The sequence below is a fragment of the Lipophrys pholis genome (genome assembly GCF_963383615.2).
Source record: "Lipophrys pholis genome assembly, chromosome: 1".
In the NCBI taxonomy this organism is placed as follows: domain Eukaryota; kingdom Metazoa; phylum Chordata; class Actinopteri; order Blenniiformes; family Blenniidae; genus Lipophrys; species Lipophrys pholis.
The window spans coordinates 7,598,755-8,175,470 of record NC_137635.1 but is presented as its reverse complement, the minus strand read 5'-3'; the positions used below and the strand labels follow the sequence as shown (position 1 = coordinate 8,175,470).

The window sequence follows — 576,716 nt, the reverse complement described above, 5'->3', positions numbered from 1 at the left end:
CTGAAGTACCGCGGAACCTCTGAGGAGCGGACCCGGTAAGGACGACACCCTGTACTGGACACGTCACTGTGCACGGAGCATGTGGAGATTCCTCATGTCCTCTTGGAAACAGGAAGTAGTTCCATCTCGCCAGCTGGTGAACGCTTCATCACTTGTGGGTTTGAAACACAGAGATCAATGATTGTACAGTTTCAGAACAGAAGAGACTCAACAAACACAGTTTGGGGGTTCAAACACACCGTGTTTGTTCAGAGCTTCACATTAATCTCTGCAATTCCTTCCTGTCGCAGGCAAACTTGCTGCCATGCTGGCTCCCCCGCGGTTTCCTGATCGCTAAGATAAACCTTGGCAGATGCCTATGCTCAGTCTTTCAAAAACTGCCACTTAGTTTTGTGTCTACAAACGTGACAATACTTTACAGCTAATATGTGATCTCAGGAAAAGTAAGACTCCATTCATATCCAGATAGTCGTACCGCCAGGGGTTACTCAGTCACTGAGAGAGTCGGGTGAAATCTAGTCTGGTTGTTGTAAATGAGATTTGTACGACGGTGTCTCATGAAGTTGAGATGGGTTTTTTTTCCTTCTACTTAAGCTTCACATTTCATGCATTTTTTGATTATTTCAGTTGCTGTAGATCGTTTACTTTGTATATTCCGTTGATTCCGTTTGATTGGTTGAGTTCAGTATGTATACATTCAGATGTTAAAATGTACATGATTGAATTGAGTTTGTTTGCTGGATGAAAACTGACAAGCGTCAGGGATTTGTATTAGGTTAATCACTTGATGGTGGTTGATTAGATTTTGAGCTCAAAGTGAAGGTAATTAGATAAGCTATGGCGAAAGGATTCAATTTAAAAGTAATGAAGAGTGTATGAAATGTGTAAATTATTGTTTTGCCAGTAAGTCTAAATATATAAATTATAAATATCAGCGTCCTTGGTATAAATGGAAGTTGACTGTTGCATTGTGTGAAATTGTTAAGGAACGTTGAGTGACAACTCAAAGAATAAGAAATCAACTATATTGAGTTTTCCTGTTACTGTGATTGGTCTTTCGATGTGCTTGTAAGTGATGTAGTCCAAACATTTGAATGCTGAAAATGGTGAAAATACATTAATTTTCATGAATACTTAGAGGTAAAAAGTATGAACTCCCTCTCTTGCCACTTTGGTGAAAGAGAAGTCCGCCTAAGAAAACATCGCAGTAACGGTCAAAAACGGTTAATTGTGCTGAAAACAAAGTAACTGCTATAACAATCCATTACACAAAATAAATGTTCATTTATAATATAATAAGACATTATGTTTGTGAAACGGGAAGTTCTGAAAGAGCTTTTTCTGCACAGGTTTGAGGCTGAGTCGGTCGGAAGGTTTGTCTTGCAAAGGTAAGGTTCCAGGTTCAATCTCCCATGTTTCCTTTTCCATATGTCAATTGTGTCTTTGAGCAAGAAACTGAGCCTTAAAAACGGTGTGTGAGTGGACTGACACAATAAAATGCTTTGGGACTTTAATATGTGATATGAGTATATAATGTATAAGTACGATTTTCACTTGAAACTTCTCCACAAATATAATTCAGATTTAAATTCTATCGAAGGCCAAATGCTTAGAAAAAGGACTTTCTTTTTAAATATTTCTTGCGTCTTGTAAGCGAAGTACTACACAAATCATACAGGTAATGCTGGGATCAAATGAAAGAGAGGCAGAAACGTATCGAATGCATAATGGGCTTGATGACCTAAGGACAGCACACTTTCCACGGTTTCTGCAACACCCTCTTTTCTCTCAGTCATTGTGCAGACAGCAGAGGACGTCGCATCATCCTTACGTATGCTGGCATACTTAAACTGAGCCCCGTGTCGTCCTCCCCGCTGTCCTAATTTCACAGCTGATGATTATTATTGTTGAATAAATTAGCTCTACTTGTCATGCAACAAGCTGATCCATTTGCAACTAATCCCATATACACCATATGATGCATTGTTACAAGGCTGACAGGCCTGCGTTGGTATTTCACATGAGAGGTGGGCTCATACATTTTATAGCGATCACAAGGAGACAATCTGTCTCTGTTTGTTTTCTCTCGGGAGGAGTTCATCAGCGTGCACCAACAGAGGATTCCCTATTTGGAAAGTTCACGAAAGAGTCTGAAGAACATTTTTTTTTTTTTACGTATATAGTGCTTTTCTACCGTGACAGCAGTCCCCAAAGCACTTTTCATTGTTAATCTCATTCACACATCCACTGGGAGCAGTTTGGGGTTTAGTGTCTTGCTCAAGGACACTTGTGGACAGGAATTGAGCTTGCAACTCTCCAATTGGAAGACAACTGCTCTACCGGCCGAGCTCCAGCCGCCACAGCTATGCAGGGTCGATGATCTCCAGGAACAGGACAGTGCAACGAATCGGTAAAAACAATGTGAAATGGAATAAATGTAACAGCAAAGTAAACAACAAGAGTACAGGATTAGAATTCACACACAGCGAAAGATTTGCTATGGAAGTTAAGATCAGTCACAACTTTTCATTGGACTGTTGTATACACAGGGCAAATTTCAAGTCGAAATTTAGGATGGAATCATCACACAAATTTCACTGTTAAGGCCAAATATCAGACTTCCTGTGGACTGTCTAAGGGATTTTACTGTGTCTTGATGTGCTTCATAACCCGACCAAATTTTGTAGTCGTAGCTGAAACGTCCAGGCTGAAGTAGACGTGACAAATGGTGTTTCCAGTGGCGTTTCTCGATGTAAGTACTTGGTGGGGCAAGATTTTATTTCAGGTGTAGTGACGCCACTGAATTCCAAAGTAAAGTGTGTGCACAGCCTCTTAGCCACAACATTATAACAACCATATAGGCGCTGAGCCCGTACAAATGCTGAGCCTTGGAAATAACGGATCAAAAAAAGGGAGGGTGAGGGAGGGGCGAGCCCCACTACTGCACCATCGGTGTGGATCAGGAGGAAACACAACCTGAAACAGCAAGAGGAGACCAATAACCAGGGAGTAGCGTCCTCACACAGTCATTATGTGCTATATAAGAGGAAGTTTTATTCACAGACAAGAAAATAGTGTAGATAATCTTAAAGAATGAATAGCATACTTTGCATGCAGTCCTTTCTGATGACACCAGGTGGGGCTCAACCCCACCTGCCCCTAATGACCAGTCGACCCTGCATGTGACACATGATGGCTCTGTGGTTTTCCTTCAGTAGTCCTGGTCCTTGAAGTCCTGCTTGGTCCTGGTCCACGAAGTCCTGCTTGGTTTAGTGTGTTAGATACGGTACCGGCTGGAAGCAGCACTCCACATTGTTCCAACTGAGCCGGAAGCTGTTTCCATTTCACTCCTGCTGTTTTTAACCTTCAGACACTTCTATCGCTGACTTTCCTTTTAGCTACGACGCATCTGAACACTGGAAGACATTAAAACTTGTTGAGAACAAACTCTCGAGACAGAAATTTCAAGGTTTTTGTTGATCACCTTGTATTTTGTTGGAGTGTTTTATGAATATCGAGTTTCTCGTCCTCCTAGACGCCTCTTCACAATCAGGGGAGAGAAACTGATGTGCTGCAGTGTGAAAGTAGTCTGTGGCATGCAAGTGCAAGATCAGGAATCATATTACGTGCGCGAGTACTTCAAACAGTACAATATGGGAATAAAAAATATATACCGTGGGAATATTTATCCTGAGTCCAGCCCTTTTTTTTTCTGCTGCCAGGACCTTTTTGCAAGTAAAGCTGCACGGGGCTGAATCCCGGACCGGCGCTCATTTATTATAGAAAGCCACACAGGAAATCGAAAGAAGAAGCCGGGCCCTGCAGTAGAGGTGGGATACGACGGGGGTGATTCAGGGTCACCTGCCACGCATTCTGAATGCGCACGATGGCGATGCGCTGACCTGCACACAGACGCTGAATTCTATCATTAGCGATGTGGCTTGAAGTTAAAAGCAAGGCAGACCAAAGCTTGACCTGGAGGACTGTTAAATAATTCCCGCCCTCGGTCATTCAAGCGTGGAATTTCCGTCAATTGAAGCGATCCTCCTGAAAAGCTGCACTCAAATAACATCAATGTTTGATGCAGATCGCAGTGCGGGTCCACATTTCAACCTTCCTCTGACTCTTCGTCAGTTCCGAATCTTCCCTCTGCGGCACGAAAACCAACCTCTCCGTAAATACAACCGCCGCTCCGTGTTGGCCGTCTGAATGGTCTCAAAGTGCAGGAATAATCAAAGAGATTGAAACACATTAAAACTGAGAGTGGAACCACTTTCCAATGCTTGGCAATAATGGAGCGTTTCCATCCTGAGCCTGGTACCGAGCCTCCGGACGCTTCAGTGAGGAGTTACTGCGTCCACGCCGTGGTTCACCTTCGGATCGAGACAGATCAAAGCTCCGGGATGCGGGTCCACAGCCTGTGTCTGTGGGGGCCACCGCCTTGAAATACCCAGAACGTGGTACTTTCTCCAACCTGCTCACACTCGCTGGGTTCCGTGGTCGTTTGCGTTTCAATCATGCCTGATGGCATTTCAAAGCTTTCAGGAAAAACCCTTCAGGAATCATTCTGTTCATGGAATCACTTCTGAAGACAACGTTTCTGTGCTTGATTGTTCTTGTTGTTTCTGTTGGGGTTTTGTCCTTGTCGTTACTCTTCGTTTCATTTTGTCTTGCGTATTTCTGTATTTTGTCGCTTCTGGTTTGCTTACTTGTGTGACTGCATGTTCCTTCTCTCGTCCTTGTTGTTGTGCTTGATCAGGTCATACACTTTGAATGCTTTGCCACCGAGCTCTGCGACATACCTTCTTCTCTGCTGCTGATGCTTCGTAGCACATTGCTGCTATTTTCATCAGTCGAATGAAGAAGTGAACTTAATTCTGTGTTCGGAAGTATTGCCGGTTTGGATTTTACGTCCTGTATTTCTTTGTCTTGCATTTTCTATGTCGTTGATTTTTTTTGAAAATATTTGTGTTATTTGATTTGGTTGCTTGTATTTTGTAACTGCCTGTATTTATGTGATGCGTATTTTATCTTTAACATTTGTTTTGTGTTTCTTTTAATTATTGGACGTTTCCCTCAGCGCTGCCTGTGTTGTTGACAGGGGTGTAATTGGCCCTAATACTCCTAATACTAAGGTATTTATACACAATTTGTTTTCACTTCCCCTGTGGTCAAAAACAAAATGTGCCCAATATATGAGATGCGTTAAGAAAAAGTAGTTGCGGGGTGCTAAAACAGCATCCAAATATAATACGACACTAAACACTAAAAGCCGGGCTAATGAAATCCTTTCAGGGGATTAGTGGCTGATTAAGACTTTAAGGTTTTAGTGCCGCTTTTCACAAATTCCAGGAGAAAATGCTGGGGTGTTGAAAAATAAATAATTCACAGCTTCGGCAACAGAACCCTGAGAATGACTTAAAGTCTGCTTCATTAATTACCGTTACGGACCGTGTCAGAGAACGTCACAGGGAGAGAGGCAGTGCTGACTGATCAATTACCGCGGCGTGGCGGACTGCGGGAACCACAGCCACCTGCTCGGGTAATTTAATGGTAGGCATGATGAATCGCCGTGGCCCCGCCGACTTGTCATACGAGTCTGACGACCCACTTACCCCAGAAAACCAGTGGGATGTGGCATCGCTGACGGCGCTGGGTTACCTCATCAGCCTGAAAGGAAGAGGTTGAGGTGTGCCATGGCTCTGGTGATCGACTTGGTAATTCGTCTGACTTTGTGTTCGAACAGTGGAGGTTTTCTCTTTATGTTTCCCTCATGTCTGCTATTATTCATGTGCGATGTTTCCTCTTGGACCTCATGTTTTCTATCTTCCATATCAGGTCATGAAGTTCGTTTGGCCTTTGCTTTTCCTTGATTGTTCTCTTCTGTGTCCGGTTCCGATTCCCCATGTGTAAAAACAGGTGTCGTCCTCTGTGATGACTTGAAAACTGTATGTCTTTATGGCAGGGCAAACACATCGAGACAGACAACCGTGTTTGTTTTTGGACTTTGGGAGTGGTCCGCCCCAGCCTAGGAGCTACTGGAGCGCAACATACAATTGCCGCCACTCCATTTGGTCCAAACAGCCACAAACTACTTCTCAGTGCAATAGTGAGTTTATTTACAAGGTGCTCTAGTGTAAGCAAGCAAATCCAACAAGCAAATAACGAGTCCTTAACAAATTAATCTAAGAGTGAGCTCTACGACAAAAACAAACCAAAAATCACCCTATTCTTGTCATGGGGTAAAACTGACCTAACAAACACAAAGTCTTTTCTTCCTATCTAACATAAACAAGAGAAAGTAAAGCTCACTCCACTAACACACACACTGCAGGCTGCACTCTGGCTGTTTGGCAGAATGAAGATAGCTCCGCCCCTCTGATCCAAGCCCTGCCACCTGGCGACGTCATCCTTCCTCCTTCTGAACCAGGATACTTCCTGGGTTTGGCCAATCAGGTCGTCGGGACGGCACAGCCCTATATACATGTTTGATTGACCTGGAGAATCACAAAGGACACAGAAAACACACACAAATAAAACCACAGTCGTAACGTAAACCAGGCTCCTGATAGGAAATAGGTTTTAGATTCATTGATCCATTCCTGATAATATTATTTAACACATTCCGTATGCCCCTTGATGTTATTTTTTATTATCGTTTAATATTTTATTATTATAATCATTCTTGCATGTCCTCATAATACTCGTCCTTTTATTTTTGTATCTTTTGTTTTTACTTCCTGCTTCTATAGTTCTGATTTTTATGAATTCTTTATACAAGATATTCCTCCTTCTGCATGCATTCTGAAGTCCTTTTGTCATCCAAGGCCTGTCTATGTATTTTTGTTTCTTGTTGTATTGTTTCAAAGGACAGTGCTCATCATATAAAGAGTTAAATATTATCAGGAATGTTTCATATGCTTTGTTGGTGTCAGTCCCTTCAAAGCTCTTATTTCCATATTTTTATTAGTAACGCATTTCTAAATTTGTCCACAGCTTCTTCTGTTCTTACTCTCCTGTATCTAATCCCATTAACAACCTTATGCTTAACATAATTACAAACAAACGTTACAAAAAACCGGCAAGTGGTCACTAATGTCATTTAATAGTGAGCCACTGTTTATGCTGCTGTCCATACAGTTTGTGAATATGTTGTCTATTAGAGTTGGACTATGAGACGTGTGTGGAAAAAAAAAAAAACCCTCTCATACTGAAAAATACATCGATAAATTCATCAGTCGGTTTGTGCTTGCTGGGATTTAAAAGATCTAAACTAAAATCCCCACAAATGAAACACAACTTTGTGATCTTTCTTGAAAAAACAATCAGTCCATACTGTTCTTAAACGTTTCAATACTGGAGCCAGGTGCTTTGTAAACACAGCTTTCTATGTTATGTTAACCTCAGAACTGTTTGTTTGTTTGTTTGTTCGGAGCAGTTCCCTGAAATAGTTTACAAGGTTTCAACAATGTCTGTACTGGTTCAACATAGCATATTGGGAGGTATGTTCTTAACACTTATTCTCATCATTATTTCTACATCATTTCTACATGGTTGGATGTAATTTGCTATCAATAACTATATAAAAACCATGACAATTAAAAACCCTGTTACTGTAATATTACTACATGTTGCAGAGCCTCATCACTGTTAAAAAAAAAAAATCGAAAAATGCCGTTACATTGACAGTAGTTTGGATGAGTTTGTTCTCATATATGAGGACTGTTGCTCAATGAGCAAGTAGCTTTTTTATTTATTTATTTTTTAAATTGTTTATTTCGAATATCAAGGCACAAACCTTTGTGTGCCTTGATATTTACGATAAACTGATAACTTGACAGTTATTGTTTCTCTAAGCTTCATTAGAGCTGTATAATCTAGACTGAGAGTGCGATTCTTTGTCATTGGTCCATAAATCTGTTCTTTTGAAGCGTCTTTGAGGATCTTCCACCCTCCAGTCTATGTAACTTCAGGTATATTTTTGAGAATCCATCCGACCGACCGACACAGTGGTACTGCTATTTGCACACGATGAGGCACATTTAACTGTAGAAAATAATTAGAAGAAAAGCAACGAGTTTGCCCTTCATGCTCAACGACAAGTTGTGTACTTTCCCCACTTTTAAAGTAAGTTGTGTTTGCAATGCTGAGTACCATCAGGAGAGAACGGTGGGTTGCTCCTGGTCAGACAAGCCATGGATCGGCTTGTTTGCGCACAGCTTAACATACGGGAGAGCTCCAACTCAGAGACCAAAGAGGTCAGGGCCAAGAAAAGCTTGAGGAGACGATTCCGATCTCGTGAGGAAAAACCTTGAAATGAGATGGAGCGATGCAGCTCGTGGGCTTCATTAACTTCAACGCGAGAGGGAAACTGACGTGGGACACGTGCGGCACTGAAGATCTCCCAGATTCTGTGAGGTTAGGATTAAATTCCTTGAATTGTTCCCACGGGGCTCCCTCGAGTTCAGTGGCACGACTGCGAAGCCAGTCGAAGGCGACAGACTGTCAGTCAGCCATCAGATAAAAGCAACAGACATTTTCCTTTCCCCTCTCGCTCCTGACCTTCACTGCAGCGGCGAGGTCCCCCCCCCCCCCCCCCCCCCCCCCCAGTCGAGACAGGCAATATCCTCTATAGGCGTCCATCGACTGCCTTCCCCACTTTCAAAGGTTCCTCCTATCCCGAGCCGCCTCACCTGGAAACTACAAAGAGCAGGCGTTTTTTCAATCACACGTCTCAGAAGCGGCGGCCTGACACATCCGTGTGCCCCTGGGCACTGCTGCACACGGCTGACCCCTGGGCTCGGCGGTGGAGGGTTCAAAGCCAAACGCATCTCCCAGGCGCTCTCATGAACGCGCTGCACGTCGCTGCGTCGACCCGGGGCGGGCGAGGGGAAGCACAGCCCAAGTCTGGAGACGTGGGATCATTACGGGGAATTATAAATGGTGCTGACACATTTAGTCAAACACTTTCTTTTTGTTGATACTTGCTAATGATGATTTATGATCAGAGGCGATTAATGCGCACGCAGTGATTTATCACAAGCCCTAAATGCTGAAAGACTTACAGACTGAGATTATTAGATAAATAATTTATAACACTAATTAAAGCGGCACAAGTTGCTTTGGAAGTAAAACCCTGCCGAGGAAAGGCAAGGAGAAATTACGCTTCACAAATAAAAGCGCCATTAGACAAGTGACAAATCAAATATTAAAGCATAAATAGTTTATTTGTTTAACTTTTTGGGTATGAATTTGGTGTTGTTTGTGACGGTCACAATAATACAAAAGCTGTGAAACAAGCACACAAGCTACAACATGAATACGGAAGCTGCAATATAATTACAGAAGCCATTGTCAAAGTACAAAATTCCCAAGTCAATTTAAAAAGCCTGAATACAAAGAGTCACAGAGTCGTGTAGGGACAGGAATATCCCGTATTTGAGTCTGCGCCACGGGACGTTTTTCTGCAGACTTTGCATATTTTGTCTTAGTTTTGTCCGGGTGGTTCTTCCACAATCCAAAAACATGCCTTCGGGATGTAAGTGTCAGGGTGATGTATGTAATAGAACGACCACAGGAGAGCAGCTGCTCCTTAGATGACCGGGACTCATTGATAAAACTGAAAAAAGATGCACGTAAAAGGCAGGTTATGAGGCAAAAAAACAAAACAAAAAGAGACAGATATAAACTTGGGCCAAACATGACTTGATCAGATTGGAATGATACGACCAAGGACATAAACAAACATGGCAGCGCTGGCTGAATGTAGACGGAACACAAGAGGTAAACCAGAGAACTGGATTTCCTAAGAACCAAGTATCAGGTGGACCCGATAGATTGATCAGCTTGGCCAAAGTGCCGTGAGTGACGTCCTACACAAAGCGATTAAAATCATCTGGTCTTATTTACACTAGAATAACATGGAAGGTGAGTTGTCACAGAGTCAAAGCCTTGGAAAAAAACCCAAAAACAAGAGAAAATATTCACAAAAGATGGAATACAACAGAATACATTTCTTATAATACAATCCAAACACAAGAGTCATTGAGGAAATGCCTCGAATCACAATGACGGCAGTGTCTCTGCTCAAGGCTCAGATCCCAAGAAAATCCTAACTGTGTGTCTCTATGTTGTTGAAGACGAGCGCCCGGAATCCACGGTGTGCTTTGTTTTACTTCTCATCAGTAAATCGGTGGGCATGCGAAATCAGAACACAAAACACAGAGATGATCCGTCAATATTAAGTATGTGCAAATTGTACTTTTGTGTGTTTTTGGATTGCTGTTGGTGCTGTAAATCTCTTTGGAATCGCTGACAATCCTCATGTTTCCAACCAAGCGTGTGCACACAATCCACACTGGCACGTGGAAAACTAGTCAAAAGCCCAAAACAAACCCAAGAAGTAGGTATGTGGAGACCGCCGCCGTTATTTTCTTCCCGATTCGTGATCCGCATTTTGGACAGCGACGCGCTGCGCCTTATCCGGAAAATGTGCATTTCGATTGGATAGCGTCGCGTAATTCCTCGGGATTCACTCGCCCTCGTCCTCGTCCTCGTAAGCCGCCATTTTGAATTTTTCACTTCCGTCAGCATTCAGACCGTCTCCGGAACGTATTAAAAACTCCCTCAACTTCAACACATAAAAAAAAAAAAGACATCGACAGGAATAAGTGACGCTTTTGAAAAGTATAGCGACGTATTTGTGATTATCTTGACTTTCTAATCCCGCAGTTTCATAACTTTCTGTGGTTCCGAAAAAAAGGTGACTGAGGAGGAAGAGGAAGAGGAAGAGGGGGAGAAATAAGTGACTGGATTTGATTTGTTATTGAGCAAAATAATAAAAAATACATAACACATATTTACCAGGTTATTAAAAAAAACATGTATATGGATAAAAAGTGATTAAAGCAATAAATATGGCGTGGTAGTAGGTAGTATGTAGTAGTAGGATAGTAGGGAGTGGCAGCTCCAATCTTAATACTAACAAGTTTATTTCAGACCAAGAACAAACCTAAAACATATAATATTATTCCTTCAGATTGAATATAGAGTATAAAGAGATCCACCTTCCCTGAAAGCTTCATTGAGATATTTTGATTATTGGAGAAACTACAAGTGTTTTTATGTAAAAAGTTTTGGTCACAGATTTGTGTACTCTATAATATTCGTAAACTTCGTTTACCTATACATTCCTCATTTGTTAAGATATCTGAATGGTTTTGGTGTCATTTCCTTTGTTTTTTCCGACTCTTTCCAGTGGTGCCAGTCACATTCTATTTGGTGGACTTTTTAATTTCTCTTCACGTACCTCCAAGAAGAGGAGGACTGTGTTTGGACTCCAGACATCAGTGCGTTCCTCAAAATTATTATCTGGTTTTAGAGCTACTGGATGTACAATATGAAAGAGAAACATTGACGAAAATATGCAGCGGCGTTGCAGAAAACGGGAACAGCTGATATTCAAACCTCCGTTAAAACCCCAAAGATGGATCCGAATAGGTTCATCTTTTCAGAGGTGCTGACAGGAGTATGTGTGGCTGCCATACGTACACAGGCCCCGCAAACTGATCGTGCATACTTATATACATTACACATCTCTCTGCTTTAATCTTGCTCATTTGCCATAATTATGGCTGGTGTACAGCCTTATGAGGCACTAAAGCAGGGCGACATGATGAGGTTGTTCTCTTTTATTCCTTCACTTCCTTGGTTTTTATGGCCTAATTAGGCCAGTCCTCGGGGAGGACGCTGTGCTCTGGCACAGAGGAGACACAGAGGAGGGAAGAGGGAAAGGAAATCAGGCATGCAGGACGAAGGCAGAGAATCACCGGGGGTTGGGGGGGGGGGGCTGATAGACAGTCGATACATGAGAGGCAGTCAAACATATAATGGTGGGAAGAGGGGGAGGAGAGAAGGATGGCGGAGGAGAAGTAAGCCAATAGCCACCAGGGGACATTGTCGAGAGCGACTCTTCGCGGTAAGAACATTTCAAAAGCCTTTGGATTAATGCGTTCTTATTTGAGCTGAGATGCCACCTGCCTGCTCACTGCTGCCTCTACAGACCAGAACAGGCATTTCAACCAGGTTTGACACGTCGTTTCCCTTCATACTCGTTCAGCCTCAATCATGTTTCTTTATGTCATTATTTTTCATTGTATATCGGTCAGGGCGGCACAGAGGGTAGAGGTGAGTGCTCATCTCACAGGTTGAAGACTCAAACATTTCTACCCCGAGGCCTTTCTGTGAGGAGTTTCTAGTCTTTCCGTTCTGACGTGGGATTTTAAAAGGTTTTTGGGCTCCCGACAACAATCCAAGGACTTCTTGTTTGGGTCAACTGGTGACTCTTAATTGTCCTTGCAGTGTGAATGTGTGTGTTTTGTGTGAGCTCGCTGATGAACTGGTCACGTTTCACTCTGCTTTTCCCAGATGTTCGCAGTGAAAAGGCTGAAACTTTCCTGACCTGAACTTCATTAACGTACAACGCCAAATGAAAAGGAGTTCATCTTGATTGTTTTATTGCGAGTCATCTTGAAAGATGGCTACCACTTACGATTACTTATGTTCCCATTTTGGTACTTCAGAAGATGATTATTATTATTATTTTTTTTTTATTAGACACATTTGAATGTGTGAAGATATATATTTTTTTTAAAGCTAAGAATTACAAGCGGGGCATAATGGATGTCTCTCTTCTTAAGTGCAACCTTGAGACGATTTGCTTTGGTCGAAGACCAAACCATTTAGATTGAAACGAATAAAGTAAAAAGTTAATGCGGTGACGGTTCTTCTCATCTGTGGGCAGAAAGTAAACATAGAATAATTACAGCGTGTGTCTTAGGCCGTCACCCATTAGGCTACGTGTTCAAAAGTTCACTTCATAGAAGCAAAAAAGTAGGTTCCTTGAGTTCTGGAACTTCCTCACAGTATTACGCCAGTGTTACACCACTCAGACGGCATCGACGTGGCGTGAAGAACAGTTGACTTTATTTACTACTGGCAGGACAGGTACAGAATCAAGTCGCCATCAAACCAAACGGGATCACACCGCAGCTTCGCCTCCAACACCGGAAAATAAAACCAAAGCCACTCTTCTTCTCCCACTTGACTGGCTCTGTTTATCTTATACAGTCTTCACTCTGCCCCCTGCTGGCCAATATGCTTAACATGAACACAAGAACAGAAAATAAACAACTAAAGTTGAATACAATATTAACTGTAAACACAGAAATACATTATATACAAGCATTCGCTTTCAGGTGCTACACCAGCACAATAGTGCAATAAATAAATAAATAACAAAATCAAGTTATGCAGTAAAAGAGACTGCATTCTCCAGCATCAAGCAGTTATTGTGTGAATCTGACCATATCCTGAACTGTTGCCTGTGAACAGTGAATCTGAAAGCATCCCGGAGACTAAACATCCCAACCCAATGCTCTTTTTAATGGTCTTGGTCAGAAGAAAAAAGAAAAGAGAAAGTTCATTTTAACCCCAGAACAAATACTTTCATCTCTATTATATGGACAAGAGGACAATGTTTGAATGTGGGAAATGTTCAGGGTTTTACAAGGAACTTTCTGTTATGGGCCCAGTGTTGTTCGATCATTTTTGTCAGAAGAATACTCTTCCATCAATCAGTCTATACATTCATCGTATACGTCATCCAATCCTGGTCCTGGAGGTACTCTGTCCTCCATGTTTTCGATGTTTCCCTGCTTCATACTTGAATCTAATGAAAAGGATGTCTTCATCAAGCTTATAAAAAAAACAAAAAACCCCCAATAAGGTCTTCTGTCATTGAGCTCCTTATGACAGGTCCAATGTTGTGTGATTGTGTAGCATGAAGAGGAGCTTGTGACTGACGATGAACATAATAATCAACACTGTTAATGCAAATCTGAGTGGAGGAAATGTATTCACACAGTGCGGTTATCTCGTGGCTCAGCACATTTCATTGGTCTTCATACGAGGTGAAGAAGATGGAAATCCTCTGGCTCCTGATGTTTCATCGGTAGTTTCGGGTTGGGTGGAAAACAAGCCGGAAAACAAGCCAACTCTTTCTTGGAGAAACATGGAGCGGGGACACTCTTTTCTTTGTTTGTAAGCCTTGCGGGTGTGAAGCTGTATGGACGGACCGCAGAGCAGAGTCAAACCAATTACCAGAGTGAGATCTGGTGAACAAGTGAGGAGCCAAAAGCTGGCGTCGGGTCACATCAGAACAACTGACACGACGCGCAATTAGGAAAACCACAAACTCCCTCCGAGCAACAAGGTCAGGCAAGTTGCAGGTTCTATATACTTCCCAAATATTACTCTGTATAATGAAGCAGTTTTTGTACAATTAGAGCAGACTAATTAAAGCACGCGGGGTTCAGTAATTTGTTAGGGCACAGGGTGATTTTCTCAGCAGTATATCTTTGTATGCAGTCGAGTTGTGGCCCCCCTACTTCCTAATGACACCGTCAAGGAAACAGATTAGTGAAACTGCTGCTCTGTAGAATCACCCACCTGAAAATATGATGCTACTCGAGGCTGCACAAACTGTGCTTCATCTACATTTTAGCAAGTTTGTGGATTGTTGCCGACACCAGCAAAATGTGCTTAGCGGAACACGAACACGGACAATGACAGCGAGCAGACGCTTCTTCTTGTGAGTCGTAACTCAACGTCAAGTCCGCAGATCTGTACAGGTGGCTCACATCCGGTTGTATTAAAAGGATATCGGGTTGAATATCTCATGGTTAACCTCAAGGGTTTGCTTACTTTTTCCGGCAGCACCACAAATGTTCAAGGACGAGTTTAAGTACTAACCTTTATCTACTTGCCGATACCAAGTACCGATACCAGTACTGACAAAATACAGCTAAGCCTGATTCATACTCTGTACACAAGTGATATACCAAGGCTGTGTATAGATGTAAATCACTTCCAACAGTCTCTGTGTCGGCGCTACCCACACCTAAACCTGCTGACGCATGACCTCACGTAGGATCTTTTTATGTGTACGAGTACTCCGTGCAGTGTCGGACCCAATACCTGATACTGGTCTTGGCTTCTTTAACTTTAAGTTAAGAGTACTGGGGGTGAGCCACAGGTTTTCCTGTACGAAGAAGATATCTAACATGACATTGTGTACACACTCGTGTGGAAGCCGGTCTACGTATGAAACACGCACAGGATAAAACACACCATCCATTTAGTGAACTGATTTCACCTCAACTCATTTTTCTTGTCAAATTGGGATTTATTTTCAGTAACGATCTCATAGGTTAGTTCATTTCTTTCGCCAACATGTCCATCTCCGTGTTGCCACGTCACATACCAGAACATGTTTAAATGAACAGATCCTAGTGCAAAAAAAAATAAATACTCATTTGAATTCTTCTGTTTACGTGTAATGTCAGTCATTTCTAGCTGCCCACCTGCACCATGCACGCAAACTGCAAACGCAATCTGGGAAGAGTCTTGTTATTGTAGGAAATCCTGGGTAGGTAGGTAGGCAGGTAGTTGGTAGGTAGGTTGGTGGTAGGTAGTTGGTAGGTAGGTCAGTAGGTAGTTGGTAGGTAGTTGGTAGGTAGGTGGTGGTAGGTAGGTAGGTGGTAGGTAGTTGGTAGGTAGGTCAGTAGGTAGTTGGGAGGTAGTTGGTAGGTAGGTGGTGGTAGGTAGTTGGTAGGTAGGTAGGTCAGTAGGTAGTTGGTAGGTAGGTAGGTGGTAGGTAGTTGGTAGGTAGGTCAGTAGGTAGTTGGTAGGTAGGTAGGTGGTAGGTAGGTAGGTCAGTAGGTAGGTAGGTAGGTGGGTAGGTAGGTAGGTAGTCGGTAGGTAGCGAGAGCGAGAGAGACTTAATGTTAGTGAGATAGTGACACATGGTGAGTGAAGAAGGAAAGAAGTGTGTGTGGCAGCTTACTTGCTTGTGTCAGATTTCCAAGCAGGTCACCAGGGCAACAATGTGCATGGACTATCACTGTGTTTCAGTTTATATCACCTTGGTGGTATTGATCACATTTAACTGGCGAGAACATGTTGGCAGAATTTAAGCGACGCGTACACAAATCAATTAATCATTTTCATTTCTGGCACGGTCAGGGGCATACAGTTCATCTCATGTGCTTCTGGTTCCTGATACAAAAAAACAACAAAAACAAACAGATGCTGGTTTGGAATCTGAGACACGTCCCAGTTTTTCCTCACATGGGCTTGTTGTTTGCAGTAATCTTATCTATACCACTTACAGCGTTAATTCATTTAAAAAAAAATAAAATAAATTTTTTAAATGTATGTTATCAAAAATACTTTTCATCTTTTTTGATTCTTCTGCCGATCAAAAGCTCTGATCCTGACCTGAATGGGAGGCTGAAGTTATCGCCGTTATTTGTTTGCGCTGCATTATTTTTATGTATTCGCTTCATCATTAAAAAAAAACAACCAAAAAACCCCCCAACACATTTGGAAGTCTTTTGTGCCGAGCGCACCAAACTCAATGAAGTTCAGTTCTCAGTGACTGAAGGCCAATACGATACGGATTGTAAGCTTGGTTTGGGTTCAAAGAAGTATGAATACGGTCTGAAAATATCCACATTTGAAAGATAAAAAAAACAAAAAAAAGAATAATCTACTATCAGTACCTTCAAATGTCGTGTGAGAAACATCCAGTGCATCCTTTCATTGCTGTCACTTCTCGGGCCGCACGATTTCTCGAGACTCACAGTAGAACTGTGCCGTTCGTTTCTGAAGACCGACGTTGTTTACAGTAAAGAACTGACTTCAGATATTCTCCCACCCAAACGTCGTTGACACTGGATTTAGTCGTGGTTCGCGTTTTCATATAAAGACACATAAAATGTCAACCCTGACGTAGTTGACTCAAACAGTGTGCTAATTACCTTGGGGTGTTTTTTTTCGCCCCCCCCCCCCCCCCGATCAAAACAGCGAGTGCTCAGCTTGCTTCTTCCCTCTCTGATTAGCAGAGGATCACCAGCCTCTCCATTCATTAAGCGTAGCCCCCGTTTTGGGGCCTTGAGTGGCAAAAACCACAGGGACTCTTCGCCGAGCATAGGAAAAAAAAAAAAAAAAAGTCAGAAGGGGGATCCAATGCATAATGAACCAAAAAACAAGTTCATGGAAAAAAAAAAAAAAGAAGAAGCCATCCACTAATTTACCGTGCCTCCCTGCTCCCTCTTCCACTCTCTTTACGTCTCCATCTGACTGTTAAATTATTCATTGCACTCCATTCAACTAGTCGTCCCATGGCAGCCATCATGTCAATCTTTAGTGAAGGCCTGACGGTAGGATTTGGCTCCTGGAGCCAAGTGCCAGGAAAACGATTTACTCTGAGTGTGTGTGAGTGTGTTTGTGTGTGTGTGTGTGTGTTTAACACCCAGTAGGTACTGTACACAGAGACATTCAGGCTTACAGGTTGAACTGGATCAATAGTTTTCATCCTATCCTGGGAAAACATTGATTTCTTTTGAGCCAAATCCCTTGGACAACGAGTCTTAGCAGGCAATTAAGGTTTGAGAGGAGCGAGATGCTGTGAGATTAACAAGGAAAGGTGCCCTGTGGCTCTGAACCCCGGCATCTCTTACTCCTACTTCTTTTAAACATGCAATCTGTGACATCAGAAGAAGAGCCACTGGGCCAGGTGTATTTTTTATTTTTTTTTTTCATTTATTCTTTTTTATGCGACGCGCTGCGAAAAAAAAAAGTTGGATTGTTAACCAAATTGACTCTTAGCACAGGGAGTGTGTACATCCAGTTTTCATTTCTAATGAACACAAAATATATATCCTTCATCTTGATAATCATTTCCATCCAGCCAATCAGAAGACAGGACAAGACACAAAGCAAAAGTGAACCCGTCTAAATGAAGACGACACACAAAGGACGGCTCGGTGGGGCAGCCGTGCCACATTCACTTGTTCTTTCAGAACATCGGCGCCACAAAGGGGCAGCAGACAAGAAGACAAGGCTCAAGGTGGACACAGAAGACATTGACAGTCTATCAATGCAGCAAAAGCCTTTTTAAAATCTTCAAAAAATAACAAGCATTTCCAATTTGTCAAAGTGTTGAAAATGATGTGACGCATCATACCAGGGAGTTACTTTAAAAACTACTTTGCTACTCTCTGTCCATAAAGAAATGTAATTAGTTACTTTTTATCGTCCACCACCGTCTTATTAAAAGTCAGACAGCTGCAATCATGTTGTGCAGCTGAGTTATTAACACGGCGTGGCTCATTTAGCTGACGTTACATCAATGGGAGGAAGATGCTCTGTAATCTGGATGTTGCCGGAGGAAGATGCTCTATAATCTGGATGTTAGTGGATGAAGATGCTCTATAATCTGGGTGTTAGTGAAGGGAGATGCTCTATAATCTAGATGCTGGTGGATGAAGATGGTCTATTATCTGGACGTTGGTGGGGGAAGATGCTCTATAATCTAGATGTTGGTGGAGGAAGATGCTTTTTAATCTGGATGTTGCTAGAGGAAGATGCACTATAATCTTGATGTTAGTGGAGGAAGATGCTCTTTAATCTAGATGTTGGTGGAGGAAGATGCTTTTTAATCTGGATGTTGCTGGAGGAAGATGCTCTATAATCTAGATGTTGGTGGAGGAGGATGGCCTATGATCTGGATGTTAGTGGAGGAATATGCTCTATAATCTGGATGTTGCTGGAGGAAGATGCTCTATAATCTAGATGTTGGTGGAGGAAGATGGCCTATGATCTGGATGTTAGTGGAGGAAGATGCTCTATAATCTGGATGTTAGTGGAGGAAGATGCCCTATAATCTAGCTGTTAGTGGAGGAAGATGCTCTATGATCTGGATGTTGGTGGAGGAAGATGCTCTATAATCTAGATGTTAGTGGAGGAAGATGCTCTTTAATCTGGATGTCCGTGGAGGAAGATGCTCTATAATCTGGATGTCCGTGGAGGAAGATGCTCTATAATCTGGATGTTGGTGGAGGAAGATGCTCTATAATCTAGATGCTAGTGGAGGAAGATGCTCTATAATCTGGATGTTAGTGGAGGAAGATGCTCTATAATCTAGATGTTAGTGGAGGACGATTCTCTATAATCTGGATGTTAGTGGAGGAAGATGCTCTATAATCTTCTTGAAAGAAACAGATTCATAAACGGTGATAAAAAGCAGCAATAAACCCGCTGATAGAAAACCATCCAGCAAACAGAGACAGAACTCTTCAAAAGGCGCGGTAGTGATTATTGAGGTGCTGAAGCGTCCCGCGGAGCCAGGCCAATGCTAATGTTAGAGCAATAAAACCTTTCCTGAAGCTGTCAGGAGACGATGAGTAAATTCAGGATTATTGAGGCATTTCTGCGGCAGAAACCGGAGTTTACCACGACTGCCAGCTCTCATGGAGAACTGCTCTCATGTCACGCAATCAGAGAAGATTTTGTTTTTGCATACTTCATTGATTTCACCACATTTAAGCCATTTCATGTGAACGTTAGCTGACTTTTATTCGAACTTTAATCTGAACTTCTACCGACAATCCCGAAGCCTTTCAGATGATGCACTTTATTGTGTATTTATTGGCCACAACCATACTTGAGAGTTTAATTTCCCAGTAATTTAGTCCTTTTGAGGAATCAGACAGACGTGGACCAAACCATTGAATGGGATGGATCAGGTGTCAGAGTGTTGGCTTGATCGGTCGCTCTCTAGCTTCAGGTGTTGATGCCACCAGGGGGCGCTGGTTTTTCCACCTTTGTGTTTTGTCACGTCGTTCGTCTCTTTTCTGTACCGTCCTCAGTGAAGTGTGACTCTGCTGTTGTCACCACCTTTCACAGTAAAATCTGAAACTCTGCGTTGGAGTTTAGATGAAAATAATGGAGTAATTTACACTCTTGGTGTCGGATGTGTTGACTTCACTACTGTAGGAATTAGTGTTAACTGTGCACACTATTGGATCCCTCTATTTGCAGGTCATGGCTTCATTCTAGTATAATTGCCTTCATTGGATTCTTTTATTTAAAAAAACTACACCGAAAGTCTATTTTTTTCTTCCTTCTATAATAAAACCAGCTGGTCTTCTTCAAACACACGCAAATCGACGATAAAGGATCAAAATGAACACATGAGTGTGCATGTGCTCGTACGCACTAATGCGTAGGACAACGTCCCTCCGCTGAACAACATGATACTCACTCTGATGTCCTGCCTACACGAGGTAGTGCTCTTTTTCTTCCGCGTCATTCTATAAAACGTTCCGCGCGGTGTCGGTGCAGGAAACATCTGCGTCCACATGACATCATGAATACTACTCAAAACGATGTAGTACATGCGCCAGGCCTGTAGGTGGCGGTGTAACCCTGTCGCAGAAATACACCAAAAACAGAGGTGGGTTGATACGATTTTTCCGATTCCATTTTCGATTCTGTTTAAGGATTCCATTCTATATCGATTCTCTTAGTATGTCTACACAGTGCTGTAGTAGATCGTTTAATTTAGATCGTATATGGTGTGAAAACTAGAGGCTCACACATAGAGGGAGATCTACTAGCATATGTCTACGCTGTCGGCTGGTTGGAGAGACATTCACTACGCGGGACAGATTGACGGCAGAGTTGATTCGTTAAAAGTCCCTCATTAGTCCTCAGACAGGACATTTCTTCACCAAATGGACCGTCTTCAGCAGCCACACAGCATGGTGCTCTGGAGAAGTGATGGAGGCCGAGGGTGTAGCTCGGGGAGCCACGGTGCAGGTCGTTCTGACTATCAGAGTAAACCGGAGTACCGGAGGAGAACCAGCACACGGAGAGAGAACATGAAAACTCCACACAGAAAGGCTCCTGCCGGGATTTGCCCCGAGACTTTGTTTGTTTTTTAACTTGGACCTTGTGTCTGTGAGGCGAGAGGCTGTGGACTCCTGTGGATTCAGGACGTGGTGAGTGGAACATTCATTACCGTATCCTGTTATTTCGTCGTTTATCGTCTCCCCCTTTAGACCTTCTTCCTCTCCATGTTTTCTCCTGGTTGAAGGAGGTCTGCGTCGCAGAGTGTGTGACGTCACGCAACGCGACTTGACGTCGTGCTGGGAAATGAATCGTTGAGAAGAATCGAACACCTTTAAGGTGTACGATTCCGATGGAATTGATCAATTGGAACCGGCTCTCAGTCGGAACCGGTTTTCGATTCCCACCCCCGGCGATGACGTCATCGTTTTCAGCAACTTTGCATCTTGCCCGTCCAGACATCAAGGCCGAAGTGGGCTGTTATCAAATTTCTCACCAACTGTGCAGTTACATGAAACAGCAATGTCACGTGGACAGGGACTAGGGTGAAGTCCAAAGTTGCCAACTCTTGATTTAATTAAATAGTCCCACTTTTCACAAGATAATGCTCAAATCTGCAGCTCTCCAGATTTTGTTTCACTCACGAGAAAAGTAAAAAAACTGTGTCACCGTGATCATTTTAGTATTGATTCACTCCGCAAAGCATTTCTGAGGTATTTCTGCTCGTTTCTATGCTTTAATCTCAGTCGCTTTGATGCTGTTTGTTGGTAAAAATTCCCCACCTAATGATATCAGTGAAGTTGCTGCTTCATATTTTTCCAAATTTGCTGAAAATGATCAGACATTTTTCAGAGAATGACACAATTTCAGCATTTGCCATTTTCTTTTTGGACTATTATGTATCATCACTGTTTGTATCGACGAGGCCACAGTCTGTGGACTTCAACTGTTTTAATCAGGATTTTAGTGAAACTACATCAGCAAAACTCTTAGATGTAAAAGACGTGGCGACAACACACGGAGATATTTATCCTCTTTAAATGTCTCATGAAGTTCGGCACTTCAGCCGGAACATCAATTTCCGGCAGCTGAGACAGAAATGATGACGCCAACAGGTAAATACGTCTCCTGCTGTCAGACCACCTACAAACTTCACAAAAGCATTTCATTCAGGAAATACCTGGTATGTAAGAGAAAAGTGGGACAAGGAAGAGGGATGGGAGCGAATATGTTAAATACAATGGAACTCAACTTGTTCAAACATGCAGTACAGTGGGGTTTAAGTCTCTGAAGTTTGAAATATATATATATATATATATATTTTTATGTTTTCAAACAAGTTTGAACAAAACGATTGGTTTTCGCAAAAACTCGATTCTCACCTTAACAAGGCGTGATGCACCCAGAAAATCAAGTCAGGGTTTGGAAAGCATGTGGGATGTTTGTTTTTACCTTTTCTGATATGAGAAGCCGACTTTTGAACACAGTCCTGGTCATTGCTTTTCAGTTGTGTTGTTTTTTTTTTCTTCCACTAATGGATCTTTGTTGTGTCGCCTTGTAAACACTGAGGTGTGTGTGTGCGTCTGTGTGTGTGTGTGTGTGTAGTCTAATAAACACCCCGGCCATCCTCCCCGCAAAAGAAGAGGCAAATGAAAGTGTGGACTTCATTAGTGGAGGACGATGTCAAACACAGCCGAGACGCTAACGAGACTCGGTGCTCATTTACAGCCGACTGCGAGAAGTGAGTCCAGGCGGCAAACGCACAGCTCTTACAGGTGTGTGAAATGCCTCGTTAACTCTCTCACCTTTACTAATGGCTCTTCATAAAAGGGCTTTCTGTACAGAGCAGTGGGGTATGCCGGTTTAACACATGCATGTGGACGTCAACAAGGTCACACCTGTTATCGAAGGTCCGCCCATAGATTGCACTGAGTGTGAATGAAAGGGCACATTTTTAAACGTCAGGACAACAGGCTGGCGCTATGATGCATTTCACAGGACAGTTTATTGTCACCTGCTGTGATCAAGCAAGCGACGAGTTACTTCCTTAAGCTAAACTAATTATACTTTTTTAATCTCATTGAGTAAATTCCCTCCCTTCAGCATTGAACTATCCTATTTCGAGGGGGGACAGACTTGTTAATACTATATATACCATTTCTTGTTAACAAACCGATCCAAGCACTTTCCTACTGTTGTTAGATTCAAACGAAATTGAGCAGCACTGTCTGGATACTAACCTGTCTTTTGAGCAAGTACACAAATCAGCAAAGCAGCAACAACAAATGCAGAAGTACATGATTTTGACGGTTAAATAAATGATGGAAGACAACAAGCAACAACAGCAGCACATCTCATTGATGAGGAATGGGAGTGAGAGTGAGAGTGAGAGTGAGAGTGAGAGTGAGAGTGTGTGTGTGTGTGTGTGTGTGTGTGTGTGTGTGTGTGTGTGTGTGTGTGTGTGTGTGTGTGTGTGTGTGTGTGTGTGTGTGTGTGTGTGTGTGTGTGTGTCTGAGGTGAGACACGTCACAACATCTGCTGCTGTCACATGGTATGTAGTCGTCGTGGCAACAATAAACATGTCAGAGCAGCAAAGTAACTTCAGAGCAGCGAGCAGCACGGCCGGGTTAACGGGCCGTCAGGATGTTTGTGTTAAGCCTGTTGAAAGGTATTCAAGTCAGTTCAATTCAACTTTATTTATATAGCTCCAAATATAACACAGTCATGTCTCGGCGCTTTATACGGAGAGACACCCAACAGATCCACATGAGCAAGCATCAACGAGGGTGGAAAGGAAAAACTCCCTTGAAGAGGAAGAAACCTTTGCAGAATCAGTCTCATAGTGGGTATTTCCGTTTTCTTCTTGGTCTCATTTTGTCGTTTCTGCAAATGGTCGAGAGGCCTGTTGTGTATATCCCTACTCCTGCATTTGTGCCTAAAATCCAGCCTCCATAATTCCATCAGGAAAAAAGGGTTTCCTGGCTTGGCTAGGTAACCGCGTTAACAGTTTGACGGCCAAAGGGAGTCGCCCGACCTGTGGCAGGGGAGGAGGGATGGCAGGCGGCGCGGGCCTGCAGTCTCCGTCCAGCTTATTTAGGCCGGGGGTCTAAGGCCGGAGCTGGTTGCCACGAGGCGATGTACGAAATATGGTCATTTGGGGAGAAATTTTTTATTTTCAACAACTACAGACATGTTGCATTTCAACAGGATAAAGATCACAGACATCCTCTGCAATTATTACAAATCCCCATTGATACCCACTCACTCACGCATCTTCTCCAACCTTTTAGGAAGTAGGATTGCAGAATTCCTCTTTGACTCTGTCGGTAATTATTCCAAAACCTTTATTCCAGCGTGGTACTCCCATTCCTCATCCAGACAGTCAACAGTTCTGCTGCCTCTGCATTGTAATTGTGAGATGTTTGGAAATCACTATAGAATAAAGTGATGTAATGTTTTGTACTAAGACAAGTACTGATGAAATGCAACACATTTCCAGGGCGCACGCTTCCTGTAGTACCAGTATTTATAAAAGAAGTGAGTGAGAGGGAGACTGCTGTTTTGATTTTCATCAGCAATTCAGATTTGATTGCACGTCTATCCCTCCAATATTCCACTTTTAGTGGAAGAGAGGATTGTTCAAAGCAAGTGAGACACATGAAACGAGAATGACAAGGCAGGAAGAGGCTGACAGAAATAAAGAGAGCGAGAGATAAAAGGTGTGTTATCCAGCCTGCTGGTCTACGGTTCCATTCATCTCTGGAACTTTGTCTCCCTCTGTCCACTCTAATTAATCAGAGAGAAACGCGTCTTCACTACATCGCTTTATAGAAGGCCACAGATAAAAACATCAGACACGTCTCATGATAAAGATGAGGCCTGGGGCAATTTGAGGAAACACTCTCCTGACTGCTCGTCCTGTTTACATGAGAACGATCTGCTCGAAGTGGTTTGGTTTTCGTTTTAGAAGCATGTGAGAAACACGGAAAAGGCTGTTATTTCACTAGTTGGTGCTGTTTCTTTCTTTTTTCTTTTTTTCTTTTTTTTGTAATGCAACGTCAGCATGCTTTAGAGCAGCATAAACAAACAAGATCTAGTATCAGCTCAGCTCCAGATGATGCTGTGGTAAAAGGTGCTGTGAGTATCAAAGGCATGAGCAGCACTAAACTCTCGAGTCCATCATTGTCACTGTTGTCCATCTATTCATACAGGAACAGAAGATCTACTGACTTCAACACAGTGCGCTTTACCAGTTTCAAAAAGTTGCATTTCCTGTTTCATAATTCGAGCACTTCAACAAGTGCTGTTTGGAAAGATTTGCAACCCTGTTGTCCCGTGAATTAACATCCTGAACTTGAAAAAGTTCAAATTAAAAGAGTCCCATGATGATGTGTGTTTATATTAATGTGTGTATGATTTTCCTGCTGAGGTTCCGACAATGTCACAGAAACCACTTTTGGGGGGGGTCACAGTTGTAGAGTTGTGTAGACTCTACCTGAAAGATAAAGTGGACTGATCTTTTATAAATATGTTTGTTGTTTTTCTGTCCGACTCTTAGGCCCTGTTTACACGACAACGTTTCACGTGACAACACCTAATCCACAAAAAAAAAGGAGTGCGTTTACACTGCAGCAGCGGACACCGAGACAACGATGTAGTTAGTATGCCGGGCCACTGGAGGGCGCTGTTGCTTGATTTAGTTATGAAACTACGCAGACGTGTGCAGAGAACAAGACACTATAAACGTGAAGAAAATGGAGAGCACCCAACATCTGTATGGACTGACGACGCATCGGATGCTATCAGTGGTGAGTCTCAACTATTAAACTACTGATATGGACGATAAAATTAGAATATGGACCGCGGGTGATACCGCTACGCGGCCGACATATTTGTATACAGTGCATCCGCAAACTGGTGCCGTGTAAACGGACCCCCCAAAAGTGAAGAAAGTTTTGCGGACACATTCCAATTCGTTGTCGTGTAAACGGGGCCTCACTGCCTCACACTCTCAGACCATGACAGCAGGTGGTCCATTTAAAAAAAAAAAAAAAAACACGGGGCAGGTTTAGAGAAAACTGTCTCCCCAAACCATCAAAATCTGCTGTGTGCGGATGTGAGTAAGAAACTGTATTTTAATGAGATTATTTTGTCCACTCTCCAGGAGGATGTTTTTAAAATTCCAAAGCTAAAGCAGAGGCGAGTCCCGATACCGTTAAATCATAAAACAGAGAAGATCTAATCCCACCGAGAGGCCCGGCTCTGTGAGCTCCTCATAATGTGAAGCAGAGATTAGAGACATGCAGTACCTCTGTGCTATTTGTCACATTCTTCTAACCCCTATTGATCCTCCTATTCTTCTCTGCTCAGTGATTTTATTAGTCCCCCCCCCCCCCCCCCCCCCCCCCCCCGCCCCCCATCCACCAGCAGTTCCCCTCCTGCGGGGTCACTGCTGTGTTCAGTTTGCCCCCATCAGCATTACAATCATTGTGTCCTATGTTGTTGTCAACCGAATTTGGAAATAAAAGATTTTCGTGGGTCGAAATCTGCTGTCCTGTGTTGCCAAAAATGCAACCCTTCGAGAACTACAAAAGAATCTTGGCATTTTGACATGCCGTAGCTGCAGTTCGACGTTCTGTCGTCAACATAACACCAACGCGTCAAACTTGAATTCTCTGCGCTGAAATTTGAAAGACTTTTTAAAAAAAAAAAACATTTTTTTTTTATTACTATAAAATATCTGCATTCCTCAAAAATGTAAATGTTGAAACCACAGAAAATGTATTTTGAACGTCTTCATAACCGACCTCCAGAGACACTAAACCTGTACATAAACTGACAAACATAAAAACTAAAATGCACAAAATATGTAAAAAGACACAGAAGAAAAATCAATTCGGAATATGGCAGGCAAATATATAATTGTGCTGTGTATTTATAAGCCAATATACATTTTTATAATTATATAAGACTGTGTTCATCCGCAAAAAGTGCCAAATAAGTGTGTCGAACTTCGTCTTTGTTGCTGCTGCTGAAAGCGACGTTGCAGCCGTTTAGTTTCAAAGAGCAAGAAGATGGTTTCACAGGTGAGCTGATGTGGCGGTGTGAACATAGCGTTTTTCTCAAGTTCGCTAAAGTGTTCTCAATTAAATACGGTCGACTCATAGAGCAGGTGTCTTGTAAAGGTAGACCTCTTGCATTTCACGGAAACAAACTGTGTTCAGACGGTATTCCAAGGTTGGTCGCTCGAGTGGCGAGGGAGAAAAGTGAAAGAGACATCCGTACACCCACATCCTCCGTGAAGAACCCTCATCGCTCATTAGAATCAAAACACAGCCTTCATCTTCGACCGCTTCTTGTCACTCTCTTCATTAGAGCGCTAAGAGCGCAGATGGGGAGCTTCATGAGGAGCACCGGCAGACATCTCATCACCACGGAAAGAGGGGGAGAGGAAGCATTTATCTGTGGCGAGGAACTCCACGGAGGGCGCCGCTAATGCGGCACATTTGATTGTCCCGGCACTTCCTCTCCCGCCGACTCCAATGGGTCACCATCCATGTCTTGATTTTATCACCGGTGTTCCTGCTAAGCCATCTGTAGTGGCTTCTCCAATCACTGTATGAGACGAGACAGCATGATATTGACTGGGTAATCTGATTGCCGCCCTGTTATGTTCAGCAACCCGCAGAAGACTCAATCCAATGTTCCCAAATGTTCTTTTCAAAGCAGAGCGAAACTCTAAACTCTGCGGATACCAGTGCAAGAAAATGGCTCCTCATAATTCAATTTTTTAGGTAACGTCTAGTGGACATAACTGCCGTTGTATACTCTAAACTTCTCTCTGATTCAATAACATCACATTATATTTTCTGCAAGTCTATTGGACCTCTTTGAAAAAGACAACATGTCATAAATTTGATTTCCTTTGAAGTAATTGTCTGATATTGACATGGCATTCACAGGGGAGGGAGAGAGGGAGCGAGGGAGAGGGAGAGGGAGAGGGAGAGAGGGAGAGAGAGAGAGAGATTATTAATCCTGAGGGAAAATTCAGCAGCTTACATACAAGAACCAAAAGACAAAATAGGCAGATCAGTGACCATATCAACAATAACATTAAATTTTAGTATATACACTGAAAAAATAATTGCTGTACAATACTATAAACAAAACAACTCTAAATTTTTAAATCTAAAAAAAAAAAAGGCAATGTGATATATTTACACATTTCTCACAGATGACGAAGGATCCCTGGCTCGTCAAGAAGTAGAGACTGGACATGCGGTCCACTATATAGTCCAGCTGTAGTCCCAACTATTTAAAAGGTCTTGACCAAGTCCACGTATATGTCCCCAAACAAAAACAGGCTTGAGACGAGGTCTGTTCCTCCTGAACTCCACCACCACCTCCTTGGTCTTGGAAGTGTTCAGCTGCAGACGGTTTGAGCACAAAGTGGTCCAGCAGGCCTCTGTACTCCCCCTCCAGTCCACCCTCGATGCAGCCGCCAATCACAGCATCGTCCGAGTACTTCTGCATATGGCAGAGCTCACATCAGTACAGCAAGTCAGATGTGTAGAGGGTGACCAGTACAGGGGCCGGCACAGTGCCCTGAGTAGCACCCCTGGACCTTGACAGTGCAGAGTCATCGACTTTAAGTCTTTGATTACAACATCATTGTGACGTTGGTCAGTTTTACACAACCTTTCATTATAAGAGAATTACATATAAAGAGCTTGATGTTTGACAAACTGAATCGAGTGCCCGATAAAGAGCCGCTGAATTTTGTGATTTGATTCATGAAAACGGTACAGAAGTCTCACATCGCCCGTGGCAGGCATAAGCTTGGAATCATGTAAAACTATCTTCTGTGACCAATCGCATATCTTTATCTGACAGTTTGATGGATGATTCTGTGCTTGGAGATTACCAGGAGAATGTTTCCTGTCCAACTAGATTGAATCAACCAGATGAGATAATGGGTTGAACTTGTTTTACTGGTCCTAAAATAGTTCCACTCATGGGAAATCTGAATGATTTAGCTCAAAAGACATTCTGGACAATTCCTTGCTTCCAGCATTAGTTTGGGAAAAAAAACCCTTTTGTTTTTCAGCAGAATTTAGCTCCAGGGCACAAAGGCAGCTTGACAGAAGCTCAAAGTTGGTTTTGGTGCGGAGGAACTTGAGCTCAGACCTCAAACCTTTCCAGTAGTCTTGGGTTCAATTAGGGTCCGTTTACACAGAAAAAAAAATTTCAAGCGAAAATGCAAAACTTCCATTGCATTCTGGGGAGAGTTTACTCACCGGCTCTCAGAGTCACTTAAAGTGCAGGTTTCTGAATAGGCTCCCAAGGAGGAACTTTCCGAACATGTCCAGGCTCTGCCACCATGCAAACAGGCAATACGAGACCTTCTGGAAACAGACTTCATCTCAAGTAGACGGCAGAAATGCTGCTGCCGCGCATGCACGCCACCGCGGTAAATAGTTCTTCCGCTCACGCGTGAATAGATGGCCATTAACAACAAGGTTTTCCTTGTGTTATGTCTCCCAGTCCATATTCTCCTGGGACTTGGTAGTTTCAGACTTGGCAGTCACTGGTGATAGCAATCCAACTTCATCGTCTGTCGATACGAATGTCCGTGTACTCGCTTGGTAAATCTTTATAATGCATTGTCCTCTGTGCGCATGTGTGTGTGGTTTCATTATAACAAGCAATCCACAGCACCAACCTGTGGCCTGGCATGGCCACTGCATCGTATTCAGTGTTTTTGCTTCATTTTCAAAACGTTCTCATTTAAATGTGAAACTTTTCTGAAACGAAAATGCAAAAAAACCCCACATTCACGACAATAACAAATAACCGTAGATCTGCTAGCTCAATGCTAAGGGATAAAAACTGTCACCGACCTATCAACCAGACCTTCAGATCTGTCAGTAGAATCTAAATTACACTGACCCAGCCTCCATCAGAAGAAGCTCCCAGAGTTTTCCTCAATTGTGGCTTCATGCAAACAAAGCATGTCTGTTAGATCCAGTCTCAACTCAAATGTTTGAAGACATTTTCCCCCGTGATTAGTACAGCAATACTAGAGCAGATCAACATATCTCTAATTACAGGATATGCACCACAAGCCTTTAAGGTTGCTGTTCTTATATCTTTTCTGAAAAATAAAAAATCCCAACCTTGACCCAGGTGTCTTAGCAAGTTACAGGCCAATATCCAACCTGGCCTTTATTTCTGAAATCCTAGAAAAAGTTGTTCCAAGTCAGGTATGTAAAGATTTATGTACAAACGACCTATTTGAGTCTTTCCAGTCCGGTTTTAGATTCATCATAGCACAGAGACTCTCTGGTCAAAGTTACTAATGATCTTCTCGCAGCCTCAGACAAAGGACTGGTCTCTGTTCTGGTCCTGTTAGATCTCAGTGCTGCATTTGATACTATTGATCAGAACGTTAATACTTTTGATCAGAACATCCTATTACATAGGCTAGAACAAATCATCGGGCTTAAAAGTACAGCACTAGACGGGCATCAATTATATTTATCAAACCGGTTCCACTTCATTGTAATGCAGATGATACACACATCTATTTATGAAACTGATCAACTTGCTAAATTAGAAGCTGAAAACTTAATCCATGCATTTGTTACTTCAGACTATTGTAACTCCCTATTATCAGGGTGTCCAAATAACTGCTAAAAAACTCTTCAATTGATTCAAAATGCGGCAGCGAGAGTCGTGACAAGAACCAGCATCAGAGATCACATCACTCCAATACTAACCTCTCTTCATTGGCTCCCTGTTAAATCAAGAATAGAATTTAAAATCCTTCTTTTAACTTATAAAGCTCTTAACAACCAGGCTTCATCATATCTTAAAGAACTGTTAGTCCCATGTCACTCCAGAAGAACACTTGGTTGTCAGAGTGCTGCTTACATTTTATAAAAGTAGAATGGGAGGCGGAGCTTTGGGTTTGACTAGCCAGGGTTTGAATCCTTCCCCACAGTCTGTCTTGTTCAGACGGGACTTTTAGCTGTCCAAATACGTTTTGTACTTTAAACTTCACTAAAACCAATGTTCAAATGTAATTTGTGTTCCGTTGTGAAACTGAAACGACCGAAGCAATGACTTTGTCCACGTCTCAGAGTTTGGCTTCAGATTTAAATACATTCTGCTCGTGGTGTTTCACGTTGCCAGGAGCCTTTAGCCTCGAGGACAAATGAGAAGCAGGGCACAGGGGGTGGGACATGGCTCACTTTGGGATTTAGGTTTGATTTAACTTTGAGGTCAAACGTTGATTTCAGAGCTCAAAAGAGTTCAAGGACTCCCAATGCTACAAAAACAGGCGATGTCAGCACACTTTATTTTGGGATGCAACAGAGGACAAACCACTGTTTGACAAGACCGCCTTGATGGTTTCTATCACTTTATTGAGAAAAATAGACACAATGCTGTGACTCACTGATGAAATCAGTATTCATAGTGTCAGGAGATGACTGACATTTGGTCTGGGTTTCTCTGTCTGAGGTCATTTCTTTGAAAAAAAAAAAAAAATCCTATGTCCTCTTAGAAGACATATGGACGTTTCAGTTTGTCCGGATTTCAGTATTAGTACCATATCCCCTGACAGATAGTCCGTCCCTTTCAGCCTTGGCTCAAGTAGTCCTTTGTGAAAATACTGCACACGTGCATAAAGCAGATTCCAAAAAAAAAAAAAAATAAATAAATAAAAGTTGGCTGCCACTCTATAATGGAGAGAATGTCGACGATGTGTATTGTGCACATGCGCAAGTATGTTCATTCTCAAAAATACATCGGGTTTATACAAATAATTTTCATTCCATTGTGAAACAACAGCACTCAGGTTTGATTTTGCCCATGTGGGCTCACTGGACACCTTAAATCACATCTGAGTCTGTCAGACAGAGGTTCTGTCCAGGATTAACCACGCGTCTAGAGTTCAGATCAATGAACGGATAATCCCCGACAAGCTGTTCAGTAGTTTGACTTTGTTTTTCCAGAGGATCCTAAAATTGAGCTGATTAAGATAGCAGTTTATGGTTGCGCCTCTTGAGTGTAACAATGCAGTATAAATCACCGATTGGAAGAAAACTGGTTTCCAGGTCTGTGCTGTTGGTATCTGGATCACGTTCGTTCCACCCGAGGAGCCTCAGGAGTCGAGGTGGGGGTCTCGGCTGTTTGCCTCAAAGTTTCTTTCGCTGCTTCAGCTTTGGAGACTGGCCTGGTTGGCAGCACTTCACTGGTGGGAGCAGGATCCGGGGAACTGACCCAGCATGCCTCCTCTCATCCACTTTCACATTCACCGAGGCACTCTCCAATTTAGGGCTCGCATTTGAATCCAGATTCGATTTTAAAGGCCACCGCCTGGGCCGCGGCTCCAGACCGGTGACATCCTAGAGTGGCACAGGGCCATTTGTTATGTACATATATTTCAAGGCAGACATAAAAAAAAAGTGAATAAAAAGTGAATGACACAGGGCAGAATACTGTGACTGCACTGCTTTATGTGGGATAATAAAATCTTAAAATTAGATCCTGCACACTCTGTTGGTTATGTTCGAGCAGCTGTTCACGGAGGGGACTTATGAACTTGATTCTTTGGAAATACACTATTAATTATCTTAATGGGGGTCTATACATAGCTAAAGCACTGAAGCTTCCACACGGTACGTATTTCCATCTCTATCTTATGGGACTTGGCATACTAGGGTCTTGTTTTCTCAAAAGTAGAAGAAAACTGCAGACATTCGCAGTACAATTGGAATATAGAGCACGCATTAAAAGTACTTGTTCGATGTACGGAGGTTTTGCAGTCCTGGAGAGTCATGTCTGGTCTGAAACCAAATGAGTCACGTTTGTCTTGTGAGGGCTACGTGGTAACATTTTCGCCACAAAAATAGGTTCATCCATGTTCTTACCAATATCTCAAAAGACAAGTTGCACTTCTATAAAAAAGTACAATTTGAACGACTAATGTCTTTGAGTGCCCATGTCCTTCTTGCGTGTTTCTGTGGCGTTAGGCTGCTCTGATGACTCCCTATAATCTAAAAACATGAATTGAGGCAAATGTTTTTACGCTGAAGGATGCAGGAATGAACTCCATCACCCAGAGTTTGATGAAGCTGAAGAAAAAGAAGTGGATGAATATTGATACCGTCACTGTTTACTTACATTGCTGTTATAAGTTTCGTGATGTTCTCGGCATTATTTTCCATGCAGATTTACCTGCAGCCAATCAGATGTCTTCTTCATTTGCGGTGAATATGAGCCCAAATTTATATGTTTCAAATAAATTTTATATCGCTAATCACAATCCGGTGCATTCAAGTAGGAATGCAAAGTCCCGAGTTACTGTTAGAGGCTATGTCTAAAGCCTGGAATCACTTTTTTAACATTTTAGTTTATTGACATTGAACACTATGATCTGTTCTCCAGGACTGATTGAAATCTGCACTTCCCTGACAGATCTGCCTAAACCTCTTTAAATCAGACTTCAAAACACACGCAGCCTTTGTTTTCAAGGACGCAGGAAGCTCTTTAGTATTGGCGTGATGACTGCACACGTCAATAGTAAAGAGCTGAGTATAAATGCCAGCGGTTTAAATCAGACAGGCTCCACTTGTCACTCCGTACTTAGTTTTTCCATGTCTGCTGCGTTTTAATGATAAATAAACATTGTGAATGTGATCTAGATGTTGTTTATTTGACACTCATCAATATTAATGAGCTCTGTCTCAGAGAAAATCAGGTGGTTCTTTCTTTTTCAACACTACATAGTTTCATATTGATATTTTTTTTATGGCAGGCAGGTTTGATGACATAATGGGCATGTTGTGCCCACAAAGCTCTGTTCAATAAAAAAACGTCTCATCATGCTTATCATCTGTCGCTTGCCAGGTGAGATTTCAAGAGCCTGAAGCGCTTGCATCAAGCATTCATTTCTGATATTCCCCCACTTGACACCAGCAGACGCTGCTCCGCTGGGCCAGCCCGCCACAGGGCGGCCCACTCAGTCTGTCGGCTGCAATTACAGGGAAATGCCCACAGATGTGGAAACAAACTGCTGCGGGCAACATCAAGACTATTTCCACACTGCCGCCAGTGAGGGGTTGCGCCCCTCGCCCGACTTGATCCCAATCAATATGCAGGCTGAACACGAGAGCGTCACACAGCTCGACACACGGTCCAAACAGAGACAGGGTCACCGAGCTGTTGCTCAGATGACATGTGAACATTCCCCAGACGCACATTAGATATACTACATCTCGAGGGAGGGATTCACATCTTGCAACACTAATATTTAGACAGAATAAATGACCCTATACAGCTATGGGACAATTGCCCTCATTTGTTCCTCTCATTAGACATAAATCTTTATGAAAATCAGTGAACTGTGTTTCTCCTTGGATCTACTGTGACAGGGCGGCTTGGACGTTTCCCGACCATAAAGCACAGGAGGATTTATAACATTGGAAGCTGAATTGAGTCATCACTCAATCACTACTGGCATGGGGATCGTACTCTGGGCCGGCCAGCTGGGTCAAAGTGCATGTGGAGCTGGGAGGAAGTCAAATATCTATATTCTATACATGAATCAGGCTGAGGACTGTGGTACATTGTTATAATCAGTCTCAAGCTGGCAGTACTTCTCAAATAGATCCAAGTTGTGGTTGGGAGTCTTTTTCTGGGATGATTTTATATATATATATATATATATATATATATATATATATATATATATATATATATATATATATATATATACTGACGATCCCTGTGATTGTGACATTCTAAGCCCTTGGGACTGAGCTATAGGAGGCCTGCAGAGAGCAAATACGCATCTAAAACTCAATTAAAAACTAATAAGGGGAGAATAGAAACTATTTCACAGTTCAGAGTCTACAGGTGCTCAGCTTAGGGGTGCAGATAGAAGCAATGTGAAACTACAGGGGACTAAAGAAGTACATGTAGTGAAGTTTGGAGTGAGGTGAGCCATATACATCCAGTTACAGGTACAAATGAAACCATCACTAATGAAAACACAACCCCCCCCCCCCCCCCCCCCCCCCCCCCCCACCACCACCACCACCACCATCACCAATCCCCAAAGATAAAGCCTAAAACCGTGATGAAAAAATAGAAGAATAAATATATGTTTTAAATTAGGTAATTACATTTCATTAGGCTTAAAATCTGTGCTCGGACCTATTTATTATTGTTTCTTTCCTCAATATTTATTCAGTTTAAAACCGATCCGACAGATACCTTAAAATGGCTGTGTTGTAGTTGGCACCATAGAGATAGATGCATCAAACGGAAATGCATTGAAACCACTTACAGAGTTTGAAAATTGTCAATCCATGACACTGCCAGAAATGTGTGGCAATTACAAATAACTCAAGATTTTAAACTGGTTTAAGTGTTGAGGACGAAATTGAAAAGAGCGTACGAGAGAACTGACTTTGGCCAAAATGAATGGTCAACAAACCAGGAAGAGAAATACATCCAAAGGTTTCCCCGATGAAGAGACTGTTCGGAGCTCCATGCACTGGTTCCCTCCGCAGAATAATATATCTGCTGATATTGCTGTTAGAAACACTGTTGGAAAATCAAACTCATCCTCTCATACTGTTAAAGTACACCATTTCATTTGATCAGCACTTCCCTACAGAGAATCACATACTGTACTGTATGCCAGGAAAATGTCAATAGCCGGTAACGTAACATGAAGATATGTTGTACAGCAGTCGATTGTGAAACAGAGACCGTGCAGCCTGAAAGGCCCCCAGTGCGATCACTCTGTTGTCCTATTGTTTCCAGCTCCTTCTTCAAATGTTTGACTGCTCTAATTAGCAGGCTCATCACACTCTATTGATCTATGGATTAGTGTCTGACGAGAGCAACGAGAAGCCGCAGTGATGCAACGGGGGGGCAACATGGATACACAACTCTTTTCCTAATAGAGCTCCTACTTCCCATATCCTGCTCGCGGAACATGTCATCATAAAGAAGGCTTTGGAAGGTTTACATTTCTGAAACAGGTTTCCGATCTAAACTGACTCAGATCACTTTTGTTTTGCGTTTAAAGAAGCACTTGTGCACGGGGCAGGGGTGAAAGTGTACTAATCATTATTGAACATGAAGGGATCTCCACAAACATCCTGTTTCTAACCCTATTTAGCACAATAAGCTCCAAACTGAAGAGTACTGACGGGTCTCACAATAGGTGAGAGGAGGTCAAGAGGGATCGTCAGTCAAGGTGAGAGCTGAACATCTGGCAGTCTGCAGCGCTGCCTCACATCCAGACAGCCCAGATGTGCAGGATCTATCAGCAACACGAGGCGGAGCGGCGGCAGCGGAGCAGCGAAGTATGGAAAACCATTCCTTTCAGTAACAGCAATGTCTATTTTCACGAGATTAGATTTGGACTAAATATCGTCTAAAATATTACATTGTTGAACTTTAAATGATACAATTCATAGTTGTTTAACAAATGCATACTTTGATCTAAATAAATGAATTCTGGCAAAGTCAAAACCTTCAATAGTAATCTGTTTTATTTGACAATAACCATTGACATATCTTCATAGCTAAAGGAGTAGGGTTATTCAACAATACTTGGATGTAAAAATCGGATTTATAGATAGTTCTTCCTTTTATTGCCTAGGACATGCCTGTGCAGTAATCCTGCATCTTGATCTGCTACACCTGTGAGGTGGATGGATTCTCTCGGTGCTGATGAACACAGATTTAGACACATTTGTGAACAGTATTTGAGGGAAATAGGCCTTTAGTGTACATAGAAAAAGTCTTTGATCTTTGAGTGCAGCTCATGAATTATGGGAGCAAAAACAAAACTGTTATATTTTCCTTGTGTTAATTGGGGATTCACAGTTGAAAGCTTCCTGCATTATAAAACTGATTTGTGGCAGAATACACTTCATAACAGCTGTCCAGCATATGCATTGGGTCCGTCTTATTGTTCAGTATTAGAAATACCAGCGTGAGCGTGGAACGACCCAGACCTGAAGTCAGTGGTTGGAAAACTCCCGGCACATTACTGCCACCCTCTGAAATAATGCTCGGATTCATATTCTTTTCACTCCTTCACCTTGGCCAAGTTAGATGCTAGATGATCGGTGTCTGAGTACAGCATTCCCATGGGTGGAGTGAATCTGGACAGCCTTGTATTCAATTTCAGGAAGGTACCCGGGCGTATTGAGCTCAAAGACTCACGTTGCTCTCAATCATGTATGGCTTGTCCATCATCACGATGTGTCTGAAGGACTTTAAGTTGTGTGGAGCCAGAGGACCCATCCACACTGAACACTGAGAAAGGAAACACCCCGTCCAATAAAGCTAAAGACACCATGCTGCCAAGACGTCTCCAGGCCTGTGGATGATATGAGATACGAGGGAACTGACCACTTCCCTATGCGGCCGGTAACAGGTCATTGTGGGATGTTCTAGGATGGTCTTCCACCACATGTCAGAGGCTCTGCGGTGCCACGAGTTACAACTGCTTCTTTAACTCCTACTGGCTCAAGGGTATTACTCAGATCTCCACTGACTATCAAAATAATAACATGCAAAAGATGTTTTGTGAATAATTACTAATGACTTCTTAATAAGTTTGAAAGACTGAAAAAAAGAAGGAAAACTGATGTTTCACCTTAAAGTGGCAAGCAGATGTAGATCATTCATTAAAGAAATAGGAGTATTAGGAAAATTGTAGTAAATTTTCTATTTACTGTCTGTTTTAGCAGTTTCGTTGGACTTCTGACCCTTTTGGGATTTTTTATTTTATTTTAGCTTGCATAGCTAAATGAGGTCTCCTGATTACAATGAGCAATAGACATGTGGATCGCACATTTGATGAGATGTCTGTAGGTTATAGTGGTAATCACGTGCTCTTTAAGAAAAGGCTTAGCTATCACTACTCAAGATTAATATACATATTTCCATAGCTGAAAATACAAGAAAGACAGTTGGCATTCATGAGCTTTAATATGTGCACACTACTCGATAAGGTGGAGTGGGAGCTGCAAAGGATCCTCTTGGAATAATACTGCAATTTTAGACAATAAAGAAAATGAGTATTACACCCCTTCAAGTTTAATTGTTTGACAGACACTAGTTGAAATCCAGTTGATTCATTCAATTACAAACAGTGAGTGATTTTCATTGCCATTTGCACTTACTTACACCAGGTTTTGTATTCAGCAGAAAGCAAAAGTCACAGTAATGTAATGGTAGAGCCAGGGATTTGAAGGACAACTCAACATCTCAATTTGGTTGCCGTGTTGCTCGCTTTGTGGCGGGGACACGTTACCTTTCTGAAAGAAGCCATCAGGGAATACTGTATGAATGGGTTTTCCACGGTGTGCTCCGGACGCCATTTGCCAAAGTAACATTCATATTGGTAGTGGGAGGTAAAGTTCCCAAGCACCCTGCTGTGGACGAAACATGCCCAGGCGACCTTCGTGCCTTGCTCCATGGTCCATTTACTGTTGGTGCTCAGTGATGGACACCCGGTCAGCATGGGTCTGCTTGCAACATCCTCCAAATAGAACCCCAAATATCCTAATTGGTTTCCCTTCATTTTTATGCAACAAAGAGCCAGCTTCGACCAATCAGTGTGAAGTCTTTTACAGCAAATTAATGCCCTTTAATCTTTATCTATTGCACTTTATTCCAATCTGAAAAGATAAAATGCCGATTATGTAAACAAATTGTCTTTAGTAGTTTGCTCTTTATTATTTTAACTGTTGTACATTGTCAGATTTGTTGATTTGTAAATAGGATGACATGAAAGAGATCTTGATCTCGGTCTTCCTGGTTAAATAAAGATTGAGAATGGACAGTCTGTATTCCGACATCTTTTTATCAGAACCAGCAATAACTTCGGCAGCAGCTTAAGCTTGTCAGAACGGACAATATAGACCAGTTGTTTTTTCTTCTGCCAAGTTTTTGAATTTAATTTTGTGAACCTTTGTAGTGATTTAGATTTTTTTTTTTTGTCTGTTTCTGTATTTTTTCTCTATTTCATGTAAACTACTACAGCAGAAGTTTTCCACCGCCTGGGATCATGAAGCACTCTTGAACGTGGATACCGTCACCAGTTCACCTTCTTGCAATCCTTGAACTACTTTGGATAGACCGTGACCTCCTGCACGGTTAGGCAGATTATCTTGATCCTGTCATTTTAGTCTTGACTATTTGTTACTTAATGGAAGCTAAAATCCTTATGCTTTCCTAGTTATTACTGCTTCTCACACATTTACGTTGGGGACAAAGTCTTCACTTGATGCCCAATATGTCCCACCCACTATCAGATGCTACGATAAAGAGGTAATCAGTGGAGCTGTCACTGTGTTTATTGAAATGGCCGTTAACACAGCTACAGTATAAGGCTCATGTACAAATAAATGGATATTTTCTTAGCAAGCCTTTTAACCTGTCAAACTGAGGCACAACTAAAAAGAAGCTGCCGGCATACAGACACCACCGTATACATGAGGTGCAAGATTATGTTCCTCCGCATCAGTCTCGACGTGACCTCGAAAACACCGTAAATCGATAATTTCACACAGATGCCATTAAATTTGTGATCCTCTGACAACCTTGTGTAAATGCTTGCTCACTCAGAGGGTATTAAATGGTTCTGATTCTGGCTATGAGAGCATATAGAGTGTTTGCCACAGTGCCATGCCGTAAACTTCTAAAGCACGGCAATAAATAAGGTTTGTAGCAGCAAAAGCTGAGCTGATTGATTTGCGCACAGGCACCTTTTATGACGCCTTTGCCCAGAAACCAACAGTCTCAGCAAGGAGGTGCCCCTTTGTCCATTTAGTTTGATCTTTCATCCTGCTATTTCACTATCATTGGACCTTTGTGAAGGAGTTTTGTCAAGCTTAGTGCTTTCTTTTGTCAGGAAAATTCATTGAGGTGCTGAGAGAGTTTTTGACTGAAGATTTGTCAGCTTCACATCCATGACGTGAATCCCCCAATCCGCCAAATCCCAGAGGTGCTCTGTGGGATTGAGATCTGCTGATTGGGATGCCGCTTGAGCCCAGTGAACTCCACGATACATTCTCTTGGTGGAAGAAAACCTTGTACATCATGTCACTGATGGACAGGGCCATAAACAACGCTCAGGCTGACTGAGGTACAAACTGTGGTCAGTTGGTACTAAGATATCCCCCAAACATCACAACAACCCGCAGCAACTTCAGCCTTTACTAATATACAAGGCAGGATTGATCCTTGCTGTCATATTGTTTTCAACATATTCCAAACTTCCGAACAGACAGTTTACCCAATCTCATACTGTCCGGTTCACCTCAGGGGTGGCTGCTGTGGTCTTCTGCTGTTGAGGCTGATCCACTTGAAGTGTTTGGTTTCCTGCAAACCTAGAGTGTGACCAACGATTCTCCGAGTTCCCATTGTCTTTCAGTTATCTCCGACCAGTCTGACCTTTCTCATCTCACCTCTGGAATCAACAAGGTGTCTTGACCCGGAACACTGCTGCTATTTTTCACACCACTGAAGCTGTGAAGATTGTTGTGTATAAAAATGCCAGCAAATCAGCCCAACAATCAACTGTGCTCAAAGTTACTGAAATGACCTTTTGTATCAATTCTGATGCTCGATTTAATTTTCAACAACCTGTCTTCATCTTGTTTACATGAGAAAGCGTCTATTTGGCATGCTTTCAGCCAATTAGATATTTGAGTTGCCTTAATGCTGGTTTGTATAAATGAGTCACAACCAACAGCAGAGAGCTGGCATTGCACTAATTCAACAGTCCTTTTAAAAGATTAAAAAGAGATATTAATAATTAAAAAGTTTTCTTGCTTGAAGAGTCATTGGGGTGAGATAACCTTGTAAAAACAGTGGAATGCGTGGACACAGATGATTGCAATTATAGCAGGGAAAGAACACAGTGTGTGGCCAAAGTCTGGGTCACAACTGCACATTAACTTCAGACTGTAATTAGTTCTAGTGGCGCTGCCTTCATGTCTAAGGTTTACATCCAGGGGAGACTTCAGTCAGGTCCATTTCGATGGTGTCATCATTATTCAATTATCCATGAGACTCGGATCAGTGAGCATGTCTGTCACTAAAAAAACTGCCTTAACTTCAGTCAGTGTTGTTTACAGGGTAGGCAGATCCAATTAGTATGATGAAAGTAAGAAAATAAATTCAACAATATTACATGTTTATCTCTATTATTTCAATAGATGTATTATACGTAGAATAGAAGAGTATGTTATAGTCAACTGTACAGAGAAATGAGTAATACCTCCAAAAAACAAGGTTTAGTTTGTATTCTGCTATCTTGACGCTTCTCCACTAATAGTCTGATGCTAATTAGGATGAGCCTTTATCAGCCAAACTTTTATGATTCCCAACCTACCCTGAAAGCCCTGGAGACTGACTCTAAAAGGGCTGTCCATACTTTCCGCATTGCGTGTCTGCAGACCATGTGCAGACCGCGGTGGCGCACACGATCGTATCCATACTACACGTTTGGGTTCACTTCCGTGTGTGTTCCATAACGTAACGAAACAATCCCAGAAATATCTCCAGTTCTGGTCGTGGCGTTCGCCTCCTTTCTTGAAGTGGTTTTTTTATTTCACTCCAGGAGTTCTGAGGCCTTGTTCTGTCTTTGTTTGCTTTTTAATTGTGATTGTTCAGACGGGGAGACGGAGGATCTCCTCACACATGCGCCCAGTAGGCTCTGGCGCATGCGCGGTCTGAGCCAAGGTCCACACGGTCACAGAATTTGGGCTGCACTGTCGACCGCATAGGGGTCGGAGAGGACCTTTGTGCACAGGGGCGGCCAGGATTTTGACGTCACATGGACTGCGCACACACGAACGCGAAAAGTATGGAGGGGCCTTAAGACTGTGTTCACACTGCATGTTTTGATGTTCAATTCCAAGTTTGGTGTCTGTCTACGACCAGAACTCAGTAAACCATTCCTTGCATTTACTTCTTTGTGATTAAGTACCACGACTCAAATCTATTCACGTCGATAGTTCAGTAGAGTCAGTCACCAGGATTGGCCAATCCGCTGCTGAGATGTCTGTGGCAGCACGAAAAGCTGTACGGTGTCCCCCAGATCAGAGAAAATGTATAGAGATCTGATGGATTAAAAAAACACAACAAAAACAAGTCAAATACTAGTTCTATTTGGATGTTAGTCACATATATAGTTTGCTAGTATGGAACATTTTAAATGGCACAGATGGTACCAACGTGGCCATTTTGAAGATTCCGCCTGACTAGTCGGTCTCTAATGTTGCTCTGCTTCACTTTATCAGAATAAAACTTGGCAGAGCTTATGTTTACATATGTTCTATATTTACTATTTAAGGCTGCAGCTAAATCATTTCAAATGATCATTCCTTCTGAAAATGCAGAGAAAAAAAAAATTGGTGGAATTAAAATCTTTCATTTGAGATGTGTGCCATCTTCATTCACTCTGACTCGATAACATGCTGCTACTTACACATCTGAACAAATCTCACAAGTGTTCCCTTTATAATGACACCTACATGATTAAATTACACTTTAGGGCATGTCATTTTTTGAGCAGAAGCCTGAAAAGGAGCCTGGAGACGTTGGGGTGGAACTGGTACAACAACAACAAAAAAAACCCCCAAGGTGCACTAAACTCTGAATGTCCAGCGACATCTGGTTGACCTCTCGCCGTCTCCTGGTCGGAAACAGTCCAGGACAAGCTACATCGGCGAGCTGCATTATCGTACTGCAGCTGCAGTATCGTTAACCCGTCACTCACTAAGTTAAATGAGTGAGCCGCCGGGTAATAAATCACAGAGTGCAAACTTCCGGTAGAAATGATCTGTCGCCTACAGAGCGATCTTGTCACGAGACCTCTCACAGCACCAAAGCATGGCAAGCAAACTCTTAACGAGCAGCAGGCTCTCGCTGTCGGAAGGCATGCGTGTCGGTGAGTCTCAGAGCCGACCCTGACGGGGACAAGAGCCGGGTCCCCCTCCCTGCCTGATGTCACTTCCCCCATCACAGGTGAACGTTCCCACAAGACACGCAGGATTACGTCAAACATTACTTTCCTCTCATTTCAACCATGAAATAAAAAATATTTACAATAAATCGTGAACTTCACAACCCTAAACTTCACATTTGAAAAGAAATATGTGTTGAACAACTGCTTTTCAAAGTATTGCATTTTATTTAAATTTTTTTAACTTGGCTACATAAGAATAAGAGCTTTTAACAATAATAACATCACTAAACAGTAATGGGTGAGGGGCTGCTCGGTGAACTGGGTGACTTCCGTAGATTGTGATATCAGAGTCTTCAACGTCATCTACTTCTTTTTCTTACTTAATTTACATTTCAACCTGCCTTTTAAATGCTGTAGGCACACATACCATGGATCTAAATCACTTGACACAAAGCCTCCATAGTGATGGCGTCACCATCACTTCTGACCATAAAGCACAGAATCCCCTCAACCCAATCCCCCCCCCCCCCCCCCCCCCCCCGAGAGCACTCTGTATGACAAATGACAACAGGGCCATAACAGCCCCCCATCTCTGCTACGCCACAGTTCATCCTGTGCTGAAATGAGGCCAGCTCTACTTTTAATAACAAAGTCTGCATCTCGCTTATCCCCTGGCTCCCAGTGGACCGAAAGGGGAAAATTGGATTTCACTCTTGTTTTGAAGAGGCTGATATTATCTCAGTTGGGGCGGAAATCATGTTTTAATAATTAAAACGATTCAGAAAATGACCAATTACGCTGCTTTTCAGCTGTGAAGGAGCCCCCAGCCAATGGCACTGTTGCAGAGGACGCACACCTCCCTCGAGAGTTTTTTTTTTTGTTTTTTGTGTTTTAATCACTTAAGCAACTTTTCATTCCGAGCCCCCCCCCTCCCCACCTCGTCCCTCACTGTTTAGCTGCTGAAATGATAAAGTTGTCTATTTTTTTGTAGCGATGAAAAGATTCCTGTCTCCACTTTATGGTTCATGTAGATAAAGGAAAATAGGGCAGAGGTTACATTGTTCTGTTGCGTGATGAATGAGTATCTTCTGCTTCTTACAGTCTTCTCTTTAGACATTCTGACAGTGACATATGAGTCGTATGTGAACAGGCTTTGCTTGGTGATAAAGACTTCATGTGGCTCGGTTGGTGATGTGGTTGACTCTCAGCCGGAAGGTTGTAGGTTCCATTGCACACGTCAAAGTGTACTTGAGCAAGAAACTGAACCCCAAATAACTCCTCATGGATGTTATTGAGCACCCTGTATGGTGGCCTTCCTCCATTGGTGCGAATGTAAATCATTTTTGGGGACCACTTAAGTGATGGAAAAGTGCTATGTAAGCGAAATCCAATTACCATTTGTACCATCACTTGGGCTTTCTTGCCTGCGTTGCTGTGTTTTAGGAAAGCACGAAGGTCACTGAAATCGGGGGCTTTTCAAATAGGAAAAAAGTGAGTGGGTTAGTCTATTCTTCATTTATTTGGACGGATGGGTGTGTACTAAAGTTTGTTTAACACTGAGGAAGAAGAAACAGGTCGAACAGTTTTGCTCTGACAGAATGAGGACGTGAGAGAGAAAAAGAGGTCAGTACTTCCAAAGCACCCACCGAGTGTAGACTCCTAAAACTTGATCACTTACCGTGGCATCTTTAAGCCAGACTCAATACTCAAGATAGTCTGAAAAAGGTTGTACCAAATTGTGAAATCGGTGAAACACTTTGATTATCACCACTGCACTCAAAAACAAAAGTGATGCTGGTGGCGAAAGGAGTCTGGATATTGGATTTGTACTACGATGTTCTTATCGCCAATAAGGCGGCGTCGAGAGCGAATACAAAGGCGAGCTAAGCTAACCTAAGCTAAAGCTAACTCAGCACAGGTTCACCGCGACTCCCCGAAGCATTTACCTGGTTAACGTGCAGTCTTTGGTGAATAAAATGGACGAGACACAACTCCACTGTTCTCTGTACCTGTACATGTGTAATGACAATTTAAATCCTGGATATTTCTGCCGACACAGACATCACAGAACTGCTCAGTGCTAAACCACGTTTAATTAAAATCTAACCTATGTATTATTGCATACTTACTCACCTATTCCAATAATGCTGTTTATTCGGGTGGTGCACTGGTGGCTGAGTAGGTGAAAATGTCACTAAGGAGAAAATGGAAACGTTCCAAGTGATTATTTCAGGGCCTTTTTTGTCTGATCGGTGGGGCAGCTTATACAGTAAATCGACAGAATATTAGATGGTGACGCACACCCTCTGCGACACCGCCGGCTGTACTATCATTTTCCCTGATAGTACGGGGATAATATTACTGTAGATTTAATATTATTGTTTTGGTTAAAATGGTTATTCTTTCAATTAGAAAAACCTGGATTCTGTTAAATGATGAAAATTTGACATTCCCCTCGATCAGATGCACTTTAGAGGTAAAAAAGCATAATTTGGTGTCACACAGGTGAAACGCTTCACATCTTCAGGTATTTGTGGATGTTTGAGGCTTTCCTTCACTCTGAGTCAGACATTGTTGGAACCTTCCATCATGTGCATGTATATTTAAGAATACCAGCTTTATTCACCAGTCCAACTTTCAACACACTACCGGTGGTGCTGCTTTCGTCTGGACCATCTCTAAACAAACGGCATGGATCTGCCATTTCTTTTGTGTGCGCAAATACATACACAGAATAATTGGTCTCCATCTTTTTCAAATACTGTACTTCATATACAGGTACTTCTCCAAAAATTTGAGTATCATGAAAATGTTCAATATTTGTTGTCACTCATTTCAGAAAGCCAAACTCACATATGATCTAGGCTCATGACACGCAGAGTGAAATATTTCAAGCCTTTATTTCTTGAAACGTTGATGATTGTGGCTTACAGATAGTGAAAACCCAAAATTCAGTGTCTCAGAAAATTTCAATATCACAAAAGATCAAGAAAAAAAGATGGAAAGCTTCTGAAAAGTATGTTAATTTCTATGCACTCAATACTTGGTTGAGCTCCTTTTGCATGAATTACTGCGTCTTAGCGGCGTGGCATGGAGGCCAACAACCTGTGGCACTCAGGCGTAATGGAAGCCGAGGTAACTTTGATCGCAGCCTTCAGGTCATCTGCATTGTTGGTCTGGTGTCTCTCACCGTCCTCTCGACAATAGCCCAGAGATGCTCTCTGGGGTTCAGCTCAGGCCAGTCTGCTGGCCAATCCAGCACAGTAACACCATGGTCATTGAAGCAGCTTTTGGTACCTTTGGCAGTGTGGGCAGGTGCCAAGCCCTGCTGGAACAACCAGCTTCTTTACCAATGACCTTTAGTGGCTGAGCCTCCTTGTGGAGGGAGTCAATAACTGTCTTCTGGACATCTGTCAAGTCAGCAGTCTTCCCCATGATTGTGTACACAATAACAAATACTTTGATTTACCTTTCAAAAGCGTCACTTAATCCGTTGAAGTTGCTTTTATGTGTTGAAGTCGGGGGACGGTCTGAATGTTGACGGAAGGGAAAAATTAAAAATGGCGGACGACGAGGAGTTTCCCGACTACGTAATTCGAGGGATTCCTGAGGAATTAGGCGACGCTATCCAATCGAAGTGCATATTTTCCAGGTGAGACGCAGCGCGTCACTGTCCAAAATGCGGATCACGAATCGGGAAGAAAATAACGGCCGCGGTCTTCACATACAGTACCTATGTGAGGTAAAAGCCACATGCAGCTCGCGAACACGAGTTGGCAAGCAAATATTTCCATTTCGCTATTACACACACTATTGTAAACCCTGAGAGCATCCTGTTCATTTCTCCGCCATCTGACTGCGTCATGTGAAGAGATAGTAACCTTTCAGCTGCAGTTTTGTTGGTGGATGAATTCAAATGTCAGGGAAAACGACAAACACACCTTTGGTCACGGTGCAGGCCTTCCTCGGTATTTGATCGTTCTTTTACACATAGGTCATCCCATTTTAGACTTGCTCACAGAGGTATTTGCAGAAACACAAAATACATACAGTGCCAGTCGCAGAGTTTTAGTTAGCCGTCCATCAAGAAGCTTCCTACAAATGTCCACTGCCAGTTCTCGACTCTCTTCCTTGGGGTGTCAGCTTTGGCCGACTGTTTTACCAGAAGGAGAAAAGCAGTCCCTGAGAATGACCAAGACAATATTCGACTGTAGGCAGACTAAAGTTTTCTTTCTGGGCTTATAATGCTGTCCTGAAAACAAACAGATGCTCTGCATTTCCTGCCTCCATAGAACATGATCAAAGAAACACGCCGTGATGCATCTGTGATACTTATTTCCTTTTAGTGCGTGTCTTTCAGTAGTGTGGTACACAGTACTCTTTGGCCTTGGCCCATGGAGTTCATGACCATCCGCCAAACACTGTTTAGTGTTTGGTACAAACTAAAAGCAGCACTCCACATTGTTCCAGCTCAGCCTCAAACTTTTTCCATTTTAGCTGATTACCTTGTAGTCTTTATTTTTATTTTTTTTACTTTTTTTTTTTTGTTGATAACAGCATTTCTGATGCTCTCAGGATGCTCTCTGGTACTCCCCTCGGGGGAAAACGAAATTTGAAACAACTTGTTCCTTTTTATGAGGTTAGACCTATGACTTACCGGTGTATTCAAGGCTTTTACTACTTTTGCTATTTTGTTTGAGTAACTCATGAACATTGAGCAGGAGCTGACGAAATGAAAACAGGATTTGTACGGATGTTTTTCAAAGGCTGTGATTTTGCCGTGTTATTATTAAAATGATTATATAATGGAATTAGAAATAACATGTTCAATGTGTTCAGTGTTAAATCGTGTTTGTCAGTGAAGTGAAGTGCCAAATACTGAGGCCTAAACGAGCACTAGCCTCAGAGAAAAGTGTATTAATTATAAGAGATTACATTTGAACATCCAAATTGGATTTATGCTGAGATTATAGTAATTTTCTGTTGTAATTATTTGATATTGAAAAAAAAAAAAGATTGGATCATAGGCTAATAAGTTAATAATTTACCGGTCCAGCCCACTACAGATGAAATTGTGCTGTATGTGGTGCCTGACCAGAGTTTGATACCACTGGTCGAGAGCAATGTTTCTCAACCAAAGAGGGGCCAAGTCCTGGGGAGGTGGCAGAGATTCATGGTGGGGTCACGAAGCCTTCTTTGCCTTTTAATGGGGGAAACAGTTTTTATCTTAAAAATAGGGGTGTCAGCATTTCATTCATTTATGTAAAAATTTTTTTTTACATTATTAGTGTAGTTATTAGAAACAGATGAGAGCGTGTTGTCGAAGAATACCACAATGAGACACTTTAGTGAGTGTACCTGACAGCGGTTGGATTTAATAGATCAGAAAGATGGTCAGCAGTCAGCCTATCTCAGGAGCGATCTATGGGGATTGGTTGTAGTTATGCCTCTTACAGTCCTTGGCATCAATAACAACAGAAGAGAGTCCCCATGACGGGCGCAGTCATTTTTATTTGACATCCCTTCAAGCGCCGTGGACCCAAAAGTGAAATAAAACCAAGGCATAAAAATAAATGTCAGTTTTTTTTTTTTTGTTTTGTTTTGACAAAGAACCCATGTAAACAAATCTTGACACCACAAAGATACTAGTTGCTGAAATTAGTAATGGCATACTACAAACTTATATACAACCTGGGGTTTCAGTGCAGTTTTCTTGCTCCGTATACCAAGGGTGGAAAACTCGTCCAGAACTCGGCATAAATCTTGCTCATCAGCGTTACAATGACGCACTGAACAAAGTAAAATAAACATTTCCAGAATAGTGAGTATTAGTTATAGCATCAAATCACAATTACAATGATGAAATGGCAACATACTATGATGATTCATACACAGGAATGAGGTACAAGCTGTTTTAACCCTTAAATGGTGGATATATAATATAAATGACACAGTTTAGCTGTCAGTTACATTCCAATCATTTCATATGGTATGAACTCAAATGAATCATAGATGACATCCAGTAAATAAGCTATTGCACCAGAGTGAAACAGGATGATGCAGACATATTTTCTAATTTGCAGTTAATTAATAATGAATTATTATTGTATACTTATTTGTTATCTGCATGCTACCTATAGCCAGGTCCGTAGGCCTTAGTGTGTCACAGTCACATATAATTAAATTGACAGGGGAACAAGCATCATTGTCAATACTTACCGTAATTTGCACCTAATAATGCCAGTTTTCTTTCATCTCAGGACACACACTTATCTTCACGGTTCCTTTCATTGAATGATCCCGGGACTTTGAGCACATCAGTAGTGTATGGCAATGTGTATAGCCAATGGAGGTTTGCTGGTCATATAATGCTCCAGCCGAGCGCAGTTCTCTGACCAAAAGGTTCGATTTTTGGCCACCCATGTGAACTCCAAGGGAGCCAGTGCAAAGGGGCAGACATAACCAATTAGGAATCCCACCTCAGTCTTGGAGGGGTGCTAGCTTCGTTGCAAGGTGGTGTACATGAGGCCAGTTGAGTGTGGTACCTTTAAAAAGGTAATGAGACTTGTCATCTGGGATAAGCTTTTGCATATAAGTCTGGTGAATTTTGACATAGGTTTCAGACCCAAGTCCCTGAAACTGTCGACCACTGGTTAGCTTGATCACTATTGCTGCGTTGACGGTTGTCAATGTGTTTGAGTTTGAGTTGCACTGATTGAGTGGTCACATGAAGCTCTGCCAGTAATTCCTCCAAGACAAAAATGGAACCACTCTGAGTTCCAAGAAGGGAGTAAGTTTAGTTCTTCCCTCTGGGGCAAATGCTGTTGAAAACAGAAAAAAACGGAACAATGCCAGAGGTGACAGAAGCATGTCCGTCGGTTGGCCATTGGCAATGACGTTGTGAATTTCCTTTTTTGTGTGGAACCTTGACTTGCTGTTTCCAAAGGACTTGTGTTTTTCTCCACGTGCAAAGAAGTTGGATGATGTCAACTCCGTGGGCTGCAGGTGTATCATGACCTACACTCTGTGGTCATGTGACCTTTTTCTTAAACACCCAAAACAAAGGTGGTTTTAAGAAGTTTGTCATTTTCCCCGCAATCATTCAGAATGGACGGTCCTTCAACATGAGGAATAGTCTGAGCACAATATTGAAGAAAATCAGCAAACTCTGAGTGGGGTTGGGTCATTTTGTGGCTATCCTTGGCCACTGCATGAGCTTGTCCCTGAAGGTTCTCTGGACAACCGATGGACCTCCATACCTATGTAATACTGCCCAGACACCCTGATATTCTTCATTCTGAGTTGCGGAAGAGAATTTCTTCAACAGACTTGCATGCCTCAGCTGCAAAAGGACTCTTTAGGTAAAGCCACTTTTCATCGACGAGCTCATTAACGGACATCATCCAATCAATGAAGTTTAAAGGATCACTAGTAAATGTTGAAGGTTCTGGGACAGGTGTGTGACTAAACTGTCAATATGCTCGCAAATGTCTAAGCCAGGTTCATCTCCTCCTGACTTGCTGGTGCGAGATGAAGCTGGAATGATGTAGCTTGTGGATTCATCAGGTTGAATTTCAAATTCGTCTCTCATAACTTTCAAAGCCATCAAAGCTTTGGGCATCTGTTTTGTATTTGTAGTAACCTTTTTTCTTCTAGATTTAACCTAATTTTAGTCTCCTTTTGTTTGACTTCTGCAATCGTTTGTGCTTCCTTGTGTTTCCATTCACTTTCCAGTTTGTTCACTTTTGCTTGTTTGTGCATGTAGTTGTCGCACAGCTTTTGCACGCTCTTGTTTAGCAGCAAGGTCTTCTTCTGCATCGGCACGTTTGCTAGAACACTTGTACGTGTAGGAGTGATTTTCTAATTCTTGTGAAAGCAATGTTTCTGTTTTTGTGTTTACTAAAACAGACCCGTACTATTTGATATTATTCTCATCCTTTCTTTCTCCAGATGATCAGTGAAACTTCTGCTATATTCTGTAGTCGTCTACCGGTAAGGTCACAAACCTCAGCTGTGAGACGTGTCCAATGTCTGACCATGAATTGTCTCACCATGTTGACATTTGATATCATGTTTGGCTACGATGTTCCTTTGACGTCCCTCAAGGTCCTTAGCTGAGCACAAAATCTTGAGTCTTGTTTTCTTCCAAGAATTTCCACATTCTAGTTCTCGTTTTTCTTTTCAAACAGGAAAATGAAAGTTGGTGAGAAAACCTGGATGGTCATATAATTTCTGCTTGACTGAAGATTGAAATGAACAAAAAAGACAGTGATTCATGATGGAATCTGCAGCACGAACAGTATGAGGCTGAACATTCTACTGCTTTATAGCATATTTAAGCTGTGCGTCATGTTTTTTTTTTTTTTTTTTTTTTTTTAAGTAACTCAACTTAAGCAACTAATTACTTTTGAAAATAAGTAATCAGGGAAGTAATCCGTAACTTGCCTTCAACATGCTGGATTTTAACATTAGAAACCATCTAACCAAGCCATAAGCATATACGATGTTTCAGCTGCTTGCACAGCGTGTGGCGATGGCCTCTGCCATCATGCAGACCCAGCATTGCAGAGGCCTCGTCCCTTCCTGCCAACGTCAGACCCCTCACCGGGACACTATTTTACCTACTGCATGTCTGTCTCTCTCGTGATCCACAATCAATACCTGACAAAATGTCAAAGCTGCTTGCATCCGTATCCTCCCATCAGCAGGAACCCGATCCGTCGGTCTGACTGTGTCAAGGCTGCCAGAGCAGTAATCTGCTCCACCACAGGCCTCACAGCACAGCTGATGACAGGTTTATGTTCAGGCCTCACATTGGATGGGTTTCCCCTCTCCCCACAAATTGTCTTTAAAACTTTTTTTTTCCTTTTTCAAAATCGAATTCATCTGACATTGATTGGCTACTGTTTTATCATGCAGTCAACTTATCCAACCATACTGATGCTCTCATCAATACCGAAGCCATGTCATAATAATATGCACTCTAAAGGTACTACCCTCTTATTTATGACAACAGAAAACAGAACTAGAATATATTTCTGATGCAAAGCTTCCTGCTGCTTTTCTTTCATTTAAAATGCTTGATATCAACGTACAAGTGTCAAACTGTCTCAAACTGCAGGAAGCAATTTGTTTTATTCATTTCAACTCTGGAAATACACACAGACATGACAAAGGCTTCATATTCACATGCCACGAGGATTTTACCACTCAAACAGGGGAAAGAACTCATAACCATAAGAACCTAAGAAAAGATGCTGGTGCTCTGACCAGATTTGACAAATGCACATGAAAGGAGACCGATATATATATATATATATATATATATATCGGTCCATATATATATATATATATATATATATATATAGCCAGTTAAGATGGTTTTTACATGTGATTGTGAGGCTTGCCTGTTAGGAGGCTCCAGAGTTGACCCGGGACATGCTGGAAAGACGATATCTCATTTTGTTTGGGGCTGCCTTGGGTCCTTCGGTGGGCTCCCCATCCACTCTGCAGCTGAGTTATTTCTTATGACCCGAGGGGACAAAAATTCATCTTTCCTCAAAACAGGTCAAGCTATTTCACCAGTCCAGACAAAATACATCAACTCAATGAATTTCAAATTTTAAACAAGCCGACTCGTGAGGGTGGAGGGTGAAAATGAAACTCCAGACTCTCACTCACGTCGTGGTGTTTCCAACTCTTCAGTAGGGAAAGCAGCTATTGGCTGTCCTGAAAGTTAATAGAAGTCACTAGATTGTGACTTCTATTAATGTCTATTGATGTATTCTGCTTCACAATGATAGGAAGGGCTGACATCGAAGGATCAAAACGCAACGTTGTTTTGAACACTTGGCCCGAGAAGTCTGAAGGATAGGCCCCGCTTTCACCCTTTGTATTCATGCTGTAATAGCAAGGACTAAAGACATGATAGAACAGCGGGCGCATGTTTAGAACTACTATGAAAACTGTGACCATAAAGCAGGACGGAAGCGGCATCAGCCCACGGCAGCTTGACAAGAAAGGGAGTGTAAACCCGAGAGGAGATCCACACCATCCTTATGACAAATCGCACCCAGGTGGACTGTCCATTATGGTACAGTGTGTTCCTCACTTTCACTCTGAGGGGAGCCTCTGATAATCTTTGGCTGTTCCGACAGTCTAAGACCAACCTATCAGCCACATGACCAACTTCACAGCTTCATATTCCTGTGATTTCCTATTTGTCATCAACCGTGGAACTTTCACCCTGCGCCTTGCCCTCTCGTCAATGATTTCATCCAGGTGATATCAATGCTACCTGGAACAGTTACATTTTGTTCTGGACTGAAGACCGACAGTCCTTTGACAGTCTCCTCCACTTTCTTGGCCTTCCACTCGTCTCAGCTGTCTGTAATATACATCGCTCCATCAAAAAAACAGGCACAAAATCAATTCTGTGCTTTCTATTTGTGTGCAACAGAAACTCCATGCTTTTCAATCAATACACCCAGCCTGGACGACAAAAGGTAACACGTAGGTGTGTGAGTGTGTGTCATGTTTTCAGACTGTTCCCCACAGAAAAGAGCTTCATCTTCAAACAATGGTGTGTTTGTATACGTGTTTCTTTGTGTGGGTGTGTGTGTGTGCGTGCGTTTGAGTGTGTGTTTTTACACACCACTCCAAAGTGCTCTGGATTGTGGGTTTATTCAGTTTTTCCCAAAAGAAGCGAAGTTATAAATTTACCGTCCTTCTGTGAGTAGTTACAAACAAAATAAAAACGGAGTCTGAAAAAAGTCACATTACTTTGTTATGTCTCCAGAATATACAACCTTGACACAAAATATGAGTGGTGGGAAATATTTGTGGAAGAGAAAACATAGTGCCACAGGGACTCTGCAAACAAAAAGATTTGACACATTGGCGTCGATTTATATTTTTTGCCCAGTACCCAAATAATAATGTCGCATGCAGCAGGCATGCAGTGGAGGACAGCCGATGCACCACCACGTCCAGGTCTCGTTTAGGACTGACAAAGCGTCTGGCTGATCCCAGGTTTCCGGTTCAACAATTATCCAGGATATGGTCCAGAATTAGCAGGATTTGTTTTGTCTTGATGGACTTTGCGTCTGCCCATCATTGGACTGGCCGCAGCCGGCTGAAATCAACCACGCCTTCCCTTTAGCCGACTCTGGAGCGCTGTGGTGTTTCCATGGCGACAAGATCCAGAGGCGTTGCGGCTCTGATGACATGGTAGATGTAAGTAAAGTTTATTTATAAAGTGCTAAAAAATGCTGTACATGTAATAAGAGCACTAAAAGAACATAAGAATAATTTCATAAAATACATAACAAAATACATTTTTCTTAAATAACAAAGTCTTCAAGTGCTTTTTAAAAGAGTCAATAGAGTCAAGCGTGCGGATTGACAGGGGCAAGTCGTTCCATAGCCTGGGGTGGGCTGCAGCCTGAAAGTACAGGTACCCCCGGGTTTTAAAGAAGGTCGTTGGGACCTTCAGGAGACTCTGCCTGAAGATCGGAAGATGAGCCCTGAGGTGTAGGGGCGCAGCATGTCAGCAATCGATTGAGGGGCCTGACCACGCAACGTCCAGAAAGTGAGAATTACAATTTTAAAGTCAATTTTCGAAATTTGACCGGGAGCCAATGAAGAGCTGACAGAACGGGGGCGATGTGGGCCGTTCAGGGCGAACCTGTCAAAAGTCTAGCAGCAGAAACCTGAAGTCCACTGAGTAAGGTCTTATTGAAGCAAGCGAAGACAGAATCGCAATAGTCAATGAAAGACATGAAAGCAGGGACGATCATTTCAAGGTCTGATTATGACAGCATCCTCCTCGCTTTAGAGATATTTCTCAGGTGATAAAAGCAGTTTTTGGTCAGCTGTCGGGAGTGGCGCTCCAAAGACGTGGCTTGATGAAACACTACGCTAAGGTTTCTGAGGCTGGTTTTAACGGACGAGCCCAGAGGTGGTTTGTGATCAGGAGAATCCATTATCAGGAGCAATTATAAGTTTTAGTTTTGTCAGCATTTATCTGTACATATTTTGAAGAAAGCCTGTTTTTAATGCAAGTCCAACATAGAGAAGAAATTGAAACTCTTTGTATGTGCTCTTTGGATTTGTCCATAATTTGACCCATTTTACAGAAATACAACATTCCATTAATTTGGTGTAAATCTTGGTTTCATGAAGGTCTCCGTTGATTTTTAAGTCGTAGTAACTTTCTGTTTTTACTGGATATTGATCAGTCAAGTTTGTTGTTGATTTACTTGTGGGGTAAGAGATTATATGTAGTGGCCAGAACAGTCACGAAAAGTACAACAAAGAAAGTCAAATCTTGAAGAAATTTGTGAAATCTGATCAGATACCTGATACCGATCAACCGTCATATTATTTCAACCAAGCAACAAACATATAAAGTATTAACTAATTAACAATAATAACCAACCTTTGCTTCTCCACATGCATTGCTGAGCATCGACCCGTCCTGACCCTGTGGCCAAGTCACCACAGTCTGCCGAACTGTGTGGTTCATCTCACCAATTAAATAAATTAAATAGAAAGATTACAAGTTCAGTTTTAGTTCACCAGCAATCATATTGTGAGTAGACGCCTCAGCAGCGGGCCCTTGGCTCGCTGCTTTGCGGTGAGACCGCCATATGGCGATGAGATTACTGTCTGTCAGAACCCGACACAGATCAGAGCTGTTTTGTTCCTGCGCTGGAGGGAAAACACACTTCCTTGGCCTCATTGAGCTTCGGGTACATCTTTCTCCAGCTCACCAAACTTCCGTCTGCTCCGGTCCCTTTGCTCCGCGCTTCGTCTTTCATGCCTCCATCTCTGCAGAATCTGTACGACTTGTCTTTCCACGTCTTTCGGGAGTCTTGCGTAGAATGCCCAGAGCCGGCGTACCGGCAGGCGGTCTTTGAATTGTAGCTACATCACTCACTGGACTCTACGGTTGATGTAAGCGACACCGTCTGACACTTCCGTGTTTCCTCTTCATTATTTAGCTACTTCATCAGAACTTCCTGCCACAGGGCTTTTATCCTGATTCTCAACCAACCGTGAATCGTGACCATTTTCAATACTTGGGAGTATATTTTATCCTTGCCGAGAGAGACATGCATAACAATGTCGTCATGCAGACTGTAATTCAACATAGTCCTGGAATCAGCCTGGGGCATTTTATTCACTGTGTCTGGATAAAGACGTCTACAAAGTGACCGGCTGCCATGGAAACACAGATGACGAGACTCTTAGATGTTTTCTGTCTGAGCTGAAGTTTACTCAACATTTCACATTTCATCCCCTTAAAATTTAACCACTCTGGGAGATTGGGGATTTCCTTAACTTTACCTGTTAAATATAGCTAAACGGCACACACGCACACGCACACGCACACACACACACACACACACACACACACACACAGATTCTAAACTAACAGTTATGTAGCTTAATTATCCCTATTTTGTATAAGAAAGGGCCGTGAGTTCTTCACCAAATTGTTTTTCACCAAATATTTTTTTTTTTTTTTTTTTTTCGCCAAATATATGAAAACATTTTGGTCCATGGATCAGTCATGATAGCCTATGAGTTGTGTCTTGGCTCTTACCGAAAGCCTGGCCTTGGACCTGACGCTACCTTTTCTTTTTGGAGTCTTCAGGGCCAAGTTAATTAAACACCACTCTAAGTATCCTTATGAGCATAGTATATGTTTGGATAGACACTGTTTGATAGATCCTGGGTGTACAGCTGCAGATGTTGGCTCGGCTCTCAGAGATGTTGACGTTTGAGTTCCACCGCTTTCGTTGTCACCGTCCACCTTCGTGTCACTAATCCTCAAAGGCTCACAGAACAATCTGCCAACAGGGCACTTCTGTGTAATGGAAATATAAGAAGAATCCATATGTAAAACGTTCTACTTTTAATAAACTACTACGGAGAAGCACCCGCTTCTTGAAATCCCATATGGAAATGCCACCCTTGTAGCTGTTTGTTTTAACCTCGGTGCACCTTTACCTGAGCATGAATCCATCCGTCAAAAGCTTGCCCCAGCCTGTTATTGACAGCAACATGTGGAGAAAGTATAAACTGTTCAGATTGAAGTGTTGACTGATCACCCCTGAGGCAATCTCCACAGCAAAAAGCATAAACAATGCACTAATCACGTAGAAATATAGTCTTATTTCACATCAAATTACACAGGAAAAACTCTGTTACAAGCACATAAAAAACCTAAATCAGTATAGGGCCACCTGGTTAAACCACTCACCGCATTTTCACCCCATGTGCTACACACACAATGAATACACGAACACCTTTCATTTAGGTTGTGTACCATCTTCATTTCCTGTGACTCAGCAACACACAGACACTTTCACTTCTGAACAAATCTCACAAGCGTTTCTTTTATTATGACACCAAAAGGATTCAAATACACCCTGTGGTTGCGGAGATGATCTATACGCCTTGGGTATGAACACGCGACTGGGTAGATGGAGCGCAATACTCACCCTATTTGTAAGGAACGCAGTCAACATCTTGTTCTCTCAGCAACAATCATGGCTGCCATATGCAGCTAAAGCTTCATGGATTAGGAATTACCATCAGAGGTGGTGTATAATACCTAATGCTTTATTTATTAAGCATCCTTAAGTAGTGTATAGTGAATTGTCAGCAGTGTCTTATGTAAGAAAATTTACAAAACAAATGACTACCATATGTCGCTGCCGCAGCCATTTCAACATCCACACTGCATGGAAACGGAGGGAACGTCTGGACTTCATGAGCTACTAATTAGTTCTGTCAAAGCCACCAACCACGTCCACACGGTGGGTTAAATCCTGCTTTACTTTGGTTGTGTTGGAGCTGTGGAGTATCCCAGTATCCACCCCCATCAACCTCTCAGTCTTGCGATTCAGTGGAGTGATTGTGCTCTTCCCTTTGCCCTTTCAAATCACTGTTTTCCAGCACAAACAAGTCCGACTAAAATGATTCAAGCAGCGTTGCCTCAGTTGAACACGACATAGGTTCTTCTGGGTCACATTGATCACTGAGTCGAAAACTCATCCGGGGATTTTGTTTTGATTCTTTCTTTTTTTTTTTTTAAGCATCCACATCAATTATAAATCATCAACAAACATCTTTAATGGCCGTCCACCGATCCTCCTGGTCTGCTCTGTCCGAGTGAATACTGATGTTTGGATCAATTTGGCGATAAATACATTGTTTACCGTCAAGCCTTGTCATGTATAATGTTTGAGAAGTGCTGACTGTGTTTGCCCCTCGGTCCGACCACTGCTACTATAAACGCCATTGATCAGCCTGCTAAACCCTGCCAGCTGGATTAACACCATTAATCTCATTTGAGTTATGTGTAAAAGCCTCATTTTCAAATTCCATTATAAAGTAAATATTCTCCAAGCTCCATACATTTAACTATTATTCTGCTTTACAAAATTTGCATTTCATCTTATATATTTTGTCTGTCATAATCTGCACTTTATCACTTTGACTATTGTATACTTTAAATTGTGTGAAATCTGTTTTAAATGTGAGGATGTGGTGTGTGCTGCGGACCTCTTGGCCAAGTCGCCTTGTAAAAGAGATCTCGATCTCAATGGGCTTCTTTTTTTTCCTGGTTACATAAAATAAATAAAATGAATGTTCCAAAAAGATAACATTTTTAAGCACTTGATGCAATGTTTTTTTTTCTCATGTCAAAAGTAATTTTTTTTTTAAAAAGTTAATATTTTTGCAGGATTATAACATTAAAACCACTGACAGGTGAGGTGACCACTAGTTTTGAGGCATCTAATACTCATCCGTGGCAAAAGATCGCCAATACAACTCGGCAAGTACCACATTACATCATGCGTCAACATCTAATTAATATAATAATGAGAATAATAAAAGTAAGAGGGTTAAGTGAAAATCATGTTCTGCCAAAATATCAAGACAGGCCCAATCAAGCCAAAACTGTTCTTGAATTGAACACTGAAACAGAGCACACACACACACACACACACACACACACACACACACACACACACACACACACACACACACACACACACACACACACACACACACACACACACACACACACACACACACACACACACACACACACACACAAAATCTAAACAGTGCTATTCTTCAAAAAAGATCTCTTGAGTCATTCTGCCGGCCCATACCGCCGTGTGTCACTCTTGCTGCCATTCAAAGCATTTGAGGCGCAGCATTGTGAAAAATAACGTGTTGAGATCACCAGAAACCTCTGAAGCTGTCCTGTAATACCTCTGGTATGGTCACAGGCACTGCATGACGGAACGCTGGACGTACGATGCAGAACTAGGCAGAAGAAAGAGAGCTGTCTCTCTTATTATGACCAATATGGCATGAAGTTGCAATTAAACACAGAGTTGATGTGCAAGAAGGAGAACGAGGACTCCTTTTTTTATAAAAATACAACGGATATCAGTTCCGGCATTTGATCTGTTGGTCTCAGACTTTTTATTGCGGTTTTTTTTAGACAACTTAATTAAACAAGTACTGGCAAAAAGAAAAAGAAAGATGAAACTGTATAAAACAACAACATACAAATCACCTCTGGCTAAGCCCCGCCCCCTTGGTTACTGTTACAAACTCGGACAACTCTGCCACTGACTGCAGGTTTACCATGTCAGCTGTCTGCGTCGAAACCACATAGCAACTGCGATAGATAACGTCGAGGAGCCTTCGGCAGGATTGTCAATATGCGATGGAGGGCTACCTGCAAAATCTTTTTAACTTGGAGGCTGGGATCTTCAGTATTCATGGGGTGAACTAGGTGGCAGGCTTAAGGAAGCTGCTATGTTGCCCCAACACATCATCAATAGAAGTTGCCTGAAGAAACATGAGCCTAAACATGGAAGGGAATCTCTGTAGTTTGGCCACTGATTGTCGATGCTCATAGAAAAGTAATCTATAGTGAGACACTGGACTTTAAGACTTCCTCTTTGCTTTAATCTGGAAGGGTTCCTGCTTTTGGAAATTGAAAATAGTTTTTTTTACAAATCATGGAGCAGACAGGGTTTCCACAGTATATCTTGGCAGTAGTCTGAGTGGGTGCTGGGTACAGATTGTAAAATCACTGCCACAGAGATACTCTGACATAAGCTCAGATTCATCTAGAAGAAATGTGACAGTCAAATGAAGAAGTTCTGTCATAAAAAGTGGCCCAAAGACCCCATTAAGCTCTGGTCAGCACCTATTGGAGGAGCTTGGTTCAGGTCGATGATGTCAGCAGAAAAAGAATAACAAGTATTGAATCCCAAATTTTCTTCAAATGTAATATTTCTAATCATTCAGTTTGTTTGTGACTTTCAGGCGAAGCTTGTGTTGATAGATCTTCGGAGTTGTACTGTGAGTGGTGGTAGTTGCAGTGTGTGACTACACCGTGTGGGGCCTGATAAACTAAAGGGTCACACTTATAAAAATACATAAACTTATTAATATTGGGAGCAGACTGGGAAAACTGATCTACGAACCGGATGTGCTGGGAATTTTTGAGACTTTCCATTTGCTCCAAAAAAGCACACATTGTCAATTTAGCAGACTTGTCTCTGGAATATCATGAGTATTCCAGAGTATGTTGAAGATATATTGGAAAGAATGCGCTGATAGATTTCTGTTTATTTTGCGATCTGATCTACAACATCTGAAAATGTTTTAATGATTTAATGTATTTAACAAGTTTGAAAACGAGGTGAAATCCGTTCAGCCTTTAGCAGAAACTTATTTCATCCCGTTAAAAGTTGGTGGTGTCGTCCTCCTTCAGAGGTCTTTGAGTCACTTCTGAATACTCATACCGGTACTCGGTATCGGCAAGTGGCTAAAGGTTAGTACTACTACTTGTACTAGGCCTTAAAAGAAGTGGCATCAGTACATCCTTATTATATACTGATGGGCTCATGTGGCTCAGAATTAATGATGTGCGAGTTTGAACGAATCGTTAGAAACCCGCGAGTCACTTTACTGAATGCTGACTCACGAGTCATCACCTTCATTAACTCGTTCACTGAGTCATTCTTGCTCCAGACGTCCAGCTGTAGCGAGGAAAACAGAAATGTCACTGTTGTGCTGCTGCTACTCGAACTGCACCTGTATAAATACATAACACTCACTTAACTCAATTTCGTCGCCCTGTGGGAAAAGCAGCCACGCCACTAGTGCTAAGAGCTGCTAAATGCAGCTACTAGCGCTAGTAGCTGCGCCGCTAGTGCTAAGAGCTGCTAAATGCAGCTACTAGCGCTAGTAGCTGCGCCACTAGTGCTAATAGCTGCGCCACTAGTGCTAATAGCTGCTACTCGCTCCTTAAGCTCATATGAGGCGTTCACTGCGCACGCTCGAGTCAGCTGGTTTCAGTGGTTCAGCACGATGCCCGACTCGGCTTGAAACTGTAAAGAGTCGTTCACCTCCTCTGAATCGGTCAGTACGTAGAGTCGCTCAGTGAGCTGCTCCGTTCACCTCGCCTGAGCCCCACGCCCCTCCCTTACCACAACGTCTGCAGCTGCACTCAGAAAGTTTCTGAATGACGGCGGAGGAAAAAACACACCGTTTGTTTCGCAAAGAAATACACGACTGTAGCGTGTATTGTGTTGCGTTTAATGCTGTCCCCCTATAAGTGTTTCCGCCCTTTGAACGTCATGATATTTGTTAATACTAGTAAAACTATTTTTGAAATTTGTAAGGTGAAAATCTGCACTTTTAAGGAAAAAAATTTAACTTTAAAATCATATGTATGGTATATTTGTTATTCTGGATACCTGGTATTTACTTTATGTTTAATGATTTATTTAACTTAGTTCCTGGTTCAAATAAACCTCAAAAACAACACAAATAATTCTCGAATAAACAGACCAATGCCACTAAAAAATAGTGTGTACTTATTGTTTATGGTGCGCATGGTGCAACTGACTCAAGTGACTCATGATTCAGACACCCGGTTCACTTGGATGAACGACTCAAAAACCCTTGAGTCAGTTTAAGGAGTCGGGTTTCTCATCACTACTCAGAATCCCATCCAGTCACTTCACGGCAAAATCCAGTGGATTGTTTTCAAATAATCTGGTCTAATGCGCCCAGAGGCTTCATTTGAATAGTCTCCTTTGTGTGTAATGTCCTTCAACTTATTATTGTTCGGTGATCACCAGGCCTTAAATATTGTAAAAGAAATGCACAGCCACTACCACACACTGCCCATATTTGAACAATCACAAGAGAGAAGAGTGGCTTTGTTAGGTGGACTGATCATCAAAAGCCCTCAGCCAACAAAGGTTTTTTTTCTTTGTTTTTTTTTTCTTCTCTCTAATGAACCACAGTTTTCTTTTTATCTGTTCTACTGCTGTCGGTGTCACACACTTGTAGCTTAATCTTCACTCCAGTCCTCCTTACTGCACACAGGTTTCAAAAACTAATGAGTGGAAATAACCTAGCATCCTGAATTTCAATTCACCAGTTGATTGTCTGCAATAATCCTCAATCGAATGCAATGATTCATTTGGTTTATCATCAAGGGATTGTGGGTTGAACCTGCAAGAAGTCACATAAAACCACTGCATCCCTGTGACACTTACACTTTGACTGCTGAGCAGTCTTCTTCTGTTCCAGTAGATTTCCACATCTGTCTCGCAGTAATGAGCTCCTCATCCAATCCGGATTTCTGTCAGAGCCATTCGAGATGCCAGAATAGCAGCAGTGTTGACATGCTCTTTTCCAGCCTGACAAATTGACAAAGATTTGTAAACAACACGAGCTGTCACAACCCTCCGCCAATTTGTCTCCGACGTGAATAAAACATCGGACCGCACACAGACTCTGCAGTAACCTCACCACAGCAACAGCACCAGCTCTCCCTTTGCATCCTCCTGTGGACTTATAGTCCAATTTTAGAGTTATTGAAGTGTGGCGGAGGCATGGGCTCACATCAGCGCAAGATTGCAGAATGCATAACAGGCTTTGTTACAGTTCAGAGCTGTTTATGCCAATCTGCATCTCGTAGGAAATGGAGAGGAAGAACCTTGAGGCGACCAAGGGATAGATGTTAGGAAATGGAGCGTGGCGTTTGTTTTCTGGTTTGTTTAAGCTTTCAGTTTGCCATTCACCAGCCACTGCAATTAAATGACACATTTTTTTTTATTCACTGCGAGGAACCTTCCGAATAAAGAAACAACCAAAAACAGATGCCCAGGCCAAAAAAAAGAATGGATTCTGCCAGCATGAGGAAAATGGTAGAATTGGGACGGTCATGTAAACACATCCAAAATGTCTATATGGGGACTTGTGTCCACATGTGATGAGGGAAAACATCCTTCATTTCCTTGTTTTCCCTTTTTTTCTGCTCATTGCATGACAATACAGACGCTTCTGTTCTAGGGTTTCTTGTAAAAAGACCGGGTGAAATGATTTGCCAACATCAATTTTCATATGAACAAAACACCAGGTCCACTCTGCCCGTAGCAGGCTGGACCTCGTTTACCTTCTGAATTCAACAAAGGTGCTGTAAACCTTCCTCGGAGATTTTGGTCCACGTCGCACATTTTTGTCAGCCAAACATCCATGATAAGAATGTCCTCTCCAACTGAATCCCGAAGGTGAGCTTTTGGACTGAAATGTCCTGAGAGGCCTTGCAAGTCAATTGAACATTGAATATGATGTTGAAAACAAAGAAGACATTTGGGGTGGTTTGGATTTTTGTGAACTGGACGTTTCCATGTGAAGACTCTGATCACCAAGAGATGGACACCGTCACCAAGACTGTGCAGTTTAAACAGTGCTCAATTGAAATGAAGAAGCCCAAAGCATGCCACAAAATCATCTCATTTGGCTTATTACAGCTGCAGCAGCCTGATCATGGATCCCTGCTGTTGTTTACACTATATCCTGAGGAGACCATCTGAACGTGGCGGCAGAAACGGAGACTCCTCGGACCTTCTCTGGCCCAGTTCTGGTGGTCCTGTGTGACCTGTAGCCTCAGTTTCCTGTTCTTCGCCTTGGACAGGGACACTCGGATTCCACATTGCAGGATGGGAGCAGGTTCTTTGAGTTCCTCTTGTCTTTCTATCATCTCCAACCAGTCTGTCCAGTCTCTTCTGGCCTTCTTTTTTTCTTTTCAGGTTTTTCTCATTAAACTTTCGAGATGGTTGTTTGTGCAAATCCCTAGTCTAGTTTTCAGTGTGTTGCAGACTGAAATGATTGGTAGCATTGGCAACACTTCACTTAGTGAACTCAGCTCCTCATCCAGGAGTCCATCCTCATCTGAACACTTTTTGATCCTTAGGATCTTTGCTCTTGTCTTTGGATTGCATATTCCCGATGCAATGAAACATCTCGGACCTTTTGGGGGGAAAGTTAGACTATTTCGCATTGATTGATTGAAGTGTTTTGATCGCTGATGGTGAAAGAAGTTGAGCTTGAGCAATAGGATTACTGGTAGTATTTTCTGGTTGGAGCTGCTGGCGAACAATCATGGATATGTCGATGAATGTGTTTGCCTTCATATCCTGAGCGAACTTAAGAGTACCAGGTTTAGTTAGGTCCAGATACTGTTGACGTGCAACCGGTCAACCATTGAGATCAATGAGAACTCAATGCTGTCTTCAAGAGTCTCAGATATTTCTGTGAAAACTGATATTTAAACTTGTATCCCAACAACCTGACACTTGATCTGATGTTCCTGAACATTTCTTTTTTCTTTTTTTTTTTTTGATACCAAAACTTTGCGAAGTTTTCTTCAAGCAGCATCAAGGACAGATTTTCTATTTCGGTGTATCTCTCTTCAACACAGCAGCAACACTTTTTTTCTTTTTATCAACGAGAACACTGGAGTTGTTCATTTCTGAATAAAATTGGATGTCGAGGCTGTGCAGGGTGAAGCCACCAGAAAATGTGAAATTCTTCTCTGCGGAACACAGTAGGAAAAAAAAGGGGGGGAAGCACAGAAGTTCACCAAATATATGTTGGTTTTTTTCCGAACCATTGAAAATTCTATAAACTTGTTTATAATTTTGCTTTGCTGTTGCTCAAATCCCCCGCAGTAATCAGGCCAGATACAGAACAGCAGCCTGAGAAGTGTGTGATGGACTGTGACTCGCAGCATCAATCCAAAGGAGCACGAAATTGTCAAAAACCTCCAAATATCCAGCAGACAGTTTTGGAAGTTGTTCAGAGCTGATAGAAAAGTTGATGTTTTGCTTTGGAGTTTTTATGAATTGATTGAAGTCGCAGCTACGGCGAGCACCTTCGGGGTGAGCAGCCTTCCCCGGGCTTTGAGAACTTTGTGTACAGTGTGCTCAACATCAAAATGTTCGCGGGCAGAAAGCAGTCTGTAAGTCATCTTTCCTGAGGAAACCACTGGGCGATAGCTGCTCTTGTGTGTATCGTTGCCTTTACTCGCAGGAGAGCACAAGAAAGGGAACGGGTGCAGAACACTGGTTTAATCAGTGCAGTGCAGCTTTTTCCGCGAGTATCTGAACCGACTGCTGCAGCAATGTGATAAATGCTTGGGATTCGTACAATGGCTTTTTGAAGGCCCACAGGGACGAGTTTACTTCTCTACAGGGGCTGAGGTGAGTTTTATTGTTGCTCTCCTTGGTCAGGGATTTTGAACCAGTAAGGGGGATGTGCTGGTGCTTTGTCACCCTCACACTACATGATCACTACGGCTCAAATGAATGACTACTTCCTAGTGGATTCCTGTTGCTTATGGGTCACATGTTAAGTTCCTGGTGAGCACTGTTGTCTACGGTGGCCCAGAAGGGCCAACAACACAACACAACAACAAAAGCTGCAACACAACAAAAGCCACAACACAACAACAAAAGCCACAACACAACAACAAAAGCTGCAACACAACAACAAAGAGTCGCAACACAACAACTTGGCTTGAGGCCTTTTAAGTTTTCCTCCCACAGACAATAAAATAACACAAGTGTGAAGTTGGTGCCTCCAAAATGACCAAATGACCAAATGTTTGGATATGAGTGAGTGTGTGTGGCTGTGTGTGTTCCCTTCGTGTCTGACTGGCGATCAGTCCAGTGTCTGCTCTGACAGTCAGCCTGGATTAGATCCGGCACCCGGCAAACCCAAGCCGGATAAAGAAAGACGAAGGGAAACATTCTTCAACTTCAACTCAGTTCACTTCATTTGTGTGAATCCCCAGAGGGCGATTTGTGTTGCAGCAAAGGACAGAAGATAAATAAGACAAATATTACATACCTGGCACACAGCATTGAAAAATCCAAGAGGGAGGGATAATAATGTGCTGTATATATAATTATATCAAATATAATAATAACAGCAGCAGCAGCAGCAGCGACTAAATTGAATAGAAAATCCACAAAAATAGTTTGGCTCCAACAGCGTCCATCAGCTATCAAATCAAGATCATTAAAGTGTGATCAGTGTCTATTTTAGGTTCCTGTAAGGAGACACAATCAAACAAAACTTTGTTCTGCTTTATTGTTTTTGAATCATCATGTTTTGAAAAGGATCCCTGCGTCTTCTCTGCCTGATGATTCTGTAGTTTACTTTTATTGTTTTTATTTCTTTGAACACATTTCATCAGCTTACTGCTAAGTTTGGCTAAAGTTTAAAATGGTGGACGCTGAAAGATGAAGAACGTCCAATGGACTCAATGTTCGGTGCGAAATGCTTTATAGCTCAGAAAGAGATCCCAACGCAACCTGAAATGAACTGGTTTTGGACGAAATTCATATAATATAACATCTGAAGCAATGAAAGGTGAATTAGAGAAAGATATGACCTCATGGGAATTATCTCCCACCATCACCAGTACCAAAGGAAAACGCCTGGCCAATCCCAGCTCACGGTGGCTGTGTGAAAAACAAGGAGTGCTAATGTAGTCAAAAAAGAGAAAACTTTGGAGTTGTTATATATCATGTAAAATCTCATGGAACTGGTCTGCCCTATTCAAGATCAATTTGGTATCTATGTGGTTTAAAACGGGTTTCAAACCATTAACTGTCTGTTTTTCCTTCACCTCTTATACTGCTATTATGATCGGACAACTAATAATCCTCAGGAAGTGGCAGACACCTGATTAACCTTTTCCAGGAGTGGATCTAGAAGTTGGACGTTGTTGTTTTCATAAGAGGTGACGGCACAAAGCCTGCACGTATCTGCCGATTTGAGGTATTTATTTTTTGACAATTGACAAAAATGTAAATGTTGACAGTATGAATGCACCTTTGAAAGAAGCAAGAGTGAAAGGGTATGACGTAAAGGAGGCATGGCGATGTGTAAATTCTCCTTGTAGTCTTCGTCTATGCTTGTTTTTCTCACCCTGTATGTTTGCTACGACTCGCAGAATGAATTAGTTATCGTCATGCATTGTTTTATTACCCTAAAGAAAACCACCCTCTGAACAGTTTGACCCTGTTTAGTGAGGACGGGGAGGGTGATTTAGGGATAGGGACGTCTGTCGACTGCAGACTGACACATGGGACACATACATGATTGACCATAAATACTTTATTTTCCAACTCCGCCTGTAATGTTAATGCCGCCCAAACTAGGCTCTTGACGTCCTCCCAAGACTGTAGTTTCTGCTGTTGCTTTGAAATTTGACAGTGACATAATAAATGCCATGAAATATACAGAAGAACATTCATATTGATGGGTTTGCCAAGAACAATTATTCCTCTGTAGAGCCACAAGTCCTCCTCCTAATCTGCTCATTTGAACTAAAATGTCGACTTCACTGACATATAGCACACGCAACGGTGCGGGTTCAAAGGTTTATCGTGGACTAAACAGACGGCAACACTGATGTGCAATTGGACCCCGGCGCTCCAGCGGCTGTACGCCGCTTCTTGCTACGTCGCCTTCTGCTGGCGCGGCACCGGTGAAATCACTTGGTGATACGACCGATTTGCAAAATTTCATATGGCCATGCCAAGCTCCTCTGAGCGGAAGAGATGGAGAAAACACAAAGTAATAACAGAGGAATGTGGAGAAAAGAGCCGGGGCGTGTGAGAGGTAATTAATACGGGCTGCGTGACACCAGGAATTAACTTGGCGATGCTGTGTTCACGTTTGGACCACTGACATTTTAAAGCCTTGACTTACTGTGACTAAACACACAACAGTAATTCAGCCACGCCGGAGAGCCCCTGCCGTGATGTATAGGTGAGCGCATGCCGTTGTTTCTGCAGAAAGAGAAGCCGCGGCCTTCAAACAGCAAACGATTCATTAACGCTCGACAGAAAGTCTGTTGCGCTGCATGTGACGCTGGATCTCAGAGCCCACAAACTTAAATAATTCAGTTTGGGGTTTTCCAAGCGTTGCACTGGGCCCAGGACTTTGCATCTGCTCTTTCTCCGGAGGAATATTAAAAGATTAATGGCAAACCGGAGCCCTGAGATTGTCGCAGCAGCGAGCCGTAGACTGGGTAGGTTAGAGTGGTTGCGAACGTCTCAATACAAGAACATGTCTTCGCTTGCAAGCGCATGCAAATGAGTCTTCAGACCGTAACCTCAGCGTACCAGAGCCATGCAGAAAAGTGCCAGGATTGGCTTGTTGTTTTTTTTTGTTTGTTTTTTTTCCTATTTTTTCTCATTCCACTCTTTTGAAGAGCTATTAAATTGCTGTCACTGCTATAAATGGGGTGGCACACAGTTGAGCTCTCCTTATAGTGTCTTTATAGGCTATATACAAGCCTTGCTGTAATGGCATGAAAGGTTTTCTCCTACTGCAGAGGAGCCTAAAATGCAGATCTTTCTTCTGGCTCTAAAAAAAAAAAAAAAAAAAAAGCCTCTCTCCAATCAAAAGCCCATTACGGACAACATTACGTTCTAAGAACGAATAAAATTCTCTCTCTGGTAATGTTTTGTGTGCTACACATGTAGGAATACATTATTAAAGCTGCAGTTGTTTGTTTCTTCCGGCCGTGCACAAAGTCCTTCCACAGTGTACACGGTGTACTGCGTGTGTTGAGTATTCCTTCATCCACGTCGTCTTTAATTTTAATTGAACACAAAAAGTCTTTCATGGGCTCATTCTGCAGTACTTATAAATATTAATGGTTGGAGCTCGCTTTGAAAGTGTACTTGGTAAAATGACGAATTAAAAGCAATTAAAATGGAACCAGAGTTTTGAAATATTCCCATGCAAAAAAACAAACAAAAAAAAGACACTGCACCAAATATCTCATTTATAGATGGGCAAATTCAAAGTGATGCTGTGTCCAGTCTGTCCTTGGTCAGTTTTTCAGGAATAAAGCATTTAGTTCTTTACGTATTTAGCTGAAGGAGAGTCAGACTGAGAACCGGCTGAACGATGCAGCAAACTTCGCGGAGCTCAAAACTCAAAAGTTAGAAAGGTACACCTCTGCTGACAAAAATGATCGGCGAGAATAAAACACAATCGATCAGTTCTGACAGCTGCATAAATGAACGGATCAGTTTGACGAGTCACTAAATGTGAATGTGGATTATATTTGATTTATTTGAGTCGTTCCCTGTTAACAGGTACTGATAAAAGCCAGTTGGATCAATTTAAGTGTTCCATGCGGGACTGTTAAGATCTGGTGTTCTTTGACAGACGCTGTGGATTTAGTTAACTGGTCCTGGTTACAATGGCAGAGAGAAAGGACTCAAATTTTACGTGAAACATATTCCGAGATTTTTCCGAGAGAGACAAAAGGATGATAGCAGGTTCCACTGTGCATCTTCAGGCCAATGGCGTCTTACTCCAGAGGGTTTCCCTCAATACAGGGCCTTTAGTTTTGAATTAATACATTGCACTGGCACTTTTCTCAAGGCTGATGTCCTCCGTTCTACATGGTGTCAAAAAACCAAGAACGATGACCTGATAAACAAACGTTCCCCCCATTTTTCGTGAGGTGAACTCGAAGATCTAAGACCTTTTTTCTACGTACACAAAAGACCTATCTCTGTCGGATAGTGTTCACAGATTTATCTAAATCTGTGGATACATGGTTAAGAATACAATTTTTACAAAAAATTTTTTTAAATATAAATGAATATATTTATATATTTCCTGTTGTTTGTTGCAGAAACCGAAAAAGCAGAAAGTGTGGTTCTGCTAGTTTCTATAAGTTTTTCCTTCCCACCGTTCCTATACCTGCTCATGTGGAAAACATAGTTATGTAGTTGAGGTCTCAGTGGACCAGGAGCATCTATAACACTTCCTCTTAAAACAGAAATACCACTCAATATTTTCTATGGTAGGGTAAGAACTACGAAAAAAGTCGTACTGACTGAGCGAGTTTGAGCGATTTGGTAACAGAACATTAGTGTTCAAAGCATAGCGATGAAGGGAAAAGTCACTTTTTAACATTGTTAAAAAAAAAAAAAAAAAAAAAAAACACAACAAAAATCTAAAGGTATTAACTCAATACTAAATTAGAATAGAAAACAGGCAGAAGATGTGCAGCTGTTGTATTACAAAACTGTGCAGAGAAAGAGAAGTAACACGAGCTGTACCATGTGAGAACTGAAAAGTTGGGGAGGGGGGTAGTGTTTGTGACTCATGAGTTGGGCACCTGCCCTGAATCACACTTCTCTGGAGAACAGATCGCTCAGCAGCAGGATAACGAGGTCAAACGCTCCGTAACGGTTGTACAAACGACTGGGAGACCAAAGAGAACCGCAGCGCTGAGCGCCGGTGCTCAGTAACCTGAGCTCGACATTCATTGGAGCGGAAGAAAACTCAGAAAGCCAAAGTGATCCCGATGTTGTAAGAAGCCGTTTCGGATTGTCGGATCATGCTGCGATAACAAGGCTCATCACATCTTTTTTTTTTTTTTTTTACAAACGTTTGAAGTGCATGTAGCGCCAGTATAGCTATTTATAATTTATAAACGTATTTTCAGCGTACTTAATTCTATCAAGATATAGCAGGGCAAGAGTTAGAATGCCTCAAAAGTTGCCTATGAATCGCAACTATACAGCACAATAACAAAATTGAATGATTGCTCGGGTTAAATTTTTTATTTTACTCTAACACAGGTTAGGGAACGTTAGCCTGTACTGAATACACAAACACTGAGTTTTTTTCCTCAACGCTTGCATGTGTCTTGCAGCTTTCCTGTTGGTTTGCATGTGTGATTCCCTTGTGGTTTGTGTGTCTGTGCTTCATGTGTATGTCTCGTGACTTTTTACTTGAGTGTCTCATGCGCCTTTATTTAAAGACACAAGGAACATGGGGAGTGCAAAACCTAACGAAGCACAGGAACCCAGTAACGCGGAGAACATGGAGCCGTCGTCAAACTACAACAAGACTCCAAATTGAAGCCGAACTGGTAATGCAGCCACCAGGTGCAGACAATCATACCTTGGCACAGGTGAAACACGTCAGGGCAGAAACAGCAATCAGTCACGAGGAGGACAAGTCAACAGACAGCCTGGGACTTCAGACTCAAACAGGAAACAGACGGGGACAGACGACGAGCACGGTGGTATTGTGTTGGGCTGTTTTGGATTCATGTTGAGACTTTTTATGTTTTGTGTTGTGGGTTGAGACTCACGCTGACCTTTCTGTTCCCCGGAGATCAGGGGTGGCCAACCACTCAGAGACAAAGGGTACGTCCAAAAGGTCCCTCCTATCTCCTTATCTATGGACTTTACCTTAACCCCGTGGATGACGTCACGGGGTTACGGAAAGGTGTTAGAAGGCTACCTAAAGTAGTAGCACTTTCACTGAGTGACATCATAATAATGCGACGTCCGCCATGGTGGGGAAAGAACTACAAGTTTCTGAAAATGGACTACAAAAACTTACTTTGGGTTTTATATGATTTAAAGTTGTTCAAGGCAGATTATTGCGTTGGTAACTTACATGATCTGCTCCCTTTTTCCGACATCGTGAGTTTCCCTGAACGCTCGGATGAGCAGGTCCCTTTAAATGTTGTTGCCGCAAGGAACTGTGGTGCAGCATGAGCTGGTCTCCTTTGGTAAAGGAAGCATCAGTGGTTCCTAGGCTAAAGGAGGTTCTAAAGGAAGTAACGAGCCTCCTTTCCTTTGCTTATTGAGAATTCGGACAGTCCTTATCATGACCGCCACACAAAACACTTCCGGGGTTCGATAGAGTCGATAGATAAGGAGATAGGCGGGACAATTCGGACGGACCCAAAGAGACACGAAATGGCATGAACTGAAATACATAATAACGTATGACACATTTCTATATGGAACTACAAGCGTTAGACAGCGGTCGCCAAGTCGTGTATTTACAGCATTAACAGGAATAATTTTGCCCCCTCAGCCCACAAAAATCAAAAATGTGCAAGGACTGTCGACAAATAGCAAAACCACTACAACAGCAAAGACAGTTACTACAAACCATATATTACTGTGGTGAAAGCAGTGATTTTGGTGACACTGCAATGAATACCAGTCACATTAGGTATTTCTGTGGTGTCAGTCTTTGCTTTTGCAGCGGATTGTAATTTGCAGACGCTCCCTGCACTCTGGTCACTGCCAGCTGCTAATAGAGAACAATGTTGATTCTGCTGCTCCAAAGATAACTACTTTTGACAAAAATTGTAGCATACTGCCGACCTCACACCGATGGGAAAGAGGCATCACTTGTGTGTCGATGACATTTCGTTAAAGACTTATTGATGCTGGAACTTTACCAAGCCGCTCTCAGCAGGTGTGTCTGAGTCTAATCCACCGTTTAACTCCCACTTCTTCACAGACCTGCTCCGTGTGGCGGATCTGAAGAGTCTCTGGCCCGGAGCTTCGGTTTACTGGCCACTATAACTAGCCCCACCTGCCAGATATAGTGTAGCATTCGCTGTGGAGTGTGTTAACGTTGTGGAATAAGTTAACACTGGAGTGTGTCAACACTGTTGGGTGTGTTAATGCTGTGAAGTCTGTTAACGCTATGGAGTGTGTTAATGCTGTGGAGTGTGTTAATGCTGTGGAGTGTGTTTACACTGGAGTGTGTTAATGCTGTGGAGTGTGCTAACGTTGTGGAGTGTGTTAATGCTGTGGAGGGTGTTAACACTGGAGTGTGCTAACGCTGTGGAGTGTGTTAATGCTGTGGACAGTGTTAATGCTGTGAAGTGTGTTATTGCTGTGGACAGTGTTAATGCTGTGGCGTGTGTTAACGCTGTGGAGTGTGTTAATGCTGTGGAGTGTGTTAAGGCTGTGGACAGTGTTAATGCTGTGAAGTGTGTTATTGCTGTGGACAGTGTTAACGCTTTGGCGTGTGTTAACGCTGTGGAGTGTGTTAACGCTGTCGGAGGGGGACGGCACAGAGGATTATGGACGTTACTTCCCGGGACAAATAGTTCTACCTAATAGTTCTGTATTTCTGTTAACTCATCATCCTCTGTTATCGTTCCTTTATCGCTCTTCCATCGTTATTTTCTTGTTCAGGCAGGTTTTGTGTTGAACTGTGTGACACCGTGTTAAGAGCGACGTTGTGGTCATGGTGCGGCGCCTGCGTGGTGCATTTAAGTACGACTTAAGAAAATCCAAACTCTAAGTTTCACACGAGAACTATTAATGCTTCAAAGAGCCGCACTCCAATGAGCTCTGTTATGGATCAAAGAGCCGCATACTGACAGGCATGCGGTTGGCCACCCCTGCTGTACATCATGTTTTTTGGGGGGGTTTTTGCCTGCTACTCAGGAATTAATGTACTTTTTCGGGGGGAGCGGGGAAAACCTGTGTAGGTGTGTTGTTGTGATAAAGCACCAACTCAGTATTGAAGCTAAAGGAAGTGCACAGTGTGAGAGAGTGAAAAGCAGCTGAGCCCATTAATATCCGGCTCTCACAGTGGAATTTGTTTTCTCTTGTCAGGCAGTTGTGGCTGTCTCGGTGATGAGTGGGACTGAAGCAGCGAGTGGCTGCATCACTCTGACACAAAAACACACAGACAAAGCCGGAGAGGAAGAACGATGAGCGAGGGAGCGGGTGAAGGACGGGCAAGGCGGAAAAAAAACAGGATTTTTATTTATTTTTTTTTTTAAATGGTCAAAAGAAATGAAATTGATAAAAGGTGCAAAGGGGGGAGGGTGAGCGACGGCGGCACAGCCGGGTTGCGAGGAGCAGGTTGGCTCACAACGTGAGGCTGAATGAGTAAACACTCACAGTCTTCATCAGACTGACACAGGAACCACTCTGCAGCTCCGCCAGCTTCGTCACAGCACACCGTCTCGTCTCTGTCGGCCAGCCTGTCACGGCGGCTGCTTTTCGCCGCCAAAGCTTTCAAGCTAAAAGATGTGAAGACGCCTCGGCTCCTGAAGTGGTTGTTTGGACTTGTTTTGCCGACGTCACGCGTTTCGGATGTTTCGTGTGTTTCGTGTGTTGGAGGTTTTTGTTGTTGTTGCTTTAGAGGAGACTGCAGGAAGACGGTTTTTCCCCGCGCCGCTCAGACGCTTGCTTTACGTTTGCCGTCAAGAGTCAAGCCGCAGATTAGAGCTGAGACATCGCCGCAGTCAACTGCAGCGCCAAAAACTCCACGTTTTTTCTAACTGCTCCTCCGGCGCAGTTTGTTAAGGGACGATCCCCCTCCAACCACTGTATCACCCCCATGTCGATGAGAAGCAATGCTGGTACAACTTGAACTGCGACAGCGAGAAGTTGTCCTCACACTATTATTGAACCATTTCTTTTCAGTTTCACATGATTGAAACTTAAGTGTAACAAAGACCCAAAATACAGTCTTTAAAAATATAAAAAATTTTCACTGTTTACCACAGTGAAAAAAATGAACCAACTGAACTGGATGAGTGATTAAATAATGATTATTCAATAACATGTCAGTGATATTCCAATAGTCTGAGATGTGCCTTTATTACTGGCGTAAAGTATTAATGTTTGAAGTGTGTTTCTCCACATGTGTGCAGTGAATGTGTGCAATGGGCCTGTCAGCAGCAGAGACTTGATTTTTCACAATGTTTTGCAAAGAAAAACTCTGATTTACTTTAGTAAAACATGTATCTTTCTTGAATTTGTTGGAGGTGTAATGGAGTTTAATTAAAACAGTACAATGTCCTGCAAAAACCTTGAGTGTATACACAATATCAGACTCTCATCATATACACTATATAAGCTCTCATCAGATATTTCAACTCTCACTTAACTGTCATGGATTGTGGTGAACCCAAACGCAGACTCAGGGTACATCCGGATAGTCCCTCCTATCTCCTTTCCTATCTACTTTTCCTTCACCCTGTGGATGACGTCACGGGGTTAAGGAAAGGTGTTAGGAGGCTTCCTAAAGGAGTAAGGAAAGGTGTTAGGACACTTCCTTAAGGAGTTAAGGAAAGGCCTTAGGAGACTTCCTAAAGGGGTTAAGAAAAGGTGTTAGGAGGCTTCTTAAAGGGTTTAGGAGGCTTCCTAAAGGAGTAAGGAAAGGTGTTAGGACACTTCCTTAAGGAGTTAAGGAAAGGCCTTAGGAGACTTCCTAAAGGGGCAAGGAAAGGTGTTAGGAGACTTCCTATAGGAGTTAAGGAAAGGTGTTAGGAGACTTCCTAAAGGAGTTAAGGAAAGGTGTTAGGAGGCTTCTTATATGAGTTAAGGAAAGATGTTAGGACGCTCCCTAAAGGAGTAAGGAAAGGTGTTAGGAGGCTTCCTGAAGGAGTTAAGGAAAGATGTTAGGAGGCTCCCTAAAGGAGTAAGGAAAGGTGCTAGGAGACTTCCTAAAGGAGTTAACGAAAGGTGTTAGGAGGCTTCCTATATGAGTTAAGGAAAGGTGTTAGGAGGCTTCCTAAAGGAGTTAAGGAAAGGTGTTAGGAGGCTTCCTATATGAGTTAAGGAAAGGTGTTAGGAGGCTTCCTAAAGGAGTTAAGGAAAGGTGTTAGGAGGCTTCCTATATGAGTTAAGGAAAGGTGTTAGGAGGCTTCCTAAAGGAGTTAAGAAAAGGTGTTAGGAGGCTTCCTAAATGAGTAGCAGTAGTTTGTTTGAATTTTTAAAGATTTATTACATTGTTGTCCGGGTAAATTCTTGCGTCTGAGCTTAGATATGAAACTCTTCAGTTTAGCGGGAACTTGCAACAAGCCTTCAAGGTCAACTGGATGGAACCAGTGAAAGAACAGCGTGGACAGCTCTGAAGGAGTCTAAATGCAATTTCCATTCAGTTTGAATCTACTACAATTGCAGTTGAGCAATGTGAAATGAATTCAGTAAGTTCACGGCAGCGATTCTCTTTGCTTTGTCAACTGACTTCTGTGGCGTCTGTCGTTTTTCATGTGTTATTTTGCACCCGTCAGACTCGATCCTCAGTGAGTCCACGAAGCCACCAATAAAGTAATGAGTCAATGACATAATGACTGTGGATTTTCAAGAAACGGAGCGGGTACTTATGTATTATTACATTATTATTTCAATTTAAAATGAATTAAATGCGACGTCAATCCTGCAATAACTCTTTACCTTATTGGTTAAATGTTATTATGGTCATGGTTGAAATATGTTATTACACTATTGGTGCATTAATACATCATTGGTGGTCACAGTCCTGTTAGAGGAGCTTCCACATCCGTATGTGTCATGTTGGTCCATTCTTATGACTTCCATGCAGTTCAGATCACACTCATGGTACACATAAACTCATTAAATTACAGGATTTTAAATATGAACGAAAAGTTACATTAATGGGAATTCTCCCAAATTATTTATATTAGTCTCAAATTATATCACAATACTTGAATACATCAACATGAGCCGCATGTTCACCCAATGTCCTGTGGTTTTAATTTACATCCTTCTGCAGCGTTTTGGTGAGAATCAACACATCAAAGTTAATCCTCATCGTATTGTCACAAGTGTACTAGATTGGGAAACTACATTAATTTGGCCTCGACCACACTGTGCATTCCAGAGTCATTATGGCTGTCTTTGCATTTGGCAGCAGTGGACTGAGACAGGAGGCACTTCACTGACAGCCATGTTTTATTTACTGGGCTGGAGCCACTTGGCAAGCCAACGTGTGTTCCTTGGAAAGCCGAGCTTTGTTAAAAGGACCGGCCTGGCAGTGTGCTGCCGGGGAAGATGTAAGCTGTGAAATTCCCAGTGTAAGAGGAACATACATTAAGGTGCTAAAGGCTTTTTCTATTCAGCCTCATCTCCAGATAGGCTGCAGTGGAGGTGTGTAGGTGTGTGTGTGTGTGTGTGTGTGTGTGTGTGTGTGTGTGTGTGTGTGTGTGTGTGTGTGTGTGTGTGTGTGTGTGTGTGTGTGTGTGTGTGTGTGTGTGTGTGTGTGTGTGTGTGTGTGTGTGTGTGTGTGTGTGTGTGTGTGTGTGTGTGTGTGAAGGCGCGGGCTCTGGATGGCTCCACTCCCAAAACGAAAGCGTGCTGAAATGAAGCACAGGGATGTGGCCTGCAGCGTGGCTGGAGAAGCGAACGGAAGATAGAAAACTCATTGGAGTGCATGGGCGTCGAAAGGAAAGTATCCAAACTGAAATGTCCGTCCTGCTCGTTTTTATCAGGCGTAATGGGGCTGCTGTGAACGCTGAATGGTTTTTTTTTTTTTTCCCTTAGCTTGTATTGATTCCATTCTACCACAATGGCCTCTGCTCTTCAAATCCCACACAGCGTGAGAAGCTGGGAGGGTGACGGTTGCTCTTGGTCAGCAATACACACCAGCGTTGATGTAAACTAACGTGTAGCTTGTAGGCTCAAACGTAGGAAAGCATGTGGGACGGATTTAAATCAGCCATACATGTTAAATATAGTAATTCTTGTACATTGTACACAGAACAGGATGTCCCGCCCTCTCCAGGTAGGTAGAGCACCTTCCCCCCTAAGGGGACCAAGACGGATGAGTAGAATTGGGGGTTCATCCAGGGGCTTCTGGTTCCGCCCCGGCAGGGCTTACTGCTTTGTGGCAGGGTGCATTTCTGGCTCTTTCTCAGAGGCTATTTGAGCCCTGCTGAACATTCCTTCTGGGTGGATTACGGTGCCGGGGCACCACCATGGCAGTTTCTGTGGCTCTTGCTTGGGTCTGCCCCTGGTGGTGGGTTGATCTTCCAGAGATGTCCGAGCTGCATGTGCAGGTCAGCTGGGTCCTTGCAGGCTCTCGTAAACTGACGTTCGGAACGTCACCTAATAACCACAACAATCACGGACAACAAGCTCCGGTCGAGCTGCAGAAGCTCGATGCAGGCGGAGCGGAGCCATAGACCTATAAAACTAGAGTTATATATAGTGGTTTATGTGTTTTTGTGCAGGAGTCTACTTCTAAATTTCTATGTGGTCTGTCTCCTTCTGCGTTTTTCTTGTGTTTGGTGAGTCACAGCGCCCCTCAAGGCGTGGCATGTGTACTACATGTCCTGAAGCCTTGTGTTGAGCCGTGTTCATAGTGATTAATTTGCCACAAAATCCAGGTCAAGTTGTTTAAGTTAACATAAATAAGAGATACAAGACTGCAGAGTGTAATTGGGTTTTTGTTGTTATGACTAAATAAAGTTAAAATAAGTTCTGAGAAGAATTTTGATTCAATAAGTGAGTTTTACAATCATTTCCAGCTAAACAAAGCTTCTGCCGATAGTGCTTTTAGCTTCAGACATCTTAGTTGCTCCAAAAATAGACTATTGAGTGTCTTTGCAATAGCAATGTAGGTATCGGATCGGGAAAGTATCGGTATCGGCCGATACTCAATTCTGAAAAATCGGATCAGGGGCCAAAAAGTGTGATCGGGACATCCCTAGAGGCTTACCAATGTATGAGAAAGAAAATCTTTGATGGAGTTAGGAGCAGGAAAGAAGCACTGATGGAAAGCAATTTTCAAAAATAAAACTCATTGCACACTCACGGAAATTTAAACGTGTATTTTCAAAATGTCATGGCAGCCCCTGTACCAAATGATCTGCAACTGGTACCGGTCCGCAGGATGGTGGTTGGGACCTCTGATATAAACTACAGTTATTAGGCCCACTGTATTTTTTACCTGCGCTTATTACCTAACTTATTTTCATTCAATTAAAAGTACAAAGGAATGACACACTGTTTTTGAACATGCTATATGTACAAAAAACTGTTTTGCTTTACCACACATTGTTTTTCCATAATTTTTATTTTCTAGAAACAAAGTGCTTCTACCCAGCACTGTTTGGATAATCGAGGCATGGCTGTATCTCGCTACCTCTTAAAATCTTCCACATATTAAAATACATTCACGTTCAGGGAGCATTTTCAATCCAAAACAAAATGACACACTAAGAAGTGATCTTATTGAAGAGAAAATGTGTTTTGTGGAGAAACACACACAGAAACCCCCCCCAAAAAACATTTAATACTGTGTTCAGGTTGAGAAAGTGGCTTTTCTTTCCATAATATAACGTGAATAAAATCACATAAATGACAATTCCCATGCTCACTGTGCTGCGTGTGCTGATGTGATAAAGCAAGTTTAGTGATTATCACAAAATCTGGGCTCACGTTCAATAAAAGTGGAGTGCAGGTACAAATGTGACACAGAAAGATGGATTATTCACTCTGACTGTTTGCGGTGCGAGCGGCCCTGAGGCCCAGTGCCGTCTCAATATCTGACCGGGTAGCTCGCACCATCAGAGCCTGTGTGGTTTAGTGGTTTCCAGATGGTGCCTTGCTTGCCAAATCCTCTCCTGTGCTCGTATTAGCGTCCCGTTTCATGTTTTGAGGCACTCTCATGCCCTCTGACCAACTTATTATTTACCAGCAGCTTGCACAGTGTATGCAAGGTGGCGGCAGGACAGGCTCGTGGAGCGCTGCGACGACTCAGCCATATGTAATCCCTGCACGAGCGATGGCGAGGTTCAGGGCAGCGTGCAGAGTGTGTGCATCTCTACATCCACCTCCTGGAGCCACTGTCCTTTTCAGCCAATGCACACTGATGGGATGTGACCATGAGAATGCTCTGGAGGTTTGAACCATCCGCACTTTCCAGTCAAGGACAATACGGTTGGGGGAAGCTGACCGCAGCGGATCAATAAAATGCACATTTAGCTTATGGCACTTGACTGGAATGTTTGGATGCAAAGGGAAAAAATCTTAAAAAAATCCAGGATTCTTTAAAAACCATACCTCTGAATCACGGCTGTTCCTCATGACTGAGATGATCAAGAGATATTAAGTGGATGTGCAACAGGTTTCTTGGACATTGTTCGGCTCATTTTCACCACATTTAATGGAACTTTATAACATTCTACTGAAAGTTCACAGTTTCATTAAGTTCACGAAGTCTTGAGTTTTTTCATATGTGTTTTGCTTCTTTTTTTTTTAAAGCTCTGAGGTTCTTCCATCTTCATCAGAAATGTCATCCGATGTCAAATCATATTAGATGTACATTTAAAAGTGACCTCTTACACGTCCCATATTATGTGTTAGAAAATGGTTTTCTCACAGTAATACGTATCCACATCGCCTGAGTGTGAGGGTCCCAGAAGTGACGGAAGTCTGTCATCTCCCTCACTTGCTTGCTTGACCTTTTGACGAACGTGTACTCAAACAGGGGAATCAGAGATTTTCCCCTCATGAAATCATGTGGGGGAACTAACTACTCACTCAGATAGGAGACTCACTTTCAGTCCCCTACATGCAAATGAGCTCTGCCCTCAAGAAAGACTCGTGATTTTTGCTTCCCTCACAGACATGGAGTGGGCGTGAACACAGCTCTTGAGCATTTAAAGGTACAGACACAGAAAGAGCCTGTTCCCAGTAGTCACTAGAAGGACTTTTAGACTGGCTGAAATTCAGGAGCAAGGCTGGATTTGGGGGAAATACACTTTGAATACAATGTTGTTGGACCGCTGACACCTGTGCGAAATTGTTAAAGAACTGTATAATGTGGAACCTTTAAAGCTTGGCACGTAAAAACACTGGTGCAAACGTGATCTTGCACTCACACGTTAAATTAATCTACTAGCAGGATTGTTGAACATCTGTTTAGTAATGGTAATCTGGAATATCTCTCATATTATCCAGAATACACAACGTACTGGAAGGAGTTTATGTTAATAGATGTAATGTGATTTACTAAATCTAAATCTAGGCTGTGCTCTTAATGTTAGAATTTGTTTACTTGAGGGTTTAGCAGAGATGCTGCTATTATTGTGGAGGGAGGCATGTTCTCTGCTGCCTCCCCACAACTTACATTTGCAGACTTCAGCGTAAGTTATGTTATGTATTTAACTCACTGTGGCGGAGCCATGGCAAACGCAAACAAAACAATGCAAAAATAATTTCCAGCAGATCATTGTGGCGTAAAGACGGCAATGCATTAAAAACTCTCATTTCAATTCTCCTTTTTGCACACGACACCACCTGTGATGTTACTTGTAGTTGGCCTCCTGAAGAATGCCCACCCTATGAAAGTGCAATCTATATAAACTCCAAAGCAGACATGGCCATGACTTTCTATGGGACTGCTGCTCTTAAATGCTTTCCCAATATTCCGCAAGCAATTCAGTATGCTGTCGAACACGAACATCTATTTTCTTCTACTTTACAGCTGTGTGTTCGTCGTTTGAGTATCGAGAAAGAAATCACCAAAGGTACATTTACTTTGACTACAACGGTTTTGCGACAGTCTTGTGATCTACGACAAACGTCAGCAGACGTGTGAGCGTCCGGTAATGTTAACAAACAGGAAGCTGTTGTCTCTAAGAACATGAATCAACAATCGTTCCTATCTATACCTGCCAAGATATCCAAGAGCAGAACATCAAGGCCAAACAAAGAAGTGGTGACACTAATTTGTTGAATGTGTCTGAAGCCCCGGTGGAATCCAATCAAAGCTGAAGAGATCGTCATTTATCTGGAAAAATGGTTGGCGGTCTGGTGTGGCTGCAGTTTTTGATTCGACTATGAATAAGACGCTGGTTTCAAAGTGATTGACGTGGTGATGTTTTCAAAGCGACCCCACATTTTTGTGGGAAATCTGTTAAATCTCTGGAGATCCAGCAACATTGATTTACATGAAGCCACACAGTGCAGCTCAGTGTTTGTTTTTCCAGTGTGGAGGAAGTTAGAAATACATGGTTCATCGCATGAACGATGTTAGGCCAGATGTGTGATAGTGTTTTTAGTATTGTGATTTAAAAAGAAAAAGAAATAACTTGACATAAATTAAACAATCAAGTAGATTGATGCTCTTGCCTTGGATTTTTTGAGATTTTTTTCTGATACTTTATATATTTTTCCATCAACTGAACATCCACAGTTTTCAGAAGTTCACTGACTCTGTTTTCAGTTTGCCTGGAAATAATCATATCTAACCCTTCATTCGTCTCAGAGTTCGGACCTCAGCCGGTCGATCTTCTGGTTCCCACCACAGGTCAGAGCTGGAGATAACTCTTTGCGGTCTCATCCTCCCAGAAAACCAATGAAAAGAAACGAGCAACCGACGCGGATGGGTTTGTATCATAAAATGTAGAGTTGAAAAACTTTCTCAAATCTGTTCTCGCTCCAAGAAAACAGCAACCGGTTTTGAATTCGTCCCCCAGCTACAGGCCGGACGTTGTGTTTGCCAACAAGCATCAGATGTAATGGAGATCTCTTGATGTGTTCATGTGCTGACACTGTTTCATCACATCATCAGAACCTCACACTAATGCGATATCTTACATTTCAATACTGAGCCTCGTGGGTTCTGATATGCAGAGTGTCAAACTAGCAAAGTGTCACATTGACACAAAAAAAAAGACACTAAACGAATGATTTCAAAAGACAGTCGTACTGAAATGACATTGTGAATTTATCCACCGGGTGTAGCACTGTTTTATTCTGAGAAGCTCAAAGCAATACTGAGTACCAGCATTTCTAAAATCCTGCATGCTTGTGGCAGCGACAAAGAGTGACCTGAGAATCCTAACTTTGCTATGCTTTACTTGACAAATAAAGCATAGCGAACTCTATCGTTATTTTCCACGCATTGATCTTCTATACAGCTTTATCCCGATGAGGGTAAACCGACACAATCAAAGTGATCTTTATTTCACATTTCAACATGCTGTCATTCTGAAGAGGTTGGCTGCTTGTTGCCCAACTTTAATGTGTTTGACACTCTGCACCATGTATCGACAATCTCAATACCTCACGCTTGAAAATGTCTGCACAGGCCCTCTGCTTTTGATCCGGGTGGATCTGAGCAATTACATGAACCGAGCATCAAGTCGTATGAAAAACACACAGGTTCTCTCACCCATACAGATCAGGGCGCCCGGCTTTGATGCTGAATGCGACTCCATACATGTCTAGTCAATCAAGGTCCCATCGCACCAATGTGTGCCATGAGTGTTTGGGTTTAAAGTGAGCGAATCTCAAATGAAGGCGCCGGCCAGTTGTGTGTGCAGGTGTGCAACTTTGCTTAATGTGCTTTTTACAGGATAAAAGATGGCATTAAACTGCAAGTGCAGCCAGGGTGTGGGAGTTTACTTTGTAATTAGGAGAGACGTTGACATTTCAAATCAGTATGTGTATACTGTATATATATATATATATATATATATATATGTGTGTGTGTGCGTGTGAGAGATGACTGAGTGATGAAACACTATAGTTTTTTGAAATGGCTAATGAACAGAGAGCACTTAAGACTCTTTTATAAACATGCTTGTAAACAAATACAAGCAGATGCTTTATCATATTAGAAAATGAAGGTTATTACACGGCTGGTTTACTTGAGTAAAGTCTGAGTTTAGAAAAAAACCAAAAGGTATATCAGGTATATTTTCAAACAAACACATCAATTCATCTTTCAAAGCATTTTTAGAATGCCTGCAGCTTTTCAGACAAATTTCTTCTTTCAAACCGGTGAATTAGAAGAGATGAGACAGAGTTAATCATCAGAGACTAGAAAAACATGAGAACAAACCAGAAACCACTTTAAGCCGATCACTGAACTAGGGGCGATTTAAAAAGCGCCCCAAGTCTCGGACATCAAATGACGCTGATTGGTTTAATATCACGTCAGTCACTCTGGTGTTTTATCAGTAATTGGTGAGATCGCTACTAAGCCCCGCCTCCTCAGGGCGGCTTTCCTCATCGTCCCAGGCTGCTCACACACACACAGACTACTAGAGAGAAAGAAATCAAGAAATCCTCTCTTTTATTGAAGATTATCTGTAGGAAATGAAGCGAACACAGTTCAGGAGAGTATTGGTGTTCATGAAAGCCTATTCTCCTTAAAAAGTGGTTGCATCCAAATTTAAGGGGACAGTGGTTTATAGTATGGCAACATCGCCAGAACCACAGCACAGACTGGGAAAAAAAAAAAAGACGTGGACACCTCTGTGGTTATGTGCACAATGATTATTATTTACAGCTCTGTTACTCACACCCAATGTTCTCCCGGCATTGAAACACTGTCAGTAGTTTCTTGGCCCTGCTGTCTTCCAAAAGAGCCGGTTATCATAGCTGTTTACGTCCCCGCAGATCTTGATAGTAGTCCAGCATGACTCAAAACAAGGTGTGCCACCAGAGGGAGGAATACACTTGATCAGGTGTATTGCAGAAGCCTGCCTTCCAAGCGGTTTCATTATCACATCTGCCACCTTGCAGTCCACCTCTCACTCCCCTTTACGCCTTATACCCTCCCCCCCTCGGCAGAGTGCGAATCCTACAACTGGGGCCATCAACACATGGCCGGAGGGAGCGCGTTCTCCAAAAAGAAATGTTTTTTTTTTTTTTTTTTAAAGTGGTACATTTCATCCAATATTCAGCTCTGGACATGTACATACAGGCTGTGGTTAAATCTGCCATTGTTTAGACATAATAAGACGATACAAAATGCATTCGATTTTTTTCCAAAGTCAAACTGTCCATGAGAAAAGAAGTCCAGAGCCCAAGACAGAGACGGATCAGGATCAGGAGACACAGACTGGAAGACATCTTGTCAGACTTTCTTGTCGGTTTCCTGCGTTCATATCCACAATATAGCCGGAGGGACATTCATACATGAACAGTTTTCTTTATAATCGTGTACATGCTGCATGTACATATGAAAAATATTATGCATCTGAGTGAAATATCTTAAATTCATCATGAGATCTTGACGCACAACACCTACGTATATTATCGCATCCTGCATATCTACTACTTAACTTGTGCCCCGGGGTTTCTCTGTATTTATTTGAGTTTCCTTTCACTGCTGTATGTAATATTTTATTTAATGGTGGACTGCAACACCAATCTTGTTATGTACAATGGCTTCGGTTACTGCTTCCTCTACTGCTGGGTTTCACTCCTTTTTCACCACCTCATCTGAATTTGCACTATAAGACACATGTGTGCTACAAAATGGTAGTACATGGCCTGGATGAGTAAGGCTTTAGCTCATTTCTGCACTGTGATAGATGTTGTTGATGGACATTGTTATTTGTGAAGCAGACAGAGCAGCGAGACAGAAAGTCAACTCTTGCTCCCGTGTTTTTCACCACTTACCGCTTTTTAAGTCCAGTTCCAACGGCTCGCTTGGGAGCGAACCATCTAAACTCTCCGCAGTGTTTTTGGGGGGGCCGGTGTACCTTTGCTAAATATGATAATGCAAATTTTTGTGTTCAGTATCTCTTTTGTGATACACCTGGTTTAATTCGAACAGAAGAGTAAACGTGTCGGGAATTCAGAAAGCTACTGTGAACAATCGGTAAAGTGTGAACAATCGAAGGAATGTAGAAGCAGTCGTACCACATAAAATAAGCCAATAGATGATGTCAGAGTAGCTTATGTATGCAACTGTTTTCTGTTGGTAGGAAGCTAAGTAGGCTTGGCTAATGAAGAATAAAGTAATTTCACTTCTGATTATGATTGAGTTTATTATGAAGAAATGCTTTTTTTTTTTTTTTTATGTAAATGCTGCTGTTTTCTGCAAAATTTCAGATTAACCCTCGTCCCTGAAAAACCCATCCTCTATTCTTCACATTGCTACCTTGGGTGACGTGAACTCTCGGCGTGGAGAACAGCCGCTCCCACACTGCCAATCACCGTGGGACTGTCTCTGTGGCGAAAGAAAGAAAATGGAGTGAGGAGACGGGCTCTGTGTATATGACTTTGCAACCAATTTCCTCTGTGCAAAAATAGATTGGGTAGACTTCTAGGTGAAATGAATCCTCGTGGTGCCCAAAGGTACTTTCAACAACAGCATGCATTCCAGTGTTGGACCAGGGAAGACAAGAGGAAACTTCTTGGTTTCATTTTGAGGTTCCACTTCATGAGTGAAGCTGTTAAAGCCTGTTAAGCCTTAAAGTGATGCATGCGATTAATTGTTGCCTTTTGTGTTTGTGAAAACATAACGTTTTGAGTGAAATACCCAGCAATAGATTCGAGTCCCATGTGCAAACATGCACTCTTTTTTTTTTCCCGTTGGCTTAAAGTCTTTATTAGCTGGTGTGATCACACTATGGTTTGATGTCAGATGAGCTTTCACATGTCAGCCCTGCTTGGAGTCCGACTCCCCGCTGTGCTTGGATGATGAAGGGCAGCACCAGGAATGGCAGGTCTGCTGTTACGGCCCTCTGAAGTGCTGATCGCTGCTCTCCAATTCAAGCTTTTTATATCTGGACACATTTCCCAGCAAATCAGCGTTGAACACCTGTGATTATTTGATCTAATGCTCATCAGCCATATAAATTATACTGTCGATGTAGGTATTCATTCTTGATAACAGTCCAATGTGTGTTTTGCGCTGCAAGAATTCACTAAGTAAAGTCCAGGATCAAAAAGTCACAGTGTTAGTCTTCCACTCGTTTTTACAAATCATGGTTTTATTGTGCTGTGAGGTGTCCAACCTGGAATGCAAGTGTTGGTCTGGGTGACCGCTGCAGACTTGTTTGTGTCCACATGTTGACAGAGACACCGTTTCCCTCATATTCAGGTTTTTCGTTGGTTGATCTGACAATTTCAGAGGCCGGTACAAACAGCTCTGCTCCAGTGTTTTGATGCTCTTCTAAATCAAATAAGTTGTAATTAGGGCTGCATGATAATATGTGAACATCCAATTTGTAATGGCGTTATTGAGTGTTGCAATAATGATATGATTTGCAATGACGGCATGCATTTAACTCGATGTACTACTTTCAATCAAGTCACTGGCCTCATTTTTTGTGAATTCATTGCGATGAATCACACTTCATATTTAGAATTCTGTCATTTAAAATTAGTATTGCAACAACACATCATCAGTAAAGTCAAACTAACCTCTCATGACGGTAATTCAACCCGTCATTCAACCCGTCACCTATCATTGGGTGAACAATCCAGCGCTTGGTGAATTCTGCCGAAGGATCAAAAAGCCCCTTGTGCTATCTTTTCTGACACCTCCTGTTTAAAACCCAAGTCAGGAGGACCGTGAGGCGCCGCTTTCAATCTTGCCTTTTATTTATTGTGAATGCTGATATTGCAAACTGGGATTGTTTTCATTTATCCTCTGGAAGAGCGAGCCCAAGAACAGCTCCACTCAAAGCGCCGACACTGTTATATACGACGTGATATATTGACACGGACGGTGGCCCCGTTTGCGCCACGATGCTTCAAGTGAAAACATAGTTTGGACGTTTTCGTTTTGGGAAAGTTACATGTTTACGCCACGATGGTCTGAAAACGATGTCCATTTTACACGGAAATGGGAGAAACCGTGAAAACAGTGTAGTTAACATGCCAACCCCGAGTTTGCACTCTTTGTTGTTTTTGTAATTGTTGCGCTCTGGTACTCTCTCTCTCTCTCTCTCTCTCTCTCTCTCTTGCATTGTGTGGCGTTACTAACAACAGGTAGTCGTTATTGGACGCAGGTGATCTTTTATTAACGTTGGGAGTGAAAAAGACAGACAAGACCGGTTCATTAACAATCTCACAGTCCATGAACGCAGTGCGCTGAAACCAAATTAAATAACAGTCGTCACTCACGGCCCAAAGGCTACGCCGCTAGCATTAGCCACAAGCTAATTTCAAGGTTCTGTCACCGCATAAGAAAAGTAAAATCAACAGAAAATGTCACCAACGGTTAGACAGAGCACATCCTGCTAAGTGTGGCAACTAAAAGCCCCCCCCCCCCTCCCTACCTTTAACACTTATATTACAGGACTTTAAATGTTAGCCAAACTTACCTTGAGCCCGCCGGGTAGCAGAGTGACTGAGCACTGGGTGCACCATGCTGTCTGCAGGGGCGCGCCCATGTGGCGTTCAAGTGCCCACCGATAGTTGACCACGTATAAGTCATAATAGAAAAAAACAAAATATAATCAGTGAATAACTCAATACCATAGAGGGCCACAAACAATAATTATAAAGCAAATATATAACAAAAATGCAGCATGATGGTAAGTGGCATCACCACCAAACAACCGTTACACAATGGAACCACACACACATGCAGCAGAGAACAATACACTATAAACATTAACAATGTACACGGACATTCTAGTGGACAGACGACCAAGTTGGATAGTTATTATGGTGACTGTCAAAATAAAACTACCAAGTCCCAGGAGAACATGGACTGGAAGTCATGACACTCAGGAGGTCGCCATGTTTGTTATTGTCCGTCTACCTGCCCGTGTGTTGAACGTTTGACCATTGCCATGGTTCAGCTTTTCCAGGAAGTTCTGTTTACGCCGATTTACATGACGACTGGGCCTGAGCATTTTTGAAAAGTTCCACCTTACTTAACAGCCCTGCTGTCAAGTAATAAGACCCCCGAAACTAAACAAGTGTTTTGCTTTTATACACGACGTGATTACCGCGTAAACAGGATCGCAACAACTCAATTTTACTGTTGAAGGAAAATAATTCTCAATCGAGAGATCAGAGCTTCAAAAAAAAATACTGAGAACATCCACGCAGGGAGAACATGCAAACGCCATACAAACGTTTGAAAGTGTGGGAATTCTTGCTGTGATGCAGACACGGTTTTGTCGGTTTTTGCCTAAATGTAGTTCAGACTGTTAAAATTACACATTTGTGTGTGTGCGCTGTCAAAAAATGAAATGGATTTGACGAACTGCACACTGGGTTCTAAGGAGTTTCCTAGAGCCACACTGTGTAATACCAGGAATAGACTTTCTTTTTTTTTTTTTACTGTTGTCAATTGGATCTAAAATCACTGGAAGGCAGTGTGCCACCGTTTTTATAGGTGGTCATGAAGTGTGGCGTTCACAAACTGTTCCATTTACAAGATCACTGTATAAAGCGGCCATGGATGAAGACGGAACAAGTCACCTCCGTCTACATTTCTCCTGGTGTCACCATTTGGGATTCACGATGACACATTCTCGCCACGTTTTGCCTCACGACTGTCATTTTACATCTCAGACGGTGGACATTTGCACTTTGTCAAGGAGCCCTGAAAACACACTGAACAAATAACGTGCTATGACAAGGCCGTGTGTGGGGCTTCGCTGTGGAGGAGGGCTGTGGGGAGAAATGGCAAACAGGCTTCAGGGACGTTAGAAGAAGGTACACAGTGCACAAGATAAAGAAGAAAATTAAAAAAAATATATATGGAAAAGTAAAATGTAAGAAGTGATCGGAGGGGTTTTTAGATGTGGCTGCTGAGACAGGTTGGTTGAATCTGATATGAAGAATATTCCGAAACCCATAAAATCTGAATAATATGTCAGAGAGAGAGAGAGAAATGCGTTCTGCATTGTCAGAAAACTGTGTTAGAGTTTAAGGCTGAAACGTGCATCCAGAAACACGAATAGGGACCGTTTCAAAGTGCTCCCTGCGCCCCAAAAACAATCCCCCTTCAATTCCCGGGGAAAAAGCCGAGATCTGCCGGAGACCTTGACCTGATCACCGTGAAAAGACGGTCAGAAACAAACCACAGACAAAGAGACAAAGAGACAAAGCTCTTGGATTATACAAGAAACATTCACAGACTGCCAATGCTGCCAAGTTTTCTTTGCAAGCGCGTTCGGGGAACCCAACGACAATTTGATAAAGATTTTTTTTTTTTCGTGAAAAAAAATCTTGCATACTCTTTAAAGCCAAACTCAACTTTTGAATGGATGAACCTGAACTTTAAATATGTAAATTAGAACTTGGGAACATAGTCACGCAGTCATTTCTGTCATTCTCATCTTTGAATTGACGGGAAAATGAAACACTGTCCGAGGACTGCCGGGTATATCTGATGGTTTTATTTGTGATCAAGTCTCAGGAATCCTCATGTGAAGACTGAGACAGGAAGTCAGTTGATTTAGTCATTCGGGGTTTTTCAGGGCGTCTGATCCATTTTCCTCATCTCTCAGGTAAACGCAGCCATCGTCGTCAGTGTTCTGTGCTCTTCTCCGTTTCCTGCCCCTTTCCTACCCTGGGTTCTGCCACCTCGTCCTCGGTAAGGCGAAGACTGTGTACTGTGAAGTATTTCGGTCGGAGCAGGAACATTGTTTGGAGGAACAGGCTGATTTATCCAGGGATGATCTTTGGCACCTTCGGGGTTAATTGTTGATGACATTTTCCGATCCGCACAGAGAGCCAGAGGTACCAATAACAGCAGCGCCGCATAACACTGGGATTAAATCTCCACAAATTTCTTCTTCAAATGATTCATATTGATGACATTAGGTAATTACAGGTCAGATTCCAGCGCCAGAGGATAAAAACCGCGCGGACCCACGATGAAAGGCCAAGAAAAGCTTGCCGGCCGTACGACACCTTTGGCTGGAGTTTTTTTTTTTTTTTTTTCGTTTGTTTGTTTTTTAATTGGTGCTTTGATAGCACGCTAATCATCTGGAAACTTTCCTCATGACTTCCTGCATAATGTGCTTACTAATGATAGGGAAGATGTAAGATGTGTTAACTGCTACAGCTGTTGAGTACTCGATTATTCTATGGAAGGTTTTCCGGAGGAAATTCCATTAATAAGCCAGGATATCACGACTTCTTGCCGAGCAAATTATTCCTTTGCTGATCACCGGAATAGCTCGGACCTGCCAAGGTGGAAGGTGTCTCACCGTCGAGGATATTTCAAGAGACAATGTAGTACCAAAGATGAGGACATTGGGATTTCATGAAGTCTGTATATTAGCGGTTTGAAATGCTCCTGAACAGGGCCTCCTCCAGTGTGTCATCTGACCGTCCCCAGTGAGCAGATGTGATTGTTTTTGGTGCCACATAAATAAAGTTGAATTGAACTGAGCTAAACTTAAAGCCTCATTAAACCTTCATTCTGCGTTCGAACAAACAAAAAGCGAGCGTGTTTTACTCTCAGATCTGCTTCACGTGAAGCTCCGGTGGCCTCTTATTCTGGCGCTAAGAAAGGACCAGGAATGATTAAACTTACTAGAACGAAAGGTTAAAATGTCACGCAAATAAGGTTGATTGGAAGTGCAAAAATGTTAAAACGGCCAAATCCTCCAGAAGAGGATGTTGTTTCAGTGGTTTATTTTTGTATAAACCACTGAAAAAGAGAAAAAAGCAAAGTGTTTGAAGAGTTAAAAAAAGAAAGAAAATAAGACTCAATCAAAACAACTGCAATTGGCTAAATACAAATGAAAATGTATTTAAAAAAAACAAAAGAAACTAAAACAATCAAATCTGTAGCAACATAGTATGAATAAAACTTGAGTTTTTAATGTTAAACCCGTTTTACAGCCCCAGACAAAAAAAAAAAAATCTACTTTTTAGTCATTCTACATTGTTTTTAATGAGATTTCAAATAGTTTTACCCTGACCCCAATGTACATGCAGCTGTGTACCCACAGATGTGTGAAAAAAACAAACAAGAACGTAAGCCACATAGCCCAAGGTGTAAATTAGGGCCAAGAGAAAGAACACTGTTACTTGGCCATCTCAAAGCACAGAGACATTAATTCCGTCTGTTAAAGTGTTTGTATTAAGTGCAAATCCAATTCTTTCCCGATGCTCAAGGGGATCACAGCAGCCTGAGAAGGGAGGTTCGGTGGACAGGACTATTGAAGAATTCGATAAAAAAAACTTCTCAATACCTCATATGAGCAAACAATTAAACTTGTCTTTGGATCACAACGCTTTTTATGTATACATGTGGATGTCTGGCTTTTAACTGGGGATCTTGTGTCTTTACTGGCTGTGGAAAACAACAACGATCTGCTTGTCAACATGTTGTTTGCTCACTAGAGGATGCTAAAGCTACCTGGCTAATATAATCAGAGGCTTAATCTCTTAATCCCCCCCATTGTAACGTTCTATACGTCGATCAATCGGCCCTCTGCCCAATCAGCAACACCGCTGAAATGTGGCCAGCTGTGTTTAGCCAATGATTGGTTCATGTGGCGAGGGGAGGAGCCTAAGCAGCAGAAACTCACTCAAGCAAAAAAACAAAAAAACCCAACAACATTTTTTCCGTTATTGACATCAAGTCGGTGTTTAAACTCTGCGATTCTGTGCACATGGCACCTCTGGAAATCATTCATTCGATGAGAGCGTAGTTGTGGTAGTAATGTTTGCAAGTCTGTTTGCAGTATTTCTACTTGGCTTGCAAATTATCTACACATTCAGCTGACGTGACTTTAAAATGTGTCAAGACTACCTCCCCGGTATCTAATTTGGTTGGAAAACCAACTTTCAAAGAGTTTTTCATGGAAACCACTGATGAATATTAAAGCTTGTTTTGTGAGCTGCTTTCCACATCGCTTACACTCAATTTACTCACTCGCTCCTAAAAAGCCCTCCAAATAACATGTTGGCACTAAAGCAACACTCCCGCAATTTCTTTTATCACCAATACCATCGTGAGGAGAAGTTGCATCACTGTAATTTACAACCAAAGAACCAGGCAATTTGGGTGGAATTATGGCTAAATTATCCGACTAATCAACTGGAAAACACGGGAGCCGTAAAGTAAAGCGTCACCGGGCCTCTTCTCCTTTCCTGAAGCGTTAATAAAACCGATCTGTAGAGCTGATTTTTTTTTTTTTTCTCTCTACAGCTCATCTCCAATCATTTTCATAGGCACTATCAAAGCATTCGGAGCGGCCTCAGTACCAGCCCATATTAACTCATAATAACGCTAAGCTGGAGCGCATGGGACAACATTCGCTCAGGAAACCAAAACAGATGAGGGCCAGTTGTGTAGAATGAATATATGAATATAACAGAGTGTGAACCATTAGACGTCCTCGATGCTGCTCAGTGCTACAAACAAGCCGTTGGGGGGGGGGATGCTGCGTGTCGCTTCTTCGTCCGCCGCTCCTGCTCCCCGAAGGTAAATAAGCAGGCGAATGAAACGTAATTATTCTGTTTAAACATCTTGTCATGAAGACACAAAAGCCGAGGGTGGTGCTGGGCGGGGGGGGGGGGGGGGGGGGATCTCAAACGGTTAGTGAATACAGAGCCAGGCCGAGCAGCCCGTACGGAATAGTTCCCCTCGTTTGTCTGTGCGGCGTCTGTTTAGATTGTAATATATATATATTTTTTTTCAGGATTACAAAAGGCTAAACACAGTATGATTTGTCAAAGTGAAATTAGACTGCTTTTTTTCCTCCCGCAGCGTCTTTGTTTATGACACCCTGCTAAATAATGAGAGGCTGCCGGCGGCACAAAGCCAGTCACTCAGCGGCGGGTAAATGTGTTTCTGACAATTAAGAAAGACGCGGCGAATACAGAACCGGCCGGCTGATTCATCCCTCAATATTTTGACTGTGGTGACTGGCAGAGAGCTGCGCCGGGATGAACATCAGACTGCAGTAATAAATATACTAATGCTGCATTTGATGAGGGTATTGACTGAATAATTCAATATTGTTCAATACCAGTGCCTGGGTTTGAAATGAAAATTCAAATGAGGGGTGGAGATTATATTGTTCATACAGTGTTAGTGAGAATATTGGCTTTTAGCTGTCAATAAAAGCTCTGCTTTATTGCCTTGGGATATCCGTGGAATATATTCACAACCCGTTTTTCAGCCTCTTCATGTTGTTTATTTTCAACTGGATGCCATCCCAGAATTTGATCACTGACTCGTGTTTACTGTAATTTCACTACTTTTGGAGGAAGAAGTAATAAAAGGAAGTGGTTCAAAACCTTTTTTTTTTCTTTTCTTTTTTTTTTTAATTAGAGTCCCTGCAGACGGATGTAAGAAGGGCTGGAGATCCTGGACGCCGGTAATGTCACAGTCAAAACCTCACATTTCCGTCCTACGTTCTAAAAAGTAGAGAGTTCATAATGAAAAAACTCAGATCAGTCTACATTAAGGCCTTCAAGTCACACCGCCGTCCACTTTGACTTTTAAATGCAAACGTCCTGGTTTAAGTTACAAGAAATATTATTTGCTTCATTAACTGGTTAAATGGAACCTCATCTAATGCGAAGCCAATCTGACGACGATCACAACTTGCAAATACTTATTCCTGATTAGATCTCGGTCAAAATTACAACGGGATTAAAGGAGGTGGCGTCCCCGTGTTCCATGACCAGTCTCCATGGAAACGACCTGGCGGAGGTTCGCAGTGTCACCATGCGACGCTTCACGTGTGGCGTTTTTCGGGAAAGGAACGGGGGTGTCAAAACCACTGGTCGAAGCAGTGGACATCACACAGTGGACAAGGGGACAAATACCGCGCTTTGATAAGTCGAGCTCATACATCCCTCTTCGATACGAGCGGGGTTTCATATTCAAACTTGATGTGGGCTCACGTTCGGCCCGTTGTGAAATGCCGACAACATTAATTTACTGACTGCATGAGGCGATCTTCTTTGGGGTTTTCATGCATCAGATCTCTCGATTGACAAATATTCAATCAGATGGACAAAAAAAAGTGACAATTTAAAGTTCCTCTCCCAGAATCCACTCAGGGAAAATGACCCGTGAATGAAATTCCTCATCACACTCAGACAAACGCGTATTTCCAGCATTTACGTTTCGTGAAAGATAGCCAGGTTTGTTGACGTGTCGGCGTAATGGAAAAGCCAGAAGATTCATGAAGCGAGATGCCGCTCGTACACCCGATGCCGCGAGATCTCGATTAACACTGGGAAAGCTGATTAACGTTGTAAGACTATTCTCGTGGCTTAAAAACTCCTTCTCTTTTTTTTTTTTTCAGGCTAAATTGAACAAATGTTGATATTTCTGGCTTTGAGCTGCCGTGACACCATCTTTGCTCTCCCTCGCAGCAGGTCTCCCAAGATGACGTCAGTTAGCGAAACGGAAAAAACAGAGTCTGACGGCTACAGATTCCCCTTTTGTTTGTAAACAAATCAATTTTGCTTTGATCGACTTGGGAACCCGCGGTTTGGGAGTCAGTGGAAATGAGCGGTGATGGTCTTGTTTTGGTGTGTTTGTTTATTCTCTGTGCAGAAGTGATTCCTTTTATGGAAAGTAGATTTTAAAGATTTCTTCTGGTAGAGTAACTTTAAAAAAACAGCTACTGATTCGCAGCTTAGGTCTGGGGTGTGTGACTGAAGATCTGCCTTCTCTGACATCGTTCAAACTAAATGTAAAAAAAAAAAAAAACAATAGAGAAAGTGCTGATTGGTTTGTTGATGTTGATGATGATGATGATGATGATGATGATGATGATGATGATGATGATGATGATGATGATGATGATGATGATGATGATGATGATGATGGTGGATGTGTCTAAGAGGCCGTCCACACCAGAAAACCGGTTAACCTAAACGAGCTGTTTTTGGACTATCATCCACATGAGGCGATTTTTTCAGGAGCCCGAAGGCGGAGTTTTTTTGAACACGGGTCCCAGAGTGGGTAAATTCTAAAACCCCGGCTCGTGCCGTCAAACCCCCCCCCCCCCCCCCCCCCCCCCCCGGGGCAAAGACGATCATCCGTGGAAAAAAAGATGACGTAATCGCCCCCCCCTCCTCCCCCCAACCGCGGTCCGCAACGTCACCTAACAACCACAACAATCACGGACGAGAAGCTGCGTTGGAGCTACTGAAGCTAGAAGCAGAAGGAGCGGGGCTATAGACCTATAAAACTAGAGTTATATTTAGTGGTTTATATGCGGGAGTCTCCCTCTAAATTTCTATGTGGTCTGTCTCCTTCTGCGTTTTTCTTGTGTTTGGTGAGTCACAGCGCCCCTACAGGCCTGGCATGTGTACTGCATGCCCTGAAGCCTCGTGTTGAGCCGAGTTCATAGTGAGGTGTGGACGGAAGTTTTTTGAAAGAAGGCCAGGGAGAAAAGAGAGCGTTTTTTTTCCGTCGTGTGGATGTACCCTAGTAGTCGTTGGCTTTACAGTGTTCTTCAGTGAAACCAGAGACGGAGTACAAAGCCTTTCCTAAAGGAAACTTGTCTGAAGACCAACGTAAGGAAGAACTTGGGGAATATCTGTGAACGCCGAGTGACTCATTTGGCATTTTAACACGAGGTAAAAGTTGCTTAATCAAGGAAACAAGGCACTTTATACACTGTGATTTGTTGAAATACTTGAATTCCATTTTAAAGAACCATCAGGGAACTGCATTTAATCAGTAATTCTGAGTAAGTCACTGACTTTTGAATACTCAATCTAGTCTGAGTATTGACCTAAATATCATTCTCAACAATCCCCACCTGTGCGAAGCCTGCGACTTCATCTCTCTGCCGGTGTCTTCATTAAAATTCCACACCTGTCTCCGCGCTGCTCTCTGCACCTGAAATACCAGAGAAGAGCATGGGGTCTCTGGGGGGTGATTTTTGTTCCAGCGCACGCCGCCTCATCGGCAGTGTCACCTCGCTGACAGCGAACAGGGAAAACAAGTGAGCAGCTCGGGTGGAGGAGAACGGCTGAATGTGTTATTGTCCAGACTAAATCCAGAGTTTTTAGTGACGCTGAGAGCTGCTGGCTTCTGGCAGTCTTCGGAGGAAAGTCACTGATTCAGATGGTGTCAGTAGCCATTTATCGCTCATCTTTTAATCTCACATAGTCATTAAAAGAATCAAATTGTTTCCTGGAGTTTAGACAGGTCTGTGTCCATGTGACAAGATCTACTTTTATTTCTTCACATGAACCTTGTGAGAAAAATGGAAATCTGACCCATAAATTTGGAACAATTTGCTTAATTACCTACTCTAAGGGAACTGTGCACCACAGTAATTTAGGTTATGGGTGACCTGAATACTAATACAACAGTGACTGAACCTAAAAGCAAACAAAACAAACAAGCTTCTAAACAAGGACTGCCTAACACGTTGATTGTAATCAACCACTGCAGGAGGATAATCTGCCACTCCAAAATGTTTTCGATGGTATCACTGATGAGGAGAGAGGCAGGATCTCTCTGGCCACATCTGATCATCATATTTGTGATAGATAGAATTCAGTCAAACAAGGAGAAGCAATCAGAATTGACCTGTCATCTGGGACTTTGCCATGTAATTCTCTTTATAAACAATTGTACTGGCACCTTACATGATAGAAATCCATTTTGAAGTTTAAAAATCTTCTATTTTTTGATTACTTCGTAATGACTCTTACAGGCGTGATGGCCTTTTTGTGTTTCGCCAGCAATATCACACTAAAAATAAGTTTATTACAAAAAACAAACAAAGTCACAAAGGGAATCCAGATGTCCAGATTGTCAACTATGAAAACCACCAATTAGTAAAAATAAACCTGCTATCTCTATTTTATATTAAAGGGTCATAATTTGACAGATATTTCCTGCCTGTAATTGACTTTGGGGGCCATGTTAATGTTAGGAAACCACTGGTAGGGATGAATAACTATTATTAGTATTGTCAATCCAATCCTTGCTGATACTACAATGCCATTCCTCTCTGAAAGGCTTTCAAACACATATATAGTTATTAATTACTAGTGTTGTTCCAGTACCGTTTTTGAGTCCCGATACCGATACCTGGTTGCATAGTATCGGCCGATACCGATACTTGCCGATACCGATACTTGCCTATACCGCAGTGTTTAAAAAAGATATGGCCTGTTTTTCTTCCAATTCTTAAGAACTGCGTACTCACTTGGTTGTATAAATCATTACTATCATGGCTTCATCTGGCTGCTTAAACCTTTGTGAAACAGGAAAAAAACACCAACACAGTAAATGTAGGACAACTTTTTTATTTCCTACCTGGTATGGGTGAAACTGAAAAAAGAATCAACTTTTCTTAAACCTGAGCTTTAGCTCACAAATGCCAAAAAATAGTGCAATATCCATGTACCGGTAAATACATGTGAAACTGTAGTGCAACCACAATTAAATTTAAATTAAAATAATAATAATATAGATATGAGGCTTTCCTTGGCATGCACTGAATACGTCACCATACATGGATCAGGAGTCAGGGCAGCAGTGAGTGAGAGTCGGGATAGAGAAAAACACACGGCGCTGCGTATCGGCGAGTTAATAGTCCGTACCTACCGATACCAGCTTTTACTGTGGTATCGGCCCCCCTCCCGATACTGATATCGGTATCGGCACAACACTATTAATTACTATGGCAGCAAAGTAGGTTGCTGTTTTGGTTTTGGCTCACTCTAATTCTGAGTCCCTGATACACTGGTGTTCAAACCCTGCTGCATAATCCTCAGTGCCAAATCTAGTAGTAGTAGTAGTAGTAAGAGTTCATTCGGTCAACCAAATACACAATGCAACAACAAAAATTGCGACAACAAAGAAAAAAAGAAAACAGAGGACGACCAGGCTGAAGTTAAACTTATCTTGCCAAACTCTGTACATGATATAAGTAAAGCTTCTGCAACTGAAGTAACAGACACAAAAACTTGAATTTTTTTTTTTTGCCATTCCTGAGAAACCAAACAGAAACTGTCCTCGAAGGGAACACAGTTACTTTTAATCTTGTCCTTCCTGAGCTCAAAAGTTTTCAAAAGTGGTGCGCTTTAACCGCCTTTTAAATGTTTTAAGCATATCAGATTTTTTGAAGTTATCGTCCAATTTGTTCCAAAAACTAACCCCTCTTACAGAAACGCATCTATTTTATTAAATTTTTTACCATTCTTGCCTTTTATTTGAGAAAAAATCCCAGTACCCCCGAGGCTATATCGCCTCTCTGTGTTTGAATAACTTCTGGATATGAGGTGGAGGATTATAATTATGTACCATATACATTACAGCTTGTGTATTAGGGTCGGCGTTGTGGTGTATTTTTAGCGTCTTTGATATGGCAAACAGAGGATTTGTTGGAGCTTAATAATCAGCTGGATTTATGAGTCTAATGGTCTGCTTCTGAAGTAAAACAAATAGGATCAATGTTTGTTTTCTAATTATTTCCCCATATTTACACACCATAACTCAGATATGGAGGAATGAGGGAGTTATATAAAGAGTTGAGTAAAATTTGATCTAATTACTGACCTGATTTTTCACATTATGCCAATATTTTTTGCTAATTGTGACTTCAGGATATTTGTATGTGGCTTCCAACTGAGCTTTACATCAAAAGTCGTTCCTAAAAAATGTATTTACAGGCATTTGTTCAATTTGGTTACAATTAACTTTAACGTGGGTTTGACTGTTAATATCCCGGTTTCCAAAGATGACATATTTAGTCTTTAGTCAAATCCATTGAAAGTTTGTTAATATTGAACCATCTTTTTAATACTGTGAGCTCTTTGACTACTATGCCTATGAGCATATGCAGGTATTTTCCTGAGCAATAGAGGCTGGTATCATCAGCATATACAATACAATTACCTTTTTTCCAGAATTACACGGATCGTTTATCTACATAAATAAAATAATCAAATAAATAATAAATAAAGATTAAATCATGTGGGCTCCACTATTAGAAAATTGTGGAAGAAGGGATTTGGGTCTATAATTAGAGAAAATATGTCCATAATATGTCCGTTACCACTTTGTGAATGGAGATTACTTTTGCCGTCTCCATTTTAGATGGAAAAATACCAGTAAGAAGTGACTGATTACTAATATATGTAAAAGGTAGTACTATGTAATTAATGACTTCTTTTGCCATCATCATGTCTATATAACAGAAGTATGTTGACCTTTTGTTCTCAGAATTATTTACAATCCTTATTATTTAGTTTTCTTCCACACCAGTTCGAAAGAGAGAGAGATGAAATTCTGGTTGATAATATTGGTAGTTATACTGTCTGCATCCTTGGATTGTACAATGTCACCTGCCAGTGTTGGTCCTACTTTTACAAAATAATCGCTAAAGGTATTGGCTATTTCTTTAGTGTTCATGATTATTATTAATTAAATGATTTGGAAATTGATTTGCTTTCTTCCCGTTTCTCATTATACCATTTAGTATTGCCCATATTATTTCTATGCCGTTCCAATAATTTGTGATTTATTTTCTTTTTTTAATTAGCTCTTCATACTTATTAACTTGTTTTTATGTTTGATATCTTTGCTCTGCCACTAGTTCCATGTTCTTTCTATATATTCTATAAAGATGACTTTTCTTCTTGCATGCACCCACTATGCCGTGTGGATTATGGCTTATCCACTGCAGTTTGATTTTTAAAATAAAGTTGTTGTTTTTTTTAATTGGCAGTGCTTGTCATACAGTTTGATAAGGCTGGACAGAAAGACATCATAGGCCTGATCAGGGTCATCAGTGGCGTCGACATCATCCCATCGTCTAGGTCCACAAATCTGCCTTGAAGTATTCCAGCTGTTATGTCCCTCCCCCATTTTATTTATGAATAAATGATCTATTAATGTAGTTGTATTAATTGTAATTGGGCTCAGTTTGAGGAGAAGAGGGAGACGAATGTAAGGTGGGAAAGCATCCTTGGCCCATCAAAATGGTCAGAATGAGAAATGATGAGATGTCCTTCCACCCCTATGTCTTTCTCCAGATTTTGGACTGTCCTCAAATGAACTTAAAAATATAAGGTATGTTGCACTTCAAACAATGAATGAAGCCAGTGACACCAACCAAGACCCCTTGAGGAGAATTTCCTTCGATCAAAGCAGCATCGATTCATTGAAATGTTGAGGGTCGTTCCTGAAGCAGGGAGTCATTTCAAAAGTATAAACACACTTTACCCAGTGAGTCCCAAGCTGCTCTCATTATACTGTCTCCATTATCTATAAGAGCGGAGACAAGGGAGCAAATCAGTCTGGTACCGGATCACCTCAAAGGGTTCCGCGACTTCAGAGAAGTAAAGGCGATAATTCCTCAACAGTCCGATTTCACCCGATCACAGGCTGATAAAGGTAAAGAATCCTTATCTTCATAGTTGTTATCCACAATTCAATGTTTAGTTCTCTGCCCAGAGTTCATGACCACACATGTCAGAAGACAAGGAGACCAAAGGGAAATGGCAGCTTTGTTGTTTGGCTTCAGTCCAACACCAAGCCGACAATATTTGCCCAGCCGAGAGGAGACCTTACAATCAACGCTCCCATTTCTATTGACCCGTGATGCTTTAGGTCTCCACCTGAGTCACTTCTTGCCTTCGACAGAAGAGAACATGCCATCCTGTATTAAAAGCACAATGGACTTGGACGTCAAGGCGCCGATCTGCATACGACCTGCTTTAAATTCACTGTTGCTATTCTGAAAGCGCCTGTTGCTCCCGTCAAAAAGGTCAACGCGCCGTACCTTGAAAATTAGTGCGAGAAAAGGTCTCACCTCGTCTTGGATGAACTTGTCCTTCACGAGTGAATTTCTGGGGGATAAATAAGACACTCAGGTGGTCTTCCGACGTCTTCACGGACGTTTCGTCTGCTGAACCTATTTTGAAAAAAAACGAAACGCAGGCGCGCAGCCTCTGCTGTCAGACTGTAGCGGGATAATGGAGCAGAACTGGGTTAACTTTATGAGCAGAATTCAATCGCTGCTCCCGTAGCGCCAGAGCACTCCGGTTTTTTTTTTTCCCTCGACACCCAAGTCACGCAATAAAGGAGTGTGATCATTCTCCGCTTTCCTTTTCTCCATCCTGAATCTTCTCCTCCTGCTCTCGGATCTCAATCAATAAGTGCAACCGCGAGGCTCCTGTCCACTGTGGAGCATAAAGCCCTCATGGTTTGAATGAAGCCTCCCTCTCTCTGCCTGCACTCCTCCCTCCCTGTGCCTTCCTTTAAAAACACATCTTCCTATCATCTCCCCGTGCACGCTGCAGATGAGACGTCACAACAACCTCTGGCAGGTGTTTTGTTCAGGGTTTTTTAAGTTACATCTCATTCCCCTTTCACTCACATCTTACACACACACACAGATGAATGTCACACCTTTCAAAATAACAGCCTGGCAACCAACATCTCACTTTGCTTTCACCACACTCCTCCTATTTAGAACTTGGAGGTTTGACAAACCATTGAAACAAGTCAAAGTCAACTGTATTTTTAAAGTCAGAAGCGCACAGACGCCGTAACAAAACTCTACGACAACAGACACGACTTCTACCGACATGCCAGTCCCCCCCCCCCCCCCCAAAAAAAAACAACTATATCCATACTACTGTAAATGTGTGTTAAAGTATCAGTCTTTTCAAAATATTATTTTCCCTGTTAATATAAATACAGTGTGTCCATGATCATTCCACCATTGGGAATGGGAACCTGAACCACCCGTGCAAGATCACAGGAAGTAGAAGAAGTTTCACACACCGCCGGAGCAACAGTGAGGTAAAACGAGTAAAATACACTTGTCTTCATGTATTATTACTATGAGTCGTTTTTGCGCCTTCATTCAGCAGCAGTGGACAGTAACATGGAACCCGGGACGCAGAGTAACGGAACCTGGGACTTACTGCTCAGCACTTCTGTCTCCATGTGATGTTGGCCTTTCAACCAGTCAATGGAAACGGATGAAAAGAAAAGAAATGGCATTAAACGTTTTGCATGGCAGGCGGTGTGCTCCCTGGTGTTTCTCCGAGAAACAAGAACAAAAAAAAAAAAAAAGAAAACATGATAAAGGCAAGTAACTAAGAGGAATAGTAACCAATTAAATGAGTAAATATATATTGTTGGTCATGTTTGCTGCCCCGCTGGTCTCTGCCGAGACGAGGCTGTTATTGAAACACGACAGTGGGTTGCAGAGGAAGGGGAGCCGTGTTGCCACAGTTACCTTGAAAAAGTAATCGGATTACTAGTTACCCCTTTAAAAAGTAACTTTACTGATTAGTTGTTTTTAAAAGTAACTATGTTAGATTACAGGTTACTGTTTTAGTTACTTTCAGCAGCCGACAACAACAACCCCCATCGTCTCAACATGAAAATGAAAAAAAACCTGCTGATCACTGCCTCCTGCATCATGTTTATACATATTTAACCTCTGACCTTCATTCTTTGTTGTATTTATATGTGACTCACGGTTTTATTGTTAGATTTTTACTATTACTGGTATTTATTTACCCAGAGATGTATTTGTAGTCTGTTGTTGGATTATTTATCTATTCATTTATTTGCATTGCCTGCTCTTAGCTACCATTTAATTGCCCCCCGGGGACAACTTAAGTCTTTCATTGATATATATATATATATATATATATATTAGATTTTTACTCAGGAAAATTACAAAAATAGTGTAAAATCTCTGCAGTTGTGTTTTTGTTGCAATGACAAGGTTTCGTGTTGATGCGGTGTTAGTTCCGATTCTTTAGTGTCACCTGAACGCATCATTAGAGTGAGTTGTGGAGAGTGTGGAGAAGGGTGTGTGTGTGTGTGTGTGTGTGTGTGTGTGTGTGTGTGTGTGTGTGTGTGTGTGTGTGTGTGTGTGTGTGTGTGTGTGTGTGTGTGTGTGTGTGTGTGTGTGTGTGTGTGTGTGTTCGTTTGGAGGAGAACCTCTGTTCTGTTTAATAATAAAACGGCTTTACAGACAAGAAACTCGTCCTGTGGGATGCTACAATAGTAACGCTACAATACTAATGCCACAATACTAATGCTACAATAGTAACGCTACAATACTAATGCTACAATACTAATGCTACAATAGTAACGCTACAATAGTGACGCTACAATAGTAGCGTTACAATAGTAGCTTTACAATAGTAATGCTCCAATAGTAGCATTACAATAGTAGCGTTACAATAGTAGCGTTACAATAGTAATGCTCCAATAGTAGCGTTACAATAGTAATGCTACAATAGTAATGCTACAATAGTAACACTACAATAGTAATACCTAATAGTAATGCTACAATAGTAACGCTACAATAGTAATACTACAATAGTAATGCTACAATAGTAAGGCACAGTAGTTTGGAAAAGTAACTTTAGTCTGATTCCTGGTTTGGAAATAGTAACGTGTTAGATTACCCGTTACTGAAAAAAGCGGTGATATGAGAGTGACGCGTCACTGGCATCACAGAAGGGGGAGATGACTTGAGGCGTGGCATAGTGTTTCATTTCTGTTTCATCAACACCAAGGGGATGTAGAAGTTCTCTTGTTATATCACTCGTTGGCTTCTTCTGGATGGAAGAGGAAGCCAGTACATAAGGATCGTAGACTAATAATGTGTCTATACCACATCGCTTCCCCCCTGGTCTAAAATACGTAAATTCTATTAAACATTATGAACAGACATTCATTCCTGAATCAATGTTATATAATTTACAGAGGTAAAATTAAAGTTAGTTTCACACAAGGACGTGGAAACGGCAATCAGCCTTTTGAGACAACTGTTGTGTTGGACTTATGAGGGAAATGGTGATCAGGTATAAAACAAAACACAGAAATGCTTCAGTTTAGGCCGCCACTGGGTTCTGACTTGATAAAGAAATTGCACACTCCTCTGGAACCTCTCATTTCATGTCTTCCAGTACGTTGAAGATCATCCAAAATCAAGTTTGTACAAAATATGATCAATGTTTTGGGAACATATTGAACTCATTGTCACTCCAGAGTCCAATCAGTCTGCTTGAGTGCCTTTATAATACTTCATTTATACTCCATTTATTCAGCAAATCAAAACAAGGAGAGTGTTTAAAATATCTGCAATTGCCTGATTTATCATTTCCATTTTTGCTTCCTTTGCTACAGTAAATCTATTTTCTGGCTGGTCCTTTGTCGTCGTTGTTGATATGATTTACATGCAAATTGTTGAGAGTCATGAGAGGCTTTTTTTTCTTTTCTTTTTTAAGTATTTAGTTTTTATGTTCACAGCGTGAGAAGTGCGAACTTTATCCTAAAATTGAACTGGGTAATTTTAGGATAATTAGCTTGCGTTTGACATAATTTGTGCTGTCAGATAGAAATAAGATGAAGGCAGTCGTGATGACAAAACATAATTATCCTGTTGGAGTTGCTAATCACGTTATGCCGAAGGTACAATTAAAATACATCAAGCGGTGTCTGAACTGAGACAGCAGGCGCTATTAGGAAATGACATGCTTTTTGGGGTTTATTGCTTGTCGCCCCATGATTTAAGGATTTTGGACGAGGGGTTTCTGACATGATGACAGTGAGAGAAAATCACCTCTCAGGCATCACATAGTGTTGGATCAGGCCAGCTCTCACCGCTGACCAATCAGCACTGCACCACCTTGTGATGTGACACGGAGGACAAGTTGTTGCTGCTCTTTGTTCTGATGTGATCTGGTCATACCTTCAGATTCACAAATCAGGACCTTTTAAAGTGTCGACGCCCAACCACTCGGTTCAAGCGCTGCAACCCTCAGAGTCTTTGGAGGACTTTTGCTCTGCAGTAAAATCAAGTGCACTTATTAATTATGCTGATATGAGAATTTTAGTCAAATATGTAGTCTTTTTGGAGCGGAAATCCAAGTGGGGACACGTTTCGAGACGCTATTGTAATTGAACAAAGTGATTGATGTCTCTATTGAGGTTGGCCAATCAGAATCCAGCGGTAAGCCCAGGTGACCACGGCTCCCTCTGCATTACCATCAAAACTTTAAAACGGAGCGGTTTGTACCATTTTTGTTGCTCAATGAGCGTGAGACGCGTCCGTCTTGTTCTGATTTTGTTATAATTGGACCACCGTGAGTGGCAGTGGTGGGTGTTTGTAAGGCGGAGGCGTGCTTTGATCAAAAGGATCACTTGTGCTTCGTCTACAGAGAAGACATAGATGGATGGATGGATGGATGGATGGATTTTGTATCTTCTGTGTCAGTTGTGTTCGGTAGCCGAAGCACATCGTGATGGCCGAGGGTGAACCATCCGTCGAGGTTTCATCGCCCATTCGTTCACTTTGTACGCTCAAGTCAGCCCGTGAGGTGTTTATTTGCTCGAGTCAGGAGTCCATTACAAAAGAATCATCCGCCCCGTTTGAATCGGGTCAGTACCTAGGAATCGTCGAGTGAGCAGCGTATGAGTCTCCCCCAGTACCTGAACTGAAACTGCAAGCGTGACACACTTTATATATACAGTATATATACAGTATATATATATATATATATATATATATAACACAGACATCGACTTGTATTTTTTGCCTGCCATCTGACCTATGTTCGTCCTTCCTGTTATAATTTCCATTCACCTGTTTGTCTCCGTCACGTCTCACCTGCCCTTCCTCTGGGTCTGATTGTGTTTCACTGGCGTCTTCTCCTTTCCCACTGTACATGAACCCCCTTCTGTCCAGACATCTTGCATTCTCTGTGTTGGTCCAAGTGTGTCTTCCTCGTGGTTTTGGATTATTCCTCGGATAAGTTCGCCTGCTCTCAGAGACAGAAACTATTGAACTTCACCACCGAGCATTAGTCTGCTGTTGAGTCTAGTCATTATGAAGTTCAATTATACTATATATAAATGCATAAATAAGACTTACCGGAGTGTATCTTCTGTCAATATCAAGTCCGGTGGTGGGATTTCTTGATTTTTAATTTTTTTTTCTTCTCTTAATTCAAAATGTATTCATTCCTTCGTAGCAGTTGAGCTTGCCACTGTTGTTTTTCTGCCCAAAGCTGTGCAGTTGAAAAGTTAAAACACTGATGTCACAGCAAAACTTTTCTTCTTGTATTTGTGTTCCAGGTTTTTTGTGGATTATGTTTGCCAATACAATGTGCTCCTGCTCAGGACCACAATGAATGACTTTTTACAAAAAAATTCACATTTCGTTGGAGTGAAGCCTCTCAAATGAAATGATGTACCATTGGTAAATTCCAAATGTATGGAAGAGCAATTAGGCTGGATCATATTAGAGCGTATCTGATGTCTTGTCAGGGAATTGCACTCTTTAGATGGTTAAGTGCAACTTGTATTCGCTTTAACTTATCTATTTTTACATTCAAGCACAACCTTAATGGGTGAATTTGTTTGAATTTGACGTCTATTCAGCTATTTTGCTTGATTTTTGAGTGGTGAGGCTTAACGCCATGTTTCACATATTTTAAAAGACATTCTACATTTGTGGAGGACAGAAATATTGCCACCGTAGTTAAACCAGGGCTGTCAGCCCCATGCATGCACACATTGTTAAGAAGAAAGAAAGAAACGGGAGCAGCCTCGCTCATCCTTCTGCCTTTTGCCACAGCAAGTGGGCTCATCAAACGGTCCTTTCGTTCAGAATTCTGTCATTGTTACTGAATATGTTGGCACAGTTGAGAATACAATCTCTCCTGGGGATAATTATTAGAAAACTGTGATGGAAAACAAACCCCTGCCCATGGTATGAAGCCGGGAAGCTCCTGTCACGGGTTCCATGTCACAGCTGGGAGTCTGCCTCAGTTCACCATTTGTTCCGCTGCGTTGGGAGAACTCATCCCCTACTTCGTCTTGCGATACTGCACCACACATGCAACAAGAGCTGAAGAAATCGGCTAATTGAAAGGACTTACCATAAACTAGTTTTTGGAAAGTCTGCAGAATGACAGAGTGAGTGAAACCCTAACTTCTTCACCTGCGCTGATCTGTGGTAAACCTAATATATTTGACAAGTTTTCACGGCTCCATTACTGAACCTTTACTCACCACCAACTGTCAGCCTTCGACGGAGACTCCTATGTATACCTATATGTGTGAAGGCCCGGGGCTGAGTATGCATCTCTCACAGCACTTTGCTGGCAGCAGCTGGCAGGGATCTATGTCTCAGATGTCCGTGTTGACTGATGGGCAGCTCTTAGCGAAACCCCACGGGCCCTCTCACTGCCGCTTGCAGCCGGAGAGACAAACGCAAGACTGATAGAGAGTTGAAGGTGTGCCGATCGACCCATCTCTAGAACCTCCCTCCGTGCCACCTTCTTTGACAGAGCCAAACCAAAGCTGTCCATCTTATTCTGCGCGTTTATACGGAAAGACCGCTTTTCGGAGAGTTGCCCAATCAGTCTCGCCTCCATCTTTGGTTCAGACTGAGGCATCTCCAGATGAATACATGAATACCGCAAGTTACACAAATGATCTGGCAAGAAATGAGAGAAAGGAGAGAAGAACCACGGTTTAAATACACTGCTGGAGGTTGTAATGTGTTTGTCTCAGATGTGTAGTTTGATTCCATGAACAGGTGAGTTGATTAGACGCCACGTCCAGAGCAAACTGTAAAACACATACACAAAGAGAGAGAACTAAAAATAATAAAAGCTATGGGAAAATAAACAGGAAAAGATGACTCCAACCTCACGCTCTTTTTGTCTTGACTGTACTTTCCTCTAATGCGGTGGTGGGCATTCCTGTTCCCTGGACTTCTGTGCAATAAACCTGATCTTATGGAACTCCATCAGGCTGCGTTTGGGTCCCGTCTGCAATTCCTTGACACCCACAACCTTCTCGCTGTGAGGCGAGAGCGCCAACTACTGTGTGGTCCAAGTGGTGGCACGTTGAAACCGTGCAGGACTGCAACCCCTCAAGGACCAGGATTGCCCAACCCTGAGCTAATGGGACCCAAGACCCCGGTGAAAATCTGAAATGGGTTCCATACCTCTTCCAGTCAACCCAATAATGGAGTCCAAGACCATTCTACAGATCTACAGTAAGCAGCCAGGAGACCAAAGAGATGAGGCCGTCCTCCAGAACCTGGTGGGGTTTTTCCTGGAGGACACAGGATTCAGCAGGGAAAAATAAAGTAATGCCCTCTCGTAACTTGACTGCAAAGGTACTGTCACTTTGGTCGATTGCAAAGGGACCTCGGTAATGTGCATCACTTCATGCTGTTTGGACTACCGTGTGATGGTAATAACAGACGAGGCTGGACCCCCTCACCCTGGATGCCACGATTGAGCCAGCCGTCCATGCTCACTTCAGAGGGAACAAAACAATGGAGTCCAGTACGAGACGTGGTGGAGGACTGTGTGTACAAACGTTGGTGCACTACCACAATACTCCAACTTCCAACATAAGATGTTTGTTCTGATGTGGCACAGCTGACGGCGGACCGCCGGTGCTCAAAATTCGCTGTCTTGAGCTGGGAATAGATGAAGTTGATAACCCAAGGAAGCTTCATGCGTCAAACCTGTGGTGGTGCTGGCGTCGTGCATTCCTGAATTATTCAAGAGGAGGAGCGTTTTTTCGTCAGTGACACAATGTAATGCTGTCTCCGGTTCTTAGGTTAGCATTTTCCTTTTTGTCAGAGGATGAACCCTAAAGGGTTTTCTGTCGGAAAACGTCTGCTGTGATTCCACGTACGTGGAAGATCTATCCCTGCTGGCACTACTCACCCTAACCTACAACAAGAACTGCTATAGAGAACCCCTGTATGACGGCTATAGCATGAATGTGTTACCTTGAGTGGAGCGAAGACCTGTTACTTTGAATTCAATGTGTGACCATGAGCAGCTGGGAATAGCTAGACACTGCATGTACATACATGTATCTTTGAGCTGTGAGAGCCACAAACATCATTGCTTGAAAGAAACAATTGTTCAATTGACCTTAGGATGGAAAATGAAAACGAATTTCACTGGCCAATTCTATTGTCTGTCAGCCAACAGTATTCACACCAAGTGTTATTAGAAACAATAGTAGTCAAGAGTATTCACAAACCTTTCCTTGAGATGCAATCAGCATGACAAAATGAAGACTTCAGGTGTTCTACATATACATGTAGAGTAATTGTTTCAAATTGTGTCATTAAATTAAATCACTTTTCAGACCTTGCGAGTAAAACAAGCAACCAGGTTGTTAAAAAAAAACAACAAAAAAAAAAAAAAACGCCCCAAACAAGCAACTTTCTCCAAAATAGTATAACAAAAACAAATTATACAATTTGGGATATTAATAATAAAAAAAATTTAAAATCAATCTCTACATAAAAGTAATGAAGATCTTCAACCAACATTCAATGGGAACAAATTGAATGAAGACTTTTGTAACAACCGTGAGTTTCAGCTTTAGTCTCTCAACAACAAAGAAATACTGTGCGAAGTCACTGAAGAATGGACTTTCAGGCATATGACGTAAACAGTGCAACAGCGACTGCAGAAGATTCTGTTTGTAAAATGAATACAAAGCAGAAATGGAAAAGAAAATTACAGCTAATCATAGTCAGCAGCAGGAAACACAGCTCCTCTTCTGAAAAAAACAAAACAAAAAACAAATGCTTGAGTTAGAAAATTCTTAAGTGAACTAAATAGTGGAAATGTAGGTCGTTTTTTTTTTTTTTTACCCTATGGCCGTACTAACTTACATCACAAGCAGAGCCAGTCTAATTCAGGACAACCTGCAGTGTTTCCTGTATGTTTGTGTAGAATAGAGGCCAGAAAACTGGCGAAAATCGAGAGCAAGCGCAAATACACAAATGAATTCTAGCAATCTTAGTAACTACAGATATCAAACCACGCCATTTATAATAAGCAGACGAACTGCGGAATCAATTCCTGCCACTAAATATTTCTCTCTGATAAATATTACGAGTTCAAGAGGACTTTTGGTATTCCTTGCTCGTCTTTTCCACATACCTTCCTTTACCTTCCTAGTCCTTCTGCCTGCTTTTGTAAGAGCAGAGGAATTCAATTCAAATGTTCAGAGGTCCAGTTTGACGAAATGTCCACTTACATTTACATTTTATAAGGCACATTTGGTATGATATATATTTAAGTATACTCTGATTTCCTCCCACGGTCTGAAAACATGCATGTGAGGTTAACTGGTGACAGTGAAATGCCTCTAGGTATGAAGGTGAGTGCGTGTTTGTCCTGTGATAGACCGCTGACCTGTCCTGGTGTGTCCTGTCCTCATCCAGAGAAAACTGGGACTGGCTCCAGCGTGCCGCGACCCTGACTAGTTTGAAACCAATTAGAAGATGGATATATATATATATTTAAGTTGCCTCGTAGTTCTATCAACATCTGCATGTAATCAACAGTTGACTGTCGGACAGTTTGACAATAATTCTCATCATGTAACATGGAACTGAAAGTGCATGTATGTCTGCTGATATAATTTTCTCTCATTTACTAAATAAACATCAGGCTCATTTTTACAAAATGAGTGAAAAAACATGAATTAAATTTGAAAATTGGGCATGTTGAAATAAAATACTTGACTTCAGAACAATAAAACACATTTTATAGATAATAAATCTGAACACATGTTGATCACTGGAGAAAGACTCAGGTGGATGATCACTGCTGATCCTGGACCCACATTTGGTTTTGATTCTGTTCATCGTGGAGAAAGTTGTGTGCACAGAGTTACTTTCTTCAGACCTGGGAAAGAGTCTCAGGGACATTTGGAGTCAGACAGTGGAAGCATCAGCTCCTACAAACTGCTCTTTCAGGACACGTCTGCTGGGAGATCAACCATCAGCACCAGGAGACGCCCAGCATTTACCTATTTAAAGTTCTGCGTGGCTACCTGTGAGAATCTCATGACATCTGTGATGAGGAATGAATCTGAATGAACATGGTGAGCTGCTGTCCAAAGCTGAGGCTGTCCAAACGGTGGCTGAAGGTGAAAATCAGCAAAAAACAACAAACTTCTGAATGAATGTAGATGTGTGAAGGATCCTGGTGGACCGGTCCCACTGGACTCTTAGACCAGGTTTAGGATTCTGGAGGACTGGTCCTACTGGACTCTCAGATCACTAATTCTCTCTAATCTTATTTCTGTTTTTAGTGGGTTAATCTGTTCAAAAGCTTCATGTTGTGTCTCATAATGCTGTTTTACATACAGCATACAGACACGAGAGCAAATGAGACTCTCAGGTTTCGTGTTGCCAGTTGGAAGAATGAACAGAAACGACTCCATTCTAGATTAAATGCTCGATTTTAACTCTCAACACTTCTTTCTTTGAAATTGCCTACAAATTGTGAGGTTTTGACAGTTGACGCACACTGAGACTGACGGGCCTTGACAGCAGCGCGCAAGGAGCGACTGCTATATAAAACATAACCGGTATGTAATCCCAAAAGATGTCACAGAAACGGGTTAGATTAAACTGTGACATACATGTGTTGCCCTGTGTTTTTGCTTAAGGCAAACTCTGTTGGAGTATTGGGATCGTTGAGGAAATGAGGACCGGTGTTTTGAGCCCTTGGTAGGCGAAGCGAGGTGTGTACAATGACAGCGCGTCTTTTTGTTTGTTATTATTAGTCGGGCACTGTGTATTATTGTTAGATTGAAATGTAATGAAATAAGTGAACTGATGTATTTTTTGTTCATAATATCCTGCAGTTTCACGGTGTACGGTGCTGGTGCCTGTTCTGAAGAACAATGAAAGAAAAGAAAAATAAACGTTTGCACCCGTCGAGCTCCACGCTTTCTTCTTGATGCCAAGGGCAGCTACAGAGGGTTATCTGGTCCCGGTTTTTCCTCAACTTCTTCTGTCTCATCCACATTTTCTCGCCTTTATTCTGTCTGTTTCTGTCTCTTTGTCCGTTGTAAACTGTCTCCGTCTGTCAAAGTTTTGTCCCTAAAATACAGATTTGACTGGCAGCGTGGCATCATGTGTGACGGCTTAACTCGCATGCAACTGGTCTGTGTGTTTCCTCATCCGCTAAACCATTACCGTAAAGACTATAAAAGCTGCACCCATTCAAAATGAAGCGCCTGTTCTGGTTTCCTATTACCGTAAAGATAATAATAGTCGCACCAGTTTGAAAAAGAACCACCCAGTTAGTTTTGAAATCATAACCTTCTGTTTTGACTGATTTTGGTCTGGGTCTGAAAGAGACGGCATCTGGGTCCGGACCTGGACCGCGGTCCGCCTTTTGGTGATGCCTGCGTTAGAGGTACAACTTTACCTCTTTCCAATCAGGGTCTGGCTTTAGTTCTGCTTTATATAATACTTTCCTTATGAAGCATTTGAAATTCTGCTGCTGTTGATGTATTAATTGTCACGTGTGACTCTGTTTAGAGGAGACAGCAGGTGTTTCTTAATGCTGAAGCACCTGTTCAACACTTTCTTCCACGCAAAGCTGCTCGAAATGAATTGTCTCTCCGGGCTTGTTTAAAGCTTCTGAAATCACTCAGTACTCGTGCTTGGCGCCGCATAGGACTCATTTCAAAGATTACATAGGTTTTGTAAAACTGACTGTCTTGTTTGCAGAGACTTCATGCAATGTTGTCGTTATTAAAGGGTAAAACTTCACTGTGATTGGCTGGAATTGAAGACATGAGAGGATTTCCATCACGTTCTCACGCTATGCCGTGCTTTTCTGTCGACGCGAACATATAATACAGAAGGCGAGCAGCAAAGGCGGAGACACACACTCTACAACAGGTTGATGTAATACAAGGTAAGGCAGGCACACAAATGTAGATGTTTGGCAGAAGCGGAGTCCAACAGTCCACCCAAGCAGTAAGAAAAGCCGGGAAGAACAAAAAAAAACACAAGGGAGACACAGAGCAAAGTCCAAAACAATCCAGGAAGTACCAAACCAGCACAGCAGCTATGATTTGGCAGTGAAAAGCAGGAGTCTGGGAATACGAAGAGTTCTGAGATAATTAGGTGAGCTGGTGCGAATAGGAAGGAGACAGACGTTGGAATAGAGAAAGTAGGTGTGGCGACAGGAGGTGAGACACACGGAGGGGCCCTGGAGAGTTCCGGGCTTCAAATTGAACCGCAAACGTGAATGCAGAGACTGAGAGACGTACTGAAGGTGAGGGGAAGGACACTCAGTCCACCAGTGTTTCAGCTCCAATGCCTCTACAGTTAAAAAAAAAAAAGGTTGATGGAAACTTTCCTGGAAATCACTGCATAATTTTGTAACTCATTTCAGCCTTTCACGTTAATCATATTCTATGTGCAGAAACAGAAATGTCCTAGTATCCAGAAAAGGCATCACATTTCAAGAAAAACATAAACCCGTGCATATATACTAGTGAGCTGACTTAATTCCTTTCACAAAACACGTGTGTCACAGTCAGTTTAGGATCCAAGTAAAGCTGTTTAGTCTCACTGGGGCTATATAACAGCTCAACTTGGTTTCAGTTCAGAGTATAATAATTCCTTTCTATAAACGCTGAAAGATTCTCTTCAGACCTCTTCACTTCTCAGATTGCAATATTTCTGTAGGTTTGGGCATACATCATTTCCCCAACTGTGAGTTGGATACTGCATAATTAAAAAAAAAAGGTAGCGAGCCGTCACTGCAGCATTTTGAGTTCTAGTTCTCAGTGTTTCAGCCTTATAAACCGCCTAACCCTAATAAAACTGTCCTCTCAATGGAATAAAAGAGAGTAAAATATCAGCTCTTTCATTCACTAAACTGTATTCCAGTAACTGTAATTTATACAACTATACAATTATTATTCCTCAGAATGATTTTTCAGCTGTTGAAATACACGAGGACGCTTTTATTTTATGTATTGCCTCGCAACACGCCACTTTAGTAATAAGATTCACTTACTAAAGTCGCGAGGAACGGTTTAACCTCACCTGGTGAAATAAAGAGGTGCTCTGGAGCGGATGCGGTCTTGATGACAGCTTGTGCTTCTTCCACAACTGAAAGTGTGATTGTGCATTAAAAGAGGCTTCACAGAGGTTCGGGACCTTTATTTATGTGCCTCCATACGGCCCGAATGCTGACTTTTGAACTGACGATAACAAACTGTTATCATAGCATCCGTGATTTCTACCGATCCATTAAATTCATGAGACCAAAGGACACTTTCCTGCTTCACCTCAGTCCATCTTCAATGAGCTCTGGCTCAAAGGGGACGGCAGCTTGTCTGCATCGTGTTTCTATTTGGACCAGTCGTCTTTTTTTTTTCTTCTTTTTTTTTTTTACTTTTAAAACTCTTTGATTTCTTTCCGTAACGCATCATGTTATTGATTCCATTTCACTTTCAGCTTTTTACACGGCATCCTGACATCTTAGAACTACTGTTGTATGCAATAAGTGATGCGTGTTTTAGGCCGACTGCTCAGGACTTGTGTTACTCGTTGGATCTGTTTGGGGGGTATCTGGGCCTAACTGGGGTTCTTGTTCTCACCAACTAAAAACTAGACAACCCTTCTTTGACATTCGACGCCGGTCCCCCGAGGCTGTCAGCGTCCAGCGTCTGCCTGCAGAAAGATAACACCCCCACCGCTGTCTTGATTTAGTGGTAGGCTGCTGATGCATCGATTCATATCTTCGGCTTGTCTATGAATCATACATTAATGGATGAGACGGCCATTATCTCCACGCTTGTCTGCTCTCACCCACTTCAAGAGGGAAAATAATAATGCAGCGACAAGCGATCTCTCTCAGACCGTCACACACATTCCCCTCACCTTTTCACCTTTGGCATTCTCATCCAGGAGTGCTGCGTCACCCCTTCTGAAGTGAAGATGGATTTTGACTTGGTTCCTTAGCGTCTCCCCTTTTCTAAGACCCTTGAATCTCACTTTGATTTTCATTCCGGGCTCAGCAATCATCTCAGACGCCCCTTCAAGGCTGCAAGCAGGAACTTTATTTACATTCCAGACAAATACTCACAAATGTACATAAAGGCAGAAATATAGCCAAAGACTCTGTAACATGTGTGTCGGTCAAATATAGATAAAATGCCAGATATACAATACAATTTACACATTTGTGTAATGTGTAAAAAAATATTGGGGAAATGGGTCAAATACTCAATGATTTTCCTAATTCACAAAAAAATCATGACAGTTTGGGCTGAAAAAATAAATAAATAATATATATTTATATAGACACACATAATAATAATAATAATAATAATAATAATAATTAATAAACTAAGAGGAAGACAGATATAAAATATAAGTCGTGATTCTTTTCATGATCGTAGGAAGGATGAAAACATGTCAAATCTATACCTAATTTTAAACAATTTCAAAGTCAACCCTTTGAAAGCAGTGACATTCTCCGCTGTCCATCTTCAAGCGTTTTACACCTGTCTCCTGCTCGATGTGAAACCTTCACGCTTTCGCTCTTCGACTTTCACAACATCTGTCCTGCAGTGACAGAAATCTGCTTTTTTTTTTTTTTTAAGGATTTACAGTCTTATTTTGCTCATTTGTCTCTTAGATATCTTGGTAATCTTCAGTGTCTTCAAATGTTTCCAGTGCCGGAGGCGGCACATGATAGTGCCGCCGCCATGCTGTACAGTCGGAAGGCTTTCATGTCATCTGAGGTTCAAGTAAAGAAAAGTCTTAGTTAAAGAGTTGTGTTGGAACAGTACTGTCCCTGTCGTTATCAAGTACTTTATGATGAAGAAAGTACCCGAGATGATAAAAGCCATGAGTTTATTGTGTAAACATATGTTTATCTACAAAAAAATTGTCTCCCACCACCATTAAATTCATATCGTTTTATCATTCAACTAGTATAAAAACTGAAACTGAAGCTATGGAGGGGTTTTAGTGTTGTGATTACCCCGACAATTGATCTCTGTACATTCTGTGTCTGTGTCACCGTTTGGATGTGTTTTAGTGTTTTTTTATAGTTTTTTATTGTTTCTGCACCATGTATTCGCATTCACCAGGGAATGGATTCCCATCGTAAAAAAACTTGAGTTACCAGCAATTCTGCAACATCATACAATGACATTGCCTAAAAGTATCTACGAGGGACACTTCTGAATACCGAGTACTGATACCAGTACTTATTAAATACCACAAAGCCTAATTTACTCCATACGCAAATGATATAGACAGACTATGAGTTGTCGTGAGCCACCTCCGCACAGCCTGTGTCGACGCTACGCACACCTCCAACAGCAATGACGGCTCCAGTATAGTATATAATATATCTACACACTGTACCACACATACTGTAGACTGAGGTACTGAGCTTACTCTTAATGAGTCAGACTTGAATCATGTTTAGCACGTACCATGACTGGTATGGAGCCCCAAAAGTCTTTAGCAAGTAGCATGTAGCACGGCTCAGAGTTCCATACTGAGCAGTTAAACTGATAAGCAACTCTGCTGATCCAAATGTTCCCGGTGATGTAGGAACTATCTTTCACCTTTTTCTTGATATTTTGGCAAAACAGTTTCCAGTCTGTCTCACTTTTTGTCATCGTCATAAATATGAATGAATCTCCAAACCGCAGTTTTCGCTCCGGCTCTCTTGTGTAGCTGTGGCCCACGTTGCTGAAGCCCAACATCACGTACTACTCCCTTTTTGTGAGTACTCAGTGCAGTGTCGGACACGATACCCAGTACTGGTATCGGTGCATCCCCGGTATTTACCATTCTGCCTCCTCTTCTAAACATCTCCTTCTGTCTCTTTTCTTTAGTCTTCAGCCATCAGGAAGATTAACCTGACATCCAGGGACATAAGGCACCACATTATTGTGTATAATGACACACTTTTGTTAATTACCAACCTCTTAATGAGTTTCTGTTACTCTAATGATGTGCCCACCCATTAAGCTGGTAACAGGAAGTGTGCCCACTATAAAAACTCTGGCTGTAAAATAACTCGTCAGAACGTAATAAAGTCCTACTGGAACTCAGGCCTAAGTGTAGAAATGGTAATAAAATTAATTACAGTGTTCAAGGCTAATGTCTGCCACTTTCAGCATTTAAAAGGAGTATCAGGCAATGTTGCACTACTCGGAGGATTAGAGTCAACTTACACTGGTGAATGAAGCCACCAAAGCAGGTCCAACATGGATACCACAGTTTCCCTCGTAGACTCTTTCATTTCTCAAACTGATACTTAGTGAGAAATCAGAGTTTGCACTACTTCAACTGGAAGACACGCTCTTGAATGAGATGATTATGTTTCAGTTTTCACATTTTGAGTGTTTCAGTGTCATTTCAGTTTAACAGCACAGATGAGAGAACGACCACGACTTTGAGTCGATAAAACCAGGAGTTGATTCTTTGCAATCATTGAACTCTACTGAGCTGATAGGGCCGTTTCGGGCAATCTATTCAATTAAACATTAATGCAAAACAAGAGATTTTCTCATTTGTTAGTTTTTGCTGTAGAGTTCATTTTTATTTGTAAAGGAATTAAAGGATGTAATGCAGGTCTGGTCCATGGTGCTGCCACCACCACTCCTGAAAAGCCGGCTGACGTTTGATGGATAAATGAAAAATACATCCATACATCTTTTGACATGGAGTTTGTCGAAGTGAAGCTCTCCTGCAGATCAGCTGGATGTCTGAGGTGCATCCATCTTCTCTCCCACTTCGTTCTCGCTGGGTCACCGTGGCGGTTTGGAGAGGAAAGAAGTGCTTTTCTCTGTGTTCACCAAGCTTCTCCCACACCTTTTAGGACACATATAATCTTTCCAGAAGGTCCAGGGTTGACTTTGGGGGCCTCCTCCCCACTGAATATGTGTAGTAACGCTCTAATAGGAGGTCATCCGAATCAGATGAACCACCTCAACTGTCTCCTCTCAATGAGGAGTAACGGCTCCACTTTGAGTCTCTCCTGGATGGTTAAACTCTCCACGCCATCATAAAGAGTGACGTCTACCACCCTGAGGTAGGCGTCACCCTGGTGGACCGCTGACTCTAACTGGTAAGTTATGATCTGCATCACGGCCACTTTGCACTCAGCAGCAAATAGTTCCCGTGTCGACACCCTTGTGTATTTATTTTTAATTTTTTTAAACAGTCAAATATGAACACGAACAGAATTGTTCAATGTATGCAGATTGACAGGAATAAAACTGTAAACATGTGTTTTCAAACAATAACCTGCAGTAGTCATGCTGACTAAATACTGTAGGGATTGAATGTGACGAGTGGGTGAAGGACTCAAAATGCCAGCCACAGCAGGCGTGGCGACAAAAGCTCCTTTTTGTTGAAGAAAAACACGGAACGCATGAAGACAGGGACTTGGAATCCCAGAGAACATGAAAGAATCACAGTCACATCGGGTCAAAGACCGACAAGCTGGCGACCAGGCACAGAGCTGAGGGCCAACTTACGACTCAGCCACCAGGTGCAGATGATCACACAGTCAGGAAGGTGAAACACTTCAGGGCCGGGAGGAGGGGAAGTCAAGGAGCCTGAAACAAAGAGACAGCAAGACACTTCAAACCAAGATGGGAAGCAGACAGGACACACAGAATGAATATATCAGATTCTGGCATTAAAGCTAATCAACAGACGCCACGTCATCACAACATCCAGCAGTGGCACATTTTCTCTATGAGCAACACAAGTCGCCCAAATCATTTTCTTACTTTCATCCATACATAATCTATCGTTCGCCCTGTATACTGAATCATTTTCAAAGAGATATGAAGAACAGAAAGAATTGTACTTTATTAATCTCCCTGGGAAAATGACTCTGTTTTAACATTTTGGTTCACTTGAAATTATTGATGGATAGCAGTATTAATAGTGATTTCACACAGCAAGCTCACTCTAGTTATACGTGGAGGAAAGTCATACTTTTTTCAATAAGATTAATTTGAAACTGTCTAAACCAGAAAGAAAATGTGCTGGGTTCTCTGGTTGTGTGTACATCTGACGCGTGTTTTACTCCGTATTCTACCTTTTTAATGTATATTTATTCAAGGGTAACTTGAGTAGCTTGAATTGGAATTTCTTCTAAGTGAAGTATGACACAGCACAATTATTGTGAGCTCGACAGCCAATTCAAGCTAAATTCAAAATAACTAATAAAAAAACCTACCGTGAATCCAGTTTTACAGAATATAGAACAATCTGCTGTGGTAATCACTGGAAAAAAAAAGTTGTCCTACTTCCCAGCTTGTTGTGCAAATCGGTGCTCATGAGCACTTCATCGAGGATAAAGTAAACCAGCAAACGCAGCACAAAGGGAAATAAACTGGATTGCTTCAACTGTTCAGTATTTAAATGCAGTCCTATTTTTGATCAATTCAATCTTATTTATGTCAAACGAATAACAGTATAGTCATCTAATGGCACTTTTAGTTTAGTTCAGGGCTCACATACAGTACACTCAATTCTATCTCAAATGGGCAGCACCAGATCAGTACAGAAATGATTTCAATCAGCCAATCACACTGTTGTAATTAGCTTGAGCACTTTATGTTTTTTGAATCAGCTCGACTCGACTTGCTTTGCTTCTACCCGACTCAGCCTTGTCGTTTTCCATTACAACATAGTACGAACACGGCGTGGGCGGAGTCATCGAAGCTTTTTCCTGTAGTGCACGAGTAATCAACCCCCGATTTGATGTGGAGCGAACATCCACTGGATATCAGCTCAAATAGTAAATTAAATAGTATATATTTCTTATCTACTAATAATATAACAAAATGTAGATTGTTACGATCGTGCTTCACTGTCCGGTGTTTCGGTTTCACTGGTGCCCCTGTTAACTGGTGACTTCTGCCACCAGCCGTTAGCAGCAGCTGATGTTAAGATAAGACAGACAATCGGTACGATACTTCAATGGAAATGTGATTAAACTACGCTACGGATTTTGATCAGGTTTTTGACATCTGCTGTGAAAAGGGGCCGCTCGAGGGAGTCGGTCACCAGTTAACAGGGAAACCAGTTAACCCGAAACACTGGTGGGTCGCTCCGTCTCACTCTGGTGAATCCTCGGGTCGACACCACGCCTGCACCTTGTCGCTTTGCGAGCGTTCTTGTTGTGATCGGGTTTTTAAAAAATGGCGAGGTGAATGAGCCGCCCTCTTGACTCATCTGTGTCGTGACGCTCCGGCCAATCAGCAGCCGGCTGACGTGACATTGTCAACTCGCCTCTGCTCGTTTTTGAACCTTGGCCGAGCAGGCACCACGAAATTACCTAGTGGCGGGAACTTAACACGGTCTGTCTTTGTCCAGTTCTGTTCACTCTTCCATCCGTCACATTGAAGGTAAGTCCTCTTCGGACAATTGGCACTTTTACACCACTTCCTACTCAGCGAGTGACAAACTAACAAAGCAAACCGTCAGTTTGTTTGCTATTCTGCAGGAAGGTACAGAGAGCAGAGACTACAGGAGAATGTGACGATACAGAATCAGAAAACAAAACAAGATGAAGGAAATTAAAAGTCTCCCAGCAGTGTTGGCACCTGAATTAAAAATGCTCCCAGGTGACCTGAGCCAGTCGAAACCATCGGCTTCATCACATCAGACAGTTGGTGGTTTGATCCTAAAAGAAGGATGCGTTGGCCTCCTGATAGCTCGTAACTCGTCCTGCCAGAGGATGGCAGCCGAAAGCTTCGCCTCTCCTACTTTTAGAAACTCCAGTCAGCAGCACTTTGACAAGAAAATGCTCTCGGTTCCTCACGGTGGTCCACGGGGTCAAAGTAACGTCAAGTGGCACCAGATGTTCACACGGTGTTTGTGGCCATATAATACATTTATTTTTATCTGAGTTTATAAGAACGAATAAAATGTGCATCTTTTTCCTTCCCTTATGTGCCGATTGGATCGGAGAGTTGTCCTGAGAGCTGCAGATCTGTATGGGAAGGTATTTCTGTCCTTTAAAGTTGTGGCTGTCAAACTTTTCACATTATGTACCGACTGATAAAGTGTTGAGCTCTCAGAGTTCTACCACTGTGACCAACCTCAACCAATTTATTCTTCCCCAATGACAGCCACACTATATGAAACAAGAGCCTATAATTGGGGGTTTTGTGTTGAGGCAGTCACATGATCAGATTATCACTTCATGATTATCTTCTATTATAAACTTAAATGTTATCAATTAATCAATTCAATCTGCCAGTAAAAGTGCATAAAACAACCACAAACAAGAATATTCTTTCAGATAGTGGACAGTTTTTAAACTTGAACTCTGAACACGTGACCACAGCAGAGTATTCTTTTACCTGTGATGAATAAAAAAAGAACCCTGGCTGTAACAGTAAAGGCTCAGTTATTAAATTTCCTTCTGTTGCCTTGATGCCGTCGTGGATCTTTCAGAGTTCTATGTTAGTGATTCTCCACCAGAACACTGGGGGGCGCCGAGTTCCTGAACGATCTGTTGTGAAGCTGCATGAAACTCGTTGGTCGTGTTTATTTTGTGCCTCCCGCTGTTGAGTCGTGGTACACAGTGATTTCGGCTTTTGCAATTTTCATTTGAATCTAATTTGAATGATTAAAAATATGATGTAAATAAACTAGAGTACGGAAAATTGTGTAGTAGATCGGACCATCCACAGCCCCCGTGGTCTGCACATTATTTTACATTTGTGTTACCGTATCGACCCTCACTCGATTTTTATATATGTATATATGCAGATATGTATTACCTATTTATTTATCTACTTTTATCTACTTTAGCTATTATCTATGTATCTACTTTTATTAGGTTGTTAACTGAATCTTGTATCTCCTGTGGTTCCTCTCAGGGGTCGCTGCACTGGTGGTGGGGGGGTCCCGTGGGTTGCCCCGTCCTGGGCACCTGGTTGATCCCCCTCGTGCGTGTGTGTTCACTTTATCTGTTGTATCTTTGCACTGTTTTTTAAATCATGTTAAGCACTTTGTTTTACCTTAATTGTACAAAAAAGTGCTATACAAACAAAGTTGATTGATTGATTGATTATTGGAGGGGCAATTTGGGTGAAGCCGAGGCTTCTGATTGCAACAGCGTCAACGTGACGCGGTACCATGAATTGGCCTTAACCCCAACTGTGCTCCCCAAACACCGCTGTTCTGCACCGTGGAAAATTCCCCGGGAGTGTAGGTGAGTGTGGATGACCAGTCGGGAGACAGATGATTCACTTGGCATACTGGTGTGCGTCATCCAGCCTCTGGCCCAGTAACCGGGACCTGAAGAGCTCCAACAGAATTCCTGTGTCTTTATGACTTATGTCTGTTTCCTGTTTAGTACAAACAAGTTTATCCTACATGCTGTGACGCACACTGCGTATGCTCACGTGTGTGTGTGTGTGTGGTATGGGCGGGGTGCCGTGGAGGAAGGGGGTGGTGTGGCGTGAAAGACACAGAAGGAGATGTGCTGGTTCGTTACGGGCTCTGAACAGATTGGGCCCGATTTACTAAGATTCTACCTAAAGAATGTGCGCGTGCTCCGACATCGCACTTCTCAGTCGTGGGTGATCAACTGACAGTAATACTGTAGCGTGAGTGACGTCAGGCGAATCAATACGAGGCTTTTTCAGTATTTTCGAACCTTTTAATCAGCTGGAAACCGTCATCATCTCACATGCTTGTATCGACCATGGAGTGGAGGAACTTGTCAAACCCGCTCGAGGAAATTAACCCCAAAGAAAAAGATTCAAATTTGCTCACAGAAAAAGAGATAAACATCAGATCATTTGTGACAAATTAAGATTTTGAGGACCGGCATAGGAATATCTCATGAAACACTTGACAAATGTCGCGGCGAACCCATTCGCGGCGAATGTGCACCACCCATTCCAACACAGTTAAGACAATTTGACATTTTCATATGTGATACATCACTTTCTATAGTGCACAACAATCTACAAGTGTGAATCCTCACAGGGGTTTTGTTCAATCTGGAACACTCTCGTAACATTTCATATCCATCAAAGCAGACTAAATCAGCAGGTGTGTTATACAGTACGTCGATCACGTACGATCTTCGGTCCTGTCACGGTTCATTGTCCTCTGGGGTTTTCTGACCCTGTCTTTCATATCAGGCTCCTTCATTTTCCCTCTCCATGTTAGATTGCTGTTCCCCACCCTGATGTGCCCGAGTATGTGACTGTTCTGGCTCTAATACAGCATTAACTGTTCTTGTTTTTTTCTGGGTGTCGTTCCATCAGCATTCATGTCTCTGGGCCCATTTACACCTGGTCATACGAGTCATCCAGCTCGCACTTGCCTGGATCCTCTGCACACCCCCGTCTTGGTAAAGTCGGGGAGTTTTAGACTGTGTCACCCGGACTGGTGAATTTCTCTTTAATGAGAACATGTCGCTCACTGATGACGTCTATCTATGATGTATTTTCATGCCGATGCCACTGTCTCGGTTTGCATTTCCAACGCATGCCTGACCACCTTGGGAAGCTTCTTTTTTTTTTAAATTTCCCCCTCCTTGTCCTCTTCAGCAGCTTAGGCAAAACAATATTATATGATTGAGAGCCTTTCGGTGTCAGAACAGTTTTTTTTTTTTTTCAGGAAGAGATTTGTCATCTTCCCCCGTGTGTGTGAGCGCTTTGAAAGAGAGATAGGAGAGAGCGAAGAGGGGGCGGAGATGAAGGACAAAAGACAATACCCTTGTTGATGATATATATATATATACTATTTACAGTTATCAGACTGAACCGAGCACTTTCCAGTTGTTGTGAGATCAAACGAACCTTCCAGATGTTAGAATCCTTTACACAACGTCGTCTTCAGTTCATCTTTGAGATCATTTCAAAATGTCATTATTTAATGCAACTGTTTAAGTGCCAATGTCACCACATAGTAACAGCCCGTATTCTAACTTTGTTTGAAGTTGTTAGATATTTTAAAGTATTTTTTCGGGGTAACACAAGGCGCTTGTGTCATTGGTGTCACGGATTGAGATTCAATGCTTAAGGGCGGTGGACACTTCATTTCCTGGAGCCCTTGTAGATTGGCGCTGAAAAAGTGTGCTTTTGCCCGCTCCAATTTGTGATTGGTAGAAAAACATTGCAGTGAAGCCAAAAACACCAGTACACACACACACACACACACACACACACACACACACACACACACACACACACACACACACACACACACACACACACACACCAACAATTTAAAAAAAAAAGCAGGACCATCCAAAATTGGAAGGGCAACTAAAAATGTAAGGACAAAAAGTGGGACAATAAAGTGTAAAAGGAAACAAATAGCAAAAAAAATAAATAAATAATAAATTATGCAAGCTTGTGTAAAGTTTTGTGTTAGATTGTGACAGCCATGCCAAATATCCTCGGGCGGAGTGTTTCTGAGCCTCGGGGCGTTTTATATTAGAGGCTGTGTCCCCTGGCGTCCTCAGCCTGGAGAATGCTGCTGCCTTCGCTTCCCAATTTACAAGCAGGGGTCCGAAGAGGATGAAAAGATCAAGGGAAACTTGAGGGGAGTCAAACATTATAGTGCACGGGATATAATTAAAACGAACTCCAGTGTTTTCACGGCCTATGCGCTAATTCATAAACTAGTATTTACAATCGCTTCTACACAGATTAACATCGGTCACATTATATATATATATATATATATATATATACAACAAAGTCTTAGTTGATGAGTACGTCAAACGATGGTAAATAGTTTTCATTTATATGGTGCTATTCCCACTGTGACACCTGACATTGTTATTTGCATCCACCCATTCACGCACACATCTACACATCGGTGGAGGCAGCTGCCATACAGGGCAACTATTTCATCCATCGGGAGGTGTTTGGGGGGAGGGGGGGTGTCAGTGTCTTGCTCAAGGACACTTTGACATGTGGACAGATAGGGAATCCATCCATCCACCCATCTCTATACTGGCTCCGTCCACTGTCCACTGTTTCCAGTCCACCTATGGCCCTGGCTATGCCCTGGGTTAACGGTCCATCCAAGCGTCAACTCACTGTCACAGAGTCATTTCTGTTATCAGACGTAGTTGGAGTACCAGGACAAAAACCCACATGGGCACAGAAGGAACATGCAAACTCAAAAAGACCCCCTGTTTGAATTCTTCATTCAGTCATGCGACAGGGCCAACCAGTGCTTCCCCGCGCTGCCAATTATACTGCTATTCTATCTTTTAATTGGCACAATGTGTAGGACGGCTTTACAAGATAAGTTTAATATTACACTACACCAAACTCCCAGTAAACATTAATCCTGAGCTAAATTGAAATTAGCAAACAGCAAAGGTTCAAAGCGAACCTCCTTCCTTGACTGCATCCACATTATTACTGACTCCATGTGGTATCCACAGCTGCGCACAGTGGCGCACATAAACCTGGATAAAAGCCTGTGGATGTGTAATGGAAAGAAACACATTTAAATTGATTAACTCAGCCGCCTTGAATCAAAGGAACTCCTGCTTTACTTCACTTGCTCCTCGTCTCCCAACCTATGGAATGGAAAATAGCAAAGCTGAGCGATCTGTTCTTGCAGCCTCTGCAGAGACCCTAACCCTCCATTTCTGCCCCAGAAACTCCAGTTTTTGTTGGCAGTGAAGCAGCCTGTCTTCGTCTGACCCGCGTGCTGCAGGAATGGAAGGGCGGATAAGGAGGAGATGCCAGGTCAAACTTTCTATCTGGGAGATGATTCCCACTGTAATTCCCTGTGAAGATAGCAATCGGCACTGTCTCCAGGTATTTACTCACACCCTCCTTTTTTTATCAGTGCGGGGTCCTCACCGCGCAGCCGCTTGACAGTGTTTATCTAAAATGCAATCTTTCTGAACTGTAAAGCACTAAATTTGTTGCCCCGCCCCCCCACCCCCCCCCCCCCCCCCCCACCCCCCCACCCCCCCCACCCCGACTCAATGAGCGGAGCGCCAAGGGTCAAAATCAATAACAACTTACAACTTGCTGTACCCCTGGGAGTTGGGTGGCTGAGCTTCCAGCGGGATGCTGTGTGAGGACTGTGGTTGGGTTCGACGGGCGCAGGACAGTTGCTGTTATCTCATGGCTTCCAGGGACTGATTCACAAGTTGGACATCACAACAACTTGTGGTGAATGTACGTTGTTGCTGTTGCTCTTTTTTTGTTCGTCTTAAGCCTCTTCCAGTGTTTGTAAAATTGCGAATCGTTGTCAAGCGAAGCGTACAACAACACATCAGACAAGAAACATTCTGTTTTAAACCTGCTTCATACACACAAAGGGCTTTCAACAATCACAGCTGACTAAAAACTGGTGGCACTCTGGACAGATTACAGGTTGACTTAACAAGCACGTATCAGCACAACTCTCTCTCTCTCTCTCTGTCTCTCTCTCTCTCTCTCTCTCTCTCTCACACACACACAAATGCACACGCCACCATTTTCAGACTGTCCTATAAACTGATCACTTCATTTCCATCATTAGTTGAGTATTTTCTCAGTCGCTGTCCGTGGTGCTGAACTCTTCCTGCTTACAAGCATTACAGTATATGCTCACACTGAGCTCTAAAAGCAAGAACACACACGCACGTACGCACGCACGCACACGCACACACACACACACACACACACACACACCACACACACACACACACACACATTTGACCTAATTCAGGATTTGTGGAGTTGGTAACTGAGCCCAGCCCACTCTGGGAAAAAGGCAGAACATAAATTTGACAGATGACAAGTCACACACACGAACATCCATGACCAATTTATAGTCATTAGTTGACTTAACAAGCATGCCTTTGGACTGTGGGAGAAAATACCTCGACCCGCCTCTTTCAGCACATTCCAACAATATTTGAGCAAGATGATGGTAAAGTCTATTCTGCATGTATTCCGACAGGCAAACTCACTCTTGACTTCTTAAAAACATATATGACATGTCATAAAATCCTAGACGAAGCAAGAATCAAGAAGGGTTTTTACTTTAAATTCTGCGAGTTGGTCTCCTCAGCCTGTTCCATGGTGTTGAATAAGAAGCTGATTTATTTTTATTTTTTTTTTAACACATGGGGCCTGATCTACTGACGTTTTGCACCTGTAAGGGTCGAATGTGAATGTGTGAAAGCTGATCGACTCTCGCGATGCACTGAGGATCGCATGTGACAAATGCACAACGTCAATATCAAGGGGTTCGTTCATAAAGTGCAATGTGAGCTGAAAGGTCTGGATGTTCAAAAGAGGAGAAAGATCAGGTCAAAAGAGAAGGAACAGTTGGAAAAACCAGCATCTCTGATTGTATCGACGTGTATTACACTTCTCAAAAAGCACAATCAGCATTGAAAATCCAAAAAGATCTCTTTCAGGGTGGAGTTGTGTGCGTGTTGACAAGACCTGGTTTATTTCTGTGTCTGTAAGTAAGAATACATCGGATTTAGTACCTTTTTTGTGGTGGTAGAGTCTGGGTGCCAGAGTAGCCTCCCGCAGTCTTGACATTTCCTCCATATGAGAAACAAAACAAAAAAAAATAAAAATTGAGAAAAGCCTGAGACTGTTGATCATATGGAACATTATACGTATTGTATCAGACAAGAAGCGCTTCCTTTCTCCTTCTCAACATCTGATGTGTTGTTTATGTACTACTCTGAATGCTTGTGAGACGGAAAGGATGAAAAAGGTCCCAAACTTCCAGTTTGATTGCTTTTAAAGAATAACTCCACTACCCTGGGTACTCTCAAGGACATAGACTGTTCTACATATCCACCAAGGGTCCACAAGCGTGGGCAGTATTTTAGTTTGTTTACGGAAACTAAATAAGTGAAGCTCACTACAGTTTCGACAATTTGCATGAAGATTCCACTGATTAAAAGATCATTTTTTTGCAGCCTTGAACAATCAATGGTAGTTTTTAGTGTCGTAAGAGCAGCACTTTAAAGAGCACATTACAAACAGCCCATTTTTTCCATAAAAGTTCTTGTTTGTGTTCCTTTTTATTTAGCCATAACCTCGCTGTATAACTACTTAAATAGTTTTCCATAATAGGCACCCTAGAAATATCAGTACGTGAACGTATGTGTCTGTCTAAGACTTGTCATGTTTAGCCCTGCCTGTCTAACCGTCGTCAGGAAGTGATCCATGGAAATAGCCATTAACAGAGTCACTCCTGTGTGATAACGACACCCATAATTCGCCGTCATTCTATCTCCAGCGCCAGAGGAGCCGGACGAAAAGCACAACACATACTTTTGATCCCAGAGACGTCCATTATGCTCTGGAAACATTTATCTTTCCAAGGGCAATGAAGTGTGAGTGAGAGCCTGTCACAGTTCATAAATGTTATTTAATCAGGTGTTTCTATACCCTAATGGATGGCAGTCTGGTGGCTTGGCATGCAAACTGAATCAATGATGCAGGGGAGCGGATTTTGGATATAGCCACACGTGATCTATTGTGTGTGTGTGTGTGTGTGTGTGTGTGTGTGTGTGTGTGTGTGTGTGTGTGTGTGTGTGTGTGTGTGTGTGTGTGTGTGTGTGTGTGTGTGTGTGTGTGTGTGTGTGTGTGTGTGTGTGTGTGTGTGTGTGTGTGTGTGTGTGTGTCTCTATTGTTTTATCAACAATAGCTGGATCCGCCAGACCGAATTATGAAAAACCTTCTGACCAATAAAGCAGATCAGGTGCTCTTTTTTTTTTATTGTTTTGTGGTTAGAACCTAGCTCCTTGGTAGCAAGGCCCCAGGAGTGGATGAGACACACCAGGAGCTCCTGAAGGCCTTGGATATTGTTTGGCGGACCTGCTGGACACGCCTCTACCGGCAGCATCGCATGGACCTTTAGACTGGCAGACCGGGGCGGTGGTCTCCGTTTTCTAAAAGGGGGACTGGAGAGTGTGTGCCACTTATCAGCATTATCACACTTCTCATCCTGCCACGGAAAGTCTATGGGGGGGGGTTCTGGAATGGAGACTCTGACTGATCAGAGTCAGAATCTCAGAAAAAAGGACGAACAATGGAGATTGTGTCTGGACCAGATTTTTAGTTTGCTGCCGAGTGTGAAAGCGGTTGGGACGCGCCTCCAAATCTGAATCCATGGTTCCCTCATGGAAAAGCATGGCGTGCCCTCTCCCTGTAGGGAGAGCAAGGCCTTTGACCTTGACTTGGTGAGCTTGAGTGAGATGGACACTCAGAATAAAACCGATTAAGAAACACAACATGGATCACGTGATCTGTTGTGATATCCCGGAAGGGAGCAGGCAACAGCTTCAATAAAAGTTATAAGTCTTATTCACTTGGTCGCATATCAAATATCAAGCCATACTCATTACAATTCCAGTCATTTTGAGCCGTTGTACTGCCGTGGATATCCGAAACTGAATTACTTCATGTCAAGCCTTTAATTACTGAAGAAAAGGCCCAGATATGAAACACATTTTTATTTGACGGTCACTAAAGACCTGATTCGTTTTTTGAAAAAAGAGTCGCATTAAATTTATTTCAGAAGTCGTTGATAGATAATGCAATCTGAGGTGGCAGCACAGTGAAGCGGTGGTTAGCAGAGTCGCCTCACAGCAGTTTCTCTCCTGGTTCAAACCCTCTTATACGTACAGAATTTTTGTGCTTAAAACATCCTTATTTGTTCTTATGTGATATTCAGATTTTCTGAAACACTGAATTTTAGGTTTTTATTATCTGTCGGCCATGATCATCAAAATTACAAGAAATAAAAGCTTTAAATATTTCACTCTATGTGTAATTAATCTATATAAAATAATAGTTGATGAAGAATTATGAACTTTTTCACAATATTCAATTTTTTTCTTCCAGATGTACCTGTAGAAGCAATCTGTGTGGGAAAAGCATGTACCTTACTACCACATTTTGTCCTCTAAAATCAGGCCGTTCACCAAAGCCCCTGAAAGGCCAATTTCCCCCCCCCCCCCCCCCCCCCCCCCCAAAAAAAAGGGGGGGGTCGAATAAATAAGATGTTCCAGTGTTTTTGAAGGCTCCAAGGCTTCTACCAGTCCAGTCAGGCATGCATGAAACAATTTTTGAGTGATCACTTTGTCATAATTTCATGTGAAACGTGAAAAAGCAAAAGGAGTTTGTTCATTCACAGGAGGGGGGGGGGCAATTAAAGTCGTGTGGGAGCTCAGTTTAATGTGTGAACTAGTGGACGACCTGTGCTCTCCTCCCGAGTTGTGGTGTCAGTAGATCTGTCAAGAAAGCCCGCGGGTGTGATGCTTTCTAATCAGGACACATCAATTCATAAATTAAGACTGATTAGGTGATCAATTTACCTTTGTCATAGTTTTGTCATCGCCGGCTAATGGGCATCCTCGGGGGGATGAATGAGAAGATAAGTGGGACTGAAGGCTGTTCAAGTCTGGGCTGATGAGCCCTTTCCTCTGGGAGGAGCGCGAGCTGATGTATCAGATGGAGGTTATCGTGTCTTACTTTCTCTTAGCGGAAATACAGGCGCCGGCTCTGATTAGCATGCACAAAGTCCCAGCGATGATTTGTTTTCTGCACAGCAGTTGTGTTTGCTGGTTTAAGACACTACATGGTTGAGTTTTATCGCAAATCTGTTTGATTTCCCAAGGCTGAACGCAAGTACCTGCTGCTTTCGCAGTCAGCGGATACCGTTGGCATCCCACACGTCAACAAGGAGCAAAATAAAAGGAAAAAAACAGCTTTTTGATGGTGAAAACAGCCCTGTGATGAAATAGTAATGAGCTTTGAGAAAGGTTAAGCAGGAGGCTGAATAGTAATTCAACCGCCTCATGAAGACGCGGGACTTCAGATCTGCTGGGATTGGCGAATGTCTTCCGCATAAACTGCAGCAACACCTTATTCAACTGTATTCATTCAGGTGAAAATAACTATCCCAGAGACGCTTCAGCCATCATGATGTTCAACATGTTAGTTTGCATTGATTAACATCAGTTAAGCTCAGCTTTCAGTGAAAGTCTGCAGTGATTGTAAAATATGAGCACGTTAATATGTCACAGTCAATTTTACAGAAAAACACAACGAGGCGATTGTGTGACTGTATAATGTTTTACTTCTTTCACTGATATAAGGATGTATTTGATCACTGAAGCCATTTTTATCACTTATTATCGGCCTAAAATCTGATTGGCATTTCCTCATCATTGAACAATGTCATTAAATGTACATAAAGAACGGCCCAGTAAAGTGCAACGTCCAAACGCGGCCTTGATGCAAATGGAGGCTGGCATCTGGATTACAACAGATCAACGTTCTACTTTTCAAATGATGGACAGTTTGGCCTTTGTCCTGATACTTTGCAGGCCTGACGGTGAGAGTCAGTGGTCCTCACCATGGCCTCAGGTGTTGCATTGAGGCCTTGTGGTGACAGGTTCCCTGCAGTGTTGTCACGCATGTCACCCGGGTCACCTCTACTATTATCTCCTGCTCGCTCCCACTAACTGATTTCACTCACAGCTATTATAGTCTGTTTAGAAGTATCCACTGGTTTCAGGGATCGGAGCTGAAATATAATGAGTGGTTGTGTTGAAAACAAATGGTGGTTATTTGGACGTTTGAGGCTTCCTGCCCAATCTGGTCATACTCAGTAATTCAATAGGGTACTGGAATTCATTGATATCGGCTTTTTGAGTCCCAAACTTCTATGTTATCTAGAGCAGAAAATATATTAAATATGGGGTAGCTGTAATTATACAACTTTTTTTTATGAGGCACAATAAGTATCACAACCCACTACTACTACTACTCAGACGTCGGTTGTGCAGTGCATCCACCTATCCATTCGTAATCTTTATAGATAGCTTTATAGATTTTTACCTGAAGTAAGAGTATAAGTTATATAACAGATTCCAGCAAATTCAAATTTCAAACAGTAGAAAATGGCCGAAGGTAATACTATCGTCCTCACATGGGAAACACAACACATACTGAAAGAGGAATTTCTAGTTTTGTACATTGAAAGTGATGATTTATTTATTTATTTTTTCTCTGCAAGATCGTATACCTCATGGATGGATATTTAAAGTGCAGAGTCATCAAGTGCAAAGCAAACCATTTAATAGTGAATTTGAATGTCTCTGTAATTGAATGCAGTGTTTAACGTGTTTAAACCTCTGGTCTACCTCCACATAATTTCACGCCGAATGGAAGAGCACATCAAACACTGGTGGCCCGGCGACATTCTGTTAAAGACTTCCAGTGATTAACCTGTTAACAATAAGCAGCGTCAGCTGAAGAGGGCCCGGCTCTGCGGGTCACAGGGTTTCCACTTTTACAACAAAAATCAGCCCAATAAAAGAAATCAATGGAGTCAAAGGTAAAAGAGATGTCACCCCCCCCGGTCGCCAATCAGCCAGAAAGTTATATACAGGAAGAGGAATTAACCACATCATTTTACTTCAGCCACAAAATATAGTTGAGCATAGTGTCACTTAAGAATTTATATAGTATAAGGTTCAGCTCTATTTTCTAAAACGTTTGTTTACGTTACATTCATGCAATTCTAAAATGAGCATCACAAACTGCTGACTTTTCGTATGTAAATGTTTTGGCTCTTTTGGGTGATTTTTAGCCGTTCCAACCACTTCCATCCCTTTCAGTCGTTTTAGATGCTGGGGCTGTTTGAGCTGTCTGACTTTGAGCTGAGGTTCAAGGTTCTGTTGCCGTGCAGCTCGAATTCGAATGGCCGAGGCGGCTACATATAGACGCAGTTGTGTCGAGCATCCTGGACTCTGGAACAGCGATTCACAGCACATTGAGAAATCAGGTTTGTTTGACATGTCGGTGTGATGGATAACCCTGGGTCTGGACAATCGCATGAAAACATCGCCTGTCTGACCGCATTGTGCCAAATGGGAGGTTTGCTGAAGGACGGACAAAAGAATGTTTATCTTGATTGCCTTTATCTTTTAGAGAGAATAGAATAGAATGTATAATTGTGTCGGAAACAAGACGAAGGTTACTGGCCCCAGCTGCAAAATGAAGAGTCAATAAATCAAATTGCCAAATTCATAGTACATTTCTCTGGGTGGAGGTGGAGGTGGAGGCGTATTGATGGGTTCTGCTACTGTCCCCTGACCGCCGACCTCCCCATTGTCTTCTGTTCCTCTGGAGGGACACACAGGACAGCAGGAGGTCGGACCAGGATATTCGTAAGTAAAGGAGAGGTCGGGTGAAAGAGAATGAAGCTGTCCACCCTCTCTATGTACTTCCTGGGGATACATCTTCTGAGGTCTTGTTTTCCTTTGTGGTGCTCACGTCCGGGTGATTAACAGAATAACACCTTGTCACATACAGGTGTTTTTTTTTTTTTTTCTTTTAATGGTTATGAGATCCGTATATCAATCTCTCTCTTTCTCTTGCATACCTCCTTAATCCATATCAAGGTTGGTAAGTTCCCCTGAAACGGAAATCTGAACATTTCAGCTTACAAATAAATTGTGGACGATCCTCTGCTTGCAGCTTTGTGGAAACAATTAATTTAAGAACCTTTAACAGGGCTCAACTCTCTCCTAAACCTTCTGAATGAACCAGAACCGAGTGCGAGTGAGTCAAACCCCTTTTCAAAGAACGGACAACATTTCCGACGGACACACTTAAACATATAGCCCAGGTTTGCACTTTCTCGACCACAACATGCCACTACAAATACAGAACAACGTGTATGTCCAAGGCTGCAAGATGGAGGACACGTTTGTTGACTTTTAACAACATTTCTGACTTTATCTGACACTAAGGAGCTTTGTTCACAATGTCAGTGTTGAAGCTGCAACTTATATTCCCAAAGTTCTTCAGTTTGTTTTGGTTTGGTAGTATTTTACATCATGGGTTTGCACTTTCTTTCTTTTTTTCCCATCAAAACAATAGGAAACGCGTAGAAATGTTTTATTCAGAGGTCATTTATGCAACAATTTATCTGTCCCATTGGAGGCATAATGAAGTGAGTTCGACAACCAACACAATTAAATAAATAATTACAAAGGATTTAAAGTGAGAAAACCAAAAAAAACCTTCATCCTGGGAATAAGTAGGAGTCTCACTCCTTCCCAGTATCCCAATGTCGTGCGTTGTTGGTGAATGTTTTGGATGTACTGAGGTCACTGTTTAATAATCTGAGAAGCACATCAGTTTCAGCTTACCGAGGCCTTGAAAGCCAATCCTTTCACCCATCACCAGCGCTTGAGCTGTGACATTGTGCTCATTTTCACTGACCTTAAATGCAATTGCTGTAATGCCCCCCCCCCCTCCCCCTCCACACACACTTTAAAACCAATCTACTCAGTGACCAGCCCTCGCACAGATCAGCCAATGGCCTTTACACACTTGGCCACAGCCGGCGCTCAGATCCTTCACACAATTCTGGCTGCTCAAGTGCTCGTGAATGACACACACACACACACACACACACACACACACACACAGCCGTGTTGTCTGCAGGGATGCGAGAGCAGGTAACAGATAATCAGTCTCACATGGCGCCCAACGGCTCATGGTCGCTTGATGGCGGCGACACGCTCGGGCTATTGCTGGCTGTTGAAGTAGGATAATGAATCACTTGATATGATTCATGTTGCTTCTAATTCAAGCAATCCAGCAAGAAATCAGCTTTGAATCCATCCGTTTGAAAAAGAAGTTACTTTGAAAAGTAACCTGTGCTCCACTTTTTAATTGTGTTTCCTTATTGAGTATATCTTATTGGCTTTGCGTGACATTGTGGTGTTGCTGTGACACATTAGCGGAGCCGTCTGTGCTTTTAATGCTTGATTCACTCGTGAAGTTCAAATAACTTTACATCGGCTGGTTATAAGTGTACAACAACATGTTTGTTTTTTTTTCTTTCTGAATCAATCGGTCATTTTCAAAATTGAGTATTTTCAACATCTCAACCTCCTGGCGGTGGAGTCCCTCAGAATAAAAACTAGCGGAGCAATGTGTCCTGGTAAGCAGCTGATTTATGAACTGGTGACCACAAGAAGCCCCAACAAAGAGTTGAGACAAACTCTTGACATAAAGACAGAAAAGGAAACCGCTAAAAAGTGAGTGTGAGGGATGAAAGCTGCTAATGCATCACTGTGAGTGTAGACACAGCCTGACGCTGGTGGTTGTGACCAGGAGGACTGAGTGAGTTCTACCAGCAAACAGGATCTTCTAAAGGGGTTGAGCTGAACTTTGACAGAAATATTCATCCTTCTGAGTCCTCTATCATGATTATCGTCTCATTTCGATAACGGAACCTTTACCAAAGCAATTCGATCACATTAAAATCGGGTGAGAACTTCTCATATTTAGTGATTTTAACAAAAAGACATGAAATAAACGCACATTTCTTTCATGTGCCCAAAAATAAATAATTAAAAAAAATCCTCACTCTTTACATGTTTGTCATGTCTTTAATACAACTGTAAATTTAGATGATAAGACACTCAAAACATTAAAAACTGAGTTGGCTCATACCCTGCTAAAGTGTACACTGTCGCTGGCCTGCTGTGACGCTTGAGGGCGGTGGGTCAAATTTGATCGGCCTCTTCCCTTCAGAAAACAGCAACAAGATGATAGCCAAAACTTTATCAGGTGATTCTGTCAGTCTTTGTCCATTATGTGGTCTTCTCCCGTCCCTCATCCACAAATAGCTAAACAATGGCAGGTTTCCTCAGATGACACAAGTGACGTCCAGTGAAACTACAAGCAAAGGTCAAAGATGAAAAACACCCGATTAATCTCCAGGTCAGAAAACAAGAAATTCTACAGCGAAAGCTGGACGAGCTATGAGGATAGAACTCTGTTCATGCAGCAGGTGACAGTAAATGAGAGCACTAATGCTGACTGACTGCACGCAAACAGCGAAGTAATGATTCAGAGTTGAAATACATGAAGCTCACCCGTGTGGGGTTTACCCCACACGGGTGAGCGGGTGAGTAAATAGAAACCCCAAAGACTTAAACTACAAGACTCACTGATTATTCCGTCTCACCACTCAGTTTGTTTCTTTCTTTGGACTCGTTTCATACTGACCTTTGATTCCTATTCAGACGAGGCCGATTTCTGGATTCGGGTTCAGATGGGACGTTTACAGGGAAACACTCTCTTTGCTTCCATTTGTTGTTATATCCTTGTAGACAACAAGATGGAAAACCATCCCATGTCTCTGTCCTGATTAGACGAAAACATGAATATGCTTTTGATTCCAATGACCAGATGTGTCTGAGGTGATTTCAAGTCTTCCTCGGTACAATGAGTGCAGTGAGAGCATCGGTGGTGTGAAGACACACCGAAGCCTTTGTGGAGGACTGCAGTGCCAACAGGAATAGTACAAAGTAGAGGAGTGATCGACCCACGTTTGACACACCTGCTCAGAAGGCTTCTTCAATATTTGTTCGGTCATGAAGACTCCAGCAGCTTCTATCTCCTTCTCCTTCTCACTTCTCCTCCTCTGATCTCTTTAGTGCTCAGTAAACACACACACACACCATTAGCACGATCAATACCACTCCCCGGCTTCTATTCTATCATATCATGACCTAATTTCATGCACTTTAAACAAAGAGGAGATGGGCGCTGTAAGAAAGATAATCTAATGTTTCCATTGCAGCCCCGATTCCATCTGAGTACATGCATATTTATGAAACCTGTTCCGAAGTGTAGCGCATGCAGAATCGGTATATTGTATCTCTGGGTCGGGTGTCTTCATTCTTTATTGGATCTTTATCTAATCAGCTACTGTCACCAAGATAAACATTTCCCATTAAAAAAAAAAAAAGACCTGAAAACAACCAACAATATACAAGAAACACCATTTGGTCCTTAGTGTAAGGAAGTCTGGCTAAAAGTGTGAAGACTATTATTTGTGAAAAATGTTTAATACAGACATAATGCAAAAAGAGGTTATGGGGAGTCATCATAACATGCACCTAAGGTTCCATATAACCAATTTAAATTAGGCAAAATGCAAATGTTATTCATTCTTCAAAATGGATTCATTTATTATAAAATAACCTGCAGACTTGTTGGTCATAATTCATTGTACTATCATCCTCCGTTCTACTCCAGATATCTATAGAAGACCTGTGAAAAATTAAATCTCTCATCTTGAATGAGAAGTATAGACAGAAGCGCCTCAGTGCAAAATTTAATTTGTATGTTCACTATCAACCATTAAGTGAAACAGACGTACAGAAATGTTTGTATTATTAGTCACGCCTGTCAAAATACACGATGCAGAGGATAAAAAACGTATATAAGTCACATACAGTATATTTCTCCATGTCCAGATGGAACTGCTACGATTTGGAGAATCTTTAAAATAATGAGAACGATAAAAGTAAAGCAGTAAATTATCTTCCTCCAAGCATATTAATTGCAGGAAAAAGCCAGTTTGAGCAACACCAGCAACTTAATCACCAGAGACATTTGGATCAGCAGATCCCCAATGTGGCTCTTTAGTTTAACAGCTCAGCACATAAGTCTGAGCCGTGCTACAAGCTACAAGCTACATGCTAAACATGGTTAAAGTATGACAGACCCACTCATTGACCAGGATGAAGCGTGTGGCAGTACACAGTGAACTCAGTCCTTCGGTCTACAGCCTAAAGTACGCGTGGAGAAGTGCAGCTATCGACTCTACGTACTATTTGCGCATGGAGTGTAATAGCTTTTATGGCATTTAATAAGTACTCGTATCAGTACTTGGCTTCTGCATGTAGCTAAAGGTTAGTACTCCTACTTGTACTCGTCCTCTAAAAAAGTAATATCAGTGCATCCCGAATTTTTACTTAAAATTCTGATATACAGTTTTTGTTTTTGTTTTTTTGGAGACTTTCTTTTTTCTTGCTCTTGTCAGTGGAATCCAGTAGTAATGAAGGTTTTTTTTTTTGTGGTACTGTAGCAGCTTTCGTCCCCCGGCTAGCTCAGTTGGTAGAGCATGAGACTCACAATCTCAGGGGTAGCGGGTTCGTGTCCCACGCCGGGCGTCACCTTCCCGTGGGCTCACCACCTGCAGGAAGGTTCTTAATCGGTGCCTTGTGATCTGGGTGACAGTGCTCAGACTGTCACCCCCGTGACCCGGAAACGGATAAGCGGAAGAAAATGAATGAATGAATGAATGAATGTAGCAGCTTTCTGTTGTCATACAGAGACATCTAGTGGTCACCGAAGAAATGCTAAACTGAGACACAATAGCGCCCTACTTTCAACTCAAATGCGGAAAATAACTCAACAACCACACAGAGTTCATGTACGTCTTTTTCTTTCATTTTAATTCTTTACCATTTAACATGAACAAACAAACAAAATGTGAATTCTTGTAAAGTAGTTTTTGCTTGAATTCCTTAAAACGACACAATATTCGACCACCAAATTGATTAGTCCCTGAAAAACTCAGATTACATCAAAATGAAGTTTCCACTAAAATGCAGCTGGTCACTCTCATTAAGCACAAATCCGCCCTTCAATAGTGAAGCTGGTTTCAGGTGTGAAGCCTGATGCTCTGCATGGATGTGCTGAAGCCAAAACCGACATCCAAACTGCAGCTCCCACCATTCCTTGGTGCTCCACTATGGAACGGATGGAAACCCTCTTTGAAAGAGCAAAGTCACATCAGCTTTCAGCACAAAGGACCAGTCTGCGGATGATAAGCAACTTTTTGATTGTTTTTTCCCTAAAGACACTTTGAAATATTAGTGTTTGGTAGTTACGGCTTTTTTTTAGGGGCTTGTTTCTACAATATGTTTGCTTACCTGGGTGTTTCTCTCATGCTCCCTGAACCAGGGTTGGAATCCCTCCCCACAATCTGTTTCTATCTTTTCTAACCTCAACCCAGAACAGCAGAAATTCTCCACCGCTGGGTCTGGTTCTGCAGGTTTCTTCCTGTTAAAAAAAACGTCGGCATATAAAGCCTACTGCACACGCTGTGTTACTTTTACTCACTGGACTCATGAATGTTTTAAAACTGGTATCGGCTCACAAGCTGTGTGACGAATTTTAGATTAAAATGTATCCAGAATCTTAACCAGTCCAACAAGCTTTTCCCTAACATTATCATTTTTCTTGTTCTGAACTTGTTTATTACACTGCACTGCTTTTTAATCTCTGTGAAATTACTTTTTAAACCACAGTTACCATTAATCCCTTCATTAACTTTTGAATTAAGTCGTTTGTAACCAACACATATAAAGCTGAAAAGCTCAAAAACGTTGATTTATTTTGCTCATTCGATTCAAAAAGTGAAACTCAGAGATTAATTACACACCAATTGATCTATTTCAAATGTTTTTGTTTTTTTTCCATCAACCAAAAAACAAACAAATACAACACTGGAACGTCATGGTGTCACAAAGCTAATTAACTCACAACTCAAGATTTCTTCAAGCTTTAAAGCTTTCCCATTACACAGCTTTTCAACACTTCCACATGGTCTTGTTGGCCCAAAAACATAGTCTTCCAAGTTTATTTCCCAAAATCCAGCTTTTCCTTTATTTTCATCCATTTGAATATTGGATCATAGAAGCTACATTCAGAATCTGCTGTGTCTGTGTGAGCTGGACAGGCTCTGCCCACACATGCCCATCTTGGGAAGAGCAGGAAGTACTGCCTCTCATGGTGCACACACTTTTTAAAAACTGAAACAAGCCAAGAGAGAGAGAGGACAGACTTTCTTCACTTCTGGGGCATCATTCCCAGTATGGGGATGATTTTTACTTTAGAAAAACCATTAGAAAGTTAATTTTGCATAATATGACCCCTTTAAGCCATCTTTTGGTCCGGATCAGTCCGGTTTGGTCTGGTTCATTGCGGTTCAGTTTGGTTCAATCTGGTTCAGTCCGGTTCTGTTTGGTTCAGTCTGGGTAGAGGCATCCAAACTTTCCTAACCTGGGATTCGTAGGAAAGCATGGCATAAAGGACAGAAATACATACGAGAGGTGAATTTTCTCTACTATCTTTAATTACTTTTGGCTTTTTCAATTTGATTGCCAACAGCAAAATATTTGTGCCATTTTATTGAGAAGCTCCCTTATTGAAGATCATATTAAATATTGTAGTGCCGTGTCAGTTTTATATGTGAGCTCTGTTCCGTTATCTTATTCTCACATTTGTGGAACCAAAGGCCTGCCGTTCATAGTTTGGACACCTCTGATCTGGGAAGGCTGTTGGCTTGACAGTTGTCCAGAAGACGATCTTTGACACCTTGCACAAGGAGACACAAACGGTTAAAGAGCGGCTATACAACGGCTGAAGACGGCTGATTCTTCACAGTGCTGCACTCCAGCACAATGGAAAGTTGAATGGGAGAAAAGAATGTGGCACAAGAAGGTGCCCACAGCAGCTTGAAGATCGTTGTGAAAGGAATTTCTTTTTAAAATCTGAAAGAGCTTCGCAAAGACGGGACCGCATCAGGATTCCACACACACGTATCCAGTGGGTTTAATCGATCACGTTGGCTCTTTAAAGCCACTCTTGAACCAGAGACAGGGTCAGGGGTGTCTTTCCTGTCCAAAGGACATAAAGGACTGAAGTGTCTTTTTCTCAGAAGAAAGTAGGAGCCACCCCCCCCCCCCCCCCCCCCCACACACACACACACACACTTGCGAACATGACGGCGATGCCAACCAACCCCCAACAACAACTTCACACAGAAATCGGCGGATAAAAGCTCCACCACACCAACAACCTCGATAGAATTCAACCCACTGAACCCCTCCTGACGATCTTGGTTGCATTGCGGGGAGCTGTGGGGAGTAAAGGGTTAAATGTTTGTGGCGTCTGATCTCACAGCTGCCGCCACTGACCTGGATCACTATTCACTGTCCCACAGCGCTGACATGCACAAAACAGGAGCTTTGTAGTCACGCTGGATCAAGAAGCTCTCCTGTGTTCATTCTAACAACATGAGCAGAAAAAGGGAGATCAGTCATCGTTAAACTGCAAAACGCTAGAAAATGATTGGATATTGTGATTAACTTCACTCAAATGTGTGATTATTTCTTTTTGAAAGATTCTAAAAGACTAAAATACAGTTTTTTTCTTTGAAGATCTGATTTTTAGTTTGGTCCAGTTTCGAATGCACGTATTGAATGAAATGTGTGTATGTTTTTTAAATAGTAATTAAGTTATGAAAATTATGGATTGAATTGATAACGCAAACGGCAACAAAATATTCTTTGGAATATTACAAAAAAAACTCATTATTAAGTACTAGAGATTTTATTTACAGGTTGTTGTTTTTAATACATTCAAATCTAAAGAGAGAATAAAATATTAAAATTAACATCTGCATTTTTACAAATGTATTTCATCCAGACCCAAATATATAAACAATCTCCAAATGAACAAAATCAAATGAAGAATAACTTATTTAAAAAGAGAACTTCCTTCACCTATAAAACATTTTTGCTTAAATGAAAAGATGGTAGTTTTATTAAAAATTGTGAAAATCTCTTTTTTTTTTAAACTGTTACTCGGCAACAATTTCTTTCTATTATTTTTTCACTTTCAAGTGAAAACAAAAACTTCCGTTGTGTTTTGTCTCTTTATACACGACCACGGAGCTCGGAGCCAATGGAAACTTACATTTTCGGAAAAGGCTACCAAGGTGGAACATTTTCAAAAATGTTTAAGCACCGTCACCGTGTGGAGAAGCGAAAACAAGACTTACTGGAAACTGTCAGGGCCCGTCTCCTCGCTGCTACTATGCCTGTGCAGCCGTGGCGAGTAGTTCTCCTGCACGCGCTCAGTAGATGGACAATAACAAACATGGCGGTCCCCGGAGTATCACAACTCGAGTCCATCTTCTCCTGGGACGTGGTAGTTTTATAGTCGGCAGTCGCCTTGTCCACTACAATGTCTGTGTTCCCCCATTGTTATTGTTGATAGCATGTTGTTCTTTTCACAAGAGTGTGGTTCCATTACAAAAACAACCAACAGTGCCAACCCCGTGGCCTGGCGTGTGTTTTCACTTCTTCTCCCGTTGCGTGGAAATGGACATTGTTTTCAGAATGTTGTCAACTTTTCTGAAATAATAACACAATAATGATGTGTTCTCACTTGAAATGGAGCCTGGGATTATTTTTTTTGAAGTATCTTTCCTAAACTACAACAGAAAAAAGAAGGGTTTTGTTCCAGTTTTTCCTGAATGTGCGTGTGTGTAACAGAACGAGGACCTGCAGGGACTCTCAGTCCTGATCCAGCACCTTAATGAGCCGTGCAGACCACTGTACTGTAAGCACATCCACATGTATTACCGAGTGTCCTGGGAGAACCTGTTTTCATGTACCGCGGCCACGCCGGTGATGAAGCAGCAGCAGCAGCAGATGCCTTTCACATGGCGTTCTGCCGCTTCCCCCCTCTCTGCTCCCGCCGACCCGTGCTCTCTCGGTGGGCCGTGATTGGTGCCCGGCCGCCTCGCGTGAAGTCAATCGGCTCCCAACCCCGCATGATGAAAAGTGACATAAATTGATTTGGTCTGAAAGGGTTTCCTTTCCGGTGATTAAGAGCCTCGCACAACGCGGCGAGAATTCAGATTCCAATAAATTTCCTTTCCATATGCAAAACAAACTCATCAACTTCACATCAGCTTTCATTTAGCTTAATGGCCAGCCATTAACAAAACCAATCGCCTCCCTCCTGGCGCTCGCTCACAGAGTGCCTTGGAATCATATTCGCGCTCTGATTCTCGCATTTGCTGTGTCACCAGATGGTGGAGATTGTTCCCAGCACTTTCTCTGGGTTGTGAGGGATTTGCAGCTCTGTGTCCAGCTGAACAAGCGCCCTACATTTCAGTTGGGGGAGTGAAGAAGTACAAATACCTGGGCCAACAGAGACAAACTACACACACTCACTTTCCTCGCATAATTTAGAATCGCCAAAGGAGAAACCAGAGTCCCTGTAGAAAACCCACACATGCGTGGAGAGAACATGCAGACTCCACACAGAAAAGCTCCCAACGTGTCAAAGCCTTGTCGAGAAGACCACTAATCTCCACGGATGAACACGGATGATCAGATCTAGGAGGATTCTGCTGCAGGAGTGACTTCATAGACCAGCTTGTCCTGTTACAAGGGGTCGAAATGGGTTTGGACTTTTCCAAAACCACTTTCTAATCGATGGTCTCTGTACGCTGTGACTTTAGAACAGGCCTTCTCTGTTTATTGCTCAGTGTCTCCCTTTTTACACGTAGAATTTGCATTAAAATCTAGTAGACGCTTTTAACCTTGTCACATTTAATATGTTATTTTCAGAGTGGCAGATAAAAATGCATTATATACTATCTATACTGGTGTCTGTCATTTCTACAAGTGATTTCATATTTGATGGTTTTTTTTCCCACTTTTACTTTCTTTATTTGAGACAAAAATGTACCCAAGTACTTCAAAACTAAATTCTGAGAGGAGTTCATAGTGTTTTATGTAAAGTGCAGTACATGTTTCTGTTAAAATACAATAATACAAGTTGAATCCTGATCTGAGTCATTGATTAAGCTGACAGTGTAAATAATAATATTGCAATATAAGATTTCTTTGTGAGTGGCACAACCCCCCGCCAAAAGACAAAACGGATTAAATCGGCTTTAGGCAGTGTTTGTAAGAAAACGCATCTTTTTTTTTGCATTTTAATGCAACATTTTGAAAACAAAGTGGGTTTATACACCGAGAGCATTTAGTTAAACGTTTAAATTCTTTTCTGTATTTCACTTTTGAACCCAACTAGTTTTCTGGTGCGTCAGAAGAAAAACCAGGAAGCTGTGCTCAGACATGACTCCTGTTTTCAGTGTCTGCGCCTCAAGAGGAGGCTGCAGGCGGTTATTGTGTTATATGACGGTCATTTTTTTTTTTTCTCTCTCTCTGATCATTTTATTGTATTTGAGTTTTATTGGGTATAAACGGCCAGGGTGGATGGTAATGCTGGTAGATGGTGAGGCACTGTTGGTGTTTTTGTTTTTTTTTCCTCATTGCAGATACAATCATGGGAAAAGGAGGAATCCTCTTAAAAAAAAAAAAAAGAAAGGGAGATTTTATTGTTGCGTATTTGGACCAACCAATATCATAAATAATAATTAAAAAAAAAAACAGCAACATAATTTTGCTGTTTATTGGCTTGTACGTCAAAACCAAGTGGCCACAGTGTTCAAAGGGACCGGGTTCGGTCTAAACAGGCGTGCTACTTTTAAATAATGTAAAGAATAAATAAACAAATACTTTATCTAAATTTATTTCTAGATCTGCATATAAAACGATATATTAGGATGAATTAACCCTTTTTAGAGCTCATATTGATCTGCTTTACACGTCACAGAAGAATATTTCAAGACATTTCTTCTACTTTTGTAACTTCCGGCTTTGAGCAAAATTAGTGACGGCATTTCTATAGGTCGTTTTGCTGTTCTGTACAATCTATGAGCAAAAAAAAAAAGAAAAGAAAGAGAAGCTGCTGTGGATCAGTTGGTCATCGTTCAACACGAAAGGCCGGGAGGTTGGATTCCCATCGCTTCCTGTCCGTGTGTCAAACTGCCAAAATAGTGAAGCTGGTGTGAGTGTGTGTGCGTGAAGGGGTGGATGTGAGGGGGGTCGTTTAATAAAATGTGGTAGAGATATGATATATTTACTTAGAATGACCACCGCCCCCATTAATCTAATGTATTAATTAATAAGTAAAAAATAAATAAAAATGTTTCGAGCATGATATTAATCCCATAAATAATAATTATTGTTGCATTTTGTTAAATGAAACTTAAACAGCTTCCTGCTAAACAGTGTTTTTGCCGTCTACAGCAATGCCGAACTGAATCCGTGTTTGATGTGACCTAATGAAGTCCTCCTCATGCGGGATCATGCCCTATAGCTTTAAATCCATTCAATTTGTCTGCAGGAGCGTAATATAAATGGCCTTAGTGGGTGTTAAATCAGACTTGTGAAAATAAAAAGCACTCAAGCATCCTCCTTGCATATGATTAGACTGGATCAGAACATTGGAGCTTTCCTTCCTCGGTGCCACTTCATATATCTCAACCACTTACGACGCCTAATGAGGATTGTCAGTGGAGTCTGAGGCGCCACGTCAGAGGAATTGGTTTGGTCGCCTGCTGCTTTCCCCTGGTTTGCCTTGCAGATATCCCTCGCTGTGCCTGGATTGTATTCAGCACACACTTACCGGGGCTCTGTTTGCTTCTTTCATTACCTGGCAAGTGTTTTTGCACAAACAGGGCGAGGTGATGTGGCGCGAGCAGCCGACACGTTTCGCTCGCCGCGAGTGTGCTCTTGTCTTTAGAAAGCACTTTGCCGCACCAGCTGAGGTACATAATATGCTTGTGCTCCCGGGAAGAACCCGACACGTTCCTGTTCCCTGCATTCAGGAGGAGGAGAGGGATGATGCTGAACACACGTGCAAGAGGTTCCATTATGTTGCACAATATCTTTGGACGCTGCCGTATGACTTTGTTTCTCCGGGTGCACAATAATGGAACGTCTCACTGAGACTGAGCGCGGGGTATCATCAGCCAAAGACATATTTTCTGAGAGATATTCAAAGATGAGTCACAGTAAAGCGATGTGTGCCATGATCCTGCGAGTTTAGTGTAGGAGGAAGCAGTAGTAATGATAACCTTGAAGAAACACAAGTGATAGCCTGGTGGGTGACTGCATGCCACCGCAGGCCTCCAGGTAGATTTTACAATTACTTAAAAAGGTAATAAAGTCGTGCACCGACCTCTAAAGACCTGTGGAAAAAACACCTGCTTGAATGAAGATATTGGATGTTGGTCAACACAGAAGTGTTTGTCTGTCTCACCCATAAGTTGTCGATTAACGTATTGATAGATGAACCTATTGACCCGACCAACGTCCAGGAACAATCCAGAAACACATTGATGTCACATCTGATAGGTCATCCTCTGAGGCTCGTGTCTGGAGCAAAAGCAAAGATCTGATTGGGCTATGATCGAGACATCAGCTGTCAACTGAAACTAATAATAAGCAACAATGATAATAATCCAAAATGACAGTGATTAGTGGATCAGCAGTATGAAATCAACCTGATAAAAGGTGTTCAATCGGGCCTTAATCTGGATGCGGGAATATTGCACTGACAAAGGGTGTGTGGGTTTATCATTGACGGTACCAGTTTATTAGAATGGTGATAGAAAGATATTTACTCAGTTAATATTTTGGCTTTTTACCAAAGATCTCCAGTGGCAGTTAGGATATTTTGTTGGACAGTAAATTCTGCTGGCAAGAAGTTCGATTGGGCGAAAATCTGGACGTCCAGAAAACCTTCAAGGTCTAACAACTCATGACAACTCCTGAATGTCCAAATCCCAAATCTGGACATTCAGTGACCAAGAAAATGACTGGACACCTGACAATTTAAAGATATGTAGTCCGGTCGCCTCCTTTTGCCTCCAAAAACAACAATAACCCAGTGAATCAGTGTGAAATCAACTTGATAAAATGGTTGTCAGTCAGGCCATAATCTGGGTCCTCTCAGCTCTCCAGAACCAGGGTCTCCAGAGCCTTGACGAAGAAATAATGGGTGGATCTGAAGGTGCAGACGAGACCGAGCAGGCGGTGCCTTGACAAGACACATTTACACAGGTGCACAGTGTTCAGGTGCTCTGACTGACAATCAGAGACGCCGTTTGACCTCGACTGCATGTTTCTGGACTGTGAAAAAAAAACAAAAAAACATTTAGTGCCCGGGAAAAAAGGGTTAGGGTGACGAGTCCATACCTGATCACACCATTCCTGCTTGAAGGACGTCATGTTGAGCATTTTCTGTTCTTGCCAATAGGTGGCACTGTTGCATTAAGAATAAGTTTGAAGTAGTTAATTTATTTTTCCTTTAACACATTTCTTATTTCTTGAACAATATTGTAAATGTCATGTCTTTGTTCTGGTAACAAAAGTATTTTGTTTGATTAAGAATCCGCCGGTTATGTTGGTTTTTGGTGGAATGTGGGCGTGTCCACTCGTCGTCGTATTTCTATTTCCGGGTTTACAGATGAACGAGAGACGACCTTTGGGACTTGAGAGGAAACATATACTCACTGTGTGACTAATGCCAGCGTACAGTGGCTATGAAGAAGCTTCTTCTTAATTCGTCCACGTCCGTCATATTTAACTTTCACTCTTTTATTTAAAATAAACGTGCATATGCGTCTACTTCCTGCTACTACATAGCCACTGCAAGGAGGAATCAGTGTGATCGGGTATCAACTCGTCGCCCTGGACAGAAAGACCCGCCCACAGCCCTCGCTGATTTGTTTTGTAGTGGTTTCGTCTTTTCCAGACATCTTGACTCATCGAGTAAATGGAAAAGACAAAACTGGAGAAGCGTTTTGCGAAATGGTGGAATAAGCAAAGACAAGACAGAAAAAGACTTAGACTACCTTTGTTTATTATTTGTCTTATTGATTCTCTTTATATTTTCCACATTTAATCCCTTTTAATTTTGGCACTCCTGTGACTCCAAAGATTTCAGACAGTTGGTGAAATGGTAATCCAGATGTCCGCTGAACTTTCCTCAGAGCCCTTACGACTATGGACAGAAAACCTTTAATCAGTCAGGCGAGCTTTTTACTCATTGCACCTTCTGGATGGTCATTTATTTAAAGCACTTGTCACCCTGAACTCAGACTGCAGGAGAAAAAAAAAGGGGGGGGGGGGGGGGGAGTCCCCAAGCAGTTGCTGAACAATATTTCTGTAACTAGTGAGGAATACATGAAAACCCATTCGAAGATGAGCTTTAAGGAAATTTGAAAACTCGATATTAAACGTGGAGCACTCGACAAACATCTGGGAGAAAGAAACACATTTCTGCGAAGGGGCCATTGAAGCTTGCCACTCTTGATATTTAAAGGAACCCCGCAGAGTGTTTGGCCTCTGGTTGCAACATGGATCAAATAACACACTCCTGCCAGTGGTTTCACTGAGTCAAAGCGCTCTGCGGCTGCAGGTGGTGTGCGGAGATATACTGCGACGTGCCAGCAAAGGCAGAAAGAAAAACACGCCGGTAAATAATGCAGGATGTGCTCCATCTGATTGTTTACAACATCGCTCCTGAGAGCACCTATAAGCTCTCTGTCGAATGTCGCTCTGATTCACCGGCGTTTTGGACACGCGTCCCTCACGCGTATGTTTAGCCCTTTTTGTTGCAGTTGGGCGATGCTCAGGCGTATAATTCAATTTAAAAAAGACAAACGCGTCCCCCTCGTCACTGAGCCCAAATGAAATTACAAAGACAACACTTCTGTTCTAGATGCTATGATTATTTTACTGAGCGGTGGAAAGGCTCGCAGACTAAAGCGTGAACAAAAGCGTTTGATGAATCACTTGCCCGCTGAGCTGAATGACCTGACGCAAAGAGGAAGAGCTGCGCTTGAAGGACAGTCCACTGGGGGCTCGTGTGAAATATATATCATTAGATAACTTCTTATACAACTGATGGCTAATCCATGGCCATTAAATGTGTTGATTTGTTAGCACAGGATGACATATAAGGCATGAAACATTGAAAGTAGGTCTAAAACAAAGAAAAAAAAATGTTTCTCATATATATATATTTAGAATTATGCAAATATACAGTTTTTTTTGTTACTAATACTCTCTTTGTGTTACATGAAGTGAATATAGGGTTTGAATAATGCTTCGTTTTACCTCTTAGATGGCAGCGGCTCATTAATCAGCCGGGGCTGCTTCAGCCAATCAGGCATCGGGTGGAGACTGTTTCTTTCATCAGCATTCCACAACACAAAATGGCTTTAAATTGTGTTTTATTACATGACTACATTGAGATGACAACATTGCAATAAGTTTTGCTGAGCATTGTGAATCATTATTTCATTTCTCACGCATTTCAGCTCAAAATTTCAAAAAGAAATACAGTCACCACACGCTGCTGTGGCTCCCACCTGGTGGTATAAAGTGGTATTGCCGGAGTGGAGTGAGTCAGCGAGTTGATCATTTGACATACTTCTTATGGTTTCATCCTCGTCTCATCAAATTTCCTCGATTTTGAATGATTTTTCAACGCAGCAACACACACGGTAATACGAATGATGTAATCTGATTGGACCGAGGTTCTGATGTTCTGGGCGGAGAAACAGTCGATTCTCGTCCGATGCAGGATTTGAGCTGGTGTTTGTTGCTTCGTGAGGTTCCCTCCCTGTACCTCTCACACCCTCATACGAGGTGAAGACGTGGCGGCAGGATGTTGCTTCCATCGTTTTTCTCTCTCTGATCGTCGCCTGAGTAGAAGAGCGAGACGTCATCCTGACCCAACTGTAACCACCTATGCCGCACTGTCGCAAAGAGAAAATCAATGAATAAACAAACTAAACAGCTATTTCAGTTCGAATGACACAGTGCCACTTGTACCCAGACAGTCGAGATGAAAGACAGCCCCACCCCATCCCCCCCCACCCCCCACCCGCCGGTCTTGAAACTGTGAGAAAGATCCAGGCGTATGATTTTCTCTGTCATATCATTCTTTTATGCCGTTGAAAAGGTCGGCCGGAGCCCAGGCAGTCCGGGCAGCAATTTTCCCATCAGTCGCTGTCAGGCGCACCACCCACGTCTCGCCAGGATACCTCGGGAGGGACGGCCTCCTCCACAGAGCCCGCCGCCGCCGCCGGGAGCTGCCAGTCAGCTGGACCAGTGGCAGCCCACACACACACACACACACACACACACACACACACACACACACACACACACACACACACACCCACACACACACACACACACACACACACACACACACACGCATAGCATAGCATCAGAGTTTTGACACTGAAGACTGGCAGAGAGAAGTTGTTTGGGTGAATCCTGACAGGTACAACATCGCCTTTGTTCCTCCTTTGTTCTCCGCCAGCCTCTGATGTTAACTTTTCTGCTCATTCCAGGATCAAACAAAACAAAGCTGCTTCGTGGAGGTTCAGACGGGAGTGCGCTTGTTTTGCTTGACGGTGAATTTGGCGGGAAATTGTAGCTGGTTATCTGCTAATCTGAAGCTGCTTTCAAAGAAAACTGAAAGCAGATTTTTTTTTTCTTCTTCTTTTTTTTTCTTTTCACAACAGACACCAGATGTTGTCGACAACTGGATGCGTGCCTTTTTCGTAACACGCCGTAACACCGCTCCCTGGGTTGATAGTGCAACCTGCGAAAAAAAATGCCCACCGTGCACATTCACCTAGTGCACGTATCTCCTGGATAACGCAACTGTTTGTAGGTTAGCAGAATTTGTTTTTTTTACTGGACTTCAAATTGTTGGTTTTTGGTTTTTGCTGGTCACACTTTGTCGATTTTCAACAAATAACGGAAACTTGATTTCATCACGTTAAATTGACATGTATGCATCTATACCGTATCCAATCCAATCCAATTTATTTATAAAGCACTATTAAAAACAACTCAGTTGACCAAAGTGCTGTGCAATAATATTATGTTCACACAAATCAATTATGAAGTACCTGTTGAAATGACAGTGGTATGGATTTTATTTTTGTTTTTTTCTATCTTCCATTAGCTGCCATTAAATACATTGGGATGGTTTTAAAAGAATATTTTGATTAAACGCTGATAGAAACCAGCCTGTGATGACATCAAACGCTCCTCTGGTCCTAACTGCAAACGAGAAATGAAGGCTTATCATTATCACTCATTTCAAAGATGAGTCCAGCTTCAACTATGAATTCGAAATAAACCAAGAATATTACATTATGTAAGTGTTTGTCTCAGAGCCCTGATTGTTCAGCTTGTTTGGGTCTCTCACACAGTCTGTGTTTATAATATGACCTTGAAGACCAGGCTTTGGACCATTTGCCCAGGAGTCATGGGGATAGTATCATGGCAGGCCAGTCTGGAGGAGGAATTCTCGAATCCTTCCGCCTCTTACTGCAGACCTGGGAATGATTTTAATGGAAATACCAGTTGATTTTGTAGGTTATGGGCAATAAATGATATTCTTTGGATCAAAATCCTCTTGAAACATTTTCAGATGTTCATCAAGGTTTTTACCGGCACAAACCTTTACTGTCAATTCTGAAGAGGATAAATTGACTTCCCTTTGACCGGGCTCCGAAAGCAAACTAACTGCTGGCAGATATCAGAATAAGAGCGTTTGCATTGGGAACACGCTGCTTTTACTCAGCGAAATAATCTACTGAACAAACTTTGAACAAGGACCAATCATGAGAGCTGCTGATTTTCTCTGGGTCTCTGTTAACGGTCTCATTGTCGCTGTGACAAATTACAAGGTTCCCCATGATTAAGGGCGTTTTTTGGGGGGTTTTTTGGAGTCAGTGTGCCTCCAATTAACATATGAGTCACTTTAATATTTGACATTTATTCCCTTCAGAAAAACCTTTTCATGTCACTTCCTGTAATACTCCCCCCTCCACCGGCCTCCCGCTTGTCTCTTTGCATCTGGACGCTGTGCCTGTGCACCCGGGCCGTCACCGTCTCGCCGCAGTCAAAACTGACGCGATCGCGTTTATGATCCTCACCTAACTCCATCACGTCTCGCCCACCAGAGCAACGACGCTAATGGAGTCCCGCAGCAGGGGAGCGAGGGGGAGTCAGGAAGGGGGGGGGCACATGGAATGGACGCATTAATAAAAGATCTATATATGAATAAATAAGAGAAACAGGAAGCAATCTTCCCACGTGTTAAAAAAAAAAAATGCTTCGCTTCTGAAGGGATTCTTCTAAAGGAAAGGCTCACAGACAAAAGTAAACACTGCTCTCGGAACAATAACTCATTGAAAATCCAGACAAGCTGCTCCCAAAAGGTTCTTTAATGATTAAAAGGTCCCGAAAATATTCGTGAGGGGTAAAGTCCCAGACAACCAGAGGGCTGCTCAAATTATCCTGCTCCACCAGGCTGGGTGTCACGCCAAGCTCGTGAATCAGAGTCCGATGGGGATCTCCGGAAGTACCCTCAACTTTTTTAATCTTCTATTCAGAAGTATCGCTTCGGTTCAAGTATGCCGTCTTTAAGATGGCGCTTGTTATTAGGCTCACAATGTAGAAAGAAACTACACCCAAAAACCTGTCTTTGTGGGGGGGGGGGGGTTCCTGTGTAAAACTGGTTTTTAAAATGACTTTTAGTCACTTCAGTCCTGAAGCCAGTCAACACTTTTTGACTACAAGGTTTTCAGATATTTGTGACTCAATCAAACAAACTAACTGTTGAATGTGTAGAATGCACAGAATCCAATGAAACAGAGCTCAAGTCTTTCTCACAATCTTACTCTTCAAACTGTGAGTGCTCGACTGACCGCAGTCTTCGCCTGTGCGTGTAGCTCAAATGTAACTCAGACCACATCTCGCGCCGTGAAAAACAACCCATTTTACGGGGGTTTGCGTTCTGTTTTGATGCTGTTTTAATCCTCACACCAAAAACCCTCCATGCACATGGCACTGCGTACATTTTACATTCCTCACATGAGCATGGTGTCTAGAAAAAGGTGCTTTCATCACAAACAGCAGCTTGTTGATTATTTAACTGGCTAGATTAAAAAAATGCCTGAAAAAATAGATGACGGCACTAATAGGATTCCCTGTTTGTACAAAGAAAAGTGCGTGGGCAATGGAGGAGCTCTTCAACCTTCATTACTTTTTCAGGAAAAATTTGGAAAACTGATCTAAAAAAAAAAAAAAGCTCAGACTTTCATATTTTAAAGGCCGCGCTTCCAAAAAGGCCGGACTGCAGAGTAGCATCCGGAATGATGCAGACGTTGTTTGGCGCAGGATCAGACGAGCACGCACACAAACAAGCCGGCAGGGCGCGCACGCTCCGAGACCGACGTGCCTTACAGTTCTCATTTCCTGGATGCACTCGCTGGGGTTTATGTCCTCACCACAACAGTGTTTTATCTTGTCAGGATGCATCGCTTCTCGCCGCTGAATATAGTCTCTCTGTTATAGGTGCTGACAGAGACTGCAGAGAAATGCCGGGTCTGCGGTTTGTTTATGCGCACGAGTGTGTGTCTGTGTCCACACATGCCGGGTTGAATGAAATTCATCAAAACCTCTCTGCCGCTGCTACCAATCTCAGAGCGAGCACCTAAAATGAACATCTGCCACATTATAAAGCTGTTTGGCCAGGGGGAATCCTGCACAGTGTGTGTGTGTGTGTGTGTGTGTGTGTGCCGTTGTTGTTGTTGTAACAAGGTTCCCAAAGAGACGTGTCCTTCAGAGCTGATTCCTCAACCTGACAGGGTGTCCTTTCTGGAGAGACGTCGTGAAAGTTTTTCGGCGCTCCTGAAAGTGCTGAGCTTGTCCTTGTATAATCCCAGTTGCTCACACTTCGACTTACATGCAAGGACAGCTTGGAAACCGGTGCACCTGAAGGGGCTAGAGGAGATTCCTTGGTCTGAATCGGGATTCTCCTCATCTCTTTACACTTTAGTGGTGAACGTGCTCACATATCATCCCGCTCTTAGGCCCTGTTTACACGACAACTTTTTACGTGACGACACCTAATCCGCTAAAAAAACAGGAGTGCGTTTACACTGCAGCAGCGGACGCAGAGGCAACGATGTAGTTAGCATGCCGGGCCACTGGAGGGCGCTGTTGTTTGATTTTGTTTTTAAACTACACAGACGTGTGTGCAGAGAACAAGACACTATAAACGTGAAGAAAATGGAGAGAACCGGACATCTGTATGGACTGATGACGCGTCGGATGCTATCAGGGGTGAGTCTCAACTATTAAACTACTGATCTGGACGATAAAATTAGAATATGGACCGCGGGTCGTACCACTACGCGGCCGCCATGTTTGTTTACAACTGGATGAGCAGGAGGGAGGGGGAGAGATGTGCAGTAACATGCTCTGTAGCCTCCGTGAAAGAATCTTTCCACCTTGGAAGCCGGATTAAAAACTGTGCAGATACAGTGCATCCGCAAACTGGTGTCGTGTAAACGGATCCCCCCAAAAGTGAAGAAAGTTTTGCGGATACACTCGAATTTGTTGTCGTGTAAACGGGGCCTGAAACTGTTGGCTGAAGTCCTTCAACTTTTCCCACAGAAAACTGAAAAGAATACTACAAAAAACGGATTACATTGTAATTTACGCTTTACAAGTGTAAATTAGTGTTTTGTTTCGACTAAGTGGCAAACCAATACGGCAAGACAACACAAAGAATAACACCACATGAGACAAATTGACAAACAAAGTATACGAACTGAGTGTTATGGGAGTTAAAGAGACTCGACTAACTCAATCAAGGAGTGCAATGCTGCATTCAGCACCCGGAGAGCCACAGTGGACTTGAAAAGAGAGAATACTTGTATACTTCACATATATAGCACTTTACCACCAGTTGAGCAGTCCACAAAGCGCTTCGCACTGTTAATCACATTCACCCATTCACACACCCATCGACGTAGACAAACTCGGGGATCAGTGTCTTACTCAAGGACTCTTTTTGGCATATGGACAGGGGAGGGAGGGCAATAAAACCCGAAAGCTCCTGGTTGTGTGACCACTTCTCTACCAAGGCAAATGACGGTCAAAATGTAGTAGAAGCCATAAAGATAGACACAAGTAAAAAATAACAGCTGAAAGAGTAAATCTCAGTTTTAATAGAAACAAACATTCTGCAGAAATGTGGAGACCGTGTGTCGTGAACGGTAAGTATGTTGATTAAACGTGACTCTGGCCTGCTCTGCTTTGATCCGAGATCAAAATCACTTGATGAATCAGGTCTTCAGTCTGGACTGGAATCAATCATGGAAATTAGACAACGGAAAGAAGACATCTAGAAGATACAGCTCCCTGCAACATGAGATCATTCGAAACAAAGCTCGAAGAAGCATCTTTTATTTTGACACTCGCCCGCCTGTTCTCTGTCACTGCACACTTCCTGTCTTCCCTCCCGCTGTGCATCTCACTTTCTCCTAATGGAATTCACCCCTCTCCATGGTGTACAGAGTATACCCCCCACCCTCAGGTGTCCTCGTACCTTTGAGTAAGACGTCCCGCGTCTTTCCTCCTGTTTTGGATTTCTCTTTGGGATTCTCTCTCAAGACACCTTTCGCTTGGTTTGGACTTTATAATAAATTCCTTTGACTTTTTCTTCGTCTATGACTCTTCCTTTCTGGGCTTGCCACCCATGTGTGACACTAGCCGTGTCCTCTACCTGCCATGAAATAAAGCAGTAATGATAAACAATTAGAAGGGTCATTTCAATTAGCTCTTCAATAAACCATTAAGAGTTGTCTGGTTGTAATAATCACTGACAGATGTAAATGCCACTGTAGAGAGCTATCGTTTAGACCCAGGCATTGCACACTCTGCTCTATAATTAATGGAGGCTGCAGTGATTATATAACATGACACCAAATTGCAGTGTTAAAGTGACCCAAAATTGATTTGCTAATAGGCTAAAGCCCTTAAATATGGTGTTTTTCTTTCTGCCTCCGAGTTCATTTCTTTAACGGTAATCTGGTAATCATCTCTCTCTCTCTCTGCTCCAACTCCTTTGCCTCCTCTGTGCAATTCACAGGTTCAACATCGGTGCTTTAATTGGATATCGATTTGTTTGTCTCAACCTCCTTCCCCCGCTGCCCGCTCTCTTACGCCACCCATCTGAAAAAAAACTTAATTAAATATTTGGACCCACATTGAACATACATGTCCACAAGGCCCCATCAAAGCCTGATGCCCTTCCGGGGCTGATTTGATTCTGCCGTTTGGAGCTGAGGCTCTTGCAAGCACGGGGCATGAAAACGAATGGAGCTTTCGCCTGGTGGAGCATACAGCGGGTATTTAATGGGAGAAGAATGGGGCACTATTGACACTGCTGCCATTTCTCTACGCACCGCACACTCACTCGTGGTGACAGCACTGAACAGAATGGGGAAATAAAAGTTAATTCCATCTGAATTATTCTATGTTGCCATGATTTTCTGCACGTTGATAATATGATCGATGTGCCGTCCACCATGCTCAGAGGATTAAAGAATTACTGCTGATTTCCGGAAGGTGCAAGGACATATTGAACCATAGAAGTGAAACACTGTAAACCACAGAGGTTGAACGACACTCCAGTTTGCCAAAAGGTATAGGTAAATCTACATCATTTGTTAGCACAGGTTGTGCTGCAGGGGATAAGAAACCTCAGTTGTGTTTTTGTAGTGAAATGAACAACTTGTCAATAAAACACATCCACTTATCCTCTAATGTCACCGAGCCTTGATAGCTGGAGGGTCACGGCCTTACACTGCTTGGATAATTGTTTAATATTTGGTTTTATTTCCAATTTGGAACTGTGCATATTTCTTTAGTTCGTCACTAGGGAGTGCTACAAAATCTTCCCATTATACAGTTGCTTGTGCCTCGGTGTTTTGGCTTGAGTTCTTCCTGAGGGACAAAGATGTTGTGGTGACTTTCACTGTTTGGTCTTTTCAAAAGTGTGTGACTGGTAAAAATGATCAATGATCCTCTTATTAGGAATCTTCATATCAGCTTGGTGAACCCTCCATATATAACATGGAATGTCCATATACATTTAGAATTAGGCAAGGCAAATATATTTAGAGAGTACCGTTCAAACACAGGGCATTTGGCAGTGCTTCACAAAGAAATGAAAGAAATATATTAATAAAAGAAATACAGATTTAAAAGAAATGAAAGAAATACAGTAAATATTTAAAAATGAAGTACATTAAAGTAAGAAAAGAATAATCTTAATCTTAATCTGCAGATCTTTAAGCATTCTACTGACAGTTTCCCACAACCACTGACTGTACGGTCCACTTACGGACCACGTGGATCCTTCAATCGAGTCGCCAATGTCCTAGGGAAGTGCCACGCTACATCCACCTTATTTATTCGGTGTGTCCGAAACCACCTACAAACACTACGTCCCCCCGTCAGAGGACATCAATTACCGATTGCATATGGACAATTCACAAAACCTACCTACTATATGTTCCTGTCGTTCATAGTGGTGGTACATGCTGTGAAAGCTTTGATTGTACGCGGACTATTTTTCATGGAATTTGCATCACGCTGTGCAGAGGAGATTCACCCAAACAGGATGTTTCCACATAAAATGAATCAAATAACCAATGATGTGTTCTAGAAAATTGTGTGTCAGATAAATATTTATTTGTACCTGGTGGAAACAGACGAGGGTCAGAAGTAGTTTGATATCAAGGTTCTTTCTTATATGGAAAACATTTCATATGACAACAAATAACTCTACTGGGCACAATTCAAGCAAGTAAAAGTTGTAGGATATAATCATCAGAGTGAGATTAGCTGTTTTAAGCATTAAGCAGTAGGCTTTCTATGGTCGAAGCCCCCCAAAGAGTAAAAATGAACAATTATACATCTGGATGGTGGCTAGATATTTCTTAATAAGCACAATCCTTAACAAACACACCAATTGGCGCCTTGCCCAAAGAGACTTCTCCGTCTCCATTGTCGGTCTCTTTGTATTAAACAGGAGATTTTCTTCTGCATTGCTATGCTGCATTTGAGCCTCTTTCAATAGAACAAGTTGAAATAAATTCATAAATGACCCCACATGGGCAAACACATTTTCATTTGAAGGTCTAATTCTTGGCAGTATTCAATGACTGCATATCTTTTACTCGTGTTTGTACTGATGGTAGATAGCGCCGCCAGACAACTGCCAATGCTTTCAGTCTTTTGTTACCGTCCCTGTCCACACTGGGCTTTTCAATTCACCACAGCGCTACATGATACAAATGGAATCAGGCTGACAGCATCCAAAAACAGAACTTTACCCAATGATGGAACTAATGGCTCGCCACGAGTTTTAAATGGCTTTATGTGTAATGGACCCGTTAGGAGCGCAGGTTGGACCGCAGCTGTGCAAACAGAGCCAGGCACTATTGGCCATCATCTGCAGCAAGGCATCACACGAGCACTTCAAGCCCATTAGCATTTGCCTTTCATTGCTCGGTGCACCACAAAAAGAGTTGTGCATGCAGTTTGCCGCCGTACGTCTTACGTCTTGTGGTGACATTTGGCTGACGACTGGTTACCTCTGACACGTGCCACTTCAGTAAGTCAATTCTGTCAAAACTAGAGCATTAATACTGTGAACGGATTGTTTTTGAAAGATGCCTCAACTGTGGCTTGAAAGGAAAGTTCAGTGACATGCATGTCTAATGGATTTCTCTGGAGATTAGGTGTCCGTGTATAAACCAGCGCCTGAACAACGCACACAGAATCTCCAGCGCACAATTTTGTGTGTCAGCCAGGTGAATGTGTGTCCATGTATGGACAAACTTATACATAAGACATAAAACTGGCAGATGGCAAACTGGAGGAATTGGCTAGATTTTTGTTTCATACACATGAAAAGACACGTAACGTTATATGTCCTTGCTCATTTGAATGAGTGGAACTTGAGTAACTAAAAACATGCCACTGGAAGCAATTGTACACACAGTAAGATGGGGGTATGTACAACGTGGACAAACGAGGACAGGGTATCTCTGGACAGATCTCCAGTCCTTCACAGGACAAACACACAGACTCACAATCGCAGCTTGGGGCAATTTAGGGTCACCAATTCACCTCACATGCATGTGTTTGGACTGGCTGTTATGAGAACCAATGACCTTCTCACAGAGTAGATTAATTCAAAGAAGAAGGAAAAGTAAAGGACCATTGTATTTTCCCAGAATCAGATATCATAATGTACAATTGTTCCCTGAAATGTCCGAATAATCAAACTGGCATCAAAACATTGTTTTTGACTTAATATGAATTTTGGCTTCTTGATCTGCCTAAAGACCAACATTTTTCATCTCAAATTACAGATTTCTGACTCCATCACTCTGATTGGCTAACACACGTCTCCCAAAGATAATCTGATTCTCAGATTTGATCAACCCTTTTGATTCGAGCAATAGTCCCACTATCTGTGGCAGCAGAGCAGCAAAGCAGCATGATGGTACCGTCTACCATGGTTTAAGAGGGAGCCTGAACTTTTGTTTCTGAACTCACTTTGGCAACCTAAAAACAATCTGATGTACTGCATTCCCACAGAGTTCTACTCTGCTTTCGTGTGTCTGTCTATAAAACATGACCCCAGATAGACTGTGGTACTTTAGGGAAACTTCTGAATTTTTGAATGTGAGCCACTTAAAATGTAACTCAATATAAATAATTCCATTAACTGCAAAAGACATAACAAAACAAACTGCATAGAAATGTTTTGTTTTGTACCATGACACGTATTGAATGCCCAAGGTATTTTAATTGTACTGCTATAACTTGCCGGATCCATTTCAAATGAATTGAACACGGGTCCCAGGGTGGGGAAATTTTACAACTTTGAGGTGTGGACAGCAAAGACGATCATCTGTGGAAAAAAGATGATGTAATATCACCCCCCCACCACCACGGTCTGCGATGTCATCTAATAACCACAACAATGGCGGACTACAAGCTCCAGGTCGAGCCGAAGGAGGAGAAGGAGCATAGACCTATATAACTTGGAGTAATATAGAAGTCTATGAGCAGGAGTCGACTTCAAAATTTCTATGTGCTCCGTGTCTTCGTCTGCGTTTTTGGCGTATTTGGTGAGTCACAGCGCCTCTAAAGGCCTGGCATATGTACTACATGCCCTTTAAGTCTCCTGTTGAGCCGTGTTCATAGTGACGTGTGGATGGAATTATTTATCTGAGAACGCCGTGTCCCTGACACGTTTGCTGATGCATCCTATATCCTTTCTTGCTTTGTTTTAAAGTTGTCCTTTTTTCTTTTAAGGTAATAGCATCTTTTCATTGGTGATGTTTTCCACCTTTACCTGCACCTGACTCACCTCACTCCAAACCTCACCACATGTGCTTGTTTATGCCCCCCGTGCAGTTTCACATTACTTCTATCTGCAACCCTAAACTCTGCTCCCGTGGACTCTGAACTGTGAAATAGTTTCTATTATCCTCTTATCTTATCTTATTTGTTCTCTGCCGGCCTCCTATAGCTCACTCCCAAGGCCTCAGTATGTCACAGTCACACATACTGAAATTGATAGGGGAACAAGCATGATTGTCAATACTCGTATCAAAATCAAATTATTCACAGAAAAGAATATTTCATTCAATGACATACATGACTGATGTACAGACATCCAAACATGTGTCAACATTTTGGAAATGAAAAACTAGATATAGCATAGGTCCATAGAAATAGTCCCACCCGGTGTGGATTCTGCAGAAACTGTCTAATTCCTCAGCATCTTGGAAAGGAAATTCCTCCTCTCTGCTTCAGCATTTGAACTTTCCAAAGGTGTATATCATGTATTATCGACGGACCAATCACGCTGCACGTTACTGGGCGTAATACAAAAAAACGGAAGTCAGGTTCAAGTTGTGTACTTGACGATAACTTGCTGCATTTCACAGAAAAAAGATGGGTAACAAGCAGTGATAGCCTTTATACACATATTTCAGAGGCTTTGACGGCTGGACGGCTCGCTGCCTGACACCATGGTGCCTCTACTCTTCTTTACATTTTGTGTGCATTGTTCATCTCATTATAACTGAATGGACTCACTGCTTGGAGATGATAGAAAGACAACAGCTTTTGCAGGACCACCAGAACTGGACCAGAGAAGGACTAAAGGACCCTTCATACTCCATAAGAACAAGACGAAAGTTCGGCAGTGCGGGGTCCTGCCGAACAAAATGACGTCATTTCCTTCGTCCAGCTCCCTCTGGCCGAAGAAGTTGGCTGTGCCAACCGCCCTGGCCGAACTATGCGGGAGCCGCACTGCAGAAACTTCTGCACTGCCGTGTGCTGCGCACACATGACTATCAGTCATATTTTAATCATATTTAGCTCGTAACATCGCGACTGTACGAGCGCCGCAGCTCATCAAAATGTCGGAGTGCAGGCTTTTACATGATGCACCTGAACGCATCACGAACAGCTGTCAGCTCCTGTAGTTAATACCGGACCAACATCGCGCTCGGACAAAAACTCCCTTTTATTACTGAAACAGTTCAGAGAAATGTATTTCTGAAAGCACTGGAGGCCAGAAATAAACTGTGCAGTTGAAAAGTTTAAACGCCGCTTGACAGACGTCTGGCTGCTGTGAGGGGGCGTGGCCTGTGAGTTCGAGCCTTTAGGAGCCTATTTCAGCAGCGTTATTCAAATAATCTACTCAGAATTTTGTAAGTAACAGCATGGCTCCATGATCAGGCTGGCATTATGCTACTGTGGCTATAATAATGTGCATGAGGTGTTTTTGACATGCTCTGGGCTCCTCTGTGTTGACGGAGTGTCACTGAAACTCCACAGTCTACCTGAGGATGTCCTTCCCTTCACGACCACAGTGGACCATCTTCTGACGGAGGCTGGGAAAACGCAGTAGCTCACAAAGATTAAACCATTTGAAAGTTGCGTTTTTTTGGATTACGACAATAAATTCACTGCACTCACATGAATGTTCACCTGACAGATGTGCAGCGGAAAAAAAAAATCGAAATCTCCGCGTGACGTTTCGACAGTAAAAGGGGGTCGGCCCTGCGAGTACTGCGCACCTGTGTCTATATGCTGATGGGACCAAAAGTGAGTGCGTCACATGATATGTGAAAACGTTCTCAATTCTGTTTGAATGAATAAAAGTCTCCACGCAATCTGAGTCAAAATACAAATGTGCGGCTGAAGATCACAAAACACCCTTTTTTGTTAGACAACAGTAGCATCGACAACAGGAACTCAGACATTACTGTGGCAATCTGTCCGCTGGAGGACTGTAATTAACTGATTATGCCAGTTGCAGACACAATTAGAGGGGGAAAAAAAATAAAAAATAACAATGCAGAATCACAAATACGCTCAGTTACTAAAAACGCTCCCAGCAAATAATTACTGCTCTTGGTTATAAATGAGTGGTCTCCCTCGTTAATTTCTTGCAAGGGCAAAACGGGTGAGAAATTGTTTTGACAAGGCAAATGGGGGAGAAAAGCAATTACAACAAATAGGTTGCTCAAAGGGTAGAGATGGCAGGTGGTCGTGCCAAACGCATCCGCATGAAAAGGCCGTGTTCAGAAGAAAGCAGAGGAGCTGCCTATGTCGTTGGAGGGATTTTTGATGCACCAAGATTTTTTTATTTTATTTTTTTTCCCCGCCTCTTCCAGAACAAGACTAGCCGGTTTGACAGGCGGGGAAAAAAAATCTTTTCTGCCTTAATCTCCATGCTGACACCACTGATATCTGCATGAAAGGGGCTCTTATACGAGCCTTGAAAGCTTCAGCCATGGAAGCTAAAGCACTGTGTCCTTCTCAGTAGCCTGTGAGCATTTGTTCAAGTGTATGATGTCAACCTTATCCCGACTGAATAGAAACACAGGGAAAAAGGAGTCTGGTTGAATAAAACCACAAGTAATCCATTCTGTCGCAGCTTCAAGACAGATTCACTCATCCTACATGTTGAAGCGTGAAGTTTGTTTCCAACAAGAACCCCTGAAATACCACCCTTTAAGGACTTAAGGAGGTGTCATACAATACATACAATACTCTTGTTAGTGCTACATATATTATTTACAGTTATTATACTGATCCAAATATCTTCCAACTGTTATTAGATTAAACCAGCCTGAGCAGCTCTATCTGGACAGTAACATGATTTTCTAGATTAAACCAGCCTGAGCAGCTCTATCTAGACAGTGACATGATTTTCTAGATTAAACCAGCCTGAGCAGCTCTATCGAGAAAGTAACATGATTTTCTAGATTAAACCAGCCTGAGCAGCACTATCTAGACAGTATCATGATTTCCTAGATTAAACCAGCCTGACCAGCTCTATCGGGACAGTAACATGATTTTCTAGATTAAACCAGCCTGAGCAGCTCTATCTAGACAGTGACATGATTTTCTAGATTAAACCAGCCTGAGAAGCCATACTTTAACCATGTTTAGCATGTAGCAAGCATGGCTTGGCGTAAAATCGTCCAGGGTCCACTGAGCAGTCAAACTAATGAGCTACATATTTCTCTGGTGATTAAGTTGCCAGTGTTGTAGGAAGTATTTTGCTCCTTCTCTTCAGATTTTGTCAAAACATAATTTACATATCAGTTGCTGGGTTGTAGCAAGGAGCTTTATGAGTATGCAGTACTCGTACCCCATGCAGTATTGGACCTGATACCGCTACCGGTGCTGGTACTGGTACTGGTACTGGTTCGGGAGGGACTTGATCCACACTCTATCACAATTTGGTTCACACTTCATCCAATCTGCTCCAGTGTTTAACTGCAGCTGCTCTGCGATCCTATCTCCAGGCCTCTCTGGAGCCACTTCTTCAGTGTTACACAAAATCTAGATTTGCTTTCACACCTGAATGGTTCCACCTCATTCAGACTAAAAACTGCCTGTTTGAAACCAAGCATCAGTAAACTAAAGACTTCCAGGCCACGGGACAGGACAGGTTCCTCAACCAGAAACAATAAATAATTCTTGATGAGGATAACTTAAGGCTTCCCCACACTGTGAGATCATAACAATCTTTAGTCGTCACAGCCTCTCACACTGCGTGAGAAGAATTTAAATAACCATGTCTGCAGACTCAATAAAGAGGACAACCTGGAGGGTAACGTTGCAACGGGAGCGTGAAGTAAGTGTTGTTAGCATCTATTAGCATCAACTAGCATTTTACGTTAGTATCGACTGTTGTGGTCTTTCATTTTCCAACAATACACACTCAATGTACACGGAACAGTTTGTGTCACAGCAGCAGCTGGCTTGATTGCAACGGCCTCCTCAAATATCAGAGACAATCCGATTGCGGTCGCAGGCTTCCGACTGAAAACATCCCAGTACTGTGCACAAAGCTCGACCGATTTCAGCTGCGACCACTGATTTTATGAACAATTCTCCCACGACCCTATCTTTCACCTCAGACGGCTGAAAACTGGGCTGTTCGTGGAGCCTTTAGACCAGACTGTCTGAATATGTTGCTCTTTACCCATGTTTGGGGGGGTACGTTTGTAATTGTTGAAATTAAAGGTTGCTTCTTCCACATTGGTTCGTTCGGCCACGAGCGTGCCTGCAGTCGACGTGGACCTCCTCCCTTGTAATCTTGTTCATGAGAGCTCAGCCAAGATTTTTTAAAAAATAATAAAAATGTAGGTTTTTAAAATCAACCATTGAGCATCTTGTTAGAACCAAAGTGAAGAGGCAAATGTTCTACTGCCCTGGTGTCACTTACTGTAAGTCCCTCCTCCTGATTGCTGATTAGTCACTGGCCACACAGTGTATCAGGAAGTCAAAGCGCTTCACAGCTGCAGGTGATCAATAGAACAGATGCCCCTGCAGGAAGTACAAATGATGCAATAAAAGCTCAAAACATTTTAAGTTAAAATCATACAATAGTATAAAACATGCACATAAAAAAAAAAAAAACTATTGCAAAAATCTTACAAAACCATACTTCTGCTGTAATTTGAATGCGTAATGTGCTCCAACAAAGTTAAAGAATCCATGCATATTTTACATCGAAATTCCAAATGACAGAAAAAACCAACAACTGGACTCTGGAAAATATAGATTTGTTGTGGAATTTATCAAAACTTGGTTTTATTCTTAATGTCTCTGGTTAAATATTGAATGCAGTTTAGTCTCTGTGTATGTTTAGTTTCTGTTCCTGCTCAATATATTTGAAACAATTGAGCATGGAAAGTTTTAAAAAATGCATTTTTCCCCGGAAAGCCCAATGTTGCGACTATCCGACAAAATATGTATACAGAAAATTATCTGATGCAGCGACACCCTAAAATCCAAGTGTCCCCTGAAGACAGGTGTCCTCTCTCTGGAGGGACACGAGGAAAAAACATAGGGCCAGTTGACACTGAATGAACCGAACACCAAAGATGTTATGAACGAAATAAACTTCTCACACACGCACACACACACACACACACACACACACACACACACACACACACACACACACACACACACACACACACACACACGTATGTAATATATAAAATGATGTATACAAAAGAAATACTGAATAAAACTTTACTTCAGGGGCCACATGCAGAGCATTTACACTTGAACGTTTTTCTTTGTTGTAGATTTTTGCAAGATCACACAATTACAACTGAAAAAGACTTCTATGTCAACATGAGGCCAATTAGAATCAAACGTTCTGGTGCAAAATACAGTGAAATGTTCCAACAAAAAAAACAACAACTCTTATAAATCTTATATAACCACCTTGCTTGGTGGTTTGTGGGGCCGGATCGAAGCCTTTTACGGGCTGGTTTTGGCCCACGGGCCTGATGTTTGATGCCCCAGTGTAAAGTGAAAAATGAAAGTTAAGCTTAGGAGGAGTCACGGCACGACACAGCGCTGCGGGGAGGCAGCTTGTCTGCTCATTACGGTGTGTCAACAGTTAAAAACTGCCAGTGCACGCTGAGTTGCCCGCTCGGTACAAACCGTCCGCTCTTACCGGGTCCGCTCGTCAGAGGTTCTGCTCTATATTCAAAATGCGTTTGGATGCGGCCTTTTTTGAAAACTCCACGTGTGTTGGAAATTGTCTTGTGCTTTGTGTTGTTGCACACAAATTGACAGGGGAATTTCAACTCCACTTAAAATATTGCCCGATTCCAAACCGTTGATGTGTTATGTCCTGAAATAGATCCAGAACAAATTATTAGATACAAAGAATAAGTCTGGCATTTGTTGTGTTTTTTAGATGTTTTTTTATCTGTTTTTATTTGTTTTTACGGTGAAGCACTTTGTGAGTCTATGTCTGCGAAAAGCGCGATACCAATGAAATTTACTTACTTACCTTTTGAATATATACAAAGGATTTATGGCTGATAAGACACATAGGAGGACAATCAGGGAGCAGGAAGCTGCAATCAGAGGGAAACAATGACCAACCAAATGAAAATGACAAAACAAAGGTAAACTCCTACAGATGCTCTTACTTAATTCAATGTGTGAGGTGGATTTCATAAACTGAGGTATGATGGGTAAATTTGACCGCATGACGTAGTCTCCCACTGAGCGGGAGTTTAAAACTGCCATGGCGTACTTCAGTACACAAGAATAACAAATCTGTTATGTCCCCGCTCCGAGGCCACAACAAGATGGAAGCACACCGGGGAGAGTCGACTCAAATGAAAATGTTAATACAACAAAAAGGTGCGTCTGAAAGGAAATCAAACACAAAAATCGTCCGTCACCAATGCGAAAAAAAGCTGTGAGACTTCCTGCGACAGAGGACGAGCTCACGTCATGACAACAACAAAGGCCCGGAGGCATGTGACACAACGTTGTCATGTACGTCATCTGCACTAATGGTGCCTTCAAGGCAATACAGAAATGAAGCAAATCAACAATGGAACAGTCCTGGCGACATTTCTGTACGGGGAAAAGACTTTGTATGGACGGAGACGCTCCAGACCAACGGTCAGACGGCGGTGTTGTGAGGCGCCGGCCATGACATGTCGGACAGTTCCCATGTCATGACGAGTCTCTGAGCTCTGAGACAAAACATGAGGGAAAAACGTCCCGAGGTCACGTATATATCCTGTATGAAATATACGCTATAAATATATAATGGAAAAAGGCAAGCCACGAGCGACAGAAAACTTCCACAGACAAAGGAGAACTAATGGAGCAAAGAATAAACGGCAGATGACTCCACGTCATTTCCTGTCATCCACTTCCCTTATTTGGTAACTTCACTATTAATTAATTTCAAAGTCCATAACGATCACGGACGACATGAAAAAAAAAAATTACTGCAATACATTAAAGTATGTGCGGGTTTGCAGGATTGATGTAAATAATGAGACTTTCTGCTCTCAAGGTCTCAGATATTGAAAACAAAAAAAAACAACTGCAGTTTTACACCAGAAATTATGATAAAATGTGAAAAATTGTGACTGTATTTAGTCTTGAAACAAACAACTAAATGAGTACATTTAAAATAAATGGAGCCAAGCTTTTATAACCTCCACCCGGTGAGAATAATATCCTTTTTAAGAACATTTTTATATTTTTACTTGAAAAGAAATTTACAAATTGGATCATATTCATACTGTCACCAATAGTTTTGATGAAATTTAAAAGGCACATGTTGGTGTTAACCTTTGGTAGGTTAGTAACACAGATCTCTAAATTTATCAATGGAGTGCAAGAAGCAAGTATTTAGAGCCTAAAGGACATGCTGTTTTTGAGTCCAGTTCTACAATAATCCCAAGTTCCTCTGAACTGCTAAAGCAAAGCTTTCCGAGCTGGGCCGAGGCTGGAAATGATGGAAAACGTAGATCATATTTCCATTTACGGTCGGGACGGTAAAGCTTCCTGATGGAAGTCGTCAGGACCTTGTAGAACTTGAGATATCAGCCTCAGTGCTGCTTCCCATGTCAGAGCACGACGCCTGTTATTTCCATACGCTGCTTGTTTGCCGTGGTTTTTCGGATATTTCAGTCTGATCTCGCTGAATCATGCAAAGGTCTCAACCCCCCCACCCCACCCCCGCCCTCAGAAACTGCAATCTGTTTTCGTGCAGCAGCGTGGAATGTACAGTACAGTTTCTCGCCAAAGCCTCATGAATTCCTAACAGAGATCCACCCTGACTTGTGAAGTATTCATCAGAACAGTGAACATGTCAGTATGGTGAAGTGTGTGAAGGAAATGTAAGAAACCATAAATTTACCACAACTATGGCGCCTTCGCTGCCTTGCTGGTAGGCCAGGGAGGAATTTGATGTTGTGATTGTTGGGTGGGGGTGGGTGGGGTGGGGGGTGGGGGGGGGGGGGGGATGAGTGGAGCGGCATCAATTGTTAAACAACTCCTGCAATCTCAGCGAGCTGACAAACGCAACCGGTGCTCGTGCCAGACGTGCACTGATTTGAGCGGCGACAATCGGGGGAGCTGGAATCATTACTGTATCGATCGGAGGCGAGGAGAGAGACACCGAGGGCCTCGCGCACGGCTCAGTTCGGCTCCGTCAGCACCGTCAGCGCCGTCTAACGAGCTGCACGAAGTCGGTCTCAACACGACGACATGGAGCAGGCTGGTCCAAACTCAGGTCCGTCCTGGCCTTCATTCCTCCTTGAGACTCTGTAACTCCTCCCTGGAAATATAATGGGTTCTCTAATCTGATTCATTTCAACCTTCCTGTCACTTTTAAGCCTTGTACATATTAATATTTCAAATGACTTATTTAATATTTATCCTGTCTTATTTGATATTCAACTTTCTTTCTATTAATTCTGTGTGTTGTATATTGTGTGGAGCAATGCGTACAGGAATTTCCCTCTGGGATTAATATTGTATGTCTATTCTATTCTATTCTATTCTATTCTCCTTGTACTGCATTGTGGGAATTGCCGCACAGGCCCAATGAAATGCCCAGTAAATGTGTTTTCTGTCACATATGTCAAGCAGTGATGACAATCAGATGTTCTGACAGTGGCTGAGCCCACTAACACAAACAATGTTGAACGTCATGACGGCGGGAGCCGCCACAGGGGCGACTGCACATGAACAGCGTGAGCGATGCAGGAACAAAGTCAAAAACAAGGGAAAGCGTAAAAACGGCAAACAATTATCAATGAATGCTTGACTGAAGCTCAAAGTACGAACCTTTGTCAAATGGATAAGAGAACAGAAATCATAGGGGATGAGAAAGATCATTTTAATCTTATTTTCTAACAGACAAAGGCATATATATATATATATATCTTATATATCTTATATTGCACTATAATTGGCACAGGTGTTTAAAATGAAGAATGGTTCAGTTATTTGTCTGCATGATTAGATTTAAATGAAGAAAAAACTGAAAGGAAAATGTCTTAATTCAGTGACACACAGGCTCATTTACTTTCTCTGCCACACAAACAGTTTTACCTGTAAATTTGATATGTGGAGACAAAAAAAAGTCTATAAAAGCTAAATAAACTGTAGAAAAAGGTAGAATAGTTATTATTGATTGGGGGGGTTGTGTGTGTGTGTGTGTGTGTGTGTGTGTGTGTGTGTGTGTGTGTGTGTGTGTGTGTGTGTGTGTGTGTGTGTGTGTGTGTGTGTGTGTGTGTGTGGTGATTATGAAAAATGGCTTGAAAGGGTTTAACTGAAAAAAATAACTGCAAAAGAAAACAGGAACACTGGTGAAAAGAGTTTCACCTTTCGGCCTCGAAAGCAAAAAAAAAAACAGCAAACATTTTAATCGAGTATCAAATGTTCTGAATTGTGTTTATGAAGTTTGAGGTATGGATCATTTTTGCATATCGAACAAACAGAAACTAACCCACATCGAAAGTGTTCCCCTCAAATGGTTGCCGTGTCAACGGGCCCTCTGCGGGAACCCAGGGGGGGGGGGACCTCAAGGCAGTGGTTCACCACTTCATAACGTCGATTCCAGTCAATTGAACCGCGAGCATGGAGCAAGCAGGCCTTGAAGGTGAAAGAGAACAACTATTGAGTGATGAATCCTTCATTACGTGGATGTACTGTATGTACTGCCGGAGAGAGGAACTCTTTACAATTCAAGAGATCTCGTTCTGAGAAAGATCGGCGAGGCTTCCAGCAATGATCTTGGCCACGCTCCCACGGCCTTTCCAGCTCTCCGTTAAACGTGTCAATCAACGTTCTCTTTTCAACATTGCATGTTTCATTTCAAATTGCTTTCGACGCTAATGAATGATTACCTTGGAGCTTTTTGTTTACACTCGGTTAGTCCATCATTGCCAAACCACTTTAGAGGAAAGAAATCTGTGGTTACCAGTCATCACATGGAACGCAAGTCCAGACGCAAGGTTGGAAAACTTCTGGTTCATCAACGAGTTTCCACGTGGTGGTGATCCAGTTGTGCAGAAATATTAACAGTCGTCGATGACAAATTCTAGTGTGAGATGTGCAGGTTTATTTGGTGAGGCAGCTGAGAGCTGAGCCTCCCCTCAGACAGCCATGCAAACTGGATGGAGTATGTTATCTGCTTGATTCATTGTTTAATCGTGACGGCACTATGACAATTAAAAAAAAAAATGCTTCCAAGGATCTAGAGCAGGACCTGAAGAAATAAATAAATAAATAAATAAATCAGTTCCACAGGAAGACAAAGTGTCAAAACTTCAAATTCATTGATTTATTCATTCATTAAAGGAGTGATATTATCCAGCTTTGCCACACTGTCACATGGTCCTGTTGGTCTAATAACATTATATTCAAAGTTTATTTCCCCAAATCCAGCTCCTCCTTGATTTTCCCCCATTTGAATATTGGATCATCGGAGCGACATTCAGAATCTGCTGTGTCCGTGTGAGCTGGACTGGCTCCGCCCTAGGGTGTTTCATTTTTCGGAAAGTTTCTCTGATCATGTTCTTCTTTATACCAGTTGTCACGGTTTGTTTGTATCACATGGGAGATCAACTGGTATAAAGAAGAACATGATCAGAGAAACTTTCCGAAAAACGAAACACCCTACTCCACCCACACATGCCCATCTATGGGAAGTACTTCCTCTCGTGGTGCCATGTGCCAGAGCAGAGCTGCCTACGTGTGGGAGGAGTCAAAAGGAGGAGCCTACCTTGACTGTGATTGGCTAAACCCCCTGATGACACTATATAGGGTTTGATTTCTGATTGGCTGGTTGGAGCAACACACTTTTTAAAAACTGAAACAAGCCAGGTGAGAGAGGACAGACTGTCTTCACTTCTGAGGCGTCAGTCCAGGTATGGGGACGATTAGCACTGTTAGCACTGGAAAAGTGAATTTTGCATAATATGACCCCTTTAAGAGAAACACACACACACACACACACACACACACACACACACACACACACACACACACACACACACACACACACACACAGGATTTTAAGTTAAGAGCAAAATACTCTGTTTTCCTGATGTCCACCATCTTGGATTTCCCTGCTTGGCCGACCAGTGCATGCAGGGAGCGGTCTGACTGGTGTTTTCACTCTTCCGTCACGCACTTCTTTGGTTTGCTGGTAGGTGGAGCAAGGTGGTGTCAGGATGTGTGACAGATAAACATTAGTGTTTGTTTCAGGTCAACTCCATGTCATTTATGTTGCTGTAAAAAATGACTATGTACATCAAATCTGGGATTATGTTGCCTGTGAGGATTTTCCTATGTTTTGCTATCCATGACAATGGATCCAATTCTTGACATGTTTTTTTCTCTTTTTTGCGTGTGTACAATATTGTGTGTCGTTATGTAATCAGACAAGTGTTTGAATGTCTTTTTGCTTGTCCAGATTTACTCTTGCATAATATTGAACATATTTGTACATTTGGATAGTTTTCTTTGTACGAATTCAGTTATGCACTTTTGCATATAAAGTATGTTTCTTCCATAACTTCCGTTCAACGTCAGTGGGTCACGGAAAAATCTTGTTAATCTTGGTAAGTTAACCGCGATGAAACCGTGAAGAAAGTCTGTCAATAATGATGTAACTGTGTTAATAGTAGATGTTTTCAAATGGTAAGGAACAGACGGAAACTTTAAAAAGGGATTACAGTAATCCCTAAACCTCCAAACAAGATGGTACCTCTTAAAAGTTAAATGTCTCGGGTATAAATTATACAACATACGTCCCCGGTATCAAAGTACGGAGTTTCTGTTTTGATTTGGCCTTTTATTTGGGATTTTTTTTTTTTTTTTGGTGTATTTTCACCGACAGGAGTGCAGAGAATCAGCTGCACTCCAAGCTTTTGATGAAAAGGAGGAAAAAAAGGTAGCTTTTGTTATGGTCCTTCAAACAGATTCGCAAAACAATATTAATTCATTAGTTATACATCATGGGAGTTGCTATGCATGGAGCCTGGAAGGTGAAGATGATTGGATATTCCTTTTGATGTTCCCATAAAGTAGCTTCAGACAGTCTGAGCACCGCCACGCTTTTTGGACATTTCATTATGTTGTTGTTTTTCCTTTTAATCGTGTAACGATACGGCTGTTTTCTCGCTGACCTGCGCCCCGTTACTGAAAACCGAGGGTTTAGTTATTTCTGCTTTCAGCTGTCTGCCTCCATTAACCAGCAGAGATGGACTTTACATTCGATGCCTTTTATGATAAATACACTGACAGAATCTAATGAAAGCTAATAAATACAGGTCTATCTGAGAATTAGTATGCATTGAAACAGAAAATACATTCAGTGTCCTCTGGTTCTCAGATCTTTTTAGAAATACTGACATTTTGGATAAGCAGTGGTACAACATACTGAGCAGAAACTATCGTTTCAACGTTTTAGACTGAATTTCAACTCTAAATGTCTGAGTTTCTCCTTGTCCGCATGTCCGCCACCTCGGCTTTTACTTGACCACATTTCTGTTCTTCTTCTAATCACTTTCACTTCTTTCTTTTCTTTCTTCACCGTTTTTGCATCGTTGTTTCAGAGAAATGTTTGCGTCGACGCGGCAGCATTCTGAAAGCCATGTCCGTTTACATGGTAACGACGCAAAGAGGGTGGCCAATCGTCTGAGCCGCCACAGAGCTGATGCGGCACGGCGCTGCAGTGTCTCGATTCACTATGTTGTCTTTTACCCAATTCCCGATGAAAAAACATCATTTAGGCTTTAGACTTTGCTTTATTTATCCCTTGGGATGACTCCGTCAGGCAAATTTGCGTTCCAGCAGCTTAATAGAAGAGGAGCAGCACATAGAGGATAACAAAGATGAGTTACAGAAAAAAAGCAAAATATAACATAAATAATAAAATAAAAACTCCTAGCAAAATATAGTACAAAATATATAGAATAATATAAACTCTTAACTAACCTTAACTTAAGTAAATATAGAAATGGCAAAAAGAATAAGACTCTTAGAATCTACTTGAGATTCCTTCAGCCTACAAATTGATGGTAGAGCAGGTTCATGAGTGACGACAACATAAACACTTTAGTAGCCACTACCGAGACCCGGATTTGAACTGGGGTTGCCACAACAACAACGCAGAGTACTAACCACTATACGATCACGGCCACAACACAGAGTACTAACCACTATATGATCACGGCCACAACGCAGAGTACTAAGCACTATACGATCACAGCCACAACGCAGAGTACTAACCACTATACGATCACGGTCACAACATTTGATGATTTGTATCTCATTTCATGCTCCTTCTTTAACGTTTCACCCAATATTTGCAGACCTGCGGTTGTAATTGGAAACAGTGTCTGCAGAACAGAACGGGATGTTTCCCCCTCATCGCCTCGAGCGAGCTGAGAACATCAGCTCACAATGTGCAGCGGTAACTCACCGAGCTCCGCGTGCCGCTGGAATCATACTGTACTCCACCTGGCTCGCTGCCTGGTAATGAGAATTCAATATGAGGGGTCGATACGGTGATAATTGTTCTCTCCGGGCCTTTACTTTGGGAAGAGGTGTACAGTTTATAGTTTGGCTCTTAAAACAATTACAAAGCAACATTACGGTGCGTGCGTGCGTGCGTGCGTGCGTGCGTGCGTGTGCAGGGTAAATTCAAGAAAGAATACAAGATTTTGAAAGCAGACCTGATGAGTCTGCATCTGGTTTATCCAACTTAAGACTTGAGGGAAAACAAAGACAATCAAACACTCTTATTCATGTCCAGTTCAATACTTAGAATGAACTTCCACCAGATCTGTAAATTCAGATGTTTGGTCTGGTCGGTATCACTCCTTACTTATTGGCAGTAATTAAAAAAAAAAAAAAGTGATTAAAGCGAATTTAACGGAATTAAATTGTCCAAGACACAACATTTCCAAAGAACACCCTAATACATTACATTACATTGAATTTATTGAAGAATGTATCTGTGGACGTCGATGAATAAAAAAAAAAAGAATTCAGGATTCACCAGCTTTTCCTGCAACTCAGCATAAGGAACAAATCCTCTTTTTCCTTCGATTGTGGCCTATCTGAAGAGGAGTCAGCACCCAGGGTTAAAAGCCTCAGTCAAAAGGGAATGGAGTCACGGGTGAGCAAGCATAAGCTTGTTAATCAGAGGCGGGTTTAACGCTAACGTTTCTATAGCGTCCATATGGATGCTGAGGATGAGACCAGCAGTGTGGCAGGCTGAGTGATGAAGGAATGAAAGCGTAAGCAATGTTTCCTTTTATAAAAAAAAAAAATAAGGTGTCAGAACAGCTTTGGCACCAGAAAGTAGGTCTGCGGCACATGATCGTCTTCATCGCACCGGCACATCGGATGAGTCGGGAGCAACGACTCCGGCAGTGCATGCTGACGCATGGAAAAATCCCCCTTCTTGCTTTTTCTAGTCAGTGATGCCGCATATTTTTACAGTGGAATGTGAATTAAATGGAGTACAATCTGCACCGGAGAATGTCTCAGTTGGTTAAAGCTGAATATCACTGCTCAGAGCCAATAAAAAGGCTTTTTAAGAACGCTCTGACTGCTTTGGTGTCTGCGCACCACGGTCGTAGTAAATAGTTCTTCAAGTAGATGAACAAAAAGAACAATGTTTGCCTCCGTCGTGTCTTAACTCCCAGTCCATGTTCTCCTGGACTCGGTAGTTTTATTTTGACAGTCACCGTAACAACAATCCAACTCGGTCGTCTCCCATTGTTGATGTTTCTAGTGTATTGTTCTCTACTGCATGCGCGTGTGTGTGTGTGGTTTTGTTACAAAAAGCAGCGCCCACTAGTGGCCCTATATGAAAACTACACCATTTTCAGCTCTTTCCATGTAAATAGAAGCTGTTTCCAAAAGGTTGAAGTGCAAAGCAAACATTTTCTGAAAGCTGATGGTGGCGAACCTAAAAGTAGACTAGCAACAATGTTGGACATTTTCAAAGAGCTCATGGAGATAAAGTCAGAGAGCGGAGGCATCCAATGAGGAGAATGAAGACAGTCACCCCCTGGTTTAGCTCACAGTTCAAACTGCTTGTGCTCATTTTTTGATTGAGTGTGGTTGGCGTGTTCTTGACATAAGATGCATGACTCCATAGTGCTCGGTGAACTCTACATCCAATAGATCACGGGAATTCTTCTGGAAGTCTGACAGACGATTGTAAGATTTGACTTAATCCGTATCTTTAACATTTTACTGAGCATCTTGGGGAAAACGTGTGTGAGAAGAATTTATTTGGAACGCAGGAAGTGATGAAATTCAGCCGGAGAATTGTGGGACATGGAGCCGTTAGTGAGGAGTTTGACCTTATGTATTTTTACTCCAATCAGCTGTCTCGTATAATAAAAGAACTTTAAGATTCAGTCCAAACGGGGGAAAGAAAATTCCCACCCACAGTGTTGTTGGTTTTTGTTCATAATTTTGAGTCTAAATAGAGTTGTCAAACTTTTTAGGTCCCATGTGAAACCCGATCTGATCTGAAGTGGGCCAGGTAAACTGAGAGCGTTGCAATCTATATCTATGGACAACAGCCAAACCTCCAAATGTTCACCTATTGACTGAGAGCAAATAAGTGCAAGTTCATGAACATTTTCTGAATTGACTTGAGAAGGTGAAAAAATTGTATAAAGAGGAATAAGCACAATTTAACTTTTTTATTGCAGTGAGAGAGAGAGAGAGAGAGAGAGAGAGAGAGAGAGAGAGAGAGAGAGAGAGAGAGAGAGAGAGAGAGATTTGCCAACTGGGTATTGGAATTTGATGTTGAGGCCTGCAGCAACACCCCAGGCACCCAGACAATGTCACCGGAGAAGCCCCAGCCAATCGTTTCAGAGAGGGCCACACCCCCAGCCTAAAATGTACAAGGGGAGAATGCAGCGAGGAGGAGCCCACAGGAGAAAGGACACAGGACCCCAGGCCTCAGCACAAGGCAAACTGGGGGGAGTAGGAACCCCCCAGGTGCAGGAAGACGAGAGGTCCGGGCGGAGGACAGTCATCTCCTCTGTCATCATCTCACAGTCATCTTCCTCTGATGTTATACACGCCATCAGAGGAACCTCATGGAATTCAAAATCAGAACACGTTCAAATTGCTCGCTCGCTTCTCGGGTGGCAATAATTCCCGTAGAGACTTTCATATTCCATTGGATCGCTGTTTTCTCACTGTCACAGCTTTTCTCTGCACAAGTGTCAGGCAGCTGCTCCTCGTCTCCATGACAACACACACCTTATGTCGTCTCCATGACAACACACACCTGATGTCGTCTCCATGACAACACCCACCCCCAGATGTCGTCTCCATGACATCACACACACACACACACACACACACACACACACACACACACACACACACCCCTGATGTCGTCTCCATGACAACCCCACCCCCCAGATGTCATCTCCATGACAACACACACACCCTGGATGTCGTCTCCATGACAACACACTCGTACACCTCAGATGTCGTCTCCATGACCACACACACACACACACACACACACACACACACACACACACACACACACACACACACACACACACACCTGCTGTTGTCTCCATAACAACACACACACACACACACACACACACACAAGCATGGTCAGCCATTGCATGATACTTTTTTGATAGATTTACTTTTTTCTCTAATGTTTCTACTTGTACATTAAGTACATTTTCATAATACAGATTCTTTGTTGTTGGAGCCAAAATTTCCGAGCCTGTTGACTGTAACTGCACCAAACCAACTGTTTTCTCATCACATGCAGACTTGAGTGATTTGTTATCTATTTGCCCACAAGCTATTTGCAATTACAGCCAGGGTTTGCCTGTTTATAGCCCATGGTACACCCTCAGGATGTTTAAATAATTATTTAGGTTAATTGGATCCTTGGTAAGGACTGCAGTTCATATGCTTTAAGTATTCTGCACAGGGATGGGGAAATGTGCACCTTTGTCATGAAAATTCTTCTACAAAAACCTTGGAAAAGAACCGTATTTAGAGGTCAAATACACCCGCTGTCACATTTTGTATGAATGCATAATAAATATATTTGATATAAACATGGATCAGCTGTGATTACCTGAACATTTCCTGGGGGAGCGACTAAAACGTGTTACAGAGACACCTGTCGGCAAGCTCCTCAAATTCAATGTATTCAGTGTAATGAAAACAAGAAGAAATGGCGAGCAGGAGGACGTCGCAGCCGCAGCTTTTTGCGAAGATTCCAATGGCCTGCGGTAGATAATGGCTGCAGAGGACAGAGCAATGGGAACGAGCCATGTGCATGGTGGGCCAGGCCAGTGGTATACAAACGTTCATACTCAGTATCGGCAAGTCGGTGAAGGTTAGTACTTGTCCTTTAAAAAGTGTTATCGGTGCATTCCTTATCTGGAGGCTTCTCTGTTTTCAACAAGGCGCTGCTAATGTTTGCAGAAACCCTTGTTTTGAGCTTTGTCGAGCGTTCTGGGCCTGATTTACAAGGATCCTGTATAAAGTGTGCTAATGTGCATGCTCACCCAGATAGAGTGCGTCATCGCTTTCTGTGCATTTCATGGCTGATCAACCGAGAATAACACTGTGAAAGACTTTGCCAGCTGTTAACATGACAACAAGCTAATGAAAGCTATCATTTGCAATTTCATTTGATTGCGTTTGCCGTGCGGTGATTGAAGGGAGGGCTGAGCTGCACATTTACTGAATGAGATGTGATACCATGAGGCTGGACTTGATGAGGAAGGAAAAGTGCAACAGACCAGCTTCAGAAAAAAAATTAAAAATTGTTAAACAAAGAAGTTTGAAAGTGTGTAAAAGTTGAGGGGAGCCAGCTCTCAGAACTCGTCTCGCCACAATAAAAGCGGCTGAGCAAATGTGCGACTTCCCTTTACACATACACAAGATCCAGTTCTAAAGGAACCTTTTCAGATGTTGTCATTAATTCATTGGCATGAACTCCTCCTCAGAATCTGGTGAAGTGGAACACACTCAGCATTAAATGCATTAAATGCAATAAAAACGTGAACTTTCAGTGGCTTGAACACAAACACTGTAGTCGTGTAAAAAGACCCCCCCTAGAGACAAAAACGGACTCCCACGTTACTAGAAAAATCGTTGTTGTACAACAGGGTCTATGTGTTTACATCACAGTGCTGCTGCGAATAAAATGTCCGCAGATGTTTTCATTTGCATTCCGAGAGACGTCGTGCGTCAGCTTTACTGGATCTGTCCATATTGTTTTGGAGCATGTAATACTGGGTACTGGGTGACCTCTTGCATGTCAGCCATGTGAATGTGACTGCTTCTATAATTACTTTCACAACTGCTGAGGCAGAAAAAGAATTCCAGAGGGATCACTTCTTATTACTTCTGGATGTACAGCCAGACATGTTGTATTGGCATGATGGACAGCTTGGACACGCTCATGGTTTCCGCTTTTTGGTCTTCCGTATTTCTTTGCCAGTATGGACGGCGAAGGCACATGTAAAGAAGCAAAGAGTCCACCTGCGGTGATGGGAAGGCGCTCACTCTTAGACCCTATGTGGTAGTCGAGGGTGTAATTTGATTTTATGTGTAGATATTGCACTGCAGGTGCAAGCTGTAAAATGCAGTAAGCACAGATTCAGTGAAGTTTTTGAAAGCTGACAGTAGCAGATCTTTCTCCACTTCTCCCTTCTCGTTAGGATGGTAGATGTTGCTTGAAAAGGGCGCCGTAAAAGGCTAAAAAGGCTGCATAATTGTGTTCCAGACAGCTGTGAATTTCTAAAAGAACACGGCAGGGCAGGGATTCAGGTGCCACGTTTTAGTATTCCTTTTCATCTCCGCAGCTTCTTTCCTGGGCGTAAGAAAGGGCCCTTTGCCAGTAACTTATGCCATCATGACCATTAAGTGAGGCACAAAGAAAGTGCGGCGATCACCGCAATGCGTTTGGGAGAGCAGCGTAAACAGACCTCAGTGAAAGCAGCCGGGGGAAAGTGGTACAGGGAAATTACCTTATTCAGTGTGCTGATATCAAAGGACTGGTGTCGTTTCAGATGGCAACACTGGAGGGGAGGGGGGCGGATGGGGGGGGGGCTCACACTGGTGTAAAGAAAGAAAACAAAAAAAAAGGGAATTTACATCATTCTTCAAGTAGGTAGAGTGAGCTTTATAGAAGTGAGCAGCCAATTCTTTTCCAAGTGATTTGAGCCCATTTCTTTCCCTCAGCTGAATATTAAGGTAGAATTTCTTTCCCCACTGCCTGTGTCTAATTTCCGAAGTGTAATCATGGCATATCCCCTCACTGTGCTAATGAGCCGCGATCAAAGTGCTGCAATTACAGGCCGCGGAGCCGGGGAGGGTGGGACGACCAGCAGGATTAATATGTACCAACAGTCCACCCCGGTGTTTAAACCACGATGTGACTGAGCTCAATGAGGGTCATGTAATGGGATTACATGCCGGGTGGAGGCTGTGTTGTAATTTCCACTTCATGGCTTCATGCGACATAGAATCACGGCTCCAGTTAGGAACACTAAAGACTGCGCATCAAACACTCTTATCATTTACCGAGGAAAGTATAGTTTGTGTGTTTGGATTTGATTTTGGATACAAACTCATCAGGGGCTGTTTGGTTCTTCTTCCATGTAAAATCCCCCAAAAGGAGCAATAAATTGCGGTAATAAAGCACTCCCACTAAAAGATCAGTGGTTAACACACAGTCAGACTTCAAGAAGCACCAATGGAAAAGAAATGGAGGAGAATAACTGTATATAAGATTGAAAAAGACGGTACAGGATTGGGTCTTTAAGGCGAATGACATGAAGGTATTTCCTAAGTACTTCGATTCTTTGGTTTGTCTTTATGTTTTTATGTGAAAATGTGTTTTCCCGTGAACATTTAAGTGAAAATATAAATTCTCCCCTGAGCTCTGCTCGGTGTGGCTGCTACCAATGGGTCAATTCTCTAATATTGCTAACACGCATAATAACTTATTACTTTGACTGAAAGACTGACTCTTTCAACAACTTTCAAATTTAAGCATATTTAAATGAGTGTGCCCGGTCTTCTTCTTTGTTAGTCAAGTCTGCATGTCTTACCTGCTTCCTCTCTTCCTGTTTTGTTTTGGTGCTCACCTCATCTTGTGTCCATCGCTGCACATCTGTTCTTCCTGTCTGCCGTCCTTGTGTTTGATGTTTGACTTGATCTGTGTCTTTTCCTCCCCCGTGTGTTTAAACCAAGATCACCTCAGTACCTTTTTGTGTTTCCGAGTTGCCTTCTTGTGTTTTTGTAGGGTTGCTCTAGTTTTTGGGATACCCCCTGGGATTCCTCTCTGATCACCTTCACCTGATTTGTGAAAAGACCAGAACTTTATGAATAAAACTCTGAACTGTTACAAGTGAGTCTGCTTTTGGGTTTATCCATGATTGATGACGGAGTGCTCCATGAAGGCTTCACTGCTTAACAGGAATCAACTTTTTAGCAAGTCAGTAACACAACTTGTGACAAAGACTCGTTTAAAGTTTTTGAGTGGTCTTAATTTAATTTAAGAGTGATACGTTTAGTGTTTTTGGGGCACTCTCTATTCTACTCAATCCACATTTCCTCACAGCTAAACCCCTGATTTGACATTGTTACTGTGCTTACAGCTGGACTTCACATACTCCTCCCACTGGGATCGAGATATACCTGCAGAAAGATACGCTGGAGAGAATGCCATTAATCACTGGCAGAGCACTGTGAAAAATTCCTGACACCTTTTAGGGCAAAGTTTGCATAATGAGAGTGGGCTCACCTTAACGGGCCTCTCAGATGAAGTGCTGGGAAAGACTGATTAATGTGCATGACACCACTGACACTATTTTGGATGTAGTTCTGGTGCAACACTGCGACTGTAACGTCCGTTCATTGATGATGTATTTTGTATCATCGCGAATAGAGATATGTTGACAATTGGTGTTTCTGTCATGTTGTGTTTCTCCTGCATGGCCTGACCGAGAGCCAAAAACTCAAAACATCGACTTCTCTCCACAGAATGCGACCTTTACCCGCATTCCTACCTTCTCTCCATTACCACTAAATGGTCCAATCAGCACTCGGCTGTCAGTTAATTGGAAGCATTTCCAAAGTGAGCTTCAGTTGAAAACTGTTTACTGGTCTTTTAAGGCCAATTAGCTGCTCCAAGTAGCAGTGGAACCTTGTGAAAACTGTAGTAAATGGCTTCAGGATCGAAAGAGAACATGCTGGGTGTGTGTGTGTGTGTGTGTGTGTGTGTGTGTGTGTGTGTGTGTGTGTGTGTGTGTGTGTGTGTGTGTGTGTGTGTGTGTGTGTGTGTGTGTGTGTGTGTGTGTGTGTGTGTGTGTGTGTGTGTGTGTGTGTGTGTGTGTGTGTGTGTGTGTGCTGAATTGCAATGGCCTGATAGCCTCACCGGGAAGGAGGAAGCTTGAATATGAAATAAGCCACAGACACCCAAACAGAAGTTTGCAGGCTGGTAACGACAGTCCACCAATCATGATCTTCTAATACAGTTAGAATTGTGATCACTGAACCCAACTGAATTACTCTTTTGTTACCAAACTGCGTTCCCACTGCAGGTCTTGATGCTCAATTCCAATTGTTTTGCTGTGATCGTTCACATTACAGTTTGAACGCGACCTCCATCGGACTGCCGCGTGAACGTGATCCAACCGGACGGGTTCAGGCACCCGGAGCGCAGAAGACGCTGTTGACAGAAGTAAAGATAGACGCCACGCCGGTCAGCACCAGGGGTGCCAGATGTGACTCACTGTTTTCAGCCCAAACACGGTAAAAAAAAAACCCACACACCTCAAAAAAAATAAATAAATAAATAAATCTCAGCCTGTGTAGAAAACACGTTAAAACCCTAAAACTATTATAGGTGTAATAAAGAAGTAAATAAACAAAGTTAAAAGGTACGAGGATTTGGCTGCCCGATTAGGCGAAGGAGAGTGACATTTTAGCGGAGCCACAATGACTGATAGTCGTTCACCGCCTCAACGACACACCACAGAGTTGAGGATTGATGTACTGAAGACATGATTTAAGTTGTATAAACGTCAGGCTGCACGGGGAGTCGTGGTCATGTATCCTCACCCCGCGCGGGCTGCCTCCAGGTATGTTGGCGTAATCTCTGAAATCACTTGTTTGAGGTCAACGCTCAAATGATTGTGCATTTGAGCGTCTGCGCTCGACTCGTCCGTCTCTCAAGGTTTTGCCGTGCGACCGGCCGTCAACGTTACACAGTGGCCTGCCTTCGCGCCGTGTCAGCTGGGATGAGCTCCAGCCCCCGGCGACCCATGATGGATAAAGTGGACGCAGCTGTTGAATGGGGTGTACACGCAGCGGGGTATTATCACTGCCGATATGAAGTGACGGCTTCATCTTCGTGATGATTTGATTGGGACAGAAAAAGCTTTTTTTTTCCTGGTATGGATCCCGCTCACTCCTCCACAACTCTTCAGTGTCTTTATGAGGCGTTTCCTGCATTCTAGCGAACAATATAGAACGCAGTGGTCCTTATGAGGGTGGAGGAGGTGAACATTTAAAATCAGGAGCAGACTACCAATCAGAGTATATATATATATATATATATATATATATATATTTTTTTTTTTTTTTTTTTTTTTTTTAACCACCATTACCAATTTGAGTGTACCCTGCAAGACACTGAAACCCGGCAGAAGGGTGTGACCAAAAGCCTTGGATCCACATTCAGGAAGGCTTGTGCCTCTCAGAAAGGAGAACCCAAGCACACAAAAGATGTTTCCCCACAACTTAATCACAATTGAAACAGATTTTGACGATAAAAACGCAAAGAAAAGCAAGTTTTACATCCGTCTGAAGATTGAAAGAATTTGAATTTTGGTGAGAAAGCAGCTAAAATGTCCAAAGTGGACATTTTATATTGGAAAATTTTATACAGGAAGTGCTGTAGCGCCTGATTATGGCAGATTCCCTGGAAAAACCTTCTTCCACGTAACGGCGTGCACATTTGTTGGGATAGCACAAAGTCAGTGGCGATATTCCCAAGTTCATCACGCTCGACAGAAACTCCTAACCTTCTCCGAAGTACCTTTTGGAGATCACGTGTGAATTATTTTACTCAAGTGCCGCCAGCTATTACACGGCTGAAGACTGTATTGGGTACGCAGACTCTATTTACCATGAATATGATAGTGAGAGAAAGGTAATCGAAAATCAGTGTATGACTGCTGGTGTGGACTGAGGCTGAGTACAAAGTCAATTTGACTTTAACAGATAAGATTCTGACTTACTTTAGTGGGTGGTTGAGGAGTTCTGGTGTTAATCTGGCACAGCTCTTTATCATGAGGCACTCTGAGGAGACTTTCTCCCATCACTACTCCCCTCTCTCCCCTCTTTGTTCCACCTTTCTGAAAAAGCTGAGAACATCACTTGCCTTTGAGTCCTCTTAATTTGCCATCTCTGCATATAAAAGAAGCGAGAAGCAGTTTGGGGCCGAGACACCATTGCCTCAGTCTGAGTCACAGAATGGAGCTTTTTCTAAACTGGGCATGCAGCAAGATTGATTTTGTCAGTGCAGTGTGCAGTAATTATTTTTCACTCCTGTGAGACTTTCTTGCTTGGAATTACTATGTAAATGAAGGAATAAACATAAGTTTCAGCACTCTTCCGCCAGGGTAATGAGAACATACAGATATTTCATTTAAAATTCAAACTATCTCCGGCACCCAGGCTGTTTGAAGGAATCGATACGAGGTGAAGACCCCATTAATTGAATTGGGTACAGACTTCTCTCATGAGACATTGACAACTGTAAATGAAGGGATGAAAAAACTGAATGGTATATGGACGGCTTCCTCTGGTTGGGATCCAAAGGCTGAACTTGGATGTAAAGGTCCTGCTCTGTATCTGTATCTGTATCTGTAAAGTGTTTAGATGTAGTTTCTAACCTATTACATGAAGGGTTTGCACTAAATCTTAATGTTCATTCATCAGTATTAGACTTCTTGTACACTTGCCGCCTACAACCCATGGATTCTTCCTGTTGCTGCACCTCCTCTGACGAAGAATTTTGTCTTCTGTGATCATAAAGTCCGCAGGAATTTTGAATTTTTAATTGTTCGCAGTATATTGGTTCCAGATAACTGCAACCTATCCAGAGCTGTCCTCAACTGTCTAATGCCAGCTGGGATTGGCTCCAGCGCCTCGCGACTCTAAACAGGGTAAAGTAGTGTAGACGATGGATGGATGGATGGATGGATGGATGGATGGATGGATGGATGGATGGATGGATGGATGGATGGATGGATGGATGGATGGACCCACTTTTACCAGTCACAATCTATTAAAATACATTAAAGTCATAATAAAATACATTTGTAATAAGCAGTTACATTTCACCCTCAGCTTTCAAAATACTTTTCGGTATAAATATGTTGGCTGATATCACGTCAGTAACACACATTGCACAGTGGTTCATGCTTTTCCCTCACAGCGAGAAGGTCCCGGCAGGGTCATATGGGTTTCCTCCACAGTCCGTAAAGCATGCGCCGTGGGTCCCTAAACCATTTTCACTGTCTTCCATTTTCATCTCATCTTTTCATCTTTCAGCGGCTGTCCATCATAAAGCCACAATTGGGGTCGTACCTAAGGAAGACATGTGTCTCTGCTTATGTATAACGGTGCTGTAAATGATTGTAAATGTAACTATGAATATTAAAGAATGAATTGCACCTTCAGGAATCCTCCTCTATGGTTAAAAGGCTTTTCAATTGTTGTGGTGTTGTAAGAGTCCCACTTGTCATTCAAACCAAGTTGAGACTCATCCATGTCTCCTCTCTGATTGTCCATCCCTCTTAGCAGGATCAATGACCAAACCTCCCAGATTTAAAGGTCCCGGTTGCTGTTGTGAGTCGCCACGTGGAGCGTCAGGATTGTTGCCGCAGAGTCTTAACTCACCAAAAGTGCTTCCCACTCACGCAGCACACTCGAGGTTGGTTCGGATAACGTGGGAGTTTCCATGAATTAGCTTCCACAGCAGTGATCCCATTTAGCTTCTTTTGCCGTTAAATGAGATTAAGAGGGGGTTTAATCACCTTTTAATCTGCTCATGTTGTTTTTTTTCTTCTTCGGCTGCTGGGTGGCACAGACAATCTTAGTGTGACTCCAGTCCATTACAGGTTTTAGCCCAAAATCCAAGGGAAATTACCTGCAGTGTGTTTATCCAGAGGGTTTCATTCATTACAGAGGCTTTTAACACATGTGTAATTAGTCGTTGCTGTGCCACTGGCTAAATAGAGGCATGTTCATATTCAGATGTTGCACAGTTGAAACGACTGCAGTGAGAGAGGAGGGGATGAAGGAAGCGGCTCAGTCATCAGACTAATGGACCTGTGTTTGTTGTGTCTGAATAACAGCAGACATTAATAAAGCTGTGTGGGGGCGGCCCGCCTGAAGGGCTTCATCCTTTGGGCAAGGCATCCCTGCCCCATGGCAAGGATTGAATAGCGCAACCTCATTTAGCCAAGAGAAGAGTCTGAAAATAAAAAGCCGTGTCTAACAGTTTCTGACAGATAAGAATAAATTTAGGCTTTTTTCTCACAGCAAAGTGATTAAAGGATGGTCATTTATTTTTTATTTTTTCAACCTGAAGAGGTTTTTGCCAACTGGAGCTGGTTGAAGCATTAATAGCATTTATCTTCGTATGTCCCGGGCAATTTGAAGATCAAGCAGTCTGAATAGCAGCTTTTTTGTAGTACTTCCAATGGATAATATATGATTAATAGTTGTCAAGCCCATAATTTAAGCTTGCAGTAAATGTTTTTTTTTTTCTTGTTTTTTTAATGTGGATTACCAAACTGCTGAGACATTTTGTTGCCGACCTAACAGAATTCAATCAATTAAATCATAATACAATTTACACAAAATGAAAATGTCGTGGACTGATATGAGTAGCAGTAATGTGCGGTGAAGTTTTTTTCAGTAGAGACTTTTTTTTTTGATCAGATGTAGAAATATATTAAGGGCGCACGAGCTGGTTTCATTCATTCTGTTACTAGCTTACATGCTCACGACTGGTTTGTGTCATGTCTGAGCACATAAAAGAAAGGTGATCACAATAGGTGATTTTATGCGGGGGGGGTTAGATGTGTTGCCGGTGAAATTCTACCATGATTGAAAGTGGTCCCGTGTTTATTCAATACTTTTCCCATTTATCTGAAAAGCCTGAAATGTTGCATTTCAATCAGAGACTTTAATGTCATTCCTATTAAAAACAACCAAACTTCATGGGTTGCAATCAGTCTTGGAGCGGCAGATAAATAGTAAAAAAAAAGATCAAATCCTGTATAAAAGTTTTGATAAAATACTGAATATGGTCTAAAGATCATAAAACAATTGCACGGTCTCAGATAGTTTATGATGCAGCAATATGTGGCTCAGTCTGGGGCTTATGTGTGTGTGTGTGAGAGTGGAGGAGGAGGGAGGGGTGATGGAGGGGGAGGGAGGGGTGATGGAGGCCACAGCTCGAGGGAAAAAGCTGTTCCTTAACCTGTTAGTCCGAGTTTTTACATTGCCGATGGGAGCGGGGCAAACAGATGGTGTCCGGGGTGAGTTCGTCCAGCAGACACAGCTGTCCAGGCGAGGAAGCTCAGCTCTGATGATCTCCTGAGCCGTCTTCACAAGCCGGGCCAAGTCTTTCCTGTTCCCTGCTGTACAGCTGGCGTACCAGATAGTGACGCCATGACAGAGGATGCTCTCCACCGCCACGGTCCTGTAAAAAGGTCACCAGGACCTCGGGGGAGAGACCAGCCCACTTCAGTTTCACGAGGAAGAAGAGCTGCGACGTGGCTTCTTCACCAGGTGGGAGGTGTTAACTGTCCAAGAGAGGTTCTCCACAACCTCCACCGTCTATCCATTTACATGAAGTGGTGGGGGCGGTGGTCCTCCTGAAGTCCATAGTGACCTCCTTGGTTTTGGTGGTGTTCAGAAGCAGGTTGTTCTCCGAACACCACCCAGTCAGGTGTTGGACCTCCTCCCCGTAGTCAGCCTCCTCATTGTCACTGATGAGCCCGACTATGGTGGTGTCATCAGCAAACTTCAGTGTTGGCGGGGTGGGTGGGGGTGCAGTTCTGATGGAAGAGGGTGAACAGAGCTGCGGCGCACCAGTGTTTCAGGATGACGGGTGTGGATGTATGTCCTCCTATCCTGACAGTCTGCGGCCCTTTAGCAGGTAAGAAAGTCTATAATTCAGTTTGAATGAAATTGTTAAGCTTCTGTTGTTTTCTTCAAAATCTGACACTTCGCTAATGTACACATGTATGAAGTAAAAGGTTGTTTAAAGGTAATTTTAGACCAAGTTTTAAATAAAAAAACCTCAAGAACCAGCTCAGGCTTCATCGTTAGAAAGTTCCTCGGACTGTTTGATTGTGTGGTCTGAAGATGTTACAGCTATGACTCACCTGGGACAGATCCAGTTCCCAGGAGTCCACTCCTGGGGAGTCCAACTCGCAGAGCAGGAAAAAAAAAAAGTATAAGTATTGCATCACGAAACTAATCAGCTCGAGTTTGAATTCCATTGTAATACGGTATTATAAAAATCCCAGTCATAACCTTACTGAGTTTCTTATTTTATGTTCTGCTTGTTTTTAGACAATATGGTAGCACGTTAGCAACCGCGCTAGCAGGCTAATTAGCTCCTAACACCTGTGGGTCGTACATTTTGATGGCAAAGTGTTGGTTTCACTAATGTCACTAGCATTACTCCCTTTAGCTTTATCTAACTGGACGTGACAAGTGGGTGAAATTAGTATCGAACAGGTATTTTAAGAGAATTTATATTTTGCTGAATATATTTTTCTCTTATTGGATGTAAAAGCTGCCAATCAGATGTGACTCGGTTGCATGATGGACCTGATAGGAGTTGGTCTCACCTGGTAGGCTGGAGGAATCCTCCTCATGGAGCAGGGAGAACCCTCCTGACCTGGTAGGTCGAAGAAAAATAAATAAATAAATGTCTTGCTTCAGTTGAGAATCAGTGAGCCGACTAACACTGGCACCTTAACAGCAGTGCTGATTTGTGTTTGTTTTACCGACAATAAATGAAGTAGAACTTTACACGCAAAAGCTAATCAGTTCATGTTTGTCGGCTCTGTTTGGCTCATCTTGTAATTTCTCTGTTCCGTTATTTTTTCTCCCCAAGCTCAGAGAAGTTGTGAGAGTTTCTGCCTCGAAGAAAGATGCTTCTGCAGGAGATAATTTCACGACAGGACACCAGGAAGCAGTATTGAGAAGCGAATCGAACTTAAGCCGTTTGACCTTCAATATGATGAACAGGACTCCCAAGACTTCTGAAACCTCACATGTGTTGGCAATCTGAATAAATCTACTATGAAAGTCAGTTTCGGATTTTCTGTTTCCTCTGACGCAAGTTTGGAAACTTCAAGTTTAGATCTATCGTCATCTTCCTCAGCTTCCTCTTCGTAGCAGTCGCGCAGAATCATTTGCAGGACGTTCGCCGCCTTGGCCATCCCTCTTTCACATGAACACCTTCTCTCATAAGACGTCGAGCTGAGACTGAGACAAGGCAATGATGATTTCAGAAAGTATAGAACTCCTATTCATTTCAAGGGACATGAAGTCTGGGATTCAGGGGAAAATTGCTGAGGCGACGTATTCCTTCAAGGCCTACCCTGGGGATGAAGAATTTTGATAGTGTAGTTTTTGAAAAGCATCCCTGCCTAAAAGAGCCTGGCTCTACATCTGGGTGGTACGGATGGAAAATAAGTTTAAAAATGGGAAATTACAGGGAGAAATTGAGAGACGCATGCTGTTGAGAGCTGAAGGTGAATCCAGAGAAAAGAGGTGCAACCAGACACCTCCCTCACCACTGGAGTGGGTGGCCTCAGCCTCTGTTTGTACTGGGCAGGAGGAGGATGGAGGCGTGGTGTGCCATGCTCCAAGAAGTAGTATTGCTCCGACACGAAGTGAATACAAGGCCAATATCGCCGATACCGATTCGATACTGATACTTTTTAATATTCAGTGTTAATGCGTCATCAAAATGCTAAATGCGGATGAATTTCCATGACCTTTAAGTGTTTTTATCATTTTCCCTTTGATTTATTAATGAGTTGTACAGAATCTGGGAAAAGTTTATCAGTAAACAGAAAATGCATTTTCATAATAAGTTCAGGCAACGATAAGAAAACTATTTTCTCCCATACATTGTAATGTTTTCTTAAATAAACAAAGAGTACAAAACTATCGCTCCGGAACAAGCCAGAACAAAATATTTTTTTTCAGGTGGTGTTCAGGATGGAGCAGTAAACAGGTGTTACCTTCCTCCAGGTGATCATCCGCACCGTAGTGGAGAAGCTGCTTTATTACAGAGTTTTACTCACTCTCCGGTGGCTCGTGTCTGCTGGTAACAAAAGCTGCCTGTCAGCTGATTCTGATGTGGAGTTGGATGGAGGGAGAAGGGAAGACTAAAATCAAGTATCAATTTTATTGCACTGGTATCATTTGACATCAGTGCAAATGTAGGTATCGATATTATCGATATTTCGATTGATCTGCCCATTGATCTGGTATTACTCTTTTTACCACTTTGGAAAGATTGTTTACAGTCAAATAAGTCTGACTGTCCTGAGAGTTTGTGAGTTTTTGGTGGGATAAAGATGTTGCACCAGGATGACAGGTATCTATCGAAGAATGATGCGAAGTTGTGGTGTCACACCTGGATTTCACGGTGATTCAAGCTTTAGTTTTCACATCTGTCGCTCCCAGTCTGTTATTCACACTCAGAGAGAATGAACTGCATCGAACAGCGTCGCTCATGAAAGGGAACCAATAACCACTTTGACCTAATCATCCAATTAGAGACGCTTTTTTAAGCTCGTCAGGATGACTCATTTACTCATAATTAACCACGTGCACGAGGGAAGCGTCCTCAGCCTCTTCAATGGCCCCGCCTGGGTTAGATCTTCTGCACACACCACCGTCATTGGCCTCTTTACATTCTATTTATATACTTCTCCTCTCTGTCCTCACACTTGTGTTTTTCACCATTTTTTTTCTGGTAAATAAATGATGCCTATTGAACCTTTCTGGCAATTATTTCCTCTGACTGGTTTATTTGTGCTTGTTTTCAGGATTAATGCTCACTGATTACGTCAAATCAAAATGCTTGAAGACAAGTTCAAACTAATGAGTGTAATTACAAGGAAATATCGTCAAAGAAATGTGGCAATTACAAAAAAAATCAAGAACACAAGGCTGATATACAACATGGCCGGTGTCTGCTTATATAAGAACTTGTTTTAAAAAAAGCTGAGCACTTCAGATCTTTTCTATTTTCTCACTTTTTAATTATGGCCGTCTCTTTTTTTTCTGCTGTTAGCTGGTTAGCCAATGTTGCCTCAGGCAAGTAATCCTTTCTTGAGTTTTGTACATATCCATGTTTTTAAGCGTGGAAAACGCTGTAAAATTAAATTTGCTTGATTCTTAAAGGTTTTTTTTTTTTTTTTTTTTTTTTTTTAATTCCACACTACATTGTGAGTCACACAGCGGATGTGTGAGCTGCTCTGCTGAATCGAGCTCTGAACTGCTGTAGATCAGACGTTAGAAGTGATTCTGAAGGTGAAATACAAGGCAAATACAAAACAGGAGTTGTGGCGGCACTTTAAAGTCGGAGCAAATAAATAATAAAGGAGGGAAGAGAACAAGTTGCATCCGGTCCCGATGCAGCAGTCTCATGGCGAAGGAGCTGTTGGTGAAGAAGAATGTGAAGCGGACTTTTTCAGACATGTGGTCCTCTTCATGTGAAGGTCTCTCTGACAGGTTGGCTGATTGAATTAAGTAAACTTGTCTCCCATCGTTCTCAGACGGTGATCCATTGTGTGGCGAGAGATATCATATCACAGTTTGTCTGATGAGGAGACGATGAGTCCTGAACAAAGTCCAACCTCTTGTGGATTTGGTGGACGGCATAATGGACAACTGGGGAAGAAATGTTCCAGGTTATAGACGGCTTTGGGTAAATCCCAACATTGAATGGATGCACTGTGTGATTCATGGCGAAGCAGTGGCTGGTAAGAGAACGAGTGCACAGACTGTTTGAAGCTCTTTGTCCATGAGAGCACCAGCGGCTATTTCTTCACGCAGACGTCCGCCAGCCGTTTTATGGTCAAACTTTATGAATTTCACAGTGAAGTTTTTTTTTTGTGTTTTTGACAGAGCATGTGCATCCTCTTGCCAAGTGGGTAGCGCGCCTGGCATATCTCACTGATGTGTTCACCAAACTGAACAAGCTCGATCTCTCAAGTTTCACTCGACTTGATGTCCATCTTGCCACCACTGATGTTGCCAGGGGTCAAGCGGTCAGACTGGATGAAGCATAGCTGTCCAAACTCTGCACTGATTTCAGCCAGTATTCTCAAAACACTGAAGGAAAGTCAGAAAGACTGGACTGGGGGAGGAACCCATGTATTGTGAGCGAGAACCGCAACTGCAGGAGCATCTGATGGCTTAATCCTCTGACTGGAGGCTGAAAGCTTCAAATGCTGAGAAGATTGACTGATTTTGGTGTGGTCTGGGGAAGTATTATCCTGAACCGAGAAAGTATGCACTGATTAAACGTTTGCCTTTTGGCTGTACTTTTATGTGTGAGGTGACCTTCTCAGCTTTGACAAACATCAAAACCAAGCAGAGGATCAGCCTGGACGTGGAGAACAGCCTGGTACCGGAGGTTTCCACACTGACCCCACAGCAATCAAAGATGACTGATGAAAAGAAAGCCAAATATATAAAAAAAAAAAAAAAAGAAATGCAATGTTTCTGGAAGCCACTGATGAAGAAGTTATAGAAACTGCGAACAAATGTAAAAACAAAACAAAACAAAACATCCACTGACTGCGAAGAAATTGACATGACAATACTGAATAATGTCATTCTGGGTATTTCCAACCGTTAACTTCCATCTTTAACTCATCATTTCGAACAAAACAATTTCAACATAAGATGAAAAACATTAAAAATATTCCATTATACACGAACCCCGTGGATGTCGTCACGGGGATAAGGAAAGGCGTTAGGATGGCGCAGGTTCGTGACGGCGAAAAAAAAACTTTCCGAAAATGTCATTTCTACCACTTTCCCCTGTGCCTCGAACCGCCGATATAATCTCAAATATCACAAGGTTTGAACGTAACACAAAGGAAAAGAGGCTGCCAGGCTACGAGGAACTAAAGCGAAACGGCTGCCAGGTGAATAAATAACCAATGCAAGCTGAGAATAGGCTGCACAGAACTTTGCTTTACTGTGTTGGTTTTACAACATCCAGAACATTCCTAGTTGGGATCTGGGTTTTAGATGATTTAAAGTTGCTCAAAGCAGATTATTGCTTTGGTAACTTATCCGATCTGCTCCCTGAACGCTCCGATGAGCGGGTCCCTTTAAATGTTGTCGCCTCAAGGAATTGTGGGGGAACATGAGCTGGTCTCCTTTAGTAAAGGAAGCATCCGTGTTTCCTAGGCTGAAGGAGGTTCTAAAGGAAGCGTTGAGCCTCCTTTCCTGAGCTTATTGAGAATTTGAACGTCCCTTATAATGGCCGCCACTTAACCACTTCCGGCAGTCAAGGAAAAGCAGATAGGAAAGGAGATAGGAGGGACTATTCGGACGTCCCCTAAAATTAATTGACGTCGTGGAGTTTAATACTACATAGAGCAAAATATAACTCGCTGCCGGGTAACATTCAGAAACTGTTTGAGGAAAGAGAAGAAGTTTACATCTTCAGTGGAAGATTACAGATTAAAACTCATAGAGTCCACACCACCTTGTCAACAGCAGCGAGATTAGCCCCGCAACACCGCGGAACAATAATGCTGACGGTGCGTAATGACTCGTGATGAGCCGCCACCGTTTCCTGCTGTTACTTGTAACAGCATGATGACAGGTCGCGACTGTCCGTGACGACGTACGACGCCTCTGCTCTGAATCGTATCATTCAGGTCAAAATCGTGATGCGAGGTCAGGAATTGACATCCATGCCGTTCCTGACTTGTCGGATTCAGGTTGAAGTACTTTAACAAGTGTCCCGTAAAGGCTTCAAAATAAATTTAAAAAACCTCTGAAATCAAAAAATATCAAACTGAATAGATCGACTTTTTGTTTTGACAACAAGTAACTTGAAGAGGGGTAATGGTATGTTTCTTTATCTGAAAAGCCCGTATTGATTGCTTGACTGATGTCCTGAATTTTGGACGTGAGACACGGTGAATGTCCAGGGTAGGATTGTGACTTCTTTGGACGAATAAATCTTGCTTTCTTTTGTTTGCAAAAGTGTCTGATTGGTTGTCAAAGTGAAAGTAAAAGGCAAATTCAAGGTCTCAGACAGGATTTTCATATTTGTATATCTGACAGTCGGGAAGTTGGAACCTCACGGAACATCAGTGATGCTCAGTGACAGAGGAGATGAGAAGAGTCTGGGACGAGCAGATTTCAGAGGAGGTGAGATAGTTGGATTCTGAGGAGCTGCCACGGTGTGCAGTTTGCTTACGACAGATCTCTCAGACTAGAGATGCACTGATACCCATATCGGGTATCGAGTCTGATACCGCGCGGAGTACTCATACTCAGGAAAAGCTCCCGAATACAACGCCAGCGAGTAATACGAGAGGTCATGTGAGATGCGTTCATTTTTCTGAGAATGACAAAATAAAATATCATAAAATATCACAAAATATCACGCGGAGGGTAGATAGTTCTGTCTGCAGTACACATTGGCCAGTGCTTGAATAGATACTAAGCACTGCTCTGTGTGTACCTTAGGTCTTAAGGCTGTTGTAGGTGCGCGCGAATGAGTTCGGCTTAATCGAATTTTAATGAGCGCCTGCATCAGTACTCAGTATCAGCAAGTAGCTACAGGTTAGTATTCGTACTTGTACTCGTCCTTTAGAAAAGTGGTATTGGTGCATCTTTAACTCAGACTAACTGGTTGGTACCAAAGGTGATCATTAGTGGTTATCCTCAGTGAACGGAAGGGGAGGCAAAGTTTTCCAGGAGGGTGGTTGACGCACTCCTCCTCCTACACCTTGAGCACCATGAATACTAATGTCTTGCCCTGTTCACGTCATTTCTCTCCGTAGCTTTAGATCTAAAGTATTTATATTTCAAACACTCTTTTTATAGTCGTGCCAATTATGTTTGTTCTTTGGACTTGTGCAGCATTGAAACTCTGAACTCATCCAATAAGGGGTTATTACTCAACAAAGCTAATTAAACCGGCTGCCTCTTTGCTGCTTGGTGACCTTGTTCCTTCTAATTTGAATAAGCATCAAGCGCCCGACTCAACATCCGAGGCATAAAGAGACAGAGGAACTGTCTCCTTTTGTAGGAAACACGATCACACATTATCTGTCCTGCGCTTTCTCTGGCTGCCGGGCTGGACAGGAGCTAAGCTGACGTTGAATTCTTAATGAGGAAGGCGCCAAACCCCAATAAAACAGAGTTGTCCCCTTCCGTCTGACAGCACAGAGGACCTCGTCACCTCTCTTTTATGTTGGCAGGAAGTGATTTGGCCCTGCAGGTCTGCAGGTAACGAACCCCTCTGTGTGAGTGTCGGAGGGAGAGGTCGTCGTTTACCGAGCGTCGGCCTGCCGGGCCGGCCCTGACAGGCACAGGTCTCGCTGTTTGGGTCTCCATAATTCAGATAGATCTAGCGTACAAAACACTTCCACTCGACGAGCCCACTGTCAAGGCCCCCCACCCCCACCCCCACCCCCACCCCCCGGGGTGCATTTCCCACGCGTTTTTCACCAGCATGATTACAAGCAGGCGTATGCGCGCTATGAAATTGAAGTTTAGCATTGCAAATATGAGCGAGATCACATGAGCCAAGTGTCTGCGCCGCGACTCGCCGCCGCCAGGCAATCTGTTTTCATCAACGTGAAGTAGGGGGTGGTGGGGTGGGTGGGGTGGGGGAGGGGGGGGGGGGGGGGTGGCTCTGTGGCAGTGTGGCTCTGCATGGGGCAAATTTCTGGAGATTCTGTTTTCTGACAATATTTCTTTTCTTTTTCTTTTTTTTTTAACACATTGCACAAAGTATTGATAAAAGTCTGTGCAAAGCAGCATGGGATGTGTGTCTGCATGCACAGCCAATCGTAATGAACAACACAGTGTTTTGTCAATGATAGAGAACTTTTTTTTTTTCTTTTTTTGTAAATCGAGTACTAAAGCTCTTTTTGTAGAAGCAACATGTTGCCCCTGTGCCTCCAGGCTCAGAAACAGGTCTTCGAGGTTCACTGGCGACATGGTGAAATGGACCAAAGATGTCAAAAGGTGACAGTTTGTTCAGTTTAATACTTTCATTCATCATTTTTTCACCACAAACGATGCATTCAGCTCGAATTCTGTCCACGGAGCTCTCTCGGCGCATTCTCTTTTTTTCTTCATAACCGATTCATTCTTTTTCTTCAGCACTATTCTTTCTCCTGCTTCTGATTTTTATGAGTTTACCTTTGTGTAAATTGCAGACACGTACAAATAATATTTTGAAACATGACACATAATGTATTTTGGACATTTTAAAATGAATTATATACTTTCAATTTAAGTGCCTAAAACTAGTTTTGTGACATGAATTCATTAAATTACCTACCAATTTTTGTTAGTGGCAATACATGAACCGGAGCAGGAAGTCTGCAGCGATGAAGGCCGACTCTTACTTGGCATGAGCAGCCCATATACCATAGAGTATTCGATCGCAGTCACCTTTTCTTACTTGACGTGTTCTATTTAAAGTGTGAGGAGCCGGTTCACTTCTCTGGGAGGTTGTGGTTGGTTCTCTGGTGAAAGTCAATGGCGAATCGATGGAGAAACTCACGCCAGGGTCAAAAGACAGAAATCTTTTATCACCTCGGTTAACAAGGCTCTGTATTACATAACTCAAACTTGTGAGAAATGATGGTTTTTTTTTTTACCGCTCTCTGTAGCCAGTGGCTCTTTCTTTTGCTTGATTTCCTTCACAGAGGCCCATCATTCTGCTGTATCGCAAAGCTCAGATTGCTTTGATGGCGGCCTTCGGCTCTTCAGGATTGTGGCATCTTGACAAGAGCTCACATATTCAGGTCAGATTCAGTCACCCAGCCAATCACAGCTCAATAAAAACCTTTTCCCAGCATGCCTTCTTTCTCGTGATTTCTGAGATAATAAGGAATCTATGGACAAAACTAGAGCAGGAGTCATTTTATTAAGTGTATATTTGTTTTATTTTTTTAGAATTGTTTTTGAGCGTTTGAGTGTGTGGCTTCCAGATAGGAGGTGACTCTGGCTGACTGGGAATTCACAGCTTTTGACCTGTCACTTCTTTCTAGAGCTCATTTGTTCAATTAATATTACCCACATTGCAAATAACATGTTTTCTAATGACAGAGACTAATTCCCTTGAATTTAGAAATCGACTTCGTAACAGAAGAAGTTCAAAAAATTCCCAAAAGAAACATCATCACAAAGAAAAATCAACAGGAAAACTATCATTATTATGATTGCTGGGGCCTGAAACACGTTTCTCTCAGAACAAAGGGAAACCTTAAACAAAGACTAAATCCCAGGGATGGTCCCTCATGTTTGGAACCAATGAAATCTCTTCACACCAGGAGGAAAGATGCATGCTTGTGCCACTCATTGGCCTGAACGAACCAGTCAGTCGGTGTCCAGGAAGTCAGACTCAGGTAGGTAAAAAGATGTATGTTACCTCACCTCAGACACCAGAGACTGGGCTGGCTCCTGCTGCCATCTTGCTTTCTGTGTGAAGGAACTAGGGAATCGTAATCCAAACAGTCTGTCCTCTAATCTCACGCCTTCTCTTTTATTTAGTTATTGTTATATTTTACTAAAATCAGTAAATCCTTTCACCCGGGAACAATTCTTTGGTAATTAGTTTATTTCAGGATTGTGCTTCTTTAATTATGAATGAACAAATAACATTTATTCAAAATAATAATTTTAATCAATACAGTATTCTCAATAATTTAACTTTAAGTAATTAATCCAATACTTGACTGTAATTATTAATGATTAAATAAGTTTACTTCAATTAATGATTAACTTTTTTAATAAATTACTACCAGTGATTGATTACTCTGAGTAATCAATTACTTCCAGTAATTTAATGCTAATGACCAAACATAATCCAAACACTATTATAGATTATTTCTATTTTATCACTGAATACCAGTTAAATAGAATTAAGTCCACATGAAATGATAAGATAAGTTATTGTGACTGTAATAAACTACATAAACAGACTGAATTTCAAAGTAAGAGCTTATTTCTTCTACTTTTGCATGTTGTGTTTGTTTGCTTTTGATTTTTGAATGTGCAAAACAATTTCTGACACTGTTAAACAAACATGGAGGCACAGGAAACAAAAACAAAACAGCACAGATCCTAAAAATCAAAGTGAACGAGTATAATGTCTAAACTCTCAAGCACACAAAACTAATAACTGTGAAAAGAAGTCAGGTTTTTAAAATGTGGGTCTCCGTACATTTGACATGACAAGTGTATGTTCTGGGTGTGTGTTTACGTGACAACTTGGCTCGCAGCCACTGAAAATGCAACTTTCTGGAATGGGCTACCAAAGTGGAACTTTTTGAAAATACTCCATCGCTGTGTAAACGGGCAAAAAGGGCGACTTTCTGGAAATGTGTTCACCCGTTGTATATGTTTATAGCTAGATGGTTCTCTGCTGCATGTATGTGTGTGTGTGATTTCATTACAACAACAAACAACAGCGCCGACTCGTGGCCCTGACGCGCTAACTACATCGTTTTTCAATGGTTCTGCCATTGCCGTATACACGAACATCGTTTTTGGATTCTTGCAAAACATTTTTAAAAGGAAAATTTTAAAAAATCCGATGTGTTTTGATGTGAAAAACTGTCGTGGAATCCTTAGACGCGAGCATGCAGGTACAGCCGGCGTGATACAGTACAGATACAGTACACATACAGCAATTACCGCTGCAGGGAAAAGGTCTCAGCCTTGTCAACTCCTCTTTGACTCTCACAAAAACATGTCAGCTTGCTGATCAGAGTGGAAGCAGCTGTGAATAGCTGTACGCCATCGCAGGTTTACTGTGGCCAGAAAAATAAGTAAGAAAATAGCACATTAAAAGCAATGGAGGTCATGGATGACACGTTCTCCCAACAAGCTGCACGCAACCCTGCATATTGGACTGCTGTCATTCATCCTCACTCCCGCTGATCGCCCCCACCTCCGGGGTGGTGTCCATCGCCTGCTGTGGCAACCACTCCCATAGAAGGCTGGCTAATGCTGAGCCACACCTCCACCTTTAAATGCAGAAGACATGAATGTGTTCTTGCCTGTTTTCAGGTGTCCGCACATAATAAAAAAGCTTTTATGCAAACAACCAAAGGCCGGAAACACTATTTACTGCATGTACTATCTACTTCAACATCAAGGCCTATTACTGCTCTCAGAGGTTTTGGAAGCGATGATGTGTTCAACATCTTCTTGAAAAACTTTAGCTGGCACGCGATTGGGCTCTAATTCCTGCACTTAAGCCTAAAAGCTTTCAAACATTATCCTAATTATTGTGGTCCAGGTTTTTCTGGATAGCATGGTAGTATCTATCAGGAGTGTGTTTTCTGTGGGAAACAAATAACTATCACACTACGGCGGGACGATAAAAGCAGGTTCAATAATGGCTTGAGTGCCGCCCTGACTGGGTTCTATATGCATTATGTATTTACAGCAGAGACCCAGTGAGAAGCGGCGAGGCCCCGAGGTAAAGTCGTAATGAGATGCACGTTTGATCAATGGGGTAGCATGGAGGACCTCTGAGACGACGCTCTGCACAGCCACTGGCTCCTTCTTTTTTGCTTCTTTTTCTTTTTTAATCTAACCTGCCATGAGAATGGCAGAGTGGGTGGACAAACATATAATCTCTTAATGCTCACAACCCCATGTGCCACAGTGAGTGGTGTTTCATGAATTAGCTTTGGTCAGCAGTCAGAGGTCCACGTGTGTGTGTGTGTGTGTGTGTGTGTGTGTGTGTGTGTGTGTGTGTGTGTGTGTGTGTGTGTGTGTGTGTGTGTGTGTGTGTGTGTGTGTGTGTGTGTGTGTGTGTGTGTGTGTGTGTGTGTGTGGGCGAGTTCTCCCAAGCTCAACACAAATGAGCTGAGCAGGTAAACACACGGCCTCAAAGAGAGGCGGAGGTATCGCCTCCCGCTCTGCTTTGAGTTCAGAGGTTGACAGCAAAGCTCGGGGAAACACACTTTGTGCCTGTGGTGTGCTTTAAGACTTGTTAGCTGATGGTGTGCGGCCCACTGGGGATTAATTACAAAGAATGGTTGGAGATGTTCACCACTCTCGCTGCCATTATTCCGTGACTAAATGTTCCCCGTGACGAGAGCCTTGACAACGCGATGTGTATCTGTCAATCTGCTGCTGGCAGTTGCCTCCCACACACACGGAGAGCGACGAGAGTCACTGAAGAAGTTCAGAAAATGCACAGTGAAAGACGCTGAACTTTTGCCTCCTTTCCAGTCTTCTCACCACCTAAAACTTGATATCATGACGAACGACTGGAGGTAAAACTGCTCCGCTTGAAACGCATCCACGGTTGGCTTGATGCTGCAGCAGGAAGATTTACAAGAGGAATGAGTGGAGCGACGCCACCGTCAGCAGAGGAGGAGGCTGAAGGAGCTCATACGGTTTTACGATGTTCCTCCATCATCAGGTTCACTTTTGCACAATCCAGCAAAGTATTCACTAATAAACTGCAGCCTGCACTTGCTTCCGGAAGAAAGTGAGTAGGTCCTGGTAGCCATAACATTATGACGTTTCTTGTTACAGTGCACAGCCTGTAAAAGCGATGACTGAACAGTTTTGAAGTTGAGTGCTGGAAGCATGGCAAATGGCAAGCGTAGAGATGTAAGTGACTTTAGAAAGGTCAGAATCCTGATGGGTCAATGCACGGCTGTCCAGGCTCGGTCCTGGAGGGCCGGCGTCCTGCAGGGTTTAGCTCTCTCCCAGTTGCAGCACACCTGATTGCAATGAGGGGCTTGTTATTGGGCTTTTTCACAACCTTGGTGAGGACATCATCATTCGATTCAGGTGTGCTGAAGCAGGGAGAGAACTAAAACATGCAGGAAACCGGCCATCGGGGACCGAGTTTGGACACCCCTGGCTTAATGACTGTGCCAGATTATCTGTGGAACATAATTTCTTCAGTTCTATAGTTCCAAGGAAGAAAAAAACAATCCTTTAGGCAATTAAAGCACATTCATGTCCATATGATCCCCGTCTCATAGTATTGCCAGGAGTCTGACTCCAGTCTGGCTCATTTTCCCCGGTGTTGGCAACATACTCACTTAAACTCTGTCCATTAATGTTGTTTGGACTGTAGGGTCAAAGTGTCGAGAAGATGCTGAACAGACTTTGCTGCCTGCAGCACTGATCTGAGCAGCTTCTAGTGGAGGTAGGGTGTGTGTGTGTGGTGGGGGGGGGGGGGGGGGGGGGTGGTATCTCAGCCAATAAGAGGTATATCACGGACAACATTTGTGCGTGTGGCCTATGTGGGTAGTACCTGGGCTGAAAGATGGGCCCCATGTGGGATTGTCCTTGGGTCCCATAATGACCCAATGCCAGATGCCCAATGCTGTATTTATCTGTGTGGGACCATTATGGGTTGTCCAGTCTGCAAACATTACCCATTACTGACCTAACTAGGACTCTTAAAGGAAGGCAACATAAGTGACATATATGGGGCACTCTCCCTTTGTTAGCCCATGCCCCCCTTTGGTACCCAAGTAACCAAGCCATAAAGCATGTGGGGCCCACAGACACATGTTTACTGCCAGACTGATACCAAAGTCTGTCCTCTAGAAGAGAAACACTGACAGATGGTGAGTGGCTTTATCAGACTCCACCAGCAGACTTGAGGAATGAACAGGACGTATCGACCTGCCAGCAGTCCTGACATCTTGCAACAGACGCTGGTTGGAGAAGTGTCGGCTGCTGGTGACCGCCGCGAGGACGAGGTGGTGGTCTGGTTGTGGCTGTGTGTGGTTTCTTTTCCACACACACAAACACGCGATGAACAAGAAGAACTTTCCTAAGGACGTGACTGACGGTGTCATTTCTGCTGCTCATGGCACAAATGCATGTTCCCTTTGAATGTGGCAGCATTTACAAAGAAACAACAAGAAGAAGAAAGAAACAAGAAGAATCTCTCCAACAAACAAACATTTCCTTACTTTTTGTACATAGTTTAGCTTACTTTTTTGGGGGGGGACTTTTTATTTGTAAGAACTCTACTAAATCCTACAGAAGTACCAGGAACACAGTTGCTCATTTTCAGTACCACACACAACGGTGGAAAAGAAATCCAGACATTTTCATGTCTTGCCTGATGTGCCGCAGGAGGAGAGCCTCTTTGAGGGCTCACACAGCGCTGTGTGTCTCAGTGAATGAAAGTCCTTGCATCTATTTTTTTTTTTTTTGCTTGATTATAAGAGTTTCCATAGAGCGTTTTCCTAATTCTAACAGACAAAGTGGGCAGTAAATACTTTCTCGCCTGAAGCCAAAAGAAACGTTGTTGTCAAGCAACAGCCGACTGATGCTCAAAAGTTTTATGTATGAAGCACATTTTCACATTCATCTTGACATGTCATGTGTCTTGGAAAAAGTAAATAAAAGTATTTTTAGTGTTCATATTCGTACACATTGTTGGGTTGTTTCCCACCTGTCAGCCGGAGAAACAACTTGATGACAGCAATGAATCACAAAGAATACATGAAAGGAAACAAGTCTACAATACATCATTATGGATGGAGGTTGGGAGGTGGATGTGCTCTGTTTTCTAACAAGTCTCAGAAAGCCCAGAGTAGAGGCAGGCACCGTGGTTGCGTTGACTGCAGTGACAAAGACACTTCCTGCTATTAATTCATCATCTCTTCCCCATGCTAAAAATCTCATTAGTTTCCCTGATGCAAATGTCAACTCAATTTCTTAGAGCGTGAATTCCTGTAATAAAAATCCTTGTTTTTAGTCACTCATAAACACTTAACATAACACTCTCTGACGGGCTGACTGCTTCTTTTTAAACACAAAATGAATACATTTGGAGCAATGAACAAAAGTCACAGAGTATCACTTTTCATTTTGACACGTTCAAACTATTTTCCCAGGATTTTTTTCCCGGCCAGTTTAACTCGGCCTTCCAGCTTTACATGCCACTTGCTAAAAAAAAATGGTGTTTTCTGTATATCCTGACACGCAGTTGAAGGGCCTTTTTAATCCCAGCTTTATGAATAAATAACCAGTGGCGGTGTAATGCGACGTTTGTCTCTTTGCCATCGCTGGAAGAAACACTACACACTGCTATAAGTGATGTCCTACACATATAAGCTCTGAGGGAGGAAAGATGTGTATTAATAGAAGTAAACCAAAACAAAATCACAGTTTCTGGCATAAAGGCACTTTGAGCACATCCAATATTACATTTTAATAAAACACACTTATAAGAATGGAGACAATTTCACCTCTGAAAAAGGACAATGTGTACAAAAATAAATAAAACGAAGGACTGGAATACAGATAACCTAATATTTAACAACCTTAAAATGACCCCATGTCGTCTCCCATTGATCCTGATAAACATGAAAAATAAAATTGACGTACAGATATGATGGATTCTGGAAACATGAACACTAAATACAAAACATTAATAAAAAAAAAATTGAAATCTTGACACAAAAAGGTAAATCAGAGAACAGTTGTTTTTTTTTAAATTGTTTTAGTGTTAATACCTCATCTTGACACGCAGCTGAAAAACCAAAAAGCCAACATAGTAGAATTGGCCGCATTGACTCGTTGATGAAGCTGGCCGAGATTTTCAGCGGCTTTGTATGGTATATATTAGTATTTAAAAGCTCATTATGAGCTACTTCTTTTACTATTCCATAGCTAATATGAACATGCTAATACCTCGTCTACATTGTTATTACACATATTATTTAAAAAAAAAAAAAAAAACTGGAAAGGAAGCCAATAAGAATTAACATCTCTGACATATAGGCATGGATAATTCTTAGTTTAGTCGTCAAGGTTTTTGGTCTTTGAATCGGTTCTATTGAGGAGAAAATATTTAGTTCTGGTTTAAAATCTTCTGATTAATTAGTAACTTAATATATTAATGCTGGCTGATTCGCTCAAAGCTCATCGTGCAGCTGTTACGTATGGGTCTTTTTTGCCAATAAGTATTTGACTGAAGTATTTATTTGATTAGTTTTATATCCCTGAACAGGATTAAACTGTCATCAGTCTGATATGAAACTGGTGCTGCTGAAGTGCATTACAAATAATTTGCAATACAATACATATGGTTCAGTGCCTTGTATGGCAGCCATCACCATTGGCATGTAACCATGTGCTTGAATGTTTGAAAGTGACTAATAATGTAACGTGCTTTGAGAAATCCATTTACCATTACATACATACAGTGAATTTAGGGGTCCTGATCCTTGACCGACTGCCCACATGTGTGATTGACCGAGGACGATTTAACAAAGCTGTCCACATTTTGTACACCAAGAGCCTCCCCCAAAACTTGCGTATCTTTTGGCCATAAACCAATTCAAACAAAGACCTGTTCGTAAGGTGCGGAACACCCTCAAACTCAACAAACCCTGACATGCAGTCTGCTGTCGGACATACATGAAAAATCCAACATGATTCACGGGTGTTGTTTTCTTCAACATTCTTGTTTACTGAGCAGTTTTCTAACACAGCACCATGGAAACAAGATTATGTCCCAAGCCTGAACAGTGACATTCAAGGACGAGGCTGCTTGTTGTTTGGAAAGCCTGCGGTGGAATAAAAGCATCTTATAACCAGTAGAGATGAAGCGATGCGGTGAATAAAACGATTCTGAGAAATATTTGTCATTTACAACTTTTACAAAGTAGAGGATCAGTGTCAAGACTATACCCGAAACTTCACATGAACACAGGTATGTTGGGAGTTTATTGGAAAGGTGTCCAATCCAACCACAAAAAGAGCTTTCTCTACCGTTTACAGTAGCTCTCGTCAACAAAAAAGTCTTAAAGTCTTTAATCTACAAGTTTGTTTCAAGGTAAACAGGGAAAAAGGCAAAGCAGTCTCTGTAGCGCTGATTGATTTGTAATTACACAGCATGGTGCTTAATCTTCACTGACAGCAAGTCTTTGTTTACCCAAGTTTCGGCCGCCAATGCATCATGTGACAAATGATTGGTCACTCAGTCTAAGTGGCTTTACCTTCTGTACACTTTTGTGTTTGAAGGGGTACAATGCCTCATCCAGTTTTTCTTTCACCCTTTGTTGACTTGTAATTGAAGTGCCGGCCTTGTCAATACATCCACTGGGAGTTTGGCTCCTTCGGGAATAGATGTTTTACAAAGAGGCTTCTGTGGTTCCATTTAATAAGGCCAGTCCTTAAGTTGAGTTTAAAAAGCTGTCTTATCACCCAGACTCATTTTAGTATCAACGATCGATCAAACAGTCATGTTTTGGAATTGTAGAAGGAAAAAGTAAAGCTTCTTGGACAAAGGGAGAACATGCTATCTCAACTCAAAATTGCTTTTTTTTCTATCTGGTTTCTACTTTGTGTGTTGGAAGGTTTTGTGGATGCAAACTGCTGATTGGCAGTGGTTTTCTGAGGTGTTACTGGGTCCATGCGATGGTTTAGAAGAAGAATCGTACTTTGTTTATCCCATTTGAGAAATGTAATCGCCAAATCAGTCTTGCTCAGGTTTCTTTTTTGGACCATGGAGGGAAAACCAGAGTATTCGGAGGAAACCCACAGGGAGAACATGCACACTGCACATATGCTCAATTTGAACCCATGGCATTCTCACTGTAGAGGCAAGAGCACTAACCAGTGCCCCACCGTGCAGCAGGACAATTAAACAGTGCTGCCGAGGGCCCTAAAGATCCATACCCATTCAATATTGGTTTTTTGCTCCCGCCCCTTGTGATTCCTGTGAATTAGTTAATCAAGCTTAAGTGTAAGTAAGTAAGTCAGTTTAGATGTAAAAATCTATTTATTGAAATCCATTGATCAGACAATCAGTTACATTCCTGCTGCCGTACAACAAAACAAATTGTAGAGGAATTACAATATTTGAAATGAAATGAAATAATTAGCTGTGTGAAAATTATTGAAATAAGACTAACCTGGTCACTTCGGTGCAGCAGGTTGTCCTTGTAGTGTCACAATATCTGCCCCGTGGAGATGTTTGTGTATGAACTAGTCACAAATAGGAAAAAGCTGAACATTCTTCTCCTTCTTCTTTCAATGTGAATCTCCTGTTGAAGTGAAATCACATAAGGACAAAGTTCCTTCATGACATCATGTTGATTCATCAACCTTTCATCTGACTAGCCACTCCTGGTACACTCCAGAAAATGATGACAATACTGAATCGTTCTGCTTCTTTCAACTTGATGGAAACACCGTGGAGTTTTGACCCTTTTCTATGGGGTCAAAGCTCACAGCCACAGCAACTGGTTGGTAAATCTTTCTATATCACTTTATGTAATTCAGGGTTGCACGGTGATGCACAAGAATCCAGTCAACCATGGACCAAGGCAGGGTACTCTGGAGACAGATCATCAGTCAGCAAGCGCACGCACACACGCGCACGCACGCGCGCACGCGCACGCACGCACGCACGCACGCACACACACACACACACACACACACACAGAGTTGTTGCACTATGGAAGGACACCAGAATCAGCACAGGAACAAAACTACACAGAAATGCCTGGCCTGGAATCAACCAATACTAAACAACACATTGGCCCTCTTGATGAGAAATTTCACAATTAAAAAAATATCCTGTGACTGAACAGTCGACCGACATACAGTATTATGCACACTCGTAACACACTCATAACTGACAAGATTGTAAATAAGAAGCGGTCTGGTCTCCTCTTAGACAATGTCAACAAGTTGACTCAGCAGACAATGCTGATAATATAGATTAAAAATGAATATTTAATCATGATTAATTGAAATGAATCCACAGCAACCCTGTGATTATTGTAATTTCAAAAAATATACATTTTGTATTTTGTATGTTTTCCAACGAGTGACCTACTGAATAATGAATAAATGAGTTTAGTAAAAACCTCCATTGAGCAACACTCTGTAAAACCTGGATAACAGATCATGTCCGTCTTTCTGTCGCCCTGCCGGATGTTTTCTGGGTCGCTGTCTGTCACCGAACTGCGTTCCTCTTTTCCCGCAGAGCAATGACATAATTAGTCGGCGCCATCCCGCCCCCCCACAGGGCTGTTAAACGTGTTAAATTGCCTAAAGCTTGTCATGGACCTTCGAACCGTTCGCTATAAACGCCGTTTTAATGTTAGTGATTATTAACAGTCCAATAAAAGTCTCATGGAAAGACTGAGCAGTTAATAATAATTTTATGAATCAGTGCCACTTTAGATAAATCAGACCAATTTTGTCTCACTAACTTTGGTCCAAATTGAAATTATGTTGCATCAATGAAAAATTAAGCAGGTTTTCTTTCTATGCGAAGCAAAGAAACAAGCAGCATGACTCAAGCTGTTCCTGATAATCTGCCGCACATAAACAAGACACGTAAAAGGACAATTTAAACTCATTAACCAGCATCAGTTTCCTGTTTAATGGGGCGTAAATAAGAAGCACCAAGTCATAGAGCCACTCTCCCTTTTTTTTTCTTTCACTCTTCCAGCAGCGCCGTCTTCCCGTGCACATGGCGGCGGCGGGGCCCCGCTGAGAGCTCCTCCACGGAGGGTTACAGTCGGCAGCATGGAGGGCTGGCGCTGGGCTTTGAAGCTCAGGATGATATGGGAGGGCTCCGTGCGTCAGAAGACAGAGTGAGAGCGTGAGTAAAGGAGAGAGAGCACTCGGCTTCCTACCGTCTCCCGGCTCTGGTTGGACAAGGTTCTGCTGCGAGCCGCCTCTGATCAGGCGGAGACGGGTGACAGGCTCGGTGCGAGGCGGCGCTTGTGAGCTAGTTAACCGCACCACTACGCCGACACACCGCCCGCTCACTTCCACGAGCAGCGCCGCACAGGAAATGTTGCATCCACCACATGATTACCTTACAGAGCGACTGACACGTGGCCCACAGGAGGGCTGAATGCAGCCAGTAGTGTCCCTGCTTGTGTCCTGGTGACCCCTTTACCGCGTTGGTGACCCCTGTTCTAGAGTCTTAACCCTTCATACGGACACTCATTTAAATAGTTGGAGATTTTTGACACCACTATCGTTAAATAAAACCTACTTATTTTCTTTTTTTGGCTTTTTAGATTAAGTTTAAAAAAAAAAAAAAATCTGAATGTTAATCATATGTCATAAATGTCGGTTGGAAAGTGTGAAGCAAATCAAAATGAGACTTTGTTTTATAAATGGTCAATAAACAATCCTCTCAATAGGACCAAACTCTGACACAATTCTTCCACAATCGTTTTGTCTCACTATTAATGCACACGAGCGACCAGAGTCCTGCAGAGCATGGATTTCAGTGTTTTCTAACTGATACTCGTCATGGTGAGCATGTTGATCACTTGTATAGCACTTTGAACCCCAGTTCATGCGGTGAGGTGTCTTGCTCAAGGACACTTTGACAGCGGGAGAGGGCGAACTGAACCGGCCGACCCTCCGATTGAGAGACGACCGCTTTACCAAACGAGCCTCATGTTCCCGTTTAGACTCCTTTTGATGAGGCCAGATGGACGACAAAGAGTGTGTGGTTTGAAGAATCCATGTGCTTTAACCCGAATCAGGCTGCAAGAGTCTGGGTCTTGTTTTAAGAATCTGTTTCTATTTCTTTAAAAAAAAAAAAAAGAAGAGAATTCAGTTTTAAAGAATTCAGATGTAGTCCAGGAAAAAGTATTTTAGAATACCCAGGTTTAAAGTCAAACATTTCCTCGGTAGATTAAATGACACACTTACGGAATCTTACCAAACACATCCGATTGTTAATATCACAACTATTTCCAAACAAATTGTTAATAAATTAGTTGAATGAGTCTATTTTTTTGTTATTTTCCTTCCATTTCACCACCTCTATATTCCACTAATGATTTTTGTTTCTCATTAAAATTTGGAGACAGAAGGAAAGGGCAACAAGTCAAAGTCCACGGGCGTCGGCGGTCCAGTCGCCCACACCAGACCTTTTCCACAACCCAGTGGTTTTGCCACTATGACAGTTAGAAGGTCTTTTATTCAGCATAATTTTCAGCAGTGTGAGACCTTCACCCTCTGGACAGAAAACCAGAACATGGCACTTTGTCGTCCACAGATTCCCCAGAGACTCAGTAGGATAGTCCGTTTCATTAAGACTTTGGCTAAAACTGGTCACTCAGTCACAGGAAACACAATCCCAGTGACCAGACATTTTCAGGCACTGTTCACAGGTCTGACAAGCTTTTCCTTCCCAAGAATCCTTTGGCACAGAGTCATCGACTCCTCCAGAGTTCCAGACTGTTCCAGCCTCCGCACTTCTCAAGCCTTCACATGTTGCCTGTGAGCTTCTCCTGCTGATCCCAACTACCAAAACTACGACCAACTAAGGCCCCGTTTACACGACAACGTTTGACGTGACAACACCTAATCCGCTAAAAAAAAAGAGGAGTGCGTTTACACTGCAGCAGCGGACACAGAGACAACGATGTAGTCAGTTTGCCGGGCCACTGGAGGGCGCTGTTGCTTGATTTTGTAATGAAACTACACAGACGTGTGCAGAGAACAAAACACTATAAATGTGAAGAAAATGGAGAGAACCTGACATCCGCATGGACTGATGACACATCGGATGCTATCAGGGGTGAGTCTCAACTATTAAACTACTGATCTGGACGATAAAACTAGAATATGGACCGCAGGTCGTACCACTACGTGGCTGCCATGTTTGTTTACAACTGGATGAGCAGGAGGGAGGGGGAGAGATGTGCAGTAACAGGCTCAGTAGCCTCCATCAGTCTCTGCAGGAGGGATTTGCGCCGTGAAAGAATCTTTCCACCTTGGGAGCCGGATTAAAAACTTTGCGGATACAGTGCATCCGCTAACTGGTGTCGTGTAAACGGACCCCCCCAAAAGTGAAGAAAGTTTTGCGGATACACTCGAATTCGTTATCATGTAAACGGGGCCTGAAACCCCTGCAGGAGTGGATAGGAGCGCCAAAAAGTCAAAATGTCAGATGAGTGGCTGTCATTCATGTCCGGTCCAGCAATAGATGGTTTATCTCACGCCTCGAATCTCGACCTGAATGTTTTCAACATCTTGATTTGGACGTTTTCATCAACGAGGATAATCAGAGTCGTACCACGTCTTTGCATTTGAGAGTTACAAAAGTGTGACTTTATCTTATGCTCAACATTTAACACAAGACGACTGCTGCTCTCAGTTTAACAACTTTACAACAAGTTAAACGTTCAAACATTGAATCACGGTTTTATTGTATGGAAAACCTTGTAAAAATGAGAGTCCACAATCAAGTAAGATGTGCAAAAATAGGTTTAATGCTTCATTTCCCTGTCCTTGTGATGAAATGACAGAATATGTTGATCGATTTAGTGACATGTGATAACATCATAGGGAAGAAAGTGAATTTGACCATTGATGAATGGCGATGGCGAGGTGAAACCTGCAGATGATATCAAGTGTTTTGTCACGTTCATACCACAACTTCCACACTTCCACCCTTCCACCGCGTCGCAACGTCCCAAATTATTTCACTTTGACTTCTCACTCATCCTAAATACTGTGGCCCATTGGGTCACCATATTGCTGTACAAACAGGACTTTAACTACGTATTAAGAAACAAATGACGGCTGAGTGTTTAGTTCAATGGGAGCGCTTCGGCAAAGTGGTGAGCCTTATTGTTTGTGTAGTTTATAAAGAGACACCATCTGGCACACAGTCATCAAACATATGGCAACATTTCAAATTGTGCATTAGCACAAATATTCACAATTTATTGCTCAGGAGTTTATTGATCCAGTAAGAAAACTTTCATTTTTAGATGCGCTCAAGAAAATCAAAGAGAGAAACAGCTTCCCACAATAATGGACAAAAAAGTTGGAAAAGTCACAAACATGCAGAGACGTTATGAACAATTTAGACTGCGACAGAAGCTTGTGGAGAAAATCAGAGGACAGGTAGAACATTTAAAAATGTAGTACATCAGCAAACTGAAGTCCAGTTCGTGAGACTCGATGTACGGCTTGATTTACTCAATATGCTCATGAGACATACCGTCACTTAGTGGGGAGGAAGATGCTCTACAAAGCAGCACTTTGTGTGAGATTTATGAACAACAAGTAGACACACGGCTCCGACAATAGGAAGCTGGGCTTTAATTAAGGCTGCTAATGCACCGCAGCTAAATGTGAATGTGTGCTAATGACACTGTTAATTACAGTGTACAACCTCCATGTTACTGTCGGGAGGATTGCGTTTGCTCAGAATGAATGAGGAGCTTTTCAAAGGAAGAAACCTTTTTTCTAAAACTCGTATTAACTATTTCTTTTTTATCTTTAAATATGAGTGATGACTTGAGCTTTGGCTTCGCCTACCATATCTTCTGGAAGGTCTGAAATCCCGCCAGCCGCAGTGTTTCTCCTCAAGCTCATGTAGTAATAGAATCGGACGGGGATGAGCTGGTTATGATCCAAGTGCAACATGTTTGACACCCTTGCTGCTTTATTGTGAAAGTCTTCAATTAAAACCCAAGATTTAATCTGACATTTTAATGCTGAGAATTCAAACACAACATTATAGAAGACCCATTCTGTACTCCTGGTGGCTATAAAACACGGTATGTATGTATGTTAGATAAATTTTTATATATAATCTCATGATTCTGCATGTTCCTAACTTGTGGCCGCCTCAAGAACAACAGGTCTGAGAGTTATGAAGTTACACAATCATTTATTAAACTAAGACGTTCTCACCACATGGTCAGCTGCACAGGTCACAGGCTATTGTCTGAGCATCGGTTCAACCAACATGGCAGAAAATGGAGGGGGAAAATACATGGTCGAATGCAAAGCTCTTGTCTCTGTAACGGTGAAGCTAAAATGGCAGACGACATAGAAGAATTGAAGTTAAAATAATCCGACAATGTGAACTTCAAAAAAAGAATCTGTCAAATAAGAGAGATTTGACTTTTTCCAAAATAACTGAAGTCTTATAAAAGTTGATTTGTACGATGGTCTGTCAGCAGCTGTGAAAATCCGACACATCAACGTTATATTACATAATCCAAATGTCCCATTCTCTGCTCTGTATTTCCTGCACGTTGCGTTTCTCAGTGTTCCCCGTGACAGATTTTCTTCAGGCCGCCCTGTACTGTACTTACGCTGTACCCAAACCACAGCACAGCCACAAGGAAAACGAGCACTCTGGGGCGAGGCCGCGCGATTGTTATTTAATTTCAAGCCACTGAGGGCCATTGCCTCGGCTAATCCCAGAGTACAGGAAGATCATTAGTGTTTGGAAGAAAGACAGTGAGAGGCAGGACTGAAAGACTGCGCAGTAATTGTGAGAAGAAAAGGGGGAAGCGGAGAAGGAATGGGGACAGACTGTTAATGAGAGGCTGGAAACAAGAGCGCCGGCTGATGTAACGTCTGGGATCCACAGTTCGGGGGCTCGGGGGTTTTAAGGTTGCGAGCTACAAAGCATGGGAGCTTCCACTCAGGTATTAGCAGTAGGGTGTCCTCCAGTTTACTCCGTTCCTTGAGGAGACATTTAACAAATGAAGGGACCGGAGAAGCAATTGAAGGCAATTCTTTCAGAGCTGTTGAATGAAGAATGTCATTGGTGAAACGTTAGTTTCTAATGAGTTGCAGGTTTAAACTGTTGGTGATAGAAAGCTTTCATCCTGTTTGACTCTGTTTGTCTGTCTTTCTACACTACTCAATCACAGTGACGTGTACATCCTCTTGGGCTGTTTCCCCTTTTATGTCTTACATGAGTAAAACCATGGTGAAAACTGGGGACGCACCGGTACCAGTATAGTGTATCAGGTCCGATACGGCATGGAGTACTCCGAAAAAGAGCCCCGATACATTTATGTGATGTCATGCGTCAGCAACGCCGCTGATGGCGAGGTCGGCAGTTTGGAGATTAGTTGATATTAATGAGAACGACACAAGTAAGACAGAGTGTAAATTATATTCTGCCAAAATATCAAAAGGAGAAGAAAGATCCAGTAGAACCAGTAGAGTTAGACCGATGTCGCTCATCGCTTTAACTCAGAACACACTGGGAGCCACAAATCCCTTTATACTACTAAATCAACACATATATCTAAAAACTGAGAGATAGCTGATGAAAAAGAAGAAACCGAACTGCGTCTTTAAAATGAACTAAAATATATCTGAGTGAATTCTTGCAATGACTGGGAAACAAACCATGTGAAATCAACCACTGGACTACAATAGCTCCGTACGTAATATGGATCCTTCCAGGGCTTTTGGTGACCGGGTCGCTCAGTTTGATCCTTCAGATAAAACCATCTGCCCAAATTAAATGTTCCCCTCCATTGAAAACTGGCACCCCCTCGCCGTGTTTCAGGGTTCAGGTACCGGGAGATCCCGTTTCTGCGTCCCTCCAACAAACGACAGCAGGAAGATGAAAGGACTCGACAAGCTTCCCTGTAAATAAGTGACTCTCAAGTGCCAGTGAACGGATTGATTCAAAGGGAAGCTCCAAATCCCCGAATGTGCCCTGAAGTTCAATTCAATCTTTCATTAGGAAATTGAAGAACTGTGCGCCAATAAGAGGAATGTGCCTGGAGCAGACTGTCCTCATGAAGTGAGTTAAAGAGATGAGTGAGTGAGGCCACTCCGACTCTTCTGAACAAGTTTAAAGCTTCTGCAGCTCAGATCGCAGACTTTAGGGTTATTCGCCACTCAAAAGACTTATGGGAAAGAGGCGAAGAATTGGCCACTTTTGAAGACAGCTCTGCTTAAATTTGGAGTCGACTTATAGTAAAAGAATGTGGGGAGACTTTAAACCATTGTCTGAAACCTCCACAAAGCCTTTCTTTTTTTGTCCACTTTCCCCCAAATTAAATTGGTCTGGACGTTCAAAACACATTTAACCTTTAAAACGATGATAAAATAGCTTGTAAATATGGATGTGTGTTAATAGAACTATTGCTTATGTCGATTTTTTTTTTCCTCATTTAACAACTTGTAAATACAAAATGTTGCTATTTCATTAGTTCTTAAATTAAAAAATTTGCCAGTAATCCACCCCATTTTTATTGAGTGTAAGCCCAGTTTAAAAGCAACTAAAAGTGGTGATTGAAAGCAGTTGAGCAATCCCGTTGTAACGCTATAAAATAGTGGTTGTTATAAATAAATGGTATGTGGAGGTTACGACAAAAGAGATGTTTTGTTGTGAGAAATGTAATGAAAAGTTGGTGACAAAATCACTCTGTTGTACACTGTTAAATACTTGAGAACAAGTAAAGTAGAAAATGCAATCCGACCATCAATGGCAGCTCTCGGGTGTTCATTTCTGTGTCCCTTGTCTGTCTCTTTCCAGATTGCAATATTCACTGTTACATTAGTCCCAGCCTGGGGCCTGTAACAATATCAAAACTGTGTTTCTTGCCTTCAGATATCACCAATTAATTTGAGCTTTTATCATATTCAGAAATATGATCAGAAAACTGTGACACTATATTTGATGACAGGAAGAACCGATTTGACGTATAACTTTCTACAGAGAACAATAATCTCCACATTTGAACAATTTTGATAAAATTGTGTGCAGCTATGCTCAGTTTTATAATCCTACCACATATTTCTTTTTATTTGACCTTACATGCGGTGTCATTAGTCACTTTTTGAGATTTTAAAATAGTTTCACCATGAGTACCCGACAAAGAGTTAATCAAAATCTACAAATCGTGCAAACTACGTCATGTTATGATTTCTGACGAGAACGAAACTGTTAAACACAAAAATCCATTAACATTGAGTTGCCACTTGGATTTTTTTTTCTTTAAGGATGTTATTTTAATTTAAAAAATATGCACACGAATTAGAAAATCTGAACAAATTTGAACTTTCTGGTACGGAGCTGATGCTTTTACCTCTATACAGCCAATCTCTTTTCAACTGTTGCTTGTTGGGGCCTCCTTTCACTCCCATGTGCACTTTACAACAGTAAATTGAGTATATTCATACATATAGAAGGAAGGCGATTCTCTCAGCCTTTAGAAACCGACTCTGAAGGTCTCGAAATGGCGATATAAACATGCACTCACCTTTCATAATCAGAGGAATGACTTCACCATGGTCATGAACATGTTTGACAGTTACGCATTCAATTAGAAATAACTCCACTTTCTCCTCGACTCCAGAACCTGGGACAGAGTCTCTTCATAGCGCATTTGCATAAAATCCATGAGCATGGGAAATATGAAGATTCTACCGAGGTGTACGCAGCCCTGACTTCACCACAAGATGTTGCCTCCATTGCGCAGCCCCCTTTTTCAGAAGTGTATGGATCAAAACCAAAAGTTGCTTATGTTTCTTTGCTTTTTGAATGACGTCCCAGTGTTCGTCTGACCGTTTCACAAAATTATTTTTGGCCCTTCTTTATCTCGTTTTATTTATCTTCATCACCAAACGTAAACCTTGGAAGAAATTTAGGGGAGCACCGATCCATGTTTTTTCACTTCCGAGCCGATCCCGATACGATATCTGCAGATACCGATATTATTCCAACACCAGAGCTGTTTGCTTTAATATTATTATCATTATTGTTGATTTTATATGAGGCTGTAATAAACTCCTCTCTACAGTAAAGTGTGAAATGTAGGAATGTATGCATGGATGCTCTAAAAAGGCAACTTGAGGTTAGTATCAGGTCAGAAAAGGAAGCAGTACAAACTATTTTTGTGACGTCATTATCGCATAAAAAACTACCTGTAGTGTATTATGAGATTATGAGCAACGCAGCACATTGGGACTATTTTCAGAGTTTTACGTGGAGTAGGAGGTGTGAATCGCCTGCTGACAGCTGGGAGGAGCTGCTGTTCATTGTTTTGATGCCGCGGTCAGCGCTGTTCTCCTCGGCGAGCTGGCGTTTTAAAACGGTGACGTCTGACGGCAGAGCGCCGCCTCGCTGTACTACGACTTTACAGTGTTTTGAGAGTAAAATCCGTCCAAACAGCGACATGTTGTCATGAAAAGTCGGATAGCACAGTGCTACTACGCTAGCCTGCTCTGGACTGGATTTCCTGACTCATTACTCCTCGTCTCATTGAGACCCGCCTCCCTTCAGGAAATCCAGTTTGAAGCCAGTGAGCAGAGCAGCGGCAGGGAAACACTTGTGGAGTCATAACAGTGAAGCACAGGCAAATCTCTGCAGGTTGGATTGTAATTTTCCGATCCGTGATCTACGTGGGTATCGGAACCCGATCCCAATACTAGAAGAAATGTGTTCTTTTACCAATGAGAGGATGACTGGGGACCAAAAGTAATTCAGCCATATGTTTTACCCTCAAACTAAATCCAGAACGCAGACAGGCTCAGTTGGGTGGCTTTAATCCTGGTTTTCTTCTCGCTGCACAAAGACCGTGAGAGAATAAAAGAAGAGGATCCTCACACATGACTTGTTTTGTGTGTCACTCCGGTTCACTTGCCACGGCGAAGTGACATGGGTCCCTGATGTGTTTGGCTTCAGCAGTCAGCGGTGAGATGTTGGCATTTACACCCACATGGTGTGAAGACCCGGATCAATATTCCTGGTTTATTGTTCACAGCATGGTGTATTTACCCGTATGATCAATGGCTTCCACTGCTGTTGTGAAATAAACGCCTTGAACGCTTATTTCACAAATAGCTCACGTTAAATTTAAAATTCAGTGGGACGCTAATCTTTTAAATACACGATTCCAACGGTCAGTTCCACTGGATAAATGGATTCCCTTTTGCTAGTCCAGAAGCTCCTCATGTTTTTCCCTTTGACCTTTGACAACCTGTGAGCCGTGGAAACCGCAAGCCACCTTTGGCCTCTTTGCCAGCTTACAGAAAGACTTCCGCTTGCTGTGTGTTTGAAGTTCCAGCTGCATGAGGGTACAGATACAAATACACTCTCTGCTATTCCATTTTATTACGTAGCAGACCCGTGCGCAGTGTCCACGTGTTTTGAGTTGCAAATGAGCTTGCAGCCATCTCAGCACCGCCGGATGTCCACTGCTGAAAAGTAAAAACTCCAAAATCTGCACGACACCTTGTCTAAAGTCATGAGGCTGATTCCAAAAGTGGAAGAAGGTTTTTTTTTTTGGTCTGATGCTGCAGGTCTTCATCAACACACCATGCTCACGGTGCAGTGTGGGCTAAACCCCATGCTGCTGCTGCTGCTGCTGCTGCTGCTGCTTTCAGCAACTCGCTTGTAAAAGAGAAGAATAGATGCGCTGACACATTAAGTCGGGATGACTTTTCAATTTGATGATCTATTTCTATCTATTTCACAAAGGATCTTTGAACTTTTTCCTGCTCACCTCTTCGTACTGTGGGATGATGCTCGCCTGGAACCGGAGAGCAGAACAGGTAAAACCTCCAAACTCAATAAAAAAGTTTATGCCGTGAGTCTGCAGTGCTCGCCACTTCAACACTGTGTCACCCACACAGCGCTCTATTTTACCTTCTAAATGGTAGCGAAGTCCTGCAGTTACAGAAAATGTTGGCTATTGCTTCCCATCAAAGACACATATTGGAGTTTAGGGTCATTTTGACATCTCCTCTCCTTCCTCGTTTTCCTCACCACTATCCCCCACTCGTAGGTTCACCTCTTTTCTCTGCCTTCTCTTGATTATCTCCACCTACACAGAGTCTAACCACGGTGCATCCATTCATTCATGAGATTGTATGCAAGATTCTACATTCATTTTCCTGTTTTATTTCCACTGCTCACGTCTTTGCACTTGAGCTTTTTACAAGTCAAGTGTGTCGCAGTCTTTAGACCCGCTTTTCTGTTCCAACAACAACATTTCCTGTGTTGCTTCTGTGGTGCACCCAAGAATGTGTAACTACATTTGGTATTGTTTTTGTTTTGTGTGAAAGACTGAACTTTTTCCTATACACCCTGGCAATTACAACAATTATTATTTTATATTTAAGATGTCGCCCTGTGTGAATATTGATGATTAAATGAGAGAAATGGTGAACAGAATATTGCTCCAATGTATTTACCGGGACTCCTGATGGGACTTAATGTATGTTTGATGAACCCAGAATACATTCTTTTTGTTCAACATTTGCAGAAACAGTAATGCTAATTGCCATTGGCTAATTGCCAAAAGTCGTGTAGAGTTAATTACTATACATTCTAAACTGCAAAGTCCATATTTGAGTGAGTTTTATGCAATTATAAGAGAGTTTTGCCCTATTTCATATGAGATCAATGTAATGTTAAAGGTCTCATATGTATTCTGTAACTGAGTGCGACGTGAGCAGTAATAACAGGTTGGTTTGAATAATTACAGATCCATATTGATGTAAATTGACTTTATTAACACATTCATGGTTATGTTGGAAGCAGGACAATCAACCTGCACTGAATGTAAAATGATTATGTGTTGAATTGATTTAATAGATTTATAGATTTTATTCCTTTATTTAACAGATATTCATCCTTTTTGTTATGTGTGCCCGGGATCCATAACACTTACAACTATGCTGTAGAAGTTACTTTAATTTCAAAATAATCCAGTTAAGTTCCAGGCACAACATTGGAAAGTGAGGGAAAGTTTGCTCCTGCAGACCTGGTTGCGGTTTCCATCTTTACGTGGTGATTGTGAACCTGACAGGAGGCAACTGGAGCGGGAGAGCCTATTTTCCCTGAAGAGACCACACTCCTGGGGATGCATTTGAACCATTTTATACTCCTGCTGCAGTTGCCTTCATTGCCACACTGTCATTGGTCCATTGAGAGTTCTTTTAACTTAAACTTTTGCATTCTGACCTGAAGTTGAATCCACAAGACGCATCTTTCTAAACCATCGGTCAAACTAGCAATCGTCTTCTCAACAGACTCCAATCACAGAATTATAAGTTTTATTTGGACATTTCTTGAGTTACAAGTAGACTGACACAAGACGTCAACCACAGAGCTCCTAGTTTCATCTTACTGCCAAATAGTGATTGTCTTCGACTCTAGACCAACTCCAAACCAGGGCCGTGGTTGAAAGTCCTCTGAAGGATCCATCGATTGTTAAAAGGACTTCGTAAAAGTACCACATTACTGTACTTGTACTACTGCATCAGGCTGATAAGCACTAACTCCCTGTTGTTTCAGCGGGACGTCGCCAGTAACTCTTGGCAAGTTTGTGAATGCCAGAGTTGGTGGTCTCTCTTCTCTCTCCAGACCACAAGTTGGCGCTGTTGTTTTTGTAATGAAATCACACACACACACTCACACACACACACGCACTCATGCAGAGAACAAGACGTTACAAACATTAACAATGAGAGTTGACAGACATGGACAGATGATGGCGTTGGATTGCTAATCCCATTGACTCTCAACTATAAATCCACCAAATCCCAGGGGAATATGGACTGAATATGAAACTCAGATCGACCCTCGGCAGTTCTAGTAAGCAGCACGAGATGTTGTCACATGAGTGACGTTTATTCTTTTATTACTCAATCAAACTAATGAGTTGTTTTCTAGCTGACAATACCTTCAAATACTTTATTTTCCACAATATCATGAAGTGCACGTGAAGTGTTTCCAGTTGGGAGAAAATGCAATTTGTCAGTTTTGCCGCATGTTTAATTACTGAAAAGTCGGAGCTGTTTTACATTTTTTTCAAGTTGAATCACACATAAAAAAAAAAAAAGAAAAGAAATGCTTTTAGTAGTTCAGGTTTTTCTGGTATTTGCTATGCGAAGCAGCCTGAAGCGGACGTCTGATGGTTTAAAGCATTGAGTCAGCAGATTGACACGTCTGTACCGACGTTGCAGCCTTACTGGGGAATTGTAGGAATGTCCTGAGTTGCAGGAATCAAAAACCCATATGATGTGCCGAACATGGTGGCTAAATGAAGCCGTCACAGCGAAGACAGGTGCTCGGAGTTACTAATGAACAATTAAACAGGGACTTTAACAAGATGCCGCAGCCTGGAGGAAAGTCATCTTAAATGGGCTGGAACAGATGCCTCGCGGGGGAAATGGGCGGGCTAAAAAGTTGTCCTTTAATGCAATATTAATGAACGCTGATGGAGAGAAAAAAGGGGCCTGAATTACACCTTGCAGCAGGTTGTGGAACACACTGAATTTGAGACGGAGCCTGTTGTTAGTGCCGGCGCCTCACAGTGAGGAGGTTCAAATACCATAAGGAGTTTCTGTGTGGAGTTTGCATGTTCTCCCTGGGTGTGTGTGTGTGTGTGTGTGTGTGTGTGTGTGTGTGTGTGTGTGTGTGTGTGTGTGTGTGTGTGTGTGTGTGTTAATAGGCGACCCTGAATTGCCCCTCGATAGGAATGTGACTTTAGCAGAGTTACTTACAAAATGAAATTAAAGGTAAATCGTTACCTGGAAAAATATTTGTGTAAAACGTTTTTCAAAACGTAAATTTTTTTAAATTGAATCTAATGTAAAAATGACAATGAAGAATGCGTTTAATGAATGTGATTACATCTCAGCGTCAATAATGTCAAATTCTGTGACTCACACACACTGGACACTGGACACTGGATACTGGACACTGGACACTGGACACTGGATACTGGACACTGGACACTGGACACTGGACACTGGACACTCCCTCTCCCCCAGAAGTCACTGTCGGTACACAAATGACCCGATGTGAGAGTTCTCAGCCTGTCTGCTGTCAGTGCAGGCTCCACTGCAGGTCGGTCAAAACATACTCTTTCCTGTTGCCAGCAGGTGGCGCTATGTCCGTGAATGGCTATTGGCATATGAATTTGATCCAAGGAGGTCTTTGATCAAATGTGCCGCACGAGTAGAACAGAGTTACACACTGTTTCACGGCGAACCGTCAGATATTCATTGGCGCACCATGGCCACGCCCTTTGATAATATAGTTCCATTTTGTTCCATTTTCATCAGGAAGGCCTGTTGTATATACTGAATAAATTCCATGTCTGTGCGTCCTCCCCCGTAGGAGGATTGCATTTCACACAAAACACAAAATGGCGGACTTCCTGTTGGGCTTACAGTACGGGTGTTACTGACATGTTTGTGTGGCTCGACCTGTCGCGTACGCCTACCGCATTTCCGGGACGCGGGTGAAACGTGTTAAACGTGTTGCCCGGTTTATGTGTTACAAAAGGGAAAACAATGCAGGGGGCGCTATGGAGCCATTTTGCTATCTAAATCTAAAAGGGTTCTCCCCCCTCTGACATGTGGGTACATTTTCATGAAGGTTTTAACACGTGTTGGTTTTGCCTCTTGATCTGCTGTCGATTGTACCTCTTCATCTGACACACACAGACACACACACACACACACACAGACACACACACACACACACACACACACACACACACACACACACACACACACACACACACACACACACACACACACACACACACACACAGACACACACACACACACACACACACACACACACACACACACACACACACACACACACACACACACAGACACACACACACACACACACACACACACACACACACACACACACACACACACACACACACACACACACACACAAAATGGTGCAAAACCTCTAAAATAGATTCACCCTCTGCACCAGCTTCTTTTATGGAACTATCAACTTTATGGATTTTTAAAAAGAGCCAGTAAACATACTTTTTGGGTCAATTTAAGTCTTTTAAGGCCACTCGGACGATCATGCTCCAGAATAGCGTCGTTGTGATCTTTTAGACATTGTTCTCACCACAGATGCACCAGAGCTTGAATGTTTCTCTCTCCTCGAGTAGCGCCTCACGTTTCGATGAGCGGCAGGTGATAGTGAGGTGTTGATGTCACCTCCGGCTGCTGCTTTCACTTGTCAGCTGTCGTTCAATGAAGCTTCATTTTATTTTTTTTATTTTTTTTTTGTGCCTACATTTTACACGTATAGCCTCTGTACAATCCTCCGTCGACGTATGGCGAGGCGGGCATGGCAGCTGCCTCTTCTCCGCCACTTTCTATTGGAAATCAAGAAAAATGTGCCACTTTCATCATGCCTCAATAAGCCGAATCATTTACTGTCTTTGTTTTCTTAATTGCCTCATCTGAGTGTGTTTGTAAATACTTGCTGAGTTTTATACAGCCGTTAAAAGTCTGCTAATGCCGCACGGCAACACAATCATGCCACTATTATACGATAATAGCCTGGAGTGGCTAGTAGAGGAGACTGTCATGAGTGGAAATGAGCTGATTGGATTGCTGTTATTTCCTCTGTACAGCCTGTCGGTCCATACGGTAGTACGGAGTTGAATAGTATCAAAGATAAGTATCTTTCGAATATTCTGTTGGCATTAAAAGAATAGAGCCTCTTGACAAATATCACTCAATCACGACTCAGAAAGCCGAAGAAATCCAAGCAGCTGACGACGCTGACTTGAGTGTTGGTGCAGGAGCGGCACAGTCGGCAAAATGACTTTCATGTCGTGTAACAATGACATGAATTACTTGTTCTTGCCTTTATGAACCTGAGAGAATGAGAGTCTGTCATAGTACCGTGGAAAGAGAGTAAAAAAATGTTAATCCTGAAATATTTAGCTTCAAGTTAAAACTGTATTAATTCAGTTTTCATATTTGGAAAAGCAACATGGTTTGGTAAGGATTCCACGTACAACGCTCAGTAAGACATTTTGAAAACATTGTGGCTTGCTTGCCATGCGACCCTACAACTCCATGGCTCGTTGTGTACAGAGAACAGGAAACATTCAGTCTTTTAGGTTCAATCCTTCTTTGTCTGGTGTAAGAAAAGAGTCTCCGCTGATGCAGATGACGGTGCAGTGGCAGGTAGTAAATGTTATTATTGTCAATCTGCTCATGCATGTGCAGAAAAAAAACAAAAAACTACGTAGTGCAACTGCTCAGGTTTTCCTTTGTTGTCGTGACGTTGTCAGTACAGATAAAATGTAGTTCCTAGTATTTCAAAGCATTGTTGTGCGAAGAGGGTATCTGGCCACCTCAGCCTGACAGAAGCCCCGTTTACAAGCAACCCGGTCTCACCCCGGTTTGTGTAACAGCGCGGTAGACCGCGGTAAGGCTCAATAAACCCAGTCAACAAATCAACTACAAAAGAAAAACATTAGTTCAGGTTTTCTTCACAAACCTAGGATTTTTGTTGTTGCTCTGGCGTTGCAACGGACGATGTTAACAAGAGACCAAGAAGAAGTTGACGTCACGTCACGGCGTTTTAAATCAGTCGAACACTTGACCACAAATATGATTCTACATTAAATAATGTGCTTTGAAAATAAAATTGCGCCTTGGAAGCCATTTTCAAACGGTTGCATTCGCAGTGGCTTTGAGCGCCGCTGTCATGCAAACGTACAACCTTAAAGGCAAGGAAGGTTTTGCATTCAGCAGCTTCATATCCAAAAACAACAATGATTTATTTCCCCCCCGACCAAACCGACCATTCCGAAATCATTCCGTGAACATCCTTGACCTCAACATTCAATTTAAACATCCAACTCTTCTTCTTGTACTGGAAATGTCTCTGAGTCAATCGCTCCCCAAAAATGGACAGTCCAATCCTTGATTTTTCTTGGTTTGCTTCTAATCCAGTTCAACCTCATCACTTCATTTAATCAACTCCAAGGTCTCTGCAGTACGGTGGCCCAGAAGGGCCAACAACACAACACACCAACAAAAGCCGCAACACAACAACAAAAGTTCTTAAAAGCTCTCCGACTGCTGCATCGTTCGGTTGTGGTATGTTGTGTTGCAGCTTTTGTTGTTGTGTTCCGACTCTTTGTTGTTGTGTTGCAGCTTTTGTTGTTGTGTTCCGACTCTTTGTTGTTGTGTTCCGACTCTTTGTTGTTGTGTTGTGGCTTTTGTTGGTGTGTTGTGTTGCTGGCCCCTCTGGGCCACCGTACTGCAGGGCTGTCAATGGAGAACTCAAGCGTTCTAATACCTCTTCGGTCAAAAGTGAAGTACAGTGAAGTTTCCAAGGAATTTCATGTTTATCTTACAGCGTGTGCTGCTGCTTCAGCTCCTGGCCTCATCTGTCACCGTCTGCAGGTCGTTGGCAGCAGTTCAGCCTCGTTTCTCGGCTGATGGTTTTTAATGCCGAGTTCTCCTCTGAGGCTCTGGAACGCACCGAGAGTTTTAAACTTCTTCTTCCAACAGACGGAAGGGTCGTGTATACCTTTTCCTTTCCTTTGGACCTCGCGAATCTCCTTTGTTCTGTCCAAGTTTGTTGCTCAGCTCTTCAGAATCATAGCTGCTTCACATCTGCGGGAAAGTGACACGATAGATGGAGGATGAATAAGTCATTGAGTGTGGAGGAAATGTTCCTGCTGGTATTTTTAAGTTACTGTTTGCCCCTCTGAAGCGTTTCAGGGGTGTCGTGAGAGCTACGGATCGTTCTCCAAAGATTACAATTACTGGATTATTTCTTTTCAAAGTAGCGAAATGGTTTCTAGTTTTAAAAAAATGTGGCTCATTACAAGTTGTTCACAGAGCTGGAAGGACTGCGGTGAGACATAAGCTGAGCTGCCAGCATCACATGGGTCACGGTGATGACTGATACACTCGTCAAGCTGCAGCTGAAGTTCCAGCAATCTATGGGAGGAATGTGAGTTCCAAACCCTTCCTGAAAGAAATGGATTTCATGAACTCGGGACGAGAAGAAGCTGCAACCAAAGAGATGAGAGCTACAAAAAAACAAACGGTAGCGGACAACCCAGGAAGCTGACAATTCAAAGGCTCATTTAAGGCCTGTTGATGTGATGTGTATCTTTTTGAAAACGTCTCCCGGGGGTGGAACTCCTGCTGCTCATTGGAGGGTCGATTGACAATAACAACAGTGGCAGACTCCCAGTCCATATTCTCCTATTCTATTCTATTCTATTCTATTCTATTCTATTCTATTCTATTCTATTCTATTCTAGTGGCATTACCACCATCCGCCCCTTCCAACACTGCTGCCAGGTGTAGCTCGCTCTCAATATCAAGATTAAGGCTTCCGCACGCTGTGATTGTAACAATCTTAGAAGCCACAGCCTCTCACACCGTACCAGATGAACTAAAGCCACGACGGGAAGTTTTTGCTGTGCAGACTGTAGGAAAACACACGCTGGCCCACCAAAATCACTAAACGTCAACATGAACGGAGCTACTGTTGTGGTCTTTCATTTTCCAACAAAGGGTTGCAGCAGCAGCTACGACCACCACCCCGGCCGTCCATGAACCTTGCACACGGTGCGACGTACGACCACCAAGTTGAGTCACGGCCACGGATTTTACTAACGATTCTCCCACGGTCCAATCTTTCGTCTCCAACAGCCCGACAATCGCACGGTGTGAGGAAGCCTTTGGCGTTACCTCCTCCTTGACTTATTTCCTCGCTTCAGAAATTCTCCATTCACCTTCTTGGTGTCAGGTTAGTGTGTTGGTTCAAAGCATCTGACAGACCAAATGCTAATAGATGATCCCAACGTCAATGTGTCAGGGCAGTGGCGTTCACGCCGTTCGAAGCGCAGGGATCTTTTTTTTTACTCAGAGCGTAAATGATGCATCGCAGCACCTCTGGATCCAGGCTAATGGGAATGTTGCTTACAATGGAACCATTTCTCATGCTGCCGTCAGGAGAGCCGAATTAATTCAGGATTAATGAGGTAAACACAAGTTGAGTGAAATATTAGCCACTGAGAGAACGCTTCGTGCTAATGCAAACAGTTTGCTCGTGAGAATGGTGCGGCGACAAGAGTTCTGCACTTCCATGTGGAAAGTGAAGCCGTAAACGTGAATATTAGTCTGTCACTGCCAAAGCTTCACACTAACCCGGCACTTTATGACGAGGATGTAAAGGAAGTGCTCAACTTCAAATAATAAGAATACATTTATTTTTTTATCAAATCCTTTCTAAAGAGCAGATAGATTCGTTTCCCGTGAGCATCTTTCCATGCAAAACCAGTAAGGAAAATCTCATTTAAGTGCCTGTCCTTCCTGTCAAAGCTGGGAATCATTAATGATGCCGCCTCACGGTTACATGCCTAACATAATATTCCAGCACTGGCGTACACGCTCGTCACACTGCTCAAGCACCAGTATAGCGGAAATGAAGGAGTATGGTTGAGAAATGCGTGGTTGGAGATATGCGGAAAAGATGTGTATTATATATTAGGTTCGTTATGCAAACATGCTGATTTTGTTCATCCCATGTCATCCCAGCGTTTTTATGTAGTTATGTAGCAGTCCTGTGCTCCCTTTCCCCCACTGTGAGGTCCTCTGTTAATTCTTAACCACTCATTCAGCTTCAGTCTTTTTGATGAAACTCGATTTCCCTTTTCATCACATTTTAATCTTTTGATATCACTCAGATCCATAACCCCCCCCCCCCCCCCCCCCCCCTCCCGTGTCATGCATTTTTAATGTGTATGTCTGCCAAAGCATTTGGAGGCTGTACTTGTTGAGGGCAGTTACCATGGTTACAAGCGTCCTTGTGTATTGAAAGAATAGTGGATGGCGTTTGCTTACTCTCACACAGTGTTCCTGTACCGCTGCTCTGCAGTGATACCGCAGGCTGACGAAGCCCCTCTCCCCTCATTGATCCAGTTTGCATTTCCCAAATTGAGCTTGAAGGGAAACTCAGAGATCGTACACATAGATCGGGCGACCACGCTTGTCGCTTATTTCATTTCTGTTGCGTCAGGTTTGATAAAGTTACACTGGGGATTCTTATCCAAGATGCTTTTTTTCACATGACATCCGTGGCACCGAGTCGTTGTTGTGAAACTCCCTTTGTCGAAATGATTTTTACAGAATTTTGTCTGATCACATCTGCATGTACTATCTTACATCCATAAGACATGAGTCATTCCATCAAATTGAGAAAAGGACATTTTGTGCTGTTTAGATTAAGATGGGCTCATATTGTATACTTATATACTTGTATACATATTATCATACTTAAGAATGATTAATCGCTGAGAAACTGGGGTTTTTACTCGATTGCATAGTTCAAAACTGCACAGAACGTGTCCTTTCTCGTACAATGCGACTCCACCTCCCAATAGATTTACACTTGTTTGTGTCGTGAGCATCAGAGTGACAGAAACCACCTCCACATTTGATAATTTAATGCAATAAGAGCGCAGGATTCTGGGATAACAGCAGTTTTTCTTTCTCACACATTTCTGACAACAATTGCAAAAATGTCAGTCAAACATTGAACACCAGTGAGTTCGCGAGACTCACAGTGGGATCGTGGTGTAATGGGAGTTACTTGAGATAAACGTGCAAATGTGCAAATGAGCTTCAGTCCAACTTGACTTCAGGTCAGTCGCACGCAGGCAAATGTCCTTCGATACCAGGGCAGCTCTTTAGCTCTTGACAAACTCTGCCCTGTCGCTGATTTTCCTTTCTGTAGCAAGCAAACAAACAGAAACTTGGCAGGAGCGGCACGCTGAGTGAAATCTCTCCCTGACTTACGTCATCCTTTGTGGGTGAAACCTTCAAAATCTCTCTGAGTGAGTTTACTGTGTCGGTGGTGGTGAGTCAAGACTCATTTGTGTCAATAAGACTCAAAAGCACAAGAGTTACAAACAAAACTCTGACAAGTTATTTGCTTCACAAGCTGAAGAGAATATTGAATATTTGGGCTGTGTAGTCGTTACACACTTAATGATGTTTTTTCAAATCAAAAGGTCTAAAAAGGCTCCCATTTATATATACAGTACAGACCAAAAGTTTGGACACACCTTCTCATTCAAAGAGTTTTCTTTATTTTCATGACTATTGACATTGTAGATTCCCACTGAAGGCATCAAAACTATGAATTAACACATGTGGAAATATGTACTTAACAAAAAAGTGTAAAACAACTGAAAACACGCTTTATATTCTAGGTTCTTCAAAGTAGCCACCTTTTGCTCTGATTACTGCTATGGACACACTCTGCATTCTCTTGATGAGCTTCAAGAGGTAGTCACCTGAAAGGGTTTTCACTTCACAGGTGTGCCCTGTCACATTTAATAAGTGGGATTTCTTGCCTTATAAATGGGGTTGGGACCATCAGTTGTGTTGTGCAGAAGTCAGGTGGATACACAGCTGATAGTCCTACTGAATAGACTGTTAGAATTGGTATTATGGCAAGAAAAAAGCAGCTAAGTAAAGAAAAACGAGTGGCCATCATTACTTTAAGAAATGAAGGTCAGTCAGTCCGAAAAATTGGGAAACTTTGAAAGTGTCCCCAAGTGCAGTCGCAAAACCATCAAGCGCTACAAAGAAACACAACTACAACCTGCTGGACGTGGTCAACGAGCTGGTCCAGATGACCGACAACGACTGGTACTCCACACGCTACTGAGCGGCACCGGAGAACCCCCACCCCCACGCCATCTTCCATCGTCCTCCCACCGCTACATCTGGATAGAGGACGGCGGCTCCTCGCTGCTGAGCGGGCGCTCTCGATGTGGCAGAGTTCTTCACACACCAGCCTGAACAAGACGCAGAGACTTTTACAACCTGAACAGGAAGAACTATCATATTGAGTTAGCTTTCTAATTCTGTGCACATAGATTGAAGTAAATCAGATGAGAGCTCGTCTGCTAATAGCTCAAGTTTTCTAACCGGACGGCCACAGTATCTCCACCAAGGTATTCATCTACACCTGTAAGTTACTGAGTTCAGGTGGAGGAAATCAAGTGTGTGGAAACGGTTCTAGATCATCTGTTTGCTGATGTCTTGTAGAAAACAGCAGGAAGTTGAAAGCAGTCCAGCGATACCTGGAGATGTGGGTCCTGAATGATCTGCATCTCGCCGCTAAAGCTCACATCAAGAGATTATCCACCATTTATTTTCTCAGAACTCGAGGTCATTTGTGAACAACACCAATATTAGGTCGTTTTGTTTCCAGTCACAAAGTTATAGCAGTAGTTTTGAGAAACCATTCTACAAAATCAGACGATCCTAAGCTTTGCAGCCTGCCAGCCAAAAGTGATGAAATGATTGTTTTCACAGATAATGTCATTTTAAACACACCGGAACAAGGAGATTGTTTCTTTGTTGAACGTCACATCAGATGACGCTCTGAGGGAAACGACAGACGCAGAGGAAAAGACAAAATGAACCTAATTAAAACTACAATGGAACAAGATGTCAAGATAGATAGATAGATAGATTATTCAGTTTCAGCAGCTTCAGCACACAATAATGAATCAAATGCTTTCATTTCTTAAAAGTAGACATCAGACTAGTTTTAATAAATCTTTTTGTTTTTAAGTTTATGAATTCTGATTTCCCAGAGTGAAAGTTCCTCCACGACCAGCGGAGCTCGTCAGGCTGGTTTGTGAAATCTGCTGCTCTTCTGCTTCTTCACGTTGCTGCTGCTGCAGAGCCGAGAGCGTGGAGCTCGCTGCAACGCCACCATCTCTACTTGTGTTTCATTCTTCTTTCTCTGTCCCAGTTTGATTCGACCGCAGACGACACTGGAGGAACATTCCCGTCTGCAGCTTTATTTGAGTATTGTTGGACTTTGGGACCATTTATTGGACGTGAATTCTTCCTGCTGCTGATTGTCTTGTTAGCCTGTTAGCTCATTAGCTCCTCCTTAGAGTTTGAAATTGTTATTGTTCTCTCCACGATAAGCTCCTGATCACATTTAATCCATGTCGTCCGCTACGTTACGTTGGAAACAGTCAGTTGGGCTGAAGCCATCAACGATTTGGGTCCTAATTTAAGAGTTTTGCTGTTGTGGCAGATAACCTGGAGTCTGATTCCCTTTAAGAACTTCTTCTGCTTCGGCCGTGGTGCGTGTTCACTCAGCAGCATGACAGCGGGGGGGCTTCGAGCCGAGTCCGGGTGAACTTTAGGATTCCAGACGGGCGAGGTGTGGCAGTAAAACCTGGAAAACAAAGATCAAAACTCATAGAGGACGCACAACTATCAACCAGTTTACAACTATTGAGTTGAAACAGAAGAGTTGTGATGTGTGACCATACAAAGTTAAACTATGAAGAAAGAGAATGACGGAGGAGAGATTGAATAAAACATCTTCTGAACGTCCAGTCAGCATTAAAACTCCTCAGTTGCAAATAAAAAAGAAAAAAAAAAAAAGAATTGATTATCGGCCGATACCGATACTTTCCCGATCCGATACTTACATTGCTATGGCAAAGATACTCAATAGTTTATTTTTGGAGCAACTAAGATGTCTGAAGCTAAAAGCACTATTAGCAGAAGCTTTGTTTAGCCAGAAATTATTGAACAACTCACTCATTGAATCACTATTCTTCTCAGAATGACTTAAGAACTTATTTAAACTTTATTTAGTCATAACAACAAAAACCCAATTACACTCTGCAGTCTTGTATCTCTTATTTGTGTTAACTTAAACAACTTCACCTGGATTTTGTGGCAAAAAACTAATTAATTAAAAACGAAACCCAGTGAATCAGTTTGACTAACATATAAACTATAGAAAACTACAACATAAACAGTCCTAAAAAAGTGCTTAAGAATCCGAAACAGAATATTTGAAATTACTGTAAAGGTTCTAAAAGGTAGAACCAATCTAGAACCCACCACCAAGACTGGAGACAATAATAATGATCATGATAATAACGAGACGAATAAAAATAGAGCATTTCATTCGTAGTGCACTCTACGTTTGTGAAAATCTCAGTTCCTGAAGATGCTTATGTCTCTTTCTGCAACTGCACCATTTCTGTTGACACTGCTGAACATTTTTATCACTGCTCAGGTTACTGTGTCTTCTGTTGTTCTCCCTCCCCTTTCTTCACTCGCTCCCTCTCTGTCTCACTGTCTCCGACAGCCAACTTTAAACAACGACAGCAGCAGCAGAAGAAATCCCTGTCTCTTCCTTTGCAAAAGCAAAACTGCTGTGACACTAAAAACCACTCAATCAAGCGCTATTGTTTGCTTTAGCTAACAAACGTGCAGCAGGTGTCGAACATATCGCCTTTCAAACCGACCGACATGACTGGCTGCTCCTGAAATTCTAAAAAAAAACAAAAAAAAGAAAGAAAGAAAACAAGTCAGAAGCTGAGTGAGTGTGAAGCCTGGAGACCTGTGGACCCACCGACGTCTGCACCACATTGGAAGCAACTTCAATATTGTACAAGAAGCTCAAGCCACGTTGCGTCTCAACCTCACATGATTTTAATGTTACAGAGAAAAAAAACCTCAAAGGTCAAAGAGGACAAAAGTCCAAATTTTGACTTTGAGATAATTTAAATGAGTCTTGGTCCCAAAAATGTTATTAAATAAGCTGTGGGGTGCCTACATCTTCCGACCCATTGATATCAGCTGCTTTAACATCGGCCATTTGATCTGTCGGAGCTTCAATGTTACAATAAAAGATGAAATAAACACGAACGATAGGATTGGAAGCAACAATGTCTTAAAATATGGTGTGCAACATATTGGCTGTCAGATCCATCAACATGACTAGAAACACCTCATATGAGGAAAGAAGCTGAAGGTTCAGGAGGTCTGACGCCTGTCAAGCCTTTGACCCATGGAGCTCTGCTCCACATACATCAAGAACCACACCAGAGCAAGAGGATATATGTGACTGGAAGCCACTGAATCTTGTGAAAGGAGCCTCAAACTGCTGTATTTATGGAGCCAACAGACTTTCCCATAGATGTTTTAGAAGTGTCCTGACTGGAGGCAACGTGAATATTGTAGAAGAAACTCGAGGCACATCTGAAGTGAAGCTTATTAGTTTTCCGACCCATGAATGTATGCTTCCACAGCATCCAGACCCATGGAGTCCAGAGGCACTTTGGGTCTTCTGAGACGTGCCAGGAGGCGGCTTGCATGCGTGGACTTCCTGATCAAGAGTCCATGAGAAGTGTGAAACAGTGGACAGAATATTGTATTCGTGCTGGAATGTGCTATGTTTTGGCTTTATATATATAATCAGATTCTTCTGAGAGATCCATTCATCCGTTGGCTCTATTAGGGCCCATTTATACAGCAACGATTTCAAGTGACAATGCTAAACTTTGGTTGTGTTTTGGGTGTCCGTTTGCACAACAATGTTGCTCGGAGCCATGGAAAATGGAACATTTTGAAGACACTTCCCCCGTATATATATACTGTAGATATGGCTTTTGTCCCTAGTGGCCGACACTACGACACAACAACTAAAGAAGGTAGCCTAAAAAATTGCAAATCTGAATTATATAAAATTGCCTAAATTACTCAACTTCCAAGTATTACTATAACAATGACTCACTAACAAGTCCACTTCATTGTTGGGATTGCATCTCAAGAGCCAACACTGCTCAAACCAGGTGCTCAATGTTGTTTGAACTCTGTGGTTGTGGTTGTCAGTGTTCCCTGTGGAAACCCATTGTCACACTGTTAAACATTTGAGTTTAACGACATGATGACATGTCGCCCTATATGTGGAAAACCGCATCATTGCGCTGGGTGAGACAACACATCGGACAAAATTAGAAAAAGCCAAGAAACGTCCAGTGTTGTACCCAGTGCTCGAGCTATTTCCACACATCCCCAAAGTAACCGCCTGAATAATGCCCTGCCTGAACTCCCATTGTGGATCCAATTTCACTGCCGAGTACGGTAGTGCCATTAAAGGAAAGAAAGTCATGAAAATACAACACACACACACACACACACACACACACACACACACACACACACACACACACACACACACACACACACACACACACACACACACACACACACACACACACACACACACACACACACACACAGGGGTATTACGTGGTGAATTCTCCTGGGAAGGGAGGCAGTTCCACCTCAGGGAGCTGTGAAGGCCGACGCTCGGCAGAGTCGACTGAAGCAGAGCTGCGGAGGCCGAGCTGCATACAGATGACCGGGAGAGCTTCTATAGTAGGGAGACGGAGTGAGAATGAGAGGAGGCTGCCGTGGCACAGCATGTATGTAAAAGGGCAGAACATGCTACTGGAGGGTGAAAGAAACAGATGGTGTTTTCAGCTGCGGGTGGAACCGTGAGCGAGACAGAGTGGAGGGTTCATGGAGCGGTACAGGAGGCGGCCGGCGGCCGGAGAAGCCGTGCTATCAAAAATCAGTGCACAGCTCTATTTCTGTGCAGGTTGGGTCTGGGGAATGGGGGGTTTAGGGTTTGACATGCAGGGATGGTGTTGACCTCCAGCAGCCAGGTACTCTTAGACTTTGTTCACTGTTTACCCCATGAAACTTCATTTTATACTTTTATATACAGAGACAAAATGTTCTGGTTTCTTTCATTTTTCAAAGTTGGTCGCATCCATGTAATAAAAGGGGTCGTCACACCAAAATCTGGAACTGAAAAGGCATTTCTTATGCATTTTGGTTTCTGAAAGGTTTGAAATGTTTTGAAGAAAATGCCATACAGAGCAGAATTGGCAGAAACACTTTGTAGTGAGCATGCCAGGATACCAGTAGGTGTCCATACAAACCACTGTGTACTCCCATTGCTAATGTTTATGGCGCATTACAGCGGCACCAACCTGTGGCCCAACATAAAAACAACGTGGTTTTCAGTGGTTCTGCCGTTGCCATGGAAACAGACAGTTTTCAGTACGTTGCCGCGTAAATATGGAATTTTTCTGAATCATGCAAAAACCTTCGTTTTTGAACCGGCATTAATTTCGTTGGCTGACGGAAAATATTAGTCAACTGGCCTCTTTCAAGACTTAAGAAAAAACGACGAAGAAAACAAAGACTGCGACGAAACAAAACTGTAACTTTAGTTAATGAATCAAAACGAGACAAGCATGTTAGGGGCGGGACGAACGGACAAGAGATCCAATCAGAGCTGCTCTCATTGCGGGTCAAGTTGAGAAGACAGCCAATCAGAGGGATTCTAGAGGGTAGGTTGATCGAGGTGAAAGCAGCAGATAGTTTTATTTTAAGCGACATTCTAAACTTTAAACATTTTGGCAGGACGTTTCCACATCGGTTAAATTGTATACATTACATTTAGTTGTGCAAAGTTGCACTCTTAGTGACACAGCTTTGCTTGATTTCAGTTTACTTTCAGTTTCAGTTTTCGTTCGCTTGTTAAGCAGTAAGACGAATGCACGTGCTGCCATGCAGCGGGTCTGAGAGCACCGGCCTGCAGCAGGTCACAAACCACAGAAATGACATCTGGTCACACCTCACATCTGACAACAAGGACAAGAAGACTGTGTAAACTGTGTGCAGCAGAAATCACTGGGTAAACTCCACCAACCTGCAGCGACACTGACAGACTTCTCACCTAGAGACACATGTGAAGGAAAACACACACGCTGAGGTTAGTTTATCAGATACACCACCGTGCTTCTGCTATGTTTGGAATGAAATAGAAGCTAAAAGATACTACCTCTGAACTGCATTGATTGACTGTATTGATTGACAGTCTGGTACTCCAGTTGCACAGCGGCAGAACAGGAGGACCTGCAGCGTCTCATCTAAATGGGCAGGTGGGCCGTCGGCTCTCCTCTCTCAAAACTGTGGGACATTTACTTATAAGCCAACTCCACAAGATGAGCCATCCATATCAGAAGAGACCCCTCTCATCCCGGTCACCCCACTGTTCACCTCCTACACCTCAGGTAGACTCAGAACCATCCACACTCGGTCAAATAGACTGTGTCATAGACTGCCTTAGTATTCAGGGTGCTCCCTGTGTGTATAATGTGGTGAGCAGAAAAGACGAATCACTCTTGAGGAGCAGATCTTTCTTTTTAAGGCAACTTCACGTGAGAGAGGCTTTTATTTTGACACACACACGAACAGGATTACCATGGCAAGAGGACATGAAACACACAAACCTCTTCACTCATGGTTGCAACATTACAATTATCAAACTCATCTAAACTAAACCAGCAATTGCATTCCAGCACAGCAGTTCTGTTCTTGCAACCAGCTCCACAATTCCTACAATCATGTTTATTTGATTTCACTTTTCATGTTTTGGTTGTGACATTTTATGACCAGTATGGTATGTTTTTCTAGTGTGTGGTACGTTTTACATGTATTCCAGTACCTATGTATGTTTGTGTTTGGTAGTATGCTTTTACCCAATGGGACCGCAGATGGGAATTAACTCTGAACTAAATCTGGCATATTTACAACTCTGGATGTCTGTTCATCAATATGCACTGTCCCATTCAAATAGATTAATACATGAAATGAAATGTGAATTTATGCTCCTGTCGGAGATTCCTAGCAGAATTTCATTGTATTTCACGTATGACAGTGAAGTCATCTTAATCTTATTTGGAATTTAAAATCCCTTGCATGCTCCCACCAGTGTGAAATGTACAAAAAGTGGACTTTAGGGTCTGGGTTTTAGAGAAAGTGTCTGCCTGACAGTAGAGGAGAGACGGCTGTGAATGAACGGTCCAGTCACTGGTTCATCAGTATTCCTGCAACAGTAACACCATGAAGACATGAAGAACACTCCAAGCGGCTTTATGAAAAGGTTATGAAAGCTAAAGTCACACACAGATTCCAAGTCAGTGAACATACCCTGGAGCTCAATTAAATCTGTCAATAATAAACAAAACCCCACATTGGTTAATCTGAAAATGTGCTCGGGCCTTGAGCAAGAGGGAGACGAATGAAGGCCACCGGAAAATTCATCTCACGACTTCTCGAGAGCTTACTGTTTCGTCCACGGAGCTGGAAGAAGACATACAAAACATGATGAAGAACGTTCGGATTGATTACAGACGAGACTTTGTCCAGTGGCACAAGAGAGACTCCAGGGTCAACCAGAAGAGGCTCTGTTGTCCTGCTGAGTGCCAGACATAGCCATTTGACCGTTACAATGGGCAACATCTTAGAAAGACTGCACATGAACACAGGCAGACTATACCCATTGTGAAGCATGGAGGTGGCAGCATCATGCATTGGCAATGCTTCTTCACCACAAGCCCAGGAAGTCTTGAGGAAGGAAGAGCTCCTTCAAACCAGCAAAGTTGAAAGTATGGTATATGATTTTCTTATGTTTCCTTATATTTTCCCTGTGTGTTACTCTTTGCTTAGTATTCTATGATGCCGTCTCCTTGGAATGCTGGTTGGTGCCTATAGGTCTGGCCAGGTCATATGTGAGGTCATAGCCCATCTTGTGAGTGGGGCTGAAGGATAGAGGAATCCTCTCAAACTAAGCCAGATGTTATGAGATCATCATGGTATATTACAATATGCAAATATGCAAATTGTATGCGGTCTCTCTGGTCAGTATATAACTGACCAAAGCCTTTGTGCCGGCCGAGTAGCAGATTGGAAGCCAGCTTCTCTCACCGAGACTCATGTCATCTGTCTGAGTTTTTTGATGCCACCTGATTCGATATTAAACATTTTTCAACCAAACGAAGAAGCATCGTCCAAGCAAGTTCTTTTTCTCTTTCTTTTCAAGTCAGCCGAAGTTTCCCTTCAAAAGTCAAGCACATGGACGTTAAGGATAAAAGAAAACAAAACAAAAAAGCACACTGTTACATGTTGCGAAACCACGTTGATTGTTTTCCAATGTTATTTTTAGTAATTTATTGATCATTTGAAGTGGTGAACATGGCGTTTATCTCAAGTAATGTGGTGTTTGTCTGAGACAGACAGTCAGCCAGTCAACTCGCCCCCTGCTTCTACTGTTATCGGTGTGAGCGTTGCTTTGTACATCACCTCAAAGTAGAGGGTCGAGATGTAGTGACGGCTGAGTCTCACTCGTTAAGACCAGCTCATGCAGCTCGGGTCCAATGTTGTTCCTCCAAGAAAGAAGGTACAACAAGCCTGTGAGCATCTATAGTGAGACATGATCCATATGTGTTGCTGCTGATGTTCCCGTCTATCCTGTGTTTCGTGTAACATTCTATTGTTTTACTGTATTTTTACTGCCCTGAATTGTGTCGTTATCGCGATATTTGTACGTCCGTGCAACTGTCGCAACAAATCGCTCGCTCAGAAGACACAGACGCCTCTCAGTTGACTCTGAACAACTTTCTCCAATAAAGTTACTACAGATCTGAACTTGTGCAACCGAAATAACACCATCAAATGCTGTAGTATTTTTTTGCTCTTTTACAGTTTGCCTCGGCCTTCCTGTACTCACATTTGATTTTGCTTCTCATGTTAATTCCTTTGTTCAAACTGAAAGGGAATGCAGCAAAATGCAAATGCTGGTCCAAAGTGTCTGGACTGATAAAAATAAACGGCTTATGCAAATGACATTTGGTCTTCTTCGTACCAAGCAAGTTCTCCATAAAACTACAATGTTTGGCTCAATAAAAATTGTAATATATCCAATTTGCATCTTAGCACCAGATTTCTGCCGATCCACAGCCCCGATAGATAATTATAACAACTTAAAACACCAAACAAACAACAAAGACTAATTACAGAATAGGAATAATAGTAAGTCAAGGAATAAAACTGTGTTTTATGAGTAGTTCCAATAAAATAAAGAGTGACGGGGCCTCTCCAACATGCGAACTGACATTATTCCATATGGTTACACAGAAATGATCGAACACGACCCTCGTGAGTTTGCAAGAGAACAGTGAAAATGAGAATTTTCCTTCTGGACTTGAAAGACGGTGTTCATTGCCCAGTCTTTTCGGAATCCTCGTGTGTGTCTTCGTCATGTCTGCGCGTCTTACCTGTGTTTCGTCCTTTGCGGTTTTCGTCTGCACTCGCCTGGTCAGGCGATGGTCTCCATCACGCTCTCCGTTATCCGGCGCTGACCTGCGTGCCGTCCATCATTACGTCTGTTGGCGGCGGCTTAAATCGCATGCGCTCTGGGGCCTGAAACCGTGGGGTTCCATCACATTTAGACGGCAGTCGGATAGAGGTCACATTTGAAACAGGAACGTGAATGATCAGGCAAAAATAATCGGAATTGAGCATCAAGACCTGCGGCGTGACCGTAGCCGTAGATTTACATTTTTAGAGGCGTGGAGCTTTGGTCCACGCTAAAAAGATAAGGACGGAATCCTTACATCTTCCCGTGTTGTGTTGTTTGATTCTGTTTCTACGTATATCTATGATTGCCTAAATATATAACTATATCGAGAATTTACCCCAGATATTGATGAAGCGATTCTGATTTTTATAAAATGTAATAATCTGCCTTTCACTGATTTTGATTGAATTTTATCTTCAGGATATTTGCATGTGTGTGTGTGTGTGTGTGTGTGTGTGTGTGTGTGTGTGTGTGTGTGTGTGTGTGTGTGTGTGTGTGTGTGTGTGTGTGTGTGTGTGTGTGTGTGCGCGCACGTGTGCACGTATGTGAAGATGTATATACGTAAAAGAAAATTGTTAAAAAAATATTACCTCCACTTTAGTGTTTGAATGGTGAAATATAATGAAATATTGATTGACTGAGAGCCAATAAAATCCATCCCCCAAGTCATCTACACAGATTTATCCTGTGTTGGAGCCAATCCCAGCTAACTATGGACAAGGACAGGACTGGACAGACCGTCACAGAGAGACAGAAATCCACACACACACACACGGGTACAAGATGCAAACGCCACACAGAAAGTATATGAACACACACCGTTGTCACTGTGGAACAAGAGCGCTCACCACTGTGTCGAAGTTTACACAGTGCAATTATATATGAACATTTCTAAAAACAGATTAAATGGAATTTTTAGGTAAAACTTTTCCCGGTCAAAATCATTCAAACTCTTACACTTTTCATTTTTCTACGTTTGGAACCTAAACTTTAGTGACGAAGTGATGGTTTACTGCAATATGATTCCCCCGTAAGAACAGTGTCCATAAATAACCGATAATCTGTGTTATTCACTTCACCTGTCAGCACTCAGCTTGTTATGGATGTTTGGTGTAAGATCGAAATTTTAAAAAGAAAGAAAAAAAAAAACTGGTAAAACTGTTTGATTTACTACAACAGGAACTGTGTCTCAGCCGTGCCTCACACCCTGAGGGGCCGCCACGAGCCCCGGGTTAACGGCGTGCTCATCGTCATTTTATTAAGGCAGCTCATCTTGAGATGTGGGAATCCAATTAATTAATATCAGATCACTGGATGAGGACCTTCACATGGGTCCCGCTTCATTACTTGACCCTATGGCTCGGTATTAAAGAGAAGTGCTCCAGCGGTCCTCTCGGTCTTCATTTGGACTTGTTTCATTTGCGCTCTCATTGATCACTGCCCAACACATTCGAGTACAACTTTTTGGAAGTCGGGGCTTTGTCGTCACTGAACTGAACGAGAGGAGCGCGTGCCCCAGACTGCGGGAGGAATCTTTTCCGCCGCGATCTCTCCATCATCTCCCTCGTCACCTTGAGCTTATTGCGCGGATTCGAAGGCCACAATGACTCATCTTTTGACTGCATTAAAGTGTCCCACCAGCAGATGCTATTAGTCACGTCACTGGCTGCGAGACAAGTCGACTATTTGTCTCCTCAAACTAAAGAAAGATGTTACATTCATCACAAAGCACGCACTACTGTTTACTTGTTTTTTTGTTCTTTGCACGTCGAAGGTTCCTCAAGGTTGCAAACAACTCTGCCGCTGAGAATCTACAAACATTTGCCTTTAGCGCACTCCAGAAGCCGCTCTCCCTGCGGGGTGAGGAAGAGGTTTTAAGACCGTATTTAGTTAATTGCTGTTGAGTTAGAAGGAGCTAAATTATCCCTTGGGTTAATTGAATTAGCACAAAGCCCGGGGAGAAGAAAAAGAGAAAGGGAGACAAATCCTCCTTGGAATGTGCACTTCAGAGCTTTTGTCGTCCGTGTGGACGACTGTGTGGAGCGACGGTTTCGGCAGGTAGCTTTCACCAGACCAACCTGCCAATGTGAGGAACTATTTCATAGAGTTTCTTTACTTCAGGTACATATCTACATATATATATCTACATATATATATATATAACAGTTTTTAGGGAAATTCTGAAAGAAAACCATATAATTTAATGTCCCAAAACATAAGTTTCCAAAGTGTCTTCTCATATCAAAGACATACGTATATCTTGAAACACTGACCACTAGATGAAATATCTTTATATATGGTTTTGGGATGCACCAATACCAATACCAGTGTCGGGTCCAATACTACACGGATTTGTCATACTCATGAAAGAGCCACGATACAACCCAGTGAGGACTACACGACATCGTCCATCAGCAGCTTCTCCCGCAGGTGCGCAAGAAAGCGCGAGTGGTTTTGGAGATTCTTTAACGTTCACGAGAAGGACAAAAGGAAGACAGACTGTAACTTATGTTCTGCCAAAATATCAAGAGGAGGAGAACGTTGGTTCCGACAACACCAGCACCTTCATCACCAGAGACATCTGGATATAACAGAATATATAAACAGAGCCCCTGCCAAGTTTGGTTCTGATAGAGTGAAGTAGAGCAACATGTTGGAGAGGTTTTAGTGCCGACGACTGGTATCGCCTGTGCCAATGTAAATTCCTCATGCATCAAACTATGAATTTTACATATATGTGACAATTGGTGGTTCCGTCGTGGGACCCAAATCCTGCCCAATAAGTCCATTGGCTAATCACAAAGACGTGAGAGAGCCAATCGGACGCTGTTGCTTTCTTCCTGGGAACAAAACTGAAGTGGACACGTTTTTCAAGGCCTTGGACCTAAAAACAGACATATTGGACTGACTAAAACCGGCGTTTGTTGCTCTCAAATACGATCCTCACAAAACAGCTAAGGTAAGATCAATATTTAGTTTCTCGCTGTAAACATATGGCGGAGGAAATGTGGCGAGGGCAGTTTTTGAAGCTGCACATTGAAACTACAGCCTCTTTGAATCACATCAGAGTGCCTCGCTCACTCCAAGTAGCAGTCGAAAATCTGCTGAGCCTCGCAGAGAAAACTGACTTTATCAAAAGTCTGGAAAATGTTGAACTGTTACATGCAAGGCATACGTATCTGTCTGCTCTCCAGGTTTTTCATCAGCCCGACTGGATTGAACCTGTAGTTTGTCTTTTTGGAGTCTTCTCTCTGTCGTCTGGAACTGCTGTGTATATTCATTTGATTTAACAGTGGACAGTAGTTTGTGGTCGTTTTGTGGTGTGAAGTGTGTACTTCTTAAATTTTCGTTGCCATAGTTCCTCCTTGTATTTACACACTCGGTCTTCATTTGGGATCATTCGTCCTTGTTTTGTTGTTTATTAAAGGCTTTTCTTTGTGTCACACCTGCTTTGACTCTATTTTATTTTTGACTGTCCTGTTGACATCTCCTTTCCGCCGAGGGAGAGGTAACGTGACCTGTAAACACAAAAAGCTGTATGAATTGTCATTGCAGCAGCACAAGATAAGCCTTCAAATTTAGGATGCTATATCTTGTGTCGTTTTGACGGCTTCTAAAAGAGAAACCCAAGACCAGTACGAAAGGATATAATCCGAATTGACGCGGATGTATGTGCTCAGATTTAATACCAAGAAACATGCTCCTATAGTTCCTCCAGCAGAACGCACACGTCCCATACAGATCCTCAAAATGTGTGCCGTCGCGGGAGAGCGCGTGAAGCCTCTATCCATCCCCATGTTTGTAAGCTGCGCTCTCCACGTTATCAGAGGTTAAGTGTGCAGGCGTCCACCCCACTCCACTCCGGATCCACTGCGCAGCAGGCCCACTAAACGCTCAATATGTGCTCTGCACTGCAATAACCACCTCATGCTGGGGGAAGAGAGAGTGCGTGTCAGTCCAGGAGTGAGGAGCATGTCAATGGGCGTCTGGAGAGGGATCAAGGTAAGGCAGGCGACCGTGTGAGTCGCTTCTTTCAAAGGTATGGTTTATGTTCGTTAACCCCAAACTCTGGACGCATTAATCATTCTTCTCCGCTCTCAAACTCCCGAGCTCAGCATCAAAAGAAGCGACGGCCGCTGCAGGAGTCCCTATTGATTCTGGGTAAAGAGGGATAAACACATTGACTGATGTTACGTTGTGTATGTAAGATTCATTTGTGCTCTGCTTGTATCGCCTCTGACCTGAACATGCAGCACGGTTCACTCATACAGATGAAGCTTCTGAAAGCACTTGGGAGAAGCGCCAATGTTTCTACATTATTACCGAAGCCAATTTAAAACTTCTGATACAGCCCAACTGTGGTTTAAGGCTGTGTGACCAACTAGAGTAACACGAATGACCATATAGCTAAAAAACTGTGTTCTGAGTGTACATAGTGGTGTCTCCTGGTAAGAACATTGTAAATCAGGGTGTTAGAAGGTGTTGAAGAGCACAATATTTTTGGAATATTACAATATAGGTTGATAATGAAACTTGGATGGATGGATGGATGGATGGATGGATGGATGGATGGATGGATGGCTCATATGAAATAAATTAAAAGTCAATAGTCACAACAAAGTAACCAGACATGTGTATGTTGCGTGTGTAGATGGAAGTTCTGTGTGTGATCCATCTCTCCAACCCATAATCCTTAAACAACTGGCTTTATTGCTTCCATAAACTCTCTTTTATGGAAGCAAGAAAACTTTTGCGCTTTTAATTTTCATGGCCTCTCCAGGTTACTGCATAAATGCGTACAAGCCATTGAGCTTCTCTGTAAGTTCAAAGTGGATAAAAAGGTTGAGAATCGTCGTGAAGGAAGTGATGTGACCAGAAAAATAAAATGTTAATCATGAGATATTCACAGTGGCTTGTGCAAAGCGACCAAATCGGATCGTTTTTGAAAGTTTAACATGAGGGTTCAAATCCAACAAAAAAAACGCCATGATATCTGTCTTTAAAGAAGGATGAAGCGGTGGGATGGACCATCGGACCACCTGGGATGTTTGTTCAAGGGAGACATTATTTCAAATAACGTATAGAGTGTGGGAGTTTCTCAGAATTTGTGACAAAGTTAGCCTCCATTGTGTAAAATTACCTTATACTTTGACCAAAAAATAATCACATTACGCACTGACTTGCATTGTGAACGCTGACAAAAAGGTTCAGCATTAACATTTTCAATTGAAATGATGCTTCTGTGCATCTCCAGCTAGTGGCAAATTGCAGTTTGGCAGTTGCACTGTGACTGGTGGGAGACACAAATTTGCAGGAAAATATGCAAATTCCCATAAATGGATCAAACTTTATGTAAGTCAGCCAAACGTTGCTCAGATTCACCGTAAATTTGTGGGTCAACATTTGCTTGGAGTCAGCGTGCATGTTCCAGGGCTCCAGACCATTTCTGTTTCTTCTCCGGGGGATGGGAAGACCTGGATCTGGAATGGCTGAAAACAGCTTTAACATTTATCAATGGATTTATATAAATTGTTTTAATGTCACATTTTATTTTTACATTCTATACACTGTAAAAAAAAAAAAGTGTTCTTAGATTTAAGTGACTCAAATCTGACTGATAGAATATATACTAATGAGCAAAATGTATTTGTATCCTGACTGCTTCACTTATTGTGGCTATTTGGCAGAGATATGGAAGTAACCAAATGTGATCACTTGTATTTGGAGTTCTAGACGAGCTCCAGGCCCCTGTGATGGCCATGATGCTGGTTTGCAAAAGACTAAACTAAAAGTTGGGAAATTCTAGAGAGAAATTAGTCAACTCTGTGAATGCTTTGACATGTTCTGTAACGTCCTTCCCAAAATCCATATGCAATTTGTGGCGATCCAGTGAGAGTCTGTTGTTGCAATGAGCTGAAGCATGTTTCTGTGTTCACCGATACGGACAGATTACAGACTGGAGTCACTCCGACCGCACAATGGACATCACGAGTGACGAAAAAAATCGAATTTTACCTTTCAGATCAGGTTTTATTCATCTTTTTTTTTTTTGCTTCTGCAGCAATAATCAATGTAAGACGGTGAAAATACAATAGGACTTGTCACAACACTTGGAAGTTTAAAATCTTCTTTCTTGTAGATTTATTCACCTCCAGACGTCTCCAGTGACCTGAAGTGATCTGCAGTGGCTGTTTGCCACAATTGTGTCACAGCCTTTTATCCTGGATTATACCTTTTAGTGTCTGGGTGGGTTATAAAGAGGTAATCTGCTTGCAGTCTTTAATCAGGTGAAACGTGGGGGCATTAGAGGAGGTGTGCCCGTTAGACAACTCAATGCGACACAATGTCGCCTGAAAGGAAAAGCCTGTCATTGTGCCGATGGAGGACAGAGTCTCGCCTCGAATCGAGCACTTGTTTATTTTGTACTTTGCCTTCCATGTGATTTCCCACACCTTGGGAAATTCTCACCGCATCTAAAACATTTCTCAGAAACAAACCCGCAAGTGATCTTTTCAAGCCGCTGTGTTTTGGTCCCACAATCGCCAAATGGTGAGTGGGTGGGAAGTGTTTTCAAATATGCGTTTGCAGAAGCCCACCTCTCCTGCAGAGCTGCCCACGTGGAGAGCTTATTTATGGCAGCCACTCTTTTTCCTTTGTTTCCCGAGAGCAAGTCTTTCTGAGAAGCAGTGAAATGTAGATAAAACTGTTTAAGCGAGGTAATGTCCCGACCAAGTGGGCGCTTTTAAGGATAAAGAATATGAAACTTTCTTTTATAGAGCGACTGGTTAACACTTTTTTAAATGTCTGTTTTGCTAATGAGTGCAGAGACATATGCTGGAAGGGGTAAAAGGTGTACAATTTTTCGCATAATTCCCTCAAAGCAAACGAATCATTTGGGGAGTTTTACGTTGTTAAAATGGTTCTATTGCCCCTTAATGTACACTTACTGTATATTTAATCTATACATAGAAGCATTCAAGGGTCACTATTCGGTTATGCTTATTTAAACTCCACGAGCGCAAAGGTGCTTCTTGGTAATGAGGTGCAGAGGAAACAACATGTGATACAATTAGACCATCCATCCATCCATCCATCCATCCATCCATCCATCCATCCATCCATCCATCCATCCATCCAATCTGAGGTCAACCAAGAGATGTAATGTCTCCAGTGGGTCTGACCTTGTCTAAACTTGGGGCAATGTGGCATTAGTAAAAATTCTTAATATGAAATGCAATGAAACACTCATATGAAGAACATCAACATATTTGATAAGTGGTAAAAAAAAAAAAAAGTGTTGCAAAAACAAGACATTTACGGGTTCTTAGGTAATCACATCATTTGCTTCTTAATGAAATTTGAGAGAACCAATTTTATTTTTAAGCCTGCAAACTAAACTAAAATATACTAAAATCTGCTCTTTAAAAGAAAGTTCTGGCTCAAGCACAAAACCAAGATACTTATAGCTGCCGACACATTCGACTTGCTTATCCTGAATAGTTGTTATTACTGGAAGGTTGTCTGGTAACTTACAATGAGTAAATACAATCAATGATGTTTTCACGGCATTCAATACAAGCTTCAATTTCTGAAAAAGAGACTGGACATCATTGACAGCAGACTGTAAAAGCCCAGTAGCCTGAGCCAGGGACGAAGGACAACAGTAAATAAATTGTCACACAGGTCATTCATATAAATAGACTATACAGGCACTTGGTAGAGTGCATACCGTCACCTACGCCACATTTGTCACCATGGAAACCAATGGATTACAAGGTTATTTGATCCACCACACCACTCCTCCTATCATTTGTCATGGTCGTTTGAACTGATTCATGCTGTTAAATGATGATCTTCTGTTATTCCCTATTCTTTTGTGTGACTTGAACCCACTGTTTAGAGTGAGTTGTTCTACGATTGGCTGCAAGTGGAGTAAATATCTTACGTGTCCAGGAGCTGTTCGATCCCAAAATCTAATGGATCGGTCTATGATGGTGACAAATCATCCCTGAATGGTTCATTCAATTTGTTTTAATAGTTTTTGGGGAAATTTTGTGAAATAGATACAAAAAAAACCAATACATACATAAATACACATGAAACAAAAACTTAACCTTCATCCCAACTTTTGTTGGCAAAGGTAAAAATCTAATGGGTACCAGGACCGAGACCTGTGGCATACCATGAGTGACCTCTAAGAAAGAAGAATTGGAGCTTTTCATTTAAATGAAGTGGGATCTGTTTGACAGGTAGTCAGCAAACTATTGTACCACACAATGTCGTATATGGACTCATTGTAGTATCTCCTCTTCCGTCACTTCCAGCAACAAGAGACGTTGCAGATTCCCTCACCTGTGGGATCCAGCACAAGATGTTTCCAGAATGATCCTTTCAGTTCAGAGCAGATTCCATAGATGTTCGATTTCAAAACGAAGTCAACACAAATCAAACTCTTAAAGTTACACAAACCATTCTGTCTTGTCAGGTTGCATTATCTTGGTAAAATGAGCTTTCAGATTACACTGTTTCCTTGAAAGAGTGTGAGTCGGTGGTTGGAGAACTCCGATCAGACCATCTTCTTTCACTGCTCCATGATCCGGTTCGGAGGTACATGTAACTGGTATTACTTTTGGAGATGCTCAAGGTTCATCGTGGCCAGCCTGTCTGCTGCAATCCAATCTAATCCATGCATCTTTTACACTGTTTAATCCCAACTAACTATGCACAAGGGGCAGGATACACCTGGCCAGATCACCAGCCATCACAGGACAACCACACACACTCGCCGTCGAGCCCAGGGGCAATTTAGAGTCTCCAATTAACCTCACATGCTTGTTTTTGGATTGTGGGAGGAAACCGGCGTACCTGGAGGAAACCTATGCACACACAGGGAGAACATGCAAACCCCACACAGAAAAGGCCATGAAAGAACGGTGCATTGTTTTTGACAGAATTCTACCAGAATCAACATGAGTTTCTGAGTCAGGTTGAGCTACAAGAGCTTCACCGGTCGTCAAGATGAAGCCATAATTCACCTGTCTTCTTGGTCGATGAGCGTTTTCTACATTCACCTGTGCATGTGCTGCTATCATACCTTACCGTCACCATGCACACCACAAGCTCAGTGAAATACATGTTCCCTTATGTACTGTTGTTTGTTCAATGGTCTGAATAATAGAAAACGGAAACTAAATCTTTGTTAGCGCCTCTGCAGGTACGTTACGTTCAGAGCTGCTGTTGTTTAATTGCACACTCAGTCTTTAGTGAAAGTGCTAACAAACGTATGAATTGTTTTCCCGCTTGTAAAACATACGGATGACAATGCCTGTAAACACTACTGGTACAGATAACCTTTGAATGGAAACAAGGATGTGTTTGTTGGCATTTCAGCTTGATGATGTGTGTTTGCCGGCCATTTGGCTAAAGATATATCTGCACTGAAACTAATCTCAAAGATAGAAAAGAAAAACTGTCCTGAGCGGCAAAGCAACAGAATGAAACTGGGGAAGTAATACATTCGTGCTGTGATTTTGGATGCCGGATACATTTATTTTTATTTCACACTACAATTCTCTGTTATGAGATAAAAAGTAATATTCTGTTGCAGCCAAAAACCGGTGGGAGCAACCATTTCCTGAGCGTCTTTGTTAACAAGTGAGAATAAAAAAAACAACTCAATTTTACCTTTGTGGGATTGCATGCAAATTCACTGAGTTCAGGAAAGGCATTAAATATCTCTATTCAGCCTGTTCACATGTTAATAAGTCTTCATCAAGATGGAACATGTCAGAATGAGAAATTCACTGAGGTGAGTTGGATAAGCACTCAATAGCATCTCGTCATTAGTTTACTGATAGACTCAATACAACGCCCGTCAGTGACCTTTAGAAGCTCAGAGTCCTCGTGCTGATGACAGTGTAAGCAGCGACGATGACGGAGGAGGCAGCAGAGAGCGCATGAAGTCGAAGGGCATCACATCAAAAGCAACCACGAGGTTACAGTTGTGCTTCTGCCGTCCGTGGAGCCGTCAGTCACTGTCCTGGTCCCACTTCTCAGGTCCATTTCATCACTTTTCTCAATCTTCCCTTCAGTCAATATCCAATAACTTTGGTCAGGATAACTTAAATGTTGTATTCTAAGTGGAATAGGAATAGGCAGAATTTATATATCCATTGACGTGAAGCTGATCCATTCGTCCATGTGGACTTGGTGAAGAAGAGGAGCTGAAGTTCAAAGTGAGCATTAGGATGCATGGTTGTTTCACACACCGCTCGTCTGTGGGGATTTTACATCATGCTGCGAAGAAGCTGGTATTGATGTTGGGGATCAGCTGCGGGTTGTCAGACTGCTTGTAGATGACAAAAGCACGGCAACAAGTCAGTTATCTGCTGCTCCAGTAATACTAACTCCAGCTAATTTACAGCCAAAGTCTGCAGAACATCGTCTGTGAACACAGAAGAGCTTCAGCGGCAGGTTTTGCTGCACAGCTGAACCTCTGGAATGATGACTTTGATTTCTGCTCTTTGTAAGTACGATATAAAATCTTTGGATGGCTACTTCTAGCAGTATAACGCACCATGTGATAGAGATTCAACCATGTCAAATGGCTTTGTGAATGTGTTTATGAGTTTTAAGGGCTTCTACGGCCACCAACTCTCAGGGTCTGAGGTAGTGGGGCGGCAGATTGGTAGAAACGCTGATCAACAACACAACAACAGATAGAAACATGCGACAACTTGACACTGCGCACAAATTCATGTGTGTTTACAATATAGCCGATCTACTGTCAAGCTAACTAATGGATATGCAAATATTCAATTGATGCGTTTTGCTTGAAAAACTTGGAAAATTGGGCGTATCTCTCAGGTCATGTAGAATACTGGGAGGTGTTTATGACCGTAGATCAGGGGTCACCAACCTTTTTGAAACTGAGCGCTGCTTCCTTTGAACTGAGGTCTTGAAAGATGCGTACGCCACTTCCCACGCAAAGTTTGTGAACTTTGTGGAAGAATGGGCGTACCGGTACGCCGACTTTGGAGCTTGCGCAGGCAAATTTTGGAGACAAGGAACCTGGTGGTGCAGATGGTGAGGTGGTGAATTGAAGCCAGATTCGTCTCATACATTTAATGACTTCACATATCAGAACTATTGATCCAAGTTATCATCGGCAGCACAATGTTCTCATGTCAAACTTTCATCTACAAATGACACAGAGCGGTAGATGGAGCTGATTGATTATGAATTGTGATAAGGTGTGTACCAATCAGTCTAATTTCAGAGCACATAAATAGTTAGTGTAAACAGTTGTGTGTAATGGTGCACTGTGGATGCGCTGCACCGCCATGCGCGAGAGACTTCCAACTCTCCAGTGACTGAGAATAAAACACAAAGTCCAATGAGCCTTTTCAGAAGTCACAGATAAAACTGAACTTTATCTGTCTGCTGGGGTCTCCACCAAAATGTCTCCTTCCCTTTCCGGCACTGCCACACGGTGGCCGTCACAACAGCAGTGCTTGGGTGCATGATGTCACTCTCCTCTGGCCTCCACCCTCAGATCAGACTCTTATTCTCCACCTCTGCAGTCACAGATCTCTCTGTGACTCTCACATCATTTACAGCGGTGACGACGAGCTGCCGATCGCTTGTTTTTTCTTTTTTTAGTGATTCCACTACTGTGACCAAATAATATCATTTTCCTGACCTCCACCTCCTCCATGACTATTTCTCTCTCAGTAAAATTCCTTTTCTTCGTCTTTTGTGTCAGGATTTAGCGTAAAATGCTGTCGAGCAGCAGGCCGAATGAGATGCAAGCTTTTTGACGAGGCACTGGTGGACTGTGATCTATAAAGGGAAGGTGCGTGCAGATGTCAGTACGCACGGTTTTACCGATCCGAATTTCTTACCAACTACCAATGACCTCCTCTGTGCAGCGGACTCCAGACTACTTCCCATTCTCATCCTCCTCCACCTCAGCACAGCATTTGACACATTCTCCCACCAACTACTCCTGGACCGCCTGGCCGGCATAGGGATTACTGGTGTTGCACTGTCCTGGTTCACATTCACACTTAAAAAGTCTAAAAGCAACACTAAAAACTGGGCAGGTAGATTCAAATCCGAATAAAAACTAAATTTTCATGACCGGAGATGTTAAGTGCAATCAGTCAGAAGTCATTTAACTCCGTGGCATTTTTACATTTAGGAATTGGTACGACGGTGGATGTTTTTCTGGGACACTTTACAAAAGACCCCATTTAGCCGTTCAGGCACAGTAACGCAGTGTGCGTCCGCAGATGGCTTCAGGACCTGCTGCTTTCCTTGCGTTAATCTTCTGTAATATGCCTTTGACATGTTCCTGGGTTATCAACATGTCATTTTCAGGTTTAGGCGACCTTTTCAGAGAAGTCAGTTTGAGTGAAAGCGTCTGGTAATTCCAAGTTATTAATCCCATTTATTAACGGGTTGCTTTCCCTCATCAGCATATTGATTGATTGATGGCATACTTTTAACGCCTTGCCAGGCCGCTTGAACGTTGCCACCGCTGTACTGTATATCTATTTTATTTCTGGATTTTGCTTTAGCCTTCCTTATTATTATTTGGTTGTGTCTGCCAGAGGTTCATGGAGGCTGTTGGTCTGTTGGTTGGAGGGTGGGGAGCCTGACTCAGCAGGACAAGCACCCCTGGGGTCTCAGTCTTCAGTGGCTCCATGCAGACAATGCAACATAAAGAGAGGAAAAAAACCCCACAAACTTCTCAAATATTTATGAAGCACTGTGTTATTAAAAATATTTTCTTTTTTTTTTTTTTTGGCATTCCAACATGTGTTGAAAGACTTTTCACGGAACCCTTCAAAAACACAGCTTCATGTGCATTGAACCATCTGATGCAGTTTGTCACTTTAAAACAGTGATCATAGAAAGGAGGTCTTTACCTTTAGCTTTGGTGGCAGCTCTTGTCTGCAGAAAATGTCATTTTAACTAAGCTGATTCTAATTCTTACACTCTTTCTCGCCTTCTTGATGTCCGGCTGGTCGCCTCTCTTTGGTTGTCTTGCACACACAAGAGACCAAATGTAAGAGCACACATTAAGGAAGATTTAAAAAATAAATCACCGTTGAATAGGATGTATGGTGTTACACCCAAACATGTGACACACACTCACTCAGACTGAATAAACGGAGGTTTCCTTCTGGTGCAATGAATTAAAGCTCTGATGAACAAGCTCGGTGTAATGATACTCTGTTCCTGCACAGAGAAAGATGCATACAACCACACACATATTGATTTAGTGTGGAGGTCGGCAACCTTCAACACTCCAATTTGGAGCCATTTGGACCTGTTTCCTGCTGAACAGAACAGAGCAGAGGGACCAAAGAGTTGCATGCGTCTTCGGAGCCGCAGGTTTCCGACCCCTGAATTAGTGAAAAGTGAGTGATGACAAAGAAACTAAAGAGATAAACTAAAGAGATAAGCGCAAAAAAAAAAATTCAGATCGCTAAAAATCTGCACACAGTTTCCTTTCATAGATCCCAGTCTACCTGGAAAGTTGACAGTTCAGACTCCGCCCTCAACACACCCACTTTCTACCATTAATGGTCAGTACAAAGTGCCTCGCCGGCATTTGATGCTAAATCCTGACAGAAAAGATGAAGAAACGGAATTTTACGGAGAGAGAAATAGTCATGGAGGAGGTGGAGGTCAGGAGAATGATGTTAGTTGGTGTCACAGTAGTGGAATCACTCATAAAAGAAAAACAAGCGATTGGAAGCTCGTCGTCACTGTTGTAAGTAGTGTGAGAGTCACTGAGAGATCAGTGACTGCAGAAGTGGTGGAGAAGAATCTGATGTGAAGGTGGAGGTCAGAGGAGAGTGACATCATGGGGGTCAGAGGAGAGTGACATCATGGGGGTCAGAGGAGAGTGACATCATGGGGGTCAGAGGAGAGTGACATCATGGTGGTTTTTTTTTTATCCTTTTTCTGTCCGACCGAGATTCCAGTCCAGCCCTCCTCTAACTTTCAAGATTTGTGGCCTTTGCCTGCACGACCTCGGCTCGGCTTCAAGTGTTTTCCACCTCACCTTTTCCCTCGATGTCTAAAGAGACACCATCTCGCCACCTGCTGTGTCTGGCCTTTCAGTCCACACTTCACCCGCGACAACTACAACAGGATCATCTATGTGGAGATGCATTATATCTTCAGATGAAGGTGAAGACCAAGCACCAGATTAAGCACAGGATTATCCATTCTAGAGATAGATAGAATGGTGAACAAAAAATGAGTTTCACAGTCAAACACACACACGCACGCGCACGCACACGCACACACGACAACATAAACCTTAATTCAGTAGCTGTAGCAACAACTTACGTAGGCAGGATAATACATGAATGTTTACAATATAGTCAAATGCAACAGAATGAAGTTGTGAAAACACAATGTGTGAAATGTTACTTTCCCTCTTCTCTTAGTTAAAACCACATTGTATTTGGAGTCATTCAGCAGTTTTAAACTGAACAGTCTCTCATCAGAGGTTAAACCATCCCAACATGCTTTTATCTGAGTTTGTCTTTCATTTTTATTAGTATTTCTTAGGCTTTTATTTCATAATCCCTCATTCCTTGCGTGTCGGTGCCTTCTGTTTCTGATTTTATCTTTCATCTTCTGAGTGTGTTTTAATTTCCTTATCCTCCCTTGTTGCACTTTGAGATTTTTCCGAAATGTAAAGGGCTTTATCAATTCCATGTCTTCTTATTATTATCATCTCCATCATTATTATTATCTCACGCATGTAAACTGGATTCAATAAACTGTGATTGTGAAATCCAGAGGGGTGGTCGAAAGGCGAGCGGTCAAGATCCAGGCAGAGGTCATAAAACACGGAGAAAACATGGGGGGAAGGGTGGTGAGGTCACGAGACAAAGCTCCAATGATGATGGAGCACTGACACAAGAGGAAGAGGGTCTTAAATACACAAGGGAAGGGCAGACAGGTGATGCAAATCAACACTAATCAGACACAGACATAGGGCTTTTCTACCAGAAAGAACTAGGTTCTGGTTCAGGGCCTGTTCTTAAATAAGCACCTCCAAAGAACCGGTTCTTTTTCCACTGTTAACAGAGCCAAGTGAGAGCCAAGTCATTGCGTCACTCAAAAACGTCGTACATCACTAATTTCACCGATGTAGCGCTGACAGTGCTCAAACAGGAACCAGGAGACGGACTGTCACGTCTTTTTGGTCCGGGTCGCTCCATCTAGTCTGGCTTGAACCTCGGATGCACCAAAGAACCAGAAAACATTGATTCTCCTCGTCGCCCCATTCTTGTTTGTCCACGTCCGTCTTGTTTTAGTCCGGAGCCCCGGAGTGGCCAGAGAGGAAAAAAATAATAACGCGTTTGAATGAGATAATAAGTCGTTCCCTCTTTATACTGTGAGGGAACACAATCATTTAATCTGTGGCAACAAGATAGTAACTCGTTCCCTCAAGCTATGAACTTGAGGCAACAATTTATTATCTTATTGCCTCGTATTATAATTTTTCGCCAACATCGCCTCCGTCCCGTCGTATTTGCGGTTATGGAGCTTTGAGATCAAATGATGCAGACCACATTAGATATTGTTGTTTTATAACAAAACCATGTGAATTATAGACATGTAAAACTTATCTTGGTCCAAAAAGAGAGAATCTTATTCTCAGCAACTCTGAAATTTGCCCCGCCGAATCATGGATCCCCTTTTTACCATAAATGAATGAGCTTGGGGCTTATTTTTCAACATTTGGGCATTACATAGTGAATTTATACTCCTGATAACCCCTGATAGGCCGGGGCTTTGGTAGTGGAAAGACAAAGAACCGGTGCTAAGTCTGGCCCTGGCTCCGAACTAGAACCTGGTTCTGGTGGGAAAGCCTCCTTAGACTGAGTGAGAACAGGAAGGGTAAGTGAACAAAGACCACAGACGAGACAGAGACTTCAAAATAAAACAGGAGGTGTAATTCAGCACAGCCTTTGGCAGAGAAGACAATCTTATTGTTGTGGGACAAATGTCCTCAGCTGGCACTTTTGTGAACTTTATACTGAGATGTTTTCCTGGTCATTGAAAAAGTTTTGGAATGTCTTGTTTGTTGTTTTATTCCTACATCTTTGCATCAGTGAATGTTTGTCTCCCATATTGTACTTTTCTTTGACATTATGTGCTTGTGGGTGCGAGGCACTACATCTCAATCACTCAATGGTGAACACAAGTGAACAAACATGGAAGCAATATTGTTTCCAGCAGATCTTTCTCGCGTAAACCTGCCTTAATTCACACATAACTCGCCTTTAAATAACCTTTCAGGATGGAGTCACATGGTACTACTCTGAGACGAACAAGCTCTGTCAAAGCAAACTGCAAGCTTTTCGAGTAAGTGTACAAATGAGCTTATATTTATAAAGGATAATTGGATTGCTGCCATGTGATTGGTCGATTCGATTATAGAGGGCTTCTGAAGGTGTGTCTGGTGAAGGTTCAGAAGCAGTTCAGTGGCACTCGGAGTTTATGTGTGAAGTCACGCTTTTGGGAGCTTAGATCAGTCCTGGGACAGAGAGGACCAACGTTGGACACGGTTCCTGAAGGCCTCCTGATTAGACTTAACAGACGGCTGTAATGTGTATCGATTCACGTGAGAGGATTGTTTCTTTCATCCTTGCTCTGGTACGGTCACTGGTCAAGCTGACCCCACTACATGGCAGATTACCCAGAGAATAACCAATGACCTTCACCCAAGAACCTTGAAGCAAGCCGGAGGAACCATTGATATCAGAACTGTTTAGTATAGAGGACTCAACATGACCAAATTAAATACCGTAAATGAATACACCATTAAATAATTAAATGTGTCATTAATTCATTATATTACCAATTCATTTTATGTCAAAAATAAAATAAATAAAAACATTGAATTATTTCACTATTCAATTAATTATTTCCTGGTCTGGTGTTGCACTGTTTCATGAACTTACTTGTCAAACTCACTCATCCAAGTCAGCGGATCCTTCCACCTGATTGGTTCCCCTGCACATCAAGTCAGAAGAGAACAATCTCAGATGATGGATTGATACAGAGCGAGTAAACATATTCCGCTATGTGGCGCTAGATGTCAAAGTCTGCTGCTTACTCACCCAACAGGTGTAGAAAAGTCTGAACTTCTACACACAAGGTCAGATTCAGCTTGGTATCTCAGGCGCCACACACTAACGCATCCCTGTAGCAACACATAACTAACAATAGTTCCTATTGCTACACCAGCCTCTTCTATGTTGGTTTGGATAATTTATTGAACAAAACTTTATTTGCAACTGACAAAAACCAAGGGGGAGACTCGGTCCTGCGACTTCAACGCCTCAGCAGTGGGAGATATTTTACACTCTAACGTCCCGCGGATCCTCCGGTAACGGAGCCGTCGGGTGTTGAAACTCTTCAGACTAAAGCAATGGGTTTGACTAGATTAGCGTTAATCCCGCCCACTGATTTTGATGGGCGAGTTTGACAAACGAAATTTATGAAGCAGTGCAACACCGGACCAGATAATTAAATAAATAGTAATATTATTTATGGGGTTTTTTTTATATAGAAAATGAGTTGGTATTTTTAATGATTTAATGACACATTTAGTGACACACACACACATATATATGTTAAAGTCAAATTTTTATTAAATAATGACACATTTATGTAATTATTCAATAGTTTATTTATTCATTTGATTTTGGTATGTATTGTGCTCCATTGTTCAAAACCAGATTGAGATATTATTCCTGAAGCCAAAAGGAAACCACATGAAAGACACTTTACCAGCTTTGTGATGCAAATCCCCAGCGGCATCTGTCAAGTTATCACTTTTAGGTTTCAGGAGAAACAACAAATTCATTCTAAAATAGGGACGCACTCGGCTGTTTGGGGATAACTGGGATTTGTGTTGAAACTGTTTTCATCATAAAGTTTTGGAGGGAACTTTAGTAATCCATCAGTCTTCAGTAATAGCAATGCTGTAGCCCATTCCAACTAACGATGGGCAAATTTAATCACATTAGCAAGATGTCAGTCCGTCACAGGGAAAACACAAAGAGGGCGTGTTAACACTGCAATGATTTCACGGCAAGTTTATTTGTACTGCGCCGTTCATACATATTCAGAGTGCTTCACAAAGGAAAAGAAATACATAAAATTACATCATAGTAGTAAAACAAGATATGAAGAAAATAAATGTCCATTTAAAAGATAAAAGGAAACAGGAGAATAAAGACTTAAGAATTTAAAATGAAGCAAATGAAAATGCCTCTTCAAAAGTGAAAAGTCTGAATGATTAGAAGGAGTCAGCTCTTGGTCAGACTGACGACCTGTCCAGGTGTATCCTGCCCTCTGTCTCATCCATATTTTCTGTCCCTTATTCTGTCTGTTTCTCTCACTTTGTCCATTGTCTCCGTCTGTCAAAGTTTTGTCCCTTAAATACAGATTTGACTGGCAGCGTGGCATCATGTGTGACGGCTTAACTCACATGCAACTGGTCTGTGTGTTTCCTCATCCGCTGAACCATTACCGTAAAGTCTGTAAAAGCTGCACCGATTCAAATAGAAGCACCCGTTCTGGTTTCCTATCACCATAAAGATTATAATAGTCACACTAGTTGAAAAAGAAACACCCAGTTAGATTTGAAATCTACAACCTTCTGTTTGGGCTGGAGGCTGGTCTGGGTCCGGACTCGGACCATTTGGTGATGCCTGCTTAGAGCATCTTCCTCCTTCAAACTGATTTAACTCAAGTGGAAATGTAACCACTGACTCAGTCAATGTGTAGGTAAAGTGTCACCATGGCTGGAGCACAGTGGCATTACGTGGTGACGTAACCAAGATGGTGGAATAAGTGAGACGGCGGCTCCTCTCTCCACTTAAAAAACCTGATTTGTTCACCTATTTACGCACTCAAGTCTCGAGAAACTGATCAACTGTACAAAGACTTTTTGCCAAAAAGCCAAAACCATCTAAACAACCAGTCAAAGACCAGAATGCCTCGGAGGATGGCACTGTTACGAGTCAGGTGACCTGCCATACTCCTAGCACCGGCATTACCGACACCAACGCTAGTCCTGACGCGATGACGGAGGCTCTGCTAAAGAGTATAGCAGCGGCGGTTGCGATGGAGGGGCAGCGCATCTTAATGTCTGTGAATGAGGCAGTTGGGGAAACTTGAGTCAAAGATGGACAAAATGATGAGGCGTATTGATGACGCCTACAGCTGCTCCAGAGGCACTTGTTGCGCGATAGGTGGAGGCTGAATCGTGCTTCTCCCAACTGGAAGACGACATCGCGCCGATGAAAGAGCGACTGGACAAAGCAAACAAGTCGCTGGAAGACAAAGTAACTGACCTGGAATGTCGGCAAAGACGGAAGAACATCAGGCTGCTCAACCTCAAGGAGTCCATTGAAGGAAGTGACCCGCTCGTGTTTTTCAAGGCGTTTATTCCCATGTTGCTGCAGCTCTGTGTCCCGACCATATCCATCGACCGCGCCCACCGAGGCCTCGGACTACCTGAAGAGGATCAACCGTGCCCAGTGGTCCTAAACTCCAGCATTACGGGGACGTTTCCATGATAACTGGCGGCAGCGAAAAGCTGTGCGAATCTCCAGCATGAGGGACAGATTGTCCCAGACACTCCACCTGATGTCCTGCGAGACGAACATTCAACACAGTCTGAGCCCAACTCATCAAAAGGAACATTCGCTTCAGGATGGCGTATCCAGCGACACTCCCCTTCAAGGCAAATGGCGTGCTGAAGTCATTTAAAGACCCTAACAAGGCTGAAGCTTTCCTTCAAACCATCACGACTGGTACGGTAGCCTTTATTCCTCTAAATAATGAGACTGGTGAATGCTATTGCCCCATCAACTCATTGATTTCATGACTTTCTATGATGGAATATGGGGCACAGTTTGTGTTCTCTACTGTATATAAGCGCTGCATCATGTCGCCGACTGAGAGAGGGACACTGGACTTTGGGAATGTCCTGAGTGGAAGTTGTCCAACTTTTTTTGTTCTGTTTATGTTTGTGTCTGTTTCTTTTTCCTAATGCACAGGGTGTCCTAATAATACTTTTATGCAACAGTTAAATTAAAAACTACGTTTATTTAAGTAATCAGTAAAATTACTTGACAAGTCTTTACAGAAAATATTTCATATTCACATCTAATTCCCAGTAACACACTGGTACAACGCTGCGAGCAGCTAATTGTAACATCATAGAAATTTCCCAGTATTTTCCACTGAAAGAAAATAATCAGGCACACGTCAAACTAAGTCATCCAAACTTCAGAACCCAGTGTAAACATAATTTCCTACTCTGTCCTTGTCTGTCTGCCAGAAGTTATCTTTCCACTTCAACGAATAAAACTGACAATTGTAACCTTCAAAATATTTGTACAACCTCGCGCTTTTCGCAAATAAAAACAGCTTATTAGCCGTGGCAAGAAGTTGTGCTTTCTATCTTTTTATCCAAACAAATACAGAGTTGGCCCTGAGGTCAGGAACAAACATAAATGCATTTAAAAGAACAATACATGTTGACTAAATGTCTTCTCGCACTACAATTACTGGAAAAATGCAACTTTGAACATCGTTCAGCTCAACAGACCATGAACAAGAGTGTTGCTTTTAGCAGGACTAATCAAGACTTTTGGAGGGAATGTGTAATTTTGTTTGTTTATAAAGAAATTATTGTCAGAGTTTTAGTCTTTTTTTTGACCAGAGAGACGATGTGAGACTGGCAGTAATGTCGCCACGTATCTATTAGGGTGTTGTGTTTCCTATTATTTGAATGCTGGAATTATATTTTCAAATATCTGACACGACATATCTATTAACTTTGCAGCTTTTTTTAAGACAAATATAGAACTGCCTCGCACTTTATGCCTCAACATTGCGATGATCACGGTCAGACTGACCTCCTGGGAGGCCTCGTGGCGAAAGTACACTGCCGGGCACACATTGGACACTTTTAGCACTTTCAGGCACACAGAGACTGACTTTGATTGCAGAAAAATTTATCTTGTTTGAGATTGAGAAAAAAAAAAATGCTCGGGCTCGTCTCCCCGTAGACGGGGGAAACGCTGCTACTGTGCGTGCACACCGCAGCCGTAGGGACTCGATCTTCTGCACATGCTCAGTAGATGAAGAACAAGAACGATGTTTCCTCCGTCGTGTCATGACTCCCAGCCCATCTTCTCCTGGGACCTGCTGGTTTTTACAGTTGACAGTCGCCGTAATAACGATCCACCTTGGTCGTCTGCCCGCTAGAACGTCTGTGTTCACCCGTTATTAATGTTTACAGCGGATTGTTCTCTGTGCACACGTGTGTAGTTTCATGACAGAAACAACCAACAGCACCAACCAGTGGCCCAACATAAAAACTACATCGCTTTCAGACCAGTATGCGTACGGGAAGAACGGGTCTGCGGAGGACATTGTCCAGCTAGTTCTGCGTTCAACACAACTGAACCGCAGACTTTAGTCAATAAACTACTGCTGCTTGGATTACCACCATCCAGTAACTGAGTTACTAGATTTGCTTCTCCCCTCAGGAAAAAGACTCTGCAGCATCATGCATCAGCATGTGAGACTCAGGAACAATATGCCTATGTTTGTAGGAAGCATGGAAATGACAATAAAGACCTTCAATCTTAACATCAAACCAAGGCATTCTCACGGTGATGTTTGCATGCCGTCCACTACTCCACTGTGCCATTGTTTTTTTATTTCACTTTTTGTTTTTAAGTTCAGCCCAGAACACATGCACGATTATTTAAAGAGAATGAATTTGAACCATGCACAGATCAAAGACTACGGCCAATAAAATGGTTCAGCTGGACATGGACACACTTAATATATCATATAGAGATATTGTAGACTTCATACAATTTCAGCAAGGCCCTCAATTTCATAACCGCAGGGCTTCAAAAAAAAAAAATCCTTTTCTTTTTTTTTTTTTACAGGATACCCATTATTTGTTCTTTCTGCTGAGTAAGACTCAGGCCCGATACTACAGTATTCACTGTGGTATTAGAAGTCGTTTCTGGTCTCTGAAGTTGAATTTAAAGCCGGCCATAGCAACTGCACCTAGAAATAAGGGCTTGAGGAAAGAGTGTTGAAATGTGGAAAAACGAAAGGCCATTGATACTTTCAGCAAAGCTACATTTTTGTGAAAAATATGGTGCAGAAGGAAACACAGTTATTCATCCGAGACCTGGTCCCTTTGCCCTGTCGGCCTGTTTAAACACTAATCAAAACAGAGGAAATCTGCATCGTCAGGAAACTATTACATATTGATGTTAAAATTCAAGTGGTTTAAAAAAAAAAAAAAAAACCCTCTTAACATTAGATAAGAAATTACAGCTGTGCCTAATAGAAATGCACATTGTAATTTTAATTACTGACAAGTGATAACACTTTCCCATTGAATGGCCGGGCTTTTTGCGTGCAACATGAAACAATTCCCATTAGTGGCTCTAAGCTGATAAGTATTGCCCACAAGGTGGATATTTTTAAACTGCTCCATCATTTGCTGATGGAGAGATGAGGTTTTTAAGGTTATCAGGTAATCTCTTTCTAGCCAACACTCTGATTTGCATGACTGATGTGGGAGCCTTTCAACCATCAAGATGATTTAAACGGCTCGGTTCTGACTGAGTCAAAGGACCTGATGTAATGAAATGATAGAAGGGAGTCACCCATCAAGACATTTGTGAGACCGTGAAACGCATTTGTCCTGAATCTGTTTAGTTCAGTTCAGGTACCCTGTGTTGTACCTGTTGGCCTTCATACGAGGAAGTCTGAGCCAAAAGCCAGAAGGCAAAAGCTGGAACTGTGCAGGCAAGGGATGGGAGCTGTCGGAAAGGAAGGTATTAGCCTTCTGGTTTATTTGCCTGTTGTATGTTAGTGTGAACTGTTGAACCCCCACAATCCTGCTTCTCATCTTTATGACACTGCTTCGTGCACTTTCTGACCTGTTGCTCAGGTTACCAAACCAGTGGAGAATCTGTAGGACTCTGCTGCTCAGTACTCTGAGATGGGCTGAGATGTTTCCGTCTCTGTACTCATATACTTGACACCGAGGCTCCAATTACTCAACAACATTTGCTGTTGAAGTCTTTGGATTTTTGTTGACATGACGTTCAGAGGCACTGGAAATGGAACTTTATGAAAATGGCTTCCAGAGTGCAACATTGTCATCCCCGTGTGGATGGGGAAAAATACTGGTTCAACAGGTTAACAGTCATAGACAGTAGTTTGATGTTTAATGTGTGGGTGGTTGTGGCTGTAGCTCCCCCTGTCCACATGTCAAAGTGTCTTTGAACAAGACACTGAACCCCAAACTGTTCCTGGTGGATGGACTGAGCACCTGCATGGCAGACGCCTCCATTGGTGTGTGAATGGGTGAGTGATAACCAGCTTGGTAGTAACGGTGATCAGGATCAGTCAACACAAGAAACAGAGAGAGATCCTGGATATGTCGATCAGGGTTCGTAGTCCAGGCCTCTGGTTCTCTCCAGGCAGTGCTTCTTAATGTCATTAGATCATTGAAGAGAAGAGTTTTTCTTTCACTGGAGGTTTTGGTGACTGGCAGCAGGAGTTAGTGTCTTTGTGTTTGAGGCCAAAATGAAAACTTGCTGTGTGTTTTGCTTCCTGCTGCTGTTGAGGCTCCATCAGTGACATTCTGCTGTTAAAGTTTACATTCAGTGGTGAGTTGAAGTGGCAGGCTGGTGAACCTCTCATCACTTTGGCTAAATATCTGGTGTGTTGTGTCACATGGTAATGTTTGAAATAGCAGAGCTTTTACTGGATGTGAGCGACTGTTAGGTTCACGGTGCGGTGCGCATGTTGTTGCCGCTCCAGTAGAAAATAAAGTAGAGATCCCTAAACTCCCCAGCACCGTCACTGAAGGATGGAGCTCCCCCAGAGCACCAGCAGATAAAAATAAACAACTCTGGCACCGCCACTGCTCTGCCAAAACTGGACATTGTTTCCGTCTTTCAAGATTCCTGAAGATAAAATGTAAAGATTTATCCAAGGTGAGGAGTTCATGTGTGTGGAAGCCAGAAGGAAGCGTCTCTGCTTCTTGCACGTGATGTTCTTTTAGCTTCATCACATGATGGATGCTGTCTGGGTTCATGTGAAGTGTCCTTGGTTGTCCCGCTGGGAATAGTTGATATGGTATTTTGTCACGTCTGTCAAATCCAAAACCTCTCCGCTCCTTTGGTGGATTAACTTCCACACATGTTCAGAAGTATCACTGTCAGAGAAAACCTTCCCAGCAGGAGGAATTTCACAACTTTCAGTTCGTAATGTTTTTATTCGTGAATGATTTGTTTTTTTTAAGTGGATGTGATCGATCAAACTGAAATGACTGCTGAATACAACAACAGAATTAACCAACAATAATCCCCCAAACATTTTGGCATTTGACTTTCCAAACCCATTTCAGGATGTCACTTGGACTTTGAACATTTAGAATGTAATCTCTGTCCCGTTTTTTGTTTGAATTTAGGAATTCAGTCTTTTTCCTTCTAAATCGCAGTCACTTTCTTTTTCAGCATTTCACAGAGAATGCTGTGGTGGTGTGCGCGTGGGTGTGGCCGAGCGGCGGTGCGGCAGTGAAGAGTGGGAGGCGGCTCGAGGGAGGCGCTGAGTGGGGGAGCCGACACACCTGAGGCTCCATCAATATCTCATTGTGTCTCTCCTCTCTGACAGTAGGGAAGGCTTACAAAGGGGAGAAGCTCCATAGGGAAGGGGTCCGAGCCCGAGGAGGAAACATTCGTGTGGTGTGTGTCAAAATAAAGCTGCCTCTGCATCCGCGTGCAAGAAATCCCGGGAACGGGATTACCACTGCATGGGAGAGCTTAGCAACATTTTGCCATAACGCCAAACGTTTCCAACTTTTTACTTCTGTATGCTTTGGCCATGTCAGGAGCTGGCAGTCCGGCCAAGTGGAGCCTCATGGAGTCCAAATCTGCTCAGAAGTGGTGATCCTGCACTTGGCAGAGTAACGCAAACCAATGCGAAATTTAAAGTGCAACTTCAGCTAATCCAGATTCAATCAAAGTCCCTTGATTATGGGATAATGGATATTCAGCCGTCTATTTTGTCAGATTACTATTCAAAACCCAGACAAGTCAGGCCAGTATAGTATGTAAGTTAAAATTAGTGGTGAGTTGGGTCCCACACAGTTCTTCTCGTATGATGGACACTTTGGATTTGAGAGAGGCTGCCTGTTTACGATCGTGACTCTCCTGTCACTTCCAGCAGGAGAAACAAAACCCAGGCGGAATGATAATGAGACCTGGCCATCTTTGAACAGATACATTCAGAATTAATCATAATTAACCCGAATGAAATGTTTCACCATGTTGCATTTTCTCTGGCTCCACTCCTCTCTCCTCCGTGCTGCTAATCTCTCCCCCCTTGCCTTTCCCATTCTCCATCTGTTTCTGAGAAGGCAAAGTCACCGAAGAAAAATATAATCATTTGGCTGTCCTTAATGTGTTTTGATTTTCCCATTAGCAACCCAGTCATTCTTCCTCACACGGGCACTAGCATAATTAGTGTCTTTCATCTGCATAAATTTGGCCTCTGAACCGCGAGAATATCGATCAGGCACCGCGAGTGCAGTCGTACCTGCAAATTATGAAGTCCGCCATGGCAGCGGATCCAGGAGGGATTTCTGTGCCTCTGTTTTGTTCATTAGAAACACATTAACGCCGTCAACTCAGGCCGCTTCGTACCGACTCCCTGACGTTTTCTACCAGTACTTTCTCTGATCCCGAGCTTCCTCTGAGTGATACGTACTAATCTGACACACTTTAAAGCAGAGCCACAATTAGCATTAAAAATTCAGTTTTCATCATCCTTGTAGTATTCACACGGGCCCATCAGCCAGCATGGGATAATTGGCATTGCCTAAATAGTGTCTCTGCTATCTCTTCTCACACACGAGATCGGGCATTTTTGATGCAAGAAGAGATGGTGGCGAGACTAATCCTTTTACAGTGATTGCATCTGTAATATGGTGACTTTGAACACATATGATCTGTGACTCCAAGTATTTCTAAAAAAAAAAAAGTGTTGGTTTTGTACATCTCTGAATACCATGGACGTGCCTATATATCTCCTTAAATTGGGCAACGGGCCACAGGATGCGACGCCCAGACACCCGAAGGACCGCAAAGAACAACCGCAAGCCCAGAGACCCGGAGGCACAGCGGCCGCCACCTCCGAGGCCCCCAATGCCCATCCAGGAGGAGCGAGGCAAGGGCACAGCCCTAACCCCCATCCCGACTACCAGTATAGCTCCTGGTGCCGGTGCGGGCCCGGCCCTAACCCCCATCCCGACCAACAGTATAGCTCCTGGTGCCAGCGCGGGCCCAGCCCTAACCCCCATCCCGACCAACAGTATAGCTCCTGGTGCCAGCGCGGGCCCAGCCCTAACCCCCATCCCGACCAACAGTATAGCTCCTGGTGCCAGCGCGGGCCCAGCCCTAACCCCCATCCCGACCACCAGTATAGCTCCTGGTGCCGGCGCGGGCCCAGCCTGAGCCAGAACGCCCAGGGGGTCAACCAACACACTCCGGTCCCACCCAGACCCGGCCGAAGCCCAAGCCAATGTCAGCTTAGGATGCATCCCCAGCACATCAAGGGCCCCAGAGAATACAGGAAAAATGGAGTCAAGTTGTTTTTTTGACTTTGCACCAAGATAGTTCCAAGCAGGTCTATTAGTTGGTTTATAGTCCTGTACACAACCTTCTTGCTCTGAGTTAGGTTAAAAACAAGTTATTATAACAGATTCAATCAAAGTCTTGTTAAGTTATGATTACTCAGAACTGCTTGGTTAGATCTAGAAAAAGACCAATGTTTTATTCTAAAAAGTCGACTAAATGTCCATATCCAACAGGTGAACCACTAAAGTCACTTGGTTGGATTAACTAACGACCAACATCTGGGTTGAAAGCAGTTAATTCATATATCATGGTTTTGCCACACAAACTGGTTAGGGTTGTGCAACAGAACTACTTGGTTGGGTCCAAGAACAGCCCATTAGTTGGGTTCACACGCGAAATAATGTAGCTTCCTAACTTTCTTGGGTTTGGTCTGGCACAAAATCTTTTCAATCATGCAGAAATGAAAGACCAGTATTTGGTTTCAGCGATCAGTTTTAAAGTTTTAGGTACAGAGTTATTGGCTCATGCAAGGCACAAAGCCTGCAACAAAAAAAACAAAAGACGGTGTGAGAATAGTTTCTTTGGGTTACCACAACATATTGCTGAGGGTCAATTTGCCCTGAGCCAAATCAGTTAGATTGGAAATGTCTTGTTGGAATTCTTAGCTTTGAGCAATTACAGACAAATCACAACAGAATTATGAATATCAGGATTCTATTTTCTACCAATAGATCCTCCGGAATTCCTGTACGCTGACATATTTTAGGAGCTGAACAGAGTTGAGGAGTCAGTTGAAGTGCAGCCGCTGAAAGGAGTTATTCTATCAGTCCAAGTCAAAGTTGTGAAAGCCGCTGCAGGCAAAGTTGTAGATAACACAAAATGTCAGTGTGCCAGTATCCCTCAAACAGGATGTTCATTCAATATTTCATGAGGCGTTTTATTCGAGATGGGGTTTTTCTATCTGTATTTCCAGCTGCAGAGCTGGTTGTTCCAGTCTGCCTATATGGCGTTTCTCTGTCATTGGAAAATTTGAGCTAATTTCGAAGGCATAAAGCACAACCATAAAGTGTATGTTACGCATCTCCCACGAACAAGCTGCAAATGGGGTTTAATAGACTCCTGCTCGTAAGGCGCAACAGACACAAAGCAACTCACGGGGGATATTGGAAAACCTGAGTGCTGAGCAACAGACTTTTGAAATGCTTCCAGACACTAGAACAACCGATGCATCCAGTGGACATCCGGGATAATTATACCTCCCACAATCAATATGATTTAAGCACAAGCCTCAGACACAGCCGGGCTCCATCCTGCTAATTCCTCTCCGCTGCTGCAGTGTGGAGCTGTAACCGTGCAACCTGGAAGGCAGGACGACATGTTTCCAGGAGTTTAAAGAGATCATATTAATTGCTTCATTTCGAGGCGGGATGCACTCTTGCTCATGTTGGACTCCATCCTAGCATCTGCCTGCCCTCAAGTATCTGGAATGAAGTCCACAAAAGGAATTAGGGAACTTTTGAAACTTTTAATTGCAAGCAGCGCCGAGTGCACCAAGAGGGTGCCAGTTAACGTATTAGTGAAATATGTTTCCCGTACCCTTCTTAACCCTCTCGCATTGTGGAATGACTCTGTATGTCTTGTTTCTTCTTTTGTGCCTCGCGAGAGCGGGACGTCGAAGAGTCATCAAGGGTTGTGAACCCGTTCTAAAAATTCTCCTGTACTGGAAGTGACGTAGCAATCAGGCAGAAAAAATACTCTCTCCAGTGTCGTCAGTTATCTCCATCAAGTTTTCGGGGTACTGAAGCTTGTCCTAGCTGACTGTGGGTGAAGGCAGGGTGCATCCTGGACGGGTCAGGAGTCCATCACAAAAACTCACATCATCAAATTCGAGTCACCAGTTTGAATCAAACACTGACATTTGGAAGTCACAGGGAAAACAACTCCTCACAGGAATGTCCTGAAGTGTCAGGGACCGTCATGTGGCTTCAGACAATGCAGGAACACATGGACTTTTTCCAGGAATGTCCTTGAACATCTCTTGAAAAATCTTATGATGTATTATTGATTTTATTCAGAAGTCTTCAGAAGTATCTTTTGAAAATGAAATCTTAAACATAATTTTCTTTTTCATTTGAATTAAGTCGCAGAATAAGCAGTCTTGAAGAAGAAAATGAAAATGAAGTTTGGATGATTGATTGTTAATATTTTTTTTATGAAAAAATGCACTTTTAATCTGAAAAAGAAAAGGTGTTTCTGTTAATACATTTCAAATTGATTTTTGATCCATATTGGGCTTCTGTAGACAAGCGAAGTCTTACCAATTATATGTTAGAATACACAATATAAATACACTTAAGAGGCCGTGGGGGGAGTTTTAGAGTCCGTGGGTGGAGTCTGAGAGTCTGTCGGGGAAGTCTGAGAGTTCGTGGGGGGAGTCTGAGAGTCTGTGGGCGGAGTCAGAGACCGCGGGGGGAGTCTGAGAACCTGTGGGGGGAGTCTGAGAGCCATGGGGGGGGGGGGGGGGGTCTGAGAGCCCGTGGGGGGGAGTCTGCACTAGGAGTCCATGAAGGGAGTTTATGGGGGAATGCCAAGGTGGGAGTCCACAGGGGGAGTCCGTGGGGGGAGTCGAGGGGGATGTACCTCTCTGATGTGGAGAAATGGCACTTAAAAGAACAGGGACAATATTGGTCATGGTATTGATCACCCACCATTCTCAACTTCCTGTCTCTGTTACTGTGAACATCAATGCAGGGGTTCACATAAACCGTGACATTAGCCTTTTATACCAACAACACCTTCCAAATGAACTCTCAACAAGCTTGTGGAGCAAAAAAAAAAAAAAAAGGAGGTGGAGTGAACTTGATGAAGGAAAAGCTGGAGGAGGGTTTTTACACTGCGTTGCTTCCCTGCAGTTTGCATTTAAATGAAGAGTCGGATCTTCCAGTGAGGCTGACGATTGACGGGGGATCAATACTGAGCTGAACCTGTCAGAATGTAAAGTTACATCTGTATTGTAATAATGCCACCTTATTTAATGAAGTGCTTGAGGTTTCAAAATAGACCAATTAACTTACACTCTTCCTGATATACTGATGTTTTTTACAGATCCACTAGTGAAACAATTTGAAACTCTTTCCATGATAGTTAAATGCTTCAAATCATAAGCTCTGCTAAGTCTTCATATATAGTCTCCAACTATCTTAAATAGGGATGCAATAGTACTAGTACTAGTACTCGTTACAGATCTTCAAAACAGCTCGATGAGTTCAACATGACGTCATGCGTCAGGAACATCGCCCGCAGGTACACAAGGGAACAACTGTGGTTTGGAGATTTTTGTGGTTTCACCTTTTTTATTGTCTAAAACAAAAGGTACAAAAGGTACCATACAAAAGTACAGTCAGATAGTGCACCATTTTCTCCCACCATCTATATCTAACCCAGTTATCCAGCTTCCAGCCTATAGAAGTCCTTGAGTTCTCCTCAATCGTGGCTTCATCTAAACCAACAACTTGCCTGCTCGATCCAATCCCCACTAAGCTGTTCGAAGATATTTTCACCGTGATTAGTACATCAATACTAGATCAGATCAACATATCACCAATAACAGGATATCTACCACAAGCCTTTAAGGTTGCTGTTGTTAAGCCTCTTCTTAAAAAACCCCAACCTTGACCCAGGTGCCTTAGCAAGTTACAGGCCAATATCCAACCTTCCTTTTATTTCTACAATCCTAGAAAAGGTGACTGCAAGTCTGTTATGTGACCATTTAAGCAAAAATGGCCTATTTGAGTCTTTCCAGTCCGGTTTTAGATTCATCATAGCACAGAGACTCTCTGGTCAAAGTCACTAATGATCTTCTCGCAGCCTCAGACAAAGGACTGGTCTCTGTTCTGGTCCTGTTAGATTTCAGTGCTGCATTTGATACTATTGATCAGAACATCCTATTACAGAGGCTAGAACAAATAATCGGGCTTAAAGGTACAGCACTAAATTGGTTCCGATCATATTTATTTGACAAGTTCCACTTCGTCCATGTTCACGATAACTCTTCAGTCCAGACTGAAGTTAAACATGGAGTTCCACAGGGTTCTGTCTTAGGTCCTATACTTTTCATTATATACATGCTTCCTGTAGGGAATATAATTCAAAAACACTCCATTAACTTCCATTGTTATGCAGATGACACCCGAATTTATCTATTTATGAAACCAGACGATAATAACAAACTTTCTAAACGAGAAGCTTGTCTTGACGACATAAAGGTTTGTTGAGCCGTAATTTCCTGCTTCTGAAATCGGATAAAAGTGAAATTAATATATTTGGCCCAAAATATCTGAGAGAGAAATTATCTAAAGATATAATAACACTAGATGGTATTACTTTGTCCTCCGGTACCACTGTGAGTAACCTGGGAGTTATTGTTGACCAGGATTTGTCCTTCAACTCCCACATTAAACAGATCTACAGGATTGCCTTTTTTCACCAATGTAATATTTCCAAAATTAGAAACATGCTGACTCAGAGTGATGCTGAAAAACTAATTCATGCATTTGTTACTTCGAGAGTAGACTATTGTAACTCCCTATTATCAGGGTGAAACAATAACTGCTTCAAAAGTCTTCAACTAATTCAAAATGCTGCAGCAAGAGTCCTGACAAGAACCAGCATCAGAGATCACATCACTCCAATACTAACCTCTCTTCATTGGCTCCCTGTTCAATCTATAATAGAATTTAAAATCCTTATTATAACTTAAAAAGCTCTTAACAACCAGGCTTCATCATATCTTAAAGAACTGTTTGTCCCATATCTCCCCAGAAGAACACCTAGTTCTCGGAGTGCTGGCTTACTGGAGGCTCCTGGGTTTTCTAAAAGTAGAACGGGAGGTAGAGCTTTCAGCTCTCAGGCTCCTTTTATGTGGAACCAGATCCCAGTTTCAGTTAAGGAGACTGAAACAGTCTCTACTTTTAAGGTAAGGCTCAAGACTTTTCTATTTACTAAAGCTTACAGTTAGAGCTGCTTCGAAACATCCGTTGGGTTTTTCTGTTAAAAGCACCTAGAAATGACTGTGTTGTATTTGGTGCTATAGTGGCTTGCAAAAGTATTCATACCCCTTGAACTTTTCCACATTTTGTCACATTACACGCCACAAACATAAATATATTTTATTGGAATTTTATGGGAAAGACCAACACAAAGTCTCACACAATTGTGAAGTACAAAGAAAATCATACATGACTTAAAAAATTTTTCACAAGTAAAAAACTGAAAAGTGCAGCTTGCAAAAGTATTCAGCGCCCCTGAGTCAATACTTTGTGGAACCGCCTTTTGCTGCAATTACAGCTGCAAGTCTTTTGGGGTATGGCTCTAGCAGCTTTGCACATCTAGAGACTGAGATTTTTACCCATTCTTCTTTGCAAAACAGCTCCAGCTCAGTCACATTAGATGGAGAGCGTTCGTGAACGGCGGTTTTCAGATCTCGCCACAGATTCTGGATGGGATTTAGGTCTGGACTTTGACTGGGCCATTCTAACACATGAGTAGGTTTTGTTTTAAACCGTTCCATTGTAGCCCTGGCTTTATGTTTAGGATGGTTGTCCTGCTGGAAGGTGAACCTCCGCCCCGGTCTCAAGTCTTTTGCAGACTCCAACAGGTTGTCTTCCAAGATTGCCCTGTATTTGGCTCCGTCCATCTTCCCATCAACTCTGACCAACTTCCCTGTCTCTGCTGAAGAGAAGCAGCCCCAGAGCATGATGCTACCACCACCATGTTGGACAGTGGGGATGGCGTGTTAAGGGTGATGTGCAGTAGTAGGCTTCCGCCACATAACGTTTTGCATTTAGGCCAAAAAGTTCAATTTTGGTCTCATCTGACCAGAGCACCTTCTTCCACAAGTTTGCTGTGTCCCCCACATGGTTTCTGGCAAACTGCAAACGGGACTTCTTATGGTTTTCTTTTAACAATGGCTTCCTTCTTGCCACTCTTCCATAAAGGCCAGATTTGTGGAGTGCACGCCCAATTGTTGTCCTGTGGACAGATTCCCCCAACTTCTCCACAACTTTATCTCTGAAATGTCTGGTGTGTTCCTTGGACTTCATGCTCCTGTTTGCTCCCCAATATTCTCTTAACAAACCTCTGCAGCCGTCACCGAACAGCTGTATTTGTACTGAGATTAGATTACACACAGGTGGACTCTATTAAGTCATTAGGTCAACATTCAATCATTCAGCAGTCATCAGGCAACTTCTGAAGGCAATTGGTTGCACTCAGAGAAAAGGGGGCTGAATAATTTTGCACGCTGCACTTTTCAGTTTTTTATTTGTGAAAAATCTTTTAACTCATATATAATTTTCTTTGTACTTCACAATTGTGTGACACTTTGTGTTGGTCTTACACAGAAAATTCCAATAAAATATATTTATGTTTGTGGCGTGTAATGTGACAAAATGTGGAAAAGTTCAAGGGGTATGAATACTTTTGCAAGCCACTGTATATAAATAAAGTTGAATTGAATTAAATTGAAGTGTAAATTAGGCCTAATGGCATTTAATAAGTACTATTATCGGTACTTGGTATCGACGTGTAGCAAAAAGTTAGGACTTATCCTTGGACTCGTTTTTCAAAATGTGGTGTTGGTGCATTCCTATGTTTTAGTACTGTATATACACATCCACAGATAAACATAGGTATGTTCTTTTATAAATGACACTTGTGTGCACACTCCAGATTCTTCATCATTCTACCTGTAGCTCTAAATTGACTTTTCAAACAGAAGGATTTCTATTCATTTTGTACATTTCTGTTCCTCTGATCACATGTACTAGACGGCCATTCCGCCATTTTAACGTATGTAGTTGTTTTTTAATGAAGACGGCCGAGTTTTTGCAGCACTTGACGTTTTTTTTCTGATTTTACAAGTGGTAACCACAGGTAAAAAAAAAAAAAAAAAAAAAAATCCTCTGAAAATAGAAAGTATGCAGCAGTTTTTACAGGCAACACACAAAAAGTAGAGAGGCTGATTAATCCAGGTTTGGCGCCTCAGTGTTTTTGACGGGGGCGTCCGTGGGAATGAGTCAAACTAACGTATCGAGTCTTCACGGTGATGCAGGCTCACGACACCCGGTTCAAAACACTGAGGTGTGTTTACACATCGCTCACAAAAAGACTCAAATGTGTCTCTCGTGTTTTTGACGTCTCACTGAAGACTTAACTGACTCTTGTGATATATGCCGCTTTTATGGCTTTATAATGACTGTGACTGTCTAACCTTGGAAATGCTGGTTTTGTGCTCATTTCTGTCACTTCGGTGTGTTCTTCCAGAGTAATCCAGGAAATCTGCAGCTCTGTTGTTCCAACAGTTTGGATGGTTGACAACACCGGGAAATGTCACAAAGACATTCACAACTATACACTTTGTGGGATAAACATTAATTTATTAAATCTTTTACTGTGGTAAAACCCATCCCTCCCTTTCTCCCTCCATCCATCCATCAAGTTGCCTCCCCAGGAGACCGCTAATCTTTGAATGATTCTTTAATTTTTTTAAGGCTTCATTTTTTTGTATATAATGTATTTATTAATTTACAAATTAATGTATTAATTAATTGATAATTAATCGATTAATCGAACTGATTAATCAATTAATCGAACTGATTAATCAATTAATCGATTGATTGATAAATTTATTTTAAAAATATATTTTATTCATTTGTATTTTAGTTTAATTTTAAGTTATTTGCATTTTCTTTATTATGCAAGTTTATGCAATGGTGCGATGCGATCTGGGTGACAGTGCTCAGACTGTCACCCCCGCGACCCGGAAACGGACAAGCGGAAGAAAATGAATGAATGAATGAATGAATGAATGAATGAATGCAAGTTTTTTGTATTTTCTAATCCTATTTAATTTCTTCACTCTCAATAACTATTTATTGACATTTCGTTTACAATTGATCTTTTATTTGAGTCCTCGGCTTCTGATCGTGTCTCTTTTGATGCTGACATTCCTCATCATTTCATGTGATCATTGTGATTACGCTGTGAAACACTTTTTGTTCAATTCTCATCTTGTCTCAAGTGAACTATATAGATTTTTGCATTATTGTTTGAAAATCTGCTTAAAAATGTGTTTTTACTTTATTTCGTTCAGACATTACATTACATTATCACCACTCGCACCACAAATCATGGTGTGTTTGTATTCTCTATCTCTTTGTACTGAAGAATCTGATGTTTTTATAACACTTTCATCATTCACCGCTTATATTGATTTAGTTTTTTTTTTGTTTTTTTTTTTAATTCTCAAATATGTGGGAGTAAACAGACTCTAAATGACCATATTAGATTATGTTACGCAAACACATCAACCAATAGACACAATAAAACGTTTGAATAGCAAACATTCATTTTCACAATCTCTTTCACATTTTATTCAAAGTGAATTAAAATCTTCTGATTGTTCATGCGTGATTTAAATTTTATTCCAGACTGTTCATTCGTTAGTTTTAGATTGTCAGATATTATACTCTGTGTAACAACATTACTGGAGCCACCAGACACTGCCGCCGTCTTTTTTATCCCTGACAGGAGGAGAGCAGGATCCAGGGGATCAGACCCAAGACTCACAGAGTGGAGTTACGACGGTCCTACTACCCGACCCCACCACAGCACTGTGACCCCACCGCAACGGCACGGCCCTTAAACTCCAGACTGAGATTGGCTCATCATCAGATCAACGCTCATCATAGACTTTTCTTAGTATTTGTACTTATCTGGCCTGTCTGCCACTCTCTCTCTCCCTCTTCTTTTCCTCTCTCTCCCTGTCCTATCCCATGTACTTCTCCCCCCAACCGGTCAAGGCGGATGGCCGTCCTTCCAGAGTCTAGGGTCCGCCCCACGGTTTCTTCCTGAAGAGGGAGTTCTTGAACTTCTCTCCATGCGAGGGAGTTTTTCCTGGCCACTGTTGCTTGTTCACCTGCTTGCTTTGGAAGGGTTTAGTTGGGTCCTGTTGTACTCTATCATTGTAAGAGCGCTTTGAGATGTTTGTTGATGTGATTTAGCGCTTTACAAATAAAATTGAATTGAATTGAATTGAATTATACATCATATCATTCAGTCATATCTTACTCAATGAAACATGAAGGATTTTAACCTGAAGGAAAAGCTTGTGCAGGGACTTATGTTTTTTTTTTTTTTTTACCTTTAATCTGGGAGTTGTTGTATTAATAATGGGCCTGATTAACAGAATAACAGTGGTCAGAAACACGTTAAAAACAGGATATAAATGAACCAAGAGGAAAACGTGGAGGGTTAAAGGAAATAATGAGGATTTAAATCAATCAGTCACTTAAAATGTGATGCTTGATTGATTTCACTTCAAAGTGACTAATCAGCTTAAAAAAAACAAAACTGTGTGAGTCTGACAGATTTGGGGAAAGTTTTGGGGATGATATTCAAAAGGAAGTCAAACAGATCCATCAGTAGGATTTTGGTTTGTGCTTTATTCACCTTTTGTGGGACAAAAGAAAAACATTGTGCTCACGTTCAAGACTTTACAAAAACATCAGTTTGCTGATAAAAGTGGTTTTGTTCACGTGACGATCAGGATGAGACATCATGTAAGCTTTCCTGGAGTGTAGATACCTCTGTTAGGTTTTACACTTTTCAACTGATTTTTATGATGTTTAGATTTTATTTTTCTTTGACTCTGGAAGTTTGAATTTGTAGGTCTTCAATTAGGTTTTATATTTACCATTTCCATTTATGTCAATTACTTTCTAATAATCATATCATATCATATCATATCATATCATATCATATCATATCATATCATATCATATCATATCATATCATATCACCACTGCCCTGTCAGGACCTACAGTATTTAAACAACAACAATTTCAATTGAAAGAGCCAAACTTTCCTTGTGTTTTAGTATTCGTTTACGCGGCGACTTTTTGAAAACGTCTCCCAAAGTGACATTTTTGGAAAACGCTCCAACTCCATGGGAAAACGACCCTTGGTGCCATTTTTAAGTTTTGGATATCTGTTAACACTTACTTTAAATATAGATTCTGAAATTATATATATATATATATATATATATATATATGAGTCTGACAGTCTGACAGTCTGACATCCTGACATATATATATATATATATAAATATAAAATATGTATAATGGTGGACTAGTGTTGAACTAAATTTACATTATGAAGCAACCCTTACTTGCAATGAAATGGAAATATTTCAGAAAAATACACAGAATTACGAGGCTTTACAGAACAGCACTGTAGACTTCACTTGTAAGATTATCATTACGTGGTTTTAATAGGTCGCGATCTAAAGTGGGTCTGAGGTATGAAACTCCAAGCCTGAACATGAGTCCCTCACTCCGGCCCTGCGCCGGACCGCATTGCTCTCTCCAGCGGCCAGTTCTGGACCACGGACTGTATGTTTCCCATCCCTTACTACACCAGCATATCTTCATAATGATCTGGGAAGTTCTCAGAAATACCCCCCCCCCCCCCCCCCCTACAATGTTGTGTAAATCCAACACAACATTTAACCGCGCGTCACGCGTCACCCGACAACGCACGCTCCCGTGCACGCGGCTCCTCGTGCACCTGGATGCGTGCGAGAGCTGGGTGGCGTCGTGGTGCTACAGTCCCTTCCTCCTCGCGCCTGGATGCCGACTATATCATTACTATCAATGAAGCAGTTTTTATTTTCTTCTTCCTCTTCTTCTTTCTGAGGACTCTGCGCAGCTCCGTCCTCCTATTTTTTAGCCAGTTGGGCGGATTTCACGCACTTTTAATTTGAGCGAATACATTTTTTTTTTTCTTCTTCTTCTTTTAAATGTCTTGAATCACCAGCACGGCTTTCTTCGTCCCCACCACCCTGACTCTGAATTGGCTCCGGATGAAACTGAAATCCTGGGAACAATCCGGAGCCAGGTCGTGTGGGATGGAGCTGGAGAGCGGAGTAATCCGGTGTGTCAAGCTCGACGTTTTTACGCACGACGTGAGCGGACGCGGTTCAATTTCGCGCAAAAAGTAAAAGCAGAGCTCAGAAAAAAAAGAAAAAAGAAAAAATACACTGCAAGAACGAGGCTGAAAACACAAATGTAGACATTCATAAAGGAAAAATACCCGAGTTATAGATTCAAAAACTCCACTAGATTCTTCAGGCTGCACACGTGAGTCGAATCAGATCGTTTTCGAACTCCTTTTTAATGCTCTTGTTTTTTTGTTTTTTTTTAAAGGAGGAACACATTTTATAGCAGTGTGTTTTTCAGTAGAAATTATAAAAACAAGACCGTTTTCGTCCGGTCTTTGTTTAATACATGGACGCTGTGGTCTTCCTGGCCCGTGGCTTTATTCTGACACCTCCCTCCCGGAGCTTCCGGTGTTGTTGCGTCTCTCTTGTCGGCTGGTCCTGTCGGTAATTGAAGAGGGGGAAGAAGTGTCGATCGGAGCTCCACCACCTGGCGATGCCACTTTGCTGAGTTGTGAGGCGTCTCCATGTGTTAGACGGCTCCCCACAGCTGTCCCGCCTTCTCTCGATTTTATTTCCACACTCACGGATTTTAATTATTTTTTTTTTGTTTGTGTGCGTGTGCGTGACTTTCCGCGGTGAGGAGGACGAAGGGGAATGTCCGCTGTGTGGCAGGCTCTGTAGATGGATGGATGGAGGGACGTGTCCGCTCCAGGACGCACTGGAATAACACGGTGAACTAACGGGACCAGGATCTTTTGCTCTGGAGTTCCTCTCCCTCTTTCACTCTTTGGAATTGTGTGGGAACGCTATTTGATTTTATTTAGGTTCTTCTTCTTCTTCTTCATAAATTCCCTCCAGCTTTGCTCACCTGCTATGTGCGCGCTGTGGAAAATACCTGGCGGAAGGTGTACAGAGGGATCCAGCCTGGGAGGACAGGACATCTGATATCCAGAGAAAGAAAGCTCCGCTCCAAATTCCATTTTTCTGATCTTTGTTTCTTTCTCCAATCCGGTGCGTGATGTGCGTGGAATGAACACAGAGGATGGATGTAATTTGGGAAATATTGATCATTCTTCACGCTAATTTCATCGTCTGCATATCAGGTGAGTTTTAAAGGGCGTCGTTTTGGCGTCTTTACGGGAGGGGGGGGGGGGGGGGGGGGGGGGGTGCAGGTGCGTCACGCGCGTCCACAAACGCATGATCATGAACTTTTATTTCCACCTCCTCTTTAAATTCTCGCTTGTGCTTTAATTTGGTGTTCTGGAACAAATGGACGCGCTGCAGCAGGATGCGCTCCGGAGTGAAATCTCGCTGCGGGCGCCTCGCAGGAGCGCGTCCATCTGCGTGTGTGTTGCGCGCGTGTGGTAGTTTCGGTCAGACTCTAAACAGGCACAGGAGCTGGGTGCGCAGTCCTCTGACGCACGGCCGACACGGGCTGGCCTGTTTATATCGAAATGGTATCGGGGTAGGAGAATCCACAGTGGGCATGATTTATGTATGGTCTTCTTTTCCACACAGCGCGAGCGGAATAATCCCACCCAGCTCCCACTGCCGTGTCACGTCCACTTCGTCACTGTAAAAGTCTCTGGGCTCCAGAAACAATTCAGCGGGAGTTGCGATGGAAATAAAAGCAGTTGTGCGCACCGCTGGTTGCGCGACGCTCTGCGGACGCGGCGCTGCGGGTCACGCGGCGTTGGAACGGCAGATGAGCCCGGTGCTGTGGAGCGCTTGGCTGCGGAGCGGGGAAAACCGGGACTCGCCCAGTTTTTAACCTGCACCTGTTAGTTCAGCTCATTTCCAGACCTTCCCCCCAGGGCACCATGAGGGGAATGGGATTACCACCCATTTGATTAAGTACAGAATGCAAATTTCTGCAGAGATTTGCAAAGATGTTGAATTGCGTCCATTTTTTCACAACCCCAGTGCGCCTCAGACGGGCTAAGCAGATATGTTTGGACGCAATTCGTCTTCACAGCAGGTATATTTCTATTTCGTCACTCTACACTTGTAATCTGTGCCTCCATGTGACGTCAGCGTAGGAATTCATTGTGAGAAGTTGTGCGCAATCCTCAGTGGCATTTTTGCGCATTACGCACGCGGAGCAAGCTTCTCTCCTTCCTTCATGGTACCTGAGGCCCTGTGGGTTTGCGCCAGGGGTGGGGGGTTGGGGGTGGGGGTCTGTGACTATCACGTCAATGAAGCTGTAGTGGCCCCGCCCTCCGCCTGAAATTGCTCTTAGTCGTTTTAATTGAGGTCAGATTGCTGTGTGGACAAAATCGGATTCTCTTCCAGCTTTGCAAGATTAAACATGCGTGCAAAGTGATAGAAGTAGAGCATCCGAATCAGCTTCCAGGTGGCTTCAAAGTCAACTCAAGCTTCTCACTTCTATTTACTGCCGTTTCCCTTCACCCTCATCCTAATGACAGGCCATATGAGCCGGTTTTCAGTGGTCCCTGACATGTAGCCGGGATACTCTTAGGCCCCCAGAAATCACAGAGGGGATCGAGGCCTTCCCAGCTCTGAGCTTGTAAAAAGCAGATTTGTACATTTCAAGAAAGAAAGAAAAAAAAAAGATGGCGAGACTTGTATTTAAGTGAGGGACTTTATCAGTCACTGTTGGCAGGTTGAGGGATCAGGGAGGGGGTTGTCACACCTTTTCTCACGGCAATGGAGGAAAAGAAAGGTTGTGAGCCATGTATGTGACTGAAGTGATGGAAAAAAACTATTCAGATTTTGATCAGTTGCTTACACTCCGTGTGTTCAGTGGTGCCGTGGCCTTAGTTCTTCTGCACATGCTCAGTAGACGGACAATATTAACAACCTTTCCTCCGTGGCGTCATGACTGCCAGTCTATATTTTCCGTAATAACAATCCCACCTGGTTGTCTGTTCACTAGAACGTCCGTGTTCTAACGTTGTTAATGCTTACAGTGTATTGTTCTCTTGTTTGTGTGGTTCATTACAAAAAAAAAAAACAACAGCACCCACTTGTGGCCTATCGTGCCGAGTACATTATTTTCAGCATTTCTGCCGTTGCCGTGTATACGTGAAACCTTTCTGAACCAAAGACACAAAATCGATGCGTTTTCTCTTGAAGCAGTCTTATAGAGTCTTTGTGGACATTGCGTGTTCTTTCATCCAGGTCATTTGGTTTTTATTTCAACTGGATACTCTAAATTACATTTGATTAGTGATTGTTGGTCCTGTGATGGACGTTTGTGATGGTAATCTGGGATTGGCTGCAGCTTCCTGAATCAGATCAAGTGATTCATGAAATTACTGGACTGGTCACGTGAGGCAGAGCTGTGTGACACAACAAATAAACATCGCAGAGAGACGGGAGCTGAGGAATAACTCAACTACATCGGGCAATCTGCATGCTGGAACTGGAATTATATGGTTTTGTGTAAAACCGATGACTCCAATTAACTTCATCCACGGGACATGAAACACCTAAGAGAGGAACACAGTATTTTACGCGCGGTGTGTCCAGAAGGATTCTGCTTGTGGTGAGAAATGAAATATATCTTTAAAGAGACTCTATGAAAGAGTTCAGTCTGTGTCCATTCACATAATATTCAAGTTGGCCTGAAGTTTACCTTCTAATGTCTGAAGAACTTCTTTAATCTTCATTTTTCACCTGTGAAGGAATGCAAATCATCCGCCTGGGAGAAAAAAAAAAAGACCCCCTGTCATATTACATATTTCATAAAAGAGCTGGGCTTATGTAAGACTCTAGAAAGGATTACGTTTGACTTAAGAGTGAGCTCACGCCTTTTTCTGATCACTTTCTGAAGGGTGAGAGTTGATTTTTGAGGTCCTTGGTGCAGTCGGTGCCGTGCTGTCGGCATGTCAGGGGAGCCGCATCGACTACTGATGAAGCTTCAGCAGCCACGATTAAAGCTTTTTCTTGTGAGTGTTGCTCCTGAGGTGCAACTTTTCAATGCATTTCTTTTCTTGTTCCTCCTGGCGGTTTGTTTAAAATGACAAAGCCCCCCCCCCCCCCCCCCCCCCCAAAAAAAATCTTAATTTCAATTCAGTGAGAAACTCAAGTCTGTTAAGCTTAAATAATAAATAAATATTTTGATTAGGGCTGGGGGGAAAAAAATCGATTTAATTGATTAATCAAAATTGTAGCTAATAAAGAGGGTTTTTTGGGGCAAATTCAAGTTCCCCCCCACAGTTTGTTTTTGGGGGGCATTTTTCACGTTCCATTCTACCAATCCTTATGGGTTTCCGTAGTTGCTGTTGCACTTTTGCTAAACATTGGATTAAAGCTTGAATTTGTTGACGACGGAGCCTCATTTACTTTTTATTTTGGGATTGTTTATATGCATTTTAGCAATAAAGTTGCACTTTTGACAATATATCTGATGTCTGCAGTCATTTTAAAGTGCATTAAGAAAAAAAATCCCAAAACGAATCGAAATTTTTCTTTAAAAAAGCGTACATTTTTGTTTTAGGCCAAATCGCCTATTGATGAGACAATGATTATGTTTAAGTGCGCTTCGTAGGTGTGGAAAATATTCATATTGCAAAAAAAAAAGGTATATTTGTCCAGTTAAGTGAGTTGTAGTATTTTGTATTTAATCAACATTAGTGCAGTATAGGTGAAGATTACTCTACGACATGTTGTGTTGAATTGTGCTGTTATGCGGTCGCACAACACCACAATTCAACACAGCTGCCCGGATCGCAGCGATGCTTCTCATAACGGAGACGTAAATACTAGTTACCTCTTTGCATCGAACACATATGACCGTGATTTCGTGAAAACACGCTGAAAGCCTCGACAATCCTGCGGCAGGATGTGATTTTTTTTTGGTGAAACTCGTCATGAAAAGTGAAACATGGCGTGTCTGTCAACCTGTCAACGCTGCTTTTTAACCTTTCTATAGGTACTTGCTGTCATTAAAGGCATTTAAAGAACTCTTGCTGAAACTTCGAAGGAACAAATAGGACACTTTAAGAAATGAGCAGTTCAAGAATGAGTTATATGAGTCACTTCACAACATGTGGCCTGTTTTTCATCTTTTGTCGTTTTTTTTTTAACCACATTCTAAATAAAGCTACCAATAAAAACTCCTTATGAAGTTTCAGAGGAAGTTAAAATTCATGAATAATTGATGTGTGGCGAGAAATGAGCAAACAAGAAACAGTCTTGCTAAAAGTATTAGTACAGCATAAAAACCAAAGTGGAACTGCGATAAATGGATAAAACAGCAAAAAAACTTCTATAAATAAGCTAAAACTACTCTAAATGCTAACAAACTGATTAAAGAGATTGGAATCTAAATGCAGTCAAACTGAAAGATTCACGTGTACACGGAAAAATAATTTTATAACAGTTGAAACTAGAAGTAAAGTATATTTGTGGGGTTGACTTGGTATCTATTCTCTTTTGTTGTGTAAAAGCCGTAAACTCTGAACCAGTGATTTCCTGTTGCTCGCTCTCTGGGTTTGCAGCTGTATAAAGGATTAACCACACTGGAGTTCAGTATAACACGGGACGAATACACAAGACAAAAACGATATACCAACATGTCAACATATTATGTTTGGAAAAGGTAAAAATGCATTTATAGTTTAATCTTTTCTGAGTTCACACCAGGATCTGGGTTCACTGACTTCCTCTCAGGACAGATGACAGCACATCCACAAAGATGTCAGATGGAGTTCTTAAATTGTTTAAATGATACAAAATAGATGCAACCTGGGGTCCGGGACCCCCTTTAGGGTACACCAGTGATGACAGGCAGGACCTCAGGCTTTGTCTGCTCTGTGTGAGTCAAACCAGAATAAAACAAATTGTAGAAACCGTAACGTTCCAGAAGACATGCCCATTTCTTTCATTTTAAAGGCTCCTGTCGGCCTGATGGGGAAGAATAGGGGCGTCCAGCTGATTTTCGGCCATCGCAGATGAAACATCAGATTGTAGGAGAAATCGATAGTGAAATCTGCAGTCGCAGCTCTAACCGGCCTCACATTGTGCTATAGGTTCACGGAAGGCCGAGGTGTCGGTCGTAAGCCCAGGATCCATATCAGACATGTCTGATATATTGGGATTGTGACGGCAGAAGCGATTATGTCAGTTTAAATAACTAATAGAAATGCAGTATGACGTGACACCGCAAATACATTGGACTGACGCTCAGACTCACGCCGATCGGTGTATTGTCAACACGCTCTTGCTTCTCTTCCTTTTTCTGCAATTTTTCCTCCAAACATCTAAATTCCGCGACGGCGAGGGTTCCGTCCATGTTTGGCGCTATTCTTTTTCCGGCATAGATGACGCATGCTTATGACGTTTTATTCTTGCGTAATCGCGCGGCGTCAGCTCCGGTTCCCTCGTACAGTCTGCGGACACGATTATTTCCATTTGTCTCGTACACTGTGACAGGCAGTGACAACTGAGATCGTTAAAATTGCACAGTGGGTGGACGCCTTTAGAGGAAATCTGCAGGGCTACGAGGAAGTACAGTGAAGTAAAGTTACAGCGTTTCAGAAAGAGTAGAAGTGCTTAGTCAGCAAATAAACACCAGCTTGACTGTTTCATCATCATCCTGAGTAAATCAGTGGTTTATTAATGCCCTCTTTGGTTTTGGAGAAAGGTTCATCCAATGAGGGGGATGGGAAAAAAACAAAACATTAATGAAGTCCAGTCAGAGCTACAAATTAAAGTTTGGAAAACCACACCTGATTGATGGAAACTCGCAGGAACTTCCCCCTCGTCTCCGCACAGACAAACAGTCCGACTCCTTTTCCCCCTGACTTTCCCATCAGTGTGGACTTGTTGGAGCTTTTAACCGTACTTGACACTTTCCAGCACGTTTCATCCACAAACATCCAGTTTTTTGACAGTCAGAATCTCCCGGAGGAGCAAATAACTCAAGTGGAGATTGAAGTGTGATCCTGTTTGTTTCGGGTTTCTGAGTCCCAGTTTCATCCAGAGAGTTTTCACCAGCAGAGAGACGCCTTGTTCTCGTGGCGTGTCATTCTTTTTAGTCACACCGGCGTGGTAAATACAAGGTCATTTGTTTTTGTTGTGGACACCGGGCCTCTCTGTCATTGTTTTCTCTTTTTTGTCCAAATTTCTCTTCATTTTTATTGCAATATGTTATTGGATTCACCGAATCTTTTGAGGTCTTTCTATTTGTGGACACAATGTCAATTATAAATGCATTTCCAAATATTGAATAATATATTACCATAAATCCTATTAATCCAGTAATCCAAGTTCTATTAAGGCCAGTTACGTGCTGCCAATGACATTCATCCCGTTTTGCTACTGGCTACTAAGTTTCTCATCCGCGCCATGACCGCCGGGGCAAATTTTTTGACAGTTTAAAAGTCTGGCACGGTAATCACGACCTGTTACGTTTGCCCATCCCGTCCCCCTGCGTTGTCTCACGTCCATCCCGTTTTGTCCACGGTGGCCTGAAACGAAGCTGCTGTGGCTGCCGCCGGGAATATAGTGTAAACGCGCCATTAGCTAACAGGATACTAATGCTACGAAATACTGAACCGTCACACAGTTGAGAAACAATAACAAAAAACGTTTTGACTCTCAGGATCGCTCAGATCAAAACTCCCAAAATACATTTGTAGATGTAATAGATATTCCCACTGTCGCTGATGAAGTGAAACAAGTTAGATGCAGAAATTACTGAAGACAAAATAAGTCGGGGGCAGTTGACGCTATGAGATCAGGTTAACACGGGACCTGACGGATTCACAGTCAACCTGGAAAACTACTGAAGCCACGACTAGAAAATTTCCTGGAGTCATTTAATAATGGTGGCCTTCCGAAATCTATGAGATTTGTTCTATTATCTCACGACATAAAACAGTAAAGCCAAGTCATAAATATGACACCGATAAGCTTGTCTCATTCTGATTTCAAGGTGCGACATGGCTGCCGGATTCTCGCCCCTCGGTGATGCACAGGCATCAAAATAGTTTTGTATCAGGGTGCCAAAGTCTGCACAATGACAGGAGGGTTCTTAATATTAAACACGGGCTGGACGAGACTTCAGATAAGGCCTGGCTTTCTCTAGATGCTGAGAAGGCATTTCGTAGTGTTGAGTGGCGCTACCCTTTTTGATGTTTTGATCCGATTTATCTACGGAGAAAGGTTCCAGAGATGGATTACCGTCACTATACTTAATTGTAGAAAATTTGACAAACAAAAATGTCTCTAAATCAATGATGGTGGAACGCAAGGTTCACCGATTAAACACTGCAATTCACGTTGGCTATGGAGCATCTGCTGCAGCCGCACGTTCAAACTTAACTTTAACAGGAATTGTGGAAGAACAAATAGAAGATCAGATATCGCTGTTTGCACAGGAAATAAAGCTTTGGGCTTTTAGCATTTCTCTTAACAACAGGTGCTTCCACCACCTCACGGGGCCACAGACATTTAACAGTTCTGATGAAGAAAATAGAATGTTTGTCCCCCTGGAGGTCCGGCAGGTGGTTCTTTTGGAGCTGAGAGGTTTGAAGGGTTTCCATGACTCCGGGGTTAAGGACTCGGTTTGACGGCACGACTTCCACTGCGGCTTCGCTGGGTTCAGTAATGATGAGGAGCATCATGGGTTCACTGGAGATGAGGAGCATCATGGATTCAGTGATGAAGAAGCCTCATGGGTTCAGTAATGATGAGGAGCATCATGGATTCAGTGATGATGAGAAGCATCATGGGTTCAGTGGGGATGTGGAGCATCATGGATTCAGTGATGGTGAGAAGCATCATGGGTTCAGTGATGAAGGAGAAGCATCATGGGTTCAGTGGGATGAGGAGCATCATGGGTCACTGGAGATGAGGAGCATCATGGATTCAGTGGCATGAGGAGCATCATGGATTCAGTGGGATGAGGAGCATCATGGATTCAGTGGGATGAGGAGCATCAGGGGTTCAGTGGGGATGAGGTTCAGTTTGAGCCCAGATGACCATTAAAATTGTGAGGAAACCTTCTGAGGAGACTTTTCATTGGGTTTCGGTAGAAAAGTGACGCAGGCGCCTCCCGGCCAGCAGTCGTCAAGAGGAAACGCTGCGACTGGCACTGCTTCCTCTGAGGCTCGGCCTTGTGGTCACAGAGCGTCACCACTGCTCGCTAACCTTTAGGCCCATGTGTCATCTGTACTTGTTGCATGAGGTCACTGTGAACAGTCAGAGCGCTGGATGGTAACGAGTGTCAGCGTTCTGAAGCAGTCATCAGTCAGCTGTACATACATCAACCAGAACAGGCGAGCTGCCAGGCCACACATCAAAGGCGACTCATTATCTTGCACAGTTGAGCCTGGATCGCGGACATGAAAGTCTCCTCGTCGCCAAGAATTTAATCTGTGATGTAATCAAGAGGCAAAGCTTTGGTTTGGCTCCAGTGATAGCGAGCAGGAGGCTGAGTCTTTGGGCACAGTGACAGCACCCTGAGGAGATTTTCTCAAGTGAAGGAGCTGCAATCAGACTTCCAAAGCAGGAGTTTTAACTTCGCACTTCCACCTGCCATTGTGCACATATTCCACTTGTAACTGACAAGGCTTTTGTGACAATTCAATCGCGGGAGTGTTTGCAGGAACAGGTTTTTAAGGTGGGCTGAAGTGAAATGTTGGTGCATCTTTTCAAAGCAGAATGCCGTGGAAACAGCTTTCCAACCACTTTGGTTGGAGCCCTCCCACTCCACCAGCGTTCCAGTGGAGATAAACAGACCTTGAACGCACTAATGGATCCAGTGATTATATTGTGGACACAATGTGAGCCAGCTCTCCCCATTTTTAATGATGTTGCGTCTGTTTTCAGAAGGACATAAAGAGTGTGATCGTATATTTGCAGACCGATGACTTTGAATTAGAATGTCATCCACTCAGATTTATGAGCATTTGGTCGTGATTTTATTAAAAGAAAGGATCTCCTCCAAACACTGCGGTGATAATAAGTCTCAATTGATCTATTATGTCAGTCTGTTCACATTTTCCTCAGAATCTGACAATTTCTCAAAGCAAATTATAGCAATCAGACACAATGGCAGTTCAGTAACATTTAACTGTTACTGTGAACTGAGTCACTGGCAATTCTTCCTGCACGTCTTCCTTTCAGCTCACAGTTTAAACAAATCTTAACCTTAACACAGACTTGTGGTAAGCTGGTGAGTTTTTCTGAATTCTTTTCTTTCTTTTCAACCATCCATCCGGAAGTGACTTGTTTGTAACGCGGCAGATCTCTGTGATGTCCAGTCCTTCTTCTCTTTTTAGTGGTCATAAAGAGCTTCAGCCACTCTTCCCCCGCTGCTTCTCCCTTTGTTGTTAAAGAGGGAACAGACTCCACATTGAAGTGATTTATTGTGGCATATTGTGGTTGAAATGACGGTCACGAGGACAAGCTGATTGGTTACTTTTCTCACGACAATAGATGTGTACCGCACAATCCACAGATCAAAAACAGGCTTGGTGGCAAAGTTACTCATTTCCACATCGTGTGGTACAAAGTGCCGTGAAGACAACGTGGTTGTAATTGGTTTGCGTTTTTAAATATCACGGTTATCTGTTGACCAATGCACCTCCTGAGAACAGACTGGACGGTTAAGAGATATAAGCCGCTGTTCCACCGCGCAGTACGTTGCGGAGCGGGAGGTTACCGTACGGCAAAGCGCACCCAGGACCAACTCTGTCGCCTGTGTGTTCGGCCTTAAATCAGGTTTATTGTAAATGTCCTTTTTCCAAAAGTTGAAACAAACATTTGTTTCCAGCCTCACAGCAGGCTGGCTGACTCAGACTTGGTCTCTTGGTCTGTCAGTCCTCCTCCGACACTGAAGGTGTGCCTCCTTAAATACGCCCAGCCCCACCCTGAAATGGGGCCAATCAGGACAGGTTGGGATAAACAAATGCCCAAGGGGTGTTTAACCCAGCATAAATTAACATTACTGAAAATTATAATAATAAAGTACCAAAGCCAACAGAAAAATCATTATCACATTCAACCTATATACAATACACTATTTTAACCAGTCACCAATTCCCCACTATACATATTTACACATACATGTACAAACAGTGCACCCCTACACCCAGTGGACTGTGCCATCTGCCGTCTGACGGCTGAAATACAGCTCCTCCAACGGCGCTCCGCCCAGGAGAAGTCTGACGGGCAGGTGCAGGAAGTGCGTGCGGTGAGTTTTACAGTGAGAAGGGAGTATCACCTTCTCACAGTCAACAACAGGAGGGTTTACGGCCGATGAAATAATTAAATATTGTGGGCAAGTCGAGAGTGACGATGGTCACGACCAATCAGCAGACGGCTGCGCTGTAGCTCCTCCTCACAGACCCGTTCAGCAGAGGGGTAGCGGAAAATCGTAGCCGGCTGTAGCGGGTTCTTTCCTTACCATCCACAACTTTTCAGTCGGACCGAGCGAAAACCCACCCCACCCCGCCCCGCGACAGAAGGTGCGGTGGAACCGTGTTTTTACTTAGCTTTTAAATCTGCTGTTTCTCCATTGCACAATGCAGAACCAGAGAAAAGATGAAGTGGTAGAGATACTCAATCTTCCATTTTTGCAAAGGGCTGATCCGACAGCAGGATGAACTGGTGTTCGATCATTAACTTGCCGAGTTTGTCCATGTCGATATGAAGCAGAACAAGCTGGAGGTGTTTTATGGGCTTGTTGGGGATTTTTGCTCAATTCAGCATCAATATATAGACACTTTTCACACGACAAACTTAATTTGATCCTGTTGATTTCATTCTGCATCTTTACAGCTTCACTCATGAATTGGCTGAAAATGACACGAAACACAAGATCATTATGCTAAATTATGCACAAATATCAGCATTGTTTATTTTGTGACAGATGAGGTGAAATACATCCGTTTTCTCTCCGGCTTTAAAGAAACAACTCAAGGCAGTGAATCAGTAAAGCTGCCCATCAAACCAAAACAATAATTTGGTAGAAACTGAAATGTTCTGTAGAACTAATTGAAAGCGGTGCAAAGATAATTATATACAATTATGTAATATTGTGTGATTTGTCATCACAAAGAAGACTTCTTTGAGTTTGTGCAGTAATTGTATTCATTGTAAAATATTAAAAACTCTGAAAGTAAATCCTGTGTTGTGCAGTGGAGCTCCAACAGTCATTGAAACAACTCCATGAGAACACAACCTGAAACACAACCAGGGAGTACAGTCCTCACACAGTAATGATGTGCTGTATAGGAGGAAGTTTTAGTCACAGACAAGAAAATATCGTAGATAATCTTAAAGAGTTAATAGCAAACTTTGCATGCAGTCCTCAGTGATGACACCATTGCTGACAACTGACCTGCTTACTGACGGCCACGCCCCTGTCCTGTATTGTAATTCCATTTTACGCCACAAGATGAAGCGGTGTGCCCCTGTAGCGTGGACTTTCTCCAACTGCCAATGTTTTGAAAAGTTTTTCTTCCAGTAAGTCGTGAGGTAAAAGCCTCAGCTCTAGTTGTGTTCAGTGGTCCATTCTACTTTCTAATCCGGCTTAAATCCAATAAAACAAATAAGTAATATCTACCATAAACCGCCAGATCTGAGAGCAGAGTGGATCAGACCCAGAAAAGAACTTCCGACTGGACATACTGTACCTTTCAAATCCTACGACGTACTGGCACTTAAGTGCTGTGGTGACAAAAAAAAAATGAAGCTCCACTATGAGATGAAGCATTTAATATGTCAACAAGCTTCGGGTTTGATGGATAAGATACACAAGCTTTTTTCTGTTTGACTCCAGTGAGTGCTGTTGACAGTCGGTTCTCCAGGCTCCGCACAGAAACATTGAATTTTAAATTTTTTTCTTACCGCAAAGCGAACTCACCAACTTTCTTTTTTGACTCGGAGGCAGAACTCAACTTATTAGAAATCTGAGTGTTTGTGGGTTGTGTAGGCCTTAGGTATATACAGCTTTTTCTGTTTCTCAGCACTGCCACTGCTTGTTGCAGTTTGAGCTTATGGCTGTGAGTGAAGCATCCAATCACGCTGACCTCAAAGTCGGGTCAAACTCGTCTGAGCCTTCAGCGCTCGTGCTTAATTTCGATTCTTCAGTGCCTCTTGAAATGAAGTGGGAGGAGATTTCACAACTGCTGGTGATGGAATGGCTAAATACCACCCAGTCTCACCTCAGTGTGCGTAATACCCAGGTTTGTCCACAGCTCAGAAACGTAGTCATTTCACAAAATGACACAGAACGGCTCAGAAAATATAGCATGGGAACATTTCACCTGCTGCTGCGTTCCTCCTGACATAAAGAAAAAAAACGTAGTGGACGTCCCTGCTAGTTTTGGTGTGAAATGCTATATTGTAGGGTAGCTAGTGGCCTTAGCTCATTTTGCTAGCTTTTCTAGAGACAAATGTACGCTTTATTTTAGTTGTAGCCATTTGGTTCACGTATACGATCCATACTTTGTTTTTTTTTTATTTCAACGTACATTCTTTCAGCTTTCAAAACAAAAATTTTTTTTGGGGGGGTGGTTGCTATGGCGTTGCTACGGATACTACCAACAACGAACCAGAAGGAAATGGATGTCATGTCAGAGATCTTAAAAACTACATTTGACCACAAATACGTTTCAATCCATTAACTATTGACTTTTGTTTCATTTTAAAAACTGAACTAAATCTTTTAAAGACTGATTAAACAGATCAAAGCATTTTAGCCACAATACAAACTATTCTTTTGTTCTGTAACTCCTCACACTCTATGGTTTGCTAGGCAGAGTAGGCAGATGAAATGTACCCATTTCATATTTTCAGAGCCATTTTGTGCGAGCGTGTGAAATGACTCCCGTCTTTTCGCCGTGGACAAACTGAGCTGTGTGTGACACAAACCTGAGTGAGACTGGGTTTGCTAAACGGCTCTTAGATGGAAGACAATGCACTGCACTGAGCAGTGTGGTAATAAAAGAGGCTCATTTCTTTTGCTAACCTTGTTCTAACAAGACTTCAGGCGGTATCAGTGCAGGACTAATCGCAGCGGCTATGCTGTGATTTCATTATGGATTCCTAATTATAAACCATAGTTTCATGGTTATTTGCCAGCTGGGGCTTTGATGTTCTTCATATGGCTCCTCCGCCTCTTGTCATGGCGGTTTCATCTGTGTCACGCTCAACACTGACTCCGGCTCAGCCGTGGATAAATGTTTCACCTCAACACAAGGCAAGATTCCTGAACACCAGCCACCAGACTTTTTTTTTTTTTTTTTTTATCCCTTTCCTCTCCTCAATTGTTTAGACAGTTTTGATATGCAAGTTAATAATAGCTGCTGTGGAAAAAGCCTCGTATCTAATGCACACTGATGGTTTTCCATACATCAGCCCACATGATATTCCACCGAGGCACGAACGCACATGGATGATAAATATATAGCCATCCCACGGATGTACAGCAGAGGAGGATTAATCCTGTATATGGTCCAAGGGTGGAAAATAAACATGGAGATCTGGCCTGATTTCTTTTCTGCATGACAATTATACTGTTCAACTAGCCCACAGTTTGCAGCATGGGGTATTTTTCTTCTTCTTTCTGGGCTTATTTTTGAATCATTGTTCTGATTATATCGGCAAATAAAACATTTTGGACTCAAACTTCTCACTTCAGGGTGAAATGTACTTACTAACGTCAGCTCAATTACGGCTCTGAGGTGACAACATTACAAAAACCTTAGAAGAGTACAGACGAACGATGAAAAGAAATTGAATTTCTGTAGGATTTTTACATAATTTACTGCTCGGAGCAGCACAGTGGGTGTGTTGTAAGTGTAACCACCTGGAGTCAATAAACTCATGACAGTAGCCTTTCTTTGTGGAGTTTGCATGTTCTGCTTGTGGGTGAGCGAGTTTTCACTTGTTATTTCAGATTTAGTCTTTCCAGCACTAACCACTCTGACTATTTTCAGGGAGTTTAGCGTGGAGTAGGACGCAGCTTCACGGAGGTGTGAATCGCCTGCTGACAGCGTGGAGGAGCTGCTGTTCATTGTTTTGATGGAGCAGTCAGCGTCGTTCTCGGCGAGCTGGAGTTTTAAAACGGTGACGTCTGACGGCAGAGCGGCCGCCTGGCTGTATTACGGCTTTGCAAACATTGCGTGTTTGCTGTGTTGCTTTGTGGTGTTTTAAGCTTAAAATACGTCCAAACAGCGACATGTTGTCATGGACAGTTGGACAGCACAGCGCTGCTACGCTAGCCTGCTCGCTGGCTGCAAACTGTGGAATGGATTTCCTGACTCATTACACCGCGTCTCATTGAGACCCGCCTCCCTTCGGGAAATCCAGTCCACAGTTTGCAGCCAGCAAGGGAGGCACAGACGAGGCTTCATGGATCAGAGATCTACGCAGGTTGGATCGGAAGTTTCTTGAAGGAGACATTTTGTGAAACAGTTAGCGTGGTACTTAGCTTTCATGCCTGTTTGCTGGACGTGGTGAACTCAGATGAGAAAGGTGACGTCGTCGTCGTCTTCGTTCTGTGCTCGGCCTCTGTCACCACGGTCTGGCTGAGCTACGTATCGCAGATGGGTGAATGGACAGGACGAGAGAGAGAGAAGCATGTTGATCCGCAGCTGAAGTTCCGCTGATCGCTGACCGTTAAAGCCAGGAGGCAGTTCCCCGTCTCGCCCGCTGGTTAATTCAGCCTTGAAAGAAAAGAGGATCACAGAGGAAGAAGCAGCAATTCAAATGCTGCTCCAGTGAAGTGTAGCAACCTGCGTTATTTATTAGTCGAGATTTAGTCCCGGCTTTTCAAAAGTCCCTCTTCTGGTCTGTCGCTGGAGAACATGTATCTTTAAAAGAAATAACGATCTAACTCCCCACCTCACAAAATGCAATCATGCTGCCTTTGGACTGTATTTGGGCTTTAATGACCAAATCACAGTTGAGAAATTCAGACGATGCAGATCCCCAGAAGCGTCTGGCTGTTTCAAATATTCCAAAGAAGTATAAAAAAAAATGAAAAAAAATGAAAGTATTGATTTTTGTTGGGCTCCAGTTGTGGCGGGATCCATAAAGACTTGTGTGTGTGCTTTTACACAGTTATTTTCTTTTATGGCAAAAGGCCAGAGCAGGAATGTGCTATTGTGGCTGTTCCAATGTGCCTACCTGCAATGTTTGTTTGCTTCTTCTACCTCGGATGTGTTTAAAAAAAGCTCAGCTTAAACAGGATTTGACACCATGTGCCTGGTGAACTCTTTTATCTGCTGCTCTCCATCTATTCAGACACTGAAATGCGTTGTTTCGTTGACACTTTTACTCCTCAGCCGGTTCCAAGGAGAAATCCTCTTGACTGTCAATGTCACCCATGACGAGAACGGGACTGCTTTCCCCTCCTTTTTCATACTCACTTGTTTTATTTAATGCTTCTCGAACTGTCGTCTGAAAAATATCCAGACAAGGGAATTTTATGCATAAAATATATATCTGCTGGTTTTACAAACGGGTTTTATAGGTTTTAGGAGGCCTGAAACTCCTGGCGGCTTTTATTAATTATAAATGACTATTTTTTTATCTGAAGTGTGTTGTTCTGCACCATACTGGAACTATAAACGCTACTATAACAATGGCTTTTAAAGGTAGAACTGCGAAAGTGGTTAAAAATACGCCTTTGGCCAAAACAGCTATTTAAGTCTAAAATGGCAAAAAAAAAAAAAAAAAAGTATATATATGTAAAAATAGATAAAATTGCTTATTTTCTAACAATTTCGTTCAAAATGTACACAATTCTTACATGTTTAAATTAGTGATAAAGTTTAAAATAAGGTGTTTAAATGAGAATAAATATCCTTTTCTATATATCAAATTGTTTATGTCTAAAAAAAAAAATAAAAAATTCTTCCTCTAATAGATTTGATATGAATGAAAAGAGATTTCATTCAAATAAGCTGATGAATTGTCAAAACAATGTTACAGATTTTTAATAGTGTTCCCACTGAGTTCAGGCTCTCTAAACATTGACTGTGTTGCTCCCGTTGACTTATCGTGCAGAGATGAAATTCACAGCAGCTCATTTAATTGGTTTTCTTCCCTTTTTTTTGGGGGGGGGGGGGGGGGGGGGGGGGGGTTCTCTGAACAGAGACGTGTCTCTGAACTAACCTCAACGTGTTAAAACTGTCCTCGCTGTGTTCTGCCGCGGGGCTGGCGACCTGTTGAGCTTCTGGGATTGAACACAGTATACAGTCATTAATTTAACCCGCCCTTGTTCTCCCGTCTTTACCAATCTGTGTTCTTTTTCCTTTTTTTTTTTTTTGTTTTCTGTTTTTCTTTGCCCTTTGGAGACATTTCTGGGAAAGGAAATTTCAAGTTTAATGGGAGTTTATAAAAATTCAATGGCAAACTCTTCAGGAAGCGGCTACAAAACCAGAATCGCAGAGGCGATAATGAACTGAGACGCCGCCTGAAGTCTTTAAAAAAAAACATGCTGTCGGAGGAAGGTTCTGCCTCTGCGGCTACGCAATGCCTCGGCTGAGTTCTGTAAGGTCCGGAGCAGCAACATCAGCAGCTCCTCATCTCCCCCTACTTCACCCTGCGCCAAACATCGTTTCTGTGACTTAACTGCGACAGCAGAGCTAATCGTACATTAACTCGGGGAGGGGGGGTGACGATCGCAGCCTCGAAGCGGTTTGGGAATTGAAACGGGACGAAGGAATCGCTGAGTTAAAGGCCCTCTGGGGTATTCGTGACAATAACACGTGTGTCCAACCAGCCGCCGGGAAGCCGCGGCACGGCCACGTCTGATTGGACTCCGCCCTCGCTGGCGTAGCTGACCACCGCTCCTGGTGGCACATGTCATGTTTCTGCTTGAATCTGCTTCCCTCCACTTGTGCACGGCCGTCTGAACAGTGTCGGCGCATGTCTGCTGACCTTCCGCTGGTCAAACCTGCAGGACAGATTAAAAAAGCTCATTACATGTTAATTCTGAATCACGCTATGGTCCACTGTTTCATATTTGTTGGGTATAAGATAAATAACTTCAACCTCAAAACATTGTTCAATGCTCCCCTTCGCTGCTCTCGGTACAGAAAAAATGATTTATCCCCATTACTGCTAAAATCCAATAGTCACAACCTGAAAATGAGATGAGGAGTGTTAAACATTTCTTAGAAATCAATCAAACGTTCAGATATAGTCCACTGTGCCATTCTTTAAAGCGCTCTGCCGACATTAACCTGATTAAATTAGAATATTGACTTGTAGGAAATGACATTGTGGGACATTTGCAACTTCTACTGGTTGAAACGTGTGAAAAAAATCTAGTTCACCAGCAACAAATTCAAAAGTAATTGAAAAATAAAGTGCCTGCAAGTACCGCCATCATGTCTCTGCAGAACAAAGACAGAAACCGAATAGAACCAGGGCATAACATGACAGTTACAAACAAACCAATTCAATAGGCAATTTTAGTCAAATTGATTTGATCAGCTGTTAAATAATCTGTTTTCATCCCTGGAATTGGGGTTTGACTGCAGTGAGAATATATATTCAAATTGAAATGTCTTAAGAAGTGATACCAGGAGGCAGCTAATCCTAAAACAAGCCCATATCAGGACAGACAATCAAATACCACCTACGTTAAAGTACGATGTGTAATGTTCCATTAAATATCAATCAAAACAACCCCCAAAATATTCACCGGATTGAAATTTTAATGTCAAACTTGCAATGCCAGTTTTCACCACAACGTGGTGTTTTGAGTCAGTCCAAGAGGCAGACGTGGTCCAGTGGAGTCGTCTTTGGCCTAAACAGGTTTATTTCACTGTGAAAATGTTGCTTTAGCTAACGTGTCGTGAGACACTGAACCAATGTCAACCTTTAGGTTTCAGGTTGCACGTTTCAAACCGATTTGATCAAAAACTCGCACATCTTTTCCCCTTTTGGAATGACAGCAATTATAAAGCTCGACGAACCCACAAACTGGCATCCAGGTGAACAGTGCCACCCAGTGTACAAGAGTGGCATAATACCCAGGGCACAGCAGTATCACGACGCGTGTACGACACTGTGCTCCTTTAATTGGACTCGGGTTCATTTTTCAATTTGGTCTCAATGAACCGTGGCGGTGTCTGTGTTCAGGACGTGTTTGCTTTAAATATCGCCAGTAAGGAATTAAAAACCATGTTTATGATTTTGATTCCAAACCTGGGGACTGGAACATTCTCTGAGGAGCGTCAGAGGTCACACCGAGCCCAAGGCTTTGGATGCTCTGAGGTTGGTATAATTACATTTTTATAGTTCTCTCTCTCTTTTAAAAAAAAAAAAAAAACAAAACCTTGAAAAACCCACAAAAACTCACAGAAGATACTTTATTGGCTTATTGCAGCAGTGCTTTGAGGTTTTTTAACAAAAAATACATTTGTAATACAGGGTATTAATATTAAAGTCATGAATTTATCAAGTGTAGGTCAGACATGGAAAACTGCAGCTTATATTGTGAATTGTCTTGTTTTAGTATGTAAGCGATAATGGTCCACTCCGGTTTGGCTTCAGTGTTTTTGACAATTCAGAGATTAGAGTGGAGGTCGGCAGCCTTTCTTTGAGGAAATGTTAATGATCCGAAAGGGAAAACATTGGTCTCTGGTTAATTCTTATATCCCAATCAAATGACTACATTTTGTGTAACGACAGTAAGACCCTTGCAGTATGACCCAGAAACAAGTCAAGTCAAGTCAAGTCACCTTTATTTATACAGCACTTTAAAGGAGACATATCATGCTTTTAAATCCTTCCTTTTTACATATAAATCATACAGTTGTGGTCTATACAACGCGAAACTGCAATGCTTGGGTCTAAATTCCTCATTATTAGAGCTCCACAGGCCCCTTTTCTACCCCTTTTCTGATGTGCTTCTGAGAGCAACTCGTTTTGGGGCGGTCTCTTCAAATGCAAATGAGACACTTCATACCCCTCCTCCTCTCCAGGTTGCAGAGGTGACACTCGGTTCAACGTCACCCTGTTCGGCCATCTTTGTAGTTTGATAGAACAGATACAATTATCTAGCGGCGCAGAAACTTTATATTCACACATTATTTACAAAATGTCAACAACGGAAGATTTGTCCATCCAGCCATACATGTTGGAGCCAGAGTCGGACCCGGCGGAGCGAGATGAAAATGACGATGATGCAGCTGCAGAACAACGTCTTCATATGGATGTAACGCAATGGTGTGTTACTATATTTACACTAACTTCTCCATCCATGCCCACTACTACAATACTGCCTGTATTACAACGACTATTTAACACAGAAGTTACATTCTAATCTAAAACGAGCACACAGCGCTAACATATGAAGACGGTGCAACTGCTAATGCTAACAAAACAATGACAGGGACGTCTTATCATCACACTTTTTAGCGTTATATACAGCTTACCGAAGTGCTCTGTTCGTCGTCTCCATAGATAGAAGGAACTGACCGCTCAATCAGACGAAGTCTTTCGGCAAATCCTTCTTTATACTGGCGGAGGTTGCTGAAGCAGTCGTCCTTAAAGTGATTCGCGCACACAAAAATGACCTTACCCACAGATGTGGGTACATTTCTGTGAAAAATAAAACTCAACCAGGCACTTCGAAAAGGTTCTGATGCTGGGAGACGGTGTAACGAAGCTTGTGGGTTACTACATCCAACAACCGAACATTTCGACTTATCCTCTCGTAACTTCGGTTGGACTACAAAATCGCAGCGAGAAACAAAAATGGCGGATTGCTCGAAACGTCGATGTCCTAATTTGGCAGTTCCGCTGAGAATAGTGTGACGTCATTGTTCAAAAAACGTAATAGAGAATAGAAAAATCGAAACCGATCGCAAAATATGACCAAAACAGAATATAAAGATATCAACGGAGCACCTGAAGAGACTACTTTGAACTTTTCTGTACTTCTAAACACTCTAAATATACAACAAAATGCATTTAAGGGCTAAAAAAGTGGATTTAGCATGATATGTCCCCTTTAAAACAGCTGTGGCTGAAGCCAAAGTGCTTCACAATAAAAGACAAAATTAAAAAAAAATAAAGAAAAATTACAATAGAATTCACATGAGTCTCGTTGATCCAAAAACATTGTATTCAAAGTTTATTGCCCCAAATCCAACTTCTCTTTGATTTTCCTCCATTTGAATATTGGATCATAGGAGCTACATCCAGAATCTGCTGTGTCTGTGTGAGCTGGACTGGCTCCGCCCGCTCATGCCCATCGATGGGAAGAGGAGGAAATACTTCCTCTCGTGGCGCCATGTGCCAGAGCAGAGCTGCCTAATTGTGGGAGGAGTCAAAAGGAGGAGCCTACCTTGATTGTGATTGGCTAAGCCCCCTGATGACACTATATAGGGTTTGAGTTCTGATTGGCTGGTTGGAGCAACACACTTTTTAAAAACTGAAACAAGCCAGGGAGAGAGAGGACAGACTGTCTTCACTCCTGGGGCGTCAGTCCAGGTATGGAGACAATTAGAAAGTGGATTTTGCATAATCGGACCACTCCAGGATTTGTCAGGAGTGTCTATACCGTTTTCACTGAGGGTCACACACAGGAAAACGTACAAAGTGTCAGGCCTTTCACACAACATCACGTGGAATGTTTTTCCTAATGAATTTGTGAAATGGTCACTCCACAGTAGCTGTTAAATCTTTGCGCCCGGTGCCCGATGTCAGTAATTAACATCTGATCTTTGCTTGAGGCCAATTAAAAGCCGTTAGCGGGCCACAGGTGGACGGAGAACCATTGTTTGAACACCCGTGTATTAATTCATGATTCAGCGCGGGTTCGCCCAACTGAGCAACCGCTTTTATTTTGTTGTTTTTAATTCTACTCGGTGTTTTACGTTCGCCTATTGTCAGCAGTCAACAAGAAGCATGAGTGAGAGCAGAGCAACTGAACCGTGACATGAAAGCTCCCCCTCGAACGCCAAACTGTTTTTCGAAGATGAAGTGCAGTCAAGTGAAAATTTGGATACTTTAATTTGGCTGTGAAGTTAAACCTTTCACATTCCACTTAATCTTTTGAGCCATGAGTAATAGGAGGAGATTGATTAGCGCAAGCGACTCAATCGGCTACAGGACGAGAAGCTGGAAACGTGAACATTTTGTTCTGGACAAAATACAGGAAACACGGATAAAACATCCCATATCAGATTTGTTCTTACCAAGGAAATTGAAGTTCAATCTAAATGAAGGTGGTCGTCAGGAAAAGGTTCTGGATTAAGATTGCAATTAAGATTCCCCCTCCGAGGTGACAGGGTTGGCTACAGGGTAAGAGCTTGGTCAAAGCAGGATTTCGTTCTCCTTGGAGGTATTTACAAAAAAAGAGAAAGAAACTGTGTTGTTGATGTACGTGTGAAGATGCGCTTGCTTGGCCCAACTTTCTCCGAGCCTTTTGTCTTTGCTGACAGAAATAAACGCAGGTGGCGGCTGCTTGAAAGAGAAGGGGCTCAGCGATTTTTTTTTTTTCCAACAAATGAAAAACTGCCTGACATTTGGTCCGCGCACGCAGTAAATATGTCTGCAAAGCTGGTGTGTTCCCGCTCTGCTCTGCTCCCACCAAACAGTCCTCAAGGACAGAGCTGGAAGTCTGTCCCAATGCATACCAACCACGATAATTACATTTTGAGGACCTTACAACCTCTTGTGGTTGCAGGAAGTCTTACTTTTTTTTCTTTTTTTACAGCTTTTTACAGCAGGATTTTACAGCTTTGCATTCTTCCTAGGCTAAAATATAACTCTGAAATACTTATCGATACGTCTTCCACAAAACAATCAGTTCATCTGAGCTAATGTTCGACGAAATAGTCGATAACGTAAAGAGAAACGTCAACGATTTTATTTACGAAATTTTCTAAATTTTCGCCTCCAAAAGTTGGCTTAACATTATAATAGTTGGTGTTTCATACTTTAAACCCAATGTATGGAAAGTCTAAACAGATTTTAAACGTTGGATCCTGAAGATGCGTATCTTGTCGACATGGCGAGCAACCTCTTGCAATATCCATATCCACTGAATTTCGAAGCGATATGTAAGATATGATTTATTTGTATTTATGCTACTCTAACCCATGGATTGTCCAAAACAGGAGCTTCAACCCCAGAACGGTGGAGCTGTAGGGGGAGATAGAGCAGGAGAGGCAAACATTCAGCCCAGAGGCAAAATCCAGCCAGCCAATCAGGTCCGGGGTGGCAGAGTAGACATTAATAAATAGACCAGGATGGCATTTATTCTATTTTTACTTATTAAAGTACATATTTCATGAATAATTCTAGAAAAGCAACAAAAGAAAATTAAATATATAAGTTCTTCCAAAAGGTCCAGTTTTTTATTCGGGTGTGTCTGTGGCCCCCCGACCACATAAAGAGAGGAATTGTCCGCAAAGTAGTGGATTTAACAATTCCAGTAGTCCTGAGTAAGTAGTCTTGACCATCATGGAGCGACTTCGTGTGGTTTGATCAGAGAGGAGGGAGCACAGTGTGTTCAAGTCGAGGGGTGTTGAGTGGTGAGTCACGTCCAGTCTGTCTTCAGTCTGGCTCTCAGTGTTCGGGCAAACAGTTTGAGTCGCTCAGAGCTTTAAATATTGGCTTCAACTTTTCACCTGAGTTTTGAAATCTCGCACCTCCTCTTTGTGTTTCTGCCAATTTACAAAACCACCACTGTCCTGAGCGGCAGAGCGGCGCCATCACAGTTATGTGGCGTTTCTTTAGGGCGACACAAGATGAGCCGCACTGGTGCAACGTGCAACACTGGGTGAGCTGAAATCTTCTTCAGCAAAGTGAATTGACATGTTTTCGGACGACGGCGTCGCGGCTGTCTTTTCGGTACCGGATATAAATAAATAATTCCACTTCAGTACATTTGTTGGTGGTTGGTGTTGGTGTCATGGTTTCAGCAGTGGTAGGTTTTCTGACTCTTCGAAACATGTTGGGAGGCTTACATAGTTTACTAAGAAATAGACTGAATCACGGTGTTGAGATACTTGTTTACAGCAGAGTTCATGGCGGCTTTCTTTTTGGTACGATCACAGACCACATCGTCATCGTCATCGTCATCGTTCTGGGAGAAAAACATCCAGTAAAATGTCTTTAAAATTCTGAGCGGTCACTTTTTACGTTTTGAGGAGCAAAGCAGGAAATTCTGTGTTGTCACAATAAAAGACAGCATTTAATGATCCTGGGGAAAGGAACATTTGTCAAAGTGTGCAAGAAATCAACTCCGTGCAACCAGTGGACATGAAACATTTCCTCTCATGAAGCTTTTCTTCCCCTGATCGACTTTCAGTTTGTCACGATCCAGTGTCAGGGTTGCTTTAACGTGTGGTCGTGAGTCCCTGCAGCTTTTCAGGTGTGAGTTACCAAACCTGTCTCGTCCATCCTGGTGCGTGAGGCTGCAGTGACACTTTATTTCTTATTCCGCTTCTTCCTTCTCTGCGAGACTGAATGATGAATTAACCACCGTGACTCACCGCACCATCTTGTGGTGCAACCTGGTATTGGGAAACAGGCTTAGCCCTACTAGTCGGTTTGCCCATAGACTTCAAGAAAGCCCCTCAACATCTTTGTCATTGTTTTGTCATATTTCCTTTTAGATTTAGCAAATTCTGGCCTTTTTGGAAGTTTTGGCCGGTAAAATTTGACACATTGCACTTTCGAACTCATGATTTCACTCGTCTCAATTTCAGATGTACAGTTTTAATTTCCAAAGTGCCCTTGCCTTATTGAATAAAAAAAAAAGAAAAAAGAATGGATTCAGCATACTTGAGGAAATATATTAAAAAGACTGATTTAATTTTACTTCAATTCTACTTACACTTGTAATTAAGTGTAACAATTCTAACTGATGAAAATAGGATAGTTTTATTGATGAATTCCTATTTTTCAGTTTTGAAAGGTGCAAATAATTTATGCAGAAAGTTACAGAAAATTCAGCAAAAGTTCGATCTGATCAGCCGTGTAATACCACTTTTGTTCCACAAGGTGGTGCGGCGAGATTTCGAGGTGCATGAATTACATTATTCTTAATGAGAACTGACGCTTTTGTGCGACAAGGAGCCTAAACATGTAACACACTGTACATTTGAAGCAATAGGTTGTGGTTGCAGGAGTGCATCGTGAGAGACCTGAGAGTGTTTGAGCCAGTGGCCACCTTGCTTGTCCCCAAGCAGCCACAGCTCATCACATCTGCTGCTTAGGAATCTGAAGTCTATCAGCCAGCTGGAGTGAGACGACCTCCACGCCAGCTGTAATTTACCACCGGGAGACGAGTGTGTGTGTGTGTGTGTGTGTGTGTGTGTGTGTGTGTGTGTGTGTGTGTGTGTGTGTGTGTGTGTGTGTGTGTGTGTGTGTGTGTGTGTGTGTGTGTGTGTGTGTGTGTGTGTGTGTGTGTGTGTGTGTGTGTGTGTGTGTGGGATTGACGCAGTCAGAGAGAGCGGGATAAGTAAGGCGGAGAAAGAAAGGAGGAAGGGCGGAAGGAAGACGGCAGCGGAGGCAATGTTTTCGGGCCTGGCACCGCTGTTCGGGAGCCAATTTTTTTTTTTTTAAAAATAAGCACCAATCAGAAAGCGTCCCCGGCTGCTCCCGCTCTGCGCGAGGGCACCAGCCAAGCGCCCCCAATTCACTCCCCGTCGTACACGCAGGCCCTGTCAGGGAAGCCAAATCTCCAGCTGCTAATCTGATAATCCTGCGCAGATGTGTGTCCTGCAGCAGGAGTAGGAATCCTGAGCCGCGGGAGTAAGTGGGCGACTGATACAGACACACTCGCACCGAGCCGCCAACCTCTCCCCTTCTGCAACCGTCACGCTCGCAGTCACTGGTTCTGGTAGATCCGGCGTTGAAGACACGATATCCAGTCAGTTTTTCCATCCAAATGTGACCGTCGTTTTGAATATGTATGGTCACCAGTGAACGGCACTGTCGAGATTGGTGGGGTTTCAACCCAAGCGAATCAATTTGTGTCAGTCTTGAGCTTTCTTTCAGGGAATTGAAAAATCCCTTTTCCACAGAGGTTCACTAGTTTTCATGGAAAATAGGCAGACTAACCGTTTACACAGGAGGAACCTAAGAAATCAAGTTGTTTGGCGTCATGTAATTCATACGCAAGCTTTGTTATTAAGACCTGTGTTGACATGTCATTACTATATCAGCTGATTGTTTCGCTGCTTGAGCGAGATCGGTTTGGATGGATCGATGGTTTACGGCCCTGTTAGCTTTAGCGTCATCACAAGTTACGCCTAACAACAAGCTTGGATTTCAGTTACCTTTTTTTTTTTGGTTACTGGTAATGTTTTGCTGTGTCACCTTTTAATCACAAACACATTCTGTCATAAATATTGTGAGAAATCGATTTTCCTGAAATGTGAACTCGCTTCTTTTGAGAGATAAGCTAGCAGCTAACTGTTAGCGCAGCACATCAGAACAAATGACATTTCTGTTTCCTTCTTCGAATCCACAAACCCCGGAGATTACTCAACTAAAAAAGTACTTTACTTTGGACAGTATAGTCATTCATTCACTTGATTTGTATCGCACTAAATACAAGAGAAAAGTCAACAATTTCACAAGTGACTCTCCCGAGTTGGAGACTTTTCCTCGCGGTGAGGGGATAGAAGGAGAGAAAAGGAGGGGACAGACAGACGGTCGGGAGGCATTCAAACCCTGGTTTGGGTTTGAACACCGCTAAAACCGTCTCGGAAGATTTCCTTTATATTGTTAAAATCCACCTCGATGAGTGAAAAGCATGACAGAACTTTAAATATCATAGAAAAGTGGGGTTATTGATGATTTATTCACAAATACGGCCAGTAAACTAACACACACATCCGCACCCCACCCCCAACCCTCTAGGGTGCTTTCAAATTAAAAGCTTGTAAAAAAAAAAGAAACAATGCCATGAGAAAGCCGGTGAGCCGTCGCTAAAGCTACAAGGTTGACAAATCTGAGGTCAAGGTCATTTTTTTAAATCTGTGATTCATAGAATTACTTGCATGTAAACCTCAACGACATTTTGTGTCTCTGAAGCTCTGATCAAGCATAAGGACATCAATCAGACTGTTCCAGGAGTCCAAGACAAACACACCACAGTCATGTGTCATATACCCCGGCTATGAGCCATAAACAGTTTTCAGTTTAATAATGGGAAATGCGTCAAAGAGCATTGGTCCGACAGCATTACTTTGTTTTATTCATGAAGTTAAAGCCGTGTTTCCGACGATGAGCGTGCTTTTGAAGTGGCACCGTGTCCCTGCTCCGTGATAAACAATGCTTGAGCGACTACGTATATTTAACTGTGAAGGGCCTGCACTTGTCTCTCCTCGTTGGAGCTATTCCCGTCGGTGTGTTGGCGAGCGCCGGGGCTGAGCAGGGCGGCTCGGCGCTGAAGTACAGTGGCTGGAAAGGCCTGTGTGTGGCTTTCAGCTCAGCGGGCTCTCAGGTTGGCCGGGACAAAGGTACTCACCTTCTTTAAACTCCTTCAATTATTGATGGTCGCTTCCTCTTTCTCCAGCTGTCCGCCCTCTGCCAGCGCAAACAAAATAATGGATTTCTTCTTTTTTCGGCCTGGAGATGAGACACCACACTGGGCGAGGCCAGGCGGGTAAACAAGGAGACGGCCAGATTGTGTGTGTGTTCTTGGCGAGGGCGGATCCGAATGCACTTCTCCACACGATCACTGATAAGATGCGCGGAAGAAAACCTTCCTCTTCTGCGGCGTTTGGCTGGCAGTGGTCGGACACTTTTAACTTTTGCCCCATCGGATACTTAGACGGGGTTCGCCACAGTGCTAAACTACAGCAGAAGTGTATAAGCCACAGCAGAAGTGTATAAGCCACAGCAGAGGATCCAGAAGGCGAAACGTGTGATGCAAATGGTAGAACCGCAGCGCAAAAGAGAAAAGCTGAAATGCGTAGTCCCAAGAATATAGGTGCCGCAGCAAAATTGCAAAGGTTGCAACATGCGTGCAACAGCAAGACCGACGGCGAGAACAAGACGATATCCACAATGGCAAAACAACGGCTCCGACAGGAACATTTTTATTTATTGAAAATAAACAGCCAGACAGTATCTGCAAAAGGACACGATAGCCGACTCCTCAAATCAGGGGGGGTGGGGGGTCTGGGTCTGTCCTGTGGACAAATAAAGTCCTGGTCCTGCCCTGAGAGGCTGAACCACAGGCCCCCAGAACCACCGCAGATAGTGAAGGCTGCGACCACATCCTGTGTTTCAGCCATTTTTTTTTAACAAAAACAAGTGGAGCATTAGTATGCTTTTTTTTTTTTAATGTCATGTAACTAATCCAGCACATCAGGCGCCTCTGGAAGCTGCACTTTAGAGGGGAAACCAGTTAGTTTTGGTTTGATTCAGTCTTCAAGGCCCCACATATCTCTCACTGTGACACACACACACACACACACACACACACACACACACACACACACACACACACACACACACACACACACACACACACACACACACACACACACACACGCGCACACGGGGTGGCCATTAGGACGAGGCGGCAATAGGAGCTTGGCGCGAGATAATTGTCTCATAAGTCAGTAAGCACAGCTGTTGGCAAGGTCAGGTTTCGTTTATGCTCATACGTCGCCACTCTTTATTTGGTCTCTTTGTCTTTTTCAATCTGTCTCTCCCTTCTCCTCTCGCCTTCTGCGCTCTCCATCCCAGCCTGTCCCCCACCTGTCCCTCTCCCCTGTCACTCCCCTCCATCGTCTCAGTTTCTGCTTGGCTGGGCTCCTCGATGGCCCGCGGCTGTCCGTGAATATTAATAGAAGAGTTTGGATATTAGATGAAAATGAAGTGTTTATTTACTGAGACCTCACTGGCGGTTTTGCGTCGGGGTGGGAGGGTTTTTGGTGAGTGGTGTGGGTGGTGGTGGGTGGTGGGTGGGGTTGCTAAATGCTGCCAGACTCCACAAGTAGGATGAAATAGGCCGGAGCTGCTTAAAATGGGATTCAGGTCAGCGAGAGGCTGCAGCCGAGCCGATCCGTCACGCGGCTCTCAGCGGAGCGTGCGACGCCACAGCGGTGCCGGCGGGACGTGACGGGGCGACGTCACAACTTAGCGGGACATCGACGTCACATTTTGTATTGGCTCGTTTACTGTGGCTTTTAGATTCCAGAAAAACGGAGTCGTTCAAATCATAATTAAGTATTATGAATTAGACACCGAGTTATCCTTCATCTTAAATCATTTAGGAAAACAGTGTTTTACTTCAGGACAAGCCGCTCTGAACACTTATATATTCAGTTCTGGTTCTGCGTAAAACTTTACACCAACTTCAGGTCTGCAAAGAACTACCAAATCAGACTTTTAATGAGTTCTTCTTTCTCCTTTTTTTTTTTATTAGTCCTATATGATATGTTTGCTATACGCTTTTAATTATCACTATCTGTGCAGCACAGTATTTTAAGTTTACCCCCCCAAAAAAGGTGTATTTCTTTTGTGTTTTCCATAAATAACTGAGCTGAACCTGACAACGAAAACTCTAAAATCCTGAACTAGTAAAATCTGTGATGACGTGTTTTATACATGACCGGACAGTTTGTCAAGGCCTCGTTTACGCGACAAACATTCGGAAACGTTTGCATTTAAACGGGTAAACGAGTAAACAGGGCCACTGTCAATTTCAATCAACTGCTTTAAAATTCTTTTTTTTTTATCAATCAGATTTGAATATACCCAATCACAACACGCTGTGGTCTTTAAGAGTTGGAGGATGAGTGAGGGGGAAAAAAAAAAAAGGTATGTTTAGTGTGGTGGCGATCACTGGATGGACACTATCCAGAGCTTCATGTTAACGGTCGAGCTCATGAGCTCATTCTGCATTTCAATGTTCCACCCTTTCCGGAAATTTCTATTTTCCGTGTATGTATATTAAAATGTAAATATCCTCGTCAGCGATACGCCTGGAGATACAAAGAGACACTTACAAAGGAGGAGTTGAAGAGGGAAAAACGCTGCAGATGGTAAATGCAGAGAGACAAAACTCGACAAGGATGGACAGAAAAAGACAAATATAAAGAAGTAAAAGGAAGATGAATGAGGAAAAGAAAAGTGAAAGAAGATCAATGGATTATTAGGGCAAAAAGAATGAAGGAAATAAGAGATGAGAACAACGATGGGAAAAGTAATCGCATGGCGGACGTGATCTATACAGGGATGTCGATTGGTAGGATGAAGCACAACAAGCAATGAGGACGGAAACAGTGAAGCTGGAAGCAGTTGAGCAAATATTTTTGTATCTAAGGAAGACATCGAGTGAGGAAAAAGTCAGTCGATGACGAGCGTTGGAGTGAAAAATGAAGGGAGCGGCGGGAGGTATGGTATGAGGAGAGAGCAGTAAGGCGAAAGAACATTTCCGCCTTGCTGGGTGTCGCACGGTGAGATTCTAGGAGTTTCCTAAAAAGAACCATGTCGCGTCCGTGGATCATCCAGCCCGTTCGCGTGGTTCAAAGTGGGACAAGTTCCTCTGAAGCTTCCACAATCTTCTTCTCACGTCGGATCGGTTTCCCGGCCGTGGAGGCTTTTGGTTTTGGTTGTAACTCAAAGACAACTGACGAGACCGTTCGTCATCAGCTCTCCGTTTTCAGGATCACACCTTCAATCAGGAGCACTGACTGGGAGGAAGAGACGCAATCTCTCCATTCTTTTATCCATCTGTCCATCCATCCATCCATCCATCCATCCATCCATCCATCCATCATCCATCCAACCATTTATCCATCTTTCCATCCATCCATCTAACCATCCATCCAACCATTTATCCATCTTTCCATCCATCCATCTAACCATCCATCCATCCATTTATCCATCTGTCCATCCACTCATCTATCATCCATCCTTCCATCCAATTGAGCGTGCATTGTGGAAATGTCACGTTTTAAGGAAGTACAGGAAGTTAGTACTGGGAATGAATTGCAATGTTGAAATACAAAAGCTCAATTGTAAAATGAATTTCTAAAATAGACAAATAAAAAAACAATACAAAAGAGGGAGAGGGAGAGAGAGTAGGTAAAATGTTGCAGGGCTCTCCATTAGTTTTAATGTTTGGTGTCACTAAAGGAGCTCCCACACGCCCAAATGATAAAATCTAATAAGTGCAGAATAAATATTCTGCTGACATGAGATCTCTCCGATGTATTCTGAAAATAAAATTATGTAGAGACTTTTTTCAACTTGGTTGCCAATTTCAACGCAGCTGTACGAGTGAAATGTTGCTTTAATGGAAAACTGATAAGAATGCTCCAATAATCAAACCCGCGGCTTATTAAAGCATTAAAGTTTCTGCGCTGAGAGAAACTGATGTACTTTGGCAATGTTGTTTACACAGTAGAACACAATTATCACATGGAGATTTGATACTTGTTTAAGGTTCAAGGGTATTATTTGGAATGTAAAATTCAGTTTCTCTCGCTCTGTACCTCCAGATCATTAGATAGACTTCATCGAAGCAAACCACAACCGTGTCGATTCAATTGCTTTGAGATATTGAGTCATTTTAGGAGAAATTAAAGAAAGAGGACGTTACCAAATAAGACGATGAGCGGTTCAAAGATAACAGGCGGTAATTGCTGGCTTTCATCGTCTCTGTGTGATCTGTACTGATACTGAGTTAACACATCTGTTCCTGAACCACAGGAAAACAAACCCAAAAAAAAAAAAAAAAACGGCGCTGGTTCAACTGGAGTGTTCAAGTTTTCAATTGAGGTATTGGATTTTTCTCATTGATTCTGGGATTGCTACCCGGCAGTCCTTCTGTGGGGAATCCGATAGCCTGACATTTACGCGGTTGATTGGATCATTTTACATTATCGGTTGGGATGAGTTCACACAAACTGCTCGTAATGGACACGACAGTGATCGTACTTGTCGTTAAAAAACAACAAATATATATATATATCTTAAGAACGACTAAATGAACATAATTATTACATAATGGACCAAATTATTACATTTTCTAAAAAAAAAAAGTGGAATACCCACATTTTGTAAAAAAAAACGTTGCAATACGTATCAAGTTATTTTTTTGTTACAAAATGTGGCGTTATTACATTGTGGCATTATTACATGTTGCACATACCGTCATGGTGTCATTAATCCTGCAGGGAGCGGGATCTCATGACTGAGATCTGACGACTGAGATGTCGTGACTGAGATCTGTCTGAGTCCAGAGAACTTGTCCTCAAGTTCAAGGAAGCAGTTTGAGATAGTCGGCCCTTTGTGACACACGGTCAGCAGCGCTACAAAAGCACTAATACTTGAGGATGATTATTCCACCAGCAGCCCTGACTCGGTCAAGCAAGGCAGGACAGATGTTTCCACCATGCGGTTTAACATCCAGCTTCATTCAGAGGTGCTGTATCTGTATGCTTCAGTCCTACTACTACTCATGTACATATAGAGGCCAATTGAAACCCGTCTTGCATCATCTGCAGCATTAATACATACGGGTGTGGTCTTCCGGGTGGGTGGAGGAGGAACCCCGACTTACTGATCATTTCCACAGACCCATGCTGCTTACTTCACCGGCAGACCAGACGACACAAAACAAAAACATCATTTACAATAAGAAGCTTAGAAAAAAGGTTCTTGCCTATTTCTGTAATTCAGTTTAGTGTGTAACTCGCTTCAGTCTTTATACTTCAACGTCGCATGTTGCAGGGATTGTTTTGAAACATTAATGCAAATAAATGTTGGTCTTTTCATAAAATCTGTCCCCCCCCCCCCCCCCCCCATGGACAAACCTTCATTAATAATGGAAGCCACCCTGGGTGTATTCATTTAATTATTGACATTATGAAGTCATTAATGATCAACAGGCCGTAACACTCTGGAAAAATCCTAAAAAAACAGCTGAAACTGTAGGTGTGCCCTGGATACTGACATCCGAGGCGGCAGACCTTCATCACATCGAGCTGAGCGTCTCCGGGAGCTTTTAAAATGGGAGATATGTTGTGCCGCCCCTGCACCTCACCCCCCTCACCTTCCTCACCTTCCTCACCCTTATCACCTTCCTCACCCTTATCACCTTCCTCACCCTCTTCACCGCCCTCACCCTCTTCACCGCCCTCACCCTCCCCATCCTCCTCACCTTCCCCCTCCTCTTCCAACTCCTCAGCAGCTCGTCTGTTTCCTCTTTTTGAGATTTGAGGCTTTTTCCTTTCTGCCGACGCCAGGATGGAGGACGTGAGTCTAGAGCCAGACGCTGTGAGAAATGAGGGCAAGGATTGTTCTGCTGCTTTACTCCTCCTTTGTCTTCTCTCTCTCCATCTCTCCCTCTCTCTCTCTCTCCTTTCAGGATATTTTGTTGAGGTTGTGTTCGATTCACACAAATGTAATTCAATAAACTGCAGAATTAAACGTGACTGCTGGCCTGATGAGTTCAGACCGATGAAGTTTTTAATTACAGTCTCATGATGGGTATTAAAGGAGACATATCATGCTTTTAAATCCTTCCTTTTTACATATAAATCATACAGTTGTGGTCTATATAAAGCGGAACTGCAATGCTTGGGTCTGAATTCCTCATTATTAGAGCTCCACAGTCCCCTTTTCTACCCCTTTTCTGATGTGCTTCTGAGAGCAACTCGTTTTGGGGCGGTCTCTTCAAATGCAAATGAGACACTTCATACCCCGCCTCCTCTCCAGGTTGCAGAGGTGACACTCGGTTCAACGCCACCCTGTTCGGCCATCTTTGTAGTTTGATAGAACAGATACAATTATCTAGCGGCGCAGAAACTTTATATTCACACATTATTTACAAAATGTCAACAACGGAAGATTTGTCCATCCAGCCATACATGTTGGAGCCAGAGTCGGACCCGGCGGAGCGAGATGAAAATGACGATGATGCACCTGAAGAACAACGTCTTTATATGGATGTAACGCAATGGTGTGTTACTGTATTTACACTAACTTCTCCATCCATGCCCACTACTACAATACTGCCTGTATTACAACGACTATTTAACACAGAAGTTACATTATAATCTAAAACGAGCACACAGCGCTAACATATGAAGACGGTGCAACTGCTAATGCTAACAAAACAATGACAGGGACGTCTTATCATCACACTTTTTAGCGTTATATACAGCTTACCGAAGTGCTCTGTTCGTCGTCTCCATAGATAGAAGGAACTGACCGCTCAATCAGACGAAGTCTTTCGGCAAATCCTTCTTTATACTGGCGGAAGTTGCTGAAGCAGTCGTCCTTAAAGTGCTTCGCGCACACAAAAATGACCTTACCCACAGATGTGGGTACATTTCTGTGAAAAATAAAACTCAACCAGGCACTTCGAGAAGGTTCTGATGCTGGGAGACGGTGTAACGAAGCTTGTGGGTTACTACATCCAACAACCGAACATTTCGACTTATCCTCTCGTAACTTCGGCACCCTTCGGTTGGACTACAAAATCGCAGCGAGAAACAAAAATGGCGGATTGCTCGAAGTGTCGATGTCCTAATTTGGCAGTTCCGCCGGGAATACTGTGACGTAATAGTTCAAAAAACGTAATAGAGAATAGAAAAATCGAAATGGATCGCAAAATATGACCAAAACAGAATATAAAGATATCAACGGAGCACCTGAAGAGACTACTTTGAACTTTTCTGTACTTCTAAACACTCTAATATACAACAACATGCATTTAAGGGCTAAAAAAAGTGGATTTAGCATGATATGTCCCCTTTAAGTTAAGTTCCAGTGTATTTGGTTACAAGTTGCAGTTTATTAGAATTAGAATTCATTTGGCTGAATTGTGGCGTGTACCATGTAAACTGGCAAGTAGGATAATGGTAACTCCCGGCAAGTCCCAACTGCCTGAATACAGCCGCGTCATCTTTTTTGGTTTGTACGTTTTTGTTGTGGGAGAAAAAGAAATCGAATAATTAGAAACTTTAGAGACGACTCTCCCGAACAGCCAGCTGATATATAAAGCATTTACCCAAGATGCACTTCGGTGTTTTGGTCTGGAATCCTCTCCCATCTGTGGTAACGTGTTTGAATTGCCCACCAGGGTCCGATTGGGAGACTGGCCTTCTCTTTAGCAGCTGTGGCAGTTTTTATAGAGTCCGTGGTTTGGACCTCGGTGCCGCCTGCATATTAAAAATAATATTTGATAAAGGTGCGTGATTGTTTGCAGCATTTATATATTTAACATGTGAAATAGCCTTTTTTCCATTTGAAGCGTCTCATAAATCTTCATGTGTAGCCCACGACCGTCATAACACTTGATTTATATTGAAGCCGGCTTTATCGTTTGAATGTTTGAAATCTGCCTAAAAATCAGTTTTGATAAATGATCGTTTGAACGAATTAAATTATTTGTCCTTCAAAATTTTCTTCAATCATAATTTCTCCTCAACAATAATGAGTGGTGCTTCAAAGATATCAGAAGTGAAATATAGATATTTTTAAACAAAACCAGCAAACACATAGACAATTAGTTCAGTAACATTTTCTTACATTGCAATGGAATAATTTTTTTTAGAATGCTCATACATGGTCTACTCACACAGGCCTCTTAACTAATTATAAGTTCTTTCCCTGAAAAGTAATGAAGTAACATTTAAAGTTTTGCTCCTGTTTTGATTTCTTGCCCTGTCCAAAACAAGGGGTGAGATGTAGAAATGAATAAAATGACTTCCCTGTGTAAATATGGCTGCTGTTTGCCTGCTCCTGCAGCTCCGCCTCCCCGCAGGGATCACGAAAGGCTCAATTTACTTCACAGAATTTATCATTGTGAATCTCAGCGGCCGCTTGGAAAAAAAAAAAAAAACAGTTTCACTTTGGCTCTAATTAGACCAGAATAAGATGGGGCACTAAGAGGGGGTGGGAAAAAAAAAAAAAACCTCTGTTCTATTCTCTTTTTTTTTTTTTCCTCTGTGTTATCAGCTGTGTTAGTGGAGGCTCGATTACAGTGCACATGTGCAGGGTGTGAGCGTGCGCCGGTGGAAAACTGCATCTGTATTGTTTGTCGGCAGCTTGTAAGAGGATCATGTCCACAGGCCTCCAAATCTCCTTTATATTATTACTTACAGTAGCCTGAATCCCAAAGGCTCTCACTACCACACACACACACACACACACACACACACACACACACACACACACACACACACACACACACACACACACACACACACACACACACACACACACACACACACACAGAGTATACTATTGTTCCCCCTTTTCATTATTATTTCAGTCTTTACACTGAGAAAACATTGTGTTGTTCAGGGATGTGTCACTACAACTCTATTTTCTACTCAAAGAGATTCTCTCGGTGGTTCTCAAGCTGTGGGGCAACTCTTTGGGGGCACCAGAGAGGTTCGGGGGAGCACTGTCAGCGGGAATTATATCGGGGTGTTTTTTTTAGTTTTTTTTTCTTTGATTATCTGAATTTCACCACAGTTCGAGAAGCTCAACGTTACCGGGGCGACATTCTTTTTAAAGGTAAAGCATAATTTTCAGCCAGAAAAAAAAACAAACAACAACAAAAAGATCAAAATGGAGCAGAACTCTCTTTACACATTAATAAGATGACTGGTTAGCCACGTGTAATTCCACTTTGTCCCTCTGGGTGGTGCAGTGAGCCACTATATACTCTCTTCACTTGAAATAATTTCCATGGAAACGGGCCCTAAATTTAAAAAAAACAACAACAAAAAAACCTAAATAAGTCGCTTTAAATTCAAAGAACAATGTCGTAATGAAAATAATACTGATAATAATAAAATGTATACAACTTTTTTTTTTTTTTTTAAGGAAAAGAGTTGACTTGATGCAGCGTACCAGTTTTTAATCCAGTAGTGTCCAAGCTGTGGCTCACAAGCGAACTATGGCCCCATCAGTTGTAGTTGCTCTAAAACAATCAGGAAATAAGACCAAACATGAAACTTGCACTTTCGTTGTATTGTACACGAGGTGGAGTTTGAACAAGCTGAACAAGCGAGGAGTAATTAACCTTTGGGAAAAGAATAGTCGTAAGTAAAACGGAGTCAGAGAGTCAAACGAAGTCCTGTGTACTACGCACGACGTACTCTATGGGTCATAAGAGTTTAAAATGATGCTTTATATTCACCACTGTTCAGAACTCGTCATTAGCTGTAAACTATTAGCTGTTTTGTTTTTTTTTTTGCTTCACTCCGTTTTCATGTTTCAGATCCCTCCACGGTTTCTGATCTGCTCGTATTTCATCGGGTTTTTTTGATTCTAGTTTTTGGTGTTTAGTTCATGTCTGGTTTTATATTTTCTGGGAGGCCAGCGTCTTTTGTCCCTCCATCTCCTCGTCGGTGCTTCCTCTCCTCCCATCATGGCCCCTTGGATTGTTGTCGGCTGTGCCTCGTTTCTCTTTGTCGTTTGTATATTATTTGCCAAGTTTGTCCGCTGTCTTTGCCTTCTGTGTTTTTTTTTCCTGACACTTTTCTAACTGCATTTTTACATTAGTTTGGTTTTGATTTTCAATTCAAGTCCATTTATTGCTATAGCGCCATATACAGCGCAGAAGGGAAGTAGTAGTAGCCGCCATCCACCTCACCATCCTGCATCTCACATACCATAATGCAAAACTGTGCAATATCTAATTGTCTAGTCACTGCAAATGATCATAATTTCTGTAACCACAGTGCAATTTAACGTTCAGCCACTTTCACTCCTATATTTTGTTAGGAGCCTTATTCTTTTTGCTATATTTAGTTAAGTTAAGGTTAGTTAAGAATTTATATTATTTTATATTTTTTGGACTATATTTTGCTAGGAGTCTAATTAAGAGTTAAGAGTTTATATTATCTTATATTTTGCGTACTATTTTTTGTACTATATATTGCTCGGAGTCTAATTCTTTTTGCCACTTCTATATTTAGTTAAGTTAAGGTGAATTACCTTTTTTTCTGTAACTCCTCTTGTTGTCCTCTGTGTGCTGCTCCTCTTCTATTAAGCTGCTGGAACTCAAATTTCCCTGACGGAGTCATCCCAAGGGATAAATAAAGCAAAGTCTAAAGTCTAAGTCAAGGCTGTCTTACAGAGAAAAAAACAACAACAATTGCACATGAGCAAGCAGAGGAGACGGAGGGAAGGGAAAGGGCCCTTTTAATATGTAGAAACCTGCAGATCCAGACTGGAGAGGTGGAGACTTTCTGCTGTTCCAGTCGGGGTTAGAAGGAGGGAAAAGGGAGAGGACGGGGACAGAGAGCAACAAGCAAACAAACATAAATCCGCTCGCTGCAGACCCGATAGAAGCTCAGACCACAGAACTCCACTTCCACCGTCAGAGATCCTGCTTTTCATATTCATGGAAGATCACCCTTTCTCTTGTTTGTTTTTTGTTTTCTTTTGTAATTTTCCACTAAAACCACAACAGTGAGCACTGTAAAAGTTATTTGCCGGTGCGAACGTGACGTTTCACATGTGCAGAACGCCGGGGGAAAGTGGAAATTTGTTTTCCTCTTTTAAAAAAACAAAAACGAAAAACGACAACAAACTATTTAAAAAAAAAAAAAAAAAAAAAAAAAATATATATATATATATATATATATATATATATATATATATATAGATAAATAATGAAAAGGTATAATTGATGTGTTGCAGTTTCCGTTGACATTTCGCCTGGAATCTGCAGCGCCGGGCTGGAAGCCAACGTTCCTCCGATGGTCTGGAAAAGACCCATGCACTACTGCTCGAATTGTTGGCTGGTGCACTGACACCCCCCCACCCGCTCACCACCCCAATCAGAGGCGGTTCACACTTCCAAGTTAATTTACCATTCAACAGAAAAGGGAGAAACAATTTATCACACTGACAAACAAGTCAACAACCAGCATCCATTATTATTTTCCACCTTCGACACCTTTTTGCTTGTGGCTGTGGAGATTGCCCCCTGAGAAAATAGCCTTCTCTGGACTGTGTCCAGCTCGACTACCCCCCCCACTGCTTCAAATACAACCAGCTGCCCAGATTTACTGCAGCAAAGATTGGAGGTTCGGGTTGGTGGGGGGGGGGGGCTGTGAAGGTGACGGCAACTTTCTATTAAAGACAAGCAAACGGGGCAACATCTGGACCCTCGATTAAGCTGCGCTTTTTTGCGTTTGGTGGGGAAATAAAAGAAAGAAAGAAAAAAAAAAAGGGAGGTGTAGAAAGCAATATCCTAAAGCCCCCGGTGGGTAATTCTCCGTCACAGCTCTCTCTACACTCCGAGACCTTTTACTCCGTCACCTCAATTATATTGTAGCACCCTGCTCTAATCTGGGGCTTTCTTGGACACACAACACCACAGAAAGCATTTCCATACTAACGCCCGGGGGAGTCGGTTTCCGGCCCACAAAGTGGAGGTGGAACCCTGCTCTCCTGGGTCTCTGGAGAACCCGTTTGTCGAGGCCTCTTGCTGGGGAGATCGCCATGATGGAGAGAGCCATGAAAAACAAGTCTCTCAAGTGTTCAGAACACAGCAGGCGTTTGTTTTTTTTTTTTGTTTTTTTTTGAAGGTTCGGTCTCGGTGACTGATACTCTTTCCCTCTGTCTTTCTTTTCACCCCACAGCACAGCCAAATCCGCCGAAAATTCACGAAGGATGGTGGGCGTACAAGGAAGTGGTGCAGGGGAGCTTTGTTCCAGGTAAGCCTCCGAAACGCTTTGACGTTCGCACGTTTTCCAGCCGAATACCGATCTTGCCGGCGTACAGGTTGAAACACACTCCTGCGCGATGCCGAAGTCGAAGCCTGTCGACATGCCCGGGATAGCAACGTTGCCATTGGCAACGGTTTTATGTTGTCATCCTGACGAGACCTCTCCACCCTCTCCAGTCAGCTGATGCCTTCGCCCTGATTGACTGACAGCAGACTCGCTGCTCCCTCAACGCGTTTCTCCATCTTGCGGTGTGTCTGTGCGTCAGGCCAATTTTTGCTCTGAAATGGTGTTTCTCTGCTAAGCCGTTAGAAACTTTTTTTTTTTTTTGGTCAAATGTGAGGGTTGAGGTGTGTCCTGAGGAGAATTATATTTTAATATAGTGAGTATGTACTCTCATGTCAACATCAAGACTGACTTGAAAGGAAAGTTTGATAATAGCAATGGAATTTCAAGTGGTATTTCAAACAAAAGGTCTAATTTTCTCCATTAAGGAGGAATCATTATACCTTCTGAATAGAAAATCATTGATGATTGTGAACCATTAACAGTATTTCTCCTTCATATTTGTCTTGTCAAACTTTAAGCCCTTTGATATGTTGCCACTTTGAAGCCGACGCTTTCAAACTAATGTATTTCCTCTTATTTTAAATTGAAGAGAAAAGCCGGAGAACTACATTTTTTTCAATGATTCTTTTCAAACTGAAGGTTCGGAGCTTTGACTGACTATCTTCTACATACCAATTCTGATCTTGGTCTACTTTGAAAAAGACATTTAATGATGTTTCAGATCAACTTCCTGGAATGTCTTTGCTCAGTTGGGTTGTTCACATTATGGCCTTGCAGCACATCTTTTTTTACAAAGAGCTTCTCACAAGCTCATACAGTGGACCTTCACTGTAAACTGGGAATGGATTGATAAAACATTGTGACCCGAGGGTCGAAGCAGTACCGGTTCTCAGTACCATTTAGCAAATCCCCCAGCCCTTAATCTGGATATTTATCGATAACAACGATAAGAAGTTCAATAGCCTTCTTGCCTAATGCTTTTAGGATTTGACCTGGAGGAACAGTATTTATCAGTTGTGGTCATTAGTGGAAATTCAAAATGGCCTCCCGGGATACTTTCACTCATTGTCTCGGTCCCACAGGTCGACATCGTCATCAAACTGAGTAGACTGCCCGGTAGCACCGTATTGAAGTCATAGGATTCTCTGAATAGCGTTATTGTAGACAAATAGTCCCACATTTCTTCCTCATGAAGAAAAATAGAATAGAACAATTTTATTAATCCCAGAGGGAAATTCTTCAAGTGGTTAAGCGTTCCTTTGTAAGTTCTTACATGTTCATTGTTCACATATACTTTTATGATGACAGATAATAGCAGTTAGTGCAATTTAAATACCTGTAGAATATCCTATGATAGTTCTGGACTCATCTGATCTGAAGCTGTTAAAAAAAAAAGCCTGCTGGAAACCTTCTTTCTTCAATTATGGTCAGCACTGGATTTCAGATACACATTCTGTAAATGGCCTGAATTAATCAAGGGAAGATTTGACTAACTAACTCATCATACTTTATTCAACCTCATGGGGAAATTCCTGTTTTCTGCACTGGCCCATCCTGTTTCTTTGATATGATGCGCAGCCACATTACATAATGGCTCTAGGCTACATTGTGTAGCAGCATTACTTAAAAAAAAAAAAAAAAAAAAAAAAAAGACGTACAGGTTCATAACAGTTTAAACAATTTAAAATCTGGACTCGCTGAATTGTTATTTTCCTCAGTCCTGGGAGGGTCAAAATAGTTCACGTCACTCGCTAATTCTCAAGGGACTCATCCGCAGAAAACCTGAGTGGCCTCGTCAACAATCTTAGTCCATGTGGCCTGATCACCGATTCCCACTATGAACTGAGCGAAGACGTTTGGTGTGATGTCCCACGATGTTCACACTTGGTGGACTGAGCCTCTGTTCTACACTAAATAACAGGCGTTCTAATGGCCCATGTTGTGAGCTGTCGGGACCCTTTTTTTTCACATAAATGTGGTGAAATCCAGAGACCCGGGGTGGGGGGGGGGGGGGCATTTAGTGCAGAAGCTGCTCCCTGTCAATGTCAGTGCAGTTCTTTCCTTTAGTGTTGCCTCCAGTAATGGGCTGTCACGAGGGGCTCCTCATTAGTTTGGGTGATGTTCCTGTTTCACAGTGTGCAGTTTTGGGTATCAGGCTGGTACAAGTACCTTCTGCCGCACAGGTTCCACGGTGAATCTTAAAAGTTTGAAATGAGTGAGGATCCCAGCTGCAGTTTTGTGGCGACGGCTGAGGTTTTTTGGAAATAAGACCCCAGGGAGTAAAAAGCACAGATGCAGAATCCTGCCGTGAGGTAGCGTGGCGCTGTGCTGCTGTCGTGACTGAAGGCATCTGTTTCCCAAAGCGAACGCCGGGGCCTCGCAGGCGTGTCCACACATACATAAATAAGCACTCGTTTGCCCTTCCCCTCCGGCAACCGACCCGCGAGGCGGTTTCGCCGCTCCCGTTTGAATCTCCGACTATCTCGTCTGGGCAGTCCACCGCTTTACTAACCGCCGTACAACAGCTGGAGCAGTTAAACACTATTCATGGTCCTCCCGTGGCTGTGCGGAGAATTCCCAGCACACAGTTACCTTGTTCTGCAGCCGGATTTCACAGCCAGGGCATAAAGAGAAAGGAGAGACGCTTCACTGCAAATGAAGGCCGGTTTAATGACGCGGAGAGAAATAATGTTGATGGAGAATATCCTTATTGCAGCTGGAGTGCTTGGACAGCGAGTGGTGGTAAAAGATTTCACTGGAAACTGTTTGTGTGGAGGAAGTTCAGATCCGTCTGATAGGCACACCGGGGGCGCGTCCCATTAATGCTACACTCCCTTGAAGCGGTAATCTATTACACTGAGGGTTATATAACTTTTCCCTTCTGCCGCCTACACTTCAGCTATACCATGCAGAGATTATCAGCTCTGGAGACATCTGTACAATCTCGTTTTTGAATATTTCATAGTGGGGGCTGGTTCTTCACAAAAGTTGCGACTTATGCGTTTGATTGGCAGCTGAAATAATGTTGTGGAAATTGAAATGGAAATGATTCTTCTCCCTCTATGGGAAAAAAAATAAGCAATAATCTGGAGTGCTGACGCTGCACTCGGCTCTGCTACAGTCAAGCTGTCAGAGGTCTGAGACCTCTCCAGTCCTTTTCACCTGTTAATGGCCTATTTCGCCGTGCTGAACTGACTCCCCACTGAGGTCAAAGACCTGCAGTCACACCGTCTCCAAGCAGCCACCCGCACCCCCCCCACCCCCCACCCACAAGGTTAGCAAAGCATCACTTTCCTGGAGCTCGTATCTCCGGCTTTGACCTTTGGAATATTGCTTATCCTTTCCAAGCGCTCTCAATTAGCTTTAAATTTGTTAAAGGTCACATATAACTCTTAAGCGCTGCGTCGGTTTCCCCTCCGCTCTCACCTTTCGTTCGCCGACGTTTGACTTTTCCAGGTTGGAGGTTAAAAGCCGCTCGGGCGGCCATCAATCTGGCCGATGTCTCGCCTGCTCAACCTCCCGCCTCGCCGTCGTTCTCCTCACTTTGCTGATCCGAACGTGATTAATGGAACCGCACGAGCGACGTGCATTTTAATTAAGCGTCGCCGTGATTCGTCTGCTCAACACAAACTCGGCACAGCATTTCAAACGGAGAAATTAACTGCACAGCGGCGTGCCCAACTTGTAGGTTTAAGAAAACTTTCTCTCCACAAAGTGTATTAATTGTCTCCGTGCGAATGTCGAAGGCGCAAAAGATAGTCATTTAACTCGGCTAATAACCAGCCCCAGTAATGTCTGAGCACTTTAATTTTACAGTAGTACAAATTCTAAAACTGACTCTAATAAGCTGGGAATGATTAATGAGCCGTGGCGAGAAACTTTGGTTAAAGCTGTGATTAGTGTAAGTCTGTCAAAGCATAGGCTCGTGGAGCTGGGTTTAGTCTGGATCACAAAGGATTAATAGTGATGAAATGTAATAAGGAATATGCTGAATATCGTGAATAAATGACTTATTTCCTTCCCAAACAAAGTGCTATGAGATAATATTGACCTGTCTCACTCATCCTGAGGACACGTCATGACAATATGGCTTCTAGACTTCTGGGTAACTCAAACCCTGACTTCAACTCTTGACTTGAAAGGTAATTAGTATACAAATCTGGGACCAAAAACTTTTTACATAAAAACACTTGTGGTTTCTTCAATAATCAAGATATCTCGACGAAGCTTTCAAGGAACGTGGATCTCTTTATACTCTTCAATCTGAAGGAATAATATTATATGTTTTAAGTTTGTTCTTGGTCTGAAATAAACTTGATAGTATTCAGATTGGAGCTGCCACACCCTACTATCATACTACTACATACTACATACTACCTACTACCACGCCATATTTATTGTATTAGTCACTTTTTATCCATATACATGTTTTTTTTTAATAACCTAGTAAATGTGTGTCATGCATTTTTATTATATTGCTCAATAACAAATCAAATCCAGTCACTTATTTCTCCTCCTCCTCCTCTTCCTCTTCCTCTTCCTCTTCCTGCTCAGTCACCTTTTTTTCTGAACCACAGAAAGTTATGAAACTTCGGGATTAGAAAGTCAAGATGATCACAAATACGTCGCTTTACTTTTCAAAAGCGTCACTTATTCCTGTTGATGTAGTTTTTTTATGTGTCGAAGTCGAGGGAGGTTTTAATACGTTTCGGAGACGGTCTGAATGTTGACGGAAGTGAAAAATTCAAAGTGGCAGAGGACGAGGGCGAGGGAATCCCGAGGAATTACGCGACGCTATCCAATCAAAATGCATATTTTCTGGGTAAGACGCAGCGCGTCGCTGTCCAAAATGCGGATCACAAATAATGGGCGCGCTCTTCACATACCTACCCGATGGCAGCGTTCACCCATGATGTGGTCCATAAGTCATGATAGCGCTTCGATTGCGTCATCACTGCATGTTGAATCCGTCCATCCACCCCGACCTCCTCCAAACAACCATTGGCGGTCAGAATATCCAGAGTATTCCACCGCAACGCGCTCAGGGGCACGCGTAGTATTTGATCCAGCAACCTGTGCCAATTGGCATATTTATTTATTTGATCTTGATGTGTGAATTTTAGACATATTTTACATGTATTTGTTCTTCACTGTATAGTTGAACAAGATATTGTATAAACTAAATTTTATTCTCTTCTTGTTGACTTGTCCATCCATCCATCCATCCATCCATCCATCCATCCATCCATCCACCCATCCATCCATCCACCCATCCATCCATCCATCCACCCAGCTTCTATATTGTTAATAAAGGCATTAATGAAGTTAAATATATTACCAATATATTGACTTTTATGTCAGGTTTCCAGTTGATCAAATCTACGTATATGATTGTTTTTCACATGAAATTAAACTAGTAAAAATAGATCAAATTTGAAATGTTAAAAATAAAAATAATTCTGCTAATTATTACAAAACCTTTTCAGCGAATCAATTTTTATTCATGTGGCACTGCAGGATTAGAAGGTAGACTGGACGTAATAGATTATGAATCCAAGATTGACGTGGATTAAAATACGTTTTTGATAAGAATGAAGATTAAAACGGTAAATAGAAAAGGTAAGCAGATGAATTTAAATTCACAGAAAAGAAAAATCTTAACATCACAGTGAAAAGATAGAATTCATCAAAATCAGGTGAAATATAACGTAAAATATTTTTTCCTGGAAAAAAGAGAGGTGAAGTTTATCTCAAACCACATGGAAATGACAAATCAACATGAAATCCAAGTCTACATTAAACCCTTGTTGAGTCCTGCAGCGTTGCACCACAGACGGTCTTCCCAGGGAGGAAACTAATGCCCCAGCCACATTTTGAAATGCTTAGGTTTTGTTGAGAAGGTACTGTATTCCTTTCTTTCAAGGTAACTCCATGAGCAGCATCCCACCAACTGAAACCGTTCTTGGCCCCTTTTCACAGCTTTAATTGCATAAATGGAAATCAAAGCACCTCCTTAGAATTTGCTTGGCAGGATCCTTCTTAGATCGGCTTTCAAAAATGGTCATTTAGCTGGATTTGTGCAGCTCCGCGAACTCCTCAAGTTCAAACTGTGTTCGATCAAATGGATTTTAAGATGATGTCTGGATTAAGTGCTGGGTTGACCTTCAGTTTGTAGATAACTGAAAAACTGAAACTGTGAACTCTAATGAAAAACACTACAATTTGCTACATGATGAATAGTAAAGTTGGATTTAGAAATAAGTCATGATTTCAGAATGATTGTGGGGAATATTGTAGTAGAGGGCTACAAACTACAGTGGGATTTTGTCTTTTGTTTTTTACCAGAAAATGAAAAATACACTAACTTTCTCAAACGTGGAACTTCCCGATGGGAAGATGTGTGATGTCACTTAATAGTCACGGCCCCATTGCAGCATCGGCATGGAAATTCTTCTGGTTATGAACTTAAACCAATAAACCAATTTTATCGCATTAAAAGTGACGATATCAGGGAAAGATTACAAGAAGTTACAAGACAAACAACACAGAGTGCATATTTTACGTATAATAAGGTCGAGAGCAGAGGCGCAATATTTAACAAAAAAACTAAAAACATGTCTAATGTTTCATGAGCCACAATTTAAAACATCCGATACATTTTTTTTATCGTTATTTGAATGTTTTTGTTTGTATTCTTTTCATCTTGTAATATTTTTTCACCTGTTTTAGCTATTTTAGATATTTTGCTTTTGTTGTTTTAGTAATTTTTTTGTTGTTTTAGCCATTTTTAGGACTTTTCTCCTTTTTTGGTGATGATTCGAGGCACTTTAGAACCTGTTTTTTTTATGGTCGTTGTTGCAATTTAGCCTGTTTAGCTGTTCTACCTTTTTTCCCCGCTATTTTAGCCAGAAGACAAAAGTCCATTAAAAAGAAAAAGAAATTAATTGTACAGTGTGCAAAGAAAATGAAGAATTCTTTTTTTTTTCTGGGACATTCCGTTACCTGGAGCCAGCACAGCGAGGCCAAAGAGCCACGCGTGGCTCCAGACCTCTGGTCTAGAGATAAAGTCCCGGGCAGCCAAGCGAGGAAACGCCTCCTGGCAGGTGCATAAACTCATAAACTCTCACTTGCGTGTACCGTCTGGTAGACACTCTCTATACACGTACATATAAACTAATTCTCCTGTTGTTATTCACAGAACCCTTCAACGGATCAGGCGCCTTGCCAGCACTGTCGTCTCGCGGTGTTCAATGTTGTTTTTGTTTTTTGTTCATAACTGCTTCGGAATACTGAACAACACAGCATCAAGCTTGTTTAATCCTGGTGTTCAGTTCAGTCTCCCACTGTCAGGGGGTGCAAAACCCTTTCAGGAGAGACAAAGACCATTACGCGCTTCAAATAAGACCGACCTGCTGTCCAACCACATCCATCTCGCTCTAAAAATCTTCATCTCTTGCCTTTTTTTGTCAGCCATAAAGAGATTATCCTAATGGTGGCTGTTTGGTGGAAGTTATGAATCCGGAGACTTATGAAGCCTCCCTGGGTGAGGTTATTTACGGTATCTGGCTGGCGTGTGATTGCTTTTCCTGAATGTGTAGCAGGGGTCTCATGTGATGGAAAGATAGAACGACTGATTTACCGACCGAGAGGCCCCTGCGCGCCTCGGGCCGCCGGCACACGTTTCTCCCCCTCTCTCCAAAAAAGATATTGTCATATTCATGAAGGTTTGGAGACGGTTATGTGTGCTGCGGGAGAGGAGGGTGTTTAGATGAGTGTACCTTGGAGGGGTCTGGGTTCTGGGTAATGTAAGGAAGGACGCTTAATGCGATTTGCTTTTTAAAAAAAAAATTTTTTTATTACTTCATAAAGCCAAGTCTGGATCAGACAGTAAACACAATACCTGTAATGAAGAAAGGCTGCAGTCACATCCGTGTGATATAAAGCGATGAAAACTTTGAGGTACCTGTTCTGCAGTACGAGCTATTTAAAGCCGTCAATATGAATCAGCTGTGTTAGGTAACATCTAATTGGATGATCACGGTGTATTTTTTTGTCAGTTACATAGATTTGGGACGTGAGACATGACTGCACCACGGAAGGGAAAAGCTATAATGTATGCGTACTTCTGGTGGAGGGGTGTCAAACTCTTTTTAGTTTGAGAGCCACATAGAGAGCAAATGATCAGTCTGAACAAAGAAAGCTGCACATTTGATTTATACTTAATTTCACTCCTGAAAATAATTTTTTCGAAATCATTATCAGCTTTGTGCCAATGCCAATGGCGTCTTTATTAGCATTAGCATAGCAGCGACTAAGCCTGTCTTTGTCTGTGGATAACGCGGATCCCGGACGTGAACTATTGCTATTCAGACGGCACTGCTGAACTGTGGAGAAGGATGGGTCAGCATTAGCAGTGAAATCACACGGCGCTGACGGATCAGGAATGGCAGCCGCAGCCAATAACTACTGAAACACACTGTTTCCCTCTTTTAATCCATACCACAGTTCTTCATCAGGGGCAAGAGCTTTAGGCTTTTCCTGGAACTTTAAATGGTCAAACTTTTCTTTAGCGATGTATATACATAAACGTATATATACGCCATTTTCTGACTAAAGTCCTTGATACGGTCTGGAGTTGTGCAGTGACGAGAATGTCTGATCAAAGGTACTTTTCCTGACCTTATATGTGGGTCCACTCGGAGAACTCGAGCTGGAAATCAAACGGTTCCCAGTAGAGAACCACCATAAAACAAAGTGCGTGTACGTCCCCCTTAAGTTTCTCGAAGCTTAGAATTCTGAAGGCGTTGCTGTCAAGGGTGCGTTTGACTCTGTGCGCCACCCTGCTGGTTCCCTCTCAGCAGGAGTCGTGCAGAAGGGCAGCGCTGCAGCGCTTGTGCCCAAGGGCAACGGCACAGCCAGAGAGGCAGAATGCAGGGAAGAGCTCGTCGTTAGCACTCCGCTCGCTGACGTTTCCCCCCCGGAGCCACATTAGGCCACTTTGTTGTTGTTGGTTCAGGATTAAAATGTTTAACTGGCCGCTCATACTGTATTTGTGGAAATAATCGGGATGAGTGCCGCCGCTAATTTGTTTCCTCATTGTTCTGTGTCCAATATTTGTAGTGGTTTCGAGCACGCGTTGACGGAGATGACTTACAAAGATAATGTTGTTTCAGACAAGAAGAGACGCTTCATCCTTCAGATTGTGCAGAATGTGGTCCTTTTGCTCTGAACGGCATCAAACCATACAGATGACACTGGCCTCTTAGTGCAGTGTGACTGACTGACATTCCCACGGTCCACAAACTACGATGGACCAGAAAAACAACAACGTTGACAAGCTGCCTGAGAAGTGCTGTAGTACCACTTTCTACCACAAGGTGGTGCAGGGACTCACTTTGCTTTTAGCTCCAGGAAAACTTCAACTAAGTCAGAACGACAAAGACTCACGACTGCCACTCAGTGCACAGCTGCTCAGAACAGCTGGGTCGCTCCTTTTTTTTTCCCACCATGTCGACTTTGTTCAATGCAGCTGCTTTCTGCTCTGGGATTAAAATGTGCTTTAATAGACGGGAAAGAGGTGCACACGCCTAATGTTGTGTTGTTATGGTGCTTGTGTATACGGGGGAAATGCTTTTCCGTGCTTTCTGGGTTTTGGTTGTTATATCCGCATCATGTAATAAGACGGTCGATTAGTCAAATGAACCGGAGCTTCAGCCGTGTTTTTAATCTCTTCTGACTTTTATAGATTAGGAGTACCGATAGCGACACACTGTGCAACACAACAACCAGTGCAAGTGACTGTTTGACCAAGTCGCTCTTGTAACTAAACTGGTGTGTACAAGCTTGACAATGAAGGTTTGACATGTTTGTACTCCAGAGGTGTCAATGTGCTGGGAGGTCAGAAACAAACAATGCTACCATTTGCTCTTGGTCAGTTAGGAACATTCAAATGCTTCAGAAAGAAAACTGGAGAAATTACCTTTTAAAATCTGAGTTACCGTGTCAAGAATTGCTGCTTGTTTTTCTGTGAAGACTGACTCAGGACGGGTAGAAGTACGTCGCAGTCGTTGGCCCATCAGGTGCCGGAGGAATTCATCATCCTGCAACAAACCATTCATCTGAAGTTGGCGCCGGCTGTCGAGCTTGTTGAATCAGACCTGGAGGTCTCCGAATTACCCAGAGCGACAGGGATAACGGCTTTCTGCGCTCCTGCAAAACGCCGCCAATCTCCGACAAAGACACGGTTTTACCTCAGAGGTCTAAAGCCCTGTTGGGCGAGACACCAACCAGGAGGAAATATTTCAACTTTTAAAAGCTGTGCGGGATTAGATTAACAGATTGGATGGGAGCCATCGCACCAACCACTTCTCTGCTTTTAATAGGATGTTGATTGAGCCTTCATTGCACACCTCCACGTCCAATGCTCACGTTTTGTGAGGTAACGGTCGTTTCATTTCATCCAGTGTTTTGTTTCTTTTTCCCCCCTTGCTGACGTCCGTGTTTGACGACCGCTTTTGTTTACCGCAATCAAAACAAGGCTCGTGAGCTGATTAACTGTTTTATTTTTCACGCCCCGCTGAGGCGGGAGCCAGCTAACAATTACAGAGGTGTAGCGGCCAAGTCGCTAAAGGAAGCGTTGTGCAAACCAACTCCAAGGTTGTTGGGTTTTTTTTTTTGTCTTTCCGTCTTTCCAGTAACCGGTCCCGTTCAGCTCCTTGAATCAAAGGAGGATGCTAATTGGCAGGTACTTGGCAGGTAGCGAGCGTTTCTTCCAGTGGCAGTCCCAGATCGAAAACCAATTAAAAGAGCCCAGGCGCCGCTGGTGGCGGCGGCGGCGTCGCGCATGATTTGCCGTCAGCTGGGATACGCAAGGAAAATGGATATTCAATCGCTTGTTTTTTTTGTTTTTTTTTTATCGGACCCAAGTCAGCCACTGAACTGGAGACGGTTTGAATCAGAAATCTGGAGTAGAACAGTGGGACTGCGGCCTGCGGCGGCCCGGAGACGCTTCCTGACAGCCAGCGCTGCACACCAGAGGCGCTTTGACGGGCAGCCGGCATCTAAGCTAAACAGATTGAGCCCCAGTGGAAATCTCTACCTTTCCCATCCCAGTGAAAGATTACCTGTAGTTGGTGATGTGCTCCCGTACTATTTTTCCACTTTGGCGCACATCCCCGGCTATTTTTCTCCCTGGCAGTTTAGTGCTCAGGTGTCTACGGATGGAAGCGGTGGCGTTGCGGATCAGTTCAGCTTGACTAGTTTAAAAAAAAAAAAAAAAAAAAAAAAAACGCCCAAAGAAGAAAAGGTTTCCAGCTTGTTGGCGAGCCAGGAGTCTAGTCCTGCGTGAGCGTTGACGTTTAAACCTCTTTCAACTCTCCTTTCTTACAAATATTCCAACTTCACACAAGCAACTTTTGTAACACACAAACAATTGAATGTGTGTGATCGTGATCCGCGGTAACTCCGCGATGGTCCGGATCCTTCTGCACCTTTTTCATAACCAACCATGGCATGAATGAAGAAAGTCAGGTTGCATAGGACGAGTTTATGAAGAGAGTGATCAGAAAATGGGAATTTAGAGAGAAACATTAGCATTTTTGCTCGATTAGCTCCTCACATTGGCAATACTTTTTTTTTTAAATTGTATTAATCCATTGACCCATTGATAGCCAACAGCTCGCTGGACAAAACACAGGTTTTTTTGTTTTGTTTTATTTTTTAACACAAGCTTGATCTCAATATAAAATGTTGGTTTTTTTTAAAAAAGGAAAGCTCATATTCTGCTTTGTACCTTTTTTTTTTTTTTGGCTCATATGAACGGAAACTTTTTTTTTTCTTCTTCTCTGATGTGAACGATTGTGAACTGGGATTAGAAAGGACTATGGCGAGCTGATGTTAGGAGTGTGATTTCACCAACGGTACTTTTACCGAGGCAAACCAACTGCAAGCAACAGCGACCCGCCGTTTTCAGTGGACGGAAATTGCAAATTTTTTTTTTTTTGAGGTTCCGAGTGTTTTCGCGGGTGAAAAGTGTGAACTGCAGAGCAGACAGTTTGTCAACCAGACCCGTAAATAGAAGAAATCTGGTTTGGCGTGGCGGTGGATTCCTTTTGAAAGCTGATGTTTCTTACTCCTGGGGTGGCGGCGCTCCTCCTGTACGTGACAGTCTTCATCGCTCTGATCCGACATCCTGGCGTCTCCTCGTGTTTCCGAGTGTGAGCCTGACAAGGTTCACATATAGCGGCTGTGGTGTTACAGCTCACTGTCTCACACACACACACACACACACACACACACACACACACACACACACACACACACACACACACACACACACACACACACACCACAGAGCAGGCAGAGGGAAACATGCCAGGCTGATGTTAGGGCAGTATTTACATTTTCAGTAACCTTCTGTCAATTACTAATATAATATTTGGTAAAATCAGAGACACACACACACACACACACACACACACACACACACACACACACACACACACACACACACACACACACACACACACACACACTGTGACAGCTGTGGGTATTAAGTGGCAGTGTGATGGATGGGATTCAGACATGATGGCTCTCGTAACCTCCCTTTTATTTACCCTCGGTGACTGACAGCAGGGAGGAGAGGAGGGAAGAGGAGGGGAGGAGAGGGAGGAGAGGAGGGAAGAGGAGGGGAGGAGAGGGAGGAGGGGAGGGGAGAGGAGAGGAGAGGAGGAGGGGACTATTTCTATTATCCGTCTGACTCGCCAGGTACCCATAATGCCATTTTTTTTCTAAAATAATTTCCACCAATAAAGAAGTCCTTATAAGTGCAAAGACAACTGCACCATCTCCTCCTTTGTTTGTGCCATTTTCACCAGTGGTACAAGGCATAATTCAGCTCGAAGTTTCACATGGCCATCAAATTCTAAAACTATTCTCAGTGAAAAGTTTTATTTTACCAGTGAGCCCTTCTATTGGCAAATATATTCACGTTACTCCTGATGTGTGAATATATTGTACTTGGTTATTTAATGTTTTTTTGTTTTTTTTAATACACTTTAATCAAAAACCTAAAAATTTCCCCCTGGAGTTAATAACGTATTTCTACTCTGCTCGGCGTCATATATTTATTTTTGTTAATTCTCACAATCTAAAAAATGAAGAATTCCACTGTGGAAGAGCGATAAAACATTGAAGTTCCTAAAAATATTCACATTTTTTTCAACAAAAAAAAACAAAAAACATCCCAGTGGTTCGACCAACAGATCCACATTGCGTGCCAGTTTAATCTCACCTGACTTGTTTTCTAGTCACTGTGTGCAGATCACTGGCATGCGGCCGTACAGTTCGAACATGCCGACTGCAGAAAGAACCGGAAAGGCACCACATCCCGTCGCCTCCACCAGCACCTTTGTCTTATTTCTGCTGCCCTTCGCATTCAGAGCAGGTCGTCGTTTCATAGTTTTGACAGTCACCGTAATAACCATACCAACCACTTAAAGCTCTCGACATTGATTTTTGAAACTTTTAAGATGAATCTTTAAAAGACAAAAAAAAAACAAAAGGACAAAGCAATGAGCAAATGCCAGTGGGGTGACGTATGTAAGCATTAAAGCCATGGTTCTCGTTCGCGGGGAGCAGGGAGGCCTTCTGTCTATTTTGATTATCTGTTCATGTCCAAGTGTGTCTGTGGTCGCAGCTCGTATTAAAAGGAATGAATCCCCTCTACTTGTTATTCATCACAAGTGTGAATTCATTCTGCCAATCAAAAAAAAAAAAGTCTTCATTGCAGGGCGTTAGCAGATAGCTGTGATTCAGCTCTCAGGCCAGGCTGCAAAATAAAATGCACAGATGACAAAGTCATCCTCCACTGATGCTCTACATGTCTGGAAAACATTGTGTTATGATCAGCAGCTTTGTGAGCCATTAAGTAAAATATATAAAGGACCCATATAATTTTTATATGTTGTATAAAACATGACGCTCATGCTAAAATGACAACAAAATTCAATTTATAGAGATTATAAATTCCTTCCTGGAGCGTCAAAATGTGGCTGCCCACCACCTCCCAGAAATAGGATGGGTCAATGTGGAATAAAGTCATTTTCCCAAAGTTATTGATAAAGTATGATTGTTTAATATAGGTCGATGGTTCAATTATGGCTGTTTTTCCAGTTTTGGTCTTGTTTGTTTAAACGTTTGTATGGATATTCATGATAGATTGAGCATATAGATCAACCGTCAATCCTCTGACGTATGGACGTCCTAAAATCCAAGGCTAGTTAGTGGTCGGGCTTAGGTATACAGGGATGTATACCAAAATCTGATGTTACTACAGGGGCCACATACAGCCCAGTTTCATCTTGAGAAGTTCGGATCAGTAGAATATTGACATAATAACCTTTGACTTTACACTTGCTTGGTGGGATTCTCTACAGTATACTGTAGGTAAACGCGCTGAACTTTTCAATTCCGGATGAAATCCGGAACATTTTGGAATGTAAGAGTATTGAAAACGTTTTTTTGCAGGTTGTCCTTCAGCCCCACGCTGAGACTCGGCGTTCTGGTGGGGATCCTGGTTACCGTCCACGGCTGATTAAAAGAGTGGACAGATGTCACGGGGGAGAACTGTGACGAGGCCCTCCGAGGATCGCAGCCAAACTGCATTTCCTCTCACTGATACTGATAATGTTTACCGCCGGGATTACAAATTGTGATATAAGTCAAATAATCTGTTGTCGTCTGAGCCCGGTGCAGGACAAAGAAGATTACAGAGCAAAAATACTCGATTACATCTGTCCCCCCCCCCCCCCCCCCCCCCGTCCGGTCCTGTTTGTTTTAGGCTGCGTGCCGCTCCGCCGGCTGCTGCGATGTGTGTTTAACCGCTCCGAGTGGCTTTTAGGAAGCAGCTGCAGACCTACAGTGAGCTGCTGCTGCTTGTACTCCAGTCAGATTTACATCAGGCTGGTTTAAAGTCCTTACAAACGCCCCCGCCGGGGAAACAAATGGCTGCGGAGACAGATTGCTCACAGACGCCGCGAGGTGCTGCGTGATTTATCGGTTTTTCTTCATGTTATCAGCTTCTAAAGCAACGGGAAAAATAAATAAATAACGGGGGAATAAAATGCGTGTCACATTCCCTGGATTGATGCCGGGGCTTGGTTTTCTTTGGTTTTTCGGGCGTCCGGAGCCAGAGGCGGGTGAATAAAGCCATCACAGCCAAAGTGGCCGGGTGTTGATAAAAACTTCTTTTTGTCTTGGAGGATCTGCAGAGGAATGTCAGCGGAATGCAAAAGAGCCCAGTATTATATCACTGCCGCGCTCGGTGAGAGATGTAAAGATTAAGCAGCGTCCCGGGGCTCCACGCCGCACGCTCCGTTTTGCTTATGGAGGCAGAACAGAGCGAAGGAAGGCGGTAGGGTGGGGTGGTGGGTAACTGAAGACGTTATGCAGAGTGCAGGGGGAGGGGGGGTGATGATGCTGACTCCTTCCAATGCAGACAAATCAATGGAGGTCGAGCTCAACGATGCATTCCTGACTATTTCATCCAAATGTTCTGCAAGAAAACTCCTTATTATGGTATTTTTGGAGCGATTTCATCTTGTTTTTCTCCCATTAAAATAAATAATCTGCTGATGCACCGGAGGCACTGATTTATGAAGCTTGTTTCAAGGTCTTGATTTCTCTCAGGGAGATATTCAATCCTTTTTTCAGCTCCGTTTGACAAGAAATAAATTTGACTGGTGTAATAATTCAGCTCCAAGCAGCAAGAACTTGAAGTTTCACACAGGTACAATCCACAGTCTCCAGATCAGATCCTTTTATTTCTTTTTTTTAGCAAGCTATTGTTTTCAGGGTCAACCTCATGCTGAATTTCAAACTCTTGAAACAAACAAAAAAATGTTTTCATTCTAAAAGCACCAGTCATGGTTTCAAACTCAGTTTTGATTATTCAAAAACGACCTGAGAGGTACACCTGTGCAGGCTGGAGGTCAAAAACTAGGAAAAAGGCACTGTAACGGTATTCTGAACAGCCGACATGGAACACAACTAGTAACTAGTCTGTGGAAGGTGCATGAAAAGACCAGGTGTTGAATCCAGTTTGATTGCTTTGATACTGGTTGTGTGGTAGTACTCGTACTCGGGGAAAATGGTGTCCGATACAACTTAGCAAGTACTACGTGAGGTCATGTGTTATGTTCTCCCAAAATATCAAGAGGGAGACGAAGACCGTTGGCTCGCACACCAGAGATGCTACATGCTAAAGTGTTTCATGGCTCGCACACCAGAGATGCTACATGCTAAAGTGTTTCATGGCTCGCACACCAGAGATGCTACATGCTAAAGTGTTTCATGGCTCGCACATCAGCGGTGCTATGCGCTAAAGTGTTTCATGGCTCACATACCAGCGGTGCTACATGCTAAAGTGTTTCATGGCTCGCACATCAGTGGTACTACATGCTAAAGTGTTTCATGGCTCGCACACCAGAGATGCTACATGCTAAAGTGTTTCATGGCTCGCACACCAGCGATGCTACATGCTAAACATGATGACATTGTGGCTGATACACTCATTAACACAGAGCTGGCGCCTGTGGTCCCTCGGTCTACAGTCTACAGTGCGTAGAATGCCTCTGCGCTGTGTGGCTGGTGAAGGTGTGTAGCATTGATGCAGAGGCTGTCTGGAGGAGGTTTGCGTATGGAATTAAGCCATTAAGTAAGTACTTGTATCGGTACTCGGTACAGGTGAATAGTTAAAGGATAGAACTTGTACTAGTACTTGTCATTTAAAAAATTACCAGTTCATCCCTGGTGGTAAGAAATGCCATTCTTGCTGTAAAAATATACAAAGCTCAAGACAGGCTGATTCTTTAATTGCCGTTGTTGCGAATACAATTTTCTTATCGTCAAGGTATTTCAGCAACATAAGTAATGTCACCCTGTCACTCCCCTGAATTGCTTTCTGGTACACGACAGTTACTAATGCTTATCTCCACTTTACTGCCTGCTGAACATGTGTTCCAGTGACAAGCAGCTAAGCAATACTAGCATTAGCAGTAGAAAAGCTGCATATTGAAGACAAGCTTCAGTTGTACAGTGATGATGTGTGAAACACATGTACAGATACGTGACACGTTCTTGTAACCTCTCCTTTAAAAGTAGTCTATTATAGTATATTAGTATATTCTATACTAGTATACTTCTTCTCCTATCTTTCCGTACGAGGTAGCATTCGAAACGCCTCATAGCCGCTTCTCTTTGGACAAAACTGGTCGTTCTCTCTTTAACAGAACCGTGAACTGAGCATGTTTTTCTCACTATACTCCAGGATCAGATTTCTGTTTTCCGTACAGTGACATTGTGTCGCGGATTACTCCAATGTAAATACGCGAGTTGTGTGAGAGTCGCGGGTGCAGGGTGGAGTCTCCGCTGTGTCGGGTGATTGGCTGTTCAAACAAAGCTTCCCAGCGGGGACTCCAGTGCCGTTCAACTGCAGCGCCTGTAGGATTTCCTCACCGGACTGAGCTGTAATGAGGAAGGAGAGCCTTGGAGGCGTGCGCCCCCCCCCCGTTGATCACCAAATCTGCTCCACGGATCTGAGCAAGGACACAAAGACGAATTATCAATGTGGAATTCTCAGCGGGGAATGGGTGAAACAGGCAGATAATGACATAACGAGTCATTTGGCCCCTCTCTTTACCTTTCCTTTCATCAGTTGTGCCCAGCAGTGGATTTTATACTGTACATGGCACCATATGTGAAATGACATTGCGCTCCATCTCCACGGAACCGCAGGAAGACGGTGATGAAAGAGAGGTGTAAAGTGTGTGTCACGGCGAGAGGCAGGATCAGGTGTGTGTGTGTGTGTGTGTGTGTGTGTGTGTGTGTGTGTGTGTGTGTGTGTGTGTGTGTGTGTGTGTGTGTGTGTGTGTGTGTGTGTGTGTGTGTGTGTGTGTGTGTGTGTGTGTGTGTGTGTGTGTGTGTGTGTGTGTGTGTGTGTGTGTGTGTGGCTCGCTGTTGATGCGGCGTGGCAGCCTTTTACTCAGTCTGCTCCGTCTGCCGGAGGAATTGCATCAACTACACTCACACATAATCAAATCTGTGCAAATTTCAAGGGCGTTTCAGTCTGCTTTTTAAAAGCTCCACATTCTTCTCAGCAGTTTAACAATTATGACCGCAGAATTGGGACCTGCAGTAGCTCCAAATGCTTGCGCATTGTACAGGTACTGACTGTGAAAATGACTACAGTTGGTGTATTGTCCTAAAAACCATAGACTTATGACTTTATGCAATACTAATAAAGCCGTTTTTACATGATGCTTGTTACCATGAACCAGTCTTATTATAGCTCTAACTGCATTATCAGGGTTTATAAAATGCATACACTCCATACAGTCAACTTCAAATACATTTGTTGGTTTTCCATAAGATCAACGTCTACTTCATAGTATTAATAATAATGCATGGGTCTTATATAGCGCTTTTTTTCTAGGAGACTCAAAGACACTTTACATTGCATTATTCATTCACTCCATACTGGATGGTGGTAAACTACGTATGTAGCCACAGCTGCCCTGATGGAGGTGAGGCTGCCAAACTGCACCATCAGCCCTTCCACCAACCACTCACTCTCACTACATTCACCCTCCAACCACCACCAACCACTCACTCTCTCACTGCATTCACCCTCCAACCACCACCAACCACTCACTCTCTCACTGCATTCACCCTCTGACCTCCACCAAACACTCACTCTATTCTTCATTCCATTACTAATTCCAGTTTTATAAAAGCAACTTAAAATGTGCCTGCTGCTTTTAAAAATGACCACAGTTAGAAAACTAAAAGTGAGTTCTGTGCACACGTCATGCATCATCCATCCATTTTCTTATCCGTTTCGCGGGGGTGACAGTCTGAGCACTGTCACCCAGATCACATTGCACCGATTAAGAACCTTCCTGCAGGTGGTGAGCCCCCTGGAAGGTGGCGCCCGGCGTGGGAAACGAACCCACTGCCTTGAGATTGTCAGTCTCATGCACTACCAACTGAGCTAGCTGGGGCAGAACAGAAATAACACGGGACTATTTGAGATTCAAGGCAACAGACACTAAAACCGGCACTACACTGCTGTGTGTATCTGAATGACAATAAAGTTCAGTTGATTGAATTGAATTTATGAGGACTAGTTGAGGTTTTGCTTTGCAGCTGTTCCCCCTCATGGAGAAGGTTTTATTGCTCTCAGTAACAATGTTTCATAAAGGCAAAGAAATGAATGATTGATGATATTTTTAAGTGAAATTTTCACTCAATATTTTTTCCTTGAATTAAAAAAAAAAAAAAAAAAAAAAAACTTACTTTATCCATTTTATCAGCATGGAACTTCTGCAGAGGGCACACTGCGATGCAACTGAGTAAACGTAAACATTACCTTACAAGTCGGTAAGGCTGAATATTCTCCCAGCCCTGGGTACGAGGGATTATTTCATTAAGGTGGTTTCACATTCACGTAAAGACCCTTTCTAATACATACACCCAAAGCTTATTGACTTATTGGAAAGTTGAGCAGATTACCCATTTTCTGACTCTTGGTAAGACGAATTAGAGCTTTAACCTGACCACGTTCTCACTCTATCTTTCATACGCTTTCAATAAAGCTTCTAATCCCGGCGAGCTGCCTGCATGGCGATGAGCGTTGCAGATCAATGGCAGCTCCAGGCAGCTCAGATTATGATATTATCCACAAACGGGAGATTGTACCAATCTAAATCAATCCATCATGCAACGGCTTCCGGAAGGAAACGACTCAATTACTGCGCCTGTCAAACCCGCCGCAGTCCGACCAGAGCACACTCGCTCTGTGAAGTGTTGAGCGCGGCGTTCAATTAGAAAGGCTCGCCATCAACCTCCACTCTCGGCTTGACAGGTAATTTCGCCTCATGATGCCTTGTTTATATTCTTTACAAAACACAATGACCTGGAAAGTGCTTCTCAAAACTGTGACAGAGACACACGCAAAGGTTCCAAATACGTGATCGGTTTTAACCTTGAAGTAAAGGGGGCGGGGGGATAACAGTCATACCGCCGAGTAACTTTACACACAGACAGGAGATTTCAAATTCGGGGTTTTGCCTGCATTGGCGCCCATGTACATGAGAATGTTCCACTGAAAACGGTACATTTCTGAGTTCTACATGCGCTGATTGAACGGAGTGCAGACAAGGTAAACTACTTTATTAATCCCCTTGTGGAGCACAAGATGAAATGAGATACGGGTAATAGCGTCTCGGAGTTGGAGGAAGTTATCACACACATAGAAAAGAAATCAGATTCAGTATATTAAATAAAAAAAATAAAAAAAAAAAACACAATCAGAGAGATTATTAGTTTTGTGCCGATACCGATGCCAGTTTTGGAAGGGGGGCCAATACCACAGTAAAAGTTGGTATCGGCAGGTACGAACTATTAACTCGCCGATACGCAGCGCCGTGTGTTTTTCTCTCTCCCGACTCTCACTCACTGCTGTCCTGACTCCTGATCCATGTATAGTGACGTATTCAGTGCATGCCATGGAAAGCCTCATATCTATATTATTTGTTATTTTAATTTAAATTTCACTGCGGTTGCACTACTGTTTTACATGTATTTACCGGTACATGGATATTGCACTATTTTTTGGCATTTGTGAGCTAAAGCTCAGGTTTAAGAAAAGTTTATTCTTTTTTTCAGTTTCAGCCATACCAGGTAGAAAAAAAAAAGTTGTCCTACATTTACTGTGTTGGTGTTTTTTTCCTGTTTCACAAAGGTTTAAGCAGTGCCAGATGAAGCCATAATAGATTGATTTATAAAACCAAGTGAGTATGCTGTTCTTAATAATTGGAAGAAAAACAGGCCATATCTTTTTTTAAACACTGCGGTATAGGCAAGTATCGGTATCGGCCGATACTATGCAACCGGGTATCGGTATCGGGACACAAAATTGGTATCGGAACAACACTAGAGATTATATATGAATTTATTTTATGAACTCCTTTGACACATTTCAAGACGCCCGTCCTCCCTCCCTCGCTCTCTTTGTTTCAAGAGACAACACTGTAATATAATATCCTCGCATATCATCTCAGCATTCTGGATACATATTAATAACGTTTTTCACACAGCAAAATCATAAACTGACAAGCTTTTATTTGGTTGTTACTGTTTGAACTCCTTGTTTTTTTTGTTTCCCAGCATGGCTTCAGATAGTGAAACAGATACAGGACAAACTAACTGAAACCTCCATATTGCACTTGTAATTAGCAAACGATGGCCTTGTGATCTCATCACAAACGACAGAACGTTTCTTCAAAACAATCGTCTTCGCTCGTCACTTTCTTCCGAATCTAATTTTACCTCCAAAGACAATCTAAATTGGAAACGAGTCACTCTAACAAGACAGCATGTTCCCTGTTGTTCCTTCTGTTCTACTCTTTAAAAAAAAACAAAAAGAAAAGGTTTTGGTGCGTTTAGGTTCTTTGCTTCCTGAATGAAATCCACCAGCTGAAATGAAAACCCATGAGCTCCATTTCAATGTTCATCACTCGTCACGATCAGTTCTGGTGCTCTGAGCTCACCTCCTGCCCTCTGATACGCAGACACATAACTTCTTGGAGATTTAACCGTTTCAGCAGCCCGCTGGAGACACCTGCAGGGTGCTGCTCCTCCGAAAGGTTAATGGCGGTAACGTCACTTTCACTATCGCCCTCGCTCTTTTTGACTTCGTCTCTCTGCCCCGCTCAGAGCATGGAGACGTCTCGTGTCCGCCTGCCGGGCCGAAAACCTGGCCGGGGAATTTATGCCGGGGTCGGCCAGATGTAAATTCAGCCGGCGGTTTTATGAGCTGTGGTGAAGCGAGGCGCAGGAGCAGACAAATGGATGGCTTGACCAGCATCTGCAAAGAAATCACACTCGGGCCCGGCCAGTGCGATTTGATTATGGATGTGTATGCATGTGGATGTCGGGCATACAGAGGGATTGATGAATATTTCATTCATTAGAACTAAAGCAGATTGAGCGGAACGCACTCGTGGTCGGCCTAATTTCCTCGGTCTGCCATCTTGACTGTCAAACCCAAAAGGAAGGGGGAAAAAACAACAACTTTGCAGACATTTAAACATCCTTGCAACCATTCAGATGTCAGATCAATATAGATGAAAAAGTCGAGGCTGTCTGTATCTGATGTAATGGGTTGTCATTTCGATGGTGCAGTGAATGAATGGAAACCAAAAACAGGACGGAATAAAGAAAAAAATGTTTTCTTTGATTGAACACTTGAAACAAGCCACTACTGCAATCTTAACCTGCCTTCACACATTTCTCGGTTGTCTTGACATCGACGTGATGGCCCTGTAGAGGAATTATGAAAATGAAACAACCAAGCTCTTGTTGCTTGGACAACAGGACAGAAGGTAAGACAGAAAGATGACGTAGCATATCGGCTAACATCAGCAAGAAATCTTACTTTCAGAGGGGACGAGGCTGGAAGAATGGATCATACTCAAGACTGAAGAGATCATGACTGAGGTCAAGTAAGGTTTGCTTTCCGACTTGTGGGGAACTATCACTGCCTTGTTCCTAGAAGTCCTGGTCCACTCCGGGACGCGGGTGCATGTTTTTTGGACGGTGAGAGAAACCAGAGTGCCTGGAGGAAACCCACGCTCACACGGGGAGAACATTCAAACTCCACACACTAAGGCCCGAGGCTGTATTTGAACTAACGTCCTTCTCGCTGTGAGGTGAGAGCGCTAACCACCGCTCGATGACCACTTTTGCCGGTACCAGACACCAAATTGACCTTTGGTCAAGCCTCGCCCCTCCTTAGTTACTGTTGCTAACAGCTGTTGCAGTTGACTACATGTTTACAATGTCAGCTGTCAGTGTGGGAACCAAACAGCGACAGGCGCTAGACGGCGTAGCGCTTAGCCACCTAGCTTACTAGATTAGCTAGCGACGTTCATCCCAGCGGCTAACTTCAGTGTACGCTAGGAGGCTAGCTTAAAGAAGGCTCATCGCTGCTCGCGTTATGTGATTGATATTATAAGACTAGATTCCTAAGATTATACAAGACGTTGCCTTACCTTGGAACCAATGTTGACCCCCTTGTTTGAGTTTGTGTGTTCTACCACACAGCTTCATCTACACGAGGTGTGTGTCCATGTTGTGTTTGGCTTTGGAAATGGGATAAAGTAAACCCTCTTGTCCTTTTGGGATCCCTGGTATCGTTTTTGCTTGTGGCCCAAAGACATCGTTTGACCATTTTTGCGACTTTAATGACTTAAATCGCCCAGAAGACAACGGGAAGTGTCACCAGCTCTAATACTTCTCGACGGAGCTGAGAATATTTGTCCCAGTCCAGGCAGTTGGTAGTAGAATGTTATTGCTTCGATTGGTTCCGGGAGCGGGGCTTAGCCACAATTTGCGCGACAATGCCTGACTTTATGTGGAACAGTGAGATAATGGTGCACATCGTCACCACACAGTTGGTCTCTGACCTCTGAGATCCGCAGTCCAGCCAAGGTGGAGGGAAGTAGAAGACACAGGAATGTCTGGAAACTCAAGATTGTTTGGACTGGAGGGAAAGAAGATTGATGGAGTCCATCACCTTGAGAGGAGTTTCTTTGAACTGATTCGAATGGTCACCATCTATTGATGGTGCTTTGGGCTTGAACAACTATCATGTGACTGGTGCTTGACTGGATGGAGGCTTTAAAGGTATAATTCCTCTTTTCTGGTGAAATCTCATTGAATACTCAGAACCGACTGGGATGTCTGAGCTTTACTCTCCACAATGGAGGAACGTCTCAATGTGTTTTTGGTGGGACGCTCGTAACATCGAACACGTTATAAGATTGAGGCTGGAGCAACGAAACTACTTCGGGAACAACGTGTTTGATGACATAAGACCTGTTCGAAAAATTATCTGCTCATTTTCTCATCGTTCCTAAAAGTGGATGAAAACGAAATCCGCACGCTCTCGCTTCCAATCAGCATTTTCGTGGTTGTTTTGAAAATGTCGTGCATATTTCCTGTCGACTCAGCTCCTTGCACTCACAAGCATTGTCTAGAAAATGACAAAAATGTGAGAGTATTCTTTGATCATTGCGCAGAGCACCGTGGACAACACTGTGTGCGTCTCAGCCATGTTGTGAAGCCTCGGATCCAGCTTTACTTTGGGCTGACCTCTTCCCGGCAGCTTCCACAGCTGCGCCGTACACTCACAGCCTCCTCACAATGCTCATTTCTGCCGGGAAGTGGCACAGATGAATAAAAGCAAATGATGAGACACTGAAACGAGAGGGAGATGAAAGGCTTGGCACTAATATCAGAGAAATTGGAGCGGTGCACTCTTAAGTACTACTACCAGTAGGCCTCATTAGTTCTTTTTGGCAATTGTTGTTGAGAAGGTTGGAAAGTTTTGAGTTTTCAGGTCGTATAAACAAAACTGAATTTTATTTCTTTTAATGTACAAAAATCATTATTTATTATCATTATAATGAAACAATGGCACACCGATGCCTCACATCCATAATCCTCTTAATATATGTTCCATTGCACTGGTCATAATATCGGTAGCAAAAGGGAAAACATAACATGAAAGCATGTGTGAGTGAGTTAAGCTTTAAAAGATTTTATATAAAGTGTATTAACCACATGTGAGTGGAGCTCAACATATCCTGTCACTAATACATATGATTCCCATAATCCCCTCTTGCTTGTGCTGGATGACGAGTCCTCCTGAGGATTGAAGGGCTCCATTAATGAACTCAAGTTTCCATTGGCTGGAGTGTTAACTATCTTGACTTTTCATTCAGCCGCTCTCGCATCATTGCCAGTAACGATTCTACTGACTGCACGGCTGTGGACGGCACCAAGCCTCCACATCAGCTGAGTGAACTGTAAAGAAACAACATAACGCCACGTGTGTTATCAGTATAAAGCATTCACAGAACAAAAATGAATGCATACGCTCACCTTGTATTTAACGTTTCAAAAAGTTGTATCCAGACGCGACGGAGTGGAAAATCTCCGTAATATTGACTAAAATGCAGAACTATTTCTGAGCTAATGAGGATAACTGACAAAAGACCCAATATTAACAGAAATGTGAACAAAAAGAGAAAAGAAAGGGGGCGAGAGTCTCTTGGAAGAAATTGTGAAATCCACTGACTAGAGTAAGACACATATTGTGTGTTAAACTAAGCTGCCGGCAATCCAAACCCTATTTCACACATACAACAAAGTAATACGGTGCTGAGCAACCAAAAGACAACGGACAGAAACGCTCAATATTCTCCATTTCTTCATAATGTTGTTTTTTGGGGGAGAAAAACCCTGATTTCCTCCAGTATCTCTTGTGTAACTTGATCTGCCATGAAATCTGTTGAATTCTGAAATAAAATCTGCACAAGATGCTACTTTCTGCTCGTTACTCCCAAAAAAAACATCACTAAATTAACACTGGCGTGCATCTGTGAAGTTTAAGTTGTATGTACACACACACATGAATCAGTGCGTGAGCTCACCCTGTGTTTGCCTCAACCGATACCTCGGCGGTCGTGATTTGCTAATAAGAGCATATGGCAGTGAAGTCACTGCAGCCATCAGTCAGCCACGCTTGCTTTTCGCAAGTGCAGCGTTCCCGCCGCCGCCGCCGAGGATTCATTATGCTGGTGTTTACCTTTTGTTTTCCCGTTTATGGACCGGCTCATCTATTGCGGTTGATTTAGTTCCCACGCGCCGCCCAGTGGTGTTTGTCTTTTGGTGCTGCCACACGTTTTGTATGGAGCGTCTCGCGTTGAAGACTAAGATTAAAGTTGCTCCTCTGTGCGATTCAGCTTCCACTTTCGTTTGTTGTATTCGTGGATGAACTGCGCGAGTATTCCTGAGCCCCGGCAGTGGATCAGCGCAGCGTCGAGCCTTTTCACAAGGCGGGGTCGTTTTTCACGTTGTTAGCCGCTGTCGACGGAGAGATAAATCAAAGTCACAACTTCACAAACGTTCACCCGAAATCGCTCCACAGTATTTGTTTTTGCAGATTGGTCAATCTCAACTCAAAATGACATCTTCAAAATGTTCTGTTATTTCCCCACCATGTAAAATGGTCTGTTATGAGTTAACCTAATAATTTGTATAATGATGCTCTTGCTGGTATTTTTGCTATCACTGATTTATTTTTTTTTCCTGCTCATTGAATCAACTTTTTAGTTGGTTGGATTTATTAAAATTGTCACTCAATGCAAAATTAAACTACATTCTTTGTGCCATAAATTCCCATAATGTGTATTAAGTGGATATGGTTGTGGATAATAGTTGGGTACTACTTTTTTAAAGTGCAAGTACTAATCCTTAGCGACTTGTGCAAGTACTTGTTAAATACCATTGAGCCTAATTTATACTCCAGAAATCTGCCTCACATTCCTCGTTCTCTTTAATATTAAGTAATTTCCAAAACGCTGCAAACGCTCGGGCTCTCTTGCCTACCTGTGGGTGACGTTGCTGACGCCGCTCAAGATTGTATCGGGATACAGGAATACGGGCTCAGGGTTAAAATGGGAGGTATGGAGGCGAACGGCGAGTGGGTGGAGATTCTCCAGTGAATTGTTGGAGGCGCTTTGTGCTCCTATATGACTTGGAGAAGTTTCTCTTTGGGGCACCGTGTGCCTTTGAAGCAGCCTGCAGCACTGCGGCTTGCTGCTGATGTCCAACATTGTTGCCTGGGACCGCGGCAGTAATGCATTCTGACGTAGACGGGATGGAATCGAAGTGTCACACCAGAAGCAGGGAACCAAATCACTATCGATCAGCGACACCATAAATGTGCACTCAAACTAACTGCGGCCGCGTCCACACCGTCAAACGAGATGTAGCCGAACACCCCGCGTGACACTTTTAATAAAACTCCGATACCAGGCCCATAAATCAATGTTAAGTCGGGCTCTAAGGGAAGCAGCTCCTCAGTGTGGGTCAAGAAAAATGACCCTGGACAGAGCGCCTTTATTGGCATTCCAGAGCGATCACGTCTGGACCGCCCTGGAAGTCAGAGGAGTCTCGTTTAATCAATTCAGTCTGGTGGCAGCAGCGTGTCAGCAGGGAAACCCACCACCACCACCACCCTTTTTCCTCCAAACCCCCAAAACACAGATCCTTGCTTGCGTTCATGGCACACTTGATAATTAAACATGTTACCAAAGAGGCTGAAGAAATATCGACTCTCCGCTTTTTTGTTTTACTTCACCAAAGGTCCCATTCAATCCAGACGTGCCGAGACGCGCCGTGAAGATCAACTCGTCCTTTAAAGTCTTTCTCAACTGTAAAATGACTTCTCTGTCAACCATATTTGTTTTTCCCGGCGACTTTTAATGACAAAATGAGGATAGACAATAAGTTTAATTTATGATAATGTTGTTGAGTACTGGGATAATTGCATGATTTGTGATAGTTATAGCCACTTAACTGTATAATTGTCATGTCTTTGTTCTTTGTTTTAATTAACAGTGCCCTTTCTCTTGCCCCTTATTTACATGAGCTATGAGTCGGCCATGTTTTTTCTCTCTCTTTTTTTTTTTTTTTTTTTTTTTGTTTTGTTTCAACCAGGGTCACTGTTCAGAAGGGGAACTTCTTAGTCATTGCTGTTTTAGTCATGTGAGAACAAGAAAAGCTTGTTTCATTCAAAATCACACAAGTAGACTTTCTATATTTTTAATATTGATGCACAGAGGTTTTACAAGTGATGCTTCATACTCCAAACATGGAAAGATGTTACGTTTTCACCTAAAAGCTGATTGAAGCAAAATGCACTCATCTAGTCATTTGTCATGCAAAACTACTGAAAATCGCACGTCGGATCTCCTTTGGCAGCCGGCCTGGTGGGGGCTCGCTTCTCCTCCATATTGCATTTTTTTGCTGCATGACTGCATGACTGCAGCAAAGTGGCTTTTAGGCCGGGTCCAATCGCTACCACTGAAAATATATCAACTGTGGCAGTTTGATTCAGAGACAGAGCGAGGAGGAACCAAAGCAGGTGTTTGAGAAAGAAGGGGAAGGTTGTGGTGTGTGTCCACCCTGTTTTTTTTTGTTTTTTTTTGTGTTGTGGTACAGTAAAGTGTGTGTGTGTGTGTGTGTGTGTGTGTGTGTGTGTGTGTGTGTGTGTGTGTGTGTGTGTGTGTGTGTGTGTGTGTGTGTAAGTATACCTCTGAACATTTTATGTGCGTACACAGACGTGTTTCTGTGTTGTTGGAAGTGATGAATCACCTCGGGCCACGGTGTGCACCATCTCAGACTAAAACGGCAAAGGGTGTGTGTGTGTGTGTGTGTGTGTGTGTGTGTGTGTGTGTGTGTGTGTGTGTGTGTGTGTGTGTGTGTGTGTTTAACTGGGAGGGTTTTCAACTCTCCAAATCTTCCCTCCTGTCCTTTCTTCTCTTCAAGAGGCAGATTTTAATCATTGATGTCGAGAGAGAGAGAGAGAGAGAGAGAGAGAGAGAGAGAGAGAGAGAGAGAGAGAGAGAGAGAGAGAGAGAGAGAGAGAGAGAGAGAGAGAGAGAGAGAGAGAGAGAGAGAGAGAGAGAGAGAGAGAGAGCTCTACATCTGCCTATCAAATTTGATCTCAGAGGGGGAAGTCATGTCTGCGGTTGACTCCGACCTTCTGCTGAGTGGACTCTAATGCAATGAAAGCGAAAACTCTGGCAGGTATTGAAGGAAACTCGGAGTGGAGTAAAGAGTCCTCAAACCCAGGACTGAGGGATTTTATGGACTTTGGACTCTGTTGTTGCAAAGCTTCTATTTGGACTGGCGCAGACACGTCCTCTTTATTCTCTGTAATTTTTGCATTCGGCTGTGAGTGTTCAAAACCGACAAAAGACGTGTCTCTTGACCTGCTCAGGAGACAAAAGACGTGCACGATGCGTACAACGCACTCTTGTCTTTTGGTAATGAAACATCTTGTTGTGGTGCAGTAGCTCTCCATAGAGTATAGACTGTGATATTAGCACAGCAGATTATTTCATCTGAATAATGGAGTAATAAGTCCCATTTGGACGTAATTGAATCTGATATTTTTTTATATTGTGAACATTACAAACCTCATACAGTATAATTGAGCTGACAAATCAGAAATGAAAAGATAATACCTAGTGCCCACATTTAGTTAATTACTATCAGAACTCGAGAATATACGGTAAATATATTTGACATTTAATTTATTTTCTGGATCATAAACTGCACTTATTTTACTTCCCATGTGACTTTTTTTAATATATCGAAATATATACTATTTAGGACCACTGGATGGTATTGTATGACAACATAATGCTGCGAGAGTACCACAGAAAGAAATAAACTTTTACGACCATGTTTGAATCAAAAAAATTGAAAATGTGCAGAATAAAACAGAAATGAAGCAAAGTGAAACTTTATATGATGGAAAACACAAAGAAGGCTTTTTCCTTCTAATGATGCAGTATTATCGTCTGGAAAATATGGCCGTTCACTGTTTAGTAAAGAATGTATTCGAAGCTATACCACCAGCCAACTAGCCTCAGTCCCCCCGATCTTGCAGTACCATTTTGTACCATTAGATGGAGTTCTGAGTTCTTTTAACTGGGGTTGTTGGATGGGAAACATTGCTCTGAGGTGAGGTGACATGCTTCCTTGTAGAACAACCAAGATTGATTTGTTTTGCTGGCTTTAACCACATTCCACCGCAGGGAATTAAAGAATTCTATAAGTTCAATAATGACTTTAAAGCTACAATTGTGTCCCCTGCCATGGTTTTCTACTTACGTCTTCCTTTCCTTTCAAATGTCAATTAAACTCCAGAGTGGACACCAGGGCTGTCTCCACACATTTATCATTCGAGTGTAAGACAAGAAAGAGACGTGTGAAACATGCCATTAAAGTTACTGATCATCCAGATAATGAGAGTCCAATGTGAACGCAAACAGTCCTGCCTCCCACCTCTGGAGATGCCTGCAAATGCCTACATGCGTCGGTGGGGGGCGGTCATAAGTACTGACCTGCGCAGAGGCGTAAGAGCCACTTAGTGAGGGACGTACAGTATGTTTTACCCGTCGTCTCCACTCAGAAAAGCGGCTCATGTTACCAGTGTGTCCGTAGCGTCAACAGCTGATGGGGTTTATCCTGGGAGACTTGGCGTGTGCAGCATGTCGGAGGAGTGGTAATCACTGCTGACTAAACCTGCACCATGCAGGAACGTGGGAGGTCATGGAGCATATGAATTATGACGCATTTACACATGTTGATGTTTTGGGGGGGGGATTTGTACGTAACAACAACGGAGCTCGTTTTAATTACCATGTTTTCATTTTGCAGAGCACAAAAACATACAGAGTCAATGTAGTGCGTAGCCCTACTGCTACAGATCAAGATCCTGACTATAGCCCTGTTTTGTATTTCGGTATTTTCGGTATCGTTCTATGAGGAAATACTTCTACTCGAATAAATTCAGAATAGAGGCGAGCCAGGTTGTTAGGGTTGTTCGCGTCATCTTTTCACATCGGTCTGCTGATGCTTATGGACGTTGCCACAGTATTTTTGTGAGGTTGGCATGCTCTCCCTGTGCTTTGCGAATCGGTTCTGGGTATCCAGAACAAAGACTTAATCGTAACGTCCTGCTTGGACCGAACAAAAGCAAACAAAGTCTTTTCTGCCAACTGTCAACAACTGCCAACTTGTGGTTCAGGGGGTCACAGAAACATTCACCTGTTAGTCTCCTGACAGAAAACACAGTTACTCATGTTCCAGAGTCATTGTATATAGTCTGGACTGTTCTGGAAGAGTCATTTACAGTCGATCCAGTAATGGCACCAGGCAGTTGGACTCATTAAACATTCATTGAGTGAGCCCACTGCTCAGACCTTTTGGCAACTTTTTGTGTTTTGGCTACTTGGTCGATGGGTTTGATCCTCCTGTGCCGAGACTGAGACGGACTACGAACAGAACATCGATACTGTCTAGTAATCTAGTAGTTTCCAACCCCTTTTCTCGTTTTTTGAGAAACTGCAGACCCTCTGACCTCTGGCTGACAAGGAACATCACCGTGGTGGATACGTCCGTCCCAAAAAAAACAAACAAAAGCAAAAAGTTCCGATTTTCGTTTGACATGGACAGACAAAGCTTGTGGAGCCCTCGCAATCCATGATGCTCTTCTGAAGGAGTCCATCTGTTGGAAAGTCGACACTAATGCCTCGACAGAATCATGCTCAGTCACTTCTCCTGTGGCCTGTCAGCGAACATGCTTCATCACTGTCTGGATTCTTCTGACGCTCTGAATTAATTTCTGCTTTTTCGTCGGTACTCTTCTGTCTGCCACCTTCACAGCCCACTCGTGGATCACGCCAGATCGCCTAATGCTATACAACATAATCCTGTGACTGATATATTTATAGATTATGTGCAAGGATTTGCACAGCAGCAGTGGAGAATATTCTTGTGGCTCTGCCACATGAGCGGGGAACATTTCTCTCGAATCTCGGAGGTGCCAGATGGCAGTAACTCAGCCTCATCGTACTGTAATTGGGTAGAAACCACAAGGAAAGCAATGCGCTCTCGCTTGGTAAGACCTTGACAGGCGTTTTAAAGAGAGAATTGTTTTTCTAATCGCCACTTCATGAAGTGCTGGCTGACTTAAAGACAGACCCCCCCCCCCCCCCCCCCCCCCCCCAAAAAAAAAAAAAAAAAAAAAAAAAGCGGATTACAAATGTTCGACTGTTCAAACATTGCGCTATTAGAGGCGTCGTTTACCCCGGCTTTTACTGCACTCACAAAGTCGCACTGTGTCATTGTCTCACTCCACCAAAATCCTAATCCTCATTAAGATACGGTGCCTTTGCTTGCTTAGTTTTCTTTCCGTTTCACTTATCTGCCTTTAAGCTGTAATTGCCTTTGGTGTTTGCGTGGCTCTCCCCAGGAATCGCATCTCCAGATTGACAGCAGTACACACACACACACACCTGCAAACAACGCAGAGTGCGCAGCTCTCCGCCCGGCTCTCGAGCAGCTACTAATGCTGAAGACTCGCATGTTGACAAGGCGGGACGTCTCCAAGCTGCACTGTTGGCTGCAAGGAATACATCACTACCCTGAGGTGGAAGGAAAAGGTTTTTAGTGTTGATTTCGTCATAGATGGACATGAAATAAATAGAATATTTGGCTTTATTTAAAAAAAAACAAATGTCAAAACACAAAAGGGACACACTGAGGACATCTCGGCTACGTTCACACTACAGGTTTTGATGCTCAACTCCAGTGGATCCAATCTTTTGGTGTGATCGTTCACAGTCACATTTTAAAGGTAACCTCTATCAGACGGCTGTGTGGACGCTATTGGACGCCACGTTTTCGGTCCCCAAAGCGCACGCGTAAAGTCACGGCGAGCAAGCTAATTTACACAGGGGGTTGCCAGATGTGACTCACTGTTTCCAGCTTAAACGTAAAAACCCACACACCTCAGTAAAAACCAGCACGGATCTCCGCCTGTGTTTGAAATAATGTTTAAACAGTAATACTTTTTATATGTGTAATAAAAAAAAACCCGTCATAAGCCCACAAATGCACAAAATAAACAAAGTTATACGGGAAGAGAATTTGGCTCCCCAATTAGGGGATACCTACCATATCTGGCAACACTGACACCATCGGGGCTCAAACCCAAACATCTTTTAATGACAGGTATGATTACTAAGCTCTACACCAACAGTGCGCTTGTGCTTCGGTCAATCCTGACAATACATTTGTAAGCGTGCCACTTATATAGGACAAGCTCAAAAAAGTATTATGATTCGATGTTACAATACTTTTTTACGGCGTTAATAAGACACGGGTGAGACCCATCACACAATCAGACACACAGGAGGGAGGACAACACGGGAAGGACAAATGAGACGAGACAGAGACCACAGACAAGTACAAAATAAAACAGGAAGTACGGGAAGACACGGACAAGACTGAGACACACCAGGGGGTCCTGACAAGTTGAACCTGAAGCCGCTGCTTTTCCTATAAACCAGCAGTTCTGGAGAGAGAGAAAGCTTTTTCATCACCCCTCCGTTAAGGTACCGAACACAACAGAACGGGTCCCGGAGGGAGGAGCAACAACGGAGCCGTCTGCTGATTGGCTGATCGTCACTGTTGGCAAGCCCGCAGTGTTTAAATACCTCATTGGCCGCACGCCGCTTTGTGCTCACTGGTGGTTTTATTCACTAATCAGCGAGGTGCAGACGCTCCACTCCGCACCAGGAGGAGGCGATAAAGCAGGAGCTGCACTGTTCAGAATAAGAACCTTTTCCACAGAGGACGGAGACTCGCGGTTTTACCCGGACAGACGCCTGAGCTCCGGCCTCAACTTGGTCCTGCGACTGCTATTACGTAGTGACGTTACGTACCTGCGTCGTTAACAACCCCGTCCACATATCAACAGTACTCTCTGCGGTACGTCATCTACACAAGTGTTAAAGTTCATCCGTCACACGATTAAGTATTGTTGTGCAGCAGGCGGGGTGCACAAATAGATGTGTTGCTATTTTTCACATAATAATCTTTTTTTTCTGTATTTAGTTTCTTAAAGCAAATTAAAAGGTCTTCTTTGTCTTTCAATAGGGGAATTTAGTAGAATGGATGAAATCCTAACCACATCATACAGTCGATACACTTTACTGTTAACAATTGGATTTGACGATCCATCTGCTGAATAACAGTAGTATAGTAATAGTCATTTTCTTTCTTGGTTTTTTTCTTAAATGGCTGATCGACTGTGGACAAAACGGAAACTGTACAGGGAAGGTTCCTCTCGTCGTTTTCCCAGACAGCATTCATCCAAATTGACTGACACGTCCATCTTTTCATGCAGTACAAAAGATACAGACGCCTACAGCCTTCGATTAACTGACCTGTTCTCAGGTTTGGAATCACATGTGATCAGTACAGGAGATCGAGATACATCAGATATCGTGTCTCCTCAATTCCAATCAAAATTTAATGAAAGCATTAGAAACTTTAGTTTTTTGGGTTTTTTTTTACCCTGTATTCCAAGAGGAAGTTCTGAGAGGCAAATTGTAAGAGAGGACCCGTACAAAAGTGGCATGTTGTAATTATTAAATCGTGCTTTTCCTGCTTGTATTAAAACATGCGTCATGCTTTTGACAGTGAAACAGCTCATCTTACGGGTAAAGCAGTCGCCGTAACAAGACAAAGTGGGATGATAGTTTGTATTGTGTGTCCCCCCCCGGAGTCAGCTCACGCCACATCCCGGAAAGGCCGCTGCCGCGTTCACTGTAGCGTTCCCCTTTAGCATGCCTGTCTTCCTCTGACTGATTAATCTCGTTGTTTTTTCACGTTTCTCCCATCTATTGAAGCAAAGTCGCAGCCCGCGCTGTCTCACTCGACTCTCAACGAAGTGCAAACAGAATCCAACAAACGCAGGAAGGTTTCTTTCTTATTGCAGGGGAGAAAAAAAACCCAACAACAACAATAAGAGCTCCGGGATAGCAAACAGAAAAGCTCAACACTCCTGAGTAAAAGGAGTCTTCTTTTTCAATCTTCCTGCAATTTGACTCTTGTGATCCACTGGAGTTGTGATTGCAGGCACGATGGGTTCGGCGCGATGTACGGAAACAAACGCTCAGGAGAGGAAGCACGGGCGGCTTGAACCAAAAAAGAAACGCATTCTCAAACTCCACAGTCGACTCCGCTGGTCATCGGAGGCTGAACTCCGGCTCCTTAACAAGAGCCAAAGTAGAAAAACACCGAATAGCATTTCTGGGCAAAACTGAAATTATCCCCACTTTGTAAACTCCACTGCTGTGAGAGTGAAACAGCATCTCCTCTGGTAAACCACAATCCTTTTCAATCACTCTGATCTTCCAGGCAACAAAAAAAATAAATAAAAATGAGTCGGAACTTAAAAGAGAGATTTTTTTTATTATTTTTTTTTTGAAAACAGCCAGAAACAAGAATAAAAATGCAGGCCTCAGAGGAGGGAACAAATGAGCTCTCAGCAAGAAAAAAGAAAAGAAACAACCTTCTCAGCCTTGATGGAAAGTTAAGATGGTGCTGGGGCGTTGCGTCAGCTTTTTAATTACAGTGCCACAGTGTGTTGGAGTAAACAAAATAGACAAGATTAGGAGAAGAAAACGCCGCGTTCACCAGTGAGTACAGCCTTCAAAAAACAAAGTGGAAAGGAAAGGAGAGGAAACAGTTGCATGGGGGGGGGAGCAGCAATCTGTCTGCATATCTGTACGGACGCATCAGAGAAAGAAAACATCCAGCAAGCAGGCTCATTTACTGCTATAAACCTTTGTTCCACCTGGATGCGCTTTCCCAATGTTAGCGATCCATCCAGCAACCCAGCAACATCCCATTTGAGGTTTCTTCACCTCCATTACTTCACTGCCCTGTCAGTAATTACAACGATCAGTGTAGGTTGATGTGTATGTACCAATAGGTAACTTAATCAGTGGTCAAACTGGATCATTTCTATAATGTGAACTGACGTGGAGAGGACTCTGCTTCTCCTCCGTCTACTTCTACCGCTACATAGGAATGTGGTTTGTTTTACAAGCTTATTATGGCAGTTTGGTTACGATCAACTACAATTGGGGCGTGGCGGTGGCTACGCGGTTATGAACGTTAAATGTTTCTCTTCACCAAATTTCCATCCCTCTTTCTTGAATTGATGGGCAGCTGAAGGTCCTTTTATCCATCCATCCATCCATCCATCCATCCATCCATCCATCCACTTTAAGTGTAATAATCAGTCCCGTATGGATGTGTTTACACCTCAACCAACAAACATAATTATAATTTATATAAAGGGCATAAACAAAGAGTATATGTATTTACACCATCTCTTACACTGCTGTTCTAATATACTGTATGTCTACACTTTGGGTACAACATAAAAACTAGTGTGGTTAGGTTTAGAAAATAAAATGGAGCGAGAATCAATTACATTCTTCCAGTCGAGTATTTCCTTTGAAGGATCTATCCATCCACACCAACCTCCAAACAAATATTTTATACATTTAAACATACTTACTAGTGGTGTTGTGCCGATACCGATACCAGTATCCCGGGGGGGGGCGATACCACAGTAAAAGTTGGTATCGGTATCGGCAGGTACGAACTATTCACTCGCCGATACGCAGCGCCGTGTGTTTTTCTCTCTCCCGACTCTCACCCACTGCTGCCCTGACTCCTGATCCATGTATGGTGACGTATTCAGTGCATGCCAAGGAAAGCCTCATATCTATATTATTTGTTATTTTAGTTTAAATTTAACTGTGTTTGCACTACTGTTTTACATGTATTTACCGGTACATGGATATTGCACTATTTTTTGGCGTTTGTGAGCTAAAGCTCAGGTTTAAGAAAAGTTTATTCTTTTTTCAGTTTCACCAATACCAGGTCGGAAATAAAAAAGTTGTCTTACATTTACTGTGTTGGTGTTTTTTGCCTGTTTCACAAAGGTTTAAGCAGTGCCAGATGAAGCCATGATAGCAATGATTTATACAACAAGTGAGTATGCAGTTCTTAAGAATTGGAAGAAAAACATGACATATTTTTTTTAAACACTGCAGTATAGGCAAGTATCGATATCGGTATCGGGATACAAAATTGGTATCGGAACAACACTACTTACAAGTAATCAAATATGTAAAGGTAGGAGCGCCATAATACAGTCAGTTTGTCCTTTTGTTGCGTCAATGTCCCATGAGAGTATTTCACCCATGTTAACATATGTTGCACTTGTACAAAACGTCTATTGCGTCTCAGGTCCACTATTCACCTTCTTTCGTATTTTTTGACGGATCTCTTTCAAGTCTCTGGGCTTTTCATTCGCTTGGAGCTCACGCTGTGCTCGGCCTCGGAGCCGTGATTGTGAAGCTCGGCTAAAAGACACGGCTCAATCTGCGGCGGACAGATTCAGTCCCACCCACCCCCACCCCTTCAATGCAACCCCTCTGACACGCAAAATATTGCGCAAATGATGAAAGGGGAAGGTTCGGCGTCTGGTTTTGGCCGGTTGTTGTTTGTCAGGACGTGTTTTCTGATGAAAATCTCTGAGCGGTGTGACTCACAGATGAACCCTCGGTTAGCCCACATTTAGAGGCTAAAATACAAGTCACAGAGAGTACCCAAACACAGCCGTGACTAATCAGAAAAATACTACTGAGGCTCGTGTCGTTGGTGCTTGTTTTGGCTTCCACGTAATTACCTTTGTCCATTGAGAGGGAGCATTTCGGTCTGTGACTCACACAGTGCCTTTTGCATGTATGCATGTGGAATGTCGCCACATGGCCAAGAAAATAAAAGTCATTTTCTCATTCAAATTAGAGGGGAAAAAAAAGAAACTACTTTTTCATGATTGTTTACTTTTAGGGACATTTTCATTGTAAAAACAGATTGTACTGTGCCACCACCTGAATCAAAGGAATCACCCAAAGTTTGGGAAATAAACACTCCATTATGATGAGTGTAGAAAATAAAAGCATGTTATTACCGATTGATAACACAAGGTTATCCGACCATAGCAGAACACCGGCTCATAAAGTTTTTTTTCCCCATTAAACACGAAAACACTAACAACAACAAAAAATGCAACAAAAAGAAGAAAAGTTTGATTAATCCCGAAACAAAAAAAACTAGGCCTCATGGGATCTTTTGACAGACGTCACAATCAACCTAGGTAGTTTTTGTGACTGAAGTAATCCCGATATTTCTTTGTGAAAAGTATTATCAGCATTCTGGATTGATCAAATAAAGTCAGACAAGAGATGCACCGATACCACTATCATGGTTTTTGCACCACAAACCGGTCGGTTTAAGCAACATCATATTTCCGCCGACTGACAGGCCGGCGTATGAAAAAGGCCTTAATGAGTGCTTAGCCCGATATGAAAAAAAAACTGTGACCGACTTAAGCTCCAGAAAGAAGCGCTGACCAAAGTAAAACATTTTTCCAAATAAAAAAAATCTATGCAGACGAACAGAAATTTAAAATTTTCAAAATAAAACGTTTTACTGTTGTTTTTTTTCCAGTCTCAATGATCCACGGGCTGGTAGCAGTCTGCAGCCCAGTGGTTGGGGACCCCTTGTCTACCCATCTATCTACCTCTACCTCCTCCTCCTCCTCCTTCCTATTGGTCGGTTGCTGTTGGAAACAAACAGGAATGAGCTTCCTTCCATAAAAACAAGGACATGCATGTCACACGGTCCTGTTGGGATTTTTCATAAACTTCTCTCTCTGCAGTGCACAATCACCCCCACCCCCCCATCCCCAGGCCAATCTGTGAGGTTTTAGCAAATATCTTGTTCACAACACGCTGCCGATATGGAATAATGACTTTTGAGAAAAGCATAGGAATTACCATGCAGCTTCCTCCAGTCAGCAATCCCTCATCCACCCCCTCCGCTGCTCCACCTCCTCCCACCCACTCCCTCAGTCTTGGAACTGTGAGCCCGGCTCCCACGTCTATAAGGTAAATACGTTGTGACTGATGGGGAGAAAACGCGGGGCTAAGTATAGCTGCAGCCCTTTGTGCTCGTACCTTTTTCCAGGTCACCGAGGCTCGGGAGATTACAAAAGCAATTGTGCGCCTCATAGGCCGACATCCAGTGATACAGCCGTGCGTGTTCCTCCAGGCCATTAGCCCCCAGTGTGTTGGTGTAATAATTGCCAAACACACTCTACACCTCCACACACTCGGCCTTAACCTCTGCGCTCAGCAACTTAACTGCTCTCGCTTTGTATTTCAAAAACAGAGGCGGGGTAATGAAGAGGAGATGAACGGCATTAGGAATTGGGCCTTTTTTTAATTTTTTGGGGTATGCCTTCGTGTGTTTGATAGAAAAATTCCCCAGGGGCTTTTACCAGCTGTTACCCCCCCCCCCCCCCCCCCCCCCCCCCCCCCCAAACTCTCCAGCAGCACAATGCTAATTGCTAACACTAATGGGTTTAATAGCTTTGCTTCCAGTTGGTTTCAAGCTGTCAGGAGAACCTCGATTGTAGGTAAATGGAGAACTTCACAACAATGGAGGCACCTCAAATTACACCATTCAGCACTTGTTATGGCACAGCAACAGACATTTCAAAATATATGATGGCGGTTTTTGATCAAAACATGTGCACATTTATTTTTAGGACAAGCGTGATCACGAGCTGCGTAGCTAATTACGTGGAGTTCGAATTGGAAATCATCTGACTGAAGTCAGTCGAAAAGGAGCATATGTGTGCTTGTGAGGGTTATTTTAATGCCTTCTAATCTGCTGGCAGTAATTAAATTAGTCAATTAATATGCCCAAATCTCTTTATTTTTTTTCTCAACCAACAGTTAAAAGCCAGTAAAAAAGGCTCACATTGGAGGTATCTGAATCCAAGCAAACGTTTACATTTGAGGCTCTGGAGCCAACATCTGTCTCTTGCTTAGTCCTTTTTTGTGAATGTCTCATTAGCTGAATTAGCCATCAGCACATTTCAGCTGTTTTACCCTTTTATCGTGTGCACTTGCATTAACTACTTTTAATATTTATCACTTGCCCGCCACAAGCTGTTTCAGTGTGTCGATGCAACATCGTCGCTCATGTGGATCACGCTGGCCTCAGCACGGATTTATGGACGTCACCTCAGATTGAGTGGACGTTCGCACCATGCAGTGAAATATGCTGTTGTACCCAAGTTTACAGAATCAATGTGTGAAGTAATGAAACTACATAACAGGGGAAATCTGTGGAAACTTTAAGCCGGGCCAGTTGAACGGGAGGTTTTAAAGAGACAGCTCCATCCTGGCCTCATCGTCACTCAATATTCAAATTTGTTGGTTTATTTACATAAAAAAATAAAGTATAAAAAGCATTGCAGTGTGGTCACATGATCTCACTTTAATATTCTAACAGTTTTCACTGTGTCCAATAAGGACTGCGTTATTAATGCGGTTGGCTTACAAACCGGGAGAATTAAAAGAGAAATCAGTTGGTTAACCTGGTGATTAACGGGGCTCCTCTCTGGTTATGGGTTTGACGTGGATTCAGAGACACTCGGCTGCTTCGTCCCTTCACTGTTGATAGATAATAATCATCCGTCACACTCACGAGAGCTCCTCGTCAGGGAAATCTAAAAAGTGTGTTGTTTAAAGTGTTTGAACAAATGAGGAGCGCTGTCATTTTCCTCCCGGCAGCCCTGTTAGTCGCCGTGCCGTCGAGCCCCTGGAAACCGGAGTCGTACTCCTCTTTCATGCCAAAATAAAACTAAACAGCTAAGCCCCTCTGCTCAACAGTCGGCGCTTGTAACTGGCAGTGATTTAGAGGCCCCTCTTCTGGGCCTTCGTCTTTATTTCTCTGTCATCTCGTTTCTTTCTCTCCCTTTCTCCCACAATCCCTCTCAACTCCCACTCCTGCCAGGAGTGGTGGCTGCTCTCAGCAGGGCCTCCATTTTGTAAGTGCTGCAGGAGTTCGCCGAGTGTCAGTTCTGCTCGCGGAGCTGCAGCGGGAAGGAAGAAGAAGGGGAGAGGCGATGATGAAAAGGCGGCGAGGGAAGGATTGTGCGCTCGGAGTCGTCGGGAGGGAGGAAGAAAGGCAAGAGTCCAGTGTTGGAGGCAAAGGGAGGGAGGCGTGGCGTGATGCATCAAGTCAGTAGAGAAATGGGAGAGTGAAGTGGAGAAGGTGAGGAAAGGCGGCCGTCACAATGCAAAAAGATCAAAGGCATTTCAAAGGATGAGCTCACTCACAATGCCAGAATCCGAGAATGTAGTTTAGCCACTCAGATCAACAGCATCACGATCATGCTGAAGCTCGTCCATTCATCTCCAATGTGACCCACGAAACCCGGAGAGGGAGGACAGACCAGGCCAGAGCACCGACCTTTTGCCTCATTTCTTATTCACGCACAGGCAGCAGCTCCGCCGGCCTCGATCCCATCGCACTTCACATGATCTGGCGATCGGGCCACGCTGGGACGGGAGAAATAATGACGTGCATTTCAGCTGTTCTGTGATTATCTTCCCGGAGGCTGATGAAAAACTGGGAGTTTCCTCCGGGAGTCCTGGTGCTCCAGCACAAGAGGTGCATTTAGCTTCAGCACCGGGGGGAAATCTTGGGAGCTGGACGGCGGCTCCCCTGTGGATCATCTCAATAAACCGTTTCTTACGTTGGTCCAGTAAATAGTAATCACACTTCAGAATTAACTCTGATTGTCCCGCTTGCGTTTCCTCAGCTTGTTCTTGATTGTCATGTGAAGAGGTTCAAGGGATCCCGGGGTTCCACATCTCCACGTCTTTATTGGATCCTGCCGATTCTTGAAGCCCATCGAGACTCCGTGGCATTGACATGTTTTTCATTAAAGGCGCCAAATGAAATATGAGCACGACAATACGGAGTGTTGCTTTCTGGCCAATATTTGCGGTCTGAATCAGAGCCGATGCCACTAATAACTTGTCTGTGTCACCGTGTGGATATAAACTATTCTTATGACAACGTCTTTACAAGACATCATTTGACTGAAATCTGCAAGGACTGAACTTACATGACTGCCTCATGCAGCATTTTAGCATTCCTAAACTCCTTTACTCTAAAGTTACATGAGTTTTGAAAGGGTTTTTCTTTCGAAGCCCGATATAACATTTGTGCTTGACGTGAGGGGAGTGTGCAAATAGTGAGCGAAAGGGCTCAACATCCACCCCAAACATAGTCAACACTATGACTTTTAGTCGGCTTGTGCTTTATTCGTGTACGAGGAATCAAGCAACATAATTAAGAGTCAAGACGTAATCTAGTTTCTGTCTGTTTGTGCTTTCCCTTCACAAGGGACACTTGTGTTCCGTTTTTATGGTTTTTAACTCACTTGCTTTCCTGCAGCAATCCCAAACGGAAACTTCAGGTTATCTAGGGAAACAGGGTGAAGCTGCCTTCTGGTTTGGCCGCAATATCACAGCACTCTGTCATGTTACGCTGCACATTAATATCTTCAGGATACCCAGAGAGATAATTCCCAGAGAGAGAGAGAGAGAGATTTCTCAGGAACACTTGCGGTGACCTAGATGCAGGTATTTCTAAGCGGTTCCCTGCTAAAGCTCGGCTGTCGACATGCACACAATGCGGAGAAGCTTATCAGAAGAACTGCTTGAAATGTCACGCTAAACGGCGTTACGATGCGTTGCGGGAGGACGGACATCCTAATGGAGCGTCGTCTTCTCATTGGAGACTGGAGTTCAGCTCTCATTCTAATCCAACACTCTCTGTGGGAGACCATTGGCACTGGGCTTTGCATCGTGGTGATCAGCATGATCACGTCAGCTGACGTCCTCTGACCTCCTAACTCCTTCAGCCTCCGGCTACTTCTGAACAACAACTCTCCTCCAGTCATAAGGCCTGGATAAAAATCCACTTAAAAATAATCCAGATTAACTTGTTTCTGCTTCAATGTACTTACAACATGGGTGGATCACAGCCCAATCTTTAAATGGAACCATTTTTGGGAGAAACTCATCATCGTAAAGCCTTTTGTACCGTTCAGTTCAGAACAGCCTCTGGCAGAAAATCTAATAGCGACACAACGACTCTTCAGTAAATAAAGTATGATTTATTTCTTCTTTCTTGTCTTGGTAATATATGCTTAACTGTGGCTGGGTTGGTGGAGCCATCGGTTCCATATCCTCTCCTGCCAAAGTGTCCATAGGCAAGATATTGAACCCTAATTTGTCCCGAGCACCATGAATGTTAGTGTGAATTGGTGAATGTGAGTAAGAGTGTTCGGGGAAAAAGAAATAAAAGGTTGACTTATCATAAGGCGTTTCAGAAGCAGCGCAGCAGAATTGTGCAGCGCGTCTAACCAGCTCCACTCCTATTAGACCTTTCAAAGTGTAAATGACTCGTGTTTCAATAATAACTGCCCCTTTTCAGGCGTGTGAATGAAATATATGAGCTGGGACAGCGGGAACGCGTTGCTTAGTAACCGCTCTTACTCGTACGACCACTTTTTTCAGTCACGAGTTATCGAACACGTTATTATTGCCAAACCAGTAATCAGATTAAAGTTTCTTATTCAAGTCACTGTGCGTTACTGTGTTCACTTGAAGAGCAGAAGGCTCTCAGCTTGTATCCTTCAGAAAACTAATGAAGGAAACGTAGAGCAACAAGCGTCTGAGATGTTATATTTATGCTTGATTTCAATCATGTCTTTGTGGACACAAGCAGAGGTCTTTGGGAATGCAGTCTGTTTATTGGCCACCTGATGAAAGAAAAAGTCCAGACTACATAATAAAAGAAGGATGAGGTGCGTCGTGCCGTGTTTGTTTGTCTCCTCCCGTATTGAAGACATTGCTCGTATCAACAGAGTGATGACATTTTGAGATTACCAAGACAGAGAGCATTTTGCAGGTTTCTCTCACAACATAATTGCGCGAGTTTGCTTGTAGTCCAGGTCCTTAATCTGATGAAATGCTCTGTGTGAACCTTTTTCTGGTTCTCCCACAACGTAAATACATCTTTGTCAGGCTTATTGTTGGCTCTTAATTATCCCTATGTGGCTCTGCATGCCTTGGGATGGACTGGTGTCCGGGTGTGGATGGAGCAAGGGCGGAAGGTGCTCAACTTTGTTTCATAAAAGCAGATTTTGAGGTGGAGCCTGAGATTGTTTCATGAGATTTGGCAGTGAAAGCCTCGCCCTCTTGTCCTCCAGACGATTCCGTCGAAGTTGACCGCTGTATCTGCCGGAGAAACTTTCCAACTCGGCGACAGTCCTCTGCGCTTCGTTCCAACGTGCTTGAACGACTCTGCAACTTTCACACCAAGCGGCACAAAGGGAATCATTTCCTGCCATTTCAATGAGCAGCAATGACTCCTGAAATAAAGCCATCCAATGCAGAGCAGACCTGAATGCATCACGGTGAGAACGGCGTCACAGCCAGCAGTCAATACACACACGACGCTTCAGGGTGGCGGAAAAGAAACTTTCAGATGTTGTTACAGCCCAAAAATATCCACAAAGGTGTACAGATAATTGTTTCCGGGGCAGGTTTTTGTAATGTTTGTGTAATTTTTGCGATCGTCATGTTTTGTTCTATTTGCTTTTGCTCCTATTCTGCTGTGTCACCTTGGACCTTTCGTTAAAACATTCCAGTTAGACAAAATTGGTTTTAATTTGCATCTGTTTGAAATTCAAAGGTACAAATTTGAACGGTGACACAACCCTGAAATAGAAAACACTGACATGTTTTCGTGGCATTTGGTTAAACTGAGTCTTCAGAAAGAAAGAAAGAAAAATATTGCGGCTCAAATTTCGGAGGCTCACAGTTCGGGTTTGTGTGAAAACCGTTGCTTATTCGGCGACACTTTGAATAGAACGGACTCGACCTTGTCCATCCATTGCAGAAGTGACTGGAGCGATCAAAGCGGCTCAGCCCCGATGTAAAAGGAACTATCGTGGATGCACCTGACTTGGTTTTTACAAAGATGCAGATGCTTTTCCGACTTATCTTAAGACCTCGCATGGAGTGGTTGAACGAATCGGCCTCCACCAATTCAACGCACTTGGAATGCTTGCCGGATTACCGCAAACGCGATTGAATTTCACCAACATACAACATACTAATGAGTGAATAATAACGAGCTGCATTTTGTAGGCACCGGCGCTCCCACGAGCACACAGACAGAATCCGATTGCAGCACGTCAAGGAATCTGTATAATTAGAGAGGAATCGAGAATGAAGTCGGGGGGGGGGGTATGAGAGACGTGTGAGAGGGGAGTACAGTATGGGGGATTAGTCGGGATTAAGGCAGTGGTAAAGGGTCTCGGCTCTCTAACACTCTTCCCTCATTTTCCACAGAGGACTGAGCGCAGCATGGTCGGAGGCACAGAAATAGCTCTTGTCTTTTTCTTCCATTGGCGACTCGGAGAAAATCGCCTCTTCCTTTATTTTCTGCAAACGAAAAGGATCCCTCCTGCCAACGTGTATCAGTGAGGCACTTTAAATAGACTGCGGCGACGCCGAGCAAATTACTGCAGGTTTAGTGTGTTTGTGGTCTAGTTCAAGAAGAGTTCCTTTTCTCTTTCTTTTTTTTCATTCTTTCCCTGCTGTCACGGCTGGGCTCTGCTCCCAGCTGTAGTACCAAGTTTATGCACCGCCTGCGATGACAAAGGAAGATCCTTGTCTCAAGGCTGAAGAGTAAAAGCGAAGTGACTGGCAAAAACGAAAGCGTATTGTCAATGTCTCTGTGGGAAATCTTGCGCAAGAGTCACGTCGCAGCAAAGTCAAGTCAACAAGGCAGGATTTATCGTTGCGGCGCTGACCACAATCGGCCATGAGGACGAGCCGTCACATCCGGCGGCCTCGGATCTCCACTGCAGCCGTACACATTTTGGAATTTGTCATGATTCAAAAATATTCATGACCTAAATTTCTGAGTGGGATTTCATTAATCGTAGTGTCAAGACCAATTCAATTAAAACCGGTGTAAAAAAGTCACCGTGTAGGTTAGTTGTACGAGCGATGGAAACTACTGGCTCTGATCATTCGAACAGTGGGACAAGAAGACAATCGTTAATGTCTATCAGCACATTGCGCAAGAAAAAAATGAGGATGGGGTGATTAAATGGCCTGTGGACTTCACTTATAGTGTCCTTCTTTTACTGCTTCAGTAGCACTTTACGTTGTTGGTCACATGCACTCATTCGAGATCGAACCCACAACCCTGAGACTGAAACCATAATTGGAATGGATCAAATAATGATTGTGTAGATCTGACACAAGATTTTCATCAGTCTGTGGCTGAACCTGTCAAACTGTGTCTGTTTACACTTGGAAACATCCGTCTTCAACGAGGTTGCAGGTTCCAAAACACGCTATAATTATGAGATTACCTGAATTCTCTGCATCGGCTCTGACCAGTGTGCTTCTAGACCACGACTGTGTGACAGCCTCTGTCAGGTCGGATTGATTCATGGTGTTGGTCCAACAGAAGGAGCTCCCATATGGAATTGTTTAGAGATGAGTTAGTTAACCTGTGGTGACTGCAATAAAAACACTGCGTCAAATGGACCAACTGAATCCAGCCTGTTGCTGTCTGCTGGTTTCCTATGTATCTTCCGATCACACCCACACAAACGTGTTTTTTTCCAGCATCGTTGCTCCTTCAAAACAAGAGTTTTACCCAGAGAATATTTCCTTTCTTGACCCAGTTCTGTCTCTGTCCTAATGTGGGGTTTTTTCCTCTCCTTCTTTATGGCTGTTCCACTCGCCGATTGAGAAAATATTGAGAACGATCACCTCTCTCGTGAGGGTGAGAAATCTAGTTTGAGGAGCAGGTGTCATTACTATCACAGTCTGGTGGTTGGATCGTCCTCGATATACTTTCTTGAAAATAATCCCTTTACGAAGCGGAAGTGGAATGTCGCTACTAGCAGCATTGTTGAGACCACGTGTTGGACCGAGCCTATTGATAAAATGAGGTTGGAAATGGCCATCTTGTTCACATTTGCTGGTATCTGACTGGTGGAGGACCTCCAGGGACCACAAGAGTTTTTGTGGGACCCATCATCTGAATCAAGCTATTTAAAGTTAAAGGTCAATGGACTCAAGGTTCAAGGGACCAGAGTGGTAGTTTGTCCTTACATCACCAACAGCTGAAATATAAACTACCTCTTTTCAGTGATGTTGCTCATTCAGACCTTGCCAATATTACTAATACTAATAGCACCAATAATATCTGTTAGAATGTAATACTGTGACCAGCAGGTGGACTCAGACCAGCAATTGGGGTAAACTAAATATCACTAAACCATTTGGTTTGAGGAAGATATAATACATGTCATATTGGGCTGAGGGGTGTCGGGGTTACATTTCTGTCTATGCTCGCTTTTCTCAAATGATTGCTTTGTGGAAAACTTATTTTACCTTTCAATCCTACTTTTACATTTGCTCATAGACTCGCGGTATAAGACTCCCTGTACTCCCTGTAGTTTAGTCAAATTCTTAATACCAGAGGTCGACCACGGAGTCTAGTTTGCTGCGTCTGCTTGTGACAGTAAGGGGATTTCAACTTTGGCTCTGATGACAAATTTAATGTCATAGTGTCACCATGTTTTATTAAGAATTACATTTCGGCAGTGCAGGCAAAGTAATCAGGGTTCATCCTGTGTTCATCCTCAACCATCCAGAAGTGTCTCCAGCTTGGAGATGACATTTAATCACCGTCGCGTAATCCTTGAGTTCTTCCTATATCCGCATATTAACCCTGAATACCTCTTGATGGGGCAACTACCTCAGTTTTGACACACAGTGCAGAAGTTCCTTGTCATGATTCCTCCAGCCTAACATCTACATTAGTCAGCAAAACGTTCAAACTCTGAGCCCTTATGGTGTAGAGGAAGTTCAAGTTGAGGCGAAGTCAAAGTCAACCGTTTCTTTCCAGGTACATACTATATAGAGTGAAAACTGTGTAATGTGTTTAAAGGCAGCCAGTGAGAGCTTCACAGAGAGCGTGCATCCGGATCAGCGATAATTGTCATGTATTTTGTAGTAAGAGGTTAATCTGACCATGCTGTTTAGGTTTTCAGGAGATTAATGGGGAGAGGGTTGACGGCCATACGTTGGAATGAATAAACAGGATGATGAATAAACAGGAAGAGCAGGCGGATCAGCACCTGTCAAGAGACCCGATAGGTCAACCCTCTTCCCGACCTTTGGCCTCAATATTTCAGTCGCTATATTATTGACCGTGTGCGTAGAAACATTAACCGAGCGGTAAAATGAGACTCTGCAAAATCCTTTTTTGTCACCATTTCCAAGGTTTCGGCAGGTTTCTGCGTCTGAAATGACGAGGTGAGCGCAGCAGGAAGCGCTACCTGAACATGAGCGAGCTCTCCGTGTACCAAGGGTCTCGTGGGTGTATTTGCAAAGCCCCGGTTGCCGTGTGCCTGTTCACAATCATCGTGACAGACTTCGTGTTGTAGGTAAATACAGAAATAATCCCAAAAGCAAATACGAACCCCATTTGACCTTTTCCAGAGATGACAGGCGACAGAAAAGATGACATTCAACTTCCGCTGAGGGCTTTGTAGTGCCTGACGCAGAGCGCGACGACGTGTAATACTTGCTGAGGGGAGCAGACGGAGTTTTCTTCCGAGTCTGCTCGGTATTCCCCACGTAATCTGGCTGCCAGGATCAGCCTCAAGGCTCGCCCCCAGCCCAAGACACACAGCACGCTGATGCCGCTTTAAGCTGTGCTCGCGACATGGATAGAAAAACACAAGACTGTCCCGGATGCCTTTGGAACCTCGAGCTATGACTCATCCACTTCACTCCACAGCGCCCGTGTCACACCGGAGTCCCATTTCATTGGAATTTTTAAGCTGTCTTTAGTTTGTGGAGATGCTGCATGTGTCTGCCCTGCAGAGCACAGGAAGCCAGTGAGATTGAGTGGAAGGAGGCAAAGCCTGATCATGCAAATGCTTTCTGGGTAGGAGCAAATCAGATTAGGGTTTCACTGACATGCCCGTCTGCGCTACGGCAGTGGGGACAAATGACACCACGGATAATCTCCTCAAATAGCTCACAATAATTAAAAACATGCAGACATGCAACAGCCCTCAGCCTTCATTTTCTTTAAGCGTCAATGTGACGTTGTGGACGGAGCCTATTGCATATTGTGATTACACAATATGCATCAGTAGCGCAGGGTTGTCTTTTTCTTTTTTTTCTTTTTTTAAAGCTGAGTCAGTGGGACTGTTGTTGTTCTTTATTTTGATCGTACTAACTCACACTGCTTACACAGAAGACAGATGTAGTCCCCCCCAAAAAAAAAAAAAAGCTCTGGGAGACCAAACAATTCTAATCCTCTGTGAGGAAGAGACGTCTTTCAACCTACTTCAAAAACAAATGTGTTAATGTTGTGTTCTTGCAGAGCAGGCGATGCTGCCTTGTCATCCGCCGGTCGCATCGCACAGAGCTCACACATTCCCCGTCGTCGTAGGAACTCTGCGTTCGGTTCTGGCTCAATCTGGTCGGTCGATGTCTGGGAGTTGAATTTCAAATTAAAGTGCTGCATGCATGTATTTGAGTTCATACCTGGGTTCCATTGGTCCGTTTTATTCTTGTTTCTGTGACGTGTCTGGACCACACTGAACCGTGGTGCACACATCCACTAACATGAAGATGGCCTCAGTAATATCGGTGACTGCTGTGACCCGGTGGATTACTTTAAACAAGTCACAAGTCTACTGATATAATCTCAATCTGGACATGCCGTTTTCTCAGATGGTGTTCTCGTGCGGAATTCCAGACGATCAATGTTGCTTTTAAAAGTGCCGTAAAAGCACAGTCTCCTGTTCCTGTCTGTATGTTTCTACCTTTTTTTTCACATCATGCGGTATCTCTGAGACAAGGAAACGTTGGGAACGTTTACACTAACTTGTCGATACGATAATTTGGAATTCTTGCGTTCCTGTGAGGGAATGTCTTCAGATTTGGACATGACTCCGATGTTGTTTCCCCACTGAGCGCCAACACTAACCACACACAGATTTTGATGCTTAATGATAAGATTTGCTTAAACCCACCACTAAATGCTATATGATAAACTATACTATACACACGTTTATTATAAACCGAACTAATCTGTAACGTATCCTAAAAGGCTGGACAGACGATATCAGCTGCTGCGTTGCAGGTCTTTTGGTAAAGCCAATCAGCCGTGAGGCTGCGACTCCAGTGGAGTGATGAACATTAAATTAACATTGTTTTTTACCATTGCCACCTTTTCTTAATAACTGTTCAAGCCTCATTAGGTTGTTGGATGAGCTGGGGCATCACGAGTGATTTATTTGAAAACGTCTCAAGGCCAAACTGGTTTTGTTTTTTTTTTGTTTTTTTTATTGGTCCCAGACGAAGGTGACTTTTTAGGATGATTTTCACAATCTATTGTTCGTGATGTACGATGGGATATTTTTGTGGTATGTCAAAACAAATAAGGACTTGCCACTGGACAGACTAACCAGGGGATTTACAGAGTTGACAGCTGGAAGCGGCACACTTTAAACGGCTGGAAAACTGGGAATGCAAGCAGGTGATGGAGCTCCGTGGAGAGTTGTGTATATATATATATATATGTATATATATATTTTTTACTTAATATATCACATTACAATGTTTAAATATAATGAGTCAATTTAGTGAATTTAGTAAGAAAAGTCAAACAGCAGGTCAACTTGATGTTTGATTAAATTATTTATGGTTTAACCATAAAGAATAAGAGAAACCATTGTGAACAATCAGCCTGGATGGTTTTGCATGTGCTGACATCAGACTGACTTCCAGGTGTGGCAAGTAGATGAACTGGTGTTAAATTACAAGTAGTGTTGTGCCGATACCGATACCAGTATCGGGAAGGGGGGGGCCGATACCACACTAAAAGCTGGTATCGGTATCGGCAGGTACGAACTATTAACTCGCCGATACGCAGCGCCGTGTGTTTTTCTCTCTCCCGACTCTCACCCACTGCTGCCCTGACTCCTGATCCATGTATGGTGACGTATTCAGTGCATGCCAAGGAAAGCCTCATATCTATATTATTTGTTATTTTAATATAAAATTTAACTGCGGTTGCACTACTGTTTTACATGTGTTTACCGGTACATGGATATTGCACTATTTTTTGGCATTTGTGAGCTAAAGCTCAGGTTTAAGAAAAGTTTATTCTTTTTTTCAGTTTCACCCATACCAGGTAGGAAATAAAAAAGTTGTCCTACATTTACTGTGTTGGTGTTTTTTCCTGTTTCATAAAGGTTTAAGCAGCCAGATGAAGCCATGATAGCAATGATTTATACAACCAAGAAAGTACGCAGTTCTTAAGAATTGGAAGAAAAATGGGCCATATCTTTTTTAAACACTGCGGTATAGGCAAGTATCGGTATCGGCCGATACTATGCAACCGGGTATCGGTATCTGTATCGGGACACAAAATTGGTATCGGAACAACACTAATTACAAGCATACGGTACTGCTTTTCACCTGTCCTTCTATATCTATACATCTATACACACACACACACACACACACACACACACACACACACGGGTAATTGAGAGTTGCCGTTTAACCTTGCATGGATGAGTGGATTTGAACCGTGAACAGAGAGTGCGAACCACTACACCACCGTGTGCATCATCAGAGTAACCCAAGACACGTTTCAGTGGGTTTATGAGATTTGCAGCGATTGTTTGCTGATTTTAACATAATAATCGGACTTTTGAGAAAATGTTAGAACATTGCATTTCCTTCTCACAGTAATGTGAACTGAAAGATCATATTAAGTTCCAGTTTTTAACCAAAACCTCCCTCGTGAGTGATATAGTGTTTCTCGGGCTTGTCGGAGCTTCACTGTGATTTATTTAGAGCGTCTTTGTTATTTTACTTGACAGTTTTAAAAGGCCCATGAAATCTTCAAGTGTTTCTGTTTGTTTTTTTGGGGGGTTTTTTTGAGGGAAATGGGAAAATATTTCTTAATTTCCACTACGAGCACTTTGTGCAAACAACGCCTGTCTGTGTGTGTGTGTGTGTGTGTGTGTGTGTGTGTGTGTGTGTGTGTGTGTGTGTGTGTGTGTGTGTGTGTGTGTGTGTGTGTGTGTGTGTCAGTCAGGCGACTTAAGCATTAAAAGTCTCTCAGGATTGGATCCACAAGTAAAATCTGCACATCTGCTGCTGTCGTGTCTCTTTCAGAGGTTTTTCTCTCCTCCTCTTTCTCTTTCTCCATATGGACTCTATATCCCTCTCTTCCTGGAGCATGTGGCTCTTTACCACCGTCACTCTCATGTCATCCACACCAGAAACCAAGAGTGTGTGTGTGTGTGTGTGTGTGTGTGTGTGTGTGTGTGTGTGTGTGTGTGTGTGTGTGTGTGTGTGTGTGTGTGTGTGTGTGTGTGTGTGTGTGTGTGTGTGTGTGTGTGCGTGTGTTCATGTATCCGGTTCACCCCAATCGCTGAGCATGTGAACCCCGCCGCAGCGATGACCTTTATCCTCCAAAAAAGAAAGTTAAAAAAACACACAAAAAAAAAGGTCTACGGAGGCATTTGACGGTATTGTCAGTTTATCTCTTGTACTGTCGCCTAGATATCTGTACGAGCATGCACACACCGGCTATTTGTATGATAATGCTAAAAGGCACGGCGGGAACGGCTGCGCCGTGTGATGCCGTGCAGGAGACAGCTGACATCAGCGCTTATTGAATCTTGCCAGGCGTTCAATAGAACTGTGAGTAATGCAGGAGGGAGCGAATGAGGAAAAACAGCCGGCGCCGGCGCTCTCGCCCTGCAAATGTCAGCTTCACGGGGGCCTCCGTGCGCTTCTTTTCTTTTGGGGCTCTTTAGCATTTAAAAGAGGAAGGCTCACAGTCGTGTACGTAATGCGGGTATCTCGCGTTATTATTATTATTATTATTTCGGTTCCGAGCGTCGACCACGATGGCCAGATTAATGAGCGGCCAAGTTTCTCTCCGCGCCCACTCCAACTCCCACGCCGTCTTCAGAAGAGGCTTCCAACACGCCGTGGATGATGTGACATGATATAACACACTTTCCCACCTCAATTCATATCTCTTTGTCGAGGTGCCTTTGAATAATGGGAATGTACACGAGGACACTCAGGGCTCCCAAAGCCTGTCTGGAAACATTACAGACAAAATGTTTCATCTGGAGATAAAACACAAATGCGCCTGTGAGAGCTGCTGAGAGCGAAATATGATGCATTGATTAGTTATAAATCCGCAGCCGGTGGGAGCAGAGTGGAGTTACAGTGAGATTGTGTTTTAGGTGTGAATTCACCCTGTGAGTCGGCACATGGAACGGGGACAGTGTTTGGAACTTTAATATATGGGAATGTCCAAACGAATTTGAGTGTATCCGCGAAACTTTCTTCACTTTTGGGGGGGTCCGTTTACACGGCACCAGTTTTTAATCCGGCTCCCAAGGTGGAAAGATTCTTTCACGGAGGCTACAGAGCCTGTTACTGCGGATACACATCTCTCCCCCCTCCCTCCTGCTCATCCAGTTGTAAACAAACATGGCGGCCGCGTAGCGGTACGACCCGCGGTCTATATTCTAATTTTATCGTCCATATCAGTAGTTTAATAGTTGAGGCTCACCCCTGATAGCATCCGATGTGTCATCTGTCCATGCGGATGTCGGGTTCTCTCCATTTTCTTCACGTTTATAGTGTTTTGTTCTCTGCACACGTCTGTGTAGTTTTGTAACAAAATCAAGCAACAGTGCCCTCCAGTGGCCCGGCATACTAACTACATCGTTGTCTCTGTGTCCGCTGCTGCAGTGTAAACGCACTCCTGTTTTTTAGCGGATTAGGTGTTGTCACGTGAAACGTTGTCGTGTAAACAGGGCCTTAGATTAACTCTTGGAGCCTGGGGCCACAGTCCTGAATTCAGCCGGTTCTCGGCCCACAACTCAAAGGCCACATTGATTAGGATTACTTTCTGTGCATGACTGACACTTGAAAGATTGTTGGAACGCTTTTTCTCTCTCTCTCTCTCTCTCTCTCTCTCTCTCTCTCTCTCTCTCTCTCCATTAACAGGCTTGAGTGAGCTTTGGGAAACCTTTGACATTTGAATTCCCATCAGTTCATTCCATTCTCTTCTTATCCCCCATTTTGCATCATGTTTTCACTCCCACTCATTGGTGACTTGTTTAGGTCATGGAAATAAAAGGTCCAGCTTGATATGACCTTACATAATGCAGATTTCTTTTTATACCGTATATTTATTATCCAAATGGTAGCGTGACCATCTTTGACAACCTTATACATTTATTTTTGAGAAGCAGATAATCAACCATTTAGACGACTTGATGACCCTGACATTGGCGCTTGATGATTTCTTGCGGTTGCAGTAATAAATAACACCAGGACTGGGAAAACTTCTTCTTTTTGTTCCTTGAATCGCAGTATTTGAAATACTCAACCGAGGCAAACGGGATGTGTCTGTGAATGTCAGTACGAGGTTCGTTCTTTTTAATGGTCTGTGGCACCAAACGATGTGAAATGATGGTAGACGCGCACAAATGTGTCCACCTTCTTCAAATTACTGTGACACGTAGTGCAGGGTCAATACCACATTGCTTTATGCAGGTAAGTTTTGCCCGCGCAATAATTTTCCTCGGCGTTTGAGCGGGTCACGGAGGGTTTCGTCGACTGCAGAAGACGTGCTGACAGATTGTACGAGACACATTTTTAACGCAGCAAGTCGAAAGTTAAGCGCTAAACGTGTACATTTTACTCATATTAGCAGAAATAGTCTCTTCCATTGGGTACACTCATGAAGCCTTGACGAGCCTGGAAGTAAAAGACCTTCGGTGAGCGAAGACGGACTGAAGAACTTATGGTGGCAAACATGAAACCTTTCGCTGTCCTTGGACGAGAGGCTGAATCACATATACCCCATATATCCCCTATAGCTGCCACTGACCCGTGACCTACCTTTCAGAGAGAAAAACCTTGCGGCGATCTCGAACAAAATCACATTATTATTATTATGTGGAGGTCGCGTCGCAGCCGCAGCCCCATGAGAGGGTGGGTGACACTTTCATGTCACCAGTGGTGGAGAAGAGGTTTTTTAATACCGGGCCGACAACAGCAAGCCGCCTGGGCTTTCAGCTCTAATACTCTCTATCGCTTCATTAGCAGGGACAGCGCGTACGTGTGTGCCCGAGTGGGTGTGGGAACGGCAGGGAAGAGCGAGCGTCGACGCTGTCACTCAGCTGCCATTATGCTTAAAACAACCCACGCAGTGGCAGCCAGAGTCAAAGAAGAGCCATTATTAATATTATTTCCCCTCTGAAATGAGCCCGAGAAGAAGAAGCTCACTGCATCGAGTCCCATTGTCTGTTGGCATTGACGTCTGCTTTTTAGATACATGAATGCGCGACACAATGGTTTCTATTACCGGACCTTATCAGGCGTTTAGCCAAGAGATTAGCATGGGTAATTCTCGGGTTTTTTTGTGTGCGTGTGTGTGTGTGTGTGTGAAGGTCCTTTTTCTTTTTATTCTGAGCTTATGACAGAAAGGGGAGGGGGTAAAAACAGAAAAGATGAATTAAAGGATGAATTCATTATCCTTTCAGTCAAAAGCCACATTTAGAAACTGTCGTATTCTTTGAGTGGCGCTTCGCCAAACCGACTTTCTGAGGGAGAATCCAACTGGATTCAAAGTGTGAATTATACAATCACAATCATGTATTTCCTTGATAAGTTCTAAAGAGGAAAACAAAGTTACAAACACTTTTTACAGTGTCGTAAATTCAGCCCACCCTATTAGTGCGCCGTGCCAAAACTGCCCCTGCAATAGAAAAGATGAGCATACGAAACAGTTTTAACGATGGCCATCTTTATGACGTCCAAATTATCACTTGTGTCCGTGGAATCTGGTCCAAATAGATCACATGTACGAGAGAACAGCCTAAAATCCAGTGAAATCATTTAAATCGATCAAAGTGTTTCCACGTTCTCTGTTTGAGACGTTTCATAGAGTTTCTTCCGTTCATTCTCTAACCAATCGTATGTCAGGACGCCTTGGTGATTTGCAGGAAAAATTTAAATGGCACAGAACTTAGCTTCCATATTTTTTGGGATTCTGGATCGTGAGGTACAGACGCTAAACTGTAAAAGATCACGGGACTGTGTGGTGCTGTGAGGAGATGCAAGCAGCACTGAGGTAAACATGTACGTCACCACAACTCACCGATAGTTATTACCTTCCTCAACGAAAGTTTGGGCGAAGCCCACCTACTCCACTTTCAGCCAGTCACATGCCAGTCCGCTAAAAAACATTAACAAACGGGAGAACGCAGACGTTCTAGTGGACGGACGACCAAGTTGGATTGTTTTGACGGTGACTGTCAACCATAGAACTACCAAGTCCCGGGAGAAGATGGACTTGGAGCCATGACACTTGGAGCATTGTCGTTATTGTCCTTTAACTCACATACGTTTGGATGCACAGCGGCAGTGTTTCCGCTGTCTACTAGGAGACGTTTCCGAGCATTTCCAGAAGGTCTAGTTCTCCTCCATCTACACGGCAACAAACCCCGATTATAGATTCTGTACTTTACTGTGTTAACACTGTGGTGGTCAGACATCTTAGGTGGAAGGTCAAGCTTGATTAATTATCAAATTATATGACTGGAATAAAGTTTGTGTCGGACTCATTCAGTGAAGTGGGCATTTCATGTGTGCAGTGCGGCTTGGTCTCAACATTGGCTTTAAATATGTCATTGAAATCAAAAGCCCTCATGAAAACAAACACTTCAACAATAATCAGCCTCGTAGAGCAAAGCACTCTTGGGAATCTTCATTCCTTACATATATTGTGACCTTTTCTAAGTTGGCGAACAGGAATGTTGCGGGATCGTAGCAACGATCCTGCAAAACACTACAGAGAAACACTTCCCCATTGAGAGGAGCTGTTATTTCTTGTATGGCAAACAGCACTGTCAAATGGTGTCAGTAACATTCAGAGGTTCTATTTATATGACTTGTCGAAGAATCTGCTATCAACACTTGTGCCGCATTCCCACCGCACAAAGAGTGCAGGGAAGGAACGGAGCGGTACGAAGCAGTATGGCAAAGCGTCACCAGAGCCAAATCTGGTGCGTTTCCTCCGCAGAAAGGAGGTGGAAATGTAGGCGGGGTTTAGAGCTCCGCAGATATTTGACGTTGCAACAGTAATCTCAGCCGGGGCGGCAGATGTGGACCTTATGAATCTTCTGTTGTTGTTGTTGTTGTTTACATCCTCCGATTTTGTTGTTTAGTTCAATTTTTTTTTTGCAGCCAGAGATCTGCCGCTGCAACTTCAGTGTTGGTTCCGAGAAGGCGAACGCTGTATCACGTTGTATCACGTTGTATCACGTTGCATCACGTAGCATCTCGAGCCGCTGGGCCGGCGCACCGTGGCTCCATGTCTGCGCACCCCTGCCAGGTTTCTGGAACTCCAGCATCGGGGGAACCGGAGCTTCGGAGACGGCCAGTGTGTGTGGACACGCGACGGCCCGCGCAATGGATCCCAGTTCGGTTACGGCAGTAGCGCCTGTGCCCGATTCCCGATCTCCGTCCCTGCCTCACTTCTGCTTTTTCGGAACCAACGTGACAGTTGCTCCGCAAAAAAAAAAAACAACCAGCGCAAACGCTGAATATGTTAACAACAGAGGATTCATACAGCCGACATATTATAATATTGATGGCGTGTAGTAAATCCCTGACAAATCAGCATACCGGACCAGTTCAGTTGTCCTGTGTACCCCAACGGAAGGGCGACGGAAAAGCATCAACCTTGGAAGCGGTTATTTCCGTACCATCAACAATTCTTGCCGTGGAAACCCGAACCGTTCCGGACCATCCCGTTCCATCCCTGCACTTTTGGTGCGGTGGAAACGGGGCTCTATAAAAGTTCTCTTTTCATGTTTTCCATCCCCATGTTTGTTCCCGGTTCTACTTTTGGAAACAATTGTGATTAGTCTTGACTAGAATGGTCAACAGATGGGTTATAACTCAAACTGGTTTGTCCCGGATTTCAATGGCCTGGATTTAGTGACAAAACAAAGCGAAAGCCCATTGCTTGCTGATTTTACTGCAACTTCCCTTTCCTCTGTTACTTTATTCAAGAGAAGCTTTATTTTGACCCCCTGAGGATCGCATTCATCGCCACTCTGAGTTTCAATCACGTTCCTCCTTCATCCACATGAACTCTGGAGTCGCAGTCTTGCTAGACCAAGCGCAGATTATAGACCACCGCACCCTCTCTCGGAGGATTTGAAACGGACACATATAAAACCCACGTACATGCTTGCTCGGACATGCTCGCCACGTAGCCCGGCGGACCACAATAAAATGTAATGACATGGAGTGTCGAGGAGCGCGGCACCCTGTCGTGATTGAAATGGAGACACAAACTGTGGGAAATTGGAGAGAAAGCTGGAGCTCAGTCTCATTCTGCTGCATGCAGGTTGTTTCTATAGTGTCTGCTGTGTAAACCAACCCCCTCCCAGCGCATCAAGCCAATCTCACAAAGTCTTTTTTTCTTTACTGTCTTCTTTTTTTTTTTTCAAAGTGGATCATTACACATTTAATCCATTTTGCTTGCCTCCCAAACAAGATGTTCACCTGTTTGGCTGTCTGCGAGAGGCAGATTCTCTCCGGGGCAGATTGGCAGAGCTATGTATTTCTTCGCTCAAGGTAATTATTACTGCAGTTGTTTTTTCTGCTTGTTCTTGTCGGAGGAAGCTCCAGGGGATAAAATCAGGTTTGCCACAAGTCGCAAGGTGTCTATCAATCTGTGCTTGGCCTTCTAAACGCAGTTCGACTCTTGCCCTCACAGATCTCGTAATTAATACAGCACCTGACTGGAAGACTCTCTGTGACTCAGAGGGGTAAGACGATTAGAACTTGGATACGTACAAGTCGCTAATGCACTGCAACAATGCTACTGTGGTTTTGTTTAAGTGCAGGTGCCATTAGTTGTGTTTCCATCAGAAAAGCAGGCCAAGGCAAATGCAAGAAAATGGCAATGAGGTTTCCGTCAGCTTGGTGAATATTCACAGGAGTGCACGAAGATTGTCTGATCGGAGCAGTGTCTGTTTTATATATCACTGAACTAAAGAGCAAAGTAATTCTGCAGCAGGTTCCCAACAGTCCTGCCATTTATTTTACCTTAAGGCTTTAGATTAATGCTATTTGAGGACACATTAAGTCCCAGTGCTTTGACTTTATCTTACTTCATCCTGTTCAGGATAAGCTTCAGGTCCAATGCGGAGACCATCAGATGTTCCAACAGAAATCCATCTGTTTATCATTTCAAATACTTTGACCATGTTGGGGTCACCATCCCACAAAGGATGGCAGGGCAAAAATAAGGCTATACCCTGGAATTTTAATCAGTCCATCACAAGTCGACCACAGAAAGACGATTCACGTTACATACATCTTTGTCTTGTGCCCAAGTGGCACTTGGAAAGGACCCATGTAGGCATATAGAGACTGTCCCATCGCTGGATAGAAAGGCTATAGTACCGAACAAAACCAGGATCTTCCTGCTGTGAGGTTTTTGTTTATCCAGGGAACACACTAGGGCTCCAGCTGGAACCACACCTTTGTTAGTTGATGAGCTCATAACATTGAGAAACAATGCAAGCATGTCAAAATGGTACCAAAGGTACCATTATTACCAGGGTATAGAATTTAAAATTAACCTCACAATACTTGCCGTCCGTCCGCCAATACGTACGTACATACATACATACATACATACATACATACATACATACATACATACATCTGCACAGTGGCGCAGTGGTTCTCGCTCTTGCCTCACAGCGAGAAGGTTGTGGCTTTAAATCCAGCCCAGGGCCTTTCTGTGTGGAGACAGTCATTCAGAAAAATAAATAAATAAATCACAAAAAACATCCATTGTATCGTTCGTCACATTAAGAAAAATTGCAAAAGGACAGACAAAAACAACTTGGGTGGTTCAAAATATAGTCAATTCAAAGTGTTTTGTCAAAAAGCATTTTGGCCAAAGTGTTTGGAAAATTGCAGTTGTCATCATTTTGTAATATCTTGCGCTTCTTAGAGAGTTCTGTATTTGAAATATTTTCTTTTTTTTTTTTGCTGGGTTTACCTTTGCTGTCAGTTCAGCGGCAGTAGTTTGAAAGAACTCGAAGATGAATTTGCTCAAAATAAACTCCATCTGTCTTCTTTTCCTGCTTTACTCAGACTCGGGTTGAAGATGGCTGTAATCCATCCCAGTTAACACTGGATGAAAGGGATTGTACACCCTGGAAAGTTCACTTCTCCATCAAGGAGCTAACAAACAGAGACACACAATCACCCACACACTCATTACAAGGCAGGCTTTGGATGGTGAGATCAAGATGACGTTGGGGGAGAAAATTCATGAATGACCTCATTGAAGAACCGTTTGAAGCGTCGTACTGTCCCCCAGCTCACGATAAGGTAATTGATTTTAAAGTTACTCCACAAGGAAAAAATCTTTAGAATATACTTTCAATGAAAGGTCTCACTTCTGCACAGAAAATAAACCGACACATGAAAAAAAGAGCATCAGTACTCATTTCCAACCTGCAGTTTCCTAAATCGGTCACGCCAAAGTCCATGCGTTGACAAACAAACCGGAATTTGTCGCCAGCAAACTGTGTTCATGTTTCACTAACTGACATCATCTTGGCAAGCCTGCCGCAAGGGTTCCTGGGATATCAAAGGTGCCGTTGCAGCAACTCCATGTCACTGGGTCCTAAATATTTCCTTTTTCCTATGTGGATTCTGGTAGAGGAAATTTAGACTATTTGGAGAAGTCTTTAAACCTCTTGACAGACTAAAATATATCCACAATCTATGCTGGAGCTGTTTGAACTCAACATCTTGTCACATCAGTCATTTATTGTTAATCTGAATCAACTCAGAACAGGTCTAAGCAATAAGATGTCATCACATATCTGACGTAGTGCACCTAAATTCCACAAGAGCTCACACAACATTTAGGAAAAGAGCTTCATGTCCTTAATGTCATTGACTAACATTAACATGTTACTGTTTATCAAGTACGATGGTAGTTGGCATTGTATGAGAAGAGATGAGTAATCAGCCGGTAATCAAGATCCTGGTTTGCTGATGAAGGTCTGGCCTTTTGAGACAACAGTCTGTTCCAGTGGACTGATTTACTGCTGTTTATCTGATAGCTTATGTAAATGCCAATCAAATGCTTCTCATGCTGTTCTGCCGATACTTGGACATCTCCATTTCGTACCTCTGTTGGTAGTGCCAGTTTTTGGAAAGGAGTTTGAAAGCATTCTGACAGTCATTTCAAAGAGAATACAAAGCCTGTCACGAGATACAGTGTGTGCAGCGCAAGTGTCTTTGTGATTGTCATGCTTTTGTAATTATGAAAAAATAAAATTTTTATGTATATATATGGACAGCTGTTATTACTTCTCTTTATTTCAGATGGGTGTGTTTTTCCACAGAAACCAATAGTTTCAGAGCAGGAAACTGTGGTTCTGAGCATTCACAGTCAATCTCCACTGCTTTTTAAAACCTGTTTATAAATGTTTGTAGAGAACTAGGAGGCACTTTGATTGGTTTGTTTGATGAACAAACCGAAGGAAATCAGTTAAGCTGCTTTGGACTATTGGGTCTCCATTGGTGAATTAGCAAAAGTGGATCTGGACATTCCCAAATGAATGGATGCCTTGAACAATACAGCCTGAACTTTAAGTAGCATCTATAAATCCTGTTCACTTGAACTGTATCGATCAGTACGATCAGGCTTAATTTGTCGAGTTAGGAGTTTTCTACTGTTTCCAAGACGATCGTCGCTTATGGGCCTTCTTCCTTATCTTAATCATTCCCCCAAGCAAAGGCACTGGTAATGGGTCAATTGATTTTACGTTCCAAATGATTTAATTACACAGTTTTTGTGAATTGCTCATGATTGATCAAGCTATTCTTTCATTTCATGGACACATGATTTAATGCAGTTTAGTGCTTTGACACGTGTATCGTGCATGTTGATGCTCAATGGACGGAGAGTTTGCAGTAATCTGTCAGCTCCAGTTAACGCCCACGGATAAAAATCAATAGCACCTACACAGAGTTTCCACAATTCTCTTAAATGCGAGTCTTTTATGTATGAACCCACAGTGACATCAGGGAGACAAGTGTGACCGTGAAAGGACGTTTGATAGAGTGCTCGGCTTCAGGTCCACTCGTCTTCATCGGACTGCTAAGACACATCGATGCCCCTGTCTGCTCACCGAGAACTAATTTCCATTCGATCCCTGAGAAATCTGACGTGACATCTGATCGACAGTTAACAAGCGCCGTCCCACGATGCCTCTGTCCACAAAAACACCTGAGTCAAATAAAAAAAAAAAAAAAGAATCTCTCTTTTACTCTCTACAGTAGAGCGTCGCTCCCCTTCCCACCTCCGGGCGACTCTGTTTGTTATTCCGCCCCCCAAGTGCCCGAGACTCTGCTGGCCGCCAGCTTGTATATCCCTGACCATTAACAACATGACAGGGGGAGTTAGCTTGACTGGCATGTTTATTGTTCTGTTGGCTGGCCCGCCGCTAATGAGGCCTTTGTGCTGTGCTGGGCCAGCAGGATTAGCCCGGCATCGCAGGATAAGCACAAACAAGGCCCACTGTCACCCGCCATTTCCCCAAGAGTGCACATTCAATCGCGCTCTCTGGATCCGCGCTGCCTTCAGGCGCTCGCGCCCCCACGTTCAAGTGCAATTTTCCTGATGCGTTTGGCTGTGACAAATGCAGGGTGTTACAAAGTCCTTTTGTAGCGGCTTTCACATTAGAGGTCAAGCAGCGCTGGAAAATTAAGAAAGAAGAAGGAAAATTACACGTATAATTGATGTTTTAATAATTTATTAACCTGAAAGCGGTTCGAGCTGAAGGCGGCTGTGGGAAAGGAGCAGAGTTTCACACGGCAGATCAAGAGCGGGAAGCAAAATGTACCTGCTCCAGTCTCAGAGCATGAAGTTGAGGTTGCGTTCACTCCTGGTGTAATTCTGAGCAAGAAGCACACTGGGGGAAATGTTGCTCTGTCTGAGGAGGGAATTCGATTTGATTGCTAAAAAGCAGGCTCGACTTGCCTGCCCGGGTTCCCTGGAGGATCCACAGCAAACGCGTGGCGCTGCAGCTGACGCTTCCCTTTCATTTACAGCGTACAAGTTAGAGGCTGGACTAAATACCACTTCATTGGGAATTTACATCAAACATCAAGTACACACGAGTGCATGGTGGTCCAGTATGCAGTCAGAAGACATTGGAAAGTTAGAAGATAGAACCTGCTGACTTTCAGTCAAAATAACTGCTGTCATTATCTTTGGCTTTTGCCCAGATTATTCAGATTTCACCTCCTTTCATTAAAAAAAAAAAAAAATAAAATCACATGTTTTTGATTAGTTTCCCAAAATATGATAAAATTTAATCTTTTTTTTTTTGCTCGGTCAGTGAATTTTCCAAACTCCCCCACGGCCTAATTTATAGATGAAATTGGATGTACTTTGAATAAAATGTCTTTACCGCAGTAGCAGCGGCAGCCATGAGGCATTGTGCTCTTGGTTTTCTGTTCGTCCCATCCATGTTAATGCCACATCTCCAGAACAGCTTCGGGGAGTTACTTTAAATTTGGCACAGATGTTCCCCGTCACAGGAAGACAAATTTGATTAGACTTGTACCCAGTCAAGAAAGCCTTGAGGGAACGTCACAAATACTCAGAAGGACTTCACAAGGAAGTCGTCGGATTTTGGCAAAGAGCTGCCAAATGTCAATCTCATTGTCACTTCTGAAGAAGATATCAGCAGGAAGCCTGGCAGGAAGTTCTCATCGTCTCGTTCACACTTGTTCCAGAAAGAAAACCTGAGGTGTGAGCTGTTAAATGTTCTCTATCACAGCTTTGAGGGAATCGCATTGTTTCATTTCTTTACAGCTTCCACTAAAATAAAATAAAAAATATACAGCCCTTTTTTATGGTTGCTGAAATTCTGCTGATTGCTATTTGCATACGGTTGTAAGTTAAAGTGTTATTTAATGTAGTTTGACTCCCTCATCAACACGAGACACACATTTTACTCTTATTTTACCACATTTCTTCTTGTAACCTCAAAACTAACAACACATTAGATATGCGGTCCTGGACTCTGATAAACACCATTTCACAGCATTTTTGATGATATGCATTCTAAACATAAAACTAGTGCACATTACAGCGTGTCAGGCTTCAACCACACATTCAACCTGCTGCAATAATGACATATTTTATTGTAAAACATTAGCACTAAGTTGTGTTTCAGAAGTGAAAAATATGGAGAGTTGTTTAAATGTAAATCTTCTTTTTTTTTTTTTTTTATTCCCAAACAGCCACAAAAGACAAATCATTATATTTATTGTAATACCGTGAATTGCAGTATGAGTGAGGGACAATAGCATGGAGGTCCTGAGGCCACACGATTTGAATAATGCAGCTATGAGGAAAAGGTGTATAATCTTAATATTCTAGAGTTTAACTGCACCAAACATTCATTTTCCCTCTCTGGTATGTCAATACCAGCGTCGTATACCAATCTTAGCTAATGCTACTGCTAACACTTCCTTCCAGTGTCTCTCCATCTCCCCGTCTAACGCAGGCTAATGTGTCTGCTCAGCTTCACTCAATACAGTGTGTGTGTGTGTATCTTGAAAGACGTCCCGAGTTTCCGGCAGCGTCCTGCCTGTAATAGCTGCTCTGTGATTTACGGTTGGTCCAGCTCATCGACAGCAGCGCTGGTGTTAGCCCCATTAGCGCTAATGCCACAGCTGATAAAAAGCGGGCTATTGATGAAGTGTGGTAATGAGACTGCTGCGGACCGGGTGATAAAAGTCTCCAGCAGGACACGGAGTGCCTCACCTGCAGCAGCGACTGCTGCGCTCAGACGGAGGGAAGTAGAGCGTTCCCGTTTCACAGTGGGGGGAAATACATTTTATTGTTCTCTTACTGGGAATTTGGGAAGTTGCTGAAAGTTCCCACCGACTAATTTAGGCTCTGTTTACACGGCAACACTTTCAAGTGGAAACGGAAGGCGTTTTGGGTTTCTGTTTAGGCTGCAACGGTGGTGGGAGTCACTGAAAACACAACTTTTTGAAATGCTGCTACTGCCTCGGCCGTAGTAACTAGTTGTTCTGCACATGCTCAGTAGATGGACAATAAGGAAAAAAGGTTTCCTCCGTTGTGTCATGACTGCCAGTACATATTCTCCTGGGACTTGGTACTTTTATTTTGACAGTGTAAGGATTTCTGACCTCATAAGGATCACTAGGTACCATTTATGTAGTGAGTTCCGGCACATGGTACCATTCATGTTGCAGTTTGGCTATCGATAATGATTAATAATTAATCAAAGATGGTTATTGACATTTTAATCTGATCTGTATCAGATACCTCGGGAGCACGATCTGCTTAACAGGAAATGATAGCCAATTAAGTTATGTACAGTTAATTAGGAATTTGAATTAATAGTTAAAATAATTCCAATTACCAGAATGAACAGTAAAGCTTGAAACTGGTTAGTTTTCCCTGGCTGATGGGAGATCAGACGCTGGGTGCTGGTCTCTGGATCCGAGGGAAGGTCCGACCCTCGTGGTCGGTCAGAAGAGGAGTTGAGGAGTTGAGACCTTTGGTTGCAGGGATCTGCTGTTGGCTGTTGGCAGGCTGGGCTACAGCTGAGTCGCTGGGATGCAGCTCACCTCCTCCGTCGAAGAGCAGGAGCAAAGCTTTTTCTGAGAGAATCTCTCCAAAAGGCTTTTAGTAAGGGTGGGGGGAATTCGAAGGTGTCGAATCCTGGGAGCCTCCACCAATCGGTGACTAGCTGAGAGCATGGGGGAAGTCAGAGTCCTCTGAGCAGAAATGGGGGGGGGGGATTTCCATGGGACTGCAGTGTCTGCAGGACCCCCTGCTGGGTGTGACGCTCAGGCAGATTCCTGAGTCAGACTTCACATGTCATGACTGTATATCATGACAAATGAAGATCGTCTGTCATCAGAAATGAACCAACTTTCTGTGGTCTCGCGAGATCCCAACAATAGTCACCGTAACAACAATCATCATCTGTCCATACGAACGTCTCCGTACTCCCATTGTTAATGATTATAGCGTGTTGTTCTCTTCTCGTATGGTTGTGTGGTTTAATGACCAAAAAAAACAAAACAACGGCGCCAACCCCTGTCTGGCATGCGAACTACATCGTTTTCAGAGAGTCGTTGCGTAATTGTGAAACTTTCTTAAAATGGAAACCTTGTATTTTCATTTGAAAAGTTATGTACACTGGGCCTTAATGTCACTTGAAATGGCTGCGCATGTCATTTTTTTTTTCAGATTTAACAAGATGAACTGAACCACTGCTCACTTCAAAAATAAGTAATATGATGAACGCATTGATGAAGACATTGTCATGAGGCAAATCATTCAGGAATATAGTTTTTTTTACATCATTTTGTGGGCATCAACCTAAAAGTGAAACGAAACCTTCATCACTTTCAACAAGGAACCTCACACACACACACACTGAAGACAAGTCCACCGGATTATTTCTGAACATTCGTCATCTGCTTTTTAGGAAACTGCAAATCATTTGCCAAGATTTAAAATGTATGTATTATTTTTTTTTGTGTTATCTATCTTAGTCCTTGATTTTAAAGGCTAATCTGATTTCTAAATTTAAAAATCTTATTTCAAGATTTCTTATAAAGCAAAATTGACTTGCTGCATGGACAAATAGTTTGACGTAGTTGTAAGTAATTTCTTCTCAAATGAAGTGTTTATATCTTATATCTGAGCTATTTTTTATTTCTTTTTTGCAGTGCAATTACTGGAGCACATAAAACCTACCAACCAAAGACAGAATGCTTTAAGGTTGTGGTTTGAATCTGCACAAAAACAAGGATTAAACACTTCCAAGCCAAATTGTGTGAACAACAGCATCCAATTAACAGCAGAGGGCCACATCCCATTGACTTTAAATAATTTATTATCTTCCTCCAACTAAGTGCAAGTCATTTTCTTCAGTGAATTTCTGAACAAACACAAAGACTCTATTTTAGCTCTATTCACCTGCTGCCGGCACAGCGGCGATGCTCATTTTCTTAAACAGCGTTGCCCCGCGTTGGTCTCGAACCACCTCAGAAATGCCGTACGTCATGTAGAATGTCGCGTCAATACTGTTGACCCACTGAAAAATGCTTTCTCATCTTATGGGATTAACCCCTTCCACCCTCACCCGCTCTATATGTTCACTGATGACGTCTTATAGCAACATCTAAAAAAAAAAAAAAGTTCCCAGTGCCTCAGAAACATAACAGTGACAATGTTCTTATGAATGTACGTCTCCTGGTTCCTGCCCAGAGCATTTGTATGAAGCAATACCTATTTGTGTTCACCGTTATAAACTCCCCCCACCCCCGAGTGGGTAAACAAGATGGACCCCGCGGCGCCTGGCTCCGTCTTTCAAATTGAGAGCTTGCAGAGTCTGACAGCTCTTGCGAAGCTGCTCTCAGACATTCATTATCATTAAGATGTTGGTTTCCACACTTGCTAAAGTAAGCATTTATCCCCCAAGCTGTGCTTGGTCTCCTTCAGTGTGGCGCCCACCCCCACGGCAGCCCGGCTCCTCATCAGCATTTACAAAAGGAGGCTTATTTTTTATACTTTTCTTGATTCTCGGCCAAGAAATTGATGTAGAGGATGCATGTTTGCGTGCGTGCGTGCGTGCGTGCGTGCGTGCGTGCGTGCGTGCGTGCGTGCGTGTGTTCTTTACATTTCTCCACTTCCCTCCTGTTTCCCAAAGACTATTACTCTAACATTTCATCCATATCGAGTTGACAGAATGAAGACATCTTATTAAGGCTATCTCTGTTCCTGAGTAGGATTTAAAGCGGGAAAATAAAGAGTAAATCAGGAATTTAGTGCTTAATACATGTGAAGAGGTGTGCACTTTTATTGTCGAAGTACATATCCCAACTGTATTCCATCATGTCAAATCAAAGGTTTTTTTAATGAGAGAAAAAAAAAAAAAATGACATGAAAACAGAAGCACCCTACCCTCAATTGCCCTTTTCAATTGCACATTGCGTTGCACATCTACTCGGTTTGGCATCTGCAAAAAGGCCACGCCATCTATCCCTGTCCACTTTTACAGCCAGCCAATAAGAAATGAAAGTGCTTCCAATGCCTGTGAGTGGCCACCAACGAGTGAAATATAGGTGTGTGTGTGTGCGTGTGTGTGTGTGTGTGTGTGTGTGTGTGTGTGTGTGTGTGTGTGTGTGTGTGTGTGTGTGTGTGTGTGTGTGTGTGTGTGTGTGTGTGTGTGTGTGTGTGTGTGTGTGTGTGCGTGTGTGTTATTGACATGGCTGCTTGTGCAGCAGTGAGTGATGTCCCTCGCCGTCGTAGTAGTTGCATTCAGGAATCTATCAGCGCCTAATAATTATGTGTACATTTACGACATGGGGCAGCGGGCTTAATGGATCGATTCACTCGCACTCCAATCCCTATTTCCACACATGGATTTCCTGTCATTTTTGCGAAGGCATTCTGCATCAGAAGAGGTCTTTCTTTCTCACTCCGTCCTTCTGGAATGACCTGACCCGGATGAAAAATGGAGCTCCCCAATTCATCGCTGCCTTTTAACAAATGATGACTCCAGTCGTCTCCACCGTTCTGGGTGGATTCCTCTTCCTGAGAAAGATAGATAGTGATTGTAGATATCTGGCGAAGACCTTGTGCTTGTTTGTTGCGTGGCTTTAGTGACTCATAGTCATAGTTTCGGCTGCGAACCCGAAAAGGCTGATTTAAAGGAACGAGGAGACGTAGAGTCCTACTAGTACTTCTGTTTCTGGAGCTTTGTTGATAACAACTAAAACCATTTACTGCTGCCCAAAGATAAACCTCGAGCCAGAGATGTACATTGGAAAAAAAACAAAAAAAAAACATGTTCCAATGATAATATTGAGATAAGACTCTATTGATTTCAAGGGAGGACTTAACATGATTTGGACTTTCTTAGATTGGCGCAAAAACAATTTGGAGCGATAATTCATTTGTGTTGTCTGAGAGATTGTTCCCCACATACGGAGAGTGAATGAAGAACCAGATGTCCTTTAAGAAGTTTAGGATCTGGAACAAAAGTGAAGAGAAGAAAAAAACCAAACGCTCGTTCCTTCACATCGCAAACACAATGTGGCGCACATACAGGGTCGTCATGACTTTCCCTCTGGTGCTGTTGCAGGAACGTGACTGAGCTCCAGGAATCTTCAGAGAAAATCATCCTCTTTCAGTTTCTCCTGCCGACTCCCCTGTAGAGCCAACAAAAGCTTCAAAAGCCGTAATGTTGTTTTTTTTTTTGTGTGTGTGTGCATATTAAATAAGATCATGGAGTCTTGAAAAAATGTTATTTAAAATGGTTTAAAGAGAAACATGATACGGGGAAACATGTTTCATTGATCTGAGGTGAGAAATGATCCCATTACTGCAGCTCAGTCAGACGAAGGGCCTTTTCACAGCAACAATTTCAAGGGAAACTGCAAAACTTATGTAGAAATTTCTTCTGCACACGCTCAGTCGATGGACAATAACAGCAGTGTGTCTTCCAGAATGTCATGACTCCCAGTCCATATTCTTCTGGGTCGCTGACAGTCACCGTAGTAACAAGACTTCTTCATCCGTGCATATGAATGTAATTGTACACGCAATGTGTTTTCATTGCCGTTTGAACGGGGCCTTAAGTAGCGTCATTGTCTCCGGGCCTGGTCCCTCCGGAGTCTCTTTACGCTTCTTTAGTCACCGAGAACAACAATCATTCAGTGTGCACAGAAAGTGACGTACATGTTGTGTCGTGAGCACGTGTAACAGACACCAAACTTAAAATTACACAAAGAATTATGAGTTATCGAAACGGAAAGGCCAAAGCAATCGCTTGCACCACCACGTATAAGAAAGGTTACACACAAAAACACCGAGCACAGCCACTGAGTAGGCTTCAGTGCAGATCATCAGCTCGCACCGTCCATCCCATAACCTAGAAAAACAGCGTCTCTGGTGGGGTTCTAAACTCCGGTCAGTTGTTTCCTCTTCAGACCTTCTGGGAAATCGGATGCAGTGGTTGTAGCTTTGTCAGGCTCACACCTGTGTGTATGAAGTCGGACGATCCATAGCGTAAGGCAGGAGCAAAACAAAGCCAAACAGACCCAGCAACTCTCTAAGGATGAAACTGCGCTAAGGCACAGATCAGGGCATCACTGCAAAACCATTTTGAAAGCTCAGAGTTTTCCCAGGAGCACAATGTCCTCGAGAACTGGAAATAGTAAAAAAAATAAATAAATAAATAAATAAAATAAAAAAAAGTTTGAAACCTGCAGGACTCCTACAGTTGCCTCTCCCAAGCCAGAAAGACTTGGTGAGGAAGGAACGCCATGTCATTAGTGTCCATCAAGTAAACTTTTCTGGTACCGTGGCCACATCAAATTAACTGCTGGTTAAAAAAAACAAACAAAGGACAGACTTTATTGGCGTGGACAGGAACTGTGTTCGATTCCGAGAACAAGATGGTATGATAATGTCTGTATAGCAAAGCAGGGTGGTGGCAGCATCATGCGAATACGGTCCTTTGCTGAAAATGAGTTAAGTAGTTTTTATCTAGTATTTAATTGTTAATTGTAAGTGTGACCGACTCTACTGATTGTTCCTATCGCAGCCCTGAAGCTTTACCAAATACATTCAGTTATAAGAGTTAACGTGTTGAGTTGTACAAAGCAGTGGATGTTGATGAAACAAGAACAAAGTGATGACAAGATTTTTATTTTTTTTATCAGAGATCCAATTAAAAGCCGTTTGAGAAGAACAAATCAAGGAGACAAATTAGTGAGTGTGTGATGATAGGAACTGTTTGATTCTCACTGCTGTAGGTCCATTAGCGAGGCCCTTTACCAAGAAAGACCCACCGTTACTGTGAACTCACATCAAAGTCTTTTTCATGAAAGTTTGATGAACCCTCCACCCAATATTTAAAAAGTGATGCAGCGTTACACAATCTCCTACAGCTACTGGAGGACACAATATACTGGAATGTGTTTTTGGATCGCGTTACCTTTTCTGGTTTAGCAAGGTACACAAACAAAGTTTCTGGGGTATTGCAGATGTGTCATGTGAGCTAATTCAGTCATCTGCTGTGATTTCAGTTCGTTATATATATATACAGTATATAGATAGATAGATAGATAGATAGATAGATAGATAGATAGATAGATAGATAGATAGATATAAAAGATATATATGTATATATTTTTTATGGATATGTATAAAAGGTATATATGGTATATTTATATAGCTGTATTATATAATTATAAGATCTCTTTTTTTTTAATTATAAGATATCTATGTATAAACTAAAAAATAGGTAATGAGGGGTGGGAAATTAAAAAAAAAGTTTTGTACTTCTTCCCACTACGTTGTCGAACAATGTGCAGTGTTTTGCTATGTATTGGCTCTATGTTTATTTAAATTTTTTTACCTTTTCTTTCTTTTGTATGTACAAATAAGTACCTTTTAAAAAATTTTTTTATACATGTTCGAAATAAAATTAATTAATTAATTTATCCTGGAGAAAGACGGCCTTTTCACACTCCAAACTGACTTCTGCTTCAGCTGCCACCAATACCGTTCTCAAAACTCAGCCCGAGTCACTCGGGACTCCGTCTGCGTTTCGGTCAGACGTCGCGGTTCACGGGGCTTTCTGACGAGCGCCACGTAAGCCCCGAGTGGCCCGCTGCATCACAGGATCTGGTGCGGCGGGTGGAAACGTTGAAATGCTTGCCGGAGTTGGCTTGCAACGATTCCAGAGCCGACTGCGCCTGCTGCTGCTGACTCCACCGCCTTTTGCTGACACAAGTAAAAGCAGCAACTCGCCCCCTGGTGTGCGATCGACTCTGTGAAAGTCAGCGTCAACACTATGTCTCAGGTCAACTGTTCAGGCATATTGCATAAAGCAATGTATTTACTATTTACCGGGGAGTGCATGTGTACATTTAGAATCTTCTTTGCGATAAAGTCAAAGTATTGACAGCTCGTATAAATCCCACCTCCAGCTGTATTGGCAAAATAAGCTTTTTTATTGCAGTGTGACTCAGTGTTGTGTGATTGAGGCCTGACTGTATGCCATGACTGTAGCACGGCCACCACACTGTATCTACAGTCTGACGGGAAGGTTTTCAGTCTGGTTGGGTTTTCAAGAGCGATCCGAGACGTGGCGATGGTCACACTGACTTTTAAAGGGCATTCGCGGGGGGGGGGGAGGGGAGACAATTTAGTTGTATAGCTTCTATAAATAATACATAAGCTGCAGGTGAAGCTTCAACACATGTTGGGGGGGTCTTTGATGATGCTTACTGTACCATCGTCTTCTGAGCAGAGATTTGATTTAAACCTTCTGATGGCCAAACGAGAGCATTGCACTCACCTCTCAGTAAAGAACTTCTCTTTGCATTAGAAACAACAGTACTGAAACACTTGGTTTGGCAATTATTATTATTATTACTCAGTAATTTGTACATTATAAAACTTCACCCCAAAGCCAAGAACACAACGTGGGCTGGATCCCTCCAGCAAGGCGTCTTAAAACCTTGTAAAAATATATATTCTGCTCTTTTTGCTCTTAATTGAATCTTAAAGCTGAAGGGGCTTTGTACTTGTGACTGAGTACTTGTGACTGAATACTTGTAACGTCAATAGAATAATAAATAATCTAACTGGTTTTGTTATCCACGGAGGGGCAGCAGAGAAAACTGAACACAATTAAGTGTTTGACCCACAGATTGAGGCCATTACTGCATAAGAGAAAAAAAAATATCACATATTGCACATGGTCATCTCATCCAATAAAATCCTTTTTAAAATCGGAATCATTTTCCATAGTACATCCTCAGACTCAAACCATAAATACACTTTAAAAAAAAAAAAAAAATTGATTTCAATTTGAAATAAAATCAGTATTAAAAATAAAATGTTAATCTACCAGGCAGGGCAAATTAAATTTTTTAGCAACAAGTCCACTAGTACTTCACAAAAGAAAGAAAAATGCCCCCAAAAAAAGAACAATGGATACTGTAAAGGTGACTTAAAACGGTGACATCATGAAAACATTGCTTGAGAAGATTTAAAAAGGGATAAAACAATGAAGATAAAACGCCGGAGGTAAATGTTTAATTGAGTTAAAGCTGCAGAGCTGAATAGAATGAGGAGAGTTACAGTGAAAGTACTGGTGTGTAAAGTCTGGTTTCTGGGAGCTTATTCCAAAATCTAAAAACAGCTTCTGCCTGTTGTTTTTTTTTTTTACACAGTACATCTACGTTTTGCCTCAAACTACCAATACCGGTACAAGTATCAGGGTTTTAGTCACTAAAGGTAGTTTGGTAAGAGTGAGAAAAGCTCCTGGAGCTGCTCTGGCGTCGCCCATATGGTTCCTCTAGATGAAGGTTTGAGGGCCTGGAAGGAGCCGCCACCTCCGGGATGCTCATGTCCACATAGACATAATGGACGTCTTTCCCAGAGCAGTCCAACAACACGATTCTGAGCTCACTTGTGTCTTCTCAAGTACTTTTTAAAAAAAAAAGCTTTTTAGCCGATATTCATTCCTTGTGGGGGAAACGCCATGAAATGTGCACAGCCTCCTTATCTAACACTGTGTTTATTCTAGAAAGGGTGATAATTACACTGCCACCTGTTTTCCTGGACTTGGGCTTCGACGTGAACGCTGATGTAGAGCGTGTCCACCGGGGCGGCTTCCAGCCTCGTAGGACTGGTTGACGTGCCAAGCCTTTAGCTTTGGCTTCACGCTGTCGGTTTACGCCTTCCGATTCATGGGGAATTTGCATATTTTGAGATTATTTCCACTTTTGTTTGAAATCTCACTTGAATTTGCATAGCGAAAAACAATCTGAGTGAGTCATCGCTGCGTAATGCTCCCTCCTAAATGGAAAACGCTGCTCGAGGGTTGCAGCAGATATCGTTGCTAAAAGCTGCCTCGTGCGAGAGTCGATAATGATGGGACTTTGATTTGTGGTGATTGTGCCCCCCCCCCCCCCTCCCCTGCATAAGAAGATGACTGGCTGAGATGCAACGCTGACATCCTCTTAAAGTATCTGGCTTCATGCGGTAGCTGATTATAGGTTGTTTCCTTTTCTTGCATTGGAACTGACAGATTCAGACCGAATCAATTTGATCCTGACAAGATAAGAGTGTGACATTCAAAATCCGGCAATTTCACAGCACAATTATATGGAAACACGCAAGCTTGCAACTACTTTATGGTTTGAAATCAATCGCTTAGGCCCTAACGACACTAAGGCCTCCCCGGTCTGCCTGAGAGCAGCGTGCTCCACTGCTGATATAGCCAGCATCGGTTAGTCTTCATGAATTCTGACTGAATATACGTCTGAGTTTTCAAATTACTTGCACGGTCTCCTTTTTTGGAACGAATGTCATGTGGGTCTTAATTTATATCTTAAAATAAATCAATTGTGACTTGTTCTGCTTTCTTTCCTTATAGACGCGGGTGACAACAGCCTTCATTTACAGCATGTGCTTCATGCTGTGTATTCCCAGAGCCTCTTTTCACTCGTGACTCGATATGACATGGCACGAAATGGAGAACGCGTCACCCCGGGAGTGGAAATGACATGAGAAACCCTATGCAAAGTGTACAGTTTCTCATGAAAAAGAAGCATTCAGTTTTGGCTACAAGCAATTAAATGCACACATAAATTAAGCCGGCTAATTAAAGCCATCTCGCTCCGTGTTTGCCGAGTCTGGTCGTAAAAAGAGAAGAAAGAAAGGAGTTCCCATCCGCAAATTGCTCTCGGTTGAATGCGCTCCTATCTCCTGGATGCAGATGTTCAGCCTCTAAACAGCTGCTCTGTCGTTTGTGTCTTGCAGTGCCGTCCTTCTGGGGGCTGGTGAACTCGGCCTGGAACCTGTGCTCGGTGGGGAAGAGGCAGTCGCCCGTCAACATTGAGACCAGCCACATGATTTTCGACCCCTTCCTCACGCCCATCAAGCTGAACACGGGCGGACGCAAGGTAAGACGCGCACGCTGACAGGCGCGGGACTGAGGCCAGCCTTTGGTTTCTGCTCGAGGGCCACACCTCTCCACTGGTTTTGCACGGCTTCTTGGGGGCGACGGCGTTGGCTGCTCCTCCAGCGGCGCTGCGCCTTGATAAGGTTGCGCACATCCCTGATCGATTGCTCCTAACTGCGGTTTGTGTTGGCCCACAATGCCAGCCATTTGTCTAACGCAGGGCTCTCCCGGCGATAAAACACAGCACGATTCACCTATTCAAGGATGCAGAATGCTCGTGCCCTGCTTCCAGAATAGAACCCCCGAACTTTGTCTTTAAGGGCTTTATAGATGAGAGCCGGCTGCCTGACAACACATTAGCCCAGCATATTGTTTATTTTCTCCCGCTGTACAGCGGTGCGCCAAGGACAGAGATCTGTTCGGTGGTGTGCCATATGACAGCAGCTAATTGGGAAGCCTTCGCAGATGGGCTGCTTTCAAAAGTGCACGCTTGCATGGTGAGATTAATGTTATGATTAGTTTATGTTTATATTCCAGCAGCGAGAACAGGGTTAGCCTTGGGCAGTGATAGAGCGTATAGGACGCATTGCAGATTACCACCCATGGTACACCGCTACAGTATACGTCTTCATCTCACCGATAGACCCCCGTGATGCCTTGTTTGATAAGGTTCTGGTCCGGCAGTCTCTTATCGGGGAGTTTAATCTCCCAGAATTGAATTGCAGATCCTTCGACATGCTTAGAATACAATGGAAGAACTGTTAAGGGAAGATGTGATTACACTCAGTCGCTCATTCCCTCACTCTGCTAGGCGGGACTTACAATAAAATAATTAAAATGACATTCTTTCCCTGTGTCGGAGCCCTCATGCTGCACCCTGAGAGCAGCAATCCCTGCCGAGCGTCTGGAGCAGGGACATCGTTCACAATGGCACCATTTTACCGCTATTAGGATAAATCTCTCAGAGTAAGGAAGGGAGGGAGGATGTGATATTTAGGTTTACGTCTCAATGTCAGCACTGGAGACAAATGAGTCTGGGCGGGACTGTCCTCTACTGAGAAAACAACATTTGCACGAATGCTTACGGAGTCTGACAGTATGTGGTTGTTTTCCCTCAGAGCAACAAAAAAACCAGAGCTGGAATTCTTCATAGTGAGAAACGATTCCTGTGATGCCAGTGAGGAGGCTGACCTTGTCTCTATTTACTGTCACCATCAACACTCCTAATCAGGGGATGCACCGACACCGATACCAGTATCGGCTATCGAGTCCGCTCGTCCACGGAGTACTCATACTCGTACTCGTACTCGTGAAAGCTCCCCGACACCTCCCAGCTAGTATTACATGACGTCGCCCACAGTTACACAAGAGACCACAAGCGATGTCCGTGGTTTTGGAGAGTTTTCAATATTAATGAAAATAACCCACTTAAGAGTATAAATTATGTTCTACCAAAATATAAAGACACCAGCACCTTAAAGTGCTTCCAGAATCAATACGGGAAAAATGTATAATTTAGGAGCCAGTTTTTGTACATCTCTAATACGTTGGCAATTCATTTCTGATGAAAATTCATCATTACACATTTCCAGCTTTTATATTACGTGGTTACGTCCTTAGCGGCCACGGAAATCCCTGAATCAAGATCCCGTTTGTCCACCTGATCTCGCCAGATCTCCATTTGCACTGGAAAAACAATCAATGATCAGTTTCACAACATTTCAGGCTATTCTCGTGGGTTAAAGACGTCTGGCTTTTCTCATGCTAAATCGGTCAAATGTTGATATTTTCACTTGAGCGGCCGCAACGTTATCTTTGATATGCTAGTTAAGAGAATAGTGGGAATGAGTGGTAATGGTCTCGTTTTGGTGTGTTTGTTTATTCTCTGTGCAGAAGAGATTCCTTTTATGGGAAGTAGATTTTGAAAACTTTCTTCTGGTAGAGTAACTTTAATCACCGGAGACATTTGGACCAGCGGAGTTAGCCCGATGTCGCTCACCAGTTAAACTGGTCAGTGGATCCTGTAGCACAGAGCCGTGCTACATGCTACATGCTACATGCTAAAGAGTTTCGGGGCACACACACCAGCGATGCTACATGCTACATGCTAAAAGGTTTCGGGGCTCACACACCAACGATGCTATATGCTACATGCTACATGCTAAAGAGTTTCGGCACTCACACACCGGGCTCAGGCTCTGCACCATAGACTTCTACAAAACTACCTTGAGTCTATATTATGACGCAGGATTTTCTTTTATCGAGATTTTCTTTTATCGGTAACTTCAGGATTAACCCCGGGATTTCAGTACTGCAAAGCAGATTAACTTCTTACTGGGATAAATCACCTCGATACTCTTGGAAACAACCCGCCTATTTTTAGAATATCCTGATTGGTGCACGGATTGTCCCGCCCCCTTGGAGAACTCGGAGAGGGGAGTGTTTAGAACAAAATAAATCCTCGTCACTGAGGCTTTAAAGGATGTTTTTATTCTTGTTCCCGACTTGTTCCAAGTCTGTTTAGTTCCACGAGGGTTTATGTGTAATAATGGGGTTAATAATAATGGTCACGCCTGATATAACTGCAGAAACATGTATTTCTGGAGCGCACATCTCCTCTGCCGTCACGGTGATGAATGAATATCATATAATCTCATGAAGTCTCGCATCAACAAGTCAGGAACGTTCCGAGTGGATCGGGCCCGACAAAGTCACATCTTAACACTCCCCCGATGATTGGGAGGAGATCGGGACTGAAATCGTCCCGATGATCCTGTAGTGTGTGTCGGCCTTAACAGGACACTATAGATTTACCTTCAGGAATATGGAACATTTGGCTCGTGTCACTGAGAGCGCAGAATACTGGGGAGGAGCACATTTTTATTAGCTTTTATTATTCTTTTGCTTTCATGTTCCAATATGTTCGATAACATGCCCAACTTCATGGTACGAGATTTCGTTTTGTGGACCAAACACACCGTCTCTCCTGCACAGCCTGCAGGTTAGCGTGCTTTATATTGGTCTTAGTAAAAAGAAAAAGCTCAGTATTACACTTCATAATAATTACTACTGCGTTCCATCTACTTACAGCTGCTCTTTTCCTGCTGTTGGGATTTTCTCAGTCACATTCATAGAGTAGTAATAGGCAGCTGTCGGAGCTTTGATGCTTGCTTGTTTGTGAGTCAGTTCTCACGTTGACCGATGCTATTTTTTGACTCATTTGAGTTATCTTTTGAATCTTAAAATAGAAAAAAAGAAAAAAAATCGTGTTATCACACCCGATTGAACACATTCATTTTACTCATCCAAGTCTCCAAATGATGACTTTCCACTTTCGTCACAAACCAGCTGATTTTCTCCGTGTCTCCTGTCATACTTCCTCCTGCCACCAGAGGGAGACACAACTAACCAGCCCGGAGTGATAAACGGCATCTGTCGCAAGTTAAAAAAGATTACGGTTTATGAGTCAATGTCGCCACAGTCACGCTCCGGGTCACTTTGAGGTCTGATTGTCTCATTCGACAGTCAGAAGATGTTTCCCAGTAAAACTTAAGTATGGCTCGTAATAAGCTGCCTGCACAAACAATCTTTCGGGTCGGTGTTTTACAAGAGGACAGTCTCAGTGTCCGAGGCAACAAAGCTGAACAAGACCATCAAGGCGGCCCGTAATTGGCCCACATTTAATTTTGGGAGCGCTCCTATTTACTGCTCGCCGTTGGAGTCTCATCTTCGATGAGTTTTAGGAGCCGCTGCACACCAACGGCTCCCAGAAACGCCCACACACAAGTTCAACTCTCCTCTGCTTTATCTCCAAGAAAAGTTTCTCGAGTTCCAGAAACCATTTTGGAGTCGCTCTCCCTTTCTCTTTTATCTCTGTCTCTCTCCATCCCTCCCCTTCCATTTCCAGTGGCCTAAATGTAATCTGTTGTGTCTCCGTCTCTCTGAGCACCTGAGCTGTCAGCCGGCGAACATGAAGCCGGCTTCACCTTGTCAGTGCTGATTCATCCCCGCTCCGTCTCTGGCTGTTTGGCAGCCAGTCAGCCTTGGCCAAACACGCCACGGAGACCGGTAAAGAGCCTCCGCCCGGCCTCAGCTCGCCACCTCCACAACCCGGAGAGAGCTTAAACCCCACGCTCTGCGCGGTGGGGGGGGGGGGTAAATTAATCCCCCACCCCCCAATGCCCCTACTGTGCCACAATGCATGAAAAATATATGAGGGGTGGGCGGAGATGAGCTGCTCCTTTAATAGATTCTCATGCTGCCCTGTATTATGGCTAATGAACAGTTAAAGGAAATTTAATTGACCTCCAAAGAAAATTTTTAATTAACGACGAGGAGACATGCAAGGCTATGTGCAGCAGGTTGAAGAAATCACAGTTATTAAAAAGGCTCTATTAATTGAATATTTACTCTGCCATAGATGAGCTGCAATTACTTGAAGAGATTTTAATGAATTTAATCACTTTGGAGCTTGGGAGGCAGATAAAGCATGATTTCGGTTCCCCCCCCCCCCCCCCCCCCCCCCCCCCCCACCCCCTCCGGTGCCGTGACACTCGTCCCTCACATTTATAAACGGCACTTACACAACAGGACTCGATGTTTTTTGTCCTTTTTTCCATCCTTGCTTTATGTGTCAAACTGAAACGCAGACAGAAGCCGGCACTGTTCCTCACGTCTGTGGAACATGCGGCTCGAGATGTTTTTCGCCGTGACGCTCTTTCATCCGGGCGTGTTGAAGAAATGAAAACCGGATCTTTTCGGCTGGAGAAGCACTTAGAACCGACATCCAGTGACGGAGCACGAGTGTTTTTAAAGCTTCGAGACATGAACCTGTCATCCAGTTAGCTCTCGGTTCTAACTGGGTGTGTAGTAGTATACAGTACACAGATACTTCGTATTTGTACTATTTTTACTAGTTGTACTTATTTGTATTTGGAGTGATTTGTGCGCCTTGTCATTTGTTCATAAGCGTGACGTGAGAGACGTCACGACATTTTGAGGTTGACAGTTTTTCATCCAGAGGAAAAACGTCGGTGGTATGGATGAACGTTCCTCTTCTCCACAAACAAAATACGTTGATTGGAAGCGGGTACACAACTCTGCAGATATTCGAGGCTGCTTCAAGTTTTTTGTTGTTTCTAATTTTATTTGTTTAACTCGTGCAACACAGTACTACTACAATACTACAATGATGTCTACTCATTAGTCTGAAGCTGAGTTCCGGAAATGAGTCAAGACAACATCATGGTAGTCATAGAAGACCTGTACTTCCAAAGTATTGGTCGTTTTGTATTCAGAGCAAAACTAGTGATCATGTGCAGATTTATTGTGATTATTTTCCTCCTCCTTGGTTACATTTAGTGGCTTTGTTGGTTGGTTCACCCGTGATTTCCGCATTTCTTGAAATCAGTTTTACATTATTTATAATAGTAATTTATACACAGCCCAGCTAGTCAATTACTTCTTTCCTTCTGCGTTCGAAAATTCTTTAATTTGTGAGATCATGGTGTTTGCTGATGATCACGCTGGAGAGTCGTTGGTGAAAAGCACGTGCTTTGGAATCCCCCTCTTTGGAATTTTCTCTTGGCTGCAAGAACTCCAGTCAATCTATAACACTTCTGCTTTTACAAAGTATCTGCTCTTCTACTTGAGTAAAATAATGAAAAACTACGTTTTCCACCTCTGTGATGTAAAGAGCCAGTTCCAAGAGGTGCTGGTCCACCGGATGACCAAGTCTGAAGAGGTGCGACCTGCAGGTTTGGGGGTGTGTGTGTGTGTGTGTGTGTGTGTGTGTGTGTGTGTGTGTGTGTGTGTGTGTGTGTGTGTGTGTGTGTGTGTGTGTGTGTTCACCGCTGGCCGCCCTGCATCTGTCTAATCGCAGAGACTGTGAGGTGTAACAACGGACGGCACAGGCTCCAGCACGGCAGCTGTAGAGGGGCGCCGCCTCCTCCGGTTTTTTCGCCCTGCCGGACGAGCCAACCGATCAGTTATCAGTCAGAAAAGGCGCCACTGAAGCTCTCCCTCCGCGCGGCCGTGTTGCACGGCAGGTGTTTTCTATCAGCGCGCAGTGCTGTCCCTGTGTGTGACGGCTGTACAGCCGCTGCCTCTGCTGCCCCGGTTGGCTTTGCTCCAGGTTGGATCACTGCAGATATTTGCAGGTAGCTGCACGATCCACACATACGCCTGGACCTGCAGATAATGTGGGTCCCCCCACCCCCGACCCCCCCGCCGCCGCCGATGATTTATTGAAGCGGATGCACAGTTAACGTGTCATAACCTCAACACTGCTGACACAATACAGATAGTTGTTTCGGTGGTACGTGCAACCGAATCAAACAGAAAAGGAAGCGTGTGAGTATTTTTACATCCTGACACGTCATCAGTGAAATCAGGAAATATGTTTTTTAGGATTATTTTAGAGCTTGAGAGGTTTTCTTGCCTTCAGATTTTCAGATTATGGTCTCTGCACTCATGTTAACCAACTTGAGGTCTCGTCCCGTGCCTGTTATTTAGTTTGTGGGTGGAGCAACTCCCCTGTTACTCATTATTATCACACTCAGTTTTCTATGTTTGCAGTTCATGTCCTAGTTTCCCTCATTGGGTCCACCTTGTGCTGGCCTTGTTTCTTACATACCATCCTGTAACATCTTGGTCTCGATCTGTTTCCGTGGTTCTCCTGAAGGTCGGTTCATACGCCATAAGAACAAGAAGAAAGTTGGCCACTGCCGAACAAAGTGACATCACTTTCTTCGGCCAGAAAATTTGGTTTTCGCCGACAGTCTGGGCTGAAGGGCGTCGGTGCCGCACTGCAGTGTGCTGCACTTTCCAGCTCGCTAATCATATTTAGCATGTAGCCTCTCTACTGTATGAGCCCCGCAGCTCGTTAACGAGTCGGAGTGTGAAGTTACATGGTGCAGTTAAACCCGGGCCAAAATGGCGGCTCGGACACAAGCCTTCTCTTTTATAACTGAAACGGTTCAGGTAAGGTGTTTCTGAAAACATTTGAAGCGAGAACTATTGCTGTGCAGTTGGCAAGCTAAAATGCTAAAATGCTTGCTTGACAGACGTGTGCCTGCTGTGAGGGGTGCGTGGTCTGCGGCGAGGGGGCATGGCCTGCGAGTTCCACAGCTTCCTCTCGGAGTTTGAACCCTCCTGCCAAACAAGTATTTTTTTTCGGCAGTTGGCTGACGTCGCGGCAGAACCTTTACTTCTTGCTCTTATGGGTTCTTACGGGAGTCTGCAGGGACCCAACCTCGCCTGTGTTTGTACAACCCAGCCACATATATTGTTGCATATCTTTTGAGTGCAGTCGTCATACTTTACTTGATGGTTTCCATCTATTTTAGTGAGGTTCTCTTCATTTCAGTGTTTAAGGTGCTCAGTTGAACTCTCAGTGCTTTCCCACCCGTTTAGCACGCGGCTCGTACAGTTAACCAATCCGTCACATTCCCACAATAACAGCCGCCACAATAAAGAGTTTCATTTGGAAAACAGATGTGCGGCGGTATTGTGTTGATATTGTTCCAAATGGATTTTTTTAGGAGCTGAAGGTACTTGGATTATCCACGTGTCGCTCAATCACTGCTACTTGCAACACGTTTATGCGGCTGCGTCGAGCCTCACCTGCAGCGATCGTGGTCGTTTCGTCGCAGTTCAGACGGCAACACTTTGAGCGTTGTTCTTGCTGCGTACGCGGGAGTTTGCCGCTGTACTCGTCACAGTCAATGAGTTGACGAGCGTGAGTCACAGGCGCAAGCTGAAGTAAACGGGAGCTACATGCATTGTGATAATGTTGTCTTCATATATTGCAAACTGTGTTTCAAGTCAAGAGTTACGTTTGGGTCGACTGAACTTGCGGGGTTGAGGGGCAAGTGCACAATACCGCCATTAAACTGAGGCACGAGACAGTCAAATGTCAAGAGAGTCAATTGAATTCTGCAGTCAGATACAAATGCAGATCACCGGTTACATCGATGTCAACATCCGTGGTACGACCATATGTGGGGATGGATGGATGGATGGATGGATGGATGGATGGATGGATGGATGGATGGAGGTTCGAGATCTTGAGGCCCAGATGCCAAATTGCATTCTGCAGGTTTGGGTTAAAAGAGAGGAGAAGCCAAATCCAGGCAAATCTGAGCTGCACGTCAAGCAAAAGAAGAAGCAGCTGGTTGAAGACAGATGGTTGTTTTAATGCTGTGGCCTCTTTTATGAGGATTCCAAAAACAGATAGATGAGACAGGTAATTACTCAGACTGATGAGAGTCAGCTTTTCCAGCATTTACAAAAAAAAAAAAAAGAAGCGGCAGCTGTGACGGTTGAACACTACTTAAAAAGACTTGACCACTTCCTTCAAGACTGAACTCTCACAATCAAATCCATTGTTTGGTGGCAGTTGGGATCAGTGTCTTGATTGAAAGGGGATGGATCGTCCTGCTGGCAGAATGAAAGGGAAAACTGAAACATTCCACATATTATAATCACAATTACAAAAATGATTTAGTGAAAAAAAAAAAAAAGAGAAGATATTTCTGAGTATTTTTCTGGCTGTATTTCAAATGTAAATGAAAGTCCACCAACAGCTAAATTGGGATATTTTTTAGCTTTGTTATTTCTCCTGTTGATTCTGCACTCCTTCTGAGTGGTTTGTTACTTTCCCATTCGTTCTGCACTTTAAGGAGGGGTGGGTTGGGGTTGGGGTTGGGAGGGCGGCTGCGGGGAGCTGCTTCACCTCCACCCCTCACACAGCATGTCGGAGGTAGACTCAGGCCCCGTCCTGTCAAGTCAAAACGCATCGACTTTGCTGTTTCTCGTCAGGAAAGTTTCAGGCTTACACGGCAACGTCCTTCAAAACGACGTTCGTTGAATGGCAAGAGCAGAAACACTGAGAACAATATAGTTAAAACGAGCTTGTTGCTGGAATGAAACCACACACACACAGGGGTACAGACAACGATACGCAATGACCGACTGTCAAAATAAAACTACCAAGTCCAGGAGATTATGGAAACAGTGTTGTTATTGTTCATCTGCTGAGCGTGTGCAGAAGAGCTATTTACTACGGCCGTGGTGCGCGTGCGCTGTGTCGTTTCTTTCCTCGCTTACGCGGTTGCAGAGCCCGAGCGTTTTCAAAAAGTTCCCCCTTGGGAGCCATTTCCACAAAGTTGCGTTTTCAGTGGCTCCCGTTGTTGTGGAGCTGGACACTCGAAATGTAAACGGAACGTTTTGCGTTTTCACTTGAAGTTTCCGGTTTGTTCGGAGGGGAGAGGTGGCGTGTGTGTGTGTGTGTGTGTGTGTGCGTGCGTGCGTGCGTGTGTGTAACAGGCTGATTTGTGAGGAAGTGGGTCAGAGCTGGCGGGGTTACCCCATGTCCTGCGCAGACAGCCAGGCGGAGGCAGGACACTGCACGACACACAGCTCTTCCTCCATCGTCCTTCATCTGCTTTTCAAACAGTGCTAATGAGCACTGTGGAACAAAAAAAAAAGAGGCTATCACAGGGGTTTAGAGCTGAAAACGAGTCGGAGAGTCTCATGTGATCCGATTTAGATTGGGTCCCGTCTGCAACCCGTCCCAACTTTTTTTTTTTGAAGCAGCGGTCGTCTCTTCTTCCCCTGATGGATGACTTCTCAGAGCCGGTAATGACGTCTCCTGGGACGACGCGCTGCAGTCTGTGGTGTTGTCTGAGGCTTTGAGGCGGAGCTGACGGAGGGATTTTCATGGCCAAGCTCTGGCTGATGGACACATCATAGAAGACATATATTAGATATAGTAATTATGACTTGTTATGAATAAATGACACCACAAAACTTTAGAAATCGACAGAAGAAACCCAAACCCACAGTCCCTTGTTCAAACTGCATCACCTTAAAAATCCACTCAATCCCACTGAACACATATACGATTATTGTGTCGTTTACTTTAGCGATCTGTAGCACCGTGAACATTTCTTTAAGGGGAAACTCCAGGAAGTCGTTATTTTGTGAAAACATGACTTGAGAACCGGTTGTGTAAATGTTTCCCACACAGAATTCATCAACTATGCAGCAATTATATGATAAATATGTAATCAGGTCACCTTAAGACAACAAAAAAAGAACTTCCAAGTACTGCGGAAGCAATTAGATCATGTAACAATAACTACAAAACCAACTTGTGAGTAATGGACAGATTATTTTGTGCAGGATCACTACCAGTGAGTGAGGAAGCAGCCTGATGTCCACGGCCACAGAGGACATCCTCTGCAACTCTAACTGGGTCATAGGCTCGACAATAATGCCTCTAAATGCGACCTGTGTGAGATATATGGCCGTAATCTAACCAAATCGGGCTCCTCTAATTGATGAAGTGAGGCCGGGGCCCATCGGGACTCACTGCGAGTCTTTGCTGCTGATGAAGACGAATTATTTCACCTAACAAGGTTACTGGACTCTCTGAGAACTTAGACAAGTCAGTAATTAGGGTGCAGTTACTGTCGGGCTGATCAAGCCCGAAAATACCCCCACATTGATCAGGGTCGCGTAAACAAATACGTAAAAACGTTGTTTTTGAATTGCAAAATTTTGGTGAAGTCAAAAAATGGATTTGACACGTTTAAGAAAACACAGAATATAATCATTCTAATATATTGGGACCAATAGTGGACATTAAAAAAAAACATTTTCTTACACTTTTCATTCTATCATTTGGATTTTAGCTTGAATGCACAATATATAATTCACCCCAGCTTTATTCTTAATATTGCGAAACATTGGCTTAACCCAAATTTAAACATTTGCAATCGTACGTTGTCATTTTTCTCTTTTTTCATTCACCAGTGGGAGTCTTGAAGTTTCAATCCGGTATATTCGAATATTTGTGTTCCTCGTCTTCTAAAAAAAAAAAACGACAAACATACATGGATAGATTATTGGTGTTATGGGTACTGGCAGCAGAAATCACAATGGAAGCATGTTTGGAACAGCTTTCTATGGTAATTGCTCTTGATACATTTAAGAAAGTATATATAGAAGTAAAATATATCAAATACGGCTATTTTTTCTTTTTTTTCTTTGGGTTTTTTTGCACTTTGGTTTCCGAGAGGTGTGGAAAAAAAACGACCCGAGATCCGCAACTGAATTAGTGTTTTATACTTGACCTTTTTTACCAACGGCATTCTTGGACACAACTTCAAAATAAAAGTCAAAACAACGTATTTTCAAAACAATCTTCTCCCAGCCGAGCTTGTACTTTGAAAAGAATACCGGATGCACAGGTGTAAATGACATGGCGTCTGCGTCCATGTGAGAGTGCGCATGCGTAACTGACTCAAACGACCCGTGGAAACTCCGTACAAAGAAATCGAGTGCATCACTAACAGAGCCGTAAAGAGCAAGAGTCTGGTGAAAGAGAGGAATGAAAGATAGAGAGAGAGAGAGACAGAAGGGAAACAATGGCTGCTGCTACATCCACAAGGCCGCAACTGTGGTCTGTTTTTATTTGGAAAAGTATCGAAATACACGGTGGTATCGGTACCAGAATGTTGGTATCGTGACAACACTAATGGTTACTGATCGAGGTGCTTCCCTTTCAAAGTGCAACAGTCCATCTATCCATTTTCTCCAGCTTCACGGGGGTGGACACGAACCCACCACCTTGAGATTGTGAGTCTCATGCTCTACCAACTGAGCTAGCCGCGGATACCAACAGACCAAATGTAGCATTTCCATCTGTTGTGAGTCTGTTTTATTGCCCCGTGTATTTCTAAAGACCAGAAGCAACAACAACAAGCAAAGTTTTGAGTTACATATAAAACAGTTCCAACGTTTTCTAAAGCTCCTTGATTGAAACGAGACGATCAAAATGAGTTGAGCACTCTCAAGGTCACATTCCAAAATTAATGTGAGTAACGTGAAGTTCCACCTTCAAGTGGCAAATTGTCGTAAAACTCAAACAGATATGTAGTTTCTCACCTTTTCATTGGAAAGCAGTCGTCAAGAGACAGGTGGCTTCTCGCACATGAGCCAGGTTCTCATTTCCAGCTCCTCTGGCTGAATGTGGGTGGAAAGAGAAGCAGGAAGTGTATGTATGTACGGAGCTCTGGGTCAGATCTACACCGGGAACTTCTCAGTCTCCATCACCTCCTTTTAAACGTGTTTGATCAAATGCAAAAAGGCTGGATCACCTCGGGAAAAACACTCTTTCATCTCATTCATCGCCTGAATTCTCCAAATAGTCGATGTTAGAGGCCGAAGCACGGCGACTTCCCCTGACGCACAACCAATTTACCAATATGTGCAGACCGGCGACATCACCGTGTTCACACTGATGCGTTCTGACAGTTCATACACTGATCTGTATCTTGACTCTGACAACGCACGCCGACTCATATTCCCTGCAGTAAACTGCCGGGTAATTGTGTGCGTTGGACGTCGTGTTAATTCGTCGCTCGTCCAGCTGCTTTTCCGTCCTTGTTATTGTTGCAACTCCGCCAGTCTGACACGTTTTCTCTGGACGGCTCGGTCTGTGTGAAGCTGTGTAACCGTGGCTGGAGCCGGCGACACCCTATCAATTTGTCAATGCAGCACGAGAACACTGCTCAACCTATTGCGGGCGTTTAATAGCTATTACAAACGGATATCTGGAAATCACAAAGTTGACATTTATTTTCTTTGGTGAAATCAAGTGACTACAAATCACACAAGTACTGTTGCCAGATCCTTTGAGGGGAAGACAAGCAACTGGGTTTCTGAAATAAAGACCAAGACAGGCAACTTTTTAAATTGAATGAAATATTACATACAACTAAGTAAATCGAATTGTTCAATATAGAAATGACGAATAGACTTGCTGAGGTTGTTAAACCATTAAAGTGTTGAACTTATTGAGTAACGTCATACGGGTGCGATGTCTCAATAACGCCTCCAAGAAAACGTTGTGGATCTCTGATTTACTAATGCCTGGTTCACACGGCAGGGTTTTAAAATTGTCGGCAGATTTCCCAAACCGAAGAGACCGCACACACACGGCGATAAATAGTCCCAGGTTTAACAGTTTTGGTGGTGCAGTGTGTGTGTAACGAGAGATCAAACGTGATTCTGATAAGATTATCTTATGATGATCTGAGCGCCCTTAAGATTGTCAGAAGGGAAGAATCTGGGGCCAAAATCGGCCTCATTATCCTGCCGTGTGAACCGGGCATTAGGCATTACACCAAAATCAAATACTGGACGATGCGTTGGGCTGAGGCCGCGGTTCCATGAAAATGCGTCGTTTTTGTGTACGCGTACTGTGGCGTACTCTGGTCCATCTACTCACCCATGTGCAAGAGGAACAATTCTCCACGCCCGCGCTGTTCATGACCAATAGCAGCAGTTCTGTCGTCAATAAGAAGGTGCGCCCTGAGTAGGGATGGGAACCGGTTCTTCTTGCGAATCGGTTCCCGATGTTTCAATTCCCTGTTCCCTTCACAATTCCAGTTGGTGCAAATAACATCACCATGCACGTTATGCATGCAACGTGCCAGCAGGAAACATATTGCCCAAGCGACTTGAAAGTTTTTTTGTTTTGTTGTTGTTTTTACATTTAATGAGAAAGGATGATGACAGGGCAACTTACAAAGTGGATATCAATCGTGGAATCGTAAAGATCTTATGGACTCCCGTCCCATTTCCACAAAGTCTTGTTTTCCACCTGTTCACACTCTTCCTGCGCTCATAATTAACTTACCTCTGAATTGAAACATTATTTTCTACATTGCCAGAGCTCACCGTCAAGGTGTTCATTGGATTTCTTCCTGAGTCCACTCACAGTGTGACACCTTCACATGACTCTCATTGGGATCTACATGTTTTTTCTCCAGTTATCCCTCATCCATCACGGGGCTGACGGCCGGCCGGCTCCCGGCTCACCCTCACCAGTTTATATGTGTCCGCCGGGACGTGATGGATGGACATCTCTCCTCTACAACACACTCTTTTCTTCCCTCCTCTTCTTCCACCGTCGTCCCGCGTTGTGGTTTCTCCGGTGTCTGATGGTGGTGTGATGATAATCCTCTTTCTACGGCCCGGTCTTTCTGTACGGAGAGATACATAATAGGGGAGTCATCTTCCCCAATGGCAGCTGTTTTTGTTTGAATCCGGCTCTCGGTGTTTGTAAGATAGCTGGCATTACAAACAGATAGAAGCCGGCACTTAGTCTCACTCCCCAGATGCATTACTATCTTTTGTCGGGAAGGTGAAACGCTGTAAAGAAATACATAAAAAGGAAGAGGGGGTGGGGAGGAACAGGTCCCTGTGTGTAAGCAACAAGTTAATCTCTCCCCAAATCCAAACATTTAATACACTGATTTAATTGGTTCACTGTTTGCCAGAAGCATTTTGACATTTGGCTCAATGCCGAGAGGCTGTAGTGGAACATACTGTACATACGTACACGCATCGGCAGCGGTCTCGTCACACTTTCCGTACATTTAAGCTGCTTTGGAAGGATGTCAATGGCAGTTAGGAAGAAAACAACATGTAATACTTCCTTTGGAGAAGCTCTCAAAGAAACCTGCCAAGCACAGACGTAAGCAGGTGTTCTCTGTTGGGGAAGGTGGAGGATCTACCCTCCTCCGGTCTCTGGATCCCCTTCTCATCAAGTCGATGTGTCTCTGGGTGGAAAAACGACATATTCCTCACACCATTGACCTTCAGCTCTTAAATGGCATCAACACATTGTACTTGCTTGTGGGCCTGTAATCAATACAAGTCACGTTAGGAGGTAGAAGCAGTGTGCAACATCGTACCTGGAACATTTTGCTGATAGCCTGAATCGGCTGTCTTTTCCGACCGATCCTCTCCGCTCGCTTCATAACTGGTTCCCCTCGTGCTTCGAGACAATCTGCCGAACGGCTACCAGGGCCAACTTCTAAATTGATCAGCTGAGTAACATCCTCGTCTGCTTTTGTAACTTATTACATTTTGATTACTTTAGCTTTGTCTCTGCCAAAAATCGCACTGAGCTTACTGGAAGCAGGAGAAGTGGGAACGTCCCCGGGCTCGAGGCAGTTTGTGAGGCAGATTCATTCATCCATTCATTCATAATCACATATACCGTATGTGGAGAAATTCAATAAAAAATAACAACAGAAAACAACAGATAAAGAAAAATACAGACTATTTCCAGCAAATGGGGGAAATGGGAAAGTATTGAGAATATATACAAGGTATTGTTGATTGAGAAATCACACATTTTGAACAATTGATCTGAATCTAGAGCTGGCTGAGTAGAAAGATGAGGGGCATCCTGTCTTTTACCTACATTAAGAGCGAAAGTGTTTGTCGGCAGGGAGCGCGAGCAGAATTAGCAATTAGCTTCATGAGGCCACAGGCAGCAGCCAGGCCTTCGCGGCGTCACTCACCATACAGGAAGAATCGTAGGGTAGCCTCCACCAAATCGTTGCTTATATAACATGTGGACACAAAGGGAAGAGCGGCAGAAGTCCTGCACAGTTCCTGAGAAGAAAATGAGAAAGTGTGCCCTCCTGTGGTGCCACATGGTACAGCAGCATTAGAAATCTGACTCCGCTTACATACAATACCAACCCAACAGTATGTAAAATACTATTATTGTTCATTTCCCCATGTGAGGTTAACAAAGTAGGATTGGTTTAGTTTTGGCAAAAAAATAAATAATCTTTAGACTTTACACAGTCACCCAGTGTATTTCACCCTCGAGCAGACCATTGAGCCGAGAGCTTGAAACCGCTGACTTGGACGTTCGTGGTCATACTGAGCAGAGAACGTACTTTCCTGGCATTTGTTCCTGGATTTCAACAGATTCTCTTGACAATGAATATTCTCTCTTCTCACCTCTCTTCACCTGAACACCGGTCGCATTTATTATTGAGTCGCATCGCCTTCAGACCCGAGGGCCTCAGCAAGGCGAGCATGTCCAAACATTACATGAGAAAAAAACTCAGAGTTTGCCACCTCTCCACCCAACAGTCCTCCGACCCCTCCCGACCCACAGAGTCACATTTAGCCATGCAGATGACATAATGATCAATCTGGCAAGGCTATTGGTGCTGTAGGGATGCACTTAAGGGACTGACATGGTGCCGGAAGGGTATAAAATATGAACATTGCTGTACCGCTAAAAATAATGACGTTCCCATTCGAAGTGTATGTTCAGGAGCCAGAGCCTGCGAGCACACGCAGTGCTAACAGGGCAGCACAGCGTTCCGAAAGACAATTGAAAGGAACATTTTGTCCAAACGCAGACCCTGCATGAATGTATAGAAGTCAAGACGTAGAAGGGCTGTGAGTCACCGCCTCTTTCTTCCACATCTATTATTGCTCCTTATTTTCCATTTTCAAAATAATTACTTTTCTGTGTTTCTCCATCACACACATCTCTGCCCTCTCACCGGATTGGTGTTTTCCTCCGCCCTCCGCCTCCATCCTCTCCGTCGGTTCGACAGTTGGCCGTTTTAGGAGGCTGACACAGATTGAAACCGCGGCTCTCCAAATCCCGTTGCCAGTATCCGTCTTCTGCAGCCGCTCCTAATGCCTCCTGCTTTTATCTCGGCGTGTTTTTTTTTTTTAACCATCACTGAAGTGCTCCGTGTTCCAATTAGCTAAATGCACATCCACTCAGGCGCTTCTCCTCGTTCGGTCGACGCTTCGCCTCGCGACGCGACCCGAGCCCATTGATGAACAAAGGGAGCGAACCGAGGGTCTTCCATTCACTCTGGCCCTAACAAGCCCTTTCTCTGCCATCAGAGTTTCTTCAGCGTACGTGTCAACTTTAATATTTACTTGGATAAAGGAGCAAACAATAAACTCTGACAGCCGCCTCGATAGACCTTCCCAGTTATTTTTTTTTGTTGTTGTTTCTTTTGTCACCATGTGGCCTTTTCAGGGGCGAGAGAGCAAATCTCAGCTCGATTAAGATGTAGATAAAACCACCAGACTAATCAGCCCTCCGTCCCATTCTCCCTCTGTCCAATTCTCTCTAATGGTGCACAACCTGAAACCTTCTTTCCTCCTCCCTCCCCTTTCATTTAGACTCGGTCCATTATGGCAGACAGTGAGTTAATGAACAGCAAATGGGAGAAGAGAATAGTATTCATCATCCCGGCTCGCCGCACGCTCTTATCATCGGTCCACTTCTTTTCATCGAGGACTAACCCCTCGGCTTCTCCGGCGTCTCCCGCCCGCCGCCTCATCTCTGTCAGAGCTTTTCAGGTTCCCGCCGGTGCCGCGATTGCCCGTGGAACGTTAGCCAGAATCAGCAGGCTCATCCATTCGCTGTTGACCGATTACAGTTAGTGTCTCAATTTTGATGAATGCAATGATCTCAAGAGACATTTTAATAAATTCAGAAAGTTGATGTTGATTAGAAAAAATTAAAACAACAAAAAGAAAAACAGTTAGTTGTGACATTATCTAAGTTGTAACGCGATCCTATCAGAATACAGAGATCAGCTGCCGCTCAGCTGTTTTATATCACATTATGTTACATCATGAGTGAGATGGAAGCGATGGCCGAGACAGTTGGAGTGCAGCAGCTGACTTTATCACAAGATACTCTATTACTACAGCGCCAAGCTGTTGGATATGACACAGAATGTGGTTTTCACATGATGAAATCAACAAGATGTTAACTGAAAGGCAGCTTTGAGCTGCTGAAGCACCTGGAAATGTTTCCTCCGCATTAATGAAGCTGTTTTGATTGACTGACGCAAAGTGAACCATGGAGACTTCTCTGTTCCACTGAGTCCAGCTTAATAAAAAAACACACAACTCGTCAGTCTGTTATGAGATGTTCCACCAAGTCACACGGGAGTAATTTAGCACTGCCCTCATCTGGTAGTTTAGATATTTTATTGTAACTCGTATTTTTGCTATTTTTTTTGCACGTTGCACGATTTTGATTTGTCAACAAGTCCAACCTAAAAAAAATGCCATTTAAAGACATTATTATGGTTTTACTAAAGGATGCAGCAGCGATACTAATACCAGTATCAGGTATTGAGTCCGATACTGCACGGAGTACTTTTACTCAGGAATAGGTCTCCGAGAGTATCACATGACGTGTCACCCGTCATGCAACGTCACCCGCACGTACACGGGAGTACTTGCATGAGTACGTGGCGTTGGCGAGTAACTAAACTCCTACTTGGGCTGACTATTTAAAAAAAAATAAAAAATGTTTTCCTCGTCTATCCCTAGTTTGACACCACACGTCTTGCTTTTCATCGTCTTCTCAGTCCCACACTGTGAGAAGTGTCCCCAGGGGCCTGACTTTCAGCAATCCAATTCCAACGACATCGAGTTTAAGAGCAGAATAAAATATCTTATCTTCAACATTCCGTATGTTTCCTTTGTCCCATTTGAAAAAAAAAAAAAAAAAACACGGGGCGTATATGTCGCAGTACATTTTTCACAGGGTGCTATGTTTTGCTTTGGAATTGAGCCTTTAGCCAGAGCCAGGCTTCAAGAGTCTCCCGCAATAAAGCCACACAATGTACAATTCTAATGTTAAAAAAAATACGCCCAGCAAGTAGGCCGCGCCGAGGAGAGGAGCGACTCTTCCTTCCAGGTTTTTCTAGATCACATCGCTGCTGCTGCTGCTGCTGCTGGGTCATCTCTCCGAGCGGGACGTGACAAATTGAAAGCAACAACTGAAATCTGAAGCTGTTTTTTTACATCCTGCGTGCTTTAATTCAAACTAGCTGACGCTGTTTGCACTGATTATGTAGAGGGATAATAGTGTGCGTGATGCCGGGGTGTGGAGTTAAGAGTTTCTGTTTCTTTCTGCCGTCCGGGCAGTCATCTCCATCAGTCCTGCCGAATAATACGTAACCTTTTGTCACTTCATTTTTCAAGATGACACACGTGAAGTCCCACAGTAAATGTTCTCCGGTGCTTTTCAAGCGAAACTTTCCTTCTTCTTTTTTTTTTGGACGCCGACGCTGCTCTTGTGTACAAAACCCGAGGTGGACAGAGCGGAGACATGAGCAGAGCTGGTGACAACTCCCCTCAGAGCAGATCTCGTCTCATAATCAATCTGAAGTGTTTTTCAGGAGAGTTTAGTTGATGCATTTACCTTCGAGATATCCTCCGTGGAAGCTGCGGCTCATTTGTCGGCGGTACAGAGGGAACTCCATTAACGATCACTCGTTAATTTATTTTCACGCCTTAACGCGGGTACAGTTAAAGGCTGAAAGCACACTGTCTTCAGGTGACTCATCCTTACATTCGGTTCTCATCAACAAAGTTTTCCCACTTCGGCTTTTCGAGCAAATTAAAGATGGAAAAAGATTGTCTAAACTGTTGTTGTAATTTCTTCAGATTAAGCTCAAATCTTTCACTTCCACTTCAAGCTGTACCTCTGTTCAATCTATAAACATTTTGAGCAACAGAGGTGAATGTGAAATCCGGGACACTTCTTGGCATCAACATTCACTGTCACTCAGACATCAAATGACCAAATAAATGATTCTCATTATACCTGAATCACTTGACTATGACCTAAAATGACCTTTTATCCTGAGAGTGTGGAGACCAACCCCATCGCCGCAGCTCAGCAGGAACTTTAATTTGTGGAAGTCAGTGTAAAAAGACCTTTTGCATAGTGAAAGTGGTTTCCTGCACAGAACACTTATCATTGAATACAGGCAGAGAAGGCGAAGGTGTTGCAGAAGGGAGCTTTCTATCCCTCACTGGCGGCCGAGAGTAAAAGCAGACTCACAATCGATAGCCGAGGATCGGGGCTGTCTGAGAGCGCCGCTCTCTTCCCCGTCTACGAGGTCTTCCCAGGGCGGGATCTAATGCTCGCTTCTCGATGTGGCGTCCGCATGAACCAAAGTGCAAGCCTGCACCCGTCCGCCTTATGTGTGTCTAAATGTAGGCCGCCAGCTCTCCCATCTCTGGGCTGGAGAGGTGAAGGACGGGGTCAGAGCGAGGGAGCGAGGGGGCCTCGGGCGGGACGTGAGTCCACTGCTAATGATGGCGGCTCGACTCCTACTGGTCTGAGATCTGTCGTCCTGTCCTGCTCCAACTCCTGTCCCTGCTTGGCCGCACTCAGACACTCCACAACTGCCAGTCTCCGGCATGACGACACCCTCCATCCATTCCACGTGTGACTTACAATGCGTTTTTTTTAGCCTCATTATGCCTTAAAAATGTCCAAGTATAAGCTTCCAATGACCACATGACATGGCCTCTCTATTGTTTCCAGGGGTCAACAGTGTTATATGGTAATCTAAACTCTTATCGTGAGGCAAGACAAAAGCCTGCAGAGGCATGTACTTCATAAAGCTTCGTCTCCCTGAATTGAGGTCGACTCACTTCCCCAACTGAATCCACAGTGCCCTCTCTGTCTTCTCGGCCATTTCCCGCAAATACCATGACGATCCACTTGTTCTTGTGGAGTGTGTCACTCTCCTAATCACTGCCATCGTGCCATTTGTGGCTAAATGATGCTGCAGGGCGGTCCTTCCACCGTCGCAACATCATCCTGTCAATCGATGTCACCAGCAAAAAAAAAAAAAAAAAAATCGGCGTTTCTGTGCTTTTTGCGTCTTCGTGGGAGGTTCTTTTTTTCACCTTTGCTTTCCATGTATATCAATAAAGTTTACTTTTTTAATAAGTGCTGCCTTCAAAATTGTTGCAAACTAATGAATGACATCCTAAAAGTATGAGGTTCTTTTAATTTTACATACAAAGAAACTCCAAATACACTTCTACACATACTTATATATATATATATATATATATATTTTTTTTTTTCTTTTTTCTATTAAGTTCTTCGCTTCTTTTTTTTTTAATGCTGAAGCAGTTGACGTCGTACATGGTTGTAAATCACGTTGTTGTGGTTATTCTTGCCGTATGATTGAGATGTCCGCAGTATAACTTCAAAGGCAAAGGTATCCGGTTGTCGTTGAATACAAATAAATGAAGGTTGAGATACAACTCAAACTGAAAACTTCAGATTGGACCTGACAGGAGAAGTACAAAAAAAGAACCAAATTAATTAGCCCAGGCTGTTTTCCTCTAATCTGGAGCGTCCCGATACAAAACTAGTGAGTTGGTAGTATGTATGGCGTTTCTCCTCCCCCTGTGCCGTGTACGGAGCATCTGATGTGTCAGCACTTTCCAGAGCATACAGTCCCGCTCTCTAAAGGAAACCTGGAAGATCACAGGGACATTCCCGACACCCTTGATGTTGGCTCACGTCTGCCTTTTCTCCCCCTGCTGCCTCTCTACAGTGACAGAGTCGGCCACTTCCCCGCAGCCTCATCCCGCTCTGCCCGCTACACTCCGCCTCAAATGTGCACTTCCGTCATAAAACGGAGCGTTTGATATCCAAACCCAAGTCGCAGGCCCTTGCCGGCTGCAATTACCCTCCGATCATATGAGGAGAACGATGGACTTCTCCCATCTTTTCATCCGCTGCTGGAGATCTTCATTACCCTCACATTAGGTCAGGATGCAAGTCACGTGTTCGACTTCTAGAGTTCCTTCAGTAGCCTTGTTTTTTTTTTTTTATTCCCAACGAGATGTACGGTAAAACGCCGTCTGATCCTGCAATAACACAGCCGGGGACGACAAATGGGAGATGTGAAGCGTTCCCGCGCGCGGCTTTATGGGCGCTATGTTTAGCTGTGGACTTCACAGCAGCCGATACATTAGGCAGGATGCTGAGAGCAAAGAAAAAAGAAAAAAAAAGCCTAACAGTAAAGATAGCTGCAGTCTCGTGACGTGTCCGTGATAATTGTGAGTCTCCTGGAAGGCGGACCTGTTGTCATCTTTCATTTCACAGGTTCCACTTTCTCAAAACTCAGGTGGTGGTACCGCGGTAAATTGGGAGGCTGTTTACGATGAAAGGCCCCAAGCGACGTTCTCGCGATTAAAACAAAGGCACAGTTAAGGCGCAGTAATAAGCCTTTTGTTTGTTGGATATCACTGCAGGAAGCGATGTAACACTCCGACAGCAGGCTGTTGAGCAAAGAGTGCGTTTACAAATCAGATTGATTGGTTTCTCTGTTCTGCGGTCATTTTTTATTTTGCGTTTTGAAAACTGATGAAACAAATATTAGAACCTGACTCAGCGAGTTTAAATCAGATTCGTGGTGCACATTGAGTCTCTTTCTCTCCGAGTTAATTATGGGACATTGTTTTCTTTAGGCTGCAGGTTCGATCAGCAGGACTGTTAGTTTTCTAAGTTCACTCTGGCCTGATGATGGAGACAAGAATTTGTATTGTCAATTCTTTACTCGCGTCTGTTATCCTTTGATCTTTCAGTTGTCCATTTCGCTGCCGGGAGTATTTTTTTTCCTACTTCAGGGAAAGATTTCCAAAAGTAGCCCCCGGGGTTAAAGGCTTCAGAGAAACACAGAGTCACAGTTACTCTTGTCAAAATTTAGTTTCTGATGTCTACGTCTGCTCTAGCTGTTGCATCTCGGCGGTGATGTGCTCTTCTGAAGAAAGTCTCATATTATATATATTTTTTTCTACGGGGTTGCGGAGGATTTCTGTTCGTGCTGGATGATTTGTGCAGGTGCTCTTTGTGTCCTTTCACTTTACGCATCCCCCCGTGCTCTCAGCGCTAGTGCCCCGGGAGTCCATATTCGCGTTGACACGTGCGCTGAAATTATGGCTTTGATGTTACAGAAATGAAAGCAACATTAGGCCTTGTCATTTTTTTTTATTATTTTTTTTTTTTTTGCTTACATTAGTGCACAGCAGCAACAGAGAGTCCAGCGGGAGCCAGAGAGGACGTGGACGCGGCGCTCGCTCAACATGGCAAGGCACAAGGAGAAAGAACATGTCATGTAGTCACATGTGGTCGTTGTCTGTCCACACCCGCTGTAACAGGACATCCAGCAGGAGGGCTTGGCCTCATTCTGGGTTTCACACAGCAACAATCTATGAAAACGGCAATAATCTATGAAAACGGCAATAATCTATGAAAACGGCTCCCGGGGTGTTACTTTCTGACAACGCCGGCTTCGCCGTTGTGTTGATGGACGAAAACCACGTTTACCACCGACGTGGAAAACAGTTTTCACCCGACTTGGTATTTTCATCGTTGACAGTGGCTGTAGTGACAATCCAACTTGGTCGTCTGCCCATAACAAATGTCCGTGTGCTGCCACTGTTAATGTTTAGAAAATGTTGTTGTTGCACGTGGGTGTGGCTTCATAACTAAAACAGCCGTCTGGCATAAATGCAAGGCAGAGTTAGAGTTTGGACGGCATGACGGTGGGATGAAGGTGACGCCTGAATGCATGGACTCCCAACAGGCAGTGTCACATTAATAATAGAGGACCGCTTCAAGACTCTCATAAAAACGACATTTCTATAAACATTTATTTTCATCTCTTGACTGCTTGTTACTTTTTTTTTTTTTAATTGACTTTTATTAGTCATGAAAGACACCAGTCAGTCAAACCGCCAAATTGTTTTAAGTCACTTTACAATGACTGAAAATCTCCAACGGCAGAATGATTCATTAACATTCAGGCGTAAGAGAAATGTCATATTAGCATCTTCCTATTCGAGAGTCATTTTGCCTCTGCAGCGTCTGATACCGACTTATCAAACTATTGATCAAGTTCAAAGATCAGCTGCTGATCTGGCTGGTTTTGCACTGGACCATCATATTGTGTTGTGGCTGGTTGGAGAATCCTCCGCTGGCTCGCCGTTGTCTTTGAGGGGAGCTGTTTACCAGCTCCTCCCTGCACTCTGTGCCTCACGGAAATAATGAGCGAGGTGAGACGGCAGGGAGGCAGGCAATCACGACCTTTACCGGTTTACCGCCTTCCCGCTCTCTCTCTCTGGCTCTCTCTCTCTCTCTCTGTCTCTCTCTGTCTCTCTTTCTCTCTCTCTCTCTCGCTCTCTCGCTCTCTCGCTCTCGTTGAGCTGGATCCATCCCCCGTAACCTTCCCTTCCCACAACCTTCCTGGTTGTGCTCGTCGTAGGGGTCGGCGCCGCAGGTCGGGGGCTCGAGGCGTGGGAGGGGTGGAGGTTGTAGTGAGACGGCACACAAAAGGTCATGGAGACCAGCTTGCATAGACGGGGAAGGTTCCGTAACGCTGCATCTTATCAGCTGATAAACAGAAAAAGAAAAAAAAGAGAGTTTGGAGAGAGAAAACTTGAAGATGCCCCTTGGCAACACATCGATTCGCCCAATATGAGTATCCCATTAGCACTCTGGCTTTCTGGGTCCGACCCCAGCTTTTGACCTCCCGCCCCCTGGGCTGACCACCGCCCCACCCCCCCCAGTAACCCTCAGCCACTGATCCCGGCGCTAACAAGCTCACACACCGGCGGTTAATGACGGGACCGGACGCCTGCTCATCAGCAGAGGGCAGAGGCGGCTGTGGCCAGGATCGACTCCTAGACGTCTCCCGTGCTCTTTACTTTTTAATTACTTCAACTCACCGGGCAGCTCAAGCCCCGTCCCCCGTTCACTACTGTTGTTGACGAGGTTAGAATATCAGCTTCTCTGGCATGGACAATTTAAGGTTTCATGGGCTATTTACATTCCAAACTAATCGCCCGAACCTACAAAGATTTCAGCAAAAATAAGGCTTCTTGAGATTCTCTTGGACGATCCATCATCGAAACCCTCCTCTGAATTCTGAATGTTTCATTGGACGAGCCGCTCCTCCGGGCAGGCTGAAGACAGGTTTCGTTGTGGGTTTTACAGATTTGACCCCCCACCACCACCCCCACCCCCCACCCCAGAGCTGCAGAGTAAACATGCTCGGCTCTGGAATGAGTTATTTGTTGGAATCAAGGATGAACCCTTTGACAGGGATAATGTATTATTGATATGAAAAAGACAGATTTCTGTCTCAAACAGGCAACAAACTTTCTGGGATGCTCGCGTGGTGTAGTGACTGATAAGCAGAGGAGAGGATTGATGCTGGACTTTTCTCCCAAAGCGTTGGTTTTGATTCAGTGGATTTAGGAGAAGCAGAGATATTATCTCAATGAAACCTTTTGGCCAGTAACGTCAGCATCTCGGCTTCAAGGTGAAAAATGGTCAGTGTGGTATAAAGTAGTTGAAAGTCGTACTTGAGTAAAAGCACAAATACTTTGCTTGAAATCTACTTAGGTAAAAGTAAAAGTCACCCATCAAATAATCACTTGAGTAAAAGTCTTAAAGTAGGTCATATGAAACATACTTAAGTATCAAAAGTAAAAATTCCAAAGATACGAATCTCTGTGGGATTGCGTCTTTTTTGGGGGGAAAAAAAACTGTTTTAAACACTCCGCGGTGGGGCGATAGACTGGACTGGAGGGAAAGAGAGAGAGAGGACGAGAGGGCAAGTAAATTACTGCAAAAATACACAAACACTGAGGGTTCTATCGCTGGTCATAAAGTATTTTGCTGATTGTGATTCTGAGGAGGGATTTTCCTTTGAGGACGAAGCTCAGCCACGGAGTGCAGAGTTACGTGATGCACCTGAACGCATCACCCGTGTATCGTCGGCATGAATCTCATTTACCAGTGAAAATAAATTATCCTCATTGTTTCAGCCGCTGGATTCAAAGTGTGTGAATAAAGTAGCGGCTGACAGTCTGGACATTCGGAAAAGTTCCGATGTGCGCCGTACGCTAGAAAAAACCTTATTGTATCAAGTGACTGCAGCAGCTGAAAATCGTCTGAACCGGACTGAAGCAGAACACTCCTTTGCACATCAACACGTTCTTGAATTTATTTGACTAAATAGACATTTATTGTTTCTGTGAAGCTCCAAATTGTCTTGGGGAAAAAAAAGTTGTGCAAAATGAAACAAAGAAACATTCAAGAAAACAAAAGATGCTTGATTAACCAATTGAAGAATCTCAACAGTAGTGCAACCGCAGTTAAATTTAAATTAAAATAACAAATAATATAGATATGAGGCTTTCCTTGGCCTGCACTGAATACGTCACCATACATGGATCAGGAGTCAGGGCAGCAGTGGGTGAGAGAAAAGCACACAGCGCTGCGTATCGGCGAGTTAATAGTTCGTACCTGCCGATACCGATACCAGCTTTTAGTGTGGTATCGGCCCCCCCTCCCGATACTGGTATCGGTATCGGCACAACACTTGGCATTACCATGTATACCGGCATCTCCTGCCTCACTCAGCTCCTGGACATCATAGAAATATTCCTGTGTCAGTTTATTTATTTATTTTTTTTAGGAAAAAATTGAGAGGAAAAATTGCAAGTGAAATGTGGCCAAAGTTAATGCGGCTTATTTATGCGAAGCGCACAGCGAGCTGGAGGGCTTCTTCAGGGTTCATCTAATGAACGTGATCGATCAGCAGCCCCAGTTTCTTTTCATCTCCCCTGTCCAAACCCTGTCCATCTTCTACTCCACGTATCACTGTGCTCTCCGAATATATCTCTCAGACCCGATTCCGTAGAGCCGCCATCAGAGTGCTTGGAGTGTCTTTCGTCCTTCCCAAAGGTGTGAGATAACAACCGGAGCTATCGGTCCCACCGCACAGCAGGGAAGGAGCCCAAGTGGATCTTGTTACGTTTTAAATGGAATTTGTTTATACAGTTTGAATAAAACCATCTCAGGCTGCTATTGCATGGTCCAAAACTTCTGGAATTATGAAGAGAGACCCGGCAATTTGCACTTGAGTAACGCTTATTGACAGTTGGGAGAAAAATACTCCATTTCAAGAGAAGCAGCCTTCGACGAAACCAAACTGAGGAGTGGGCGGATGTTTGCCTCGGCCGGCTTGAGAGGAGAGCAGAGATGGAAAACGATAAGCTCTGATGGTAAACACCGGGGCAGAACAGAGGCAAAACAGCAGAGAGGAGAGGAGACTATAACCACAGACTGTGCAAGAGAGTAAATGTGGAAAGAGATGTATAGAAAATGCAAGAGTGGAACAGTGGCAGCCGCACCCTTTACCGGCAAGAAGACATTAAACACGGAGAAGATTGAATTACAAAGTCCCGGCTGGAAAACAGTATTTACTGATAAATGTACACTTGTGCAGGAAACAACATTTCCACCCTGGAGCAGGCAGTACCAGAGACTTTGACAGGAAACGGTGTACCACAGCCACATCTGGCCAAATGAGTGTGAACCTGCCAACCACGTCTCCAATCTTCACACGAGCGTGTCATTTTTCCTTCTACGTGAATTATTGAGAAATGTCAAGATGAAAAACCTCTCTTAAGACAGCTTCATTGAAAGAGTGAATAAATGTACATGTCAATTACCATCTTATAAAAAAAAAGAAGAAGAAATAAATCTGTTTTTGTTCTAAATTATCTGGTTGAATAAAGGACTGAGCTGGACTGAATGTGCACCACACTGCATCCCCTCAAACTGACTCACCCAGTTTGGTCACATTATAAGATATAATTGTTGATGTGTTTTGGGCTTTATGCATGATAAATTAAGTGATTAAAACATTCCTTGTGCTAGTAGCCATATATACTATGATATGCATAATATATAAGAAATCTTATACAGTATATCTTGTTTTATGATTTTAATTGATCTCCATTACTCAGCCAAAAAAAGTTATTTAAATAACAAAATAAAAAAATAAAGAATTATAGATCCTCAAGAACGTATTGGGAAGAAGGCCTGGTGTAAGTCCTGTAGATCAGCTTCTGCATGTGAGCACAAGATCACATTAAAACTCAAATCTTCATGAGATCAAGACGTCTTGAACGCCTACGTTATATACTATGGCTAGACCGGTACTAGGGATGCACCGATACCGATACCAGTATCGGTTCGATGCCAGGCATGATTACTCGTACTCATGAAAGTGCCACCGATACCACGACACCCGATACCGCTTTACGGCAGCGCGCGCGTTTTGTATTTTGACCTACTGGGGCTGCCGTGGTTGAGACGGACACAAGGCATTGTGGGTATTGTCGTGTGTGTGTGTGTTGGGTTATCCTGCAGCGGACCGCAGCTCCTTCGTGTCTGTTCTGCGTGTACATAAATAAAAGGTTAATCGGCTACCGGAGTCCGTATCCTTGTTATGTAGGAAGATACACTGAAGACATGACAGCGCGGTTTACGGCACGTCGCTGCAAGGCACGGTGAGGAGCGCACATCACGGACGGGCAATGAGGAGCGGTTAACTCCCTCGCCCTTTCAGGACGTGAAACTTGGTTTCTGAGGTGAACACTTGTTGTATTTATTTACCAGTTAGTTTTATGTACAGCTTTGTGCTCGACCCGCTCCCGATAAGCACGCTCGCTCTCTCAGGCACACTGGTCAAGCTAGCAGCGTGTCTGTTAAAGGGGCCACGCACGCAATGTTTTCTTACAGTATATGTGGCAGCGTCATAAGAAAATATTAATTTTAAGTGAATTTAAGTACTCGGCATCGGTATCGGCGAGTACTCAAATGCAAGCACTCCTACAGTGGTATCGGTGCATCCCTAACCGGTACCGATACCAGTACAGGGGTATCGTTTTGCAATACTCATAGTCGGAAAACGATCCCCCATACAATCCAGCGAGTATTGTGGAAATAATTTAATACTAATGACAATGACAAGAGTAATACAGAGAGTAATCTATATTTTGCCAAACTATCAAGCCATTTCATGTTTGCATATGGAGTATGAATTAGGCATTTAATAAGTACTCCTATTGATACTCTGTAGCGGCAAGTAGGTCGAAGTTAGGACTCATATTTATACTCATACTTTAAAAAAGTGGAATTGGTGCGTCCCTCTCATGTACCTTTATTAAAGGCCACATTCCAATGTTCTTTCATGACACTGAGATAGAAAGTGTCTATTAAGACCGTCTTAGAGTCAAGTCCAGCTGTCGTCCGGGACATTATGTAAATCGTCTCTTTCCTCCGTCTCAGCAGCGTCGGAGCCACGTACACTGTACTTCAGAGGCTCACTGAGAATCCCCAAACAAACCACTACCCTGGAGGTGATCGCATAATTAATGTCAAACATGTTTGACAAGGGTTGTAGAAATGAAGGGGAGGTTGGATATGGGCTGTAGTCGGCTAAATCACCTGGATCAGGAGTAGGCTTTTAAAGGAGAGGCTTAATTACAGCAACCTTGAAAGCCTGCGGTACATGGCCCGCTACTGAAGATGGAGTGATTAAACTCAATATGGAAGTGTTAATTGAGGGTAAAACATCCCGAAGCAGTGCAGTTCACAAAGAGTGAAGGAATACAAGGCTCAACAGAGCTGTGAGTTAGTGCGCCTGGGCGTGTGGTTTCCGACAAAGGCTGAGATTGCCTTGTTTTTTTTTTTTTTTGTCTTTAATTAAAAAAAAAAAATATATATATATATATATATAACATCTGCCTCTGGCGTCATGGAATACTTTTCTTTTCACGTCAGAGTTTTCTTTCCAGGATATTTAGTAACATAATACGTATGCACCGTAACGAACACAAGAAAACCGGTGTAGGGTGACACAACGCACTTTACTCAACATTACTTTTAGGGACCTCTGCCGTGAACGAGCGGCAAACGTCCAGTTGAGGGGGACGGAAGCAGCCGCGGAAACCTTCCCAAGTGTGACAATTGACTTCATTTTTTTCGATAAGCGTAATAGCCGTTTGCTAATTAATGCATGAAAACATGAACTTCTGTCATAGCAGTGTGTTGTACCCTCGGAGACATTCAGTTTTTTGGTTTTCAGTCGCTCCAGGCACCATAAACGTGTAAACGGACAGCGGAAAGGCGCCAAAAGTTTTGACTTGAAAATCATCGCCGCGTAAACGGGCCCAGGAGGAGCCAATCACAGCCCGCCATCCTCCTGGTCGTCGCCAGCTTCCTGTCCCCAAGCGGGCTGGTGTTTGCGGCTCTGTCCCGCTTCTTCATTTGTCACACTTAAAGAGTGAAACCTTGAGAGCGCCGCGGCTTTGAGGAGCTCGGCAGCAAACGCTGCGACTGCGCTCCGCCTCACATTAAACGATTGATGACTGGAGTCGGGAGAAAATGAGCGAAACATAAGATTTTCCATTTGACTCCACGAGATTCTGTTTGACTTTGGCACCGGGCCCGGCACAATTACAAGTGGCGCTCTTGTCTCCCTGGCTCTGCGGGAGTTTTTAAGGGCTGGGTTCATTATGGAAAGAGGAAAGCAAAGATTGCAAACCCGTCACCTCTTCCTGGGGCGGCGATGAAGTCCTCCGCAGGTCCAGGGAATAATCTGCTGAGCAATTAATTTGCGGTTTGGAGCTTCTGCCCTGGGTTTTGACCCGAGGCGGGTAGCCCTGCGTGTAAACAAGGTCGCTTTCCCTAAATCAGGACAAAATAGTATTAATCCTTTTATTTTCTGCAGCTCTGACCACTTCCCTTAATTTCAGTCCCATCAAATTTTGCGTTCACTCAGCCTAAATAAATGGCCAGAAAATTAAAGTCCCGTAAAATCTGCTTGAAAGTTATTTTGGAGTGTTAATATTTTGGATGAAATGACCAACAGCCTCTCCCACAGTTTCACTCCCGCTGCTCGCCCTCCTCTTCCTCCTCTTCCTCCTCTTCCTCCTCTCTCTCTCTCTCTTTGCACTGTTAATTGCTTCCTCCTCAACCTGCTTGCACTTGATTTCCACCTGTCCCATTGTGTGATGTGATTAAAATGTAAAACGCTGCGGCGGGGCGGAGGCTGCGAGCTTCGCCTCGCCTCCTCCATCATTCCTTACTGCCCTGTGCTGTTGTGCAGGCAGAATGGGGGGGGGGGGGGGGGGGTAGCATGCCAAGGGAAGATTGAATGGGTCTGTGGCTTAGCGCGCTATTTCCTCTAATGCACGGCAGGCGTGAAGGCTATCGGGGAGATTAATACGGGTTTGGGCTGTTTGTAACACTGGCATTTATTCTCTCCAAAGTCTCCGCTGCTGGAGGGGCACTCCTTCATCCCAACCCGTGCCAGGGCCCATTTACCTATCAGCTATCTGCTTCCATCCTCTCCTCCTCTCAAGCCTTTCAGGCTTCTGCGCCTTTCACACAACTCCTCATCTCTGCCCAGAATTCGGTTTCCAGTCGCCTGAAATCTGCAGGAATGAAGCACAGTTGCCCTCAACCTGCCATTAAACGTATGAACATTATTATTAGAATACATATCTCGTCATTATTACTTGGTCCAAAGTGACGTGGGTGGATACGTCTGTTGTAATTTGCTGTTATTCAATCACGAAATGGATCGAATCTGGGAATTATGTTTGAATATATTCATGAATACTGTATTTGTGTGTTAGAGTTGTTCTTCTGATGGCCCTCCGATTTACATAATGACTCTAAAATATAGAGATACTCTTCCAAAGCAGCCTGGATGTGCAGACTTGTACACTTGGATGTTATATTAATGATTATTCTTAAACACAATGGGAGAGACACTGGTGCATTTCTGTGATCAAACAGCACAATCACTCAAAGGATTCTGTTTACCCGTTAAATGATTTAAATACCGATTACGATTGCGTGCCGGATTGATTAACATATTTACAAAGGAAGCAGTATTCATACGCGAGTTTCAGCACGAAAGGGAAGCTTTTGTAAAATCAGAAGTGTTCTGACTCAAACCCTCCTGCCGCTGGATGAAGGATGTAGACGTTTCTAAAGTTTCAGACTCTTTGTTAGACTTGGCCGGCTGTGGAAAGTGGAACCGTGGCTCTTCTCCAGGTAACACAGGACGTTAGAGCTCCTCACAGCAATCTGCCAGTCAACGTCCTAAAGGCAATAAACCAGAGATAACCTTCTTTCCATTTTCTATTTCGGTGAGTTTAATGTTGCACTGATTTGTTTGAATCGTCTTCAGAAGTGCAGTAATAATCATATTAACACACCAATGTGGTTATTCCTTTTTTTTAAATCAAATAACCACCATGTTAGATTTTTCTATTACTGATCAATGTGAATGCCTCTTGGCCCGTGTTTTTTTTTTTTTGGGGGGGGGGGGGGTGAATATAAAACACCCCTTCCTCTTCCTCTTCCTCTTCCTCCTTGTCTGAATGGGTAAACAGCGTGAGTTTTAATTCCAACCACTGAGCGAAATAAACGTATCTGTATTGGTGTCTGCCACATCAGAGAGAGCCACACACACACACACACACACACGCACACACACACACACACACACACACATACACACACACACACACACACACACACACACACACACACACACACTCCAGATCTTTCCGTTCATTTTCATTTCTCACCCCCGCCCCCTCCTACCAAGACTTTTTTCTTTCTGCAGAGCAAGCATCCTGCAAATTGTATTTCCTCCTCACGAAAATGAATTTGGGGGGGAAGTTCAAGGCTAACCGTATACATTTCTTTTTTTTTTTCCTTATGGTTTCAATTTACGGTCATATTTTCTCTGGTGCTGACACGTGGGGTGGTTTTGGCATCAAGGCGCCACGGAGGAGGCGCTAAATCCTCCTCCCGTCGCCCCCATCAGCCCGGAGAGTCGGCCCTGCCCAGGAGCCGGGGTGTTGACACATTTCACCGTGTCCATGTTATAGGAGGCTGGGAATGAGGAGTTACCAAATAAATGCCAAAATATCTTACAAAAACACAAGTCCAAGTGTGTGTTTTTCTGGACGGGGGCATCACAACAGCCACCGATTTAAAGACAATGACTTGAACAAGGTGGCCCGCAATGTCCAACGACATCCAGCAACTACAGTCGTCCTCGAGGTGCTCATGTGAAGCAGACAAGGTCAAATAAAATTTAAAAAAAATTGTGAAAACATCATAGGTTTTTTTTTTTCAATCGTAAAACTAATAGGGCTGCATGACCTATCACATGTTTATCATTATTCCAACAAACAGCACTCGGTTATTCCAACATACCATCATACCAGATGGCAAAAGATCAAAAGGTCAAAAAACACAAAGACAAAGTAAAATGACCAAAACCAACAAAGAAGTCAAACAAAGTGCCGAAATGTCGTTTGTGGAAACTGCAGACACTCAGGCGATCAAATAGAAATTAAAAATATAGAGAACATCCGGTATACTTCCTCCAAAACTACAGATGTTGGATGTAGAAGGTGCTAACACTGTTATTAGTGCAACTGGTGACCTCTAGTGGCAGAGGCAGTTATGGCAGGAGCATATGCCGACGTTTCTAAAGATTAGGGATGCACAGTTACCAGTATCAGGTATCCGATACTCAGTTCATGTGTACATTCACGAGCTGAAGGAAAACTGCTGGTGCGGATGGTGGTGGTGGTACAGATTGGAGCCTGAATATTCTTTACTTATCAGATTATCACTATTAAATAAATAAAAAAGAAAATATTAACATCACATCATTGACTGATCTCTTGAGTTTGTTCGAATTGCATAAAACTCAACATTTACAGCTTCACCAATGGTCTTCAGATGCAGAATATTCTATTCTCATGTCACACCCACTCTGCCAAAATGACCTTTTTTCTCCGTTTAACAAATCCATCAGTTTTTTTTTCTATTACTGTTTCCGACATTCGCAGCTTTTTCTTTGACGCATATTTCTGCTCAGCCCCATTGCATTACAATGGACACAGGACTTTAAAGAGAAAACATAGCTTGAAATGCATTCAAGTCATTTAAATCCAGAGGAAGTAGTAAGAAAATGTCAGTTTGAGTCTTAATAGGTCAAAACCTCAATTTACTCCCGCTGAAGTTGTTCTCCCTCAGAGCAGATTTGAGTGGTTGAGAAAAAAAAAGAAAAATGATGTACCTTTAGTTGATTTATTTTCTGTTAACAGAAAAAAACTGAGAGCGTCTTGCTGCCAGAGGTTTAATGTTTTGAGTTCTTTTTCTTTTTTTTTTACCCAAACAACTGCCGTCATTCAAGTCAAAAATGTACTTTCCATATCTGTTCCGAAGCGATTTACTCTGAAGCCTCAACGTAATCAGTTTGAACTGCAACACTGGGAAGTTTCCTGTTTTTTACTAACAAATGTGTGTTATCTCCTAAGGCTCGCCGAGTAACAATTGTGCCTAAATCTGAGCAAGTATTAGTGGTACATCCAGCCATTCGGCAATGGGAGGACACAGACATTCGCATGGACAGGCAACCAAGTTGGATTGTTATTAGGGTGACAGTCAACAATCAAACCACCAAGTCCCAGGAGAATCTAGACTGGGAGTCATAACACGACGGAGGAAAACATGGTTGAGCATGTGCAGAAGAACTATTTAGTACGCCAGTGGTGCACATCTGCAGTCGCAGTGTTTCCGCAGTCTACTCGGGACAGAGCCTGAGCGTTTTTTCCAGAACGCTCAGGCTCTGTCCCTTGTTTCCAAAAGTGCCACTTTGGAGGCCGTTTTCAAAAAATCATTGCGTTTTCAGTTTACATGGACACAAGAAAAACACAACAAAAGTTTTGCATTTGACGTGAAGTCCTTGACGTGTCAACGCGCCCCGAGCTATAGGGAAGCATTAGTGTTAAAACATAAAGAAGCAGTAAGTTTTTCCTCAATCTTTTAAGTTTGCCATGAACAGCTAATGAACCCAAGACTGGTTATATTTGTTCCTGTCCAAAGAGTTCACAAGCAGTGTACGTAATGAAATTGTCTATAATCACACAATTAGTACAGAAAATGACTACAATCTCATCATAAAGTCAATTTTAATTAAACATTCGGGTGCAAAATACAGTGAAATGTCCAAATAAACCTCCTATAAATCCTAATAATTACCTTGCTTTGTGGTTTGTGGGCCCAGACTGGAGCCTTTTGCGGGCCGGTTTCAGCCTTAAGTTTGAAAGTCTGGTGTAACGTGAAAGTTAAACAGAGGCATGGCAGCGCAGCACTGTGGTGCGGGGGATGCTGTTCGCTGATTCAAGTGTGTTAACAGTTAACTACGTGTTCTACGATTTGTTCGGTCAGTATCTAGTGTCCACTCTTATCGGGTCCCCTTGTCCAAGGTTCGACTGTACACATATTTGAGACGGCTTTGAGGAAAACTTCAACTATTTTTCTGGCCGTCTGTTTCGAAAAATCAACCGTCCTATTGACGGCTGGACGGCTCGCTGCCTAAAACTCTGCTTCCACGCGTGTAGCAGGTATTATGGATTCATGCAACACTCTAGAAACACCTCTGGCATCAAGATGTGATCATTTGGCTCTGGTCTTCACCCTTAAAGCCGAAAGGACCGGAACCTGCTTCGCATAGTCTTTTCTCTGCAGATCTAATGGCATCAGAAAGGTCTCTGATATCCAGACCTTTTATTGAAATATCAGCCTAAAAAAGTAAAAAAAAAAAAAGCTCAATTCTACCAACTACCAGAAGGAGCTATCAGGCAGAGGAACCCAGTGAAGGCTATGGGGTGATTAATAATAAAAAGAAGATGCCTCCCTGCTCTGCTATTTGAAGGTTACCAATAGGATCTTACAACGTCTATCGATGTGCCCTGTCTGCTTTCATGTATTCCTTTTATGCATTCCACCCACTTCTTGTGATTGATTCCAGCTAATTGTGTGGCGGCATGCATGTGGAGTGAGCAACGCTACAAGGATTTTCTTCCCATTCTCTCCCATAGAGTAGACTGGCTGAGTCACATCTCTCCAGTACTGCCCTCCTTGACCCCTCGTGGCTGGAGCGTCTGAGTCTCTTTCAGTTTCCTTCCCCCAAGACGAGGCTACGCCATTTCTCTTATTCTGCTTCTGCTTGAAATGCCTATTCGTTCTGCTCTTTCCATTTATGCCTCTGCGTTGTGGAGGCCAAGGCTTTAAAAAAGGTTGAACATAATTGAATAACCTTGGCTGTTATGCAAGACTGACTCTGGCATCAAGTATCACAGAAATTACTGTTAAGACTAATTTGTTTTCTTAAAAATACCATATGATAAAGTTTTAGAGCAACTTCGCATCAGTGCCAGCGGTCCAACAATATTTTCAAAGTGTATTTTCCCAAAACCAGCGTCCGTCCTGAATTTCAGTCTAAAAATCCCTCTACTGGGCTCTGCTGAGAACAGGCTCTTTCTGTGTCTATGTCCGTCCACGCTAACGACCGGCCCGTCTCTGGGAGAGGGAGCTTTCTAGTGTTTCAAATTAAGTGGTTTCCCTGTTAACTGGTGCCCCTTTAGCGTCCCCTTGTTGCTGCTAATAACGATGTTAAAAACCAACAGAACAACAAAGAGAGCTGATCAGCATTTACGATGAAGTTTTGAAGTGTGGTACTTACTGTGAGTCTTACTCTAGCATACGCTGTTGCGAGCAGCAACGACAGACGCCAAAGGAAGTCAGTCACCATTTAACAGGGAAACCAGTTCATCCAAAACACTGGTACGATGCACCAATGTTTACAGTGGATTTTTTTAAAATGCTGCTGTTCAATTAGTTTGAACCAGAATCGGAGCCAGAAGGAGAGGCCGTCAAAGATGGTGAGTTAAAAATATTGTGTCTGAATATGTCACTTGGTTTGGTTGTATGTGTTGTGACAGTTCCATCACCAAGTAGCTAATGCTAACTCATGCTAACTGTAAGGGGAACTGTTACGGTTTTTCATATTGTCGTAAATTTATTCAGTATATCAGTGAGGCAGAGCTCTAATACCAGAGGGAGTGGTTATTTCCCTGCATGGCATCATGAAGGGAAAGTCTCTATGAGTACTTGTGCACAGGAAAACTGGAGCAAGTGAGGGGGATGACAGACTTTCTTCACTTCTGGAACTCATGCACAGGCGACAGGGACAAATGTTACTGTTCGAAAACTAGTAGAAAGTAACAATTGTATAATTCAAGTCTTTGCTGACAGGCAGTGGAGGATCTCTCCAGATCGTCATTTCCGTTGTTAGTGGTAATTATTCTAATAATTTTCTGACATGTATTTGTCTGATTTTGAGAGATCATTGACGTTTAGTTTGTTACTACCAACACAAAACAACCTAATCTTCAAACTGGAAACGCAATCAGACAGGACAGAATATACTTTTCCGCCTACTTCAAAATCATCCCGTCTGTAGGATTGTATGCTGTTGGTGGATTTGAGGACTAGCATGTTCTTATAGTCCTCATTGCTGTTGGCTAGTTTTCAGCACCTGAAGTTCATGTTGCGTTTTTACTTAAATCGGTAGTTTAATCTGAAGTTTTCTTTTGTTTTTGTTTTTTTGGTTTCAATTGTGTCATTTTTGTTTCAGAATATTTTGATTTAGTACACAAACCATTTAAAATTCTGTAGTTTTCCTACCAGCCCACTAGTAGGTGCTATTTTCAATTTAGTTTTTTTAATGTAACCACATATGCAGAGAACAGTGTCATGTAAACATTCAGGCTCCTTTGGGCTGTTCTTCTATATCATAGTCATGGTATATGTAGGAACTGTCTCTCCACTGATGCAGACGATGTTGTGGTAAACGTTAGTAAATGTTCACTTGAAGTCGACAGTGAGCAGCAACAAGCAGTAGTGTGTTACAAAAGTGCAGCACTGCACATTCCAGAAGAGCAGGGATTGATATGTTGTGTCAAGAAACCGTGCTGTAAAGAAAGTTTACTGTTTTCGCTCGAACGCCTTGTTTAGAGTTCGTGTTGAGTGTTAGAACTCAGTCCAAAAGAGGGCACTTCTTTAAATCAACATATACTGGCCAACTCACAAAATGAAAAGTCGCCTTGATACTGACAATTGTTACGGTCTCCGTTGAACACCTGAAGCATCAAACAGCTGATCTTAAAGAAGTTCAACCATTTGTTTCCACCGAAGGTCCAATAGATACACTGCACAGATATTCAGGGCAAAATGTCAATGTTTGGCAGTGTGCGATATACAAAGCAACATATATATATATAAATGAATCAATAAGCATTGGCAGGTAACAAGAGGATGCATGAAAACTCAGGCTGGGTTGAAGGGAAGGGAAGGAGGAAGGAGGGGAGAATTTGTCCTTCACCTTCTTCAGCAGTGAGAGTCTCCACCGCCGGAGGCCATCGCTCCGCTTGCCTTTGATCATGCCTCTCCTTTTAAAGTTGCTGCTCAGTGACAGCGATAATGATGTTGGGTATATTAAAAAGAAAAAAAAGAAAACCAGACTCTTTCTTGAGCTCAGTCCTACAAAGTAGAGCAGAGTAAACTGAACCCCCTCGTCTGTAAATGTGGTGAGTTTCATCTGGGTCAATATTACATTGACGACCATCCAGGGATGACTGGAAATCTGTGGGCGCTTTTTTTTTTTTTTTTTTTTTTGGCATGTCTTATCTTTGCAAATTCTACGTGTTTGTTATCTGTGTGAATGGGGCCGGCGGTTCTCGGTCAGGCGGCCGCGATGGCAGTGAACCAGGTTGTTTGTTTTCCCGCTGAGGTTGCAGCGATGTGTCGACTGGGTGGGGGCAGGCCCGAGGTAAGGCAGCACTTAACATGACAGTGAGAATGGAAATGTCAGACGCTCTCATGGAGCAGCATTGCTATGCAGCGCACAGTCCCCACATTTACACTGCAGACGAGCGGAAGCCTTCCGTCTTAATGGGTTTGTAAGTGTGAGTGCGTGTAAGGCGAGGGAGTAGTCATAATTAAACAATCAGATCAATTAGCATCAAACTTATATAACTCCTATGGAGAGCACCTGAGAGGGAGAGCAAACTGAACAGAAAAGTCAGCAAACAGAGATCTGAACTATAAAAGGTCTTCCATGAAATGAAGACACAACAATAACCAGGCTTCTGATGAGGAATCTGCTTGGCGTTATTTATCTGCGCGCTGGACGGGGACCTGTTATTTTTAGAAGGTCGTGAAGCGGCAGTCATTGAACAGGCTGCTCGGTACTGCTGCGACCGAAATAGGCGTAGAGTTTTTTTGTGATCTGTTTCTATTTTTGAAAAAAGGTTCAGTAGCGTCAACGCTTGCTGAGTCATTGCGGCAAGGCTGCTATTTACTCACACGTTTTTAAAGGAAGAACTCAATAGGCAACCTGGCGTTGAGGATGGGACGGTAATCCTGCTGCTTCATTGCTTCCTTATCTGGTAACATTAGACACTCATTTTATTTATACCCTTTTAAAGGTCAAAAGAAAAATCTTTTACGGCTTTCTCTGTTTGGAGCGGCACGGTACTCTAATACAGTGAAGAAAGCAGGAGCAGTCGGTATCTTTCATAAATCACGTTATCAAGTAAACGGCTCAATCTGCGAAAAAGGACTTCCGTTTTAACCCAACGTGCGTCTTTAAAGGCCAGCAACATTCAAATGTATATAGATAACACTTCACATTTTCTCTCCAGGGGGCCAGTGATAGCGCTGTATTGGCTTGTTCTCAGAAAGCGTGGATAAGATTTGAACAGGTTCGCTTTGGAAACAGAAGCCATTAGAACAAACTCTCCAGAAGAAGTGGTGATAACACGTTTCTCTGAGCTGTGGATATTTGGGATCCTGATGGTTCTGAAGTGAAAATACACTTAATTCCTCCCATTTCTGGGATAAGTGTCGAGCAAAGTTTAGTTGAAGGGCTTCTGGACCGTACGGTAGAGCAGTGGTTTAGTATTCTGTTTGTCCTGTGATGGACAGGTGACCTGTCCAGGGCGTGTCCTGCCCTCGCCTGTAGTGAGCTGGGATCGTCTCCAGCAACCCTGCAAAGGATTAGGCGGTATAGAAGATGGACGGATGAAGGCTTCTGAAGATATTAACAGTCAATGAACATATGGCGATTCCGCTTGCTCATTTTCAGAGCCGCGTGACACGATAAGGACAGAAGCCTCGCTGTTTCTTCTGCATTTCACTTCCAATACAATCCTTCATCAAGTTTGGTTGTTCTGCCAGTGTCGCTTCAATCATCCTGTGATATCCTACTGCAATGTTATTGGTTTGGTGAGTAACTGTAGGGAGTTGCCGAGTTGGTCATCTTTTGACGGTGGACATCCAAGAACTGTCCTCATTTTACTAAACATGACCTCAAATTCTAAGCTATGACAATAGATGTAATCGCAGATACCCATCTTCTATCTGAGATAGTTGAAATTTGTGTGTGGAGCTGCTTTTAATCTTTCCCCAGTGTAGGAATATTTGCCTCCGATGTTTGTACCCGCTCAGCTTTTATTGGGTGACAAGTAAAGACTTTGTGTAGTCATTTCCATGTGGAGTATCACTTGGACAAGAACAATGTGATTCCTGCTTTGGTTCAGTTATCCTACCTACATGGTTCGCTTTGAAAAGGTCCTAATTTGGCCAACAAGGACATAAACTTTTACAAATCCAATCAACTGGACTGAAGCTGTCAGTGGGGGGAGGGGTACTTTGGTTAGGATTTGGAATCAAAGACAAACGTTTAGTTTGCAGTGAAGAAATAAGTCAATGCAATTAAATTATACTGACTGGTGAGATGAAAACTTGTGAAAGTATAACAGACGTTAATGACACCAGAGGGGAGGCCGGTTCATGCCTGAAAATATTTGTGGGTTTATTATAAGCACTAAACATTATAAAGAAAGTCACGGGAATATGGTTTGAGCCTAAAGTCTACAGATTGATTCATGGTGGAGCAACTCGGTGGGATTTAAGATTTTGACATCATAGCAACGACAATATGTTGTGAGTTTATTTCCGTGACTTTTGCTTTTCACCCGAGTTTACTCTGTGTATGAACACAGGGTGACTCGGTTGCGCAGCGAAATGTTAACCTGAATTTATCCATCCAACCATCTCGAACACAACCCTTTATAAAGTCTAATTGAGATGAAGGACATGAGTGACTCTTAACATCAGAGGATATTGTTTTAAACATAAGAAACGCGGTGCCCCTTGAAAACATGTTATACGTACTTCCACTTCTAGAAGCGACATCCATTTCCTGCGTGAGAGTTGGTCTTCTTCCATTTGTCCGACTACCACACTCTTTTGGCAATTACAATCATCACCAGAGCCCAACAGGAAGAATCAGTAAAACGAAGTGTGTCCAACAGTCAAGGTATATCTGCAGCTTTCACAGACGTGCGGCTCGCCTCTTACCTTTGAAGCCTGTACCAGTGCTCGCTGGGTTCATACTTTTCAATCTGTTCAGTAGAAAGGATGAGGTCATTCATTCGTTCGCCGCTGAAGCACGGCCTTTCAACGGTGAGGCGAATACAGGTGAAGAGGGTTTGATCACCAAGGACGCCACGTGCGCTTTTCACGTCACCGCTTCTGGTGACCTCGCTGCAGGAATAAAAAACCATGAAACAAGAGGAAACCACAAACAGCCGCATCGTATCGCTCGCCACAGGAAGGCGCGGGTCTGGTGACTACTTGAAGCAAAGCTTTTGGAACGTGAGAGTTGACCCGTCGTTGTCCTGAGCGCCGCTCCCTTGAAGAGTATCTATTGTTTTTGCTGTTTATTGTTTGTTGTAAAGTGGCTTTCTCCGGCGCGGCGGTAACTCAAACCAGAGCCTTGGAACGGTTGAGAATGATAGACTGCCGTAATACGAGCCAGCAAATGCCTCCTTGTTGATCCTTTCAAAGCTTTTATCTCCGATTTGGCATGAGTGTGCGCTCGATAATCAAGCGGACCGTGAAAGCATGTTTTTTACCGGACGCGCCGCCGATACCTGGAGGACGCCTCATTGAACAAAGGGCTGAATAAATTTATGGACCTCGCGAGAAGGTGTATAAAAAGATGCCACTGAATCGGAGGAAGCTTTCGGTGTAGTGGAATAGTTTAATTTCTTGATGGATTTCCAGCAGCAGATTCACATTTTCTCCCTCCTGCTATGAAAGAGTAAAGATTATCGTGGGGGAGACTCTTGGATGGAGGGTTTATTCAGGTTGTATGTCTTTATGTCTTGAGGGGAACGTGTGTGTGTGTGTGTGTGTGTGTGTGTGTGTGTGTGTGTGTGTGTGTGTGTGTGTGTGTGTGTGTGTGTGTGTGTGTGTGTGTGTGTGTGTGTGTGTGTGGGGCTCGGGGAGGGCAGACAGATAAATGGATGGTTTTTCCACCGGTCGGGCCCGGGCACGGCCGGCTCAGTCTATGGATGACATTTTGAGCTCTGATTGCCTGGCAGGTTGTCTGACACTTGGATGGGCTGCAGTCCCACAGGGAATGTGACAAAGATGGAGTAGAGCTATCACACACACACACACACACACACACACACACACACACACACACACACACACACACACACACACACACACACACACAAACACAAAACCAGTGTGTAGGAGAGTGCGATGTGTGTGTGTGTGTGTGTGTGTGTGTGTGTGTGTGTGTGTGTGTGTGTGTGTGTGTGTGTGTGTGTGTGTGTGTGTGTGTGTGTGTGTGTGTGTGTAGTAGGTGACCTAGGTGCTGCTTCCATGACCAATCTTTGGTGTGATTGAGGGCAGATGCAGCCAGAGAGCATGTCTCGGCTGTTTTATTCTCGCTGCGTTACCGCCTACCTAACCTTGTGAACCCACAGTCCCACCACAGCCCCGGGGAATTACCGCTCCTTGCCACACAAATCTCGGTAATACAATATACTGCAGCACAGGGGCCAGAACTGCACCACGACAGAAAACACAACACAGACTGCCAGACAAGAAACGGACCTACAAAGGACATTACTTAAGATGCCAATGCTGCCACATGTAAACACAAAGAAAAAGAAAACAAGTTAATCATTTCTAGAGAGGCGCTCACATTATGAGCTGTAAATCCTGACGGAGGCAAAAGGCCGATGTGAATTTGATGACTTTCATTGACTTTCTATCACTTTGTTTCCCTCTGTTGTTGCTGCTAAATCGGTGCAGTCTGGTGAAATGCTAATGAGGACTTGGTGAAATCTGTGTGTCAGTCAAAAAACAGCCAGAGCTGAACGTCTCATCAAAAGCACTTTGTGTCTATTGTCTCTTTGACTCACTTTCAGCGTAGCACAGCTGCTTACCCAGTGATTCAAAATCTGATCTGCTATTTTCTTTTCATGAAAATCCCCAACTTTCTATCCCAAAGACTTGAGGCCCTGTTTACACGACAACGATTCACGGGACAACACCCTAAGGAGACAACGATGTAGTTAGTATGCCGGGCCACTGGAGGGCGCTGTTGCTTGATTTTGTTATGAAACTACATAGACGTGTGTGCAGAGAACAAAACACTATAAACGTGAAGAAAATGGAGAGAACCCGACATCCGCAGGGACTGACGGTGCATCGGATGATATCAGGGGTGAGTCTTAACTATAAAACTACTGATCTGGAAGATAAAACTACAATATGGACCGCGGGTCGTACCACTACGCTGCCGCCATGTTTGTTTACAAACTGGATGAGCAGGAGGGAGGGGGAGAGATATGCATGCGCTGTAACAGGCTCTGTAGCCTCCATCAGTCTCTGCAGGAGGGATTTGCGCCGTGAAAGAATCTTTCCACCTTGGGAGCTGGATTAAAAACTTTGCAGATACAGTGCATCCGCAAACTGGTGCCGTGTAAACGGACCCCCCCGAAGTGAAGAAAGTTTAGCGGATACACTCGAATTCGTTGTCTGAGCTACCACACTATGAGATGAATAAAAGTGGCTCCTGGACTGGAATGTTGGCAGTGCTTTGTCTGCCCTCTGGTTGACACACCATCACATCGCTTACGAAAAGAAACAAGAATGACACACTTTTAGAATATAAGACAAAACCTAACATTACTGATAATAACTAATAATAATGACCAGTCAGATGAATATTGACACAGATTGACAGTTACATCGTGCATTTTTCCACAGAAGTGAAAGTGTTTCCACACACTCACACACCAGTGATGACTCTCACACAGTATTCGGAGTAATGTGATTAGTGTCTTGCTGCAAGGAGCTGCTGTAATCTGAGGAAGGCCTGTTTGACATATATTGTTTCTGTTGGAACAGCAAACCATTCTGTTGGATGTGTTTTTATGCAAACGGGGCTGAGATAAGTGAGTTGCATTAATTTGTCTGTTTTCATTGAACCGTTGGAAGAATCCCCCTCGGTGAGATGCCGGAAGGACACCGGGGTCTCGACTGCCCGTCACTTCAACACTATATTTCATTGTACACTCAACATCCTGTCTTTGCTGCCTCGTCATAGGCTGCCGAGGCGCAGAGTAGTGCGGTACTGCACTTTACCCGCCTGTTGTCTCTCTTTCCCGCCCCTCGGAGATGGTAGGAACAACAAAAAAAAGTCGGAAGAGATGCCCAGATTGAAACTTTCATCGATTTGCTGGCTTTGAGCGACGTCGTCTTGCCTCGCGTCTTTTAATGTGGAGGAGGGATGCTGCTCAGCCGCTTAACGACTGGGTAAGAGGCGCAGGTGGCGAGCGCTTCATAATTTACATTCGTTCATAGCGTTGCGTGTTTCTCCAACTCTTTAAATATTCCAACACACACTTATCGTGCTCGCTCTGTTCCTTCAGTGTGAATCATTCAACTGAGGATTTCTCTATTTCCCCTGGTGGGGATGTCCTATTCTCTTTCAATGCACATGTGATGCTCAGTGTCAGAACCCAACAAAGCCCAATGTGTTTTTTTTCTTTTTATTTCCCAACTGGTGTCTAAATGAAAGTGTGTATGAAGCACTGGGTTCTTGTGTTTCCTCCTGCTTGGTGCTCCTGGTCTTCTATGTCTCTCTGTTGGGATGTTTGTTGATCTCCTTACTGAATCTCAGCCATTCTGGCTTTGAAGAACATTAAATGAACACTTTTGACTTTGGGAAAATGTAAAAATGTTCCAGAAAAAAGAAACGTTATATAAAAAAATTTGTCAAAAAAAAAAAACCCACCAAAAATAACAAATTTGAAAAAAATTTTAATTCAATATTTGAAGAGTTAAAGACGATGCGGTACATTTCAGACCGATAGCTCAGTAGGAGTCACATCTTTAAAAAAAAAAAAAAATGCATCACTTAGAGGAAAAGAAAACATTCAAAGCATTAATCGTCCATGTCCAGATGTCATTGGTGATAATCCAGGTCCATCAGCTGCTGGTTTTCAACACTCTCAACTGTTTCCAAAGCTCACTTTTTATTTTCTGGTCCCTATCTTGGGTGTTTTTTTTTTCATCAAAAACATCAGCTGGGGTTCCCAGACATGAGATACCAACATGTATCAGTTGCTTCATAATCTAAGGGTTCGTCCACACGAGAACATATCGATACCTAAATTGGGATTGATGCCGAACAACACCAGTGCAATGCCACTGATATTTCAGTTTCTCTCCTGTACGCATGCTGCCCCAGCCCGAACGCTCGACCTGAACAAATATTCTGTTCGAATGTGTTGTGGAGTTATGTACACTTTGTTCATTTAAGAAAAAAAAAAAACAGACATTAAAATGGAAGAAGATTGTTTTGTTACTGTTATTTGGCACCTTTTTTTAAAAAATAAAATCTGATCATAATCTGTTCTATGTTTTAACTAATTAATAAACCAAAGATACTTGAAGGTCTGAAAATTCATCCCGATTTAGCAACTTGATAAAATATTAACCTTAAATATTAATAGTCTCGCAGTATCGCACACCAGTACTGAGGTTTTTCCTGCTCGTAAACTTAAGATTTGCAGACGGTAAAGGAAACTTCTACACTTCCTTCATTATTTTTTTTTTTGAGAACCCGGAAAACTGGCCGTTCTGTGTCCAACATTTGACTTCATATGTTGTCATGGTGGAAATCTGCAGAGACCTGGTGTGTGTGAGAAAGTCCAAGGCTGATAAATCTCAATAAATAAATCTCTCCATGAATCTCTTGGTTGAAAAAAACAAAAAAAACAACAACATTCAAAACGTCTTTACATATGTTTCCGGCCTTTTTGTTGGTAAAGGTCCTGATTTGTCTCGGAGCGTTGTGTTCATTTGGTTCTTGTTGAAAAGACACAGGAGCTTGTTCAGTTACCAGAAATCTGGGTTTGGTTGCTGTCCGTCACCGTGGCCTTCAGCCACTTCGGCCCGTCTGCTTCAGCCTTCCTTGTGTTGTGTGTTTGGAGACGGGCTTTTGCAGACCTTGGCGGCAACAAGGGGTCTGCAACGTCGTCTCTTTGTGTCGCCTGCGACTTGTAAACGCTGCCTGATAGATTCACTTCTTGGTGTAAAGATGTCAGCGGATGAGCAGGAACCTCTGCGTTGCATTCGAGGTCCTATCGGTCGACTTTCTTCTTCATTCTGATGCTCAGTTTGAGTGTGATCGGTCCCACGTGTAGGGCGGTTACTGGCACTGGGATGTTTCTCAAACCACCTTGAACACATGACATACAGGTCCGGGCTGATAAATCGGGTCATTTACGGCGTCCTGGTGTTGATTGTTAAACCGATGTGATTATGTCATCTGCTCCCTTCAGAAGTCAGTGCAGGGTATCATCTGCCTGCATCCCATCTTACCTCCTGCCTCACATGCTGTTAAACCAACCACATCCGTGTCCTCTTTCACCACGTCCTTAAATCTTCTCTTGTCCTCGCGCCTTGCCCGCTCCACCTCGAACCTGCTTTGTCCAGTCCGTCCACTGTCCCTCCTCAGCCTCATCAACCTGGCCTCAAGCTTCTAAACCTCATCCACACTGGTCAAAGATGTCCCCCCCTTTTAATCCCGTCCGTCCTTCATCGTTCAAAATCTCGGCATCTTCATCTCTGCCTCTCCAGGTCGGCCTCCTGTCTTTTAGACAGTGCCACTGACGGTGGCGCCGAACTTCCTGGGAGATCTCACCGCTGTCTCGTAAACCTTCACTTTCACTCTTGCTGTCACCGTCGGCCCGACATCCGTCTCCCCCACTCCACCCTGCCTGCACTCTCTCCTTCACCTCTTTTCTGCACTGTCCACTGCTGTGGAGGGTTGACCCCAGGGATCGCCCTCTCACCACACGTTACACTGTCGTCGGCAAACACCAGGGTCCTGCTTAACTTGACCTGCCATCCTGTTAATCACCACTGAAACCAAGGACTCAATCCACGGCTTTTTCACTTGCGCACTGCATATTACATATATCACATTTATGTCCAATCGGAACACCACTGGGGATGGAAGCAGTCTTGACTGAATAGAGGAGAAGTTCATTGCCGCGGAGAAACATATTTATGACTTTACATATATATATATATATATATATATATATATATATTAAAAGAATGATTTGTACTTTTCTTTTCATGCAACTTCCAGAAGTTTCAAGGCTTTACGTCAGTACAGAAATAATTACTGAATCACAGCAGAGGAAGCAGGAGAGCGGCCCCTGTGTTCAATAGCAATTCAGTACAACTCTCTTATTCTTCCACCGCGAAAGAAGCCTCGCGGCATCAGATACAAATGAGAAACTAATTAGCAGATCATATCCACTTGGACCTGGGAAGGAGAAGACGCCGTCTTTGTGCCGCTGCCCTTGCACGCCGATGCGGGTTGTTGTGCGAGCGTGCACACGTGTACGTGCGGTACAAGGCCACCCACAACAGGAGAGAGCTCGACCGACAGCCAAGGAACAGAGAAGGGATGGAACAGCCGCCCTCAGACAAACAGCGCGGCGACAGAAGGGTTCCTCTCAGCTCCCCCGGCGATCGGCGGATAATCAAACCCAGCGAAAATACTGATGTTCAACCGTGTTTCTCTGTTGTTTCCACTTGATGCCACGCTCTGCACTTCCCCACTTAGACGATCTAATAAATAAACGTCTTTGGAGAGTTCATCCTTTATTGCCTTCAAATCCAGCCAAAGTGAAATGATTACTGTTTCCTCACATACCCCTCGTTTGCTTGCACAGCTGGCGCCGTCGCTCCACGGCCTCGCCGAACTCCTCACGTATTCAGGACGACGCGCGGCGTGAAGCAACGCCCCGCAGCCCGCGGTTGCCAGCGAGGCGAGAGGTTACAGAGCGAGCACGCTCGGGTCAAACAGCGCTGGCAAATCATTCTTAATGCAGGATTTTTGTTTCACCCTTTTTAACCATTTTTTTTTTTTTTTTTTTTTTTTGCTTTGCTTTCGGTTTCACGCCGTTTGATTTCAGATCAATGGCTGCCACGTCCTCCGCTAACCAAGCACGCCATTTGTTGCTGCTCAGAGGCCCATTAAACATGCATGAACGCGGTGGTATCACCGCATCAGTGGCTTGACTTGGCAAAGTCTAGCGGGTTCAAGGCCTCAGATCTGATCTCAGGACGCAATTGTTGATGCAAGTTGCGTCAATCTTGTTCTCGGAAAGACTCACAAGAGATGTGGGAGAATTATATTCTGCAGATATTTCCTGCCAAGGCGGGAGAGGATGGGGGTGGACTCTTGGTGGAGATTTGGCTGAGGGGTGAAAGGTGCTGCTGAGCCTCCAGGATACAAATATTGCATCATGCTGGAAGGTTATCAGAGTAGAGCTGTCGAGCAGCCGGCATTGTAATCTGATGACGAATGAGGAAGACAAGCAAAGCACTCACTTTGCAGACTTTGCTATGCGGCGGTAAAAGCAATTCTAATTTTGAATTTTGAACCTTATGAAGGGTTTCAAACTACCGTACCTTGGACTGGAAACTAGATTACACTCTGGAGGGAAGGTTACCTCGACGAAGAACAGCAAAATAACGTCAGAGATAACAAGCAAACTCAAGTGAAAGCCTGCACAAGCAGTAGAACCATAAAACTAAAGTAGAATTATTATATAGGCCTAGTTTACATGACAATATGTCAGATAAAAAAAAAAAGCTGGGTTTTTTTGTTGTTGTTTCGTGACAGTTTGGCGTTTACATGGCAACGTTTTGAAAATGATGTTCGTTTACACGGAAATGGCAGAAACACTGAAAAGGGTGCAGTTTGGTTGAATAATGAGACCAAATACAAATACAGCTGAGAACAATACCCTATAAACGTGGGAGTACACAGCAGCAGCAGTTCCCCCACAGTCCGGACATTTCCGGAAAGGTGGTCGATGGAGCGCAAGTGTTTTCAAAAATGTTCCAAAAGTTGTGGGTTCGGTGGTTCTGACCACTGTCGTGCAAACGGACCCCCAAAATGCAACGCTTTGCCTTTTCACCAGCACTTTACCTCCACCGTGCTGTCCCAACGACGTGACCTTAGCAAAGATAAAAACCTCAACAAGATCCCGACGACGAACAGGATAATTGTTTCTGTTTGAGAGATCTGGTTTGCTCTCCTCGGTCTTCCTGCGTCGCTCTCAATGTCGCCATCACTCACTGTGCGGCGCTCGGACTGTATGTTGTCTGAAGTTGCGAGCACTGGGGGGTGTTATCGTGCGCCGCTGGGGCCTCCGCGCGCTGATCGATGGCTAAACGCTCATCATACATCTCGGCTTCCATCTTGGAAGGGGATGGCGGGCGGCGCGGGGCAGCGATGAGATGGTGGTTCAGATAAATAACCACGGAGGTTGTTAGAGAGGGTTAAACTTTTACCATTTCCTCTTTGCAGTTTTCTACTTGTTCACTTTTTTTTTTGACAAGTTTCCTTTCTTTAGCTTTTCCTGTTTATTTTAAATTTTACTTCTAAATCCCACCCGGCCTTTCCACCTAGCCACGTCTGATAAGGTCATTTATCACCACTACTGGGACGTCTTTCTCTCTCTCTCTTTTTATTTTTTTTAAAGCATGTCTTTTCACCTCCTTGGGAAAAAGACATGTTTTGCGAACCAAATTGCTTTTTTTTTTTTTCAGTCCTGATGGCGTTAATCCCCCAGAACAGTCGTTTTAAAGCACCAGACACCTCTCCAGCAACGTTCTCCGACGGCAAAAGCCATTAAAAGTTGAGTTTTCTCATAATGGCATTAAGAGTGAATCCCAGAGAACCTCCATCACACGATCAACTCTGCTTCACGTTACGTCTGGCCGAAGCATCTCGTCTGTAAGAAGTGTTAATCCGCGATATCTTTTAACGTCAAGCACGGTACCGTTACTATCGACCTCGCAGACTTCCTGGAGGTGTGATTCCTCCAGGATAGTTAAAATGCATTTTAATGATCCTCTATTTTGTGATTTTATAATGCCAAACTATTTGCACGTTTGTAAGGAACATCCTGTCATAAAGGGAAATCGGTTGCCGCCCAGAGGCGCGTAACTGTCCTCCACTGTGCAGCCACGTCCTGAAACAAGCTGTTGTTCTGTGTCAGGAGCGGGAAATAATAACGCCAGCTCACTTTGTTGTTTTTGCAAGTGATTTTCTGTTCTGAGAAGATGACATTACAGCCTCTCGGGAGGGGGCTGCGTGAAATTCACGAGGAGCCAAACTGATTTGATTAATACGGGATGAGAAATGATCATTATCCAAATGACAATCTGTCACTTTTCCCACCGCGTCAGGGGCAAATGCCACAGCACGACTAAGTGAGAGTCTTATTAGACCTTTTCGTGGAGCTCCGTAAGCGTACGTCTATAAACGTAAGCGTGGTCATTTTTTGGGTTGTCCAAACATTTCCCACTGAGGAGCACATGCAGAAATGTATTCGCCGCCCAGGGCAGGTCACACACTGCTGGGGAATTTTCTGCACTGTTTTATTGTGTCATTGTGGTGTGCCCAGCAGCAACACAATACTTGAATTATCCTCATTTTGATGAGAACCTAATTGAAGACGGCGTTGACACAATGCAAGATTTACATTTATGGCATATTCCATTCTACTTATAGGAATTGCTTCAGGCCAGTTACAAAGGTGAAAACTTATGGAGCAACCAACAATGTAATCATGGCAATTAACAGAAGAATATTTACTCTTTAAATTGCAATAAATCTAAATCCAAAAACAACTTCCCATTATTGTAGTGAAATAGTAAGATACAATCTACAAACATAATATGAATGAATATGTCCACTATACCGTTTATTTTACCTAAAACTACACAAGAAAACTTGAATAAAACACCTAGTACGCTTATATATGGATTTCATTTCAAATTAAACGTGTGTCTATTTAAGGCAGTAGGAAAAAAAACACAAACTTATATTGTATTCCTATAAATAAATAAATAAATAAATAAATATCCTGAGTAATTAGAGTAATTCTGGCTTCAGTAGCCATTCAACTGAGAAACATTTCGGTAGAATAACTTACTGTGGTATGGCCCCACAGATGACTTGACCAGATGAAGTTCAAAGGCAGCAGCTATTTTACCTTTAATGTCACGTCTTTTATCATGGACATCAACTCACCACTGTTTGGTTGGAGGGAACGGGAAGGGTTAATACTGTGTAGATTTAATCCGAGCTAAAGATCCTGGCCAAGAGTAACACCCTGAAACGGAAAAATGCTCGATGAGAAAAGGCTTTCTTGTAGTTTTAACCTGCAGTTTTTTTTCCCTCCTCTTTTCTGAGTGAATCACTCAGACATCAGCTCTGTTTGGAGTGTAATATAAAATGAACCGACACTGAGAGGAAGAAGTCACCGTCGGCTGGCGAGATACATTTCTCTTTATTGTGCATAGATTTCTTAAGATGCAGGAAGCCAAAGCCATTATCTCCTGTGTGTTTTCTCTCGTCCAGCTGAGGATCTGCAGAGCTCTGCAGCATGTATTGGGATGAGCATGTCCTACTTTATAGCAGGAGACTACAGCTCTCTTCAAAAGAAGCTTCTGCAAAGCCAGAAAAAAGGGATTCTTGTTTTTTTTTTTTTCTGTTGCAATTTCGATGATGCAAGTTGCTGAAAAAAAAAAATGCAAGTGTATGTATTATGTGGCCTCCAGTGTCCACCAGCAACAGCATATAGCAGCAGGACAGTGTGTGTTCTCTTGCTCATTCTCAAGAGAAGCTGAGATGTGTAAACATCTTAAGTGCTGACCGGTAGAAAAGGTACGAATAATCATTGTGGCCGTGCGTCATGTCGCTTATTTTGAAAGAAGGAAGTGCAGCGTGACCTCATGTAAAAGGTTCGCTTTGAAATACAAGGAACGGGCCCAGCGACTTTTTAACTGAGAACGTCCATGTTGGATATTATCTCGTCACTGAGGCCTCGCTTTCCATGACGACGTTTCAAGTGAAACTGGATCCTGAAAAGGTTTGCCTTCACGCGGGCACCTTTCTAAAACTGACGTCGGTTCACGTGGCGACAGTAGAAACACTGATAAGGATGCAGTTCACATGCCAGGCCACGAGTTGGCGCTGTTGGTTGTTTTGCGCCCTGACACCAATACGCTATCAACTTTAAACGAAATTGTTGTTATTGTCAATCTACTGTGCAGAATAACTGCATGTTGATGATTTCATTTTGATTGGCCTATTTTTCACCGGAGAGCTCAAGAATCCTCCAGATGAAAGGTTAAACATCAAAGCATCCAGAGATTGTGATAGTTGTTGACTTTGATTTAGAAAAAAGTTTCGTCCAACAAAAACTGACCTGGAACCCTGAAGCACTAATCGTATTTGTTCCGAAAAACTTCCACCCTGGTTTTTGGTATCTCCCTTTCCAGACGTAGGCAGCAACTTCACATCCGTTGTGACTCCGCGCACACGTACGCGGGCGCTTTCTCCGACTGACCGGCATCAACAAAGAGAGGCGAGACGCGCAGAGAGTTTCACAACTCACTTACAGCCGGGCTGAGTGATGGCCGGCGGCGAGGAAATCAATAGCGGGTGGGGAGACACCATCAAAGCTTGTCCACGGACCAACATCCCCGTTACTGTCGACAGGTTTTAATCCATAAATCTGGTGTCTCCCCCGGAACAAAGAGAGAGGCAGGAGGCCGCTCTCTTATCTCCACCAGGGGCTTTGAATTACAAAGGCCTATCACGGCAGAGTTGGAGGGGAACTGCACAGAGTCGGACTGAGGACAAGTCTCTCGTTTCCCCATTGTCTGGTCGTTGCATAATAGATGAAAGCATTTTTTTTTTTTTTTTCGTGAAACAATAGTACACTTATGACATAAGGAAATAACCATTTAGGGAACAATGAGTTCACCTTCCAGTCCAGGGCGGCTTTTGTGGCGTTGATATCTGCCACCAAGCGAAATGACATGTTTCCATTTTGTGTAGTGCGCCACAACAAGCGAAGGCTTCATTGACAGCCTCCACTGTTCTTTACGGTACCGCCCACGCTGGGTGATCTCTGACAGCGGAGCAAAGCGGGGCTTCTGTTTTCTTTAAAGAGCCAGTGGGTGACTGACAGCTGCGCTTCCTCCAAATCATGTGATGGCTGGCGAAAGAGTTGAGGAAGCCGTCGAATCAAAACGCACCTCTGATCAATGGAACAAGACAGGAATTGGCAGGAAGCGCTGGCACATTTTTTTCATTACATGTCAGTGCTGTTTATTTTATTTTTTTATGAGACATTTTTCTTTTGGAAAACAGTATTTTCATTGTCAGTGGTCATTCGAATATCAACTTGGTCGTATTACATTATGGCTCTCAGAAAATAAAAAAAAACTAACTAAAAGTTTAGTGGCTCAGATCATGAAGCAATTGCAAACTTGACGTTTGAACGTTGAACAAGACAGTGAGCCTTGAAGTGACAGTGAGGAACCGTGAGCTCCTTGTTTTTGGCAAAGACTTTCGCCGTCGCCAATGACTGGATGTGACGAACAACATAAAAGAGCAAAACTCACAGTGTTAGTGAAATATAGATAGTTTGAGACACCAAAATTTCAATGTGTCTTTTTTATTTATTTTTTTAAGTGATACAACAATTTAGCTCTTAGCTTGTTTGGCAGCATTGAGGAAGATAATACTGATGTTACTTAAAAACATTAATGTTAATTTACCGACCTCGGAACATTGCAGCTCCTGAAGAAGTTAATACAACTCAAGATACTGTGTTGTTGTTGTTGTTGTTTTTTTCTCTCTATATACCCGAAAATCAACATGTCTGTGAATATTAGGGACAGTTGGCTTCATTCTGAACTCTAGAAATCATTTAAATAGTTTTTTGGTTTTTTTTGTCAGCAGGTCAAGGTGGAAATATGTTAGATGATGAACGTCCCTGTATCGATTGAGAGCGTACCAACCCACACCATTTAGAGACGAATCAAGAGAAACTGGTGGCAGGTTGTTGCGGGTTGGGTTGGGACCATTCCAATCTGTAGCGCCTCCAACTGGATACTTACAGGACCTGCTGCCAGACACCACCTTCCGTGCCCATGTCTGGGCGGGTTGGAGCCTTTCTTTTGGCCGCACACAGGGTAACGACGGCTTATCCTGCAGGGGGGCGCTCATCAAGCCGTGTTCATCAAAATGTTGATGATTCTGGTTTGATAACCACATGAGCAGGTAAGAAGGCCAGGGAGGAGAAACGCTGGGTGAAAAGTTACTTCGCAAAATAAAGGATAAGAGCTCTATGGGAAACTGGTTAAAAAACATGTCTGACGGTTGGGAATATTTCAGTGTGTCGGTCTGTTCTTTCACTGTCAAGTCTTCTTGGGTCCTCTTGAACTTTGGAAAGAAGGAATTTTCCAATCAAAAGACGAACTTGGTTGTGGATGTGGAGATGTGGACCTGCAGGTTTTGGTTCTTGCATCAGCTCTGAGTGGTGACACAGCTGAACCTCCAGCTTTTTTTTGGTCCACCTCGATGAAGGAAAAGAATCCAGACAAAAGTGCTCAAACTTTTGTAGTTGGTGGTCTTTTTTTTTAATGATCTGTCACTTGACCCCCATTCGCCTGTTCTAGATTTATTTTACTTTGACGAGCCGGTGGTCAGTGGACTCTCTATGTGAGAAACATACTGCTCTTTTTTAAAATTCTTATTCATATTTTTTTGCATGTCAATCTCATTTAATCATATTTCTCAATCCTACATCTTATCTCTGAGAGGGGCTAATATATCTATCTATCTATCTATCTATCTATCTCTCTCTCTCTCTCTCTCTCTCTCTCTCTCTCTCTCTCTCTCTCTCTCTCTCTCTCTCTCTCTCTCTCTCTCTCTCTCTAGATAGATAGATAGATAGATAGATAGATAGATAGATAGATAGATAGATAGATAGATAGATAGATAGATATATATCTATAGATATAGATATATATATATCGCATGAAAACTGCATTGAAAACAGCAAAAACCCTATTACCAAAGCAAATAAAATACACGACTGCTGAAGAAAAGACAACTGAAATGTCAGGCCAATCTCCGAAACGTTAGAAATTCTGAAAAAAAAAGAACAAGAATTATTGGTAAAGAGATGCAGTTTATTAAAACTTCATACATAATCATTGAACAAATTCTCTTCGGACAAATTGTATTTGGTGGAAAGTGGCTCCCATGTGCATTCAGTCTAAACCTCAATAGAACTAAATAGACAATTCTGTGCTTTGTGGGTTATGGGAGATATCATTTGTTTTAATTTGAATACACCAATACCATGCAGATTGTCCCTAAATGTCTTCCTGTGTCATATCACTGACGGAGTCTCAGAGCTGCAGCAGGGCCGCCAAACGTCCACAGGACAACGTGTGACTGAGTCGCTCACGAATCAAAAGTTTCCCGTAATGAATGAATAATAGGTCGAAAATTGAGTTTTGATTAAATGATTGAATGGAGCATTTTCTACCGGGCGAGTTTTCAATGAGCAAATATTGACCAACTCCAAACTCGGCAGAGCAAATGTTGAAAAATCATTTCCAATCCAGTCGTTCAAAGGATTCACTTTCATTATTTAAGATCTGCCGCACTGAGGGAAACGTGCACATCGATATATCGGGATGGTCCAACCATGTCACAGAGAATATCTTCTCTTTTGTGTTTATATCTCGTCCTCAGCAACATGTTGTCTGTCGTCAGCCTGTTTTGTTTGAAGCTTTAAAACTTAGAAGTACAACAGAGTCAAGGGAAAAGGTTCACCTGTGTTCTCACGCTGCATCTCACGCTTGTTCAGGAAGTTTGAGCTCCCGTCCACCACAGGCTGAAATCACTAAGACACCTCGTTTTTTGAATAACGCACAGGATTTGGATGGATTCACAGTTAAAGACCAACCCATGAGCCTGTGCTGGGACCAATGGAGTCTTTCCCCCGAAACCAGCACATTGACATGCGTGTTTGGAAGGGACCGGAAACTCCTTTTCCTTTTTTCTCCGGGTCCGATTGATCCGCTGGTGCAGAAACACGCTCAGTCCCGTGTCCGCCGCAGGACCTTCCTCCGTCACGCCGCTCACGTGTGTGCGTTGCATTGTGAATGTAAATAGGGCCGAGTCAGCGGATCGGCGTGTCCATTGATCCGGTGAAGATTCCACACGACGCAGGCCGGCGGCGTCTCCCGCCTCCACGCGTCTGATCCCGACTCCCCTTCTCAATCCCGGGGGATTAAAGCCTCTCCTGAGAAACTTGGCCTCATCTGCTTCCTCATCCCACCTCTTCAGGGTGTGTGTGTGTGTGTGTGTGTGTGTGTGTGTGTGTGTGTGTGTGTGTGTGTGTGTGTGTGTGTGTGTGTGTGTGTGTGTGTGTGTGTGTGTTGTTGGACAGACAGGCTTCATGTAATATTCAGCAGACCACCGGAGCCCCGGTGTGTCCCGTACTGGACTGGAGGCGTCTGCCCTCATCTCACCTGGCGACTGTCCAGGGAAAGAAGAACCACAACCACTGTAGTGCTCCATCACACCTCCCTCTCCTCTTCCTCCCCTCTCCTCCTCCTCCGTCTCCTCTTCTTCCCTCTCCTCTTCCTCCTTGCCTCATCCTCCTCAAGCTCCTTTCTACCTCCTCCTTCTCCTCTTCCCAGGTGCTCTCTATCATCCTCTCCAGTCCTCTCTGCTGCCTCTCCCTTCATCCCTCTATATTTCTGTCCCTCAAGTCACTCCCGTCATCCCTCCTCTTCCTCCCCTCGTCCTCTCTCACTGACGTTTCTTGAATCCTCTACTTTCCTCTCCTCACGCCTCACCCCATCCCGCAGCAAATGACAATGTTGCCGTCTGCAGGTGCTTTTATGTGCATCAAAAGCGTTTAAATTGAACTCCAGCTCGGCCAAAAGGGAAAAAAAAAAAAAACTAATATAAAAATATGTCATTCACCTGCTGCTGTCACACATGGGTGTGAGGCTGCATGTATGAAGACGGGTTGTGTGAGCCTCGTCCCTGTGAAGGTTGTTTCTTAGTACCGACACTCCCCCTGGTGGCGGTGAGGGAACGACAACAGCTTCTGCAGCGGCTCCTTCAGCAGTGCAACAAGTGGCTTTACTGACGTTCATTTACAGAGAGGTGAACGAGAAGGATGATCAGAGATAATCCATCAAATTCAAGGAGGATGAAAAAAATTCATTTATAAATATACAATTATTAATTCTCTTTATGTTTTTATACTTGTTTATTTTAATTTTTTTTTGTATATCGTATATATCTCTATCTATATCATGTCCTACAACACCACGCTGAACTCAGTGTCGCAGGGTTTTGGAGCCGATCACCAGACAACTACTTGGACTGCTGTCGAACCTTCACTTTCACATTTGTGAGCAATTTATGGACACAAAGGACCAAATACACGACATGGACTGTGGGGAATTAATGGAGTACCTTTAGAAAACCAATACACACACAGGTAGAACAGCCCCCCCCCCCCCCCCCCCCCCCCCCCCCCCCCACACACACACACACACACACACAGGAATCTATGGCCTGGACTTGAACCCACAATCACAACCTTTACCCCGTGGCTCGGTTGGTCGAGTGATTGCCTCTCAGTCAAAAAGGCTGCAGCTTCAGTTTCCGTCTTCTCCTGTCCACATGTCAAAGTGAGCAGGACACTGTTCCCAATGGATGAATTGAGCGCCTTGTATGATTTCCACTTCCTTTTGATGGCGGAATGTGATAAACAGTGTAAAGTGCTCAAGCAGTGGAAAAAGCTCGGCGCTTTACCGGCTACTGAGGGAATATTGAGCCCAGTTTTGCATGGCTGACGCTTCGGCCCTCTGCATAGCACTCGTTTCGCTGCGTGACGTCCAACGAATGGCCATAAACCACGAAACAATCCTTTTCCCAGTCCCAGTGTGCCCACAGACCTGCGGTAGTCGGTCACATTTTGGCCAATGAAGTTAACCAAACCTATTTGGCAGCCACATTCACATCTGATTCAGAGAGAGCCATTCACCTTGAATACATGTTTGTACACTTTGAGAGGAAAATACTATTCTATTATTCTATTTCTATACCTGGGAAGAGCAGATGCACGGAGAGAATTTACAAGCTTCACATGGGAATCTCATGACATTCTCGCTATGAGGCAAGAATACTCACCCGTACATCATGTCCTTTAAAAGAACATAATATCCCACGGAACATTCTGTCCATTCGTCAAAATATAATATGTGATCCTGGAAGAAAATCGGAGAAAAGCCCCAAGAAGGGAACTTCAAGTATCCTCATCCTCATCCTCATCTTTCATAATGACATCAAAAACGTCATTTTCTCGCCACTGCCACTCTGCGTGGCGCGTCTCTCCTACAGATTATATAGAAACTGGCATCACGGGGAAGCTTCCCGAGCTGACAGTGAGCAATCATCTCCGCACTTCCAAAACTGTTTAAAAGTTCCCGTGGCAAAAAAAAAAAAAAAAAAAAAAAAAAAAAGTCAACCAGACAAATCCCAAAGAAGAAAAGTAGTTCTTGTCGTGGTCTGTTTATCTGCGGGGTAGAAGTGGCTGTGAACCGAGCGTACTGCAGGGTGACGCGGGCCGAGGAGTTTCAGAGGCGATAAGGAGCAGCTTGTAATCTGACCTGAACGGAGGCCGGCGACGTGAGGAGACAGTCGGAGCTCAGGTCCGGTGGTCTCTCTCTGTTAAAAGTTCCAGCTGCCATTGGAGGACACGCTTTCTTTCTCCTCTTTCTCCTAATTCTTCCACCACTTATGGAAAAACCCTCACTACTTCCAATGGAAATGAGGGACGCTCGCTGGTGACCTTCCCTCGTCGAGGTGCGTGACGCCAGGTCCGATAATATATCGCGGTAAAGGGATTATCTGCAATTGATACGAGCACTTAGGCAGCGGATGGCGATCTCTTTGAGCTTTGAGATTTGTTCCTACTTATGCCAGGGATTTTTCCCATCGCCCCCCAAATTACACCTCGCTTCTCGCTGTCCCTTCTGCCATGCTCAGTAAGCTCTCTGCACACACTCTAGTGGTGAGTATCCGTGTGATTGGCCAACGAGCACAGATGCACAGTGCATGAAAATACATGGTTTTGTTCTTGGGTCTGTTCCCGATACATCTATATTCCACTCGTTGATGTTCTGATAATGAATAATACCATGCAGCTGTACAACACCGACGCCTCCATCTTCTATACCACGTTCTGCAGTTCAGCTAACATCAAGGCGGGTTACTCCCGCAGTGCATTGGGTTTGATCCTGAACTCCTCTTGAACTGTTCTATCCGTGGAGTAACGACCCATTGACAAACTTCTCTACTGCCACATGCGGATCGTCGGCACCACTGGAAAGGGTTTTTAAAGTCACATTCGGTCCTTGTACCTACTGTACAAAGCCCTACGAGCACATTAGTGGTTTCCTCCTCGTGATTACGCACATTCACATCCTGCGATGTTGTACGAGAGCTGATGATACCACCATTCTGATGATGCCACTATTACAGTCCAATCAGCTGAGCCATCTGGAGGCCTGTTAAACAGCAAATTACGGCCACCTACAGAGCCACATGCTGACATTGTCTCGGCAGTGCCGCTCGTTGCCTCTGGTTTCATAAAGACCGGAAATTGTAAAAAAAAAAAATTTTAAAAAGAGGTTCAGGCTGGATGCACTGTGTTGTGTTTTTGTTTTTTTTCTTTTTCTATCACTTTGCCACAAGAAAAAAAAAAAAAAAAAAAGCTAATTATGTGTGATGTCCCCAACAGCTGCAGTTGTCAGTGGGAGTATGGGAGCAGACAGCGATGGGCGGGATGTGTCAAGTGCAATGGGAGTTTCAAGTCAAGTGGGTAATGTTCTCACCGGCCGTTCGCGTGTTTATGTGTGCGTCGGGGGTGTTGCGGCTGCGTTGGGTGGAGGCGCCACGTGTGCCTCCACCAGGTTTCCAACATCTGGGTGTCTTTTTGAAGTGCCCAGGTGGATAGCTCGGCGACAGCTGCGCCGCTCCTCGTCTTGCTTCTCGCCAAAAAAGACGAAGGGAGCTTGACAAGTAAGAAAATCCCCCCTGATCTACAACCCCTCCCTCCTTTGCCACTGAAAATCTGTCATTCCTCTGCAATCGTTCTTGCCTCAAACAACCAACGACACCGTCTTACCCTGGAGTCGCTGGGAATGCAAGCAGATGGACGCTTTATGCAGGTAGATAAATGCCGACACGCTCCCCAAAGGAGGTTCTTTTCCCATCAACAACAGCGAGATAGAAGGAGCAGAAACAAGCTGTTGATGCTTGAGGCTGGTCCGGCATGTCAATGAGTGAAGAGTATGCGCCGTCCAAAGGTTAGGTGCTCGCAAATGGAAAGAGGCAAAACAACCAAAGACAAATCAGAAATATGACTTCAGAGACATTGGCTGTTTCAGTGGGAAAAAAAAAAAAAAGTGAAAGTACTTCTGTCAACATTTATCGCAACAGGCATGGACCGGAATGCATCTCGGAGGTAAACATGCTCACTACCTAAATGGGTTTCTTCTGGTTCTTCTTGATCTTTGCTCTCAATTATAACGATAAAGCTCTGTTCGCCAATGAGATGAAACCAGTGGAACCCAGAGTGTGTTTGCAGATAAAAAAAAACAACCCAGAAAAGTTCCCTTCCGCAAGGTACCGACTCATAAGTGATTTCATTTACCTCACTTTTTAATCTAAGTTTTTCTTTGCTTACTTCAGCCACATTATGTTTTTGTGTGAGATCTGTACCCAGATGTTTCCACTCCGTGGCTTCTATTCCGTAGGTTTTTTTTTCCGGTTTTTTTCGATGTTATTTCTATGGTGTATTTTGAATGTATTGCTAATGTAAATGTGCTAATTACTTCGAGACTGAAGCAGCAGTTTGAGGTTGTTTTTTTTTTTTTTTCTCATCTTCTTACAATTCTGCCTGGAGGCAACTGCCATGAGGGTTTGATTTAATAAATACGTGGTGAGGTTTAACAAGAGCTCACACAGCGTCAAGCTTGTTCTACCACCTCCAACCTGTCCTGAAAGAGCACGGTGACCAGAACACTTGGTACACCAAGACAGGTCTTTGAATCGTCCTCATTAACATTGAGTGTCTCTTTCCTGTCGCTGTTGAACAGATTCCACTGCCTTTGGAGATGAAAACAATGAGATGTACTAAATCTGAGGAGTTTAGAGTTCATTGTTTTAGAGGTTTTACTGACTCAGTGTGATTATAATATTAGTGAGTGTAGAAGCAAAGCAAAAACTGCAGTTTAAATTTTTTTCTCAAATACATAGCAAACAAACCAAACTAGCTGAAAACCGCCCACTATTGTTTTTCCAGTTTCCTCCTCAAGGTGGTGCAATGAGTCGTTTCCAGAGTGTTAATTTGTTTTTGTTGGAATTCCACTGACGTAGCAAGATAATTAATCGCCTCACCACTTACCATCCTGCAGGTCTTTGTACCACCATGGTGGTGTTTTCAGTCTATTGAGGACAACTTACCAACAAATATCAAATTAGGCAAAAACAAAAATTTTCATGAGTAAAGAAATTTATTCTCTCCAGCCCCTAATGAGAAATGTCTGTACTAGTGTTGTCATGATACCAACATTTTGGTATCGATACCGATACCACCATGTATTTCGATACTTTTCCAAATAAAGAGAGAACACAGTTGCGGCCTTGTGGATGTAGCAGCAGCCATTGTTACCCTTCTCTCTCTCCCTCTCTCTCTCTCTCTCCCTCTCTCTCTCTCTCTTTCATTCCTCTCTTTCGCCAGACTCTTGCTCTTTGCGGCTCCGTTAGTGATGCGCTCGATTTCTTTTTACGGAGTTTCCACAGGTCTTTTGAGTCAGTTACGCACACGCATTCCGGTATTCTTTTCAAAGTACAAGCTCGGTTGGGCGAAGATTGTTTTGAAAATACGTTGTTTTGACTTTTATTTTGAAGTTGTGTCCAGGAATGTTGTTGGTAAATAAGGTCGCGTTTGAAGCGCTCATCAAGTTGCGTATCGCGGGTCGGAGCGCGTGAGCGTGTGCGCGCCTCGTCTCTGCTGTTTTTTTTCCACACCTCTCGAAAACCGGAGCGAAGGAAAAAAAAAAAGAAACCGGAGCGCTGTTTTCCGCACTTTCGATTGTCCAAAACATCCCATAACCCCCCCGACTCCCGAAAAAAAAGATACAGGGAACCGGCCGGGCCCAGTATAGTATTGTTTAAAAGGCGTCAGTACCGCGATGCCAATACAGTACCGGTATACCGAACAACTCTAGTCTGTACACTCTTAAACCTTAGCCATAATTGTGATAGGCAGTCCAAACGACTGGGCCAGTTTAAAAAGAATCATTCATAGAAAATGAAAAAAAAAAAAAAAAAAGATACCGGTACCAGCCGGGCCCAGTATAGTATTGTTTTAAAGGCGTCAGTACCACGATACCAATACAGTACCGGTATACCGAACAACTCTAGTCTGTACACTCTTAAACCTTATCCATAATTGTGATAGGCAGTCCAAATGACTGGGCCAGTTTAAACAGAATCATCCATAGAAAAAGAAAAAAAATTAAAATAAAAAATCTCCCTTTCAAAGAATTAAATTGGATAAGTACAAATAGCAGGGGTGCATGCGCTACGTGCCTCTAAGTAACACTGCCAGTAGCACCTGGAGAGTCCCGTAGCATTTCTCTTCCATCTCCACCGCAGCGTGAACTTCCAAACTCTAATCTAATTTACCAATCAGCCGGCGTAATTACACCCTAAGATCTGCTCCACTGGGCAAAATGGCTTCTGTCTCCTGCTTGAGCGGCGCAAATAAAACCACTGCCCCGGCGCTCCCGATCAAGAACAGAGAAGGAGAAGGACGCGGCGGAGAGCAGCGGCGTTACAAATCAAAGTCTTTGCAAGATCAATCTGAAAATAAAGAAAATCTTTGCTTGCGTGCCTTTGGTAATTAAGGTGGAGATTTATGACGTTAATATAGATTTGTTGTAGCTTATGAAATGCTGTAAATGGTGATGAGGAACCTCATTTGTGTTTATGGGTACAGGAAGGGTGATTCATGAGACCTTGCAACCTGAATATAGGTGAAGTTAAGCTCCTCTCTGGTTCGAGCTGTTATTTCTCTCACCTTTCACACCTTCTACCTCGGGTCTCTCTGCCTTTTCAACAACCTTCTAATAACATGATGCGTGGAGGGCTTCGTAACAAGCCCTGTGGTGGAAACTCCTCAACTGGAACGCATTGGCAACAAGCCCTCGTTCTTCCCATCTCACATTCACAACAGGCTTCGGAGCTTCTGTGCGCCCTGATTTGGTTTTTAATTAGACAGTCGTCCCTGATCGTGACTGTCCTCAGCACCCCTTGTCTGTCTTTTACCTTCCAATGAACGAGTGGAGGGAGAAGAGGCTAAAAACTCTGATAAACATGCCGTTCACACGCAAGCAGGCTGGGGCTTATCAGTTTGGCTCAGAAAGCATGACTTGTGTACTGGGGGGCAGGGTGGGGGGACTCCAGAGACCTAACCCGTCACTTTCTAGTCACACAGAGTCTTGAACTGCTGCTACCTAGTGCTACCTTCAAGCCCAGTCCAGACAAATCCGAGAGAAACTGTTACTGTCCTTAAAATAGATAATCCTGTTTGTGAGTCGGTGCGGCTCTTATCAGATGTGGAGGCGAGCAGACTGCCCCTGGTGCGCCGCCCTCCATATAACCTCCAAGAAGTGAACATAAGAGCGATTAGGAGGACGCATGTAAGACTTAGTCAAGGGTCACCATGCAACAGCGATGAGATTAGAGAAGGTTGTAGAATCTCCCAATGAGTGAATGTTGTTTCTTCTTTAGTGAAATTACATTGAAGCACAACCTTGAGCCTGCATGCTGCCGTCCAAAGAGAACGAACATCTAGTTTAATGCACTCACTGGAGCTTCGACAAAATGGAGTTACTCTGGACCGTGGCGAACTTCCTACTAATTAATTCCTCTGGGGTTTTTCCTTTATTGGGGGGAGTTCAACACATTAATCGCCGTCAGTTTTAAGCATTAATCATCAACTTTTTCAGAGTCAATCAATCCTTTTTAGGAGGGAGTTGACCGTGATTCGAGTTTCTCTCATGAAAAAAATTCACCATTAAAAGATTTTAAAGCACAAATTCATCTAAACGTGGCGAATCAATCCAAGACATTGTGATGCTGTAATGGTACTGAAACGATGTTGAAATAATTGTTAGTGTTTCCATATCATTAATAGGTGGAGCAATTTTAAATATTCGTGTGTTGGAACATTTGACAGAAAGGAATTTCTTTGTTTGATTCTCGATAATATATTTAAAATTAATTATTCATATAATGATAAGTGATGGCATTTTTGTGTCAAGTGTATTTCTTGTATTTCCTGGGTGACAATTACACTGAAAACATGCAATGAAGCTACTAAAGGGAAACTAAAAATTGACAAGGAAGACAGAAAACCGCAAAGAGATTTAACAGGAAGCTAAACCAAACTCAAGTGAAGACAACGTGGTGGAACCGACTAGAAAACCCTTTACCGAGTCCGTTTCCGAGGGCTTGCTTGTCTCGCAATACATCCTAAAAGCAACTGAAAGTCACACAACAGTCATCGACGTGTGGGTCCAGCCTTAACCATGACTAATCTGAAGGAACCCTTGTCCTCTCTGAACGCCGTCCTTTTACACTGCGATTAGACAAGTGGCATTTTCGTGAGCCACTTTCAGAACGATGCCTAAGTGGGAGAGATTGGAACATTACAGAGAGCATTCAGCAAAGAAAACGAGATTTGGAGCCTAAAGATCATCTTGAGAGCTGAGTCATGCTTCAGCTCAAATCGACCATGGAAATTGGGTACATTTCTTCCACCTTGAGGTTGAATACTTCATCTAAGTGAAGCTTGAATATGGAGGCAGGCCTATTGCTTCTACCTGCGGGCATTCATTCACTCTCTGACAGATCGGACCATACAGAGAACCGTGAGAGGTGCCATCTTTTAGATGAACAAAAACACATCAAGAGCAAACTGTCATCGTATGCATATGTTTTGAAACCCCCTTCTTTTACTTTAAGCAGTTAATAATTACAATAATACATTAAATTTAGAAGTGTCTTTCAGAACACTGAATTAGCTCTGTACATAGTGACATAAATGACATATAAGGTAAAGCTGGGTGTAATCTGCAGTGCAAATAAATAGCATGTGGTATTTATGACCAGTGATCAGGAATTAGATGATGAAGGGATCCAGGACAGAGCCCTGGGGAACACCAAAGAAGAGACAGATTGGCTGGGACATGATGTGAAGCAGTCCAGGTATGTGATCGCTAATCCAATGGATGCCAGTGTGCCAAAGAGGACGGAGCGACGAAGAAATGTACACACATAAAAACCCAACGGGCTGCAAAATGGAGGCTGTTTGTGGTTTCGGCGAGGACCTTTTACACGCTGTGGCACTTTTACAAGCCAATACAAGGCAGATGTTCCGTTTTCAAAGTTTCTCCCCTCCCACTCACCGTTCCTATTCTCCAGTATCTTTTTTTTTTTTTTTTTTTAAGACATGGAAGACTTGATAGAAGTGAAACAAAACCATACAGCAAAATGAACAGTGGATTAGTGAAGGAAGAAGTTAGTACACATATTGTGTGATCGTCTCTGAAAGACAAAGCTCCCGTTGTGTAAGAGGTTTCTGTTAGAAGTCAGTATTGCCCTTGTTGGTAATGAAAAATCTCAGAAAATCAGATGATGTAGTGGTTTTATTCATCTCACTGCGGCTCTGAGGAGCAGAGTTGAGTGGAACAGGATTTTCTCAGAGCGAGTCAAAAAGTATATCTCTCAGCTTTTTCATAACGCTCTCGCAGACAAATTATTTTTATATACTATTGTTATAACTAATTTGCTGCACGGTTGACATTTTCAGAGATATAAAGTGTTGTTTGGATCCAAATGAGGTTTATGACACTTGTATTTTTTTTTTTTGTCTGCTGTGGCCCTGTCTGTTCTAACTAGTGTGTATAAACTGCTCTCAGTGGGTATCTATCCTGTTTAACTGTGTGTGTGTGTGTGTGTGTGTGTGTGTGTGTGTGTGTGTGTGTGTGTGTGTGTGTGTGTGTGTGTGTGTGTGTGTGTGTGTGTGTGTGTGTGTGTGTGTGTGTGTGTGTGTGTGTGTGTGTGTGTGTGTGTGTGTGTGCAACAAACTGCAGCTCAGGCGCTTGTTCCTTTCAACTGTGGATATGTTGAAGGTCAAATCTATGTTTCATGTTTACATTTCCATGCATGTACAACCAGCTCAGTGGTTCCAAACTTTCTTTCCAATCATTTCCCTTCCCAGTTACTTTTAAGAAAAATCTCCTAACGCCCTCTGTGATCTCTGAACATGCTCAGATGAGTCTAAAATAAGTGAAACTATCGAAAACCAGTGCACTGTATCAATGACATATTCCAAATGTTCTTCCGAAAAGTATTATAGAAGCATTTGTCTTCATCTTTTATCTGAACTTATTACAATCTTTTTTGCTCCCTGCAATACTCCGCAAGTTAGCATGTAGCATTGTCCCTGCAGCGTGTATTCACACTCAACTTGCTCCAGAAACTTGGTTGGTGCAGGTTAAAGTGTTGGCTTTATGTGGGTGGTGCAGGTTAAAGTGTTGGCTTTGTGTGGTTGGTGCAGGTTAAAGTGTTGGCTTTATGTGGGTGGTGCAGGTTAAAGTGTTGGCTTTGTGTGGTTGGTGCAGGTTAAAGTGTTGGCTTCGTGTGGGTGGTGCAGGTTAAAGTGGTGAGTTCTTTGCTCCAGCGGATCATATTTCAGTCTGTCACATTCAGACTGGAGGGACCTGTTAGAAACACTAACAGTCCTCGCGATGTGGTCGACGGTCTGATCAAAATCTAAATCTGGATGAGTTTCTCTAAAACCTGCTTAGACTGCGTCTCACCCTCATACTACCTTCCCCAGGTCAGAGTCTATAACCACGTCCTGGATTTTTGGGCTTCGTCTCTGCTTTTTAACGTCACCCAGTGAAGGTTAAAACGTTACTGCTCCATACAATCACTGTGCCGTCCTCACAACACGTGCCTCTGTGATGCTAGCCAGCGAATTAAAGAAATAAAAACCCGCACACAAGGTTTGCTTTTCTTGTTTAGTGAAGATTTCTTGTATTTGACATTGGTAACTGTAACACACGGAGAAAAAAAAGGGGGGGCGACCACCATCCATATTTACACATACACGCTTAACACAAAGAAAACATCTTTATACATTTCAAATGTTTAGAGCGACACAGCGCGTTCATGAAGGTTCCTCAGGCCTCGTTTCTGCCGCTAGCTTAGCTTCCACCGGGCGCCAAACACCGAAGACCGTCTAAGCGCCAGAAGAGCCCTCACTCTGCTGTGACGAAAAACGATCCTCTCTGAAGAAGATGTGCCACTCTGTTGACTTTTTAAACATCGCTTTTTAAGACACATCTTTGCATACTTATTTAACAACTATGAACTTATTTATGTTTTTTTTTTCACTAACTTAAAATCCTTATGAACTTCTGTCGTGTGACGGCGGGCATTTGGCGGGGGACCCGAAAAATGAGCGAGATGGGCGTACATCATGGGCTTTTCTACCCTGCTGTCAGGTGAAACGTACAGACACGGGAGGGGGGGGGACGACTGTCTATCAACAAAGACGTCGCTGTGTCCAAATCAACGTCCATGTCCCTGAGCCACGTGGAGCCGGCGTGTGTCATGGCGTGGGCTCTCCCGCTCCTATTTCCTCCACTTGACGCGTCTTTTGTGTCATTTCTGCCGACAGTTGTGATAGTTTCTCTAATCGAGTGGCAGGCAGCAGCTCCGGTCGTCACATGGCGACGCCCTTGAACAGATCAGATTAGCGGCGCTTGCCTGGATTAAAGAAGCCCTTTTCCTCACAATCTGACACCAAAGACAGGCGATTAAAGTTCAGTGACAGGAAAACCTCCATTGTTTATAGTATGTAATATTAATATGGGAAATGAAACTGCAGTGCAGCCGATGAATCCAAACAACAATACTGAGGATTGACAGGACATGAATATTAACATTTTGTATAATAGAGGCCACAAAGCACACACGTACTGAAAGAAAGTGGAAGTAGAAGGTGCATTTCCCATTGCTACTCCGAACTTTTAGAGCCAACATGCTCCAATCATGTAGCGTCTAACTGATATATATACATATATATATATATATATATATATATATTTTTTTTTTTTTCTAATACAAATAAGCCCTGTTAGCCACAGGGAGGCAATCTTCGCATTATTCACCAAAAAAAAAAAAGTATAAATAAACATTTATACGGTATGTTTCTTTGCAAAGCAGACAATCTCTGGGAGATTTCATCAACGAACTCAAATAATCGCACAACCTCGGCGAACTGACCGTCAATACAGCTAAAAACAATAGAACATATGATTGAGTGGTGAAAGAATATCAAAATGAAAATGACAATGATAATAAGCCTGGTGCCCCGCCTCCCCACACAAGAGTGATTGACAGGCAGTGTTGGGAAAGTTCAGTTTCTACATGAACCAGTTCAAAGTTCAGTTCACAAATTTTAATATGAACTAGTTCAGTTCATAGTTCTAAAGTCATAGTTCCAAAAATGAACTAGTTTTTCAATAAGTTGCTGCGAGCTTTGGAGTTACGTGACGCACCTGAACGCATCACCCGCGTATCAGCAGCATGAAGCTTGTTAACCCTTAAAAAGCAGAGTCGTCCAAAGTAAGTAAAGAAAAAAGAAAGCAGCGGCTTGTCTTCAGGAAAGTACGGTAACCATACGAAGATGAAGTATCAATGGTTGAGACAGAGTCTGAGTTCGTGCTGCTGTCTTCTACCTTTGTTTGTCGTGATGCTTCATATTTTGATGACGTATGCGGCGGTGCGACTCTGGTGGCTGCGGTTGCCAGATTGGCTGTTTTCCCCCGACATGTTTAGGCCCGTTTACAGTGAGCCTTACCCGGGTTTTCCACTGGAAGGCTCAGAAATCTGGCAACTCTCTAAAACAACATTAAACTGTGAGAGCGCCGTTCACTAACACCAGAACGAGCGCCGCTCACAGCGACGTCTTTGGTAAATGAAACGTTATCGAGCTCATTTTTAATTATCGTGCAATTAATTGATTCATTGATTATCGCGACAGGCCTCGAGTGATTGACAAGTTTGAATTGCCCCTCGTGTGCAGCCACTATGAATATTGGGGTCAAGAGAAAGAGCACTTTTATTTGTGAAAGCAAACCGGAAAGGACAAAGACACCATCAACACATGCTGCAGTGTTTCTACGTCGTTCAGGATGTGTAACATTAATTAGTTATGAATGCTCTCGTCAACTGAATCACACAGGCAGTGAGCCTCTCGCTGAATTATTGAACGTCATCGTGCAAAACATTTTGACCATTCACAGCTGACATATAAGTACAAATTCTTTTAATGTTTTAAATATGGCTTTTGGCTGTTGCTGCCATTTGCTGTTTCCACTTCTTCCTCTCAGGCATATAGTTTCAGTTGAATGTGTGCAGAAGGTTTTTCTTCACACATGGAGCAGGTTAGAGTGATATTTCACTTTTTTTTTTTTTTTTTTATGAAAATGTCAAAGCTTAGCCGATGTCCCGGACTTTGTCTGTACAAACCACTGGTTTCACGTTTGGATGCCGTTTGTGTTTTACTTCCAACGGTTTCAGGCTTTTAGTACTTTGGTCTGGTTCTAATGTTTTTCATGTCACGTGACTCGCGGGGACGCGCTAAAGTCTGTTTAATTAAACGCGTACAGTTACAACTCAAGCTTGGTGTAATGTCATGTTTGCGCATGTTTCCGCCCGGGGGGGGGGCGGTAGTGAGTCACGGTGGCACCGGATTTGTCTCAAGTGTGTTTAAATCTGTTTAAATTAGGTCCAAACGACCAACAGCGACAACTCGCGGCCTGCGTGCTGACTACGTTGTTTTCTAGTGTTTCTCAAAGTGCAAAAACGCTACAGCACCACAACGAAACATCTGAAAGTGTCAAAAAAAAAAAAAGATATGCATACAAATTCTAGATTTATTTTTGGCAATTTATTTATTTGTTGCATCGGCGCTTGTTGATCAATAATTGAGAAGACATAGTATCAACCTTTTTAAATGATTTGTGGAATGAGCAGCAGAGTTTTGTTTCTGGGTTCCGTCCATGAAGACGATGTCCAGCGTTATCGATCGGGTATGTGGTGGTCAGCAGTCTTTACTCTTGCTGGGATTCCGCCTGCCAAGCTGCTCCTGAGGTGACCGGGCTCCGCTCCGGTCTGAAGCACCGTCCACGGGGACGGAAGGCTAATTCCACGTCCAGACGAACGACGGTGATTCTTGTTATTATGGAAAGCTCAGATTTCGTTACCCTGTGCGAGGATCTGTTTCTGATTTCACATGGGTGGGGTTTCAGAGGTAAAAGTTGCAGTCGCTGCTATAAAAGCAAGTTCAACAACAACAAAAAACCTGCAGATTATATCCATTCTGTTTCTCCATATAACTTTGACTTGAGTTGTCCTACTTTTTGTCGCGGCAGTCTTCAGGGAAGACTCTTGTCTTTGGCTCTGTTGTCGACGAGAACGGCTCACTGCCGATATTCTTCTTCTCGCTCTTCTTTCAGCCGGCTCCAATCCTCGCAAGGTCTCTAAATGTCATGAGCGCTCACTGTGAAATTGCAATTAACAACGTCAATATATAAGTGATTGAGACTCAGTCTTGCCGGCCTGGACGGGCGGAGGGACATTCGGCTAATTAAGATTTTATGATCAAGCGTCGGAGCTGGACCAGAGGGATCTTTTCAACAGAAAACAACACGAGCACGTAATGAAGCTGATGTGAGGGCCCTGTGCTTTACATCCTACAATTTCTTTCCCAAGAAGACTTCTTCTTCTCCTCCTCCTCCTCCTCCTCCTCCTCCTCCTCCTCCTCCTCCTCCCTCCTTTTCACACGCATCCCACCTCCAGCCAGGTCGGCGTGGGAAAGGGCTGGAAGGTTGGCAGGGCGGGTTTAAAGTGGCTAAAACGTTCCCCCGGAGCGCTCTAACCGTGCCTTTCATGAAGACCGGGAGAAAGCCGACCTGGAATTATTGTCTCCGTTTGGCGGAGAGTGGCAGAATAAGTAGGGGAGGGAAAGAAGACGGATGGAGGGAGGCGGAAGGGGAGTGGTCCTCTGAGGCTTCGCAGACTGTAATGCATTTTCAAGTTGAAACCAGATCATGGGACAATTAGAGGAGAAATGGCTGACTTGGTAAACAGTTGGTCCTCCACGGGCCCATCGGAGACGGAGACTAATTCCTTTCTCCGTGTCTGAGAGGAAGTGTTGTCTCTGGGTGTCATTAGCGGCGGCAACAAATTCCTCCCTGATCGTTTAAATCATGAAAAAAAAGGGCTAATTAGGTACCCCTACCTTTTCGTCCGCTTTTCTTTCACACAGTCTCCGGCGACTGCCCAACCTCCTCCTGTATGGACGCGCCCCCCATTCCTCTCCGCTGCTTCCTGTACCACGAAGTGGCCGATCAGCCCGAAAAGAAATACAGTGAGCGGAGAAAGACGGAGACGAATAGTCTGGGAGTGTCAGTCCAGTGTAATGAGTGTGACAGACTGGCCCCTAAACAGGCTAATTGGAATAAGGCCGAGTCCCTTTTAAAAATAGATGGGACGTAATGAGGCGCGGACATAAGAGGACAATACAGAGCGTAATGGTGTGTGTGAGGCCAGGATGAGCGTCTCTGCAATGTGCCCACATGTCCACTTCGGGGGCTGACCCACCGCAGAGTCCCAGCAGGGTGTGGAGCGCAGATGACCCGTTTCAGTGACTCCATGTGTCCTCTTCGTCTCTGTTGACTGTCCAAGAATGAAACAAACAGAACAAACCAAATCATGTCGTGGCTTCCTGGTTTTGGTGCCACCAAATGTAGGGACCCTACATTGTCTCCTCTCATGTAGGGTTCCTAAAGTTGTTTTTTTTTCGTGACGGGTTGTGTCAGTCTTTGTTAAATCATCTTGTCTTTTTTTTTCCAGTCCTTTTGGTATTCCTTGTGACTTGTTTAAAAAAAAAAAAAAATTCCCAGTCCAATGTTTTGCCTTCAGCGGCTTTTATGGGAGTGACCTTTCACCTTTTTTTTTTTCTTTTTTTTTTAACAAAACTCGACTCAACTCCCAATTTTGAACAGACCTCATCCTAAACAGTTATTAGTTTGAGTTTTTGGGGAGTTTTCTGGTTCTAGTCAGTGGTTTGGTTAATTCACTATGAAAAACTTCCAAACATTTGAAAATGAGTGATTCTAACTCCAACCCCTGAACCTGAATCTTTTTAATCTACTCATTTCTTAAAGATAAGAAACTCATTTTGACAGGAATCCTTTTTTTTTTTTTTTTTTTTTGGGGGGGGGGGGGTTGAGTAGTTTCAGTAGTTTTCTGACGAGTAGATTATACTTGAAGATTGATGGGTAGTTAGTAGAAAGTGTGATACCAATGGTTACTTTTGCTACCGAAGGATTTAAATTGAATCTCTCCAGAGGGTTTGAAAACATACACAGCACACATTTTGTAGACCAGACCCTGCTTTTAACTGCATCTGCACTAAATAAGACAGGGGGACAAATGTTGTGTGTCTTTGTTTGTTATCGTGGCACCGAGACTCAAGCTGCGTCCCGGTCGGTGTTAGACAAGCCGACATTCATTACTGAAACCTAATCAAGCCAGTTATTGCATTCATTTCATAATTAGTGAGCAGGAAAAACAAAGTGTTACGACCAAGATGGTCTTTATCTTGTGTATCACTAATAGGTTGAGGTCATTCGCGCATTATATGGATATGGCTTTGCGATTTTTAGAGAGGCTTAAAAAAATTTAATTGAATTGTCCTATAGTGACCGACAGATAAGATCGTTCTCCATTTACATTTGGATTCCGCTTTAGTCAAACAAGAACACTTGTAAATTGTGTATAGAAACATGAGTTCACAGCTTATTGTGCGTTTTCGCCCCAAGCAGCCATTGGTTCACGCTCCTGACAGACGTTTGCTTTGACAACATGCACCCCGCGAAACGAGAATGAGAATTGTTTTTTAATGAGGAAAACAATCAATTCTTCTGCTCGCAGAATTCCCAGTCGATCATACAAAACCACCATCTCGTTAAGTCTTCGTTTGGGGCACAGCGACAATGTTAAAGGATTTTGACCTGCACTGACCACCAGGGGCGCTCTTCCCGCTCCCGCCACACATCAAAGTGTGGATAAAAGCCTCCTTCTCAAGAACCCGAGTTATTAAGCGGGCAACTTTGACCTTTGTTGAGGAAGACGCTCACAAGTCTGCACGGCTCCTGAAATACGCCGCCTGGCATCAACTTACACAATAGCAGGTATTTTCTACCATGTTTCAGAACGATCCGTCTGTCTTCAAGGGTGTATGGTTCAAGTAGCGCAGTCCTTTCTGGCACTGACGCTGACATACAATTCCGACTAATGTGGCATCTTACTGCGGGTGTATATATAGAATATGTCTACCAGTAGGGGGGACAGTAAACACAAACAAAAGAAAAAAGGGCCGAAGTTCATATAAAAAAAACAAAAAAAAAAACTGCCTGAGCTCTGAGTAGAAAACCTCTATTTAACCTGTAAAGTGGCAGTAACTAAATCCGGCTTTAAGAAAAAAAGAAAAAAAACAAAACGTGGGCTTCATTTGAGAAAAAAGTTTGAGAAAAGATCCGTCCTTACCGTCCTCCCTGCCCTCGCTCAGTCCTTCAATTCTTCAATGCCAATGGGATCATGATTATGTTTTATAATCCCACAGACTCTCAACAGCTGAGCCAAGATAGTCGAATATTGCTGTTTACATAACTTCAGGCTTCACAAGGCTCCATTAGAAAAGGTCTGTCCGGGGGCTTCTATTGACTTTCTGACTCCGCTAAGACAGGAAAATCCTCAACTTGTAGGATTTTGTAGACATTTTGGACACATTAACACACAAACTTTTGTTGAAGTGCCCTCGATAACCAAACTTCTGTTAAACTTTGACCTAGATACAAACAATGGGTCCAAAAAAAAAGTGTCTATCTATAAGATCCATCAAAAAAACAATCAAACAGATGTTTCTCGACTTAGAAAGTTTAATGAGGCGCTTCATGAATTGCTGTTTTTGAGATTTGAACCCGGCGGCGGTTAATTCACCTTCAGATTGACGTGGGTGATGGGACGCGTTTGGCTTTCAGTGGCTATATTGTGTTTGTGTTTTCCCCACAGCTGTCTGCCCGGAGACTAGATTATCTCCTCCGTAAAGATCACTATATGTGTGAAAAATAGGCTTAATGAGGTGTCAGCCCCGAGGAGGCGAGTGTCACAACTCGTGTCACGCCGCATCATTGCAGGGCTCGTGTGTTTTCCCCTTCATGTCACTCCCATGAGCGTCGAGCGCCGGCGGCCTTCGTGGAGGCCCCAGAGATAAAATACTGTTGTCATGACAGAATAATTACTGGACTGATGTCACGTATGAAACGTGCTCGTTGCATTCGCACCGGCTCACATATTGAGTACTGACCAGGGACTTAGACATTTAAAAATGCGGATTTGATATTTGAGCTCTATTAAATTTTGAAAGCACGCTCATATTTGCTGGATCCTGGCTGAGAAATAAACGAGACAAAAAAACCTTTATAGAACATTGAAATGAAATACCTCAGTTATCTAAAGTACTTCAGTCATTTAAAAGCAATTATTCACTTGAGGAACACAAATATTCAACAATCGTACGCTTGGGTGACTGCACACCCCAACGCCACCCTCTGCAATGACCACAAACATTGAAAGGGTCTCATAATGCACTATATGTTTGGCGTCCTCGTGTCGCTTCACCTTGTAGTTTCCGACTTCCATTCGTCAGTTTATCGCCACAAAAGGTGAATTCAGCCTTTTTCTTCTCGTTTTGATCGATATCTCTTTCTCTTTGGCCTGACACGCCGCCATCGTTTCTCCCCCTGCTCACCTTGCGAGCCTATCTTGGTGTCTGTTGGAGACGGGATGTTCACGATCAACAGCACCATATCCTCAATCTACTATAAAACTTTGAATTAGTGTATATTTCTGAATAGATAATACACTTTTAATGTAAATGATTCAAATTGATGAATTTCTTTATTTAATCTTATTTTACCGGGTAAGTTAGTGGAGAACTGTTTCTCATTTTAAATAACGACCTGGTCAGTTCGTAGTTTCGTGGCACAAATGAATTAAATGCTGACTCGTCTATTTTTAAAAAATGAAAAATGATTATAGCACTTAAAATCCAGAGGGCTTTACAATCTTTGGCATCCCCCCAGATTCACCTGCAGTAAAAAAAAAAAAAAGTTAGAAATCACAATGCTTTTGCACATAATTCACTGTTTCTTGACTCACTGATAACACTGGGCAGATGCTTGAGAATTAGCAGGAGTTTTCTGTGTACTGTTCTTCAGCCTGCTTGAGTACAGCCTATAAAACGAATTGTACAAAACATCAGTGGTTCCCAAACTGTCTTTCTCGGAGAACCTCCAGATTGTGAATGCAGCCACTCGTTATAAAAAAATTGCTTCTTGTGGACATATTTCTAATTTTCCAACATTAGTAGAGTGAGTTGGGCCAAATCCTGAGGAACCCTTTCCGAAAAAAAAGTATCATACAATTAAAGATAACAAAAGAACTTTAGGCTTTGGAAGGATGACAACATTGTCAAACAAATTGGGAAATTGGACAAGAAAGCACGTCTCGTTTGAAGACAGTCACCAAAAAAAAACCTGTGAGCCTTGAGAATGAATTCCAACGTGAACATTGACCTAATTTGTAGCTCACTATTTGTTGGCAAAGTATCGCAGAGTCTTCTCTTGGAGGACACATGGCGGCTGGAGGGACACAGAGAAAAGAAAAACAGGTAACTTTTAGACTTTCAAGCATTTATCAAAGAGAGAATCTGACCTTGAAGCAGCAGCAGCGTCTTTGATTGCTGTCAGATGAGAATAAAACTCGCCGCCTGCCCCGGCGCGCCAATGGGATAGCACACTGTCACTGTGTGCTTGTGGGGAATGAACGTAAATCCAAGCCGAAAACCTTTTGCCAAGGCCAATTACCCGGCCCTGCATCCAACTGCCTAATTATCCCAAATTAGCTGACTCGGTGGATTATGAGATGAATTAGTTGTTATCAAACTCATGCAGCACCGCTGAATATTAACAGTGCAATTTAAAGCCAGTGATTTCCGAGCTCATTCCAACGTAGAGAGGACGACAGAGCAGAAAACAGCCGTGCCCTTAGTAGAAAGCCACCTCATATAAAACCACAAGCTATATCAGTATTAATTAACAGTTCATCAACGACAGCGGTGGAGTTTCTGGCGCGCTGAACACTTTACGACACGTTGGCAGGGTGATCGGAAAGACGTACGCGCCGGAGGAGCAAAGCGCTGCGAGCGGGGTTGTGAATTCCGACGGGCAGGAACTACAGAAGGAAAACTTTATGGTAAAAACATGAAGACAGACATTGCATGACCCGTGTAGTAAAAACTTAGGAGGTTTTTCCTGTTGCCTAACAAGAATATAGGATGACAAAACTGGAGTGTCAATACGGTAAAATACCTCAAATCTTTTGGCTTCTTCTGGCAGTGCAAATATCTTCAGAGGGAACTTGAGACGTGGAGTAGGCAAATATTCCTTGACGAGAATTGGAACAGTTTATTTAACAGACCGTTTCGTCAAATATAGTCACCGATGAAAACGGCGGCTCTGATCAAAAATCCTGTAACTAGTAGAGATGCACCGACACCGATACCAGTATCAGGTACGATACTGCAAGGAGTACTCGTTCTCCTGAAAGCTCCAGGATATAATAATCACAATCACGATCTCATTGCTTGATGTCAATGAATCTACTCCCAGATTCTTAGGTGATACGGAACAAAACCTTTCAAGAGTGCCGCATGAATATTTCACTTCAGTTGCTGCACATAAATCGTTCCAGTCAAAGACGAACTGGCCGGACTTGGATTGTGAAGGACCGGTTTTGTCGTTGCCAACTAATCAGTAATCACACCCAATGTTCATTCTGCAATATTCAGCTCATGTTCACTCTCTGAGACAACGGTTCACAAGAAGCACCGAAACGACCACGAGAACCGAACTTGCGTTGTCCAGTGTGGCTGCAGTAAACATGTGGCCTCAGGCTCCATTTACACGACAGCAGTTCAAGTGAAGACGCATCATTTCTGCGTTTCCGTTTCACAAAAGTTTTTGCATTTCGGCTGCAACGATTTGAAAACGCCGACCACGGCCATCATGCGCAGGAGCAGCATTTCCGCCGTCAACCAGGAGGCAACCCCGGGTGTCTTGTTTTCGCCCGTTTATACCGAGTCTGAGCATTTTCGAAAAGTTCCACCTTGGCGGTCGTTTCCGATAAGTTGCGTTTTCAGTACCGTTTTGTCGACGTGATGAAAGTTTTGCATTTTCACTCGAAGTCGCGGCCGTGTGCATGTGACCAGCAGCTCCCATCAGTCAGAGCGGTGGAGCCAGTTCATGACTGTTTTAACTGCCCTTTCAAATTAAAAGCACTGTCGACAAGACTGATGTCTGGATAAAGGTTGGGATCTAAGCCGGCAATTTTCCTCTCAAAACTAAGAGGAATGAAGTGGTTGTGAGCCATTGGGGGAGGGTGTGTGTGTGTGTGGGGGGGGGGGGTTGCTCTGTGTACTCTGGTACTGCTTCACATACGCACATAATACGCACTGCCAGACAGACTTGAGGAACCCAATTGTACGTTTTCTAATCTTTTATTTATAATATCTTATTTCTGAGATTTCAGTCCTCTTCTTTAAGTTAGATGTGAGACGTACAGAGTGTCACTTGTTGAAGGCAACTTCAGAGCCGTCATTACTATTCTGTGTGAGACAGTCGATACGAGGGAGGGGGGAGGGAAGGCGAGAGCAAAAGGCCACATCTTCCTCTGCTAAAATCAATCTTGCGGGGAACTCTGAGCGCCGCATACTGATGAGCCTTCATTCACATATATCCTGGCTTTGTTGTTCTTCTGGCCTCCTGCTCACCGAAACTGAAATTAATGTCTGATTTGTAGAGACCTTTTGAGGCCATGATATGCATCCAAATCGGTACTGCGACTGATGCTCGGGTGCAAAACGTATCATGTTGAATTATTAACCTCAAAACAGTGCTTGGAATATATCTGATAATGTATTGTTAAAAACCCGAGGCTTTCTGATAAGCTCCAGAAGAGACAAAACAATTTGAAGCCCTCTATTTCAACTGTATAATCAACGTATCCTTCACTTTGCATAGAACGAGGAACATCAAGCCAACAGAAGCTTTTATTTTCCCAAGTTCTTTTTGAAATATATACAGTGGTAGTATGTGAGCCACACAATTCAAAGTTCTAGTCTTGAGGACAATTGATGATTATAAACAGGAGTCCTTTTTCTAGCATCCAGAATCTCAAGAAGACATTTCTGTTCTAACAGTTGGACATGTTGATATGGCAGTTAGCACATTTTGAGTCTTTATATCGTAACATCATTTCAGTCACCTCAGCCACTCGTGATTTGTTGTATCATGAGATCAAACATAATAACTCGATTTAAAACGTCTGGTGTCTCCACCAGGTGGAGGCCTGTTTGGGGCAATGCACACAAAACATTTCAATAAATCCAAAGACATTAAACGACAATGTGAAATTAGCCACTGGCTCTCCTTTCCCAGGAGACTGTAGCTCGCGCCCCGGCCTCGTGTACACAACGTTTCAACACTCTGAAGACGGTGTCCGTTTACACGGAAACTGCAAAAACACTGAAAATAGTGTGGTTAATATGGCACTGTTGGTTGTACATGTACAAAGAGATACAATACATTCTGAACATTATCAATTAGAATACACAGACATTTGTTTTCACTAAAGACCAAGATGGGTCGCTGGACCAAAAAAGTCCCCTGGAGAACATGGACACCCTGGATGCAAACATTGTTTGTATTGTCCATCTACTGAGCACGTGCAGAAGGACTATTCATTACTCCTATGGTGGGCCAGTGGGCACGCTTGAACCAAACGTTTACAAATGCAAAAAAGCTGTCGAACGGCATACATATCATGACATAAAACACAGAGAGACAAAAAAGATGACATAACAAAAGACCCACATAAATTCCTACAGATAGTGACAGCGTGTAAATGTGGCTCATCGGGCTCCCCACAAAGACCCGTCTTCCCAACGGTGCTCGGCAGTCACACTTCGACAAGCTCGCGTTGTGAGAGACACGTATGTGGCTTCCATGCGGTCAGAGAATTTCAATAGGCGAGGCATGTGTGATCACATCATTCCTTTCTTCTGGATGGGTTTAGCGTAATCCTCGGTCGCCCGGTTTGACATGCTCCCCGCGTTGCTCCGCGAATATCGCCTGCACCGTCCTGAAACGACTTCATCCCAAAAAACACGGACAAAAGAAAAACGGAACGCAACAAAAATCGCCGCTAAATCCGCCGTCAAGTCTCGAAGCCTTTACGCAGTTGAGTCAGAAAAGAGCTGCCAGCGCAGAGAGACGACACACAATACCAGTCAGCTTGAATTACCCCGCATGCACAGTGTTTTCTTGATGGCGTTGCCAGCGATGGCTGTGTGCGCTGATGGGCCCTGATTCAAGATGTTTGCAGTTGGGCTCGCTTTCACCCCGAGACACGCAAACAAACACTCCACATTTTGGCTGCTGGCATGAGCGGCGTGGAGAAAACATGAGGGGGCTCCTGGGTACAGCAACAATGCGATGGTATGTACAGGTTGCAAATTGGAAAAAAAAAAAAATTAATTTTTTTTAAACATTTTTTTTTTTCACTCCCGTTCTCTGCTTGCTTTCCTTGTCTGCTCAGACGGACTCATGGAGGGCGTTTTGTGTTTGGTTGCAGTGCAAACCGACCTCCCGCTGAACCGCTCACTTACGTGCCAATATACCTCACATTCGGATGGGAATTAACACTACAGGCGGAGGCAGGGAATAAAATATTCATTGCATTTTGCAGGATTTTAATTTCTCATTACCGTCATCATGTTGTCAGTTGGCAAAATGAAAGGAGGTAGTAGACAAGGACACTCAACTCGAGGAAGCAGGAGGTTTTCCCAGGAGGGCCAGAGCAGAATGGGAAACGAGGCAAGAGAGCACAAGGTGATTTCATTTCACTGTCTTCACAATACACTATTTTACGAGTTGGACTGACTTACACTGATCAGCTACAACATTATAACCACTGTCAGAAATGAACAACACTCAAATTCTCTTTAACATGGCGTCTGCCAGTGGGAGGGAGATATCCGAGTTTTTGTCCCCACAAAGATGACGTGTTAGAAGAGTGAAGTAGTGTGGGGATTCGAGCAAATGACGACAACAAGTGCAGACGATGTTCAAAACGGGCCTCCCTTTTGGGAATTCTGGGGGTCAGTGTCTTCAACAGTCCACGGGCGAAAAAGTGGCCATGGGCCTCCAATGAAGCAAAAATGGTTTGAAGCCAAAATCCACTTGACCTCCAAACTGTCTCGATCTCAATCTGATTATATAGGACGTGCTGGATGAACAGGACTGATTCATAGTGGGTTCAAGTGCTAATGGATTTCAGTACTTTTCCACCAACAACAGAACCCAAAGAGTTAGTAAAGCTCGTCACACACTTATAGACCTGCAGTCACAGACCAGTGGCGGATGCCATATAATTCAGCTCATCTATTGGGGACAGATTTTATGGTTTCAGTGTCTTGCTCAAGGACACTTCGAAACGTGGACGAGGGAGATTCAGATTAACAGACAAACTGCTGAGCCACAGACCAACCACAACATCCAGGATCGGATGCATCTGGGGCCAACACCTTGGTTCCAGATATCACAGCACAACTTCAGAGGTCTGGGGAAGTCCACGCCTCGAACGGTCAGCGTTGTGTTCCAAGCAAGTCAGGGCCCTAAAAGAATTGTTTTAGGGCGGGTGGTCTTAATGTTTTGGCTGATCAGTTTATATCCCTCGAGAAATCCCCTGAACATCGGTTGGGAATCGTTACTTTTATTTCTCCATCCAGAGTTAATCTAAAGGCAGTTAAACACACCGGCTGCAGTCGGCAGGAGGGGGTAAAGATACTTTATCGTTCTGTACTATACGGCACAAAAAAGATCTCTTTCCATTAATTCACAACTGCAGAATATCGTCAGGAATATTTCGGGAGGCTGAATAGAATGTTTAGATTTGCAGCAGTTTAGAGTCTCTGTAGCAGAGCGCTTCACTTAATGCATCTTAATTGATCAAGGGAAGCTAAAAGAACATTTTCTGCGGCACAATAAACTGTAGGTTTTTTTTGCGTTTCAGTGGAAAAGTTGTTCTGGAGTTACTTTTTCCTGGATCGTCTTGATTTTGCTTCGCTGATAAGTGATCCAAAAGGCGGAGAATTGTCCCCAATGTGGGCCGTGGGGGATAAAATGGAACGACTGGGGGCTTTCATAACCCGTCAACCGAGAACACTTACTGTATATGCAGGAATCTGCTGCAACGACACAAGATGAGAAGTGTTGAATAACGTTTGAACAACGGCTCCACTCCACGTGGAAAGACCTGAATGAAGGTTGAAAACATTGCAAAGGCGAAACAGATCCTGTCCTCCTGGTGCAACCTCACTGAAAGGTTCTCAAGTTGACTTTCTTTCGAAATCTATTCCCTTTTCGAATTACAGTACTTCAAACACTGGCTGGTATTTTGATTGTTCCGACACAACTATGGAGTTGCACGTCTCGAATGCATCACAGTTAGAATTGATGAGTCCGTCCGAACGACTTCAGTGCTCTGGAGCGTCTACATCCACTGAATTAGAACTAATTTGTCATCACCTAAAACTGCTGCAATAACTCCACAAATAGTTCTAGGTGTCACCAAACATATAGTGCTAACACTAGTGTTGTGCCGATACCGATACCAGTATCGGAAGGGGGGCCGATACCACAGTAAAATTGTGTTTTTACTCTCACTCACTGCTGCCCTGACTCCTGATCCATGTATGGTGACGTATTCAGTGCATGCCAAGGAAAGCCTCATATCTATATTATTTATTATTTTAATTTAAATTTAACTGCGGTTGCACTACTGTTTTACATGTATTTACCGGTACATGGACCAGGCCATATCTTTTTTAAACACTGCGGTATAGGCAAGTATTGGTATTTGCCGATACTCTGCAACCGGGTATCGGTATCGATATCGGGACACAAAATTGATATCGGAACAACACTTGCTAACATCTTTTGATATTGCTATTTGAAGACATAGCAAGTGCTGGGAAAAAAAAATGGTTTCTTCATCTAGAAAGTTGCAGCATGTGAGACGAAAGTCAAACCACTTTTGCACTTCCGGTGGTTTGAAGAGCTGCAACATCCAGGTTGTACATTACAATATTTTATTTTCTACAAATTGTCCAAAATGGTTCCAGGTTTCAACACTGCAGCTGCAACACAGGCGAGGAGAAATTAGAGAGGCTCATTTCCAATCCAAAAGATTGAAAATGTACAACTAGAGAGACACAGTCGGTAAAATGCTAGAGCGCTGAAAATATCATATAATAGTGTCACAATTGATTTTGTAATGACTCAGCAAAAACGGTAAAGTGACAGAGTAAAGAAGAGGAGCGAGGCACCCCGCTGAGGTTGTTCATGGTGTGGATATTGTTTGAGGCTGCATGTTGGTGCAAAGCAACGATAAAGAAGTTCCAGGGAAATGTGCTCGGGTTATTCGTCCTGATTTACACTCCCGGAGCCGGTGGCAGTCACAAACACAAACGACTGAGAGGTAGACTTTGAAATATCATCCTGTCTGTGTGTGCGCTTTCTATCTCGCACATTCGCCCTGCCTCGCTCTCCCTTTCTCACCATTTGTCCCCCCAAAGGCAGAATATTGGAGGAGCCTTTAATCATCTTTACTGCCCACTCTATAATCCCTGCTAAGAGACTAATCCATGATGTGCCACAATGGAGACCAACCACAGAGAGAGAGAGAGAGAGAGAGAGAGAGAGAGAGAGAGAGAGAGAGAGAGAGAGAGAGAGAGAGAGAGATAGAGAGAGGAGAGAGAGAGAGAGAGAGAGAGAGAGAGAGAGAGAGAGAGAGAGGAGAGAGAGAGAGAAGAGAGAGAGAGAGAGAGAGAGAGAGAGAGAGAGAGAGAGAGAGAGAGAGAGAGAGAGAGAGAGAGAGAGAGAGAGAGAGAGAGAGAGAGAGAGAGAGAGAGAGAGAAATATACGTCTTGGGTGGTAACGTTTATGATTTTGGATTTCCCATGTGGGATGAGATTCATATTCATTTGTCAGGCGGTAGGAAATGTGTTGCAGTGACATTTATAGAAGGGAGGATTTACCGGAATTTCTTTCACTACTCTGGGTGTTTTGTCTTCGTTGATAATGTTGATATGTCCGGGTGAAAAGGTCAACTCAGTCTCTGACTTTTCTGAAGAATCATTAGAGGCCAACGGGCAGAGAGGTTCTGAATGTGGAAATCGCCCTGCATGTCCTTTATCTGACAGATGGTCCTGGGAGGTTTTTACCCACCATGCATCCCGTCAGTCTCGTCTTACTCCGCACAGTATGAGTGTTAACTTCAGACACTGGGAGTCTTCGCTGTTTGGGTCAGTATTCCGTGGTAAAGCTCTGGGAAACTTTGAGGAATCAGTCCTCGTGCAGTTTGGTGGTTTTTTTCTGTTTTTTTTTTTTAACAGCTCTGCCATAGTGTTGCTTTCAAGCTGAAAGAGTTTTTCTAAACGCTGCTTTATTGAACAGCATTATTGGGTGCTCTCACGTCGTTGCGTGATTTGTAATATTGCGACCATCTGGAAAGTGTTTGAATGGAGGCGGTGTCTTTCTACTTTGGGTATCCAGAGCACTGAATCAACTGAGGGGGAAAAAATGCTGATAAGCAAGACGCTCCTATTTGTAATTCTCCCGAGCACTGTTCATATGTCGCGTGTCTGTAGTGGGAACAGTAATCCAGCCAGAGGTTGTCACAAGAGATACTCTTGTTGTTGTCATCTTTTATTGATTGCGTGATAAGAGCTGGTGAGTGGCTGTGAAAATTGAGCAGCACTTATTTCCACTTCAGTCCTGTTGGGTTGATACAAGGTTATCGCCGACGGCGCGAGGTCAGAGAGTCCGATGAACCACTACATCGACGAGAATCATTTGCTATGTGACGCAACAGACGGTAGTATTCACATGGATTCATATCAGAAGCCATTTCATGTAATTAGAACCTCAGATAGTTGTAAAGAGAAGGCATGCTGATCTTTTCTGCACAAGGATAATATCAAAATGTTTGACTGCAGTTTCTTCTGTGAAATGTCATTTCCCGTCAGTCTGGGACATCAACAGCGCTAAAGACTACACCACCCACGAGACTCATTATCTGCTGAAATGGAAAAGACACCTGCTTCCAGAGCTCTTTATTATTTCAATCAGTCACAAATCGCTGCACTGTATCCACGGAATTGATTCATAATTGATCCCAAATTTAAAAGTGAATTCCTCTCTTTGTCCGGCCTCCTCTTATCCCCTCTGTTTAAAGAAAGAAAGATCCTGGATCGATAAGGAACAGATTGTTCTTGCTGTCCGCCTCGTTATTCAGCTGGTCATTGACGTAATGGCTACCCAAAGTGGAGCTGATGGATTTCAGGGCGATCTTTTCATACGCTGGCGATACTTCCATGAGTTGGCCGGCATCAACGCTGGATTCTGTCACCGCTACTCTCCGTTTGGTTTTCTTTTACTAAAGATGTGTTCATTTCACTGGAGTTAAGTGGTGGAAATGTATTTATTTCATTAACCACCATTATTGTATAAATGAACAATAAATGCTACTAGTGGCACCAATCCTGTTGCCCTTCTCTATGTCAGGCCTGTGGCCACGTTTACACGTACCAGGGTTTTTAAAAAAAAAAACAACTGATATTTCCCTCTCTACGTTTAAAAAAAAAAAATCTTCATTTACATGGATCCGCATATACACCTGGTTCAGAACTGCTATGAGCATGCCAAACCTGGAGGGGGCAGTGTAGCGAGAAGCATGAAGCCATGATAGCCAATCAGAATCTTGGGGGAAAAAAACACGATGTCACGATTTGTGACCTAAATATCCACTTACCCGCTCTTTAGATGCAACTGGAGACACAGAGTTTATCCACTGTGGGCGGAGGTTTCGGGAATCGTGGTTTGTGGTGGGGTCGTAGCTACGTTCATGTGTAAATGCAAGGCCAAAACGCAGAGAAACATCGCAGTTTTTTCAAATACCCGGGTACGTTTAAACATGGCCTCTGTGTCTGTCAGTCCCCGTGTGTCTCGCCTCAAGTTTTCTATTATCCATCGGTCTTCTTCCTCTGTGTGCACCTGTCGCTATGAGGTCCACCTCTGTCCTCCCTTTCCCTGTGTATTCGAACCCCTCTCCCTCTGTTGTCTGTGTCGGCTCGTCTTTTCATCAATAAACTCTTATTTTTATGGAACGTTGGGAGTCTGCGTTTGGGTCCATCCTCACACGCCCTGACACTCTACCAATGCTTGACAAACACAACCATCTCTACTAATATCTTATATGTCTTATCAAGCCGTTTCTCCATCTCTACAAGTGCCACATCCATCCATCCATCCATCCATCCATCCATCCATCCATCCATCCATCCATCCATCCATCCATCCATCCATCCATCCATCCATCCATCCATCCATCCATCCATCCATCCATCCGTCCGTCCATCCATCCACCCCAAGTAGTGACACTATTATATCCATCCTGACAAACACCACACTCATCCACCCATTGCTACCAGTGCCCCATCCATCCAACTCTAATGGCGCCACACCAATCCATCCACCTTTACTAGTAGGATGTCATCCAGCGACAATTCTAATCTGTCCATCCATTTGTTTCAGTTGTCTATCCTCACGAAGGCCATATCTGTCATTCAGTTCATCAATGCCAATTCCACATCATTTTATTTATCGTTCCCTAAAAGTACCACATCCATGAAACTGTCCGTCTCCACCAAAACAACATGGTGGTGTCCATTCATCCCTAATAGGGCCTCATCTGTCCACCTATTGCAACCAATTATAAATCAATCCCTCTGCCAATGCCAACCAGAAACACATCTATCACTGAGTCCGCCTCACCAATCCCTTACGGCGCCACATCCACTCATCAATCCATTCCTGCCAACTGCGCTTCCACTCATCCACTCATCTCTACAAAGTTGTCTGAGAATTAGAAACCTGTTAATTAGAAACCACTAGAAAGCAGATATGAGAGATTACTTAACGTGAGAAACCTGGGGGAACATGAAGTTGATCAGATAATGTGCAAAAAGGTCAGGGTTGGGGTTAGGGTTTTCAGTCACTCACATGCTCGCTATTTTGAAATTCCTTTTAGTTGTTTTGGTAGAAGGTTCAACTCTGTGATTGACAGTGAGGCATGTTTCTGGCCGGTTTGGATGGTTTGTGCGAGCCTGATATTAGAAAAACCTGCGTTCCAAATAATTTCACACAAACAAATGTTAATATGCTTCAAGTCTGAATGAGAAAATTGAACTTAGTTTTACAATTGGGGCAGTAAAAAGGCCGGCAGGTAAGATCTAAGGTGCATTTGTGCATTAGGAAGCAGTGGTGACTGAAACACCGTCCAGTCTGGCATAAGTTTTTCCTTGCCTCATATTTATTTTTAACATTCTGTTTACCAGTGTTGGTAGCAATCAATCTTTTTCCTTTGGGCTGACGACTGACTTAACTGTCATGTGGTAAATGAGACTCACTGCTTTAATAATTTACCACATCTTCACAGAGGACTCGGCACAACAAGCCAAGTTGGGTAGCTTGTGATTTTCAGGAGCTATAGCATCATTCCATCCACAGTGGGAGCAGAGTGGGGTTCAGTGCCTTGCTCAAGGAGACTTTGACATATGGGCGATGGAACCTACTATCTTCTGATTGAGAGAGAACCTGCTGTACCGACTGAGCCATAGCCACCCCAACCACCACCAGCTCCAAAGCAGTACTGTGACACTGGGCGGGTCAAACCAAGCTTGTTGGTTTCAGGAAATTCACAAATAGTAATGGGTTGTGTAGAATATGGCAGTATACTCCGTTATAGTTCCCTTTCCATTTCTCCCTGATCTAACATTAATAGCAAGCTGGAGTAACTTACCATGCAGTCATTAGGTAAAAACACATATGGCACAAGCTGGTATTTAAAAGGAAGCTGTTGTAGCTGTTGTAGATTCAGCCTCTCATTTGACTAAGAGTCTAAACACTAAAGTGACACCAGCATGTGGTATTCCGTGATTTGGTGAATCCAGTGTGGTTTGTCAGTCTGTAGACTTCCATTCATATATATATTTTTTTTTTTTGGTTAGGCTTAAATTGTAGCAGACAGTAAAGTGTTTCCTCACTCCAGCCGATGATATTAGGGTGGTTTGGAGAACCTGGTGTACTTGAAAGGGTAACACGCTGTTTTTGTGAAGTGATGTTGATAATTATTAATGCTTGTCTTAAGCATTAAAAAAAGCGAGAGAGCGAGAGAGAGAGAGAAAAAAAAAAGAAGGACACTTTGGACGTTGAAAATGAAAACTACATTTGGCCCACGGTCCCAGATTGCCACAGCTCTGCCCATGCATATCATCTGTGTTGCCCTGGAGAGCAATCCAGCACACATCTGGTGAGCGAGAGGCGAGGCGTATGTTTCTGCTGTGTGTGCGTGTGCGTGTGCGTGTGCGTGTGCGTGTGCGTGTGCGTGTGCGTGTGTGTGTGTGTGTGTGTGTGTGTGTGTGTGTGTGTGTGTGTGTGTGTGTGTGTGTGCGCGAGGAGTTGATGGCGACAGCTGGCTGGTGGAAGGATAAGTGTCTCTGCAGAGAACAGTCACACAATAAGCACACAGACATACATTTAAGTAGAGCATCTATAATACTCGCCGCCACATGGTGCGACGCACAGGGCCACGGAGACAGAGGTGCTAATGTGGTCGGGAAGAAAGGTGAAAATGGTGTTCGCGGACGTGTCCCGCTCGCGATCCGCAAGCGAGCGTGCAGTTACTGGAGGGACGAGCGAGGACGCAGATGGGGAGTTCAGTCGGGAAGGTTTGATGGCCGCCGCGTGTGCGTGTGAGAGAACGTGTGAGGAACGTTAGAAGATAATGACGGGGAATGTGCAGCAGCAGAGAACCCCCGGGCCTCCCGAGTGTTTGACTCACTCTCCTCCCACTCGCACCTTTTTTGTTCCTTTGCTTCCAGCTGTTTGTGTTTGTTCTGTCTTTCAGTTTAAAATCGGGTTTACACTGCACCATGACTTGTTTTGCCTGTTTGTAATTATTATTATTTTTTCACCAGAAGTTCTCTCCAGTTTGTGAAGTCGCGCGGCATTACAAGCGCACTCCCAAGGAAACGACGTCTTTTTTTCTTTTTTTCTTTTTTTTTTACTTTTCACCAACACTTTACTGAACTTGAAAGAACGGGTAAAAAAAAAAGATGTCTGATGTGCTTCAAAGGAAAAAAGTAAAGCCGTTGATTGTAAAAGGAATTAATTAACTCTTTTTGTTTAGTGTGATCTTCCTAAATCTCCATAACCCCTCTTTAGTGGCTCTTTGTTGGACAACAAAAGACAATGGTGGAAACACTGAAATAGTGTCAAAAAAGACTAAAAACACCAAATAAATGAAACGACTTAAAAATCCCTAAAACCGTTAAAACGACTAAAGTAGTAACCAGAGCCGCAGTTACTTACAACAGGAACAGTCTGATCTGGTAAACAATGACGTAGTTTGGCTGATTGGCCAGGTCGGTCGGGTTGAACCAAGTAACCGGAGACGAGATCTGTCCGTCAGATCTTGTCTGATCACAAGCTTTTCCCCCGTTGGACCAGAGTTTATCCTCATCGTGTGAGTCTCCGCTCCGCTTTCAGGTGAGGGTGGGGAGGATAATCCCGTGATCCCTAGTCCCATCATGTGGGAATAACAACACAAGATACTTGCGCTCCATCGATTGGAGTGGGGACTCGTCCACCTTCACGACCGTCTTCTTTCCAAACCTGGACGTGCTGCTCCACAACTTCCAACGTCAAAGAGGCATTTTCATTGGCTCTGAGCACCGGACACCCAAAACGCAATGGCAGCGTTGAAATCGTTGCCATGGAAACGTGTCCCCAGAGTTTTGAAGTAATTTAGAGTCTTTTATACGACTAAAAGTAGCTTAAAGGAAATGTTCAGAAAGTGTTTGAATCAGAATTATTTAACTTCAAGGGTCTACAAACCTTGTTTGGGAGTTGTTTTTTTTAGTAGGATTGATCTTCCAGTTATTCAGAGGAAGGCTTTAAGGCGTTTGAGCTTAATCCAATGCTCGACCTGCGCTCTCCCAAAATATAAGACATTGATGTTTCACTTTCCAACGATCTATTTAGGAGTGAAGGTAAAAAAAAAAAATAAAAAAAAAAAAAGAGAGAGACGGGCTGATGTGTTTTAAAAAAGCCTGCAACCCATCAGAATGCCGACTTGAGTGGAAGAGGGTTTTACCTGAATGGATGTTAGAGGACAGACAGAGACGTTCAGGCCCCCTCCAAAGCACACTTTCTCTCCGCTCAGAATGAATTTTGGAGCACGAATTTGAAGCAAATCATTTTTATTTATTTCTTTTTTTTCCACGGCCTCGGCGCTGACAGCGACACCCTGCATAGTGATGTCACCGCTATCTAAATAAGTTTGGGCAACAGACAGCGGCGGATGCAGCCGGATGAAGAATGTGCTGTCAAACCAGCCGCAGCTATCTTATCTTTTTGGACAACCCAGTTTTTTTCTTTCTCTCCCCCCCCCCCCCCCCCCCACCTTGCTGTTCTGGAAGCATTTAAATGCGGCAGGGTGGGACTGCTGTTCGGCAACATCTGTGGAGAACGCCAGTGTGCGGACGCGCCTCAATCACGCCTGTCATTCCCACATTACAGACCTTGTAGAAGTGATCACCAGGATGGAACAGTCACCTCAATAATCCCCCCCATTCCCCCGACTGGCATCGACGCTGCTGGTCAACCCAGCTCAATGGCGCCGATCGATCGGCGCCGCCTCTGAAGGAAGCCGGAGATACCGCGGGGTATCGATTCAGTATTAGCGTGGCCATTAGCAAATATTGACGCCTCGGTGCGCCCCCGTGGATCAGCCGTCAGTGGCTTCGGCGCCCCGGAAACGCAGCGTGACTGGCGTGGTGACGTCTCAGTCACTTAGCAACAGTGTGAGGAATCCAGAGGAGTAAATACACACATGAAGAAAATAGTCCCGGTTGACAATGACTGTTACCAACCCCTAGGATTGATCACACATGTCATGTATGACATAGTACAATTATTTGAAATGTTAAGTTGCTGTGAATATATATCCAGTGGCAAGATGTTGCCCCTCTGGTATTGTGGCCCGGAGGACAATGGTGTTCTGGTTGTCTCAACGTGTGGCGCTGTGGCATGAAGAGAGTAGGCACACGTTGAGTCGACGTTGGCAGTCATGCAGGGAGGTTTGTTCTTCCTTTTAATACTTAATACAATACAAATAACACATTTTTACTCGTTGTCTAATATAAACACTATTTACAGGACAGAACCAACTCATATAATCCCGAAACTAATCAGTCGCCCACAATACGATCTGATTTGGTATCGACCATGAAGATTCTTTTAGCTCAAAAAGAACCATCAGAAATGTCCTAGTGCACGAACGTCATTCATAAAGTACAACATAAATTCAGTTTAAAACTCACCTCAATTACTTTGGGTTACTTCCCACACGCACGACTCCATATCGTCCAACACAGCTAGCGTTAGCAAGAGTTAGCGGGCTTTATTAAGCGCCGCTTCATCCCCAATCTCACTTATTTCACAAACACACGCATTCTGGTCGATCAACCACAGTTCTATACCGTTAAAGTCTGCAAGTCTGGACAATTTACTAGCCTGTGGCATGAAGAGAGAAGACGCACGTTGAGTTGACGTTGGTCGTCATGCAGGAAGGTTTGTTCTTCCTCTGCGGTCCAAATCTACTCAATACCGCCGGCGTGATGCGCCCTCTAGCGGCTGAATGTGGGAGCGTGATGTGTATTTGGGATGAGCAATCAAATGAAATAAAACTTTAATGAAAATTGCTTTTTACTGTATCATCTTTTGTTAATATGAGCCGCTGTGAGGCGAGAGCGCGAGCCACTGCTGTTAAGTTAATTCCAACCATTTCACTGAACTCTATGCGCCAAAAAACATATTTGTTTTTGTTTGACAAAAAAGATGCGGCCAATTCAATCTATGGGAATTATATCAGTGGCACAATCCTGAGCGCTCCGCAGAAGCACACGTGGTCACACATATCTTTGGTGTTTTTCATGTGGTTGTTGTTGTTGTTGTTGTAGTTGTTGTTTGCTCTCCTGCAGATCTCCACTCTGACACACTCTACTCGTCTTTCTCTCTCTCGCTCAACAGCTCCACTCTGTACGCACTCGTCTCTACGCTCCACTTGGCACAGACTTGCACAGGGTCGTTCTGATTGGCTGATTCCACCCAGTCAGGTTGCCTAAATCAACTGGAGTTTTGTAGTTTGTACTTGACTGTGACACATTTTTCAATAAGTATTTTTGTTATTGAATCACATTACATAAAGGATTCTCCGAAAATGGGTTATAATCTAATAGAAACTGCAAAACTCTATTTGATTTAGGTATCGTTTTTAACAGTACTTCCAGTCTAGCTTTTTATCTTTTAAATGTAGTTTATTTAATGTCGAGCCACTACTGGGCAGGTTTTTCTAAATGTCTGTATAATAATAATAATAATAATAATAATAATAATAATGATAATAATAATGTGCATTACATTAAAATTTTACTTCACAGTAAAGTTGCAGCAAGACTGTCAAATAATAAATGTGTGTTTTATATGTGCTCTTTATGTTTCACAGTACAGAGGTCATGTGTGTAACAGGAACGGAGGGGTTTGTGTGTCTGGTTGATAACACGTTATCTCATCTCTGTTTCATCTGAAGTTCTGATTAATTTTCTCGACTGGTTTACGTCTAACAGGCTCTCTGGCAGCAGTGTGTCTCCGAGATAACAATCTGGAGGGCCATATTTGTTCACCGACGTGATGGCTTATCTGACACGCTCGGTTTTTGCATGTGACACTGAGACATCTGGGTGCGACCGTATCGGCGCTGTAAAAGCTCTGACCTATTTCTAGACGGGGGCTGCGTATCCCAGATTACCGCTCCGCCAGTCTGCGGGACTTTTTAGGGGTACACCTACACATCTTTATAAATCCCGGTTGTTATTGTATCTCAGTGCAACTGCGGGGGTTTTGGTGGGATAACTCGAAATAAAAGCTTGCCACATGGAAATCCAGGAATTCGTTGGATGATTACTTGTATATTTCTTTCACTGTTCTTTTTTTAAATACATATATATATATATATTTTTTTTTAGCAATGCTTATTCTGGCACTATATTACTCACCCTGTTCTTGGCTGCAACACAAAATCCCAGGTAGTGTAGGGATGCCAGTCCACGAGAGGCTGTGTTGAAAAGGAATAACTAATCGGGAGCTGGCAAAGAGAGAGACTGAGATAGTGTGGCAGCAGCGGAGGCCTGACGTTGTCAGGATTGTTTCATCATCAACAATCCTAAATTCTTTCTTCGTGTGCGGTTGCACAGAAAGCTTTCTCGGTTGATAAACCTCCCCAGGGTGTAATTACAGACCCGAGCTACTGCGTGTTTCGGCATCAGGTCCTTTTTGAGCAAAAGGTCTTGATTTTCCCTGGACTGAGGAAGTTGGTAACAGTATGGCTTCTTGTGCTCAACATCGGTTTAAATCCCAAATTTCCTGCTTCATTCATCTATGAATAAGGACAAAGCCAATATTTGTATTCAGAGGTTGAGTATTTGGTTTGAACTGTACTGGAACCGTTTTGAAGAAGTGGCCAGGTTCAGCTCTGTACTACTACTTACTAACCTCTAGATTCTTGTTACCGAGGGAGATGTGACACCAGCTGAAAAGACATCTGGATATCAATTGATGAATGTAGTATCGGATCTGATTGAGAAAAGACATCTGGATAATAGTACGGACGTCGCTCGTGCTCTCTTGATACTTTCGGGCTACGTTATTGATGCATGACGTTACGAAGTACTCGCCGGGTTGTATCGGGAAAACTCTCACAAGTACAAGTAGTCAGATCTGATACTGGTATCGGTATCGGTATCGGTGCATCTCTAGCTCAAGCAAAGCCCCTTTGTATGCCCCCTAAACTAGAAGAAGCCAGTACAGACCAATAATGACAACAGCTGTTAGGCAAAAGACAATCAATTCATCCAAGAGATCGACGTCCAGTGACCGACCAGACTTTTACAAATGTGAAATTCTTCATCTTTTGCTCAATAATTTTGTGTGCATCTGACATGGTTTCAAGGACTTTTTGCTCATAGGATTTCAGCCTGGTGATTGCCCGATCCAGAGTATTGAACATCAATTCTTCAACATCTGACTCTGGCAAAACACAGCAGCTCAGTATGATAATAGGACTCCGGCACACATCCGCAGCATTACCAATGAAACGGCTGAGAAAACCCACCTGGCTCTTTGCCACAGTTACTTGTTTCTGGAGTTAATGAGTCAAGGACTCCGTAACAAGCCCTTCAACTTCTGTGTCCCATCATCAAACGGCACTGGTTAAAGCAAAAGAGCCTTCTAACGAGAGCAAGCCTCTGCTTTCCTGCCTCGTCTTGCTTTTCTTCCTGCCTTTGTTTCACCGCTTCGTTGTGAAGCCTTTGATTTCACCATGTTTTGAGCCATGCATCCAGCGAGATGAGCGGCATCCCTCAACCTCATCTTTCATCTCTTCCCCCACTTAGCACACAGCCATCTCGGAGGCTATTTTGCTTGCTTTTTCTCTTGTTCTCCTCTTGTCAACAGTCCTCGCCTCGCCCGCCTGCTCGTCTTTTTCTGCCGTGGCCCCGAGATGCGAGCACTAACCGTGAATCAGATATGAATCACGCTGGAACCTATTGTCCACAGTCTTTACTCTTGTCGAACTGCGGTCCAGAGAGCCTCCAATCTGTCCAGAGGCTGTAACAGTTCTCACGTCTGAAAGCATTTCTATGTTATTTCGTAGTCTTGAAAATGCACTCCAGCCACGGGGAACCCAATCCTGTATCTGGTCTCAGTTCCTTGTGTGGACAAGCAGCACCCGCAAAACCGTTTGGAAATCTGCGTTTAAATTTAGAGTTAGAGCTGCCTTGGCCGCATAAAGAATGCCTGAGGGCCAGGCATCGGGCTTTTCCCCTTATACAATCCCCAGTGGATCGCTCCTTCCCACAAACAAAATAAATAAATGAAAGCCAAGTACCCAGGAGCAAAATGTCTGTGTGGGCGACCTCCCCCTATTTTAAGACACGTTATGAGGATTTTTTTATTTTTTTTCTTTCCATCTCCATCCTCACCATTTCTCTTTGTCAATGCCCTCCACATTCTATTTTCACCCTGAATTGCAGAAAAGAAAATCATATCTTTATGTTTTGTAATTAAGTGGACAACTTCCTGCTGCTGTGCGTCGCTAAATCCCGTAAAACGTAACGTTGCAGCGTTTCTGTCTCACAATCTGTTCGGGGTTTAATGTCCCTCGTCCCTGGATGCGTGTTGCGAGGTTTGCCAGGACGATTTTTGAAGTGAACCTTGAAAAAAGACACTGGTTGCACTTGGGTTTTTTGTTCTGCTTAAGTGCTTTCTAAACCGCTCGGTGCTAAACGCACCGAGCACAGCCGAGCACAACGTAAATATGGAGCTGTTCTACTTGAAAAATGGCCTTGGCGTTCCCGCCGCAGTATTCTGCTGCCGGAGCGGCTGGAAGTGCAGTATGAATCCAGATCTTTACTCAGAGATAAGATACAGTACTTCATGCAGGCTGACGTGTGCATATGGCTCTGTTTTTTTAACAACCCCGCAATGATAAGTAGGCCGACAGCAGCTTTGTGATGGCGCACCCTGCACGAATGCTAATGAGGACGCCGCCGCGCTGTCGGGTGCTGCTTCCTTGGCTCCAGCAGGGGAAGCTGAGACTGGTGCGAGTGTTGCGGCGCTAATTTAATTTGAATCCTGACCTACTCTACCGCCTCTGCCCCGGTGAGTGGCGGCGTGGGTTTGAAAGTTCAAGACCCCCCCCCCGTGTGAACGTCCCACTGGTGCGTGCAGAATATCCGAGCCAGAGCTGGCTCCCAAGGGTCGTCCAGGAATGAGACCGCATGCTGAGTGAAATCACAAAGTCCTGATCTCTCAGCAAAAAAAAAATCAAAAAACAAAGCTGCAGCATGCACTCAGTAGAAAATATACATATCGGAGACGGGTTTGACGGATGAAAATGCTGGCGGGGTACTTCCTCACAAGCCGTGGATCCATGGTCAGTTTGGGCTCAGAAGCAACTTTTCATTGATCTCACTCGTGGTAAGAAGACGGCAAAGTTAATGTGACTAGGTCAAGATAATTAATGCCCCCGAGAGCAACTTAAAGTCTCTCTGGTGACTTTCAACTGACTGCCAGAATGACCACAGTTCATTTTAGGTAAGGTGAGGTCTTTTTTATCGATCCAACAAAAGTATCAGTAAAAAAGATTATTTTTTTTCTATTCTATTTTATTGTGGTTGTCTGCGGTGTATTGTTGAAGTTTCAACATCACCTTACTTGGGTTAGCGTGCCAAACACATTTTGGGGCTAAAACATAACCAACATTTGATGTATGTATTGAGCTTAACATTATTCATATTGCAGACACAAGTCGAAAGGTATTTTCGAGTTCAGTGTAAATCTTTTAATGTAGAACTATGCAAGGCCAGAATGTATTTATTCAGATTATTCCTGCTGTGAAGGCTTTAAGATATTTATTGTCGTGTCCACAGCAGATAAACAGCAGTTTACGTTCTCCAATCAAACGTATGTAAAGAAATAACGCAACAAAATGCTCAATTGAAGAAGTAAAACCTCTAAAACGGGTAATATCAATACAAGAGTTATGTAAATGAACTAGTACATATACAAAAACGATGCAAAAAGGTGGATTTTAAATCAAACACGTTTATTTGATGTACATTCTCCTGCCCGTTCCTTATCTGAGGCATGAGTTCAGTGTTATTTTATTTTACTGGCTGAAGAACATTCTTCAGTATAATCAGTAGGAATGTGTTATTTATAATTTACAGGAAATACGAGGAAGGATGAATCCGAAGCAGCTTGGATCTATTATTTATTGCAACTTGAAGCCTTTGTTATGTCAGGTCAAAAGTTGCCATCAGTGTTTGTGTAATACCCGTTTGTAGAGCAAATATTTCATACATGTTGATTGTCTGGGCATGCCCAGTAGCATTCGTGCTCATTTGGATTTGGTTTCTGGCCCCCTGACTGACAAAAGTCCAATGATCGCCAACATGCTCGTGAAAGTCTGCCTATTGTACCTCCCGCAGTCACGGAGCAACATTAGCATTCATTCCGCATTATGTTTCTGTTAACTCAACAAGCGGACGCCCAACAGTCACCCCAAGGATCTGGCTCCTCACCCTGAATATCTGGCTCTCGCTGCAGGCAGCTGCCAGTTCCTGGAACCACTATCAGAGAACGTCCCATGGAGCTGGAGGTTCCCTCTTCCTGTTCTGCAGGCTGATTTTTTAACGACAAGCTCAACACTATAGAAAACCCTGATTTGGTATCTATAGATAGACCTTCAAGTTTGTGATTTATCCGAAAGTGCTCCGTGTCTGACAGACTTTTGTCTGTGTGGTTCACGTTCCCTTACCAGAATTACAATTCAGCATACTTACTGACCAGCAGCTGGAATAACAAGGTCACTACTAGTAGTGTTGTGCCGATACCGATACCAGTATCCGGAGGGAGGGGGGCCAATACCACAGTAAAATTGGTATCGGTATCGGCAGGTACGAACTATTAACTGGCCGATACGCAGCGCCGTGTGTTTTTCTCTCTCCTGACTCTCACCCACTGCTGCCCTGACTCCTGATCAATGTATGGTGACGTATTCAGTGCATGCCAAAGAAAGCCTCATATCTATATTATTTGTTATTTTAATTTAAATTTAACTGCGGTTGCACTACTGTTTTACATGTATTTACCGGTACATGGATATTGCACTATTTTTTGGTATTTGTGAGCTAAAACTCGGGTTTAAGAAAAGTTTATTCCTTTTTCAGTTCCACTTATACCAGGTAGGAAATAAAAAAGTTGTCCTACATTTACTGTGTCGGTGTTTTTTCCTGTTTCACAAAGGTTTAAGCAGCCAGATGAAGCCATGATAGTAATGATTTATACAACCAAGTGAATATGCAATTCTTAATAATTGGAAGTAAAACAGGCCATATCTTTTTTAAACACTGCGGTATCGGCAAGTATCGGTATCGGCAAGTATCGGTATCGGCCAATACTGTGCAACCAGGTATTGGTATCGGGACACAAAATTCGTATCGGAACAACGCTAACTACTACCATGGTGTTTTTATGCCAAAATTGTCAACGTCGACATAAATGCCTGGTTCTAGTTTGTTCGGTTCAGGTAGCAAACTCAACCAGGTTAACAAAAAGAATATAGTTCTCACAGATAGAAACATCAGTTGAGTTTTTTTCTGAGAATCTCTCTTTTCCCTTAAACATTACAGTGAAGCCAAATCCTGGCTGACACACCCACTCGACTTATACGACTTGTACCGGTCTAAAATAAAAGATGGTAGTTTCCCATCGTCCTAACAAATTGTTGGTTTGTGCTTCAGGATGTGTGTCTCTGCCTCAAAGCTGCTGAAAAAGTATTTTTTTACTGTCATGAAAGGAAAGGTTGTGAGCTTATAGACATCTGTGTGTTTAGTGTTTCATGGAAAAGAGTCACTCCGTCGACCCTTTCTGACATGGCTCATGAGACAGCAGATGGTTTTTGTGGGATGCCTTCCAGAGTGCCTGTTCCTCCCAGGCCTCAGCCGCCCTGTCATCTTGCTGGCGCGGCCTCAGTCTTAATCAGGAGCTGGACTAATGGCACCGTCCTCCTGCAGTCTGTCATCCGGTCGGATTAATAGATAAGGTGTAAATAGGAAGTTGGATCAATAGGTGCTGTCACAGCGGAAGATTTTTGCTTCGCGATTAAATTAGTTTGAACAAAATCACGACAAAAATAACACAATGTCAACACAGACAATGTTCTCATGTCAAGATCATCTTCAACTTTCTTTGTTCTCTAATTAACCAAGTGAGACCAGAAGGTTGATGTCTTTATTGGTCTCACTTCTTAGGAGGCAGCGCAGTTCATTATAGTCAACATATATGTGATAAATTCAAGTTTATGGTAAAGTGTAGCTTGCTGCTAGAACTACAAAACACATTCAGGTTCCCCAACCTGGTTTGGTTTTCATCAAGTTGTTTTTTGGGGAACTTAAGAGGTCGAAACAATAACTCTTGTTAGTTGTGAATATATGCTGAGTGGTTGACTGTATTTGTTCACAGGGTGTTGTTGGCCAGAGTGACCAGTTAGCCAGGGCAGATCGTTCTGCCAACGCTCAGAACTTTAAAGACCAGCCTAAGACATTCCTGTGCTTTGGCAAAATCCAACAGGGGGGTGGCTGCTGAACAGGTTTATCAACAAAATGAAATGAAGGCAACGTCTCATAGTCTGACAGCAGCACTAAAGTGTCGGCCGGCTACTCCTGCGTCGGAGGTTTGGATCACTGCCATCAGGAGTGAAACAGATGGACGTTGTGCTTGGAATGAAAACGATAGAGCAGGCGTTCCGGTAGTTTGATGAGCACATTGGATTGGATGGATGGATGGATGGATGCGGGTTGGTCGGTTGTCTGATGAAAAGATGCGTCACGAAGTGGTGAACTTGGTATTTAGACAGCCAAGAACAACAGTTGAATTATAAATGAGCAGGTCACTCTTTCCTTAAGCTCAGCTCTGTGAATGAGAGATATACTGTCTCGTATCCATGGGAAATCAAATTGGAGCGCGCGAAGCCACACGTTACGAACTGACAGAGGCAGACACAAAGTTGATTTTGGGGGGGGGGGGGGGCAGAAGGCAACGCCTCATCTTGTTCCTGCCGTCTCCTCTAATGTTTTGTTTTTTCGTTTTCCATCCCGGCCATTGGCAGCACTCGCTTATAGGAGAGAGGCAGCGTCCAAATGTGTGTGGGAAAAGACTCAGATGACCAGATGGTTTCGGACTCTTTTTGGGGGCGATAGCCCTCTAATTTCCCTCCAAATCGCTTATATATGAAGGCTAAATGGACACTCCCGACTTTTGTTTCATCCTCCTTCGACTTATTGAAACCATGAAGAGCATTTCATGTGAGTTCTACAGCTTTAGACTCCATTTTCATCTGGTCCTAATAAATGGCTCCCCTCCAACGGTTCAAAGCTCGAAACACCTCGACTCCTTTTCTCGTCTGGCAATCCAACCGGAGTTTTATCAGTAATTCTGGACCAAAAATATTGAGCGAATTTCTTTCACTGCTGACATCCCGTCTCCCAACAATCACTGGACACAGAGATGCAGAGTTTTATTTTCAGGCTCGAATCTACCTTTTATCACGTTAGGGTGTAAGTAGTTCCATAACTCTTATTCTGAGCACAGCCCATCAATAGCATCAAATATTTATCGCCGTACCTGTCTTCCATCAAAGCTATTGGCTTCCTTTGCCTGTCTTTGCCCTGAGGTAAGCGCGGCGATGTCAGAAAAGTCGGAGTGAAGAAAAAGTCTATTAGTTTTGTTCACCCTCTCAATACTTGTACTCTTCACGCGTATACGTGACCTTGGCAAGCACCGGGAGAACTTTAAAAATTCAAGAACAAGATGAACTCACTTGTACCCTTATTGAATTCCAAAACAGAGGCCTTGTCCAGTATTTTGATTACAATCAACTGCTTCGACAGCGAGCCCCATGACATTATGGCGAGCGTTTTTCATCTTCCCCTCCCTTTTCCTGCCTTATCAGCTGTTATTTGATTTCCAGCCTTGGTTGCAGGCGGCTAATCTGGCCGGCCGGCTCCGGGCCGAAAGCTCACAACGTGGCAGGAATGACCAAAACGGGCGACAAACTCGAGGGGAGGAGAGTTAGACCCAGTTTCAGTGGCCACTCATAATCAATTAGGTTTGGAGAGGGGAGACGGCATCTGGCGAGGAATCCAGCAGTGACGAATGGAGAAACCTCAGAGTCGCCGTGTTCGCCGAGACAAAGGGGAAGGACAGTGAACCCAGAAGTCACATGTGACGTAGGTTTGCTTTGGTTTCGACCTTGATACGCGTCAGCTTGGTACAGACACACAACGAAAGGAGGAAATAGGCAACCGATTGCCAGTAATGTTCTGTTTAAAGTTATGTTACCTAACATCTCAGACGTCATGCAATATGATGATGTCACGGCCGATCCAATCTTTACTTTTCTCCCAAAATTGTAAACTTCCTTAGGAAGCTTCTTTTGGAAATATAGCGTTTTGTACAGGGTTTTCACACAAAAAAACGTTCTAGGTATAAATATTTTAGGCTTTTTGAAGAAAGAATGCATACTTCAATAATCCCCTCGAGGGAATAACGTTACTGCATTTAACCAATCCTATTCACAATTAAACTTGACTGCACGTAATAGGAGCAGTGGTAACCTGTCAGCGGTGAAATTCAAACCTGCACAGTAAGGAGGAGAGTAAAATGCATTTATATAGCGCTTTTCACAGATAAAGGTCACAAAGTGCTTTACACCATTTATAGCAGAGGGATAAAAACTGAAATAATGTCAGTAAAAAAAATAAGTAGAAGTACATGTCGTAATACTGATAAAGCAGGGGAATGACAGCTAAGATACGGAGGGGTAGAAACATACATAAACAGATAGTACATGTGGGATCTCCCCTTGTTTCCTGTTAGAAGAAGAGCAGCTGCATCTCGGACTGTTTGAAGGCCGTTCAGAGGCGACTGACATAAACGGGTAAAAAAAAAAAAAAAAGGGCATTACAGTCATCTAAATGTAAAATCTCCAAGTCTCCCTTGGATTCCATACATTTTAATTAAGCTTCATTGCGCAAATATGAAAAACAAGATATATATGGCTGATATGGCTGTCTAGTGGCAGAGACGGGTCACAAGATACACTGAAAGTTTGCTTCTCTAACCTCCAATATCTGTTTGACTTCTTCCACTATCGTGTCGATGATACTGATTCATGATTACTCTTAAATCCATAGTTGAGGGGACATATTTCCTTTTGGCCTGGATCAGTTTAAAAAGTCTCACGTCTTGACAAAGCAGGTCGAGAAGATAAATAGTAGATTCTATGTCGGTGGATTCCCATCAAACGTCAGACATTCAGAAAAAAAAAATGAAAAAAAGTCTGAAATTGAAATTTCGGCTGGCATACAAGCAGCCACGATGCAGGTGTTTTATTTAAATGAATTGTGGGAGCAAACATCCCTTTAGTAACATGTTGTTGTTTTTTTTACAGGACAGAAAAGACCACGTTGATCAAATACATTTGTTTTTAAAAATCACATGCCTTCAAGTTAATAGCCGACGATAACGTCTCCAGAAAAACCAAACCAGATCTGCAATCCATCCAGATGTTATCTTCTGTCAACATTTCAGAACACAATAAGCATGTCGATGTTACCCTTCATGAAAGTCATTAGCTTGTAGAGTTGTAATCGCCATGTCGCATGTGTTTGATTACTTTGCCGTCGTCAATATTTAAAGTTTAAACCATTGCTATCTTTCTTTAATAAAGGGTAGACTCAATGATTTTTTTTTGTAAGGCAGCGTTGTGTGTAATTGCTAAACTTTGAAGTAGTTTGTTGCTTTGGACAGAATTAGGTCAAGAAGTCTGTACTCACGGACGTGAGAGTGCTGTTGATGGTATTGTGTTCTATGAGAAAGAAAGCACATCTCTATGGAATTATTGAGCTCCCGAAAACTTTGCGCCGACAATTTTTTAACTCTTTTCAGTGCAAATAAAATCTTCTCAAGAGAAGTCTGGGTATGATTAGAGAGCTGAGCCTGAGCCTCCTCCAGACCTTGACCCTCACTGCTTCTCTCCTCCTGCCAGATTTATCAGCGTCTGTGTAGTGAAGCATGCGTTTTTGTTCTGGGGGAGGGGGGGGGGGGGGGATACTTTGCACTTCAGGATTTCATCCAAACTACTCAAGATTGTCTCAGAATGTCAAAATGCAGTTTGTTTTCAGGCCAAAGTACAAATCCCAATTAATCTCCCTGTCCAAATGATGAAACTGATTTGATCTGACCCGCCTGAACAGACAAGAGAGGGGGATTAACGCCCTCAAGGTTCATCATTACTGCAGGAAAAGGGGTGAAAGTTTGATCAAAGGTGAGAGAGATGAGATGAAGACATACCGTCTTCTTCGAAACTGATCATTTCAATCCTTCTCACCCCACCTTACTGATAATCCTCTGACAAATCTGAATGAAGCTCAGTGTTTTTAAACTGGTAAACAGGCCCTGAGATGCCATAATCTTGATAGTGAGATTCGGGAAATGCACCAACATCTCTTTTGACATGTGACATCCAAGATCTGCAGGTTATAACGGACACAAACCCAAACCGTATGCGTCCAGCTCGAGGAAAGCGACAGCTTTCCGGAGATTTTGCCATGTCACAGACGTACTCCACATTAAATATGTAGCAGAATTGCTTTGTAAAACAAGACATGTTCCCCTGAACACATTCTTCTAATGTGATTAAAGGTGGAAGGATGATCCTATATTAGCAAAGAGGCTGTTAGGCTGTCACACTAAAGGAGCCCATTGTCTCTGTAAACATTGCTGCCTCTGCCTTTCACAGGTTAGCCAATTATCGCAAGTTGGAGTGCATTTTTTAGATGTTTAGTAGCTCCTCTTGGTTGCTGTAGTCAAATTGTTGATTTTGACGACCAGCCAACGGTACATGCTCCATATTATAATAACCCAAGGGACCATTAGGAAAACCAATTTAGGCTCTTTTTCCCAGACGAGTGTAGATATAAAATGAAGGGACAATTCAAAATCACCAATTAACTTTATGTGTTTGGGATTTGGTCGGTGGAAACTGGAGTCCCTGGAGACATTGCAGGAAAAAAAACATGCAGCGAGTCCAGAAACCTGTAAAGTGAGAATGCTAACCACTATATTGATAGATAGATAGATAGATAGATAGATAGATAGATAGATAGATAGATAGATAGATAGATAGATAGATAGATAGATAGATAGATAGATATAGAGATATAGAGATATAGTGACTACATATAGCATTTTGTGCACGCTACACTCCCAAAATTAGTGCATTAGTCTACCAGCTCTCTCACTGGAGTTTAATTGATACGTACTGTGATTTTCACAAATACTGCACTGCACTGTTAAAGTCCCCCCCCAAAAAACCACAGTTGTTTTTTTATTTCTTTTCGTGCATCAAGTTATAAATGGATTCCCTGTACAACTTTTTCTTTTTTTTTTTAAACGAGGTCCCTGAGGTGCTGCAGCCTGATTGGATTCCTAATGCTTTACAGGGTCTAATTAATTGCAGCTCTCTACCCATCGACTTTAAGAGCCCATTTCGGCTGTTCAGAGACCTTCAGATAACTAGTTAAGCTTCAATATGTAGTCTGGTTTGTACACGTGCTCACCAGTTATCTTGTAACGTCAGCTGTCGGTAAACCCGAGGCGTCTTCTACGCAAACACAAGCGCCACAGAAGACAGTGTGTTTGTGTTTGATCCGAATCTCCCAGTCAGAACGGAAGTAGTTCTGTCTATACAAAACCCACGACAGGCGTTTTGAACAAGTCAAGATATTCAACTGGCCATTGTACCAACACAGCAAATTACCTCCAGGTTGCTGATGGGAAACAAGTGTGACAAAAGACAAACGTTATACCTGCTGTATTCTTGTTTTCCTTGCTTTTGCCAAACCAGGTAAAGGGAAGCAGCAGTGATTCATGTCATATTGAATATTGTGATCAAGATTAATAATGGAAACGTTATCACAATACAGAGGAAGTTATTTCATGTTGCTGCTGGTGTTCTTTGTGTGATGGGTTAGGGTTACTGGATGGGTGGATGATGGATGGATGATTCATCCTCCTTAGAGTAGTAAGCAGAAAGCTTTGGGAATGTGAGGGAATTACAGAACGATCTGTGCAAATGGAGAGAGGGAAAATCTCAAGTAAAGTGCAGATATCTAGAAAAATCTTGCCGTCCGTTGCCGACCCCCTGCCTCTACCATGCAGTAGTTTTCAGAACAAAGGTCCTGACTTGATGCCATGGAGAAAGTTGTCAAATATGCCAAGAAATCTGAATTTGTCCCCCAAAAAAATGAGAAAAACACAATATGAAAGGTGATCTGTCAAAGTCGAAGCTGTGCCAAAACGGGAAAAGATGACGAGACCAAAGGAGAAACACTGGAAAAACCTTATGAAGTCCGCAAACAACCGTATGGATGCAAACTACCTTCTGACCCGAGCAACTTTGTACCTCTATATTCACAATCCAAAAACAATCACAACCATGGATAAAAGCAGAAGTAGTCAGATAAACATTCTTCCATGAGAATAAACTCCCTGAAGTACTGGAACACTTGATTTTCTCCGAGGCGAATGGATAGCGTTGTCAATTTGTCGAATGGGATCTGGAGTGTGTCTCCTCAGTAGGTCAGCTTCAATGTGTGTGTTTGTTTGCGCTAACAACTTAGCACCCTTTTTTTTTTTTTTTTACGTGAAACCCTTTACTAAATAAAGCCCATCGTGTTTGTTTCCACTCGTGACTCAGACTCGCAGATCAAATGTTATTGATTCACGCAGAAGACGTTTCAAAGGTTCTCCCGTTCACCGGAGCTTCAGGAAACATGGTCAGTGAACACAACGCGGGGTTTTTTTTGTTTTTTTTTGCTGAGTCGCTCAGCTATCGTCTGGAAACGGAATCGATTCTAAAGTTTTTTATCTCTGCTCGCGCGGCTACAGGCTTTGGAAATCTTCCTCCTAATGCCTCAGATCTGTGTTGAATCTCTCTCATCATGTAGCATTACTGGAGCTGCCGCGCTGAAATGTGAGTCCATAACTTTGCTGAGCTGCAGCCCACACAGGCCTGCCTGCATTTAATTCATCACGGACACGCTCTTCTTTGTTTTTTTTTGTTTTTTTTAATCCCCTGCATCTCCTCCGTTCTATTCGCTCTGTGTGTCTGCACACCTTAATGAAAGAGCAGCAGTCGTCTTGTATCTCAGTCAAATACAGTGTGATCCAGCGCAGCATTTCATAACAGCCGATCAACATGTGTTTCCACCTCTTCACTTCATTTCTGCAGTCGTTTCATCCACCCAAAACGTTTTGGGGCGTTTGTATTTAAAAAGCTCTATATGACTGCAGCTTTAATAGCCAAACATATACAGTAGTCGGTGTGGTCCTTTTCTTGTAACAAGGTAATTCACTCTATTGATCCGTGTCCTGGGATAATGGTGATGTTCCTTGTGTTTTCTCATTACCAGCACGCCAGCGATGTTTTCTATTACCGTACCTGCCCGTTACCGCCATGGCCGCCCCAGACAGTCGACTTTCTCCTTTATGACTTGTTTACGTTGGTCCAGGCTATTACCTCTAATGTGGCTGCGGCGTTCTGATCGTTGCTATCTGTTCGAGGGGGAGGAAGACCCAACCGACCGCCGCCGCCGCCGCGCAATTGTCCTTTTCAGCTCCATCGCTCCCGGAAGCTTTCCGGAGGCAAATTAAAAGTGAGCGCTGCGGCCGCTCGAACAAAATGAGGTGTGTGAGAAGGGTTAGAGGAGACACACGGCAGCAGATGTACGATATGAGAAGCTGTGGTGAAGGGTCGGACTTTGTCGATTACGCTAATGAACCTAGAAATCATCACTACATATTTAATCACGCACGTATGCCGGCGAGGAATTGTTGTGCTTGTTCATTACCGATGCTCGCGATGCCTCCTGGGCGAGTGTGCATCTATTAATGTGAAGCGGTGCGCAAACAAACGTGTGTGTGTGTGTGTGTGTGTGTGTGTGTGTGTGTGTGTGTGTGTGTGTGTGTGTGTGTGTGTGTGTGTGTGTGTGTGTGTGTGTGTGAAGTGTTGCGTCAGCTGTCAGGCTCAGCCCTGATGCTATTTGCTTGATTTCAGTTTCAATCTAAATCAAGCCGTGTTGGCAGCTTCCTTTGTCTTTTTGATGTGTTTTTGATACACTGATTGTTAGGGGTGGAAGGAACTGCCAGTGTGTGTGTGTGTGTGTGTGTGTGTGTGTGTGTCTGTCACTCTGAAAACCTGCATTCTTTTGGTTCTTTTAACCAAGGCAGGAACAGCTTGAAGAGTCATTTTGTGGGTTTTTCCTCATGAATGAGGCAAACAATCAGGACGATGTTGAATCTGGAGGTTCCGGCTGGAGAGTCCCAGACAGTTAAAGTCATGCTACAAAACAAGTATTTTGATTTGAAAATACAACAAAAAAAAATCTATAGATGCGAAACACATTGCCATCCACCAGGGAGCCATCAGGATATTTTGCCTCCACCAGTGATGGGAATTATTGCTTCAGGACGGCTCATTAAATAGATTTGTGATCATCAGGCCTTTGCACAGCTCAGACATTAAGTAAAGGATATACTCTACATACTGTAGCCATTTTAAGCAGTTTTTGTCGATGATGTTTAAGCTGTTTTAGGTAGAATTTAGACTTTAGACTCAACTTCATTTATCCCTTGGGATGACTCCGTCAGGGAAATTTAAGTTCCAGCAGCTTAATAGAAGAGGAGCAGCACACAGAGGACAACAAAGATAAGTTACAGAATCCGGTACAAAATATAAAATAAACTGTTAACTAACCTTAACTTAACTAAATCTAGAAGTGGCAAAAAGAATAAGACTCCTAACAAAATATAGGAGTGAAAGTGGCCGAACGTTAAATTGCACTGTGGTTACAAACAGAATTATTGCACAAGTATGATCACTTGCGGTGACAAGACAATTACGTATTGCACAGTTTTGCATTATGGTATGTGAGATGTAGGATGGTGAGGTGGATGAGGTGGGTGAGGTGGATGAGGTGGATGGCGGCGACTGCTACTTCCCTTCTGTCCTCTGTCATCAGGTATTTTCAGTTGATGTTGCCATTGTTTTGCTGCTTTATGAATTTGAAGCAGCAGTTTTTAGTCTTCTCGGGGATATACGTACAGTTGTTCCCTCCATTTGATCGGTTTTGGCTCTTTTTGCCCATTTTGGCAGTTTTAGCTGTGTCAGCTGGTTTTGTGCTATAAACCTGATTTCGACGACAGTCGCGTCCTCAGCTGGGCTCCCACAACTTTTCTTTAGTTCTTATCTCTTATTGTAAGATATTTCCTGTGATACTTTCTGAAAGTGTTGCTCCTTGACTTTGCGATGGGCCGTCCCCCTGATGTGTTTGCTGCAGCCGATCCGTTTGAGAAGTCCCTCGGCCAACACGTCCAGCTGAACAATCACACTTCCCTTTTTGTGTTTGCGGTGGTTCAGGATTCCATCAACTCGCTCCGCGGTGAATCCGAGCACACTGAGACACAAACAGTCCCGTTCCCTGCAGATGGTTTAAAACGCGGCGTGTGTCTTCATTTGAACTCTGCCGTTTGCATCGTGACTCCTGGACAATCACCCACAAACCGAAAGCGTGTAATTTGGCAGAATTTCTTCAGGATCTCAGTCAATGAGGCCTTTTGCTGCTAATGAGGGTTTGGGGCTGCAAATGAGGAACTGAGTCAAAACAAACTCCCAACATGTCACCCCGCGCGGTCCACTGAAGCGTTTAAATAGTTTTAGGACGACGATGGAGGTAAAGACGGGTTTCAGTTTCAAGCCCTACAATGACTCCAAAGTGAATTACATACGGTTTCTGGCAAATATCCCCAACAAAAGGCGGCGCAGGCAGCGCAGCGCTGTTTGGAAGCCATTAGCATGAAAGCGGAGACAGTATAATCAGTCTAATAGCATAATGCCGAGACATGAGACGGGTCGGACAGCTTCGGAGTGTTTTTGTTGATTTCTATGGAGCCGCGTTCGTCAGAGCCGGCGACACCAGTCCTCTGCTTATCTGACAGGCTGGATTTGTTGGGTTTTCTTCATGGACGGAGTAACAAAAGCCAGCGATTTGCACAAATGCATTCAGCGCGCAGGAATAAAAAAAATAGAAAAATATGAGCTCCACAAGCCGCCTGTAATAATTACTTCACTACTGGCAGAAGTGTCGAGACTCCAAAGAATAATGAGGAGGCAGATTGGAAAACACCGACTTTGCTTTGTTTGCAACCTTTCCAGCACGCTGACTTTGTCTGGTAATTGTTGCGGCAGAGACATGACAAAACGAAGTAAGCAAATTCTATTCGAGTGTGTATTCATTTATTCTTCAAGTGGGGCTCCTGCAGCTGGCTAACTGTAGTTAAATGTGATCTCTTTGTCGCCCCTTTGTCTCGCAGCGTTCAGTTTGGAGACTCATGAATGATTTTGATGTTGTCTTTCCTCTTCCAAGAAATGCATTTTTAAGCTCCAACGGAGTTTTTCTTTTTCATTTCATGGCGCGCATATATTCAATGTAGCTTCTGCAGACGTCGTGCTTCTGTTTAAGAGCAATGGCGGCCCCCAGCCATCGATTGGAGGAGATTAACGAGCGGGAAATGGCGGACAAGGTGCCGCTTCCAGGTTGTGGTTACGCAGGATTCACACCATCAGCTCTTCGACTGCGCGTCGCCACGATCCCTCCCGGCCGTTTCTTAGCCATCAGCAATCAGATCAGGCAACGAGGAAACGTCTACAGTCATTCAACACAATCTCTCTTTACAGTAAGGTTGTTCAAGGTTGCATCATGACCCTACAACATGGACTTTTGGATGGGCGTGCAAATTTTTCCTTGTTTGTTATAACGTATTGCCTGGTTGTTTCATCATAAATGTACTCGCTTGCTGAAAATATACGATACCAACTTGCAACAGATGTACTAATGCACTGCAAAGTTGAACATCATTCAGAAAGGGTCTTCTGCTACTTTTCTTGTTGATTCAGACATTTGCAGTACCTGGAAAAACAAGTACAAGTAATATGGAAGAGATTAGAAAAGGAAAAGACTGCATGACATACAGTTAAACAGCTGAAATACCGAAAGTGGCTTAAACAGTTACCGCCGCTAAAAATACCCCCTCCCCCCCCCCCCCCCCAAAAAAATTTTTTTTTAAATGAAATGATTAAAAAAATCTAATATCTAAAAAAAAAACTGCCAAAAAAGGATCAAACAAGGAGAACCTCTAAAGTCGATAATATTGGCAAAAAAAATAATAAAGATAAAACTGAAGTGTGCGTTCAGTTGCTGTTTGAAAGACTGAAAACCGCAAAAATAACCTAAAATCACCATGACAACTGAAAACAAAAGGAAATGTAATGTGAAAAAAAGGTTAAAAAAAAAAAAGTAATCTGCAGAAATTATAAAAGAGCTAGAGATGCTGTTAACACGATCAAGATTAAAAGACAAAAAAAAAAATCTTTCAAGATTTTAATAGCGAAATAAGATAAATCCATTAAAATCAGTGTAAAATTGTCCAAATTGCTAAAAGTGGTTATGAAACCTCAAACAACCAAAAAAAAACACAAACATTTGAGACATTTTAGTCTAAGGAAACTATCTGAGGTAAACACTGCGGCTCGAGATCCTTTTTTGCTTTTTAATTCTATTTTATTTGTGGTCACAAACTCATAAACGTCTCATATAAAATAACACGTTTATTTAGATAGTTTTCCTGCAAGGTCCGGAAGAAACTTTACATTCAACCGTTGCACGTCTCAGAGTTTATTATCTCAAAGCAGTTGTGTTCTTTATTTTGATGACTCTATTTCATCTTTTCTCAACCAAATCTTAGTTCAGGCTCTGATCGGGCCCTGGAAGGAGTTTATTCTGGCTTGATTCAACGACCGACTCTTGGATGCTCTGATGTTTCAAGAACCCCGGGCCTCCTCATGAATAAGATGGGAAAAGAAAAAAAAAAAAAGACGGTCTTGAGAGAGACATGGTTTCTTTTCTTGAAGGGTCTGGCCTCAAACTGGGTCGTCCCACAGGGGAACCTGAAAAGAGTCATTCTTTACCTTTTTTCCTCTCTTCTGGGCACTAAAACCAACACACACCTCCCTATCCTCCTCTCCCTTATCTCCCCTTTGCATGGCTCCCCCCTCCCGCTCGACTCCCTCTTTTCAAATCATCGATTTTTCAGAGCGTCTATAAAATATTTACAATGTGCGGGCAGACTTCTTTCTCCTGGAGTTCGGCAGAGGGAGGGGCTGGTCATTCTGAAAGCCCGTGGTCAGAGGGAGTGAAGGAGTGAGGAGAGGAGAGGAGAGGAGGGGGGAAGAGCGAGGCAGATAAGAGCAAAGGAAGTCCACTCCGAGTCGTGACGGGAATAGCAACGCTCCCGTTTGAAAACGGCCGCTGATTGTGCATATATGATAACAGTAACAGATAAATACCCGGTGCCACTCCTGCATCGTGTGAACTGATGAGCTCAACCTGTTTTCCTACCTGTCCTTTACTTCTCGATGGGTTCGGATCGGCGCCTGATTAAAAGGCCGCGGAAGCTCTGACGATGATAACGACGATACGAACGTCGATGGAAGACGTCAAGAAGAAATGAAAAAAGACGGCAGCTTCTTCGTAACACCCAAACCAAACCATACGTCCCTGGGAAAGACCTGAACCAAGCCCTGAGAAAAGGGACTTGATGAAATGTCCCACTTGTTTCTCTTTAAAGCGCTCGCTAAACAAACGCAGCACTCTTCCTGTCGGCACTCTTTCCTAACAACCCACCGGTAGCCTTCAGTCCTAACTGTTCCGAAAGCAGCTTCAAAATGTTTTTTGTTTTCTTTCAAACGCTCTCCTCTAATATTTGATGGATGAAAATTCTTAAATAAATCTGGTAGTTTTTTTTTGGTTTGTTTTTTCACTGCTCACTGAAGATTAACTCAGCTCAGACCTCCTTTGGGTCGGGACCGTCTTTGTTCTCGGTGTCACGTGGTCGATAAGGGCGAATTTCAAAGTGTGTTCGAGGTTTTTGTTCCATCGACATGATAAAAGTCACACAGTCGCTTCAGTGTTTCTGGTTCAACATCCACGATGTGAATGTCTTCTACTTTCGCTACAGCGTTCCGTTGTACTTTGAGTCCTGTGATATCCAGATCGAAACAGACGGTTTGATTGTTTGTTGTCGAAGTCAGAAGATGGTCCACTGTGGTCATAGAGGGACGGACACCCTCAGGTCGCCTGTGGAGGTTCAACTTGCTCAGTTGGTACAGAGAAGAAGAACCTCTCCTCCAGGACGTCACAGCAGCACCTGAACCGTTGACGCCAGGAAGGAAGGATCGAAGCTTTCGTGGTCTTTACAGTAAATCCTGAATGTGGCAGCAGAAACGGAGACTCCTCAGACCGTCTCTGGTCTGGTTCCGGTGGTCCTGTGTGAACTGTAGCCTCAGTTTCCTGTTCTTAGCTGACAGCAGTGACACTCGGCGTGGTCTTCATCTATCCTCCTCTGCGGCCTGAGAACCAGATGTTCCCTGTGTTTCTCTCCTCTCCAACCAGGCTGTCCATTCCGAACTCTTTCTGTCCCAGAGAACTGCTGCTCACTGGAGACCGTCTCTTTCTCTCCAGTCTCTGGAGAAGGTTGTACGTGAACTTCCAACAGCTTGTCAAATACTCAGACCACCGACCATGAAGGTTCAACGTGTTCTTCAGCCTTCTTATTCTCAGTTTGAACTTCATCATGTCTCCATGCAGAAACCTACTGAGCTGCTGACATGTCATTGGGATCATTCCATTTTATTTTTCAGTATTTGAACATGTGGAAATAATACACTCACATTGCACATATAACTATAAAATATAGACGCAGAGGTGAACTGTTCCTCCAGCACTGACAGCAGATAATCCCAAAATCCTTCTATCTATGAGAAAAGTTAGGTTTTTTAACATGATTCAAGCAAATAATGTCTTTAAAACAAACTGACAGAAGCTAAAAATTCTCCTGACAGAATGCACTGTATAAAGAACTGTTTCGTAGGCTGAGAATATTGACAAGATAGTCTGAAGGTGCGCCAGACAAAAAAAAAAAAAAATGGAAATCAGGAAATCCCTGCTAAAAAGGCTGAGCGCTAATCTGGCTGTCACTCAGTGGCAGCTGTCTCACACCTAATGTCATCGGACGATTTAAAGAAAACGGAGAAAATCCACCGGGAACGTGCTTCATAGTAGAAACGAGATCTTCTGATCTGCATAAACAATGCAAATGTTCATGCAAGATGAAGTGGTAACCATGGCAACACAGCCTCGCGCTTGAGTGCAGTTTTTTTTTTTCTTTTTCTTTTCTCCGAACACATTGGAAAGTAAAACATGGTTAAAGCGGTGCCGCTGTCTTGGAATCAGTATGAAATATTCAATAGTTTTCAGGTTCTTTTTTTCCTTTTCTTTTTTTTTTACTTATTCAATTTTAACTGTGAATTTTTCGGTGTTAATCTCAAGTCATTCCGCTTCCTTTGTGTCTTCCAATTCCACAGTCGAACACAAAAGTCTAAGGAGGCTCTTCTGGGTTTTGAACATAAAACAAAAGGACTTTTCAATTAACCGAATAAAATCTCGTTTTGGAAAGCCATCAAATGTGCATTTTAAATTACTGTCACGATTTCTGTGGATAGCAGATATATTTAAGGTTGTTCAATGTACTTCATTAACCACACCAACAGAAGTATTATTCCTATTGATGTGGTTCATGGTACTCAAGGTAAGGTATTGACTCTAATATGGTTCTAGAACTCAGTAAAAATGTGCAAAACTACTTAACTGAGCTATTGTAGAAATAGCCTGAAATGTATTCAACATAAAACAAGCTGAAACCCACCAGATTACCACCCCCTTATTTAAACACTTACTAGAACTAGATCATTTGTAGTATGGCTGATGTTGGCGTGTCGACGGATATCACTTCCAGAATGTTGTTGTGTAAATGCGAAACTTTTCTGGAACGGAAATGCTAAAACTATGTATAACTGTGTAAAACCAGCATTAATGGAATCTCAAATTAATACCGGTGTGGTTATTCCTTTCCAAAGTGGCGCTGATGGTGAGCAGAGGGTTTCTTCGTACAGCTGCAGCCTCCATCCAGAGGAAAACCGGCATTTTGAATCAACTAGAGGAAATTCTTGAATGTAGTGGATTATCTGACAGACTTCCCCCCCATCCAGACGCTGCAAATTGGACCAGACCATTGTGAGGCAGACGGGACGAGTCTTGGTTCTCTGTGTATTAATGTTGATTTTCAATTTTTATGAATGAATTGTTCGAAATCGCCACGTTTTAAAAGTCAGAAATGGCTCCTTCAGACCCTTGCGATCTGCCATCGTGTGCAGCTGTGTGCAGTTTTCATTGCTGCGTCTCATGTGTGTTGACGTCCAGATGTGAGCAGAACATGAACAGGCCCCGGGAACGCGCTTTCGTTTGAGCACCGGTGGCTTTTCTGGTTCTCGTCTTTCGACGGACACATTGTGTGATCGGCTGTACTCTCGTCTGTCCCCCTTGCAGGTCGGCGGGACCATGTACAACACGGGCCGCCACGTCTCTCTGCGACTGGACAAGGAGCATCTGGTGAACATCTCTGGGGGGCCGATGACTTACAGCCATCGCCTGGAGGAGATCCGGCTACACTTCGGCAGCGAGGACAGCCAGGGCTCTGAACACCTGCTCAACGGCCAGGCCTTCTCCGGAGAGGTACGGCGTACCGGCGAGACCGATGCACCTTCAAAATGTACAGCAATGAACCATCTCTGGGATCCCTTCCAGAAATGACACACGATTTAACCACAAATCCCCACATGAATCCAACAAACAGCAGGAAGTGTTTGCCATCTCAGCCATTGGCATGTTTTTCCATCTATTTTAAGGTCGCACAAACTCACAGAATCAAGTGTCGCTATCATTATGGGAGTTCATCTGGTTCCTGGTGGCAGTGTGTACCTGTGAAGTCCTCATTGAACGAGCACAAATCTTTGGTGGAAGTCAGGTCATTAGAAGGTCCAGACATGCTGTTTCTCGCCCATTTCGGCAACAGGAAGGAGCTTGGTCATAACGAGGCGGTCGTCCTCGAGGTGAAACCTGAAGGGCTCTTGGTGTTGGTGCTAATTGCACACCTCCATGGTTGGAGGCATGAAAGTGTGTGTGATTTTTTATTTTATTTTTTTTTCATCTCTGCAATTCCAGGTGACAGCTGATAAAAGTTGCATCATGCCTGATAATAGCTAATAGGGTTTTGTTAACGTTGCGAGCTTGAAAATATGACATTTTTTTCTCTGCGACTACTGGGGGAACATTTTTTTCCTGTGTAGCTTCATTTAGTCAGTTCTGAAAGAAGATAAAATACTGCACCGACAAAGGAGAGACTTTTGTAGTCAAGTTTCTTCTGGACGGAATGTAAAGAACATATCAGGTTAACTCTTCAGGACTTTTTTTTTTTTTTTTTTTTTAAGTGTGATCTGCTTTCAATCCTGCTCAGCCCAAAAGAAATTTTCAGAATCGAAGAGCAATCCAGTAATCCTGTATGAATATACGAATGTGTTATTCTTTTTTATTCTCAAGAAATCAAGCCTTAACCGAACGCTGACTCCAATATGATGCTCAGTGACAAACAAGAAACAAAAGAGAATTTTATATATATCTATATCGATATCGATATCGATATCGATATCGAGATAGATAGATAGATAGATAGATAGATAGATAGATAGATAGATAGATAGATAGATAGATAGATAGATAGATTTATGGTAGGATCAGGCTTTTAACAAGTAATCAGTTTTGATGTATTAGTTTTATTTGAGGTTTGTTTGTTTTTTTTCTTTTGCAAAACATTTTTGTAAAGGTATCGATACAACAAGCGCTTACCTTTTTGAGAATGCAGATTGACTGGCGAATAAACAATGAGAAACATCTAGTATTCAGCATTAAACTCAAGTAACGGCAAAGCCGGATTTATTTGAAGAGACCTCGTGTTTATTTTCCCGTAAAAGGTTTTGATTTGAAACGGCCGAAGGTTTAGTTTTCTGCATTGATTCTGTGGAAATTGAAAAGGCCTTAAAAGCCTCTGTCGAAAATATGACGCGTGTAAATGATGTTTGCAATGATGGCAGCAGCTCACGTCAGTCCGTCTGACTGGGGACAAACTTATCTTACCCTCCACACACACACCCACACACACCCACACACACCCACACTCCCTGTTTGCACACGCGTTGGCATTTCAAATTTCTGACGAGTGGAACAATTAGCTTCGCAGGCTTTGATTGTTCAACAAAATCATGAGTCACTCGCACCGTCGCTCTCCACTGCAGCCATTATACCAACAACCAATCTGTGGAGCAACAAAATAATTGCACTTTTGACAGGCAAATTTATTATAATTAATGATGATCATTTATCGTCCACCAGAGTGTGAGAGCCGATATTGAAATCATAATAAAACAAGTATTCACTGCGTCCTCTGGGGGAGCCTCGGCCTGAAAGGACACTTTGCAGAAAGGCTGGGCTTCTTCTTTTCTTCAGATGTCTCTCAAAGAATTCTGGACAAACATTATCGGGTGAGCCGCAAACTCTGGAGGAATTTTCCATTTTCATCCCCAAGAAAAGAAAAAGTAGAAAATATTCTGTTGAAGTTGGTCTTAGAAATGTGTTGGGAAGTTTTCTTTCTCATGTTCGTTTTAAATGTGCCATACATGATATCCTGTATGCCCTGCAGATTATTATCCTAACCAAAAAAGTCGAGTTCGGATTAGGACTGCACAATATGTGTGTGTGTGTGTGTGTGTGTGTGTGTGTGTGTGTGTGTGTGTGTGTGTGTGTGTGTGTGTATATATAGATAGATAGATAGATAGATAGATAGATAGATAGATAGATAGATAGATAGATAGATAGATAGATAGATACTTTTTTTTAAAACATCAAAGAAAGGTTCAGTTTATCACCATGTATTCACAAACATCCCGTGATTAAGTACCAAAAAGAAATCGATTAAGACATTAACATCGTCTGCGTAAGTGTTTGTATTTATCATCAATTCATTTTCATTGCAACACATTGCCAGTCATAAACACGTCATACTATTGCCACAGTGCTTTGCTTTGTTAACCGTAAACTACTGAGTGATGACCTCTGCGGGTTTAGGAGTAACTGACCGACATCTTCAGCCATGATGGAATTTGTAGGAAGTATAGCACCATAAATAAATATTAAACGCTGGAGTTGGAGTTGTATTTACTGATTCATGTGAAGCTTTTTGCACAACTGATCGCTTCTTATTGTTGAAAAAAAAACGTGTGGAAAATAGATTTAAGGATGACACGGGAAACTGAAAAGTTATGGAAATAATAGATACCCATTTGTTAAATAAACAATACTGAGTCACAGTGTAAGGATATAAACTGTGTTGTCCCACAAGGCTCAGTATTGGGACCAGATTTTTGTATCTTAGAAAATTCTGCAGATGTAACCAAATCTAATTTGTTTTGGACAGATCCTGAATTGATTCTCCCAAATGGTAGAAAATGAATTGATAAAATAAAAATGTGGAGTGACATTAAGAAGTTATTACTAAACAACAATAAATTTAGGACCCGTTTACACAGCAGTGATGAAAGTGAAAGTTAGGGGGTCTTTGTGCTCACATCCACTGAAACTGCAAGTTTTAGAAGACGGCTCACGAGGTGGAACTTTTCCAAAACACTCCTGCTCCATGTCGGCGGGAATCGGGCGAAATCGGCATCGTCTGGAAATGTTCAGGCTCCGTCCCGAGTCGACGGTGGAAATGCTGCGACTGTGCGTGTGCACCACCGCCGTGGTAAATAGTTCTGCACATGCTCAGTAGATGGACAATAACAACAATGTTTGCCTCGATAGTGTCATCACTCCCAGTCAATATTCTAGTTTAGTTTAGTTTAGTTTTATAGTTGACAGTCACCATAATAACAATTCATCTTGGTCGTGCGTCCGTACGAAGGTCTGTGTTCTCCCGTTGTTAATGTTTATTGCGTTTCGTTCCCTGTGGTTTCTTTACAAAACCAACCGACTGCTCCAACTTATGGCCTGGCATGCTGACTACATCGTTGTCAGTGTTTCTCTTGTTGCCAAAACATCGTTTTACTGAACGTTGCGTTTTTACTTGAAAATAAATCAGACATTCTCTTGTCTCTGATGCAGATTGTAAAATGTCTCTTACAGGCTGTTACTGAACTTGTTCCAAGTTAGTTTGCATTTGTTCAAATGCTCAAACGGGACACAGCGGTCCAATGTACACTTAGGTTGGACATGGTAAATAATAGTTTAGAGTTTTTCATCAGTAGTTTTAAGATGGTCATTTGGATTCACAAGCACATTTGAATCAGGCGTCAATTGAATCTCAATGTGATTAAAATGAGAGGAATCCAATTAGTCCTTTTCATTAAATTAGCAGATATGATTCTCAGTAATCTTGAGGTACGTTTGCTCGATGAGAATCTTTCCCTCTGGCAGCGAGGATCTCCACCACCAGAGCATCCTCTAATATCCAATGAAACACGTGCGAAACAGACGAGAGGCGGCCGCCCAGAGGGAAACAACACCAAGCCGACTGTAGTGCCCTATAATGTCACTAATTTGACCACTCTACTGAAAAGTGCATTATATTTTTTCTCTAGTGAATCAATATGTCGTCTACTGGACCCACTTTTGATAATGAAAGTGCAAAAAAAAAATAAAAGCTTTCATTTCAAGAAATACAGTTCTATTTATGCATTATTCCATTATTGACTGCAGGTAATCCATCTTAAAAGGATTTTCACTACTTCAGTAATATAATGACTCATTAGGTTATTACTAAAATGTTCTAAAGAAATTGGCTCAGTTATTTTCTTTCTCCAAGATGTTATCTTATTGGCTTTATTGTATTTGAAATGGACAGAATTGTTGCGTTACTGCCATTTTCTGTCATTACAACAATTTTTAAAAGAAAAAATTTTCCTCCCCTCAAACGACTGTTCCAGAGTAAAACCCTCACTAGAAAACATCCTCTTCAACCTTCTCCCCCTTTTTTTCCCCCTCCCCAAACTTTGACTTCAAGGTCCGATAGCATATTTCATAATCAAAAAACACAAAGCAAGTGGAAAAAAACTCGACTCCCTCTCGCCCCATCTGCAGATTGAGTGGCGGCTGAGCGTGTCCTTGAAACGTGAACAAAGATTCAAAAGTTTTTAAAAGCAGAGCTTTGCTCTGAAGTGGCTGCCTGTGTGTGTGTGTGTGTGTGTGTGTGTGTGTGTGTGTGTGTGTGTGTGTGTGTGTGTGTGTGTGTGTGTGTGTGTGTGTGTGTGTGTGTGTGTGTGTGTGTGTGTGTGTGTGTTTTTTGGCAAAGGTTTTGGAGGACTGCTACTTCACCAGTCAGATTAAAAAAAAGTCGGTTATGAAATAATTCATCAGCAGTGATAAAGATTCAGCTATTTACCTGTTTGAGCTTTAATTTAATTTAATAAATATTCATTTTGTCTTTTCGGTCATTGACTCTGCTGCTCGCTAACCACAGCTGCTGAGTTTTTAACTCGCTTTTACAAACAAAGTCAGCAATGAAGTCACGCTGATCGACTGGTGTTAAGTCGGAACAAGACCGAGCAACACCGGAGCTACTGGAGCCACTTCAGAGTGACGCGTGTCGAATTCATCTTAAATTTGGGTTTGCGTTTTTGGGGGTCTTTTTACATGGAAATTGCTCGGAGCCACTGAAAACGCAACTTTTTGAATACAGCTCCCAGGGGGGAAGACACTCGGCCTCCATCGTTGACGGCAGAAACGCTGCCGCGGCGCCGAAAATACTTCTTCTGCACGTGTGTGAGCAGATGGACAACATGGCGGCCTCCAGAGTGACACGTCTCCCACTAAGTCCATATTCTAGTTTTTATCGTCCATATTGGTAGTTTTATTGTTGATTGTCGCCCATAATAGCATCCAATTTGTCGTCTGTCCACATAAAGGTCTGTGTACTTCCATTGTTAGAAGTTTATAGTGTAATGTTCTCTGCTGCATAGGTGACTGGTTCCATTACAAAAACAAGCAACCTGGTGACCTGGTATGCTAATGGCTTCGTTTTCAGTGTTTCTGCCATTGCCATATAAACGGACATCGTTTATCAGAATGTGTAAATGACACTTTTCTGAAGTGAAAACACAAAAATGAATTTTTCTTTTCACCTGAAACATCGAGCAAACGTGGCCTGAGTTGTAGTTGTTAAGGTTTATGGCTGTAGTGAGGGTAAGTCGTGAATGAACGTACGTCACACACTGTGTGAATACACTTGAGTGCGTGTGCGTGTGTGTGTGTGTTTCACCCCCTAGTTGAGCTTCACACGCTAATCAGAAAATGAAACACCTTCCTCTTTTAATAAGTGCTAAGATATTCCAATTATTCCCATTACACTGCTCAGGCTTCTATTCTTATGCAACCTTTTTATCTCCTGGTGTTAAACAAAAAGACAATTCCAGCTGATATAATTCTGGTGACAGACATTTTTACACCATTTGTACGATTTATTTAAACAGGAGTGCGTTAACTGAGCAGAGCAAACCAAAGTTAACGTTTCCATAAAAGTCTATTGTGTTTCATGAACTCAGCATGAAAAGCATCATGGGAAATGGCTGTAAAGGGCCATTCTGCGAAATGTTTCTGACCATTACGTGCATTGTTTCCGAAGCGTTTCCTGAAGTTCCTGAAGGTTCTGGATTGATTTCCTTCCTTCCAGGCAGCTGCTGCTCAGGACTCATTTCGGTCCACTGTGGAGACTTTGAGTGTGGTTGAGCCATCATCGGCAGGAATTCCTCTACTATCACTTATTTGTTTATGTCTAATTTCAGATGTTGAAGTACTCATACAAGGTACTTGATGCGAAACATTGACTGCACTTGACCACAAAAGTGGCATCACAACAAACAACGCAAGAACTTAAAAGTCAGATTCTGTGATTTTTATATATTCTGCTCTCATGAATTTAATGGAAATGTGTCTAAAACAAATTGGATTGTCAATGAAAATGTGATTGCTTGGTCAATTTATTGAAAAAGTATTTTAATGGCTGCAGATTCCAATAAAAACACTTCATCTTACGGAATATTCAGATTTATTTTTTATTTCCATTGACTTTCAAACAAACCTTATAAGAGTAGAAACCAAAAGGTCTTGACATATTCCACTGATGTTTAATGAATCTAAAATATTATGGATGTTTCACTGTTTGCTTTATTCATTTATTTTAGTCGAGATTGAGATACTTCATATCATTTGTCATAACATTATCTAAACTAATTTACACTCCGTTCTCTGAGTTGGCCTTGAGGAAAGTATTTGCACCCGGTATACCGGGGTTCCACAGGTGGACAGGGAGAACAGAAAGCCTGAAGTTCCCATGTGGTCTAGCGGTTAGGATTCCTGGTTTTCACCCAGGCGGCCCGGGTTCGACTCCCGGTATGGGAACAACCCTTGTCCTCAGTGGTAATGCAAAGAAGCAGACAGAAGTTAGCTCTCTCCTTTTTTTGATGTTTTCCAGGACCAAATTGTCAATTTGCTCGTGTTTTTCTTGTAATGCTTCACCACTGCAAAAAAATATATAAAAATTGCTCAGAGATGTAATTGTAAAGTGTTGAGTTTTCTCCAGAGATTACATTTAATGTAGCTCACTTATATAGCGACTGTCCACAGATTTAACAGCTTCGAAAGCACTATGACGTCGGTCTCATTCACACAGCAATGGAGGCGGCCACCATGCAATGCCCAGTCCGTCCACTGGGAGCAGTCTGGGTTTCAGGGTCTTGCTCAAGGAGACTTTAACATATGGGGTATTGAACCTGTAACCTTCCCCTTGAGAGAAAACATGCTCAACCAACCGGGCCATCGCCATCTACTTTAATCCATATCAAACCTTTTAAATTTACTATTTGGTTTGATGTTAAAGCAAAAAACATGAGATGAAGTCATTTTCATTTAGTGCTAAGAGGGATTGCCTTCTGATTGTCTTTAAATCCCATGTTTGAAGGTTTGATCTCCCTTTCTGCTCCAAGTGACACCAAGCGAGCGATACATCAAACCCCATTGTTCCAAACAATGAGTTCAACCAACTGATACCCAATGCTCAGATCATGGGAATATAGGAATCATGTATGCAGACCCTTCTGGCATTTTCACGTTGGAATTCCTTTGCATACAAGTCGTGGCATCCCGTCTTGGTGTTTGTATTGTTAGTGTCACTCACGCATTCATTTGAAGTATAATGAACTAAGAGAAGGTAATAGTTTGCGTGTCGTTCAGGCAAAATGTGGTGAGTTCTTTTCACATTGAAACATCGAAGTCATCATCTTTAAAGGGGCTATCATCTTTTAGCAGGAGTGCACCATGAGAGAAGAAAAAAAGTCCCTATTGCGAGACCATTACACCTGCTCCACACAGTAGAGGAGAACTCTCCACTTTCTACTCCTTCATTTCCCTCCACTTTGTGGAAAAGTGCTGAGGCAGCTCGTCTCAGCGTGGCCTTTCACACACACTCCTTAGATCATCCGATGAAGCAATATGATGGTGGACAGGCCATTTAAGAAAAGGTACCATTCAAATAATATTAGCGGAACCTTATTAAATTAGGTTTACAACTAATACATTCATCAGCGCTCGCCCCTGAAGCCTGGAGAAGCCGCGGCTTGTTGCTAAAGAGAGGCCTCAGCTATATTTAATTCAAATCTTGTCAAGTGTTTGAGAAGGATTCGCCACAGGCAGCTGTTCACAACATTTTAAGCTGCCATCAATCACCGGAAATCTCGTATGTCCCCTTTCATACGCAGCCGCAGACATGGAAAATCACGTTGAGCTAATATTGCCGCAGCAGATTATCGGTCACACGGCTCTTCAGCGGAGGCTCATTCGGTTTTATTTTCCCCTTTGCTAATTATCATTACTCACTGTTAAAGAGCACATTTTGCCCACAGTCTGCACCACGGCGCACTAATTGTGGGAGATTTTGCGATGGAAGTGGCATCGGAGACATGGCTTCACGGCTTTTTCTGAAGGGAAACAGACACGCGGGATTAAATATCCAAGAATCTGGACTAAATTTGGGATTATGTTCCATTTCAAATGCAGTGTGACAGGTATTAGTGCAGCTGATGGATGAGAGGAGGGGGTGATTTCTGGCTCTGTCACCGCAGAAAAACACCACAGTAAAAAAACGAGACAGTTGGCTGCACGGACGCATAATCAGAGCGTGATCGGTGTGTGTCGCGGCGGGTCTTGTGCGTTTGTTAGCTTTATGGATGTACGCTTCACTTAATCTGAAGGAGGGAGGACAGATGGATTCAAGCTGAGCTGGAGAGCGTCATTTCCAGCCCAGCGCTTTTAAACCGTTAGCGCTGAATACCTCTCTTCTGCCATCGACTTACTGTCTTCATATTTCCCTGTTGGTGCCCACCGCATCCCTCCAGAGGCCAGGCCGGCCCGTCATGCCATAAAGAGGCTGTCACGACCCCCGAACCCTCGCTTGCACACTCCAAAGAGCTCCGGCCAACCAAAGAGTAAGAGTGGACGGTGTAGCGCAAGTCACTGAAATGTAGTTCCTGGTTACGGTCAAGTTATTTCCTCCAAAAGTTCTAGAAATCACTTGAAAATTCGCTCTTGTATCACTTTTAAGACTTATTACTTAAAAACCACAGAAGAGGTTTGACTTCCCTTTTTCTTTTTCTTTTTTTCTTTTTTTTTTGCTATAGATGAAGATAAAAGTGTCAGTATTGACAAAAAAACTATTTTTTTATTCATCCTGTTTATATTATGTTATTTATTTGTGATATAAAAGTGGAAATGGGAAGTTTATATAACTATACTCTTTTTTGTTTTATTTTATTCATTCTACGTCCATGTGTATTCTATTTATTAATTTTCGATCCATATATTTTACCTGTCTGTCTCTCATTTATGGAAATTTGTGTTTTGAAAACTATTGAAAATGTAATTAATGCTTAAAAAAATATATCTGGGAAATTTTTTATATATATATATATATATATATATATATATATATATATATATATATATATATATATATATATATATATATATATATAATAGCAATAGCTATGATGAAACCTGCCTGAAACAAACTGTAAAAAGTCAACATTTCTGAACAATATTTTGGGGGGTACAGTTTGTCCAAATTAGTGGTCCCTAAGAAGATCTCACGTCTCACTTTTGGTCATGGATCGTATGAAGAAGTACCACCGATCCAAGGCTCTGAAATACTTCCTCAGGAGAACATTTTGTCCACACAGTTGATGCACCAGAAACAGACCAACTGGGAAAGCATGAAGATCTGAGGACGAGGATCAAATTGTGAGCTGAAGAAACTCCAAATATGCAGCTCTGTGGGGTGTTACTAGATTACAGAGCTCACTGGAAAAACAATGAACTGGTGTCAGATTAATGGATTCATCAAGCAGATGAGTCATTGGAGCTGGCTCTGGGAGGAAGACAGCAGAGTTCCTGCCTTGATGGATCTGGACTGGTTTGGAGGCAGAAACACTTACTTTTCTCCCCATCTCCTATTGGCAAACATTCTCTTTATTATCGCCCATGCTCGCTTTTTATTGCCCACCAGCAGCAAACTTTGAGCAGTTTGTCACTGGAGGGAGCAAAGCGGCGTTCTTTTTGGCTGCCTCCGACGCTCTCACCTCAGAATCTAATCAGATCAGCTCAAGGGCCCCCCTAATCACTTCCTCCTTTGGCTTGATTGCATTTATAGACGTTCTGTCATCACCCCCACCCAGCGCCATCCACCCTTCCTCCAACTGAGCATTTCATAATTACTCTCCTCGTCCGTTTGTTTATTTATATCCTCCTGTACAGTGCGTGCCAGCCATAAGGAGGTTGAGTGGGGAGTTTATGGAGGTGCAGAGAGAAAGACTGTGCGCCTCTGGGATGGAACTGAAAATCGTTATCACCCCTTTGTGCTTGAAATAAGTGTTTTACTGCCTTTGTATTCATAGCAGCTCATTGTGTGTTTTTATTGTGGAAATATTAAAGCAGCGCAGCACCGAGAGCAATAAACTTGAGGCTTTAGGTTGATGGTTTAGGTAATGAGGAGTGGCTCCTCTCCATTCTTTTTTAATAACAGCACCACGGTTACACCAAATTAAATTGTTGTGTTCTTTGTTGCTTCAGAAACAAATAATACTGAGAATAAAAGAACGTTGCCATTGCTTGAACTTTTTTCCGTTTTTTGACGCGTCATGCTTATTGCTGTAGAGCAGTGTGTGTTTTAACAACGTTTCCACATTATGGGGAAGGTTAATCAGCGTCACTTACAAAGGCCTCGTTTTCACAAAGAGATTCAGAAGATACAAGTGAGCATTTAGGCCTGTGCTACTGTGATTGTGCTTCTATTCTCTCAGTGAAAACAATGAGTTTGAGTATATATATATGTGTGTATATATATATATATATATATATGCTCCCGTCTCTACTTTTATGTCATCTACAAAACTTTACTTCTCTCTCTGTCATCTCGCCACACCAGCTTCACAATCATGCCATAAAATGCACCACTCACATATACTTTATGTATATATATATATATATGTGTGTGTGTGTATATATATATATATATATATATATATATATATATATATATATATATATATATATATATATATATATATATATATATATAGATACACACACACACATATATATATATATATATTTTATATATATATTTATATATATATATATATATATATATGTGTGTGTGTGTGTGTGTGTGTGTGTGTGTGTGTGTGTGTGTGTGTGTATATATGTATATATATAGACACACATACTGTATATATGCATGTTTGTCGTTGCTCCCGTCTCTACTTTTATGTCATCTACAAAACTTTACCTCTCTCTCGGTCATCTCTCCACACCAGCTTCACAATCATGCCATAAAATGCACTCACATATACTTTATGTGATACATATTCATAATACACTGTACATTTTCCAGATGGGTTCCTCTCTGCTGGCTCTGAGCTGCCTATTCATGCGGCCTTTGTGGGAGCAAGCTTTAAAAACCCATGGCCCTCCTCTTTCTGCTCTTTCTACTTTTATGAGTTGGAAGTCGAACAGCGGCGCCTGCCCACCTCCAAACATCGTTAAAAGGCAGGAATATTGAACAGCTGGAGTGCATGAAGCATCTGTGTCAGTGAAACACTGACCTCATGCTGGTGGATGCTTTCGCTGCTCTCACCTCAGCCTGTGACTGCCGGCTGGCCTTGCATGAAATGATGACAGAATCCTTGGCTCTTTATGTCCGTCTTATTGCTTCGTTTCACACCTACACCAAGTGTAAAAATGTGACCGATGTCAGCTCCTTCCAGTACTTTAACTATCTGGTGGGGGAAGCCATGGGAGAGATTTGATCCCATATCGATTTTCCCTTTAAAATCGGCTGACACGATGTTGCTGAAGGGGAGGATTAAAGGGAGTTTTAATACAAGGAAAGCTATAGATTCTGGGGAAGAGGGTTCAGTTTAAGGATTTCAGCTTCGCTGCCACCATTGAGCTGAAGCCAGTTTATGGCACTTGAAGTTATCCGCTTAAAGTGTTACATTGACGGATTCATTTTCAATAACAGGTTTTCTCGTTCTGTTCCAGGTCCAGCTGATCCACTACAATCATGAGCTGTACACAAATTACACAGAAGCTGCTAAAAGCCCCAATGGACTAGTCATCGTGTCCATATTCATGAAGGTAAGTCTCATGCAGATTTTTATCACTAAAACACATAGACAAGAAAAGAGAAGAACACCAAGCATCTTTTTATGTTGGCTCCTCCTAAAATCCCTGAAATGTTTACATAATTAAAGAGTTTTTATGCTACGTTTAGATGATAAGCACACCAGACTATCTTGGCTGTTTGGCAGGATCCACAATCCATTTCAGTCAAGAACATTATTAATATGTAATTTTTTTGTAGGAGGGGGGCCATATTCTATTCTACGCACACCTACTGGGACCAGCATAGGCTTTTATTTTGACACACAACACAGGAACACCATGGCTTTCCTTTGCTGAAGGTCTGGTAGCTCAGGTGTTGGTCTCCCATTTTTTAGAAGCTGCTGTTTTTACTCAAAGAAAGTTGTGAAAATGTCTTTATCGTCTCTCGCGCTGTCATCCTGCCTGTTAACCCGCCAACTAGCTAGAGAGCGTAGCAGCGCTATATCAATTCACTAATGCACTGTGAACGTACTTATAGCATTTAGCGTAGCACGGTTACGTCCAAAGGCAGCGTAGCGATCCGCCTTTTATATGTAAATTATTTTCATATTGGGGAACTGACTGCGCATGAGGAAACATCCAGACACTGGATATGACCAGCAAAGAAAGAGCAGCAGTGTGTCTTCAGGGGGGGGTGTGGCCTTCAGGAAAGGGTGTGGCCTTCAGAGAGGGTGTGGCCGTTGGGAGAGGTGTGTCCTTCAGGAGATGGTGTGGCAGTTGAGAGGGGTGTGGCCTTCAGGAGAGGGTGTGTCTTTCAGGAGAGGGTGTGGCCTTCAGGAAAGGGTGTGGCCTTCAGGAAACGGTGTGGCCTTCAGGAGAGGGTGTGGCCTTCAGGAGAGGGTGCTAATGCTTGAATTTGCCTTTATCTTAGTCCAGCAGCTCCGAACATTCCGTCAGTAAACTAATCATAGCACCAGACAGAGGGTTTCTTGGTTTCATTCACTGAATTGAAGCCAGCAGCTGCAGTGGCAGTTCACGGGACCTGACCTGGTTTAATCAGCATTACACAACACCTACAATATGCAATATCGTGTTGGAACATGTCGTGCAAATTGGAACAGGATACAACATCGTGTTCGGTTCAATCGAGACTCAATTAAATGTGGATCGAGTGTTCGTTCGTGTGTGGCAACACTGACATGGTCACAAACATCCCGGAACATATTTGTTCATTTCATTCTTTTTCAGGCTTAAAAAACAGCAGGCAAGGTATATTATTCTTTCGAATGTATAGTTCGACAGAACATAGGGGTAGCCAGTCAGGGAATGTTGCACATATTTACACTGTTAAACACTTTAAAGCTTTACAATGTTAATGACATTCAACCATACATACACAGAAGCAGCTCCCTTGCAAGGCACTCAGTCCATCCACTGGGAGCAGTCTGGTGTCACGTGTCTTGCTCGTGGACACTTTGAAATGTGGACAGGTTTGAACTTGTAACTTTCCGATTTAGAGATGACCGCTTTACCAACCAAGCCACAGCCAGTTGGCCGAGTGATGTGAAATCCAGCAACAGGGGCTCTTCATTATTATTCCATTTCAGCCAATTTTAACTTAATTTAAATACAGTGCATTTATAAACCACATTACAACAATCAACTTTGAGGTATATGTGGTATATTTTCAAACAACACATCATTCACCTTTCAAAACATTTTAGAATGCTTTGAAAGAAACCTCAAAAAAAGAATTGCAAAATAAACGGTGTGATTTTTTTTGAAGCTCTAAGGTTTTCAGTCATTAATCAATATGAGCATATCTAAACATTTATAAACATTAACAGACCTGATGGGGAAAGTTGAACCTACTAGTCTTTTTAAACTAATACATGAACTAGCAGAGAAAAGTCACAACAGTGACCCAAGCTTGTTATTAAATGTATTGAAGATGGAGGCTGAACCAAATAATGTACAGTATAGATGCAATTATGGTGACACAACTGTCTTGTTTACTCCACTCTGTATGGAAGGCTCGTGCACCTTTGAGACACAACAGAAGCTCATTTGCAGTGTTTGTATTTAATGGCCACATACAGTATAAGCTTACAGTATATCAGTAGTTAAATTATGCTTCAGTATAATTGGAGCGGTGCTCCCTGATCTTCTCTCCCCTGCTCCCTCTTTGCATTTTACCCTGAAATCTTGTAAATGCCCAAGTCAAGATTTCACAAACAATTAGAAAGCTAATTACCGGGCGTATAGAGACATTGTGCGGCTTGGATTGGTGTCAGTCCCCTTGCTGTCTCTTCACTGTGGATGAGAGGGTCTACATCTTAAACGAGCAGCAGGGAGATCAGAGAGGCAGCTGACGTCCTCACCACCTCGCACACGGAGGGCTCCAAAGGTTCAGCTGCTAACTGCTAATGAGCTCCCCAATGTCAATGGGACCATCCGTCAGTCTTGAAGCGACTGAGGCAACCGTGACCGAGGTCAGCCCTCCTCCTCCTCCTCCCCCTCCTCCTCCGTTCTTCCTCCCACCCGCGAGGAGAGTGTGTGGGAAGGGGGTGTCAGCTGGTTTTTGGATGTGGAGTTCTGCAGGTGTAGTTGGGATGTGTGACGGCTGATGAAATGACCCCATCATGAAGCCGAACTGCTCTGCGTCGGTGCCCGGTGTAGATGTCGTCAAAATAATCTCCTGTGGAGTTCTATTTTTATTTGGGAGGAACTCATAGGACTTTTTTAAAGGACCAGTACAAGTACGAATGAGAACCTTTAGCTACTTACCGATACCTAAAACCAATACGTAATTTACGCAATTCCTTTTAATTGCCTTACGTTTGTCATTCTCATTAATATCAAAGAATCTCCAAACCGCAGACATCATCCCCGTTCTCTTGCATACCTGTGGGCGACGTTGCTGACACATTACATCACGTAATACTCGCCAGGTTGTAACATGGATATTTTTCAGATTAAGAGTACAAGTACCCCATGCAGTATTTGACCCAAAACCCAATACTGGTGCATCCCCACTAGAAATTTTTAAATACAGTACTTTATTATAATAGATCAAGAAATATCAGACAATGCTGAAGACCAATGATGTCAAACATGTGGCCTAAGGGAGAAGATTGATTGGTGCTTGTTAAGCTAATCGGTATACTGGACTATTGTCCTTCTGCTAAAAAAAAAAACGGCCACAAAATCATCCGTCCATCCATGTTCTATCCCGCTTATCCTGTTCAGGGTCTTGGGGCGCTGGAGCCGATCCCAGCGTACTGTGGGCGAGGGTGGGATACACCTGGACAAGCTGTCTACAAAAACAAACCAGTTTAAACTGAGAATCTCTTCTGATATTTGTCAAAACTGCTAGTTTTTGATATCTAATTATTCTCATTAAAGGTCAACTTTAGTGATAGAGAGATTAGAATACTTAAAAAAAAAGATTTTCCACAAAGTAGAACATTAAAAAATCACGATCTAACACCTTGCACCTGCTCATCCAACCCTTGACCTTCACTCCAACTGTTATTTTGCGAAATGACTCTTCACTCCCACTGTCTCTGCCGTGTTTCAGCAGGTCAGTCTTTTTCCGTAGTAGCACGAAGCAGTTAGTGGTAATTACCCACATCTTTTCTCAGAGCAGAAGCTCATTTCTCTCACTTTTGCATGACTCACGCTTTCTAAAGCCTTGTCAGATTTCCGATCTCATGGCTGTGACTCAGATTGCCGGGACGAGCCCCCGATCGAGGCGTGAAGCCATGAGGCTCAGCAGTGGGTGAGTGCGGCTCCATGGGGTGGAAAACAAGCTCACAATAGAGAGATGCTGGCACAGTGGTTTTACAGTCAATGCGAAGCTATTTCACCCGCTGATTCATTGTCCGTTGATGTAACAGCAAGAAATGTCGGAGACTTCGTGATGTGTTTGGTTGTTATCTTTTGTGGAGTCGACACTCAGCCATATGGAACCGAGGCTGTACTTCTCTCGCACCTAATGTGAGAAAATTCCTGGAAAAGAAGGGAACGAATCCCCTCAGGTGCTCTTCGAGGGAAAGACGTGTGACAAGAGAGCAGGAAACCTCGTGACGAGCATGAGTGCCTGCTAAAGACATACCGCCTGCCTGAAAAGCAGAGGGAAAAGGTCAAGAGACAGTCACGGTGACGGGTGGAGGAGGAGGAGGAGGACATCTCTTTTTAATCACTTTGCCCAAAGACATCTCCACAATTAGAGGTGTGGAGTCCACTGAGCATGATTGAGGGATGGACTGAATGGAGAGGAAGGGACAGAGGACTCACAGAAGGGCGTGGAGGTGGACGTGAAGTGGAAGGCACTTCCTCCAACCGTCAGCAAGCAAGCTTTGTGGTTCTTGAGATGCTCCACACTTTCCTCACTTCAAAGAATTAGGAAATCAGTATGAAATATGACTCAACATTTGGACGCATGACAAGGAGAATTTTAGTTTGTTCTGGTTTCATCATTTTCCAAATGTGGTTTGTGTCTGTAACTAATCTTGCGGAATTTTACTGAACAAGACATTACTGTTGGATACGTTTGCCAAAATGTTTTGGCGTTTTCAAGATGTTAAGGCCCTGTCCACACAACAACGCCGTTTCATGTAACCCTGAAAACGGGGTTGTTTTGAGAACGGGTTCCAGAGTGGAGACATTTGAAAAACGTCCCCTCAGCTTTGACGGACATTTGCTGAAAACGATGATGTCGTCGCCCCGCCTCTCAACCCTATAACCTCCACGAGGTCACTTACAACAACGGTGGCGGAATACATGCTCCGGGTTGTGCTGCAGAAGCTCCTGATGCTATTTGGTTTAAAGGGCGATATGTCAGATTTGTGTCTCCGATTTCGCGTGTGCTTTGTCTTTTTCTCTGCTTCTGGTGTATTTCGTATGGACATAGATGTGGACAGGAAGCTTATTAAGAATGAAGGGAGAAAAAAGATTGTTTTGGAGTGGACAGGGCCTAAATCTGACCAAAGCTGACCACAGAGAGTGGCTACACTGTAAAAATTAACATGTTGAGTTTAATTTTTTAAAACAAAGCAAACTCATTGCCTTACAAAAACTAATTAATTTGAACTTAGATTAGTTATTGTGAGTTTGCAGTACTCAAAGAAAATTGAAGAATTTCGATTATGGTAACTTATTTTGAGTTAATTTACTCAAAGTATATTAAAGATTTTAGATTATCGTAACTTGTTTATTTTGAGTTTGCAGTACTCAAAGTAGCTGAAAGCTTATCTTAACTTTTAGTCATTTCATCATATTAAATTCAACATGATAATAATGCATTGGTTTTATATAGCACTTTTCTTGATACTCAAAAACACTTTACGTTGCATTATTCATTCACTCCATACTGGATGAACTACGGAAGTGAGGCTACCAATCTACGCCATCTGGCCCTCCGACAACCACCAACCACTCACTCTCACACACACAGGAAGTTTGGGGTTCAATGTCTTGCCCAAGGACACTTCAGCTTGTAGGCAGGCAGAGATGAGAATTGAAAGCTCTACCAACGGAGCCATGACATGTGTGGGCACGGTATGGTATAAAAGTATCTATGCATGTCTGAAAGAATGCGCAAAGGACACTGGGAAAAAATTAAAGTTAATGTAACTGGGATAAATCCAGTTAAGAATGTTTTTCAACCCCAAATTACTACTTAATTATCTAAACGTAGTATTCTCAACAGGTTGGTAAAAACTGAGTTTGACTAAATGATCTTTTTCATTAACTTGTATGTTAGCATTTACAGTGTAGTTGAGATGCTCCGGTGAGTTGTAAACAAGACTAGACGAAAAAATATAAATATTTTAAAAAACTGTCAAAATTTTGCAATTGTATACAGGATTGTTTGCACCAAGCAGTTCTCTTCAGGTTCGCATTTAGCATCCCTACACCGTGTTTTCAAACTCTTCCATGAACTTCCTGAAGCCTTTAAAGCTTCAATACATTAAATGGAAGTAGATTTTAAAGATTATTGAAATTCTGCTTTATTGTGGGGCCACTAACAAATATTAGCATTTTATATCCCTCCATACGGGATACCATCCTGTATACTTTTGTGATCTGAGTCCAGCTTAAAAAAAAAATGAAGACAAGATTTCAGATTTTTGTCGGGTGCTTTCTGATGATTAATAGTTTTTCTGAACATTTTCTGTAAAGTGCAAGCAAGTCGGACACTTTACGTGTTCAAGGGTACTCGTACTAGTGGCTTTTACGTGGTATTACGAGACTATGCAGCACGGTGGTCGTTGGTTTACTTGTTCAGAACATGAGCTCCACCTGCTGCTGATTATGACTTTACTTTATCACTTAATATTAATTTATTTTCAAACACTTCACAACAAATGTCGCACATGGCCCGTTGAAGGTAGAGGGGACGGTACGACACTGCAGGGTCGTCGGATGTGATTCGAACGCAATTCATCTCTGATAGAACAAGACTTGTTTTGATCTGTTATAGAGCCGCATCAGGACGAAAACACAATGCATTCACTATTGAAAGCGATGGATTGTGTTTGGGGATCAAAGCAGTGTGTGTCTGTGAGTTGTTTTAATGGTTTTCTTGAAAACAGTAGGAGTCTTTGTTTTCCAGAAGGCAAAGCAGCAGTCGAACAGAGAGTGGGAGCTTCTGACTGCGCAAAATACATCAGTGGGTTTTGACATTTCACGGGCATTAAAGGTGATAGATTAAAAAATACACTGGCATTATTCTTAGGAGTGGCGTCCTGAATAGATTAAAATGTAGCTTCACTCCAGTGAGACTCCCAATTTATGACTAACCCCACCTTTCCCCTTCTCCTTCTCCTTCTCTTTTTTTCTCTTCCATCCAGATTGCCGAGGCGTCAAACTCGTTCCTGAATCGGATGTTGAACAGAGACACCATCACAAGAATAACGTATAAAAGTAAGTATTTCTGTGAAAAGAATCTTGACAAATTAGTGTAAAGCGACTAAACAAAAAAGGGGTTTGTTAACTCTGACGCTGTCTGCCTCAGTGAAACCAGTGCAAGTGGTAGATTCTTAATTGAATTTCCCCGACATTTCAGCAACTTGGAACACTAAAAATATTGTTATTAACCAGCGCTCGCCAGCACAGCGGGATTCAGTGGCACAGGATGATTAAGAGTATCCGTCTGCTTCAGGGTTCAGATAGACTTGTTTAAAAAGCAGGAAGGAGTCTTCATGGAAACATCTTCCTCGCTTGAACACTGCAGTCAAAGCTTCCATTTAGGGGCGAGTTACAATAACAAGGTTTAATATGTGAAAATACAGACCTGGCTTTAGAAGTAAGAAAAAAAAAATTAAAAGACACATTCAGCCACCAGGTTTGAATTTTATCCCTCACAATTACAGCTTCACCAGCGCCAGAGAGTAACTCTTCAACTAATACTAGGAATTGACATTTCTTTACTTTATTATGTTGTAACGACATAGTTGCGTGCATTTTAATGGCTCTGCTCACGTCAGAGCCCCACGTCTTCCTTTACCTGCAGGTTTTTGCCAACCAAACACACAATGGTTGAGTTCATGCTGCAGAGGCTACTGAGCTTATTACAGAAGTTTTCTTGTTTCATTTCAATTAGAGGTGCAGTGATACGAAAACCAGTCACAGATATCTGGTCCGATACTGCACGTACTGAGTACTGGCAAACTCCCCGATACAACCCGGCAAGTTTGGAGATTCTTTCATATAAATGAGAAATACAAAAGTAAGACAGACTGTAAATTATGTTCTGATGAATTATGAAGAGGAGGTGAAAAGCCTGGACCAGACCTCAGGACTCTTTTGGTAGCCCCACCTACATGGGTGAAAAACCCCCACGGAGGTGTAGAATCCCCCCAGGACTCACCGGGTATCGTTGGAAAATACTGCTTATTACTGATTCTAGACTTCTGCTACCACTGTAGATTGTAGACGTAGCACTTAGTGTCAGTAGTTTCACTGCTCGGCACGTAACTCCGAGCCGTGCTACATGCTACATGCTACATGCTAAGGAGTGTCGAGGCTCATACACCAGCGATGCTCCGTGCTAAACATGATTAAAGTGTGACTGACTCGCTCGTTAACAATGAGCTGGAGCGTGTTGGCGGCACACAGCCAGCTTGTTCCCTCGGTCAGCAGTCCGCACAGCGCGGTGTGTCGATCGACGCTCCGCGCTGCGGACTGTAGACTGGAGGGCTGTTGGAGGAGGATCGTGGCAATACATAGTGTTATCCTATCATTGGCATATGGGGTATTAATTAGGTTTCCTGGCATTTAATAAGTACTTATATCAGTACTCGGTATCACAAGTAACTAAAGGTTAGTACTCGTACTTGTAGTCGTGGTTTAAAAAAGTGGTATTGGCGCATCCCTAATTTTAAATTGGGTTTTATAATCCAGTGTGACCCAAAACCCAAGTTCTTCTTTTTCTTCTCCACACAAATGATTCTTTTCTTGCTCCTGCATCCAGGATGAATACTGGATTTGGTTCATATCTTTGCTTCACCTCGCCTCAATTTTTGGTTTGTTTCTGTGGTGAGGTTACAGTGCCGTTACACCCCTGGTATAAATGCAACAATATTTGTTTTTGTTTTCATTTGGGTATTCGTTCTTCTTTTTTTTTTTCATCTTTGCGTTTACAGGGTCCCAAAAATTTCACACTTTCTTCAGTTTTTCGTCATCACATGTCTGAATTTACCAGCGACTCAGGAATTCACCCAAAACCTCAGCGTGCTGCAAAAAATATATTGATTTAAAAGGCGGCTGTACTGAGTTATACTTTATTGTTTCTCTCCCCTCTGACCTGGATGTAGCTGCTAAACTGTGATCGGGTTAGGGATTAAGCAAGTAGTTGGCTGTTTTTCAGTCAAATTTCAGTCTATTACAATTTTTCTGCATTCTTTTGAGCAACAGTGTTTGGATTCAAATTGGTGACTGAGCGCTTGGTAGAAAGAGATGCCTGCACGGGAACTCTTGATCGCTGCTGTTGAGCCGCGAGTCGACAGCTCCTCTCTAGAGGTTTCCCTCTGCCAGCACAGAGATCGCCCAGGGCTTGCATGGAAAAAAAGAGACAAATAATTGGATTAATAGATCTCGCGCTAGTGGAAGGGCTAAGCAGCCGGGTGAACACACTGACCCCTTGTGGCCAGGAGCCTCACAGGCATCGTGCGGAGCCGGCGGCTGCTGGCAGAAGGTGGGCTGCCGGGTGGGGTGGTTCCTCTGGGTCCGGCTGGAGGAGTCTGACAGCTGTCAGGACTCCATCACTTACACGCATCTCACACACACTGACTCACACACACACACACAAACACAAAAACACACCACCCACTCATGCATGAGTCCTGAGGTATCTCGTGCTCACAGTCAATAACACTGCCAGGCGAATGCTTTTTTTTTTAACAGCACATATGTGCACCCGTGCAAACTCAGAGACGTACACACAGCATCCGGAGTGAAGCATTTATGATTTACTCAAAGCACACGGCCATGTATCGATTGCAGAGCCGCTCATCAGCATTTGCACGCTACGCCGAGATAATCAAACATTTTTAACGGGCCCCCACCACGCTCATTATATTTGCATTTAGTGATATTTATTTTACACACTGCCTCAGGAGTCTTGGTTGTTTCTCAGTCGTGATGCAGTTTAATTAGCATTAGCGCTGCATTGGTGACCACGTTGACCTCATCACAATAGGCAGTCCATTTGTCAACGGAGGGCTATCGGATGACAAGTTACACCAGAGTGTGAAGAGAGAGAATCACAGTCTGTCCAATTAGCATCCTGACAGTGGAGACAGTGAAAGAGGTTTTGTGCTGCAACACCAACAGCCTGTCATTCACAGCACAGTAAATGATATGTGAAAGAAGAAGTGAGAAAAATTAGTTACGAAAGATGAGCTGAGTCTGTTGATGAATAGTGAGGAGGAGGATGTATTCAATAAACTTCCAACCATTATTATTATAATACCCACTCCTCATTATGAGACGAGAGTTTTCTCCCTTGGCGTATTTCGCGTCGCAGCCTCTGCCATTCGGTCGGAGTGTACAGTCTTATTTGTTGGCAACTGCCGTACACGTAGGGGCGAAAACCGTGACAGCACTTCACATGTCAGGGATGTGTGCTTGTATCGCTCATCCATGATAGTGGCGGGAAGTCCGCCATTGTAATTGTCCTCTGACACTTTGTCTTACACCAAACGCAAAACCACACCAAGTGCAATCCAGTTATCTCTGCTTGTAAAAGACCTACAGGAATATATATATATATATATATATATATATATATATATAATAATTATAAAAATAATAATTATATATATATATATATATACGTATATATATATATACGTGTATATATATATATATATATATATATATATATATATATATATATATATATATTATTATTATTATTTTTTTGCCTTGCTGTGACGCCGCTGCAACCCAGTCTGATTTAACTTCTGATTTACTCAAATTCAATTATATTTAATCACAGGAGCAGTCACTTACTTTTGCAACCAGATAGCAATGCACTACCAGCGTGACCACACTGGATTATTAATGCACACGCAGTTCTGTGACATGGTTACAATTACTTTTGCGGATACCGGTTAGTATTATTCTGAACCTGGCAAAGCTACTGGCAGATATTGTGATCGTGGTTTGCGCCAATACAGCTTTTGATTCAGGGCGTCCGCCTTCACGCATTCAGGATATATGGTGTAATTTACGCTTATTAAGTATTTTAGGAAATGTAAATTGCAACGTCTGAAATCAGGTGTTTATGATTGTATCTGTTTTTAACATTTGCCTAGTTTGCCCTGATTTATGAGTACATCCGAGCTCTAAATATTCCCCCAGAAACTTCAGACTTACTTGCATTCATAACGAGGAGACGACGGCTGCGTGCTGAATACGAGGCAATCTGCCCAAATCCAAAACAGAAAGAAACCCGACTAAAAAGAGAGAAAAAACATGAAATACCCTTCTATAGCTGCATATTTGTTTCTAGTTTTGCTCGTCACAACTTCATATGTATTTTTCTTTAAATTCAAGCTCCTATTCTCTGTGACGATTCTCATCTTTCCTCAGTGTTACAATTTATTGTTCTGGTCTCAGACATGTTTGGCTAAATATCACACGCTTGTGTTTTTTGAAGCCTTTCTGGGACTCCTCACTACTCCTTGTCGTACAAAGTGGTATTACATGTGTGACCCGGTCAGACTGAAAATCCTTCATAGTGAGCGGGACTCTTTTCTGTCTTTGTCTCCGCAGATGACGCGTACCTCCTGACCGGCCTGAACATAGAGGAAATCTACCCAGAGACCATCAGTTTCATCACGTACGACGGATCGATGACCATCCCCCCGTGCTTTGAGACTGCCACATGGATCCTGATGAATAAGCCGGTGTACCTCACGCGTATGCAGGTGCGCCGCAGTCAGAACCATCTGAGTACTAAACCCCCCAGCCAGGATACTTCTAACCAGAGTTTCTCTCGTGAAACAAAACTTGCCAGCTAGGGACTTCGGTGTAATCCTCCACCCTGTCCTCCCTGGAAAATAATGCAGTGGATCAAACATCCTGGCTCTCATTTCCATTATGTTTTTGCCAACTTGTCTCTCTCTGTCTCTGTCTCTGTCTCTGTCTCTCTGGCTTTTAATGCAGATGCACTCACTGCGGCTGCTGAGCCAAAACCAGCCATCTCAGATCTTCATGAGCATGAGCGACAACGTCCGCCCGGTCCAGCCATTGAACAACCGCTGCATCCGCACCAACATCAACTTCAGCATGCAGGGCAAGGACTGCCCCAACAACAGGGCCCAGAAGCTTCAGTACCGAGGTACCAAACTGCCCCGTGTTCGTTCTCATGGGAAATGTGTGAAATATGCCATCAGCAGGCGAACAGAACCCGTAAATGGAGCCTTTATTTCCTATCAGAGTTCCCGTGGTTTCAGCCGTTCAATGAGCTGCAAAGACTTTCATTGTCCGGGGGAAACGTGTGTTCAACGATTCACACGAAAATAAAGGCTTTGGCTTGACTTTATACAGCTCTTTCAGTCAAATCTGGCCCCCTTGATGATATTACATAAGGTACGTCCGAATTGTCCCTCCTAAGTCCTTAACTATCGACTTTTCCTGAACCTCCGAAGTGTTTTGTAAGGTACCAACGTAATAATCTGCCTTGAACAACTTTAAATCATATAAAACCCAAATGAACTTTTTGTAGTCCATTTTCAGAAACTTGTAGTTCTTTCCGCACCATGGCGGACGTCACTACCTTGTGCCGCCGTCGCATTATTATGACGTCACTCAGTGAAAGTGCTGTCCGACTGTCACACTAACGTGATCACCTTTCACCAACTCCTTTAGGAAGCCTTCTAACACCTTTAGGAAGGCTCCTAACACCTTTCCTTAACTCCTTTAGGAAGCCTCCTAACACCTTTAGGAAGCCTCCTAACTCCTTTAGGAAGTCTCCTAACACCTTTCACTAACTGCTTAAGGAGGTCTCCTAACACCTTTCCTTAACTCCTTTAGGAAGTCTCCTAACACCTTTCCTTAACTCCTTTAGGAAGCCTCCTAACACCTTTCCTTAACTCCTTTAGGAAGCTTCCTAACACCTTACCTTAACCCCGTGACGTCATCCACGGGGTTAAGGTAAAGTCCATAGATAAGGAGATAGGAGGGACAATTCGGACGTACCCAGAGACTAAAAGCTACCTTGGAAGAGACAGGCGTTGTCAACAATAGTCTGAAAAGAATTTCCTGACACATAGAAATATATAAACAGACCCACTGCAATATAAGTAGGACAAAAAGATTCATGTCGGTGGACACAGATCATGTATGAATAGAAACATGCATAGTGAGAGTGGACATGTAGACATAAATAGACACATAGACATATTTGAGTAGACTTATACAAGTGGACAGACTTAGAGATTTATCGAGGTAGATGCAAGACACTTAGCAGTCATAGATATATATATACAAGTATATGCGTCATGTATTACATAGATTATTTATAAGGAAAGAGGTCTTCACACTATTAAAAATGGATGACTTACTGAATTTACCACACATTTTCTTGCTGTTTTCGTTTGTAACCATCTCAAACAATTTCGTGCCAAAAGGTGGACCTTTCATATGGAAGTAACTGAATAAGAAAGTAACGATAATGGTTCATTAGGCTCCTCGAGTCTTTAAGAGAGATGTTTCTTCACCTCAACCCGAGAACGCTGCGTGCGTGAATGTAAGTGTGTAAAATATAACGCCTGATATTTGGCAGTCCCCCGTGTAAGTGAAAGATTTAAGGAATTAGTTTCCCGATCAAATATAAACACCAGCGGAATGTTTGTTTGATCTGTGCCCGTCAATAAATTCAATCTGCTTCATTGCTGAATGTCAGTAGCCAGCCGGTTGCAGCTGAATGCTGAGGATCTATTTGAAGTGCTAAAGAGAAGCAGGTGACTGCTGCAGTCAGATGGCTGGACCGTCACCGCTCCTGTTTGGCCCTGAATGACAGCTCTGGCAGGCGGGGAGGCTCGAAAACTGGCTCGTCACAGCCCGCTGCAACCTGGGGAGGTGTTGCTGCGCTGCGTTTGTCATCTCCTCTCCACTGTTTCTGCCAATATATCTGAGCAACGGCTGCACGAAATGCTGAATTTCACCCCCCGAAGCGGGAAAAACCCCGTTAAAAGCGGAAGGTAGCGCCCGGCGTCGGCTCTTCGCGGCGGGATTTACTGTGCCGTGGCCGACGCAAACCGTGACTGTTTTCCACCCTGTAGCTCCGTCTCTCATTTTCTCTGTTGTGTTCCCCCCCCCTCCACCCCGTTCCCTCTTGAGGAGATGCAATTCGTATTCTGTGCAGCAGCGCCCGCTCGCCTCGGACCCTCCTGATTGTCAAACAAACACACTCTCTCCGGAGACTCTCCGACAGGCACCTGCAAATACACAAAAGCAGACCTGCCTGTTTAATTGTTTGGAGATTTAAAGGCCTTGAAGGCGGGGTTGGGGGGGGGGGGCATCTCATTAAAAGGAGGGTGATGTCTCTCCTGGTGATTTGTGTAAGGTCAGGGCTCACTGCCCCTCCCCCAGCGAGGGGATGATCACTGCTCCTCCATTACGCTGTTTGCTCGGCCTGACTCCGATTATTGCAAAATTTCAACAAACGAAAGAAGCAGTCCAGCTTGAGAACATCAGCGACTAAACGCAGTATGACGTGTGCTAAGAAACGGTCAAAAGAAGAGATTTAACCACCTCCCCTCATTTAACTTCGTACATTTCAAGCATGTTTCACAGTAAATAATGCTAATTTCACTCATTTAATTGACATCAGTGTTGTTAGGTCCTCGCGTGCCCTGAGGGTGCAGTTCATTTAATGACAATGGATAAATTGAACCAGGCATGCCTGCATTTGGTCATTTGAAATAAATCTATGATATCATATGATTCAGAAATGCTCCGACTGGTTTTCACCCCATCACCATTGGTTCAACTCCAATATTAGGAATATTTGGATAAAGGGTCGTTGTCCACCAAATATGGACGACGGAGGCTCACCTGTTCCTTATGCCACAAACAGTTAAGTTGTCTCGTATCATAAACCTGAACTACTGAACAGAAACGGAAAATATCAACAGAAAATACTGCTGATATCGCTAATGCTCTTTTACGTACCAGCGGGTCACATCATGTAATACTTGCCAAATTGTAGCAGGGCTCTTTTTTTTTAGTACGAGCCCTCCATGCAGTATTGGACCTGGTACTAATATCGGGGCAATTTGAAATTAAAAGAATTGAATACTCCCTTCATTTTTTTAAAAATAGAAATATATTCAAAATGGTTTCATCAATCCACACATTTAGTCGTTTCTTGGAATTTTACCCCCCAAAAAATGCTCAAAATCCTTCAACTGACTTTTCCCATTTTGAGAAAATTAACAGCAGAATTACATGTTTTCCAATAAAGTCCCGTCAGTCTTCAGCTCTTTGGGACATTAACTGAAGTTATGGGATTGCAGGGTGAGGGTGAAATCGTTCCTGTAAATCCACACCTTTCCCACTGCTCTCTCACTTTTGTAGTTCCATATAGAAATGCATCATGTATGTGTTTTCACTTCACGTCGTTGCGTGTCCGTCGGAGGGAGTTTGTTCGGGAGTCCGGTTTGTGTGACGTAGCTCTTTTCCAACACCGCCACCCCTCGTTTAGACCTGCAAACCTCCCACACGGTTTCATGGTTTTAGATGGGAAATACATTTATCCAGCAAGTACAAAGAACATGCGCTATCTGTTTACTGACACGTAACTTGTGAGCTATGAGGTCCACGTTAGAATGTAAGTTAGTTGGCGTGGAGCTGACTGAGTGATTTGGGTGGAAGCAAAGATATACTGTATATCCAACAGGGTTTTTATTGGTACAGAAACTAACGATGCATCCTGATGAAGCTGTTTTATGTAAAGTAATTCAATGTGTGGAGCCATAATGTTAAAACTGTAACTAGAGACATGTTAGAATATATCACATATTGCATATATATTTCAAAATACACTATTTTATTTAGATTTTCTTTTACTGTTGCGCTCCAATAAATTCACTCCTTTCATCAATGATACTAATGTTGTACTGCAATTTCCCTCATCATCTGCGACAGTGTCTGTGACACATTTTCAATGACCACCCCCCCCACATCCACAGCGTAATACCCTCCCTGTTTAATTCTATGTTAGATGAAATAATGGGAGCAGGTGAGGCGGTACGGGAGCAAAAGGGAATGTCACGAAACGGCTGAACTGCACAGATGAATATAAATAAGAATATGGGCCAGTATAAATCAGTATTCTCACTCGTGTCCTGTTTCTCTCTCTTCCAGTGAACGAGTGGTTGCTAAAGTAGCTTCCCCTTGGATGAGCGAGGGAGACGACCGTCGGCAACGGAGAGCGCGGGCGAGGAAGAGGAGGAGGAGGAAAGCGATTTGGAAAAATGGTTTTGAGGCTGCATCTCATCCAAGATTCTTTCATGGCATTGTATAAAGACACAGGACATTGCGCGAACGAAGGAACTTTGCGGGGAAATAGACTCTTCTTTTCATACATTGAAAAAAACAGTTTGAACCCTCAATCTGACACACGCTAAACCCCCCCCCTCCCCCCTCCCCCCCACTGTACAAGTATATCTATAGCCACATTTTGATACCAATGCTTTTTTTTCGGAGAAAAATGACGAAAACAAGACACTTGGAAACCAACGACTAAAAGAAGAAAAAAAAAACCAACAGCGTGGAAGCATTTATTTGATAGACTCCCAACAAATAGGACAACGTTGGGACTTCGGAGCCTTTGTATATAAAAGATGTTGCGACCACTGGGAAATTTCCAAGGACTACAAATGTCACTGCCCACTCCCGCCACGCCCACGCCCACCCCCACCCCCACCCCCACCCCTTCCGGTCAGGACGAAGTGGTCTACCAGACTCCCCCCCCACCCCCCACCGGACTTTTCATTAACGTCACCAACAGGGCATGCAATCAGCAAAAACCAAGCCAGAGGGAGCACAGCCTTACCTTGTCATTCTCCCAAAACTCGAGCTGTGTCCGGGGAGACCAGCGAGGGCCTGCAGGCGTTCTGACGGCCTCGCAGCAAACCCGTGTCCTGGCCTCGTTTGTACATATTATAAGTATCAATATTGCAGAAAAATGTAAAGAAAAAGTAATGAGTTACATAAATCAAAAGATATATTAAGAGGATTTAAAAAATAAAAATAAAAAAAAGACGAGAAGTTAAGAATTTTAAAAAGCTTGGCGCACTTTGAATTCTGGAGCAGTTCTCAGTCTGAGCTGATGCCTTTTTTTTTCTTTTTTTTTTTTTCTTTTCTTTTTTTTTTTTTCTGTTTTCTTGTTTACAATGGTCATACACTGTGTTTTGAGTAATGTTATCAGCCCAATAAATGTGTCTGGAAAGTTCACTTTGGAAAATGCTTCACTATTATGTGGATCTGACTTACTGTACCTGTACCTGTTTTGTACCGTTCCGTATTAAATGTGTTGATATGTCAATATCCCGCCTTAGAGGCATGCTCAATAATGCTGTATTGCCAGGGGATGCTATCGGTCATACATTTCATTGAAGAGAATCCTGATTATAGTGTTGATTTAAAACTCTCAAAACGTACTTAATAGGGGAGGTTTTACAATACCAGCTTAGAGAAAAGGTTTTTTGAAGCAGGTGCCTCCTCCACCACTCCTGTGGTAACTCACACATAGCTCTATTTAATAATCGGGAGTGATTTTGTGATCATGGTTTGCTCAAAAAAAGCCAAACTTGCAAAATTTTCCATATTGACTTTGTTGTATCTTTTATTTCTGAGCCATTGTCGTTCAGTCGGTAATTTTGAAAAGTCATCTGAAATCATCATGAATCAAAGATCATGTCACGACGTTGCCGCGGTCTGCAACCAAATTTGACTCCTCCCAATTGTGTAATACCTCTTTTCACCACATGGTGGGTGTGAGCCACTCGAGCGACTCAGGTACATACGAATTTTTATCAGTATATGAATTAAAAATAATTAAAAATAAAACAGTCGTGCATCTTCTCACAGCCCTGCAGTAGATTACTAGACCTTCATCTACTGCCTTTGCGAGCTAACCAACTGGACTTGTCCAGCGCTGCATTATCACTTTGTGCCACGAGTGTACACCATAAATACCTTGAGCATCTATTTTGTCAGAAGAAGGAGCAGCAGGTTATTTGTGGTTTTCTGAATGATAAATAAAAGAATGAATCTATTAAAGAACTGGTGATCCCCAAAGTCTGCAAGCTAATCAAGTATATCTGGTGCACCTACTCTTGTAATACCACATTTTACCACACGCTTTGTGAGTCAATGTAGGATGCAGTATTTTTCAGGAGATATGATATTGAAAAAAACCCAAAGAAAACACACACACAAAAAAAAAAAAACATGGAATGAAAGTTGTTTGAGGTAGTGATGGTGGGAGTGGGTGATTTGACAAGTGGAACTCAAAGTGTGTTGATTAAAGTCTTAAACTTTTCTCCTGCCAAGTGGAAGCAAATACATGAGAACGTATGCGTGGAAAATTCAGACGCCATCTGTGTAGAAAATGAAGAAAATGAAAATCCAAAAGGAGTCCGTTCAGTCTCGAGACTCTGAACGGTGGGGCTAAAATTGACTCACCAACTGCACAAGATCCGACTATTTGAAATACTCAGAAGACTTTCGACCAAGGAGGTTTGTTAAGGTTTCAACTTATGAAAGTACTAGAAATTTGCACAGGGGAGTGTTAAGGCTGTTTAATGCTTGACAGGTCAGCGAGCTCTGCACGGCCGGAAGACGTCATTTCAGCCGCCGCGCACCTCCGAGTCACCGCTCCCTGCGCCTCCAAGTTTTTCTGACTACATGGACGGAGACGTGCGGGGGGCAGGGGGGGGAGGCGGAGCTGAAGACCAGGAGGACTGAAGAAAGCATAAAGTTTTGATTTGAAAAGATTTGACTCGTGGATGCTGGTTTGCTTCAGTGTCAGAATTCAACAGAGGGAAAATTGAATTTGAAGCAATAGTCGCATGCTCCGGTTCTGCTCTCCACTGCAGGATCACCTGCTGGTGTGGAGCAGAAGAAGTCTACTTCTTCTGCTCTAATTTAGTACTCCGGTGGAAGTGTGTTCGCGACGCACTGCCCCCTGGAGTTTAGGAGCGGGACCCACGCGTAGTATAGATCTCGCATGCTGATTCCGCAGGTCTAATTTCTGCACGTCAAGCATAAAACCGCCTTTAAGGCAGCAGGTTCAAATATAGGGCCGACTGGTTCAAGCCACCGAACAAGAGAGAACAAACATCCTCTGACAAATTCTTAAGAGTAGCGACACAACTCAACACTTGCGGCCCGAGCTGACACATCGTGGCGCTGCCATGAAAGCTATCAAACTGGCATTAGTCTCAAAGCCACGGTGTCAGGGTGAGTTTGTGATAAAACGCCCATAATTCAACAGCTATAGGAAAAGATTTCTGGACGTTTTACTGTATTCTGCACCAGGAGGTTTCATTAGAATTGGGCTTTGTGTTGAGATTGGAGGCATTTACAGTAGTGATTGTTTGGGTTCCTGCAATATGGACATTTTCATCACCTATATCCTGCACCACAACAAAGAGAAGTTAAAGTTTGAATTTAAAGGGTATTACGGTACTATTTTACCAACTCAAGATGAACTCATGGGGCTTCTGAAGTGTATAACCATTTTTTTAATGTTTTGAGAATAGGTGAGTCTGCATTTAATTCATTTATGTCACAAAACTTGAAAAGTGTAGGCAGTGGGAAAGATGAATCTGTCAAAAAAGAAAAACTCAAGAGAGTTTACATAGGATACGGCTTCATCGAAGCAAAGAAAGAAACTAGAGCTGAAGGCATGAAAGTTTGAAACTGCAATCTGAAGCGACGCCGGAACATCAAACACCCCGAGAAGGCGTTTAAACGGTCCAAAAAGAAGTAATTGTTATAGACTATAACACAGAATCTGTATTTCACATATGTCGTGTCGTGAGCCTCCTTCAGCTGTTCTACTGGTGGTGGTGGGGGTGGGGGGTCGCCGAGGTCGCCAATGGAAAACATTTGGGTTTCTCAACAACAACGATGGAAACCACTGGTTTAGCACGTTCTAGAATTTCAGGTCCTTGGCTATCCCAACCTGCCAAAGGCCATCGGATCACATTTGGGTACCGGAATATTGGGATAGTTATACAAAGCACATTTTGCTGGAGACAACAATTTCTTTTCCTTTGGGCGAACAATCCCTGGCATGAGTCACTGTGATCCGAGCTGCTGTCTCTGTTCTGGATTTGATTTGTGGTGCACTCGAATATGCTGTGGCCATTATCTGAAAGTGCACTACACCTGTTTGGAGGCCTGTGTGGGAATTAACCTTGAGACTCAAGTTTACATTTCAGCTCTTCCAGTTCCCTCATACCGGAATCAAGGGTTGTTTTTTTTTTTTTTTTTTAGGTTTTAGAGAAGGTTTGAAATGGTCCGTGGTTAACGTGAGCACAGCAGACATACACACGGTGCGCCAAGACATAAATCTTGTCAGTCGATGCCTCAAACATGATATTTTAAGCTTTTAGATGTCTTTAAAAAAAAAAAAAAAAAAAAAGATGCCTCAGGGAAGCTAAATATTATCATGACTGACACAAATGTGTGCATAATGTCCCTCATGGTGTTTTTCTCATTTGATTCACTCCAAATAACATCCACAAATTGGATGTACAATCTATTTGTGTGAGAATGCAGTTTAAAACACTTTATGGTGATTATTTATAAACCATGGTCCTTAAATTGAAGAGAAAAAATTTGAAGTAAAACAAGGAAAAGAGAGAAAGAAGTTCAAAGGTGTGGTTCAAAAATGCTGGTTGGGGATTGGTTGTTGGGCAGATCACAGATAATTGTCCCAAAGACTGTTGATTGATTAGAAATGTGACTCCCACTTTTCATAGGACACCATGTGTTAGCGGAGAACAGTTATGAAGCTAAGAACTGGTCATATGTTAACATGCGCTGTCGCAATGTAGGACAAAAACAAACCAACAGAGACGACTTCAGTCCGTTTCTTGTATAAAATAGTGTAGTAGAATACGGAGGGTGAATCACTGGGACATTACTCATGTTTCCAGAGACACCGAGAGCAGATTTGAACAGCAGTTAGCCCAGACCTGACATCTGGACGTCTGGCTCTCGTCCCAGTCTGGTGTGAAAGATCTTGACAGAAGTTGCTCTAACCTCGCGCCATCAAATACCTTTGGGATGAAAACTGACTCACTGACTGAGCTCGGCTGTAACCTTCTCGTCCCTTCAAATGTTCAGTATTGGCGTATTGAATGCTTGGTGGAAGGTTGCACTTCTTGTCGAATTTAAAAAGGTAGTAGGTCTGTTGATTCTCGACGTCACCGAACTAACCAGACGTATCGTAGAAGAAAAGACAATCCAGTCTTTCCACTGCTTTATCCAGCTGATGGCTGTGGCGTGCCGCGCTAAACAGGTTGCCCGGCCACCTCGAGTGGTGCCATCTAGTGGAAATAGTATTAAACAGTATTCTAAGCATTTCTTTAAAGTGGACATAGAGCACATTTGGACGGAAACTGGATCAATGAAACCGAAGACCTTCACCAACCCAGTGAAAGCAATACATCAAGTAAATGGACAAGGACTATTGTCGCCTTTTTTAACTGTCTTTTCAAAACCTTTGTCAAATAGTTTCACCAAAAAGCTGTTTGTCTCACCGGGACCAAATGTCATCCAGCTGTGACGACTTCAAAGGGCATGACAACAAAGGTCCTCTTTCTTTTTGTGTCATGACGACGGGGCAATGATTCCAAGTGAAAATGCAAAACTTCTGTTGCGTTCCGGGTGTCTGACCATATTCCCCCGGGACTTAGTAGTTCTATAGTGGAACAGTCACTATAATAACAATCCAACGTCATTGTCTGTCCGCTAGAATGTCCCTGTTCTACCATTGTCAATATTGTTTTCAGTGTTTTCTGCCGTTGACGTGGAAACGGAAATCATTTTCAGAGCGTTGCCGTGTAAAAGCGAAACCTTTCTAAAATGAAAACTCAAAAACTAGTTTTCACTTGAAACGTTCTTATGTAAACTGAGCCTACACCGGGGAAAAAAAGGGGGGGGGGGGAGTCAAAATATAACATATAAACACTATATTTGAGAAGAAAATGACTTGAAACTAGTGAAATTATCTGTCCACGCAGGAAGTAATGGGAATGTTTAATGGTATGTGAATCAATTTGTGAAGAATTAAACCTTTAATACTCGACCCAGAGGGACAAGCAGGACCCTGAAACTGAAAAATCTATACAATATCATAATTCCTGACACTAAATGATATCATAACAGGTCTGGCCTTAAGGAAATCTGAGAGGTTTAAACTATAGGGTCGCATTTCTGACGGCTACAGCATGTAAACCTCTTCCAAACGGCTGCACTAAAAGCCTGCTATCATGGAGACGGGAATGCAGTGATTCGTCCAAATGGGAATAACCAAAACACTTCTGGAAGGTATGTCTTTAAGAAATGGAGTTGCACTTTCTTTTTCCCATGAAAAGTGGAGGAAGAAGTAGCTTTAGAGCAGAGTCAGAGCAATAATTTGGTTTTTCTGTCAAAGCCCTGAACAGTCAGTGGACTGAAAACAGTCAGGGGACATCTGACCGGCTCACAGGCCGACTGGCCGGCGGCTGCCGGCCTGAATACTAATCAGAGAAAGCATTTCGACTGATATTACCTTTTCCTGTAATGGCTCAGTATGCTAAACTGCTTATGAGACACGGCGCGGCTGCCAAATGCTGCCAATGGCTGCATTTTCTAACCATTATGACCTCCTGCCTGATATCCGGTTGGTCCATTATGTGGAGCCAAAGCAGCGTCGGGTTCACTGAGACATGAACTCTACAGGAACTGTGAAGGTGCCCCTGTCCAGCATCTTTTCAGGCTCGATCACTTCAATCTGACTTGGTAGTTTAAACTCCCCCTCTTCAGCGGGAGCTCGCTGCCATTTCAGGGATTTTATATCTTAGTTTCATCATGTACAGTATTCCAAGTATTGTCATTTTTTTTTCTTTTTTACCCCCCTGCATTAAGCACACAAAATCCAACAGTTCAACTAACGTCCGGATCATTAGATCACACACATCGGATCTATTCAGGATTTGTGGAGATTAAAACAGACGTAAACCTGAAATTGGGCCCTTGTGAGTGGAAGATTAGGACATTCGCCTTATTGCCGCGAGAAGCATTTGCTCAACTGGCCCCGTGCGACTTTTATTAGGTAGTTATCCAAATATTTTATGAGCCTTCTTAATTGTTAGAACCGCTTCTAAAACTCTTCTTCCTCTACTCGTCCATCTCACGAGACTCACATTTCATTTGGTGCTTCCAGTTGGCCGCGGCAAAAGCAAGCGACATCGCACGCAAAACCTTATTATATTCTGATACTGAGATTATCATGCAGACTGAAAAGCGCTATCAACTGAGAGACCAAGGAATTCAGCGCAGTTTACACAGTAAACTGTAGTGCCTGTAGTAAATCAAGTACATTGTCTTTTCTGCTTATACAAGGTTGGTGTCTTCTTTACCTCAGTCAGGTCCTCAAATTGATTGATAGAGCACCATTCAGACACAGACCAAGAGACAAAAGAAATAAAAGTAAGACATTAAATCTTTACAAGGAAATGAAATACATTCATTAAATAAATAAAAAATAAATAATTCATTAAACCCCCAGGGGACAGCGTGGGCCGGGATCAGACTGAGAGCGATTCAGAAAGATTCAGAGAATACATTAGTACCAGGGAAAAATCAAGCGCTCACAGTCGCAGAGTTCTCATTCACGTTTCTGTTCCACAACATTTTTTAGCAAAAAACCCGAACAACATTTGAACCAAAATCAAGTTTTCCTGTTTTGAAACGGTGAGAGGGGCTTTGACATGATTTTGCAAACAGGTGGGATTTGTGTTCGGAAGAATGTAGGATATTTGGTTGCACTGACCAAACATCCGAACTGCTCTTGTCTTTACGTATCAGACACTTGAAGAGCAGGGAGACGTCTGGAGCTTCTCACTGTTCGTTGCACCTTTCAGTTTTTGTTTTTTTTGGAAAGGCTGTCGTTCGTCCCTGAAACCAGCATATTGACTAAAAAGTGGAGAGATTCGATGATGTTGCTGGATAGACTGGAGCAATAACCCGGCCAGACTCCAGCTCTTCACAAACCCTTTGTTTGGACGAAGCAAAGTCATCGAAGACGTTTACCGGGCGACCCAAAATGACTCATGCATTACTAACTTTGAACTCTAGGTGGTGAGTTGCTGTGACTCAGCTATCGTCTGTTCTACTTCCTTTTTTTTATGGTAAATGGAAGTATGAGTACTAACCGTTTGCTTCTGGCCGATATGAGTATTTATTATATACCATTATAACATTTATACTCCATACCTGAATGATATGTGAAGGCTCTACGCTGCCACAAGCTACCTCGCTACGTAAAAATAAAAATAGATAGACAGACCATAAATGGTGCATTCTAATGCATTCTGGAGTATAAATGCGACATTGTGACATGTAGATTTTGCTTCTTTACAGTAATATACTTCCTTTTCTCCTTGACATTTTTTGCTGATGCCTCTTATATACTTTCTTGCTTTGTTAAAAAGTTTTTGTTTTCTTTTAAGGTAATAGCCTCTTGTCATTGGTGATGGTTTTCACTTGTACTTATACCCGTACCTGACTCACCTCACTCCAAACTTCACAACATGTCAGAAAACCACAATAGGAATGTTTCTAGAATACTGGACAGGCCGGGGAATTTACTAAGTGTTATTGTGAACTTTCCTGTTTTTGTGTGTTTGCGAGAGCAGGTGTGCCCGAACCTTTTGGCAAAGGGTGAAGTTTGGATACCAGAGAGGGTGTCTGCAGTGTTCGATAGAGGGTAAAACATGGTTCACAGGTACCACTGCTTCAGAATCTGGCACACTTGCCAACATTCTTCCAAGTCACCCAAAACTCCGCCGAAGCCGTCGCCGAGACTCCAGAGGAGCCCGTCTGTCTTCTACCTGGATGGAGTTCATTGCTCTGTGATATTACTTCTCATCACCAGAGTCGAGTTGCCAACACTTGGACTTTTTTTTTTTGTTGTTGTTGTCGTTATGATGCATTTTCTCCAAATAATATATTCTTATTAAACTAAAGTAAAGAGAGTCAGTCAAGAGATGGAGTTAAGAAGAAGGTACAAACGTCTTCTTCCTCTGCTGTTGATCAGAAGAGACTCGACGCTGAAGCACGACGCTTGTGTACTACGAGCTGTACTGTAAAGCCACAACTCATCTCATTTTGGTTTAGAATCAAGTGATAACCACCGTTTATTTAGTGTTTCGCGCTATTGTTTTTAAGTCTGACAACGTTCTTCTGCTGTGCCAAGAAGTACGTTTTAGAGCTCTCAGAATTGATGCTTTTACTTTTGCAACCTGGATTCGCACTCACGTCCTCCCCCACAAAACCTATGATATGCTATCTGAATGCTGTCCCCTTCACAGGCTGCACAACATGTCTTCACTGACTCACAGTCACACTCAGGATAAATGTTAATGGAACTTTGCCAGCACAAAAGTACAAATGTAAGACTGCAGGCTTTAAGTTCAAGGTCTTATTATTGGAAAACTCACTTAACCCTTCCCAGTGATTAGCACATTAATAATGTTATTTTCTGGGCAGGTTGGACCTTTGGCATGTGGGCCACATGTTTACACATGTTCCATTAATTGACTAGATGCCTTAGGGACGTATAATTGCACCAAACTAGCACCACTTACATTTGGACTGTTTCCACATTAAAATACCAAGTTTGACGCTGATTCTAAAAAGGGTTGATTTTTTTGGAATGCACACCAGTCCATCTGATTGACCTGATTGATTTTCTTTATAATCTGGTGCTGTGTTTAAGAGCATCATCCAGGTCTGTGCTCTCAGTTTCCCTCAACAGGGACCTCGCTCCATTGATCCGCCCCTCTCTCCCAGCACTCCTTCATTATCTCACAATCAATTGAGGATGCCTCCGCTTGTGGCTCTGACGTGGGGAGAAATACTGCCTCCGAGCATGTGGGAGTGCTCCAGTATGAGTGCACTCACCCACGTGTCCTCCACTTTCTATCTGATCTGTGCCACTTCTTTTTTTTTTTTTCCTTACCTGTAATGAAAAGATAGCAACAGGGGAGGCGTAGGAGAGAGTTCTCAGAGGCCACAAATGCCCAAGGTTATGGAGGCCATTATTCTGCCTGATCTAGGAGATGCAGGATTGAGCCAGCGCTGGAGGATGGATAATAAATACATCCAATGATTCAATGCCCCTAAACCACGTACTTTAACCCAGCCCCCGCTCCGCTACCTTCCCAGCAAATAATCAGTTCCACCCTCGTGGCTCGGTAGTAGATCTCCGCAGGCTGGGCCGATGTATGGCCCTGCCAAAAGGAACGGGTGTTACGAGGTGTGTATAAATGGCTGCTCTCAGATGTTCACGGGGACATTTAATGACATTACATTAATAAGGGTATAATAAGGCGGTGGCACGCCGGGAGCTGACGTGGAGCGGAACAGCTGCTGAGCCAAATCGAAAACGTGCCAATCTCCGGATGAGTGTTGACTCGGGAGACACACCTGTCCAGATGTGCTCGCAGCGCTGAGGCTTTCAATCAACTCCTTGTGCAGTGGAGTCAAACTTTCCCTCCTTTATTAAATTAGGGATTTTTTCTTTCTTTCTTTTTTTTTCTTAATTTTGCAACATACAGGACAAAAGACAGAAACAAACAACAAGGCGATACCCCGACAGCATAGACCCGGAATGATATTCACAAATCCTTACAGTACAGTAAATTGTGTGTGTGTGTGTGTGTGTGTGTGTGTGTGTGTGTGTGTGTGTGTGTGTGTGTGTGTGTGTGTGTGTGTGTGTGTGTGTGTGTGTGTGTGTGTGTGTGTGTGTGTGGTAGGAGGGGAGGGATGGAGGACAAAAGTATGATATAGTAATGAAATAACAATAATGGTTGTAGTAGTAATAATAATAATAATAATAATAATAATAATAATAATAATAATAATAATAATAATAATAATAATAATAATAATAATAAAGAAGAAGAGAAAAGAGGGAGAAAAAAATTATTTTAAAAAATGTAATTACATTTTTTTGAAAAAAATCTTTAATAAATAAATAATAATAATAAAAATAAAATAAAATATGGTTCTCCTCCTCTTGATGTTTGTGGCGGAACGTAATTTGTCCTACGTTTATCATTCTCGTTAATATTCAAGAATCGCTTGACGGCCTCAAAACTGAACACGGACTGACTGCTGAGTGGACTGAGTAAATCAACAAAATATACTACTACTGCTACTACTACTAACGTTATCTATAGAGCACTTTAAAAACAACACAGTGTGCCAAAGTGCTGTGCACAGACAGAACAAAAAAACAAAATAAAGCAATAAAAAAAACAATAAAAATAAGTAAAAATGTTAAAAACAATAAAAGTCAACCCAAAGTTAAAAGCCAAAGAGAAAAAGTGTGTTTTTAGAGCGGTTTTCAAAACAGGAAATGAGTCGGCCTGTTTGATGTGCAGAGGCAAGTCGTTTGGCTTTCAAACGGTCCCCAAGAGATTCATTTCAGACAAAAACACTGAGAAGATCACATAGAAATGATCGGTGATGAATTAATCGATCGAAATGACGGCTGTATTTATATGTTCCTGGGCTTCGCGACGACGTCCTGTTCAGGCTGTCAGGAGGTCCGTGGCGTCCGCTCCATGCGGCTCACAGAGGACATCCTGGAAGTCGCCCTGCTCGTCACCTTATAAAGACTTCTCAACATGGTATGGATTAATCATTCCCCTCGTATCACCATGTGTTTGGTAAATTATGTAAGATGCTTTACAAAACTCCTGAGGGTGCCAGCCGGTGAAGAATGAATAAAGACACGCTTAGTGTGAGGCAAATGTTTATCTATACATAATTCATGAGTGCAACTTAACAAAACAAAAAAACCCCGGATAAATACTCTATATTTCGGTGTTTACTTTATGGCACGCGTGCACTGAGATGTTTACTCCTGTAATTATAGCTTCATCAGGCTGGGTGAGGCGACGTACCAGTGAACCGCACTGCTTGTTGAGACAATTAACAGGAAGATGATATTTCCGTTTTGATTGTCTGAAAAAAAGGAAAGAAAAAAAAAAAAAAACAACCCTCCACATGATGAGTGAGGATGAGCTGCATAATCTACTTAGCCCGTAATCACCAGCCTCTTCGGAGGCCTCCAAATCTCAGAGAGCCCCATAACTCACCCCAGACTGACGTCGCACTGTCTCCAAGGAGGCTAATTAATTCCACCATTCACGTGCTCTGGGTGTTATTCATCCTCCCCTTTATCCTCCACAACGGCTTTATTACATACATGGTTTGCTTAATGCGGGCAGGGTGGGTTTGTGTTCCCATGGTGCGACTCGTAAATGCAATCAGTCAGAGCATGAGCGCTCGGGATCTTTCATCTTCATTATGACGGCTAATTAGTTTTACCTGGGATAAAAATATTAAAATAAAAAACACATACTCGCAGGACATTCATCAAACTAACTTCCAACGCATTTTTCTTTCCTTCATGTCTGTTCATGACTGTTTCAAACACACTCTCCCAGGTTTTAGGCGTGTGGATTTCGACCGGAAGACATTAGGGAATCAGCTGAGTCACAATAAAGAAAGAGTCAGGAACCCGAACCCTCAGCCAAACCGGCCGACACGCTCACAAGCAAACATAAAAACACTCCTTTTGAACTGATTTGTATTTATCCATTTATTGTAACATTAGACTCTTGTACTTTTTACGGATATTTTACAAGTACCTTCCTATTTTTCATGTTTGTTTTTTTTCATTATTTAATGTTTCTAATAATTATTGTTTCTTTTTCCGCCTTGTCTAAACACGCTCAAATATTAACCAGATTTGGAGCGCTCGTCAAGACTGCCGAAAAATTTAAGAAAATGTAAAAAATAACCCCCAGAGTGCCAAAAATGTGTTCTCTGGCGCCACCTAGAAACACTAAAACGGCCACCACGGCCTGTAGGAACGTCGTAGGGAGCTCAAACCAAAACTCAATTGTTCGTCTCATCAAGACTAAAAAATCGCGTGCCGGTACTCCTGACCTAAATCCAACAGGAAGTCGAGAATATAACTTTCAAAATAAGATTTTCACCGATTAAAGGCCCTCGCGCAAACGCTGTTTGTTAATAAGTGTATCATACTTTAATCACGTTCAGCATGTGGCATCGCTGGTGTGTGAGTGTTAGCATGTAGCATGTAGCCCAGCTCTGAGTTACGGGCTGAGCAGTTAAACTACTGAGAGACATCGGGCTAACTCTGCTGGGCCAAATGTCTCTGGTGATGAAGTTTCTGTTGTTGTATGAAGTATCGTTCTCCTCTTGAGATTTTGGCAGAAAATAAATTACGGTCCATCTTACGTCTGTCATATTGAATATTATTAAATGATCTCCACACATTCTGACATGGCTCATGCTCTGTTGTGTGCCTGCGGGCGACTCTGCTGGTGCACGATGTCATGTAATACTCAACGGATTGTATCCGGGAGCTTCCATGAGTACGAGTACTTTTATAAATCCCCTTCACATTTCTTCACAGCAGAAAGCAGTTTGTTATTTCCAGTAGTTTGTCTGTTCTTTTTCTTTTTATGGCTTTCCGGGTAGAAAATGATTGATTCTGCTGATTCATCTATTTACACAAAAAGTGTAATTACCTGATAAATGACGTGTTTTTTGTAATATTCTTTTCCGGTATGTATACATATTATATCTTGATACAGGATAATACTCAATAATCAGGTCTACATTTAAAAGAAATCTGGAAGAAAAATGGAGACAGGTGAGTCGGAGTCTGGAAAAATCGACAAGAATATGAGAGGCTGTGACTTCAAGAATCAAAACATGTGACTCCTTCGCACTGTGGTTGGTGAGGCTTTCATTTATTTCAAACTCACGTCAGACGCAACAACAAGAAGGCAGTCTGGAACCAATGAAACTAAAAACACAGGATTCAGGCCACGTTTACATGTGCCCAGATATTTGAAAAAAAACCAACTGATATTTCTCTGCGTTTGCGCCGCACATTTACACATAAACGAAACAGCGACTCACCATAAATGACGTTTCCTGAAAACTCCGGCCACAGTGGAGCTCATAGCGCGTGAAAAGAGTAGTTTGTTTATAGTCCAGGAATTACGGTAATAAAGATTTGGAGCGCCGTCGCCGTACCTCTGTGGGAGAACCCGAGGATGGCGTGTGCAACTGCCAGATAGAATTAATGTCAGTTAAAAAGTAAAACCCAGTTCAGACAGTTCGAAACAGAAACCGAACGATCAAGAACCAACCAACCAAACCCAGTTAAATCACAGAGGAAAAAAAATCAGCCACCAGTCTGAAGACAGTTCAAAAGTATTTTGAAAAATGATCACATAACGTTGACATAAGAATGATCTAGAATGATCTGGTCACAAGATCAAGACAAAATGACAGAACAGAAGTTATCTACTCAACGAAGTGCTGAGGAGGGCTTTAACAAAAAAACACAGCCAGATCCGACTGAACTGGCATAAAACTAAGAAATCAAGGAGTATCTTGATTTGGAAAGCCAGGAGGAAAACTCTCAAAACACAGATCAGTTTAAAGAACCTCTACCTCAGTTTACACGTTGACCAGGCACATTGTGCCTGAGACCCTGATGACGGCGGTCCGAACAATGAGGCGCGGTGAGAGGGGAAATCCTGCTTTCTTCGGGAAAATCAGTAAGGAAGTATTTTCTTCTCGTTATAAAGGTCCTGCTTTCTTTCTTGCCGTGGTCCACGTCTGCTCTTCACCCGGTACTCGGGTGGAGTATCTGCCTGAATGAACCAGAACTCCTAGAACATCTTGACATTTGTCCAGCGGTGCAGCTGGAACATTCACTTTGGTGCTTGTACTCTTTTGTGAGAGAACATCGTTAATGAGGACGCCCGCAATGAGACAGAGAGAAGAAAGTGGCGAGAAGGGAACCTCCTTGAAATGTGGCTCAAAAGGAAGTGGAAATGTCGTGAATACACATTCAGCTCAATTCAATTTTATTTATATAGTTTCAAATAAAATTTGCCATTTCAAGGCAGTTTTATAGAGAAAACAAGACAAATCCACATGAGCAGAGGAGCTGGTGGATAGTAAACACTCCCTGTTAACAGGCAGAGACCTGCAGAACCAGGCTCAGAGGAGGAGACTTTCTGCTGTTCTGGTCGGGGGATCCTGGATTCAACACTGTGCAACTTGAGATTATGTGCAGGGTTTCCTAAGCTTAAAGCCCATATCCAAGTCAAGAAGAAGAAGAAGTCAAGAGAACGTCATACTGAGTCCAGTGATTTGATAAAGTGTATTTACAGACCAAGTGATTAGAGACACAAAGTGGTAAATGGACTTCACTTGTGTGGTGCTTTTCAACTGCATGAGCAGCCCAAAGTGCTTTACATCCTCCATCAAATTCACCCAGTCACACACATACTCACACTCCATTGGAGGCTGCTGCCAATCATTGGGAGCACTTTGGGGTTCGGTGTCTTGCTCAAGGACACTTCGGCATGTGGACGGATGGAGATGGGAATCGAGACTGCAGCCTTGGCGATTGGGAGACGACCACTCTACCAACCGAGCCATGCCACCCCCCCCGCCCCCCTTTTTTTTTTTTAAACCTCAGAGGAATTACGCGGTAAATTAACCATAAGTGTGATTGCAAGTGACCGTCTTCATGCTACACCAAATCATTTGTACTACAGTTGATGTGAAAACAGTGATTGAAAGTGAAGCAGAAATAACTGCCCTGCATACATGATGGAGCCTAACCTTATAAACTCACATCATGTATGAATCCACTGGACCGTGTGACCTTATTAAGCGCCGGTAATGTCTTGAGAGTATTATACGGCGGCACCAGGCTATTCTCATAATGTGTTCCACATTCCGATCATGTTGTATTGCGTCATTTGCAGTTAGTGCGGGATGTTTTCGGGGTGTAACACCAACAAGCACCATCAGCTGTAATGAAAACACTGCATCATGTCACCGGCCCACACTAACGGTACGTTTCAGCTTTTTTTCCTTCAAAACTTTTGTGTATAAAACAGGTAATGGGTTATTGAGCTGTACACTGTGGCTGATAACCCACATAGAGTTTCCAGGTTGCAGCCTGGAGATGTCTTCTTTTGCTGCCGGCCATAAATTCCCACCAAAGTGTGTTTCTGTTTTAGCAGCTCAGCGAGCGTCACTGGCCTGCTAGTAACCAACGGTATAAAAGGCTGCAGTGGGGCAGTGAAACATGAAGGACTGCTCCCTCTATTATGACCTTTTCTCTCTCTCCACCTCTGTGTCTTGCTTTCGCAGGGTTTTATTAGCCGACAGATGGGGCTGCCCTCTCTCTGCCATTTAAATGGCCGCGGCCTGCAGCTCCGTGGAAAACGGACGTCTCCCGTGTTCTGTTTGGTTTTAACACCTCGGCTGAGACGAGTCCATCGAGCTGCCAGGTCTCTCGCACCCAGCCCTGTTGCATACCTCAAGGTGTTTTTGGTTTTTTTTGTTTGTTTTTCTTCATACATATTTTTTGGCATCTCAGTTAGTCTGAAATAATCTCACAGTTTATCTAACGTGTCTGCAGACAAATGTCACCATAAGCGAGGCGGGGGGTGGGGGGGGGGAGTGGCGGGGCTCAAGCCAACCAGCACAATCAACGTTGAAAGAATCATCATTATTGTGTTTCTATGTATAATCGAAACATGTATCCTCTATAAAAATATGATGTGATCCAATCAAAAATGTGTGTCCGTACTTGTACGTTCATGCTCTGAAAATTCTGAAAAAAACTCTCAACTCTGGAAAAGCGACAGAATACTAAATATGTGTGAAAAAGTGAAATATTAAAAAAAAAAACAGTGAGTAACTTTTTTTTTTTTTTTTTTTTTTTTAAAGAAAACCTAAACGTGTGGCATCTCCAATCATCTCCAATTCAGTAAATATGATTGCTTCTGAAATGTTCCTGCTGGAACTGAAGATGTTATGGGTAAAAGAGGCCACAGTTTGTGTAAATGTAAAGTAGGAACAAGAGAAAGAGCACTGCTTTTACAAAGAAGAAATCCGAAAGCACACAGATGACAAATCGTCTCCTTATCATAAGATTCAGAGAAATGAATCCCTGCTTCAGATTATTATTATTATCATTGTTACTACCACCATTATTGTTATTTCATTACTATACCATATTTTCGTCCTCCATCCCTCCCCTCCCAGCACACACACACACACACACACACACACACACACACACACACACACACACACACACACACACACACACACACACACACACACGCTGTCCTACAACTCATTCGGTGTGTCTCTGTCGCTGTCCATGGTGCTGAAGTCTTCCTGGTTCCAACATGGTAGATTGTACACACAATGTGTGTACAATGTAAATATCATTCCGGGTGCATGCTGTCGGGATATCGCATTGTTGTTTGTTTCTACCTTTTTGTGCTGTACGTTGCAAAGCAAAATAAAAAATAAAAAAAAGAAATGCTCAAAACTAGGAAGTGATAATGCCAGGCTACGAGTTAATGCTGTTGGCTGTTGTTGTTGGGATGGATGGATGCAAAAACCAAATAAATGAGTTAGCAGAATGTTGAAACACCAATACTAATTTTTATTAACATAAATATTGGCCTTAAATTGTTGATCTATTGATGATCTCTTATCACCGTCACTTGCTGACTCTCTTCAGACGCTGGATCATAGTTGTCACTCACTCATGTGACGAAGGTACGGAGACATTTTGTTTCCTTGTGTTCGGAGCCACACAGGCAACACAGAAGGAGGGATTTCTGTTCTCAGTCTGGACAGGAAACATTTCAATTCCCGGATTTAAAATCTGATTCAGATTTCATAAGACGTCCCGGGAAGACGGCCAGCGTCACTCAGCTCGGCACGTTTCCAGAGAAGTCCTGCTCAACCGCCATAGATCCCTGGACAGACTGTCGTTAATGCCATGAATAACTAAAGACAAACTGACCATACTGTAACAGCACTGCCAGCTGCCTCATAATAACCTCTTCATTTTAATTGATTAATTATTATTTTTTTATTTCATGACCTGTTTCTCTGTTCTTTTTCCTTGAAATCCAATTAACAGAGGGAAGGAGCTCTCTGGCACCGCAAAGCATCAATTATTCATTGGGGATTTTTTTTTCTTTTTTCTTTTTTACAGCGGATTCCTGGGAGATCCTGTGAATATTCAAGACCCGGGAGCAGCCGACAGACCAGATGTGTAACGCCGCTCTCGTCTGACAGACTTCTCTGGGATTCAGCCGCTCGCCACCTCGGCCAGGCTGTTGCATACCCACAATCCTTCACCTGAAGCTGCTCGTGGTTGAGAGGTCACGCCAGAATAACAACACACGCCACGATCATCACAACGAAGCGAGAAGAGCTTTTAATGGCGCTCGCGGTGTTTGTATTGTGTTTTACAAATTGCCCCCGTTCGCGCTGAGTAAGCATGTCACCCTAGCACGTTAGCACACGCCTTCATCCAGTGAAATTGGATCTCGCGGTGAATTGAAATGGGCACACGCTGCCTCTAGTTTAATATGTAAAGTTCCATTGCAGCGCGGTACATGACTTGTGCATCTGCGCCACGCTGGTCAAGTCATGTCCGATTCATGTGCCGGCTGGTTTGCCGACGAGTGCTCTGCCGAGTGAACCGATCAATTATGTAGCTGAGTGCTTGTAGAGAGCCACACTTCCTGCACGTGTTCGGGCTTTCTCCAGGTTCACTGCCGCAGTCCCAACCTAACTGGGTCAGGTGGGGCCTGAGCAGGACAAACAGGAGGCTTTGTCATTCATTTCAACACAATGGAGGCTGTTCACCGCCGCAGCTGAGGTGTCGTAGCGTGGACAGGGCGTGTTTACATGACCAGCTGATGGAAACAGCATCATTTGCAGAAAAGTTGCACGTGTTGACAGCAACATTAATATTGATGGTAGCACAGGCGAGAAATGTTGCCACTAATGCCACTAGTTCACAAGTCAATAGAGTGGAAAAAAGGAGCTGAATGTGTAATGTATAGCTGTGTTCATAAGCTATGTGTGCCTTTGTGTGTAAAGCTGTGCTTATGTATGTGTACTGCTGTGCATGTATATGTCTGCTCTATTTGGATATATTATAAATGTGGATCTATATAATGTAAATGTAGTTGTATATCTACAGTATGTATATGTTTATCGTGAGATGTGGGAAATTGTGGGTTGTGAGCAAAACTGTGTTATTTGTCCTTATTAGTTGTCTTGCTTTAGTATTGTGCTGTATGTGAATTGTTATGTTTTTGTTTTTTTGGGATACCCCTCGAAAACAAGATGCTACATCTCAAGGGCTTTTCCTCAAATAAATTTCAAATTTCAAGATTTTACTAACTTGTTCAGACCGAGATATAAACTGTGCAGCTCCTTTAAGCTGAAGCTCTTTCTCCTTCGGACCAACTCAGTGTCAGTGACCAACTCAACAAAAACTTTGACGTTTACATGACAGTGTCTTGAAAACGATGTTGTTTTCTTTGTTGGGCCACTACTGGGTACTGTTTTCGTAATAAAAAATAAAACACAGACATGCACAAAGAAGATCCCGCTGTAATACATTAACAACGGGAGAACACGGACATTGGTGCGGACAGACGACCGAACCGGATTGTTATTACGGTGACTGTCAATCGAGAAAACTACCAAGTTCCAGGAGAATATGGACTGAGAGCCGTGACTCTGGAGCCAAGCGTCGTTGTTGTTGTCCATCTACTCACGTTTGTCCCGAAGAACTATTTACCACGGCGGCGGGGCGCATGCGCCGCAGCAGCGTTTCGACCGTCAACAAGGAGACGGGTCCTGAGCGCTTCCAAATATGTTGTCAGGCGTTTACATGGCGAGGGAGTCGGAGCATTTCCTGAAGGTTCCACTTTGGAAGTCGTTTCCAAAACCTTTGCAGTTCGTTTATGTTTATCTGCTCATTCTATTAGATTCTATCGTACTAAACAGGTAGAACTACTCATAAGTTTCAGAAAACGATACAAGAAAAGATTTTAGCAGCGATAGTAGCTATGTAAAAGTCGTGGGGAGCCATCTGAGAAAGTTCCTCTCACCACCACAACATCTCCGTTGACCCTGAGCCGGTTCCTCCTCCTTTCAATGGCGTTAAAAAAACTGAAGTGATCATAAATGAAGCAAATGGAAAACAAAAATCATTGTGTAGACTTTGTCCAGTATTTCTGCAGCAAATGGAAGAGATATTCTGACAAAGTTCTAAGAAGTGTGTTTTAATTAGCGGTTTTGTCAGCCCACAATGGCCGAAGGAGGAGAAGGAAGGGATTTGGCTGTAGATTTATTGTTGAAGCCATTTTCGAGACAGATTTTTCAGGAGGTTGTTGAACACACCGCAGCGCTCGGAGAGCACGAAGCTGGACCTCGCAGACACAGGATTTCAAGACAATGAAAGACTGACTCACTTTGAATCGGTCTTGGTTCAAAACAGAACCGTCTGCCATGTGTGCCAGGGATGATTTTGGAGGAACACCCCCCCCCCCCACTGATCTCGTTCACTTCCTCCAATAGAAGATTGTAGGTGAGAGCACGAAGCAGCGTCGGTGGCGAGAGAAAAGGAACGAGATGGAACTGAAACACAAAAAAAAATCTGTACAACGGAGTAATTGAATACTGACGGAGGAAGGATCGGAGGATTTTGTGTTCACATAATGAGGATTTTGCGAGTGGATTAATTCAGACGGAGCACTGGGGAAGGCCTCGGTCTGAAATGCACGGCCGCCACTGGATCCTCATTACATTGTTTTAGTAGATCAGCGACTTTTCTAACTCACATTTAGTAGCTAGTGGTCTTTTTGGGGATTTTTTTTTTTCCTCAACCTCACCAAATGATTTTAAAACAAACACGCATGATTTGCTCTCGTTGAAATAGCGATCTTACAGACAGTGGCCCTGACGTGTGCCTCCGATGGGCAAAGTGTTGCCATGATCATAAAGAAGAGCAGGAGGAGCTCATTGGCACTGACCAGCTTTGGCAAACAAAACCTTTTGATGGTAACTCTGCGTCGCATTAACCTGCAGTCTATTGACCCTAATGTGCTCTGTGGGTTTCTACTGCGTCGCTCTCCCTGCATACGTTTGGCCCGACTCCGACACAAAAGCACAAAAAGGAGCAGTCTGTTCCTCTCTGTGCTCGTGACTCCGTGGTCCCCGGTGCTCAATGCAGAACGGCGAGCAGCTCAGAGCGTGTAGGACACGGAGACGGATATTTGGTGCACAGCTGCGGCGCAGTGGGAAATCGGTTGGATTTTCTCCTAGAATAAGTCATGGCATATCAGTGTCACCTATTTTCCTCTTTTTTTTTACCCCCACGTGATTCATGACGGATCAGCGGGGAGGGTGCAAAAACCTGACCCGGTCGTCAGGTTCTTGATGGCGGCTCATGATGTCGGTGAGGTGATCATTTGCTTGGTTAACTTCCTGCTTGGATTCAGAGAGGAGCCCCCGCAGGCCGACGGACAGTCAATGTTCCACCGTCGAATGGCTCCCCCTTCGGCTGACAGCTGTTTACGCCACATCCACGGCAGTTTGTATCCAGTCAAGTCTGACCAACATATTGCCGTAATAAAAGCTGTTAACGCCACAAATTTTTAGTGTCGCGCGCAGCCTTTTCAGGCAGGAACTCCAACTCCGAAACTGGATTTCCTGCAAAAGCCCCATGGTCAGAGGCAATTTGAGGAAAGACAGGAACAGTGGAGTTGTCACAACGTCATCGGTGGATAAATCCTAGTTTTTCTGTCTTCGGTTCTCTAACCCCGACTGGAACCACAGAAAAGTCTCCACCTCTGACTCTGGTTCTTCAGGTCTCTTCCTTTTCTTTCCACTCTGCTTGCTCATGTGGAATTGTTGTGTTTTTTTTTTACTCTGTCAATGTGCTCTAAGAAGACTGTAGTATTTGGCGCTTTAAAAAATAAAATTGAATTGAACTTACTTGCATGAATGAAGGCCATGGCAGCTCTTTAAAATGTGTTCGTATATATGGAACGTTCCAATACACTGTAATAATGGCTTTGACTTTCTTCAGCTGTGAACAAGAATTTTCAGACTAAAGAAGTTGAATGTGTTATTAAATCTCCAACATGATACTTCAGCTGTGTGTGTGAGCGTGGGATTTTTCCTGCTTGATACAGGATCTCGGCAAACCGGGGCCCTGAAAGATGGAACGTTCTCTTAATGGTCAAATAACATTTCTTAAACTCAGCAGAGAGAGGAGGCGTCTTGCCTCTTTAACACTCACAGTGGTCATAAACTGCAAGAACGAAAAGGTTTAAAAAAAAAAAAATAAAAGTCTCCTCCGATGGATGATTTCCAACAAACACCTTGAAAAAGGAAAGGATTGTGAAACACTGGCCTCACAGGGTGTTTGAACATCACTGGCAGGTAGATGAGTCCGGCAGTGTTGGACGTTTGTTTTCGGTCTGAGTGGGTTGATGTTCTGATGTGAGGCGGGATGATCGCCCACAGCGGCCAGGTCAGCTGACCCAAAGGAAACAAAGAGCCTCAGAATGTTCGGAAATCCTAAAGTTATTGTGTGTCATTGTGCGACCGTCGGTCTCTGAGTCACGTTGACCAGCAGGCCTTTATTCTGGCCGCAGCGAATGGAGCTTCAACGCTTTGAAAAATCCCATTATGAAGGTATTATATAATAAATTGTATTAACTAGACTTTGACGCGATAAATTGAAATAAAAGACTTTCTCTCAGCTCCGTCTATGTAGGAGCTCTTCTGTTTGCACATCTGCTGCCGTGGCAACGGTACAAACACTGTCCTTTCATCCGTATACATTTGTAAAGTTGCACTTTTAGCCGGGGTTTCTAAGTAACTTGAAGTGTGTTACGCAACTGGGAAGAGAATGGAGTTGCCTTGAGCGACACTCTCCCCCTGCAAAGGTGAAGTCGTGTTTGCATAAATTAACAAGTGCTTCCCGTACAAGGCTTCAATGACGTGCGTTTGTCTTTGATTTCCGCTGCTGCCATCGTCTTATCCCCACGAACACGCCTCTCATGTCATTTTTTTTTTTTTTTTTTTTTTTCCCCCGTTTCTTTCCTTTTATCAAGCTGAGATTGCTTTTATTTAGAAAATTACTTGTACGGCGCACGCTTGTTTCGGAGTGCCACAATTCAGGTGCTTCCTATCTTTCTGGCTAAGAATGCCAAAGCGGACAGTTTGTCAGAAGCAAATAAACTTTCTCAGCCCCTTCACTTTGATTGAGTTAGGGAAAAAAAAAGGCTAAAGCGATGGACACAATCTTCTGCAGCAGACGGAAGAAAAGAAGAACTACTTAAAGAGGAAAAAAAAAGAAGTCAAAAGTCAGAATCATGCAGAGTTTAGAAGTCTCTGCAGACTGGAAAAGCGAGTGAACGGAAGATAAGGGACTCAAACGGACTTCAAAACACCGGACACGGCAACCTCATTGGCCCCAATCAGATAACAACATTTCAGGTTAAAGTCCATTGTTTTTATTCCAGAAGACTTTCCCCTTCACATGGAAATGGCAGAAACACCGAAAGCGATGTAGTTATCCCGCCAGCACACAAGTTGGTGCTGCTAGTTGGTTTTCTAATGAAACCACACACACACACTACACAGATATTCTAGTGGACAGACCGAGTTGGATTGTTAATACGGAAAATATACACAAACTAGTTTCATGTAGTTTCGACCGATCTTTCTACGCCCCCGAGAGTTATGGCGGTGATCTACTTTGCAGTACATACAACATCGACACAGCAGTGCACTGTGTATTGTAGACTTAGTGTATATTAGCTCCAAGGCTTGTTTCACAGGGTTTATTAGCCAACCATTCAAATCCCCGAATTCGATGTCACCATGGTTACCATTTTAGTTAACACTGATCCCGCATCACTTGGTCTTGAGGAACTTGCTGGTGTCACATTGGAGTCGGTCTGCATGAGAGACATTCCTTCAATATTTCTTTTGATCAACCTTGTCCTACGCCGAACGATTCCACCTCGTCAGCTCCACCATGCCGGATGGATATTTTAACAGGACACATGAACAGACTCTGTTAACACTTAGATAAACAAAAACATTTCTATTGAAACAATCCCATCTTTCCTTTCCACTATTATGCATTCTAATCAGTCGCTTCCAGTTTGAAAAACACTTCTTAATATCAAAGAAGTGAAGAGATAATGTCACCAGGACCATAATGGCGGACCGTTGGCGGTCACTTCCTGCCTAATACGTCTCGATATATCAGTTATTCACCTCACCTGTCAGACTTTCGTTAGTGATTTGATATATAGTTTTAAAAAGAGAACCGTTGTTGTCTGACAGGGATCTTGGCATTTAAAAAATGGCGACTGCGATTCTTTTAATGTGAAAAGTGAGAAGCGTGTACGCCAGCAGCGGATGAAGACAATTCTCCCAAGCCACAATAGTCGGGGAGTTTAAGTTCCAAGAATATGAGCATGGAATAGCATGTACTGTGTCGTACAGATATGAGTACACAGTACGCCCTTACAGAGAATGAGCAGCGCCACTCGTGCGCACAGAAAACAGCCTGAACGTCCAAATGTAGACTTCACAATAAGATTTTTTTTTTTTTTTTTTTACTTGAGAGCGGCTTTTGGATGCGAGAGTGTGAGACCGAGAGGTGATGTGTTTGAAAAGTGTAAGATCTGACAACCCCCGATATAGCTCGCTTTGTGGCACTCAAACTGGGACCGTGTTGTTATTCCCGCAATCACACTTCTTCAGTCGTCACAGTCCTCTTTAATGGAACATATGTCTAAATGCAAATCAGGCTTTACTTAATTACACCTGGACGAAGTCACGTTGGTCTGAAGAGCAGCGATTAGAAAAAACAAACAACCTGGTTAAAATCGCAGGTTTTCTGACGTGTAAGCGCTTTTTACAGAGCAAACCTTCAGTTTCGATCACTCCATACATCAACTGACTGTAAACAACCCCTGAAAAAACTAAATCAATTTTGTCCATGTTTCTAGGGATAAAAGCTTGTATAAATCAGGTTATGAATGATATATGAACCGGTAGTCTTGGGAAAGAAAACCCTTCAGTTTGCTGAATTGAAGTGCCGCTGAAGTGGAGATTTGTGGTTCTAGTGAGAGAAAATTCGTTCTGAGAAAGTTCCATTAAAGACGCTTTGTCAAAAAATTAGAACCATGACTTCTCAAAATTAGTCGTTTTTTTTTTCTTTCTTCTCTTTCTTGAATTTCTGACGGAGAAATCTCTTCTTCAGCAGAACTTACAATCACAGGACTTTTCAATATGATTCTTGTTTATCTTGCGAAGGTTTTCAGGGACAGGGTTAATTCATGCGTCATTCATCGGGGGAATTTGATCAAGTAATTCAAATCAAAAGGTTTATTCGCCAAATTCCTTCAATCCGATTGTTGCAGGTCGCCTTTGTCGCGCCGATCCTTGAACTCGCTCTTTCAATTACTGCAAATCACGTGTTTTTATCTCAACATTTGAGGAATCCACATGTTTGAAGAGTCTGGGCTCAGTTCAATGTTCCAGAGTCCGGGCCTATTATAAAGAAAGTTCAAGAGTTTAGGTTCAGTTCACAGAGTCCAGGTCTGGCTTAAAAAGGTGTCAGGGCGTGTGAGGATGGACCCAAAAAACACAGACTCACAAGGTTCCATAAAAACAGCGTTTATTTAAATTATGGAGTTCCAGGGAACACCAGGAAACTACGGGCAACGAGACGAGCCGACGCAGAGACCTGACCAAAGAGTCACAGTGGTTTTAATGGTTTGATCAGTCCAGGTGACACCGGTTCTGTTTTGCAATCCTGATCAGATTTAAAATGGATTATTAGGAAAACATGGAAAACTATAAGATTTGCCTGACGGAGAGAATTTTAAAGGGCCACGAGTGCATTGTAGTGTCCACTGAATCCATCGAGCATTTGAAAAGTGTTGCATCTAGTCATTGCATGAGATTTTAAAAAAAAGAAGCATTAATGAACCGCGTACTACAGCGCACGTGTCAATGATCGGTTAATTGGCTGACGTAGTGGACTGCCAACGTGTGCAGGTGTCACCTGGATGGATGGATGGATGGATGGATGGATGGATGGATGGATGAATGGATGGATGGATGGATGGATGGATGGATGGATGGATGGATGGATGGATGGATGGATGGATGGAATATGAAAATAGCAAATAAGAAAGACTAAGATATGGAATAAGTAAATATTAATATGCACAAGGCGATTGATGAATATATACATGGAGAAACGCTTGGCAGTAAAAACAACACTATTTACAAAAAAGACTTATAATGTCTTTTTTTTTTGTCCCCCCCGTCCTGTTCGGCAGCTCTGGCAATTAATATTATTGATTGAGCGCCTTTCAGTGTCACAACAGTTTTTGCTGTTTGCAATAGGGAGAGATTTGGAATCTCACAACAAACAATACTCGTGTAACAATATATGGACATACACCACTTAGAGTTACAATACCGATACAAACACCTTCCAACAAGCGAGGATAGTGAAGCTAAACGAACATGAACCGCACATCCCAGACAAAAACATTAATCACGAAACAAACCGGTACATAAAGAAGCGGAGAAAAACAATAGAGTAGTGTGTGTGTGTGTGTGTGTGTGTGTGTGTGTGTGTGTGTGTGTGTGTGTGAGTGTGTGAGTGTGTGAGTGTGTGAGTGTGTGAGAGGTTTGCTCACTGGGTGTAGCTGGAACTCCCAGCCCAGGAGGCACTAGAGGTAAAATGCAGAGACTCCACCCCTCAGCCAGGAGTAAGAAGGAGAAGGACCACAGGGCCCCGGACCCCCGGACACAAGCCACTCCACCCGAGACGGGACGGGCTTAAATGTGTCCTCACGAAATGAAATTCTATCAATGATATGTCTGGTTGGGTTTGCCAGCAGCCCGACGGACGTTGCGCTTTCTGGGGAGAGTTGACTCAGCAATCTCTGAGGAATGTGTGCGTCACATTGTTGAATGCTAGAAAGAGTCAGGAAACTTCTGAAGGTAAAATTAACTGTAGGATGAAAAACCTAATACTTTGATTGGTGTATATATATAACTCATCCATCCATACTTACTTACTGGAATTGGGAGACCAGAGAAATGCATGTGGTTCACAACACAATGACCACCTCAGCTTTTAGGATTCTGTGTCCTGTGGACGGAGTACCCTGTTGTTGGGTATCCTGCAGTTGGTACTTTGTGTGACTGATTCCATGTGAATTTTTTATTTTTTTTTAGCAAGACAGATTAATATTAATGCACTTAATATGCGCAAGCTGCTCAATATTCTGCTGCAGCACGGAAACTATATAAGTCACAATTAGTCTATCATGTACAGTAATAGAGAACGGACGTGTGAACTGGCCCCGCTGCTTACCAGAGTGTGAAAATGTACCTTGTGTGAGTGCAAAAAAAAATCACCCCGAATAGCGAATGCAATCCATGCTTCCCTAACTGTGACCGTTCTGTTTGTTCAGCATGGCTAATGCACGCGCGGGAACCGACGTCGCCGCTGACGTGCCGAGGCCCGCCAACTGGCCGCTTATCTGCAAAGTCTGCAGTGTTCGATAGCAAACTTCTGCACTTTTAAGCAATTTTTAATACCTGTCTTCAATCTTTTTTCCCCCGCATTACTCCAAAAGACACACGGCGTCCCGGCCATAAAATAGCTGCCTGCTCGCCCAGAAGATCAATCAAAGTAATAGAATGAGTAAATGTAAATGTGCAGCTCCATTTCCCATAACAGTAGCAACTGCAGCTATCAGAGGCTGCCTCAATCTGTCCCTGTCACACCGAGGCGGAGCAGGAGAGCCTGCAATAATGTATTCAGGCAGGGAAATGGAATGGAAGGGTGGTGGTTCCCATCAATGTGGGAGGGTGTGTGTGTGTGTGTGTGTGTGTGTGCACAGTCGGAGTCAGGACGGGAAGCGTGGATGTTGCAGGTCTTTATCTGTTGGGCTAAACAACACAAGATATCACATGACTGTGTGGTTATAAAGCAGATATGAATGGCTGCTATTGAAGTGATAGCTCGGGGATGAAGCACTGGGAATACCAGTGCGCCTCAGTGTGTGTGTGTGTGTGTGTGTGTGTGTGTGTGTGTGTGTGTGTGTGTGTGTGTGTGTCGTAAATTCAAGCTAAATTAAAGCAAGCCACATCAAACACATTCTAAATGCCGCGCCTATGAAATATCCTCCCTGGTTCTCACAGCCCGCGCAGCTATCGTTCACAGCAGATGCGTTCGCCTCAAGATTTGACTTCATTTGCGAAACCTTTTAACGTGTGCGTTAAAGGGATGGGAGCCACACATCTGACTGCAGTCACATAGAATAAATCCAGCACGGGAGTTCGTGTCCAGAAGCCGTTCATTAGATAGACATGATGCAGCCTCTGCAAACCTTCAACACGTCACCAATGAGCACTTTTATGTGTCACTAATAGACGGGACGTGACCATCTGTGGATGTCGGGATTACGACAGGGTCGGTTATCGGTATATGTAGGGGTGCAGGTTTATGGTGCGTGGAAAGATATAAGCAGTGACCTTTACCTGTTGTAAAAACACACATGACACACACGACTGCTAAAGGAGAGGAAAAATAAAACCAGACATTAATGCTGCAGGGAGCGACGAACGGGGGCCGTCGCACGCCCACACATGTTGGAACGTGGCGCACGGTGATGTTACTGTACCTCACAGTGCAAAAAACATTGACTTTACATGAAGGTTTCCAAGTTTGTAGGTGGCGCCGTGCAGCCATTTTGTCCCGCCCCGACGTCTGAAACCAACAATATTTGTAAAGTTTTAAACTATCTTTTTTCTGCTGTTGGTTGCACCTCCAGAGCCGGTGGTGGTTTTACCTCTGGACCTTAACCTTCCTGGACAGGCGCCAGAGGTTCAACTAACAGCATATCTCGAGGTGCAATTCAATTCAACTTAATTTATATATCAACAAATAGAGAGAGAGAGAGAGAGAGAGAGAGAGAGTGGTATGACATAGTGACACATGGTGAGTGAAAAAGGAAAGAAGCTCTTTGTAGGTCCACCTTAAACAAACACCAAGGGTTGGATTTCCTTCATAGGCCCAGTTTACACGACAACGAATTCGAGTGTATCTGCAAAACTTTCTTCACTTTTTGGGGGGGGTTCGTTTACACGACACCAGTGTGGTATTCCACTGTATCCGCAAAGTTTTTAATCCGGCTCCCAAGGTGGAAAGATTCTTTCACGGTAGCTAATCCCTCCTGCAGAGACTGATGGAGGCTACAGAGCCTGTTACAGCGCATGCATATCTCTCCCCCTCCCTCCTGCTCATCCAGTTGTAAACAAACATGGCGGTACTGGTAGGACCCGCGGTTCATATTCTGGTTTTATCATCCAGATCAGTAGTTTTAATAGATGAGACTCACCCCTGATAGCATCCGATGCGTCATCAGTCCATGCGGATGTCGGGTTCTCTCCATTTTCCTCACATTTATAGTGTGCTGTTCTCTGCACACGTCTGTGTAGTTTCATTACAAAATCGAGCAACAGCGCCCTCCTGTGGCCAGGCATACTAACTACATCATTGTCTCTGTGTCCGTCGCTGCAGTGTAAACGCACTCCTCTTTTTTTTTAACGGATTAGGTGTTGTCACGTGAAACGTTGTCGTGTAAACAGGGCCTAAATCTTTCCCCTTTGTTGAAGTTCCAAATCAAATTGAATTTCTCCTTGCAAGGTAGAAAAATCCTGACTGAGTGTGGACGCATAGTCTCAGCCTGATCCGGAAAATTATTTCTTTATGTGGGAAAAGAACAACTTACATAGTTCGAAGTCTTTAAAAGCCCTTCACATTAAACTGCTACCCTTTAATCCATCGATTCCATATAAAGACAGAAAAGTGTTTCATGGAAAAAAAAAAAAAAAAGAAAGAACCCTCTGCTGTTTCACAAAGTATAATCACACTGAGATAAATCTCCACCGTTTATTGACGTTAAATCTAACCACTCCGTGCCCTCAGATAATCCCACCTTGCTGACTCTTCTCTTGATTTCCAATCAACTGATTGCAGTAATCCATTGATTTTCCCTAAAAAAAACAACTCAACCATGATCCGTTACAGAGTCAATCAGGTTAATGTCACTTGCACAACTCTCCACGAGGCAGTTTTGGTGCAAATAAATGACCCACTTCCCCTCTGATCCACGTGTGCAGCGCCGACACATGTACAGGTAAGGTCCATTAAAGAATTACACTGACAAATCAAGGTTAGAGGTCCAGATTGAACAGACGAAAAAAAGACCATGGAGCAGACGGTCAGGTTTTTTTTTTTTTTTTACCTGATGGAACCATGTCCTCAGCAGGGTTAATGTGGCTTTATCAAAGACATCGGTGCATTTCAAACACTGATGAAGAGCATGAGTGAACCTTTCAACAGCTCTAAACACCCGAGATCAGGTTGGACTTGGGAACGTTCCCTCTCGTTTGTCCACTTCACCGTCTTTCATCTCAAATATAAGTAAGGCTGTGGACTCCCTATCTGATCCCCCAAAACAAGGCAGCAGAGCCAAACTGGACATCTGCTGGACACAAAAGCAGCGATCTGTTCTATATTGTTCAAACTGCTTTATTACACTTTTTTCTGAGGATAAACTCTTCTGATTCACACACTGTCTCTGGGTGTTTTGTCTTCTGGCGCCACTTCAGCTTGAAGTTTCAAACTTTCATTCGCCAGTTTTTAAGCCCAAAGGATGCATTTCTCTCTAATTTTGTTTATTGCTTTATTGAAGCTATAATCTCTATGAGAGATTTTAATGTGAATTCTTAAACACCGGAGTTTTGTGACAAAAATTGATTAAATGCTGACTCGCCTATATGTAAAACATGAAAAAAATTGAAATAACTATACCCCTACGTTTTCTGTCTCGTCTGTTTCCTGTTGTACTTTGAAGTCTCTGGTTTAGGCTCCTTGACTTCCCCTCCTCGTGTCTGGTTGCTGTTTCTGTCCTCCTGTGTGTGATAGTCTGCACCTGGTGGCAGCACTGTAAGTTTGCCTTCAGTTCATATGTGTTGTTTACCAGATGTTGCAGCGTTCCTCTTGTGCTCAAAGTCTCGTGTTTTTGACCTTTTTCTGTAAGACCACGATCCCTGTCCCACCATCGAGTGTGATTCAAGACTCTTTCGGCTCTGCTGCAATGCTCTCCACCTTCTCTTTTGCCCAGAGAAGTCAGTGAAGAGGACACTTTTCTCACTGCCAGCTGTGTCCGGCCTTTTCGGTCCACGTTTCACCAGTGACAGAAGCAGGCTTCTTTTTCCATGTTTGTTTTTGCCTTCCCCAATGCCTTTTTCTCCTTGAAGTGTTTCATTCTGTTTAAGCATTTGGAAATTGATGCATGGAAACGCATTTTCTGTACTCGCAACAGGACATAGTTGTGTGTTAATATCTGCATAAGTCTGAATGAGGAGTCACAGTGTTCGTTGGAAAAGAGGAGATTCCACCCCAAGCTGCAAGAGGAGGTGAGACTTGGTGATGTAGCTCAAAAAAATAACTATCTATTGGTTACAGAATGAAGATGCACCCTTGAGTTCAGGATGGATCTTCACATTTGACATCATTCCTCAAGAAAAGAGAAGATGCACCAATATCTCTTTTTGATATGGACGTGCACAAACACAAGTACTACACTTCAGCTTCTTCCAGTTACGAGTGCTAATTTAATGCCATAAAGCCTAATTTACTCCAAATGATGTAAAGGCTATGCTTTGAAAACGATCCACATCAGGAAAGCCTCTGTGTCGATGCCATGCACACCTCCAACACCTACTGTCCACAGTACACACAGGACAGGGCGAAGTGTCCATCGACTCACGGCCCTCGTGTCCTGAAGACTGTAGACTGAGGGACTGAGCTCGCGGTGTGTCGCCACACACTCCAGCTCGCTGTTAATGTATCAGTGTGTGGTACACATGTGGCATTGCTGGTCCTGAAACCCTTTAGCATGTAGCATTTGGCACGACCCTGCGCTATTGGATCCACTGAGCAGTTAAACTACTAAACTATCTTTCTCCGCCCTTGATAATTTGTCAGAACATAATTTACAGTCTGTCTTACTCTCGTCTTTCTCATTAATATTAACGATTCTCCAAATCTTGGACATCGCTTGTCCTCGCTTGTGTACCTGTGGGAAATGCGGCTGACGCTCTCTGTGCTGCATCGGACCTGATACCCGATACCTGGTATTCTTTTCTTTAACCGTATACGTTCTGTTATTGCTTAATATTCTCAAATGTGATGTAAATTATCTGTCTAATTTTGAGATAGGTCTAAAAAAAAGATGAGGACTTTAGGGTCTAAGCCTGTTTTTTTAATCAAAGGCTGCACTGTAGCATGTTTGAAACCTTCAGGGGAAAACACCTGATGACAGACTAGTATTGATAAGGCTGACGACCCTACAGTGGGAAAAAGCTTTCTGAAGAGTCGAGGAGGAATGACATCACCTGGGGAGCCAAAGGGTTTCAGACAACCAACAATGCTCTGTAGGAAGGACAGAGTCACAGGCTGGACTGGTCCAAGACAGCAGAGTCGGGGACAGAGACTGAAGAATCATATGCAGGAGGTGATACTGGAGCGCTCTGGTGACAAACAGCTGAGACCATCAGTATCCCAAATGAAGGCTGATGACCAACCTCTGTTCAAACAATTCAGGTGATTAGCATTTTAGAAAGAGAGAGACAAAGTTCGGGAACAAGGGAATTTAATACGCGAAGAAGACGACAAAGCCTCTCTCGCATCAACATGCGAAACAGAAACTTTCCGTCTTCTCTTTGTTGCTTATCACGCAGTCTTTGGTGTCTCCGTTCGCCGCTTGATTCGCTGAAAGCAAGTTGCTGCTCGTGTGTACCCGCGCAGCGCACGAGTAAACACAAGATTCAAACGTGGGGTGAAATGTAAAAGGCAAGGATGCGGAGCAGGAAACAAATGGGGTGGTTGGGGGTGGTGGGGGCTGATGGTAAAGGTTCAAATACAGAGTTCTTCCATTTGTCAGAGCCGGCGCTGCTCATGCTCCTTATGAATTACCAGTTACTGAAGAGTAATCCTGTCACACACACTGTTTTTATTTCACTCCCGCGCTGTTCAAGTGCCGTAAAATGTCTTTATCCTGCCGGTGTGCGTCGGGCTGACTGATACCCCGCAAGGCGAGAGGGGACGCGTCATGTTATTGCCTGTTGGTGTGAGGGAGAGCAGCTCTTAGCTCTTCACTCACCATCATTTCAATTACCACCGGCAGCACGAGGAAGAAGAGAGCACTCTCAGCAGGAAGACAGGAAATCCTCCATTTTAGAGCATGCACCCTCTCACCCCCTTTTTATCCCTACCCCCACGACCCTTCCTCTTATTTCCCCGTTTCTGATGTTCTCCGGCTGTATATGTGAGCCGTTGTTTACGTGTCTCTGGGAAGCCAATTAAAAGCTAGCCCTTGGCTAGGCCGCGCATGATAAAAGAGCATAACGTGACACTTCCTGAATATATTCATCCTGGTAATTCACCTGCGGAAGTCGTGACGCGTTGATCAAACGTTGCCGGGCCACGCGTGCGTTTGCGCGTAAGTGATCCGGTTCAATGGCGTCGATAAAGCCGAAGAACAGAGAGCGAGCAGATAATCCCTGTGGCCAAAAGTCACATGAGCATGAATCTAAAGCCACGGCGTCACTGCAGGCGCACAGAAAGAGAAACGGATCACTGAACATGCTGTACTGTACATTTTAATTGTTTTCATGGTACAAGTATGAGAACATGTGCTGTAACTTTTTATCTCCATAGGAGCGGTGACACTGCGGGAGAGTTACCCTTAATATCCTATGTTGATGCTGCTAACATTCTGAGATAGATAACAGGTTTTCCTTATTCAATGTTTTTCAAAAAATTTTCGGAAGACTGTGGTCCAGTTGGTAGAGTGGCCGCCTTTCAAACGGAAGGTTGCAGATTTAACTCCCCATCTCTGCCCGTGTCTTTGAGCAAGACTGTGAAGCCCAAATTGCTCCCTTTGGATGGACTGAGTGCGCTGCACGGCAGCCAATGTTCACTGGTTTGATTCCCACCGCTGACCGTTCCCAATGTGGGCCTCAATCTACATCCACACGACGAAAAAAGCGATCTTTTTTTCTCCCTGGCCTTCTCCCAAAAAACTTCCGTCCACTCCTCACTATGAACTCGGCTCAAGACGAGGCTTCAGGGCATGCAGTACACATGCCAGGCCTGTAGGGGCGCTGTGACTCACTAAAACACAACAACGCAGAAGAAGACAGACCACATAGAAATTTAGAAGTAGACTCCTGCATACAAAACACGATATAACTCTAGTTTTATAGGTCTATAGCCCCGCTCCTTCTGCTTCTAGCTTCAGTAGCTTCACCGGAGCTTCTAGTCCGTGATTGTTGTGGTTATTAGGTGACGTTGCGGACCCCGGTGGGGGGAAGAGGGGGGGCTATGACGTCATCTTTTTTCCACGGATGATCATCTTTGCCGACTTTGTCGTCCACACCCGAGCACGAGCCGGGGTTTTAGAATTTCCCCACTCTGAAACCCGTGTTCAAAAAAACTCCACCTTCGGGCTCCTAAAACACCGCCTCATGTGGATGATAGGCCAAAAACAGCTCGTTTAGGTTAACCAGTTTCCTGGTGTGGTCGGCCCCAGAGCGAAGGCAACCCATAGTCTCTTGGATGGGTCGACTGCTTAGAATTGAAGAATCTCCCATTGCGAATAATAACAAATTTCTATTCTATTTGCATCCAGGACAACGTGACAACTACACAGTAACTCAATATGTTACTTAGATGTATTTTATCATTCATTTGCACTTAAGATGTAATTATTTTGCTCAATCATTCAATACCATCAAGCCTCTTTTCTTGTGTTTTATTTTCCTCAATCAATCCGTTTGAAAGTTTCGAAACGCCCCCATCATACTTATTAAGAGAGTAGTCGTCACAGGGCCAGCAGGTTAACATCAAACAATACAGTGGTGTAAAACACTCGCCTCATGACAGGATGGTCATTGGGTCGAATCTGGGGCTGAGTTTTTTTATTCTGAGTTCTCTGCTTAGTTTCAATTAATGGTGAAATTCACTGTCGGTGTGGGAAGACCTTACACACTTGGAATTATGAACCAAAGCCAGCATGAAAAGCACACGAGTGAAACTGGTGAGATAAACGACGCAACATGCAGACATGTGATCCAGAACAGGTACGCTAACATTTATGCTAATCCACCGCCACTCGCTCACATTTCTCATGTTCCCGTCATCAGGACTGAGTTAGTTCAGCTTGAGTGAGATGCTCTGGAACTCAGCTTTGATTAATGCTATTGCTACAGTTAGAAGGCAGCTTAGTGAGCTGGATAGAAAAACACTGACGCCTTTTTTAAAAAAAATTTTTTATGAAGGATAAATGTTATTTATACTGAGTCCACTGATAATTCAGCGTGAAGATTCTCTTGGCTTTTTGTACAGTGGAGAAGAAAGATTCTAAGTTCAGGTTGGGCTCTACATGGACTGAGGTTTGGATCTTTCCCACCTCAGTAGAACAGCCTACAAAGAAGGCTATCGTATGTATAAAAAACCTAAGAGACAATTATTTGAAGCATTATTTTTTAATTGTTTAAACATTTCAAACGTCGGCCCAGTTCCGTCCGCAAAGGAAGAAAAAACTAAAGACGGATTGTCATGAATCATTTGCTTCAGGATTTGTAGTTTGTGTCTCATGAAAATCAAATTGTTTTTTTCATTAAAAATGTTCTTTGGCTTTATTCGGCCCGTCCTTATTATTCTTGTCACATTTTTTAGCGTGTTGATGCAGAAAATCTGAACGAGAGCGCGATCAATTTTTCGCAGCATAATGCTGAGTGTCTTTCATGTCCTCATGAACATTTCATTGGCAGCAGCCCAGAGACCAAACATCTGTAGTCTTGTTAAAGGCAGCTCCCAGCAGAGTCACTGCTTACTATTCACTTATAAAGTCAGAGCTCTTTTATTGACTCAAATCAAACACAGCTTTCCCAAATGTGCACTTTACTGTACACATGGACTCCTCAGCCTAAAAACTCATTGTAAAGACTCGTCACACTAGGCTAGATTACTGCAAGTTAATTTGAACAACAACTACATACGCTACTCACAAAAGCTTTGAAATATCTGGGTGAAATCTGTGGAAAATGTGAAGAGTTCCTGCCACAGTGATATTATACCATGAAAGTACGACATTTAAGTAGAAGCATGTCATGGTGACGTCCTCATCTCAAACAATTTAACAGAACAAAAGCCAGCAAAAAATTTTTAGGGACAATTTAGGGTCAACAATTGGCCTCATATCCATGTCTTTGAATGGCGGAATGAAACCAGAGTATGCAGAGGAAACCCACACATGCATCAGAAGAAGTTTTTTTTTTTTTTTTTACTTTCTTCACTCGACTCCACTCTTTTACAGTAGTTGTGTTCTTTGTTTAAATAGTTGGACTGTCCAAACTCCAGATGATGCATGTATGCAGCAAGCTATGTTTGGATCCATTTATTATTATCATCAGTGTCACATATCATCGTTCCCATTATTTTTACATTAAAGGATGATGATCACAGAGAATATGTATGCAGTCAGATGGGAGAGGGTGATTTATATATAGAATTTATGTACGGATATGGTGGACAGACCTCTCATTATTACAGCTGTTATTGTTTGTCTCTATTTCTATGATATACTGATTAGTTATTATTGCAAGTTCAGATATGTATATAGGATAAGAAATACCTTGATGATGGTGAGTATAGATAAGATTTAAAAAAAATGTTTACTTTTTGTTTATTATATATTTATTTAACTTTTGAATTCTATTTCATTCAGGTTGAGAGTTAAAGACTTGTGACATAAGCAACATGCATAATCTGATTGTTTTTTCTTGTTTGTTTTTTTTTTCAAATTAAAGGTTCTATAACAAAAAAAAAAAAAGAACAAGAACAGAAGGCCCAGCCAGGACTCAAGCCCATGGCCTTCTGAGGTGGTAGAGTCGGTCGTCCAATAACCGGAGGGTTGGCGGTTCGAGTACCACTCTATCAAACAGTGATTGTCGTTGTGTCCTTGGGCAAGGCACTTTACCCACATTGCCTCGTATGAATGGGTATGACTGGTGCATGAATGTTGGTGGTGGTCGGCGGGGCCGTTGGCGCAAAATGGCAGCCACGCCTCTGTCAGAATGCCCCAGGGCAGCTGTGGCTACATCGTAGCTTAGCATCACTGGTGGGACTGGTATGAATCAATAAATGGTCTCTGTACGCGCTTTGAGTCAGCGTGAAAAAAGCGCTATATAAATCCAAGCCATTATTATTATTATTATTATTAACCACTACACCACAGCCCACAGTGTTGCCTGCCAGCCTATTGTTTCAGTTTACTGTCACTGATTGAACTTTATTGTGTTAAGAAAAGCTAAAATAAAGACATCTTCGTGACAAAATGGATGTGCTCATGTTTTCTACACTTTTTCTCCCACAGCTACCCCTTGTGGAAAAAAAAAAAAAAAGGGTAAGACTAGTGTCCCCGGTTGGTTGGTGGAGGCCTAAAATAACCAGCATTAAAAAGGTCAATTTCAGAATAATAGGGGACGGAATTACGTACATCAGTCATCTCTTTGTTGGTTCATTGAATATTTTACACTATTTAAATCTATCATCATCTACTTCATGAAGTCGTTTTTATTTGATGAACACACCATGCATTATTCATGTTCCTCTCGAAGCAATCGAGTGACACGAGCCCTAAACGACGTTGACCTCGGGTACACACATGCGCACAAACATGCAAATACTCTTAGCGTTCATGTTCCTTGATGTCGAGGCTCACTTTAATAATGGAGAGCTGATCTTTTATTCATGCCTTCCTCTGTCTCTGCGCCGGGACACTTAGCGACGGCAGCGGCGGCGACACCGGTGGCATTTTGCAGCTCGATTGTGAAGTCATTTGAGTTTCCGACAGCTGCGAAACTTTCAAACGTGACAACAGAAGTAAATGAGTGATAATTTTGTACCACATCATATCTTAACGTGCATTTCTTTTTTTCTTGTTTAACTTGCAGCTGAGACTAATTAAAAGTGTCTCTCCTCAATCAAAATAGAGGATTAGTTCTTTTGGATGGACTCGTAAATTCGGTGTTTCCTTGATTTCTGTGCAATTGTGTCACCTCGTTGCCACGCTGTTACTCAGTAACACTCAATGTGAGCAGTCTTTTCATAACCACAAAGCTATATGGAATATTTGGGCTCCATTTAAAAGTTTGCCTGAAGGGTTTCGGTGGAGTTTCCCACTGCAAATAGAAGATCAGAATACATTTTTCTTGTTGAGGAGGCCTTTACCCTCCCCGAGCCAGCCAGAGCTCCACCACACACCCTCTCTCCTCTCACACCGGTCTACAGGCTCCACTCTGATGAAGCCACACTGATGCAATGTATAATTCTTTCATTGAGTGTCCAAGGTACTCCAGGGGACCGGCTTCTGCACGACGTTTCTTTAACCTTTCTGAGAGGGAAGCGCGCTGTGTTGCACAAAGAGAATAATTCAAGCTCCTCTAAAGGTGCGCTCCCCAAAATAGAGTCAAAGAGAGAAAGAGGCTGAAAGAACATGTGGGAACAGCAGCCGCATGAGACAATGCATGTGGGCATTACTGTGGATGTGAGGGTTTCCTGTCCCCCCCCCCCCCCCCCCCCCACACCCCACCCCCACACCCCCAAGAGGGAAAGAAGCAGTTGGACAGAGACAGACAAGGCCAGACGACGAGAATACATCCAATAAAATATGCAGACGGTGGGGAGAGAGAGAGCACCTTCACCTGCTCTGTGGGGACCAGAGGAGGAGATGAAAACAGCACGGTGAGCGGAGAGAAGAGGAGGAGGGGATGAGAGGAGGAGGGAGAAGGGATGAGAGGAGGACGAGGGGATGGAGTCGTGTCCCTTGGTGGAAGCCGTGGGGACGGATGAGAATAGACAAGATCTGGTTCAGGCAGTTCTGAGGACACCTGTGGCCTCTAAAGCAGCTCAGCTTGGCCCCTCCGCTTTTTCCAGTGTTTTCATCTCTCTCTCTCTCTCTCTCTCTCTCTCTCTCTCTCCACATCTTTTGTTTTCACTTTCTGACCTTGAAACTGAAAAAAAAAAAAAAAAAAGCTTTTTCAAATGTTTGGATTTCTGGTGGTCATCTTCTTTAAACATCTTCATTCTACTGGGTGAGAACCGAAGTTTATAGCTCAGGATGCACCGATACTTATACCACTATTGGGTATTGGGTCCGATACTGCACAGAGTACTTGTCAAAGATCCCAGACACAACCCGATGAATGTCATGTGTGCGTAACGTTGCTGGCAGGTACGCAAGATGTCTGGTTGAGAGATTAATTATTATTAATGAAAATGAAAAACATATGACAAAATGTAAATTATGTTCTGCCAAAATATCAAGAGGAGGTGAAAGATAATTCGTACAACACCGTCAACTCAATCAGCATATCAGTACATAAATAATTTTCAGCTTTCTTTGTGATCAGGGATGACACCAGAGTATTTTGCACATTAGCATCGGTATTGTAAGATAATCTGATCATTGATCATTTCAGCTATAATTAAAGTATCATTTACCTGAGCAAAACTGTTTTTTATCATCAGCTAACAGAACACTTTAATATCTTAAGACCATTTGGGAAAATCATGGAGGTACAACATAAATATATATTTGGTCCAAGATCTGAATCTGGTGGAACAACACAATTAAGAAATACACTGTATTTACATCATTGTTATCTAATAAAAACATTTACAATTAAAGTATCTGTCTTACAGAAGCATATACCCTCAGCCACATACCACTTAGTTTTAATTAAATGAAGATAGCATGTAGTTGTAGTTGCCACATTTTTCACATTTCATTTTATTATATATTTATTTGTTATTAATGTATGTGGTGCCTTATATATAATTTAATGAACCGTTTTAGTCAGATGGTACTTTATTTTATGTTTCTTGCACTGCTCTATGTTACAAAACATTGGTTCCTACCTGAGTGTTGTAGGTACAGCCCAATTAAGGGACGGACAGGTATGTGCGTGAAGGGCGGTGAGTCTCGTTGTTTGCTGGAGCTGTAAATAAACCACCTGAAACTGTCTTGCCGTTTGGGTTATCAATTCAGCACGGAAGGAAGTAAAATTTAAGAGGACCCTTACTTACTTCCTTACTTACTTACTTCACTGTAATCCACCGAACTCACTGAAGCTGTGTTGTTGTTAGCATGATGTGCCATTAGCGTTTCCACCATTTTATAAAAGTAGCAGCTCCTTTTTCAGCATAGATTTTCAAACATGGTGCTGGAAGTGTGTTTTAGTGAACATAAGTGAAAAAGTCACATGCTACGTTTTCGGGGGAATTAAAAAAAACCACACATTTTGTCAGTAGAAAGCAGCGAGTCATGTTACGGTACGCTGCTCTGCCAACCACTGGAACTTCTTCCGTCGGGGAAATCTTCTGTACCGACACACGACGCAGCATTTAAGTCACAAAATTAATTTTCTAATGGGGAGATAGTGTGATGATGACCTCAGCATGTCCCCAGACATCCATCCCGCTCCTCCTCTATTATACCGGATTTGTCATCTCAGAAGAGATAAATAGGAAAGGATGTGCTCGTACTAGGAATGATCCTCCTCATCAGGTATTCTCTCTTTGTTTTCAGGCTCTTTAAGACCACGCGTGTATATACAGAGCTGTTGAGTCTCTTTGTTGCCTTTGCCTCATCTTTTCACCGTGTGTGAAGCTCTGTGTGGAGAAGTGAGAGGGTTTCTTTATTTATTTCGAAGTGAATTAGTATTGAAAATGTGCCCTGGATTTTAAAAATTTTTTGGGGTTGCTTGGCATTAACGGCTCCTCATTCACGTCTTGCTTTAAAAAAAAAAAAAAAACCTAGGTGCTTGCTGAAATCTCTATTAGCTGGCAGGAGTTTGATGGTCTTCGTGTCAAAGGTAGGAATGTGAAACTTAGGATGCACAGGTTCACACGGTCTTCGCTGCTGCATCGCTCCAGGAGACTGTGCCGCTGCTGACACCCTGATTATTGTTTGAGTCTGTGTTTGAGAAGAAGGATGGCGCTGAGGCGGTGCGTGGCGGGGGGGATTATTAAGGGGGCTGTGTGTGCATGTCAGTGTGGGTTTACATCTGTTCTTATTTCCTAATGGTGCATTTCCTCAGACTTCCACACCTCACTGGGGTTTTTTTGAACCCCTCTGTTAAAGCACCCGTGTCATGGCTTTCAAGCTGACAGCGACACACAGAGGAAGTCAAATCCAGACGCATCTTTTGACGTTTCTCAGCCAACACTCGGCATGTTTTTCTGCCTTGGTTGGAGCTCCAAGCACTTACTTTCGGGGTGAAGTCACGGTGGGTTGAACCACAAACACTGGGGGCCCGTGTGCGTTTCCTGAATAAATAATGCTCAGTTTGGGAATAGTTTTGCAATTAATGGCACTCATTTTATTCATGCGCCAACCCCCTGATAACAAGCTCGAAACATCAGAATGTTATCTCAAGGCCCAGCTTTGGTAATTGATTCTATGGGTACAGGTATCAACCACGAAATGAGATATTGGAGGGTTCAGCCATCCATTAAATTTGACACCCGCTTCATCTAACTTATAGTCCCAGGAAATGTGAGTCCGTCGCAGCTATGACGTCACAGTCCATTTCACTGCTTCCCACCGCATTTCCAGTTGTAATAATATATAAGTTTGAATGTGATTTAAATCATTCGCACATCATAATCGGTATACAACTTTAGACAAAATGCCAATGACCTCAGTGAAAGTCAAAGCGAGAGGAGAGTAAACACAGTTCATACTAAAGGACAATTAAGAGTCATATAATGTGAAAAGGCTCAGTTACCAAGAATGAATAACCACAGTAGAAACCGATATTAATTTACGTTAGTATTAGACTTTCAGTAAAGACATCTCTGATCGTTTTATAAATATATTTATGGAGCGTTATACATTTTTATTATTTAAATTAAAATCACACTTGTTGCATTTTTGAACTGATCATGATGTTAATGCTTGTCACCATCATACGTACGATCATCAGTCATATGTCGACTTTAGATTAAGGCCCCGTATACACAACAACATTTCAAGTAAGAAAAGGCTGGAAAAGCCTAATTTTTGGCATTTCTGTGTCAGAAAAGTTCCAAGTTTACGCAACAACGTTTTGAAAACGATGTCTTTTTCCATGGAAATGGCGCTATGAACACTAACAATGGAAGTACACGGACATTTGTTGGATTGTTATTACGGTGACTGTCAACTATAAAAGTACCAAGTCCCAGGAGAATACGGACCCGGGAGTCATGTCACTCTGGAGCAGTGTTTCCACCGTCACCGTCATGTTTTCAAAAGGTTCCACCTTGGGATCTGTTTTCAAAACGCCCCGTTTTCAGTGGCTCCGACAACTGTCGTCATGTAAATGGAAAATCTAAATGCAACTGAAATTTTGTTTAAAGTATCAATTAAAGTTTTCAATTTAAATAATTCCTGTGTCAACGACGCCTAATTCTTGTGTGCGACTCGGAAAACATTTGTAGGCAACACATTGGTTACCTATGTCCTCAGTCCATAAACTGGATTTATGGGGAAACATTACAGTTTTGCCTGCAAAACCAGTAAAAGTCAAGCAACTTTTGTTGTTGAACAAATGGAATATTTGAGTCAACATTTTATTTTAGTATTTACGTTAATATAATCCTATAATAATTCATTCCTACTGATTTTCATGTTGATTTCATGCCAGGTACAGGTAAAGCTGGCGTGTGTATAATACACCATATATATATATATATATATATATATATACACGAAATGTCACATTGTGATTTCGGCCGTCTCAAACTGCAGATGAGCAGTTGTCATCATGGCGTAGAACCGGAGGTGTTGTGTAGTAGAGTGAGACAGATTTGTGAACATCTCATATCATGGTTGTGTGATCACTGACAGCCTGCAATAAATTGTGATGGTGTCAGAAATTCCATCACCTGACACGGGCCCAACATCCAAGCAATCTGACGGATTGTAATGGAGGTGAAATGTAAAAGAAAGGTTTGTTTGATTCTGAGCTTCACTCCGTATTGTCTCATCAAGCTCCTGCCGTGAACACCACATTGAGATTACATATCGACACAAAATGCGGCCAGCGTCAGCGCGTCGTTGAACTTCAACTTGATTCAGTGGAGGTCGACATCGTGCAGTGAAACAGGTTGTCTTGTCCACGTTCCTGAAAGCCACTTCACACAGTGTCTCCAGGCATGAAGTTCTAAAATTGAAAAGTTTTTGAAAGCCATGAGATCAGGGTTTGATTTGTGGGAAAGTATATAGAGGAGATATAGTTGATCTACATGTTCCTCCTTCTGCTCCATTATTTTCTCTGCACGAGGGCGTATCATTTGTTTTTTCCTTCAGAGCGATTGAGGCCCCGTTTTCACGACAACATTTCAAGTGAAAACACAGTTTTCGCGTTTACATTTCAGACAGTTTTTGGGCGTTTCCAAGTGTTGGGATCTCACAAGACCACGGAAAAGTAGTTTAATTTCTAATGAAAGACAATCTGACCTTGTGCCGGAGCATCTCACTGCAGGGGGGCCATGAGCCACTGCAGTCCAAAGGAAATCCTCCCCACCTTCAGTCACGGATTGGTTGAGGCCCCCCAGGATCCGACACCTTGGATGCTCCCACCTTATCAAAAGCCTTAACACAATTTAGGAAGCACTACTCCTAGTAGAGCTTCCTAAATTCCACCAGCACATTAAATGTGCCACCAGGGGAGCTAAGACCCTGGATAAAGCCTACTCCAACGTCAAGCATGGTTACAGGGCCGCCCAGCTGCCTCATCTGGGCTCTTCTCATCATATCTCGCTGCTCTTGATCCCGGCATACAAACCACTGAAGAAGTGGCAACACAACTGCCATCAGGGAGGCGTTTCAGGGCAATAAAGGCAAAAACTGTTTCTATCCAGAGCTGTTGTTACCCTGAACGCCTCAAAACACCAACAAAGCCTGAACTGCTGTTTTATCCCTTCTGTCTTGTAAATACCCCCTGGGGACTGTAAGGTTTTTAAAGATTTTATGTCTTGCACTATTCCATTTATTTTTGCAGTTTTACAGATTTTTGTTTTCAAGTTATTTGCACTAATTATCTTTGCACTTTCTGTTGTTTGCACTGGTTCCCATGAGAGCTGCTATTTTTTTAATTTTGTTGTGCTTCTGAGAGGAAACAATGACCCTAAAGAATTCTGATTCTGATTCTCAACTCCCCTTCTGTCCCGACCACGAGGGTCCGAGCTTCCCCGGAACCAGAGGCCCAGCACCCAGCGTCTGAGCTCATCGTGCAGGGAAGCATCCAACCAGTTTCCCCAGGAAACATTGTTCTCATTGTCCATTTTCTCACGCATGTGCAGAACAACTATTTATCGCACAACACCAAGGATTGTTAAAAACTGCTGGATTACATGCAGAACTAAGTTTGGTACTGATCTGCCAAACAAATAATTACCTCCCCCGTAAAAGGTCCTATCCAACATGTCCTCCTTCAAAATATGTAAATGTTGTTCACTCATGTCTTATAAACCAATGCGGTCCCACACCTTCAAATATGTTGGTGTTTGAACTCTTCACTGATAACAAATTGGATGATACACTTCCTGTTACTCAATAAAATGGTGTCCACCAGCTCTTTCAAATAACGTTAATGATCTTGAATGGTCAGATTATAGTACAGTTTGTCTGAGTTGATCATAAGGAAACATCTTCATCTCTCCATCATGTTCACTTGTGTTACTCGTGTCGGCCGCGTTGAAAGCCAACTGTTTTCAGAGGTCTGCCTGAATCATCCATCCATCCACCCCTCCATTCATCTTCCAGTCATGCCTGTTTCAGGTGAGGGGCGCTGGCAGCTGACATTGGAAGAGGGGCAAGGTTCACATCGGACAGGTCACCAGTCCATCACAGGCAAAGACAGACGATGACTCAAGTGTGCACATGAGTCTACACCTTGACGTCTGTTTTTAATGAAGAACTGACAACCGTGCGATAATTCACTTTGAAGATTTCAGGAGTCCACCCATCCACCGTCAGTCCCTGCTTCATTGTTTGGGGGCTGTGGTGGTGATTCCAGCAACGACTGGGCCAAAGACCCCTACAAAGGCAGACCACCATTGATAGGATTTCTTCATACAGTTCAAATTCATTCAGTCACTTCTTGCACTATTGGAAATCCTGTTAATCCCATGTTAAACATTATCCCATTTGTAAGAAATATGCATTTGCACACAGCGATGATTTGCTGAAGACTGTTGGGTGGATTAGATCTGTGACTCTCAAACTGCAGTATGCGTACCATCAGTGGTACACAAACTCCCTCTAGAGGAACGTAGGGGCAAGCCATAGATTTATATCTTTTAATAAAAAAAATTTCAAAAGAGTACAAAACTTAGAATGTAAAAACATAAAATATGATATTCATATTTAGAATAAGCATACATATGTTCAGGTCAGTCTTGATATTTTCTCAGGGGAAACACACAGTGAAAAGCCTGAGAGCCACTGGATTAGATTATTCAAGTCTTAAGACACAAGACAAATTATAAACTCAGTAGCATCTGGAGGAGCCAAACAGCCACAACAGCTTTGTACCTCCTAGAATGATCTAACCAGCATTTGTTGCAAAGTTTTTCTGACTTTTCTGTTTTTCTTCTTTTGTCTCAACATATTTAGAACCTGCTAAATTGCATAAACATCTTCTTTTTTTTTCTCCTTCCAAGTACAGCTTTGTTCCTTAGTTTCCACCTGAGACACACACACTTCAGCTCCAGAAGATTTGGGGTTTATTTACATTTTCTGTCACATCCCAACATTCTCGGAACTTGGATTGTAGAAGTCTTTACATGCACTTTCCTATGACGAGAACAGTGCTCTTTGCAGAGAATTTGGGGGGCTTTTTTTTTGTTTTTCCCCCCAGCCACCAGCAGTGCTGATCATCT

General features: G+C 42.9%; 1 protein-coding gene across 1 annotated transcript; it reads left to right on the top strand.

The window, feature by feature from the left end:
• The first annotated feature begins 275,237 nt into the window (after positions 1-275,237).
• Positions 275,238-531,846, top strand: LOC308117923 (carbonic anhydrase-related protein 10). Its single transcript, XM_080477043.1, has 9 exons — positions 275,238-275,907; positions 314,344-314,418; positions 389,068-389,210; positions 502,661-502,846; positions 514,808-514,903; positions 521,728-521,800; positions 526,157-526,311; positions 526,550-526,724; positions 530,756-531,846. Exons 1-9 carry the CDS (start codon positions 275,847-275,849, stop codon positions 530,776-530,778), a joined length of 987 nt encoding a protein of 328 aa, XP_080333169.1. The 5' UTR covers positions 275,238-275,846; the 3' UTR covers positions 530,779-531,846.
• Positions 531,847-576,716: the final 44,870 nt, after the last annotated feature.

What these genes read in the sequence shown, in the direction of transcription:
- LOC308117923 (XM_080477043.1), top strand. Translation starts at nt 275,847, where the DNA reads ATGGATGTAATTTGGGAAATATTGATCATTCTTCACGCTAATTTCATC. An exon ending in TCGTGTCCATATTCATGAAG is followed by an intron (nt 514,904 to 521,727) that starts GTAAGTCTCATG and finishes TCTTCCATCCAG; the next exon opens with ATTGCCGAGGCGTCAAACTC. An exon ending in CCAGAAGCTTCAGTACCGAG is followed by an intron (nt 526,725 to 530,755) that starts GTACCAAACTGC and finishes TCTCTCTTCCAG; the next exon opens with TGAACGAGTGGTTGCTAAAG.